We start from the raw sequence: 552,475 nt of genomic DNA, 5'->3' as shown, positions 1-552,475 counted from the left end.
CAAACAAATGCGACGCAACTAAAACTACAGTAGGTAATCTCTGCAAGAAATACAGTGCAAAGTTAGTATTGTAAACTGTACGAGTAATGCTCCATGTACTACTCCTTCTAATTACTGATTCCGTACCTAGTCGGGCCGTTAGTTGCCATACCTGTACTTCTAGTCGTTCCGTCATTGGCCTTTAGCTTTGTCGTATCGAACAAGCCACCTTCTGCTATTAACCCTAGCTTTTCTTCGAACCTTATAGGTGTTAGATGGCGGCAGGCTGAATATTCAAACCAAAGAGTCTACCGTATACCCCACAAACCAAGGCAGTTTGAAGTACATGGACAAGCGGCATGTTATTTTAAGTGTCGCAAGTCAAGGCAGGAGGACAGGAGGATCATTAGGCACGATAGGTGGGGGCGGAGCGCAAAGGGTGGAGCATGCTCTAAGCCTACATGCATTATGGCCACAGAGTTGGGAAAGCTTGGGATTTGCCAATCTTTAGTCTTGTATATACCCTCACGATGAAAAGAGGCGCACTTAATTACTTGGCTGTCTTGGGCCCCCAACTCTCGGTACAAGTGTCCTTTGTATAGACTGTGTAGTCATGTGAAAGACGGCGGAACAAGTAGAGTCCTGGCCGTTTGGTTTATATATCGGGGCCATAGCACACCTCCTTCAACCATCGCATCTACAGTAGTTCCAACACCGCGCTCTATACCATCAATACAATCAAATCAATGCAAAAGCAGCCTGGTTAGTTCTGTGAAACATATTTTGAAAACAACAGAATCCTGATACTTTGAAGCAAACTTTACATACCTCACTTCTAGAATATTCATTCCTACAGAGAGGATAAGCTGCATTCTTTTACTTTAAGATGTTCTATATTACGCGGTTACTAGGATTGAGTTCCTGCCTTTATAGCATTGGCTCCAGTCTTGGTCTTGCTAGCAATCATTGTAATGCTATTGTCGAATTCTTACCAGTTCAGTATATCTGTTCCGGAAGTACGCTGCAAAGTGTAGGCACTCGGTAAGATATCTTTAACTTGAATACCTTGCGGCAGCACGTAAAGATACTAACCTGAAGCATCAGGACGTACACAGCTTGCGCTACACAGCCTCCCGAAGATTATCTTACAAAAACAATTGCCTGGACCGGAACGGTCACAGAAACAAAAACCATTCCTCCTACAGGAACAACACCTGGTATAATAATTATCCAGATACCTATTAAGTATAGCAGTAATACTGGTATAGTAACCGTTGATATATCGACAGGTTTCGTTACCACATCCAGCGGTTGGACTGGTACAATTCTAACGACTAGGACAATACAACCAAGTGGTACAAATCAAGGTACCATTATAGTGGAAACACCTACAGGATATGTATCTACAACCATTCCGGCAACCGTTACCGTACGAACAACAATCACGATTCCAGCATCTGGTACTAATCCGGGCACAATAATCGTCCAGACTCCAAGTGTATCTTTGAGCAGTAGTATTACTACAGTAACGACCCTGGGCCCACTCCCAGGAACGTCAACTATTCCACCAATTCTAGGGTGTACATCAAACTGTATAACTACATTAGTAGTAACAGTTACTGAGGGCAGAAAAACAATAACAACAACAGGTCCTACTGCAGGTACATCTACCAGGCCCCCTCCCGTAGGATGCATAGCAAACTGTTATACAACTATAATTATCACAACAACTATTGAAGCTACTACAATAACGACTACTGGTCCAACGGCAGGAACGTTAACTATACCGCCGTCTCCTAGTTGTACAACCAACTGCATTACAACTATACTTGTTACAAAAGTTGCTGGAGCAACAACGATATCAACTACAGGTCCAACTGCAGGCACATCAACAGTTCCGCCAGATCCTAGTTGTACAACCAATTGTGTTACTACGATTATTGTTACAGTAACTGCTAGAGCTACAACTATATCAACTTCAGACCAAATCACAGGAACTTCAACAACGCCGCCACATGCTGGTTGTACAACAGACTGTGCTACTACAGCCATTGTATCCGCAAGTGTAGGGATGACAACGACTACGACATTGGGTTCCACCCCAGGAACATTAACGATCCCGCCACCACCTGGATGCAATACAAACTGCATTACAACAATAGTAGTTACGGCAACCGCTGGAGCAACTACCATTACGACAACTGGTCCGACAGCGGGTACATCCACAATCCCACCACCGACTGGCTGCACAACCGACTGCATTACGACTATAGTAGTAACCGCAACTGCAGGAGGAACTACAATAGTAACTCCTGGCCCAATAGCAGGTACATCGACCATCCCGCCACCTCCTGGTTGCACAACGAATTGCTATACTACAATAATTGTTACCGTACCTGCCAGCGCTACAACAACTACAACAACGGGACCAATACCTGGCACGTCAACAATTCTACCGCCTCCTGGGTGCACTTCTAATTGCGTTACGAGAGTTATCGTTACGACTGCCGCTGGCGGCATCACTACAGTTACGTCTCCAGGCCCTATAGCTGGCACAACAACGATCCCGCCGCCGGCTGGATGCATATCTAACTGCATTACGAGTGTTGTCGTAACAGTCACTGGCGAAATATTTACAATTACGACCCCTGGCCCTGTAGCCGGCACATCGACGATACCGCCTCCAACTGGATGCATCTCTAACTGTATTACGAGTGTTATCATTACAACTCCCGCTGGCGGTATTACTACGGTTACGACTCGTGGCCCCATGGCCGGAACAACAACGATCCCGCCGCCGGCTGGATGCATATCTAACTGCATTACGAGTGTTGTCGTAACAGTCACTGGTGGAATTGTTACAATTACGACCCCTGGCCCTGTAGCCGGCACGTCGACGATCCCACCCCCAGATGGATGCATCTCTAACTGTATTACGAGTGTTATCGTTACGACTCCCGCTGGCGGCATTACTACGATTATGACGCCTGGCCCTGTAGCCGGCACATCGACGATCCCGCCGCCGGTTGGATGCACATCTAACTGCATTACGAGTGTTGTCGTAACGGTCACTGGCGAAATTGTTACAATTACGACCCCTGGCCCTGTAGTCGGCACATCGATGATCCCGCCGCCGGCTGGATGCACATCTAAGTGCATTACGAGTGTTGTCGTAACGGTCACTGGCGGAATTATTACAATTACGACACCTGGCCCTGTAGCAGGAACATCGACGATCCCGCCCCCAGCTGGATGCATCTCTAACTGTATTACGAGTGTTATCATTACGACTCCCGCTGGTGGTATTACTACGGTTATGACTCCTGGCCCTGTAGCCGGCACATCGACGATCCCGCCGCAGGCTGGATGCAAATCTAACTGCATTACGAGTGTTGTCGTAACGGTCACTGGCGAAATTGTTACAATTACGACCCCGGGACCTGTAGCAGGCACATCAACGATCCCGCCTCCAACTGGATGCATCTCTAACTGTATTACGAGTGTTATCATTACGACTCCCGCTGGCGGTATTACTACGGTCACAACTCCTGGCCCAATGGCCGGAACAACAACAATCCCGCCGCCGGCTGGATGCATATCTAACTGCATTACGAGTGTTGTCGTAACGGTCACTGCTGGAATTGTTACAATTGCGACCCCTGGCCCTGTAGCAGGCACATCGACGATCCCGCCCCCAGCTGGATGCATCTCTAACTGTATTACGAGTGTTATCATTACGACTCCCGCTGGGGGTATTACTACGGTTACAACACCTGGCCCTGTAGCCGGCACATCAACGAACCCGCCACTAGCTGGATGCATCTCTAACTGTATTACGAGTGTTATCATTACGACTCCCGCTGGCGGTATTACGACGGTTACAACTCCTGGCCCAATAGCCGGAACAACGACTATCCCGCCTCCCGCTGGATGCATATCTAACTGCATTACTAGCGTTTTCGTAACGGTCACTGGCGGAATTGTTACGATTACGATCCCTGGCCCTGCAGCCGGCACATCGACGATCCCTCCCCCAACTGGATGCATCTCTAACTGTATTACGAGTGTTATTATTACGACTCCTACTGGTGGTATTACTACGGTCATGACACCTGGCCCAATGGCCGGCACAACAACGATCCCGCCGCCGGCTGGATGCACATCTAACTGCATTACGAGTGTTGTCGTAACGATCACTGCTGGAATTGTTACAACTGCGACCCCTGGCCCTGTAGCCGGCACATCGACGATCCCGCCCCCAGCTGGATGCATCTCTAACTGTATTACGAGTGTTGTCATTACGACTCCCACTGGTGGTATTACTACGATTACGACTCGTGGCCCAATGGCCGGAACAACAACGATCCCGCCGCCGGCTGGATGTACATCTAACTGCATTACGAGTGTTGTCGTAACGATTACTGGTGGAATTATTACAATTACGAACCCTGGCCCTGTAGCGGGCACATCGACAATCCCGCCCCCAGCCGGATGTATCTCTAACTGTATTACGAGTGTTATCATTACGACCCCCGCTGGCGGTATTACTACGGTCATGACCCCTGGCCCAATGGCCGGAACAACAACGATCCCGCCGCCGGCTGGATGCACATCTAACTGCATTACGAGTGTTGTCGTAACGGTCACTGGTGGAATTGTTACAATTGCGACCCCTGGCCCTATAGCCGGCACGTCGACGATCCCGCCCCCAGCTGGATGCATCTCTAACTGTATTACGAGTGTTATCGTTACGACTCCCGCTGGCGGCATTACTACGGTTATGACTCCTGGCCCAATAGCCGGAACAACAACGATCCCGCCGCCGGCTGGATGCACATCTAACTGCATTACGAGTGTTATCGTAACGGTCACTGGTGGAATTGTTACATTGACGGCCCCGGGCCCTGTAGCCGGCACATCGACGATCCCGCCCCCAACTGGATGTATCTCTAACTGTATTACAAGTGTTATCGTTACGACTCCCGCTGGCGGTATTACTACGGTTACGACTCGTGGCCCCATGGCCGGAACAACAACGATCCCGCCGCCGGCTGGATGCACATCTAACTGCATTACGAGTGTTGTCGTTACTGTCACTGGTGGAATTGTTACATTAACGACCCCGGGCCCTGTAGCCGGTACATCGACGATCCCGCCCCTAACTGGATGTATCTCTAACTGTATTACGAGTGTTATCATTACGACTCCCGCTGGCGGTATTACTACGGTTACGACTCGTGGCCCAATGGCCGGAACAACAACTATCCCGCCACCGGCTGGATGCATATCTAACTGCATTACCAGCGTTTTCGTAACGGTCACTGGCGGAATTGTTACAATTACGACCCCTGGCCCTGTAGCCGGCACATCAACGATCCCGCCTCCAACTGGATGCATTTCTAACTGTATTACGAGTGTTATTATTACGACTCCCGCTGGTGGTATTACTACGGTTACAACTCCTGGCCCAATAGCCGGAACAACAACGATCCCGCCTCTGGCTGGATGCATATCTAACTGCATTACTAGCGTTTTCGTAACGGTCACTGGCGGAATTGTTACAATTACGACCACTGGCCCTATAGCGGGCACATTAACGATTCCGCCCCCAACTGGATGCATCTCTAACTGCATTACGAGTGTTATTATTACGACTCCCGCTGGCGGTATTACTACGGTTACGACTCGTGGCCAAATGGCCGGAACAACAACGATCCCGCCACCGGCTGGATGCATATCTAACTGCATTACCAGCGTTTTCGTAACAGTCACTGGCGGAATTGTTACAATTACGACCACTGGCCCTGTAGCCGGCACATCAACGATCCCGCCTCCAACTGGATGCATTTTTAACTGTATTACGAGTGTTATTATTACGACTCCCGCTGGCGGTATTACTACGGTTACAACTCCTGGCCCAATAGCCGGAACAACAACGATCCCGCCTCCGGCTGGATGCATATCTAACTGCATTACCAGCGTTTTTGTAACGGTCACTGGCGGAATTGTTACAATTACGACCACTGGCCCTGTAGCGGGCACATCGACGATTCCGCCCCCAACTGCATGCATCTCTAACTGCATTACGAGTGTCATTATTACGACTCCCGCTGGCGGTATTACTACAGTTACGACTCGTGGCCAAATGGCCGGAACAACAACTATCCCGCCGCCGACTGGATGCATATCTAACTGCATTACCAGCGTTTTCGTAACGGTCACTGGCGGAATTGTTACAATTACGACCCCTGGCCCTGTAGCCGGCACATCAACGATCCCGCCTCGAACTGGATGCATTTCTGACTGTATTACGAGTGTTATTATTACGACTCCCGCTGGCGGTATTACTACGGTTACAACTCCTGGCCCAATAGCCGGAACAACAACGATCCCGCCTCCGGCTGGATGCATATCTAACTGCATTACCAGCGTTTTCGTAACGGTTACTGGCGGGATTGTTACAATTACGACCACTGGCCCTGTGGCGGGCACATCGACGATTCCGCCCCCAACTGGATGCATCTCCAACTGCATTACGAGTGTTATTATTACGACTCCCGCTGGCGGTATTACTACGGTTACGACTCGTGGCCCCATAGCCGGAACGACAACAATCCCGCCTCCGGCTGGATGCACATCTAACTGCATTACGAGTGTTGTTGTAACGGTCACTGGCGAAATTGTTACAATTACGACCCCTGGCCCTGCAGCCGGAACATCGACGATCCCGCCGCCGGCTGGATGCATCTCTAACTGTATTACAAGTGTTATCATTACGACTCCCGCTGGCGGTATTACTACGATTACAACTCCTGGCCCTGTAGCCGGCACATCGACGATTCCGCCTCCAACTGGATGCATCTCCAACTGCATTACGAGTGTTATTATTACGACTCCCGCTGGCGGTATTACTACGGTTACGACTCGTGGCCCCATGGCCGGAACGACAACGATCCCGCCTCCGGCTGGATGCATATCTAACTGCATTACTAGCGTTTTCGTAACGGTCACTGGCGAAATTGTTACAATTACGACCACTGGCCCTGTAGCCGGCACATCGACGATCCCGCCTCCAACTGGATGCATCTCTAACTGCATTACGAGTGTTATCATTACGTCTCCTGCTGGTGGTATTACTACGGTTACAACTCCTGGCCCTGTAGCCGGCACATCGACGATTCCGCCTCCAACTGGATGCATCTCCAACTGCATTACGAGTGTTATTATTACGACTCCCGCTGGCGGTATTACTACGGTTACGACTCGTGGCCCCATGGCCGGAACGACAACGATCCCGCCTCCGGCTGGATGCATATCTAACTGTATTACTAGCGTTTTCGTAACGGTCACTGGCGGAATTGTTACAATTACGACCCCTGGCCCTGTAGCCGGCACATCGACGATGCCGCCCCCTACTGGATGCATCTCTAACTGTATTACGAGTGTTATTGTTACGACCCCCTCTGGTGCTATTACTACGGTTACGACTCGTGGCCCCATGGCCGGAACAACAACGATCCCGCCGCCGGCTGGATGCATATCTAACTGCATTACCAGCGTTTTCGTAACGGTCACTGGCGAAATTGTTACAATTACGACCCCTGGCCCTGTAGCGGGCACATCGACCATCCCGCCCCCAACTGGATGTATCTCTAACTGTATTACGAGTGTTATCATTACGTCTCCTGCTGGTGGTATTACTACGGTTACGACTCCTGGCCCAATGGCCGGAACAACAACGATCCCGCCTCCGGCTGGATGCATATCTAACTGCATTACTAGCATTTTCGTAACGGTTACTGGCGGAATTGTCACAATTACGACCCCTGGTCCTGTAGGCGGCACATCGACAATCCCGCCCCCAACTGGATGCATCTCTAACTGTATTACGAGTGTTATCGTTACGACTCCCGCTGGCGGTATTACTACGGTTACGACTCGTGGCCCCATAGCCGGAACAACAACGATCCCGCCGCCGGCTGGATGCATATCTAACTGCATTACGAGTGTTGTCGTAACAGTCACTGGTGGAATTGTTACAATTACGACCCCTGGCCCTGTAGCCGGAACATCAACGATCCCGCCCCCAGCTGGATGCATCTCTAACTGTATTACAAGTGTTATCGTTACGACTCCCGCTGGCGGTATTACTACGATTACAACTCCTGGCCCAATAGCCGGAACAACAACGATCCCGCCGCCGGCTGGATGCATATCTAACTGCATTACCAGCGTTTTCGTAACAGTTACTGGCGAAATTGTTACAATTACGACCCCTGGCCCTGTAGCCGGTACATCGACGATCCCGCCCCCAACTGGATGCATCTCTAACTGTATTACAAGTGTTATCATTACGACTCCCGCTGGCGGTATTACTACGATTACAACTCCTGGCCCAATGGCTGGAACAACAACTGTCCCGCCACCGGCTGGATGCATATCTAACTGTATTACTAGCGTTTTCGTAACGGTCACTGGCGAAATTGTTACAATTACGACCACTGGCCCTGTAGCCGGCACATCGACGATCCCGCCCCCAACTGGATGCATCTCTAACTGTATTACGAGTGTTATCATTACGACTCCCGCTGGCGGTATTACGACGGTTACAACTCCTGGCCCAATAGCCGGAACAACGACTATCCCGCCTCCCGCTGGATGCATATCTAACTGCATTACTAGCGTTTTCGTAACGGTCACTGGCGGAATTGTTACGATTACGACCCCTGGCCCTGTAGCCGGCACATCGACGATCCCGCCCCCAGCTGGATGCATCTCTAACTGTATTACAAGTGTTATCGTTACGACTCCCGCTCGTGGTATTACTACGGTTACAACTCCTGGCCCAATAGCCGGAACAACAACGATCCCGCCGCTGGCAGGATGCATATCTAACTGCATTACCAGCGTTTTCGTAACGGTCACTGTCGAAATTGTTACAATTACGACCCCTGGCCCTGTAGCCGGTACATCGACGATCCCGCCCACAACTGGATGTATCTCTAACTGCATTACGAGTGTTATTATTACGACTCCCGCTGGTGGTATTACCACGGTTACGACTCCTGGCCCCATGGCCGGAACAACAACGATCTCGCCGCCGGCTGGATGCACATCTAACTGCATAACTACCATTATGATCACCACTCCTCTATCAGCTTTGGCGGTAACCACAACAGTTATCACTGGGACAGTACCTGGAACATCGACGATTACGCCACCATCTGGCTGCACCCACCCTTGCACTACAAGCATTATCATTACGCAGCCCGCCGATACTGTTGTAACAACGACAATAACTGGTGGAACTGCCCCGGGAACTAGCACTATCACTCCACCAGCCGACTGCACCCACCCTTGCACTACTAGCATCGTTATTACCGAACCCGCTGATACTGCCGTAACAACGACAATAACTAGTGGAACTGTGCCGGGCACTAGCACCATGACGCCGCCAACCGACTGCACTCACCCTTGCACTACCAGCGTCATCATTACCGAACCCGCTGATACTGCCGTAACGACGACAATAACTACTGGAACTGTGCCAGGCACAAGCACCATTACGCCGCCGACCGACTGCACTCACCCTTGCACTACCATTGTTATTATTACTGAACCCGCTGATACTACCGTACCGACGACCAAGCGTACTGATACTGTTGTAACGACAACAATAACTATTGGAACTGTGCCGGGTACTAGCACTATTCCCCCACCAGTCGACTGCACCCACCCTTGTACTACTAGCATCGTTATTACCGAACCCGCTGATACTGCCGTAACAACGACAATAACTAGTGGAACTATGCCGGGCACTAGCACCATTACGCCGCCAACCGACTGCACTCACCCTTGCACTACCAGCGTCATCATTACCGAACCCGCTGATACTGCCGTAACGACGACAATAACTACTGGAACTGTGCCAGGCACAAGCACCATTACGCCGCCGACCGACTGTACCCACCCTTGCACTAGCATTATTATTATTACTGAACCCGCTGATACTACCGTACCGACAACCCAGCCTACTGATACTGTTGTAACGACAACAATAACTACTGGAATTGTGCCGGGTACTATCACTATTACCCCACCAGTCGACTGCACCCACCCTTGCACTACTAGCATCGTTATTACCGAACCCGCTGATACTGCCGTAACAACGACAATAACTAGTGGAACTGTGCCGGGCACTAGCACCATTACGCCGCCAACCGACTGCACTCACCCTTGCACTACCAGCGTCATCATTACCGAACCCGCTAATACTGCCGTAACGACGACAATAACTACTGGAACTGTGCCAGGCACAAGCACCATTACGCCGCCGACCGACTGCACCCACCCTTGCACTACCATTGTTATTATTACTGAACCCGCTGATACTACCGTACCGACGACCCAGCCTACTGATACTGTTGTAACGACAACAATAACTACTGGAACTGTGCCGGGTACTATCACTATTACCCCACCAGCTGACTGCACCCACCCTTGCACTACTAGCATCGTTATTACCGAACCCGTTGATACTGCCGTAACGACGACAATAACTACTGGAACTGCGCCGGGCACAAGCACCATTACGCCGCCGACCGACTGCACTCACCCTTGCACTACCAGTGTTATTATTACTGAACCCGCTGATACTACCGTACCGACGACCCAGCCTACTGATACGGTTGTAACGACAACAATAACTATTGGAACTGTGCCGGGTACTAGCACTATTACCCCACCAGTCGACTGCACCCACCCTTGCACTACTAGCATCGTTATTACCGAACCCGCTGATACTGCCGTAACAACGACAATAACTAGTGGAACTGTGCCGGGCACTAGCACCATTACGCCGCCAACCGACTGCACTCACCCTTGCACTACCAGCGTCGTCATTACCGAACCCGCTGATACTGCCGTAACGACGACAATAACTACTGGAACTGTGCCAGGCACAAGCACCATTACGCCGCCGACCGACTGCACCCACCCTTGCACTACCAGTGTTATTATTACTGAACCCGCTGATACTACCGTATCGACGACCCAGCCTACTGATACTGTTGTAACTACAACAATAACTACTGGAACTGTGCCGGGTACTATCACTATTACCCCACCAGCCGACTGCACCCACCCTTGCACTACTAGCATCGTTATTACCGAACCCGTTGATACTGCCGTAACAACGACAATAACTAGTGGAACTGTGCCGGGCACTAGCACCATTACGCCGCCAACCGACTGCACTCACCCTTGCACTACCAGCGTCATTATCACCCAACCCGCTGATACTGTTGTAACGACAACAATAACTGGCGGAACTGTCTTAGTCACTATCACTATCACGCCGGCGGCTGGTTGCACCCACCCTTGTACTACTACCGTCGTTGTTACCCAACCTGTTGATACTGCCGTAACGACAACAATAACTCGCGGAACTGTCCCGGGCACTAGCACTATCAGGCCGCCGGCCGACTGCACCCACCCTTGCACTACAAGCATTATCATTACTCAACCCGCTGATACTGCCGTAACGACAACAATAACTCGCGGAACTGTCCCAGGCACTAGCACTATCAGGCCGCCGGCCGACTGCACCCACCCGTGCACTACAAGCATTATCATTACTCAACCCGCTGATACTGCCATAACGACAACAATAACTACTGGAACTGTGGCGGGTAGTAGCACTATTCCGCCGCCGACCGACTGCACCCACCCTTGCACCACAAGCATTATCATTACCCAACCCACTGATACTGCCGTAACGACGACAATAACTACTGGAACTGTCCCGGGCAGTAGGACTATCACGCCGGCGGCTGATTGCACCCACCCTTGTACTACTACCGTCGTTGTTACCCAACCTGTTGATACTGCCGTAACGACAACAATAACTACTGGAACTGTCCCGGGCAGTAGGACTATCACGCCGGCGGCTGGTTGCACCCACCCTTGTACTACTACCGTCGTTGTTACCCAACCTGTTGATACTGCCGTAACGACAACAATAACTACTGGAACTGTCCCGGGCAGTAGGACTATCACGCCGGCGGCTGGTTGCACCCACCCTTGTACCACTACCGTCGTTGTTACCCAACCTGTTGATACTGCCGTAACGACAACAATAACTACTGGAACTGTCCCGGGCAGTAGGACTATCACGCCGGCGGCTGGTTGCACCCACCCTTGTACTACTACCGTCGTTGTTACCCAACCTGTTGATACTGCCGTAACGACAACAATAACTACTGGAACTGTCCCGGGCAGTAGGACTATCACGCCGGCGGCTGGTTGCACCCACCCTTGTACCACTACCGTCGTTGTTACCCAACCTGTTGATACTGCCGTAACGACAACAATAACTACTGGAACTGTCCCGGGCAGTAGGACTATCACGCCGGCGGCTGGTTGCACCCACCCTTGTACTACTACCGTCGTTGTTACCCAACCTGTTGACACTGCCGTAACGACAACGGTAACTGGAACTATAGCGAGCACAACAACAATCCCGCCTGCTTCTGACTGCACCCACCCTTGCACGACTACTGTAATCGTCGCCGTACCCTCAGGAGCTTGTCGGCCAGAAGATCTGGCTGCTCCCTGTCCTGTCGGAAGTTTAAACGTGGCTTTGTATGAGAATGAGGTTACTCTTGCTCCTAGGGGACTGGGATACTATACCAACACTGGTGCTGGAGCACCGCCAGACTACTATATGTCTATAATGCCTTTGCAACAGAATTTTACTACTACATTAGATTTCGGGTTTGTCGACAGACCACCGGATTCCGAGTGTCCGGTTATAGGCGTGGATTCCCGGGGATTGTCGGTAATGCAGTGTCCCGGAGTAAGTGTAACATATGCTGGAATGACATTTAACCCTATGAATTACACTCTTGTTTACACCGGGTACTATCGACCATCGACTACTGGCGTTTATACGTTTTGCGAGTATGCTGATGATGTTGACTATTTTTATATTGGAACGGCGGCGTTTCCTTGTGGCCAACCCTCAAATGCAGTCCCGGGTTCACTTAACTCCCAATTCCAGGGAGCAACGCAATGTTTTAGTATAGGATTAATTGCAGGATATTTCTATCCTATCCGTTCGGTATTCGGAAATTATGGTCTCCCTACTCAGAGAGTGTTTTTTGTTACTCCTCCTGGAGGTACTCAAACTTCAAATATTACCGCAAATATATATCCAGCTAGTTGTTAAACCCTTAAATCCATTGTAGAGAGATTAATAAGGTTTTTTAGGAGCTGGCTATAGATAGTTTATTGTATAGTATAATGCTATTTTGTTCTTAGGCTATATCTAAGTATAATGGTTAGGAGACAGCAATGGCCCTTATAAGCGTAGCTTATTAATAAAGTATATATATATAGTAACCAAGGTAAGGTTAGCTCTATGCAGGCTAAACATTTCCGTTTACCAGTCCTAAATATACGTATAGCGGTCGGAATACATTAAGTCGCTATCCGTGTTAGTTTATAGTATGCTCGTATATACTGTCGTCCGACTTATACTATCGTTAACCATAAACAGTATGTTTCTCTTGAAAATAGTAAGGGAAAACGGGTGGGAAGAGTAGGGGTTAGGGCTGGAAATAAGTTGAAATAATGAAAAGGGGATAGTAAAAATGAAAAATGGGGTAGAATAATTATATAAATATATATAGTAGTAAATAATAGTATACTTTTTGGACCTAGGTCTAAAGGTGAATCTTAATTTTCTCTTTCTTTTATTCTTTTACCCTTCCTTTTATTTTTTTTCTTCCTATCCTTTCATTTATTTATAGCCTTTACTGTAAGGCTAGGCGTACGGGTAAAGTCCGAGTAGATAGGAAGGTGGGGCAGCCTAGGAGTAGGGTACGCTCTAGTTACAAAAGGAATATAAGCCCGAAAACTCGAGAAGGGTTAAGCTTTAGTCTTAAATACTACTCAATTTCTGAAAGAAGGCTTACTTACTTACCTAACTCTTGCAATTTGTATGCGCAAGAAGTGGGAGTAGTGGAAGTATATCGCACGGACTAGGGAATCAATCATGCTGTTAGTAACAGCAATAAGGGGTGCCAGTTAGTAACTGGGCAAGAGTGTACAATTGGTAGTACCGAATTATACAAACGAATGCGATTATTCTTCTAACTAAAGTGCAAGGGAAGTACGGCTATTTATGCCTACAGAGTAGTACCTTGTCTTGCAATTTGGGTGCGCAAGAGGAGGGGTAGTGGAAGTATATCGCACGGACCAGGGAATCAATCAAGCTGTTAGTAACAGCATAAGGGAAACCAGTTAGTAACTGGATAAGAGTGCAAACTTGGTAGTACCAAATTATACAAACGAATGCGATTATATTTCAAAAAGAGAAACTATTCTAAGGGAATAGCTACTGCCTTATATAGGTGTAGAAGTATAGTAAAGACTGTTCCAGCTTATTCCATAAAGTTCCAGCTTATTCCATAAGTAGGGTAAGCAACATTCCGGCTTATTCTAAGGAGTTCCAGTACATTCCATAAGTGGGGTATGGAATATTCTAGAATATTCTAGAATGTTCTAGAGCATTCTGTACTATACCTAATTAGGTAAGTATCTCTAACAATAGTTTAGAGAAATAGTATGTTGTATACTATTAGTTAGCTCTGTATACTTACTTATACTCTCAGTATAGTATAGTATATCTGCCAGCAGTAGTACTTCTAATAGTTGCTACTGGTAGTAGCAATAATAGGATAGTATCCTATTTGGGTAGTCTTACTAGTATAAATCCTAGTATTTTAACACCTTGTAGGTCCAGATTGTGGCTGCGCAGTTACACTATTGTTTGATTACCCGTTTGATCGAACAATGGTTTGATTGCCCGTTTGGTCGCACAATGGTTTGATCGCTGTTTCGGTCGCACAATGGTTTAATTGCCCGCAGTAGTACTGTGGGCTAGCAGTAGCTAGTAGCGACTAGGAGAGCGGCGATTGTCATTCCGATCAATTGGCTCCTGTGGTCGACTGACTACTACGTGTACAAGTTGTATTGTAGTAGTGAGTTGGCCGGCAGTAGTACTGCCGTCAGTCGCTCCGAGTTGTAGCTCGGAGAAGTAGTATATTGTATACTATTAGTCAACTCGATATGCTTACTAATACTTGCAGTATAGTATAGCATCTTTACTAGTAGTAGTACTACTAGTAGCAATAGGATAGTATCCTATTTGGGTAGTCTTACTAGTATAAATACCAGTATTTTAACACTAACTATTGTTGTCACGATGCTGACTAGCAGGAAGGCAGTATGTGCAAAGACTATAGAATTTTCGAACTAAGGAAGAAGAAAAGAGAAGGAAAACAGTGAGTGCGGGGAGGAAGGGGCCATATACATAGGTGGTCCGCGCATTACGTGATGAAGAGTGTAGGGTAGGCCAGAAGAAGAGTACGATATACGATATCGTCACAATTGTCGAACCGATCCGCCCGTTTGTTACAAACTGTTATGGAGTCGCTAGGCAACTGCTCTAGGACTCTTAATAATGTTTATTAAAAGACTTAAAGAAGGGAAAACTACTTAACAACTAGGGCTTCTAGTTGTATGCATTCCTCCTAGTAGGTCCCTTTGTAACACATATGGGGAGGTGTGCCCATATGGACAATAGACCAGTTAACCGTTCGACCAAATGGCCAAACTGTCAAAAGATCCGCCAGTATCCGCACTTAGTGCGGGTACTGCACCTCACATTCGCTTATAAGGCCTACACGCCTGTAGCGCGCCTTACAATCTATTCCGGAAATGCTAGCTGCAGTATGGGAACTACTGGCCTAGCTGCAAGAGTTAGAAAAGCTAAAGGAAAAGAAGAAAGAGATTTACACCCGCCTAGGGATAGGTACTAGCTATTAACCCAAGAAGGTAGAGAAAAAAACTAAAAGAGAGTTAGATACTTCCTCGGAGAGTAGCTAGGAATTTAAGGTAATAAACATACCGGAACTTAGGTAACCTATAACTCCGCAAAAAAGGTAAGAATAGCTTAATATCCTAAATTGCGCCTTTAATAGATTAAGGCGGAAGTTTAAGAAGGACTACCGGAAAATCCTACTAGCTCTTAACTATATGTAGGCCTAGGGCCGGGCATACTAGAAAAAGTACCTGGACGAACTGACGAAAGACTAATAAACTGCAGCCGAAAACAATTGGGATTAGTTCTAAGAATAAACGCTTACCCTACTAAAAGACTTAGTTAACTACCGAGCCCACTTAGCAGTACAACGATAAAAAGGAATACAACGAGAAGGCTAATCCCTAATAGAGTTCAGTATCTACCTAGATGTTACGAACCAATATGCATGCAGGCTATAACTAAGGACGACAGGGCTAAGACCGAGCTTTAAGTACCAAGCACAAAGATAAGTAGAGTCCGGTACGTACAGTAGAGGTACGGAGCCAGGTACGTACACAAGAGGCGGTACGTACACAAGGGGGTCACGTAATCGTTAACCGTAGATCACGCCGCTCACCGTAATCCAAGTGAGCCTGGCTCACGCGGCTCACGGTAATCCAAGTAATCCAGCATCAAGGAGGGCTACGTAATCATTAACCGTGGATCACGCCGCTTACCGTAATCTAAGTGAGCCTGGCTTACGCGGCTTACGGTAATCCAAGTGATCCAGCAATAAGCAATAAGGGAACGAATATATATATAGGACAGTCCTTACCTATAGATAGTTAGTTCTTCATTAATTAATCTAAGCAATTAGTTCGCTATTGATTAAGGAGTCCTTAAAGCTCCTTAACGGAACTCTTAGTAGATATATTGTTAAAATTACTGGTATTTATACTAGTAAGACTACCCAAATAGGATACTATCCTATGTATTGCTATTTGCAACATCTGGCAGCAGTACTACTGCTTGCCAATATACTACCACTATACTGCACGTATAAGTAGTATATCGAGTTGACGAATTGCACTTGCTATGCAAATTCTCCTCGCTCCGACTTGGTACAACTGATGGCAGTACTACTGCCCAGCCAATTTACTACTATTGCGCATCTCGTGCAAGTAGTACTTGGTCGACCAAGCAAGATTATTGATCGGGCCGTCAATTGATGCGCTCCCAACTACTACTAGTAGTTGCCCGCCAACAGTACTGCTGTTGCGCGGTAGGACCCACCCAACTGCAACCAGCAGTTGCTTGCTAGTAGTACTACTACTGGCCCACTCGACTACTGCAGTACTTCTGCTGTACTGTCGCGACCGAACCCTAATACTGATCAACCCTGCCAGTTGCATATACCAACTATGCAACTTGCAGTATGACTCAACCAGAGTATTTGGAGCTGCATTGAATGCAAGCAGATTGTTCGGAGATGCATTGTATGGAATCAGACAGAATTCCAACACGTGCACATTGCACTTATTGAGGTACTACCTCTCAGGTATAAAAGGGTCCTACCTTTCCTACACTCTTAGATAGTTAGGTACACAGAACACACACACAAGACATGCGTACGCTGTGAACACACATTGCGCAAGCACAAGAAATACAACAGTCTTTCTTTTTGAATTGTCCCTTGGCACTACTATTTGACTTGTTCAAATCTGCATTTCTCGCCCAGATACTAACTGGTGCACTTCCTGCTGTTACTAACAGCCTTGATTGATATCCATTTTGGATAGTCCGTGCAACTGAACTTCCACTGCGCACCCTTCCTATTTTACCCCTTTTATTCCAAGAGGTATTTCCCCTTGTATTTTTAAGATATATTGTTTACGGTAAGCCTGACTTACTACCTAAGTGATAGAACCCTTAGGACGCTTCAAGCATCCGTTACATTTTGATTTATCCTGTTCGGTAAGTTACCCTTATAAACCTCGAACAGTATGTCGACTACCAGCGGTACGACCTAGAATCCCGGGCAAATGCTTGCCTAGATGAAGACCGAGATCCTTATACTTCGGGAGCAGATCCAAGGTTACAAAGGGAAATCAGGCACGTATAAATTCCCCAAACCAGAGGCATTCGACGGGCAGAAGGGCAATATACAATCCTTCCTAACCTGGCTAAAGCCTACCTTTGGGTAAATGCCTTTAGTACTGGAACCGCTGTAAAAATCCTTTGCATTGGTAATCTCTTAATAGGAAAAGCTTTTAAATATTGGGAGCCTACTTTACGAGACTACCTGGACTATAAGAACGATATAGAAAGGGATAAGGAGACAAACAATACCTTCGTTAGTTATAAGGCTTTCGAATAGCGACTTATGTTACGGAGTCGCTAGGCGACTGCTCTAGGACTCTCAATGATGTTTATTAAAAGACTTGAAGGAGGGAAAACTACTTAACAACTAGGGCTTCTAGTTGTATGCGTTCCTCCTAGTGGGTCCCTTAGTTCCCTCCGTTCTCCTATATCGGGCTAAGCCCGATACCATAACATACCGTCTCGCTCCACCCGTTCGAAATAAAGTCTAGCTGTAGCCGTAGCCAACCTACCCTTCCCTAGGCTGGCTTCCCAATCTGTAGCTCCCCCCCAAAATTTTTTTTTTTTTTTTTTTTTTGGTATTCGTTGGGTACTGAGTGCGCGGTCTCGCCCGCCGTCAGCAGGCGCAGGAGGGCGTTAGTGCCGAGTTGGTGGCCACCTTGGCCGAGATGCGCTGTAATATCTGCGAGTCGCGCAAGTCTTGCGCGGACAGTTCCCCCTCGTCGCGCCGTCCCGCCCCCTCTACTCCCTGCGTTGCCCGCAATAGTGGCCGGTCGCGCCCGTCCCGCGTAGACGACGCGACTCCGTTGCGCCGCCCCGTCGCCTCCGCCCCTTACATCGCCCAAGTCGCCCGGCGCCTCCGTTTTGTGCCCCTACCCCCGCCCCCCTCGATAACGTCCCGCCCCCGCCTAAGTGCCGCAACGGACAGTTTCGAGACCCTCCCCGAGGAGGATACCGAGGAGGAAGAGAGCAAGGAGGATACGGAGACCGATGAGTCTGAGTAGTACGGCTAGCGCGTGTCCGTAGTGGTAGTATTGGGTCGGGCCCTTGTTGGGGGCGCTCTGGGGTTGGTTTTTTCCTTTGGTGTGGTTGAAATTTTACGTTTCGTTTTGCGGCTTGCCTGCGCTCTGCCGTTTGTATAGGGGTCTCCCTATTGCTGCGTGAATTCCTTTAGGGCTTCCGTTTGTACTAAAGCCTCTATCGGTTCCTAGGTTAGTTGTTCGTAACCTAGCTATTTTATAAGGGTATTGTATTGTCCCCCTCGGCCTTGGGCCCCCCTTATTGCAAGGATGCGTTTAACTTAGTATTCCTCTTGCAAGGTGCCGTCCTTGTCTTGGACTAGTAGTGGGCCTGGCTCCGAATCCTATACTACCTGACTGGGCAAGGGGTCGTTTGCTGCCCTTTCGATAAGGTCTATATGGAAGGTAGGGTATAAGCCCTAAGGAACGTCTAGTATTACTGTAAGTAGTGTTAGTACCGCTAGTACCGTAAACTTGGAAGCTACCTAGTCTAGCTTTCTATATGGCCTGTTGGTTTTAATATGTCTGAGGCTAAGCTAGACCTTGTTACCTACTTGGAACTTCTCTGCTGGGCGACCTAAAGCTACTGCCGACTTGTGTAAGCGTTGTTGTATAAAGGCAATAGCCGCTTGTGTAATTTCTGTTCCTTCCCTTAGGTGTTGTAGGAATGTAATAGCCCTCCCTTTTGGTGTTATTGCGCTTGCCTAGTTGTCCTCTACCCTAGGTATTATACCGATTTCGTAGCCTAATAATAGCTTGTTTGGGCTGACTCCTGTAACTGAAGACTCCCTATTGTTTAGGGTAAGCTGGTAGGCGGCTAGGTAAGCCGGCCAGTCGAATTGCTTAAACGAGATTAGGATCCGTAGGGTGGCTTGAATTTCTTAATTTGCCCTCTCGGTACCCCTATCCGTCTAGGGGTAGTGTAATGTTAATAAGAGTTGTTCCATACCAATAAGGAAGCATAGGGATATCCAGAACTTGCTAAGCCAGTCTAATCCCCGATCCGTTATAATCTGGGTAGGAAAACCCCTAAATCGCTACCAATAGGTCTTAAACCGTTCCGCATAAGCCTCTGTACTTATTGTAGTTATTGCCTTTAGTTAAATGAATTTGGAGAGGCAGTCTGTAATAACTATTAAGAATTGGGGGTCCTTATCGTTCTGTACTGGTAGGTCGGTTATAAAGTCGATCGATATCTGCTTCCAATAACGGTCTGGCGGGGGGATTAGTTGTAGGAGTCCCTGTCTCTGTAGACGGCTCTTGCGGCTCCGGTAGCAGTAGTAATTCCGAATATACCGTACTACGTCCTGCGATATACTATTCTAGTGGAAGTCCCGCTAAAGTGCCCGGAATGTTCCGTTTCGACTTAGGTGGCCCGATATAGGTAATTTGTATACCTATTGTATTATTCGCGTTGTTAGTGGTTCCTAGGCTAGTACCTATAGGTATCCCCTATAGTGTGTTGCGCTGTAGGTACTAATGGTACAATTGGCCGTTTGTTCTTTTGTCTTTGCTTCTGCCGGGAATTTCCGTGCGCCTGTTGCAACTGCTTATCGTTAGGCTTCGTATATTGTATCGTTTTGTAACGCCTGGTCCTATAATTCCTATAGGTAGGGTTCTGGGAAGAGTAGTCGGCCGGCTAGCGTATCCTATAAAAATAGCGTCTCCTTCCTTATCTGTCCCTATCCTACTAGGAGCAGTTGGGATATATCGATAGCTCCTTGTCCCCCTTCTGTCTCTAGACGGGCCCGGTCCGCCCCTATATTTGTAGCTATTGTGTCTTGGGCGCTTAGTACTTTGTAGCCGGCCCGGGCCCGGTCTGTCCCTGTATTCGCCCGATCTGTTTCCGTATTTGTAATTGCTATATCCTAGGTGTCCTGGGCGTTGGGACCTTCTTGCGCGGGTTGGCCTTTGGGCGCCTCCTATAGTGTAGAGATTAATACCGGCCGAAGTATTTGTCCTAGGCGTAGTGCGTCCTCCTTGTCCTATTCCCGATGCAAGAGCGTATCCGGCCGTTGTACTTGTAAGCCTGGTCTATACTATAGCGAGTAATTGAAGTTTGTAAGGACTTCCGCCTACCGTACCTATCGTTCCGATATCTCCTGCAGTTTGGTAAAGTATTTAAGGTTCTTGTAGTCCGTTAAAATAGTAAATAGTTCCGCAACGCTTTGTAGGTCTGCCGACTATGCCTTAAGGCAGCTAATAACTGCTAGGAGTTCCTTGTTGTGGATTATATAATTCCTTTCTACTGGTGTAAGTTTGGCTAAGTGGTAGGCTACTGGTTGTAGGACCCCCTTACTGTCGATTTGCGAGAGGTATCCGCCTAGTGCCTTGCCTAAGCAATTGGTCTTAATGAGAGTCTTCCTGTCTGGGTCCTATTGTACTAGGATTAGGTATAACGAAAAGGCCCGCTTAAGGGATTGGAAGGCTGCGTCTTCTTTGGGTCCCTAGCAAAATAGTATACCCCTCCCTGTAAGGGCTATAAGTAGTTCCGTAAGGCTTGCGAAATTGGGAATAAATTCGCGGTAGAAGTTTGCGAAACCTAGGAAGCTCCTAATCCCCCTTACCTTGGTAGGTGGTTGCTATTCTTGAATTGCAGCGATTTTCGCTGGGTCGGGCTTAACCTTAACGCCTGCTTGGATAATAAACCTAAGGTATTTAACTTCTATTGTTACGAATGCGTACTTATCGAGATCTAGGTATAGACCGGCTGCCCGGAGCTGCTTAAGGATTTCCCTAACCTTAGTAAGGTGGTCGGCCTTCGATCCGGAGGTATAGATTAGGATGTCGTTTAGATAGGCTATAACCTACTCTTTTAATTTATCCTGCAATACCCCGTTAATGTATCTTTGGAATAAAGCTAGTACTCCGGCTAGACCGAAGGGGTAGACTAACTATTCGAATAGACCAAATTGTATGCGGAATGCCGTAAGCGGTTTGTCTCCTGGCGCTATACGTAACTTATGGAATGCTGCTCGTACGTCTAGTTTGGTAAACCAACGTACCCCTAAGAGTAAGCGTAGCGTTTCTTTAACTAGCGGGAGTAGGTAGCGATCCTATTGTATAATCTTATTTAGGGCCCGGTAGTTTACGTATAGCCTTTATCCTCCGTTTTCTTTCTTGGTAAGTAGTATTGGTACTGCTACTACTAACGAACTTGCCCGTATCTATCCCTTGTCCAGTAGGTCTATGATCTGTTTGCGGACTTTAAGTAGTTAGTCTTGTAGCAAATTGTATAGTAGGCCCTAGGGTAGCTGTAGTGTTTCTCCCTTATTGTTTTGTTGCAGTTGGATGTAGTAGTCCTGGGAACCCTGGTGTGGTAGTAGGCCTGAGGCCTATTCCTTGTCGAAGAGATTAGTATAGTCCTGGAGGGCTGCTGGGAGAGTAGGTAGGGCTATTGCTGTTGTATTTGTACTTCCGGGTGCTTGTAGCGCTGTTTCTTATAGCTTTATTGCTATTTCTTGTAAGCTTGTTACTACTAGTACTCCCTATTATTTCCGTAAAAAGGTTTGTACTAGCGTAAGGTGTACCTCCTAGGACCCGTCGGGAGGGCGGATATCGTTTGCTTGTACGATTTGGTTGCCTACCGCCCCGATTGTAAGGGTCCGATCTATTGCGTTTAGGGTAACCCGTCGGTATTCTATCTATAGTAAACCCAGTATAGCGTTTCGACTTAGGCCTAGGATAACGTATAGGAGTACTGGGCTCTCCTAGCTATCTATATCGATTGTTATGCGGACTATGTTGGTTATTGTAGGGTAGGCGAGGGTGTTGCCTGTATTCCGCCGAGAAGTTATAATAACCGTTTAAAGTAGCCGTTTTATTGGAAGAGGGATAAGCTTAAGCTGCAAGCGTTAGGCTATCCTTTCGCTAATAGCCCTATAGCAGTTGCAGCCGCTATCGATTTAAATATTAAGGAATCTTATAGAATTTATAAGTATAGCAACAAGAAAGGGTAGTCTATTTATCTTTAGTATAATCTTTTTAAACTCGGTCTCCTAATTCCCCTGGTTCCTTGTAGTCCGCTTGCCTGTAAACCCTTTGTGCCTCCGTGCAAGACTTAGCTTGAAGGCGCCTTATTTCCCTCCTCTTCCTTAGTCTCTGATTCCTTGTGAATATGTTTTTCTCCCTAAGCGGCCTAAATACTTATCCCTAGGGTATATGGGATTGCGGCTCGTTGTGGGTATTGTTGGATGTAGTGGCCTCCCTCCCTGCAGCGGATATATATACCGGCCGCCTTATGCCTGTCTCTCTCTTCTCGTGTAACCTATTTTGCCCGCTGTTGGGGCCCGCCTTGGCCCCAGTTCGTTTTCGTTATCGGTCTGGTTGTAGCCGCTTTAGGCCCGGCCGTAGCCCTAGAGCCTGCCGTATTGACCCCTGACATTGGGGTATTGCCGTCCTTGTCGGGTTGGGGGGTCGCTCTGGCCGTCCCCTGGCCGGGCCCGCCCCGGTCCTTAATTTTATCCTCTATGCATTGCAATTCCATTTCGGATGCGATTCGTTTATATGCATCGACCGCCTTGTTATAGTTGTCTATTATAGTCCCCCGCTAGAGGATATAGTCCCTTATTCTCTTAGTTAGTCCAATACGGAGCTTTATAAGTTTTACCTTACTAGGCTAATGCATCCCTCCTGCTAGTGTAAGCTTTTCTTCGAAGCGTATAAGGAACGCTAGGAACAACTCCAACGTCCCTTGCCTAATGTCCTCTAGTTCGACAACCGCCAGTTGCTAGCGGTAGGGGTCGCTGTAAGCCGATTCGAGGTACGTTAGAAATTAGAACGGGTCGTAACCGATACAGGAGCCTTCCTCGAAGTACGTTGTAACTCGTTGCTAGACTTTGGCCGAGAGGTTTTGCTAAACGAAGATCTATTGGTTTTGGGCGGACCCAATAAAGTCCCTATCCACCCGGAGCTTGCGGTCTATGCAGAACTTCCAGGCTGCAAAGGTGCCCTTATTGCTATCGTACGGGTCCCCGACCGGAATCGGTTTGCGTTTAATACGGGCCCGTAGTATGCCCGACTCGTCCCCGGTCCGTTCCTGCTAGGGGTCGATTGTTGAGGTATCTATTGGCTAGGCCGACAAGTACCCTGGGTCCTGCTGTACCTATTGCTGCCTATTCTTCTGTAGAGCTAAGATTTGGACGGAGTACGTTTCCATTTAGGCGTATATTCGGCCAAACTCTGTATGGACTTTTGCCATAAAGTCCTCCATAACTTGCTGGAGGTTAATTTCTTTGGGTTTCCCCTTATCCATTTTGACTTACGATAGTTAGGCTTTTCCTTCCTCCTAACCGGTATAAGTGAAGTCTTTTAAATATTACGGAGTCGCTAGGCGACTGCTCTAGGACTCTTAATGATGTTTATTAAAAGACTTAAAGGAGGGAAAACTACTTAATAACTAGGGCTTTTAGTTGTATGCGTTCCTCCTAGTGGGTCCCTTGGTTCCCTCCGTTCTCCAATATCGGGCTAAGCCCGATACCATAACAACTTACAACTGTATTTGGAGACCCTGGTGAAGAAAGGACTGCTATACGTTACTTAAAGTACGACAAACCGGATCGGCTATGTATTATAATCGGGAGTTTTAACGCTATGCTTCCAAACTCGACCTCGGAAATACTGCCCTTATGGAATACTTTTACAACGGACTCCGTAAAGATGTAAAGGACGAACTTAGCAAAGCCGATAAGCCGGATGAATTTAATGATTACGTAGAAATAGTAATTAAAATCGATAACCGTAGTTATCAACGCCGACTAGAACGAGGTAGTAAGGAAGGTCGTACAGTACGACCCTACGTCCTACGAGCCAACTAAGGAAGGGCCTATCGATACCGCTCTACAGCATACGGGTATTACAGTAGACCAATGGAACTAAATACAACGCAACAACATAAAAAAGCAAAGACTTACTATAACTGCGGAAAACCGGGACACTTTGCCAATAAGTATTCCCAAAAGAAGAAACAGAACTAGAACCCAGTTCCCGAAAGGAAGATGCATATAGCGACCCGAGAACCAATTAGCTAAAATAAGTTATAATCTTCAGAGACCCTAGAATTAGGCCTAAGCCAGGATACGAATAATTAGGTGGTATACAAATCAACTCCTCAACAAAACCAAGATTAAACGACTGCCTGGAACCAGCTACCCTTCGGAAGGAAGGAGGCTGAGCAAACAAACCAAACGACTGCAGTAGAGTTACCCGCTAGCTATATCGAAATGGAGGACTGGGAATTCCCAACTTAGCCCCATCAGAAACCAGAGTACTACGGACTTAAACCAGATATACTCTCGGTAGACTCGGAGGATACCGACAACAATATCTTGCAATTTGGGTGCGCAAGAGGAGGGGGTAGTGGAAGTATATCGTACGGACCAGGGAATTAATTACACTGTTAGTAACAGCAATAAGGGGTACTAGTTAGTAACTAGGCAAGAGTGTACAATTGGTAGTACCGAATAATACAAACGAATGCGATTATTCTTCTAACTAAAGTGCAAGGGAAGTACGGCTATTTATGCCTATAGAGTAGTACCTTGTAGGTCTAGATTGTAGCTGCGCAGTTATACTATAGTTTGATTGCCCGTTTGATCGTACAATGGTTTGATTGCCCGTTTGGTCGCACAATGGTTTGATTGCCGTTTCGGTCGCACAATAGTTTAATTGCCCGCAGTAGTACTATAGGCTGACAATAGCTAGTAGCGATTGGGAGAGCAGCAATTGTCGTTCCGATCAATTGGCTCCAGTAGTCGACTGGTTACTACGTATACAAGTTGTATTGTAGTAGTGAGTTGGCCGGCAGTAGTACTGCCGCTAGTCGCTCCGAGTCGTAGTTCGGAGAAGTAGTATGTTGTATACTATTTGTTGGTTCGGTTCTGGGGGAAACTGGTAACAAGAGATCTCTTTCAATGGATTCAATTTGGTACGAAAGGAGGGAAAAGAGGCTGCCCCTGAGCGGCCACTTTTATCCTCTCTGTGATCGTGCCCCATACGATCACGTAATCCTAGTCTACTATTGGCCACTATATACATACAACACACACTATTAGTTAGCTCTTTATACTTGTATATACTCGCAGTATAGTATAGTATATTTGCTAGTAGTAGTACTCCTAGCAGTTGCTACTGGTAGCGGCAATAAAAGGATAGTATCCTATTTGGGTAGTCTTACTAGTATAAATACCAGCATTTTAACAGTTGTTAGTATATCTGGGTTACGGCGGGAAGTAGTTGCTGCAACTGGTGTTCCTGGTATATCTGGGTTACGGTGGGGGAACCCTCTCGGTCTTATTAGTAGTAGTATATGGGCTTCCTCTTTTTCTTAGTAGTACGGTTTAACGTAACTGTTACGGAATGTTAATGCTCCTATGCCCGTATTTACGCGAATATTGGCGCCGTCAATGCCCAGTATCTTATAAGGTCCGGTCTATCCTGCCCTTTCCGTACCCTTTACTGTACGGTATACTAGAACGTTACTGCCTATTGGTAACGATAATGGTAGTACTGCTATAGTATTGGGACCGTTACGGGCTTGTAGTGTATTATTGACCTTCCTTTTTGCACTAATCCTCCGTAATTCCGTTATAGCTGCCTTTATAGCCTGTGCGCGTTTTATTGTTGTTGTTGACGGTGGGGAATCCATATGTCGTCTTGGAAATGCACCAAAAACAAGGAGTGTTGGTACAATGCCATTAGGTCCTGCCGTATCATTTACAGCCTTTACAGCTATCTGTAAAACTGCTGCCTTTGTTGCCGATCCTCCTAGTTCCTTGCTAATAATTTGATATGCCCGGCGTAGTGGTCGATAGTACCGTTCAACCTTACCTACCGACTAATGCGCCTCTGTTAGTACTTGGTAGTATATAATTCCCATTAATCGTGCTTCTGCCCGGAACTCCGATGCAGTAAAATTAGTACCGGCATCTGTAGTTAGTACATCAGGTGGTCCTAGGTATGTATTAATCCAGCATTCTCGTAGCTTTTCCAAAGTAACCTGTGCACTCATACTGGGTAAAATTCGTACTGCTTGGAATGGTGTTGCCTCAATAACTACATGTAGGGTTTTGTTACTGTCTAGGTCTATAATATCGACTAGAATATTATTGTGTGTTGTATGTATATAGTGGCCAATAGTAGACTAGGATCACGTGATCGTGTGGGGCACGATCACAGGAAGGATAAAAGTGGCCGCTCAGGGGCAGCCTCTTTTCCATCCTTTCGTACCAAATTGAATCCATTGAAAGAGATCTCTTGTTACCAGTTTCCCCCAGAACCGAACCAACAATTATAGTTAAATTCCATATTGTCTTTTAACGTAAATTTAAATCTAGTAGGTGCGTTCCCCTTAATTTGGCAGTAATGGCAGAATTTATTCATTAATGCAATCTATTCGTATTCTACCTTGTTACTGGAACGTTGTAACAAATTGTATAATTTGTTAACTAATGGATGTCCATATCGTCGGTGTATTCATTACATTTGTATATTAGTTAAATAGATAGCTGCATTCTCGGCTGGTTGTAATAAAAACCAAGGGTGTCCCTATTTCCATTTTATTGGTATTGTAATTTTACCAGTTGTAGTCTGTTTGACTATTATATTTTTCTGTGAGTTGAAATAAGCACCTAGTCGATCTAGGTCTCGTAGACATAATAGAAATAGTGTTTTTGTTCGCATAATGTAGAATGTTATGTTACCAATTGGTGTGTCGACTTCTACAGACCCAATGGATTTAATAGGTTCTGTATCTGCAAATTGTATCACGACTTCCCCTGCACGCGTTTGGTTAAGTTGTAACGGAATTTCCCGTTGTAAGGCCCGAAATTGATTATATCCTCCCGTTAAGTATTCTGCTGCTCCTTTTTCCGGAAGAATACCTTGGAATTAGTAGTCTGAATACCTATCTATAAGGAATTGTTGTACCTGTACTACTTTATCTATTGTTGTCGGAGGGGGTACTTTCCATATTAAGGCATGTTATGCTGCCTGGGTAGTTAGATACGAGTGTATTAAGAAGGCATCTTGGACTTGGTTATTGTATTGTATCAATGTCTTCTCGTTGGGTGTATTAGTACCTGTATTGCATTCGTCACTATCGTTATTATCTGGTCCACCTTCGAATTCCGTAATATATATTGAAAATGGTTGTGTATTGTTTTTACCCTGAAATTGGCGGTCTTCTTTCCATCGACTTACAGCTTGCTGTTGTTCCTCGATCGTATGGTTCCTTATCCAACAACCAGTCTTGCGGCATATATAACACATTTTCTTCCAACTTTGTTGTGGCCTATCTTGTGTGCCTTAGTAGGTGCCTTGATTGCTACCTTGGTAGGTGCCTTGATTGCTACCTTGGTAGGTGCCTTGGTTGCTACCTTAGTAGGTGCCTTGGTTGCTACCTTGGTAGGTGCCTTCCCTAGTACCTTGCCTACTGCCTTGGTAGCGATTATTATTATTATTGTATCGTCGATCAACAAAATAGGTTCCTTGTTGTATATAATTTTCTTAATATGCTTGTATTGAATATAATTCCTCGTAAATCGGCATATAATTCCTGGAATGTCTTGGCTGGTTTGATAAATGCCTGTGCTAATTCTGGTACTTGTTTGCATGCATGGGTTATTGTGCATGCACGGGTTATTGTAGCAATTTAGGTGACGTTCTCCTAAAACTTCCTGACCTAATGCTCGTTAGTATAGATGTATTTGCTGTACTACTAATTGTAGAACATCCTGTAGGTCCTTGCCTATATTTTCTTGGTCCCTAATTGACGTAAATGTAATTATAGACCATTTGTTAAAATACTCTTGGAACCTAATTTCTGTATCAAACTCCTGTTTCAATGCATTATACATTTGTCCAAAAGTCCAGTCTGGTTGCATATTCTGTATAGCTTATGTCTGTGCATCCCCTTTTAATATGTTTTTAAATACTGTATGATACTGGCTTGGTTGTATTACAATAGTTTTATATATTTGCTGGAAATACTTAACTTTATCGTCCAGAATATCATACAGTTGTCCAGCAAACATATGTTCCGATTTCCATATCTTCTAGAATTGAATAAAATTCCGATAGTCAATTTGCTCATTCTGTCCGCAATAAATCTGTAATACTGGTTGTATTGGATTGGTGCTTTCTTAGGTTATAGTATTTGTTTATTTTGCTGAATTGTAGTACTTGTATTTGTTGGAATGATTGTATTTGCTGGAGTTGGAGTATTTGCTGGAATTGCAGTATTTGCTGGAATTGTTGGTTCTGATCGGAATCGGTACGATGTATCGTATTGTGTATGCTCGGTCGGTTGTATAGTCGATTGTCTTATTGTATCCCTTGAATTGGGGGTTTGTATTACTGTACTGTTAGTTGAGTTACTTACCGTAATAATATTTGGTTGAATTGTTTCGTTAATAAAGTCCCTAAAGAAAGGTGAGCATTTATGGATACAGTTCCTAAGGTCCTTTTTATCCCATTCCAGTAACTTTGTACTTTGGAGTACTTGTTCCAACTAGCGGGACATATTTGCCCGTAATGGGCCTGTATATCCCCTATAGTATCGTAGTATATTCCGAAGCATTTTCCTGACCTGTAGATGACTACGTTGGAATATATTTACGTCCTATTCCTGGAAGTCTTCCTGGAAGTCTGCCTGTATTTCTTCCATAGTTAATGTATCATCCCGTCTGGAACGAGAGATAATCCGAAGAATATAGGTATTTGAAAATGGAATAGGTGCAGTATCATCTGGGATTAAATCGAAATCTAGGTATTCCGCCTGGATTTGTCATTCGGTTTCCCTGTTGCAACTTGCACCTTTAATAATATATTCCATTATATTTTGATCTTCCAATGTCGATGGCTGGTATTTACTTAATTCTTCCATTGTATTTATTGTTTTATTAATTACATTTGTTTTATCTATTTTTCTGCATTGTGCTTTTGTTCTGACTGATTGTACTTGTTGGTTCGGTTCTGGGGGAAACTGGTAACAAGAGATCTCTTCTAATGGATTTAATTTGGTACGAAAGGAGGGAAAAGAGGCTGCCCCTAAGTGGCCACTTTTATCCTCTCTGGAATCGTGCCCCATACGATTACGTGATCCTAGTCTACTATTGGCCACTATATATATATATCACACAGTTAGCTAATGTAATTTTTGTATAGCCTCTTCCAACAAGGCGAGGTATTAATAGAATCTGGAGAGATATTGAGGAAGATATTGAGGAATAACAAGAATTATACTCAAGATAATTACTTGTATCTTTTTGTACTGCATAGGCACTAAAAACTTTTAGCGGGGAGTTGTAGGGTGCTAGGCGAAAAATCGTATGAATAGAGGAAACGGTTCGTATAATTATGAGTACTCTAGATTTATCTATTTGTGCAATGTGCTAAGTTATAATATTCGATAGGTTGTAGTGTATCAGAACAAGTGCCTAAAGCATAAATATGCCTGCAACTATAGCCTAGGTAATTCGGGACAACACAATAATAACAATCCACATATACTATTTATACAAAAGAATATCTATTGCTGTTGTAGCTACCTCATTAGTGCTAACCTACAAGGTTTTCTAACATCTCGGACCTCATATAAAAATATTTGCAGAGTAGTATAAATTCCTTATGTAGTCAGCAAATGAGTACGCTATTTAAAGAATTATCCCATAGGTCCAAGGGCGGGCTTGGCTGAACAAAACTGGTTATACTTCCAAGTAGAATTCGGAGGTTCTCGACTCCTTTCCCCAAGCGCTCCGTTGTTTTTGGATATGCATTATTCTAATAAATCCTCTGACTATGACTTGTAGCAAGAAAGAGTTGTCGGTGTGATTTTGGCATGTCCATTATAGTGATAATAGATCTCCCACGCACGGCCATGAGTGATAATAGATCTCCCACGCACGGCCATGGAGAAAGTACAAGCACAAGTACAAGTACAGTACTTTGCGCAACGAGAAAACTCATGCTGCCATGGCATGGTACATTGACAAGAAAAAGACAGATGTTGAGATTCCAAGTGCCGTACCGGGCACAGAGATGTGCTGTTTTTATGATGCCCGTTGCGAACCAACTGTGCTTGCTCGCACCAGGCTGCAAGTACAGTAGACCAGCGGGCGTGAATCGGTACATGACGGGGACGCCTGGTATCTGATCTTCAACTACATAACACAATGATGTACGTCCCCGGACCGAAATAAATCGGTCATGAGGCTAGTAAGTAATAGATCCTTGAACGAAGTCTATTTAGGTATGGCTTGGCCACAAGGATACACAGTATCGTTCTAGCAGTCGGGCCCAGCGTTATGTTAATGGACTTGTCGCTGTTATTAGATTATGGTGTCGCATACTAGAGAACTCTATTTTATTGTACGATGTAATATATTTGTCCTTTATAAACTGTACTTGGTATAAATGTTTGCCTTTGCCTTAGAGGCTCTGGTGCTAGCAAAACTTAAACATGTTATGGATCCAGAATCTAGTAGAAAGCCTACGTCTGTAGCTTGGTTGATCCTAGGCATTGGAAAAGGGTGTGCGTTTCCTAACAGATCCAAATCGGGTATTCTATTTGCTAAGTAGTCCGAGTGGCAGAAAAAAAGCGTACTTTCATACAACAGATACGATCTAGCGGAGCCCATACATCTGTTACGTTGACGATCTAATCTGACAGAACGAGGGGGCGTATTCTCTTAATGAATAGAAGTCTAGCGGAGAGGGTGGTTTGGATGGATAGGTAATATGTATTGTCCTAGATAAACCGATTGAGTAGAAGGAGTTTGCGGGTTTCCTTTAAATGTTGTAGTAGTTCAAGATCAAAGCGCAAATCCCCCCAACCCACCCTCCGCATCCACTATAGCAAATTTTAAGTCCTTAATCCATTTTTGTGGAGCAAAAACCCCGCATCCCAAGTCACCGTCGGAAAATCGGTTTTTGATGGATCCAAATCCGGTAGAAGGAAACACCTATTCTATTGTCCTGGATAACCCTACCGAGTAGAAGGAGTTTGTGGGTTTCCTTGATCTGTTGTAGTGGTTTGCAGATCAAAGCGCTAATCCTACTAACCAACCCCCTGCATCTATTAAGCCCGCGCAACTAAGTTTTAGTTCTTGATCCAAGCTTTCAGAGCAAACGCCCCAGGCATCCCGAGTTACCGTCGGAAAATCGGTTTTTGAAGGATCCTAATCCGGTGGAAGGAGACACCTATTCTATTGTCCTGGATAATCCTACCGAGTAGAAGGAGTTTGTGGGTTTCCTTGATCTGTTATGGTGGTTTGCAGATTAAAACGCTAATCCTGCTAACCAACCCCCTGCATCCACTAAGTCCGCGCAACTAAGTTTTAGTCCTTGACCCAAGCTTTCGGAGCAAACGCCCCAGGCATCCCGAGTTACCGTCGGAAAATCGGTTTTTGAAGGATCCTAATCCGGTGGAAGGAGACACCTATTCTATTGTCCTGGATAATCCTACCGAGTAGAAGGAGTTTGTGGGTTTCCTTGATCTGTTATGGTGGTTTGCAGATTAAAACGCTAATCCTGCTAACCAACCCCCTGCATCCACTAAGTCCGCGCAACTAAGTTTTAGTCCTTGACCCAAGCTTTCGGAGCAAACGCCCCAGGCATCCCGAGTTACCGTCGGAAAATCGGTTTTTGAAGGATCCTAATCCGGTGGAAGGAGACACCTATTCTATTGTCCTGGATAATCCTACCGAGTAGAAGGAGTTTGTGGGTTTCCTTGATCTGTTATGGTGGTTTGCAGATTAAAACGCTAATCCTGCTAACCAACCCCCTGCATCCACTAAGTCCGCGCAACTAAGTTTTAGTCCTTGACCCAAGCTTTCGGAGCAAAAGCCCCAGGTCACCGTCGGAAAATTGGCTTTTGAAGGATCCAAGTCCGGTGGAAGGAAACACCTACTCTATTGTCCTGGATAATCCTACCGAGTAGAAGGAGTGTAGGTTTCCTTGATCTGTTATGGTGGTTTGCAGATTAAAGCGCTAATCCTACTAACCAACCCCCCGCATCCATCAGGCCCGCGCAACTAAGTTTTAGTCCTTGATCCAAGCATTCGGAGCAAAAGCCCCGGGCATCCCGAGTTACCGTCAGAAAATCGGTTTTTGGAGGATCCTAATCCGGTGGAAGGAGACACCTATTCTATTGTCCTGGATAATCCTACCGAGTAGAAGGAGTTTGTGGGTTTCCTTGATCTGTTATGGTGGTTTGCAGATTAAAGCGCTAATCCTGCTAACCAACCCCCCGCATCCATCAGGCCCGCGCAACTAAGTTTTAGTCCTTGATCCAAGCATTCGGAGCAAAAGCCCCGGGCATTCCGAGTTACGTGAGACAAGTCGCCGAGACACAAAAGGACTAGAGCGGCCCACAAGCTCCGAAGCATCCGGCTGGCCACCATAGCCAACGTAGGACAGATTGCTAAGAAGCCGTAGTAATTACTAGGGCGGCCAAAAAAGCCTTCGGGCAAAGTCCGAAGGGCAATTTTGCTGCTACAGAATCTTTGGCGTAATGATCTGCATAACTAGTCTACACTTGCAGCTTCACATGCCCACGATATATCGTACTAGCAGATCCTGCCAATTGGCCTTGGACAGGAGGAGTTAACTGCCAAGGAATACGGCCATGTGATGTTAAGGAGGAGCAAGTCGTTTGGCAAATCGGTAACGTGGTACGCTTTTAGGGAATGGTAGCGCTACGATTTCCTTAACTCTATAGTCTCTGGCGGTGACGAATCTCTTTAGCGCGCCAAAGGCAGTAATTTTCGAGCCTGCAGATTGCTGCGAATCAAGGCCGGCAGGAGTAACTTGCAATCACTCGAGCAGAAGGTGCTGGTAATCCTCTTGATTGTGCGGTTACCAAGTGACAAAAGAATACGACACATCGATTCCGGATTGGTCAGGGCTTAGTCCCGATGATCTTCTACGAGTTTATCGATTATGCGGCCGTTGCAAATGGATTCCGTGCGGTTTGACGTCTATTGGGGGAAAAAAAATCGCAAGTTGGTTCAACAAACGGCGCAGGAGGAGCACTCAATGGAACACGCGTCCCAGCTTTTGTTCCCAGTAGTGCCACGAGAGATTCTGCAGTCGGAATGGAAACATCTTACTGCATCCACTCGCTGCAGTTACATTCGATGGCCTGTTTTCAAGTGTATCAATCCATGACTTATGCTTCTGCGCGAAGCTACTTACCTCTCGTTCAGCTCTCTGAGTCAAGGTTCCACGTGATAGATGCCGGATTTTGCTCATGGCGAGATCATCGTGCCTTACAGCATGTAACAGATTGCATTTGCCCATTCTTAGGTACTATGTTTCTAATTTACCTAGTTCAATTTAGAAACAGTACTTGGGGATGGGCAAATACCTTTCGCCCCCCACTTATACGGAGTACGAGCGTGCCGTGTCATCTCAGGGACAGGAAAGACGAGCAAAGAGGGCGTGGAGAGGCTAAGGAAACCCATAACTCGCAACTTCTTCTCGGTCTTGGCTTGCCGTTGTTAGAGTACAAGGTGGATATTGCCAAGTGCTTACTAGGTCCAGAGCGTCAGCACTACCACCGATATTCACATTCCGGTCTACCAGCGTTGGGTGGTCGCTTTGGACTTTCTGCATCATATTATAGTCGACGAGCGGGACGAGGCGTTTAGCCGCGCTGCAGGAATGACGGTTGATCAATTTTGAACCAAATGCTAATTCTCAATTTTGAAATCAGAATTAGTCCTTGTCAGCACATCCCACACCAAGTATTGGTGCGTGCTTTCCCAACGCATCTGTAGCATTTTTGCTGTGATTTTCAACTGTTGCTGCGGCAGCAATCGATACGACATGCAAATACTAGACATGCTCTTTCATGTAAACTTCACAAACTGGCGAAACTTGCACCCAGTTGATGTAATAGGGCGACAACGAGAGGTCCGTAGACAGTGGTTTCCCATATTGCTAGATACGTAGACTTTTCTCCCCAAGCTTCCTTGCGTAAACTTTGTTAAGAAACTGCCTCATAGTTAACTCTAGTCGCCATGTGACCTTACGGCTAACAATATGCCACGACGGTAGTGGTTAGTATCGAAAAATGCGCCATTGTGGTTGGTTGCTGGACCACGCGATGATTGACCGTGGCAAATCTGACAATGCCGTTCGATGATTGCTAGGCAAGGACCTTGGCGAGTGGATTGGGATGTCGTATCGTATCAAGCAAAATAATGGAGCGTTGTCATCAGTAGCTCACAAGGACCGCGCAAACTCTTCCGCCGCATCGGGTCGCAATAGGGTGGATAGAGACGTTGATCAATTATTAAGCACCAAAATACAGTAGTTTGTGCCATAGGGTCCCGAATCCATCTTATGAGATGATGTTAAAGGCTAATAAATACCCCATCACTTGGACTCTACTGAGAAAAGCGCTGGATGGGGTTTTGTATCGGTTGCCCACAATACCTAGAGTGTAGTTGTAGTTGTAAGCCTGTGGTTGAGATTGCGAGATGCCGTAATGTACTACGAGATGCCAGACTGAATCCGACCATGCTGGCCGCTGTGGGAGCATTTCTCCATCCTGGAATTTCAGGCTATTCGGTTGCTGTTCTTTTGGTTTGGTACGATGGGTTGCGCCTCGTGCGTGCCGGTCTTACCCCTAGTAATATTTTCGGAAGATGAACATCCGTCATCCTCTTTCTCCATTTCTTTTTGTCCTCCCGTGGACCGGGTAAGCTATTCAAAGTAGTTACTCTTAAACAGGCTCTTTAGCGGCATTGTCAGTACTTTCGTCAATCGATCGAAATTTTATCGACGCTATACTGACTTCATCTACAGGTTGGTCAACCCTAGCGGCCTTGGCGAACAAGCTCTTGACTCTAGTAGTAGTAGTAGCACTGCACGGCGCCACCGATGGAGACGAGCAAGCCCTTGTAGCTTCATCCCTGTTTCAATATGTTGCTGGCTGGAAGTGGCGTTATGGACGCACTATGCTCATGCCTGCTGGCCATCCTTTGTTGCGGCAAGCGTCCTGCCTCCCGACAACCTGGCTTTCTCCGGATTCAACCCTCTAGTTAGTGAGCAGATGACAGTTTCTTGATAAGTACAAGTACTCAATCATGCAATCCAAGTTGTCGGTAAGCTCCAAACTAGTCCCACGACCCCACTTCCAAAATTTACTGGTGCAAGAAAAGCAGTGCTCGAATGTGCATTCCCAACTCTGGGGCGGCCGTAGCCACTCGCACACACTCTCAGCTCCAAAGCATGCGTCTGTAGCGGGAAAGCCGAAACTCCTATCAATCTATCATGACGGTATCAACCGCAAAATACGCCTTGTTTTTAATGTTTCTAGAGGAGGCGGTGGTGGTAATGCCGTTGGGAATGCATGCAGCAAAATAATCGCTAATTGAAGCTGCGTAGGGCTAGAGTCGAGTTGCTCACCCACAATCGAGATTTGGGTAACGATCGCCTGAGATCTAGCCCCATTAGCTAACGCGTGGGATACTAAGCCTGATAGTGTGGTTTTGGTGGTTTATTTTCCGGCCACAACACATTGTTACCTTGCACCAGTTAAAATTTGAGTTCTCCTGGTATTGACGGACAAACTTTTGGCTTATGACAAGTCATGATTCACAACCATTCATCTAGGCGTTAAGCTTTTTCATGCAACCGGCAGGTGAACAGCATCTTTACTAAATCCCTAAACCATTTTGCCATAATTCTAGCATCCGGTATGAAATAGCCCAATTCAGTAGTAATAGTTTTGGTGATTGGTTTCGGCGGCCTAAGACTAGTTATATTTAACTTCACGCTGAGCAGCGATATGTGTAGTACAACGGAACATCCACGTTGGCAGCGTAATAGGGAAACGAAAGTGCAAGACATATATAGGGATAGTATTCGTAATTAAACATGCTTGGATGGGATTTCACTGCAAGGCTTCACCAAATATTATATTGTTTAGTAGGACGAACCTTGTTTCTAACAGATGTTCTTGAACCGCGTTGCTATCGTCACAGTTTTTATCTTCAACAACTAACAGCAAACACTTCCCAACTCTCCGATATTTGCACTCAGAGAGCACATAATGAATATAAAAAACATAAAAAACTTGGCAAAATTAGCCATCTTTCAGTTGTGTATACTCTTGACTTACGGAGCGATACACAATGATGAAGGGACCGTGGTGGTTGATTATCAGCCATTTCAAATAATATGCTCTGGAACTACAATTGAAAGCTATAATGTTCGGTATGATATACAGAAAACTCTGTGCTTGTATAAAGGCAATGCTAAAGCGAGTATTAGGACATACACTTCGTATCCAGGTTCGACAACATTCACAGGACCGTATACAACAATTACTGGTATTGGTACCGGTACTGCCCCATCCACAGTATCTTTGAATCCAATAGGAACAGGCAAGACCGGAACAGTTATAATAATAGAGCCGAGCACAACGCAGCAAACATTCACAGGACCATATACAACCATTACTGCCATCGGAACAGGCACCAATACCATTACGCTATCACTACCACCATCCAGCACTGATAAGACGGGGACAGTAGTAATTGTCGAACCGAAAACGACATTTACTGGTCCATACACAACACTAACTAGTAAGGGAACGGGATTAATAACATCGACTATTACACTAGTACCGACTGGAACCTTTAAGACAGGAACGATAATTATTGTTAATCCTACATCGTCGCCAAACGGTGGCTATACTACGGAGACAACACTTGGACCAACGCCTGGTACCAGTTTGATTCTGCCCCCCCCTGGATGCGTGAATTGTCCTACAACAATCATCATTACGCAAACTCCTCGTATACTGACTGAAGTAACAGATGGGCCAGTGCCAGGAACAAGCACAATATTACCCCCACCTGAATGTATAGGCAGCTGCCCCACAAGAGTAATTGTTACAGTTGTAGTCGAGTCAACATTTGGCCCAACACCAGGTACCAGTACAATTCTACCGCCAGCTGGATGTACTACAAATTGCAACATCAGAATTATTGTAACAGCTACAGGAGGATTTACAACCGAGATAACAGATGGACCAGTACCGGGCACAAGTACCGTACCACCGCCACCTGGTTGTCAAGGAAAATGTCCTACAAGAATTATTGTTACTCGAGTGGGTGGACATATAACCCAGTCAACCTATGGACCTATGCCAGGTACAAGTACAATTCTGCCTTCTGCTGAATGTATCGGCAACTGCCCTACTCGAATTATTATTACCATTACAGCCGGCTATACTACTGCATCAACTTTCGGACCAGTTCCCGGCACAAGTACAATATTGCCACCGCCTGGTTGCATTGGCTACTGCCCCACCCGGATTATTGTTACTCGAACTGCAGGATATGTTACTTCAAAGACATTTGGCCCTACACCCGGCACAAGCACTATTCCACCTCTAGTTGACTGTACCGGGAACTGTCAGACAATAATTATTATTACTGAAACCGGTGGCTTTGTCACAGAATCAACATATGGACCTACACCTGGTACAAGCACAGTTTTGCCTTTAGCTGGATGTGAAGGGTACTGCCCTACGAAAATTATCGTTACTCGAACTGCTGGGTTGATAACAGAGGTAACGTATGGACCAATTCCTGGCATCAGCACGATTCCACCCGAGGCCGGATGTGTTGGCAACTGTCCTACAAGGATTATCGTAACCGTCGGACCTAATGGAGGCGCAACTACCGAATCTACATACGGACCAACAGCCGGAACCAGTACAATTCCACCATCTCTCGGATGTGTTGGTAACTGCCCCACGAGAATTATTGTTACAATCGGCACTACTGGCTTAATCATTGAATCAACATACGGACCGACAGCCGGAACCAGTACGATCTTACCCACTGCCGGATGTGTAGGTGACTGTCCTACAAGGATTATTATAACTGTAGCTACCACGGGTGTTATCGTAGAATCCACATCTGGACCTACCGCCGGGACCAGCACGATATTGCCTTCAGCCGGATGTATTGGCAATTGTCCTACAAGGATTATCGTAACCGTCGGACCGACTGGAGGCACAACTACCGAATCTACATACGGACCAACAGCTGGAACTAGTACAATACCACCTTCAGCAGGATGCATTGGCTATTGTCCCACAAGAGTAATCGTCACTATAGGTACTACGAATGCTATTACTGAATCCACATACGGGCCAACAGCTGGGACTAGCACGATACTACCTTCTTCTGGTTGTATAGGAAACTGCCCCACAAGAATTATTGTTACAGTCGGCACTACTGGCTTAATCATTGAGTCAACATACGGACCGACAGCCGGAACCAGTACGATCTTACCCACTGCTGGATGTGTAGGTGACTGTCCTACAAGGATCATTATAACTGTGGCTACCACAGGTGTTATCGTAGAATCCACATCTGGACCTACCGCCGGGACCAGCACGATATTGCCTTCAGCCGGATGTATTGGCAATTGTCCTACAAGGATTATCGTAACCGTCGGACCGACTGGAGGCACAACTACCGAATCTACATACGGACCAACAGCTGGAACTAGTACAATACCACCTTCAGCAGGATGCATTGGCTATTGTCCCACAAGAGTAATCGTCACTATAGGTACTACGAATGCTATTACTGAATCCACATACGGGCCAACAGCTGGGACTAGCACGATACTACCTTCTTCTGGTTGTATAGGAAACTGCCCTACAAGGATAATCGTAACAGTCGGTACTACTGGTTTAATAATTGAATCAACATACGGCCCGACGGCTGGAACTAGTACCATCCTGGCTTCGTCTGGGTGTGTGGGCAACTGCCCTACAAAGATCATAGTAACGGTTGGTACTACGGGTGTTATAACACAATCCACGGTCGGACCAGTACCGGGGACAAGTACAATTTTGCCATCTTCTGGATGTGTAGGCAACTGCCCAACAACAATTATTATAACGGTAGGTACATCTAGCGGATATACTACTATCACAACCTTTGGTCCCACTCATGGCACTAGCACGATTCCTCCGCCACCTGGATGTACAGAAAACTGCTATACGCAAATAATTGTTACCGTTACAGGCGGATTTAGTACAATAACAACGTTTGGACCTACTGCTGGTACTAGCACCATACCACCATCACCCGGATGTACAAGCAACTGCTTCACACAAATCATCGTTACACAGGCGACGACAGGCGTCGTCACACAATCTACAGTAGGACCAACAGCCGGAACCAGCACAATATTACCATCATCTGGATGTGTTGGTAACTGCCCAACTACAATTATTGTTACGGTAGGTATTACACAGGGGATTATTACGGTATCGACGTTTGGACCAACGGCTGGAACAAGCACAATATTACCAACAAACTCTGAATGTCCCGATGCAGCATTAATGCGCCGCCACGGGCTTGAACCAAGAAATGAGAACTGTGTAACGACGATTATAGTGACCATTGCTACCACGGGAGTTATTACACAATCGACAACTGGTCCAACGGCAGGAACAAGTACTATTCTGCCATCTTCCGGATGTATAGGTAATTGTCCCACAACCATAATCATAACAGTAGGAATATCGACTGGATTTAGTACTATTACAACATTTGGCCCTACAGCGGGTACTAGTACAATTCCCCCTCCATCTGGATGTTCAGTTAACTGTTACACGCAAATCATTGTCACTGTTACTGGCGGATTTAGCACCATCACTACATTTGGTCCAACTGCCGGCACGAGCACCATTCCACCACCTCCAGGATGCACGGTCGATTGCTTTACGCAAATAATTGTAACAGTTGCTCCCACCGGAGGTCATATCACCCAGACTACATACGGTCCAACTGCTGGAACAAGTACTATTTTGCCATCTAATGCATGCACAGGATTCTGTCCTACTACAATTATTGTTACTGCTACGGGTGGATTTAGTACCGTAACAACTTTTGGACCAACGGCTGGCACTAGCACTATACCACCACCTACTGGATGCACGGTCAATTGCTATACACAAATTATTGTAACTATAGCTCACACCGGAGGTATTATTACCGAAACTACATACGGTCCAACTGCTGGGACTAGTACTATATTGCCTTCAACTGGATGCATAGGATTCTGTCCTACTACAATTATTGTTACTGCGACGGGTGGATTTAGTACTGTTACAACTTTTGGCCCGACTGTTGGGACAAGCACTGTTTCTCCTCCACCAGGGTGTACAGTTAACTGCTTTACGCAGGTCATTGTTACCCTTACTGGTGGGTTTAGTACTCGAACAACATTCGGACCAACAGCTGGTACAAGCACAATACTACCACCTCAAGGGTGCACAGTTGACTGCTTTACACAAATAGTTGTAACAGTAGCTTCCACTGGAGGTCTTATTACCGAAACTACATACGGTCCAACCGCTGGGACTAGTACCATTTTACCTTCTAATGAATGCACAGGATTCTGTCCTACTACTATTATTGTTACTGCGACGGGTGGATTTAGTACTGTGACTACATTTGGTCCCACGGCCGGAACGAGCACTATTCCTCCACAACCTGGGTGTACAGTCAACTGCTATACTCAAATAATTGTAACTGTAGCTCCCACCGGAGGTCTTATTACTGAAACTACGTACGGTCCAACCGCTGGGACTAGTACCATTTTACCTTCAACTGGATGCACAGGATTATGTCCTACAACAATTATTGTTACTGCGACGGGTGGATTTAGTACTGTCACAACTTTTGGCCCGACTGCTGGAACAAGCACTGTTCCTCCACCACCTGGGTGTTCAGTCAACTGCTACACGCAAATAATTGTAACTGTATCCCCTACTGGAGGTCTTATTACCGAAACTACATACGGTCCAACCGCTGGGACTAGTACTGTATTACCTTCTAGTGGATGTACAGGATTCTGTCCTACTGCAATCATTGTTACTGCAACGGGTGGATTTAGTACTGTAACAACTTTTGGCTCGACTGCTGGAACAAGCACTGTTCCTCCACCGCCTGGGTGTACAGTCAACTGCTTTACGCAGATTATTGTTACCGTTACTGGTGGGTTTAGTACTGTGACAACGTTCGGCTCTACAGCGGGTACTAGTACAATTCCCCCTGCATCTGGATGTTCAGTTAACTGTTACACACAAATCATTGTTACTGTTACTGGCGGATTTAGCACTATCACTACATTTGGTCCAACTGCCGGCACGAGCACCATTCCACCACCTCCAGGATGCACGGTCGATTGCTTTACGCAAATAATTGTAACAGTTGCTCCCACCGGAGGTCATATCACCCAGACTACATACGGTCCAACTGCTGGAACAAGTACTATTTTGCCATCTAATGCATGCACAGGATTCTGTCCTACTACAATTATTGTTACTGCTACGGGTGGATTTAGTACCGTAACAACTTTTGGACCAACGGCTGGCACTAGCACAATACCACCACCTACTGGATGCATGGTCAACTGCTACACACAAATCATTGTAACTTTAACCCCTACTGGAGGTCTTATTACCGAAACTACATACGGTCCAACCGCTGGGACTAGTACTGTATTTCCTTCTAGTGGATGCACAGGATTCTGTCCTACTACTATCATTGTTACTGCGACGGGTGGATTTAGTACTGTCACAACTTTTGGCCCGACTGCTGGAACAAGCACTGTTCCTCCACCACCTGGGTGTACAGTCAACTGCTTCACGCAGATCATTGTTACCGTTACAGGTGGGTTTAGTACTGTAACAACATTTGGACCTACAGCTGGAACCAGCACTATACCACCACCTACTGGATGCACGGTCAACTGCTACACGCAAATAATTGTAACTGTAGCCCCTACTGGAGGTCTTATTACCGAAACTACATACGGTCCAACTGCTGGGACTAGTACCATTTTACCTTCTAATGGATGCACAGGATTTTGTCCTACTACCATTATTGTTACTGCGACGGGTGGATTTAGTACTGTCACAACTTTTGGCCCGACGGCTGGAACAAGCACTGTTCCTCCACTACCTGGGTGTACGGTCAACTGCGTTACACACATTATTGTTACCGTTACAGGTGGGTTTAGTACTGTGACAACATTTGGACCAACACCTGGTACTAGCACAATACTGCCACCTACTGGATGCACGGTCAACTGCTATACGCAAATAATTGTAACTGTAGCCCCTACTGGAGGTCTTATTACCGAAACTACATATGGTCCAACCGCTGGGACTAGTACTCTATTACCTTCTAGTGGATGCACAGGGTTCTGTCCTACTACAATTATTGTGACTGCAACGGGTGGATTTAGTACTGTCACAACTTTTGGCCCGACAGCTGGAACAAGCACTGTTCCTCCACCACCTGGGTGTACAGTCAACTGCTTTACGCAGATCATTGTTACCGTTACTGGTGGGTTTAGTACTGTGACAACATTCGGACCAACAGCTGGTACTAGCACAATACTACCACCTACTGGATGCACGGTCAACTGCTACACACAAATAATTGTAACTGTAGCCCCTACTGGAGGTCTGATTACCGAAACTACGTACGGTCCAACTGCTGGGACTAGTACTGTATTACCGTCTAGTGGATGCACAGGATTCTGTCCTACTACCATTATTGTTACTGCAACGGGTGGATTTAGTACTGTCACAACTTTTGGCCCGACTGCTGGGACAAGCACTGTTCCTCCACCACCTGGGTGTACAGTCAACTGCTTTACGCAGATCATTGTTACCGTTACAGGTGGGTTTAGTACCGTGACAACATTCGGACCAACAGCTGGTACTAGCACAATACTACCACCTACTGGATGCACGGTCAACTGCTACACGCAAATAATTGTAACTGTAGCCCCTACTGGAGGTCTGATTACCGAAACTACATACGGTCCAACTGCTGGGACTAGTACTGTATTACCGTCTAGTGGATGCACAGGATTCTGTCCTACTACCATTATTGTTACTGCAACGGGTGGATTTAGTACTGTCACAACTTTTGGCCCGACTGCTGGGACAAGCACTGTTCCTCCACCACCTGGGTGTACAGTCAACTGCTTTACGCAGATCATTGTTACCGTTACAGGTGGGTTTAGTACCGTGACAACATTCGGACCAACAGCTGGTACTAGCACAATACTACCACCTACTGGATGCACGGTCAACTGCTACACACAAATAATTGTAACTGTAGCCCCTACTGGAGGTCTGATTACCGAAACTACATACGGTCCAACTGCTGGGACTAGTACTGTATTACCTTCTAGTGGATGCACAGGATTCTGTCCTACTACAATCATTGTTACTGAGACTGGTGGATTTAGTACCGTGACGACTTTTGGCCCGACGGCTGGAACCAGCACTGTTCCTCCACTATCTGGGTGTACAGTCAACTGCATCACGCAGATAATTGTTACCGTTACAGGTGGGTTTAGTACTGTAACAACATTTGGACCTACAGCTGGTACTAGCACTATACCACCACCTACTGGATGCACGGTCAACTGCTACACACAAATAATTGTAACTGTAGCCCCTACTGGAGGTCTGATTACCGAAACTACATATGGTCCAACCGCTGGGACTAGTACTCTATTACCTTCTAGTGGATGCACAGGATTCTGTCCTACTACTATTATTGTTACTGCGACGGGTGGATTTAGTACTGTCACAACTTTTGGCCCGACTGCTGGGACAAGCACTGTTCCTCCACCACCTGGGTGTACAGTCAACTGCTTTACGCAGATCATTGTTACCGTTACAGGTGGGTTTAGTACCGTGACAACATTCGGACCAACAGCTGGTACCAGCACAATACCGCCACCTACTGGATGTACGGTCAACTGCTATACGCAAATAATTGTAACTGTAACTCCCACCGGTGGTCTTATTACCGAAACTACATATGGTCCAACTGATGGAACTAGTACCATTTTGCCTTCTTCCGGTTGTATTGGAAACTGTGCAACGACAATAATTATAACTGTAGGAACTACCGGATATATTGTTACAATTACCACGACTGGACCAACAGCTGGAACAAGTACCGTACTGCCAACGAATTCTGAATGTCCTGATGCATCTTTAATGCGTCGCAACGGCCTTGCGGTAAGAAATGAGAACTGCCCAACAACAGTCATTATAACTGTAATTCCATCTGGCAGCCTTAGTACTATTACTACCTTTGGGCCGACCGCCGGCACAAGTATAATTCCTCCATCTTCGGGATGCACAGTCAATTGTATTACGCAGATCATTGTCACAATTACGGGTGGATTTAGTACGTCCATTACATTTGGACCAACTGCTGGCACAAGCATAATACCACCGCTACCAGGATGTACAGTCAACTGCTTTACGCAAATCATCGTAACCCTTACTGGCAGTCTAGTGACCCAAACCACTATTGGACCGACGGCAGGTACAAGTACTATTCCGCCTCTTCCTGGATGCACTATCAATTGTATTACGACTGTTATCGTTACAGCGACGGGTGGGCTTAGTACTATTACAACTTTTGGGCCGACCGAGGGTACTAGCACGATTCAACCGCCACCTGCATGCACGGTCAACTGCGTTACGCAAATCATTGTCACCGTTACAGGTGGATTAAGCACATCTATTACATTTGGACCAACTGCCGGCACTAGCACGATACCACCACCATCAGGATGCACAGTCAACTGCTTTACGCAAATTATCGTTACCCTTACTGGTAGTCTCATTACTCAAACCACTTTCGGGCCGACGGTAGGGACTAGTACCGTCCCGCCTCCTCCTGGATGCACTGTCAATTGTATTACGACTGTTATTGTTACTGCGACTGGAGGGCTCAGTACTGTTACAACATTTGGGCCGACCGAGGGTACTAGTACAATTCCACCGCCCCCTGGATGCACGGTCAACTGCGTTACGCAAATCATTGTCACCGTTACAGGTGGATTAAGCACATCTATTACATTTGGACCAACTGCTGGTACTAGTACGATACCACCACCACCAGGATGTACAGTGAACTGCCTTACACATATTATTGTCACCCTTACTGGTGGTCTAATTACCCAAACTACTTTTGGGCCGACGGCTGGTACAAGTACGATCCCACCTCCCACAGGATGCACTGTCAACTGTGTTACTACAGTTGTTGTTACTGCAACAGGCGGGTTCAGTACCTCTACAACCTTTGGACCAACGGCTGGAACAAGCACAATCCCACCACTACCCGGATGTACTATTAACTGCTTTACGCAAATTATTGTCACTCTAACAGGCAGTCTTATAACATCTACAACGTTTGGACCAACTGCGGGTACAAGTACAATTCCACCTCCCGCTGGCTGTACTGTCAATTGTATTACTACTGTTATTGTCACAGCAACTGGCGGGTTCAGCACTTCAACAACCTTCGGACCGACTGCTGGCACTAGCACGATACCACCGCCACCTGGATGTACAGCCAACTGCTTTACACAAATTATTGTAACTCTTACTGGTGGTCTTATTACTCAAACCACTTTTGGGCCGACGGCTGGTACAAGTACGATCCCACCTCCCGCAGGATGCACTGTCAACTGTGTTACTACAGTTGTTGTTACTGCAACTGGAGGATTCAGCACTTCGACAACCTTTGGACCAACGGCTGGAACAAGCACGATCCCACCACCCGTTGGATGTACTGTCAATTGCTTTACTCAGATTATAGTCACTCTAACAGGCGGTCTTGTAACGTCTACTACATTTGGGCCGACAGCAGGGACTAGCACCATCCAACCTCCCACTGGCTGCACTGTGAATTGTGTCACTACTATTATTGTTACTGCAACTGGTGGGTTCAGTACTTCGACAACCTTTGGACCGACGGCTGGAACAAGCACGATCCCACCACCCGTTGGATGTACTGTCAACTGCTTTACTCAGGTTATAGTTACTCTGACAGGCGGTCTTGTAACGTCTAGTACATTTGGGCCTACAGCTGGAACTAGCACAATCCTACCTCCCACTGGATGTACTGTGAATTGTGTTACTACTATTATTGTTACTGCAACTGGCGGTTATAGCACTTCGACAACCTTTGGACCAACGGCTGGAACTAGTACAATCCCACCACCTCCTGGATGTACTGTTGACTGCTTTACGCAGATTATAGTCACTCTGACAGGCGGTCTTGTAACATCTACAACATTTGGGCCAACAGTTGGTACTAGCACAATCCTACCTCCTGCAGGATGCACTGTCAACTGTGTTACTACTATTATTGTTACGGCAACTGGCGGGTTGAGCACTTCGACAACCTTTGGACCAACGGCTGGTACTAGCACAATACCACCGTCCCCTGGATGTACTGTCGACTGCTTTACGCAGATTATAGTCACTCTGACAGGCGGCCTTGTAACGTCTACTACATTTGGGCCGACAGCAGGCACTAGTACAATCCCACCTCCCAGTAGCTGCACTGTCAACTGTGTTACCACTATTATTGTTACAGCAACTGGCGGGTTTAGCACTTCTACAACCTTTGGACCGACGGCTGGTACTAGCACAATTCCTCCGCCTCCTGGATGTACCATCAACTGCTTTACGCAGATTATAGTCACTCTGACAGGCGGTCTTGTAACATCTACTACATTTGGGCCGACAGCAGGTACTAGTACAATTCTACCTCCCGCTGGCTGCACTGGGAACTGTGTTACGACAATTATTATTACCGCAACTGGCGGGTTTAGCACTTCGACCACCTTTGGACCGACGGCTGGAACTAGTACAGTCCCACCACCTCCTGGATGCACTATCGACTGCTTTACGCAGATTATAGTCACTCTGACAGGCGGCCTTGTAACATCTACAACATTTGGGCCGACAGCGGGCACTAGTACAATCCCACCTCCCGCTGGTTGCACTGTGAACTGTGTTACGACTATTATTGTTACGGCAACTGGCGGGTTTAGCACTTCGACCACCTTTGGACCGACGGCTGGAACTAGTACAGTCCCACCACCTCCTGGATGCACCGTCGACTGCTTTACGCAGATTATAGTTACTCTAACAGGCGGCCTTGTGACATCTACAACATTTGGGCCGACAGCGGGCACTAGTACAATCTCACCTCCCGCTGGTTGCACTGTGAACTGTGTTACGACTATTATTGTTACGGCAACTGGCGGGTTTAGCACTTCGACCACCTTTGGACCGACGGCTGGAACTAGTACAGTCCCACCACCTCCTGGATGCACTATCGACTGCTTTACGCAGATTATAGTTACTCTAACAGGCGGCCTTGTGACATCTACAACATTTGGGCCGACAGCGGGCACTAGTACAATCTCACCTCCCGCTGGTTGCACTGTAAACTGTGTTACGACTATTATTGTTACGGCAACTGGCGGGTTTAGCACTTCGACAACCTTTGGACCGACGGCTGGTACTAGCACAATTCCACCAACTCCTGGATGCACTGTCGACTGCTTTACGCAGATTATAGTAACTCTGACAGGCGGCCTTGTAACATCTACAACATTTGGGCCGACAGCAGGCACTAGCACTATCCCACCTCCCGCTGGTTGCACTGTTAACTGTGTCACTACCATTATTGTTACGGCAACTGGCGGGTTTAGCACTTCGACAACCTTCGGACCGACGGCTGGTACTAGTACAATTCCACCAACTCCAGGATGTACTGTTAACTGCTTTACGCAGATAATAGTCACTCTGACAGGCGGTCTTGTAACATCTACTACATTTGGGCCGACAGCAGGCACTAGCACCATCCCACCTCCCACTGGCTGCACTGTTAACTGTGTTACTACTATTATTGTTACGGCAACTGGCGGGATCAGCACTTCGACCACCTTTGGACCGACAGCTGGAACTAGTACAATACCACCACCCCCCGGATGTACTGTAAACTGCTTTACGCAGATTATAGTTACTTTAACAGGAGGTCTTGTAACGTCCACAACATATGGGCCAACTGCAGGCACTAGTACAATTCCGCCTCCGCTTAGTTGTACTATCAACTGTGTAACGACTATTATTGTTACTGCCACTGGGGGTCTTACTACTGAAACTACATTTGGTCCCACCCCTGGTACCAGCACAATCCCGCCTCCACCTGGCTGTTCTGTAAACTGTGTGACCACTGTTATTGTTACAGCTACAGGTGGTCTTATTACTGAAACAACATTTGGTCCAACACCTGGTACAAGTACGGTACAGCCTTCATCCGGATGTACAGGCAACTGCCCCACGAGAATTATTATTACCCAGGTTCTAAATACAGCTACTACAACTACCATTACGACTGGAACTATCCCCGGAACAAGTACAGTTCTGCCTTCCTCGGATTGTACACAACCATGCACTACCAGAATTATCATTACTGTTCCGAGCAACATCATTGTCACGACAACAGTGTCCGGCACTCTACCAGGAACAATAACAGTTTCCCCACCGGTTGACTGCACTCACCCGTGTACAGTTAGTGTTGTAATTACGGCGACGTCCGTTCCACCGCCCCGGCTTAATTGCTCTATTTCAGGATATTTGATTCAGCAAGGAAGCAACAGCGCGGATCCTATCCAGCTATATGGTGTTGATTTGGCATCTGGGCAGTTAAATTTGTTGAATGCAAATGTAGCTCCGAATATAGCACGCATTAATGCTATCGGTTTCAACGCTGTAGACAACTATATTTACGGAGCAACGAATACAGGCGCTCTAGTCAGGATTGGCGCTGGTGGTACCGCTCAACTCCTTAATATTAATTTGCCTTATACCTCAATCAATAGCGGCGATATTACTCCTGATGGTCAATACATTATCTTAGGGGGTATTGCAACCGCGGATATGCCAGAGGCAAACTTTCAATGGTCACAAGTGGACCTCTCTGATAGCTCGTCGCCAAATTTTGGAGCCGTTGTTTCTTCGGGTACAGCTCGGCATTCCGGATTTTATGTTAGTGATATCGGATACGTTCCAGGCGGTGGAAATGCAATGTATGCCTTTGGATTTGGACCTATCGGGTGCGGTACGGGTCCCCCATCCACCTGCTCGGCAAGCAATATTGCTCGGTTCGATTTAACAACTCATACATGGAGTGTTCTTAAACATTTATACAGCGTTGGAAGCAATTCAATTGGGGCTGTTTACGGATCGAATGACGGCTATCTATACGGGTCAGATAATGGATCTGGAAATATCTATAGAATCAATGTCGTAACCAACGGGCCAGTTCAGCTTGTTTCAAGAACGGGTCAAATAACAACAAATAACGATGGAGCAAGATGCGTTGATGCAATTTCGCCGATTACTAACGAAACACTGCCATTGGACTGCTCTCTGTCTGGATATTTAATTCAGAAAGGCAGTAATACTAATGATCCAATTCAGCTTTATGGTGTTGATTTGGCGTCCGGCCAGCTGAACCTTATAAACGGCAATGTTGCTCCTGATATTAATTATATTAATGCTATAGGATATAACGCGAAGGATGGCTTTATTTATGGATCAAGCCGTACCGGACAACTTGTGCGTATTGGCGATGGCGGTACCGCTACACTCCTTTCTACTACTCTGCCTTATACCTCAATCAATAGCGGCGATATTACTCCTGATGGTCAATACATTATCTTAGGGGGTATTGCAACCGCGGATATGCCAGAGGCAAACTTTCAATGGTCACAAGTGGACCTCTCTGATAGCTCGTCGCCAAATTTTGGAGCCGTTATTTCTTCGGGTACAGCTCGGCATTCCGGATTTTATGTTAGTGATATCGGATACGTTCCAGGCGGTGGAAATGCTATGTATGCCTTTGGATTTGGACCTATTGGGTGCGGTACGGGTCCCCCATCCACCTGCTCGGCAAGCAATATTGCTCGGTTCGATTTAACAACTCATACATGGAGTGTTCTTAAACATTTATACAGCGTTGGAAGCAATTCAATTGGGGCTGTTTACGGATCGAATGACGGCTATCTATACGGGTCAGATAATGGATCTGGAAACATCTATAGAATCAATGTCGTAACCAACGGGCCAGTTCAGCTTGTTTCAAGAACGGGTCAAATAACAACAAATAACGATGGAGCAAGATGCGTTGATGCAATTTCGCCGATTACTAACGAAACACTGCCATTGGACTGCTCTCTATCTGGATATTTAATTCAAAAAGGCAGTAACACGAATGATCCAATTCAGCTTTATGGTGTTGATTTAGCGTCCGGCCAGCTGAACCTTATAAACGGTAATGTTGCTCCTGATATTAATTATATTAATGCTATAGGATATAACGCAAAGGATGGCTTTATTTATGGATCAAGCCGTACCGGACAACTTGTGCGTATTGGTGATGGCGGTACTGCCACACTCCTTTCTACTACTTTGCCTTATACCTCAATCAATAGCGGCGATATTACTCCTGATGGTCAATACATTATCTTAGGGGGTATTGCAACCACAGATATGCCAGAGGCAAACTTTCAATGGTCACAAATAGACCTCTCTGATAGCTCGTCGTCAAATTTTGGAGCCGTTGTTTCTTCGGGTACAGCTCGGCATCCCGGATTTTATGTAAGTGATATCGGATACGTTCCAGGCGGTGGAAATGCAATGTACGCTTTTGGATTTGGACCTGTCGGGTGCGGTACGGGTCCCCCATCCACCTGCTCGGCAAGCAATATTGCTCGGTTCGATTTAACAACTCATACATGGAGTGTTCTTAAACATTTATACAGTGTTGGAAGCAATTCAATTGGGGCTGTTTACGGATCGAATGACGGCTATCTATACGGGTCAGATAATGGATCTGGAAATATCTATAGAATCAATGTCGTAACCAACGGGCCAGTTCAGCTTGTTTCAAGAACGGGTCAAATAACAACAAATAACGATGGAGCAAGATGTATTGATGCAATTTCGCCGATTACTAACGGAACACTGCCATTGGATTGCTCTATTTCCGGTTATTTACTACAAAAGGGCAGTGCTGCTAGCGACCCAATTCAATTATTCGGTGTCAATTTAGGATCGGGCCAGTTAAATCTTATCAATGGAAATGTTGCTCCTGGAGTGACTTCCATTAACGCTATTGGATATAATGTTATGGATGGTTTTATATATGGAACAAGTGGCGTTGGTCAACTTATTCGCATTGGGGATGGTGGTATATCCGAGGTGACTGGTATTAATACGCCTTTTACATCGAGTAACAGCGGTGACATTACTCCAGATGGTCAATATATTGTCTTGGGGGGGCTTGCAACAGCGTCTACGCCGGAAGCAAACTATCAATGGGCACAGGTTGACCTCTCCGATAGCTCATCGCCGAATTTTGGAGCCGTTGTTGTTTCGGGTACAGCTCGGCATGCCGGATTTCATGTTAGTGATATAGGATACGTTCCGGGTGCTGGAAATGCAATGTACGCCTTTGGGTTTGGACCTGTCGGGTGTGGAACGATTTGCAGCTCTACAAATATCGCTCGCTTCGATTTATCGACACACACTTGGTCCGTAATCAAAAATCTAGGAAGCGTTGGAAGTAACCAGATAGGAGCCGTTTACGGATCAGACGATGGCTTCCTTTATGGCCATGACAATGACTCGGGCAATATTTATCGCATAGACGTCGTTAACAATGGCCTAGTGCAACTTGTTTCTAGAACAGGCCAAACCACAACTAACAATGATGGAGCAAGATGTATAAACGCAAGTCAACCAATACTCAATTCATCGTCGCCTTTGGACTGTTCGGTATCAGGTTACTTAATCCAAAGTGGTAGTGCAGCTAACAGTCCGATTCAATTATTTGGAGTTGATTTAGGATCGGGCCAGTTAAATCTTATTAACGGGAATGTAGCTCCTGGAGTATCATATATCAACGGAATCGGATTCAACGCAATAGATAGTTATATTTACGGAACAATTAGCGGAGGTCAACTTATTCGTATTGGTAATGGTGGAATTACCGTCACACTACCAATTACAATGCCCTATACAAATATTAATAGCGGGGATATTACTACAGATGGTCAATATATTGTCTTGGGGGGGCTTGCAACAGCGTCTACACCGGAAGCAAACTATCTATGGGCACAGGTAGACCTCTCGAATAGCTCATCGCCGAATTTTGGAGCCGTTGTTGTTTCGGGTACAGCTCGGCATGCCGGATTTCATGTTAGTGATATAGGATACGTTTCGGGTGCTGGAAATGCAATGTACGCCTTTGGGTTTGGACCTGTCGGGTGTGGAACGACTTGCAGCTCTACAAATATCGCTCGCTTCGATTTATCGACACACACTTGGTCCGTAATCAAAAATCTAGGAAGCGTTGGAGGTAACCAAATAGGAGCCGTTTACGGATCAAGCAATGGCTTCCTTTATGGCCAAGATAATGTTTCAGGCAATATCTATCGGATTGACGTTATCAACAATGGGCTAGTTCAGCTTGTTTCAAATACTGGCCAAGCAAGTACAAATAACGACGGAGCAAGATGCGTAGAGGCTTCAGATCCTACGGTTACTATTAGTGGTACTGTTGCTCCTACTAGTACACCCTAAAATTATAATACTAGTGTAATGATACGGTAAATCGATTACATTCCATAATTATGGGTTCGGTTATGTGGGAAACTTATAACAAGAGATATCTTTTAATGGATTCAATTTGATACGAAAGGGGAAAAAGCTACAACTATGCGGCTACTTTTATCCTCTCCGTAATTGTGCTACGCACGATTACGTAATCCTTGTCTACAATTGGTTACTATATATATATAACTTATAATAATTATGTTTGTGTGTGCTTGGGTTGGTACTGCTATAATATTCCCCGGCAAGTACTATTGAAATACGTATAGTTTGCCGAGGCAGATTGTGAATTTATTGGATGTGCAGTACATAGGACAAATATACCGATTTTGTTCCGGAATAGTGTTTGCCATATTATAACGGGACAATATGTAACGGTTTATATCGGCAATATCTTTCTTGTAGAACTTGTGGTAGTAGCAGTGGTAGTAATAGAGTGCTATCCTATTTTTATTGTACGGCCAGACTTGGCGACGGCTATTACCTCCGACAATTACCGGGTAAATACTAGTCTTTTTGAATGCAGTATGTATAAGGGCCTGTTTTCCAGGTCATAAACTCAGTAAGGAGCTCAAGTGACATTAGCACGCTATTGCGGACATTAATTCCAGGCAACTATTTCTTCTATTCACCCGATTTTTCGCCTAGCGCCCTACAACGCCCCGCTATAAATTCTTAGCGCTAATACAGTACAAAAAGATATAAGTAATTATCTTGAGTATAATTCTTGTTGTTCCTTAATATCTTCCTCAATATCTCTCCAAATTCCATTAATACCCCGCCTTGTTGGAAGAGGCTGTACAAAAATTACATCAGCTAACTTATCATCGAGACGGTCGTTTTTAGCCTTATCCCAATCAATACTCTTGCAATTTAGGTGCGCAAGAGGAGGGGTAGTGGAAGTATATCGCACGGACCAGGGAATCAATCAAGCTGTTAGTAACAGCATAAGGGGAACCAGTTAGTAACTGGATAAGAGTGCAAACTTGGTAGTACCAAATTATACAAACGAATGCGATTATTTCAAAAAGGAGAAACTATTCTAAGGGAATGGCTACTGCCTTATATAGGTGTAGAAGTGCAGTAAGGACTGTTCCAGCTTATTCCATAAGTAGGGTAAGCAACATTCCGGCTTATTCCAAGAGGTTCCAGCTTATTCCATAAGTAGGGTATGGAATATTCTAGAATATTCTAGAATGTTCTAGAGCATTCTGTACTATACCTAATTAGGCAAGTATCTCTGACAATAGTTTAGAGAAATAGTATGTTGTATACTATTAGTCAGCTCTGTATACTTACTTATACTCTCAGTATAGTATAGTATATCTGCCAGCAGTAGTACTTCTGACAGTTGCTACTAGTAGTAGCAATAATAGGATAGTATCCTATTTGGGTAGTCTTACTAGTATAAATCCTAGTATTTTAACAATATTGGGTAGAAATCTTGTAGCCTGAAATGCAGTTGCGGTATCCACTATATATAGGGTTTTATTACTGTCTAGATCCATAACATCTACTATAATGTTATAGTTAAATTCCATATTGTCCTTTAATGTAAATTTAAATCTAGTAGGTGCGTTCCCCTTGATTTGGCAATATTGGCAGAATTTGTTTATTAATGCAATCCGGTTATATTCGATATTGTTACCGGAACGTTGCAATAAATTGTATAATTTAGCAACTGATAGGTGCCCAAACCGTTGGTGTATTTGACGCATTTGTACATCCGTTAAATAGATAGCTGCGTTTTCTTCCGGTCTTAGTAAAAACTATAGATGTCCCTATTTCCTAGTTACTGGTATTATAATCTTGCCAGTCTTGGTGTATTTAACGATTTTATTTTTCTGAGAATTAAAATATGCCCCTAGTCGGTCTAGGTCTTGTAGGCATAGTAGGAATAGTGTTTTCGTTCGCATAATATGGAATGTTATTATACTAATTGGTGTATTGACTTTAACAGTACCAATAGATTTAATTGGTTCTGTATCTCCAAATTGTACAGTTACTTCTGTTAAAATACTAGGATTTATACTAGTAAGACTACCCAAATAGGATACTATCCTATTATTGCTACTACCAGTAGCAACTGTCAGAAGTACTACTGCTGGCAGATATACTATACTATACTGAGAGTATAAGTAAGTATACAGAGCTGACTAATAGTATACAACATACTATTTCTCTAAACTATTATCAAAGATACTTGCCTAATTAGGTATAGTACAGAATGCTCTAGAACATTCTAGAATATTCTAGAATATTCCATACCCCACTTATGGAATGTACTGGAACTCCTTGGAATAAGTCGGAATGTTGCTTACCCTACTTATGGAATGTACTGGAACTCCTTGGAATAAGTCGGAATGTTGCTTACCCTACTTATGGAATAAGGTGGAACCTTATGGAATAAGCTGGAACAGTCTTTACTATATTTCTACACCTATATAAGGCAGTAGCCATTCCCTTAGAATAGTTTCTCTTTTGAAATATAATCGCATTCGTTTGTATAAATTGGTACTACCAAGTATACACTCTTATCCAGTTACTAACTGGTTCCCCTTGTGCTGTTACTAACAGCCTGATTGATTCCCTGGTCCGTGCGATATACTTCCACTACCCCTCCTCTTGCGCACCCAAATTGCAAGAACTTCCCCTGTGCGTGTTTTGTTAAGTTGTACTGTAGTTTCTCGTTGCAGTGCCCGAAACTGGTTATACCCTCTAGTTGAGTGTTCTGCTGCTCCTGTGTCTGGAAGGATGCCTTGGAATTAGTAGTCCGAATACCTATCGATAAGGAAGTATTGTACCTGGACTACTGTATCTGTAGTCTTAGGAGGAGGTACCTTGCCTAGTAGTGCATGGTATGCTGCTTGGGTAGTTAGGTACGACTGTATTAAGAATAAATCCTGGGCCTAATTGTGTACTGTATAATTGCTGTATCTTCGGGTGTTACAGTACCTGTAGTGCATTCATTACTATCGTTATTATTTGGTCTACCTTTGTATTCCGTAAGATATAATGCAAACTGTTGTGTATTATTGCCTGAGAATTTACGTTCTCTTTTCCAGCGACTAATTGCTTGTTGTTGTTCCTCTAATGTATGGTTCCGCATCCAGCACCCAGTCTTATTGCAGATATAACACTTTTTCTTCCACTTGTGCTGTGGCCTATTTGGTGTGCCTTGGTAGGTGCCCTGATTGGTGCCTTTGTAGGTGCCTCGGTTGCTACCTTGGTAGGTGCCTTGCCTGCTACTTTGGTAGGTGCCTTGCCTACTACCTTGGTTACAATAGTTGTTATTGTTGTTATATCTCCGATTAACAAAATAGTTTCCTTGTGTACAATTTTCTTTATGTACTTGTATCGAAGTACGTAAATCGGCATATAATTCCTGGAATGTCTTTGCTGGTCATATAAATGCCTGTGCTAATTCTGGTACTTGTTTATATATACGGATTATTGCAGCCATTAATTGACGTTCTCCTAAGTAATCCTGGCCTAATGCCCGTTGGTATATTTGTAACCTTTGTATTACGATTCGTAGAATATCCTGTAGGTCTTTACCTATATTTTCTTCTTAGTCCCTAATTGCTGTAAATGTAATTGTTGACCATTTGTTGTAATATTCTTCGAACCTAATTTCTGTATTAAACTCCTGTTTTAGTGCATTATATATTTGTCCAAAATTCCATTCTTGTTGTATATTCTGTATAGCCTATATGTGTGTATCTCCCTTTAGTATCTCTGTAAATACTGTATGATACTGGCTTGGTTGTATTCTAATTGTTTTACATATCTGCTGGAAATACTTAACTTTGTCGTCCAATATATTATACATTTGTCCAGAAAACATATGTTCCAATTTCTATATCTTTTGAAATTGAATAAAACTCCGTTGGTTAATTTCCTTATTCTGTCTGCGGTAAATTTGCAATACTGGTAGTATTGAGTTATTGTTGTTTTCTTGGGTTATGGTTTTTGTTGGAATTGTATTTTATTGAATTGTAGTATTTACTGTATTTGTTGGAATTGTAGTATCTGCTGTTCGGAATCGGTACGATGTATTGTATTGTATTTTCTCGGTCGGTCGTACAGTATCGTACTGTATGTTATCGGTCGGTCGTACAGTATCGTACTGTATGTTATCGGTCGGTCGTACGGTCGATTGTCTTGTTGTATCCCTTGAATCGGGGGTTTGTGGTACTGTACTGTTAGCTGAGTTACTTACTGTATTACGACTTGGGTTATTAACAATAATAGTTGATAGGTCTTGGTTATTGCTGTTATTAATTGTTTTATTAATAACGTTCCTAAAGAATGGTGAGCAATCTATAAGACAGCTCTCTAGATCTTCAGTATTCCATTCCAATAATTCTGTACTGTTAATTACTTGTACTAGCTGACGTGATATACCTGCGCGCATTATGCCTGTATATATACCGTTATAGCGTAATGCATTTCGGAGTAGTTTTCTTACTGTAACATAGAGACATTTAAACATATCTATAGTCCAGTCCTTGAAATCTGTCTGGAAATCTATATATGCTGCCTCTGTTGATAGTTTCTTGTTCCGTTTGTAACTTGCAATAGCTCGAATAGCATAGGTATTTAAAAATGGTACCAATGCATTCTTATTAGGGATTAAGTCAATGTCGATGTATTTAGCCTTTATTAGTTTTGCCATTGTCTGATCGCAATCTGCACACTCCGAAACGTATGCCATTATTCTTTCTTGTTCTTCTGGTGTCGACCGCTGGTAGTTACTTGATGCGTCCATTGTATTTATTGTAGTTTATTGTTTTTATTATTTGTATTTGTTTTTAATTGTTTTTCTGTATTGTGGTTTTATTCTGACTTGTTGTACTGGTACTGTAGCGAGTGGGGAAGTGGGTTACGTGTCCTTGTTGGAATCGTACACTTATTGCGGGTTGTGCAGTATGACGTATTTCGGTGCGGGGTAATCGGAGGCAATGACGTTGTCGTACTGGGATTGTTGGTTTTGGGATTGTTGGTTTGTGTGATATGATACTCCTAGAAATCTAGTAAATATGTCTCTAGGCACAAGGTAAATATATCTAATGGCCTAAGGTATAGACGAAAAGATAGTCTTAATCTTATTGTAGCAATTAAACTCTAGGTATTAGGCCCGTCTGCTGAATTTACGGACGGATACCTAGTGAATCTAACCCTTTTAGTTGCGTACTGCTACTAGGCTTCTATGGTAGGAAACGGGTAGTAGTATTGTAAACCTCTTTAAGCCTTGCCAATCTGTACTATTCTTTATATACAGCACTAATTAGTATTGGTTCGGTTCTGGGGGAAACTGGTAACAAGAGATCTCTTTCAATGGATTCAATTTGGTACGAAAGGAGGGAAAAGAGGCTGCCCCTAAGCGGCCACTTTTATCCTCTCTATAATCGTGCCCCACACGATCACGTGATCCTAATCTACTATTGGCCACTATATACATACAACACACAGTACCTGCTCTCATGCCCAGGGAAACGGATGCACGGGTGGGAAGATTGCCGCAGACATGAATCGACATTTTTTATCTATACGGGAATCGAGAGCAATGCCAGGGCGACGAGCGAAGCAGCCGATGGGAGAATGCCTCTCCGACCGTGGCCATGCAGCCGGGCCCCCGAGGCATACGTGACGTTTGGCACGACCGCACGATGCGCATTTCCGAGCGAGCAGAGACGGAACATGGCCGGCCGGCGGCGACGAACAGGCCCATTATCAGACCGTCTTGTCCTTGCAGTCGCTCAGCTTCTTCAAATCTCCGAGCGGCATCGACGGGTCTTGCTGGCACCGAGTGGCGCGCGCGATGCAGGCGTCGTTTTCGCTCTGCAGGCTCTTGAAAGGGTCCTCCTCGGTGATGCAGATCTGCACCCTGTCGACGCAGGCCAAGAAGTCGGCCACCTTGGCGTCCCTGGCGACCATGCCGCTGCATCGAAAGACGGCGCGTCGGCACTTGGACGCACCCGCGTCGTCGTCGAAGCGATTGCAGTGGTCGTCGACGGCCTGGTTGCCCGTCGAAGGGCGGGCCGGTTTGGCCGGCGTCGCGGCGACCGAGGCGGTCGGGGACGCCGCGGGCGGTTCCTCTGGCCGTCCCTGCGGGGTCCCGTCGCCTCTCGTGAGGGGAGGGGGATCTTTGCGCGGCACCGACAGGCGGGATGGCCGCTCGACGGGCGCCGCCAACGTCTCGCTCGCCCCGGCATCGGCCTTGGCGACGGGGGAGAGGTCCTTGCTCGCCGACGGAAGGCTCGACGACTGCGCGGCGTCTCCGTCACACGACAAGCCGGCTGACGGTTCGGCGAGGTCGAGCGGGACGGCCGATACCGGGGCCGGCAGGGGCGCGAGGCAGAGGGCGAAGGAGAAGAGCGAGACGGCCCAGGTCGAGGTGAGCATGGCGAAGGTGGTCGGGTTGGGACCGGAAATGGAATTGGAAAGGGCAACGGAATGGGCGTGGAAATGGGACCGACTCTGGTGACGGTCGTATCGAAGCTGTCGCGGTCAGGCGTCTCTCGGGTCCGTCGAGGGTGTCGGCGGCCCTTCTTATAGCCCACGGTCCGTCGGATATCCCGCCGAGCAGGGGCCGGTGGCATCACGAAGCATCGCGAGGCAGGTGACGGGAGGCAGGCGTCGCGAGGCAGGCGTCGTGAGGTAGGCGTCGTGGGCGACCGTCCGGGTTGACCCTCGGCCTCATCCCACAACGGCAGCCCGCCCGCGTGCGAGATGCCGCATGATGCAGTTCATGCACACACACGCATGCGCGGCGCCATGGTCGTGGGTCGACGAGCGTGAGCAGGGACGCATCCGTGGCGGAGCATGGACGAAATCAAATCATGCCGATTCTTGCTCCGGACCGTTCCAGGTAGAGCGGACGAGGCTCCATGCAGGGATTCGCACACGATGGGTGCCAGGAGGGTCCCATGTTTGAGTCGTTCCATGCCAAGGTGGGTTATGCAGCCGTCAGGACGTCGGTGGTGAGGGGGAAAATTGCCCTTTTCCAGAAACAGGGAGCTTGCCGGGAGGGTCGCGGACCTTGATCGGCACGTGTTCCAAGACAAGGATCAAGGCCAGGCAATGATGCACAAGTACTGGCCGGGGCAGTGGGCGTGATGAACAATGCTCGGCACGGCACAGCATGACGAGTGCTGCACGCATCTGGGATTACCGGGCAGTATTGCGTGCTCCGTACTCTGTACGCGAGGTGCAAAGCATGCTCTCCGTAGTTGTGCACAGCACAGCACAGTTTCTGCGTTCAGGTACTTGTGCGTGTGCGGAGCGCTCGGGGGAATATTTCTTCGTGCTGCACTCGGATCGTAAGTACGCGGATGCACCAAGCTCGAGCATCAATACCGCGCCGTGCCATGGTGAACGGCCATGCAGTTCGTAGGGGGCTGCCGCCGTGGGCGTCAAAGGGCCATGGGCATTCGAGATGCGAGTGCCGACGAAAGCGTGCCGACGAAAGCGTGCCGACGAAAGCGTGCCCCGTCAGGGGGGTGAGATTGGGCCCTGCGACACTTGGGACGCCTTGACCATGACGCTCGATGCCGGTGCCATCTGCACGTTGGTTTCAAGTGATGGAGAGAAAGGATGATTCCCGTGGTGGTGCAAGGAAGAAATGGATGGCGGCCACGGCGACGGAAAGCAGGCACGTGAGTTGTGCCTGGAGATGTACCTGCAGCACATGCACAGTGCACTAGGTACTGTAAGCGTGCAGCACATGCACTGTGTATCTAAGCACTGTAAGCGTGTACTATACTTGCAGCACATGCACAGTGCCTAGGTACTGTAAGCGTGTACTTGCAGCACATGCACTGCGCATCTAAGCACTGTAAGCGTGCACTGTAAGAGTACGGGGAACAGGTGCATGCACTGGCAAAGGTCGGAGGTTCATGGATAATATCTCGGCATTCATGCAACCACATGGAAGCACATCTGGACGCAAATCGCACAGCACGAATCGTTGGCGAGCGCAAGGACTCGGTCGCCGCATTCGTGCTCCGTACGTGCCTGGGTACGGGCCACCCACCCTGCTCCCACGGTGTCTGGCCGATTGTCCCACGGTGTCTGGCCGATTATTATCCCACAGTGTCGTGTCCCTCCCTACTTGGACTTGGCCAAGGCGATATGCGGTACTTGTCGTTTCGGCAAATTTGTTACGACATCCAAGTACCCTCCATCCGTCAACCTTGCCAACAGCGGCCGAAGCGCATTAGATATCGCTCCCCTAATCCCACTGTATGTCTCTCGGTGATTATTATCATCCCACCCACGGTGTGTGTCATGACCCCAAGGGCGATCTGCGGCACTTTTACTCTGTAGTCTCGGCAAATTCATCATGGCATCCATGTATTACCTTCCATCAACCATGTCAATAATGTCCGCGTTACCGAGTACTCCGTAAGTACATGCTTAAATCCTACAACTACAGTACATGAACGGATTACGGAGTACTTGCAGCGTGCGTTTTTCCAACACATATCCACGACAGCAACAGATTACGTCATCAGCCAACGCTTTCCATCTACAGGACACTGCCAACACTTATCAAACCGATATTCGAAAGGTTTGCTACTGATTTTTTTCAGTGGTTCTCCTTGTCCAAAGTGCGAGGCGAAATGCGTGTGAGGCGATAATGTAGAAAGGAAATGGCCGTACAATGCAGACCTACTGCGTGGTGTAGGTGTGTAGGTACCTAGGCCGATGTTGCAGGCAGCTGGTGCAACTGTACGGAATAATTACATGAACTCGAGTTGCACATGCATCGTTGCAAGTACCATTCATCACTGTATAAATATAGACCTTAGAATAAGTACAGCAGTAATACGGAGGGAGTACTCTGGGTCGGATCGGCTGCCTACAAGCACATGCACCTCCAGCAGGACCTTGTTACTGCACTGCACCTTTGCCAGGTCACGACGGACATTATGTAAGCCGACTACCGAATTGGGCCAGGAGTCCAGCACACCGTGGGATAATCACCGAGACACTGTGCGATTAGGGGGGGCTCGTCGACGACAAACTTTCCTCGTCAAGGTAACGTCCCTCCGACCCACCACGCCACCCAAGGCAACGAGCCGTCAAACGACTGGACGGCTGGACAGCTGGACGGCTTGACGGCTGGACGGCTTGACGGCTGGACGACAGGCGGACGAGCGTCGTCGATGGTCGTGAATGGCGAGTCGTCGAGAGCCGGCATGGCCTTTGCGGCGGCCGTCGCTCGAGGCGGCGCGGGCTCGTTATAAGACCATCCCTCCGTCCACGCGGCACTCTCCAGGACGAGCCACCGGCACCAGATTCATCTCGTCCAACGATTCCACCACCAGCAGTCTCGTCAACATGAAAGCAATCGTCATCGTCGTCACCGCCCTCGCCGCTGTCGGACTGGCCATCGAATATCCACGATGCAGGAGGGTGAGCTCGCCGCACGACCAAACCGCCATTGACGCTCTCTAATCCTTGTCGCCTAGAAATCCTCCGAGTGCATCATCGCCTGCCCGCACAACCAGTGCCGGCCCGGCTACGTTTGCTGCGTTACCGACTGTGGAGGTCGCATCTGCGTACGTGCACCTGATCGTGCGTGCGTCTTGGCCGATGCCCGTGCTGACGCCCGTGAATGACAGGAACCCATCGAGCCCTTTGAGAACCCGTAAAGGGGGCGCCGTCGAGGGCAGCCGGCTCACCGTCGGCATGCCAAGACGGGCGGCCGAGGTGGCCGAGGCGAGGCCGAGCGAGGGCCGGCGACGCAGTTTGTCACGGCCGAGCGGCGAGCGGCAGCGTGATCTGCTCCGTCGTGGCATTCTTCATCCGACGAGGCCCGTGTCGATGCAGATGGCCGACTGGCGACTCGGCCGACGCCCGATCGGCGTGGGGGCTGTGGTAGGAGTGCCCGCTCCGTAGCTGTCCATTGAGCTGTGCATTGATTGATTCGTGCCGGCATCTCCGTCGTGAAATCATGGCACCCGTCGAAAAGCGTGGCGAGCTGCCTTTGGAGTCTGCCTACCGACTCTTTCCTCCTCCTTCCTCCTCCTTCCTCCTCCTTCCCTCCTTCCTCCTCTTTCCTCCTCCATCGTGCCTGCCGGAAGTCGGCACATGGTGGCATCCACGTGACGTCACCACAGGAGCGAGCCGCCACCACCAAGTGACGGGCGTTTCCATCGAGCACCGTGCAAAGTGCGCCGTTGGTCGAATTGGCACTGTACAGATCGTCACCTCATCTCGAACCCCGCCCCCGACCTGCCAGCATTCGTCTGCGTCGCCCGTCGCCCTCATCGACCGGACGGCCGGCCTTTGCTTCGGGACGGTCGTCAGCCATCGATGATGATGGAGCGGCACGGCTCCTGATCGGCCAGGACCCGACACGACGCGACGCACGACGGGAGCCTGACCAGCCGACGCGGCACCTCGAGCGAGTCGAATCCTCCTCTTCCGCACGCCGACCACGAATGCCCAGTGCCATCCGCGGCCAGGCGGCGGCCGTCACCGAGCAGGTGTCGTGGCCTGGATCCGGTGAGGCGACGTTCGGGACGCCAGCCCGACGCTGACCCGTCCGCACTCCCGGCAGGCCTTGCCGAGAGGGCGACCGCATCGGGCAAGGCGAGCAGTCTGCGACGTCCAGGGGCCCCCGGCACCCGAGCGAGTCGACGACGGTGCCGCCAGCCGACGCTCGTCCCGGGCACCGTCTACCCCTGGCCGGCCCACGAACACACACCACCGCGTAGGAACGTTTCAACACACACAGGGGCTTCTGCTGCCACCACCGTCGCCGCCGCCGCCGCCGCCGCTAGCGGCACCGATGCATCCGAATCGGGAGCCACGCTGGTGCGGCGGGTCCGCGTGCGAATCGCAGCTGGCACCCCTGCGGTCGGCAGAGCAGGATGGCCATTCCCCAAGTGCCCTCCCCTCGGCGTGAAACGAAAGGGGATCCGGCAAAGGATCGTGCTACGTGGCACCGTGCACCGTGTGGGTTCGACTGCTGCCGAGTGGCGGTACGCATGTCTTGATGGCCGTCAAGGCCTCTGCACGCCGCCGTCGTCGAGCAAACGACGGTGCACAAGGTCCGTCAAGAGCGAGCTGTGCATCTCCAGCTTGCCGTGCATCATGGACGCCGTCGGGGCCATACGAGCACCTCGCCGTCCATGGACGCCGTCGGGGCCATACGAGCACCTCGCCGTCCATGGACGCCGTCGGGGCCATACGAGCACCTTGACGCCGTCGGGGCCATACAAGCACCTTGCCGTCCATGGACGCCGTCGGGCCCATACGAGCACCTTGCCGTCCCCGAGTGGCCGGCCACGTCTGCGCGTACCGACCTTGGCCCGCGCATAATTCGAGACGGATCCTGCAACCGCAAAGGAGCACTCGTCCCGAGGACGGCGGATTCGATCGCCCCTCCGCCAACCCACCTCGTCCCTCGACTCGCTCCTCCACGCGAATGGGCCTTGTCCGAGCATTCGCAAGCATCGAGGAAATCATTGGGCAGACAGTCCGACTGGAGTGCCGGGTTCGTGCTCGTCACGTGCAGCAGCCGTATGACATGACGCCGTCATAGCAGCCTGCATTGTACCCTCGGCTGCGCATGAACGGCATCCGCCATGTCGGCCACGTCGATGAGCCATACTTGCACCGTACTTGGCAAAGATGCAGGCAGGCATGGGCGGAGGACTGATGGCTGGGTGGTGCAGTGTTGGTATCTGAGGAGCCCTCTGCCTCCTGTGATGAACTGACTCCTAGCCTTGCAAGTATAGGCAGCCTTGTCACATGACCTGTGTTTGTGTCCTGGCAGAGGTTTGCTCGGAATTCCGTACCGTATGAGCGCACAGTGTGAGGGGCAACCCGCCTCGGTATGATGACATGGATGTGCATGTACGAGAACATGGACATGTATCATGTATGTATATTCTTATCTGCACTGTGCAGAGTATAGAAGATGTTCTAGTACATGAACATGCATGTAATTACTCGTACAGTACCGAGTATGCATACACGCAAGTACATGCATGCCTCGTGTGTGTTCATGGAGTGCACTGTATGTCTTAATACTTGAAGGTTATCAGTATTGCCTGCGCATGTACCTGTACCCCGTCCTCAGTACCCGGTATGGGGTATTTCCAGTAAATGTACTTACGGAGTACTTGAGTACAATAAGTACTTACTCCGTACTGTACATGCACACAAGTACATATATCCTAATGTGGAGTAAGTAAGTACAGCATACAAGTACATATATCCTAATGTGGAGTAAGTAAGTACAGCATACAAGTACATATATCCTAATATGGAGTAAGTAAGTACAGCATACAAGTACATATATCCTAATACGGAATACACTTGAAGAATACGACATGCTGATTGGCCATTGGGGGCGTGGGGCGCCTCGCGTCAGCATGACGTCACCATCCGTTCCCACCGCCGGTTCCAATCCCGCTCCGTGCAGAGTGCGCCGTTTGCCGAATTGGTACTGTGCACTCATGGTCGTGTTGCCTCGCCGCTGGAGACTCCCTTCTGCCCAAATGCCTCGTCCGTCATCCATCATCACCGAGCGACACCGTCACAATACGACACGACAGGCGCAGAACCGATTTGCCCGACCAATCGTCGCAGCATGTTGAGCTCGCTGTCCTCCAACGCACGCCGTGCATGCGCCGCACGATGCCTGCTTCGCGCCGAGCCGGCCAAGACGATGGGCCTCCAGCCTCCTCGCCGGTTGTTTGCCGCCCAGTCATCGCGGCGGCCGTCGAGCGGTGGACCGGGCCAAGGCACGCAGACGACGGCGTCGGCGGAGAAGCGTGAGCGTCACCCGACAGAGTCCGAAGAGGACATTGCCGCCGATCGCTCCCGCGTCGACCCTCTCCACAGACGGCGCCCGACCGAGAGCGAGGAGAGCGTCGCCGCCGACCGCCTGCCCGAAGATCCGCTGCACCCCCCCAAGGCCGATGGACGCGCCCGTTAGCCGTGGTCGAGATGGCTCCGTTCAGCACACGCCGTTGCCGCCGTCGACGACTTGAGGAGGAAACCATCTTTGCGTCATGAGCTGACGGGGAAGGGAATGCATCGACCAAGGTGCCGCAGCCGATCGGTGCCATGATGGACCGGTTCCCCGTCGAGCTCGCAAGAACCGGCCGATCAGCGATGCAGACAATACTGCGGCAGAGTGCTCTCTTGTCAAGTATGCACCATGACTATATTACACCGCGCCCATTATGGCGAGACTAGAGTCCCCCGTCGACTGCCGGCGATGGTCCAGCGGCGAAATGGTTCGGCGCCGAAAAATGACTGCGTTTGGCCGAAATGGCTCGTCGACGGCGTGTCGGTCCAATGGCTGCTCATGCTCCCTCGTGCCAGTCCAGGTGCTGCTCGTGCTCCCTCGTGCCGGCCCAACCGCTGCTCGTGCTCCCTCGTGCCGTCCATCCTTTGCCCGCCGAGTTCTGCTTCTCCTTCTAGTCCTCGGCTGCCTCTTTGGCTAATGCCACCCCGGCCAGCCTCCTATTCCACCAAGTCCTTGTCCACCTCCCTGGCCAAGGCGGCGGCCCCGAGCCCCTCGGCGACGAGCTTGAGGATCGCGTGGTCGTCGTGCCCCATCATCTGCCGGCCGATGGCGTACGCGCCGATCGCCTCGGCCGTGAGGTCCCTGCCGTGACTCTCGCGACGGGTGCCGTGGTGGCGCCGGGGGCTCGCCGAACCTTGGCCGCCGTCGGAGCTGCCGTCGGCGCTGCCGTCTCGATGGTGACGTTTGCCGCCGCGCTCGCGTTCCCGATCCTCATCCTCGCGGAGCATCTTGTAGGCGCCGACGGCGATGGCACCGGCGATGGCGGCCTTGACGTAGTGCTCCTGGGCGTTGCCCGGTCGGTGGTCGCGGTTGTCGCGGACGCCCTGCATGATCTGGTCGGCCATGCCGACGATGCTGGTTCCTAGCACGGCCGTGTCCACCCGAGGCATTCCCGACATGACGCGGCGGAGCAACGAGCGGCCGATGGGCCTCGCACGTCACGGTGAGCGTTGTGCCTCTCAAGGCAAGGACGGAGCGGATCACGAATAGCTTGACGGATGTACGGGCGAGTGCGTGTGCCCCTGCGTGTGCCCCTGCGTGTGCCCCTGCGTGTACGATGTTGAAGACGCCGCGCGCCCACTGGAGGATCGATGGCGGATGTGCTCGGATTGAATCGTGCCGTGCAACGTCAAAATCTCCGACGCGAGGACAATGGCTGCGAGTCAAACGGGCACGCCTCGCCAGCTCCGGACAGGCATGGCGGCGGTGGCAGGCGCATATAAATCCGTCACCATCGCTCGGCAACCTTGGGATGCCCAACCGTCAACCGTCGAGCTGCCCTGGCTCGGACGAAAATCGACGGCGGACAACCTCCCCCTCTCGCGACCCGTATCCTCGCACGATCAGGCCACATGCAATGCGACACACGGATGCACGGCGCGCCAGAGCTGTCGATGGGGTGACATTCACGGGCCGCTCCATCAGCTCTCACCACGGCTCGGACGGAGAGGGGGCTGACGTGGACGACGTGCCTCGCGGGGGTCGCCATGGCACCGGTCGGCCCCCGGGAGCCACGGGCGGTGGCCTGATGGCAGCTCGATGACGAGTTGCCCCATTCGAGGTGCGTCTGCCCTCCTCTGCGCTCACCCATGCACTCGCGCGAGGGGAAGTGAATACGAGCTTCGACGGAAGAGGTGTTTGACTTGTGACCGGTCACATCCATTGCGCCTGACCCTTGCGTGGTCGTACAAGGTGCAAACTTCCGACCTCAGCCTTCTGATCGAGCACGCGGTCCTCCCCTCCGACGTTGCGGCGGCTCGTCAGACGATGGCGACGCGATGGCGGCGCGTCGGGTGCGGCTTCGTCTTGGGCACGACGATGCGCAGGATTCCACCCTCAAGCCGGGCCGTCACGGCCTCGCGCTCGACGCGCTCCGGAAAGGCAAACGTCCTGGAAAACTCGCCGACGTTGCGCTCCGAGATCCAGTACTTTGCGTGCCCGTGGCCGTTGGCGTTGGCCGGCTCGGTCTCGGCGCTGGGTCCGGTGCCGGGTGCGAGCCCAGGCGGGGGCGAACGGCCTTCCGGGGCCCCGCCGCCGACGGACCGCCCGCCATCCATCGTCGGCGGCTCCGCCGGAGACGGCGCATTCTCGTGCGCCGGGCCGGCCTCGCACGGCAGGTCGTGCTCGTACTCGCGGGCGACGCGGCCCCGGACGACGAGCGTCTGCGGCTCCGTGAACTCGATGGTCACATCGTCCTTGCGCGCGCCGGCAAGCTCGCCGAGGAGCTCAAAGGAATCCTGGCGCTCGCGCATGTCGAAGTTGGGCATGAAGACGTGATGGACGCCGTCGCGGTGGCGCGCGTGCTCGTGGTGGAGGCCGAGCTGGCGGGAGTACTTGTCGAGATCCTGCAGCAGGTGCATGACGGGCGCCAGGCTCGGCTTGGACGTGACGGATGCCGGCAGGTAGTCCATCGGCAGGCTCGGTCGACAAAGGGTACGGTGGAGGGAGCAGCGTCGGCCACGTCGGCGAGCGGGACGCGCTCGGCTTATATGGACGCATCCGTAGTCGTAGCCTTTTCTTCTCGTCCACGAGGGCGTCGCCCCATTGTCGTCCGACCATGCCCCCTTCCCGCCGCGGGACGGAGGGGAGCGACGACGACGACAGGTGGCCTCGGAGGGGCCCGGAACCAATCCCACGTCGTCTGACGGATGCATGTTCCCGCGGCGCAACGGATGGGGGCGATGACGAGGACGGCCGGCCCAAAAGGGTACCGACACCCATGCCAGGCCATCGGACAGGTGCCCGTTTCCGCCGTGGAGCAGGTTCCCGCCGTGGAGCAGATGGGAACCATGAAGCGGACGGGTGATTGTCAAAGGGGCCAGATCCCATTGCCGGTCGTCCGACGAGGGCACGATCCTGCCATGGAGCCGATGGGAGCGACACGCGGGACGGTTGGCCCTTGGGGGCATCGGTACCCATGCTGGGTCAGTCCCTTGCTCGCATCGGGGGACAGGGTTCATGCTGCTGCCATGGCGGTGACTCGTCAACATGCCGCGGCCTCGACCGTCCACGGCACCGACATGGATGACGACGGCTGTGCTCGGACGTCAGGCGAGAATGAGCCGATGGCGGTCGAGGTCGAACGGATCCCCGGTCACGCATGCCACGTCACGGCGGCCATGGCTGACCATCCGGGAGCGCCGCGACTGTTGGTTGGCGGCCGTGGATGGTGACTGGATGGTCACTGCAGAGGGCAGAGAACACACGGCGGCCAGGCCAAGAGCAGCGATGGCACGTCGGAGGTGCCCATGGCGGCCGTGGCCCTGGTGTTGGGGGAGCTTGCCGCGCCCATGCTTTACAAGATGCCTTGGCTCGTGTTTGTTGCCATGGCCGTGACTGGTATAGGCGTGCAAAAATCGATGAACCACCCACGCTTGTCCGATATACGCACCGGGGGCGGCGGGCAAGCAGTGAGAAGCGGATGGGACGTGGGAGAAACGGCTGGTTGGCGGCGAGCAGTCTGTTTCCTCCTCAGCCGCCGTTGGTTTCGGTGCCCGCTTCGAGCTGTCGACGGCGGCCAAGGCTTCGTGATTGATGAGGGGCAACGATGGGCGGCAAGGGAGCGGACGGCATGCGATGAAGGGTGCGCCCGATCGATGATGGGGCCGGCTGATGTCGTGGCGAAGAGAGGCAGATCCAACGACGGCGAATGAACGGAGAGCGTATAGTGTGTAGGGTTTAGGGCTTGTCACGGCCTCTGCGGGGGAGTTGGAAACGGGACTCGCTGACTCACAGGACTTGCTGACTAAAGAGGCTTCCCGGTTAACGCGGTTAACGGGACGTGCTGGCGAACGAGACGTGCTGGGCATCGGGACTTGCTGGGCATCGGGACTTGCTGGGCATCGGGACTTGCTGGCCAACGGGACGATCTAGCGAACGAGATTTGCTGGCAAACGAGGCTTCCTGGCAAACAGGTCTTGCTGGGCATCAGACCGTGCTGAGCATCAGGTCGTGCTGAGCATCATGTCGTGCTGGACATCAGGCCGTGCTGGGCATCGGGACTCGCTGGCTAATGGACGTTCTAGGGATTTGCTGGCAAACGAGGTTTCCTGGCAAACAGGTCGTGCTGGGCATCAGGTCGTGCTGGGCATCAGGTCGTGCTGGGCATCATGTCATGCTGGGCATCATGTCGTGCTGGGCGTCGGTCGTGCTGGGCATCGGTACTTGCTGGCTAACGGGACTGCCGCGCATAGCTGTGTTCGCCTGTTAGCCCACAAGTCGCGCGTGCCTCTCAGGCCACCCTGGCCATCGGCGTGTCCGGTGACGTCGGCGGCCGGCGGGCTTGGCGTTTCCGCTTCAGTGGCCGAGAGCCCCGCCCTGCGCTGTAATCCCAGGGCCTCTCGAGACCTTTTTGCCCTGCGACGCCGCCAAGGCCAGCGCACGATTGCCCGCCCCAGGGCCCCTCCTGGGCGCTACTGACCACTGTGAGCACCGACGGACGCCTACGCTCGTAGGCCGGCAGTGCAGCGGTGGCCAGCTGCTAGGTTCCGCTGCATCACCCGTCCCCCCCCCGACGAGGGGTATGCGACGTGCGTGTTGGCCTCCTCGCAGTAGCCGTTCGGTCGACGCCGCTTCCCAACCTCGAACAAACACTCCGTTTCTGACGAAACACGGTGCTGCTGCGGCCGAGAAACAGAACAGCGCCGGGCGGGGCGTTTCGAGCGTCAAACGGTGCCGCAAGCAGGACGCGCGTCTGTTGATGCGTAGTCTCCGATTCGACTCGTCGTCCGGATCCTCGCCCTCGGGCACTTTGCTTCCCTGCCGTGACGGTTGGCGATCCCTGGCCGTTGGCGATCCCTGGCCGTGGCCGTTGGCGATCCATGGCCGTGGCCGTTGGCGATCCATGGCCGTGGCCGTTGGCGATCCATGGCCGTGGCCGTTGGCGATCCGTCGCCGTCGCCCTTCGCATCCTGTCCGTTGGCGATCCGTCGCCGTCGCCCTTCGCACCCTGTCCGTTGGCGATCCGTCGCCGTCGCCCTTTGCACCCTGTCCGTTTGGTCCTGGCACAAACGGGTGGCCGTCGATCGGATCGGGGTGCCGAAGGGGAGACCCACAGCTTCCCACGATGGAACGTGGCTGGCCCCGGACGCCGCTGAACGGCGGGCGCCAACCCGCAGCCAGCGGCCCCGCCACCCCGCAACCCCGCAGTCCGCCACGGGTCACGGTTGGCCGGCGCTGATCCCCACCCGCCGCTAGCTCGCCCGGTGAACATGTACATCGGCAGTACTTGCGCCGCGGCGTATGCATGTACATGTGCGCGCACGGATGCGCCGACGAGTACTCCGTGCCGGCGCTCACAGGCGTACAGGACTTGTACATGTCCCTCCGGCACCCACCGCTTGTACACGCAGGTACTCGTCGCCGCCGCGTGCGTGTGCGAGTACTTGCACCTACCGGCGGTAGACTCACCATCCACACCCGTGATGGCATGTACGTGGCCTGTACCGATCTGCATGTACTCCCACCGCCGCGCGCGCCGCCGCTGGTACATGTCAGCCGTGCTTGCGAGTACAACGGAGCACGGGGCTGCCAGGTCGGTACGTACCGCCAGTGCCTGTATCAGATCAGGACGACAGCCTCGTGTCTCATCATGACAAGGTCCCTGGGAAACGTCAACGACGCCACGGCCGTTCCTCCTCGTACTCCTTCCAGCCATGGCACCCGCGCCGGCGACGGGGCGCCAGCTCGCTCATCCCGGACCCTCTGTTTCATCCGAACAAGCGGAGGCGAAACAAACAACGTCGTCGGAGGCTGAGCACGCCAAACGTCGTTTACGCCGTCCTCGTCGGTGATGCTGCCGATTCATCAGTATAAAGGCACGCGCTCGCCCGTCTCATGGACTCTCTCATCATCATCAGCAAACCAACCACCACAACTACCACAGCAACACCAGCACCAACACCAACACCAGCACCAGCACCAGCACCAGCACCAGCACCAACACCAGCACCAGCACCAGCACCAGCACCAGCAGCAACAACACCAACAACACCACCACCACCACCACCACCTCAAAATGCAGTACCTCACCTACCTCTCCCTCGCCTCGGGCGCCATGGCCGGCCTCATCCCCGCCGTCCACCTCGGCGAGCCGGCCAAGCGCGACGTCAACACGGTCAAGACGGTCATGACCAACGTCGCCAGCCAGATGAACGAAATCGACCACGCGCTCCAGAACCTCGACACCGACGTGAGCGGCGTCATCGCCGCCTCCAAGAAGCTCAACAAGATGCTCCAGGACGGCACTGCCGAGATCAGCAAGTCGGGCATGCTCGACGCCGGCGCGCCCTATGACCTCTCGGGCACCGCCGCCTCCTTCCTCGCCACGGGCCACCAGCTCCAGGCCGACATGATCCGCAGCCGGCCCAAGATCGCGGCGGCCAACGCCTGCGACGACGTCCGCGACAACCTCGACGACATCGCCGACAACACGCACCTGCTGCTCCAGGCCGCCCTCTCCAAGTTCCCCAACGGCCTGCTGCCCATCATCGACCCCGTCATGGACCTGCTCGAGGAGATTGTCATCGAGGCCCAGGAGACCTACGCCGACGCCAAGTGCGTCAACAAGGACGGCTCGGGCCGCGCTCAGGTCGGCGTCAAGAGCAACTCGGTCCAGAGGAGGAGCGTCGAGCTCGAGCGTCGCGATTTCCTGACCAGCCTCATGACCATGGCCGCGCCCCTCGTCCCCATGTTCACCAAGTTCATGTCCGCCCTCTCCCCGGCCAAGACGACCGTCAAGAGGGACCTCGAGCGCCGCAGCTTCATGGACATTATCATGCCCATGGCCAGCTCTCTTCTCTCCATGGCGGGAAAGAGCTCGGCGACGACCACGACGACCACGGCGGCCAAGGCCCCCGCCGCTGGCAGCTCGTCCCTGGGCGGCATGAGCTCTCTCCTCAGCGGCTTCACCTCGCTCCTCGGCGGCCTCGGCAAGAGCAGCTAAGGTGCCGGTGTTTTCTTTTCCACCCGTCCTTGATTTTTTTTCAACATTTTCTCTTTTCATTCCCCACGCTTTAGCGTCGTCTCAGTTGTTTGGCCGATTCTTTGTTTCGGAGCAGGTTTAGCATGTTTGCGCACCAATTTCTTCCACATTTATGACATGGGTTTAGCATAGAGTTTGATCAATTGCATGAATTCATTGTATATTTTCCACTTTCCACGGTGCTTTTGCTGTCGATTCCCGACTTCCATTGTCGCAAGCAGATGTGATGCCTCTCTCTGCCACTTCGAGGTTGCAGGTCTACCGTGATGGTGTCGAGAGTCGGCAGGACGAAGGCGAAGGCGATGGCGGGCTTGGGGTGCCGACTGTATTTGCCATGTGCCCAGGCGAGGATGGATGGTGCCGTGAATACCGGTTCGAACGGCCCATCATCGTTGAGCTTGTGACCTTTTTTTATGGCGAGAGGGTGGGAGGGGAGTGGATGAGAGTCATGTTGGATGGAGGGCATTTTGGAGGAAAGGCAAAAGGCAGTTTGGAGGAAAGGCAAAAGGCAGTTTGGACGAAGGCAGTTTGGACAAAGGCAGTTTGGATGGAAGCATTTCGGATGGAAGCATTTCGGATGGAAGCATTTCGGATGGAAGCATTTCGGATGGACGGCATTTTGGAGAAACGGCAGTTTGGACGCGAAGCATTTTGCAACGAGGCCATACTGTACCTACCATCGATTACGTAATCAGACTGCACCGTCACTGTTACTTCCAAAATAATCGCCTTTGCAAATTCCCGGATAACTCTTGGTTTCAACTTCTTTTACCAGCAAGAGTGTCGCCCTGTCACGCTCATGCACGGCGACGTCCCGATGCGCACACCATTTCTCGCACGCACGCAATGGCCAAGGCAGAGGGAGTTGGATCAGGAGGTGGCAACGGACGCATCACAAAATGCCCACGGCTTTCCTCCCGCCCAAGGACGACGGTCACGCATATCCGGCGGCCAACAAAATGGCGACAAAAGTGGTATATGTATTATATGTAAAACCATGACAATAAGACATGCTCGCTCGTAGTCGGAGTATCCACGCCGCTACATGATGGCCGGGTAAAAAAACAATGCAGACACACTCCCAGGCTCCGTCGATGGCGCCCTCTCATCTCATGCCTTGGCCAGCTCGTCTCCCATCCAAAAACTCTGGCTCCCCGGGTTCCAGGCGATAAAGGTCATGTAGAGCAGCAGGCCGATGTAGCCGAGGGCGCCGACGCGGGACAGGTCCACGTCGGCGACGTCAAAGGCCACCAAGTCGCCCGTCGCGGCCGTCGCGTTGTCGGTGTCGAGCGCGTTGACAAAGACCGTTCCCGGCACCAGCGAGAGCTCATGGCCGGCGTCGGGGTACTTTTCCACGACGACACGGGGCGGCGCGTCGTCGACGGGTGTGAGCTTCGGCGTCGCCACGGTCGGTGGTGTGGCGGCCACGAGGTCCGCCGAGGGCGTCGCCATCGCCGCGTGCGTCGCCTCGAGCAGCACGAAGGCGGCGAGGAAGAAGTGCCGCATGGTGGCGGCCGGAGATGGGACGACGAAGGGTGCGTGAGGCGCGGCAGATCAACTGCGGCGGTGCGGTGCGGTCGTCGAGCGGGAACGAGGCGGCGCTGGGGGCGACGGGGGGGTGCGATGGCGTGTCGAGCAGCTTGGCCGGACAGAGAGAGTATGAAGGCGTACGAGCACAATGCCCAAGCAGGCCGAGCGTCGACGACGGAATGGCGAGGAAGCAAGCGAGGAGAAGGTGAGAGGGGCGACAAAGGGCGACGAAGGGCGACGAGAGTCGACGAGAGTTGAAGGAGCTCGGCGCGTGAGACGAGAAAAGGCCAGCGACGGCAAGAAGAGGAATGAAAAAAAAAAAAAAAAAAAAGCGACGACGGCAACGGTGGCAGCCTTGCCAGAAGACAACCTCGCCGGCTTATGCGCTTCCTCGGAGCATGGAGGACCAGTGCAGTTTGCACCTGGTCAGAACGAAGCGAGGGGACGGGGGACGAAAGATGCGTCTTCTCCATGCCGGCGGGTGCAGCAGGCGGACACGTTATATGCACGCCGCGAGGGAACGCAGGCAAACAAACGGGCGACCCTCGCGGCGGGTGGAGGTTTCCGAGAATGAGACGTCTCAGCTAGACACGTCGGCCCAAACCAAACGCCCTCGTCGAGAGAGGATGGGGGGGGAGGGGGGCGGCGACGCTTCGTGGGGAGGACGGGAGGGGGAGGTCGGGAGGGGGAGGTCGAGGTCGTTGCTCGGTGGCGAGAGCGCAGGTGGCACGGAAAAGGGATCGCCCGGGCCGCCCACGGTGCGGCGAGGTGCCGTCCACGACGAGCAGGTACCTCATGGCTACGGCCGTCCGGTCGGCACACGTACCGCAGGTGTCATCGGTACCTCGCGCGTGGGCAGGTTCGTCGGGACAATGCTTGTAGACGGTACCTGGAGCCCAGACACCCAAGTACCACGGGGTACTCTGCACAGTGAGGAGAACAGTACCGGCACGTTGGCGTTTGTCGCCCGCCCGGCGTGCGTCGAGCGCCTGCCGTCCGGCTCCTGGGGACCCCATCGTTCCTTCTTTCCTGCCGTCAAACACGATTCTCGATACGGAGCCGTTTCGGATTGCGCCTGCCGCCGGGGGGGGGGAGGGGCCAGCCAACCAGCATCGCCGTGGGCGTCGGTGGTGGGGCCGCGAGTTGGGATGTAACAGGGGCGGGCATACGGAGCTTGGTGCGGCGTGGGCCGGGTACTTTCGGCGACTCCGCAGACGTCTCCAGCGGGTCCCCGCGACAGCTCCGTACAGTACAGTGCCCTACACGCACCTTGGCATCAGCACACCGACAGCAAGTATTACGCCTACGGCAATTACACATACAACAAGCTCACCTACAGCAAGCACTCCTAGGCAAGCTCTCCTAGGCGAGCTCTCCTACAGCAAGCACACCTACAGCAAGCGCATCTACAGCACGTGCACCTACTTACAGCAGGCACTGCTACAGCAAGTACCCTACAGCAAGTACACCTACAGCATGTACCTAGTAAGTACAGTACACCTACAGCAAGTACACCTACAGCAAGTACCTAGTAAGTACAGTGCACCTACTGCAAGCACACCTACTGCAAGCACATCTACAGCAAGCACATCTACAAGTGCACCTACTTACAGCAAGTACACCTACAGCAAGTACACCTACTGCAAGTACACCTACTGCAAGTACACCTACTGCAAGTTCACCTACTAGGTACGCAAGTACACCTAAGGCAAGCACACCTACAGCAAGCGTATCCACCGCAAGTACACCTACCGCAAGTACAACTGAGGCAAGTACACCTACAGCAAGCGTATCTACCGCAAGTACACCTACCACAAGTACACTTACAAGAAGTACACCTACCACAAGTACACTTACCACAAGTACACCTACCGCAAGTACACCTAAGGCAAGTACACCTACAGCAAGGTCACCTACCACAAGTACACCCACCACAAGTACACCCACCACAAGTACACCCACCACAAGTACACACCTACGGCGAGTGCAACTGCTCCGGGCACCTCGCTGGGCACCAACACATTCTGGGTCACGTGCACTGGCCGACCCGCCGCGCTGGCCACGGCCACCATCGTCAGGCTACCGATCTGGAGCGACGGCACCTCGCGCTCGCAAGGACGCCGTGGCCGCATCGGATCGAGCTTTTGAGCGCCTCGTCACCCTGTCCGAAGCCGTGCCGAGGCGGCGACCCAACTCGTCGGGTGGCCAGGCGAAGCGGACTGGGCACCGTCGTCGGCGAAGCAAAAGGCGGGGCGCTGCCTGCATCGCGCACGGAGGCGGGCAAAGGCAAGCCCGTGACGGAGCGCTGACGTAGGTGTCCGTGTCGGGTGAGCCGGCGGCGTTTTCATTTCTGCGGCCGCGCAACGCACCATGTGCGTGCCCAACCAAGTGCTGTTGGTGTCATGTACCATATCAGTGATGTGATGGATTTTGAGCACGGAGTGCAGAACCAAGCGCGGCAGCTCGCAGTGGTTGTCGTTGTACTGCACGAGCACGGCGCGGGCTGGGTGCAGGCCTCTGTGTGCCGAAGGCTGCGTTCATGCCGCAAGTACTAGGTACTTGCGTCGACAGGTACCGGTGCCGTGGGTGTGCTGAGACCGACCATCTCAGGCTCGCACTCGCATGTCCTCGTCTGCATGGCACGGCAAGCTAGATTGCTGGCCACCTGCACCGTCATGCTTGCTGCCATGAAACACGGCACTCGGTACGGAGCGGAAATGCGACCGCAAGCACGCGTCGACGTGCAATGCTCGCGCTGCAAGGACGACTTGCTCGGGTGTGCTGCGGGCATTATTAAGTACTCCATCCGTGGGTGCCGAGGTACTGGGTACCTACCTACCTTGTGCTTGCCTGTGCCTGTGCTGTACGTGTAGGGGAGTCGCAGCAGTGTGCTCCGTACGCGCAATCAGGTACCTCGATGCGCTGCATAAGTGCCGCATACGACAAGTACACGCGTGCGCGCCGTCGCAACCCGGCATGGTGCGGCGAGGAACGGCCACGGAGGTGTCGGCACGACGCGGCACGCAAATGGTTCCGAGGCCCGTCTCCGGCATCGCCCGTCCGCCGCCGGTGGTGCCAGGACGCCCCAAGACTCCTGTCGTCCACCGATGCCCTCGAAGCACTGCGCGGCGCGAGACGAACGGCACATGCATGCGCGTCGCAGGCGTGCCATGGACGGACGCACTCGGTCCACCGATTTCCGGTGTCATTCGCGACGAAATGCACACACATGCACACCGGCGGCACACCACCTCGTGGCGGCCCAAGCCGACGGGAGGCTTGACGATGCCACGACGGCGACACCTACGTCACGACCGCCGCCGCAAGGAAGGGCATGAACGCATGCCAAGCCGCGACGGGCATGACGCGAGAAAGTCAAAGTGCGGCCCAAGGCCCGAACACGGCCGTCTGCTTGCAACCTGAACCTTGTCTCCCGCCGCAGACTGCTTACAGCACGAGCGCCGGCGCCCACATGCACTCGTCGGCATGGCCTGCGTGCAAGTACACTTGATCTTGGGGTACAAAGGACGGAAGCTTGGGTGCTTGGCCGACGGCGAAAGCGGCGTGTGCGCGTCGTGTCATGCGCTACCTGGCAGGTACCATTCCTCAGCGGTACCTGGGCACAGCCTGGCTGGTAGGTACTATTACCTACTAGGTACCTAGTACTGATATTTACCCAGCACACAAGTACTAGGTGCCTAGTAAGTTGGTAGTACGAGGTTAGCACTACCTAGGTTAGTACTATCTGCTAGGTACCTACGGACGGGGAGCTGCCTTGGTGCTGGGGGTGCTGTTGGTGGGCAGGCATAAGCATAAGCCGGCCCCTGGGGACGCACACCTAGGTACTGCGGTACTGGAGGTTGGCACATCTCCTGCTGCCAGGTGGCGGTACGGTACGGTACAGTTCTAGGTGCCTATAATCAATGCACCGCCTGCACTGAATACGGTACAGTTCTAGGTGCCTACAATTAATACACCGCCTGCACTGAATACGGTACAGTTCTAGGCCTATAATTAATACACCGCCTGCACTGAATACGGTACAGTTCTAGGCCTATAATTAATACACCGCCTGCGCTGAAATGGCGTGCGCAGTCATGGTCCGGAGTGGCTGTCGTTGTGCTCCGTGCTACAAGCAAGTATTACAGCACTTGCGCCGCGCCCACCGTCGTGGCACCCCCTGGCCTGTACGCAGCCCTCGGCGCCCCTGCGCTTCAGGCCATGCCACCCCATGATCCGGCATCCCGCCGCAGAAGATGACGACGACTTTCCAACCGACCCACCCCCGACGGCAAAATACGGTAAATCAACATCCATCCCGTTCCCTTGGCGCCGTCGCGCTCGTCGTCGCGCGGTGCTTGATGGGATGATGCGGATGGACGGTTCACACCATGTAGTTGTAACGCCTACGACGTACGGACGGTGCAGTACGGGGCAGTGTACATGTACATGGCTGTAGATGTACTCTGCATTCGGTACAAGGAAGCAAGCATGGCGACGGAGTAACGGTACTTTACACCGTCCTTGTGCCGTATTTCTTGCCTGTACAGTACTTGTTCTCGATATCTATTATACCTTAATACCATTAATACCATCCGCTGCTTGACGACTGGCCTCGTTCTCCTCCTTGCTCACGTGCCACCCTCGGCCTGCTCGCCTTTGTCAGCACGTTGGGCCTCGACGGAAGATCGGCGAGAGCGGTACGTACCCTCGACGAGCCACTGGCACAGCCACACCGCCGCCTGCCACCATTCGAGTGACCTTTCCAATCGACCGCTCGCGAATCTTGCCCCTCTCTTCTCTTCTCCCACCTCGTCCCGTGACGCCAAACTCTGACCTCGAGAACCCTGATCCCTGAACGCCGACGGCCGACGACCGACGACCGACGACCAGACGCCATCAACCCACGCCGCCGTTGCGATACTAATATCACGTCCCTCGGCCGCCCGTCCATCGTGTCGTTTCGACGCCTTCCTGCCCTACCGCAAACTCGCACGCCGACCGCTCCCGTACCGACCGCTCCCTACCAACCGCTCCCGTATCAACCGCTCCCGTACCAACTGCTCCCGTACCAACCGCTCCCGTGCCGACCGCTGCCGCACCAACTCCTCCACTGCCGACTTCTCCCCCCATGCGTCCTGCGAGACGGTCCCTCCACCAGCACCATCGTCGGCCGAGCGGCCGGCATCTCTCCCTGCGGCACTGAGGACGCCGCCGATCAAAGGGTCCGAGACAAAGGTTGCCGGCCCGGCCCACGACCCGACGCCGCCGCCATCTCCCCCTGCGGCACTGAGGACGCCGCCGATCAAGGGGCCGAGACGACGGTTGCCGGCCCGGCCCACGACCCGTCGCCGCCGCCATGGAGGCCCGCTCTCTGGCCTCCCTCAACAGCCTCGCCTCCAACCCGCCCCAGTATCCCGAAAAGCCCAACGAGGAGAAGCAGGAGCCCGTCGTGCTCTACATCTCCCGCGTCCCGGGCACGCGAGGTACGTTCGATCTCGCCGCCGTCGGGAGGCCCTCGTCGCTAACCCTGCCCTTCTCGGCCGCCTTCAGATGTCATCCTCTCGACCTTCAAACCCCGGGCCAAGAGCGTCACGGCCGAGGACGTCGCCAACTCGCTCTACTACGTCCACCTCGAGGTGACACCCGACGTCGCTGCCTCGCCTCGCCTCGGCGCCGAGGACGACCGCCAGTCGAGCGACGACAGCGCCTCGGCCCGCAACATTCCCCGGAAGCCGCTGCCCGGCTCCGCGCGCCCGCTGACGCCCGAGTGCCTCACGAGCGGCCATCGGCTGCACCCCGAAAGCCGGCTCCCGCACGCGGGCCGGAATCGCGCGAGCTCGCTGACGTCGGTTGGCCTGCAAAGGGACCTCCCGCCCCTGCTCCCGCCCCTGTCCTTTGAGCCGGCCGATGGGCTCGCCGACAAGCCGGAGCCACCTCTGCCGTCGGCATCGAGCTTGCCGACGGTCGTGCCGGCGAGGAAGCCTCTTAGCCCCGGCGCCGACCCCAGTCTCGTTCCCGCTCCCGTTCCGAGGGAAGAAAGGGAATCCTCGGCGGATACCTTTGCGGCCGCCGAGAGCTCTCCCCTTCGCGACAAGCGCCTTCCGCCCTTGCCCGGGCTTGCCGCCGAGGAGGCCGATGGCCGGCGGCGGAACCTGGCCCCGGACCGGAGCAGTCGCTCGCCCTCGCCCGTCAAGATCGGTCGCGCCGGCTCGCCCGCCGACTCGCCCTTTACCCTGACGCTCATCCGTCGCGACCCCGGCTCCGGCAGCCAGTGGAACGTCGGCCGCGTGTCCTCGCGCCAGCTCGACGCCCCGCCGCCCGCGCCCGACCAGCAGCACCCTTCCGCCGAGGTGCCCGCGCCGCCGCTCGCCCCCTCGGCCGCCTCTTGCCCGCCCATCGACATTGAAATCGAGACGTCGGGCTACGCCAAGTTCCGCCGCATGCCCGCCTCGAGAAGCGCCGAGGGCGTCGGCAAGGCCCTCGCCGCCGCGAGGGACGAGCGCTCCCAGCGTGGCCGCGACGACGTCGGCGTCTTCTTCCGGCAGGCCGTCATGGGCTACTCCAAGGGCTGGGCCTCGAACCTCAAGGAGACGCTGCAGCGCATGGACCAGGCCGCGAGGCGTGGAAGGCTGGGTCACGGCCGCAGCGCGAGTGCCGTCTCGCACGTCTCGGCCACGTCCGACGGCCCCCCCGAAGACGGCCAGAGCCAGGGCCAGAGCATGAAGCCGCGCGGGTACACGTTCGCGAGCCCCTGGGACGGCAAGTGCGAGTTCCGCACCGGCACCGCCGGCCGCAGCGTCCAGTGCCGGCACAGGCTCTACGACGGCGACGCCGCCGTCTACAACCCCCTCGTCGCCGCCCAGGGCGCCAGCGCGCCCAAGTCGGGCGCCACCACGGTGAGCGAGCTGCGCTTCAACCTCCCGACCTCCGACGTCCTCGGCGAACGCGCGCGCGGCGCCAAGGGCCAGTGGGCCCGCGGCAACTTTGGCAAGCTCCTCCGCCCGCCCTCGGACAGCGGCACCTCGGACGACAGCGACGTCGCCTCGTCCTCGGACCCGAACCTCGCCGGCGAGCGCCTGGGCGGCGGGCACGCCGGCAAGCGCGCGAAGCTCGGGAAGCTCATCGTGTACCAGGACGGGCTCAAGATGCTGGACCTGCTCGTCGCCGCCAACATCGGCCTCTGGTGGGGCGCCTGGGAGCGGACGTTTTGACGGCAGCCCTCGCTCTCTGCCCACCGGACGACGGGGCGCTCGCTGTCTGCCCACCGGACGACGGGGCGCTCGCTCTCTGCCCACCGGACGACGGGGCGCTCGCTCTCTGCCCACCGGATGACGGGGCGCTCGCTCTCTGCCCACCGGACGACGGGGCGCCTGGGAGCGGACGTTTTGACAGCGCTCGCTCCCTGCCCACCGGACGACGGGGCGCTCGCTCTCTGCCCACCGGACGACGGGGCGCTCGCTCTCTGCCCACCGGACGACGGGGCGCTCGCTCTCTGCCCACCGGACGACGGGGCGCCTGGGAGCGGACATTTTGACGACAGCCCTCGCCCTCTGCCCACCTGACGACGGGGCGCCTGGGAGCGGACATTTTGACGACTGCCCTCGCACTTTGTCGACGCTTTTCTACTCGTCATTTGAGCAGTACCCCCGGCATGGTACGGAAGCTATGCGCCTATATTTATACCATCACATTTGTCTTTCGGCACGATTCCTTCCATCCACCATGCGCGTACGACACCTTCACATCCACGCTGGATCGGCTCAGTCCAGCACGAGAAAATAGATTTTGGCCTTTGCATCATATGACCTGTTCCTGAATCATGGGCAGTATGTTTTGTCCTTGATATGTATAAATCGTCAGCGTTCTTGTCCACGGATTGCAACAATGCAGCAATACAGCAACAGCAATACAATAGTGCCATGTACTATATCACTGGTGCCATAGATATTTGATACACGTACTCCATTAGTGATGCAATATTTTATACATGTACCTCATCATGTAGGAATGCACCTCCATGCATGCAGCTTTTTATTAATAAATACTACATGTAAATACCATGAGCTGAGCAGCACCTACAAGACATTACTGTACGCAGTACGCTGTGCTTACTAAGCACATCAGAATAGTCGTCGTTCGATCTCCACCTTTTGTCCAGAAAATATTAGTCACGTGATATATCACGAGTGCCCCTCGAGCCAATCACAACCCAATCATTGTAATCCATAGCAGGCCAGGATCACCAAAGAGCACAGCTCGCAAATGTTCCACGCAAACCGTCATCGCTTCATCGCCACTGAGCTCAAACGTCGCCTCCCCCGCGCCGCGCCGCTCGCCCCTTCTCGGCCCTCCCGGACACGTCGATTGCCTCTCCTCCCTGCCATTGCCTCTCGGAAGCCACGCTTCCATCCGGCCGTCCTTCCACCGTCATGGCGCCGACCCTCGCGACCTCGGCGACGATGCTCGCCCGCCGCCAGCTCCTCGTCCCGACCTCCGCCCTCTCCTCCCGCACAGTCACCGCCGTCCGGATACTCCAGCAGCAGCAGCGCGGCTACGCCACCCCCAAGGGCGCCCCTCCCACAAGCTTCCGCACGAGCAAGCGTGTCGAGTGGCCCTGGGACAAGAACAGCACCCTCGATCGCATGGGCAAGTTTTTCCTCATGACCGAGATGGCCAGGGGCATGTACGTCTTGCTCGAGCAGTTCTTCCGACCTCCGTACGTATAGCAGACCCTCCCCTTCCGCCCCCCCCCCTCCGGCCCTCCCCCTTCCTCGCCCGGCTTCTTCTTGGCATGGGGCGCCGCTGACGGTCCGACGGCCAGGTACACCATCTATTATCCGTTCGAAAAGGTACACGACGGCACCGAAGTGACTTGGCGACACAGCTGGCGACGACGGCTGACGCGAGAGGCAGGGCCCCATCTCCCCCCGGTTCCGCGGCGAGCACGCCCTCCGACGATACCCCTCTGGCGAGGAGCGCTGCATCGCCTGCAAGCTGTGCGAAGCCGTACGTCCTCGCGACCTCCCCTCGAACCGCCGACGTTGAAGCGTGCCGCTAATCTGGAAAACTCTCTCTTCTAGATCTGCCCGGCCCAGGCCATCACCATCGAGGCCGAGGAACGGGCGGATGGCTCCCGACGCACCACCCGGTACGACATTGACATGACAAAGTGCATCTACTGCGGCTTCTGCCAGGAGTCCTGCCCCGTCGACGCCATCGTCGAGAGCCCCAACGCCGAGTACGCCACCGAGACGAGGGAGGAGCTTCTGTACAACAAAGGTACGGCCGGTCGGCATCGGCTTGACCAACTATTGCTTCGCGCCGCTGACGGAAGGCAGAGAAACTCCTTTCCAACGGCGACAAGTGGGAGCCCGAGCTCGCCGCCGCCATCCGCGCCGACGCACCCTACCGATGATGCGAGCCAACGTCCCGGCACGCCCCGGCGGCTCGCGTACGCTGAGGCTCTCGCGACGGAGCATCATCCGCTGCCCGCTTCACCATTTCCTTTGTATCGCGTGTATCGCTTTCCCGTGGGGGGGCCGACGCAAGGGCGCCAGCGAGGCCCGAATCGGGAGCGTGGTGAGATGTGGCCTGTACATATCAATCAAGCACACGTCGGAGCTTCAAGACGGAAAATCAATCCATGTCTGGTAATCCTTCTTGACTAGTGATGCTGCTAACTAGCCGACGTCGAGCCCGCGCCTCGATGACAACATGCACAACACATCGCCGACGACGCAAGCTTCCTCGTCCCCCCATCTTCATCCCCCCATCGAGATGAACAGATGGCGACGGCGGGAATCATGCGCCTCCGTCCTCGGCCGCCACCGCCAGCAGCAGCTCCATCAGCCCGACCGCCACCTGTCGCAGATTCTCGTGGTACGCATCCTTGTCCGGGTAAAAGGGGCAGAAGGGGCTCTCCGAATGTCGGCCAAACTCCATGGTCAAGCCGTGGACGCGCTTCGCGGCGCAGCTGCCCGCCTTGTCGCGTCCAAAGGCGTGCTCGGCGCTGGTTCCCGACGTGACGTACCGTGACGAGTGCGGGCTCGCCATGTACCGAACGGAGCCGGCCCTCTCCATGGCCGTTCTCATGGCGGAGACGACCGACTGCTGGGCGACGAGGTCCCTCGGATCAATGTACTCGCGGTAGGGGACCCTTTCGCCCTCTTGGGCGAGGAAGCCGCGCTTGCCGTCGTAGGTGCGGTTGGCAAAGTTCTGGCCGGCGTCGTCCACCTGGTAATCGTCGTCGCCCCAGGCGTAAAAGATGTCGCCCTTGTTCGAGTGCAGGTCGAGGAACCAGGAAAGGCCGCCCTGGCGCTCAAACACCCAGTCGACGTTTTGCGATTCGGGCTCCGAGAGGGGGGCCGTGCCGTGGAAGACCTCGCTCGCCGCCTGGTCCGACGCGGCAAACCTGAGGTCGGCGGCCTCGTGGAAGATTCGCTTGTAGTCCCACATGACGGCAAAGTTGCGGTTCAGATCGACACCCGTCGCCGTGGGATGGCCTCTCCCCTCCGACACCCTGGCGTTGCGGTTCTTGCGCCAGCACGAACGCGTGGCGTGGTCGTGGGCGGCGCCGTCCGGGTTCGCGAGCGGCACCGCGACGATGCCGGCCGAGAGCGCCGCGTTGACCTGCACGTTGGTGTAGTTCTGGCCGCCGTAGGAGAGGCCGGCGCCCCAGGCACGGGCTGTGAGGAGGTCGGATAGAAAGTAGACGAGGCTGTCGGGCACGCCCCGCTCGCGGCCGTGGATGCCGCCCAAGAGGAAGACGCGAGGCCGGCCGATGACCAGACCGTAGACGATGCGATCCTCAAACGTCCTGTGCGGCGCCGGAAAGATGGTCACGGCCTTGAAGGCCCTGGCCAAGGCGTGGAGGCCCGAGTCGACCTCGCCGACGTTGAGGATCGACTGCAGGTCGCGATCGGACATGCCGAGGCCAACCGGCGTCGACTGGCCGCCGCTAAATCGATCGCCCGCCCCGACGGCCAGGTCGGTCGATTTCGAATTCGCCTTGCCGTAGACGACCCTCTCGGTCGGCGCTTGAGATTCGCCGGGGAGCAGGCAGGCTTGGGCCAGAGCCAAGGCAACGAGGGAGGCGGCCGGCCACTTCATGGCGAACAGGCGCGCCGAGGCCGACGAAAACGACGAGGAGGTGGCGGCAATGACCTTTTCCGGTCTCCGAGCCTTTGAGGGCAGCGTCGGAGCCGAAGGGGGTTCGGGGCAGGTCGGTGAGTGTGTCGAGGGTGTCGAGGGTGTCGATTGTGTCGAGCGTGGCCGCGATGGCAGCGATGGCAGCAGTATATGAGCAGAGAACCAGCAACAACGACAGGCAGACCAGCGTGGCGGCTTGATCCACGTCGGAAAGAGATGAAGCGTATGCACTGTGAGTTTGGTGGAAAAGGAGAATCAAGAGAAGAGAGGATCGGGGAGAGAAGAGGTTCTTATGCCAACCACCAAGAGGCCGCGTCGTGGCTGCCGCGCCGTGGATAGCTTGGTGAACCTCTCAAAGGCAGAACGATGGCCATTCGATCGGGTCAAGGACGACAGTCTCCCTTGCTCCCTCCGTTTCGGAAGATTCCGCCTCGTGGATAGCTTGATGAACCTCTCAAAGGCAGAACGATGGCCATTCGATCGGGTCAAGGACGACGCTCTCCCTTGCTCCCTCCGTTTCGAAAAGTGTCGACACGACTCGCCGGCCCGGTGCGCTGCTCCTGGTCGAGGCAGGCAGGCTGTGGCCGGACGGAAGCCAAGGGCCCGGTGCTGCTGCCTCGGCGCGGCCAAGAGGAATCGCTCTCCTTTCAGACTCGTCTTTCCCATCTCGCCTCTCCTTCCGAGGGTCCCGTGTTCTCGCTCGCGAATCGTCCGGGAAGGGTTGCGGTGGTGACGAGTGGCGGAGCGGCAGAGGGAGCCGGGCAGTGTCTTTTCCTCTCCCTCCATCATCACCAATGGAGGCATTTTTCACTTCCTCCATCTCCGTCCTAGATCACCCACCAGGCATGAGTCATCGCTCGAGCCGTGCCCGTGCTCGTTTGTGTCATGGCTTTAGCGAGAGTGGCGGCGCCGAGAGTCGCGCAGGGGAAGGAGCGATGGCGAGCGACCCTTCCAATTGCCAACTCTCGTGCATCGCCTCCAGCCCAGGAAGGACCGACCGACCGTTGGAGAAGGAGCTGCCGAAAGGGTGCGGGCAGAGAGGATTTGCCCCGTGCTTTTGCTACGAACACAGGGTTTCGTCGATGCACAAAGACGAGAGGATCAAGGGCTATGTAGTCGTCTATGCTTCGTTTCTAGCCAAGAAGAAAATTCTACGGTAAAGCTGACGGTGCAGTGAAGATGAGGCGAGCTCGGACGAATGCATCCATCGTGGCCGGCGTTTGGGAAGGAGGTGTTTGGGAAGGAGGTGTTTGGTGGCAGAGAAGGACCCCTCCAACCCCCTCCTCCCCTGCCCCCCGCGAGGTTGCTTCGAGCACTCCGCACATGCATGTATATATACTCCGGACTCTGTACTTTGTGTTAATACGGAGTATCTCGCTCCGGTCACCTCGTACAAAGCTGCCTCAGCTGTGCCAAGTAATGCCCGTCACCGCCCCCATGTGCAGCATCTGTACATGCATGACATGTACCTGTACTTGTAGGCTGTGCCGCTCGTTCTGCCCGCTACGATGGCGTGGCTACATGTACGGAGTATCACGCATTCTCGCCTTCCAGCAACTTCTACCTGCTTCTGCGGAGAAAGGCACATCCTTTTTCGAGCTTCCTTCACCCAACACCCGCCGCCGGTCCGTGGTGCCGCGCGAAGCAAGATGGACGATGGACGGCATTGATGAGAGCGCCTACTCAACACTTTCCATCGACCCAAATCGATGAGGAGGCTTCACGAGCCGAACCATTGGTGGCCAACTAGATTTGCGTCGTTGCCATTTCAGCCTCGGCCATTGCCCTGTACCGAAATGTACAGACGATGGGCTCACAGTGCCCGAAAGAGGAGTCATATGGTGTGCAGCTTGGGAGCTGGATGACTGCCGAGCACAGGTGAAAGATACGTCGGCGTGTTTGCTGCTCTTCCGACGGCACACATGCTTGCGTCCGTTCCAACTCGAGCTGCCGTCTCGTCTACCTAACCCAGACACCATGCCTCGAGGCAAACAAGGCTCGGATCCCCTTCCGCCACGTGGATGCCCCCTCCATTTCAGGCCGCCCATCGAAAGCGTGGGTCTGGAAGATGCCGAGTTGTCTTTCAACTTGCAGGCCTGCAGATGCTCGTCGGAGACGTCACCGACAATGCGATGGAACGTTGTCAGAACTGAGCCCGGAGGAAGCCATGGTTGGCGTGAAAGTGCCAGCACGACGACGTCTGGACGCCGAGAATCGTTTCGAGACGCCGGAGAGACATTCCAAAGGGTGAAACGATGGCGTCGGCCCAGTCGACAATGCCGGTAACCTGGCCGTCGCGCTCGTCAAGGTGCAGATTCATCTCCAAAAGGTCGTCGTCGTTGAGAACCATGGGGTATTCCGGACGGAGCAGCAGCAAAAGATCCGTTACGATCTCTTCATTCTTTCCTCGAAACCGTTCGGGCGGCCCTTGGGACTGTCGGAAGAGCATCGGACTGTAATGGGCGAGCAAGGCCTCGGCATACTTTGGCATCTGCTTCTTCCCGTTCCGATCTCTTCATTCTTTCCTCGAAACCGTTCGGGCGGCCCTTGTGACAGTCGGACGAGCATCTGACTGTAATGGGCGAGCAAGGCCTCGGCATACTTTGGCATCTGCTTCTTCCCGTTCCGATCTCTTCATTCTTTCCTCGAAACCGTTCGGGCGGCCCTTGGGACAGTCGGACGAGCATCTGACTGTAATGGGCGAGCAAGGCCTCCGCATACTTTGACACCTGCTTCCTCGACCCATCATTCTTGTTCATCCACGCCATGGCGAAGAATCTAGCCGGACGAGAATCGCACTGTAATGGACGAGCAAGGCCTCCGCATACTCTGACACCTGCTTCCTCGACCCATCATTCTTGTTCATCCACGCCATGGCGAAGAATCTAGCTGGACGAGCATCTGACTGTAACGGGCGAGCAAGGCCTTCGCATACCTTGACATCTGCTTCCTCGACCCATCATTCTTGTTCATCCACGCCGTGGCGAAGGATCTAGCCCGACGTTTAACAAGGGTGTCGGAGCATTCAGCCGACGGGCAATGCAATGGAGCTTTGACGGACCTGGCAAAGTCCCGCATCGATTGGAGAAGACGCCACTCCAGATCGGCACGGGGCTCGAAGAATTGACGCCGTGCACGAGACTCATCTCGTACATATAGACGTCTCCCAGCACGCCCCGGAACGCGCAGGAGGGGACGAAATCTCCGTACGTCTCGGCTGCTCGGCGCAGAACTTCCATGTCCATGGCCGCCGCTTCGCGGAACTAAACGACCCGCCGCCGCTGGCCATGGCCGGCCACGACGGTATAGCTACCCTGGCCCTGCACGAGCGTGGGTGAGGCGGGCCTTGACCGACGTGGGCGGTACTCGCATGTCCTTGTGCCATTTCTGACATTCGTCTCCGAAAACTGATCATACGGGAATGGTAAACTGGTCCATGGTCAGCACAGCACCCATACCCAGCTCGATGAAGTGGTTGCCATTGATCAATGGCCGATGACGAGCAATCATGGCTTGCAGACAATTGAACATTGGAACTGCCGACAACAGTTTCGTACACTCCTCGTCCTTTTGGTGCTGCGTGGAATTGGTGGCGGGCATGTTCATGGGGTGGACACGATACATAGGCCGCTCTCACGGTTGTGCATCACGCTCTACATGCGACAGATTTGATGATATTCCATCACCGAGTGCAATCGGAGCATCATTTCGATAGGAACCAATCGAACCTATTTGACATTTTGCGACCTTGTTAGCGTCCGCCTTGTCCGCGTCCGCGTGGAACCCATCCTCTGCCCTTTTGAGGTTCTGATGCTTGGCCCTTTTTGCCCGTTCCTTGTTGTTTTCCCGATGCGTGACCCATTCCGCCTGTCCATCGCTTCGTTTTTCCCGATGTGAACAAATTCCGTCCGGCCGATGCCACCTTGCTGCCGGCTGCTTTTATTAGGTTCCATGCGCCTTTTGCCAACTTTTTCCCGCTGCTTACCATCATCCTTCCTGCTCTTCGTGCGCCCGCTGCTAGTATTCTCCGTCCCCGTTTCGATGTGATCAATTTCTTCCCACCTTTGAGTAGAAGTCTCCGTCCCCGGCCTGATGATGCCACTTTTCGTACACCCGACATTGCTAGTCTCCCTCCGGTGCGTGCTGCCATTCGCATGCCCGTGGCTAGCAATCCCCGCTCAACAATTGATGGATTTTGTCGCTTCGTCAGTAGTGATCGTGGTCCGCTCGTTGGGCCGAGTTCTCGTTTGCCTCTCCATTTCCCTCGGCCTCTTCCTAGTCTCCATCCACTGCTTGCTGGTCTCCGGCCTGTACCTGGGGCTACTCGTCCGTTTGGTGTTGGTGCATGTGGACTCGCTGCTCCTGTTCCTTGCTCGGCCGTTGCTGGGGGGGCTCTTTCGCCTGTCTTTTGTCCATGGGCGGCGGTTTGTTTTCCTGGTCCAGCTGCCCCATGGCCGTCCACGTCTTGTCCGTGTGTTTCGTGTTCGGCTGCTACATGTCCAGATGGTTTGTGTTTGTCAGCTCCAGTTTCAGCAGCATTTTGCTCTCTCTCGACTGTTTCTTCCTCTCTCTTGGCTGGTTCTTCCTCTTTCTTGGCTGGTTCTTCCTCTTTCTTGACTGCTTCTTCCTCTTTCTTTGCTGGTTCTTCCTCTTTCTTGGCTGCTTCTTCCGCTTTCTTGGCTGGCTCGTCCTCTTTCTTGACTGCTTCTTCCTCTTCCTCGACTGCTTCTTCCTCATCCTCGGCTGCTTCTTCCTCATCCTCGGTAGCTTCTTCCTCACCCTCGGCTGCTTCTTCCTCATCCTCGGTAGCTTCTTCCTCACCCTCGACTGCTTCTTCCTCTTCCTCGGTTGTTTCCTGCTCTTCTTCGACTGGTTCGTGTGCTTGCTGGGTTGTTTCTTGTACTCCATCCAGTTGAACATTTCCCCCGAGTCCGTCTTGCACCGTGTTCTCATTGTTCCTGGGGTTTAGGTAGTGCCCGTAGTTGGCCAGAAAAGAGTACAGATGCAGTCCGTTCTCCCACGGAGGGGTTTGCTTTGGGTTGCTGACGGATTCCTGTCGTAGTCGAGCGGCTTCCAACTCGGCCGCCTGCACGATGTTCAGGGCCGAAAGCGTCCTCTTCGTGGCCTTGTTCTTTGATTCCGGGGTTACCTTGTCAAGCGGCCCATGTTGAAGGCCGGACACTGGGTCAGGTTGCAGCTCAACGACCAATTCCGAGTCGTCGCCTCCAGCCACCTGGCTGTCGTAGGCGTGGTTGTAATGCGGGTTGAAGGTTATCTTCAGTTCGGGATCATCCAGATACACGACACCGATGATTCGATCGTGCGGGATGCCGTGCAAGGCGGCAAGTTCACCGCCCCGACCAAATTTGTCGCTGTTGCCGACATAAATATACCTCCCGTCGGGCTTCGTGAGGAAGACGCGAGCGGCGTCGGAGGCGGTCGCGGGGATTGCCGTGGCATTGCCATCATTTTGGGAGGCAGACGACCCCCCGGAGGCTTCCGCAGGAGAGTTGCCCTCTCGGACAAGGGGCTCCGTGGACGCGTCTTCAATCCTTCTCTTTCCGAGCGCGTTTGCCATCAAGGCGAAGCGGCTGGCGACTTCGAAGCTCTCGGTCGTGGAGACGTAGCTTGGACCATGGTCGAGCTCGTCGCCGTCCGCTTGGCCCGCCGGGATGGGCTTGGCTCCCGTCGTAAAAACGTCCCCTTCGTGACGGGGTCCTGGGAGAAACGACAGACCGATGCTCGGCGACTCATCCGAGCCGTCGACGAAGGAAGCATCGGAAAGGGGCCTCGCAGAAATCCACTGACAAAACAGCAGACAGGCGAGAAGCAGCCTGTGCAGACGGCCCTCCATGGTGTCGGCTTCCGATGTGATGGTCTTCGCGGAACGACGCCTCGGAGCTAGCTTTCGCTCGAGTCCCTTCGAAAAGAATGGCGAAAGGGAAATGGCGTATGCTCGGGCGCTCGGGCGAAGGGTGTGGCGGGAAGCCGTGCCTTTATACGAGACTGGATGAACCGAACGTCGTGTACCGTGGACGGGTGTTGTAATCCAGTCGCAGGCATTGCAGACAGCAGGGTGTGCTGCAATCACCACCCACGTCTATTATTGTCCATGACCACGGGGAAGCGTTTAATGGGGGCCCACCAGCAGCCCATCCTTCGAGCCCATCTCGGCGTCGTCGAGTGCTCATCTCGTGGTACGGTGCCCCATACCGCTTGCACCATGGGTGCCACATGTAGTTGAAGGCGTGCATGCAGTAAGTAAGTACACTGCACAAACGACAAAGTGTACGGTAGCCGGGCACTTTTCAGACGAAAAAGCATTCGAGCGTCGATATAGGACGGGGATGCTGGCCCTTGCAAGGGTGCTCTCGCCGGCAAATATAGTTCACGCATCTCCACATGACACGTGCACCGGAAGCGATAAGAATATCGACGGCCACTCCGTGGACTGATGTCGATGTTGTTCCCGCAGACTCTCCAAGGACGGGCGAGTTTTCATGACACGACGCATCACCGGCGGTGCAGTCAAAGGTCATCTATTAATAGTGCGTCGTTGAACGGTGCATCCATGTGCTGCACGGCAGAGGTAAGCTGGCGGGAGACGAGAATCCTTACGGACAACGGCGGCCGCAACGTTGCCTCCGACGAAGCCGATGCCGATGATTATGGCGAGGGGCGGGAACGACATGGACCGACGAGGCAGTCTCGACGGGAGAGAGCGAGGTTCGTTTCCTCTCGCCGGCCGTCGACTCGCCTGCACTCGCAAGCACAGCACATGTGCACTTACTCGCACGCATGCACATGCCGTTGCTGCCCGATTTGCGTTGCCGATGTGATAACAGAGTGCTGGGTGGAAGCGTGGGTTGCAAATGATGCGGAGCACGACGAGATGAACAAGAATGAATGGTGGAGGTCGAGTTGGGGCCAGGCGAAGAGGCACGAAGATGGCGACATTTGCAGGACCCAGAATACACTTGCGTGCGGAGGAATACTTGGTACAACGGCAAGCACTGTGGTGACATTACACGCCTACCCGCCCAAGTACATGTACTTGCACTGCACACCTGCACGTAGGCGGTACTTGTACCTTGCAGGTGGTGACGAGTGGTGTAGGTACTCAACTCCCGTACGTCGATGCAAGTACATGTACTTGCTCCGAACATGGAATTAGGGTGGGCACAGTGTACGAGTATTTCTCCGCACAGCACCATGGCGCCGAGATTGGGGCTACAGGGGCCTAGGTATTTACGGAGTACAGTACAGTAAGTACTTGCGCGCTCTCCATCTATTATTGCACAACCAAGTAAGTGAGTGCAGTAATTACTGTGCTGGCTCGCCCTAACAATCCGGTATTAGTCGTACGTGCCCATTTCCGACTCGTATAGGTAGGTGCACGCACAGTACGGAGTGTTTGCGAGTAATGCTGCATGGTATTAGTGTGATGTAGTAGCACTTGGCACTCCACCATGACACTTACGGAGCACTGCCTATAATAGCACGGCACATGGTACAGGTAGGCACTTGCACTGTGCTAGGATAGGGGCGAGTAAGTGCATGCAGGTGTGCACGTGCACTGTGGATGTACAGTAGTTGCAGGTGTGCATGTGCACTGTGGATGTACAGCAGTTGCAGGTGCATGTGCACTGTGGATGTACAGCGGTTGCAGGTGTGCATGTGCACTGTGGACGTACAGTAGTTGCAGGTGTGCATGTGCACTGTGGATGTACAGTGCACGCACCTATAAGGAGTGCTGTAAGTAAGTGCAGCATGTATGTACACACACTGTACTTGTAGTTGCATGCATTCTACTCAAGTACTTGCTAGTACCTACATACTTACTAGGTACGTACCTAGTAGGATACTGTGCAGAACATGTATGTTGTCTCGTAGGTGAAAGTACCGCCATTACAGCCACTGGTACGTGCACACTTACTTTATACCTACCGTACAGCTACTGGTACGTGTACACTTACTTTATCCTTAGGTACTGTACGGCTACTTGAACTTGACACCTAATTATTACCAGGTTCTCGTCTGGTTTGATGGGCGTAATTACCCCTGTACATGTACATTGACATTCCAAAGCATACTAGGTGCTTTTAGTGGCACTCCGCATAATACTAGCACCTAATAGTAGGTACCTACGGAGGCTAAGTACTTACTTGCAGTACGAGTACATTACTTGATGTCTAGGTACCTAGGTACGGCACGTGTACGGTGAGCGCAATCGTTCACCTTCTGTACTTGCAGACAACCAAACATGCACTGTACTTGCAGCGCACAAGTGCAGGTAGGCACTCTGTACTGACAGGACACTGGCAAGTAATGACGGTACAACACGGAGTACGGAGTACTGTTATTACACGTATTGCACATCAATGAACCCTCGGGTGCCGTGGCCAGTCCTGCTGCCGTTGCATGCAGTGCATTTACTTGTGCATGCACAGGCAGTACTCGTACGTGCGGTGCTTGTGCGGACATCTGTGCCATGATGGTAACTGACGTGAGTACCTAATACCACAACGGAGTAGGGAGTGCCTAGGGTACGGTAGGTACCTAGTACTAATCAAGTGCTACTCCAAGCTGGGGAGAGAGATATCCACTGTAGGTATCTTAGTGGGACAGGACTGGGGGGCGACCACAAGTACTTGCTCGTGTTTGTCGTGTGCAAGTCATTCGACCGAAGCGCCGTGTTGAAGCGAATGCATTTGCAAACGTGCGTCGTCAGGTTTGAGCAAGTTCAACGGTGGCATTGCTTGAACGGTTGGCAAATAATACATTTCCAATTTCACAGCACGACTGAATCACCCGTCAATCGACCATCGCGCGCTGGTTGGCGGAACGGTAAAGCACGTGAATGAGCAAAATGCCGTACGGTATTTGCTACCCTGTAGGGGGTTTTGGTCAGTGGGTGACGGAACTGTTAGGGAGAGGCTGCTGCTCGCGAGGGCCCCTAAGTGCATGCATGTACTTGCTGTAGTGATTAGTTGTCGCTGTACGGAGCAAGTACTGTACATGTGCCGACAGTAGTAGGTCCAGTAAATACTCAAGCACCTACATAAGTGCTAACCTAATTAGCCTCCCCAGTGGCATTGCCGTGCACATGTACCGCGCAGGCGGTGCATCATGCATCATCCATCGAGGAAGAGTCCACGTCCAAGGACCAGGTCCCCGATACTGGCATGTGTATGTACTCCGCACAGTGATGGCCGACGCTCGACGGCGCTGGATCCATGTCCATAATGAACATGAACAGCGGGTAGGGTGTGCCTGACCCTGGCCAAGGCCCCATCGTGGCCCAAGCCGGAGCCGAAACTGGCAAGGCGAGGCCATAAGGGTGCTTTGCTGGGGGGGGGCATCTCGGGAAAGCATCGAGACACATTCAGCAATCCCACCGCCATATGCGTCGACATGATGCTGCCGACCGACTGGGGACGCGGCAGTGTCGAGCGGCAGCACCGACCGAGGCGACACGGCCGCCGATGGAGGGCGTCGACGAGGAACGGCAGGGCCCACGCGTGGCCGACACGAGGGCAGCGGGGAGCTCGACGCGGCAAAGGGTCGACAGGCCGAAGGAAGCTCGTTCTCGAGACCGTAGGCGCAACGCCGTGGAGGAGAATGAGGACGGCAAAGGATCGAGGAGGAAGAGGCACTTGCTCTGGTGCGCGCAGGCAACGGGAAGCGAGGCAGGCGGCCAAAGGCAGCATCAGATATTACGTCGCCGTGCGTGCGATACGAAGCCGGTAATTACTGTACAGCACTGTACTGTACATGAAAGGACATGGGGCGCTGAGGGGGGACGAATTGAATTGGGCACGGTGCCGTGCATTCTGCCGCGACTCCTACGGGCCGACCACACACTGCAAGTACCGCGCAGGTACCGGTCGTGTACTGTGCAGTCTGTGCTGCACACTGTACTTGTGCAACTTGGAGCAAGGAATTTCTAGGTAATTACTTCGTACTTGCATATATATACTGTGCTCCGTACTCCAGAGTAGCACACCTGCTGTAATTACAACCAATAATTTCAACTGATACGGTACAATGACAACTGACACGGTATAAAACTGATACGGTATAAAACTGATACGGTATAAAACTGATACGGTATAAAACTGATACGGTATAAAACTGATACGGTATAATTACAACCAATATGGTAATTAATACTTGCATGTATATGTCCTGTACGTTCTGTACAGTAGGTGTACTCCGTACATGTAGAGTGGCACAAGTAAGTATACTTGTGAGTACCTGTGCCATTGATGCGGGTACAAGTACTTGCATACTGTGTGCACGTACGCGCAAGCAAGTCTGTACAGCAGGTGTTCTCGGTACATGTCGAGTGATACAAGTATACTTGTGAGTACGTGTGCCGTTGGTGCGTGTACAAGTACGTGCATCTGTACAGCAGGTGTACTCGGTACATGTCGAGTGATACAAGTATACTTGTGACTGAGTGTGCCGTTGGTGCGTCCACAAGTACTTGCATACCGTGTACACAGGTGTACTCCGCGCAAGCAACTACACAGTACCTATCCATGCAATACATTCGCTGCCTCGAGTCTGCAGGCACCTGGCCACCCCCGCATTGCCCCGCCGTCATATGAACGGAAGGTGCCATATTTACTTTCGGCAGTCGCTTCCGACCGCTTGGGACGGCGCGACCGACTCCCTCGTCGTACGACGGGAAGGTGCTATATTCACCAGTGGCAGGCGCTTCCCCGCGCGGCAGACTCCACGCTCCGCCATGCTTTGCTCCCACACACACGTAGTTTCTCACGCATGAGCTTCAATTCTCTCGTCTACCCTACTCCGTTGAATCTTGCCGCTTGACGCCCCTTGATCGAGGAAGCGAATCGAATCCGTCGAGCTCGCATTGACTCTTGCCGCTTGACGCCCCTTGATCGAGGAAGCAAATCGAATCTGTCGAGCTCGCAACGACATCGGTACACCGGCGACGCAATACCACCTCGGCACCATGCGTCGTTCCCCGAGTCATGCACACTCGCATGCTCCATCTGTCCCTCGTGAACCAGTGTGCACGTGTTCAACGTCCTTCACATCCATCCGCATCGAGGCCGGCTGTCGGTCAAACCAGCATGAAATTGATGGATGGTTTGGTCGATGACCGTCCTTTTTCGACAAGCACGACGCATCGCACGGTGATACATCAGGTGGGACGAGCAGAGCGTGTGGCTCCGCAGCAAGCATACATGCCTACGAGCACACGGGCATGCCTTGCATATTCAACATCACGGGCGGGGCGTCTTGCCAAGGTGAGCATCATGGGGTCTGCAGCAGGTCGAAATGCAGCTCGAACAAGCAAGTTGCATTTCAATGATAATCTACGCATTCGAAAACAGAAAAAAGCCGTCCCGACTCGACGCATGCTCTGCACGGTTGAACACGACACGCATGACACCCGCTGCTCGCGCTCTGGAGCGAGAGCATTCCTCCCTCGGAATATCCTCATTGTCCCTGGACAGTCGTCTGGCCCATTCCCGGCCCTATTCCTGGAACGAGAGCATTCATCCCTCAGAATATCCTCATTGCCTCTGGGCAGCCGTCTGGTCCAGTGCCGGCCCTATTCCTGGAGCGAGAGCATTAGAGCATTCCTCCCTCGGCAGTCGTCTGGCCCAATCCCGGCCCTATTCCTGGAGCGAGAGCATTCCTCCTCGGAGCATCATCATTGTCCCTGGACAGTCGACTGGTCCAGTCCCGGCCCTATTCCTGGAGCGAGTGCATCTCATTGTCCCTGGGCAGCGTCTGGTCCAGTCCCGGCCCCATCACCGTCTCTCGATCATGACCCTTCCAGTATTCGTCCCGCCAACGCCTCGCCTTACGAAAAGGTCACATTGACCGTCCCCTGCACCACGAGCAACCCGAGGCTTATCGTCGACGTCAGGAGGCTGTTGGACGCAAAGTTTCCTCCGCCGGCCCCCAACGATCCCTGCACCAACCCCGTCTCGCCCCAGACGGGATAGCTGCTGGCGTTGTACGTGTAGCTGACGGCGCCGCCGCTGCCGCCGCCGCCGTAGCCGCCGCCGCCGCCGCACGACGTTCCCGAGTTCAGCGTGTTGACGTTTTGCGCGTTGTTGCTCACCACGACCGCCGGCGACTGCACCCCGTTCCCGCCGTTGTTCCCGTTGCCGGGATTGCCGTTGACGATGGTTGTGTAGGGCACGGCCCACGATGCTATTTGCGTTATGCCCCCGGCGCCCGGCACTCCGTTGAGCCCCGGAAGGCCCCCTTGGCTGAAGAACGCATAGTCGTCCGGGTCCGGGGAGGTGAACGGGATGCTTGCGCCGGACAGGATTAGGGAGTACCCAATCGCACCCCCTGCCACGCCGGCCGAGCAGCAAGCGGGACCAAAGGAAACGCCGTTGACAAAGTACAGGGACTTGTCGTTTCTCGTAAAGTTCATGTCGTAACCGTAGTTGATGCCGGGCCCTTGCGTGGTGTATAGAGGGTAAACGGCCCAAGTCGGGTTGAAGGCAATCGTTCCCGAAAACGAGGAGGTGTATTTCTGGCCGCCGCCTCCGCCGCCGACCGCGAGCAAGGTGCCGTCGAGGTAGAGGGCGGATGCGCCGCCCCCTGCGGCGCCGTCGGTCATCCACGGGAGCGTCGCGAGGCCGCCGGCCCCCCCGTTCCCGTAGACGCTCGTTCCCGGAGTGCCGCCGGATCCGGAGCCGCCGGCGACGGCAACGACTTCTTGCCCGGGCACGACGTTGATCGAGCCGACGATGAGACCGCCGATGGAGAAGGACTGATTCGGGTCAGTCCTGGCACCGGTGCCGCGACCTCCGACGAGACTGAAGCTCATCATGGAAGCACAAGGAGGAACGACCCAAGTCGTCTGGGCACCAGCTGTAGAGCTTGCCGAAAGTACGCTCGTCTCGTCAACCGCAGGGCAAGGCGTCTCGATGATGACTGTTCCAGGATTCGTCCCGCTTGGCGGAACTGTCGTGACGGTGGTCCCAGTACCGGTCCAAAACGTCGTGATCGTGACGTAGGTTGCCGGAGTCTCGATGATGATGGTTCCGGGACGAGTGCCGCTCGGAGGAACGGTCGTGGTCGACGTCCCGACGCCCGTCCAAGGCGTCGTGATTGTGACGTAGGTCAAGGGCGTCTCGATGATGATGGTTCCGGGACGAGTGCCACTAGGGGGCACGGTGGTGGTTGACGTCCCGACGCCCGTCCAAGGCGTCGTTATCGTCACATATGTCAACGGCGTCTCGATGATGATGGTTCCGGGAAGAGTGCCGCTAGGAGGCACGGTGGTGGTTGACGTCCCGACGCCCGTCCAAGGCGTCGTTATCGTGACATATGTCAATGGCGTTTCAATAATGATCGTCCCGGGAAGGGTACCGCTAGGCGGAACCGTTGTGGTTGAAGTCCCGACGCCCGTCCAGGGCGTTGTGATCGTCACGTAGGTCAAGGGTGTTTCGATGATGATCGTCCCAGGAATGGTGCCGCTCGGAGGGACCGTACTGGTCACCGTCCCGACACCGGTCCAAGGCGTTGTTATCGTCACGTATGGCACGGGCGTTTGGATGATGATGGTGCCCGGAATGGTGCCGCTCGGAGGGACCGTACTGGTCACCGTCCCGACACCAGTCCATGCCGTCGTCACCGTCACGAAGCTTGACGTTGGCAGGGCGCTTGTGGGAGTCTGAATGATGACGGTCCCCGGAATGGTGCCTGTAGGGGGCACCGTCGTCGTCATGGTGCCAACGCCAGTCCAGGGCGTCGTCACCGTCGTGTAGGTTGCCGGTGTCTCGACGATGACGGTTCCGGGAATGGTACCGCTAGGCGGAACGGTGCTGGTTACCGTCCCGACGCCCGTCCAAGGAGTCGTTATGGTCACGTAACTTGTAGGTATCGTCGAGGTCGCCGTTGGTGTCTCGATGATGACAGTTCCCGGAATCGTACCGCTAGGGGGCACCGTGGTGGTCCTCGTCCCGACGCCAGTCCAAGGAGTCGTGATGGTGACAAAGCTTGTAGGTATCGTTGACGTCACCGTCGGCGTTTGAATGATGATGGTTCCCGAAACGGTGCCGCTGGGAGGAACCGTCGTCGTCGTCGTTCCAACACCAGTCCAGGGCGTCGTCACAGTCATAAAGCTTGCAGGCGTCTCGACGATGACAGTTCCCGGAACGGTGCCGCTTGGGGGCACTGTCGTTGTTATAGTTCCCACGCCCGTCCAAGGAGTTGTTATCGTAACATAACTAGTAGGTACCGTTCCAGTAATTGTAGGCGTTTCGATGATGACGGTTCCCGGAATCGTACCGCTAGGCAGCACCGTCGTCGTTGACGTTCCGACTCCCGTCCAAGGTGTCGTTATCGTAACGAAGCTTCCAGGTGTCTCGATGATGACCGTTCCAGGAATGGTGCCGCTGGGAGGAACAGTCGTCGTCGTCGTTCCAACACCCGTCCAGGGTGTCGTTACAGTCACGAAGCTTGCAGGCGTCTCGATGATGACAGTTCCTGGATCAGTACCGCTAGGAGGCACCGTGGTCGTTGCAGTTCCGCTACCAGTCCAGGGAGTCGTTATCGTGACGTAGCTCGTAGGTGTTGCGACGGTGCCAGTGGGGGTTTGAATAATGACAGTTCCTGGAATAGTGCCGCTGGGGAGGACTGTTGTTGTTGTAATTCCAACACCAGTCCAAGGTGTCGTTACCGTAACAAAGCTGGCAGGTGTTTCAATAATAACCGTGCCTGGATCAGTACCGCTAGGAGGCACGGTAGTCGTTGACGTTCCGCTTCCAGTCCACAGAGTCGTAATAGTAACGTAACTTGTAGGCAATGTAACTGTGCCTGTAGGCGTTTGAATGATGACGGTTCCTGGAATAGCACCGCTGGGGAGGACCGTCGTCGTTGTGATTCCAACACCAGTCCAGGGTGTTGTTACAGTCACGAAACTTGCAGGTGTCTCAATAATAACTGTTCCTGGATCAGTACCGCTGGGAGGAACGGTAGTCGTTGACGTTCCGCTACCAGTCCAGGGAGTCGTTATGGTAACGTAACTTGTAGGTGTTGAAACGGTGCCTGTAGGTGTTAGGATGATGACGGTTCCTGGAATAGTACCACTAGGAAGGACCGTCGTTGTTGTAAGACCGACACCAGTCCCAGGTGATGTTACGGTAACAAAGCTCGCAGGCGTTTCTATTATGACAGTTCCTGGAGCGGTTCCGCTTGGGGGCACGGTGGTAGTCGTCGTTCCAACACCAGTCCATGGTATCGTGACGGTAATAAATGCTCCAGGTGTCTCAACAATAACTGTGCCTGGATCAGTGCCGCTGGGAGGCACGGTAGTTGTTGTCGTGCCGCTACCAGTCCACGGAGTCGTGATAGTAACGTAGCTTGTAGGTATCGGAATCGTGCCTGTAGGTGTTAGGATGATGACGGTTCCTGGAATAGTACCGCTAGGGAGAACCGTCGTTGTCGTAAGCGCGACACCAGTCCCAGGTGATGTTACGGTAACAAAGCTCGCAGGCGTTTCTATAATTACCGTTCCTGGATTGGTACCCGATGGAGGCACTGTAGTTGTTGTAGTTCCAACACCAGTCCATGGTATTGTAACTGTGACGAAGCTTGCAGGCGTCTCGATAATAACAGTGCCTGGATTGGTACCACTAGGAGGTACAGTAGTCGTCGTAGTGTCGCTACCAGTCCAAGGAGTCGTGATGGTAACGTAACTTGTAGGTACTGTGATGGTGCCGGTGGGGGTTTGAATAATGACAGTTCCTGGAATAGTACCGCTGGGAAGGACCGTTGTTGTTGTAAGACCGACACCAGTCCAAGGTGTTGTTACCGTTACAAAGCTGGCAGGTGTTTCAATAATTACAGTTCCTGGCGCGGTTCCGCTTGGGGGCACAGTTGTAGTTGTAGTTCCCACACCAGTCCAGGGAATTGTGACCGTAACATAACTTGATGGGGATGTAGGAGTGGCCGTTGGTGTTTGAACAATTATAGTTCCAGGGATGGTACCAGTTGGAGCAATTGTCGAAGTGACTGTTATGCTTCCGGTCCAAGGAACTGTGGTTGTTACATATCCTGTAGGAGTCTCGACTATGATGGTTCCAGGTACAGTACCCGTAGGGGGCACCGTGCTGGTCCTGATGAACGTGCCCGTCCACGGCTGTGTAGTTGATACGTATCCAGTTGGAGTTTGCACTATAATGGTGCCTGGAACTGTGCCCGACGGTGGTATGGTGCGAGTCGTTGCAAACGTACCGGTCCAAGGTTCTGAAGTCGTCACGTATCCAGTTGGAGTTTGCACTATAATGGTGCCTGGAACTGTGCCCGACGGTGGTACAGTACGGGTAGTTGCAAACGTACCTGTCCATGGCTCCGAAGTCGTTGCATATCCGCTGGGAGTTTCAACGACAACAGTTCCAGGCATCGTCCCGGTAGGGGGTACTGTAATGGTCGTAATAAACGTGCCTGTCCAGGGCTGCGTAGTCGTTACATATCCAGTTGGAGTTTGCACTATAATAGTTCCTGGAGCTGTACCCGAAGGTGGAATGGTACGAGTCGTTGCATACGTACCAGTCCATGGCTCAGATGTAGTGGCATATCCCGTTGGTGTTTGAACTATAATGGTTCCTGGAACGGTACCGGAAGGTGGAATGGTACGAGTTGTTGCAAATGTACCAGTCCAAGGCTCAGATGTAGTTACATATCCCGTAGGCGTTTGGACTATGATAGTTCCTGGCACCGTACCAGACGGCGGTATGGTACGAGTTGTTGCAAACGTACCAGTCCAAGGCTCAGATGTAGTTGCGTATCCGGTAGGTGTTTGGACGATGATGGTTCCGGGCATCGTACCAGTCGGAGGCACTGTACGGGTCGTAACAAACGTCCCAGTCCATGGCTCCGAAGTCGTGACGTACCCTGTTGGGGTTTGGACAATAATAGTTCCCGGAACTGTACCAGATGGCGGGATAGTTCTAGTTGTTGCAAAGGTACCGGTCCAAGGCTCTGACGTTGTGGCATATCCAGTTGGCGTTTGGACTATGATGGTCCCTGGGACCGTGCCGGAAGGCGGTATGGTGCGAGTCGTTGCAAATGTACCGGTCCAAGGTTCAGACGTCGTTGCATAGCCAGTAGGCGTTTCGACGATAATAGTTCCGGGCATCGTGCCAGACGGAGGCACCGTGCGGGTCGTCATAAACGTCCCAGTCCATGGCTCGGTGGTCGTTACGTACCCTGTTGGTGTTTGGACAATAATAGTTCCTGGAACCGTACCAGATGGTGGGATGGTCCGAGTCGTTGCAAATGTACCGGTCCAAGGCTCCGAAGTGGTCGCATATCCAGTAGGTGTTTCAACAATAATCGTTCCAGGAATTGTACCGGTGGGAGGCACTGTCATGGTCGTAATGAACGTGCCTGTCCACGGCTGCGTAGTCGTTACATATCCAGTTGGAGTTTGCACTATAATAGTTCCTGGAGCTGTACCCGAAGGTGGAATGGTACGAGTCGTCGCATACGTACCAGTCCATGGTTCAGATGTAGTGGCATATCCCGTTGGTGTTTGAACTATGACGGTTCCTGGAACGGTACCAGAAGGTGGAATGGTACGAGTTGTTGCATATGTACCAGTCCAAGGCTCAGATGTAGTGGCATATCCCGTTGGGGTTTGAACTATAATGGTTCCCGGAACAGTACCCGACGGTGGAATGGTACGAGTTGTTGCATATGTACCAGTCCAAGGCTCAGATGTAGTTGCATATCCCGTAGGTGTCTGAACTATAATGGTTCCTGGGACCGTACCAGAAGGAGGTATGGTGCGAGTCGTTGCAAACGTACCGGTCCAAGGTTCTGACGTCGTTGCATAGCCAGTTGGTGTTTCGACGACGATGGTTCCAGGCATCGTACCAGTCGGAGGCACCGTGCGGGTCGTCATAAACGTCCCAGTCCATGGCTCTGTGGTCGTCACGTACCCTGTTGGTGTTTGGACAATAATGGTTCCTGGAACTGTACCGGATGGCGGGATAGTCCTCGTTGTTGCAAAGGTACCGGTCCAAGGCTCCGAAGTGGTTGCATATCCGGTGGGGGTTTGAACGATGACAGTTCCAGGCATCGTACCAGTAGGAGGCACCGTAACGGTCGAGATGAACGTGCCTGTCCACGGCTCTGTAGTCGTGACATAGCCTGTAGGAGTTTGAACGATGATGGTTCCCGGAACTGTTCCAGAAGGCGGCACAGTACGGGTTGTGGCATACGTGCCGGTCCAAGGCTCCGACGTGGTGGCATATCCAGTGGGCGTTTGGACTATGATGGTTCCAGGCGCCGTCCCGGTAGGAGGTACCGTAAGTGTTGTGATGGCCGTACCTGTCCAAGGCTGCGTGGTCGTCACGTACCCTGTTGGAGTTTGAACTATAATGGTTCCCGGCACCGTGCCAGAAGGCGGTATAGTACGTGTGGTGGCAAACGTTCCTGTCCAAGGCTCTGACGTAGTTGCGTATCCTGTTGGAGTTTGAACTATAATGGTCCCTGGGACTGTACCTGAAGGTGGAATGGTGCGAGTTGTTGCATATGTACCAGTCCACGGCTCCGACGTAGTGGCATATCCGGTAGGTGTTTCTACGATGATTGTTCCAGGCATTGTACCTGTAGGTGGTACAGTACGGCTCGTAATGAACGTACCCGTCCATGGCTGCGTAGTTGTGACATATCCTGTTGGAAGTTGGACTATGATGGTTCCCGGAACCGTGCCCGACGGTGGAATGGTACGCGTTGTTGCAAACGTACCCGTCCATGGTTCTGTTGTGCTTGCGTAACCTGTTGGGGTCTGGACTATGATGGTTCCCGGAACTGTACCCGACGGTGGAATGGTAATGGTCGTTGCATACGTCCCAGTCCATGGCTCTGATGTGGTTGCATATGCCGTTGGAGTTTCTACTATAATCGTTCCTGGCATCGTACCAGTAGGTGGCACCGTACGACTTGTTATGAATGTGCCCGTCCACGGCTGTGTAGTCGTAACGTATCCTGTTGGCAGTTGAACGATAATAGTCCCTGGAACCGTGCCTGATGGTGGGACGGTAATAGTCGTTGCAAAAGTTCCAGTCCATGGTTCTGTCGTGCTTGCATATCCTGTTGGGGTTTGAACTATGATAGTTCCTGGAACTGTACCCGAAGGTGGAATCGTACGGGTTGTTGCATACGTACCGGTCCATGGCTCCGATGTAGTAGCATATCCCGTCGGGGTTTGAACTATGATGGTTCCCGGAACTGTACCGGAGGGTGGAATTGTACGAGTTGTCGCATATGTGCCAGTCCAAGGCTCTGATGTAGTCGCGTATCCAGTAGGTATTTCTATAATGATTGTTCCAGGCATCGTACCGGTGGGAGGCACAGTACGGCTCGTGATGAACGTACCCGTCCATGGCTGCGTCGTCGTGACATATCCTGTTGGGAGTTGGACAATGATCGTTCCTGGGACCGTACCGGATGGTGGGATAGTACGAGTTGTCGCAAACGTGCCTGTCCATGGTTCTGTCGTGCTTGCGTATCCAGTTGGAGTTTGCACTATAATAGTTCCCGGAACTGTGCCAGAAGGTGGAATGGTGCGTGTCGTTGCATACGTACCAGTCCACGGTTCAGATGTAGTGGCATATCCTGTTGGGGTTTGAACTATGATGGTTCCTGGAACTGTGCCAGAAGGTGGAATGGTACGAGTGGTAGCAAATGTTCCTGTCCAAGGTTCTGATGTAGTTGCATATCCTGTTGGAGTTTGAACTATAATGGTCCCTGGGACTGTACCCGAAGGTGGAATGGTGCGAGTTGTTGCATATGTACCAGTCCAAGGCTCCGACGTAGTGGCATATCCAGTCGGTGTTTCTACTATGATTGTTCCAGGCATCGTTCCTGTAGGAGGGACTGAACGGCTTGTAAGAAATGTGCCAGTCCAAGGCTGTGTAGTTGTGACGTATCCTGTTGGGAGTTGAATGATGATTGTACCCGGAACTGTACCCGAAGGTGGAATAGTTCGAGTGGTTGCATACGTGCCAGTCCATGGCTCAGACGTAGTAGCATATCCCGTTGGGGTTTGAACTATAATGGTTCCCGGAACTGTACCCGAAGGTGGTATAGTAATAGTTGTTGCATACGTACCAGTCCAAGGCTCGGATGTGGTTGCGTATCCGGTTGGCGTTTCGACTATAATGGTTCCTGGCATGGTACCAGTAGGAGACACCGTACTGCTCGTAATAAAGGTGCCCGTCCATGGACGCGTAGTGGTCACGTATCCCGTTGGAAGTTGGATTATAATGGTTCCCGGAACCGTACCCGAAGGTGGTATGGTGCGTGTGGTAGCAAACGTTCCTGTCCAAGGCTCCGACGTAGTTGCATATCCTGTTGGAGTTTGGACAATTATAGTACCTGGGACCGTACCCGAAGGCGGAATAGTACGGGTCGTTGCATACGTACCGGTCCATGGCTCAGATGTGGTGGCGTATCCGGTAGGCGTTTCTACGACAATGGTTCCTGGCCTCGTACCCGTAGGAGGAACTGTATGGCTTGTAATGAACGTGCCAGTCCATGGCTGTGTCGTTGTGACATAACCTGTAGGAAGTTGTATAATAATAGTCCCTGGAACCGTACCTGATGGTGGTATAGTACGAGTTGTAGCGAAAGTGCCGGTCCACGGTTCAGTAGTGCTGGCGTATCCTGTTGGGGTTTGGACTATGATTGTTCCAGGAACCGTACCTGATGGTGGAATAGTACGGGTCGTTGCATACGTGCCAGTCCATGGCTCCGACGTAGTGGCATAACCCGTAGGAGTTTGTACTATAACTGTTCCAGGATTCGTACCGGTGGGAGGTACCGTACGGCTTGAAATAAAAGTCCCGGTCCACGGCTGTGTAGTGGTAACGTATCCAGTTGGAGTTTGCACTATAATAGTTCCCGGAACTGTGCCAGAAGGTGGAATGGTGCGTGTCGTTGCATACGTACCAGTCCACGGTTCAGATGTAGTGGCATACCCTGTTGGGGTTTGAACTATGATGGTTCCTGGAACTGTGCCGGAAGGTGGGATGGTACGAGTCGTTGCATACGTACCAGTCCATGGCTCTGATGTAGTTGCGTATCCCGTAGGTGTTTGTACTATAACTGTTCCAGGATTCGTACCGGTAGGAGGTACCGTACGGCTTGAAATAAACGTCCCAGTCCACGGTTGTGTAGTCGTAACGTACCCCGTCGGAAGTTGTATTATGATGGTGCCTGGAACTGTACCTGAAGGTGGAATGGTATGAGTCGTTGCATACGTACCAGTCCATGGCTCTGATGTAGTTGCGTATCCCGTAGGCGTTTCTACTATAACCGTTCCAGGCCTTGTTCCTGTGGGAGGCACTGTACGGTTTGTAACAAACGTACCAGTCCACGGCTGCGTGGTGGTCACGTATCCTGTTGGGAGTTGAATAATAATCGTCCCGGGAATCGTACCTGACGGTGGAATGGTACGTGTGGTGGCAAACGTTCCTGTCCAAGGCTCCGACGTAGTTGCATATCCGGTTGGAGTTTGAACTATAATGGTTCCCGGCACCGTGCCAGAAGGCGGTATAGTACGTGTGGTAGCAAACGTTCCTGTCCAAGGCTCCGACGTAGTGGCATATCCCGTTGGGGTTTGAACTATAATGGTCCCTGGGGCTGTACCCGAAGGTGGTATGGTACGTGTGGTAGCAAACGTTCCTGTCCAAGGCTCCGACGTAGTGGCGTATCCAGTAGGCGTTTCTACTATTATTGTTCCAGGCATTGTTCCTGTAGGAGGGACTGAACGGCTTGTAAGAAACGTGCCAGTCCAAGGCTGTGTGGTTGTGACGTATCCTGTTGGGAGTTGAATGATGATTGTACCGGGAACCGTACCCGACGGTGGAATGGTACGGGTCGTTGCATACGTCCCAGTCCATGGCTCCGATGTAGTTGCATATCCCGTGGGAGTCTGGACTATGATGGTTCCTGGAACAGTACCCGACGGTGGAATGGTAATAGTCGTTGCATACGTACCAGTCCATGGCTCGGATGTGGTTGCATACCCGGTTGGTGTTTCTACTATAATGGTTCCTGGCATCGTACCAGAGGGTGGCACGGTGCGGCTTGTGATGAATGTGCCCGTCCACGGCTGCGTAGTGGTAATGTATCCTGTTGGAGTTTGAACTATGACAGTTCCCGGCAACGTTCCACTAGGCGGCACGGTAAGGGTCGTAACAAACGTGCCCGTCCACGGCTGCCCAGACGTGACGTATCCTGTTGGAGTTTGAACAATAATAGTTCCCGGAAAAGTTCCACTGGGAGGCACTGTACGGGTTGTGACAAATGTACCCGTCCACGGTTGCCCGCTCGTCACGTATCCTGTGGGGGTTTCCACTATGATTGTCCCTGGCAAGGTTCCGCTAGGAGGGATCGTGCGGGTTGTAACAAACGTACCAGTCCACGGTTGCCCAGTCGTCACGTATCCTGTTGGCGTCTGGACGATGACAGTCCCTGGCATAGTACCAGAAGGAGGCACCGTACGGGTTGCGTCAAACGTACCCGTCCATGGTTCCGTGGTCGTTACATATCCTGTCGGAGTTTGGACTATAATAGTTCCTGGCATCGTACCGCTAGGTGGAACTGTGCTGGTCGTCACAAACGTACCCGTCCACGGCTGCCCAGACGTGACGTATCCAGTCGGCGTTTCGACCACAATGGTTCCAGGGAACGTTCCGCTAGGAGGCACTGTACGTGTTGTGATGACGGTACCCGACCACGGCTGCTCGGTCGTGACGTATCCAGTTGGAGTTTCGACAACAATTGTTCCTGGCAACGTTCCGCTAGGGGGGACTGTACGGGTCGTAACAAACGTACCTGTCCACGGCTGTCCGGTTGTTATGTATTCTGCCGGAGTTTCGACTATGATAGTGCCCGGCGCTGTACCGCTGGGCGGCACCGTACGGGTCGTAACAAATGTTCCAGTCCACGGCTGTCCAGTCGTCACATATCCTGACGGAGTCTCGACTATGATTGTTCCTGGCACCGTGCCACTAGGAGGTATCGTCCTGGTTGTGACAAACGTACCCGTCCACGGCTGCCCTGTCGTTATAAACTCTCCCGGAGTTTCGACTATGATGGTTCCTGGCAAAGTTCCACTGGGGGGAAGAGTACGTGTTGTGGTAAACGTACCTGTCCATGGCTGACCAGTCGTTACATAGCCTGTCGGAGTTTCCACTATAATTGTTCCTGGGAACGTTCCGCTCGGAGGCACTGTACGGGTGGTAACAAACGTTCCAGTCCACGGCTGGCCAGTGGTGACATAACCAGTTGGAGTTTCGACAATGACAGTTCCGGGCATTGTTCCGCTGGGAGGAATGGTCCGGGTTGTAACAAACGTACCCGTCCACGGCTGTCCAGTTGTTACATATCCTGTCGGAGTTTCCACAATGACGGTTCCCGGGAACGTTCCGCTTGGAGGCACTGTACGGGTTGTCACAAACGTTCCCGTCCACAGCTGCCCCGTTGTCACGTATCCCGTCGTCACGTATCCCGTCGGAGTTTCGACTATGATGGTTCCAGGCAACGTCCCGCTGGGAGGAACTGTGCGAGTCGTAACAAACGTTCCCGTCCACGGCTGATCGGTCATTACATATCCCGTCGGGGTTTCCACAATGACAGTTCCTGGGAATGTTCCGCTAGGGGCCACCGTGCGGGTTGTAACAAACGTACCCGTCCAACCCTGCCCGGTCGTGAGGTATCCTGTCGGAGTTTCGACTATGATGAATCCCGGCATCGTATCGCTAGGAGGCACCGTGCGGGTTGCCAAAGCGGTTCCTGTCCAACCGTCGGTCGTCGTTACATATCCTCCTGGCAATTCGATTATGATTGTGCCCAGAGTTGTGCCTGCACGAGGGATGGTGCGGGTAGTGACAAACGTTCCCGTCCACGACTGCGTTGTCCTAACGTATCCTGAAGGCGTCTCGATAATAATCGTACCTTGGGTCGTGCCCACAGGTGGTACCGTACGGGTGGCGTCAAAGGTGCCAGTCCAAGGCTCGGTTACCGTCACGTATCCTACGGGCGTTTCGATGATTATTGTTCCTGGCAGAGTCCCCTCGGGTGATACGGTATGGGTGGTGGTGTCGGTACCCGTCCATGGTTTCGTCGTCAATATGAACCCAGCGGCAGTCTCGACAATGATGGTGCCCGGCACGGTACCGGTCGGGGGTATCGTACGAGTTGTTGCGAACGAGCCGGTCCAAGCCTGGGATACGGTCACATATCCGGTAGGTGTCTGGACGAGGCTTGTGCCGGAACCCGTATCGGACGGAGGAGGTGTTGAGCTGGTTGCGCTCGACGGTGCCGACTGCAACTGCGTCGTCGTCGCCAGTGCCGTGGGCGTCTGCACCACTATTGTTCCGGGAACCGTGCCCGTGGCCGGCACTCTATGGGTCGTGGTAAAGGTGTCAGTCCACGGTTCGGTGACAATACTATATCCCGTAGGTATGCCGATAATGACAGTGCCAGAAACCGTACCGCTTGGCGGGATGGTCCGAGTTGTAATGTAGGTTCCCGTCCACAGCTCGGATGATATGACGTACTCTATCGGCGTCTCGACGATGATTGTACCAGGAATCGTCGCACTCGGCGCGATGGTGCTGGATCTTGTGAAGGTACCAGTCCATCCTTGCATCTTTGTGACATACCCAACTGGTGTTTTGACGATGATGGTTCCCGAAGCCTTTCCACTGCCGGCAACCGTCTCGGTGGTGGCAATGCTTCCAGCCCATGCTTCCGTAATCGTCGTGTACCCGATTGGTATTTGGACGATGATGCTGCCCGAGGCCGTTCCAGTAGGAGGAATGGTTTTCGTAGTGGTAAAGGACCCAGCCCATCCCTGCGTCGTAGTTTCATACCGAATCGGCGTTTGGACGATGATGCTGCCCGACGTGGTTCCGACAGGAGGGATGGTCTTTGTCGTCGTAAAAGTCCCCGTCCATCCCTGCGTTGACGTTTCGTACCCAATCGGCGTCTGGACGATGACACTGCCCGACGTGATTCCAGCAGGAGGGATGGTCTTTGTTGTTGTAAACGTCCCAGTCCATCCCTGCGTCGTCGTTTGGTACCCAATCGGCGTTTGAACAACAATACTACCCGGATTCGTGCCGCTGGGAGAAAACGTCTTGGTCGATGTAAAGGTGCCGGTCCATCCCTCCGTCGTGGTTTGGTATCCAGTCGGGGTTTGAACAACGATGCTACCCGGATTCGTGCCGCTGGGCGGGTAGGTCTTGGTCGTTGTAAAGGTGCCGGTCCATCCCTGCGTCGTACCGCTGTGCTCGATGGGTGTTTGAATAATGATGGTGCCTGGAGCCGTTCCGCTAGGAGGAACGGTCCTCGTCGTCATCGACGTGCCCGTCCACTGTATCGTGGTCGTGACATATCTCGCGGCCGGCTCATCCGTGCAGGTCGTATATGTCCTAATGGCTCATCAGTTCCTTTCACGGCTACGAGGATGCTTGCAATTTCTTTCGTTGGGATTGATTGCTAACCGTAAATTGCTGCCCTGCCACGAGCTGCCGGAACAAACGTATTCAAACGGCTGGTATTCGACATAGACTAGGCAATGATTCTCGTCACTCAACGTGTGGGATTTGCTAAAAAGAGAGAAAAGAAGGGCAAGCAAATTGATTGCGACATAAATCATGCTGAGTATCACTGTGTCAAATCAATTGAATATGAAAAAAAAAAAAGATTTGGCGGATCATCATGTGGGTTCCGTCGTGGCGTCGCGAACATGCCGACTGCGATGCGATGCAATACATATATACCATGGCCGAGGGATTGTTCGACAGCACTTGCTCGGAGGCGACAGGCATGCTCGGGCTGGATTTGACCCAGACTCGAGGTTTGGAGGTTGCCATGGATCCATTATTACGCGATTTCCGCCACGTCGTGTTAGCCGGAACGGACGTCACATCACGCATCTGTAGCATAGCCACTAGGAGGGTCGAACTACCTCGGTAGGGGTTTGGAGGAGAGGACTCGCCATGTGCTTGCGTCGTGAGTAGATGTCAACGCAGCCCATCGATGAGGTAAATTCTTGCGCAGCCCATCGATGAGGTAAATTCTTGCTCAACGCACGTCGCATTTATCTTGCAAGGTGCTTCATGTCACTTCCTCTTGGCTGAATGTCGTCCTCTCTCTCTCTCAAGCCAGGCTGCTGCCGGGACTGACTGGCTGCCACAGAACGGGGACGCAAATCGAGGTTGGCATCCTCACGGCGGCATTGGACTATGCTGAATCCAGAAAAGGGGCACGCCCGTCCCCTTGTTCACGTTCGCACGCGCCAAGCGCAAGGCCGTAGGAAAGCCAGCGTCCGGCTACCCGCGTGGTGGTCCGCGCTAAGCGTCAATCTCCGATCTCAACATGATGTCGATAGGGGCTCCGGCGGTGACATGGAAACAAACCGACACTCGCGTGACGAGCAGCGCTGCTTTTCAGGATACGAGTGCCGAGCAAGAGATTCCAACGCTCAACGGGCCGAGGAGGCCATCGGCCATTGCTCCTCCACGCACGAGCTCGACGGCGTTGAGCGCGCACCGGTCCAGGGGGTGATCTGCGGCCAAAGATTGTCAACCAGACGGCATCGGTATTTTACTTTCCTACCCGCGCGACATATCGCTTGTCGACTTTGTGGAGTTTCATAGTTGTACCGCCGAACCTGTCCATGTATTCTCGTCCATGTTCCATGCAGGATTTTAACTTTGTGGCTCCCAGGTGCCAGGCCAAAGTCGTCGGTGAGGAGTTGATGGCCCCCAGGGAGTCGGTGGCATCACGCCAGGCTAGGCCGTTTTCGGCTCTCCGCGCGTCACCATCGAGCACCGTCGCCTTCTAGACGAGGGGTCGCCGTTTGTTCCTTTAGCACGAATTCACCCTGATTGATATTGGATGTGGGTGGAGTGTGGACGCCGCATGTCATTGCATAGGGCACACTCCTTGCCGTGCACTTTGGACCGCCGCGTGCTTGCATTGTACGGCAACAAGAGTGCCGCGAAGTCGATGCTGGGTGCAGTTCTCCGGCCGGCCCGTCACATTGACGAGCCAATCGCCGAGCCGTCACATTGACGAGCCAATCGTCGAGCTGGATGGCGGAGGGAGACGATGCCACGGGGCGGAGATGAACAGTCTGTCGGCGACAAAGGAGGGCCATGCTGCCGATGTGCTCGTCGTCGGTCCATGTACGCCACGGGGGTTATGCTGGGTCGGTACGAGACCAGCCCATGCAGGGCACTCGACGCTTGTTCATGTACCCATGCAGTCGGTTGGCGACGCGCCGAAAGAAAATGCCTGCTAAATACACAGTTGAGGTGTCATCTTGGCTCGGCCGAATCAAGGCATTATCCCACGCCACGGTGGGTATGCTGCACTACTCGTAGACTATTGCCAACCGATTAACCTACTTTGTACGGGCGCTCGATACACGTACCTTCTTGACAAGATCATGGTGATGACACCCCAAACTCCGTACCGAGTGCCTGCGCAGGCATTGTTCTGTGTTGACTTGCATTCTTTGGATAAGTAGGTGTCGTAGATGCGGTGTCGACGTGGCCCAACTGAGGCAGAGCTTCGGAGCCGGCGAATCATTTTCCCTTGCGACGGGACCTGGGCATGGTATTGCGCAGGTACTTGTACTCGAACACGGCGTAAATACCGAGTACTGGGCGAGTACTTGTACTTTGGTACATGCACAAGCACTAGCTAATAAGTAGATTACGGAGTAAAATACCCCGTATTACTTACTCGCAAGCACGGAGTGAGTACTAATTATATTACGGAGTAATAGTACAATATCCAATCCTGTACTTGCTTGTACAAGTACCTGCTTGTACAAGTACCTGCTTGTACGCCGCCCTGTACTTGCTTATCTCAGCACATGCACATACTACTTGTGCACGTAAGCAAGTACAGTACATGTACAGACACTTGCTTGTAATTACGGAGTATGGAGTAATTAGTTGCAATTGCCCGCGGGCAAAGTACGGAGTACGGAGGACTGTACTTGCTTGTCAAGCATTCAACACTTACAAGCACACGTACCTGTACTTGGGTGCCGTCAGGGCCCCAAGCAAAAGCATCGGAACTGGCGAATCATTTTCCCGCCCTTTCGCCTGGCAAGCATGTAAACCCTCCCCACGGTAAGAAGTAATAGGGAGAGGGACGCACTTTTCGCCTCCTCCATGCAACGCAGGTAAACACCAGGACGCCCAAGTCAAGTCACCCACGACTCCCCAGGCCGCCGTCAGGGACCCTAGGCATGGCAAGTTCTGTGCATGTCGACTGAACACGACGCACCGAAAGGGCAAGAGTCGATGCGAGCAGTCCGCCCACGCACACGCAGCACGCAGATGCAACGCGAACCTGCACAGTGACCTCGCCCGCATGCACCATTACCATTGCGTCGACCATGAATCACCACCGCCACGGATTGCAGTTACGCATCCCCGCCAGCATGCGGCCTCGTCATTCAACTTCATTAACGCCGGATACCGTGCCTCGCCCCCTCCTCGGTCCGGCTTGCTGTACGGCGGACGGGTGACTTGCTCGCCTCGGCCACCTGATACCTATCGATTCAGCAAGCTCATCAATCGAATCCCCATCGAGTCCCCATCGAGTCCCCATCGAATCCCCTCCTCGTCGAGCGGACGGTTAACGGCACCCGAACCGACGTTTCGATACCGTTCGGTGCAAACCTACAACGGGCCAGGCAATGATTGACAGCTTTGACCAGGTTACTACTACCGCAAGGCGATTCTGCCTTGGCATGTATGTATGCCATCAATGTACGTCATCGTTCCTTATGTACAAGGATATTTTCGAATGATCTCCTTTGTTGACCTCCTGCAATGCCACCCTCTTTGGTAACCCCCTCATGACCAACCAACATTCTTGGTCCTATGCTGAAACCTGCAACGCTGGGTTGGTCCGCATGCTCGATGTTACCAGCAGAGTATCTTGCAACGGTGCAAGTTTATGGTTTGCAATCCACCTTAAACAAGCTAGGTGCATTGTGCGCATACAAGATGCCCAAAAAGAACGCCCCGACTCGAAGATGGCCAAAAAGAACGACTCGAAGATGGCCAAAAAGAACGTCTCGACTCGAAGCATGCTCCGCAATCCACCTTGAACGAGCGAGGTGCATTCTGCGCATGGAAGATGCCCAAAAAGATTCGTCTCGACTCGAAGCATGCGCATTCTACGCATAGAAGATGCCCAAAAAGAAACGTTCCGACTCGAAGCATGCTCTGCAATGCACCTTGAACGAGCGAGGTGCATTCTGCGCATAGAAGATGCCCAAAAAGAAACGTCCCGACTCGAAGCATGCTCTGCAATGCACCTTGAACGAGCGAGGTGCATTCTGCGCATGCAAGTTGCCCAGAGAGAAACCACCCAACTCAAAGTACGCCAACGTGACGCGCACGATGCCCACTGCTTGCGCTCCCCGGCGGGAGCATGCCTTGCACTGTCATCCTGCGGCAGCATGCCTTGCACTGTCATCCTCCTCATGCCTGGGCAGTTATCCTGCAGTACCTGTGTCTAGTCCAGTCCCGGCGCCCTTTTGCGGCCTCGGCTTACAAACAGATTACATTGACGGTCCCCTGTCCACATGACAAATAATCCCGACCTCATGGTAGAAGTGGCCAGGGTGCTGGACGCAAAGGTTTTCTCCGCCACTGTTACGGAGTCACTAGGCGACTGCTCTAGGACTCTCAATGATATTTATTAAAAGACTTGAAGGAGGGAAAACTACTTGGCAACTAGGGCTTCTAGTTGTGTGCGTTCTTCCTAGTGGGTCCCTTGGTTCCCTCCGTTCTCCTATATCGGGCTAAGCCCGATACCATAACAGCCACCACCCATCGATCCCTGCACCATTCCACTCTAACGCCAGGCGGAATAGGTAAAAGTGTATGAATAGATGAGGATTTTCAGGACAGGCCTATTTATAAAACTAACGCTCATTTATTAAGCTAACACTACAAGCATCGTTGTGGCTAGGTGGCCGAAAAGGACCGATGCCTAATATTGGTCTTTTATATCCCTTCCATCACAACGGCCATATTGTAGTCTTACTACCATACAAGAGACCTACAAGGTGACGTTGTAAATTGAGTAACAGTTTGAAATTCTTGGCATTGTCACGATGCTGACTAGCAGGAAGGCAGTATGTGCAAAGACTGTAGAATTTTCGAACTAAGGAGGAAGAAAAGAGAAAGAAAACAGTAAGTGCGGAGAGGAAGGGCTAGATACATAGGTAGTCCGCGCATTACGTAATAAAGAGTTTAGGGTAGGCTAGAAAGAGAGTACGATATACGATATCGTTACAACTACTGGCCCACTCGACTACTGCAGTACTTCTGCTGTACTGTCGCGACCGAACCCTAATACTGATCAACCCTACTAGTTGCATCCAACTAGCAGTATGACTTAACCAGAGTATTTGGAGCTGCATTAAATGCAAGCAGATTGTTCGGAGATGCATTGTATGGAATCAGACAGAATTCCAACACGTGCACATTGCACTGATTGAGGTGCTACTTCTCAGGTATAAAATGGTCCTACCTTTCCTACACTCTTAGATAGTTAGGAATACACAACACACACTGCACGCGCTACACAAGCACACACGCAAGCACAAGAAATACAACAGTCTTTCTTCTGAATCGCATCTTGGCACTACCATTTGACTTCTTCAAATCTGTATTCCCTACCCAGTTACTAACTGGTGTACTTTCTGCTGTTACTAACAGCCTTGATTGATATCTATTTTGGATAGTCCGTGCAACTGTACTTCTACTGTGCACCCTTCCTATTTTACCCCTTTATTCCAAGAGGTATTCCCCCTTTTATTTTCAAGAATTAGGTTGGCTGATTCCATCACATAATGATTGGGTGGTCCGGCCCAAGTTAGTATTGTGGGCTGGCAAGCGCTAGTAGCGAATGGGAGAGCAGCAATTGTCGTTCCGATCAATTGGCTCCAGTGGTCGACTGGCTACTACATGTATGGGTTATATTGTAGTAGTGAGTTGGTCGGTAGTAGTACTACCGTATATCACTCCGAGTCGTAGTTCGGAGAAGTAGTTGTTAAAATACTGGTATTTATACTAGTAAGACTACCTAAATAGGATACTATCCTATTAGTATTAGTACTAGTACTACTAGTACGGATGCTATACTATACTGCGAGTATTAGTAAGCATATTGAGTTGACTAATAGTATACAACATACTACTTCTCCGAACCATGACTCGGAGCGACGCACGGCAGTACTACTACCGACCAACTCACTACTGCAATGTGACCCACACATGTGGTAGCCAGTCGACCACTGGAGCCAATTGATCGGAACGACAATTGCTGCTCTCCCAATCGCTACTAGCGCTTGCCAGCCCACAATACTAACTTGGGCCGGACCACCCATTCATTATGTGATGGAATCAGCCAAGCTAATGACTGAAACAATCCATCTAACCTTATGACGGAAGCAGTCAACTAAAGTGTAACTGAAACAGTTATCCAACTGTATAATGGTTTCAGCCATTAAGCCATAGTACGATGGCGCCTTTGATCCACGATGGAATCTCCGATCAAGCCGTTATTGGGGATTGCTCTGTAGACATAAATAGCCACTCTTTTCCTGTACTGTAGTAGAAGAAATAATCGCATTCGTTTGTATAATTCGGTACTACCAATTGTGCACTCTTGCCCAGTTACTAACTGGCACTCCCCTTATTGCTGTTACTAACAGTATAATTGATTTACTAGTCCGTGCGATACACTTCCACTATCCCCTCCTCTTGCGCACCAATTGCAAAGAGTAGTATGTTGTATACTATTGGTCAACTCAATATGCTTACTAATACTCGCAGTATAGTATAGCATCCGTACTAGTAGTACTAGTACTAATAGGATAGTATCTTATTTAGGTAGTCTTACTAGTATAAATACTAGTATTTTAACAGTTATAACTATAGCACCTACTGGAGGTTTTGTAACTGAAACGCTTGCAATTTGGATGCGCAAGAGGAGGGGGTAGTGGAAGTATATCGCACGGACCAGGGAATCAATCAAGCTGTTAGTAACAGCATAAGGGGTGCCAGTTAGTGACTGGGCAAGAGTGCACAATTGGTAGTACCGAATTATACAAATGAATGCGATTATTCTTCTACCTAAAGTGCAAGGGAAGTACGGCTATTTATGCCTACAGAGTAGTACCGTGTAAGTCCAGATTGTGTGTAAGGCGCGCCTTACAACTAGGCGCGCCTTACATTGTGGCTGCGCAGTTACACTATAGTTTGATCGCCCGTTTGGCCGCACAATGGTTTGATTGCCCATTTGGTCGCACAATGGTTTGATCGCCGTTTTGGTCGCACAATGGTTTGATTGCCCGCAGTAGTACTGTGGGCTGGCAATAGCTAGTAGCGACTGGGAGAGCGGCAATTGTCATTCCGATCAATTGGCTCCTGTGGTCGACTGGCTACTACGTATACAAGTTGTATTGTAGTAGTGAGTTGGCCGGCAGTAGTACTGCCGTCAGTCGTTCCGAGTGGTAGTTCGGAGAAGTAGTATGTTGTATACTATTGGTCAACTCGGTATGCTTACTAATACTCGCAGTATAGTACAGTATCTTTACTAGTAGTAGTACTACTAGTAACAATAGGATAGTATCCTATTTGGGTAGTCTTACTAGTATAAATACCAGTATTTTAACAATAAATACTAGTAGTTAAACAACTACTAGTAGCGGTCACAATATTACTGGTAGGGTTAGGAAATCCTAAGTAATAGTACCATTATTAAAACAATTAGCGCCTTGCCAATATGGTACAATTCCTGTTGACGAAACGAATTCGGCTGGGGATGATGAGAAAATATTAACCCTCCAAATATCACCCGCCGTTGTTATACCATATAAATAACCATCTGCTGTTCCAAAATTTGCTGTCCAGTAATTATTGCCAACACTGCTTAGGTTTCGAACTATTATCCAATTTTGACTTGTTATATCAAACTTAACTAAAAGACTTTGTGTAATAGAACTGGCAGGGTCGCCATGAGATGAAAGAGGGTTATAACCAAGTCCGTAAAAGGCATTTCCACCACCTGGGATATATGCTGCACCAGAAACGTAGAAATTACGTCGAGCCATACCACTACCACTTTGCGCTCCAAATCCAGGGGAATTAAAGTCGGATAGATCCATTTGATACCAATATATAGATCCTTCTAAATTATTGATAACAGGCGAATAAAATATATAGTACTGTCCATTCGGTGCAATTATTCCAAAATTACCACCATTAATAGGAGGAATTACAGTAGTTACCTGTGTAATACCATTATTTCCTATTCGTACTAGTTTTTGTGATGATATATCGATAGCATAGAGGTATTGATCAAGAAAGTTAAACGCAAAAGCTTGTAAAGAGCCCAAACCAGCCCGTAAATTAGCATTAATACTTCGAAGTGTACCTGTATCGTTCTTAACGCCATATAATGGCTGAGTCGTATAGGGTGCAGTATTAAAGAGCAATAGTCCCAAAATGCCAGTGCAATCAACTGTTGGAAGTACAGTAGCAACAACAGTTGCAGTACACGGGTGTGTATAAGGCGACGTCGGAAAAACAGTAGTAGTTCCAGGAATTGTTCCAGTTATAGTTGTTGTTATATAAGTATCCGTACAGACATCATTATTATTAAAACAATTAGCGCCTTCCCAATATGGTACAATTCCCGTTGACGAAACGAATTCGGCTGGGGATGATGAGAAAATATTAACCCTCCAAATATCACCCGCCGTTGTTATACCATATAAATAACCATCTGCTGTTCCAAAATTTGCTGTCCAGTAATTATTGCCAACACTGCCTAGGTTTCGAACTATTATCCAATTTTGACTTGTTATATCAAACTTAACTAAAAGACTTTGTGTAATAGAACTGGCAGGGTCGCCATGAGATGAAAGAGGGTTATAACCAAGTCCGTAAAAGGCATTTCCACCACCTGGGATATATGCTGCACCAGAAACGTAGAAATTACGTCGAGCCATGCCACTACCACTTTGCGCTCCAAATCCAGGGGAATTAAAGTCGGATAGATCCATTTGATACCAATATATAGATCCTTCTAAATTATTGATAACAGGCGAATAAAATATATAGTACTGTCCATCCGGTGCAATTATTCCAAAATTACCACCATTAATAGGAGGAATTACAGTAGTTACCTGTGTAATACCATTATTTCCTATTCGTACCAGTTTTTGTAATGATACATCAATAGCATAGAGGTATTGATCAAGAAAATTAAACGCAAAAGCTTGTAAAAAGCCCAAACCAGCCCGTAAATTAGCATTAATACTTCGAAGTGTGCCTGTATCGTTCTTAACGCCATATAATGGCTGAAGGGGGTAGGATGGAGTACCAAAAAGCAACAGTCCCAAAATGCCAGTGCAATCGAATGTCGGGAAAATAGTTACACGGACAGTTGTTGTACAAGGATGTAAACAACCACCTAGTGGAGTAATAGTAGTAGTACCAGGGATACTCCCAGTTATAGTAGATGTTACAATATTGTCCGAGGGGATAATAACAAAGATGGTACCAGTTAAAATTGAACCAGTCGGGGCAGACGTAACAGTAGAGGCAGCAGTACCGGTACCAGAAATATATATTGTAGTGTAAGGGCCTGTAAAGGAGCTCGATGATGATTGAAATACAAATACAGTACCAGTCAAAAATGTACCAGTCGGGGTAGACGTAACGGTAGTTGCAGTAGTGCCACTACCAGACGTAAATATTGTAGTATAAGGCCCTGTAAAAGAACTTGATGGTCGAAATACAATTACAGTGCCAGTTAAAAATGTACTAGTCGGAAAAGATGTAATGGTCGATGCAGCAGTACCGGTACCAGAAGCAAATATTGTAGTATATGGGCCAGTAAAGGAGCTCGATAATGGTTCAAATATAACTACAGTACCAGTTAAAAATGTACCAGTCGGGCTGGACGTAACGGTAGATGCAGCAGTACCGGTACCAGACGTAAATATTGTGGTATAAGGGCCTGTGAAAGAACTCATATACCCGGATGATGACAAAATTGTGCTTGTTCCAGGAATTGTTTCAAACGTTGTCTCGGTAGTAAAGCCGTCGGTAGCAGTGACGATGATTCTGGTAGGACATATTCCGGCACAACCGGATGATGGCATTATAGTACTAGTACCAGGTGTTGGTCCAAAAGTCGTTTCGGTAGTAAAGCCGCCAGTCACAGTAATAATAACCCTAGTAGGACAAAAGCCTTTGCAATCAGACAATGGTAGCATAGTGCTTGTTCCAGGAGTCGGTCCAAAGGTAGATTCTGTAATCACACCACCTGAAGGAGCAGCAGTAATGATTATCCTTGTTGGACAGGCGCCAGTACAACCAAATGAAGGTGGAATAGTGCTGGTACCGGCCGTTGGACCAAACGTTGTCTCAGTAGTAAAGCTACCAGTAGCAGTAACAATGACCCTGGTAGGACAGAAACCTGTACAATCAGATAATGGCAATATAGTGCTTGTTCCAGGAGTTGGTCCAAAGGTAGATTCTATAATTACACCACCTGAAGGAGCAGCAGTGATAATGACCCTTGTCGGACAGGCGCTAATACAACCAGATAAGGGTGGAATAATGCTAGTACCGGCCGTTAAGCCAAACGTTGTCTCGGTAATAAAGCCGCCAGTAGCAGTAACGACAATTCTGGTAGGACATATTCCGACACAACCGGATGATGGCATTATAGTACTAGTACCAGGTGTTGGTCCAAAAGTCGTTTCGGTAGTAAAGCCGCCAGTCACAGTAATAATAAACATAGTAGGACAAACGCCTTTGCAATCAGACAATGGTAGCATAGTGCTTGTTCCAGGAGTCGGTCCAAAGGTAGATTCTGTAATCACACCACCTGAAGGAGCAGCAGTAATGATTATCCTTGTCGGACAGGCGCCAGTACAACCAAATGAAGGTGGAATGGTGCTGGTACCGGCCGTTGGACCAAACATTGTCTCAGTAATAAAGCTACCAGTAGCAGTTACAATGGCCCTGGTAGGACAGAAACCTGTACAATCAGATAATGGCAATATAGTGCTTGTTCCAGGAGTTGGTCCAAAGGTAGATTCTATAATTACACCACCTGAAGGAGCAGCAGTGACAATGACCCTTGTCGGACAGGCGCTAGTACAACCGGATAAGGGTGGAATAATGCTAGTACCGGCCGTTAAGCCAAAAGTTGTCTCGGTAATAAAGCCGCCAGTAGCAGTAACGATAATTCTGGTAGGACATATTCCGGCACAACCGGATGATGGCATTATAGTACTAGTACCAGGTGTTGGTCCAAAAGTCGTTTCGGTAGTAAAGCCGCCAGTCACAGTAATAATAACCCTAGTAGGACAAAAGCCTTTGCAATCAGACAATGGCAGTATAGTGCTTGTTCCAGGAGTCGGTCCAAAGGTAGATTCTGTAATCACACCACCTAAAGGCGCAGATGTAAAGATTATCCTTGTCGGACAGGCGCCAGTACAACCAGATGAAGGTGGAATAGTACTGGTACCTGCAGTTGGACCAAATGTAAATTCAGATACAACCCAAATGGTATTGCTAGGTAGTAATACAATAATAGTACCAACTGTCTCCGTTCCACTAGGAGTTAGTGTAGCAATAGATGTTGTTAATCCAGTCCCGGTACTTGTAAGGGTCGTAAACGGTCCCGTAAATATGCTGCTGGGAACTAAAACAATAATGGTGCCCACTGTATCCGTTCCACTAGGAGGCAGTGTAGCGATAGATGTTGTCAATCCGGTCCCGGTACTTGTAATAGTTGTAAACGGTCCTGTGAATGTTCTGCTCGGAACTAAAACAATAATGGTACCAACTGTATCCGTTCCAGTAGGAGGCATTGTAGAAATGGATGTTGTTAATCCGGTCCCGGTACTTGTAAGTATCGTATATGTTCCCGTGAACATGCTGCTGGGAACTACAACAATAATAGTACCAACTGTATCCGTTCCACTAGGAGACAGTGTAGCGATAGATGTTGTCAATCCGGTTCCGGTACTTGTAAGCGTCGTATATGGTCCCGTGAAAATGCTGCTCGGAACTACAACAACAATGGTGCCAAGTGTATCCGTTCCACTAGGAGGCAGTGTAGCGATGAATGTTGTTAATCCGGTCCCGGTACTTGTAAGCGTCGTAAACGGTCCCGTGAACTTGCTGCTAGGAACTAGAACAAAAATAGTGCCAAGTGTATCCGTGCCACTAGGAGGCAGTGTAGCGATAGATGTTGTCAATCCCGTCCCGGTACTTGTAAGGGCTTTAAACGGTCCCGTGAACGTACTGCTGGGAACTATGACAATAATAGTGCCAACTGTATCCGTTCCACTAGGAAGTAGAGTAGCAATGGATGTTGTCCATCCGGTCCCGGTACTTGTAAGCGTCGTAAACGGTCCCGTGAATATACTGCTGGGAAGTACAACAACGATAGTACCAACTGTATCCGTTCCACTAGGAGGCATTGTAGTAATAGATGTTGTTAATCCCGTCCCGGTACTTGTAAGCGTTGTAAACGGTCCCGTGAATATACTGCTGGGAACTATAACAATAATAGTGCCAACTGTATACGTTCCAGTAGGAGGAAGAGTAGCGATGGATGTTGTCAATCCGTTCCCGGTACTTGTAAGCGTTGTAAACGGTCCCGTGAACTTACTGCTAGGAACTACAACAACGACGGTGCCAACTGTATCCGTTCCGATAGGAGGAAGAGTAGCGATGGATGTTGTCAATCCGGTCCCGGTACTTGTAATGGTCGTATACGGTCCCGTGAACGTACTGCTGGGAACTACAACAATAATAGTGCCAAGTGTATCCGTTTCACTAGGGGGCAGGGTAGCGATTGATGTTGTAAATCCTGTCCCGGTACTTGTTACTGTTGTAAACGGTCCCGTGAACTTGCTGCTAGGAACTACAACAACAACGGTGCCAACTGTATCAGTTCCACTAGGAGGTAGTGTAGCAATAACTGTTGTCAGTCCAGTCCCGGTACTTGTAAGCGTCGTAAACGGCCCCGTGAACTTGCTGCTAGGAACTACAACAACAACGGTGCCAACTGTATTAGTTCCACTAGGAGGTAGTGTAGCGATGGATGTTGTAAGTCCAGTCCCGGTACTTGTAAGCGTCGTAAACGGTCCCGTGAACTTGCTGCTCGGAACTACAATAACAATAGTGCCAAGTGTATCCGTGCCACTAGGAGGCAGTGTAGCGATTGATGTTGTCAATCCCGTCCCGGTACTTGTAAGGGTTTTAAACGGTCCCGTGAACGTACTGCTGGGAACTATGACAATAATAGTGCCAACTGTATCCGTTCCACTAGGAAGTAGAGTAGCAATGGATGTTGTCCATCCGGTCCCGGTACTTGTAAGCGTCGTAAACGGTCCCGTGAATGTACTGCTGGGAAGTACAACAACGATAGTGCCAACTGTATCAGTTCCACTAGGAGGTAGTGTAGCAATAACTGTTGTCAGTCCGGTCCCGGTACTTGTAAGCGTCGTAAACGGTCCCGTGAACTTGCTGCTAGGAACTAGAACAAAAATAGTGCCAAATGTATCCGTGCCACTAGGAGGCAGTGTAGCGATAGATGTTCTCAATCCCGTCCCGGTACTTGTAAGGGTTTTAAACGGTCCCGTGAACGTACTGCTGGGAACTATGACAATAATAGTGCCAACTGTATCCGTTCCACTAGGAAGTAGAGTAGCAATGGATGTTGTCAATCCGGTCCCGGTACTTGTAAGCGTCGTAAACGGTCCCGTGAATATACTGGTGGGAAGTACAACAACGATAGTACCAACTGTATCCGTTCCACTAGGAGGTATTGTAGTGATAGATGTTGTTAATGCCCTCCCGGTACTTGTAAGCGTTGTAAACGGTCCCGTGAATATACTGCTGGGAACTATAACAATAATAGTGCCAACTGTATACGTTCCAGTAGGAGGCAGTGTAGCAATGGATGTTATCAATCCCGTCCCGGTACTTGTAACTGTTGTAAACGGTCCCGTAAACTTACTGCTAGGAACTACAACAACAACGGTGCCAACTGTATCAGTTCCACTAGGAGGTAGTGTAGCGATGGATGTTGTAAGTCCAGTCCCGGTACTTGTAAGCGTCGTAAACGGTCCCGTGAACTTGCTGCTCGGAACTACAATAACAATAGTGCCAAGTGTATCCGTGCCACTAGGAGGCAGTGTAGCGATAGATGTTGTCAATCCCGTCCCGGTACTTGTCAGCGTTGTAAACGGTCCCGTGAATGTACTGCTGGGAATTAGAACAATAACAGTACCAACTGTATCCGTTCCGCTAGGAGGCCGTGTAGCGATGGATGTTGTCAATCCGTTCCCGGTACTTGTAACTGTTGTAAACGGTCCCGTGAACTTGCTGCTGGGAACTACAACAACGATAGTGCCAACTGTATCAGTTCCACTAGGAGGTAGTGTAGCAATAACTGTTGTCAGTCCGGTCCCGGTACTTGTAAGCGTCGTAAACGGTCCCGTGAACTTGCTGCTAGGAACTAGAACAAAAATAGTGCCAAATATATCCGTGCCACTAGGAGGCAGTGTAGCGATAGATGTTGTCAATCCCGTCCCGGTACTTGTAAGGGTTTTAAACGGTCCCGTGAACGTACTGCTGGGAACTATGACAATAATAGTGCCAACTGTATCCGTTCCACTAGGAAGTAGAGTAGCAATGGATGTTGTCAATCCGGTCCCGGTACTTGTAAGCGTCGTAAACGGTCCCGTGAATATACTGGTGGGAAGTACAACAACGAAAGTACCAACTGTATCCGTTCCACTAGGAGGCATTGTAGTGATAGATGTTGTTAATCCCCTCCCGGTACTTGTAAGCGTTGTAAACGGTCCCGTGAATATACTGCTGGGAACTATAACAATAATAGTGCCAACTGTATACGTTCCAGTAGGAGGCAGTGTAGCAATGGATGTTATCAATCCCGTCCCGGTACTTGTTACTGTTGTAAACGATCCCGTAAACTTACTGCTAGGAACTACAACAACAACGGTGCCAACTGTATCAGTTCCACTAGGAGGTAGTGTAGCGATGGATGTTGTAAGTCCAGTCCCGGTATTTGTAAGCGTCGTAAACGGTCCCGTGAACTTGCTGCTCGGAACTACAATAACAATAGTGCCAAGTGTATCCGTGCCACTAGGAGGCAGTGTAGCGATAGATGTTGTCAATCCCGTCCCGGTACTTGTAACTGTTGTAAACGGTCCCGTGAACGTACTGGTGGGAACTACAACAATAACAGTACCAACTATGTCCGTTCCACTAGGAGGCCGTGTAGTGGTGGATGTTGTTAGTCCCGTCCCGGTACTTGTAACAGTTCTAAACGGTCCCGTGAATGTACTGCTGGGAACTAGAACAATAATAGTGCCAACTGTATCCGTTCCGCTAGGAGGAAGAGTAGCGATGGATGTTGTCAATCCGTTCCCGGTACTTGTTACTGTTGTAAACGGTCCCGTGAACTTGCTGCTAGGAACTACAACAACAACGGTGCCAACTGTATCAGTTCCACTAGGAGGTAGTGTAGCAATAACTGTTGTCAGTCCAGTCCCGGTACTTGTAAGCGTCGTAAACGGTCCCGTAAACGTACTGCTGGGAACTATGACAATAACAGTGCCAAGTGAATCCGTTCCACTAGGAAGTAGAGTAGCAATGGATGTTGTCAATCCGGTCCCGGTACTTGTAAGCGTCGTAAACGGTCCCGTGAATATACTGCTGGGAACTACAACAAAGATAGTACCAACTGTATCCGTTCCACTAGGAGGCATTGTAGTGATAGATGTTGTTAATCCCGTCCCGGTACTTATAAGCGTTGTAAACGGTCCCGTGAATATACTGCTGGGAAGTACGACAACGATAGTACCAACTGTATCCGTTCCACTAGGAGGCAGTGTAGTGATAGATGTTGTTAATCCCGTCCCGGTACTTGTAAGCGTTGTAAACGGTCCCGTGAATATACTGCTGGGAACTATAACAATAATAGTGCCAACAGTATACGTTCCAGTAGGAGGCAGTGTAGCAATGGATGTTATTAATACCGTCCCGGTACTTGTTACTGTTGTAAACGGTCCCGTGAACTTGCTGCTAGGAACTACAACAACAACGGTGCCAACTGTATCCGTGCCACTAGGAGGCAGTGTAGCGATAGATGTTGTCAATCCCGTCCCGGTACTTGTAACTGTTGTAAACGGTCCCGTGAACGTACTGGTGGGAACTACAACAATAACAGTACCAACTATGTCCGTTCCACTAGGAGGCCGTGTAGTGGTGGATGTTGTTAGTCCCGTCCCGGTACTTGTAACAGTTCTAAACGGTCCCGTGAATGTACTGCTGGGAACTACAACAATAATAGTGCCAACTGTATCCGTTCCACTAGGAAGTAGAGTGGCAATAGATATTGTCAATCCAGTCCCCGTACTTGTAAGCGTCGTAAACGGTCCCGTAAACGTACTGCTGGGAACTACAACAACAATAGTGCCAACTGTATCCGTTCCACTAGGAGGAAGAGTAGCGATGGATGTTGTCAATCCGGTCCCAGTATTTGTAAGGGTCGTATACGGTCCCGTGAACGTACTGCTGGGAACTACAACAATAATAGTGCCAACTGTATCCGTTTCACTAGGAGGCAGGGTAGCGATGGATGTTGTTAATCCTGTCCCGGTTCTTGTAATAGTCGTAAACGGTCCCGTGAATGTACTGCTGGGAACTATAACAATAATGGTGCCAACTGTATCCGTTCTGCTAGGAGGAAGAGTAACGATGGATGTTGTCAATCCGGTACCAGTACTTGTAAGGGTCGTATACGGTCCCGTGAACGTACTGCTGGGAACTACAACAATAATAGTGCCAAGTGTATCTGTTCCACTAGGAGGCAGGGTAGCGATGGATGTTGTTAATCCTGTCCCGGTACTTGTAATGGTCGTAAACGGTCCCGTAAACGTACTGCTGGGAACTACAACAACGATAGTACCAACTGTATCCGTTCCACTTGGAGGCCGTGTAGCGGTGGATGTTGTTAATCCGGTCCCGGTACTTGTAACTGTTCTAAACGGTCCCGTGAATGTACTGCTGGGAACTACAACAACGATAGTGCCAACTGTATCTGTTCCACTAGGAGGTCGCGTAGCGGTGGATGTTGTTAATCCGGTCCCGGTACTTGTAAGCGTTTTAAACGTTCCCGTGAACGTACTGCTGGGAACTATGACAATAATAGTGCCAACTGTATCCGTTCCACTAGGAAGTAGAGTAGCAATGGATGTTGTCAATCCGGTCCCGGTACTTGTAATAGTCGTAAACGGTCCCGTGAACGTACTGCTGGGAACTACAACAACGATAGTACCAGCTGTATCAGTTCCACTTGGAGCCCGTGTAGCGGTGGATGTTGTTAATCCGGTCCCGGTACTTGTAACTGTTCTAAACGGTCCCGTGAATGTACTGCTGGGAACTACAACAACGATAGTGCCAACTGTATCTGTTCCACTAGGAGGTCGCGTAGCGGTGGATGTTGTTAATCCGGTCCCGGTACTTGTAATCGTTGTAAACGGTCCCGTAAACTTGCTACTCGGAACTACAATAACAATAGTGCCAACAATATCCGTGCCACTAGGAGGCAGTGTAGCGATAGATGTTATCAATCCCGTCCCGGTACTTGTAACTGTTGTAAATGGTCCCGTAAATATACTGCTTGGAACTATAACAACAATAGTGCCAACTGTATTTGTTCCACTAGGTGGTCGTGTAGCGATGGATGTTGTCAACCCGGTCCCAGTATTTGTAAGGGTCGTATATGGCCCCGTAAACGTACTGCTGGGAACTACAACAATAATAGTGCCAACTGTATCCGTTTCACTAGGAGGCAGGGTAGCGATGGATGTTGTTAATCCTGTCCCGGTACTTGTAATAGTCGTAAACGGTCCCGTGAACTTGCTGCTCGGAACTACAACAATAATAGTGCCAAGTGTATCCGTGCCACTAGGAGGCAGTGTAGCGATAGATGTTGTCGATCCCGTCCTGGTACTTGTAAGCGTTGTAAACGGTCCCGTAAACGTACTGCTGGGAACTACAATAACAACGGTGCCAAATATATCCGTGCCACTAGGAGGCAGTGTAGCGATAGATGTTGTCAATCCCGTCCCGGTACTTGTAATAGTCGTAAACGGTCCCGTGAATGTACTGCTGGGAACTACAACAATAATAGTGCCAACTGTATCCGTTCCACTAGGAGGTAAAGTAGCAATGGATGTTGTCAATCCGGTCCCGGTACTTGTAAGCGTTGTAAACGGTCCCGTAAACTTGCTGCTGGGAACTATAACAAAATTAGTGCCAACTGTATCCGTTCCACTAGGAGGCAGTGTAGCAATAAGTGTTGTCAATCCGGTTCCAGTACTTGTAAGGGCCGTATACGGTCCCGTGAACGTACTGCTGGGAACTACAACAACAATAGTGCCAAGTGTATCAGTTCCACTAGGAGGCAGGGTAGCGATGGATGTTGTTAATCCGGTCCCGGTACTTGTAATAGTCGTAAACGGTCCCGTGAACGTACTGCTGGGAACTACAACAATAACAGTACCAACTGTATCCGTTCCACTAGGAGGCCGTGTAGCGGTGGATGTTGTGAATCCGGTCCCGGTACTTGTAACTGTTGTAAACGGTCCCGTAAATGCACTGCTGGGAACTACAACAACGACAGTGCCAACTGTATCCGTTCCACTAGGAGGTAGAGTAGCGATGGATGTTGTCAATCCGGCCCCGGTACTTGTAATCGTTGTAAACGGTCCCGTAAACTTGCTGCTCGGAACTACAATAATAATAGTGCCAACTGTATCCGTTCCAGTAGGAGGCAGTGTAGCAATATATGTTGTAAATCCGGTCCCGGTACTTGTAAGCGTCGTATATAGGCCCGTGAACATGCTGCTGGGAACTACAACGACAATAGTACCAACTGTATCCGTTCCACTAGGAGGTCGGGTAGTGTTAGATGATGTGAATCCGGTCCCGGTACTTGTAATGGTCGTAAATGGTCCCGTGAACTTGCTGCTGGGAACTACGATAATAATAGTACCAACTGTGTCCGTTCTACTAGGAGGCCGTGTAGCGGTGGATGTTGTTAATCCCGTCCCGGTACTTGTAACTGTTGTAAACGGTCCCGTGAATGTACTGCTGGGAACTACAACAACGATAGTGCCAACTGTATCCGTTCCACTAGGAGGTAGAGTAGCGATGGATGTTGTTAATTCTACCCCGGTACTTGTAACCGTTGTAAACGGTCCCGTGAATTTACTGCTGGGAACTACGACCATAATGGTGCCTACTGTATCCGTTCTACTAGGAGGTAGTGTAGCGATATATGAAGTTACTCCTGTCCCGGTACTTGTAAGCGTCGTAAATGGTCCCGTAAACTTGCTGCTAGGAACTACAATAACAATAGTGCCAACCGTATCCGTTTCACTAGGAGGAAGTATAGCGATGGATGTTGTTAATCCGGTCCCGGTACTTGTAACTGTTGTAAACGGTCCCGTGAACGTACTGCTGGGAACTACAACAATAATAGTACCAACAGTATCCGTTCCACTAGGAGGAAGTGTAGCGATGTATGTTGTCAATCCGGTCCCGGTACTTGTAAATGTGGTATAGTGTTCTGTAACAGTTGTGCTATGTATGAAAATTATTATTGTTCCTGTTAACTCCGTTTCAGTTGGTAGAATTGTTTTTGTTGAGGTAACTGATCCTGTGTGAAAACTCGTTATCGTCATGAATGGACCTGTAAATGAAGTGCTAGGTAGGATGACAATTATAGTCCCAATCAAGTCTGTTCCTGCCGGTAACATTGTTGTGCTTGTAGTCATTGACCCTGTTCCAAAGCTAGTTAGTGTCTTGAATTGCCCTGGACCCATTGTACTAGGTCGAATAATTACTACGGTCCCGGTCAATTCTGTTCCCGATGGAGGCATTGTTAAAGTCGATGTAACTAACCCTTTTCCAATGCTTGTAAGTGTTATGAATGGACCTGTAAATGTTGTGCTAGGTTGGACAATGATTATGGTCCCGGTCAAATCTGTTCCAGCTGGTGGCATCGTTATAGTTGAGGAACCTGATCCTGCTGCAATGCTCGTAAGTGTAGTGAATGGACCTGTAAATGTTATGCTAGGTCGGATAACATTTTTTGTTCCGGTCAAATCCGTTCCAGATGTTGTTATAGTAATAGTTGAGGAAGCCGATCCTATTTCAAGCCTGGTAAGTGTGGTGAATGGGCCTGTAAATGTTGTACTCGGTCCCATACTTGTAGATATACTAGTAACTGGTGGACAACTGGTGTATAATCTTAAAATTCATTATTAGTTATTAAATAAAGAAGCACAGAGTATATAGAAAACTCAATACCGAATAATACTGCTTTGTAAAGTTGTACCAAAGCATACCAAATCAATTGGCTGACTTTCAATGTATACAAACCCGCCATTTTGGCAGTAGGTATTATACTGGGTAATTGAGTGAACTGACTTAAAGAAGATAATGAAGAAATATAAAATTGTTAGATTCATGATATTTGATTAATGTGCGTGACTTTGAGTTGAAATTGAATAATACTGTTGTAAGAGAACAGAGCAAATAGTAGGAAATAGTGCAACATTTGTACGTATTTATATCCTATTTGAATAGTTTTCATCCCCCCTATGCAAACCTTACCAATTTTTCAGAAGATAGGCCATTAATTTATAATTCAACAACAGCATTACCAACTTCATTCAGTTAAACTAGTATAGCAACTAGAAATAAGAGAGTTACTTTCTGGAGTATAGACAAGCTGGATTTGAATCCTTGTCTTATTAAAATTGGTAAGAATCGTTAACCCTATGTACGCTAGTTACTAGTTACTGGCAGGTAAGCTATCAAACCTTATTCTGTAGATACGATTACATAAGGTTTGGTAAATCCTCTCCTGATTTTTGAACTCTAGATTAGTAGTTCCAATATGGCTGCATCCTTCTTAAGGTAATTAATACATATACTTCTGACTAGTTGCTAAAATGTAGGCTATCCAACATTATTCTGTAGATACGATTGTATAAGGTTTGGTAAATCCTCTCCTGATTTGTTAACTCTATATTAGTAGTTCCAATGTGGCTGCATCCTTCTTAAGGTACTTGATACATATACTTCTGACTAGTTGCTAAAAAGTAGGCTATATAACCTTATTCTGTAGATACGATTATATATAGTTTGGAAAATCCTCTGCTGATTTTTTAACTCTATATTAGTGGTTCCAATATGGCTGCATCCTTCTTAAGGCACTTAATATATATACTTCTGACTAGTTGCTAAAATGTAGGCTATCCAACCTTATTCTGAAGATACAATTATATAATGTTTGGTAAATCCTCTCCTGATTTTTGAACTCTATATTTGTAGTTCAAATATAGTTGTATTCTTCTTAAGGTACTTGATACATATACTTCTGACTAGTTGCTCAAAAGTAGGCTATCCAACCTTATTCTGTAGATACAATTATATAAGGTTTGGTAAATCCTGTCCTGATTTGTTAACTTTATATTAGTGGTTCTAATGTGGCTGCATCCTTCTTAAAGTACTTGATACATATACTTCTGACTAGTTGCTAAAAAGTAGGCTATCCAACCTTATTCTGTAGATACGATTATATATGGTTTGCTAAATCCTCTCCTGATTTGTTAACTCTATAGTAGTAGTTCCAATGTGGCTGCATCCTTCTTAAGGTACTTGATACATATACTTCTGACTAGTTGCTAAAGGTAGGCTATCTAACCTTATTCTGTAGATACGATTATATATAGTTTGGTAAATCCTCTCCTGATTTTTTAACTCTATATTAGTGGTTCCAATATGGCAGCATCCTTCTTAAGGCACTTAATATATATACTTCTGACTAGTTGCTAAAAAGTAGGCTATCCAACCTTATTCTGTAGATAGAATTATATAAGGTTTGGTAAATCCTCTCCTGATTTTGAACTCTATATTTGTAGTTCCAATATAGTTGTATTCTTCTTAAGGTACTTGATACATATACTTCTGACTAGTTGCTAAAAAGTAGGCTATCCAACCTTATTCTGTAGATACAATTATATAAGGTTTGGTAAATCCTCTCCTGATTTTTGAACTCTATATTTGTAGTTCCAATATAGTTGTATTCTTCTTAAGGTACTTGATACATATACTTCTGACTAGTTGCTAAAAAGTAGGCTATCTAACCTTATTCTGTAGATACGATTATATAAGGTTTGGTAAATCCTCTCCTGATTTTTAACTCTATATTAGTGGTTCTCTTAAAATAAAAGGGGTAAAATAGGAAGGGTGCGCAGTGGAAGTTCAGTTGCACGGACTATCCAAAATGGATATCAATCGAGGCTGTTAGTAACAGCAGGAAGTGCACCAGTTAGTAACTGGGCAAGGAATACAGATTTGAATAAGTCAAATAGGAGTGCCAAGGGACAATTCAGAAAAGAAAGACTGTTGTGTTTCTTGTGCTTGCTTGCGCGCGTGCGTGTGTTTTCAGCGTGTGCGTCTTGTGTGTGTGTGTCTAACTATCTAAGAGTGTAGGAAAGGGAGGACCATTTTATACCTGAGAGGTAGTACCTCAATCAGTGCAATGTGCACGTGTTGGAATTCTGTCTGATTCCATACAATGCATCTCCGAACAATCTGCTTGCATTCAATGCAGCTCCAAATACTCTGGTTGAGTCATACTGCCAGTTGGTTGCAACTAGCAGGGTTGATCAGTATTAGGGTTCGGTCGCGACAGTACAGCAGCAGTGCTGCAGTAGTCGAGTGGGCCAGTAGTAGTACTGCTGGCAAGCAACTGCTAGTTGCAGTTGGGTGGGTCCTCCCACGCAACAGTAGTACTGTTGGCGGGCAACTACTAGTAGTAGTTGGGAGCGCGTCAATTGACGGCCCGATCAATGATCTTGCTTGGTCGACCAAGTACCACTTTGCACGTGACGTGCGACAGTAGTAAATTGGCTGGGCAGTAGTACTGCCATCAATTGTACCAAATCGGAGCGAGGAGAATTTGCATAGCAAGTGCAATTCGTCAACTCGATATACTACCTGTACGTGCAGTACAGTGGTAGTATATGGGCAAGCAGTAGTACTGCTGCCCGGTGTTGCAAATGGTAACACATAGGATAGTATCCTATTTGGGTAGTCTTACTAGTATAAATACCAGTAATTTTAACAGGTTCTAATATAGCTGCATCCTTCTTAAGGTACTTAATACATATACTTCTGACTAGTTGCTAGAAAGTAGGCTATCCAACCTTATTCTATAGATACGATTTGTTAAAATTACTGGTATTTATACTAGTAAGACTACCCAAATAGGATACTATCCTATGTGTTGCTATTTGCAACATCTGGCAGCAGTACTACTGCTTGCCCATATACTACCACTGTACTGCACGTACAAGTAGTATATCGAGTTAACGAATTGCACTTGCTATGCAAATTCTCCTCGCTCCGACTTGGTACAACTGATGGCAGTACTACTGCCCAGCCAATTTACTACTATTGCGCGTCTTGTGCAAGTAGTACTCAGTCGACCAAGCAAGATCATTAATCGGGCCGTCAATTGACGCGCTCCCAACTACTACTAGTAGTTGCCCGCCAACAGTACTACTGTTGCGCGGTAGGACCCACCCAACTGCAACCAGTAGTTGCTTGCTAGTAGTACTACTACTGGCCCACTCGACTACTGCAGTACTTCTGCTGTACTGTCGCAACCGAACCCTAATACTGATCAACCCTGCTAGTTGCAACCAACTGGCAGTATGACTCAACCAGAGTATTTGGAGCTGCATTGAATGCAAGCAGATTGTTCGGAGATGCATTGTATGGAATCAGACAGAATTCCAATACGTGCACATTGCACTGATTGAGGTACTACCTCTCAGGTATAAAATGGTCCTACCTTTCCTACACTCTTAGATAGTTAGGTACACACACAATACAACACGCACGCGCTACACAAGCACACACGCAAGCACAAGAAATACAACAGTCTTTCTTCTGAATCGCATCTTGGCACTACCATTTGACTTCTTCAAATCTGTATTCCCTACCCAGTTACTAACTGGTGTACTTTCTACTGTTACTAACAGCCTTGATTGATATCCATTTTGGATAGTCCGTGCAACTGAACTTCTACTGCGCACCCTTCCTATTTTACTCCTTTTATTCCAAGAGGTATTTCCCCTTTTATTTTTAAGACGATTATATAAGGTTTGGTAAATCCTCTCCTGATTTTTTAACTCTATATTAGTGGTTCAAATATGGCAGCATCCTTCTTAAGGCACTTAATATATATACTTCTGTTAAAATTACTGGTATTTATACTAGTAAGACTACCCAAATAGGATACTATCCTATGTGTTGCCATTTGCAACACCGGGCAGCAGTACTACTGCTTGCCCATATACTACCACTGTACTGCACGTACAGGTAGTATATCGAGTTAACGAATTGCACTTGCTATGCAAATTCTCCTCGCTCCGACTTGGTACAATTGATGGCAGTACTACTGCCCAGCCAATTTACTACTGTCGCACGTCACGTGCAAAGTGGTACTTGGTCGACCAAGCAAGATCATTGATCGGGCCGTCAATTGACGCGCTCCCAACTACTACTAGTAGTTGCCCGCCAACAGTACTACTGTTGCGCTGGAGGACCCACCCAACTGCAACTAGCAGTTGCTTGTCAGTAGTACTACTACTGGTCCGCTCGACTACTGCAGCAATGCTGCTGTACTGTCGCGACCGAACCCTAATACTGATCAACCCTACTAGTTGCAACCAACTGGCAGTATGACTCAACCAGAGTATTTGGAGCTGCATTAAATGCAAGCAGATTGTTCGGAGATGCATTGTATGGAATCAGACAGAATTCCAACACGTGCACATTGCACTGATTGAGGTACTACCTCTCAGGTATAAAATGGTCCTCCCTTTCCTATACTCTTAGATAGTTAGGAACAGAACACACGCTGTGACAAGAAACACACGCGCGCAAGCAAAGCACAAGAAACACAACAGTCTTTCTTTTCTGAATCGTCCCTTGGCACTACTATTTGACTTGTTCAAATCTGTATTCCCTGCCCAGTTACTAACTGGTGTACTTCCTGCTGTTACTAACAGCCTCGATTGATATCCATTTTGGATAGTCCGTGCAACTGAACTTCCACTGCGCATCCTTCCTATTTTACCCCTTTATTCCAAGAGGTATTTCCCCTTTTCATTTTAAAGAACTTCTGACTAGTTGCTAAAAAGTAGGCTATCCAACCTTATTCTACAGATACAATTATATAAGGTTTGGTAAATCCTCTCCTGATTTTTGAACTCTATATTAGTAGTTCCAATATAGTTGTATCCTTCTTAAGGTACTTGATGTTACGGAGTCGCTAGGCGACTGCTCTAGGACTCTCAATGATGTTTATTAAAAGACTTGAAGGAGGGAAAACTACCTAACAACTAGGGCTTCTAGTTGTGTGCGTTCCTCCTAGTGGGTCCCTTGGTTCCCTTCGTTCTCCTATATCGGGCTAAGCCCGATACCATAACACTTGATATATATACTTCTGACTGGTTGGCTATCTAACTTTATTCTATATATATGATTATATAGAGTTTGGTAAATTCTCTCCTGGTTTTTGAACTCTATATTAGTAGTTCTAATATGGCTGCATCTGTTATGGTATTGGGCTTAGCCCGATATAAGAGAACGGAGGGAACCAAGGGACCCACTAGGAAGAACGCACACAACTAGAAACCCTAGTTGCCAAGTAGTTTTCCCTCCTTCAAGTCTTTTAATAAATATCATTGAGAGTCCTAGAGCAGTCGCCTAGCGACTCCGTAACAGCATCCTTCTTAAGGCACTTAATATATATATGTAAGGCGCGCCACAGGCGTGTAGGCCTTATAAGCGAATGTGAGGTGCAGTACCCGCACTAAGTGCGGATACTGGCGGATCTTTTGACAGTTTGGCCATTTGGTCGAACGGTTAACTGGTCTATTGTCCATATGGGCACACCTCCCCATATGTGTTACAATATACTTCTGACTAATTGCTAAAAAGTAGGCTATCTAACCTTATTTTATAGATACAATTATATAAGGTTTGGTAAATCCTCTCCTGATTTTGGAACTCTATATTAGTAGTTCCAATATAGTTGCATCCTTCTTAAGGTACTCAATACATATACTTCTTGTTAAAATTACTGGTATTTATACTAGTAAGACTACCCAAATAGGATACTATCCTATGTGTTGCCATTTGCAACACCGGGCAGCAGTACTACTGCTTGCCCATATACTACCACTGTACTGCACGTACAGGTAGTATATCGAGTTGACGAATTGCACTTGCTATGCAAATTCTCCTCGCTCCGACTTGGTACAATTGATGGCAGTACTACTGCCCAGCCAATTTACTACTGTCGCACGTCACGTGCAAAGTGGTACTTGGTCGACCAAGCAAGATCATTGATCGGGCCGTCAATTAACGCGCTCCCAACTACTACTAGTAGTTGCCCGCCAACAGTACTACTGTTGCGCTGGAGGACCCACCCAACTGCAACTAGCAGTTGCTTGCCAGTAGTACTACTACTGGCCCGCTCGACTACTGCAGTACTGCTGCTGTACTGTCGCGACCGAACCCTAATACTGATCAACCCTGCTAGTTGCAACCAACTGGCAGTATGACTCAACCAGAGTATTTGGAGCTGCATTAAATGCAAGCAGATTGTTCGGAGATGCATTGTATGGAATCAGACAGAATTCCAACACGTGCACATTGCACTGATTGAGGTACTACCTCTCAGGTATAAAATGGTCCTCCCTTTCCTACACTCTTAGATAGTCAGGATAACACACGCTGTGAACGAACAACACACGCACGCGCGCAAGCAAAGCACAAGAAACACAACAGTCTTTCTTTTCTGAATCGTCCCTTGGCACTACTATTTGACTTGTTCAAATCTGTATTCCCTGCCCAGTTACTAACTGGTGTACTTCCTGCTGTTACTAACAGCCTCGATTGATATCCATTTTGGATAGTCCGTGCAACTGAACTTCCACTGCGCACCCTTCCTATTTTACCCCTTTATTCCAAGAGGTAATTCCCCTTTTCATTTTAAAACTTCTGACTAGTCGCTAAAAAGTAGGCTATCTAACTTTATTCTGTAGTTACAATTATATATAGTTTGGTAAATCCTCTCCTGATTTTTGAACTCTATATTAGTAATTCCAATATAGCTGCATCCTTCTTAAGGCACTTAATATATATACTTCTGACTAGTTGCCAAAAAGTAGGCTATCCAACCTTATTCTATAGATACGATTATATATGGTTTGGTAAATCCTCTCCTGATTTGTTAACTCTATATTAGTGGTTCTGTTGGTTCGGTTCTAGGGGAAACTAGTAACAAGAGATTTCTTTCAATGGATTCAATTTAGTACGAAAGGAGGGAAAAGAGGCTGCCTCTTAGCGGCCGCTTTTATCCTCTCCGTAATCGTACCCCATACGATTACGTAATCCTAGTCTACTAGTGGCTACTATATATATATAATACACATACAGGTAACTCTTTAAAGAGTACTAAAATCGTACATGCCCCTTGACTCCCTATCGACCCAACCTTCGTTGAGTATATCTATCTAATTTGTAGATACTAGCCGTTGCAGTACCGTATTAGGCTGGACCGTTGTTATTGCGTCAGCTGGGTTGTTGCTACCGTTAATCCAATGGATTTCAGATATCTCCCATTGGTCGTAGCTTTATCGTATTGCTATAATGTCAATTATTAACCTTTTCTCGGTAGTTGACCCTAGTTTAACTAGGCATTCGTATAGCGAATACGAGTCCGTACACATAATAAGAGGGATATTCGGTATTTGTAGTTGGCTGGCAATAGTTCTTGCAATTGAGGCGCAAGAGGAGGGGATAGTGGAAGTATATTGCACGGACTAGTAAATCAATTATACTGTTTGTAACAGCAATAAGGGGAGCCAGTTAGTAACTGGGCAAGAGTGTACAATTGGTAGTACCATATTATACAAACGAATGCGATTTTTTCTTCTAGCTACAGTATAGGAAAAGAGCGGCTATTTATGTCTACAGAACGATCCCCAATAACGGCTTAGTCGGAGATTCCATTGTGGATCAAAGGCTCCATCGTACTATGGCTTAATAGCTGAAACCATTATACAGTTGGATGGCTGTTTCAGTTACACTTTAGTTGACTGCTTCCGTCATAAGGTTAGATGGCTTGTCTCAGTCATTAGGTTGGCTGATTCCATCACATAATGATTGGGTGGTCCGGCCCATAATAGTATTGTGGGCTGGCATGCGCTAGTAGCGATTGGGAGAGCAGCAATTGTCGTTCCGATCAATTGGCTCCAGTGGTCGACTAGCTACTACCTGTATGGGTCACATTGTAGTAGTGAGTGGGTTGGTAGTTGTGTGTTACATGTATATAGTGGCCAATAGTAGACTAGGATCACGTAATCGTGTGGGGTACGATTACAGAGAGGATAAAAGTGGCCGTTCAGGGGCAGCCTCTTTTCCCTCCTTTCGTACCAAATTGAATCCATTAGAAGAGATCTCTTGTTACCAGTTTCCCCCAGAACCGAACCAACAGTAGTAGTACTGCCGTATGTCGCTCCGCGTCGTGGTTCGGAGAAGTAGTATGTTGTATACTATTAGTCAACTCAATATGCTTACCAATACTTGCAGTATAGTATAGCATCCGTACTAGTAGTACTAGTACTAGTACTAATAGGATAGTATCCTATTTGGGTAGTCTTACTAGAATAAATAGTAGTATTTTAACCCCCCCTCTATGTAGCTAGTATTCTTGCAATTTGTATGCGCAAGAAGTGGGGGTAGTGGAAGTATATCGCACGGACCAGGGAATCAATCACGCTGTTAGTAACAGCAATAAGGGGTGCCAGGTAGTAACTGGGCAAGAGTGCACAATTGGTAGTACCGAATTATACAAACGAATGCGATTATCCTTCTAACTAAAGTGCAAGGGAAGTACGGCTATTTATGCCTACAGAGTAGTACCTTGTAGGTCCAGATTGTGGCTGCGCAGTTACACTATTGTTTGATCGCCCGTTTGATCGCACAATGGTTTGATTGCCCGTTTGGTCGCACAATGGTTTGATCGCCGTTTCGGTCGCACAATGGTTTGATTGCCCGCAGTAGTACTGTGGGCTGGCAATAGCTAGTAGCGACTGGGAGAGCGGCAATTGTCATTCCGATCAATTGGCTCCTGTGGTCGACTGGCTACTACGTATATAAGTTGTATTGTAGTAGTGAGTTGGCCGGCAGTAGTACTGCCGTCAGTCGTTCCGAGTTGTAGTTCGGAGAAGTAGTATGTTGTATACTATTAGCCAACTCGATATGCTTACTAATACTCGCAGTATAGTATAGCATCTTTACTAGTAGTAGTACTACTAGTAACAATAGGATAGTATCCTATTTGTGTAGTCTTACTAGTATAAATACCAGTATTTTAACAAGTATGACTACTGCTAAATGGGGATTCCTTGGAGACCTAGTAGGCCAAGGTAGCGTTGGAAGAGATCAGCAGTAAGAGCCTTAGTAAGGCCATCGGCAGGCATAGACTTAGTATTTAGGTAGCTGATTTTAGCTAGTCCGTTAGTTGCTTCTTGCCGTATATACCAGAACTTTAGCAATGTATGCTTTGTTCGGTTATGCTGATTGGGGTTATTGGCGTTAGAGATGGATCCATTATTGTCACATAATAGTGGAATAGGTTTTTGGAGACCTTTGCCTATTTCAGTAAATAGACCATCTAGCCATTTAAGTTCCCGAATAGCTTCCAATAGGGCATCCGATTCTGCCTTTACAGTAGAAAGAGCAATAGTACTAGCCCTTTTTGATTTCCAGCAGATAGGTCCACCTGCTAAAGTAAAGAGATACCCGTAGGTTGACTTGAAGGAATCTAAGTCACCTGCAAAATCGCTGTCGGAAAATCCAGATAGATTGGGTACTGAAGACTTAGACCAGTAGCAAATAGCTAGATCTACAGTTCCTTTCAGATATTGGAGGAGGTTCTTGCCGGCTGATAGCTGCAGACTAGTAGCCTGGTGCATGTACCGAGATAACCATTGTATTGCAAAGGCTATATCTGGTCGGGTTAATAGCATAAGGTACATTAGAGTCCCTACTATTTGTTGGTATACCAGTTGATTGGTAGCGGACAAGGGAGGAAGGGCCGTTGTAATAGCCTGTTTGAGTACTCCTAGCTGTAGTGGTATTACTACTGCCTTGGCCTCCTTTAACCCAAATCGGGATAGGGCTTCCTCAATATACCCTTTTTGACTAAGAGTAATACCCTTAGTTGTTCGACTAATCTGTACGCCTAGGAAGAAAGCGGCCTGCCCGCGATCTTCAATTGGGTAAACCTTGTGTAGTTGTTGTTTCAACTTGTTGATATATGTAAGGTCTGGTCCAATAAATAGACAATCGTCGACGTGGCTAACTATATAAGTACTAGTAATACTATTATAGTAAATAGCCGGATCAAATATAAGAGGGCTATATCCGTGTTGTTGTAGCAGTTTGGCCAGTGCCTCCTGCCACTCTCTAGGTCCTTGTTTTAGGCCATAGAGTGCCTTTTTCAAAAGGATACCTTGTTTGACTGTTGGGTTGTAGCCTAGCTTAGCTAGTAGCTTAGCTAAATTATTAGTTTTATTAAGACTGATAAATGCTTCCAGTCCCTCAGGAATTTCATGATAATTGACTTCAGGTAGCTCACTATTTAGGAAAGCACCAATGAAATCAATTTGCTCGACGTACCAGTTATTCTGGGCAGCTAGGGCTAATAGTATCCTTCAGGTAGGTGAAATACTAGTTGTTGGTTCGGTTCTGGGGGAAACTGGTAATAAGAGAACTCTTTTAATGGATTCAATTTGGTACGAAAGGAGGGAAAAGAGGCTGCCCCTAAGCGGCCGCTTTTATCCTCTCCGTAATCGTGCCCCATACGATTACGTAATCCTACTCTACTATTGGCCACTATATACATATAATATACACAGGCAGCTCTTTAAAAAGTGCTGAAAATCGTACCTGCCTAATTACTCCCTATCGACCCAACCTTCGATGCGTATATCTATCTGATTCGTAGATACTAGCCGTTCCAGTACCTTATTAGGCTGGACCTTTGTCATTGTTTGCATCGGCTGGGTTATCGCTACCGTTAATCCAACGGATTTCCGATATCTCCCGTTGTGTGTTTTATGTAATTATATAGTGGCCAATAGTAGACTAGGATTACGTAATCGTGTGGGGCACGATTACGGAGAGGATAAAAGTGGCCGCTTAGGGGCAGCCTATTTTCCCTCCTTTCGTACCAAATTGAATCCATTGAAAGAGATCTCTTGTTACCAGTTTCCCCCAGAACCGAACCAACAGTAACATATGCTGGAATGACATATAACCCTATGAATTTCACTCTTGTTTACACCGGGTACTATCGACCATCGACTACTGGCGTTTATACGTTTTGCGAGTATGCTGATGATGTTGACTATTTTTATATTGGAACGGCAGCGTTTCCTTGTGGCCAACCCTCAAATGCAGTCCCGGGTTCACTTAACTCCCAATTACAGGGACCAACGCTTTGTTTAGTATACGATTAATTGCAGGATATTTCTATCCTATCCGTTCGGTATTCGGAAATTATGGTCTCCCTACTCAGAGAGTGTTTTTTGATACTCCTCCTGGAGGTGCTCAAACTTCGAATATTGCCGCAAATATATATCCAGCTAGTTGTTAAACCCTTAAATCCGTTGTAGAAAGATTAATAAGTTTTTTTTAGAAGCTGGCTATAGATAGTTTATTGTATGGTATAATGCTGTTATGTTCTTGGGCTATGTCCAAGTATAATGGTTAGAAGACAGCAATGGCCCTTATTAGCGTCGCTCATTGATAAAGTGTGTGTATATAGTGACCAAGGCAAGGTCAATGCGTAGGCAAAGTGACCTAGACTAGGGTTTCGTAATTGTAACCCGTGCGATTACGTAGGGGATAAGTAGGTCGCGTTATTACAACCTCCTTTTCCTCCCTTTGTACCAAATTGAATCATTGAAAGGATCTCTTTGTCACCAGTTTCCCCCAGAACCGAACCAACATGTACTATATTTTCCAGTCCATGCGCACCATATTGGCATCTCGACGATAATTGTACCAGGCATTGTAGCACTTGGCGAGATAGTGCTGGATCTTGTATATATAACAGTCTATCCTTCTTTATATACCCAACTGGTGTTTTGATAATAGGTACCCGGAAACGTTCCAGTACCCAAATTTGTCTCCGTTATCGTAATGCTTCCGATACATGCTTCTGTTATCGTTCCGTACCCAGATGATGTGTGAACGATGATGGTGCCTGACGTTGTTCCTGCAGGAGGGACAGTTTTTGTAACCGTTAAGGACCCAGTCCATCCCTGCGTTATATTTGATACCCAATTGGTATTCAGACGAAAATGGTACCTGATATCATTCCGGAAGGAGATGTGGACTTTGCTGTTGTGAAGGACACAGCCCACCTTTTTGTCGTAGTTTCGTATCCAATGGGGGTTTGGACAATAATGTTGCCCGGATTCGTACCGGTAGGAGACATGGGCTTGGTCAATATAGCGGTCCCAGTCCATCCCTCGGTTATAGTTTTGTACTCCATCGTGGCTTGAATAATAATGCTACCTGGATTTGTACCGGTAGGAGATATTGTCTTGGTCGAAGTAAGGTCCCAGTCCATCGCTGTATTGTACTTCTGGATTCGATGGGTGTTTGGATAACATTGCTTCCTAGAGCCGTTATGCTAGGAAGAACGGTCCCCATTATTGTTACTGTACCCGTCCATTGTATTGTATTCGTAATATAACCTGCGGGTGGCTCATCCGCACAGCTAGTATGCGCACTAGTAGATCATTAGATCTTCTGTATGGATGCATGTTTTTCATTTATTTATTAGGATTTCTTACTGTAAATTGCTACCGTACTACAAGCTTCGGGGGCAAACGGATTTAACCGGCTGGTATTTGACATGCACAAGGCGTCGACTCTCGGCACTTGACGAAACGATGTCCACAAAACAGAGAAAAACAAGGCAGGAAACTTTCTTGCAATATAAACATGTTGATTGTCTACGAAGTCAATAGAATAAACAAACAGAATTAGTAGATTAGTTGTTTGCGTTGCGTTGCGCCGTGTCGGCGGGAACTTGCTGCGCGCGATCCCATGCGATGTATATGTACTCTAGTCTAGGGGCTCTTTTACAGTGCATCTTCTGAAGAGAGCGGGATGGTCTGGGTCGATTCGACCCATAGCTCAAAGGGTGACTAGCTCAAAGAGTAACTATAGGTCCATTATTACGCGATTTCCGCAATACTGTCTACGCAAGCTTCCGGGTAGCACGTTGTCCATTGCGGCATATCCACTATTTGGGTCCAACTACCTCTATTGGCGTTTGGACGATATGACTCGGCATATGCGTCGAAAGTATACTATGCCATCGATGAAGATGGCAACCTTTTGCTTGCGGGCATTGGACTATGTATATTGCACGGGCATTGGACCATGCTAAATCCAGAAAAGGGGCAAGTCGGTCCCCTTGTTCAATGATCGTACGATTCAAGTGCCGAAGCCGTAAGAAATGAAGCTTCTTCTTGCCCCTGTGGGGTTCGGCGCTAAGCGTTGATTTGAGAGTGGCAGATCTTGTCAGACGATTGGCTGTTACACGTACATTGAGTACAGTCTGAATTCGTGCTAGTTACGGAGTATACTGTGGTTGTATAACACTAAAAGGAGTGTGGTGGATACACTACCAGCCACATCGATAGACATATCAGCCGTAGAGGCTATGAACCCAAGCCACGACAACCAGTCAACAACAGAAAAGACTGCTCCAAGGCTAGATCGATAATTCAACGATAGGATCACCAACATCGTTCAGTTACACCGGTATGACAACCAGCAGTCAGAGGCTGGCTGTAGGATGAGCAGCCGATGCCCACGTGGAAAGGGAACGACGAAACGGTCTCTATAGGTGCAACTGGAATAATTGTTTATAACCTGCCTTGCCCCGACCTGAAATTAGGAGGAACAAGGAAGAGGAAATCAACCGAGATTGAATCTAGACATCCTATCCCTTTTTATCTCCAATCCGTTCGACAATCCCAGAAGTAGGGTTAGTTTCGCTGTTTACGCTAACGGCACTATACTATTACCAAACTTCTGACAACTACTTACACGCTATAGCTACTTAAGCACAAGCGTATCATTGCTCACCCTACCGTACGCCGTATGCCATTTTGTAGTGCACTAGATGTACTCCCTACTGTATAAGTACTTGTAGTTGTAATTATTGTACTGCTGCTGTATATACGCAAGTACACCCACATGTGCTTGTGCATGCGGGCACTGCGTTGTCTCTGCATTCTACTGCCCTAGAAGTGCTACTAACTGCAGTGCAAGTACACGTACCGAGTAGATGTAGGTGTAGATGCCGCGTGCAGCTCTCTAGCCATAATATCAACCAGCCCACCGCCCAACTGGATCGGGTAACGACGAGTTGTCATTGGGCGAGACCAACACTCTCCGTGAGGGCTGAGCTACTCATGTGTTTGTTGAAAGGGACTGCCCACCACCGGCTTTGAAATGGAAGACAGGCGGAGGCTCGAGCTTTGGGGTATTTCTTGATTCCAAAGGGAGGCCCATGTCAAAGAGGACAGGATAGCGTTGCACTGCTCGGAACACTCAGGAGGCACGCTGAGGTCGCAGCCATTTGGCACCTGCTCCAAACTCGGCACCTGTACTTGCACTCAAGTCCATGTACAGTACAGATAATCGAGCACAAGTGCCAGTCCAAGATTCGGCAACAGTCCTATATCCATCTACCTACTCGTAGGTAATGTGCCGGACAAGTGCTCGTACAACTTCGTGCTGGTAACACGCAACAGCACCATCCGCGGGGTGCCAACTTGGCTCAGCCGAAGCAATGTCTCGGAAAATGCTGTGCCAAATGCTCAATACGTAACATAATGGACCCGGCACCAACAAGAGCCAAACACAGCTCCGCTTGGGTATCGCTCCACAGTCAACTCGTCAAAAACAGGAAAAGTCCGGTATAGCAAAGGAGAGTTCATCTAGCACTCAAGAACGGGGTTGCTGTATTACTGCCCCGTACAATTGTAGACCACTGCCTCATACTTGCTGCGTGGCCTACACGTACAGGAAATACCTTGTACAGTCACTTGGCAAAGGTGACGGTTCAGTTTTGGCACGCTACTCTTGCAAATCGAATCGACACCTTTGCCACCACGCCGTATGTGAATTCTGCAGTACTTGCATCAACATACAACTAGCACATGATTATTACCCTTCGTACTCCGTCCTTGCGCAGGTATTGTACCGCAATTACTCGCTTGCTCGATGCAGAAGCTAGCACAAGCAGCTGCCGTCTTGGCCCGTCCTGAAGCGACGTCCCGGAACTGGCGAATAACGTTTCCGTGCTATGCCATGGTGGGCATACTGTCTTGGTTGATTGCATCTGCCTTTCTTCCTAGTTTCAGGTTGGGGCAAGGTAGGTTATGTACAATTATTCTAGTTGCTTGTTTCGGACTGACCCCAGCAGGGCACAAGCAGTGGCCGTGCTACTAGCCGTTGCGCCATGGGACGCCCCCTTTTTGCATATAGCAAAAGGGTGCGTATTGAAAAAGTATTAGCTTTGTCAATTAGCCACGATTATGAGGGCTCGGGCATAGCCCAAGACCATAAAATGCTCCTGTATGTCTGACCGTTTCCTTATTCGCTTTCGACTTGGGCATCGGCTGTTCATTCTACAAATAGCCTCTGACTATTGGTTGTTATACCGGTGTAATTGAATGATATTGGTGATACTTGATGACTTATTGATTTAGACGCGCAATTGTCTTTCCTATTACTGGCTGGTTGTTGTGGCATGCGTTAGCCATAACCGACGTGGCTGGCGGTGTATTATCCACCACACTACATTTAGTGTACCGTTAGAGTATAACTAGTATGAATTCATGCTTAGTATACTGTGTAACATCCGATCTTCAGACAACAACAGCCGATCTTCTGGCAATAACAGCCGATCTTCTGACAACTTGCACGCGCACATGTGTAGGTGTAAGTACATGTACTAGTAATAGAAATATTCGTACCTGTACCAAAGTACTGTAGGGAGTAGTATGGAGCACACTTACTGGAGTAAGTAATTACTCCCTGGACAGAGTGCATGATTCAATATAGGTGTATGTTGCACCAAACTGCATCACCAAAAATTGGCGCCAGTCAGTGTGGACTTGTAGGTGTGATATATTGCGACGGTGTACTCGTGTGCTCGTACTGAGTGTTGCTATTCTGCTCCGTGCATGCAAGCACTCAAGCACCTACATGTTCGGCACCTGCACCCACTCCACGGGATGAAGCAGTACTCGGCGCTGCACAAGCACTTGCAACACGACACTTGCGTCTCGACAGCAGGAATCTGAACTGGCGGATGAATTACCATGCTCGTCGTGCTATTGATCCTGCTTACCCGTTTCGCCAATCAGGCAGCCTCCCCACGGTAGGAGCAAGGGGGTAGACGACCGGAGGGATATGATGTGTGCCTTGCCCCTGCTTACTGTACGGAGGATTGCGGGCAAATACCATTGCTGCCGCAAATCAGTCAACGACCGATGACTACGCAGGCTGCCGTAAAGGACCTGACGGTAAAGCATGTCTGGTGTACGTTGATGAACACGACAACGTGGCGAAAGGACTGCGGCCGATGCGAATCCTCTGTATATGCACATGCACATGCAGCGCGCATCTGTACATTCATCCATAGTATGGTGATGAAGCCGCCATACCTGGATCGAAACTTGTCTTGCATCAGGTTGGCCACAGCCATCGAGCCGGTCAATGGCATCGAGTCGGCTACAGCCACTCAATATACTGTGTAACAGCCAATCTTCTGACAAATCTTATCGAAAGAGGCCACTGTGTTCGAGCAGGCTCAAACTGTGGAAAATGCTCATTAGAAAAGGCCGCAACGGCCGGAATCTCTTTTGTAGAAGACAGTACATGATCTACCTCCAAGAGTCCTGGGCAGGGTTGTTAATGCAGGGAGTCAAACTTGTCAAGCCCTATCAACCTAGACCGACTTGATGGCTTTAACCAATATTCATGAAGGCAATGTACTGAAGCAGAATAAGCTTGACGTTTTTGCCGTTATAGACAGTCGTCTTATGTATAAGCCGTGTATAAGCCGTACATAAGCTGGTATGAAGTAACCAGGCAGAGTAAACGCACAGTCAACACCACATGCATGGCACTGTTTGTAATTGGCAACTTCCCCAGCAGCCCGTGACTATATGTGAAGCCTTCATTGCAATCTCATTGCCTCCATCGAGAGGTGCGGGCAAGGAGAAGTTCGATGCTCCGCGACAAGAAACTCGTATCCTTTCAGGCTACGAGTTCATCGCAGTAGCCTGAATGGTAATATTGAATGCAGGGATATCCACTGTCAATAGGAGATCAGGCAGCCGCATTAGTATCCGTTTCTGCTTTGGATACAACTCTCGTTCCCGAATGTCCGGGGTGCAACATCATCCTACATTGCTTACAATTCTGCACGCTACTCACTGTAAACTTGTTGCGCTGGCCTGTACGGGTATACGCATCGTATTACAAGCCGAACCGCAGTTGGGAACAATATGGCTGTTTGTAGGGGAAATTAGACCTTACCGGCCGCACAAGAGACGGATCAAGCGTGATTTCCACATTTTGGCAATAACCTTAATTGTGCCGGACGGGTAGTAATACAAGGTTAGCGAAGCATTCATAGTGCACAACAATATTCCTAGCTCGTACAAGTTCATATCATTTACTTGAAATAATCCACCTTTAAAGCAGTCGGGCAGGGTCTGTCGTCCTATTTTCTCCACCATCGGTTGCTTTTCCCCGAAAATACTTCAAACCTTATACACCGAGTACGAATTAGAATTGCACGCGAGATGCAGTGCACATTATGAGCATGGGAGATACAAGCAACCGGAACAATGCAATGAATGCTAAGTATGTGCTGCAGCTCTTTATAAATAGATACTTCCGAGTATCCGTAACAGTAACAGTACCATGATAAGATAACCCCCTCGATACCCTACCTATATGCACGCAATCTAGTTGCAACCGGTCACGACTCTTCTCTTCTGTAACGATTGCCATACTAACTCCTACTAGCATATTGTAGAATATAACTATGATCCGAATCTCAAAGACAAAGATAGAAGCAGGGGCCGGGGCAAGGGCTAGGGCAGGGCACCAATACATCCAACAGAATACTGCAAATAACGCCCAGCCAACAAAATGCTATAGATAATGCTGGGTAGCGCGCTAACAATGCACAAACAATCCTATCTGCAACACATAATTCTCGACCGAAAAATACAGTATCGATATATTCACCGAATCAAAAGGAGTTCGAGCAGTTTTGCAATTCGAAACAGTATTGCAATGGTACTACAGTTACAGAAGAGAAGCTTCTTCTTTTCTTGTGGAGGAAGTTGCAGGCCGGCCCTTAAAGGTTAAGAGACGTAAGGCTGCTCTAGATATAGTACAAGAAGATACAAGATTAGCCTAGCGGTTGGTCTGTATATACGTTACAGCTATTACGGATCTTTATCGGTCGCAAAAAGGCCTTAAAATGAATATACATCTATCGCCGCGTGAGGATAGTGTACAAGAGTACTTAAAGTCCTTACAACGCCGAGATGCAACTCGGGATAAGGAAAACTATACCGATAAAGGCTGCAGTACGCTCCTTAATGATTATTCTGAGACCGAATTTGAACGCTTCTGCCATAAAATTTGGGCCCATAGTGGCATTTCGACTGAATCTCATTTTTGGACCCTTGTCAATCTTATCTTCGGCTATTATTTGCTTACTCGAGGCGGCGATCGCCGTAATGCAGAGATTTTAGACTTATGTACCTTTGAGTTGACTGGAGAAGGATCAACCTGGTGTATGCCGCTTATCTTTACAACGCAGTCTGGCAAGCAAAATCAGCACAAAAAGCTTAAGGCAGCCAGTTTGTATCTGAATAGGAACCCGCTTATCTGTATCCTAGGCGGCCTTATGTTGTATCTTTTATATCGTTGGGACCTAGGTAACTAGCCATTTACTAATTTTTGGCAACGGTTTTTATGGTACGATATCCGTATTATAAAAGGTACCGACCGTACAGTAGCCTTGTCGTATAACTTACAACGAGAGTGAATTATAAAGGCTTTTGGCTACACTGGTATTGCATTGTAGAAGAAAACGCGTATTGGGCGTAGTCAGGCGCAAGAATGGCAGTGCTAAAAGGCGGTAAGCGAGGATCAGTTACGCCGCGCCGGTTGATGGAACCAAGAGCAGATGGTTGGCTGATACCTAAACTCACTACCTTGTAAGTTTATGCGAACAATGGCCGGCCGCCGACTGCAAATGGGTTGCTTTTAGATACACTGTATAAGTATAATGCTGCCTTATTACAGTAGTATACGTTGCGGTAAGGTTAGTATGGAAATTAAGAGTGTTGCAAAAGCGTATCGGTGCAGCGAAAAGGCTGCAATGTATACTCTTAACTTGCAATAGGAACAGACCGGCCGATCGCTTGACTTATTTTGTAAATTATTTCGCGCGAATAGAAAAGCGCAAATTGTACGATAGAACAGCTAGCATTTTTCTAGCTGCGCGCCCAACTATTGTTAAGGGTGGATATTATCGGCCGCTGAGCGCACGGATGGAAAATACCGGTGGCGTTCCACTCAGCCGCTAAATCAGCCACCAAACCCCCGCCGTGGATATCATTATTGCTGATTCTAACTATGCCCTATCTAGACAATAAGGTACAGTACGTGGTCCGATTCGAGCTGAATTGCTCGCCTACAAATAAGGTTTGCGAGGGGGTAATGGAAACCACTGCTATTCTAACCACTCTGTTGCACCAAACCAGCCACAAAAAGTGGGCGCCACAGTCAATGTGGACTTGGTAGGTGCTATATGCGATACACTCCCTATTTAAACGATAAGATAAGTGGTCTGATTTTGAGTTGAATTGCCGCCCATAAGTAAGGTTTGCATAGTGGGATCGGAAACAACTACTGTTCTAACCTATTTAGACGATGAGGTATGTGGTCTGACTTTGAGCTGAATTGCTCGCCTATGAGTAAGGTTTGCGAGGGAGTAATGGAAACAACTGCTTTTATACCTACGACCTATGTAGGCGATAAGGGAAGTGGCCTGATTATGAGCTGAATTGCTCGCCTACTGGCAAGGTTTGCGGGTGGCTAGTACAAACAACTAGTATCAGCAGACTAACTATACTAACTTGTAGACAATAACAATTACAATGTAGGACTATTCATCCCGGGTTTAACCTTTGCTGAGAATTAGCTATGGGGTATTATTTTAACTCTAAATCTAGACTCCTTTTGTAGGAATGGACATGTATTATATCGTACGAGATAAACCTAATACAATAGTAAAATTATTGGTGATGGATCCCTGTGTGAGAAGACTAGTCGTATTTAACGTTCTACGGAGCAGTGCTATATAGAACGCATATAGATCATACAAGCAAGTAGTAAGCTAGGGAATTCAATATACAGGACATATATAAGGATAGCATCCATTAAGAAACACCCGTAGACAGGATCTCACGCTATAATACTTGACTAAATACTACGTAACGACCTTGTTCAATACAAATATTTTATAGCAAATGCGCTATTTCTACTAGGTATTTATTTTGAATTGTATTACTATTGTTATATTTTTATTCTTTGCATTCGACCTGATTTATTTAATATATTACCTCAAAAACTCCTATTTGTGCACTCCTATTCAGAGCGCATTATGAATATCAATAGGAAAAACTTAGCAAGATTCGCCCTCCTTCTCTTGTATGCAAATTTTGCTTACGGAGCAGCACACGATAATAAAGGGACTGTACTTATTGAATTTCAGCCCTTTGAAATAATATGCTCTAGCGAAATAATAGAAAGCTATAGTGTTCGGTATGATACGCTTAGGGTAGATATTCGTCCTTATAGAATGTTAATTCTAAGCGGGTATTAGATCATATACTTTATATCCAGGTTCAAATATCTTTACAGGACCATTTACTACAATTGCAGGTATTGGTACAGGTACTGTACCATCTACAATATCTTTGAATCCAACTGGAACAGGGAGAACAGGAACGATTATAATAATAGAGCCAAGTACAATAGAGGAAACATTTACAGGACCATATACAACTATTACTGCAATTGGAACCGGTACGAATACTATTACACTATTAATGCCACCTTCTAGTACGGATAAGATAGGAACCGTAGTTATTATCGAACCAAAATCAACATTTACCGGCCCGTATACAACTATTACGAGCAAGGGAACGGAATTACTAGGGTCGACTTTTACACAAGCACCAACAGGAACCTTTAAGACGGGAACAGTCGTTATTGTCGAGCCAACATTAGTAGGGTCGCTAACAGGTGGATATACTACCGAGTCGACATTTGGACCAACGCCTGGTACCAGTTCGATCCTACCACCACCTGGATGTATAAATTGTCCTACTACTATTATTATCACTGCAACTCCCAATATACTGACCCAAGTTACAAGTGGGCCTGTAGCGGGAACAAGTACAATATTCCCCCTACCCGGATGTGTAGGCAGATGCCGTACAATATTAATTGTAACGGTTGTAGTCGAGTCGACTTTCGGCCCTATACCAGGTATAACGACGATTATGCCGCCTCCTGGATGTATGGTGAACTGCAGAATAAGAATTATTGCAACAGCGACAGGAGGATATACAACTGAGATTACGCATGGACCGGTAGCAGGCACAAGTACGATACCGCCTTCAGCTGAATGTAGAGGTAGCTGTCCAACGAGGATTATTATAACAGTAGGTACTATAGACGCTATAACAGAAACTACATACGGGCCAACAGCCGGAACCAGTACGATTCTACCATCTTCTGGGTGTAGTAGTAGCTGTCCTACAAAGGTTATTGTAACAATAGGTACTAGCAACCTTTTTATTGAATCTACATACGGACCGACAGCCGGTACAAGCACGATACCTCCTTCGGCTGGATGTGTAGGTGACTGTCCTACAACGATTGTTATAACTATTGCTACTGCAGGCGTTGTAACCGTGTTTACGACAGGACCAACACCGGGAACCAGTACTATATTGCCTTCTGCCTGGTGTACTGGAAACTGCCTAACTAGGATTATTATTACCGTAGGTCCTACTGGCGGTATAACTACCGAATCAACCTATGGACCGAAGGCTGGAACGAGTACAAGATTACCCTCGGCAGGATGCGTTGGCTATTGTCCTACGAAGGTAATAGTTACTGTAGGGACGACAGATGCGATTACGGAATCCACATATGGACCAACGGCCGGGACCAGTACTATCTTGCCTTCTGCCGGGTGTACCGGAAACTGCCCGACTAGAATTATTGTTACCGTAGGTCCTACTGGCGGTATAACTACCGAATCAACTTATGGACCGACGGCTGGAACGAGTACAAGATTACCCTCGGCAGGATGCGTTGGCTATTGTCCTACGAAGGTAATAGTTACTGTAGGGACGACAGATGCGATTACGGAATCCACCTATGGGCCCACGGCCGGGACCAGTACAATTCCACCACAACCTGGGTGTATTGGCAACTGCCCTACAAGAATTATCGTTACAGTAGATACTAAAAACGTTATTATCGAATCAACCTACGGACCGACAGCTGGCACAAGTACGATACCACCTTCAGCTGGATGTATAGGTAACTGTCCTACTCGGATTGTTATAACTATCAGTACTACAGGCGTCGTAACAGAGTCCACTACAGGGCCAATACCGGGAACCAGTACTATCTTGCCTTCCATCGGGTGTACTGGAAACTGCCCAACGAGGATTATTATTACCGTAGGTCCTACTGGCGGTATAACTACCGAATCAACTTATGGACCGACGGCTGGAACGAGTACAAGATTACCCTCGGCAGGATGCGTTGGCTATTGTCCTACGAAGGTAATAGTTACTGTAGGGACGACAGATGTGATTACGGAATCCACCTATGGGCCCACGGCCGGGACCAGTACAATTCCACCACAACCTGGGTGTATTGGCAACTGCCCTACAAGAATTATCGTTACAGTAGATACTAAAAACGTTATTATCGAATCAACCTACGGACCGACAGCTGGCACAAGTACGATACCACCTTCAGCTGGATGTATAGGTAACTGTCCTACTCGGATTGTTATAACTATCAGTACTACAGGCGTCGTAACAGAGTCCACTACAGGGCCAATACCGGGAACCAGTACTATCTTGCCTTCCATCGGGTGTACTGGAAACTGCCCAACGAGGATTATTATTACCGTAGGTCCTACTGGCGGTATAACTACCGAATCAACTTATGGACCGACGGCTGGAACGAGTACAAGATTACCCTCGGCAGGATGCGTTGGCTATTGCCCCACAAGGGTAATAGTAACAGTAGGTACTACGGACGCTATTACACGATATACAGTAGGACCTACAGGCGGCACCAGTACTATTTTGCCTTCTTCTGAATGTCTGGGTAACTGCCCAACAATAATTATTATTACTATAGGTACGTCTGCCCATTATAATAGTACTATTACGACATATGGTCCGACCGCTGGCATAAGTACAATTCCTCCGTTACCTCTATGTATGTCAAATTGCTACACGCAAATAATCGTTACCATTACAGGCGGATTTAGTACTACAACAACCTTCGGACCCACTGCTGGTACTAGTACGATACTACCACAATCCGGATGTACCCTTAACTGCTTTACGAAAATTGTTATTACAGAGGCTACTACAGACATTATTACACAATCAACTTTAGGACCAACAAGGGGAACCAGTACGATTTTCCCGTCGGCGGGATGTATTGGGAACTGTCCAAAAACAATTATTATTACTATACCAATAATAGGGGGTATATTTACAATCTCTACATTTGGACCAACCGCTGGAACGAGTACAATATTGCCAACAAATTCTGAATGTCCCGATAATGCATTAATGCGCCGCAACGGGATTATTCCAAGAAATGAGAACTGTCCAACAACAATAATCGTAACCGTTGCGACAACAAGTATTGTTACAAAATTTACAACAGGATCAACAGCTGGTACTAGTACTATTCCGCCTTTGTCCGGTTGTACAGTAAACTGTTATACACAGGTTATTATAACTGTAGCACCTAGTGGAGGTTTTACGACTGAAACTACCTTTGGTCCGACAGCTGGGACTAGTACTATTTTGCCATCTCCTGGGTGCACCGGATTATGCCCTACTAGAATCGTTATTACTGCTACAGGCGGCTTTAGTACAATTACAACATTCGGCCCAACTGCCGGGACGAGCACTATTCCACCAATATCAGGATGTAAAGTAAACTGCTATACACAGATTATTATAACAGTAGAACCTACCGGGGGTATTATAAGTGAAACTACCTTTGGTCCAACTACTGGCATAAGTACAATTTTACCCTCAATTGGATGCACCGGATTCTGTCCTACTAGGATTGTTGTTACCGCCACAGGCGGATTTAGTACTATTACAACGTTTGGCCCAACTGCTGGGACGAGCACCATTCCACCAACGTCAGGATGCATAGTAAACTGCTTTACTCAGATTATTGTAACTATAGCACCTACCGAAGGTATTATTACTGAAACTACCTTTGGGCCAACCTCTGGTATTAGTACAATTCTACCCTTAATTGGATGCACCGGATTCTGTCCTACTAGGATTGTCATTACCACTACAGGCAGCTTTAGCACTATTACTACATTTGGGCCAACCGCTGGGACGAGCACCATTCCACCTACTTCAGGATGCAAAGTAAACTGCTATACACAGATTATTGTAACTATAGCACCTACTGGAGGTGTTATAACTGAAACTACGTTTGGTCCAACTCCTGGGATTAGTACTGTTTTGCCCTCTGTTGGTTGCACCGGATTCTGCCCAACTAGAATCGTTGTTACAGCTACAGGCGGCTTTAGCACTATTACAACGTTTGGTCCAACTGCTGGGACGAGCACTATTCCACCAACATTAGGATGCACATCAAACTGCTATACACAAATTGTTGTAACTATAGCGCCTAGTGGAGGTATTATAACTGAAACTACATTTGGTCCAACTGCAGGCACTAGTACTATTTTACCCTCTTCTGGTTGTACCAGATTTTGCCCTACTAGAATTGTTATTACAGCTACAGGCGGCTTTAGCACTATTACTACGTTTGGCCCAACCGCTGGGACAAGTACTATTCCACCAACATCGGGATGCATAGTAAACTGCTACACGCAAATTATTGTAACTATAGCTCCAACAGGAGGTATTATCACTGAAACTACCTTTGGGCCAACTTCTGGTATCAGTAAAATTCTACCGTCAATCGGATGCACTGGATTCTGTCCCACTAGGATTGTTGTCACTGCTATAGGCGGTTTTAGCACTACTACAACATTCGGCCCGTCCGCTGGGACTAGCACTATTCCGCCAAAATCAGGATGTATAATAAACTGCTTTACGCAGATTGTTGTAACTGTAGTACCTACTGGAGGCATTATTACTGAAACTACTTTTGGGCCAACTACTGGCATTAGTACAATTCTACCCTCGGTCGAATGCACTGGATTCTGTCCTACTAGGATTGTTGTTACCGCTACAGGCGGATTTAGTACTATTACAACAACCGGCCCCACCCCAGGGACAAGTACCATTCCACCAACATCAGGATGTACAGTAAACTGCTATACAAATATTATTATTACTGTAGTACCTACTGGAGGTATTATAACTGAAACTACCTTTGGACCAACTGCTGGGACTAGTACTATTTTACCCTCTCCTAGTTGCACTGGATTCTGTCCCACTAGGATTGTAGTTACTGCTACAGGCGGTTTTAGCACTATTACAACGTTTGGTCCAACTGCTGGGACGAGCACCATTCCACCAATATCAGGATGCACAGTTAACTGCTTTACTCAGATTATTGTAACTGTAGCACCTACAGGAGGTATTATTACTGAAACTAGCTTTGGGCCAACTTCTGGAATTAGTACAATTCTACCCTCAATTGGATGCACCGGATTCTGTCCTACTAGGATTGTCATTACCGCTACCGGCGGATTTAGTACTATTATAACATTTGGCCCAACTGCTGGGACGAGTACTATTCCACCAACATCTGGATGCACATCAAACTGCTATACACAAATTGTCATAACTATAGCGCCTAGTGGAGGTGATATAACTCAAACTACATTTGGACCAATTGCTGGGACTAGTACTATTTTACCCTCTCTTGGGTGCACTGGATTCTGCCCGACTAGAATTATAGTTACGGCTACAGGCGTCTTTAGTACAATAACAACGTATGGCCCAACCGCTGGGACAAGTACTATTCCAGTAACGTCGGGATGTATAATAAATTGTTTAACACAGATTATTGTAACTATAGCTCCTACAGGAGGTATTGTTACTGAAACTACCTTTGGCCCAATTCCCGGAACTAGTACTGGATTACCTACTGTTGGATGCACAGGACTCTGTCCAACTAGGGTCGTTGTTACCGCTACAGGAGGCTTTAGCACTATTACAACATTCGGCCCAACCGCTGGGACGAGCACTATTCCGCCTACATCAGGATGCACATTAAACTGCTATACGCAGATTATTGTAACTGTAGCGCCAAGTGGAGGTGTTATAACTGAAACTACATTTGGACCAACAGCGGGTACTAGTACTATTTTACCCTCTCCTAGTTGCACTGGGTTCTGTCCGACTAGGATTGTAGTTACTGCTACAGGCGGCTTTAGTACTATTACAACGTTTGGTCCAACTGCTGGAACGAGTACCATTCCACCAACGTCAGGATGCACAGTAAACTGCTTTACTCAGATTATTGTAACTGTAGCACCTACCGGAGGTATTATTACTGAAACTACCTTTGGGCCAACCTCTGGCATTAGTACAATTCTACCCTCAATTGGTTGCACCGGATTCTGTCCTACTAGGATTATCATTACTGCCACAGGCGGATTTAGTACTATTACAACGTTTGGTCCAACTGCTGGGACGAGTACTATTCAACCAACATCAGGATGCACATCAAACTGCTACACACAAATTATTATTATTATAGTACCTACCGGAGGTATTATAACTGAAACTACATTTGGACCAACTGCTGGGACAAGTACTATTCTGCCCTCTCTTGGGTGCACTGGATTCTGCCCGACTAGAATCATTGTTACCGCTACAGGCGGATTTAGTACTATTACAACGTTCGGCCCAACTGCTGGGACGAGCACTATTCCACCAACGTCGGGATGCACATTAAACTGCATGACACAGATTATTATAACCATAGTTCCTACAGGAGGTATAGTTACTGAAACTACCTTTGGTCCAACTGCCGGAACTAGTACTTTACTGCCCACTATTGGATGCACCGGATTCTGTCCTACCAGGGTCGTTGTCACCGCTACAGCAGGCTTCAGCACGATTACAACGTTCGGCCCATCCGCTGGGACGAGCACTATTCCACCAACATCAAGATGCACAGTAAACTGCTTTACTCAGATTATTGTAACTGTAGCGCCTACCGGAGGTATTATTACTGAAACTACCTTTGGGCCAACTTCTGGCATTAGTACAATTCTACCCTCGATTGGATGCACTGGATTCTGTCCTACTAGGATTATCATTACCGCTACAGGCGGATTTAGTACTATTACAACGTTTGGTCCAACTGCTGGGACGAGCACTATTCCACCAATATCGGGTTGTACAGTAAACTGCTATACGCAAATTATCGTAACTATAGCTCCAACAGGAGGTATAATTACCGAAACTACTTTTGGGCCAACTTCTGGCATTAGTACAGTTCTACCTTCAATTGGATGCACCGGATTCTGTCCTACTAAGATTATTATTACCGCTACAGGCGGATTTAGTACTATTACAACGTTCGGCCCAACAGCTGGGACAAGTACTATTATACCAACGTCAGGATGTACAATAAACTGCTATACACAGATTGTTATAACCGTAGTACCTACTGGAGGTATTATAACTGAAACTACATTTGGACCAACTGCTGGGATAAGTACTATTTTACCATCTTCTAGTTGCACCGGATTCTGTCCTACTAGGATTGTTGTTACTGCTACAGGCAGATTTAGCACTATTACAACGTTTGGCCCAACGGCTGGGACGAGCACTATTCCACCAATATCGGGATGCACAGTAAACTGCTATACGCAAATTATTGTAACTATAGCTCCAACAGGAGGTATTATTACTGAAACTACCTTTGGGCCAACTTCTGGTATTAGTACAATTTTACCCTCAATTGGATGCACCGGATTCTGTCCTACTTGGATTGTCGTTACTGCTACAGGCGGATTTAGCACTATTACAACGTTTGGTCCAACTGCTGGGACGAGTACAATTCCACCAACATCAGGATGCACAATAAACTGCTATACACAAATTATTATAACTGTAGCTCCTAGTGGAGGTATTATAACTGAAACTACATTTGGGCCAACTGCTGGGACTAGTACTATTTTGCCATCTCTTGTGTGCACTGGATTCTGCCCAACTAGAATCATTGTTACAGCCACAGGCGGATTTAGCACTATTACAACGTTTGGCCCAACGGCTGGGACAAGTACTATTCCACCAATATCGGGATGTAAAGTAGGCTGCTATACACAGATTATTGTAACTATAGCTCCTACAGGAGGAATTATTACTGAAACTACATTTGGGCCAACTAGTGGCATTAGTACAATTTTACCCTCAATCGGATGCACTGGATTTTGTCCTACTAGGATCGTCGTTACCGCTACAGGTGGTTTTAGCACTATTACAACAATTGGCCCAACTGCTGGGACGAGCACTATTCCACCAACGTCGGGATGCACATTAAACTGCATAACACAGATTATTGTAACTATAGTTCCTACAGGAGGTATAGTTACTGAAACTACCTTTGGTCCAACTGCCGGAACTAGTACTTTATTGCCCACTATTGGATGCACCGGATTCTGTCCTACCAGGGTCGTTATTACCGCTACAGGAGGCTTTAGCACTATTACAACGTTCGGCCCAACCGCTGGGACGAGCACCATTCCACCAACATCAGGATGTACAGTAAACTGCTATACACAGATTAATATTACTGTAGCACCTACCGGAGGTATTATTACTGAAACTACCTTTGGGCCAACTACTGGTATTAGTACAATTCTACCCTCAATTGGATGCACCGGATTCTGTCCAACTAGAATTGTCATTACCGCTACAGGCGGATTTAGTACAATTACAACGTTTGGTCCAACTGCTGGGACGAGCACTATTCCGCCAACATCAGGATGCACATTAAACTGCTATACACAGATTATTGTAACTGTAACGCCTAGTGGAGGTATTATGACTGAAACTACATTTGGGCCAACTGCTGGAACTAGCACTATTTTGCCCGCTCTTGGATGTACTGGATTCTGCCCAACTAGAATCATTGTGACAGCTACAGGCGGCTTGAGTACAATAACAACGTTTGGCCCAACCGCTGGGACAAGCACTATTCCACCGACATCGGGATGCACAATAAACTGCTTCACACAGATTATCGTAACTATAGCTCCTACAGGAGGAATTATTACTGAAACTACCTTTGGGCCAACATCTGGCATTAGTACAATTCTACCCTCAATTGGATGCACCGGAATCTGTCCTACTAGAATTATTGTTACCGCTACAGGTGGATTTAGTACAGTTATAACATTTGGCCCATCTCCTGGGACAAGCACCATTCCACCAACATCAGGATGTACAGTAAACTGCTATACACAGATTGTTATGACTATAGTTCCAACTGGAGGTGTTTTTACTGAAACTACCGTTGGTCCAACTGCTGGGACGAGTACTATTCCACCAACATCAGAATGTACAATAAACTGCATTACAAAGATTGTTGTAACTATACCTCCTAGTGGAGGTGTGATTACTGAAACTACCTACGGTCCAACTGCTGGGACCAGTACTATTTTGCCATCTGTTTCATGCACCGGATTCTGTCCTACTAGGATTGTTGTTACCGCTACAGGCGGATTTAGTACTATTACGACGTTTGGTCCAACTGCTGGGACGAGCACCATTCCACCAACATCAGGATGTTCAATAAACTGCATTACAAAGATTGTTGTAACTATACCTCCTAGTGGAGGTGTGATTACTGAAACTACCTACGGTCCAACTGCTGGGACCAGTACTATTTTGCCATCTGTTTCATGCACCGGATTCTGTCCTACTAGGATTGTTGTTACCGCTACAGGCGGATTTAGTACTATTACGACGTTTGGTCTAACTGCTGGGACGAGCACTATTCCACCAACATCTGGATGTACATCAAACTGCTATACACAAATTATTGTAACTGTAGCGCCTAGTGGAGGTGTTATAACTGAAACTACATTTGGGCCAACTGCTGGAACTAGTACTATTTTGCCCTCTCTTGGATGCACTGGATTCTGCCTGACCAGAATCATTGTTACCGCTACAGGCGGATTTAGTACTATTACAACGTTTGGCCCAACTGCTGGGACTAGCACTATTCCACCAACATCTGGATGTACATCAAACTGCTTTACACAAATTGTCGTAACTGTAGCGCCTAGTGGAGGTGTTATAACTGAAACTACATTTGGGCCAACTGCTGGAACTAGTACTATTTTGCCCTCTCTTGGATGCACTGGATTCTGCCCAACCAGAATTATTGTTACTGCTACAGGCGGCTTTAGCACTATTACAACGCTTGGTCCAACTGCTGGGACGAGTACTATTCCGCCGCCTCCAGGTTGCACAGCTAACTGTTTTACAACCATAGTGGTAACAGCTACTGCAGGAGGAACTACAATAGTTACTACCGGCCCAACTGCAGGCACCTCTACCGTCCCGCCGTCTCCTGGTTGCACAACTAATTGTTTAACAACGTTTATCGTTACCGCCGATGTAGGGGCAACAACAATTACGACATTAGGGCCGACACCTGGTACATCTACAATTCCCCCGCTTCTTGGCTGCACAACCAATTGTATTACAACCATAGTAGTAACAGCCACTGCAGGGGGAAGTACAATAGTAACTACCGGCCCAACTGCAGGCACCTCTACCATCCCGCCGTCTCCTGATTGCACAACTAATTGTTTTACAACGTTTATCGTTACCGCTACTGTAGGGGCAAGAACAACAACAACATTAGGAATAATACCTGGCACATCTACGATTCTACCGCCTCTTGCATGCACAACCAACTGTATTACAATGATAGTAGTAACAGTGACTGCAGGAGGAACTACAATAACAACTACTGGCCCGATAGCAGGCACATCTACTATCCCGCCGCCTCCTGGTTGCACAACTAATTGTTTTACAACGTTTATCGTTACCGCTGCTGTAGGGGTAACGACAACAACGACTCTAGGGCCGACACCTGGTACTTCCACGATTCCCCCGCTTCTTGGCTGCACAACCAATTGTATTACAACCATAGTAGTAACAGCCACTGTAGGAGGAACTACAATAGTAACTACCGGCCCAACTGCAGGCACATCTACAATTCCACAGCCTCCTGGTTGCACAACAAACTGTTTTACAACTATAGTGGTAACAGAAACTGTAGGAGAAACTACAATAACAACTACTGGCCCGACAGCGGGCACATCCATAATCCCGCCGCCTCCTGGATGCACAACTAATTGCATTACATCCATCATCGTCACATCGCCTCCCAGCTTGAGTGCAACGACGTTTACTACAGTAGGGCCAACCCCTGGTACATCGACAATCCTGCCACCCCCTGGATGCACGACAAACTGCATAACGAATATTATAGTTACAATACTACCTCCCTTAAGTGCCACGACGACAACGACAGTAGGTCCCACCGCCGGTACATCGACAATCCCGCCACCACTTGGATGTACGTCGAACTGTGTTACAAACATCATAGTTACTATAACTGGGGGTGCAGTAACGATAACGACAGTAGGCCCGACAGAAGGCACATCGACTATCCTACCACCCCCGGGCTGCACAGCCAACTGCGTTACAACATTGATTGTTACTGCAACTGCAACTGCTGGAGCTACGACGATAACGACGGTAGGTCCGACAGCTGGTACGTCGACGATCCTACCGTCGCCTGGATGCACTACCGACTGCATGACGGCTATTATTGTTACTATACCTCCTATCTTTGGCGTAACAACATCAACAACAGTTGGTCCAACAGCTGGTACATCCACTATACCGCCACCCCCTGGATGCACGACGAACTGCGTTACGAGCATTATAGTTACAATACCTCCTGCCTTGAGTGCCACAACGACAACGACGGTAGGTCCGACCGCCGGTACATCAACGATTCTACCGCCCCTTGGATGCACGACGAACTGTGTTACAAGTATCATAGTTACAATAACGGGTGGTGCAGTAACGACAACGACAGTAGGCCCGACAGAAGGTACATCGACTATCCTACCACCTCCCGGCTGTACAGCCAACTGCGTGACAACAGTAATTGTTACTGCAACTGCAACTGCCGGAGCTACGACGATAACGACGGTAGGTCCAACGGCTGGTACATCGACTATTCTACCGCTGCCTGGATGCACTACCAACTGCATGACGGCCATTATTGTTACCATACCTCCTACCTATGGCGTAACTACATCAACAACAGTAGGTCCAACAGGTGGTACATCAACGATACCGCCGTCGCCTGGGTGCACGGCCAACTGTATAACCCTCATTATTGTTACAACACCTATTGAAACTTCTATGGTTTCATTAACAACTCCTGCTAGTTATGTCACAATAACAATTCCTTGGACCGGTATCGGAACTACATCTACTACTATTCCCTATAGTGGTACAGTTCCTGGTACCGTTATTATTCAAACACCTATGACATACGTAACAATGACGACGCCTTGGACTGGTATTGGGACGAGAACTAGTACAGTTCCCCCTACCGGTACTCTTCCAGGAACTGTTATTATTGAAACCCCAGAAACCTATAATACAGTAACAACGCCCTGGACTGGTATTGGAACTATAACAACGACGGTCCCTCCTAGTGGTACTATTCCTGGTACTGTTGTTATTCAAACACCTATAACATATGTAACAATAACAATGCCTTGGACTGGTGCTGGAACTGGAACAACGACGGTCCCTCCTACTGGTACTATTCCTGGTACCGTTATTATTCAAACACCTATGACATACGTAACAATAACAACCCCTTGGACTGGTACTGGGACGAGAACTAGTACAGTTCCCCCTACCGGTACTTTTCCAGGAACTGTTATTATTGAAACCCCAGAAACCTATAATACAGTAACAACGCCCTGGACTGGTATTGGAACTAGAACAACGACGGTCCCTCCTACTGGTACCATTCCTGGTACCGTTATTATTCAAACACCTATGACATACGTAACAATGACAACCCCTTGGACTGGTACTGGAACTGGAACAACGACGGTCCCTCCTACTGGTACTATTCCTGGTACTGTTATTATTCAAACACCTATAACATACGAAACAATGACAACCCCTTGGACTGGTACTGGTACGAGAACTAGTACAGTTCCCCCTACCGGTACTCTTCCAGGAACTGTTATTATTGAAACCCCAGAAACCTATAATACAGTAACAACGCCCTGGACTGGTATTGGAACTAGAACAACGACGGTCCCTCCTACTGGTACCATTCCTGGTACTATTATTATTCAAACACCTATGATATACGTAACAATGACAACGCCTTGGACTGGTGTTGGGACTAGAACAACGACGGTCCCTCCTACTGGTACCATTCCTGGTACCGTTATTATTCAAACACCTATAATATACGTATCAATAACAACGCCTTGGACTGGTACTGGTACGATAACTAGTACAGTTCCCCCTACCGGTACTATTCCAGGAACTATTATTATTAAAACTCCAGAAACCTATAATACTGTAACAACGCCCTGGACTGGTATTGGAACTAGAACAACGACAGTCCCTCCTACTGGTACCATTCCAGGGACTGTTATTGTTCAAACACCTCTGACCTATATTACAATAACTACGCCTTGGACCGGTATCGGGACCTTAACTACTACTGTCCCCCCTAGCGGTACTCGTCCTGGAACCGTTATTGTTGAGATACCCCTAACTTACATCACAATAACAACCTTTTGGACTGGTACTAGAACTACTACTACTACAGTACTTCCAAGTGGGACAAATTCTGGGACAATTATTATTAAGACACCGTGCTCTGTGGATGATATAAACGTATTCCTTACAGCGAGTTCTACACAAGGCGCTGAGACTACTTGGACTGTTCCTCCTTGTGCTTCTACTATGAGCTTTAGTCTTGTTGGGGGTCGTGGCGATGGTGCTTATGCCAATCCGGATCAACCGTGGTCTCTCGGGGGGCGTATTGTTGGCTCAATTAATGTTGTACCTGGGCAAGAAGTTATTGCAGTAGCTGGCGGCTCTGGATCTGGCCCTAACCCAGGAACAAGCGCGTACGGTAATGGTGGAGCAGGCGGGCAGCGTACGCAAAACTATATGCTCAATGGTGCTGCAGGAGGGGGAGCGTCTGCACTATACTTGGACAGTACCTTGCTAGCAGTCGGTGGGGGAGGCGGGGGCCAGAAATATGCCCAAGGATATGGAGGATCGATTATTTTTAACCCAACTTGGGCCATTTACCCATCATATATTAACAAAGGTCCCGTCAACATTAATTGGGGCTATAAAGTAAACTTTACAAGAAACGATAAATCCCTGTATTTTGTTAATAATATTTTCCATGGGCCACCTTGCTGTTCGGCTGGACAAGCAGGGGGTGCACTTGGATATTCTTTGATTCTATATGGAGCAGCTGTACCTATTGTTGCCCCAGCACCAGGCGATTATACATTTTTCAGTCAAGGGGGACTTCCAGGACTTAACGGAGTTCCAGGCGCTGGGGGTACAACTCAAATACCATCATGGGCTATACCCTATGCAACAATTGTAAACGGTAACCCTGGTAATGGGAATAATGGTGGGAATGGCGTACAGTCCCCTGCGGTTATAACAAGCCAAAATGCCCAAAACGTTAATACTATAATGTCGGGTAATTCGTGTGGTGGTGGCGGAGGCTATGGCGGCGGCGGCGGTGGTGGTGCATTTAGCTATACACATGATCCTGGTTATCCCGCTTGGGGTCAAGATGGCTGGGTGCAGGGATCGTTGGGTGGTGGTGGAGGAAATTTTGCGTCTAACCTTGTTTCGAATTCTGCAATAAGCCTGGATTTGGTTGAGTATGGAGTTGTTAATATTACGTTTTCATAAGGTTAGGTAATAGATAATTAATAGTACTAGTGTTGGTTCGGTTCTAGTGGAAACTGGTAATAATTCATCTCTTTCAATGTGTTACGGAGTTACTAGGCAGCTGCTCTAGGAATCTCAATAAAGTTTATTAAAAGACTTGAAGGAAAAAAGACTGCCTGTCGGCTAGGGCTTCCTGTTCTGTATGTACCCCTTATGTAGGTCTATTGTCTCCCCTATGCTACTCTGCCTACGCACCGACCTACCTTGGTCAATATATACATGCGTTTTGAGTATTTTTTAAAGGATCTAGTAAGATAAAAAGGCTGACTTGGCATTAGCTTTATCGTATTGATGGTTTGGGGGTGGGGTATAGGTACTGGGCGTAAGGGTTTACGGAAGTGCATTCTGGCGCCAATGTATTATAGTATTTGACGAAACGGCTAGTACATTGCTCTTCCCTACCCTCTCTAGACTGTGCTGTCAATAAACGATTCACATATAATGCTATACATGATTCCCTCCCTGTAGGATAAAGCCCTCAAACTAATTGTTCCTTTCCTCTCTCGACATCCCTATTGCAAGACCTAAGACAGCAAGGCCAAGGACAGCAAGGCCTAGTATATTGCCCCCCCTACCAGTCAGCCAGCCATACAGCTGGGGCAGGCATACTGGCAGAAACTATAGTTTTAACATTCGACTCGTCGCCGTCGGAAATCTTGAAGGTGCCGATATCATTGTTCTCTATGGCAAACAGGATAGCGCGTCGATTATAGCAAACGCTAAAATGCAGATGATCGATCGCCGTGGACTATTGGTACAATACCAAACAGCCCGACAGGGTAATTAACCATTTTGTTGGTTCGGTTCTGGGGGAAACTGGTAACAAGAGATCTCTTTCAATGATTCAATGTACTTAGTTGCACAGGGAGGAAAAGGAGGTTGCCGTAACGCGACCTACTTATGCCCTACGTAATCGCAGGAGTTGCGATTACATAATCCTGGTCCAGGTCACACATTGCCTAAAATATATACACACAGCTTACATAATATTATTGTAATATTATTTGGATGCGGACCTTGCCCTTGTAACCAATGGGGATGCATGTAGGATGCCCAAGCGCAACCTCCTTTTTACTCCTTTTATTCCAAATTGAATCATTGAGATCTCTGTTACCAGTTTTAGTGTTCGGATCTGGGGGGAACTGGTGACAAGAGATCTCTTTCAATGATTCAATTTGGTACGAAGGGAGGAAAAAGAGGTTGCAGTAAAGCAACCTACTTATCCCCTCTGTAATCGCACGGAGTGCGATTACGTAACCCTAGTCTATGTCACTCCGCCTACGCACCGACCTGCCTTGGTCAATATATAAGTACATGCGTTTTGAGTGTTTTTTCAAGGACCTAGTAAGTTAAAAAGGCTGACTTTGCATTAACTTTGTCGTATTGATGGTTTGGGGGTGGGGTATAGGTATTGGGCGTAAGGGTTTACGGAAGTGCATTCTGGCGCCAATGTATTATAGAGTTGACAAAACGGCTAGTACTTTGCTCTTCCCCCCACCCGCTCTAGACTGTGCTGTCAATAAACGATTTACTTAAAATGGTTGCCTCCCTGTAGGATAAAGCCCTCAAACTACTTGTTTCTCTCTCGATATCTCCATAGCAAGACCTAGGGCAGCAAGGCCCAGTATATTGGCCCCCCCCACCATTCAGCCAGCCATACGGCTGAGGTAGGGCGTACAGGCAGAAACTATACTTTTAACATTCGACTCGTCACCGTCGGAAACCTTAAAGGTGCCAATATTATTGTTCTCGATAACAAACAGGATAGCGCGTTGATTATAGCAAATGCTAAAATGCAGAAGATTAATCGCCGGGGAATATTGCACAAGACCAAACAGCCGGGCAAGGTAATTAAGCATTTAGATCACCCGGAATTAGGAACGGCACACAGAGTTAGTACTCTTATAGCACTGCAACATTACTCTTGGCCTTGGTACTATTTTCCTTGGTAAGCACCTGCTAGGTATGGTTGTACCGTATTAGGTAAGAGCTGCGGTACATGCTTACTATTGCTGTGTTGCTTGCGAGTTATCCTAGCAAGCTTTCCCCTTTCTGCGTTTTTAGCAACGAGTATTCATTACAATACAAACACAATAGATATACGATAAGAGAGTAGCGGCGTCTTGGGATACGCTCGTTCCTATTTGTATACGTATTGTTCGCCTTTGAGAATAAAAGATTCTGTTGTCGACCGGAGTCTGTCGGAGAAATGCGACGGATTGTGGAGAAAAAAGTTCAACAGACCCTAGCCGATCGGGGGTGTATAATTTGCATTACGACTAAACTATTCTTTGAAAATAATACAAACTAATAGTACTCCGTACAAGCAAGGAATATACTTTGTGCACTATAATGCCCCTTTGCAAACCTTGCACTGCCCGTACTTGGGTAGTATATTGCAGTTTAACCCTAGGCTAAAATGTAGGATGATGTTGTTTCTCGGACATTCTGCAACAAGAATTGCATCCACGGCAGAAACGGATACTACTGCGGCTGCCTCATCTCCTACTCCTAGTGAATGCCCCTGCAGTAAATGTCATCATTCTGGCTACTGCAATGAATACGTGGCCTAAAGGTATATGAGCTGAACATGCCCGGAATGGATGGATCCCCGCAATGGAGAAAGTTCTCTTCGTCCGCACCTCTCGATGGAGGCAATGAGATGGTAATGAAGGCGTTATATATAGTCACAAGCCGCCTGGGAAGTTGATAACAATTACAAGCAGTACTATGGATTCGCCGTACTTGTAAAGTTAGCGTTGGCTATACGTTGACGTTGCTTGTTTACTTTGTACTAGCTTATATACAAGACGACTGTCGACAGCGGCAAAAAGAAATAGGGGGTGGGGTCCGCTATCGTATTCTGCTGCAGTAGATGGCCTTTATGGATGTTTGTTGAAGCCGTCGAGCCAGTCTAGGTCGATACCGGCTTGTCAAGTTTGACTGTCTGCATTGACAGCCCTGCTCATAACTCATTAGAGGTGGATCATATGTAGGAGTGCAGAATCGCTGTTTACCTCCCTCCCACCTGCCCAACAGGTTCTACAGTCGCGTTCTTGTCTTGCGCTTTCTCGCGTCATGTACAACTACATATAGCTGCAGTGCCAAAAGATGACTCGAGGCCTTTTCGAGCCCTAGACACATTATCTGGGCTTTGGAAGAGGTTTTCTTGGGGTAGACTGCAGGGCCTGCGTCGAAAGTACAAGTCTGCGTAGCCGGTGGACATGGCGAATTCCTGCTCAGCATAGATCGCGTTGTATTCCAGAGAACTAGACGGACAGTGCCTCCTCTGGGCGGATCTTGTGCGGCGCAAGCCATGCTGCTTCCAAGACTGGTCGCCACCGTAGGAGCGGGCAACTCGAGGATGGTTCAGTAGCCTTGTGTTGGCACCAGCCCATGCGACGTGCTACAGGCACAAAGGGGGCAGGTCGATCCCCTCGCTCAACGCTCGCACGGTCGAAACGCCAAGTGCGGGAGAAAGCCGGCGTTCCTTGGCCGTATGGGGGTTTGGGCCAAGCTTCGATCGGGGTCTTGGATCTCGCGGTGATATAAATAGGATTTCATTCGCAACGTGGAGACAAGCATACATTGGCAAAAAGACTATGGGCTTTTGTGGAGTGTAAGGGCAGGCCGCGGAGATGAATGTCGATTCGCAATGCAGAAGCGCCGACGAGATTATCGGACATAACCGATCCAACGCTAAGCTCGACGGTGTAGACGATTTACTTTCGACTCAAGATATGTCTACACGGCATCCGAATGGGTTTCCTACCCGCACGTAACATGCATTGAGTACATGGTTCCCCCGCTACACGTCGCTACACGTCCACGCACACCTTTCCCTGCGCTGCCTTACGACATACGCTTTGTGGCTACGCAGTGCATGCCATTGCTTCCTCGCAGGGAGTTGAAGTTGGTCGCATTACGCTAGGCCACGCTATTCTCGGCTGACGGTACGTTTCCATCACGCACCGTTATGCTCTGGACGCAGAACTGGGCCACGGCTGCAAGGTCCCGCCGTCGGACGGTTTGATGGGCAACCAGGGTTGGGTGCTGTCCACAACCTCATGCTCCCCGCCTACTACGTACGGCGCGCCGTTGGAATCGACTCTGCAGCGTACGCCGTACACGTCCATTGGGGCGGCCGTACACGTCCATTGGCGCAGGCGTACTGCCACCGCATGCGGCATGTCAGGACCATGGCGAACCTTGCTGCACTCCACGGCGCTCAAAGGGCCAGCGACCACACGTGGCGAGAAATGTCGTCGCGCCGATGGGCCCGCGGGCGAGCCGGGTCGATCGACCTGCTCCGCAGGCGTACTCGGTCAGGCATGCACTGCCAACAAAGGGCATCGCCGAGCGAGACCATGACTTGCCCGCGACGAAGGAGGGCTTCGCCACCACGTGCTGGTGCGGCGGATGCACCAGCTTCGGCATCGAAGCGCAACTGCCGGAGGTCCTAAGACGACGACTGCCGGGATTCATCATTGATACGAAGGGGAGGCGAGCGCCGACGAGGCATGGCAGCCTGGGTTGCATTTCTCTCGGACCAGATCGGGAAGCACGTGACGAGCATCAACCACGACGCATTGCTCGATGAAGCAATCCGTACTTGCAGAGCACGTTGGAACCGACATGTTTGTCCTCGGACAGTTCGGACGGTTCGGAATGCCGTCTCCCGCCTCGCGGATGGAGTGGCGGGCACCCTGTCCTACTTCGCACCCAAGTGCCAGTACTTGTGCTCCAAGTTTGCGCGACGGACAACTCTGTCGGGCCAAAATGCCGCCAACGAGGGTAAAGTCCGGGTAGTTTGTCGGAGACTGGTGACGGCTGGCAACAACAAAAATCCAATAGATGCCTGGCCCGTCTGAGGATGGTTGGTTCGTCGGCGTCGTGTCTGCACCGTGCAAGTGCTGTCCGCGAGCAGTTGTGGTGTCGACCAGGAGGGTTGAGCACATGCACCAAGGATATATACCAACCGAGCTCATGTACCAACTGAGCACACGCAGCTAGTGAGTTCATGTAACTAGTGAGTCTATGTACCAACTGGGGACATGTACCGAGTAATTGGAGTGAAACCAACTGAGCCATGTACGAGCTGGGCACATGCATCAACTGAGTGCATGCTTCAACTGAGTGCATGCATCAACTGAGTGCATGCATCAACGGGGCACATGTACCAACTGAGCTCATGTACCAACTGAGCACGTGTACCAGCTGAGCACATGCATCAACAGAGTATATGCATCAACACCGCACATGTACCAACTGAGCTCTGCCAGCTGAGCACATGCATCACCGCACATCCAACTAATATACATACATGCAGTGATACACACAACCCACCACCCCAGTCCGTCATCCATCGACACCTCCAACCATCTCCGACGCAGGCGCACCGAAAGGACGGGAGTCGATGCGAATCCTCTGCGCGCGTGCCGGCACTCTGTCCTCGCCATGTGCGCAACCGTTGCATCGACCGTACAATGACCGCCACGGCTACCCGTGCGCCTATTGATCCCGGGCTTGGCCCGATGCCACGGTCAACTTGAAAAGGGTTGTGCAATAATCTCCTCGGCTACCTCGACATCGAGGTGATTCTTCTCAGAGTCTTCCCAATCCAAATATGCCATCTCTTCTTTTGTCCATTCTCTTGAGCCTGCTAGAGTCGTACAACGCTGCTGCAGTGATCGCCTCGATGGATGTTTGTTGAGGCCGTCAAGCCAGTCTAGGTCGATACCAGCTTGTCAACTTTGACTCTGCATCAACAGCCCTGCCCACGACTCCAGCTGCCGCCACTGCAATGAGTGCAGAATCGCCCTAGACCTCCCCCCGAACAAGTTCTAAAATCGCGTTCTCATCTTGCGCTTTCTCGAACCATGCACAACTACATATAGCTGTAGTGCTGCAAGATGACTCGAGGCCTTTTCCGGCCCTGCAATCGTTAAACAGACTGCACAATTACAATCCCAGTTACCCGAAAATGGGGCCACCCTTGGTTTTCGCTCCGACCTGACGAAAATGCGACTCTGTTATGATATTAGGCCTTACCTAACAGAGCGATGTCACAGGATAGACTCACGTGCTAGGGGACGTGACACGCGCCCTATGACTAAGCAGCCTAGGCCAGGATGGACTGGACCATACAAGATGTTGGGTATTGACGGTACCAATACTCGTCTGGATATGGGTACGGAGGCATCGACCTTCCGTGACAAATATGTTGAACCATACTATTAGGACCAGAGTACGGCAGTACCGTCACTACCTATCCCACAACCATTATTGTCACGATGCAGACTAGCAAGAAGGCAGTATATGCAAAGACTGTAGAATTTTCGAACCAAGGAGGAAGAAAAGAGAAAGAGAACAATGAGTGCGGGGAAGGAAGAGGCTATATACATAGGGTGGTCCGTGCATCACGTGGTATGTGATGCAGAGTGTAGGGTAGGCCAGAAAAAGAAGACGATGTACGATATCGTCACAATTACAACGGAAAGGGCCAACCCGCCGCAACCCAGATGCAGCAGTTACAACAGCTGCCCGCCGCAACCCAGATACAGCAGTTACAACAGCTACCCACCGCTACCCGTTACGTACAACACACCTACAGATGGCCTACGACAAGGTCTTCAACCAATTTTTTGCTACTACCCAGGTATTGGATATGTGCATTTTTATCGCAAAAGGAAAAGGGTGATAGGGAGCTATCCTTGCAGTTACGCGCACAAGGAAAAATCAAAACTGCAGGCCAACCATTTGAAATGTCTAATGCAGTAGTGTTGGTTCGGTTCTGGGGGAAACTGGTAACAAGAGATCACTTTTAATGGATTCAATTTGGTACGTAAGGAGGGAAAAGAGGCTGCCCCGGAGCGGCCACTTTTATCCTCTCTGTAATCGTACCCCACATGATTACGTAATCCTACTCTACTATTGGCCACTATATATATATAACACACAGTTGCCGATATTGTAGCCACTATAGTTGCGGCTGTTATCGCTGCTGAGCCTAATCACTAAGCCTACTACACATAATAAGTACAATTCCCAGGCGAGCACTTTGGGTTTAAACAAGGAGAAGTGCAAGCCGTATAACCGTAAACAGTAATAATATCCATTCCAGGGGCAAAATCCAAAATATTTGGCCACAACCCGTTGTTCAAAAGCGGACCATCAGTTACCAATATATTGAGCGTAATCATATGGGGAAAGGATGGTCCTGCAACCATTGACGTTGAATTTGGAACTCCTGACATAATCCCAGCAGTAATCGACGCGCCCGGTGGGATTGTTTGCACACCAAGATCATGCACCATGGCGAATCCTGCAAATCCCCCAACTATTTTTTTAACGCCTGAAATACCGTTAACTCGTATACCGGTGGAAGATAAAGGGGCGAGAAAGACGCCATTATATGCATAGAGGTGTTGAGAATACATGCAACCATTATTTGTAATAATAATTGCCTCATTGTTGCTAACCCGATAGCTGAGATTCGATAAACTAGCTTCGGATTCTATCATTGCTGATGCCGTAGAACCTGTAGTGGTGGCCGTTATCTCTTCTGGGCCTGATCCGGCTGTCGGTGGCGTAATGGCGGGCAAGACAAGCAACCCTAACGCATTTGATATACCGATATATGTTATTGACCCTCCCGGGAATGTATATCCGGCCGGAAGAGTTACTGTAATTTGTACCCCATCAGCAGGCGCTACTCCTCGAGTTGCAGTTACTGTAGCGCTCCCATTTGTACATGCGGCAATTGCAAAAGTTACTTGGTTAAATGCTAAGACTATAGGGCTTGGAGTTTGGTAGATAACCGTTCCGGGTACAGTACCAGTCGCCGGAATAGTAGTAATTGTCGTTATACTACCAGTCCATCCTGACGTTATTGAATCGTAACTAAAAGGCGTCTGAATAATAACAGTTCCAGGAATCGTTCCACTTGGTGGGACGGTACTAGTCGTAAATATAGTACCTGTGTGTTGTATGTATATAGTAGCCAATAGTAGACTAGGATCACGTGATCGTATGGGGCACGATCACAGAGAGGATAAAAGTGGCCGCTCAGGGGCAGCCTCTTTTCCCTCCTTTCGTACCAAATTGAATCCATTGAAAGAGATCTCTTGTTACCAGTTTCCCCTAGAACCGAACCAACACTGATTAGTGCTGTATGTAAAGAACAGCGCAGATTGGCAAGGCTTGAAGAGGATCACGATACTACTACCCGTTTCCTACCATAGAAGCCTGGTAGCAGTACGCGACTAAAAGGGTCAGATTCACCGGGTATCCGTTCGTAAATTCAGCAGACGGGCCTGATACCTAGAGTTTGATTGCTACAACAAGATAAAGAATATCTTTCCGTCTCTTGCAGGCCGTTAGATATATTTACCTTATGCCTAGAGACCTATTTACTAGATTTCTAGGAGTGTTATATTACACAACAACCAACAATCCCAGTACGACCGTACATCATTGCCTCCGATTACCCCGCACCGAAATACGTCATACTGCACAACCCGCAATAAGTGTACGCTTCCAACAAGGACACGTAACCCACTTCCCCACTCGCTACAGTACCAGTACAACAAGTCAGAATAAAACTACAATACAGAAAAACAATTAAAAACAAATACAAATAATAAAAACAATAAATACAATAATTACAATAAACGCATCAAGTGACTACCAACGGTCGATACCAGAAGACCAGGAAAGAACAATAGCATACGTTTTGGAGGGTGCAGATTGCGATCAGACAATTGCAAAGCTGCTAAAGGCCGAATATATCGATATTGACTTAATCCCTGACAAGGATGCATCAGTACCATTTTTAAATACCTATGCTATTCGAGCTATTGCAAGTTACCGACGGAACAAGAAACTATTAACAGAAGCAGTATATATCGATTTCCAGACAGATTTCAAGGACTGGACTATAGATATATTTAAACGCCTCCATACTACGGTAAGAAAACTACTCCGAAATGCCTTACGCTATAACGGTATATATACAGGCACAATGCGCGTAGGTATATCACGTCAGCTAGTACAGGTAATTAACAGTACAGAATTATTGGAATGGAATACTAAAGATCTAGAGAGCTGTCTTATAGATTGCTTACCATTCTTTAGGAACGTTATTAATAAAACAATTAATAACAGCAATAACCAAGATCTATCGACTATTATTGTTAATAACCCAAGTCGTAATACAGTAAGTGACTCAGATAACAGTACAGTACTACAAACTCCCGATTTAAGGGATACAATAAAACAATCGACCGTACGACCGACCGATAATACACAATACGATACCGTACAACCGACCGATAATACACAGTACGATACTGTACGACCGACCGAGAAAATACAATACGATACATCGTACCGATTCCGAACAGCAGAAACTACGATTCCAATAAATACAGCAGAAACTACAATTCCAACAAATACAGCAGAAACTACAATTCCAATAAATCCAGCAAATACTACAATTCAACAAAATACAATTCCAGCAAATACTATAACTATAGAAAATACAGACTTAGTACCACAAGTACTACAGATATATCGAGGAGGGAATGCACCAGTTAATGCTAAGAATTGCCGGGAATTTTCAAAGGCGTGGAAACCAGAATATATGTATTCGGGAGAACTATATTATATTTTGGACGATACAGTTGAACAGTTTCAGGAAGTATGTGAAGAGGCGGGAATACAGCCAAACCAGTATTATGCAGTTTTTAAAAAGGTATTTACAGGCAAGGCACAGAGATAGGTCCGAAGGTATGTACAATCAAAGTGGACTTTCGGGCAAATGTACAATGCAGTTAAGCAGGAATTTGAGTTAAATATTACTAAACAGGCATATTTCCACGAATGGTCAACAATTACATTTACAGCAATCAGAAACCAAGAAGCAAGTACAGGCAAGGACTTACAGGATATCTTACGGGAACTAACGGACAGAATACAACTATGCCAGCGAGCATTAGGTCCCGGATTTATGGGAGACGATATATTAATTGCTGCAGTAATTCGGGCATGTAGGAATATACCGGAATTGGAACATACTTTTACAAGACCTACAACAACATTCAGGGCATTATACGCCGATTTACGTATATTAATACATGCATATAACGAAAAACATACAGAGACCTATTTTGTTGATCGGAGATATAATAATAATAACAACTACCGTAACCAGGGTAATAGGCAAGGCACCTACCAAGGTAGCAAGCAAGGCACCTACCAAGGTAGCAAGCAAGGCACCTACCAAGGTAGCAAGCAAGGCACCTACCAAGGCACCTACCAAGGCACCGACCAAGGCACCGACCAAGGCACCTACCAAGGCAGCAACCGAGGCACCTACAAAGGCACCAATCAGGGCACCTACTAAGGCACACTAAATAGGCCACCATACAAGTGGAAGAAAAAGTGTTATATCTGCAACAAGACTGGGTGCTGGATGCGGAACCATACATTAGAGGAACAACAACACGCAATTAGTCGATGGAAACATGAACGTAAATTCTCAGGCAATAATACACAACAGTTTGCATTATATCTTACGGAATACGAAGGTGGACCAGATAATGACGATAGTAACGAATGCACTACAGGTACTGTAACACCCGAAGATACAGCAATTATACAGTATACCGATCAGGGGTACCTCCTCCTAAGACTACAGATACAGTAGTCCAGGTACAACACTTCCTTATCGACAGGTATTCAGACCACCAATTCCAAGGCATTCTTCCAGATACAGGAGCAGCGGAACACTCAACTGGAGGGTATAACCAATTTCGGGCACTGCAACGAGAAACTATATTACAACTTAACCAAACACGTGCAGGGGAAGTAACTGTACAATTTGGAGATGCAGAACCAATTAAATCTATTGGTACTGTGGAAGTCAAAACACCAATTAGTGTAATAACATTCTATATTATGCGAACCAAAACACCATTCCTACTATGCCTACGAGACCTAGACCGACTAGGGGCATACTTTAATTTACAGAAGAATAAAATCGTTAAATACACCAAGACCGGCAAGATTACGATACCAGTAACTAGGAAATAGGGACACCTATGGTTTTCACTAAGACCGGAAGAAAACGCAGCTATCTATTTAATAGATATACAAATGCGCCAAATACACCGACAATTTGGGCACCCATCAGTTAATAAATTATACAATTTACTGCAACGCTCCGGTAACGATATCGAATATGACCGGATTGCACTAATAAACAAATTCTACCACTATTGCCAAATTAAGGGGAACGCACCTACTAGATTTAAATTTACGTTAAAGGACGATATGGAATTTAACTATAACATTATAGTAGATGTTATGGATCTGGACAGCAATAAAACCCTACATATAGTAGATGCCGCAACTGCATTTCAGGCTGCAAGATTTCTACCCAATATGACTCTACAGGCTACCTGGGAAAAGTTACGAGAATGCTGGATTGATATATACTTAGGACCTCCTGATATACTAACTATAGATGCGGGTACCAATTTTACTGCATCTGCATTCCGGGCAGAAGCACGATTAATGGGAATTATATGCCACCAAGTACCGACAGAGGCACATTGGTCAGTTGGTAAAATTGAACGGTACCACCGACCACTACGCCGGGCCTACCAAATTATAGGTAAAGAACTAGGAGAATTAGCTACAAAGGAGGCCGTATTACAAATGGCTGTAAAGGCTGTCAATGATACTGCAGGACCTAATGGCCTAGTACCAACACTCCTTGTTTTTGGTGCATTACCAAGACTGCATATGGATTCACCACCTTCAGCAGGAACGGTAAAACGCGCAAAGGCTTTAGATGATGCAATACGGGAACTGCAGGCTATGTATGCTAAGACAAAGGTAAATAGTGCACTAAGGGCCCGTAACGGTCCCGATACTACTGCAGTACTACCATTACTACTACCGATTGGTAGTAACGTTCTAGTATACCGTACGGCTAAAGGGACAGAACGAGCGGGATGGACAGGACCTTACAAAGTCATGGGTGTTAATAACGCTAATATTCGTATGGATATCGGTACTAAGATATCGACCTTCCGGAATAGTTGCGTTAAACCGTATTACGAAGACTCTAGTACAGTAGAAGCAACCGATATACTAGTTGCCGCAACTACTACCCGCCGTAACGCAGATACACCAGTCGCCGCAACTACTACCCGCCGTAACGCAGATACACCAAGTACTGCAACTAGTACTATACACTATAAGCCAAATACACCAAGCACACCAGTTACAGTACCTACTATACGTCGTTACCCTCTACGGACTACGCGGCAGCAGATATCCTATGACGAGGATTTTGCACAGCTATTTACTACTACACTGGTACTGGATATGCATAATACGTTTCTATCGCAGAAGGAACACAAGGATAGGGAATTATCCCTACAGTTACGTGCACAGGGCAAGATTACCACTGCCGGCGAACCGTTTGAATTATCTGATGCTACTGAAATTGATAGCCTGATTGGCCGTGGTATTATTATACCTATCCAATTCGACCCTACGGTACACAAGACCCGTATCTTTGGCCTGCGACTAGTACGGGAAATAAAGGATAAGGCTACTGATGTTCCGTTTGAGAAATCCCGACTAGTGGTACAAGGCCATAGTGACCACGATAAACGGTTTATTTTAACACAGTCTCCGACTATCCTCCGATGTAGCCAGCGCCTTATATTGGCTATTGCCCTAATGCTACAGCAACATTACGGATTCCACCTAGCATTACGGGATATTACGCAGGCATATACCCAATCGGCTACACTATTATACCGTGAAATCCTAGCGAGACCGCCTCGGGAAATTAAAAATAGGTACCCAGAGGGTACTATATTCCGCGTTATGCGACCATTATACGGGATCCCAGAGGCTGGAGCACATTGGTTCCTTACGTACCAGAACTACCATAGGGAACAGCTAGGGATGGATCAAAGCAGCTACGACCCATGCCTAATGGTATCACATCCCAATAATACAGCTATTAGTATTATAGGCATGCAGACTGATGATACAATACAACTGGGTAATAATGTATTTATGGAAAGAGAAGACCACAGTCTACAGAAATACAATATTACGGCAAAGCCGAAGACAATACTAACAGATGGATCCGTTAAGGATTTTAATGGTCTGCAGATTAGTATTGAAAACGGTACTATCAATACATGCCAGAAAGGTCAGGCAAATAACCTTCAACTAGTCGATGCAGATAATCCCGACCGCAACCAGCAATATATCCAACAACGGGCACGTGGAGCCTACCTAGCCTCAATTTGTCAACCAGAGGCAGCAACGGACTATTCGGTAGCAGCACAGGCACAATTACCTACCGATAGCAATATTATTGCACTTAACAAACGCATACAATGGCAATTAGACCATAAGGACCGTGGACTACGATTTTTACCATTAGCCATAACGGACCTTAAGATGTTTATATTTGCGGATGGATCATTTACCAACAACCAAGACTTGACCTCCCAGATTGGCTATATTATTGTATTGGCCAACGAAATTGAACACATAGATGAGCAGTTCAAAATACAGGGTAACATTATACATTAGTCATCCACCAAGTGTAAACGAGTTACTAGAAGTGTACTTACTTCCGAGATATACGGTACAGTATCGGCACTGGATATAGGCTATGTATTAACCCAAACAGTCAATACTATTGCTAGCCGACTACAAATACCGACTATCCCTCTTATTATGTGTACGGACTCGTATTCGCTCTACGAATGCCTAGTTAAACTAGGATCAACAACCGAGAAGAGGTTAATGATTGACATTATGGCAATACGACAGAGCTACGAGCGACGGGAGATATCTAAAATCCGTTGGATTAACGGTAGCGATAACCCAGCCGACGCAATGACAAAGGTCCAGCCTAATAAGGTACTGGAACGACTAGTATCTACGAATCAGATAGATATACGTATCGAAGGTTAGGTCGATAGGGAGTAGAAGGAGCAGGTAGGGTTTAAGCACTTTTTAAAGAGCTGCCTGTATGTATTGTATATATATAGTGGCCAATAGTAGACTAGGATCACGTGATCGTGTAGGGCACGATCACAGAGAGGATAAAAGTGGCCGCTTAGGGGCAGCCTCTTTTCCCTCCTTTCGTACCAAATTGAATCCATTGAAAGAGATCTCTTGTTACCAGTTTCCCCCAGAACCGAACCAATACGGCTACTGCAATAAATACGTGGCCAAGAGGTATAGAGGAAATTCTCTTTGTCGGCAGCTCTCGATGGAGGGAATGAGATGGCAAAGAAGGCTTTATAAAAAGTTACAAGCCGCCTGGGAAGTTGATAACTACAAGCAGTACTATTCATTCGCCGTACTTGTAAAGTTGGCGTTCATATGCGTTCAGTTTGCTTATACACAAGACGACTGTCCACAGCGGCGAAAAAATAATAGGTGGGGGGGGGGGGGGGGGGGGTCCGCCATCGTATTCTGCTGCAGTAGATCGCCTCCATGGATATTTGTTGAAGCCGTCAAGCCAGTCTAGGTCGATACCGGCTTGTTAAGTTTAACTGTCTGCATTAACAGCCCTGCCTATGACTCACTAGAGGTGGATCGTATGTAGCCTAGCTGCCGTTACTGCAACAAGTGCGGAATCGCCATGGACCACTCTACCATCCACCTCCCCCCCCCCAAGTTGTAAAATTGCGTTCTTATCTTGCGCTTTCTCGAACCATGTACAATACATATAGCTGTGACTCGAGGCCTTTTCGAGCCCTACATACATCATCTGAGCTTTGGAAGAGGGTTTTTGTACAGGGCCTGCATCGAAAGTACAAGTCTGCATAGCCGGTGGACATGGCGAATTCTTGCTCGGCATAGGTCGCGTTGTATTCCAGAGAATTAGATGGACAGTTCCTCCTCTGTCCGGAGCTTCTGCGGGGGGGGCCATGCTGCTTCCAAGACTAGTCGCCGCCGTAGGCACGGGTGACTCGAAGATGGTTCAGCAGCCCTATATTGGCAACGGTCCATGCTACATACCACATGCACAGAGGGGGCAGGCTGGTTGGTCCCCTTGCTCGACGCTCGCACGCTCGAAGCGCCAAGTGCGGGAGAAGGCCAGCGTCCCTTGCCCGTGGCGATATGAATAGAGATTAATTTGCAACGTGGAGACAAGGGCAGGCCGCAGAGATGAATCCCGGTTCGAAGCGCATACGAGATCATCAGACATTGCCAATCCAATCGAAGGCGTAAACGGCGCTCCAGGCTGGCACGGGAGAAGATTTCACCTACGGCTCAAGATATTAATCACTACACGGCATCCGAATTCGTTTCCTGCCCGCACGCCACATGGCTCATGAACCACATCAAGCATCGTCCCACCGCTCCACGTCGCTACACGTCTACGGACACCTATCCCTGCGCTGTCTCACGAGACTAGTTTTGTGGCTACGCAGTGCATGCCGTTAGTCCGTCGCAGGGAGTTGAAGTTGGTCGCATCACACAAGGCCAAGCCATCCTCGGCTTCCCGCGCGTTTCCACCACGTACCGTCATGCTCTGGATTCGGAACCGGGCCATGCTTGGGAGGTCCCGCCTAGGGTGGTTTGATGGGCAACGAGCCTTTGGTAACGTCATGCTCCCCGCCCACCACGGCAGGCCATCGGCATCGACTCACTCTACAGCGCACGCCGTATACGTCCCTTGGCTCAGCCGTACCCCCTACCGCATGCGGCATGCCAGGACCACGGCGAACCTTGCTGCATTCCACGGCGCTCAAAGGGCCGGCGACCACATGTAGGTGCCGGGCACGGCTCTCGAGACATATCGTCGCGTCGACAAGCGTGCTGGCCAGCCGGCTCGACCGCGTACTCGGTCAATGTCGGCGACGAAGGAGGGCTTCGCCGCCACGTATTCGTGCGGACGATGCGCCGGATCGGCATGGAAGCACAGCCGCCGGGAGGCCGGGGCTTGTATTTCTCCGAACCGGATCGGAAAGCCAGGCAAGTGGGCGGCCTATCCGCGGCGGCGCGCTACCGGATCGGGCCAGAGGCGGGCGTTAGCGCAGGGGGTAGTTTCAAACTCTAAATACGCCACGCGCGGGACATGGCGCTAGAAGGCTCCTGCAATCTGTACCTGTACTTGCATGACTCCTCTTGCAATCCGTACCTGTACTTGCATGACTCGCCAGCGCTGTAAATTGCGAGGAAAGATCCCGACAGGTACTTGGAAGCGCGTACGGAGAGACGCAAGATGGTCGCAAGTTCATCGGCCTGGAAGACGAGGACTTTTCAATATTCTACGAGTACAAGCAGGCCGGGACCTGCTGTAGAAGTACAAGTAGGGAGTACAAGTAGGGAGTACAAGCAGGGAGTACAAGTAGGGAGTACAAGTAGGGGTAGGGAGTACAAGTAGGGAGTACAAGTACAAGTATGGAGCACAAGTAGGGAGTACAAGTAGGGAGTACAAGTACAAGTACGCAGTACAAGTCCAAGTACGTAATACAAGTACTCAGTACAAGTACAAGTACGGAGAACAAGTACAATGTACAAGTACGGAGTACAAGTACGGAGTACAAGTACGGAGTACAAGTACGGAGTACAAGTACAAAGTACAAGTACAAGTACAAGTACAAGTTCAAGTACAAGTACTAGGACAAGTACAAGTTCAAACTACAAGCACAAGTACAAGTTCAAACTACAAGCCCAAGTACAAGTTCAAACTACAAGCACAAATACAAGTTCAAACTACAAGCACAAGTACACTTATGCAGTCCATGCATGTACAAACAAGTATGGAATGCTTGCAAGTGCGCAGCACAAGAACGGAATGCAAGTAAATGAATGCATGCACAAGGCACAGCACAAGCACCGAATGCAAGTAAATGAATGCATGCACAAGGCACAGCACAAGCACAGAGTACGGCCGGGTTAACTACTCCATAGCCACATTTGCACCGCCACATGGTGCTCAGCTCAACCCGTCGAGTATCAAGCACGACGCATTACTCCGTACGCAATGAAGCAATCCGTAATTGCTTGCAGACTACGTATGTTTGTATACGGACCCGGATCGTTCGGAGCACAGTATCCTTCGTCACCCTCTTGGCCCGTATAGTCCTTGCACTCCGTCGGGAGGGGAGTTTCTGCGCCACCAGAGACTCCGTAGCGCCAAATCGCCGTCCATGAGGGTAAAGTCCGGCTGGTTCGTCAGACTGGTAATGGTTAGCAACAACAGCACGGCCAACACCAATAGGCCGATGCCTGACCCGTCTGACGATGGTTGACTCGTCGGTGCATTCCATCCATCGAGCGGATCCCGGGCTGCCTGTTGCAAGTGGCAGCAGGCTCCGTGCAAGCATCACTTCCTGTTGCACTCCGTACCGTGGAGGCCGAGCACACGCAGTGAGCACATGCACCAAGTGAGCATATGTACCAACCGAGCATATGTACCAACCGAGCTCATGTACCAGCCGAGCTCATGTACCAACTGAGCACTTGTACCTTGGTAAGCCGGGCACATGTACTTCTGGCGTACCAACTGAACGCATATGCACCAACGGAGAATATGTATCAACTGAGAAAATATATCAACTGAGCACATGTATCAACCGAGCACATGTACCAACCGAGCACATGTACCAACTGAGCCCAGGTACCACGTGAGAACATGTACCAACTGAAAACATGTACCGACTGAGAACATGTACCAACTGAAAACATGCACCAACTGAGCACAGGCACCTTGGTAGGCTGGGTACATGTACTTATGGAGTACCAACTGAACGCATGCACCAACTGAGCACATGCACCAACTGAGCACATGCACCAACTGAGCTCATATACATCCAGTGACAGTCCGTCATCCATCTACACCTCCACGGCCGCCGATCAGGATCCCCGACAGAGCATCTCCGACGCAGGCTGAATACGACGCACCGAAAGGACGGGAGTCGATGCGAATCCTCTGCACGTGCGCATGCGGCGCGTACCGGCACTCTGTCCTCGCCATGTGTACCGTACAATGACCACCAAGTATACGTCGTGCCGGTGCGTCCGTCGTACAGTGTGGCACGATGCCCCGCGCCGGCGTAAACTTTATGAGCATCGGTCCGGCCCTTTGCAGCTTCGCCTCGGTAAGCGTGACGCAGACTCGTCCTTTGACTCGCCCTCCGGACGTTGAAGCCCCTTCCGCACCACGTCATCGACGGCCGCCTCACACGGCCAAGGCGCCGAGGGCGAGCATGCCGAGGACGCCGATGGAACCGACGGCGACGGCGCCGCCCGTCGAGCTCGCCTTGGTGGACGCGGCGCTGCCGGGAGGGCTTGACGCCTTCGTCCTCGGCACGCACTCGTCCGTCGTCGTCGTCGTCGTCGTTGCCGACTGCGTCGGCTCGTCGGCGCGCTTGTACTTCCGCACGCGGGCGCCGGAGCCGACGTAGGCGTCCTGCAGCATCGCGAGCATGTCGTTGCGCTTCGCGAGCTCGCCGAAAATCGTCCTCGCCGTCGAGGAGCCGCACTCGTCGCGGTGGCCGTGCTCGACGTCGTCGGAGCGCTTCGAAAAGTGCACGCCCGGCTCGGCGACGTAGCAGTTGTCCTCGCTGCGGCCGGCGCGCATCTGGCAGATCTCGAGCGCCTTGCACTTGTCGCGGCACTTGGCCTCGTCCTTCCAGCCGCGCGTCTTGCGCGACATGTAGGCGTCGAAGAGGCCGTCGTCGGCCTCGAGCGCCTCGGTGACGTTGTGCCAAAACGCCGGCGTCAGCTCGGCCTTGGCGTCCGTCATCGGCGGCTTCACGGCGCCGCCGTAGGCCTCCTTGGCCGAGTAGTACTTCTTCCACGTCGGCCCGCCCTTGGCCTGGAAGGACGGGTCCGACATGTCGGCCGTGTACGTCGTCGCGTCGAGGACGGCAAACGTCTCGGGGTCGACGTCGTAGACGCGGAACGAGGGCATGCCCGACGTCGGCGTCAGCGACGGGCAGATGTACGACATGGCCACGGCGTTGTCGGACGAGCGCTTCGCGTAGTCCGAGTAGCTCACCTCGAAGTGGTCGACGTGCGTGTGGCCGAAGAACATGGCCTTGATGGTCGTCGAGTAGCGCCGGACGACCTGGTCAAAGTAGTTGGCGCCGTCGCCGAGCGCGTCCCTCTCGCCCATGGGCATGTGGCCGATGATGTAGACGTTCTCGCCCGCCCTCTCGGCCGCGTCGAGCTCGCGCACGAGCCACTCGATCTGGCCGTTGGGGTCCCGCTCCATCTGCGTCTGGTACAGCACAAAGTTGAAGCGGTAGTACATGTTCGTGTTGAGCGAGATGACGCGCAGGTTGCCCTTGGGGTACTTGGTCGAGTAGGCGCCGAGGGCCCGGGCGTCGTGCGACGCCTCCGTGTCGTTGCCGATCCATCGCGCCCACTCGTCCGTCAGCGTGTCGTACACCCAGTGGCTGCCGTTGCCGAGCCCGTTGGGCTCGAAGATGTTGGACGGGTGGGCTTCGTGGTTGCCGGCCGTGCCGTACACGACCTTGATGTGCTCGTTCATCTTGCCGTAGGCGTCCTCGACTGCGCGGCGGAAGCTGTCAGCCAAATGGAAGAAACGGACGCGTCGCCGCGGGCCGGGACCGGGGCGTCACCCACTCTGCCCCTCGTTAAAGGACATGCTCGTGTTGTGCATGCCGTGGTCGATAATGTCGCCGGTGAAGAGGGCAAAGGCGGCGTCGGGAAACATGTCCCCGATGGCCTTGTACATGCTCCGCTCCAGCGTCACCGGCACGTCGCAGTTGTGGTCCCCGTTGGGCCCCGCCGGCGATGCGGACGTGCCGGCGGCCTCGGCCTTGGTGTCTCGTCTGCCTCGCCTGTCAGCCAGCCGACGGGGGCGGGCGCCGGTACCGTGCGGGTCGCCCACTCACTGGCAGCAGTTGGGCTTCTTGCACGTCGTGCTGGATCCCTCCTCGTAGGCCGGGTCGATGTGGATGTCGGAGTAGTGGATGACCTGGAGGGGCGCCTTGCCGCTCGGCGGCTCGCGCACGACGTCGCAGTACCTCGGCGACGGAAAGGGAACGGACCACTTCTCGACCTCGGGATTCTTGCAGACGCCGAGAAAGGTGATGCAGAACTGATCGGCCGTCTTGGAGGGGATGTCCATCGACTTGATGATGCTCGCGATGACGGGGCCTTCGATCTCGATGATGCCGCCGCAGTAGTCGGCGTCGTATTGCTGCGCGAGGGGGGGCCGACCGTCAGCGGGCCGCGTGGGCGGTAGGGGGTGACGACGATGCCCATGGCCGTGTCCCTTACCGTGCCGGCGGCGCAGAGCTTCTTGGCGAGGTCGAAGAATGTCTCGTTGCCCGTCTCGACGATGGCCTTGATGGCGCTCAGGATGCTCTGCGCCGACGTCGTCAGCGCTCGCGCGTGTCATGGGCCGGCGGGCCGACGCACGTGGCAGCCACCGCAGGTGGAAAAGTCGCCAAAGGCGCTGAGGCCGTCGAGATCGCGTCGAGTCTGCGCCGCCCAGGTGCCGTCGACGAGGGATCTATGGGCGAGCACGTGAGGCTCCAGCTCCGGCTCCGCCGCGGCGGTGGCGAGCATGGGGAGCAGCCGCAGCAGCGTCGACGCCGAGGGGGAACGCATGATGGCGGCTGCGTCGTCGTGCGTCGTGCGTAGGCGTCGTCGTGACGAGGGCGAGCAGGCGACTCTGGACGAGGGCGAGCAGGCGACTCTGGACGAAAACGGGCCCCCCCGCGGGGCGACGAGGGAATCTCGGATATTTAACCGGCGAGGCCAAGGGCGAGAAAGGGTCGGCAGCCGTCGAGGCTCGAGCTCTCCCGATTCGGCGGCGGGGCCGAGGCTGCAGCGGACGATGCAACATGATGACAGCACGAGCGATGCTATCGTCAAGGGGGGAGCTGGTGTCGTTCTCTGCTGGCGTGGCGGTGTGGCCAATCGGAAGGTGAAGGATCGTACCTGACTCCGTGGTGCCTCCATGGCGCCGGGGAAGGAGCGGATCCCAGGCGCCACGTCATTTCCATTTGCGGGGTGCATGCGGGGTTGGGGAAGCCGCTACTACTGCATGAGGGCAAGGACAAGCAGCCGTACCCGCAGGTACAGGTACACGGAGCGCCGCAAGTACCGTGCCCGCATGTGCAGTACAAGTACCAGGTGAGTACAAGGGTTTGTACATGCAAGTAACGTGAAAATGTACGGACTGGACATGTACCACTATGCACAAGTACATGTATAGTGTAAGTAAGTACTTGCACAATCGTTACAGTGAGAATTCATTACATGTACTCCATAATAGAAGCAAGTACTTACTGCGCTTGTGCTTGAGTACTCTACAGTAAGTATACGTTTGCCGTTGCGTGACAGACTTTAAAGATGCAGATGGAATATGCATGGCGACGGTACGCGCATGCTCACATACACCTGACTAAGAATCAAGGGCCATGATACGGAGTATTTCCCCCAAGTGCGAAGCCGGTGGCACCTCAATGAGTGTATAATGGCGTCTGGCTATATCCCATTGATTGATGCATCGTCCAAGTACACAAGACCTGCATGTACATCTGCCGCGCACGGTGCAGCAAGTACTGTCCTGGAAGTACATGTACAGTAGAGTATATGCACGAGGTGCTCAGTACTCCTCGGATTGAAGAATACCTCAGTACTTGCATACCTCCACCCTCGGCAATATTGCTCGTTTTTATTCTTCGTTCTCAACAATCGTTCCCCTTCTCCCCTCCCCATGTGCCGAGTCCACACGTTCCACGAGCCCAAGACGAGGATTGCTAGGTAAAGCATGCTCGGCCCAAACCTCTTGCGGTACCAGCAGCCTGGATCTTGGCCTTGGGGCTCTTGGCGCGGCTTGGCCCACTGGCTCTATGGAGGAGTATGCATCTCAGACGACCAAAGTTCGCGTACCTCAGTCGACCACACCAACGCCACAATAAAAAAAAACGGGTTACGGTACATAACCTTTTGCGTAAATACTTTTGGAAAATTAAAAGATACTTCCTAGGAACTACAGCTCGAACTCCAACTTACATCCAAAAAATAAACTGTATACCTAGAAATTACAGTGCTTAGGAAAATACAGGGCATCCATTGCGCTAGGAACTAACTGCTAATTACAGTACGTCTACTGCGCTGTAAACAACTTTAAGTTATAGTGCGTCCACTGCGCTATAAACAACTTTAAGTTACAGTACGTCTACTATATTGTAAATCAGTTATCGCTTAGAATTAGTTCCAAACTACTTCCTATGCGTTTTAGTGGAATTAATTCCAAACTACTTTGCTGTACCTTATTGGAATCGGTTCCAAACTACTTTACCGTACCTTATTGGAATCGGTTCCAAACCACTTTGCCGTACCTTATTGGAATTAATTCCAACCACTTCGTATGCGTTTTAGTAGAATTAATTCCGAACTACTTTACCGTACCTTATTGGAATCGGTTCCAAACCACTTTGCTATACCTTATTGGAATCGGTTCCAAACTACTTTACCGTACCTTATTGGAATTAATTCCAACTACTTCGTATACGTCTTAGTGGAATTAATTCCGAACTACTTCGCTGTACCTTATTGGAATCGGTTCCAAACTACTTCGCCGTACCTTATTGGAATTAGTTCCAAACCACTTCGCCGTACCTTATTGGAATCGGTTCCAACTACTTTATATATATCTTAGTGGAATTAATTCCAAACTACTTTACCGTACCTTATTGGAATCGGTTCTAAACTACTTCGCCGTACCTTATTGGAATTAGTTCCGAACCACTTTGCTATACCTTATTAGAATTAATTTCGAACTACTTCGCCTTATCTTATTAGAATCGGTTCCAAACTATTTTACTATATCTTATTGGAATCGGTTCTAAACTACTTTGCCGTACCTTATTGGAATTAATTCTAACTACTTCGTATACGTTTTGGTAGAATTAATTCCAAACTACTTCGCTGTACCTTATTAGAATTAATTTCAAACTACTTCGCCGTATCTTATTGGAATTAGTTCTAAACTACTTTACTATACCTTATTGGAATTAATTCCAACTACTTTATATATATTTTAGTAGAATTAATTCCGAACTACTTTACCGTACCTTATTAGAATTAATTTCGAACTACTTTACTGTATCTTATTGGAATCGGTTCTAAACTATTTCGCTATACCTTATTGGAATTGGTTCCAACCTACTTTACAGTATCTTGTTAAAGTAAAAGATAGTTTTAGTTCCATACCGCATTATTATAGATTCTAAAAGTTATACTCTATTATATTGCAAATAAATTATATAGGTGCGTATTATAGTATCGGGCTTAGCCCAATATAGGAGAACGAAGGGAACCAAGGGACCTACTAGGAGGAACGCATACAACTAGAAGCCCTAGTTGTTAGGTAGTTTTCCCTCCTTTAAGTCTTTTAATAAACATTATTAAGAGTCCTAGAGCAGTCGCCTAGCGACTCCGTAACAGTACGGTACCTATCTCTATATTTTCTTTAAGAAACGCTGCAAAAGGATTATAAGCTATTGCGCTAAGAGCTATTTATATTTATAGGTTACTATAGCAAAGTTACTTACGTAAACGCATTATATAAATATATTGCTATTCTATTCCAAACCAATTCGTATTGCGTTTATATTATTATTATATACCTATCTTCGAATTATTTTACGTTATGCGTACTACTATCTTATCGCTAGTATTAGGTTAAATTTATAATTAATCCGTCTATTATATCCTATAAAATATATTAAGGATATCTTCAGTACCTTAATAAGGGCTACCGCCTACCCGATAAAATAATTCCGCTATTGCAATTAAATAATTAAGGAGAGGTAATTTTAGTACTAAGAGAAGTATTTTATTACTATTAAAGCAATATTGGGCTTTACGTTATAGTAAAAACTTTATTTAAATTAATTCGTATTATATTTAAACTAACAGCTGTCTAATTCTAAAATAATTAGTTTAGTAGTATATCGTTATTAAAACATTACTATAAACGTATATATAAGGTCGATTTAGAGGAGCTACAATCTAAATTAAATATATCTAAGTTTAATACAATTATTAATAGTAAATATATTTTCTTACTCTATATTTTAATACTATTGCTAATTAATTTAGGATAGTATAACGATTTTACTATTAGTAATATACTACAGTAGATACCAAGAAAGCCTATAAGAACAATAATACTAATAACAAACAACCGCCCTCCTGTACTCTAATATAACAGTCCAATACAATACATAAGTATAGTTCCTTAGGGCAATAAAACACTAGGCCGTAGGGCTATATAAATAAATATACAGTAAACGCTATAACTTTATAGTATTTATAGCGGCCCTACTATAGTAAACTAAGTTATTGCAAATATAGAGTTACTAGCAGTACGTATTGGAATTAATTTAAATATATATTTAAGTAATACTAACTATCTTACTAGGAACTACTTATAAATACGCCTATACTAGGAGAAGTACGTATATATTCTAAATATATTTCGAATTAGTTCCAGACTCGTTTACTAATTGTATATAGACAGCTATAAGGCCGTTATTTAAATTAATTCGTCGAATACTAGGATCTCCTATTGCATTAGTATTATATATACTATGCCTTTAGCTAAAAGTACCTCCGTAATAGAGGGTAGCTTTACTATTCCTATTACTAAGCTCGATATATAAAAGTTTTAAGACAAAAGACAATATAGGCTTAGATAAGGTATAGTAATTATATTATATTTAAAATAAGGTTGGAATTAATTCTAGCTTATTACTAACAAACTTATAGGATAAAAGGAATAAAATTAATAATAATAATACTATTAATAAGATATAAAGTAAGTTACGTAAGTCGAATAAGTTAAGCAATACTATATCTAAGGATAAGTATAAACAAATTACAGAAAGGAAGGGAAAACAAAATATACAAAGGGTAGAAGGCGCCTAAAGAAAAGTAGTAATAAAGTTAAAGATTAAGGCACTAAGTAAGGCAAATACCTAAAATAAAGTACTAATAAGGGCCGCTACCTTATAGGTATATAAAAGTATAGAACTAGTATTATTGTTTTAGAACTACTTTTAAACCAATTTAGGTCGGTAAGCTAATAAACTCTTACTAAAAGGATAATTATAATTATCTATCTAACTCTAACTTTTACAATACAATAGCTAATTTGGACTTTAGCTTGTTTATAAGTAGCTCCTCTACTATAAGCTCCTCTACTATAACTCCTACCCATATTGCCTCTAAGATAGAGTCTACTACTATAATAGCTAAAAATAAAGTAAGTTGCTTTTAGAATTAATTCTATACTAATTCCATTATACTATATATCTATTTTACTTATAATTATATATACAGATTAATAACAAGCCTACTAGCGGAACGATAATACAAACGATACGGATAAATAAGAGGAAGAGATAAGATAAGTTTATTTCCTAAGTATGCAATAAATAATATTTAAATTGGTTACTTAAAGTAATAACCTACGAAAATAATAGCATATACAAATACCGCTTACTAAGAAGCAAGCCGAATTATATAACCCTACTATAAGTACTAAAGGAGAGGTATATTTCGAATATAAATAAATCCAAAATTATTCCGTATATATAACTTACGGATTAATAGGGCGAAAGTTCTTAAACAATATCTAGTACTATAGTACCTATAGTACGGAAGGAGATCCTAACGTATTGTAAATTAGTTTAGTTCTAACTCTACTATATTTATTCGAACTTTAATTACTAACAATATATAGGAGATAGATAAGTCCTACTACAATAGATTGTTTTCTAGCCTACTATTTAAGTTCCTACTAAAATAAGAAGCTCCTCTAAATAAGGTAGGTAATAGGTATAACTTAAAAGCAATATACAAATTATTATTAACGCCTAACAATATAGATTTCCGTACTAGTAAGTATAAATATATATACTATAAAGCAGTAGGCGGATATAAGTAGATTAAAATTAGTTCTATGTATATTTCGAGTTAGTTTTAATATATTTACAGGTTACTACCTAATACAATAATTTTCGAATAGCTATTATATTTAGATAAACTTCTACTTATTACTAAAATAATAGCGGGTCGTACCGTTAAACTAGGAGGATTAAGATTAGGGAGTTTTATTATATAAGTACTACAATATAGTAGTTTAAGTAGATATAAAGTTTTAATTAGATAATATATTTTAAGATTATTATAAAATTATTGCATTATATTTAGTAATAATATTAAGTATTCTTTAGCAGTAATATATAATTATATTATAGACTAAACTAAAACTAGTTCTAAATTAATTCCAGCTATACTAGTAAAGAACGAAGTTACAATATATTATATCTTATTTAAGTTTATTCTATAAAACATTCCAATACTATACAAGATATTTAATATATTTTACTAAATACTCTAAGGTAAGAAAATATATTACTATAGTACTTAAATACTTTAGGGTATAGTATATATATATATATATATATATAATATATTAAGTTAGGTATTACGTTTAGTAATGTTTTTTTCTACAATAGGGTACTATTTTTTTTATATATATCTATGTAAATATAGAGTATTTAAGTATATAAGTATATTCTATATAATTAATTACTTTAGGGTAGTAGATTAATATTTATACCTAAGATTAAAGATACATTATATAAATATTATTATAAAATATAGCGTACAATAACTAGTACTATTAGTAAGATATTAAATACCTAAGTATTTACGGATTACTTATACCGTAGAGATTTTAAATTCTAGGATATAAACAATATATATAACGTTAAAGGTAGTCCTTATATACTACTTTAGCTAGGTATTAGCTATTACTAACGTTAGCTTAATCTATCTCTTTATAATACTTAATTATAAAAGTTTACTAGGATACTAAGCGTATCTTTAGGTAGATTTCTAAATAAACCCTCTTCCTAAGTATAAAGTAATTAATATAGGTAACGTTCTTTATATCTTTATCTATTACTAATATATTATTCTAGGGAAAACTTTTACTTTTCCTAGGTAAGAAGTACTATTACTTCTAAAGTATAGATAGTATCTTCTATACCTTTTATATACCCTTTAGTTTAATATAGAATTTAAAAAAATATCTTTTATAATATAATATTAGTATATACTAAAATCCAATAGGTCGCCCCCTACTTAAATAGTAGCTCGATACTACTAAGTAGTATAGATAGTTCCTTCTATAAGTAAGTCTACTTTTAGCTATCTACTATATATACTAATAAGTTTAAGCTTATAGAAGATTCTATACTAATACCTCTATAACCTTCTTTAATTATTAAGATTCTAATCTAATAACCCCTACCTAAAATTCCTACTTTAATAATACCCTTACTACCTTATAAAGTAAAAAGAAAGCTACTTTAGGTTCTATAAATAAAGAATAGTAAAATCTTATACTAAAGGATAAAGGAAGTTACTAGTATAAAGGGTATATATTATCGGTATAAAGAAAAGAAGTAGTTATATTTACTAAAGTTAAAGTATAATTTATATTATACTATATAGAAATAATTTTAAAATCCCTTTTAGTATAGTATAGAATATCTTTATTTTATAATATATAATAGCTAGATTTTTAAAGAATAGTAGAAAGATATTATTACTGCTATTATAGCAGTAAATATAGTTATAAATATTTTCTTTTTATAACTCTTAAGTAGCTTAGTTTATTCTATCTTTAATAACTTTCCTTTTCTTATTATCTTTAATAACTTTCCTTTTCTTATATATACTCTCTATTTCTATATCTTATTCTTTATTATATTAATTATAAAATTGTATTTTAACTAAAATAGAAACCGGTTAGGAATTAATTCTAACTTAGTTTGTAAAACAAACTATATATATTATAGAGTATATATAATATACTTTTGTATCTATATACGTTTCTTCCTTATAAACGGATTTAGTACTAATATTATTATATAATAATATTTACTTTACTTTTATTCCTTATTTTCTTTATTGCTATACTTTAGGAAACGATTTCGAATATAGCTTTATTCCTTAGTTTTAAATTTAGATTTACCTTTCTAAGAACTTCTAAAGATATTCTTAATAAATATTTCGTCTAGCAATCTAGAACTTACTTAGTTCTACCTACCCCCTAAGAGCCCCCCTAAAACCCCCTCTAAGAGCTAGTATAGCTATAGCTATTACTACTTATCTTATTATCTTTAAGTTAATAGAATGTACTCTACGCTAAAATAATTATCTACTCTCTATATATTCCTAAATACCTAACAATAAGTCCAAATAGTATAGTATATATTATTCCTACTAGTAGTATTTTTAATCTTATAAATAATAAATTAAAGTATAATATAAAAGGTTTTTAATCTTAATTAATACCTTATACTAAAATACCTTAGATTTAGTATAGCTTAAAGAGATAATATCCTTAGAAATAAAGCTTAACTACCTTATTTAACTATTAACTATATATACGGGCAATATATAATTGTATTAGCGGGAAAGTATACTAATTCCTTTTAGATAGGTAGTATTACTAAGAATTAATAGCTAAAATAGAGGAGGAAAGAGTAATATTACGTATATCCCTTCTTACCTACCTAAATATTTGTTATACTTAGGCTATTAGGTATAACCTAAACAATTCGTTCTATACTATTATATAACTAATTATTTTCTTAGCTAAGTACGTATAATTAAAAAAGTCTTTAATATAAATAAAGCCTGCCTTTCTTCTAAAGGTACTTATTAACTAATACTAAGATTTACAACCGATTCTATATATATATCCTATCTTCCTTTAATTATATATTACTAATAATATAGACTAATATAGGAGGTTCCTTTATATACTATTACTATAGTATATATTTACCTCCTTCTCGATATACTCTACTAAAAAATCGGTTGCTAAGTTCTTTCTTTTTTAAATAGTATAGCCTTAATTTCTAGCTATTTTATTCTAATATTTATATAACTCTATATAGTAAAGATATTAAATATATAGAGACCTACTTTAAGTTTTACTATAATTTATAACGAAACTAATTCTATAGTAAGTATACTTACTAAAACTATATATAATAAACACTAAGTACTAAAAGTATTTAATTATATTTCTAGCTAATCTCCCCTTATCTATTGGAATTATAGTATTAAAATAGTATTCCTTATACTAATTAATAATTTAATTCTATTAGTTATTCTTATTAGCTACGGAATCTATTTATATCTACCTCTACCCTTAGTAAAAATATTATTAGTAATTGTAAAAGATATTATTTAATTACTATAGAAAATAAACTAACCTTAAAATATATTATGTATATTTTACTTTCCCTTTCCCTATACCCTATACTTATTTCTATATAGTTCCTTTTCTTTCCTTACTAAGTATATAAGAGCTTTATATAACCTATAAGAGTAAGATATTAAGCTAAATCTATATAAGCTTATCGAACTATAATATTATTCGATTAATCCTAAGGAAGTACAAAATATTATACTATCTAATAGGTTTATTGAAATTAATAGTATTTATAAAGTAGAAGAATAAAATATATAACCTAAATAAAGTAAGTATATTCCTAGTATATAAGTATAATACTAATTATTTAGTATATTTAATTTATAAATTGTAATAGTAATGTTTTTATTATTATTTGCTTTCTTTAAGAGTAAGTAAAGCTTTTTATAAGGCTAAGCCTAAAAATACTTAAGATTAATATAAATTATAAATATATCTTAGGAAATAAAGAAGTTAAGGCTATTTAGGGTTAGAAATACCTAACTACTAGAAATAGTAAGTATAAATTCGTTTAAAAGCAATATAATAAGCTAATATATATTTAGTTATTTTACTTATTTATATTTATATAAATATAAAGACTAAGGAGCTTTTTGCATTTATATTTTAAAAGGTATTTTCTATTATATATAATAACTATTATATCTTAATTATATAGAAGTATCTATATAGTACTAGATTAATTAGTATTATTATAGACTAGGAAATTAAATACTTATAAGGTAAGGTATATATATTTATTGTACTAAATCTTTAGTACTAATATTTTAGGATTTAGCTTATATTTATATAGTATTAACCCCGAAAAACGCTCTTAGGACTAGTATACTTAACGATTGGTTTGGTTTTGCTAAGTTTACTTTTAGCGTAGTATTAAACGATAATTACTTAAGTATAAACTATAGGGCCTAGGGTCCCTTTTTAAAAAAATAATAAGCTTACTATACGCTAAATTAGAAGAAATATACCTCTTAATTATAAATAAACTTAAAGGTAAGTTATATATAGAATTAATTTAAAACTAAATTTAATAAGAGTATAGAGGTTACTTCTATTCGATATTAGGTAAGATATAAGAAACATCCTATAATTCGATTTAGCCTAAATTAGTTTTACAGTAAAATTATACTTAGTAATTGGGAAAAGTTTCCGAGAAATACTAATAGAGTAAAGGTTTTGTATAAGATTTCCTATCGATAGAGTAGGAGGTATATATTACTACTAAAGTATATTAAATTATAAGTTATCTTTATATTTAAAGTACTTTATTTACTTTTTTTACTTACTTTACTTACTTAGGTCTACCGAATATAACCGGAACTAAATTGCATTCTATTTTGGATTTAAGTAATATAGGATTAGTAATAACTTTTGCAATACTTCCTTAACTAAAAGGTTCTATTATAAGATAATTCGAAATAGTATATAAATAAAAAATCTACGTTAGAAATTATACTAATATATAATAGTAAAAAAGCAAGAGGTTCGGTAAATATAAAGATAAGCTAAAAGTATAAATTAAATCTTAACGGATTCTAAAAGTAATTGTAAATAGTTTTTCTCTTTATTTTAAACTCTAACTTACTCTTAGTCCTTATGCAATTAAAGCTAGTTAATTATCTATTGCAATAATTCTAATTTATTATGCAGTTAATTAGCTAGAATTAATAATTTAGAAGAGAATAATTTATTTTTAGTAATATCTTTAAGTATTTTATTTTAGAAAGGTATAATAAATTAATTCGGAGTATAACGTACTAACTGTAATTCGGAATAATATATATTGCGCTGTATGTACTATAGTTTAGAACTAATTCGAAATATAGTATGGAATTAATTTATAGTACTGTATATATACTGTAACTTGGAATTGATTTGTAATGTAATGCGCTGTAATTTGGAAATATACTATAGTACGGTATGCGCGCTATAACTTGGAATTGATTTATAGTGCAATGCGCTATAATTTGGAAATATACTATAGTATAGTATATGCGCTGTAACTTGGAATTGATTTAAAAGCAATGCGCTGTAATTTGGAAATATACTATAGTATAGTATATGCGTTATAACTTGGAATTAATTTGTAATGCAATGTACTGTAATTTAGAAATATACTATAGTATAGCGTGTGCGCTATAACTTGGAATTGATTTGTAGTGCAATGCGCTGTAATTTGGAAATATACTGTAGTACGGTATGCGTGCTATAACTTAGAATTAATTTGTAGTGTAATGCGCTATAATTTGGAAATATACTGTAGTATGGTATATGCGTTGTAACTTGGAATTAATTTGTAAAGTAATGCGCTATAATTTGGAAATATACTATAGTACGGCGTACGTGCTGTAACTTGGAATTAATTCGTAGTGCAATACGCTGTAATTTGGAAATATACTATAGTACGGTGTACGTGCTGTAACTTAGAATTAATTTAGAATGTATTCTAAAATTATACTATAGTATAGCGTGCGCTATAGTTTGGAATTAATTCGGAATGCATTTTACTATTATACTATAGTACGGTACGTACTGTAACTTGGAATTAATTTGCAATACAATATACTGTAATTTAGAATATACTATAGTATAGCGTATGCGCTATAGTTTAGAATCTATTTGTAATGCAATATACTGTATTTCGGAAATTCGCTAGTATTAATATATAGTACGGTATATATACTATAACTTAGAATTAATTCGTAGTATATAATATAGGTTATAGTATAGCTATTATAGTAATACTATATTTTTGTAATGGTTTTGTTGTTAGTTTGTTTAAAGCTAGAATTATAGTACGGCTAATAAAAGAGAGAGTATAAGGTATCTAGGGGTAACTTAAGAGGAGATATTGCTTTAAAATCTCGAAAACTTTTACTATAAATACGTTATTATTTTGTAAGATTATTAATTCCAGTTAAAATATTACGTCCGATTAAAATACTATATTTATTTGGACTACTATATTGTAATACTTATATAATAAAACCCCTTAGTCTTTATCCTCCGTCCTTAACCGTTACGGTAGTCCTATTCTAACGTTAAGTAGAAGTTCGACTAAATATAATAGTTATAAGTATATTATTGCAATAGATAGTAGCCTATAAATATATTAGTACTAACTTAAAAGACGCGTAGAATTAATTCTAAATTACTTACGTCCGCTTACTACTTTGCAATATGCGTATTTATATTTACCGGTACGGAAATCTATATCGTTTGGCGTTAATAATATTTTGTGTATTTCCTTTGTATTATATCTATTGCCCGCCTTATTTAGAGGAGCCTTTAGCTTTAGAATAAACTTAAACAGTAGGCTAGAAAAAAGCCTATTATAGTAGGACTTATCCGTCTCCTATATATTGTTAGTAATTAAAGTTCGATTAAATATAGTAAAGGTAGAACTAAACTAATTCGTAATGCGTTAGGATTTACTTTAGTACTATAGTACTAGGTTTTGTTTAAGAACTTTCGCCCTATTAATCCGTTAGTTATATATACAGAATAACTTTAGATTTATTTAGATTTAAAATATACCTCTCCTTTAGGGTATACAGTTAGCCGATATATCTTTATTATACTAAAGGAGGAACTCCTAAACGAGCTTATATCTAAATTAGTCGTTATAGTACGAATGTTAGAGGCGGATTAATAATTATAATTATCTTCCTACTAAGAGTTTATTAGCTTACTGGCTTAAATTGGTTTTAAACTAGTTCTAGGTTTTATACGTTACCTACCTATAAGGTAGTAGCTCTTTTCTTTACCTTTTTGGCCCTCCTTACTGCTTTTTTTTGTACTTTTGCTTTATTTTGTACTTTCTTCTTAGCCTTTTTTATTACCTTTTTCTAGGTTCTTTTCTCCTTCTGTACTTACTTTTTGGCCTTTTTTTCTATAATCTGCTTAGCCTTATCCTTAGACGTATTATTACTTAACTTACTGGACTCTTCTGTTTTGCTTTACATCTTATCGGTAGTATTATTGTTACTAATTTTATTACTATTATCCTGTAAGTTTGTTAGCAATAAACTAGAATTAATTCCAACCTTGCTTAGAATATAATATAATATTATACCTTATCTATATCTATATCGGCTTCGGGCTTAAGACTTTCGTTACTAATTTTATTACTATTATCCTGTAAGTTTGTTAGTAATAAACCAAAATTAATTCCAACCTCGCTTAGAATACAATATAATATTATACCTTATCTATATCTATTTTGGCTTTAGGCTTAAGACTTTTGTTACTAATTTTAATACTATTATCCTATAAGTTCGTTAGCAATAAACTAGAATTAATTCTAACCTTACTTAGAATACAATATAATATTATACCTAATCTATATCTATATTGTCTTTGGGCTTAAGATTTTCGTATACTAAGCTTAACGAAGGAAATAGTAAATTTACTACCTATTGCGGATCTACTATTGGTTGCGGAGGAGTTCTAGGGGGGGGGTAGGGTAAGGATAATACTAGTACAATAGGAGATAATACTAGTATTTAACGAATTAGTTTAAATAACGGCCTTATAGCCGTCTATATATAATTAGTAAACGAGTCTGGAACTAATTTAAAATGTATTTAGAATATCTATATACCTTATCCCGTATAGCCGTACTTATAGGTAGTTCCTAGTAAGGCAATTAGTATTACTTAGATATATATTCGAATTAATTCCAATACATACTGTAAGTAACTCTATGTTTGCAATAACTTGGTTTACTATAGCCGGGCCGCTATAAATATTGCAAAGTTGTAGCGCTTACTGTATATTTACCTGTATAGCTCTGCGTCCTAGTGTTTTATTTCCTAATAGAGGAGTGCTTTAGTATTATTGTGGACTATTGTATTAGAGAATTGGGGGGCGCTTGTCTATTATTAGTATTATTGTTTTGGTAGGCTTTCTCGGTATCTACTATGGTATATTACTAGTAGATAAATCGGCGTACTATCCTAAATTAATTAGCAACTAGTATTAAAATATAAAGCAAGGAATAATTTTACTATTAACGATTGTATTGAACTTGTAGGTATTTAACCCGGGCTGTTGCTTTTCCGTATCGACTTTATGTATACGTTTATAGTAGTTTTTTAATACCGATATACTACTAAACTAAGTATTCTAGAATTAAGTAGTTATTAGTTTGAATCCAATACGAATTAATTCCAATAAAGTTCTTACTATAATGTAAATCCCGATATTGCTTTGGTAGCGATAAAAAACTTCTCCCGGTACTAAAATTACCTCCCCTTAATTGTTTAACTTTAGTAGTAGTCTTAAGATGAAAAGGGGAATTACCTCTTAGAATAAAGGGGTAAAATGGGAAGGGTGCACAGTAGAAGTTCAGTTGTACGGACTATCCAAAATGGATATCAATCGAGGCTGTTAGTAACAGCAGGAAGTGCACTAGTTAGTAACTGGGCAAGGAATACAGATTTGAACAAGTCAAATAGGAGTACCAAGGGACAATTCAGAAAAGAAAGACTATTGTGTTTCTTATACTTGCTTGCGCGCGTACGTATGTTTAGCGTACGTCTTGTGTATGTGTCTAACTATCTAAGAGTATAGGAAAGGGAGGACCATTTTATACCTAAGAGGTAGTACCTTAATTAGTGCAATGTACACGTGTTGGAATTCTGTCTAATTCCATACAATGCATCTCCGAACAATCTGCTTGCATTTAATGCAGCTCCAAATACTCTAGTTGAGTTATACTGCTAGTTAGTTGCAACTAGTAGGGTTGATCAGTATTAGGGTTCGGTCGCGATAGTACAGCAGCAGTGCTGCAGTAGTCGAGTGGGCCAGTAGTAGTACTGCTGATAAGCAACTGCTAGTTGCAGTTGGGTGGGTCCTCCCGCGCAATAGTAGTACTGTTAGCGGGCAACTACTAGTAGTAGTTAGGAGCGCGTTAATTAACGGCCCGATTAATAATCTTGCTTAGTCGACTAAGTACTACTTTGCACGTAACGTACGACAGTAGTAAATTGGCTGGATAGTAGTACTGCTATTAATTGTACTAAGTCGGAGCGAGGAGAATTTGCATAGCAAGTGCAATTCGTCAACTCGATATACTACCGGTACGTACAGTACAGTAGTAGTATATGGGCAAGCAGTAGTACTGCTGCCCGGTGTTGCAAATAGCAACATATAGGATAGTATCCTATTTAGGTAGTCTTACTAGTATAAATACCAGTAATTTTAACAAGTAGTATTATTTCGTCTAGCAGGCGGCGGCCCTTATTAAGGTACCGAAGATATTCTTAATGCTTTTTGTACAATATAATGGACGGATTAATTGTAAATTTAACGTAAAACTAGCAACAAGATAATAGTATAATAATTGTAAAAGTATATAGAAATACAAACGTAACGATATTAAAACGCAATGCGAATTGTTTTAGAATAGAATAGCAATATATTTATACAATGCGTTTATATAAGTAACTTTACTATAGTAACCTATAAATAGCTCTTAGCGCAATAGCTTGTAATCCTTTTGTAGCGTTTCTCGAAGAAAGTATAAAGATAGGTACTATACCTATATAATTTATTTGCAATACAAGAGTATATAACTATTGGAATCTATAATAATACGGTATAGAACTAGATCTATCTCTTACTTTAATAAGATACTGCAAAGTAAGTTGGAATTAATTCCAATAAGGTATAGCAAAGTAGTTTGGAACCGATTCCAATAAGATAAGGTAAAGTAGTTCGAAATTAATTCTAATAAGGTACGGTAAAGTAGTTCGGAACCGATTCCAATAAGGTACGGTAAAGTAGTCAGAATTAATTCCACCAAGACGTATACGAAGTGGTTGGAATTAATTCCAATAAGGTACAGCGAAGTAGTTTGGAACCAATTCCAATAAGGTACGGCAAAGTAGTTTGGAACCGATTCTAATAAGGTATGGCGAAGTAGTTCGGAATTAATTCCAATAAGGTATAGTAAAGTAGTTCGGAATTAATTCCACTAAAACGCACAGGAAGTAGTTTGGAACTAATTCCAAGCGATAACTAATTCGCAATATAGTAGACGTACTGTAACTTAAAGTTATTTATAGCGCAGTAGACGCACTATAACTTAAAGTTGTTTATAGCGCAGTAGATATACTGTAATTAGCAGTTAGTTCCTAGCGCAATAGATACCCTATATTTTCCTAAGTACTGTAATTTCTAGGTATACAGTTTATTTTTTAGATGTAAGTTGGAGTTCGAGCTGTAGTTCCTAGGAAGTATTTTTTAATTTTCCAAAAGTATTTACGCAAAAGGTTATGTACCGTAACCTGTTTTTTCTTATTGTAGCGTTAGTGTGGTCGACTGAGGTACGCGAACTTTGGTCGTCTGAGATGCATACTCTCTATGGAGCATTATCCCGAGCCTGCGCCTCGGCAGGAGAATAGTTGTAAGTACTTGTATGTACATGTGCAGTACTTGGAGGTGTGCAGTCAGTACTCCGTAAATACCACTTACGGTACGGAGTAAGTACACGACCATGTACCTAGCTGTACTTGCATGTACATGTAAATGGAGACGTATGAAATTTCAAGTGGCACTCAATACTACTTAAGTGCATATCCGTAATTCTCCGTAGGACATGAAAGTACTTCAAATGTACTTGTTGCAATCCACTGTACTTGGGAGGGAGGGTGGCAAAGTACTTAATTACTGTACTTACTTACAAGCACTCGGAAGTACATACAAGTATGCACAAGAACAGCAAGGAATAGCATTCATTAGTGTACGTGTATAATGCTTGTGCAATTTATTCCGAAAAATGCTCAGTCTGTGCACACGTACTGTATTTACTTGTACTTGTTGTATTAATACCGTACTTGACGCCGTCACACGCGCAACTGCTTGCCCTTGTACTTTCATGTGCTTCGTGCCGTTCCTCGACAAACAAATACGTGTTGCTTCGTTCCAGTTCGGTCCCCTGCGACGTCATGCCATCAATGACGGCAATTCCGCACAAGTCATCAGGGCTGCTCCTACAGCATCGCCCTCGGCTCCGAAAAGGGGTCGTCCGACGGATCCAGGTTGCGCGTGTACTCGGCATCCCAGGCAATGGCCGCCGCCACGTCCTCGCCGTAGTGGGCGCCCACAAAGGCGTACATCATGTCGATGCCGGCCGAGATGCCGGACGAGGTCCAGACGTTGCCGTCGCGCACCCAGCGGGCCTGCCGAACCCAGTGCACTCTGGGGCTCTGCGCCCGGATCTGCGACGAGGTAAGCGTCAGCGTCGGCGAGTCCGCTCGGCGCCCCGTTCGGCTTCACTCCTCCTCCGCTCCGCGCGGAATGGCACGTCTCCGGGGCAAGGGGGACGCACCCGATCAAAGGCCCGCTTGTTGGTCGTCGCCTCTCTCCCGTCGAGCACGCCCGCGCGGGCCGCCAGTGAGCTTCCCGTGCAGACGGTAAGCAGGAAGCGCAGGCGCGGGAAGACGGACCGGATAAAGGCCACCTCGGGTCGTCGCAGGTCCTCGAGCCGTGTGCCCATGCCGCCGGGGATCAGCAGCACTTCAATGTCGCGCGGAGCCGTCGCCAGCGTGTGGGTGGCCGTGACGTCCTGGCCGATGCGCTGCGTCATGCTCGCCGTCCGCGTCGAGACCGATCCGGCACGGGCGGCGACGATGGAGAGCCGCAGGCCGTGGTCGCGCGAGAGCATGTTGAGCACGTCGAGGGGGCCAAAGACGTCGAGGGCCTGGAAGCCGTCAAAGAGGAGGACGGCATAGTGCGTGGGGGGCGCCGGCGGCTTTGCTTCCGCCGTCGGCGATGCTGGCGCGAGCATGCTGGCCGTCGACGTCGTGATGGCGGCGGCGAGCGACGGGGACGTCGGTGCCGTGGAGGATGGGACAAAGGCCAACGGCACGACCGCCAGAGCGAGGGCCAAGGGGAATGCGAGGGCGAGGCACGAGTGAGACATGAGCGAAAAGTTGGCGCCGTTGGACTGACGATGCACCCCCTGCTCGGCAAAGGGGTCGCCTCGGCGCAAGGCTCTCGGTGTCCGGCGCACACAATCTTATACTTGGGCCTGGATGTATGGGCGCCTGAAAAGCGTGCATGGCCACGCATGCATCCATTTAAGTACGCGGCATTCGCTCGCTCGCCATTTCCCGTGCGCATTTTATCGGACCACCTATTCAGTCGCCTGTCCATCTCGGCGAACGGTGCTCGTGCTCCAGGGGTGTCGTCCAAACATTGGCCGGCGCGCGGGAGCTGGCCGGCGGGATGCCGACGTGCGTCCATGTTTCGAGACCGATGTGCCGCTTGCCGACCCCAGGCATCTGCCACGAGCCCATTCCGTCACGGTCCAAATCTCCACACCGCCGAGGTTCCAGTTGCTGTGTACTGCAAGTACAGCATTGTTCTGCCAAGGAGGGTGGACTGGTGGGGAACCGGCGGCATGGGCTGGGTGCCAAACGGTTATCAAATCGTAGTCCGCTGTGTGACATGAATTGCAGAGGTAGGAGTGTTTGTGAGTGTTGTTCTTTTGTGCGTCCTTTGGTCATCCGGTGATCGATTGATTGATTGGCCCACCAGGCTGACTCGTATTCGTCGTATATCCATCCGTCCGTGATGTCCCGCGCCGCGTCCTTCAACGGTGGCGGCGATGCTGCTTTGTCCTTGTCACTGCTGCCTAGCTGCATTCCACGTCAATCGCAAGTCACTATTCCACCCGACAAGGCTTGGCGCCGCAACGGTTTCGGGGACGGACGAAAGGCCTCGTCGAAAGTATAAAGCTCTCTCCGATTACCCCATGGAACAATGACTGCGAGCAAGGAGGAATCTGTCTCCTTCATTAATTGTCAGCAGCATCAAGCGACATGGACGCCATCAAGACGTTCACCGTCGACAGGTCCGTCTTCGGGAAGCGCTTCACCGTCACCCCACCCCCCTGTGCGTTGACAAAAGGCGAGACAGAGGCCGACGCGAGCCACTCGCTCGTCCGGGCCGGCGCCTTCCCGCCCATGCTCACGATGCACGCCGGCCTCGACGTCGCCTCTCCCGTCATCGCCGTCAGTCGGCTGCCGCTCTTCAGCAAGCACTTCACCATCGGCCTCGGCGATGCGTCGTTGGATGCGCCCCCGGACCGTGTCTGCTGGGAGGACATGCGAATGGCCAACAGGTCAGGCACGAGCCACCGTTGGAGCTTGCATCTGCCGACGTTGCCGCTAGGGTCGCCGCGGCAGTCAACGGCCGACACCTCGGCAATGTCTCCGCAGACCTCGCCGCCACATGGTCGTCGAGATGGCGAGCGAAAATCGTTTCTCTGGAAGCGGACGCGGCACGTCGCCGTCGATGGCATGAATGTGGCGGCCTGGAGGCCGCAAAACTACAAGCTCGTCGAGGAGGAACCACCAGATGTGCTCACCAAAGGCGGCGACTGCCATTGGCCCCGCGTTCTCGCCGTCTTCACCAGCACGGGGGGCAAAGCCGGCTGCGGGAGGCTGCAGCTCAACGTCCAGTGCGGTCCGGTGTTCGAAACCATGGTCATCATGACGTGTCTGACCTTGCTCTGGGCCGGCCGCTGATCATCTCGTCCATCGTTGCCCCCATCCTGGAGATGCGTGAGCTTGGTGCGAACGGCCTGGGGGGTGATGGCTGTGCCGTGGCGAGCATGTCAGCTGCGTCACCTTTGTAGTACCTGCTGGAAATGGAATCGATCCCTGGCAATATCCGCCCCCCTGCAGCGACTGCCGTCGGTGTCATCAGACGAACTGGCCCCCTGTGGCTTGGATTTCGGGTACGACTCGGTTACCGCTCCGTGGAAAAGTCATTGCATTCGGCGCCGACAATCGTTTTGTGCTTCCATCTCGACTCTTTTCCGTCGTAATGCAAAGGCACCGCATCATCTGGCTGCTAGAATGGATGAATGGGCAGGGATTGGATTAACGGCTGGGTTTGGATCAACGGCTGGGTTTGGATCAACGGCTGGGTTTGGATCAACGGCTGGGTTTGGATCAACGGCTGGTATTGGATGAATGGCCGAGCTTGGTGTCCGCGTGAAAGACGTGCGGACGGACGGCACTTGTGCCCGCTGCCCGACGGAAACCTGCCTGCCATGCGCCTCGACGTAGTATGTCCAGGGTGTTTGTATCCACGGACGCGTGGATAACGACTGCTGACGAGGACGGGGTCGATGTTTTTGGTGCTTTCGGACCTATGCATTCTGCATGCCATCGGTCCTGGGCGGCACTTGTCGTCAGCCCCTGGCAATTGTCGCCATCTTCCCTGGGCAAGCACACCAGCATGCGAGCAATGTCCATCCACGTAAACCGAAATGGATGTCCATCGTGTCGGTCGTCGATCAAATGAAGGAACAGTGAAAGCCATCGCCGATGCCATCGTCAAAGTCTGCACAGTGGTATGCAAAGTCGGTACCAACGCACCATGATAATTCCCACGTACTGGACATGTACGAGGCAGGAGCAACCCGTGCAAGTTTTTTTTTCACTTCAAGGGAAGGAAGTCATCGATGGGGACGGTCGCGCCTGCAGTGCGTGTCCGCAACCGCCCACCACCGCCGTCTCCTCTCACCGTCGTCTCCTCTCTCTCTCACCGAGCCTCGTCGATTCACCCGATTCACCCTGCCCTCTCCAATTCTACCAAGCTCGTCTGCCCGCATCATGCCCTCTCCGTTGAATCGTCATCGTCGCACAGTAAATCACCGAAATTGTCCACCCGCATACGACTCACCATTCGTATCCGTGCAGCACAACACACCCGCCAACCGTCCATGTCGCCTCGACCAAGACTTTTGATCGGTGATGGGCAACGTCCTGGTCGAAGCTCCGTTCAACCTCTACCCTTGGGGCTGGCAGCGCCGTGACGATGGATTATTGCACGATGCTACCGTACCTAGGCACCCACAAGGCAACCCGGATGCAAGGCGTGACCATGGTCAGCCTTGTAGGCAAGATGCTGAGCCGCATGTGCCGTCACCGTCCCGATGGCCCAATCACACCCTATGCCACCTGCAGCAACGTCACAAGCCGCCCTCCCTCTGCACCTCGCCAGCCAATCTCTTCTGCCCGCGAAAGGCTGTGCACCACCAAGGGTCGTTGCCGCGAGGAGCGTTGCCGCTGGGCCGGGTGCCTCGTCGGTTGACATACGTGTACATATACCGCACCAGGCTCGGCTCCCAACGCCCACGACCTGCGTCTCTCGTCTTTCGGTACGCCGGGCGCCCAAATCACCATGGCGGTGCCGCTCGACGTGGAACGCCAGTTTGGTGCCATCGTCGCCGATGCTGCCAAGGCCTACCGCGTCAAGTCCGGAAACAAGATGAAAGACTTCCTGTCCCCACCCATGCGGTCCATCGACGACCTCAAGCGGGAGCTGAGGGTGCAAAATGACCATTTCTCCGCCTTTCGCGCCCGTCGTCGCGCCCTCTTCGACACCCTGGGTGCCGCCTTTGCCCCCGTCGAGGTTGCTGGCGATGTCTTGGTCGGCGTCGCTTCCGCCGTCTTTGCACCGACGCAGGGCATCTACGCCGCCGTCTTGCACCTGACCAAGGCTGCGCAGAATGTGTCGGCCACGTACGACTCCATTGTCGAGCTGTTCGTCCAGCTCGCGGTAAGAACGCAACCCGAAGCGATGCTTCTTGCCTGCCCTCTTCGGCGTGCACGGCTAAGCGCCCTCAGGACTTTACATCACGCCTCGACGTCTACGTCAAGCACCGGCTCTCGCCCGCCCTGCGCGACAAGCTCATCGCCATACTCGCGGCCCTCTTCCAGGTCCTCGTCCTTTCGGCAAACGAGGCTCGTCAGGGCCGCTTCAAGGCATATTTCAAGCGCCTCATGGGCCTCGAGAATCCCGTCCAACCCGCCCTCGAGTCCCTCAAGTCGTTGACCTCGGGTGAGGAGCGCCAAGTGGCGGCCGACACCTACGGCGGCGTCTCCAGAATAGATGCAAAGGCCGACAGGATCGAGGTCGCCGTCACCCAGGTCAACCAGACGGTCCAAAATATCCGGTCGGAGCAGTCTGAGCGTGCCGCCAGCGGTGACAAGCTCCGGAAGGTATTGGCGCCCTCGCCCTTCCCCGAGGACTTCTACAACGCCTTTCGCAAGTCCATCGTGCCGGGAACCTGCGAATGGATCCTTCGAGACGAGGGTTTGAATGCATGGGTCCGGGGAGAGAAGCCATATCTCTGGATATCCGGCAATGCGGGTCAGTAACAGAATGCATCGAAATCGAGACTACCCGTGACTCATGCACGCCACTTGCAGGAACCGGAAAGTCCTACCTCACGGCGCGCATCATCAGATGGGGAAAGGAAACCTTTGACCAGCGCACCAGCGTCGGCTACTTTTTCTTCCGCGCAAACAACCCCGAGACGAGGTCGGTGCTGCAAGCGCTGCGCGACGTGGCCTATCAGCTGAGCGAGGGCGATGCCTTTTACGCCAGTGAGCTCATGCAGAAGCTTCATGGTGAGGACGAAATCAGGACCGTCCCGAGTGCCTTCCGCCAGCTCTTTTGCACTCCCCCTCCCGATGGCCCCGTCGACCGGACCAGATACGTATTCTTCGATGGCATCGACGAGGCCGACGAAGACGAGATCAAGCAGCTCCTGTCCATGCTGGCACCGGATGACAACCTACGGCCGGGGTCCCGACCGCGCTTTCAGTTTGCCCTCGTCGGCCGGTCGTACATGTCCGACAAGCTCACGGCATCGCTCGACCCGCCCGTTCCCGGCGGTACCCTGACCACGGTCCAGGTCACGTCGGACCGCATCGCCATGGATGTCAGCGCCTTCATCCACGACAGCGTTCTCCACTCCAGGGTGCTCGGCCGCACCAACGTCGACTTCAAGAGGAGGGTCATGGAGGCGCTTGAACGAAAGGCCGACGGCCTGTTCATCGTGGCCAAGTTCATGATGGACGACGTGAACCGCAAGCGTCATCAGAGTTCCATCCTCGAAAGCCTCGAGGCCTACCCGAAGGAGATTGACGGCGTGCTGCAGAGGACGCTCGACAGTCTCGCCAAGAGCATATCGAGAGAGGAAGTCAGGGATCTCAACGAGATGCTGCGATGGGTCACCTGCGCCGGCAGGCCCTGACCCTCGAGCAGCTCGAGGCCGTCCTCGTCATGGAGTTTGGAGACTCGCCCCTGTTTTTGGAGGAGTCGATGCGACGCCAGTACGCCTGCTTCTTCGAGCTCGAACGCCAGGACGGCTTGACCACGGACGACCTCGTCAAGGACTTTGACAGGGCGCAGCGAAACCTGAAGCGGGACGTCGGTCCGGCGAGGACGGCCCACGGACGAAGCCTGAGCGTCGGCGACGTGCCGGTTCCCAGACAGCATCTCAGCCCTGCCGTTCGCGTGAGCACGAGTAGGCATTCGAGCCCTACCGTGAGCCCGCCAAGGCCGCTGAGCCCGCTGCACGCCGAACTGCTCGACTCGGCGAGCGACGTCGAGTTCCGGTCCAACGAATCCACGACGCACGTCACCTTTTTTCACACGTCGGTGCACGAGTTCTTCCGGCACGGACGCTCCGCCCAGGCGGCGGCGGTCGAATCCACCGTCGGCTTCGACATCAACAAGGCTCGCATCCACATACTGAAATCCTGTCTCAAGATTTTCACCCAACCGGCCTGGTTCGCCGGCCTGGACCTCGGTCGTGGAAAGCAGGCGATCAAGCAATACGCCGCATGGTACTGGCAGGAGCACGTGGCCGCCATCGACCCGGCGGGTGTGTCCGACGACGACAAGCGAGCGCTTGGGCCTCAGCTATACCTGATGCTGACGGACGAGAGCACCATGTTCGACTGGAGCATCACGTACGAGAAAAACGACGAGGGTTTGGACATCTTTAGCGATGGCAACATGCACGGTCTGCGACGATGGCTCAACGATCCGGCAGTCATCGACGGCCTCGACGATGGAGCCAAGACTTTTGCGAGGCGATCGTTTGAGAAGCCCGTGACGGTCTGCGAGCCCATGGGGCGATTTTATGCCAAAGCCTGGCTGGCCGCCGACTGCGCACATTACGTCCCAACGCGCTTCTGCTTCAAGATTGTGCACAACGTCGCCTTTGTGAGCTCGGGGCACGAGTGGTCTCAGGCAAACCTCCACTGGCCCGACGTCTCGATCGAGGAACGGGTGGCGACGGCGACGGCGTGGGCGGCTCAGCCCGAGACGGCTCACTGGCACAGGCGCGTTGGGAGCACGTACCTGACCATGGAGATGCACGCCGAGGCGCTCAAACATTACGAAACGGCTCTCGAGATGGACGGCAGCAGCGTCGAGACGTCCGGTCGCATCGCCTTTTGCCTCTACAGGGATGAGCGGTACGGCGCCGCCTTGGATCAAGCCCTCGAGTGCGCGGCGATGGAGGATCGCGACATGCGCCAAGGCCGCTGGCGGGGAGGCGCGCTCGGGCAGAGCAGGTGGCGGCTGTACAAGGATTTCCTTCTCATCGCCCAGTGCGCGTACCGCACCGGCAAGCTGGAGGTTGCCCACGAGCACTTTGGCAAAGCCATCGGCAGCGCCGAAGGGGCGGGCCTCAACGAGGACGAGTTTCTCGAAGCGGAAAGGGGCTACTTTGAGGTTCTCTCGTTGGAAAACCTGTACGGCGCGGTCATGGATCTCGCGGAGCAGATGGCGGCGCCTTCGACGCGAAGCAGGTATGGTCAGAGCCGCTTCGTCAACCTGCTGGTGACCAGCTACCGGACGCGGCTCGTCATGGACTGGATACCCAAGGCCGCGAGCAAGACGGGCAAGACGGATTTTCTGCAGCAGCGCCTGTCGCTTGCCATCGAGATTGCCGACGTCCACCTGCGCGAGACGCTGGTCGTGTTGCACCTCCGGTTGGCGCTGGGGACGACGTTTGCGTACGCCCGGGACATTGACCGGGCCATCGCCGTCTTCGAGCAAATCTCGCTGGACGAGTACCGTCCGCGCGGGAGCATACCTACGCGGCAGGCGTACGCCATGTCGTTCCAGAGGCTCGCCGCCCTGTACAAGCAAAAGGTTCTCGACGCCGGCTGGACGTCGGCCGAAGCCAGGGCGTGGATCGGCAGGCTCGAGGTGGTGCAGCAGAAGCAGGACGAGCACCACAACTTCAACATGCCGCCGTACATGCTGGGATCGGACGTCAACGCCGCGTCCATCTACCTCGCCTGCTTCTACCGGCACCTGGGCAGGGAGTCGGAGGCCGAGGCGCTGCTCCGGGCGCTCATACGGGACAGCCTCGACCTGCTGTCGGACGGCGAACCGGAAAACGACGTGTTTGCGCTCGACAACCTGTTCCGGATCTTCACGGCGGCGGGGGAGACGACGAACGCGCAGGCGCTGGCGCGATCGATGCGCAAGGTCAACCCGGAAGCGTCGTTTAGCACGATTGGCGAATCGCCGGCGGAGCACCTCGGCGAGCCGAAGCTGCCGGACATTCAATGCTACAACCGCAGCTGCTTCCAGTGCTTCAAGAACATGGCGGCGTGGGAGGAGTTTGTCGTGTGCCGCTACTGCGTGGAGTGCTTCTGCCGCCGGTGCTTGGACAAGGTGATTAAGGCGGCGGACGACGAGGTGGGCGAGGGCAACGACAAGGTGGGCGAGGGCAGCGACAAGGTGGGCGAGGGCAGCGACAAGGTGGGCGAGGGCAGCGACAAGGTCGTCTGCCGACGCGACCACGCGTGGTTCACGGTGCCGCCGCTGAACCGGCTGCTGCACACGGGGGAGATTTTGCTCGAGGACGGGAGGGTGCAGAGCTTCGCGGCATGGAAGGACAAGGTGAGGGAGAGGTGGAGCGTCGGGGACAGAATGGCGTGTAAAGTCGTCGTATGTTGACGATGGATGATTAGGTGGTACGAGACGGCGATCCCACTCACACATGACATGTATTTAATTTACACTTTGGTGGATGAGGAGGAATAGGCCATGGTAGAGAACAGGAGCACAAATGGCTTCTTACTCGGATAGCTCCGTAGCATCTAGGCGTTTGCTCGTGCCGCAACAAGCGGCTTCAAAGGTGAAAGCAAAGTGCGAGCATCTTTATTATCTCGATTGCGTCGCGTGTTTGTAGAAGCAAAAAATGAAAAAAAGTAGGACCTTGCGATCCTGGCGGTCTCTCCCGCCGGGAATTGAACCCGGGTCTCAAGCGTGACAAGCTTGCATACTGACCACTATACTACGGAAGATTCGAACACCTGTGAGCAGGCGTCGTAGTGAGTGATTGGCTCGGTTGGAATGAACAAGATTTAATTTTCATTATAACCGCTTTTGTCTCGGCGGGGGGAGTGGGGCATCAAGGATGGTGACGTTCCTGGTTTGCGGGACGGCATGGGTCCAAACATGACCATTCGCGCGTGTTCTGTTGTAGGTGAATATTCGTATAATTCCCTGCTCATCGACGGAAACGGTAGCATGTTTAGAGTTGCCTGGGCATGTCTTGGGGTGGTAACGAGCACTATACCAAGAGAAAGCTGCTCACGAAACGGCACCTGGCCAATCGCTTCCGCCCAAGCCGCGACAATGGCGGTTGCCAAGGTTCTACGGATGCTTGCGATCGAGGCGAGGGCTCAGCTGCGCCATGCAGGCAGGGGGTTTTGAGTTTGGGTGGGAGGATGTGCGTGGTGGTGATGCGTGGTGGTGATGCGCGGTGGTGATGCGTGGTGGTGAAGATGGGAAGACGGAGCACAGTGTTCATACGGTACAGAGTACGGTGCACAGTATTCATACGGCTACAGAGTACGGTGCACAGTATTCATACGGCTACCCGAGTACGGTGCACAGTATTCATACGGCTACAGAGTACTCCGTACGGTGCACAGTATTCATACGGTACAGAGTACTCCGTACGGTGCACAGTATTCATACGGCTACAGAGTTCTCCGTACGGTGCACAGTATTCATACGGTACAGAGTACGGAGCGCTTACGCAAGCACGTACTGTGTGTGCTGTATTCGCTTGTATTCGGTGCTTGCAATGGAATGATGGCATGTTCTGCACAGTGCAACCAAGTACCGGCGCTCACTGTACTCTGTACATGCTTCGACGGTCCGTCCCACCGGTACGTTTACTTATTGGTTGGCTGGCATAGGTGACTTGACTTGTACATCGGCGTTCGCTACTCCGTAGATACCTAATAGTCCGGCCTGGCGGTAGCAACTGCAGTTGTAGCTGTACATGCATTTGCATGCATACTTGTACCTACACGTAGGTACCTAAGTACATGATCCCGGTATACAAGTAAGTATTACTAGGTACCTATTCAGTCTTTGGTACTCCGTAGTAAGTACCTACTGTAGAACTACAACTACAGTACGGTAGAGTTTGCAGGTACTTGCAGTACAGAGCACATGCCAGTACATGTACATGTAAACGCCGCATGGCGCCGTGCATGCGCCATACTTGAGAGCAGGGTCAGCACGTACCTAGTACTTGTGCATGTACTGGTCGCCCGTACCGTCGGTGGTCTCTAGTGTCACTAGCCTGTACTTTTGGGCGGCATTATTCGAAGCATGGCTTTTGCGAGCAGATGCGCCGAATCGAGTGCCGTGGTCTGATTGCCAACCGCCATCCTCTTCCAGCTTGACATTGTCCCGAATCATACATACCCGGTGGCTATCCTTTTAACTTTGAGATGGGTGAAGAGCCCTGAACCGATCCCCCCGTATATGCATGACTCGGCGAAACGATAGATGCCCTCGGGGGGTCGCCAGTGCAAGTTGGAACGTGATCGACGTCGTTGCGCCGTTCGCGCGAGCCCAGGAAAGCGGCGGCAGCAACGAGCCCGTAGCAACGAGCGCGGTCGAAGCATATTCCTCGGCAAAGTCCAAGGGCAAACTGGAACCGAACCGGCTAGGGTGCGCGTCTGTCGGGAGAGGGGCGGAGACGGCGGAGACGGACGTCAAGGTGCCGCTACGCACAAGGAGGTGTAGAGCTTCGTTTCAAGGCGTCGAGCCGTGGTGGCGAATCAGTTTCGGCGCGAGGCATGCTTCCAGTGCCCGAGCTCGACCATGTCTATCGCGCAGGTAAGCAAGGATGCCAGTCGGTGGCTGCAAGGAGTCTATACTATGGGGCTCCCGTGGACGAGGCATCTCGGCACTTGTGCTCCGTTGGTGCCCCTGCACTTGCCTGCGTGCCCGGTAACGCAGATTGGATAGGACGGTCGGCCGACGTGTGGGTGCGCGCGTGCACGACCTCGGCGATGGGCCCTTGGCGACGGAACTCTCTTTTGCCGACGAAAGGTTCCTTTGCTCTCCGCCGCGGCCAGGCGCGAGCTTGCCCTCGGCGACGGAGAGGCCAAGATGCCGCGGATGCGGCCGATATGGACTCGCTTCCCTCATCATGATCCGGATCCTTTGGTCGGAGGCTCTGCCGTCGGAGAGGGACGTGGCCCATGGCGCGCCGTCGACGCATCGTCTCCCCGTGGCAAGACGGCGCGGCGGAGCATGGACGACAGACTCGGTCGCGTCGTGGCAACGCACCCCGCAGCACCGCCTCGTGCCGCCTGGTGCCGTCATGACAGGATCACCGTCATGGCGGCACGACAGGTCCTGGCGAGCAGGCAACGCGCGCCGGGCGGCCAACGCTGCCAAAGTTTAATTCACCGGCTGTACTGGCCCGGGTGTTGACGCCCCCGACAGGTCGTCGCCGTCCCACGACAGGTCATGGCCCAGCAGGCGTCCGCCGGAGCGACGGGCGGGGAAGGGTGGGGTTTGAGGGGATCGTCAGACTCGTCACTTTGCGCCGGCGCGGCCCCCTTCGCCCCCGATCATGGTCGCGTTGTGAGCGTCGGTGATGCCACTGCCTCGCGACGAGGCCGGCTCGCATGAACATGGCGGCGCAGAGCAGGGGCCGAGAAGGCCAGGGGAAGCCAATGGGCGGCTGCTGGGTCGATGGCACGCGCAGCGGATTCCCACATTTCCATCCATCGCCGTCGTCGCGGGCGGGTGCGAGAGGGGGAGTGTTCCTTGGTGGGCGGGAAGAAAAGCATAAATCGATGAGACGATGGCCGCCACCGCACGTTTCCTCGCGCTTGGAATCGATCGAGATTGGCCCTCGCGCCGACGATGGCAGGTCGACTTGGCATCTCGCCGGCGCCATCTCGCCGCCATTAAGCTTTCGTCACTGGGGATCTAGCGATCGGGGGGGTGATCTGTCAAGTGAGGAGTCGTGAGGAGTCGTGAGGAGTCGTGAGGAGTCATTGGGGAGCCTCAGGCAAGCCGTGCGGGGGAGTCGTGACTAGTCATCACTAGCCATCACTAGCCACAACTAGCCACCCACTCGGGCTCCACCACGAATACGGCAGGAACCCATTCGGACGCATCGGGTTGCGCTTTCCGTCCGTCGGTACCCACGCATCGGGCCAAGCTAGGCAGTTGCTTCACCCATCGCACCTTCTCTCCTCGACGACGGAACGGCTATATATTGAGCCTCTCTATCCTCCGGGACGACAGACGTCAGGCCATCAACCCGTCAAGAGACTCTTGGGACACTTGCTCCCCCATCCGATCAGATGTCCATCATGATCGTCCGTAGTACCAAGGACGCAAACCTCAATCCGCGACAGTTATGAGCCTCCTTTGCAGCGCATCCACCCCGACCTACGTCGAAGAATCGCATCGGAGAGGCACGACGTCCTCTACCGACGTCCTCTACCGACAACCTCTACCGACAAGGACCCAGCCCTTTCCATGCCGCTCCATCAAGACGGACGGAAGGCATGGACGGGCGATGGGCCTCGTCGCCATCCATCAATCGACGCTACCTCGTTGCATCCCACCTTGGACCGCATCGCAGCATTCGTACTCGGGGCGCCGCATGGATATCCCGACCCAAAGCAGAGGAATTCCTGGGCGGTACGACAAATGAACAAACTAGTACGAAACGAAGCAACTAGTTCGTGATGACGGAGCCCCAGTCTGGTATGTTGTCCTCGGGACGTGCCGTGCGAGGAGGCGCCGGGGGAGGGGGCGCCGAGAGAAGGCGAAATGCCAACGTGAGACAGGGCTATAATGACCGAATGGGTACGACAAAGATCACAATGGATACGACAAAGACCATCATACGACAATCATATTGGCAAGACAAAGATCATAATGGTTACGACAAGGATCACAATGGTTACGACAAAGATCGCAACGGTTACGACAAAGATCACATTGGTTACGACAAGGATCATAATGTATACGACAAAGATCACATTGGTTACGACAAGGATCATAATGGATACGACAATGGAACAAGCATAGCGGTTGCCGGCGGCAGCAATAATAATGTCTTTCACGTCCTCCATCTACACGAGGCAACAATTAGTACCACCAAAGCCCTCCCTCGACGAGGCACACACCACGAATGACGTCAGCGATGCATCGCGACACCGGGTCTTCATGATCCATTAGAAGGGATTTCCACAGCGAATCCACCAGAACATGGCTGAAACGATCCGACAGGACAGGTTTCCCATGATCCCATAGCATTGGTTTCCAACCATGCGCCGAGGGCGGGTCTCCGCGTGCGTTGAGACACACCTCTCTTCCAAATTCTAGTACCCATGAATCGACGGGCAAAACAGGCCGTCGTGACGCGCACGACCTAGAGATAGAAGATGGGTATGGGTGACCTCGCCCCCATCCCTCGCGCGCGCACGCCGTCAACGTTTGCTAACGCGTCGAACGATGGCAGATATACACAAAACACGCAATAATAATACTAATATTAATCGCCTCATGAGCATGATTACGATGTTATGGAACACGGGGTCCGTCCTTTACCTTTCCTTTCGCGTTGTACATAGATTCTCTCCGACGAGTAATGACCGTCGTTCGCTTGGGTAACGGTGCTCTCTTTCACACATGTCGTTTGTTTATGCCTGTATATACACATGCACAATACACAAATCATATAGATAGAATCTGCGAGGCCAGGGCCATGGCCGGATTATTCGCCCCATGGGTGGCAATATACTAATTGCTGCGAACAATCTCTCACCTCGCATGTCTTGATTCCTGGTGGCCGAACCATCTCGGCCGCTCTCGTCGAGATGGATTCTCCGAGAGGAGCACGATATATGCATGCACCGTATTACCATGCCATTTTGCAGCCGATACGCCGATGCACGAATCCAGTACCGGTGCCAGGAGGTTGTCAATCCTCAAGCAGGAGAACGCCCAAGCTACTGTAGGGTAGGTGAAATTGCAAGGCCGATGGTACATACGGAGTATGTCGCATCATATAGCACTTAGTATTACTAAGCCCAATTGGACTGTGCCGCCCATTCTTTGTGGCTGGTTTGGTGCCACAGAGTACTTGCTGTACTGTACGGAGTACGTACTTGAGTACTTGCATTATTGTACGGAGTACGTACTTATGTACTTATCAGTACGTACTGTGCAGAACGGAGTACGGAGGACTTGAACTTGTACTCCCCGTACTCCGTACAGTAAGTACAAGTACTTCGTTGTACAAAAGTGCTGCTTACGTAAGTATGAACCCAAGTATACTTACTTATTGCTGCAAGTACAGTACGAGAACGGAGTACAGAATGTACATAAAGTACAGTACGACAACGGAGTAAGCACAGTATGTACATAAAGTACTTACTTGGTACGGAGTACTCCGTACGGAGTACTTGCAGCGCAATCGGCTAGTGGCGGCCGGGGCGGCACAAGGCTTGGCGGCCGTGACCGGCGCCCCCACTTCGGGACCGAGGCGGAGACGTCGTACCCGAGAGACGCGAGGCAGGTGCACTCGGAGCTCGTTCACCCCGAGAGCTCCTGCCCTCGTCGACGCGAGGCAGGTGCACTCGGAGCTCGTCCACCCCGATAGCTCCTGCCCTCATCGACGCAATGCGGTGAGCGATGCCGATTCTGCCGTGCCGAGTCTGACCGCTCCGATGGATATTCGTTCCTCAGGCAACGACGCACACAAGTCACGACACGTCGCCTCTTCTTCGAGACAGTCATTTGTGCCCTCGCCATCATCGCATCTCATCACGGCATCGTCACCGCCGAGCACCTACACGTCCGAGTACAGCATGCCGCGACCGAGCATAGCCATCGTCGGCGCCGGCCCGGCTGGCCTCTGTCTCGGGGCTCTGCTGCACAAGGAGGGGATTCCCTTTACCATCTACGAGCTCCGCCAAAAGCCGACCGAGGAGGCCCTGTCGACGCCTTCGGGCATGCTCGATCTGCACCAAGAGTCGGGCCTCGCCGCCATTCGAGCCTGCGGCCTCTGGGACCGCTTTCTTCCCCTGACGGCCGACTGCGGCGAGGACGACGTCATCATCGCCAAGGACGGCACCGTCGTCCACCGCGACGACGGCGGCATCACCTACCGACCCGAGATTGCCCGCAACTCTCTCGCCCACCTGCTCCTCTCCGCCACACCGCCGGCCGCGGTCCGCTGGGCGCACAAGCTTCTCGCCGCGACGAGGACTCGCGAGGGCCGGATACGGCTCGACTTTGGCCCCGACGGCACGTCGGAGCACGACTTCGTTGTCGGTGCCGACGGCGCCTGGTCCAAGGTGCGGCCGCTGCTGACGGACGTGAAGCCGCAGTACGGCGGCATTAGCTTCAACACGCTGCACATCCTACGCGTGACCGAGAACCACCCCGAGCTCACCAGCATGATCGGTCCCGGCTCCTGCATGATCCTCGGCGACGCCAAGGGCCTCTTCACCCACCGCTGCACCAACGACTCGGTGTCTCTGTACGTCGCCGTCGCCGACGATGACGAACGGCATTGGGCCGACCAAACCCGCCAGCTTTCCCTCGCCGAACTCAAGAACCTGCTTCTCTCGAGCCCGAGTCTCTTTGCGAGCTGGGGCGAGCTGAACAAGAAATTGATCGCGAGCGCCTGCGACGGCGAGGTCGAGCTATCGGGCCCCCTCGCGCCGCCCCTGAAGCCGCTGTACATGCTGCCCGTTGGACATCGGTGGGAGGCCAAGGCTGGCGTCGCCCTCGTCGGTGACGCCGCGCACCTCATGATGCCCTGGGCGGGCGAGGGCGTCAACCTCGCCCTGTGGGACGCTCTCGACCTTGCCGCCGCCATCACCGGGGCTTGGCGGGCGTCGAGCGATGACGCTTCCTTCTCGGACGCACTGACGACCCGCGTCGCCGACTTTGACAACCGCATGTTTGCCCGCACGAAAAAGGCCGCCGAGGAGACCCTTTCCAACGCCCAGCTCATTTTTGGCGAGAACGGAGCGCAGGCGCTGGCGGACTTGATGGCGAGCTTTGGCCCTCGGCCGCCGGATGCCGTCGTGGCCTGAAGAAAAGGGCCAAGGTCACGGCAAAGGTCGTGGCTTGCTTGCGTGGAACCGCCGTACGTCACACGGAACCGTCGTCGGTGCCGTGACGCTGACTCTCCCAGGCCGAAAACGAGGCGACAGAAACTGTCCACGGCACCACAGGCGCGAGCAGGGACTGTGAGGATGCTGGTAAGGTGGAATGAACCATGGTTTCATTCGAGACTCGACCCATTGGAGATGCTGCCGAGATGGAGATGCTGCCGAGATGGAATGCCATTTCATCGTACGCCATTTCATCGTACGAGTTTATTCACGGAGCAATGTCATCACTTGTATTTGCCATGCCATATCCATCCATGTATGCAAAATTGCAGGCCGTCGCGCGCTCTATTTCATGCATCATTGCTTTTCCGTGACGTCCGAGTTTCCGTCGAAATTGACATTCCCTGCTATCCTGTAGTATGTGCCCAGCAGCTCGGCCATGTACCGCTCGTGGTATTGAAACTGCTTCCGGCCAAACTCGTCGACGTAGGCGTGCGCCGTGGCCAGCAGCGTCGGGTGAAGCGATTCGGGGAGGGCCAGAAGCTCGTCGATGCCGACGAGCAGCTCGGGCTGATGCTTCCCGCCGAGGGCGTCGCAGAGGTCGGGCGTCGAGGCGACTCGGAGGCAGAACGCGTCGAAGAAGAGGTGTCGACGCAGGAAGGCGAGCACGTCGCGGACCGAGCCGGCGTCGGCGACGAACTCGTCGATCGGCGACCTCTCGCGCTCGCGGGCGACGACGGCGGCGCGGGCGGCAAACTCGAGCTCGGCGACGAGCTCGGCGGGGACGAGGGCCGGAAACTCGCCGGGCTTGGGGTGCCAGCGGGTGTAGCCGACGCGGTGTCGCCACCAGACGTTGCAGAAGACGGAGGCGACGATGACGGGGATCAGGATGACGTACCCCCACCAGTACGTGGCCGTCAGCATGGAGCCGAGGCCGCCGAGGATGGCGGCCGTGCCGTTGACGGCGCAAAACACCTGCACGTTGCGGCTGCGACGCTTGACGAGGGCCGCGGCGGCCGAGCCCCTGAGGGTTTCGCGCGTCGCCCTCACGTGGCCCCGAGCCTTGGCGAAGATGTAGGCGGCCCAGGCCGAGTTGACGAGGCCGAAGAGGGCGATGGGTGCGTTTCCGAGGTAGCCGGAGAGGATGTTGCTCGCCTCGTAGACGGCCGGGTCGGCGCCGCCGATGGCCATGAAGGTGCCGACGCAGATGAGGACGGCGCCGCAGCCCATGAGAATGTCCATGAACCAGCGGCCGATGACCTCGCTGCCGAACTCGCGGAAGGTGACGGCCATGAGGACGTCCACGTCGAGCGTCGACAGGCCATGCCGCAGGCGGCGGGCGCGCTCGGCCTGCTGCTCCCGCCGTTGCCGCCGCAGGAAGCGGACGTTCTTGCAGGAGAGGCGAGCGTCGCGAAAGGCAAAGACGCTGAGGATGCCGGCGACGGTGCCGCCGATGGCCATGAAGACGATGGCGTAGACGGGCACGGGCACCTGGTTCCACACGTTGGCGGCAAAGTCGCCGGCGTTGGCGAGCTCCATGAAGCCGACGATCCAGGGCAGGTTGTTGACGAGACGCGAGCCGTCGACAAAGGTGAAGGCGCCGTCGTCGCCCCTGACGAGCCGGACGCGCTCTCGGCCGTCGTCCGGGCGAGACGATTCCTTGCTCGGGCCATTCGCCGCCGGTCCCTCGACGACCCCTTCCGCGGGGTCCACGGAAACACGGTCCGGCTTCTCTTCACCGTCCGCCGTGCGAGTGTCGTCGCTGCCGAGCATCGTATCGTACCCGGTCGGCGTCGGCGGGAGGTCCGTCGACGCCATCGCCAGCGACAGCTAGCGCTCCCCCTCGTGCACCGGCGGCGGCGGAGGAGAAGGGGACTGCGAGGAGCAGAGTCGAGGCCACCGTGTCGGTCGGTACGGGAGATGGAGGGAACAACGGCGGGTCGTCGACACGCCGTATTGACTTGACCTGTGGCCGACGAAGACGACGGTGCTGCTCTGCTCTTTGCTTCGAGCTCTCCGCATCCGCCGCGCTTGATGAAGCAACAAAGGCGGGCTCGAGGGGGCTTGGTCGGTAGCAGGCTCAGGCCGCTATCGGATGAGAGGCGAGGCGAGAGGCGGCCGGGGGGGTGAGGCCGTCGCGTGCGGAGGATGAAAATTTGGAAAAGACACGATGCCCCTGAAGCGGTGAGGCCGAGGCGGTCGAGGTGAAGTCGTACGAGCAACGACTTGTCAGCACCTTCCTTGTCGGCGGGTCAGAAATGAACAACGCCAAGCTTTATCCGGATAGACCCGTACACAGTGTTACTAGGCAAGTCGTGTACAAGCAAGTACAGGTACTTGTGCATGAAGCGAACAGCCGAAGTACCGAGTACATGTATACATAACAACTACAGTAGGTGTACCCCATACTGTAAGTGAGTTAGTAAGTACAGTAGGTACTCCGTACAGAGCCGGGTATCGGCTCGGAGTACTGCACATGCGCTGGCTCGGACACTCTGCTGTAGTTGTACATGTAAGTACTTGTGCTTGTGCAGGACGCGTACTGCAATTGCAACCAAGTACAAGTACATGAACAGGGAGTAATGTGGGTACCACCATGTACCCAGTACCTACAGTAACTGTACTCTGTACTTGCGCAAGAACTTGCAATTAGTACACCGTACGGAGCAACTGACACTAAATGTGCCAGATTACAGTGCCGGAACAAGCACGAACTGTAAAAGTTACTTGCATTTGTCCAGGCACAAGTACTCCGCACCGAGCTGGTACTTGTGTCGCTCATCAACTACATGTACAGCTACATGTACAGTAAATCCACGGAGTACATGTACAACTACTCTGTATTACATGTGTTCGACCGAGTATTACCGCAAATAGATTAGCCCCTCGCAACGGTAGACGTCTAACCCCAAAGGGATCTCGTATCTGACATTTCGACATTCCTGAAATCGATCGATCGCACGATTCGACCCGAGAAATGCCATTCGTGTCCCTAAATAGGTTGGGGTCAGAAGCCGATTACCTGTCCATCTACTCCGTACAGAGTACAGAGTACACAGAAGTGTGCCGAGTGTGAGCTCTTGGTGACACGTTGGAGTTCGGGCCCATGATGACACAGCGCCAGTGTCGCACCAAGTACCGTCACCGCACTGTGCCCACTGCACAACAAGTACAGGTACAATGCACCTGCTGTGCGGCCTCGGCAGTGCTCGCTTACCGTGCATGTGATTCTCGGTACTCCGTACAGCTCCGAGCAATATTCACCGCAAATTCATCATGCTCAACGCGTCACCTCACCACTCGACCTGGCTCTGTCCACGGGCGTTTGGAGAGACATGAGGTATCCCTAATGCCATCGGCCACGTCTTCTCCTGCTCATCACGAACTTGGCATCGCGACGGCCGGCATAAAATCCCTCGACTCGGCCCTTGTACAGTCCGTCGTACGCGGCAGGCCATGACGGACGTGCGACATATTTCATCTTCCCACCACTCGTTGCGGCTGTTTCGGCAACGACTACGGGCCGACGCAGCCGGACGTGAATCGAACTGGACCTTCCGACCTCGAAGCGGCAAGGCGTGATGCGCCATGTCCGTCTCTCGTCACGCTCTCGACGCAAAACAAGGTCCCCGGAATACGAGGTGACGCGGTCCGACGCCAAAAACGTCGGCAGACACGAGGACGGCGATGGCGGCAAGGGGGCACGAAGCATTCATGCGGGTGCCGTCGCCGCGGTGGGCATGGTTGTGAAAGATGGATTCTGAAGTTGGGGGGTATTCATATTCTTGAACCACTGATCCGAAGCACTCAAGCGGTGCGGAAAGCAAACGGCGCACGGGCGGGCCCTCTCGACCATTACAGCCCTCGCGAGATACAAGCAACGACAGGTGGTGGGCGCGCGGCAGGCGACGAGGACCCCCGGCCCGGTCATCGGGTCCCCGGGTCCTCCGACGCTCGAGGTCCTCAGGTGCCGGCGGGCTTGGCTTCGGGGTACGTCATCTCCGTGTTGGACTGGTACTGCTGCTGCACGCCCGAGCTCTTGAGCAGCGCCTCGTGGTACTCGGCCTCCTTGTCCGACTGGATGACGGTGCAGCAGCCGAGGCAGCAGGAGACGGCGAGGTCGACGAGGCAGCTGCCCTGGAGGTTGTATTTTTCGCGCACGTTCTGGCGCTGCATCGCCAGCGGTATCCAGTAGAGCCAGCAGCAAGTCGAACCCCAGAACAGCAGGCACTGGGGGGCGCGAGGCGCGTCAGCCGTCGTCGGGGCGCGAGGGAGGCGGCGCAACATACCGAGGTGTTGATGGGCTCGTAGCCCACGAGGTCGCCGTTCTTCCGCAGCCGGTGGTGCGTCTTGCCAAAGGTGACGCAGGGCAAGCAGCAGCTGATGAGGCAGAGGTCGATGGGCTTGAAGCATTCGAAGAAGCCCGCGTGCCAGGGCGAGGCCTGGGCCGCCGACTTGGAGTTGATGTGCTCGCTGGGGCGGGCAAGCACGTCGTTGAAGCGCGTCTTCCAGTCGTTGAGATCCTGCTCGTCGATGGGGCCGTTGCTGTGCGACGTGCCCGTCGCCGGAGCCGCGGGAGCCGTCGTAGGAGCCGAGCCGGGGGCGGGCGCCGGCGCCGGTGCCGGGGTGACGGTATCGGCCGGCTGGGCCGCGGCCGCGGCTTGCTGCTGGGCCTGATCGGCTTGCTGAGCGTCCATGGCGACGAAGGAGATGGGGTATCTTGCACAGAAAGGAGAAGGGACGAGGACAACGGAGGAGAGGAAAGCGAGCAGGGCGAGGAGAAGGTGAGGAGAAGGCGAGGAGGGCGAGAGGAGAATCGAATCGGGTGGCGCGCCAAGGGGCGTGCGTGGGAAGGGCGGCCTTAAAGAGTGTTTGCTGTGGCTCGCAGGTCCCGAACGTCGACGAAGCGAATGCCGCCGTGCTGCGTGTGGTGCGTACAGTCGGTGCCAGCGCGCAGGACGTCGACGACCAAGGTACACATTCCCTCGGCGACGGGCGAGAAGTGACCTGCCATCTGGGCTGCATCGTCGAAGCCTCGTCCGTTCGGAAATATCCCTCCTCGGTTTGGCCTGGGCTCGCGGGCGTCGAGGCGTCGAGGCGTTCTCGTCTCCCTTTCGTCGAATTCGCTGGCGCGTCCCCCCCCCTCCCTCCTCTTCGAGGACCGACTGAAGGACGGAGGAAGTGAAGAACCCCAATCAGGTCCCGAGTTCCGAGCGAGCGCATGCCATCTCGAGCACTTGCGATGCGCTAGCAGAGCCGTCGTCGCCCTCGCCTCCACCTCAGCCGCCCCAGAGGGCTGACGACCCCATTTCCGTTTCAGCGCCGGGCGGCCAATTGGCTTTCGACAGGCCCGTCGAGCTCCTGGCATGGGCTTCGATAGTCATGTGCCACGGACTGTCAAAGTGACCTCGGACTGGTGCGCGTCGAGGAGCGTCGAGGAGCGAAAGCCTTACGGACCTTGCCGCTCGAGCTCGGATGGCGTTTGCATTCGTGCCAAATATGTGGGTGCATTTCTGAACATGACGAGCTCTTATTGGTGTTGGAGCTCCTCGGCGAGCTTCATCCGAGAACCGCTCCTCGGCGGCCAGGGCTGATTTTGTGCTGCTGTCGCTGTCGCTCTTGCTCTCGCACTTGCTCTGGCTCTGGCTCTGGCCCTGGCCCTGGCTCTGGCTCTGGCCCTGGCCCTGGCCCTGGCTCTGGCTCTGGCTCTGGCTCTGGCTCTGGCTCTGGCTCTGGCTCTGGCTCTGGCTCTGGCTCTGGCTCTGGCCCTGGCCCTGGCTCTTGTTGTTGCTGTGGCATGGCCGCTTGCGAGTTGTCGATGATCCCCCACCGAACCCTCATTCTTCATCCGCCTTGTTCACTCGGGCACTGTACATGGGCAGGCAAGTACGGAGCACTCCGTACGCGTAGCTGGATCGGACGCTTGAAACGGACGCCTCATGGTCCATCCGACTTTGGCACCAATTTTCGCACTCGTCGCCCGCTGCGAGATTGGTGGCTGTTTTGCTTCCCAAGGCTCGAGCGAAGGGAGATTGCGGGTTGCCTCCGTCCGAGGATGGTGGGTGGTGACCTTTCGGCGGGAAGGGGGGGGAGGCCATTTTTAGAACCAAGGCAATATTGATAATAAGGTTGGCCTCTCCCGGGCTTTTCTTTTTCGTCTGCGCTCTAGAAAAATAAAAACCCCCGCAACATGACCCCAAGTCTCCCCAGCACTGTCTGTTACCGTCGACATTTGTCTCCGACGACAGCAGTGCCCAAAGGGAGGGGGAAATGGGGGCAGGAGGGCAGGGGGGCAAGGGAGGAAGAGAGGAGAGGCGGAGTCGGCGTGACTGGTCAATCGCCCTCATTCCATTGTCGTCAGTCCCATCGTTTGCCTCGTCCGTCGTCGAAGCTCGTGTCGCTGACACGTGGACCGCCGCTGTTTGCGTACACATCCTGTGCACATGCATCGGTACCTCGGCCGTCGTGGCCATGAATGTGTTGCTTGCTTGATTGCTTGATTGCTTGATTGCTTGATTGCTTGATTGCTTGATTGCTTGATTGCTTGATTGCTTGCTTGCTTGCTTGCTTGCTTCCTGCTCCGTAGCGTCGCCCTCGCTCGGTGCCATGGCATCCCTACCCCGACTGCGTCGGGAGCTCGCTCAGATGACGAGCAGAATCTCGCCGTCCCGTCGCTTGACCGTCTCGTCGGCCTCGTACGTCGTCCTCACGAACCCCGTCGGAAGCTTCCCCAGCATGTCGGTCGTGCTGCTGATGCCAAAGACGAGCGGCGGCTCCCCCCAGGCGAGCGCCGCGAGGGCCGAGAGCGCGAGCGCGTCAAAGGATCGCATCGGCCGCGACAGCACGACCGGCTCGTCCACCGTCGTCGGCGGCGGTGCGAGCTCGACAAAGTACCACATGCGGCCCGACGCGTGGTAGAGGTTCGACGGCGACAGCGCCCGCGAGATGATGGGCTTCCTCTTAAACTCCCTCGGCCTCTCCGCCGCCATTCCCGTCTGGTCCACGAGCACGGCCGGCGGCGGGCCCTTGCCGAGGAAGCGAGCCATGGCCTCGCGGTAGGCGTTGAACGCTCGGGCGGCAAAGGCCTCGCCCATGGCCGGCGTGCCTCGACCGACCTCCCAGAGATGCTTTTCCTCGCCGTCGGCCGTCCGGTGCAGGGCCCAGGTGTGCCCGACGAGCTCGCCCGACGACAACTCCTCCTGGCCGGCCGTCGTGTCTGGCCTGCAGAGGCCGAACCAGATGTCGACCTGCTCGCCTTCGCCCAGGCACGTCCGCATCCTCTCGTAGAGCTGCGGCAGATGAGGACCGGTGCAGCCGCCGGGCGCCTTGCGGACGAACTCGTCGGCAAAGTCGAGCGCCGTCTGACGCGAGAAGAACATGTGGCCCTGGGCCTGAAAAATTTGCTCCTTGGCCTGAGGGCCGGGAACGTAGATCATCCGATCCATGGCCGCTGGTCCTGGGCCGAGGGCGACGCCGTTATTGTGCTTCCCTCATCGACGATGCGTCGAGGCGAGCCGCACGAGCGTTGCGTCCGTCACGCGGTGAGCTTGGATGGGAAGCTTGGATGGGATGAGGGGGTTCGTCAAGGTAAAGACGAGTTTGATGACTGTCCTCTGCGGCGAAGGGATCGAGAGAGACGGTGAGCCATCGCTCTTGCTGCCCGTCCCTCCGAAGCCTGCCTCGTGGCACAGCACCTTTCACCGCCACGTAAGTGCTTATATCACTGCAGGGGGGCGAATCGAGCGCCAATGGACAGTGACAAACACAGCGTCGTTGTCGCTGCAGCTTGCGCTAAGAGCCCCCGGAGGCCCCCTAAGCAGAGTCCTGCCCGGGGGGGTGGTTGACCCGAAGCTGAGGTACCGCGTACTTGCTGGTGACGGCCCGCACCACCACCCACCCGATATGCCAGCTTGTACCGCGCCCGTCTCCGGTACCTGTCCTCGGCGTCGACGCATTTGCGAGACACCACGTCTCAGCAGCGTCACCGCTGAAGCATGTCATGGACGGCAACCCGTGTTATTGCTTCCAATGAGCACATGTTCCTACTACCTGGTAGGTACTTGGCAGCATCACGCTCTGCGAGGTACTCTGTACTTGTACTTTGCGCCACAGGGATCAGCCTGTGATTCCCCCGCACCATGTTGGATCTTCATTGTCGGCGTGCCATGCATACCTCGATACGGAGTAATTACCTGCTCATACGTTTGTCGCCTTTCGCCGCGGAAACAAATGGCCGTTGTGGTCATCAAAGTGTCTTGCGGTACGCACCTCATCAATACATGACATGACAGGGTTGACATGGTGTGTATCGTCGTCTGCGCATGTCGCCGAAACCGCATGCATGCTTTGCATGACACACGATCGGCCTCTCGATTCATATAATTCTGCCTACCCTGTACCAACCAACATGACACAACGCTTCCGACAAGGATGGCCAGCACCATGCTTTCAAGGGATCTCTGATGGCGCACCATCTACCGAGTGCTCGGTACTCCGTACATTATTCCATTTTACCGTAATGACGAAAAGCTATGGCAGTGGTGGATCCACGTATTTGTGTTCCTGCTGTAGAGCTCACTTGGTTTTCATCGTGAATGGGCACCACCAACCTTGCTCGCTCGGCTCTCTGTGACGATGGTCAAAATACGTCGCACGCAAACGGAATTTTTACCCAAGGGACTCTACATCTTCCTTGCGAAGCCAAGGGGATTGCCATGAAATTATGGTCAATTTAGTTTCCCCTCCATTTCGTGCAATGGCCATGATCCCCAAAAAAGCGCCCCAAGCATACGACTCCAACAGGCGGTCAGGTGACATGATGTGATTTGCCCGCACAAGTTCTCAGCCATACGTCTCGTCCATGATGCAACCAAGAACAGACGACGCAGACAAAGACTCGATGCATCGAATTGTCCCCCAAACGTGACATGGCAATCCTTGTGATGGCTCGAGTTCAAGTCCGAATGACGTCCAAACTGCCTGGATGCTACGCAACATGTCCTTGACGGTACGATGCTAATTCTTGGACCGTCGAAGGTGCACTCACCACGTCAAACGCGACGTCGACCTCAATCTACGGTCCATGGTCATCTGCGATGCGATGCACCATCACTCGAGAACCATGTAGGACAATGTCCGGCTCGCTCTCTCAACCCTGGCACGGCAAGCAACGCTGTCCAGCCAAATCGAGGGCACTCCGTCGGGGGACGAGGCATGCCAATGTTGCGGTGCAAGGAGGCCCCCTTCTCGAATCACCGCCTGGGGACGAGGCATGCTGATGTTGCGGTGCAGAGTAAACCCCTTCTCGAATCACTGCCTGTAGGATCCTGGGTATTTCCGGCTCCCGACACCCGAGGCTGCCGATGGAGACGGAATTCCGACCGCAAACCTTGTCGGCTGGCTTGTCTCCAAACGTGCCCGTCCTCGACAATCAGATGAACAAGGCTCAAGCACAGGTCCATCTTCCTTGCCTCGCCAACCGCCGATTCGTCCGAATCCGACGCACGTGTGTGCGCCTTTGGATCGTCAACATCCGTCCTCGCCCCATCTCTGCTCCTGTGACGGCAGCCGCGACGACATGCCACCGTTCAAGTGTCGGAATATGACGATCGACATGACATGCGGCGGATGCCACGTCACCATGACCTGACCTTGAACTGCATGAGCTTCCGAAGCCGTCTCATCTCAGAGTAAATGCCTCTGTCAGTCCTGCCTTGGCAGCGCCGCTCGCCCCTGGCAGATGTGCGTCGGTGCCGCCACGAGAGCTGGCCCCCCGCCGAAGGAGTTTTGTCTAGACAGCTCCAGGCAATGCGCCGCATTCCGAATCATGCGGTCTCTTCCAAGTCGGAAGTAAAAACAGCAGGGTGATTCGAATACGTGCAGGGTACGGTGCGGGTCGGAGATTGCTCTCGCTGCGTGGGGGAAGATGCTTGCTCGATCCGCATTGGAACGTCAAGCAACCCCCGTTCACGTCAACGGCGTATCCCACCACCGTGGAGGCGCCCACATGGCAACGCGCTGTCAAGCATGCGCAAAATCTCCGAAGTTGATGCGGGCCGAGATGGACAGGCCTTGGGTTAAAGCGGATCGAGGTTTGGAACCGGCGCACATGACGTTGGGTCTGAACATTGGCTCATGCTGGAATCACGACAAGGGGCAAGTCGGCGCTCGTTTGTTTCACGACGACAAAGATGACCGTTTATTCCATTTTTCCGACGACTCATCTGCATCCAGGCTCGTCTATATATGTCGCTCCGTTGGTCGACATTGCCGGGCAAGGTTGAACCACAGCCTCCTTTGCAATCCGAACGATCCTCTCGCCTTCACACCATCACGATGCAGCGAATTGTTCAGTGCGGACTGGTGGTTGCCGCGCTCGTGAGCGGCATCTCGGCCGTGGAACCGGTGCCCAATTCCCAGCTTGCCGCCTACATGGATCGCCTCTCCAAGGCGATGATGACAATGGACGACGACCGACCGCCCTTTTACGACGGCGCAAACCAGTTCGAGCCGACGTGCATCCAAAACGTGGGCCAGTGCTTCACGACGGAGTTTTGGACGCGGCACTACCTGGCGCAAATCGAAAACGTCACCATCATCCCGTCGGTGCACGTCGACGCCGAGCTCATCAACCTGAAGGATGAGGTAGGGACCATCAAGTCGACGAAATCCGTCGCCGTCGCCCGCGGCACGACCAAGGGCTGGACCATCAGCGCCAAGGCCACCGTCTCGACGCTCTTCAGCGGCAAGGGAGGCTTCGCCGAGGTGTCGGGCACCTACAAGGACGAGACGACGGACCTCACGACGCAGACGCGAACGGTCGAGTACGCGTCCACCTGCGCCGCCGGCAGGACGTGCCGCATCCAGACCGTCACCTTCCAGGCCGTCCTCCGCGGCGTCTGCCGGGGGGAGCCGTTCATCTGGTGCAGCTCGGAGCGCAGGATGTGCGACTCGGGGTTGCAGGACAGCTGCAGCCAATACGGCGACTACTTCAAGAAGTCGTGCTCGTCGGGCGTTCCGCTGACCAGCGATTGCGAGACGACGGTGCAGATCCGAGACGGCAAGAATGACCTCCTCAGCGTCGTCGTCCTCGAGTAGGCCTGCCGGCCGGCCGTGCGCGTCGCGATGCAACCAGACTCGCCGTCAGCATCACGGCAGGATGCATGTGCTCTTTCCAAACCCCACGCTTGCGTCGCATCCCGACGGTACACGCCCCCCCCCCCCCCCCCCGCAACCGATCCAAGGACGGGTTGGCATCACCATCGACGGCGCCCTGCTTCCTTGTTGCTCGTCCGCGTTGCCCCCGGGCGGTGTCAGGTGGAGCACGAGGCCTCTTGTCGAATCACCTCCTCGAACCACCAGACCCAAGGAGATGGCGTTTCGATGCAAGCCGAGGATACTGGAGGATGGCGCGGTGACGGATGCGAGGAGGGAAGGCCTTTGAGGGCGTCTCGTGGAACGCAACGCAGCAGACGCAGGATGGCGAAATGCGGGAGCAGGCAAGGAGATGGCTAGCAGGTCGTTGTAAAGCAGGCGGCAACCCTGGAGAACTGGAGAATGCTGGACCATGACGTGGGCGCCCTCCCTGTCGCTGCTTGCCATGATTCATTACATTGTACTCGGTACATGGCACGTGCATGTCCAGGCACTACACGTACTTGCACCTACCAAGTGACGTACTGGTTGTAGGTGTACTGTAGTTGTACTTGGCTCTACGACGGAGTAACCTACATACTACCTAGTAGGTATTACCCGGTAGTTGTTTATGGAGCGCGCCGCACCAACTTGTATGGCGTAGCTCAAGTATCACCAAGTACTCTGCACATACATGCAAGTACCAGTACAAGTACCAGTACAGTACAAGTACCAGTACAAGTACCAGTACAGTACAAGTACCAGTACAAGTACCAGTACAGTACAAGTACCAGTACAAGTACCAGTACATGAGAAAGAATCATTGAGCGTGCGTACATGTACAGTTCAGATACCTTGGAGTACATGCACTGTACATGAAGGTGCGTATGCATGTAGGTGTACTCCAAGGTACATCACGTGGCCAAAGATGCCTACCATCGGAGGCGGCTGTGGGCGAGGCGGCATGAGATGCAACGAAAACCAGCATCCATCTATGCCGCACCTGTTGCTATTGTCGCCTATCCCGGCTCCTTGCTGCCTTCGTCAATAATGTCCCTCCAACGCCAGGTCCGAATTGTTCGCGGCATGCATCCGTTCGTCGCGCTGAAACCCCCCCGAGCCCATGACGCGGTGCTTCAGCACGTCTACAGTCAGTCCATGTACTCATTTGTACAAGTACGGAATACAGTGCTGATCCGCTCTCCGCACAGCAGTTACTTGCAAGTACAAGTAAGTACTGTAAGTGTACTTTCGTTGTGCAGTGTAAATGTGCTCTGTACTTGTGCAAGAGTACAAAACCAAGTATAGAGCACAAAGCGCAACGAAACCATGCAGGAACGGAGGAGCATTTCTCCACAAGCAGGGCAGGCGGGGGACGGAGGCAGAAGTTCCCAAACGGGACAGCTGCTGCGCTGTGATTGGCTCCGTCTTTTCATCCGTCAGAGGCACTAGCAACGCTACCGGCGCCAAGGACCGGTGGACTGCACGGAGCACACTCGCACTGTACAGGCACACTGTATTCCCCGGAGATACCAATGCTGCACCTACCAAGACAATACTATAGCAAGTACATGCAAGTACATGTAGCTCAACTAAAGTGCCTGTGCACAGTGCAGACAGTGCAGACAGTCAAGGGCAAGCCGGTGAAGGTGACGACGGCCTCAGAACTCAGGCATGCTCGGGCATGACTGTGAATGGCCATGAGAAATGCAAAACTTGCCACCATAAACAGCACATCACCGTCAGCAGAGAAAATACAATGGCCAACTGCTGAACACAACTGCTTGGTTGCACCGCGCAATCGTGACTTGTGCTGGCACAAGAGGTACCTTTGATTGGCACTAGCGCACACGCAGCAGCGCATTCAACCGCACGCGAAGCGATAGGCGATGCGGGCAAAGACGAGACGCTTCGTGGTGCGAATCGAGCCAGTTCTCGCGTCGCCTCTTTTCTTCGGGACGCCTCTCATAGACGACGCGAGCTTCTCCGTCCGGCCCGTCGTCCTCGGCCCGGCCTCGAGTCGATCCATCTCCCGTTTCCGCCTCTCTGGGCTCGCATGGTCGTGGACACCGCACCCTCGCTCGCATGTGTGTGCCCGCACCTTTCCCGCTCGTCCTCACCACCTCCCTCACCAACTCTCGGCCCCTCACCGTCTCGGTCGCTCTTCCTGCCCTCACTCGCCAAGTGTCGTGCCTGCTCGCGTGCCAGCTTCATGGCCGCCGACGGCATCCCCGTGCCGCCTCGACGAACCGAACAGCACCGACAGCATCCCTCGCGGCCGGCCAGCGCGACCCGTTCCGCTCGCTCCCCCAAGCACCGGCGGCGTTCCGAGTCTCCCATCTACGTGGCGACGGGTCCGCGCATCTCGCCCGAGGCCGCTCGGGAGGCTCGCCGGCGGCTCTTCGACGCGCTCGAGAGGGGCGAGAGGCATCCCGGCATGCGGCGGCCCATCTCGTGCGCCGACCACCTCAGCGAGCCGCAGCTGGCCAAGTTCTTCGCCGTCCTGCACGCCTGCGGAAGGGCCACCGACGACGAGGCGACGCCGGCCGTCACGCGCCAGAGCATGGACGGCTTCCTCGACGCCGCCTTCCTCGGCTGGACGAGCGAGACGGCCGGCGAGCTGTTGCGGCCCGAGATGGACTTTGAGGTAGACGCCGAGGTCGTCGCCGGCAAGATGTGCCGTGAGTCGGCCCTCCCTGCTCCGCGTCCGAAAGATTCGTCGTTGACGCTCCGTCCCGATGTTTGCTCTCCAGTCGCGCCCGACCGCCACGGCGACGTCGCCGCCTGTGCGGGTTCGGGAACCTGCACCGTCGCCGTCTCGGCCACCGCCGCCTACAGCTGCAACCCGGCCATGGTGAGGCTTGAGTTCTCCATGGTCGACCCCTTCACCGGCCGACCCGAGACCTTCTGCCCCATCGGACGCGACGACATCCGCTGGATCGAGGCGTCCGACTGGCGACGCACGCTGCGCCAGACGCTGCTGAGCCGCATGGTGACCAAGATTCACCGCTTCAACAAGCACCTCGCCATATGGCAGGCCCGTCGCCTCATGGTCGATTGGAGCAAGGGCGGCGTGTCCATGGGTCAAGCCGAGGACGACATGGGCTTCGTCGGCAGGGAGGCAGCCGTCGTGGCCCTCATGGGCTTTGGAGAGTCGGCCTCGTGAGCGAAACACTTCGAGCCGGCCTCGTCGTGGGAAGCGAGGAACGGGAGCCTCGGGAAGCGAGCCATCCGCGAGCATCGCCGGACGGACACCGAACGCGAGACTAACGGGACGAGGGACGAACGGGACAGGGGGCGCTGTGACGGGCGGACGGGACGTTTGCTGGGATATTTCTCCTCTCTCTATGAGCCCATCTGAATCACATTCGAGCCCTGGATTCGGCTGTGCGATGGGCACCGTGATATGTGGACGATCAAGGACCGTTGGCGGTGAGCGGGTCAAGATTGAAATCTTGACACGTACGCCCGTTTCGTTCCCACCGCGTGAGTGTCACGATGCCATGTGTTAGCGGTGTTGTATCTCGGCGTACAGACGAGTACATGAGCAAGCAGGCACAAGCCGTGCGCCTCCGCAGCGGTACTGACAGGAACATACTTGTACATCCGCACCATCGACTACGGTCTCCTTGTACAGCTGCTCCTGCGAGGTACGAGAAGGTACTTGAGCCGCAAGAGTCTCGAGACCGCCTTTATAGTCGTAGAAGGTGCTCGAAGGTTCGAGAACAAAGGTTTTACACGAGGCCGATTGAATATGGAAGGGATCACGTGCTCGGAATGCTCATGCTGAGCCTGATGCTTCTGTGCTGAGCCTGGTGCTTCTGCTCCGTCTGCCTGTTCCAGCGGCCCGCGGCAGCAGCCCAGCCAAGAACCGCATAAACAACTGCTGCAACATCGTCTCGCTCGATTCCAGTAACGAGAAAAGTAATCACGGCCGACATACGCGTGGGCATGACCGTGGCCGTGTAGGCCGGCGAGGGGAGAGGCGGCTTCGCTCGTCCGTTCGCCATCTCCGTTGCCTCCATCAACCGCCCTCTCAGGCGGTTCGACGGCAAGGACCAGCGACCATCGAGTCCACGCCAGCCGTCCCGTCATCAAGCTCGTAACAAAGATTTTCTCGCTCTTGCAGCTTTCTGCGACGGTCCCGTCCGACGGCACCTCGAAGCTCGTGGCCATGGCCGACGTCCCCTTGTCGAGTCACTGCTCGGATCCCTTCGCCCTCACCAAACGGCCATGACCCATCAACATATGACGACTGTGACGGCCTCGACACCTGTTACCGAAGCCCAGCACACCAGGATTCACGTTATTCCTGTCCACGTACGTCTTCTGAATCGGCGGGGGCGTCGGTCGGAACGGCTGCTCCCCGACGCCTCCATTTCCGGCGCCACGCCCCCCCCTACCATCGCTCGCATCTCTAGCATCTCGACCGCTACGGTATTTTCCGACATGGTATCTACATGTACCCTTCAGCTCACCCTCGATCCGCGTAGGAAGCTGGAGTCGCCGCAGATGCCACTACCGGCCCTGGAAGCCATGACACCGCCGCCCTTGGAGATGTGCGATAACTCAAGCCAAGGAGCCCGCAGCCATGGGATGGAGCCGGCCTGGTGCGGTCGTGTTATAGACAACTCTCCGCCTCGTTAACCGTCGGTGATGACCACGTCTGTGGCCATGCGGGAATGCAGCACACGTGGCACTGAGCAAACTTTTGCCCCTTCTAGTCATGAGATCCGAGCATGGTGCGACTGGCTATGATGCGACTGGGTCACTGGAAACCTTTCCTTTCATTTTGTTATGCAGCGACGCACTTCAAGCACTCAATCTCCATGGCTCATCAAGTGGCGAGTTTCACAGCGCAGTAACAGCTATCGAATACATGAACCAGACACCGTCCCTTCCACCTCGAAACAGCAAGGGATCCAATGGTGCATCGGCACCTTCAAAGGATTGGTGGTTGTGATGATCAGAGCCCGTGATCATTCCGAAAAAAAAACGACCAACTTCGATGTGTTCATGCCCTGTCACCCTTTTAGGCCAACTACACATGCGCACCATGCGCTCACCGTTGAGAGTTCCAATCGACGCTGGCTCCCGGATTGGCCATGTTGGGTTGGGGCCTCCAAAAAAATCGCATTCTTGGACCAGTCACTCAACGTATTGTTGGATGTATTTTCCATGATTGGTTTTGGTCCTCTGCAGAAATTCAAGTATGTATCCTTCATGAAGCTACCGTGAGTGCTGATAAACCTGCTGAACAAAGCGTCTTGGGTGAATCATGGTCGGGGAGAGTGACAAGATCTTGCAGTGAACTTGCAATAAACCTCAGTAAATTGCATCGCAGGCATCGAGAGTGACAAGATCTTGCAGTGAACTTTCAATAAACCTCAGTATTCTACACTCAGTAAACTGCACCGCAGGCATCGAGCTTGATCTTCATAAAGGATGTTTGCCTATTGCTGATTGGTAATTTTGCAACGAAAACAGTGACTAGAAAATATCTCTAGCTGGCTGACGTCGGCGCAGTGCTCGTGCCGTGACCAGCTGCAAGGAACGTGTATCGAGTCCGTCGCAAGCACGCGGGGATGCACATGAAAGTAAACGAAATGGACGAAAATCAAGTGATTTCCCATGTCGATATCCGTCGTGGTGCATGGAAAATCAAGCTGCTTTCGAGCATCTACCTCGGCATTGCAGCGTCAAGGCGCCATGAAGGGGGAAACACGCCGCCACCTGGGGCCCCTTGGACTTGATGCATGTGGCTATCCCACACCGAGCTTCGGCGAATGCTCTGCGGGCAATCCAAGATGCAATGGAAATGGAAAGATTGTCCATGGGGGAGCGAGGAGTGGTGGTGTTGGAGGGACAATGAGTGAAACGGCAGACGCAGGCATCCGCTTTACTCGAGGAGTTGATGCCCATGGTGGTGTGAGTGAAGCCCCCCCCAACCATTCGAGATGAACAACTGCATTTCCTTTTAGACACAAGTTGATAACCCATCGTCACTCATTCTCCTGCACAATTATTCCCCATTGAATCCCGACCTGACGCTCCTACTGTCCCCATTCAGACGATTCCTTTTTCCTTGATCGCTGGTACTTGAGCTACCGAGAATAGGGAACAATCGAGAATGATTCGATGCAAAAAGTCCAAGACCGGTGCGACCGTTGAGGAGGTTTTTGAGCCTAAGCTGCAAGAGGAAGTTGATGCAGCATCCCCGTTCGAGCCCGAGGGAGCTGTCACCGTTGCCAACCCTATCGGAGAAGAGGATGCAACTGCCAAGCATCAAAGGATCTTTGAAAAGATGCGGAAGGATATGATGAAAGGACAGCTTCGTGTAGTCGAGTCTGCCGACGACTTGGACGAATTCGAGTTGCGGGAATGCTACCGCATCATCGACGCGGCCATCAAGAGGCAGTCGTCGAGCCACGAGATAAGCTGGGAGGTATTTCAGATGTTCCTCGAGAACATCTTCATCAACTGGAACTCCCAATCCGAGACTCCGCTGAATATTCAGGCGAAAACGAGATTCGCAAACAAGCTTTCGCACGACGGAAGCCAGCCGGCGGGCTACATCCAGAATGGTAAGTTCCCCAGCAGCAGCAGTAGAGACTCTCCCGGTATTCAACCATGCACTTTTCGACAGGCAGCGGCTTGGGTCAGGTCTTTTACCGTTTCGATTTCAACTTTGAACCGTGGGCCAGCTTCACCGTCGGCCTTGTCGACGAGAGCGGCACTCCCGTAGGCGCCTGCGACCTCTGCCTCGTGGAACCGAACAGAAATTTTGACAGGGACCGAGAGATGAAGGAATGCCTCGGCAATGTGCAGTTCGTCGAAATGGCCCGGCTATTCCAAACCGAAAACTGCCAGCTAGCCGTCCTTTACGCTCGCCGCATGATTCGCGCTCGCACGCAGACGCTGGAGCTGCAGAGTCCCGGTCCGCGAGTCCCCCCCGGCGAGTACGTCTACGCGGGCACGGAAAACTTTTTCAAAATGCTGCGCGTCATTGGCGGCTGGAGTGAAAACTTCTTTCTGCGACACGCCGACACGGACTCGACCATGCCGTCGGGTCAAGGGGCAGGGGAAGATGAATGAGCCGATGCACGACAACACCGCCCCGGCCCGTTGACATGCAGTGCTCTTCACCCACCGACAAAGGCCTCACGCGTGAATCAGCAGCGAGGATTCTCCCACGTGTACGATATCTACTTTGTATCAATCACACGTCATGGCTGCAATGCCCGCCTTGTGGAGGTGTTTGAACATTGTTGAAGCCATCAAGCCTGGTTGGTGTTGGCCAGTCCGCAGGACCGGTTGAGCTATCGGATACACCCCCGTTCCTGGAATGAAGACGCAATATTTTTTTTAAAACTCTTTGCGAGTATACCAAACAACTCCAGGATCTGCAGTGATTATTATTGAGAATATCGGCCTCGTGAAATCGGTCAGTAGTACTGTCGATGCGCCATGTCGTTCCCTCTGACTTACCTTGGACTGATGGACGAGAACTACCACAACCAGTGGGATCCGCAGCGACTTCCAAGATGGCCCTTTGAGGACAGTAACGTGTAGATATAGTTTCACGTTCGATTCATGTACAGCTATTCAACTTTTATTACTCGGGTTCGTCATCGCGTCAAATGCGGACTCGTTGGCGGCACCGAAAGGAAGCATTAATAGGAAGAAATGGTTGAAAGAGGGTGCCAAAAAGACGCCGACACTACTTGCACTATTCCGATGCGACTTCTGTCGGCAAACATTTTACACCCATTTCCTCTCGTTATTTGCTCGGTTGAAGTGGACCGAGGGAAGGAACGAACTGAGCGTACTGTTATCCAGGCAGGCACGAAGTACTCCGTACAATATTCTGCATTGTACTGTGCAAGTACATGTGCAGTCACTACGTGTAGACAAAAACAACGATTCGATTTTGGTAGCATCCCTGTTGCTAATTGAATCGATATTTTTGCCACCCCACTGTGCACGTATCGTACTGAACTGTGCTTGCACGTACAATTACTGCTACTATGGCCATTCCCCTCTCCCCCCTCTCCTCTCTTCTTCCTCTACCCACCCTCTTCTTCCTCTCCCCCATCCACTCCTCTCCCTTTTTATGCCATTGCCTGGGAAGAAGTAAATCTTCCGGTGCATTGTTGGCTTCTTCCACATTGCCATCATCGTCAACGCAAGACCCGAAAGATGCCGCCTCGGACAAGGGTACGGTGGTACGACAAGTACAGGTAGACGCCCTGTGCATGGAGAGGTGGGTGTCGAGGCTGGCACATGGTGCTCGTGCTCGTGCAGAACCTCCGCTGATCTCTCTCTCGCCGCTCCATCAGAAACGCATTTAGCTCAGCTGCCAACGCTCACGAACCGAGGGCTGCCACACCTTGCATCGTCCGCTATTCTAGAAATGGCGTTTGGGCCGCTCAGCCGCGGCTCGGGACTGTCATGGCTGCCAGGGCCGTCCCCGCCAGCGAGCCAGGGGCCTTCTCGATCCGTTCAAGTCCGATCGACCCATGTCCCTGCGGACCCGCCACACCTAGGCCTTGGAACGGACCCTTGGCAGCGGGCTCTTTCGATGGCAGCAAAATAGAACTCGGGAAAATGATGAAACCGACACCCAGCTCGTGCGGGGAACCGAATGAATCTCTGCGGCCGCCATCACCTCGTCGACCGGGATGGCAGATACGACACGGGTAGAACTTTCAGCCACCTCAATGCGTTATCCTCGCGACGCAGACAGCGTGTGCGGTGCATAAATCGACTCCTATTTTTGAAAAAGCCACGGGATTCAAGCGGACGGCAATACTTCTAGTCGTACGGAGGTACTGGCGCGGATGATTTTTCCCGCTGTGGATCTTGCCCCCTCTCGACCTTGCCGTACGTGTCCAAGGGACCCTTTGGATTCTCACGACCCATGATTCGCTTCGTCGACAGATGCGCAGCCCGGCCGTCGTCTCCGTCTCCGGGCCTAGCGGCGGAAAACTCAGGTTCTAGCGCTTCTGGAGCAGTCGAGGTCCCACGCCGCCCTCGTGCCCCGTCTGCCTCCCTCGAAGTCTTGGACGGGCGGAATCGTACGCCAATGGTTCGCTGGCTACGTGGGAAAGCCACCGCCATCGACCCGACTTCTCTCTGGACGGCCATCGATCTATCGATTTTTTCCCACCACCAGACCTGGCCGCCCGCTCGGACGTGGACGACATGGTCCCCCCCAAGAATCGCGTCCTTGGCTGGCGTCGACCTCGATTTTTCGCCAGACGCACGGCCCTTTGCTTTATACCTCCAACAGACAGATGGCTGCCAATATCGTGAGAGTCGGCTGTCCACCACTCGTCGTTCCTTTTTCTCAGTCTTGCCCTGCTCCCATAGCCACTTCGACACGTATTCTGCCTCGTCGACCATTGATGCCGCGCTCGCACCCGGCCACACCCCTCGCGATGCGCCCAAGGAGATGATTTCGCACTTCGCTGGACATTGAAAAGGATCGACCACGCTGCAGCGTACGTCCAAGCCGCTCGTTTGAACGCAAAAGCTGGTGGCTCGAATCGAAAGCTCGTGGCTCGAATCCGCGACATGAAGTCTTCGAATTTCTGCATCCTGGGCCTCGTCGCCCTGCCCGTGGCGGCCCAGGAGCCATCGTTTCCCGCAGCCATCTCTGGCTTCCCCGGCTGCGCTGTATGTATTCGTTCGATGAAGCTGCAAGTGTTGGGGAGTTGACAATGCAAGCTGTCGTGCCTCGGAGCCGACAACGGCACGACGACGTGCGCCGTCACCGATCTGGCCTGCATGTGCGCCGATCAAACGTTGCAAGGCATCATGACTAAGTGCGTCTTGACGAATTGCACCGTCAGGGAAGCCCTTTGTGAGTCGAGCTATGCACATTCCGTCCGTCGTCGCGCGTTCCGACACTGACCGGCCGGCAGTGACCAAAAATCTCACGGCCACGGCGTGCCATGAGCCTGTACGAGACAAGTCCGCGTCCTACGTGGCCATCTCCAACACGTGCGGCATCATCTCGGCCCTCTTCGTCATCCAGCGCTTTGCCTACAAGTATTGGGCCAAGATTGACTTTGGCCCCGACGACTGGTTTACGCTCGCATCCATTGTCGTCGGCGTTCCCAGCACCGTCTTCAACGCGTACCCCGTCGTCCAGAACGGCATGGGCCGTGACGTCTGGACCTTGACGCCGAACCAGATCGCCGACTTTGGCATGTTCTTTTACATGCTCGAGATCAACTACCTTGCCGAGATTGCCCTCGTCAAGATTGCCCTTTTGTGCTTCTACGTCCGCATCTTCCCGAGCACCGCCGTGCGCCGGCTCCTGTGGGGAACCGTTGCCTTTGTCTGCCTGTTCGGCATCATCTTCGTCTTCGTCGCGCTCTTCCAATGCACCCCCGTCAACCATTTCTGGCTGCAGTGGGACAGGGAGCACCCGGGCATGTGCCTCGACATCAACGCCATTGCCTGGTCCAACGCCGCCATCAGCATCGCCCTCGACGGCTGGATGCTCGGAATTCCTCTCTGGCAGCTCAGGGCTCTCCACATGGACTGGAGGAAGAAGGCTGGCGTCGCCATCATGTTCTGCGTCGGCACCTCGTACGTCGTGCCAACCCATCGGTCCCCGCCCCTCTAACCCTCGATAGCGTCACAATCGTCAGCATTCTCCGACTCCGCTCCCTCGTCAAGTTTGGCTCCGAGACGATGAACCTGACGTGGGACTTTTTCGACGTCGGCGTCTGGTCCACGGTTGAGATCAACGTCGGCATTATTTGCGTATGCATGCCCACCCTGCGCCTGCTCCTCGTGAGGTTGTTCCCCCGCCTCCTCGGCACGACGCAACGGACGTACGAAAAGTACTCGAGCGGAAGGCACCTATCCATGACGGTGCAGAGACCGACGCAGCTGGGAAGGACGGGCACAATCTCGCGTGCCGAGCGGTCCCATGACGCGTCGCACACCAAGGGGAACCAAATCACGTGCCAAACAACCTATACTGTCGAGTTTGACGACCTGACGTCCTCGACGGTGCGGGAGCTGGAATGTGCCATATCAGACGGCTCAGCGTCGCCCTTGTCGCATTCACATCTCGGTCTCGGCTTTTCAAGAATGGACGGGTGAACGGAGATTGGCACTGGCAGCGAATCACAGGTACGGACTAGAAATGATACCATGGCGCAATTTTCTCACGCACAGCATTATATAATGAATGAATCGGGTTGGATGTGTTGACTGGCGAGCATTTGATGGTTGGGCGCACGAGGGGAAGTTTACGACGAAGACCTGACTCACCAGAGATGGGCGAGGTGGTAATGAAGACTTTTACTGCCCCAACAGAGCAATTGCCTGATTTGCTGCTCCAGAAGCCCGGTTCCCTTAGGACTCATTCACGTTACTGTGGAACAGGGGAGAATCATTTGCTGCCGAGACAAGCTCACCAACACACTTCCGTTTTCTCCGCGCCGTATACGCATAAGAATGCCCCCTCTCCCCTCCGCCTCCTGCTGCCAATGTCTCTTTGTTCGATGCCGTACTCGATGGACAACCCACAACTGGCCTTGAGACGTCAGCATGATGTGAAGCAACGATGAAGCGCAGCTCTTGCGCTTCCACGAGTTGATATTCTGCCATCGTGTTGGCCTTGTAAGTGGTTTTGCCGGAAGAGAGCTAACGTTTCCAACGAAAACCCGGGATATGCGAAAAAGAGGTCGCAACAACGGCAGCAAAAGCATAAAAACACCCCCCCAAATTACAAACACAGTGGTAAACAATGTCAAGAAAGAGGCCAGGGGGGCCCAAAACCGAAAATAGAAAACAGGGAGAGCGAGGTATGGCAATGTCGTATTGCATTGCTTGTTCACTCTGTCTGCGAGATCCAAGGCCAATGATGACCTTCTTAGGATCTGCCGTGGCCGGTATCGCGATCGCCCATTCATCCTACTAAACCTAGAGGGATGCGTAAGTGGACGTACTCCTTACTCCCCTCGGGCTCTCTGTTATCTATGGGTAGGTTACGTCGGCCGCGGTTGTCAAAGACGGCACAAGCGCGGTTACACCGCAAGCCGTGATGCTTGACCCTCCAGTTCGATCTTATAGCAGTGTGTGCCCTCTCGAGCGAAGAGAAAATTGAAAAGGTGATGGTGGTTCTGAAACAGACCATCGGAGGATGAGAGGATCAGACAACCACAGGGACCGAATCTGCCGTTGTCGCCGTCGTCGGGACGTGATACCCTTCACCCCTTTTGGTGGTTGGGTAATTCCACGGCATGATAGCATGCTCCTCGTCGACTGCATATTTTTCTCCGAGATGACGAATCAAGTCTGGTATCAGAACATATTCATGCGTTCGCTTTTCAACATCACCACCATCTTGAGCTGATGGACACTTGAGGGGATTCTCCGATACTTTCACCCCTTTTGGTGGTTGGGTTATTCCACGGCGTGATAGCATGCTCCTCGTCGACTGCCTATTTTTCTCCGAAATGAAGAATCAAGTCTAGTATCAGAACATATTCATGCGTTCGCTTTTCAACATCACCACCATCTTGAGCTGACGGACACTTGAGGGGATATTCTCACCAATGTCAATACAGTTTACATAGTTTGGCATGAGATAATCACATGGAGGTGGAAAGGCAACCTGAGCTGACTGTCTTATTCGTTGCTATGGGAAATGAAATTGATCGATGCCACATGCAACGTATCATGTCAAGACAGCCATCAGACAAGCTAGATGTCGACTTCACCTCACCATTGACGCTTTACTGGCACTTGTTGCGGAAGCACTTTCCACAGTCGGCATCGACTCGGCAGTCCTAAAGAACACGTAAATGTTGGCAAGCTTGAAGGAGATGGGGATGAACCATGGAAGACTTACTCGTCGAGGGTTTGCCTGGCAGAAGTTGCGAGGAGGGGGGCCGATGATGCATTGTCCGCAGTCGGCATCGACGCGGCATGGCTGGCGGTGACAAACTTGTTAGCAGGAGGCATCTCATGGAGGAGGAGAGAAAGGAGGCTCACCAGCTTGGTGTTCTGGCAGTGTCGACCGCGAGGGCCGCCTGCGATGCATTGACCGCAGTCATTGTCGTTGCGGCACTCCTATCGGTAGGTTAGGGGAGACGTATTCACGATTTCAAACGGAGGCCTTGCCAACTCACCTGCCTGGGGTTTGCCTGGCAGTGGTTGCGTCGTGGGCCTCCGCCGATGCACTGCCCGCAGTCTGAGTCGGTTTGGCAAGCCTGAGAAAAGCGTCAGTCCCGTTGCGCCCGTAACACGTCAAGTGAGGCAACCTGGCTCACCCTCTGACCGAGGACGGGAGCAATGAGCGCTCCGAGGAGGAGGATGTTGGCGAGGAACTTCATTTTGAACGGATAAATGGTGACGACGGAAGAATAGTCGATATTGTCTTGTGTCGTGCCTCGAATCGCTCTGGACAAGATCGGTGTTGGAACGGACGGCGTTGGGTAGATATAGTTTTCCTCGCTCGCCGCAAACACCGTCCCAATCTGCCCATTTCACGTATGGGCAAGACGAGAGGGGTAATCAAATGGAAAGGACCGGCAAATGCCAGTCCGCTGTGCCGCTGCTGCGAGCTATGGCGGCTCGTCTTACTCGACATGGGCTTGAACCGCCATCGTTTTCCATCGCAGCTGGCGCTTTGCCTCCATCAACACGCGACGACGCAGGAGACGCCGTGGCTCGAGCCGCCTTGGTATTGCTTATTTCCGATCACCTCTGGGCCGTCAATGGACAGCTTGTTGCTGACACGATGCATATGCTAGAACGCAAGGGGAAGCTGTTTGAGCAAACCGAGAACCTCGAGTTCTAGTGCCGTGACCGCTTTTGATCGGCTGAATAGTCTTGGCAAAAGCTTGCCTGAATGATGAAGATGGTTTTATTTCTTATCCTCAGGGGCAGCAGCAACCGCGACACTCGGGAGGTTGGGTTGTCAGCCGATGGTATGACAAGTGTGTACCGTAGATTTGATGTTACATTCATCCCGTCAGGAGGAGGCTATTGATGCAACTTACCACTCAGAGGGCCGGATTCGAATGCGTCTTTTACCATCATACCGTCACATAATACCCGTAACCCCTGATGCTACCCCCCTTGGCCCCGCAGTCTTTAGAATAGCCGGGTTTGCTCTGCCATGGCTTCCCTACGGGGGGGGTCGCATGGCAACGTCTTGTTGCAAAGCTGGCGATGGTACAGACCCATCATCATGGAACTTGTATGTTGCCGAAGCAGTTTGCTTCTTCCGTCGATGGTATAAACCCATCATCATGGAAATCGTCTGTTGTCGAAGCAGTTTGTTTCTTCCGTCGATGGTACATCTCAGACGCACAGATCGCTCAATCCGCTTCTACTTGATCTTTGGACGTGCCGCAATAGGCACTCGGGCAGGCTCGAGATGCATGGCGACCACGGAGTAGGAGTTGAACATTCGTTTGTGAGCCAAGAGAAGGCTAGCCAATGCCGATTATCCCCTGCACCTGCATCTACCTTTGCGACGATAACCAGGGAGAGGGAGAGGGATGAGCAGGGTTGACTGCATGCAGCGTGCATGATCCGCAGGGTACCTCAGCCTTGGACGGAAGTCGGTGGTGATGGAGAAGAGCAAGTCATGGCTCACCTACCGACGGACCGGTGCTTGCCACGCTGCGTAGAATCGCTGCTTTCATCTCCATCAGTGCACATTGCGACTTCTTGCGACGTGTACGTTGGCGAAATGGTGGGTAATACTTTCGACTCTGATCCGGCATCAATTATAACAAGATTCCCGTACTTTGGAGGCTCCCATGACAATGCGCCGTAGTTTTTGATTATGCGCCAATGCAAACGAAAGGTGATGCCAGGTGCCTGGTCGAGGAAACGATCGTTCAGAAGCGGAGAAGCGTCCCAACGTCAGCCTTCTAGGCTATGTCGAGGCGATACGACGATTGGTGAAGCTCTCAAGAGGGAAAATGACGCTCGAGGATGAATAGTAGGAGGGGTGAGAACCCCGCCACCACAAGGGGGGGGAAGGGGGGGGGGTGGGGGGGGGGAGGTTAGAGGTACAATTGCTAAGCCAGCAGCGTCAAGATGCTGGGAAGGCTATTTTCAGACATGTCATATTTCCCATCTACGGCGATGGGTCTTGGTGCAGATTCCTCCCGCTCCTCGACCGCTTCTTTACGTAAAAGTAGAGTTCCAAGTGGTTCATTGACGCATCATGGTTGGAATGCTCGCTGCGAGTCATTCTGCCCTGTGCCGCTGTGTATACGAAAGGCTGGCAAGGTTGGCACTGATCAAAGGCATGGCGAGCAGTAGACGAATTTGTTCCGATAAATATCTGAAACGAGGCCACGGGCATATCCTTGGTCAATAGAAAAATATCGTGTGCATGAAAGAAAAAAAAGGGTCATAATACGTTGAGTATTGTGGGAGAAGAAGAATATGCAGAGAGTGAATCGAGGACCGCATCTAGTCGGAGACTGTCATCAAAACTCGGGAAGGAGGAGCCGACTCAGAGGGCAAGCAGCTGCAAGGCCGTGGCGATCAAAACGCCAGCCAACCCAAGAGTGACGGTGGAGGCACCTGCCTGGACGGGCATGGTGGGCACGACGGGGGGGCTGACAACAGCCGTGGTCCATCGGTCCGTTGGGACGGCCACGGCGGAACAGTTGCGGCCGTGGCAGCTACCGGCTTGGAAGCGGCCAGGGCAGTGACCGTGGGCGCAGGCATGCTTGGTCGAATGGGGCGAGGGCGTGGCCAGCGTCTGGGTGATTCTGGCCTTGGAGACCGGTCGGTGGACACTTTCGTTGCCGGAGGATTCCTCGTCCGTCTCGGGGAAAGGCATGCCCGTCTCGGCGGCAGGCGTGCCCGTCTTCGTAAAGGGGCAGACGGTGGTGTAGAGAGGGACTACCTCGGTCTTGACGGTGCCGAGGGGGCAGTCGACGACCTGAGGGGGGCACTCGGTGATGGTGCGGACCAAGGTGGTGTAGACGGTGCTGGTGACGAAGGGGGCCTGTGTGGTGACGGTAGAGTTGGACCAGACGGGGGACGACGTCGCCTTCACCTCCGTCGTGGTCGGCTTCTCGGTGCCGCAACCGTGGCGGAGCGCGTCGAGAACGTGCTCGTGGAACGGCTTGCCGCCAACCACGTTTTCGGCCGAGAGGTTCAGGTCCCACAACGAGATGCCGCCCCAGTTCTTGGTGCCGCGATACTTGCAGACGAGCTCCTGCATCTCGTCGGGCGAGACGTAGCCGGAGCCTGCGGCGCTGTTGCCTCCCGAGGTGACGCCGTTGACGGGCAAGCCGACGAAGAGCTTCGCGTTCCGGCTCTTCTCCGTCGTCGCCATGAAGTCGACCCAGTCGTCGAGGTTGAACTTTTCACCGAAGCCACCGTTGCCGGGGATGTAGTCACAGGACGGGTTGTTGTAGAATTGAATGAAAAGCGCGTCAAAGGCGGCCTTTTGGAGCATGAGCTTCATGTGCTGCCACTCATCGGCAAGGTGGCACTGGGGGGAGCCGGTGATGATGAGCGACTGGTCGAGCTTACGAAGCCGGTCAATCATGGCAATGTAAGGCTTGTTGTCTGCACCCGGCCGTTAGCCACAACGGCGCGGCATCTACGAAAAAAACGACGGCGGCCGACGGGCACCGACGCAAGATCGGAAGACGGAATCGGAAACGGCGAGGGTCATGGAGGCAGGGACGAGGGTGCGACGTACCCAGCTTGGCCTCAATGTCAAAGTCGAAGCCGTCGACCTCGACATGTTCCGTCGGGCTGATGTCGAAGGGACGAGGGCCTTTCCAGCTCGGGCTGTAGGGGCCAAAGGCGTTGTACAGAAAGTCGGCAAAGTACTCTCCGTTCTCCGTCGTCGAAACCTTGTAGTTGCTCTTGGCGTTGTAGTCACCACCGATGGCGAGGATGACCTTGACGCCCCTGTCGCGGCAGTACTCGATGTCCTCCTTGAGGGAGTTGCAGTGGGAGAGCAGCTTCGTGGGCTGGCCTTTTTTGTCCAGATAGCTGTCGGCCCAGCAGTGGGCGGAAAAGTTGATTCCCGGGTAGCCGGCTTCCGTATAGTCGTTCTCGGGCGACATGTTGACGAAGCCGAGGGTAGCGTACTGGATGCCAGTGTCGCAGAACTCTCTCAAGTTGTGACCACCATGTTGGCCCTGCAAATAGTCGGTCAGCGACCACGAGAACCTCGGCCGAGAAGCCTCGCTGCCCAGAGACATGGAAAGGGGGTGAAGAGACGGACCCAGAAGCCGTTGAGGGCACCATTGGCACCGGCGTTGGCAATGGAGAGTGCCATGGCAAAGGAAGCTCGTCCGGGTCGACGGGACGTTGTAGAGAACGAGGGGTGAGAAGGAGCGAGGTCAGCGATCAAGGGAAAGAATGGACGCAAACCAAAGGTTTGCCAGAGTAACGAGCGTCGATGAGAGCGAGAGAGCGAGAAGAAGAACAGAGCTGCACGAGAGGGTAGAATCAACGGGGTTTAATAGACGATGCCTCTCTGCCCTCGACGGCCGTGAGGGTCCCGTCGAGGGACCACACTCGACGTCCAGCACAGACATTGCGGCTCAACTGGCTGGCTCGCAAGGCAGACATTGGTGATTCGGACATTTTCCTGATCGGGCTGGCGGCCAGAGACGTGCCCTGTCGCCGGCTGACTGACTCTTCGGCGAAGTGGCGAAGAAGGGAAAGGAAGAATCGAGGAGGGTTGGATGGTTGGTGATGGGTCGTTGGCTCGGCCCGGTGGGATTCAGGAACAGGTCTAGCGCGGTGGATGTTGGGGTGGTGGGGGGGGTGGGTATCGCGCTATAGCAATATATCACGTAGATGCAAGCATGGGGTACAAGCACATCCACAGTACAGTAATACGGTACAAGTAATAATACTCTGTAGATGGCACATGGAATCACCTGATACAACCACGCTGTATTACTTGTCGTGCTGGCTGTACCAAGGACGAAGAACTTACCTGTCCGGAGCACAAGAAATATTAATAGTAATACCACTTGCAAGTACGGAGAAATGGGAGGGAACGGAGTACGGCGTACGGAGTACTTGTAGGGGATTCCACCAGATATTCGCTGACCTAAGCACACCAGCATCACATTCATGCACTTGTCGCCACTCGTAGTTTGCGCAGGGTTCCGGTAGAACGTCATATGCAGACACGACTCTTGCCACCATACCTCGCTCACATGCAAGTACGTGTGCAAGTACGCGTCAATACGACTTCATTTCCACTGCAGCGTCAAGAACTGCACGTCGAGGCCAGGCGTGCAGCACCCGCCCGCCTCCCTAGCAGGTTGGTGGTACCCTGTCGACCTCGAACAGCAGTGTAAGGACTGTGAGTGCTTGTACATGTACACTTGTATACACCTACCTGTGCATGTCCCCAGGTACTCGGTACGCCAAACAGCACTCACCAATGCCGTGAGGTGCATGAACAGAGTGCGTCTCCCCCACTTTACCACGGGTGCAGCAGCAAGTACTTGGGTGTACAGTTACATGTACAGCAAAGGAAGCCCGACAACATGGTTGGTACAGTACGACGTCCGTGGCGAGAGCAATTCTCTGGATGAATACGGAGTGCAGCGTACTCATGCAGAGTGCATGCGCTTGCGTTCCCACCACGACAAGCACACCGCTGGCGCAGTACAGGCTGCCAGTACAAATACACAAGTTTGGTGAGGTGCAAACGTGCCGTTGCCGAGCACTGGAGTTGGTGAAGGGAGTTGCACTGCTGCTAAGCAACACTTTGCAGCAGAAAGTCGTGGTGCCAGCTGCAGGACAAGCGCTTACAGGCACTACAGGTAATTAATACTAGGTACCTACCTACTAACTACAGTATGACTGCAACTCCACCTACAACGGCTGTAGCTTGTAAGTAGGCATGTACATGTACGTACGGAGCAAGTATTACTGTAGTACATGGACATGTATCAGTACTCTGTATTCCGGGCGACACTGTGCGTCAGCTTTACCATCGGGACTACTAGGTGCCTACCTGTAGGTACCTAGTAGCTGCACATGGTCCAAGTAAGCATCCGTACGGAGCACTTAATTACTCCGTACGTACAGTGCACTGCTCCTGTATGTACGTACTCGTACAGTTTCACAGTTCCCTGCGACCATTGACTGACGTATGGTCGGGTCGGAAGCAACTATACCGTTACAGGGGTGCATATGCCAGTGGCATGCAGTGGTGCACCATGGCCGTATTCCGAACAAGCGACATTCGACTTGATCATTTGGACGCACGGTCAAGAAGAGAAGGGACGAAAACAGTCCGCTCACCATCGCGGGACTTGGACGACGAAGTGCGGGGGGGGAGGCGGGCGCTGAAAGTCGCCGACGAGTATTCCTCAGTACGCTGTACTCTGCACCTACAGTAGCTCGTGGTGCTGCACGACAAAGGTACGGCGCCTACTAGGTACAGTGGGGTGCAAAAATGTCGATTCAATTTGTAGGAGTAGTGCTACCAAAACTGAATCGTCACTTTTGTCAAGTGACTGTACCTATAAGTACAGTAATACGGAGTACTGAACGGAGTAATATTGCATCTTGTCCTGGAAAAAAGCAAATGGCGGAGCGGAGGGTCTGGCCGCATAGGATACAACGGCTTCAGAACATGGAATAAGGGTACATGCAAGCACATGCACAAACACCCAAGTACTAGGTACTTATTTGCTTGCTTAGCACGTGTACTGTACATGCGGCTGCAAGGACTCTTGCTGTGGACGGGCCAAGGGCCCAGCGCAGCGTGCCAATCACCCACTAGAATGCGCACTCCCGTAGGTACCTAGTCCGCGGGACAAGTCCTTGTACTTGTACTCAGGCTGCTCCGCACGCCGCACAGAAACTCAAGTATATGGACTACCGTGCTTGCAGCACAGGCTGACAGTAATAAGTACAGGCTCGTAGGTCCGGAGTGGGCCGGCGGAGATTGCTGCTTGCGACCAACAGGCAGCAGAACCAACACCGAGGCGAAGCCATCGCGGAGCTACGCCGGGCCAGAGTAAAAGTGCCTTGGCACCGCTGACGGCGTCATCGTCACAATGTCAGTGCGGTTGCGACTGGGCATGCATGGGGATTGCTGCGTGTGCACCGCAAGCACCCGCTGGTGACGGCAGGTACTGCATGCACATTACTCCGTTAGTAGCTGTAGGTAACTACTCCGTAGGTACGGAGTATTACTAATGTAGGTAATTAATTCTAGGTACTAGGCACTAAGGAGCTCGTCGGGCCACGCTCACGTCCCCTCGCACCCTCTTGCTTGATTTATTACCAGTCATGGGGCAGCCAAGCAGGGCGTGAGGCGAGAAACGGCCAACGGTCGCCATGCACACGCACTTGTACGGGGGACGGAGGCGAATGCATTGAATTCACCGGCGCGCGCTCGTGCAACCAGCATGGCAATCGTCGTCCTGCGTAGGCCTCGAGGGCGTCAGCCGGCTCGAAGGAACGGGTCGGAATAATGGGACGCCGATGATCACGAGGTGCTTTGCGTTTGGGCTTCCCACCGACGTCGACAACGGGCTCATCAAACGTCAACGCTCCGCTCCCCTTCGCTTGGGCGACACGATGATTTCGCGACGGACAATTAAGCAGTCCCAGGGGGGTGACAAGCACGATGCGAGAGTTGTCGGCGTCGTGTCGGCACACCAAACTCTCTCTCGGCGCTGCCAATCTTCGTCTTGCGGCACGGACGTCCACGGGTCAGTCGAATCGCCTGTGATGCGTCGCCGTGATGCCTCGTGGCAGGTGCTGAAAGCTTGCACTCGAGAGGTTCGCATGGCAGGATCGTGAGATGCCACGACGCACAAACGTATTCATTTCTGCGTCGTCCTCTCGACCGTCTTATCACTGCTCTGCTGTTCATGTCGACACGAAGCAAAATGGCATACCGTGTGAAGCTTGCGTCTGCGTACCGGTACGAGTGGACGCGCTCGTATTGCTCTGCTCGGCAGGTACAGGTACTTCCTGGCCCCGGGGCCCGCGCGCTGGGGGAAAATATTCACTCGCAAAGAAGGCAGTGGCGATGGATGACGCCCATGCCTTGAGCAACCATTCTTCCACCGACTGTCGACGACGCACAAAGAACAATAAAATTAACGGGAAAAAACCATCATGACAACGACAACCCAACATCCTGCATCGACGAGTGTCCCTCATCGTCCCTCACCTCTCCAAAAGTCACGCTGGCTGGCACGCAGGCGTCGTCAAGGCCCGCTGTCGACGTCGACTTGAAAACACAACAGTACATGATGCGTGGCTGGTTTGATCCTGGCCTTCACCGTCATCATTTTCGTCGTCACCTGCATCGGGGACGCTTCTTCATTTCTTGGTCATCATGCCACGCCGTCATGCCCTCGTTCGACTTCTCGACGTCGAGAGAACTCGCCGGCGTGGACGCACGACGGGATTGATTGTCTGCCTCTGCTCCAGGCCGTCCCTACCTTGGAAAGGCAGGCCAAGGGTGACCGGCTGCTCTACGGTGCCCGTCTTGCGGCATCACGCCGGAGCTTGCTCGACTGTCTGCTCTGCGGCGGCATGTTCCGAGTGCGCTACGGAGACGATGCGGCCCCGGAGCATTCTCGCCCGCTGGCCGTTTTGGTCGCTCGTCATTGTCGTCATTGCTATTCTTCAGACTCGACCGTTCTGACCGTTCTGACCGTTCCGACCCTCGTCTTCCACCTCGCCGCGAACCTTTTTCAAAAAGTTGTCCGCCAGCCTTTCGAGCACATCAATGTGGACGGCGTAGTTGAGCATCGTCGCGCTCCCCTCCGTCCGGTTCCCGTGGATGAGAACCTTGTCGATGTCGGCGTACGGGTCGCGATCCGACGGCCCCGTCACGACGGGCCCGTTGAACATGAACGAGGCCCCCGTCGCCGTATTGTCCGTCACGGTCCGGCACGTCTCCCGATGCGGCTTCGCGAGCGCCGCGGATGCCAAGCCGGACGCGTACCTGCTTTCCAGTCGATCCAGCTGCTCCTTGACCTTTTGCGAGAGCGACGTGTTGAGGAGGCCGATGAGCACGACCAGGTCGTCCTTTCGACGGCCGAGGTATCCCATCGACTTCTCAATCTCACCCACCTCCTTGCCGCCTTTGATCAGCTGATGGGCCATCTGCTTCACCCGGCCCCGTCCCTGGTCGAGCTGCCTCAGGCACTTGTCGAGCGCAAAGGCGACGACGCCAATCTCCTGCACCGCCTCCACCACCTCCTTCTTCGTTCGTATCGTCGGCTCTTCACATGAGCTCCTGACGATCGTCTTGGCCATCTCGAGCTCCTTTCTGTATCCCCGGAGCCGCTCGGGGAGCTCCTTGGCGTCCCGTATGGCATCGTGCACCTTGGATACGATCAGGATCGTCGCGTCCAGCCCGGCGATGACGGCGCCAAAGATTTCCAGTCCCGACTACCGTCCTCCTTGTCAGCATTGGCTGCTCTGCTCCTTTGGAGTTGCGCAAGGAGACGACGGAAAATCACCATTGTGCACTTGTTCGACCTGTCGATGCCAGGCAGCTATGGGATGGCTTGCGACGGAGGGGGACGACGGCAGACGACGTCCGCAGCGGCATTGTTATACTCTGGTAACAGAACGCCACGGAGCAGGAATTCATGACAGCCACCATGGACCATGGGCGATGACGCGTCGCCGCCGCCGTCGAGCTGGCTGCGAGGCATTGTCCGTGGACGGTGCCGCCACTACTGGTCATCACGTCGTCGATGGATTCAGCCGCTCTGCATTCGAGTGTGCTTGAGCCTCGTGACGACGAGTCGCGGCGTGTGAAAATACCGCATACGCCGCCATCCCTGCGAGTCGGTCCTTCATTACTTTCCCCCTGTTGGACCTGTTCTGCAAGCCATCCAACGACGGTGACGGGTCGGCATATGGCCGCCCAATGACGGCGTGCCAACGTCAGCTCCCAAGCCTAGCCTCTCAGGGGTGTCGTCAAGGTATCTGTACGTTTCGCTACATGCCTCTCCGTCGTCCTGCCCGACGAGCCCTCGGCAGCACTCGAGAGGCGCCGAGCATAAGCAGCAGGAGATGCCGGCGCGCCGGCATTGGATTCTACAAACTTCCCGACATGACCCATCGATTATACATCCGCAGCCCGTGACGCCGTGACGCTCCTACCCGGCCGTCAAGTTGTCGACGGCCAGTCAACGATGAGCGTGCACCCTCCGACAAAGGCAAACATAAATAGCGATGTCATAGAGTTGAGCCACAACTCGGCATCCGGAAATGCGAGCCTCGTCAACATCGGCCGGCTCATTGTGAAGCTCGGCCTCGGCGGTGGCGATGTAGACGAGGATGCCGGTGGCGAGCTCGACGGGTTGAGGTACCTCGAGGCCATCTTTCGCAAGCTCGGTGCGCATGCAAACCCACCAGAGTCCGACCATGTAGACCAGAGACTTGCCGGTTTGATGCTCCACCTACAGTCATCGCCTGATACGTGGCATCCTGACCGAGAATACAGAATTTCTCAGAGAAATGTCCGTCACTTCCACGCCAGCGCCCTCTCCTGCGCATGAGAGCGCGTTGCCCACTGACTCGACGGTCCACGACGCTCTGCTCTGCCGCTCGAAGCCCAGCTTCTGGGACCTGTCGTTTCCTCGTCTCCGTCCGTTCGGCAGCGACATGCTGCGGAGCGTGAGCCGTTACCCCGACGGACAGGTGGGCAAGGTTGTCGACTCGCTGAGCCTCCAAGATCAAGATAAGCTTCTTTCGTGGGCGAAGCACGCATCATCCCAGCTTCTATGGATAGATGGATGCTTGGGCACGGGGCCGTCCGATTGGACGACGGACTTGTCGCTCGAAATCATCGGCACGGCTGCCTTTGCCAACTCTCACCTTGCCACGGATGAAATGGCCATCGTCCACCATTTCTGCAGCGAAACTGCTGACGGCCGCCCGGGGCAGCCCGATGTTGCCATCCAGGATTTGATCCGTCAACTAATCGACAGCCACGCCCACAACTTCACGCAGGATGCATGCCAGAGGTGCCGCCTCAACAGCGTCCGGTTCCAAGAGGCATCCGGTTGCTTCGACGGCCTGTGGGATCTGTTCACCACGTGCGTCTTTGTTTCGAGGATCAGCACACTCGTGGTTGTCATCGACAACATTGACGCTCTTTTCGCGGCGTCGAACCGGCCCGGTGACGGTAACGCGCCTTTCCGCCAGCTCGTCGACGGATTGCTGAGGCTCAGCCGTACGGATGTCGTCTTGATCAAAATAGTCGTCACATCGAGGATGCCGCAAGCATCGCGTCACTTCACCGCCGCCGCTCGGGCACCGCATCGGCACGTCTGCCTCCGAATCCCGAAACCTCCTCACCGGAAGCGGCCGCCAACAAGATCACGCAGGAAGTTCCGCGCGCTCATCGAGGCATTGCCGTGGAACGACGAAGAACGAGCCGCGGGGGAGCGGCTCGATGGACGTGTCCGCGGCACGACCTTTACCGGCTTCGAGGAGGAGTACGCCACGGACGTCAGCTTTCCGGTCGAGGACGACTTGTACGACCTCGACTCGGACCACGATGACGATGGCTGCCTCGGCATCGAACGGGCAGCCGGCCCCTGTCGATCCGCTGCCAGCATGGCCGGTGGGCACCTGGAATGCCGCATCGGCCGAGGGGACACGACCCTGTTTGTGCAGGGCGACGAGATGGATGAGGCGTGCTCGCTCACGTACAGCGACCTGAGCTCGATGCAAGCAGATACGACGCAAGCGAGGCCATCCACCGACGCCCAAGAAAACAGGGATTACTTTGCAGGCCTGCTCTTGGACTCTGACGACGAAGGCGTTTGATGTTTCTACTCCCACTGACCGTCTCGGACGCCAAAGACGATCGGAGGAAGATGTCTCCGAGGATGGTGTTTAGGAAGCAGTTTCTATCGCTTTGTTGGCATGCCAGCGCCGACGATAAGCACGCGCATCCGACAGCATGTAACCGTCATGTACAGATACCTCGATTTCACTTCGGCAACACCCGTTGCAGCAGATCCTCGCCAGGGCCCCCTCGCGACCATGCTTGCTTCGCACAAGTATGCATGGAACTAAAATCTGACCACTTTCAGGGCCCTGCTCAGCTTCGTACACTAGCAGCTCTCGCGGCGCCCTCTATTCAGCTCTCTCCAGCCGCAACTGCCGCCCTGGTATCCTTCCGAGCGCTCGTTTGCTGATGAGCCGGCGAGCTTGCGTAACGCTCAATGCCGCTCGACATAAATAAACATTACATCGGCAATTCGAGCATGAAGCAAGATTTTTGGAGGCATTCGTCAATAGCAAGCACGGCTCAGTCCCTCGTCGTGCCAGGATGGGCTAGCATCCGAAACCAGGATCTGGTGTCGAGAGCTCGAATCTCCGGCCGCTGCTGTCACGGATCTGCCATTTACCCAGCAAGTGCCGAACGCCACTAGACAATGTCGATTGAGGAATAATGGCACCGCAATCAGAGATCGATTCACACTGCGAGCCGGAGATGGTGACTGAACCCGGAGATTCGGACGGCGGTACGGAGGATCAACGGCTTCCACTCACGGACGACGACGTCGAAACGCGCCCAGAAGATCAGCCGAAGACTGCCACATGCAAAACTGGGACCCTCGATGCAGTCTCAAACCCAAGCTTCATGGGTGAACTTCCGTTTGCCTCGCATAACTCGCCCCAAATAGGCGGCAAGGGTCGCCCACAGGAACGACCAACACTACTACCTCCAGGCTGGCGGGAGTCGCTGCTCGAAGGAATCCAAGGCCCGAGTGTTGCTAAGCTTGCAGCTCTAGTCAACTACGTTGACCACCTGGAGGGCATGGTTACGCGTCAACAGCGCGTAATCAACAGAGAGCATGCCGTCCGGCCGATCATGCCGCAAGTGAGACGTAGGTCAAGCCGCGGTGCCACCACCTCCGACAGCGACACCAGCTCTTCGAGCGGTGACGACGAGAGTAAGTCCAAGCGTACGCCGAAAAAGAAAAGACGCTTCCGGACGTCATCGCTCACGCCTCGTCAGAGGAAGCCGCGGTCTATCGAGAAGTCAAGATCTGTCGCAACGGTCATCACGGTGACAATCTCTACCTCGAAGATGAGGGTAGCGACTCGTTCCTCAAGCAGTTTGCCTCGGATGGGCCGCGGCACGCCCCCATCACGTACAGGCGCGTCTTCAGCAAGACCGGGTCCCCCTTGCGAACGGTGCTAAAGATTCACTCGCCGGTTCTCATCGAGGCGCTGAAGGAGACCATCGCCGTGTCGAGGTCCGAATCCTACCAGAGACTCTTTTCCCGCAAAGTCAACCTTCGGAAGCCGTTCATCATGCTCTTCCAGAATCGAAGGAGGCTGATGCAGGCGGCGGACCAAGCCGAGGGGGAAAAGGCCATTCACCTTCGACTGCTTCTCAAATTTCTCCAAGAGGAGATGGCCGCGACGTGGACGAAGCTGGACGAGATCGAGGAGGGAAAGTGCCGTCGCATATCGTTTGAAGATTCTTGGCTGCTCTACCCTCCCGGGACGACCGTGTACGTGCGGGACGCTGGCCTGTGGAGGGCGTACAAGGTGGACGACGTTTGGGTCAACCACCTCCCCATCCCGGGCCTGCTGCACATGCGAAGTTACTACCTCTGTCTCGACGACAGCGCCTCTAGGCTCGAGCCCGTCGAGGCAGTGCAGTACATGACTCCCTTTTCGGGCGAGCGCTTCGTCTCGGACTTTGGCCTGATTCCGGAATCGCACGTGGAAGGGCGCCGCGAGATGGACGACTTTCTCGAAGCCAGGGGCCGCACCTTTTGGGGCTTTCACGGAGAGCCGGCGTATCGACAGTACGTCGGCGCGGCGTGGCCTACGACGCGACCATCGGTGAGTCCCGCCCCGCGCGGCGCCCCCCCCCCCCCCCCCCATGCACCGACGCACACGCGGAGACACTTGGTAACGTCGGTGCGATTCGCGGCAGGACTACGTCAGGGTCATCATAGACTACGTCACCGCCAGCAGGTACCCGGCGGAGAGCACGGATGACTACAGCGACTCGGACGACGAGGAGTACTGCAGCTGCTCCGCGTGCGTGAGGAAGTATGCGCGGCTCACGTCGTCGTACCCGGAAGACGCGCTGGGCGAGTCCAACATCTGCATGAAGGATCGATGGTCACGCTCCAACCAGACGGACGAGCCGAGCGGGCAAGGGACGCGGCAGAGCCCGCTGATGTTCAGTCCCTGCCGGGTCTGGGCCTTTTCGCTGAAGCACAAGTCGTGGAAGCACGTCGAGCTCGACAACCTCGAGCCCATCGCCGTCACCGTCGACCCCTTCTCGAGGCTCGTCATCGAGGACAACTACAAGGAGGTGATTGAATCGATGGTGGACGCCTACCTCAGCAACGCGCAATTTTACGACATCATCAAGGGCAAGGGACGCGGCTTGATCGTGCTGCTCCACGGCGGGCCGGGAACGGGCAAGACGCTGACGGCCGGTAAGGTGCCCCGTGATCAGGGAAGAGCGCGGGCGAGGGTGTCGCTGACGGCGGGCAGAGTGCGTGGCGGAGAAGAAGATGCGACCCCTCTACATGGTGACGTGCGGCGACCTCGGAACGGACCCCGACAAGCTCGAGATGCGGCTCCAGGAGACGTTCATCCACGCCGTGCACTGGAAGGCGATCCTCCTCCTCGACGAAGCCGACGTGTTCCTGCAGGAGCGCGACCTCTACGACCTCAAGCGCAACGCCCTCGTCTCCGTCTTCCTCCGGCACATTGAGTACTACGACGGCCTGCTGTTCCTGACGACGAACCGGCCGGGCCAGATCGACGAAGCGTTCCACTCGCGCATCCACATCACGCTCGGCCTGCCGGACCTCGACTTTGAGCGGCAGAAACAGGTGTGGCTCATCTTTGTCCGCAACCTACGGCTCGACGAAAACGACGAGGCGAACCGGGCGAAGAAGGTGGAGCTGCTCAAGTTTGTGCAGCAGCAGCTGGAGTCGAAGCTCCGGGAGATCAAGGGCTTCCACATGAACGGGCGGCAGATCCGAAACTGCATCCGCGCGGCGGCGGCCATTGCCAACCGCAAGGGCCGCAGCCTGCAGAAGGAGGACATTGTTGCCGTCGTGGACCTCGGCATGCAGTTTCGCGTCTACATGACGCGGGTGAACCGCATGAGCCAGGACGAGCGGGCCATGGCGCTCGGCTTGCGGTTGCAGCACGAGATGGAGGACCAGGACGCCGCGTCGCGGTAGGTAGATGGGCGGCGGCGGCGGCGGCGGGTTGCCAGAGGCAGGCAGCAGGGCGAAGCGAGCGACGGCACGGACGTTGTCGGGCCAGCGTCGTGACGGTTGTGTCGACATGCTATGGACGTCCAACTTTGCACCAACAGGAGTTTTCGTCACGTCTTGCGCCGTGCAGAGAAAGTCGACGGCATGTCGTGGGCTAGGTTGGTATGACGCCGGGCAGTTTGGCGCCCCGTATTAGCCGCACGCCTAGGCGCTACGCGTAAAGCTCAAGCAGTTGTTGTGAACTGGGCTACCTTGCCCGCCGTGAGTAACCGTGACTGCTGCGCACTGTGGCTGCTGTACCCACGGTGACTGCTGTGTCTACGGTGACTGCTGCAGCTACTATAACTGTCGCGACTTTAGCAATTGCCATGCTAGCAGTGATTGATACAACGGCTGTAACTGCTGTGAGTGCCATGACTAAGCATAGCTGTAATTGCGTGACTTGTGGCTGCCGCGACTGCTATAACTGCTATGACTGCTATGACTGCAGTGGCTGCTGTGGCTGCGACAAGTACTGTTACTGCTGTAAGCATAATAGCTGTAATTGCGTGACTAGTGACTGCCGTGACCACTACAACTGCTATAGCTGCTGTGGCTCCTGTGGCTGCCATGCGTGCTCCAACTGCCGTGGCTGCTATATCTGCCGTGAGCACCACCATGTCTGCTACAACTATTGCAACTACATAATATATGCCACCACTGCCCGTTTCTGCTGGCACCAAGCCAATCTGCTGGCGCATATTCTCCAGACAAAATACCGTGCCCAACCCAAAATGCAAATGGCGAGAAAGCAGTCATGTTACGCTCGCTTCGCCGACCGGGGCCAGTTGCCGTCTGCCCAAACCGAAATGCAAATGGCGACAAAGCAGTCATGTTACGCTCGCTCCGCCGACCGGGGCCTGTTGCCGTCTGCCCAAACCGAAATGCAAATGGCGAGAAAGCAGTCATGTTACGCTCGCTTCGCCGACCGGGGCCAGTTGCCGTCTGCCCAAACCGAAATGCAAATGGCGACAAAGCAGTCATGTTACGCTCGCTTCGCCGACATGGCCTGTTGCTGTTAGTACGCATGGTCGCGCCTGTTCCGAACGCCGCTCAAGCGGCACCCTTGGATTTGCGCGAAATCTCACGCATTCTGTTGCGCATCGAGTCCCACGGCGCCCACTGCCACGGGTATTGGGCTTCGTTGAGGGCATCTTCGACCTGGCGTAGTCGTTAGCAACCTGCCGCCTGCGAGGATTCGATGCGCTTACCCGTTGGAACTGCAGAGCGTTCGGTCCTTAATTAGCATCCCGCCATGGCCGTCTCTTGACGGTTCGTCGAGCACGGGAAGCAAACCTACCTCTTCTTGGCCTGGTGCTTGTTAGCGTCCCGTTCCCAACGAGGCAGCTCGCGGCAAGCCGGCGGCGACGAAGGGTCTACTCACTACGACCACCACCGAACTTCGTATGCCACTGGTCCCAGTCCAAGGCTCCGGTCCACTCGATGTTGTATTTCGCCTGCTTGCCGTGTTCCATCACCTCGGTGCCGAGCCAATCCGGAAATACGTTGTACTGGGTGTTGACCATTTTCATGCCAGACGCGGCATGGGTGACGCGAAAGGTGATGCCTGGAAGACCACGGTTAGTTGGAAGGACGGCGACGAACGGACGGCTTGCTCGGAGGCGGCAGGACATGGCGCGACGTACCGCCGATGGAGAAATCGTCGTCGGCGGCCGGCGACTGCACGATCTTGAAGGTTCGAAGGGCCAGAAGGTCAGGCTTGTCGGTCCCAAAAACGAGGGGTACCTTGACATCGACGCGAACGGTTTTGCCCATGCTGGGGGCGTCGAAGAGGGGGACAAGTTGATCCATGTCCCCATCGTGGATGAAGGCTTTGTCGCCAAAGTAGGCATAAATCTTGCTGTCCGTCCCCGCCGTGGGCCAGTTTTGAATCGTCGCATCGATTGTCATGTTGGTGAACTGGTGCCAATTCCTACCCACCACGGCGGATTCGACTTTCGGCTTGCAGTCCATGCCCGAATCGGTTCCATCGCAGTCGATGCGATACTTGGAGCTCAGTTCCTCGATTGCCTTTTCGAGCTTGGCATCTCGTATCAGGTGTTCCCAGCGTGGCGATCCAGTATGTTTGACGTCTGGCCATGAGTCATTGCGGAAAGTGTCGGAGCTGATTGCTACTTACCAGACATGTACTTGTCGTGCTTCTCCAGCCATGTTCTCTCGCGACCGTCTGCCTCGGATTGTCTTTCCTGCTGCGTGATTATTTCCGGCCCCTGCGTCTCCGCCCCGCATCAGCGAATTATTGCGTGAAAGAAGTCGGCTCGGTCATCTGCCGGAGGCAAACGTACCAAGTCCTCATCCACTAATAGTGCCGTCAGCCTCCATGGCCGCAAAGGGGTGGGAGCTCCTACTTACTGCGTTTGCTGTCAAATGTTTGCTGCCAGCTGTCCCAATTTAACTCTCCCGACCACTCGACGTTGTATTTTGCCTGCTTGCCATTTTCTTCCCTATAGGAACCGAGCAACCCTCCTGGGAAAAACTCGTATTGGTTGTTCACCAAGGGCATGCGAGAGCTCGCATGAATGGCCTTCAACTTGATGCCTGGCAGACAAGTGTTAGAAGGAGGCTTTCGGTCAAGAATCGGGAGTGCATGTTTTCCACGTTAGCCTTGACATACTATGGATTTTGAACCAATCGTTTTGAGCCGGGGATTGCACGATCTTCAAGCGTTTCAGGTCGGCGAGTTGAATGTACTTTGTGCCGAACACCTGGGCCAACGGTATATCAACAGTCTCGGTGGCGCCCATTTGTGGGTTTGAGAAGATGGGAGTAAGCTGCTTTAAATCCTCATCATGGACGATGTCTTTGTCGCCAAAGTAAGCATAAATGGTACTCGAAGTTCCGGCAAAATACATGAGCAAGAGTTCGACGGTAACGGTTAGGTTGTAAATCTGATGCAAATGTCTGCCGTTTGGTGTTTCCAGCCGTGGCTTGCAGGTCATGGTGGTGCTTTCCTTCTCTCCGACGCAGCCCATGCCGTACGTGTTGGCCAGTTGTCCGAGAGCCGAGTCAACCTGGCCCTCGTTTAGATAGTCTCGCCAGCGAGGCCTTGCGTACAGACGCAAGCCTGGAGCGGCAAGTCAGCACCAAACATGGTCTTGCGGCGCACGTCCGACCCTGGGCCACTTACGATCCATGGCGTCATTGTAATCATGCTGCACCTTTTCCGATTGCCTGTCGGCGGCTTTCTGCAATTCCTCTGGCGTCGGTGCGTTTGCCTCTCGTCTTGCGTGCCGAGGCGACAGCGCCGCACTCGAGCAGACGAAGAATGCGAGAACGAGACTGCCCAGCTGCATGTTGAGTTGCCGTCTGCGGGTACGATGGCGGCGGACGAGGAGGATTGCTTGGCGAGGCTGGACCCTTTGCCACGGGGTCGACAGGGGCATGCGCCGGGATTTATCATCTCTCCATCTTCGCCTCGCCGCCGACGGCCCGGCGGATGGTTCTTGATCTCATTATTCATGCATGAAACTTCATCCTGCCGGGCTCGACGCTAAGGTCGGGCGGAGGGAGTGCTGGCTGATTGCATGAAGGACGGCGGGTGACGAGCGGATCTATGGACGAGTGTCGTTGCAAATCCTTTCAACCGGTGCCAAGTAATTAATTAGGCCTCAGGCACTCCGTGCTCGCGAATGTACGCGTACGGACGAGCACGGCATAATACTTGTATTACCTACAGGTGCAGTATTTGTGCAGCGTGCTCTGTCGACCGAAGCACGGGGCACGTGCAATGACGGAGGAGCGGCGCCGAGCACTCCGCGGTCCGGTGGGTACAAGCATTATTACCCGGCACTCCGTAGGGTGTAGCTGCGGTAGTAATGATAGTACGGAGTAATAATTGTAATAATAGTAATAATCGTAGTAATCGTAATAATCGTAATAATAGTAATTATGCTCGTACGGAGTACTTGCATACCCCGACCAACTTCGAGCACGACCAAGTAATTACTTACTACACTTGGGTACAGTACGGTACTTGCAGGTACTTATGCCTACCCGCACGGGGGGCTCCGCACTCACCAGGCTTCATGTACAGTACGTGTACCTGCATGTAAGTACTTGCTCCGTACTGTAGATGAAGGTTGACCCAAGTTCTCCGTGCCTTTCATCGCTCCACGCCACGGAGCACCGACTCTCTCCATCCCGTCGCAGACTTGCTTGCGTGCAGTGGCAGCCAACGCCAGCACGCGAGTAAGCGGGCTCAAGGAGGAGGGGGGGGGGGGGGGGGGTGTCTCAAACGCTCGGCGGTGTGGGCGTGCTCAGGCACCTGTCCCGAGCAAGTGCAGCAGCCGTGCAACCAAGCGATCTGCACGGTAATTACGGCGGGGCATGGTTCGCCGGACGATTCAGCTTTGGCAGCGCCAGCAGCGCCAGCAGCGCCAGCAGCGCCAGCAGCGCCAGCAGCGCCAGCAGCGCCAGCAGCGCCAGCAGCGCCAGCAGCGCCAGCAGCGCCAGCAGCGCCAGCAGCGCCAGCAGCGCCAGCAGCGCCAGCAGCGCCAGCAGCGCCAGCAGCGCCAGCAGCGCCAGCAGCGCCAGCAGCGCCAGCAGCACCAGCTGCACCAGCTGCACTAGCAGCACCAGTAGCACCAGAAAACGCTACCACGACATCCAACCCCGCCACCGCAACAACCACCACCACAACCCCCTGTAATTACTGCATGGCACCACCACCCGCAGGCTGCTGGCGGGTTCACGACTCGGCGCTCGAAATAGGCCACACACATCGTCGCCCGCCCAGCGCGGCTCGTCACCACCGCCGTTTCGGACATGGAAAAAAAATGCACTCCCGCGTCCAACATGGCCATCCAGACGGGGCGACGCAATTTCATGCCGGCCGACGCAGGCAACGCAGGTGATTCCGACGCACCCCTCGCCGCATGCTCCTCGAAGCACCTGGCCGCACCGTGCGCCTGCAACGACGAAGCCGCTCGATCGCCGTGCCACCTCGACCGCCGCGCCACCTCGACCGCCGCGCCACCTCGACCGCCGCGCCACCTCGACCGCCGCGCCACCTCGACCGCCGCGCCACCTCGACCGCCGTGCCACCTCGACGGGCCTCGCCGTCGTCCACGGCCGGCCGGGCGCAGGTACCGGGCGGCATGAGCGGCGCAGGCTGACCTAGCTGTAGGTGACTGCATCGCCTCGATGCCAAATGCACGGCGCAAGCGGGCAGCAAGTACGCAAGCCAGTGCGCGCAGATGCGCCGACGCATGACGTGATACCCACCAGGTGGCGGTGCCGAGCATGGCATGCGGAGGAGTCGCAGACTAGTCCGAATTGGTGAGGGTAGACGATAATGCTGCGGCTGAGACGCATCGGCGCTGGCTAGTCCGGGTTAGTAAGGGTAGACGATAATGCTGCTGATGAGCCGCGTCGGTGCAGGCTAGTCCGGGTGAGTGAGGGTACTGCACAGTACGGAGTACCTGGACCATGATGCTGCTGATGAGCCGCATCGGCGCAGGCTACAGTAGTCCGGGTGAGCAATGGTAGACCATACGTAATGCTGCGGAGGGGCCGCATCGGTGCAGGCGGCTAGGATTCAAGGGTGCTCCTTGCTACAGGTAGGATGGGGCGCGGCGCCATGGAAGGCAGTTCGACCGAGTGCAGCTGAGAATAACCACTCGGCTTGTGCTTCGGTGCGGGTACAGTACTGTACTCGCGGCACGCAGCTCCACACAGTCAAGCATGAGTTGGCACTTACGTAAGAGCACCTACCCCCTGTACCGCGCAGGCGAGCATGCTGTAAGTATTACCGCACTGTACTGTACTTGCGTACTTGCAGCGCGCGCACCTACCTGTAAGTAAGCAAATACAGTACCTGGCTGCACCGCGAATGGAGGTGCAAGTACCGTGACCGCCGCCGTGACGAGGAGCGGCGTGAGGTGTGCGAGCTCCCATGCTGCGCCCGTAACCGATCCGTGCCGACACACGGTGATGACGGCGCAGGTGCGCGTACGGAGCTCCGCGCGGCAACCGTCGTCGTCGTTGGCCGCCGCATCGGATCCTTGGGTGCGCTCCTCACGATCCTTCGATCCTGGCGCTGATCCGCAAGTACGCGGCGCGCGCCGGTGGATGCGTCGAATGCCGGTACGTGCGGAGCAGGCATTGCTTGCCGAGCACCGGGCGCCTGTACATGCACTGTGCTGTAGGTACTAGGTGCGCATGCTGGTGTGCCTGTACCGTGCTGTGGCGTGCCTGTACTGTACTGTGGTGTGCCTGTACTATACTGTATGTGTGCCTGTACTGTACTGTATAGGTGCGCATGCTGGTGTCCCTGTACTGCACCGTGGCGTGCCTGCACTGTAGTGCTGTAGGTGTGCCTGTACTATACTGAATGTGTGCCTGTACTGTGCTGTGTGTGTGCCTGTGCTGTGTGTGTGCCTGTGCTGTGTGTGTGCCTGTGCCTGTGCTGTGCTGTAGGTGTGCGTGCCTGTGGTGGTCACCTTGCCGCTACGTGGGCATGGACGTACAGGTACAAGTGCTGATACCATTACGTCGTACGAACCGCACGCTCCAGGCACACCATTCGCGCCGCCGCAATGCTCGGCAGCACGCGGACCGGCCGTGAAAATTTTCGAGTGCGCGCCGGGATGAGCGACGAAAAGGCCATGGCGTGCTGGCGATTCAACCGCACCGCAAGCGACTGCTTTCTGCGCCGGGGAAGAATGGCGATGGAGTCGAGGTGGCCTGCGGTGAGGTGGCCTGCGGTGAGGTGGCCTGTGGTGAGGTGGCCTGTGGTGTGGTAAGCCGGGCCTCCAAGCACCGTCAGGAACTGCCAGCGCGGGCGAGCACAAGTACTGTACAGTACTTATGGTATGGATTATTAATACTACTAATTTACCGCTCGTCGGAGGATCATCGTCGGTCCGTCTGACCCTCCGTCCGGAGCACAGGTTCCGCCGAAAATGCATCGACAGCTCAACACCCCTCATCACGTGAACGCACCACCTTTTCTGCTCCCCCAACCGACCTCGTCCATCTGCCGGCCGCCACGTCGACACGTTGCCCTACCGCCGCCCGCCGCCGCCATGGACGACAAGGGGGACCTCGGGAACCGACGGTGCGACGAGAGAAGCGGAGAACGCGTCGACGGGCAGATCAAGTCCGAGGCCGGGAGGGCCTACTGGGAAGCCGTCGAGCCGACGGTCAACGGCATCCTCGGCGGCATCCCCGCCGTGCCGGGCTTCCAGTCCATCTCGAGGATTGATCTGCAGGGCTCCCGCACCCTCCTCGCGAGGCTCGGCATCGGTGCCAAAGCAGGCCGGGGCAGGGTGGCCTCGGCCCTCGACGGCGGTGCCGGGTACGTTTTCGACGCACGCCCGCCGTGGAGTTGGAGCGAGCGCTGACGGACGCCGCCACGCAGCATCGGCAGGATCACCGAGGGTCTGCTTCTCGACGTCGCCGACGAGGTGGACGTCGTCGAGCCCGTCACCAAGTTCACCGACGCTCTCCGCGGCAAGCCGGGCGTCCGGACCATCTTCAACGTCGGGCTCGAGGAGTGGACGCCGGCCGACGGGACGCGGTACGACCTGATCTGGACCCAGTGGTGCCTGGGCCACCTCACCGACCGTCAAGTCGTGCGGTATCTCGACGTTTGCAAGACGGTTCTGCGCGCCGGCTCCGGGCTCGTCGTCGTCAAGGAGAACCTCAGCACGAGCGGCGTCGACATCTTTGACGACACCGACAGCAGCGTGACGAGGTACGTGGACCGGTGCGTGCGTGCTTCCCCGAGGCTGACCGACGGGCCGACGAGCAGACGAGACGAGACCTTTCGGCGCATCTTTGCCGAGGCGGGACTGCGCATCGTCAAGACGGAGCTGCAGCGCGGCCTGCCCGAGACGTCGGAGACGAGGCTGTTTCCCGTGCGCATGTATGCGCTCAAGCCCTGACAAGCGCCGGCGACACTTTGAATGCGGCTGCGCGCGTGGTCGTCGTGGGCGTGGTCGTCGTGGACCGGGTCGTCCATCCCCTCAGAGGCATTTTCCCCCGTGCCTTTCCGTCGCGGCGACACAGCAAAGAAAGGACGGTCGAGGGGAGGAGGAGGGGAGAGGAGGCGGGAGACGGCTCCGACGCAACCGGCCAGCGACGGGGATGCGAACAAGAAAAACAGGGAACCCGCCCCGACACGGCATCGTCGGCATCGGCCGCGCCTCGTCGTGGGCATGCGTGGCCGTCATTCCTCGCCGCGGCAAAGGTGCCGAGGCCGCCCACGGCAGGCACACCGTCGAAATCATGTCGGGAGCCACCTTCGCCGCCGGTGCGAGCGAGAGAGGCCGGGAACCTACGCGACGAAGGCTCGTACGGCATGCATGCGGGCCATCGGAATCACGTCTGGAGCCATCCATCCCTTGCCCTCGTACAAGCATGAGGGGTGGCGGGCATGCGCGGCGAGGGCCCTGCAGCCAAACGGGTTGGTGGCCATCGGCGGAAACCATGAACAGCACAGACGCCATTCATCCGAGCATCTTGGTGCGCATCGGTGGAACAAGTACACGGCAAATTCTAGTCAACCCAGCAACCATGCTCGGCCGACGTGGTCGTGTGCATCATCCACGGAGAGCATAAAACAGCACGTGCTATTCAGCCAAACATGTTCGTGTGCATTCGTTGAAAAATATACAAACAGCTAATTCCCTCCGACGACGACGGGCAAAGCCCCGAGCACCGTTTCTCCCTCTATTTCTCCTCAGCCTGCGCGGCGCCGCCCTGAGACCCCTCGCCCCAGAACTGGGCTCGCTTCTCAAAGACAAAGGACGAGTCGCCGACGGCCGGCATCGTGTTGCGCTTGTCCACGGCGCCCCCGTCCTTCCAGTCGATGACGACCTTGGGCACCTCGGCCGATCGCTTCTCAAAGACAAAGGACGAGTCGCCGACGGCCGGCATCGTGTTGCGCTTGTCCATGGCCGAGCCCTCGTCCTTCCAGTCGATGACGACCTTGGGCACCTCGGCGGACCGCTTCTCGAAGACAAAGGACGAGTCGCCGACGGCCGGCATCGTGTTGCGCTTGTCCACGGCGCTCCCGTCCTTCCAGTCGATGACGACATTGGGCACCTCGGCCGAGCGCTTCACCATGGACGGCGAGTCGTTGTTCCAGACAATCTCGCCGTCGTCCTTGGTCACGTCTCTCGTCGATCGCTTCTCGGATACAGAGGTTATGTCGTCGCTGCGCTTGTAGGGATGCGTCCGCCAGTACTCTTGCCACGTCATCTTGCCCTCGTTGTAGGGAGTCGAGTAGAGGGTAGACGGGTCGACCTGGTACATGCCCGGCGTGGGTGCCGCATTCGCCAGTCCAGCTGCGAGGGCCACGCCGAGGGAGACGGAGGAGTAGTGCATGATGTGTCGTGTCTATCGTATCGTGCGGATTGCTGCCGAGGATGTGGATGCGGGTGTCTTGGACAAGTCGGTCGGTAAGAATGGATGAATGAATGATGGATGAAGAAAAGGACAGGTTTGCTTGCTCATGCTTCTCCTCGGGGAGGGATTCCTGCCGCTAGATATACCCGCGGCGGCACGGCAGGGAAGCCATCCTCGACCGTGGCCGCGGCTCGTCATGTCGAAACGGAGCGCGAGGGCGGCGTGTGATGCTGCGTGCCCAAAACCTGTCAATGCGAAATCAGGCACGTCGAGGAGGAAGAGGTAGGAGGAGAATCGGGGGAATCTGTGACGACGTTCCCATTCCCAAACCCTGTGGCGCAACCGCTCCACTTTTCCACCCTGCCTGTTTTCGCGGGACGGAGGGTCGCCATGCGCTAGCTGTTTTGGGTGCTAGCGCCGTCGGGCAAGATGGGCGGCGCAGGTACCAGATACTTGTGCCTTGACTTGTACCTTGGGCGTGTGGATGGCAGCCAGAGTGTCGAGGGCGTGCAAGTACGGTACTCCGTAAGTACACTGTACCAGGACTGACCCTCGAAAGTGCCGCAAGTACCTCAGCCGCAGATGCAGGTACCTCGGCGCGGAGATTGGCAGCGATGGTACGTAGCATCGAGGGCTCGGTACCTGCTCCGTGCCGCAAGTGCTCCGTCGGGGAGCGAATGGGAGTGAGCAAACAGAGTACTTGTGCCAGTCCATGAACATGTACATGTACTTGAACGTCGCGGGTCAATGGCGCAAAGACTAAGTTCATCTACCTACTGCTCGCCTAATCGCAGTACCTCCAAGCGACGTGCAGAGTGCGTACATGTACCAGTACCTCCAAGCGACCACTTATGCTGCACTAGGACAACTCGTCATCCAGCCGAATTCTTGCTGCCACGGCCATTGTGCGGACGGTACACGTCTGGATTACTCGTACGCTTGGCCCGGCCTACCTTCGAGCTCTAGGGCACTGCGAGTCGTCTCGTCAAGCACCGGTGCACAAAGTGTCGAGGGCTGCGGCGGCACAAGTATATGCCAGGATGAGCTCTTGAATGCATGTACATGTACATGTGCATGTAGTTGTACTTGTGTGCCACGTGGGGGTGGCTGCCGGCGTGTCCTCCCCAAGTACAGTACTTATGGTATACTTGTGCCAGACATGTGCCAGGTACTCGATGCCGTACAAGTTACTTGCTGTACTTGGGTTCCCGGCAGCACAGGCACCGGTACTCCGTACACCTGCAAGTACAACTACTTTCGTGCTCGTGAGCACAACGTACTTGTATGTACAATACTTGTCCACGGCAGCGTACAGGTACGTGCCGAGTACTCCGCACGGCACGCCCGCCTCTCACGCCGTGACAGGGGCACTGACCCTGACGCGCCGGCGCGGGGTGGGTCGGCACCGCATGACTGGCGGCGTGCAAGTACTGTACATGAGTGTGTACTCCGTACTCCGTACAAATACCGTAGTTCGTGCTCGACATGTACATGTACATGTCTATAGGTGCGGCGGTCTATGCCTCTGGACGTACTCGTACTTGCACCCCTCCGGCACGCGGCCGTGTGGTGTATTTTTGGCCTCGCCGCTCCGCTCGCCATCTGCACCAGTCCTTCCGGCCGGCTCGACGGCCCATGCACCTACGCCGGCGGCCTCTGCGCAGCTTCGGCCGCCGGCACTTGGGTGACGACGGCGACGGCGGCGGCACACGAAATTCCAGAGCCCCAAAGAATGGCCATTCGCGTGCGCCGACCCGGACGGGACGCGGCGGCGTTGCCTCGTTCGCAGCCTCGACGCAGGGGGATGCCCCCTCCCCTCTGAAGGCGAAACAGGCTAACAACGACGGGGGTCAACGGCAGCCCAGCGTAGGGCCGATCGCTGGCCAACCACGGGCCAACCGCAGGACGACGTCGTCGGGGGGAAAATGAACCACGTCTCATGCACCGTGGTGTCGACGCCCCTGGATGCAGGCTACCGGTGCGAGCGTTTGCGTCTTCAACATCAAACCGGCCGCAGCGCGACGTCGTTCGTTTGTCTGCGTATCCCGTGCTCGTCGGCACGCGCGGGTGCACCGCCTTGTTCGTCCCATTGTCCGGCCCGCTCCTCCCAAGGGTCGTGCGGGATGCGCCCTGTTCGATCCGCGCTGTCACGTCTCGTCGAGAAGCAAACGCGGGCGCCGTCTCGGAGGGCGGTTTCGACGAAACATGTCGTCCGAGGCAACGACGTTTGTGCCGTTCCGCGAGCGTCCGTTCCTTGCGACGGTCGTGGCGTTTCCACCTTGCATCGATGTTGCGGGAAAAAATACATCGTCAGCGGCCTGGGCCAGAAGCAAGTCTCGTCTTCAGATGATCGTCAAGCGAAGGCCGCTGACGAGGTCGCCGATGCCCCGCTGCACGTCCTCCGACCTCGCGGCTCCACACGACTCGCTCTCGAGGTGACTGACGAGTGCGCCGAGCGACTTGAAGTCCGCGCCGCAGCTGCCTGCTGGGCAGTGGTAGAGCGGTTGCTGGTCTGCGCGTCCCCGTCAGCGGCACGGCCGGCGCGGGAAGGGGGGGCATCGGATGACGTACGGACGGGCGAGCTCAGGTGCTGGCTGAGGCTGGACAGCCTGCCAAACTCGGCGTGGCAGATGTGGCATTCGTACTCGTCGCCGTTCCACGCCCGCTCGTCGGGCTCGCGCTCGTACGGGCCCGACCTTGGGTGCGCATCCTTCGACACCCACCCGTTCGGGTCCACGGATTGGACGACCTTGTGCAGTCGACGCCGGTTCAGGTGGTCGGCGACGGAGCAGGAACCGGACTCGACGTGGTGGCAGAGCCCGCCGGCCGTGGTGAAGTGGTCGTGGCAGAATGGACATTCGACGGCGCGACCGACGTGGGCGCGGGACTGCAGATGCTATCGACCGAGTGAGCGCCGGCTTGCAGGCCCGGGGGCGTTGCGTCGTACCATCTTGAGGCAGTTTTGGTTCCGGAAGAAGCGATCGCACCGTCGACAGAAGCAATGCACCGCGTGCTCGTGACGGATGCAGTCCCCCATCGTCCACCAACTGCCCCCGCACCAGGTGCATTCAAAGTCACCCTCCTGCGAGTCGTCGGCATCGTCGACGGATTCCTCCAACGCCGGCTCGATGAAATATCCCCAGTCGCCGCCGTGCTGGATGCTGAAATATCCCCAGTCGCCGCCGTCGCTCGAGCACGGCGGCGAATGGCCCTTGTCGCGGCAATGGCGATCCCGGGCCTGTCGGCCAGCCGGAAACGACTTGCAACAGGTGCCGCACTCGTAATGGACGTTGTCTTGCTTCATGATGTCGTTGCTGCGAGCCGAGGGTGTGGAAGAAAAGAAGGAGAGGGTCAAGGAGCTCGGATGGAAGGGAGGGGGAGACGTGTCGTCTGGGCGGAACATCGGAGGAACTGTGCAGCCGTGGGTTCGCCTGCGGATATGCCTGGCACCGAGTTCCCACGGTGACGGCCAAGTCCAGTCACTTGACAAAAATGACGATTCAGTTTTGGTGACGCTACTCGTACAAAGTGAATCGACATTTTTGCCACCCCACTGTAAACGCTGCACTTGAAATGCACAGCACCATGCTCCGTGCATGTACTTGAGTGCCGGTGTTGAGCTACGTGCAAGTAAGTACAGCGTGATGCGAGGTAATTTAGTGGCATTACCCCTAGGCAAGGTATCAACGACTGCCAGCATAATACTACCTAGGTAACTCACCAAGCACCTACCTAGTATGACAAAAGTGACGATTCAGTTTTGGTAGCGCTACTCGTACAAATTGAATCGACATTTTGGCCACCCAACTGCACCTGTTCCTGCGCTGCAGAGGTCCTGGGAGGGTAGCACCGCCGTCTTGCGAGTGCCCGCAGACACTGCTGGACGTCGTAGAGGTACAGTGACTCGACAAAAGTGACGATTCAGCTTTGGTGGTGCTACTCGTGCAAGTTGAATCGATATTTTTGCCACCCCACTGTACCCGCCGTCTTGCGAGTGTCCGCAGACACTGCTGGACGCTATAAGTAGAGGTGCTGCAGTGACTCGACAAAAGTGACGATTCAGCTTTGGTGGTGCTGCTCGTACAAATTGAATCGACATTTTTGGCTACCCCACTGTGCGTGCTGTACTCGGAACGCACGGTATTACCATGCTCCGTGCATGTATTGAGTACCAGTGTTTACGCGATGTAGTGGTGCCCCTAAGTACTAAGTAACCAAGCACCTACCTAGTAGTACCTGTCAAGGACTTCCCCACGATGCCGCTCCGGCAACTTGGACCTCCTAGGTACACGTGCAGTGCATTCTCGCCTAATTGCAGGCCTGTAGGTACTGTTGGCTCAGCGGCCACCGCACCGTCGAATGCCTGCGTGCTCCGTACACGACTGCCAAAGGATCCCATCGCATCGTCACCAGGATCGATGCTGCAAACTACGACTTGGAAAGGTCCATCGGCCGATGCAGTCTGTGCCTCGTCGATTTTAGTTTTCCGTAGTTCTCCGCCGACTCGCCGTAAAGGATTTCCTTGCGTCCACGGCCGTCGGCTGGCGGCCCAGCTCCGGGCTGCTGCGAGGATGCCATGCGCACTGTACCCGCTACATCCATGGTAGCGCATGGTACGCAGGGTCGGGCGTCTCCGGGCCGGGTGCACCGCCGGTGAGCAGGTAGTCTTCATACAGTACTCCGTACCGAGTACAGCACCGAGTATTACAGCACCGAGTATTACAGCACCGAGTATTACAGCACCGAGTGTTACAGCACCGAGTGTTACAGCACCGAGTGTTACAGCACCGAGTGTTACAGCACCGAGTACTACAGCACCGAGTACTCCGTACAGCACCGACTATTATTAATTACAGCACCGAATAATACAGCACCGAGTACGGCACCGAGCACGCACCATGTACAGTGCCAAACACGCAGCACAGTGCGATTCCATCAGGTTCGCTCCACACATCGGCACCGCCTGCACATGTCGATGCAGTACAGCTTGTGCTTGTAGGCATCAGTGCGCCGTACGAATAACATTCGGCACTTCCCGCCAAGCACAGTGCGGTGCCGAGTGCGGCGAGAAAAACACTGTATGGCGTGCTGGCATCGGCTGGCCCTGTCATGCCGCATATTCACAATCGTCCGTCGACATCTTCACAACCGTCCGTCGACATATTACAACCGTCCGTTGACATCTTCACGACCATCCGTCGACATATTTACAATCGTCCGTCGACAGCTTCACAACCGTCCGTTGACATACTCACGACCGTCCGTCGACATATTCACAACCGTCCATCGACATACTCACAACCGTCCGTCGACATCTTCACAGCCATCCGTCCACATTCGTCAGTCTGCCATCGAATCGACTCGTCCACACGACAGAGGCATGCGTGCATCTCGACAAGTGCGTTCTTCGACCTTCTTGCACCCGCCGCGGAGAATCATCGAAGCGGGCGAAGCAAAAATGCTGGCAAGCATCTCCACGAGGCCAGAGTGGCATATGTCATACGGTCGCTGCCAATGATCGGTGCCGCTGTCCGGTTGTGACGAATCTTGGGACGATGAGCAACGTGTCGACCGGCTCGGATGAGCATTCCAGACTTGCCGACGAAACGCTTCCAGCCGGAGCGTATTGGAGGACCTCCGTCCCTGCGCCCGCCCATTTCGTCTCCCCCTCCAGGCACGACAAACAGTTTTCACCGGTTGCTGTCCTGCGGCAACACATCCACCCGTCCGTCGTCGTTGTCCCGCCTGGGTGACGGCCGTGTTTACTACCATTCTACGATTCCTCAGTCAACCTTCTCACACCTACGTGGTCTTGCATCTCCCCGTCTTCTTCGCCGCTGCGTCGGGATACCATCGGAACTTGCTCGTCGTATTGCCCTGGACTGTCGTCCTGGTCGTCCTTCTTACGCCTACATGGTCTTGCATCCCCCCATCGTCGTCATTTCGCCTGGGTGACGGCCGTGTTTACCACCATTCTACGATTCCTCGGTCATCCTTCTCAAACCTACGTGGTCTTGCATCTCCCCGCCGCCGTCGTCCCGCCTGGGTGACGGCCGTGTTTACTACCATTCTACGATTCCTCCGTCATCCTTCTCACGCCTACGTGGTCTTGCATCTCCCCGTCGTCTTCTTCGCCGCTGCGTCGAGATACCATCGGAACTTGCTCGTCGTATTGCCCTGGACTGCCGTCCTGGTCGTCCTTCTCACGACTACGTGGTCTTGCTTCTCCCCTTCCGTCGTCGTCGTCCCGCCTAGGTGACGGCCGTGTTTACTACCATTCTACGATTCCTCAGCCATCCTTCTCAAGCCTACGTGGTCTTTTATTTCCCCTTCGTCGTCTTCGCTGCCGCATCGGGATACCGTCGAAGCTTGCTCCTCGCATTGCCCTGGACTGCCGTCCCGGTCGTCCTTCTCACGCCTACGTGGTCTTGCATCTCCCCGTCGTCTTCTTCTCGGGATACCGTCGAAACTTGCTCGTCGTATTCGGACTGCCGTCCCGGTCACTTTTCTAAAACGCCGGCAGTGTCTGGTAGGAAGCTGCCGCTGCTGCTGCCCATGGCTCGCTCGGCACACGCGAGGGCCGCATCCGTCACATCTCCCCTCAAAACTCCTTGGCATCCTTCACCTCCTTTCCGGTCTTGCTGTCGATCCAATGCCAGTCTCTCATCTGGATCGTGTGCTTGAAATCCGACGGGTGGTTTTCGCGCTCGAACCACTCATAGACGTCCTCGTACCGATCAAAGATGGCTTCCCTGCCGGAGCCCGCGCACTGCCCCTTGATGATGATGCCTGTCGGGTGCCTGCCGTCAGCGAACCAGGAGCCGGAGGGGAGGGGGGTGCGAAGCCGACGGCGACCTTACCTGCCGTCTTCCACCAGTCGGCCGCCCATCCGGTCTCATGCGCGTGCGAATGCACGTCGAAGAAGCGAATGTCGCGCACCGGCACGGGGTCCTCGCCAAACACCTTCTTGAGGTCGACGACGGGCGAGTGGGCCGTGCCTCTCGACGGCGTCTCGGCGACCATGGTGTCGCTGTATTTGCCTTCGTTTTCGAAGCGCACAAACAGGTCGTCCCACGTTCCGGCGTCGATGGAGTTGCTGAGCGTAAAGTCGACCTCGAGCCGCTTGAAGTGGCTGCACTCGACCGACGTCTTCCAATCCTTGGCCGAGACCTCGCCCGACCACGAGTGCCGGGCCTCCTTGTTCTCCGACGCAAACTTGTCGAGCACCCGCTCCGTGAGCGAACCGGCGCACCGCCCCTTGAGCTTGATGCCCTGGAGCTTCCACAGGTCGCCGCCCCAGGTGCTGTCGCGCTTCTGCTTGATCTCAACCTTGCCGATGTGGTCGACGGCCACGGCGCCCGTGCCGAACGTCTCGTTCAGCTTAATGTCCTGCCACTCGTGGAATCCCGGATCCGGCGACGATGCTATCGTGTGCTCCTCGCCGTCGCCAAAGGCGAGCACGAGCGTGTCCCACGTCCCTTGGTACGCGCCGTCGCCGAGCTGCACGCCCAGCTTGAGCTCGTCAAAGTGCGTGCACTCCCGAGGGAGGACGCCGGGCAGCGTCTGGATCTTCTTTCGAAACGCGGCCAGCTTCTTGCAGCAGCGGCCCGTCTTGGCTCTCCCTGCGCCCGAATCGTCAGCTCGCACGCCAACGCCCGCGTCGATGATGCCCGAGCAGGTGGATGCGTACCCTTGTTCCGCCCCGTCGGCTTCGCCCCGGCACCCGCCCTCTTCGAGAGAAAGCCCAACGAGCAGTCGCCCGGGTTGATGCCCTGGAAAATCTCCTGGACCAAGCGATGTCCCTCGGGGTAGAGCGCATCCAGCAGGTCGGGGCCCAGGTCCATGTAGTACCGAATCGCGTCCCCGGCTTCGTTGCCATTCGTCAGCACCGCCCGCGTCGACCGGCTCTTTGCTTACCTTCGCTCTCCCCACTATCGTCGGCAGACCCGTGCCCGGAAGATGGTCCCGGGATGTCTTGTCTTGGCGGCAGCGACTCGAACGCCAGCGGGAACGTGCCCAGGATGGCGTGCATCTCCTCGCTATCCATCCATTCGTTCGCCGCGTGAAGCGCCGCATCCACGTCGCCGTCTTCGCCCTCGCCGTCCTCCAACTCGGGCGGGAAATCCGTGCTGACGTAGCAGCGGGACGCCCAGGCCGAGCGCTCATACCGCTCCCTGTCGTATTCGGGATTCGGCATCAAGTCGGCCTCGTCGATTCTGCCGTTCCGCATCCGTCCGTATCTCCGAATCTGCCTCCAGTGGGCACCGCCGAGGGCGAAAACCTCGCCCTCGGGATAGCCGTCGTCGAGGATGTTGGGCGTTGCGTGGATCTCGTAAAACCATTCTCCGTACAGCTCCGACGTGGTCCTCTCGCGAGCCATGGACACAAAGGCGGTTTGGTAGTTGAATCCATCGTCCCAAAAACCATCGAGACTGCAGCCGCTGGGGCCTGAGCGGTAATGACGACTGATCGAGTATGCGTCGTTGGAATTTTGCCAACCGTCGCCACGGGGCTGGAAGCCTCCATCGGCCCTGATTTCTCTCGGAGACCGAAAGTCGCCCCGAAAAACAAAGGAACCGCCGTTGGCACCCGGAGGGTTTCTGCGGACGAGCCCGTCTTCGGGTACGATGCCGCCATGGCAGATGCCCAGCAGCAGGGGAAGTAGGGCTTTGGTCCAGAGCATCCTTGACGAGGTGAATTTGCCTTTGGTCTGCCCGGCTCGATGGCTCGCGGGCAGAGTCAACCTTTTATGTCCGGCCTAGAATAAGGCTTGGACGATTTGCGAACCGTCGAACCGTCTCGGACCGAAAAGACAACGGCGAGAAGCAACATGACGCCATCATCGACTCGTTCGCTGCCAACTCTGCCGACGCCAACGCGGTGGGATAACAGCATGATGGCGCGACGAGCATCGATTCAATATACAAGCGTGACATATTTGACAACTCACCGATGTCATGCGTCAGTCGTGCTGGATGAATGATTGCCAAGCTTTCACTCTGATCGTCTGCAAACCTTGTGGCTCGCGAAGCCGCAGAGAGGCAAACCTGTACACTGCGGCAACGTGCCGTCGAATGTTGGCCTTCATGGAGCCATCCGTTTCGGTATCTGCATGGAGCTGTTTGGTTGCGTACTGAAATCAGGCTTGCCCGCTCTCGAACCCATGAATGATGCAACAGCATGGATAGCGTTGAGTCAATACCCCGGCCATTCAAAACTCTAGAATGTGCAAAATTTAAAAAACCGGTGCACAGACTTGTTGCACCAAGACGAGCACACGCTCGTACTCGCATATGCGTCTTGTCTCTTTTTCGGAAAGCCGCCCTCGCAGGAGCCGCAGTCGGCACTGCATGAGCGACATGACCATGGCGCGGAATGGATCAATACCTCGTCATTGCGCGAGCAAGTTTTTCTTTCTCATGCTAATTTGGAATGGCATCACACCAGGCCCTGTCACTATTTTTAAGCGTTTATGCGTAAGGTGAATTTTATGTCAAAGAATATGTCCACGGCATCTAGCATGTCCCACGGCATCGAGCACATCCGTGGCAACTGGCACGTTCATGGCAACTGGTACAGATATGGCAACTGGCACAGATATGGTAACTGGCACGTCCATGGCATCCGCCACGCCCTTGGTGCGACGCACATGTTGTTGACGTCCATTTGGTGCTACAGATGGCAGTGTGAGCCTCCAGCTACCGCCACGACGGGTCCTGCGGTCACAGCAGCCCACTCGCCCTATTCCTGACGAGGCCTCGGTTCCTGTTGAATCTTTCGCATCCAGCAGCCCTCGGACAGTCCCGGCAACTCCACTGTCACGATGGGATGAGCATTGGTTCTCGTCAGGAGTTGACGCTGGCATCTCGACGTTGTGATGACTCGGTGCTTGAGGCGATCAAAACGGCCTCGGCAGTCACCGCTGCCTTGGCCGTTTCAACAGCTCCATTCCATTCGGCTAGCGTTCACAACTGCCCCTACCCGACGGCGTGATGGCCCAGATACACTGTCAGAGATGTATTGCAAACAAGACGCCTGGCACCAAAGGAACGATGATGCGAGAAATAGAGACAACCAAGATTTTCGGACGGTGTGCGACTATAGTAGTGCAGGGCTGAGAATAATTGCTCTTGAAGTGAGGCAAATTGGAAACCTTGGTTATAGTGATTGGACCAGGAAAAACATGTCATATGTTGACGGGGGTGCATCGGAAACGATGGTCTACATGACAAGGAATTATTGCGCAAGCCTTTCTAACAAGTCAAGTCATTTTTGAGAGCCGGAGTGCCGTTGAGAATGAAATTGAGGAAGCAGGCCATTTATCCAAGCCAACTGTGGATGGAAGAACACGGATACATGACGGGACCAGGAATGCCCGATTGCACATCTTGGGTGGCATACGTCTGAAAAGGATGTGACGACTAGACGACGCAATCGCGAATAGGGTTGCTCCGCGACTCCTTGCAACTAGGCGAGGTATTTCTGAGGTCGAGAGAGCCGTTGAGGAGGACAGGGAGCAACAACGGGCGCCATGCTCAAGACGATTGAAGATTGCAGACATCTTGCTACTACACACATGCACTCAATGATGGCAACGATGGCAACGAGGCCTGGGGGGGGTGTTTTGCGAATTATCGGATCAGTGGTGGAATGTGATGATATCATCGTCGGCACTTGACTGATATGATCCACTTCGAACTGACTTTGACATGGACCATGCGCCTCCGCAGCTGCCACTTACGCGAATGAGGCCATATCGGAACAAGGACTCGGCACGGCCATAGTCTGGTAAAGTACCCAGAGCTCAAAATTATTGATGAAAAAGACCGTTGAGGGGGGGGGGGGGGGGGGGGGGAGTTCGCACATCGCCTCCTTGGCAGCTCAGGCGCTACATCTTCATCAGCTGCTCCGAGGCATCTTGTCCCAGGGAAACCATGATGAATGCAAGGGCTGACCATGAAGTTTCTGCGTCAACGGACCGGAAATATAAAGAATACTCACATTTCCATTCAATGAGTTTCCAAATCGATGTGGTGCTGGCAGGCTTGACCACCCGACTTGGCCACGACGGTCAGGGAATGATTCTACAAGGCAGCCCCTTGTCGAGCAAACCAAACGATTGAAGAGAGTGACCAACCTCTAGTGATGGATGGTTCAGATGGTCCCCTATCCACCGAAATAATGCAAGGTTTGGGTATTCTAATTCAAACGCCGAAGTAACCTAGGTTCGTGTACGTCAAGTGATGTGCCACATTATCTCCGGACCACTCCAACCTTGGCTCAGTATGGATACTGCTTGGATGACACGAGAGAGACGTATGCAAAGTGGACGGCGATGGCTCGATGCAATGAATTTACATACTGCGGGCGCGGGCTACGCAACGTCTCCTGATTTCCCGGAGCTTGTGTGGTTCATGAGGGAATAATACAATAAACTTCTTGCAAGCTACCGGATTACCAAGAGTACGGCCATTAACGGGACCGACAATCATTGCCAAATCAGAATCCACCCCCGTACATGGGTTGACATGCGCGGGGATGGTGGAGGGTCAAACAACAATCCTGGCACATGCCACAGGGATGGTGTGGGTGTCGTCGCGACGTGGTCAGACTATGTTCGTACAGGCAGTTGTATTCCTTGATCCAGGAATGAAACCCTCCAATAGTTGCGCAAAGGTGCGGCGTACCGGAGGCGATGGTACTCCTGTTTCGTCGCTACTTTGCGATCAATACCGGCGGTGCGACAGGTATGAAACATGGTGTTTCTGACGATCATTTGATTCTCATCGGCATGCTCTAGAAACCACAGACGAACCGTGTTGTCGAAAGAGCCAAACAAGCAGAGATGGGTGACGGCAAATATTCACTCTCGATTGCGTCAAGGGAACAATGCTGATTTTGCTCGTTTGTATAGATGTTTCAGATTGTACGACAGATATTTTGCTTCACCGAGGCCGGCCGTGATGCTCGAGTTTCACGGCCGTCGACATGACTGAGACAGTGAGGCGGTGTGATTCAAGTCAGCGGCAACGTGAGAACTCGGTCGACGTTGCTGCAGTTACTTTTGCGTCAGCACTTGCCCATGACCGTCGATGGAGTGCAACCTGGGTGTCACCCTTGGCCGGTTACGTGGCGTGATTCGTGGTGTGTGCGTCAGCAAAGGATGCTCTACCACGATGCAAAGGACAGGCCGATTCCGCTTGAAGCAGGTATAAAGCAACTGCATCTCGCCGGCAAGACTGCCTCTCGCCCTTCCTCTGTCACTCGCACACGCACCTCTCTCGACATCCGCTCTGGTGAAAATGAAGTTTACATCTGCCATCGCTGCCATCGCCCTTGGTCTCGCCAGCGTCAGCGTCGCCAGTCCTACACCCGACGATGGCTTCACCGTAGATCCGCGTGACAACATCCTTGAACCGCGCAAGGGCTGCTCCGGACAGCGCACCAACGAGGACAAATGCAGCGGTAGACGCCTGGGTCCGCAGAACTCCTTTCACAACTGGTATGCAGCATGAACCTCCAAGAACATGACGATGCGGCGGAAGATTGGCTAACGCCGAGACCATAGCAAGAATCGAGATGGAAAATGCTGCGCGAAGAACAAGGATGGATCCGGTGGCCTCGACGCTTCCAGGGGTGTTGGAAGAGAGGATTGCGGCTATTGCTTCACGGGCAAATGCAAGGCTTAGAGGGTGAAACGGAGAATCGTCCTCTCCCTCTCTTGCGTGGCATGAATAGTCACGCACCACTGTATGGGGAAACTGTCCATGAAGATATAGTAAATACACTGCATCACATCCTCGGCCGGCGGGTTCAAGAATCGGAGCATCTAGACAATCGATATTGAATTCCTCGTCGCTTCCACCGCACCGTGGCCAACTAGCTGCCCCGGGGCAATCCTCTTGGTGAGATTAGACAGGGCAGAGAGAGGTCGATATTGTCTCTGCTTTCTTTATGCCGACTCTGATTCGGACAAGCCCATGGGGGGGACGGCACTACTCCCGTGCGGCCGCTCGAAGCTTCGTTTGTTCGTCGGCCCCCTCGCTTGAGGCGCGCAACCCTGGTTTGCGGGCCCGTTCAGCCGCAATCCTGTCACCTGGACATTCGGCCCGTCCTTGACAGCCGCATACGCGACAGGGGAATCGATGAACGATGCCAGTTTGCAGCGGGTCCACGAGCCAGTACGTGATGACGCCCCCGACGGCATCCAAAACTTAATTCTCGAGCGTCCACAGTTGGAGAGCGAGGCCTCGACGCGGACGCAAGAATAACGACCGCGAAACAATAGGGGCAAGGATCAGCAGACACCAAGCCTCTTTGTAGCGAGGTACAAGTACGATATGTTCTTACAGCCAGCAGTTGAAGTGCCGCTGCAAGAATCGAATGGGTGGCGAAAAAACCGTTGAAGCCGGCGCGGGCCGGAACGACCCGCTCGGCTACCCCGCACCGTCAGCGTCTAAAGCGCTTGAGCCCCACCATGACGAGGGCCGATGATTCGCCAGCCGCACGATACGCCGAGCCGACGGTCCGACCGACATTCCGGCCCATCCGCTCCGTTCGTGCCGACGTCACCTTCTGCAAGCATGCGTGCTGACTGTGCCCAATGGAACCAATCGCATGACGAACACGGCCGTCGCCGACTCGGTCATCGGCCGTCGCGACATGGTTGCCTGGGGAAATGTACGGCCGACGTGGACCGGGATCCCCGGCTTCCTCGGCCGTCACACCAGGGTCTGATGTGAAGAAATTTGCTCATTCATTACGTAGCGTACGACGAGCAGCTATGGCCCATGCCGAGCCATGGCCTCACCCGTGTTCGTACCTTTCCCCTCTGCCTAGACCCATCCATCTCCAACGCGCGGCGCAGGCGAGAGCAAAGGCCGCCATGTGTATTCGTCACCGTTCCGTCTCTATCCGTGTATATCCGTCCAGATCCATCCACGGTCGATGGTGGTCACCTTTCCTCCGAGGGAATGTGTCCCTCCACCGCGCTCAGCGCGCCGAGGTTCACCTCGCCGAGCCGCTCCGGACCCGAGGGGCCGACGGAGCCGGCGAGGAGGGAGACGCAGTCGATGACGTCTTCGGGCTCGAGGAGATGCCACTTGGCCAGCGTCACCTTGGTGCTGGCGCCGACGGTGACGGAAAAGACGTGGTCGGCGTCGAGGACGGGTCCGGAGGCGCCGTTGAGGCTGCGGAACATGTCCTCGTCGGTGAAGTCGTCACCCATGCAGAGGGCGAACTCGACCCGTCCGGGGCTCGGCTCCCGCTCCTTCGGCGTCGCCTGCGGGTTGTGGTAGGTGGAGATGAGCCGCTTCGCGATCTCGCCCTTGTTGATAAAGGTCGGCCGCACCTCGATGTTGGCCTTGCCCGGCATCACCTCGACCTCCCACTTCGTGCCGACGCCCGACTCGAGCTCCTTGTGGCACTGCCGCGACATGTGGACGCCCTGCTCGGGATCGGCCTGCCGGTAGTGCCACGTGAGCGCGCAGCGTTTCCGTTCGATGAAGGAGCCTACGAGGCAAAGGACGGCGTCAGCTCGGCTCGTCCGAGGACGCGCCGCCGGTCCAGCATCGGCCTCGCGGGGGGGGGCGACATACCTGGCACCCTGTCGGTGTACTTTTGAAAGACGTGCATGACCTCGGCTTGCCAGCCCATATCGAAGGATTCGGCGAGGTTGATCCACGTCTGCGAGCCCGGGTTCCTCATGAAGCTGCCGTGCTCGGCCGAGAAGCCAAGGCCGGCGATGTGGCCGAGGTGCTGCTTGAGAAACTCCTGGTCGCGGCCCGAGATGATCCAGACGGCATTCCTGTCGTCCGAGGCGAGCATCTTGAGGGAGCGGATGATGCGCTCCGACGGCACGGCCGCGCTCGGCTCCCGCACGATGGGCGTCAGGGTGCCGTCGTAGTCGAACATGAACAGCCGCCGGCCGGCCGACCGGTACCGCGACAGCAGCAGGGCGCGGTCGAGCAGGGGCGTCGCGTTGGCGGCGGCGGCGTCGCCGAGGACGCTGCGGACCTTTCGGAGGAAGCCGTCGGTCCACGACTGCACGTTGTGGGTGGTGACGTGCCGGTAGAGGCTCGCCTGCATGGCGGCCCGCCGGTCGGCCGACATGGTCAACGCGCCGTCGATCTTCCGGGCGACGTCGCCGAGGTCCCAGGGGTTGATGTGGATGGCGTCGCGGAGGCTGCCGGCGGTGCCGCTGAACTCGGAGAGGATGAGGGGTCCGTGGCCGTGCTTCTGGCAGACGACGTACTCGAGGCTCGTCGTGTTCATGCCGTCGCGGACCGAGGTGATGAGGCCGATGTCGGCGGCGCGGAGCAGGGCAAAGTACTCGTCCTGGCTCAGGTACTGGGGGTAGTGCTGGACGGGGGAGAAGCCGAGGCTGCCGTACTGGCCGTTGATCTTCATGACGAGCTCGTTGACGCGGCTCGCGATCTTGTCGTCGCCGTCGTCGCGCTCGGCGTTGGCGTCGACGGTGGTCGGCGACGTCACCTGGATGAGGACGACCTTTTCGCGCCACTCGGGGTAGGCTTCGAGGAAGCGCTCAAAGGCTTGCAGCTTCTGGGCGACGCCGCGGACGCTGTCGAGCCGGTCGCGGCCGACGATGATCTTCTTGCCGCCGTAGAGCTTCCTGAGGGCGTCGTGCTTTGCCGTGACGGAGTCGGCGTCGGCCCAGGACTCGACCTTGGCGGCGTCGATGCCGATGGGGAAGACGGCGACCTCGATGCGGGCGCCGTAGGCGTCGATGCCGAGGGCGTCGGAGGGGAAGCCGAGGATGCGGGTGCAGCAGCTGAGGAAGTGGCGGGCGTAGCCGTAGGACTGGAAGCCGACGAGGTTCGCGCCGAGGACGCCCTCGAGCACCTCCTTGCGCCGGGGCAGGCAGCGCAGGAACTCGCTGCTCGGGAAGGGCGCGTGCAGGAAGAAGGAGACGTACATGGCCGGGATGCGCTGGCGCAGCATGCTCGGCAGGAGCATGAGGTAGTAGTCGTGGACGACGACGACGTCGCCGGGCTTGTAGGCCTCGATGATCTTGTCGGCAAACCGTTGGTTCAGGCGGTAGTAGTCGGCCCACTGGACGCGCTCGCGTCGGCCGTCGGTCGGCTCGTGCTGCTTGTAGTGGAAGAGGTTGTAGAGGTCGTGCTGGGCGAAGCGGCGCCACCGGCCCTGGTCGGCGAGGAGGACGCCGTCGGCGTCGGCGTCGGCGTCGTCGGCGAGCCAGACGGGGATCGTGCGGATCGTCTCGCTGTGCGAGAGCTGGTGCTCGAGACGAGCCTGGTCCTGCTTCGGTATCCAGAGGCCGTCGACGAGGGGCGGCGTCGGCAGACGGGTGCTCGCGTCGAAGGGGACGGGCGCCGAGAGGGCGTTGAGGGAGGGGCGGGCGGCCGAGGTCGAGGCCGAGGACGACGTCGGGTCGGAGGCGGCGGCGGGCGGTTCGATCTCGCCCGTCCAGGCGACGACCGTGTGGTTCCAGGGGGTCGCGTCGGAGGAGAGGTAGGCGAAGGAGTCGAAGAGGGCCGACTGGCCACGGCGGGGTTTGAGGTCCTGCAGAGGTCGTCGGTTAGCGGAGCGAAGCCCACGGGGTCGGGACGGCCTCGGCCTCGCCGCACGCGCACCCAGTCAGCCCCCTTGTGGTAGGTCAGGGCGTGGGGGATGTTGAAGGTGGCCGAGATGATGTTGCCCGTCAGGGCGAGGTCAGGGTCGGCGGCGCGAATCTCGGAGAGAGACTCGCGGCGCGCCATGGTCGGCAGGAGCGGCAGCAGGCGGCGTCGACGGCGTGTCGCGGATGGATGCTATGACGGGGCGACGATGACGATATTTTGCGGCGGCGAAGCGGGGGAGGGGGGGTTGAATTTCAAAGGCCCTGACCGCTTCGGCGAGGCAAGCTCTGGCGGGCACCAGCCGGGGGCGAGCGACGGCGTGTTGGTGCCGGACGACAGGGTGAGAGAAGGGAACGGAGACGGAGGTCGGCGTCGGCGCAGGGATCAAGGTGCATTCGGATCCGTCGACGGGAGCGGCATGCCCGACTGGGGGATGGTGGTGATGGAGGAGAGGGCGAGAATGGAGGTTGAGGTTGGGGATGCTTCAACGTCGCACCGCCCGGCAGTATTAAGGATAGCAGCACAAGTACAGCACAAGTACAAGTACTTGGGATGGCAGCTCCCCCGCACTGTGGGTGGGCCTACGGCAGCTGTGACAGGGCCCAGTACGCTGCTTGCACTGTAGATGTGTGTTACTTGCACTGTAGATGTGTGTTACTTGCACTGTAGATGTGTGTTACTTGCACTGTAAATGTGTGTTACTTGCACTGTAGATGTGTGTTACTTGCACTGTAGATGTGTGTTACTTGCACTGTAGATGTGTATCACTTGCACTGTACGGAGTAAATGTGTATCACTTGCACTGTAGATGTGTATCACTTGCACTGTAAACATGTATTGCTTGCACTGTACGCATGTATTACCTGCACTGTAAACGTGTACGTGCAAGTACAAGTACAGTACCTACGGGTACGTGCCCTATTCCGTGACAGCCTCGTAACCGGATGTCAAGGTGCCGACAGACTGTTAGGGTAGCGATCATGTGAAGCACCTTCGTTCCGGTCAGTAATATATAATGCAAACACAGTAGCTATTCAAACATAACACAAGGCATTGTGTAGTGTTTAATATAAGAGCCTGTAGAAGTACAAAAAGCTAGTACATACAACAGTATGTATAGAGTCAAAAAGCTAGTACATATAACAGTATGTGTTGAGTACAAAAGGCATACTAGACAGTAAGGCACTATTACGCTAATATATATTGTCGCTTAACATGTATTGCTACTCAACATACATTACTACTCAACATACATTGCTACTTCAATATATATTGCTACGTAACATATATTGCTACTTAAAAGGCAGCGATTGAGGCAGCGATTAAGGCAGTGATTAAGGCAGTGATTGAGGCACGATTGAGGCAGCGATTGAGGCAGCGATTGAGGCAGTGATTAAGGCACGATTGAGGCAGCGATTGAGGCAGCGATTGAGGCACGATTGAGGCAGCGATTGAGGTAGCGATTGAGGCAGCGATTGAGGCAGCGATTGAGGCACGATTGAGGCATGATTGAGGCAGCGACTGAGGCACGATTGAGGCACGATTGAGGCACGATTGAGGCAGCGATTGAGGCAGTAATTGAGGCAGATAGAGGTGCAACGAGAGTTGGTATTATTTATAGAGCGATCATTAGGTACGACAGTACAGTATATTGAGAAGTAACAGCTGTTGGTTGTACAAATGACTGTTAACTATATATAAGACTATTAACTGTATATAATGTTATGATATTAGGCTTTGCCTAATAGTGCTATGTCCTAGGATAGAGTCACGTGCAGAAGCACGTGACTTGCTCGCCCTATGACTAAGCGGGCATTGGAGTATAAGTACTCCAATGCCTTGAACTTCGAGTTAGAGTTCTGTAGATTTCTTAACAACTCTTTCCGACCACTAGATACTGGTAGTACTAGTGACTCCATAACACATATATGCTATGTAAGGACATAGAAATAATGGACTGATTCTAGTATCAGATGCTTGAGGTGTATATATTTGTGTTTCTTGAGAGCTACATAGACTTGACATCTTATTGCTACCCTAGAGCTGCTCTTCCTGTTTCTGGGTTTTTTTTTTTGGTTAAGCAGTACCTAAGTGAGCTGCTGATGGCCCTTGAGGCACAGTATGGCCCGATGCATAGCTGGGCGAGCGGAGACTGCAAACAAATACGCCGCCTAACCAAACGCACCGCTACCCTAGCTATAGGGCGGCGAAAAGAAAGGAAAGGATAAAAGTTTCCGCCCAATGCGTGTAGCCGAATCCCCAAATCCCCGACGAAACTTGCAAAACTTGCATTTTTCGTTGAGGAATATTTTGCAGCCGCCCAGGCTCCTATGCGGCCGATACAACATCGTATTCGTCGACTCATTCGTTCCGCCGTATGCTCGTATTCTTTACGACCCGCTTGGCGCGCGGCGGCAGATCCTTTTTATAGCACCTTTTTGACTCGACGATCGGTACCTAGGCGGGGGCGCCCGTACTAATACGCCTAGGTTTTCCGAAAAAGCAGACGGCTAGGCTAGTTCCGGCACCGGGGCAGGATGAGTATAACCTGCTTGCTCAGGGGCTTAATATCAGACGTTAACAAGTACGAAACCTACACCGCCCAGTCACCCATTCCAATTAACTGCTCCCCCCTTGCCTGGTGGCTACAAGATGAACAACAGGAGCGCTTTCCTCGGCTTTCAAAGATGGCAATAGACATTATCTTAATACCCGCCATGTCTGCTGATCCCGAGCATACATTTTCCGGAGCACGGCGTACAATTTCATGGGATCGAATGCTCCTTGGAGCATCAACTATTGAAATAGGGGAGTGCTTAAAGAGTTGGATTCGCTGCGGAATAGCTGCCGGGCTACTCCGTACAGGCAGAGCAGAGGTGGTCGAACACTACGTGCCTATACCAAAGGAGGGCAGCGCCAAGGCTTTAATGGAGGATATGGAGCCTTAATGTTATTTCCCGTATGGCAATTCTTGATTTAGTTCGCCATACAAAAATAGATCATACATAATAAGTCATATAGGTCCGTATATCGTATGATTAGAAAGCCTGCGCTGCGGTAAGACGGCTGCAAGATAATGCCGGAGCGTCACCAAATATTGAAGCCGAAAATAACCATAAGAGCTGCATGATGATGATATGTTCTCCGTATTTACCATACGATTTCATGCAGGCGGCTACATTAATTTTTCAGCTACAGCAAGTGCAGAAGCTCCAAATACGAAGTAGATATGAGCACAATCCGGCATGTCCATAGCCAGAACACGAGCTCATGATTCTCTGCTAGTATAAATAACGTGATGCCTCAAAAGTACGAGACATTTGGAGTATTAAAAAGCAAAGTTGTAGATTTAGGCAACCCGCTTTCAAACTACTTCCTTCAAATATCTTATTTGAAGAACCGGTCTCACCATGCGCTTCGTTAACACTCTTCTTTCGGCTCTCCTCGCCGTCTCTGTGGCCGCACAACCGATCCGAAAACTGACCAGGGAAAACTTATTGCAGGCTATGGAGCGTGCTAACAATGATGTGGCCAAACTGGGGAAAAAAATGACACTCATTGTTCAGGGTGGTGCCGTGAACGTTATACTCCAAAACCGTGATGAGACCGAAGATATGGACTTTATAGTGTCCGGCTGTAACCCTATAGGAAACTCGGCAAAATGTTCTTCGGACATCAAACTGCTCCGGCCCATTTTTTATACGGCTATGAAAGGTGTGCAACCGGAAAGGGCATCAAGCTGGACCGACGACACAATCAAGAACTTTTTCATCATGAATGCCGCCCTTTATGAACGGTATATGTCGGAGGCCGAGGCGCAGGGCACCGTGCTTGCCGGGATGCTTGAAGGCAGCGCTGGCATAAAGTTCATCTCCGCGCCGTGGGACTGGCAGTTTGTGGGGAAAATGCAGAAAATGGAGAAGATGGAGGATTCGAAAATGGCATACAACCTCGAGGACGCCGGCTTTTACCTCCGGAAGTGGCTCGAAATGAAAAACATGGTTTCGATCAACTATGCCGGCGTGAAGGGTTTGTTCAAGTCATGGGGCAGGAAAGAACCGGTGAACCTAATCGAATTATGCAAGGAGGTTAACGTTAAATCGGGAGCCAACTTGATTGAACTATCCGAAAGCATAGATGGTGCCGAGTCCCGCGACAAGGAGCCGGCATCCAACGTCGCAAAGCCCGGGGCGGCCTTGGACGCCCCTCGGTTCGCCTTTTACGGCGACTTTGTACTGCCAGCCGTGGCCAAGCAACAAGGCGGATTCGTCCCTTCAGCCGACTCCCTACTCAAGAAGGGGGCAGCTGCTCAGTCAGAGCTTGAGATGGCCGCCAAGCTGCCCCTGAACACCCCAAGCTTCTTTCTTCCGACGTCCCAAGACTTCGGAACCGCAGCCAAGCGGGCGGCACACGAAGCCTCCAAGCACACCCCAGGCCACTACGGCGTAGTTTACGTCGTCCATGCCACGCCAAACATGGTCGACGCAGCGAAGTCGGTTGGTCATGGGAAGGCAGTCACTCCGAGACAAGAATTCGTCGTAGCCGGGGGCATTAAATGGTCACAAGTTCTCGGCTGGGCCCAGATTCCACACGACTACGCTCCGCCTGCCTCTTTGGCCGTTAATGGAAAGGCGGGACTACGTGACTACTTTGAGAAAGCCTTTCGAGAAGGAACGCCCCTTTTTCAGAAAAACGAAGACTATGACAAGCAGTTCGACGCATATACGGCCAATACAGAGGCACAGCCAAAGCTATCAAACTCGGGGCAACATCTCCAGCAGCTTGAGGAATTTATGCAGGTTAATGGGCTAGCCGTGGGCTGGAGTGGGAAATTCCCCCTGATTCCAACTGCCGAAGGCGACCCTATCTCTGGCAAGGAATCTGTCAAGAACGCCATCCCAGCACCAAACGAAGAGTCCTGGCTCAAGCAGACATGGGGCTTTATTGAGAGACATAAGATAGCAATTGCCCTCCTTCCAGCGGTGGCAGCAGCAAATCTCATCCCTGGTCTTGGCGAGGTCGCCGACGCCACCGAAGTCGCAGCGCTAAGTGTAGACGCCGTTGATGCCGGCGGACTGCTGGTCGAAGGCGTATCGGCTGCTAGCGAAGGCGACGTTGTATCACCGAAGGTATCAACAAAGTTCAAGGTTCCGAACGCTCCTTGAAGTGTTTGGAGGTTTTTTGAGAAGTGGTCTAATTTGGACCTTTCTATTACTCGAAGCTGTGTACAACATAGTATTGTTGGTTCGGTTCTGGGGGAAAACTGGTAGCGAAATCTCTTTTGATGGATTCAATTTGGTACGAAAGAAGGGAAAAGAGGTTGCCCTTGAGCGGCCACTTTTATCCTCTCCGTAATCGTATGGAGCACGATTACGTAATCCTAATCTACTCTTAGTCACTATGTACATAGAACACACAGATCCCATAGCCAATTGCTATCGATAACCACGAGCCAAGCTTACATGTACTGCACTCGTAGTTGTAAGTACTCGGTACATACTGGTACAACCCTCCTCTGCAGAGCGGCTATATTACGGATATACTCACTATAATACTCGGTACTCGACTTGCGTACGCCGTACATTGAGCAATACACACGTTCTCCGTGCATGCAAGAGATGCAAGTACGGTAGGGTGTCAAAAGTACTGATTCATTTTTGTAGTGGTAGCAAAAGGTCGATTCACTCTGTAGTTGTACTTGCCTGTCCAAACAATTAATACCGAGTACTCAGTCGCTGTAGTGGTACTTGACTGTCCCAAGCAATTAATACAGAGCACTCAGTCGCTGTAGTGGTACTTGCCTGTCCCTGCAATTAATACCGAGTACTCAGTCGCTGTAGTTTTACTTGCCTATCCCAAGCAATTATTACGGAGCACTCAGTCGCTGTAGCTGTACTTGCCTGTCCCAAGCAATTAATGCCGAGTACTAGTACCTACTAGGTACTCAGTCGCTGTAGTGGTGCTTGCCTGTCCAAAGCAATTGACAAGTACTAACAGAGCACTCATTCGCTGTAGTTGTACGTACTGGCCTGTCCCAAGTAATTAATACAGAGCACTCAGTCGCTGTTGTTGTACTGGCCTGTCCAAAGCAATTGACAAGTACTAACAGAGCACTCATTCGCTGTAGTTGTATGTACTGGCCTGTCCCAAGCAATTAATAATACCAAGTCCTCAATCGCTACAGGTACTTACGTCAGTTGGTGCAAGTACATAAAGGTATTCTAAGTACTTATGCAAGTACAAGCACTCAAGTACTCCGTCAAAAAAAGTACTTACTTACATGTACTCCGTCCTCCGTACTCCGTACAGTACTGACTGTAACACGAACTGTACAGTAAACTCCGTCCGAAACCCCGCGCCCTCACGTGACGCGCCGCCAGCCTCGCTGCTCTGCTCCGGAGTTCCTCCCTCACCTTACCCTCCTCACCCGGACATCGGCCGACGATCAGCCATCGCCATACGCGTCTTCGGATTCGCAGCCTCATCGCCATGTCTGCCTCGACATCTCCACCACCCTCGCCCTCCCAGCAAGTTGCCGTCTCCGCCGCCGCCGCCGCCCACGCCCACGCCCACGCTCATGCCTACGCGAGCAATGGCCTCGAGATCCTCCAGGCCGCCAGCGATGCCGCCGCACATGCGAACCGCCAGGCACTCCAGGATGCCGCCGCCGCCGCCGCCGAGCACGTCTCGCCCCTGACCCAGCAATCTCTTCCTCCGCCGCCGCCGCCGCCGCCGCCTCAGCAGCAGCAGCACCAGCAGCAGCAGCATGAGCATCAGCATCAGCAGCAGCAGCAGCATGAGCATCAGCAGCAGCAGCAGCAGCATGATGCTCTTCCTCCGCCACACCAACATCCGTCCCTGCCCCCGCACCAGCAGCACCAGCATCAGCAGCACATGCACCAGCACCAGCAGCAACAGCAGCAGCTCCTCGCCGCCGCTCCCGGTGCCGTCATGCGCGACCCGACCATCAACCCCAAGCTCACCCGCCTCCGCCGCGCCTGTGACATGTGCAGCATGCGCAAGGTCAAGTGCGACGACTCCACCATCCCCTGCAAGCCCTGCCGCGAGCTCGGCGTCGACTGCACCTCGGACCGCGAGACGAAACGCCGCGGCCCCCCCAACAAGCACGCCGAGGCGGCCAAGGCTGCCAAGCGTGCCCGTGCCGCTTCCGCCGTCTCCCCGGCCGCGCCCCTGACCGCCGCCGTGCCGTCGCCCCGGAACGCGGCCAAGACGCTCCTCGACATCTCGTCCGAGGCGGCGCTCGACGCCGAGTCCATCGCCCCGATGCCCGTCCTCGAGCTCCTCGTCGACGACTTCTTCGCCTACCTCCACCCCCTCGCCCCCTTCCCCCACGAGCCGACGTTTCGGGAGTCGTTTGCGAGCCGGGACGACCGCACGCGTCCCGAGTTCCTCGCCCTCCTCGCGAGCATGATTGCCGCCCTCGTCGCCTCCTTTCCCCGCAGCGCCCGGGAGCACCTCAAGTCGCAGCACGGCGTCCACCTCTTCCCCAAGGCCGTCGTCGTCGTCGAGAGGTGCCGCGACATTGCCCTGCACGCCCGCGGCGGCCGCTGGGTGCTCAAGCAGCCCAAGTCGCTCGACGACGCCGCCGCGAGCTACTTTCTCGGCCTCGCCTCGGCCCACTGCCACCAGTGGAACGCGTCCCGCCACTTCATGGCCGAGACGCTCACCCTCATCCGCGAGCTCGGCTTCAGCCGTCCCGCCCACCCCGGCGACCTGCCGACCTTTGGCGACGAGGTGGCCTACTCGCCCGACGCCGCCGAGGCCCCGCGCTTCAACCACGTCAAGGACGAGACTGGCAAGCGCATATTTTGGTGTCTGCTGCTCGCCGTTCGGTACGTCTGCCTCGTCCTCTCTCCGTCTCTCGCCCTCCTTGTCTCCGTCTCTCGCCCTCCTTGTCTCCGTCTCTCGCCCTCCCTGTCTCCGTCTCTCCCCTTCCCTGTATCTGTCTCCCCCCCTCTCTGCCTCTCTCTGCATCTCCCCCCCCCCTCTCTGCATCTCTCTCCCCCTCCCCCTCGCTAACCCACGCTCCGGCCAGGTCCTTTTCGCAGCTCGGCGCCTCGCACTCGGACCTCATCATCGCCCCTTCGACGCCTAGCCTGCCCTATCCGGCGTACCCGGAAAACGTCGACGACGTCTGCGTCGTCGCCCGCGACATCGTCCACCAGCCCGACGGCGCCGTCACCCTCCTCACGGGCTTCCGCTTCGCCATCGACATCTACACCACCATGAACGGCGTCGTCAGCCTCGAGCTCGCCTACGGCATGAGCACCCTCCCCTGGCCCGACCAGCGGCTGCTGCTGCGCGACGGCCTCCTCGCCGCCAAGGGCATCATCGACAACCTGCCGCCCGAGCTGCAGCTTGGCAGCCACGCCGACGCCGACGACGCCGACTCGCTCGCGAACCTCGACGACTCGGGCCTGCAGTACGTGCCGCCCCTCTGGCCCGAGCCCCAGCCCGCCCACGACATCCGCGTCGCCATCAAGGCCGAGCCGTCGCGTCGCCGTCGGCTGCAGTACGAGATTCAAAAGGCCAACCTCTTCGTCTCCCAGCTCGCCACCCGCTCCTACTTTGTCGAGCTCTACTTCAACCTGCGCGACGTCTACCTCCGGGACCCGCAGCAGCAGGCCATGGGCCAGTCCGACGAGGAATCGGCCCTGCGCGACGCCGACGACAAGGACATCCTCGACCTCATGTCGCAGGAGCGCGAGCTGCTCGTCCAGAACCTCCTCACCGTCCTCGGCCTCGTCTCGCAGCGGAACCTCGAGCCCAACGGCGGCTCCATCATCAGCAAGATCCGCCAGCTCGCCTCGACCCTGCTCGCCGACGCGCCCGAGCGCAAGGGCCCCTTTGCCCTCAAGGCCGAGGAGGCCCTGTCGGAGCTCGTCGCCGTCCTGCTCAAGCTCGAGGGCACGGGCTTCGCCGCCGACGGCCGGGCGCCCGACCCGAGTCTCATGACGGCCGAGGACGAGGAGGACGAGCTGCGGCACTGGGCCGACCTGCGCGAGCATCAGCTGCGCTTCGCCGCCAACGGAAGCTACGCCGCCGATCTGTGAGGCGGACCGAGGACGATGCGACGACGGCATGCCAACCGCCGCTCGTGGCGTGGCGTGGCCGTCTGCCTTTGCGTCATTGCTGGCACTACTTGACGACTGCTTACATAGGGATACTCCAAAAGCCTGTTTCTTCCTTGCTCCCCTTGGCCGTCTCTTTTTCGTCCCGTCCACGGTCGAGGCCAAGCGACGACGGCGACGGATGCAGACCACGAACCTTTCTCGTCGTCTCACGCCCGTCCGTGCCTCGCCCTCTCCATGCGTTCATCCGCCTTGGCCATCCTCATCGCCCGCACTCGCGCACTGTAGTCCTCCTCCCAGGTCTTCCCAAACATGGCCCACATGAACTCGACCCAGGAAACGAGCCTGTGACGGGCTCCCGTTAGCGTTGCCTCGGTCGCCGAGACGTCGGCGCTCGGCGAGGCGTACTCACACCAGAAGGGCTTGTCCCGGGATGAAGATGAATCTCCAACGCGTCTCCGCCGCGTGCTGGATGATGTAGACGAGGCACACCGTCTCGAAGACGGCAATCAGCAGCCCGGCGACGGCGTGCGCCGTCCAGTGCATCACACATCGACTGCGCCCGCTCAGGATGGATACCAGGTGTGCCGTCACCGCCGTGAACCAGATCAAGGCGACGAGGCACTGGGCGTTGTGCTGTCAGCGCCGTGCTTCTACCTCTCCGACACGTGCCGTCATGCGCAGGGCCCTCTTGCATCTTCTGCCTGCACATACTCTCCTTGCATCTGCGTGCGGGTGCACGGAGCCAGCGAGACAGGTTGGGGGGGGGGGGGGGGGGGGGCACGCAACGTACCGCTGAGCCCGTCCAGATGCCCAACCGACAGTGTGTGCTATCATTGTTGGCACACTGTCCCGATAGGAACCAGACGTTGAACGAGCCCAAGGCCAGGGGAGACGAAACCGCCAGGCATCTGGCCACGGCGGCCATGCGGAACAGGTATATCGACACAAGCGTCATCGATGTGTTGATTTCCTCGCCACTCGACGCACTCTCTGCTTGGGTAGACTCTGTCGCCGCTACCATGAACGGCGGGTCCCCCGGCGTCATGCCGTGTCTGGGCATCATCGGCGAGAGTGCGGAACGAGGATGGGAACGAGGACGGCACAGAATGAGGGCGAAGATGCTAGCTTCGTGGTGCTCGCGGGGCTTTGCTGTGCTACGTGCTCCTCGGGACCGGAGGGTGAGATGGCGAACCGGCGTTGGAGAGCGGGCGGGCGGTGGGAGAGAAGAGAGTACAAGGTGCCAGCAATGTGTTCGAAACAGGGGTGAGGTTGACCGTGTCGACGCACCTACCGCCGTCGGTGGTTCCCACCCGTCGTATCCCTCCAGCAGGAAGCTCAGTCCACACGGGACGGAGAAGGAGTCGACGTTGCTCGGAAGGCGTTGCTCACGACGTACGACTTCCACCGCGCCCAGGACAACATGAGCGTACACCCCCTCCTTCCTCTCCTCTCATCGTTTCGTCCCCTCCCTCCGCCTCGCCCTCCTTTGGCGTCGAGTGCGATGGAAAAGATACGAGCATCACCGGCGTGGCGCCGGGAGCCGCCGGGGGCTGCCGGTGATGGTTTGGCACGCTACGGCCCCACACCTTCCGGGTGGAGCTTGATTGATCCGGAGATATCCGGCCTCGCCGGAGACGCCGTGATCAGCAGCCCTGCACCACAGGTGCTTCGAGCAGCTGGCCGACCAGGAACCAGTCGGTAGCCCGACACACGCCCAGTACGCCTGTAGTCGAGCGGGCTGCCGTCGACAAGATTGGCAGGCCGTCTGGGGGCACTTACAACGAGGCCCTGCTCACGGTCGCCTTTGGCACAGGCAAAGCAGGCATCTCGTCCTCCCGACCGTACCGGCTCAACGGCTGCTTGGCACATTCGCATCGACTCGCACGCATAGGCCATAAAGACATGATCATGTACGCAAACGTCCACTGGCACCGTCCATGGCACCATCCATGAGCAAAATAATCCATGTTGCTATCAAATCCCAATCCCAAGCACCCGCGCCGCCGTGTATGTTCTGTATATATATGTATGTGCACCATGAACCCAAACACCCAAAAGACCCGCCGCTGGGCAACACCGGGGAGCAACGGCTCCGCGTGTATGCAAGTATCGGGGTATAAAATCCATGACAAACGAGAGGTCCGGGCCTCCAAAGAAAAGTCCCTTTGCGCCGTCGGCTCGCGCCTGGAGCGGCAAGTGCTGCGATGCGCCGACGGGGACGAGGCCAACCTCATCGATCCAGCGACGGCAAACGGTACTCCCCGGTGACGCGGCGACGGCGCCACGGCTCACAAGGCGAGTTTGATCATCCTTCATGCCGTTGGCCGTCGATCAGACCACAACGCGCATGTGCCCGACTCCCAGCAGGATGGTGTAGTTTTGGTGGGTGCGAGGTTCTCATCACTCGTCAGAGGAGCGCGTCCCCGCGTAAAGCAGCGCTGTAAAACACGCTCAACCAAGGAAAGTAGGGGAATGGAGACGGCAAGGTCACGGGCGAGCTCCGTCTCGTCGGCTCTCCGGCCGGGCGCTGCCCACGGTGGCCGGGAGGACGAGGGCCACCCGGATGCCGAGACGGTCCATCGGAGCGTCGAGAGAGGCTCAGCGGAAGCAAGCGGGAACGCGAACGGTCGAAAAATGAACGAGGGTTGGGCGGAAACCGAGACGAAAGGTCATTGTCGGCACCAGCCAGGTGGGTCGGTCAGAGGTCAGGTACAAGGAAATTCGTCACCAGTGCTGCCGTGAAGGGATTTCAAGTCGAGTCCTCAGTGTTGAAGGAAGCTCGAGCAAGGCGAGGCTCCTCTTCGTCGCGGGGAGGAAAGGAAAAAGGGTGGGTTCGAGAAAAAGGGTTGGTTCGAGGCTTAGTAGGCCGCCGCGGCCGTGCCCTCGCTCGTGGCGACGGCCACGAGAGCCTCGAGCCGGTCGAGCGCAGCGTCGTCCTTCATATCCTGCTGCTTCGACGATCGCTCCCGTGCGGGGAACCCAAAGGCGCCGTTGAGGTTGGGGTGCACGATGCGGTCGGCGTGGGCGCCGCGCGGATCCTGCGCCGCCGGCAGGGTGCCGTTGGCGTGCACCGCCGGCCCGTGGTACCAGGCGTGACGCTTGCCCTCGGCCTGCGAGATGGAGGGGGCCGACATGGTCTGCTGGTGCAGCGAGTGGCCGGCCCTCGGCGGCGCGTGGCCCTGGCGCGAGGGCGGCACCTGATGCTCGAAGCGCACCGTCGTCGGGTTCTGGCGCGCGTGCTCGGCCTGGGCCTGGACGGCCCTGTTGGCGTCCGAGGCCCAGGCGCCGGCGGCGTCGCGTCGCGGCGGCGACTTGCGGCCGATGTCGAGGCGCGTCAGGCCGCGCTGCAGGCTCGCGTCGTACCTGTTGAGGTTCCGGCGCTCGTCGGGGTGCGGCAGGTCCGAGGGCGCGTGCGACGGCGGAAACATGGAGTGGCGACGGACGGGTTCGCCGTCGACGGACATGGGCGACGGGTTGCGCGGCGGCAGGGGGTCGAAGGACTCGATGCCGGGGAGGCGAAAGGACGTCTGCGTCGACGACGGCGTGGCCATGGGCGGCGGCGGGTTCGGCCGCACCGACTGGCTCCCGACGGCGCTCAGCTGGCTCGGGGGCGGGTTGGCGTTGGCGCCGTGGTAGCCGCGACTGTCGGGGTGCCAGGTCCGACGGCGCCAGGCATCGTCGGCGGCGGCGGCGGCGGCGGCGGCGGCGGCCGAGTCGCGCCTCCCCCAGGCCGACGACGACGGCGCCGTCGAGCCCGTGGGCGAGTGGTAGGTCGGCGCGTGGCCGCCGTTGACGAGGGCCGGACCGTAGGCCGACTGCGGCGGCGGGTTCGGCTGGTGGGCGTGGGCGGCGTGGTAGGCCGAGGGGATGCTCAGGCGGCGGCCCGGCGGGCTCTTGCCCGGGACGTAGACGCTCTGGGAGCGCGAGTGCGACGAGATGGGCGAGACCATGCCCGAGCCCCACCGCGGGCTGCTCTGCGTCGTCGAGAAGGTGGCCGACGTCGGGGTGCCAAAGTCGCTCGGCGAGGGCGGACGGTACGAGTACGGGCCGTCGAGGGCGTGGTAGGACTCGAGCGAGTGGCGGGAGCGCGGGTCGGAGCCGACGACGAGGGGCGACGGGCGGCGGCGCAGGTCGGGCGGGCCGGCGTAGGAGGAGCCCATGGAGCTGATGCTCGCGATGCTCGACGTCGACAGCGACTTGGAGTGTCCGCGGACGGGGCCGCCGGCGCTGCCGCCGGTGGAGGCGCGGGCGCGGTTGCCGGCCTGGCGGACTCGCTCGGCGCGTATGTGACGCTGGAAGCGCGAGCCCGTGGCGGCGAGCGAGTCCATGGGGATGTCCTCGTTGACGTGCACCGTCTGGGCGTGCTGGCGCAGGTTGTCGAGGCGGGAGAAGCGTCGGGAGCAGTGGCACTGGAAGGGCCGTTCACCCGTGTGCTTGCTGGCGTCGGACCGTCAGCGGCGGGCACGGCGACGGGGCAGGGGGCGACGGGGCAGAGGAGAGGGAGAGGGGAGAGACAGCAGGCTCACCGAATGTGTCGCGCGAGGTGCTCGCTCCGCGTGAAGCTCAGGTTGCAGGGCGGGTAGTCGGTGCAGTAGAAGCGCTGGGATTTCTTCTTCTTGCTCGACTTGGAGCCGTCGGCGTTGACGCTCTCGTCGTCGGAGCCGTCGTCGGCGTGCTCCTCGCCGGCGTCCGACTCGTCCATGTCGACATCCATCGACTCGCCGGGCACCATCGTCGACGGAGCCTCCCGGCGCGGCGAGACGGAGGCGGAATCGGGCACGCGGACGCCTCGAGGAAAGGCGTCGGTCGGCAGCGGTTTCTGGCCCGAGGCGGCCCCGGCAAACGTCGCCCTCGTCGGCGTCGCCCCGTCGTCGGGGGGCGTGACGACGGCCTCGGTCGGGGCCGACGGCGTCACCGAGTCTTTGTGCATGGTTTCGGCCGCCGGGTTGGCGTTGACGGATAGGGGGTTGACGGGTTGGAAAGCGGCCATGGGCGTCGGGACGGGCGGCGACGCAGCTTCTCCGACCCTCGGTGGCGAGTCGAATCGACGGTCGGCCTATGCTCTTTGCATCCGGCGACGACGGCGTGCTCGGCGGCGAGCGAGCGTGGACGACGGGCGAGCGTGGGAGGACGGGCGAGCGTGGGCGACGGGGCGAGCGTGGGCGACGGACGAGTGTGGGCGACGGACGAGCGTGGGAGGCGGGGGGGTGGTGGTCGATCCGAGCGGCGAGCGAGCGGGTGGCACGAGCTGCTGCGACGGCGGCGGCGAGTCGTGTCGGGTCGTCGACCTCGCCGTGCACTCGCTCCGGACGGCGGCAGGCTCAGGAGGAGGGGAGAGGGACGAAGGAGGCCGAGATGGCGAGCTTCGATGGTCGTGGGCCGCGATGTGCGTGTCGGCGTGGGAGGTGGGAGAAGGGGGAGGAGGAGCGGCGGAAGAAGAGGAAAGGGCAAAAGGGAGGGGAGCAGTCGAGGTGGATAACGGATTGGGTGCGAGATGACAGGCGCCCGCCCGTCCCTGTCTGCGTCTGGCCATGCGTCGAGGTGGGCGGGCGGGCGGCGGGGCAGCATGGACGCCAGGGCCTGAAGGCTAGCGCTCAGTGTGCCCACCGGCAAGCTGCTAGGCAGGTAAGTGATCGATTAGGTACCTAGCCAGCAGGCAGGCAGGCGTGCGAGGCGGCCAAGGTCGCCAAGCTAGAGCTGCTAGAGGGAGCTGCTAGAGGGAGCTGCTAGAAGAGCTGGCGAGGCACGACGGGTCGGGTGCAGAGGGTGGGCACCAAAGGGGCGGCGCAGAAGGTACCGCAGGCACTAGGCGCTGCTCCGTACAGCGGCGGCGAAAGGCCCCTAGGCAGCTTGCGTTTGACTTTTTGTCCGCTCCTCGCTGAGGTTCGGAAGCGGAAACGCAAGCAGCGAGGGCGGTGGGTGGGTGCGGGTGCGGGTGGAGCTGATTGGGGGAGCCGCAGCAGGCGTGCGGCGCGAGGCCTGCGATTCGTCCAGCCGGCGGCCTGTGCCTGCAGGAACAGAATCAATGCAAGCACACCCAGCGGGGGGGGGGACTGTAAGCTCCAGCAGTCGACACTGCACAAGTACTCTGTGCCCAGGTTCAGCGTACTTGATGTACATGTAAGTAAGTAGAGTGCTGCGGTAGGTAAGTAGGTGCAAGTAACGGAGCAGAACATGTACTTACATGTACCCTCCGCACGTACCCAGCAGGCACTCTCGCGCACGAGCACCCTACTTGGTACCCTACCTCATAGCTGTAAGTAAGTACGGTAAGTAATACTATACCTAGGTAAGTATGTAAGTACCTCCAGCAAGCAATTACGGAGTACGGGGTGCCAGCAATTACGGCGTGCCGCTTGCAAGCACACCCACACCCGCATGTACTTGTTTGTACAACTACAACACACACAGCACAGCACAGCACAGCACACACAGCACAGCACAGCACAGCACAGCTCAGCACATGTTCGTGCCCGCACCGCACAGCACATGTTCGTGCCCGCACCACACACGGGCTCGTCGACATGCGCAGGCACATGCACGCGCGCATCATCTCCTTGGGCGGCCGTCGAGCCCATGTCCGCCCTGCCCCTTTGCCGTTCGGCTGCCGTCGTCGGCCGTGCTCCCGTGGGGTCGACGTCAGGTCGCATCATCGATTCTGGTGCCCGATGGAGCATCGGCCGAGGGTCGACGGATGATGGACGAATGACGTGCACGCGAGCCTCGTCGCAGGTGCGCCGGGAGCGGACGCCGAACCGCGGCGGCGACAGCTTCGGCGGCTCGCCGGGCTCCCACCCGCCAGCGCTACCTCGACGTCGAGCGCAGGCTCGTCGACGCTATTGGTGCCGAGCTGCTAGGCATCAAGCGGGTTAGCGAGGGCAGGTAATAGTGCCGTCGGCATACTCGAGCGCAGCATGGTGCGGTCCCGGATCCGGCCCAGACGACGGCCGTCCGTTTTGGGCACTCCGGCGAGGCACGCTGCCCTGGGAGGCAGGCTGGCGTAGATGCGCCACGACGACGGCAGGCACAGCTTCCGCCGGTGACCTATGGTGCTCGTCATCGGGCGCCAGCCGCACCTTTGTTTCGAGCGCGCCATCACCAGCGACCTACCGTAGCCGGCCAAAGTACACGTCGCTCGTGCTAGCGCTCGCCGCCGAGCTGGGTAGGTACTCGGTCCATCGGTGGGCGTGGCCAGATGGGTACGGCGACGGGCGAGGGCCGGCGACGACGCCGACGGGGCATCGTGCCGAAGTAAAAATGGTCGCTAGCGAAACCTACTTGGTGCGAGGCGAAAGGCTTCCCAGGACCTGCGGACGGTCCGAAAAGGCACAAGCGTCGCGTCTCAGCTTCAAACGTCGAGCCGGATCGACGCCGTCCATGGCCACACGCCCCGTGCCAGGGGGCAGGATCTGCTCCGACGATCTTGATGGCGGACCATGGTCTTGACGGCACACGGAGCTCTTGACGGAGCTCGCATTTGGTCAGCATGTGGAAGAAGAAGGATGGTCGAGTACTTGCCTAGTACTCGCAGGCACCATTTAGAGCAGAGGCCTTTCTTACAGGAACCGGCTCGGCACCGGCACGCAGATGCACCCAACCGCCCATGCACTGCGCGTGGCGGTACTCTGCACTCGGCACCTACACCTGGGTGCATGTCATGCTTGCCGTGCATGCACTCGCACCTGCGTACATGTGCTTGCGCTTGCGAAGACGTGCCAGCACTTGCAGCCAAGGCGAGGCCGTCGGAGCAAAGGTACGGCAGCCTGCACAAGCACGGGCAGGTAGGTCATCTGCGCCTCCAGCTCCGACGCTTCTCTGGCGGGGGGGGCCAGGTACCGGCCGTACCAGCCGTGGCAGCGCCCCCTCGGCCGTCACCACCACGGCCTAGCGTTCTTCCGGGGGAGGGCTGGTGGGAGGCACGAGTGCTAGTCAGAGGCACACCACCCCATCAACTGTCAGTCGTGGCTTCAGGTGAACTCTCACGCCACCTGTCGCTCTCATCCTTCTTCCGCGTCAAGGTCGCACGCACGAAGAAGCTGGAAGTCGACAAGTGCAGCTCCCACGGCAAGTGCAGCTCCCACGGCACTCGGAAGAGTACCTATGCATGGCAACCCATCTCAGCCTGTCGCGCCGGGACCATGGCCACCCCAACGTGTGCTGTGCCGTGCCGTGCTGTGCTGTGCTGTGCCGTGCTGTGCCGTGCTGTGCTGTGCTGTGCTGTGCTGTGCTGTGCTGTGCTGTGCTGTGCTGTGCTGTGCTGTGCTGTGCCCCGCCGTGATGTGGTGTGCTGTGCTGTACTGTCCTCTTCGTCGCCGCAGGACGTCTCCGTCCCCCGTCCTGCACGCATGTCATGACATCGGCGACAACGACGGGCGACGGCCACGGCACGGCTTGCCGCGTGGATTCGTCCATTGTCGTCTCCATCCACCGAGACGGCTTCGACGGGAGGACGGTGCCCGGGAGCCGTCGGCCAGCAGCGACACGGTGCAAGCCAAGTCATGCCGCGCTCGAGGCCGGCCAAGACGAAGGCCCGGGATGTGCGTGCTCCGTGGCCCGTTCGGACAAATGCGAGCACCGCCAGGCGGATGCAGTCGGCATCACAGGTGGTCGTTCCCACGACAACTGGCCATGGCAAGCGGGCAAGATTCGGGGATCGACGACGCACGGCTCGAGGGTCGGCCATTCGTCCTTGTCGTGGCCGCTGCTGGCATGGCCCATCCGGCCGAGGCCACCATCTGCATGTGGCAAGCACGCCTGCTCGGCTCTGCTGCGCTCCGTGCAGGTACCGACCGCCATGAGACGAGGCGGCACGCACGAGGCGGTACCGGTGCTCGCCGTGCTCGCGGGCGTGCGTGCTGTCGCTTCGCGGCATGGGACGGACGTGCAGTGCCGGCATGCAAGAACATCTGGTGGCACGTATATCCAGTAGCGTGCATGCATATCGGATGGCGTGGACGCGGCGGCACGCTTGGCTCGTCTCCATGTCCGTCTCCTCCTCGAAGAGGCAATCCTCAAAAGTCGTCGTCGCTCCCCCACCCGGTCCCTGCCCACAAGCAGCAGGTCCGTAGCGGAGAGTGTGGCATCGGCAGCAGCAGCACCACCCCGGCAGCTGGGCGCGCAGGGAGCTTCCCACGGGGCGCGTCGACCTCGTCACACCCCCGTCGCCGAGCTGGGCGCCACCGATGCCGTGCCTGGGCCGAGGACGGCCTAGTCAAAGGTACGGCCAGGCACTCCACCCTTGCTGCTGGTAACAGCGGTGCAAGGCACGCCGGCTAGGGCGGGGGCGTCGGGGGCTTTTGGAGCTTGTCGCTCGGCGTCCGTCGACGACGGTGTGGCCGCCAGCGTCGTGTCCTTGGCCTTTCCCGGTCCGGCCAGCGAGGGGGACCCGCTCGAGGCGGTTTTATGGCCTGCCGAAAGCAACCGTCCGCAGGGACGAAGGAACGATGGCACGATGCGACGCGGCCGTCGGCGGCGGGATGACGGCAGCATGCCGTCGGTCGAGTTGTCGAGCGTCTTGCTGAGCGCCGCTTGCAGACGCGGCGAGGGGAGCGAGGGGAGCGAGGGGAGCGAGGGGCGAGCGAGGGGAGCGAGGGGAGCGAGGGGCGAGCGAGGGGATCCGAGGGGGAGGGGGGGAGGGGGGAGGGGAGAGGGGAGAGGGGAGAGGGGAGAGAGGGGGGGTGACGCGGCGAGCGGTGCACATGGGCAGCAGAAAGGAGCTGCGTCGGCGGAGAGCAGGCACGACCATGTTGCTGCGAGCACGGCATCTGCGCAAGCAAGTAGGGAGTACCTCGCATCGACCTGCCTCGCAAGTACAGCAGGTGTGGGCAGGAGGGAGCTGCGCTGCGGCGGAGGGCCAGTACGTACTAGGTACCTAATCCAGTGCATCGTGGTGGTGCCTTGGCATGCACTGTACCGTACTGTATCTGTGGAGTTTTGTACTGCAAGTACTGTATACAATACTTACAGTACCGTACTGGGCAAAGTACTCCGTTAGTACTAGGTACCGTACAGTACGGTCACATCAAGTCCGCACTCGGCACGGTACACATGCCGTTCGCAACTACAGTGCACCACCGTACAGTATTACTACAGCAAGTAGGTGTACTTGCACTTGCACTCCGCACCGCACAAGCACAGGAAGCATCCGCCAGCCGCGCTACGTACAAGTACTTGCCGCACAGTAATTCCGTGCACGCAGCCCCCAATGCACGGCCACGGTGCACAGTGCGGGCAGGGAATGACGGTGGCGGGTGCTGCAGCCTGGCCATGTGCCCTGCTCTGCGGCAGGCTCGTCGTGCAGAGGACGGTGGCGGGCAGCGACCCCTGCGTCTCACCATGCTGCCGACCGACGACACCTCGCGACCGACGACGGCCGGACGAGCCGGTCTCGCGAGCGTCGGCCAGCGTCGTGGGTGCGACGCCGACGTGCCATTCTCGGTGGCGTCAAGGCCGTCGAATGGACGGCCGGTTCCAGCCTTCCAGGAGGCACGACGACGAGGCCTGCGACGGTGGCACCGTGGCTGCTGCCGCCTCGGCCGCCACGCAGGGCCAGCCTCGTCGTGTTTTACTACCCGTGCTCGGCGTGTCTGCAGTCACATTTGTCCAGCGAGGATTCAGCTTTGGTACAGTGGGGTGGCAAAAATGTCGATGCAATTTGTACGAGCAGCGCTACCAAAACTGAATCGTCACTTTTGTCAAGTGACCGTGGCGCCACACGACGACAAGGTCAATCGACCCTTTCGCCACCCCACCACCGTGCCTGGTAGCGACCGTACAGCGGGGGGGGGCAAAAATGTCGATTCAATTTGTAGGAGCAGCGCCACCAAAGCTGAATCGTCACTTTTGTCCAGTGACTGCACCTAGCAGTAGACACCCAGCATCATCCAAGGCACCCACGTCGTGGCGGCACTCTGGTTCCAGCGCTCGCACGCGTTCCCGGTGATGCCGCCGCCGCCTGCCTGCCGCCGACAGTCCTGGATACCGACAGACCGATGGCCCATGCCTCGACGGGTACGAGGTGCGCTCGCTGCGTCGCGTGCTCGCTCGATCGTCGCAGCCGCCTCCGGATGGTTCCTCGCCACCGTGGCCCGCGCGATGCTCTCGGAATCGTCTGCCGTCGGCCGCCTTGCCTCTGCGTCCGCCGGGCCAAAGTCGGGCTCGAGATGGCGCGCCCCCGGCTGGGTCGAGGTCGATGCTCCCGTCGAGGCGAGCATGATACGACGGACGCTCGACGGCTAGGCCTGCACCCAAGTGCCGACCATGGGGGCCCCGAGGCTCGCCTCGTCGTCCATGCGTCCTCGTTTCGAACCTGATGCCGTCCTGAGGTAGCGTCGCCCAAACTACCGAGCGCCAAGGGCCGCCTCCCGCCCGTTTCAGTCTGGCTCCGCCGACGACGGCTCGATGAGATCTGGCAAAGGGGGACCCGCCGGCCTGGTGACAGGTCGACTGTGGCATCGGCGACGGCGCGACGATTCGTTGGGCTCGGCCGAGTCGTGCGTTTCGAACGCACCCGGCGACGGCATGCGCGCGAAGACGAAATCTCCCCGCCCGCATCACGTGCCGACGGTGGTGGCTGCCGGGCTCAGTACTCTGTATCACAGTACCTGCAGCACACCAACACGCCGTACTTACAGTACTACTAAGGTCTGGTAGGCACTGTTCCGTACTCCGCACACTTACTTGCAGCACACCAACACGCAGTGCGTACAGTACTGTTCCGTACTCTGTACACTTGCTTACAGCACACCAACACGCAGTTCGTACAGTAGGTACTGTTCCGTACTACTCTGTACTACTGTAGGCACGCTTGCAGCACACCAAGACGCGGTACGTACAGTACTAGGTAGGCACTGTTCCGTACTCCGTACACTTGCTTACAGCACACCAACACGCAGTACGTGCAGTAGGTACTGTTCCGTACTACTCTGTACTACTGTAGGCACACTTGCAGCACACCAACACGCAGTACGTACAGTGCAGCACCGTTCACGAATAATACCTGCTTGTACCTCGTGCCATGAGCACGCACACCACTTTGCACATGCATCACCCTGCAGAGCCTGCGCAATGCCGGCCCACGTACGCGCCTCAGCAGCCGACGTGCGCGTGAGCCAGCATCGGCCGGACGCAAGGTGCCTGCCTGCCTGCCTGCCGGAGGAGAGGGAGGGTCCCCGATGCGTCGTCGAATCTCGTGGCCCGCGTGGCCATGCGCGTCCGCCTCGTGCGTGCCACCGGCCGACGAACCCGACGGCCCCGAGCCTGCGTACCGTCCTGCTCCGGCCCCCTCCCTTGACCCTCCCGCGCCTGCGCCCCCCGTCGAGGTTGAGCACCTCGACAGCGGGCATCTCTACTGTACTCGCCTGCCATGCGCTGTGCTTGCAGGTGCCGGGGGCGCCTGGGACCTGACGCTGACGAACCACGAGCCCACACCGCCAGTTTCATGCGCGACATGGCCGGCGTCGACGATGCATGCAGGCGTACGGAGCCCAAGCACCCGCCACAAAGGTAAGCAGGCCCTTGCCTCGCATGCAGCTCGGAGAAAGTGTGCAGCATTCATGCAACGAATTACACCTACAAGCACATGTACCGTACGGAGCAAGTACTTGCTTGCATGCATCGCCGATCCCTTGCGTCGGCCCCATCCACGCCGCAGCCAGCATCGGCTCGCCCGCGCCCCGCCCACCCACGGGCACCGCACCACCCGGGCGCAGGCACTCACCCGACCGGCGCCGTACCTGCTTGCACCTTGGCATCTTGGCCCGTCGGCAAGGCAGATGGCCAGGTACCGCATCCTGGGCGTACGCACCGTACCGTCATCGCCGGCGTCTCCGCCCCGCGCGGCCGCGCAACGTCCTGATATCAACCCTGCCCGGTCGGGCGCGGTGCGGCGCATGTGCCTGCGGTGCGTGTGGGGACGCGCGCACCAGCCTATTCCACGAGCACCTCGTGGTCAGCACTCGTCACCACCTGCCCGGCGCAAGTGCATCTGCATTCCGCCTGCGTAGAGCGCAGCAAGCAATTACGTACTCTGTTCGCAAGGAGGAGTCCTCGCATGGCGTGCCAGTCGTGGTGGTTGAGTGCCGGCGTGCCAGCAGAGAGGGCAGCACTTTGACGGAGAGTAGAGTGCAGTACGTACCTAGAGAGCAGGATTACCTAAGGCTGGGGAGTACTAGGTATTGTTACTTGCAGAGTGCAGTACCTTCGCAGAGAGCAGTATTACCTAAGGCAGAGAGTACTTGGCATTGTTACTTGCAGAGTGCGCCGTACCAAGCACCACTAGGTACCTACCTAGTAGTAGGGAGCACAGAGTACAGCAGTAATATCAAGTAGAGAGTGCAGAGTGACGCAGTACTAGAGAGCACAGAGTGCAGCAGTATTCCTTGGTACAGAGCACAGATTGCAGCAGTGCTTGGTAAGTGCCTAGTACGAAGAGAGCACAAATTGCAGCAGTACTAAGCACTAGTAGAGAGCACAGAGTGCAGCAGCACCAAGTACTAGTAGAGAGTGGTAATACTAGGTACTAGGTACTTACGTTAGTACCTAGTAGGGAGTACAGAGCACAGGAATGATACCAAGTACCTGCAGAATGCAGCAGTACTAGAGTGCACCGAGTGCAGCAGTATTATTCCTTGGTACAAGCACAGATTGCAGCAGTGCTTGGCAAGTGCCTAGTACGAAGAGAGCACATATTGCAACAATACCAAGTGGTGGAGAGCACAGAGTGCAGCAGTGCCAAGTAGAGAGTAGCAGTACTAGTACTTACGTACCTCCATTAGGGAGTACATACAGCAGTGTTGATACCAATACCTACTAGGTACAGAGTGCAGCGGTACTAAAGAGTGCAGCAGTACCAAGTACTAGGTACTAAGAGAGTTTATTTACCCAGTACTGACGTACCTAGTACCTGGTAGGGAGTCCATAGTACAGCAGCAATGCTAGAGGGCAGCAGTACTAGAGAGCACAGAGGGCTGCAGTACCAGAGTGCACAGAGTGCAGCAGTATTACTTGGTAATTGGTAGACGGCACAGATTGCAGCAGTGCTTGGTACTAAGGTAGAGGGCACAGATTGCAACAGTACCAAGTGCCTACGGTAGTAGTAGAGAGCATAGAGTGCAGCAGTGCTCAGTAGAGAGTAGCAGTGCTCGTTACGTACCTTAGGTAGGTACCTAGTAGGGAGTACAGAGTACGGCAGTAATACCAAGTACCTGCAGAGTGCAGCAGTGCTAGAGAGCACAGAGTGCAGCAGTACTAGGTAGTACTAAGTGGTAAGTACTAGGTGCCTAAGAGAACACAGAGCACAGCAGTACCAAATACTAAGAGAGTAGCAGTACTACTTGCGTACCTAGTACCTAGTAGGGAGTAGAGTACAGCAGCAATACTAAGCAAGTACCTGCAGAGGGCAGCAGTACTAGAGAGCACAGAGGGCCGCAGCACCGAGTAGTAGAGAGCACAGAGTGCAGCAGCTTAGTATAGAGTGCAGGGTGCAGTAGAAAGTGCAGAGTGCAGCAGCTTAGACGAGACTGCAGAGTGCAGCAGCTAGCAGAGAGTGCAGGGTGCGGCAGCTGGAGAGTGTGTGTGCAGTGCGCAGCAGCTGGAGAGTGTGAGAGTGCAGCAGGTAGAGAGTGTGCAGAGTGCAGCAGCTAGTAGTAGAGAGTGCAGAACGTAGCAGCTAGAGAGTGCAGAATGCGGCAGAAAGTACTAACAGAGTGGCAGAGAGTACAGAGTGTGGCAGAGAGTACCTACTAGGTACCTAGTAGTACAGAATGCGGCAGCTAGAGGGTACAGAGTGCAGCAGAGAGTACAGAGTGCGGCAGCTAGAGAGTGTGCAGAGTGCGGCAGCTACTAGTAGTGATACAGGTAGTGATACAGAGTACAGAGTGCGGCAGAAATTACAGAGTGCGGCAGAGAGTACAGAGTGTGGCAGAGGGTACAGAGTGCGGCAGCTAGAGAGTACAGAGCGCAGCGGAGGGTACAGAGTGCGGCAGCTACTAGGTAGTAGAGAGAGTGTGCAGCGAGCGGCAGCTAGAGAGTTTGCAGTGTGCGCAGCTAGAGAGTATGCAGTGTGCCGCAGCTAGAGAGTGTGTCAGAGTGCGGCAGCTAGTAATGCAGAGTACAGAGTGCGGCAGAGAGTACAGAGTGCGGCAGAGAGTACAGAGTGCGGCAGCTAGAGAGTCCCTGCAGAGTGCAGCGGAGGGTACTTGCAGAGTGCGGCAGAGAGAGTGCGGCAGAGACTACAGGGCGTGGCAGAGACCACAGAGTGCGGCATAATAGAGTGCAGAATCCCCTGTGCCCGTCACCGTCAGCACCTCGGCCGTCACGAAGCCGCCGTCCCTACGCATCCGAGCCCGTGACTCGGCCGCCAACAGGCTGGTCGGCGAGGAACCCAATGGCGCGCCGACCGCCGTCGCCCCCTGAGACGACGGAACGGGGCCTTCAAACGCACACATCTCTGAGTAGATGGTGGTGCGGTGGCATCTGCTTAGACGGTGCAGTGGCATCAAGCCGAAAACAAAGCAAAAATCCCCCTTCCTGGCCGTCCATCCTCCTCTTCGCCGGGCAGCGGCGCGCTACACGTCCAGCATGCTGCGCACCTGCTGCGGCGGCCTCGAGAGCGAGTCCACCGTCGACGTGCTGTTGGACCGCTGCGCCGCCGGCGCCGACGTCGACGCCTCGGCCGTCGAGACGGCATCCGAGTACGGCGGCGGCGCCGGTCCCTCCTCCATCAAAAAGGCCACCCGCTGCGCGCGCTGCTCGGCGAGGTTGTTGGGGAACAGCACGCTCGCGGCCGACTGCATCACGCGCTCGCCCTGTCGCCGCTCGTCCTTGCCGGCGTAGGGCACGGCGATGGACGCGCCGCGCGCCCCGGCTCGGTCCACGCGCGGGTTCGTCGCCGCGTCCGGCCGCCGCCGCACCACCTCCTCGAGCTCGACCTCGTCGTCAATGGCCGCCCCCTGAGCCTCGAGCCGGGCGTCCCGCTCCACCTCGTTCTCGAGCTCCGCCCGACGGCCGACGCCGCGCTCGGTGCCGACCTCGTCGACGTTGCGGCTGATCTTGTCGCGCAGCGAGTAGAGGTGTTCGCCCCGGACCCGCCGCCACCAGGCCGGCCGCTTGACGATGCCGAGCTCGCGGTTCACCACCTCGCCGCGCTCGCGTCGCTGCCGGATGAGCTCCTTGTCCTCGTTGGGGCTCGCGAACCCGTACAGGACCTGGACGAAGACGATGAGCAGCGGCGGCCCGTAGCCCCAGGCGAAGACGACGACGACGGGCCCGTCGTAGCGGATGACCGAGTACTCCCAGACAAAGGAAATAAAGGCCTGGTACGCGATGAGCACGAGCGTGAGCGGGATGATGAGCACGAAGCGCAGCGGCACGGCCTTGGCAAAGGCCACCGTCCTGTTCAGGAGGCCGCGGTGCCGGGGCTTGTAGTGCTTGATCGAGTGCCGGACGAAGAAGACGATGGTGAGCCAGGCGATGACGAGGCAAAAGGCCGCCGCCTTGAAGCGCGCACCCGTCGCCGTCGGCGCCGCGACGGCCGCCGTCTGCTCAATCGAGTGCTGCGCTCGGACGAAATTCCAGTTGCGCGGGACGACGAGGAAAAAGTTCTAGCCGTCGGTCGGTCAGTCCCAAGGCAACGGCCGACGAGCGGCGGGGGGAGCTGGAGGGGGAGGGCAAGAGGCGCCACGCCACGTACCATCCAGAGCCAAAAGTAAAACCACAGCGGCGTCCAGAATTCAATCTGCCAGCGCCCGTCGCCCTCGCGGTAGATGAAGGGGTTCGGGTCGACGTACTGCCGCTCGAGCCAGCTGCCCCAGTGCCGCACCGCCTCCCACGTCAGCGCCAGCGTGCCCTGGCAGACGAGGAACCAGAAGAAGACGTTGATGATGATGGGCAGGTCCTGCAGGTAGTACCGGTCGACGTCGATGTTGGTGAAGAGGCTGATGAGCGCGCAGCCGCAGACGAAGCAGGCCCAGTACCACTGCCAGCGTCGGCCGATGGGGTAGAAGCGCCGCTCCTTGGGCAGGTAGAGCGCGCCGTGCTTGGTCAGCGCCGTGAGCGTCAGGACGAGGCCGAGCCCGTAGAGGGCGGCGAAGCCGATGCCCGTGTAGCCGCGCGTGCCGATGGACCGGACGGCGTTGTAGCAGCTCGTCGCGTTGACGAAGCTGCCGTTGTCGCGCACGAGGCGGGGCTCGTAGGGCGAGAAGACGAGCCAGCATTCCGTCTCGTTGGACAGCGTCCGGTTGCCCCAGAGCGTGTAGTTCCAGTGCTGGAGCGTCGTGAGGTTGAAGTGGACGCCGCCGACTACCGTGTCGGTTTCGTTGTCGCCGCCGGGGAAGGCGAGCAGCTCGCGGGCGTCGAAGACGTTGAACTTGACCATGGTGGCTGCGGCGACGGCGAGTCGTCACGTGCGGCCGTGGGCGCTGCTCGATGCCGCGGGGGGGCGGTGCAATCGCAGGTCGATGATGCTGTCGATGCTGACGATGCCGTCGATGCCGTCGATGACGATGATGTCGACTATGTCAATGTGTCGATTACGTCGATTATGTCGATGCTGTCGATGATGACGACGATGTCGACTGTCGATTATGTCGATGCTGTCGATGATGACGACGATGTCGACTGTCAAATATGTCGATGCTGTCGATGATGACGACGATGTCGACTGTCAAATATTCGATGCTGTCGATGATGACGACGATGTCGACTGTCAAATATGTCAATGCTGCCGCCTTGCCGCCGGTCACGCCAAAAACATGTCGGAGGAGGAGCGTGGACCGGAAACGGAGCCACGAGGGAGAGAGGGAAAATCGTTGCGGCCGAGGCGGAGGAAGGGATGGAGGGCGCGGGGGACACGGCGGCGTTCCTCGTCGTGGTGGTGGTGGTGTGGGAGCAGGTGTAATGCGGTTGGCGCCGCGTCGTCCGATGCCCCGACGCAGCGCAGGCGCCCAAAGGGGACTACCGTCACCGTGCCGGGGCGGTGCCTTTACTGTGCCGGGGCGGTGCCTTTACTGTGCCGGGGCGCTACCCTCCCTGTGCCACAACCTATTTGTCACAGTGCCAAGGAACTACCCTCACTGTGCCACGACCCCTTCGTCACAGTGTCGGAGAGTCGAGGCGCAAAGGTCCATCGGCACATCCCTCGACACCACAGAGTACCGATGACCGCGTACCTACGACACAGTGAATACGCCTGCGAGTACCTGCGAGCACTGTACACGGCCGGTGTGCCGAGGGCGACGAGTACATGTCAACGGCACAGTGCAGACTGCCCGCTCGTACCGTACGAGTGACATCGAACCAGCCACTCTCTCGCCTCCGTCGCCTCACATGCGCCCCTCGACTCCCTGCACAAGTACTCTGTACACCGTGCCGAGCCAAGGTTATTTTTACTGTGCATTGTACAGTAAGCACTCTAGCTGTAATTAGAACGTAGCCTCGCCTCGCGGCCCGCCCGTCAAACCATCGGGGGTTCGACATCGACAGCTCCGAGCCAAGGATTATTAGTTAATACTGTACAAGCAATACACCACCTACACTACACCGCACTCCTACCCTTCACCGCACTCCTACACTTCACCGCACTCCTACACTTCACCGCACTCCTCCAGTTCACCACGCTCCTACGGCACATACGGCACATCTCACGACCCCCCCTTGCCCGCCTCCAGCATGGCCGACGAACCCTCCTACGTCGACTACGAGACCTTCCTCGCGCCCGGCTTCACCCCCGCCTCCTTCGCCAACGCCCTCGTCCTCGCCACCAACAACCCCAACGACACCCCCCTCGACCTCTCGGCGCCCCTCTCGCGCGTCCTCTTCGACGCCCAGGAGCTCGACTCCCACATCGACCTCCTCACCACCCAGTCGGCCATCCCGCTCCTCGAGTTCACCCAGACCCAGACGACGGCGAGCCGGCGCATCGTCGGCGAGCTCGACGCCCAGATCAAGAGCCTCAACGACAGCTACCGCCAGCTCGAGCGCGAGGTCATCGACAAGCACGCCGAGGCCGACGAGGTCCGCCACGTCGCCCTGCGCCTCTGGGAGACGCTGCGCCTCGGCCGCTCCGTCGCCCGCTGTCTCCAGCTCGGCCGCCAGCTCGAGGTCCAGCACGCCGAGCTCGCCGGCGACGAGGACCACGGCGCCCTCGTCCGCTGCTCCTACACGCTCCTGTCCCTCCGCGAGGTCATGGACGCAAAGGCCGTCGGCGACGAGGGCCACGGCCTCGACGGCGTCGACGTCGTCCGCAGCCTGCGCTCGCTCGTCCTCGAGCCCATCGAGCGCTCCGTCTGCGAGACGGCCGTCCGCTGCGTCCGCGAATTCTCCATGCCCGCCGCCGTCACCTTTGTCCAGGCCGAGGAGGCGCGCGCGAGGCTCGAGTCGGCCCTGGCCGCCCTGTTCCTGCTGTCGCCGACGGCCGGCGTCAAGCACGACCGCTGGCTGCCGCGCCTGCTCGTCCAGGCGCTCGACGACTACACGCGCTCGGCCCTCCGCGTCGGCGTCACCTCGCTCTCGCGCTCCCTCGGCCAGCTGCCCTCCCTCGAGCGCTCCCTGGCCGAGGTGACGGCCAAGTGCCAGAACCTCGTCTCCCTCGAGCTCGTCCTCGCGACGACGGAGCCGCCGGCGCACCCGCTCGTGCCCTCGTCGACGACGCACAAGCATCCGAACCTCATCCAGCCGCTGCTCACCCACCTCGAGACCGGCTCGCTCGCCTCGCACTTTTGGCGCACCATGGCCTCGAGCCTCGCCGCCCGCGTCCAGGACATTGTCGCCCGCGGCGGCGTCGTCGCCCGGACCCTCCGCTCCAACAGGAAGAGCGTCGGCGAGGCGATACGGCAAGCCGTCGTGCGGGGATACCTGCTGCCGAGCGCGCTGTCCGGCGCCAAGGGCAAGGGCAAGGCCCAGGAGGTGAACTGGGATCGCGAGGTCGCCGTCATGGTCGGCAGCGTCGTGAACAACTTGGGACGATGATGGGCCGAGTCCCGTGGTCCCTGCGGGAACGCCCATCACCCACCACCGACGTGTCGAAAAAACGAAGACGCCGGCCATTTGTCCCATTCGCATTCGGTTCAGTCCGCTCGTGCCCGTGTCCCTACGCATCGTGAAGCCTTTTTTTTTTCCTTTTTTCCCCTTTTCCCTTTTTTCCCTTTTTTCTCTTTTTTTCCTTCCTTTCCATTTTCACCCTTTTCTACCCTTTTTTAATCCTCCCTGTACTATGCCGAGTGCACCTTGACACGACGCTCCGCAATGTCCTGCACGGCACCGATGGATTGATTTCAGTGTTGCCTTTCACAAATGGCCTGCACGTAACCATTCAAGGAGCCATGCGGCGGACGGATTGGATCCCGAGCGTGGCCTGTTCTCGTCGACACCTCCGCTTGCGACTGGAGGGCAAAATGACGCAAATTCCGACGTTCACGTCCTTCGGGGGGGCGGCACCCGCTGTGCTTACGTGTGCAGGGAGGCGTGTGAGCGCCTTCAGGCCAACCGTCGTCCGTTTTAGTGCTGCTTTCAGCGTGTCGTCGTCGGCGCCCCGCCCTGGACGCCGCCGTGGCCGCCGCCGCTTTCAGGGGTCCTCGTCGCGCGGGCTGGGCGGCGGGACGAGGATTCGTGCCATCATTCATTCCCTCCCTCGCTTCCTCTCTCCTCTCGCCTTGCCCCTCGCCTGCGATCAATAAAACGGCGGAATCGGCCGCGAGCTGCCTCTCCGTCGTCCCGTCGTCCTCTTCGCCGCACCCTCCCGCGAGCTTCCACAAGTCTCCGTTCACGCATCATGGCTCCCCACCAAGGGCTCGTTCACGGTAAAGAGTACGACGTCAAGGACAGCAACGTCGAGCTCATCGGATCCGACATCGACCACAGCGTCAAGTTCAAGTCGGCCGCGTCCGAGCCGGCCTGGAACGACGGCTCCGTCGGCCGCGAGGCCGGCCTGCGCGTCTGGCGCATCGAGGAGTTCAAGGTCGTGCCCTGGCCCAAGGCACAGTACGGCGAGTTCCACGAAGGCGACAGCTACGTCATCCTCCACTCCTACAAGCTCGGCAAGGACACGGAGAAGCTCGGCCACGACATCTTCTTCTGGCTCGGTGCCCACACGACCCAGGACGAGGCCGGCACGGCCGCGTACAAGACGGTCGAGCTCGACGAGTTCCTCCACGGCGTCGCCACGCAGCATCGCGAGGTCCAGAGCGCACCCTCGGACGACTTTCTCGCCCTCTTCCCCCGCATCTCCATCCGCTCCGGCGGCGTTCGCTCCGGCTTCCGGCACGTCGAGGAGGAGGCGCCGGCCGAGGTGAAGACGCTGCTGCGCCTCTTCAAGGTCAACAGCGCCGTCGTCGTCGTCGAGGTCAACCCGACCTGGCAGAGCCTCGACGACGGCGACGTCTTCGTCCTCGACACGGGCGACAAGATCTGGGTCTGGCAGGGCCACGCCTGCAGCCCCATGGAAAAGGCAAAGGCCGCCCACGTCGTGCACGACATGACGCTCGCCAAGCACATCGACGTCGAGGTCGTCGCCCAAGCCGAGTCGCGGTCCCGCCGCGTCGTCGACCTCCTCGGCGGCACCGACGAGACGCCCCGCGCCGGCCTCGAGTGCGCGCGCCCGCTCGCGACGGCCGCCACCCGCTCGGCCGCCTCATCATCGTCCGAGGACCGACCGCGGAAGCTCTTCCGCCTCAGCGACGAATCCGGCACGCTCGCCTTTTCCCTCGTCAAGAGCGGCGCCGCCATCTCGCAAAGGGACCTCGACGGCGACGACGTCTTCCTCCTTGACGACGCAGGCAGGGCCCTGTGGGTCTGGGAGGGCCAGGGCGCAAGCCGTGCCGAGAAGGCCCAGTGGTTGGCCGTCGCCCAGGCGTACGTGCGAAGGGTGCAGGAGGAGCTCGCCGACGCCCACCTCATGAACTTTGCCAAGGTCAAGGAGGGACACGAGAGCAAGGCGTTTATGAAGGCGATTGCGGTGTAGGCTGGAAAGGGACATTGCTGCCTCTGGCGGTGTGCATGGTGCGTATATGACGGATTCCAGAGAGGCCGAGGCCCTTTTGGATGGAAGCCCTTGAGGATGGAGGCCATTTAGGAAGAAGGCCCTTGCGGATGGAAGCCCTTGAGGATGGAGGCCATTTAGGAAGAAGGCCCTTGCGGATGGAAGCCCTTGAGGATGAGGCCATTTAGGACAGAGGCCCTTGCGGACGGAGGCCCTTGAGGATGGAGGCCATTTAGGATGGAGGCCCTTACGGATGGAGGCCCTTGAGGATGGAGGCCCTTGAGGATGGAGCGGAGCCTGCTGCAGTATACCATTTTCGACCATGTCGTCCTCGGAGCAACCCACCCTATACTCCGATTATCCTTATTGCTGGCCCGAATCAATGGCAGGCATTCCCATAAAGGCAACGCTTCTCCATCTCGTCAGAGACGCATCGCCAGAAGCTTCGGCACTTGTTCGTTGTGAGGAAGCGCCGGTGGAAGAGCATCGGCCGCGGCTCTAATTCGTCTGCCGAGTTGGCGCTGCGAGGCCTCGGATGGTACGGGTCGTTGCGCAGAAAGCTCCGCGCTGCCTGAATCACTCCGCCGTGGTCCGTTGTCGTTTTCCGGCTGCCGTCCAAGTCGATCCGATGTATATGAAGCGGGCGGAATACGGTATTCTTGCAGGGTCCATCGGCCTCGACCACCGTCATGGCGCAAGTTGGAGGCAGCTGTCCATACGCTCACAGTAAATGAAGCTCAACAGACGCTCTGGAAAAAACTTTAAAACGACCATTTGAAAACTGCTGCCGAGGCAGGACAAGGGATACCCAGCACGAACAACTGAAACTAGGTGATGAGATAATGCTAGTGGTGGACAAACACCAACGAGTCACCAAATTCCCAACGTGTCCTCTGCACCTTTCGCATGATTTCACAGAATAAATGATTTTCAAAATTCATCATCATCGGCGGAATTTGCTTTATTTATTCCCAACCCCCCTGCGTCGAGGCACCGGACGGGCTGGCAATTTTCCTCGACGACCTGGGCCAAACCGACCTACCCTGCAGGCAGCGGCCGATCCTCCCTCGGTCGGATGCATTGACAGTACGGAGTATTCCGGAGTACTCCGTAATTAATTACTAGTATGAATTACTAGTATTAATTACTAGTATTAATTACTAGTATTAATTACTAGTTAATACATCACTTGTAGTCGGCTGCGGTGCCTGCATTGGCGCCGTACTGTATGCACACTGTACCGTATACGGAGTACATGCTACAAGTATACATCGTGCATACCAACATCACTGCGCACCAGTGACGTATCCCACGGCACGCAACAACGCGCAACGCTGCCCTTTGCATGCCTGCGGCGTACGAGGGCGACAACATTCACTCTCCCCCTCTCCGACGCCATCACGGCATCCTCGCCAGCATCATGGACGGCACCGTTCCCGTCAGTCTCCATCGGAGATCCCTTCGCGGCACGCGGCCGGCCCGCTACCTCACCCGTGCCTGCGTCGCCGCCTCGTACCCTCTGCGAGGCATCGGCTTCTTTCTCCGCCACCGCGAGTTCTGGCCGCTCTTCCTCGGCAGGCTTCTCCCGCTCTCCATGATTTCCTTCCTCGTCTACCTCGTGCTCTTCACCTTTGCCTTTCTGCCGCAGTACGCCTTTCTCGCCATCTTTCACGGCTGGGGCGCCTGGGTCAATGCCGTCGTCCTGACCCTCGGCGAGGGCCTCGTCATCATACAGGGACTCTTTGAGGGTTTCTTCGTCGACGAGACCCGCGTCGACGTCTTCGACGTGGGTGCCCTTTCCACCCCGCGGGCCCATCCTCTGCTGACACCTGCAGGCCACGCTCCTCAAGCTGGGTTTCCGGGAACTCGTCGCGCCGCACCGACTCCTCTTCGACGAGGCGCCCGACACCGTCAAGATGCTGGGCAAGCCGACCAGCCCTGCCGTCTACCAGCCTTGGAGCATCGTTCAGATCATCGAGCTCATCGTGTTCCTACCCCTCAACCTCGTGCCCTTTGTCGGCACGCCCGCCTTCATCGTCATCACCGGCACGCGCCTCGGCAAGCTCTCGCACCACCGATGGTTCCAGCTGCGCGGCCTGTCCAAGCAGGAGCGGAAGCGCGAGACCGCCTCGCTCACCTGGGACTGCGTCTGGTTCGGAAGCGTCGCCATGGTCTTGGAGCTGATCCCCATCTTCTCCTTCTTCTTCCTCCTCACAACCTCGACCGGCTCGGCCATGTGGACGGCGCGAATGGAGGACGAGAAGCGGCGCGCCCGCTCCATTGTGGACCCCCAGAATGACGGCCGCGAACACGAACAGCCGTCGCTGCCACCGGCGTTGTACTCGGACAACCCCGTCTGATGGCCGATCGAACGAGGCACGGGGAGCAGGAAAGCGGGCGTGCTGGTACAGCCAGCCGCCGACGGATTGAGGGTACCATTCCAACCCGCCAACCTCCAACCCGCCAACCTCCAACCCGCCAACCTCCAACCCCCCAACCTCCAACCCCCCCCCCCCCTTCCCCCCCTGAGGAGCCTGCCGCAGATGGTCTGAATCCCCCATATTCACCACTTCATGCACTTTCTCGTTATTGCTCTCCGCTTCCGCTGATGCCTGCCTGTGCTCACATGCGTTCACCTCCCGAGTCTGACGCCGTCCCTGCTTTCGTCCTTCCTCTCCACCTCCAGCTGTCCAGGCTCGTATGACATCATGTCAGGCCAGTGTCGACCAATGCTGGCCCCATCGCTTGTGCTTGCGTCACCCATGAAGCGTCTCACCTTCCAGCCATGTCCAGAGTGCGTTTCTGTGGCAGTAGCAGACTGCCAAATGGTTCACCGCCAAGTTCAAAGCGTCAACATGGTGTGATCTGGCGACTGCCTGTGGGCCGAGACAAGGAGGTGCGATGGAGGAGGAGGCTCGAGGAAGGATGTGCCTCGGCGGTGAAAGGTTCACAGCAAAGATATCACGTTTTGATGGCATTCGTCGTGTCCAGCTGCCGGCGGACGATGGATGTACGCGGTAGGCCGTGAAGTAGAATGTACGTCGCCTTGAATCGATGCAATTCGTCTCCCCCTCTCTACACTATTAACGACACTCAACACGATTTCAGGGCGGCTTCAAGGCACTGCTCGCCCTCGGAAGGTACACTGGCTGCATGTGCAGATGACCGGCCAGCGTCAAGGCAGGAGCAGGGACACGTCCTCTGCAGCATGATGCCATGAATCCACCCTCACTCTTCGACTGGTAGCAGCTCCTGCCTCAAATCGTCATGTCCGTGCCTTCTTCTCCTTCCGTGTACGCAGCCCAAAATTCTTCCCTCCTCTCTTCAAAACTCGCCCACCTCCCATTCCATTTCTCTCTTCCCCTCCACTACACCTCCACTCGTCCTTCATCCGCTGTCCTGTCATCCCCTCTCGTCACTCTTGATTGCCCAGCCTTGACTACCCAAGCAGTTGCAGAGTCGACTCGTTTCCGTCCCATCAGCCTTTGGCTGACACGTCGCTCACGATGCGATCAGCCACAACTTTTGGCGTCGTGGTGGCTGCAACCCTCATGCCCCATGTGATTGCGCAGGCTCCAAGCTACGGGCAAGGCTCATTCATTCCCTCAATTGACATTGTATTGACTGGCTCTAGCTCCCCCGACGGCTCTGGTTCCGACACCGAACAATCTTCTCAGCCAGAAGGTCCTTGGAATGGGGATGCCAATTCGAACCTCGGAAACGTCCCCGGCGGCGCATCTGGCGGTCCCACTTGCGTCATGGAAGGAACGACAACCGTTTTTGTCACTGTCTACCCAAGTAGGGCCACGCCCACTGGAAATGGCTCCTCTGCTGGAGGCCCCTCTCCTGGCAGCTCCCCTCCTGGCGGCTCCCTTCCTGGCGGCCCTCTCCCTGGTGGTTCTCTCCCTGGTGGTTCATCTCCTGGCAGCTCTTCTTCTGGAGGGTCGTCTTCTGGTGGCCCCTTCCCCGGCGGCTCCTTCCCTGGCGGCTCTTCTCCAGGCGGCACGGTCCCTGGCGGCAATTCTCCAGGCGGCAATTCTCCTGGTGGCTCGTCTCCTGGCGGCTCATCCCCGTACGGCTCTTCTCCCGCCGGCTCTGGCTCTAACCAAGTTTCCAACGCCAACTACCCGACGATAACCATCCGTGTATCCCCTTTCATCTCTGCCCAGACAATCCAGACCTTTCCTTCCCCCTTCACGACTCTCACAATTGACATTTGGGGTGATGGTTCTGCCTCTGGTCTGCCCATTGGCCCGCCCTCCGACGAGTCACCGGCCATCGGCCCTGGTGGCTATGATGGTCACAACGGTTTCCCGGCGTCCAATCCTGTTTCCGTGAGTGTTGCATCTCCATCGGGCACTGGGCTGGCTGCTGGTGCCAACGGTCCTCCGCAAGGCTCTGTCAATGCACCCATCACACCTGGGTTGCCCCAGAATGGCTCACCGCAGAATGGTTCACCGCAGAATGGCTCACCATGGTACACTGTTGTCACCGACTCTAGCATCCAGTGGGTTCAGGGTTCTGCCGGACCAAGCCCCGTCGCTGTCTTGTCGGCTCACACGATTACACTTGGAACCGGAGCAGCGAACGCGCCCGGCAGCAACTCTGGCAATCTCAACGGCGGCAGCGCACTCGCCTGCATCACGACCACTGGTCCAGATGGGCGTCCAACTGTTTTCGAGTGGCCTGCTGGTAACTCTCAAGTCAATGGAGGGCAACCCTTGTCAATCTCTGCTGGCCTTGCAACCAATTTTCCTCTTCGAGGTTCCCCAACCGTCAACAGCCCTTGGCCTGGTGTCACCGGCAGTGACGCCAACGCTGTACCTTTTCCTGGCAGGTCGGGCCTGGGCGTCACTGGCACAGCCTACACTGTGGTGGGAACGGATGGTATTTCTACCGTCGTGCATTATTCATGGGTCATTCCTCCCTACAACCCCACTGGTGTGTCTGCTGCCCTGCCCACCACTGCTCCTGTTCCTGTGCAGAACCCCAATGGAGGTTTCCTCCCGGGCGGAACGAACTCCAACGGCGCCGGATACACGGTGTGCACGAGCTACACTGTTCTCGGCGCCGACGGAAAGCCTACGGTTGTCGAGTCCACGCTGGTGCTTCCTGGTGCCGAGAGCACGCAGGCGGGTGTGTCGGGAAGCCCGATCAACGGAATCCCCGTTCAAGTGTCTGTTCCCGGGACCCCCCCAAACGGAGTCCCTATTCCCGTCACATCTGTTCCTGGGTCCCCCGGCCCTGTCGTTTCGGATCTCTCTGGTGCTCTAGTCACCAGCACCACCTACATCGTGCTCGGAGCTGATGGTCGTCCCACCATTGTTGATACCACCTTCATCGTTCCTGGCCCTGTTGCCACGGGCGCTTCTCCCCAGATTGGTGGAATTACTGGAGCTCCCCAACCTGGCAATGCTGGTTCCGGCGCCAACGCGGGCCTTGGTGGCAACGCCGGCGCAGGAGGGACGACGACTTGCATCACCTACACTGTCCTCGGAGCAGATGGCCGTCCTACTGTTGTGGACACGACGTTTCTAATCCCTGGCGCTGCCGCTACTGCGGCGGACAATGCTCCTGTGGGTGTTTTTACTGGTGTTCCCTCGCAGGCAACCGGAATCCCTGGAATTCCTCAGCCCGGAAATTCTGGTCCCGAGGGCAACGCTGGCTCGGAGGGCATTGCGACGTGCATTTCGTACACGGTCCTGGGAGCAGATGGTCGGCCCACCGTCATGGACACGACCTTTTTGATCCCTGGTCCCGCTGCCACTCCTGCAGGCAACGCTCCTGTGGGTGTCATCACTGTTGCTCCGACGCAGGGCACCGGAAACCCAGGGATTCCCCCGCCGGCAAATGCTGGCACTGGCAGCAACGGCGGTCTCGGTGACAATGGGGGCCTGGGAGGCATCACGACTTGCGTCACCTACACTGCCCTTGGTCCTGATGGCAGACCAACGCTGTTTGATACCACGTTTGTCATTCCTGTCCCTGTGCCGACGCCGGCGGACAGCACTCCTGTTGGGGTCATCACTGCTGTTCCCTCTCAGTTCCCCGGGTTTCCACAATCCGGAAACGCTGGTTTTGGAGGCCTCTCCACCTGTGTCACGTACACTGCCGTTGGCGCTGATGGAAGACCAACAATCGTCGAGTCGACCGTGGTGATTGCTGCCAGCAATGCTCGGCCCACTGCCAGTGGTCTTGGTTTCCCACCCGGTCCCCTGCCGCTGTCCAACCTGCCCCAGGGCAATTCCCCTTTTGCGACCGCTGGTAGCCCCATTACGACGGCTGTGACGGTTGATATTCTCGGGCCCAATGGTGTCGCGACGCCGGTTGTGGAAACCATTATCCTGACTCCGGACAATGGTGTGGCTCCCGCCTCCCGGGCTGGGCCAACTTTGGGGTTTCCCACTGTCGCTCCCCAGCAGACGCCAACTGTTCCCCAAGGCGTCCCATACTTTACATCTCTGGTCCTTGGGGTCACCACCTTGGTCACCGTCGATGTGATGGGGCCGAATGGTGTGGGAACTCCAGTTGTCCAGACCATTGTGCTCACGCCGGGCGCGGCCAGCATTCCCACGGCCGGCCCTGGTGCTGACGGTGGTAACCTCGCAGCACCCCCTGGACCCTTTGCGCAAGGCGCTTCTGTCAGCAGTATTTCAATTGGCGTCCCCTCTCTTGACGCCTACGGTCCAGAGCAGCCCAATCTGCAGACTGTATTCCCTCCTGCACCCGCCTTCTCCGGTCTTGATAGTCTGCGAACCGAAACGTTGGCTGGCGCGAGCACTTCTACAGTCACCATTGTTGCCGGTCCTGGCGGGGTTCCTCTTGGCTCTGTTGTCATCGGTCAGCCGATTCAGTCCTATAGCAGATCGGGTGGTAATGGAATTTCTGTCCTTGTGCCTGGCCAAAGTGCCGGCAACGGTTACCCGTGGGGCTTCAGCCAGGATGGGGCTGCGTACGGATCTCCGTCGTCGTCGATCTTACCGCAGGCTGCTGCCTCTACGATTCAGACTGGCACGTGGACCAATGTCATCCCGGAGCAAACAACTACGCACACGTTGAACTTTCCGTTTACCACGCTGGCAACTGTGGCTGCGCCCAAAAGGCGTGCATTCCGGCGACAGGAAGGGTATGTTTTTTGATCGAGGCATTGATGCAACTGCTGACACGGACTAGTCCCATGCGCCTCACTTCGTGGAGCAATGCAACAACATCGTTGCCTGAAAGCACTTCTCTTGGTGCCAGTGTGTCGCCGCCCTTGGTAGACGAGACTGCACCGCCTTCTGTTGTTTCCACAACTCCTGTCGCCACGAGCTCCACTCCCTCGGCGACACCCAGCGTTGGTGCGGCAATGTGCCCATCTGGCGGAAAGATTGGCAACACAACTGTTGATGTGAGTGTTCTGGTCCTGAGAAGCATGGCGTTGCGGTATTGACTGCTAACTCGATCAGTTTGACGATGCCAAGCCCGGCCCCTTGTTGAACCCGTCTCGGGACTTGTGGTTCTCCCAAGGATTTCTCGTCGCACCGCCGTCTTCTCCGGCGACGCAGTCGTATGTGCCTTCGTCCGGCGGCCAGCTTGTCGAATTTGTTCCCTCGTCATTGTCTGGCATGCCTAGTGTTCGGAGCGGCGATGTCGCCGAGGTGGGCGTCGGCCCCAACTCTGCCAACCCGTGCTTCAGGTTCGACTTCTTCAGCGCCGAACTTGGTTGTGCTGCCGAGGGAAATGAGCAGTGGTGCGAATTCGAGGTTTCGGCGTACACGTACAACGAGGGCTCTTCGAGCGAACAGTCGATTGCTTGGTCAGAGGTCAAGCGTGTTCCTTCATGCCCCAACTTCCCCAGCGGCAACTGCTCCTTGACGCCGGTTGATTTTGAGGGCTACAACAACATAACATCCATTCTCATCAGGCTTCATGTTGGCCTGGAATTGCGAGCTTGGTGGGGTGACGACTTCAAGTTTGGCTGGGCAGACAACAGCTGCGATGCATCGAGCTGCCGTGGACGCGCCCTCCCCCAGCGCGCAAGGCGTGAGACTGTAGAGTCTGCCTTGCGAGACGGTGTATGGCACTGGACCCCTGCTGGGTTTCAGAGACTTGCCGACGAGTACATTTGGGAGTCGGTGTACTGATGGCCCATGATTTGATGGTGTTGGGATTTGCTATCGTCGAGAGATTTGACTGATTTTTGGAGCGCATGAAGAGATGCGCAGTAATTGTGGTTGGCGGCGAATGCCACATGGTATGATTTAGTCCGTAGTGCAATAGTGGTGGCCGACTTTGCAGCTGAGGAACGCTCATTGGTGGCATATTGTTGAAGCCTGCCATTGTCTTGCGACGTTTGCCATTGCTGTGTGATGTATGCCGCTGCCTTGGGACGTTGATGCTCCGGGTCTCCGCCGCAACTCTGGGGCATCTCCACCGGTACCATGTTTAATATGATATTTAAAGGTGCTTACGCGGGATGAGTGGATTAGGCAAGATGAGTGGATTAGATCAATACCCTGCATCATGGCCTTTGAATTGTCCGATCGGCGAATTGGGCAATAACGGATCAGCATGCGGAGATGCGTCGTCACCGTTTCGGCTACCTACAAGGAACCGAGCCGCCTCCTCCCCCGGCCCTTCTCTCGCTCAGCAGGCAGATATATATTGCAACTCGACCCCCTCACTTTTCCTTCATTTCATCATCACTTTAAATTTGTGCTGCGTAAGCTCGAGGCTCCATAAGAGCGGCGTCACCGACTTATTCACTCACACGAGTCAGTCACGACTGGCGAACTTTTCGTTGCGACTATACAGTCTCGTTACACATTTCTGGCAACAGTCTGTATCGAGAACAACCAACAGTCAAAAAACCAAAAAAATATGATGCGGATTCTCTTCCTTCTTGGTCTCGCGACGCTGTCATTGTCCCGAAGCGAAAAAAAAAGGTTTGATTGGGCGTCCATCACTCCGTCAAGAGACCTTGAATACTACCCGTGCTACGACGCATTCAAATGCGCCCGTCTCATTCTTCCTCTTGACTGGCTCAACGCCTCAGACACGCGGACGATTGCCTTGGCCGTCATCAAGCTCCCTGCTCTGGTGGCCAACTCGGATGCGACCTTTGCAGGTCCCATCTTGACCAACCCGGGCGGGCCCGGCGGCTCCGGCGTGGACTTCCTCAAGTATTTTGGCCACCGGCTGCGCAACATCGTCGACGAGCCCGGCAAGCGGCACTATGAGATTGTGTCGTTTGACCCACGCGGAATTTCCAACTCGTGGCCGCGCACCGACTGCTTTCCAGGCGACATGCTTGCCCGTGATGCCCTGCGGCTCGAGATGCGTGGAAGCGGCCCGCTGGACGGGTCCAGCGGTGCCGTTCCTTACATGCTGGGCTTGCAAGATGCCTTCGGGCAGCGGTGTCGGGCGGCCGAGTCGGAGGGCCTCAACGGGGGCCACATAATGGAGTTTGCGTCGACGCCGAGTGTGGCGCGCGACATGGTCGAAATTGTCGACAAGATGGCTGATCTACGCAAACGTGAAGGCCAAGGGGACGATGGGCGTGGTGCTGAACTTCGGAAGCGCCATGACCGCCACGACGACGACGAAGACGACGTTCCCCGGCTGCAGTACATTGGCTTCTCGTATGGAACGATCCTCGGAAACTACTTTGCGTCCATGTTCCCCGAACGGATCGGTCGTTTGGTCCTCGATGGCGTTGCCAATGCCGACGACTACTCCAACGGACCGGTACGTGCGCACCTCGGCGCGAGTGACGAGGAGCGCCTTGCTGACGCGGTGCAGGGCTGGCTCACGAACCTCGTCGACAGCGACAAGATCGTCAATGCCTTCTTCTCCGGCTGCCACTCGGCGGGCCGGCACGTCTGTCCGCTGGTCCGAGACGGGGACGAGTCGGGATCCGACATCGAGGCTCGCTTTCATGTCTTCCTTTCGGCGATTGACGAGGATCCCATCTCGGGCATGACGGCGGCCGGCATGCCGGTCGTGGTGAGGTCGCGCGACGTCCGCGAGGTCATGGGCAGCGTCCTCTACCGCCCGTTGCAGCAGTTCAAGCTGCTCGCGTCGGCGCTCGACGGCCTGATGACGGGCAACGCGACGCAATTCATCAAAAAGATGGAGGCCCGCGGCTCTTTGCCAAGCCTGCGCGACTCCTGCCAATCCAATGGTAACGGGTCGGAGGCCGAGGTGGATCGATCCGAGGGGGGGCAGGCAGTGTTGTGCGGCGACGGCGACAGCCTCGTCGGCAAAGGCGCCGGTTGGTGGCGGCGCTACGTTGACAAGCAGGTGGCCATGTCGTCCCTCATGGGCGCGTACTGGTCCAGAATCCGCATCCGCTGCTCGTCCTGGACCTTTCGCACCAACTGGTCCTTCAAGGGCCCCTTCACCTCGCCCCGATTCGAGAGATCACCGCGGGGCCGGCCGGTCAAGGGCAAGCCGGCGGCCGCCATCCTCTTCCTGTCGAATCGCCTCGACCCCGTGACGCCCCTGAAGGCGGCTCGGGCGATGGCGGCCAAGCATCCGGACGCGGGTGTGCTCGTGCAGGAGGCTCTGGGCCACTGCGCGCTCGCGTCCGGCGACAGCCACTGCACGACGAAGGCGGTGCGCGAGTATCTCGACTCGGGCGTCATTCCTTCGGGCGACAAGTCGTGCGAGATCAAGTGCGGGCCTTGGGACGAGGATTGCAGCATCGATGGCGTTCCGCACGCGCTTCAAGCTCTGAACATGCCCCAGCAGCAGCGTTTCCCGCTGGGACTGTCATTTTAGTCGACGATCGATCTCGTTGGTGAGCGATCCACGAAGCGAATCATTCAAGTGCGTACATGGAAACAACAAGCGGTCAGGTTTCCTTTTAATACTGGTAGATAGCCATCCATCTTGCCGTCAGATCTGATGAAATTCTGATGAAATTCTGACGATGAATGTGGTCGGTTCATTGCTGTCACGGCGTAGGAGGTGAAGCAATCGATGATCTCGGGTGACTGTCCGATATGGGATGCCCGTGTTGAATGTATACTTGCCTTGTCGCCACCACAGAGTCCCAAGACGGTACCGAGGTCCAAAATTAAAGGCAAGCATGCAAACATCGCTCTGGGTGGCCATTAAGCTTCCTAGCGGCAGTCGGAGGCCAGGCCATCGAGGGGGACATTGGCTTGGAGGTGGTGAGTCGTGGCCCTTTCCATCGAACGAGGCCCTCGGCTGGGTCTGAATGACCCCCAAACAGTCAGGGCGCCTGGAGGAGGCTTGTCCATTCGTCGACCAGAGAGGTGATGGTGAAGCAAGTTGCCATATTGACAAGATACAAACGTTCACCCTGGGCGTCTGGATTGGAGGGCCAAAGGAGCAATGTTCTTCATCGACGGCCATCGTGGTGAGAGCATGGATGGCCGGATTGACGATGCTAGGCCCGGAAAGGTGAGCGTCAAGGTCAAGGTGATCATGTCCATCGTGACGGTACCTTGAGGTGGTGATGGTGAAGCAAGTTGCCATATTGACAACACACAAACGTTCATCCTGGGCGTCTGGATTGGAGGGCCGAAGGAGCAATGTTCTTCATCGACGACCATCGTGGTCAGAACATGGATGGCCGGATTGACGCTGGTAGGCCCCTCCCAGGGTTGGTTCATGGGACGTCCCCTGGAAGGTAGCCCGAACGGGCGCCGGAAAGGAGAACGTCAAGGTCGAGGTGATCATGTCCATCGTGACGATATCTTGCCCAAAAGAGGCATCGGGCGTCGGGCTTAGGGTGGTGCCAAAGCTGTTGTCGGTGCCCAACGCAGGCATAATACGTGTGTGCGTAGACGCCTGCGTTTTCGGCGTATTGGAGGCATAGAGAATTCTCCTCGATGACGAAAACAGAGGGAACGGAAGGGAGCAAGGGCGGGAAAGCAGCGATGGCGGGCTCGTAGAGTGGTCCTGGTTCGCATTGTTGTGCGTTGGGTTCGGTATGGAGTGGAGAGAGGAATAGAATGATGTGGAATGGAGAGGAAGGGAAAGGAAGGGAAAGGAAGAGAAAGGAAGAGAAAGAAGGGGAAAGGAGGGGAAAGGAGGGGAAAGGAAGAGAAAGGAACAGAAAGGAAAGGAAAGGAAGAGAAAGAAAGGGAAAGGAAAGGAGGGTTTGGATCTCGATTCTGGAGGAAGGGGGGCTCCGAAGGTTCTACTACTAGTCATGCTGTACTTGGGTATACAAGTATTATAGAGAGGAGCAGGAAGGTGCAGGCTCGCTCGTGGCCAGGGCAAGAAGGAGCAAGGTGTGGCGCGGCATACGGGGCGCAGGCCTTGGCATTGGGGATCCATGGAAGCTCCCTTCGTCCCGACACCGGCCCGATCGTCTCGTTCCATCTTCTACCCTTTACTCACTGCCATAATTTGACCTTGACGTCGGTGCAGCCGATGGAGCAGCCCGTGGCAGGCCCATGGCCATACCAGTGCTGTGCTGGTGCGACTGTATATGACAGGTAGGCCGTGCTCCCGTGACGACAACAATACGACTAATCGCTGCCTCGTTGTGGCGCCCATTCTCTTGTGCGAGCGATCCAGCAAGTACGGAGTCGGCATGACATGATTGTGTACCCGCGAGCCCACGGTCCCTTTTCGCCTTTGCTCAGTCATGAAGAATGCTACTGCTGCAATGCAAGTATGAAATGACCATGAAATAGCAGCGTCCTCGATTGTGTACGGGGGAGATGCGGCATGACATGGGGCATAGGGCAGAGCACTTTCCTTTCTGCACAAGGATATGAAGGTACGTGCTTGTACTGTAGCAAGACGGCATAATTCCTGTACTGTGTATGAGCTACGGAGTAATTATAGCAGGACAGAGTACTCCGTACATCCTGCACGAATTACACCGAGTACGTCTACTTTAGAGTATGGCAGGTCGGAGTAACTGCTGCACTATATACCTAGTAAGGAGGTATTCATGCTGTCGCAGGACAGAGTAATTCCCGTACTGTACAGAGTACGTGTTACATGTCTCCGGACTGCACCGTAATTACTTGATTACAGTGGTCTGTTCGCCGACGACTACCTACCTAGTACCTCTAACCTAGTACTAGGTAAGTACCTAGTGGTACTCCGCACACCACTCGTACATTCGTCCCTGTCCCGGTGCCGTGTCGCAATGCCCCGGCCATCAGATACCAGTACAAATACTCATGCTCCGTTAAAGAATTCCTCGTGGAGAGACGTGTCACCAACTCCGTAGTACACCATGATGAGGTGCTGAGTACCTAGTAAGAGCTGCGAATGACGGCAGTGAATGGACGAGCCCATCAACTGTCCCGGCGAACCCGTCACAGTGCGGTAGTTTGAAGCATGCTAGGTAGGCACATAGTAACCATCGAACAGTACTCCGTACGCCTGGCTACGCTGTAATTAATACTTGGGAGAAAAGTACCGAAGAAAAAAAAGAACTACTGCACGCCGTACATGCAAGTACTTGTACTCCGTGCTGCTTGCTGGTAATGCCGCTCGTATGCTACTAGGTACCTAATAGGTAGTAACTGCGTGTGGCTACTGTACATGTGCAAGAAGTACATGATTTCGTCCTGTACTCTGTACTCTGTACTCCGTACTGACCAAGATATATTCACTGTGCATTCTATAACAGTTTCCAGTACAGCTTCGGCCCTGGAGCGATTAGTGGCTCACCCTTCGCATCGTCGCTTCACCAACTCTCGTGTCCAACTCTGCGTCGGCGCCGTCCGCCATCGGCCATCGGCCATCGTCCTCTCCGTCCTCCATCACGTCGCGCCTTCTAGCATCCATCCAGCAGCATCATTCTAGCTGCTCACTTCATACGAACCATGGTCAATCTCCCGCTGGAAGTCAATGCCTCGGCGGCCTCCTTGAACGGCATCGGCCGCCTTCACCCCCGCCGGCGACTGCTCGTCTCTCCACCACGCTGGACCTCCCTCCAGCTCGAGTTGCTGGACTGCCATTTCGAAGACGACGTCGACGACGGCAATGCCAAAGGCGATGGAATTAAAGTAGAAATAGAAAACACAAAGGCCGAAAAAGCGGAAACAGGAGAAGAAGAGGGAGAAATGGACGACGAAGAAAGTGGCGAGGTGGGAGGAATGGACGACGACGGAAAAGGGAGGGCATCACGGCCAGCACGAGCCTCTCCGAGCCGAGTCTCGTTGGTGATGCGGAGCCCGGCAGAACGACTTGCGGCAGCCGATGTCGCTCGCGACGCAAAGCACGTCGCTGCCCGTCAGCTGTTCGATGCTGCTTTTGACATGGCCAAGTGAGGAGAGCACCAGGTCGTTGGCGGCTGAATGGAACGGAACGCTGATCGAATGCCGCCGTCGGCCGGTGTCTAGTTCGCGTCTGAGCTTTTACTTCAACGGCCGCGCAGGCAGCAAGATCAACTCGTCCATCTTCTCCTCGACCAAGGCGTATCCCATTTACGAGCCACGGGTGGCCTACGTCGACTATGTCGACCTCGAAACACGCCGCCGGCGAACGCTCCAGTCCAAGTTCTTGGGCGCCAACATTGACTGGGAAGGGAGCTCGCCTGGCGCCGTCCTCTTCCGAAAGAACTTTGCCACGCTGACGCCGGCACACTGGTCCCGGGACCCGTTGCTGGTGTCCTTGCTGATATCCCTCGCCCAGGCGCAGAGAAAGTTTCAGCGTCTGCGAACGTCCCATGACAGCCGTTTCGCCACGTCGACGTCGACCTACACCTACCTGGTTCGTGCTTGACCCTGTCCAGATTGCCGCCTCGCTTCCCATGCCACGTACATGCTGCATGCCGGTGGCTAATCGTGCTGCGGCCGAAGCCAATCGTCCTCTTGACACATGGCGCCGATGCTTGCATTCATCTCTACAGGGCCAATATGCCGGCGGAATTCTTGACCAAGTTTGATGAGCCGAGTCGACAGCCTGCCACGCCGACTCGCGTCACCGTCACCCATTCCAGGATACCCTTTCGGCCCTTTAAGACGTTCAAATCTCGATTGATGGAAAAGCTACGCCGACTTCCCCGCAGAGGCTGGCTTCGACATCGACACAGGGCCGCCGGTACGACGGCTACCGTGGCCCTCGCGGACGGCGACCCGCCATCGACCACTAAATCTGGGAACGTGACGGGCCAAAAGCGACGACGTGCGTCGGAGGGCAGTGACGCAGATGCCAATCGCCATCGACCGAAGCGGCGCCTTGTCGTCCGAGAAGATGACAAGGAGAACAGCGGTGCAGATGGCAGCCTGGCCGGTGCAGGTTCGCCCGACCCGGCCGCGTGATGCCGATGCAGTAGTCGACGACGGAGTGAGAGACTGGGATCCGGAGCAGCGTAGCACGGTGCCGTCTTTTGCAGAGGCAGAAGCTAGTATTGATGGCACCGCAGCATGGCGCATACTCGTACAGAGGCGAGAGACAGGCTTGAACTGCATTGCCGACAAAACAAGGTGGAGTACCGAGTCGACTCTCGTCAAAGATGTTGCACAAGTTAATCTCAAGTAACTCGTCAAGGGGCCAGCGAGAGCGGCAGGCGCCAGTCCCGAGAGTGGTGAGTCGGTGACACTGCCTCACACGTTATTTCACGCCCCTGTACCCTCGGCTGCACCGCAGAGGGCCTGCTGCTCACTCTCGGGTCCAGTTTGTTTGCGAGACGGGATCGATGCGGTCCCGCCGTCGTCTACGCAGGTCCGAGGAGCGACAATGCGCCCCCTGGCGCCTTATGGACGGTGGCCTATGTGACCGTGAGGGATCCTGTCGCAATCGGCGTCGGTTCGCTGGTCGAGCGTGCTGCCGACGTCGGGTTTGTGAATAGCGCATGGCCCCTCGTTTGCCTCCGAGATCGAGACGGATCGATGGCATCCGTGAAAGTGCCGAGGGTCGACCGCTGCGGCATGGCGAGAGCAATGTGTCGGTTTGCGGCCGGGTGCTGCTCCGTCGGAGGCACCGATCGGACGACCGTTGGTGCATCTGTCGTTGCTCCCGTGCACAAAGGCGGGATGCGATATGGATGGATGCGGTCGGAGGCTGCGTAGACACGCACATGCGTACCAAAGGCCTGATGGCGGGCCCGTGAGCCGGACGCCCCCGGAGCCGCTGCCGACGGTCGGGTCCATCTTGTTCAGGAAAACGAGACGATGCGATCTGCAATTCGCGGTGCCGGTCCGGTGAGGTTGTTTGCAGCAGTGCTCTGGCTGCCGGAGTGGCAACAGCAGGGAGCGGCGCTGACGGCACAAGAATCGGATGCTGGGCAACGGGACGAGCTTGTACCGTGTCATGATTGTGCCACTCGCTTGGAAACGACTCGTTTACCATTCTTGGCTTTCGCACGAGAAACCTAGGCATTCATTCTGTATTGGTTTTGAAGGGGCCATGTTTTGAAGGCGGCACTCTGACCGGGTCGTCGATGCGAATTCCAGAGTTGCTCCTAGTTGTTGAGTGTCGCTGGGTGTTTCAAAATTCTCGCGATTCAAACAAACACATGTTATACATACAGGCAATTCGTATTTTTGATGGAACTCTGGTAAAGGATGTGGTCGATTTCTTGCCATCATTTCCTGACGACACCATGTTCGTTGGCCATGAGGCGAAGACGATGCCTCCGTCGACGGCCATACGTGCGTATTGCATCATTGCAGCACATCTTTCTTATGGTACACAAGGCCGACGTGCACTGTGTGGCACGTCATGCCCTGGCACGCTTCTGTAAAATCGCCGCACGGCAACACCATCACGACCATCATGGCGGCTGGCTTGCTCTGGTGGGCCGAGACCATGACGGGCGTGTCCTCAGTAGAGGCCGGGCACGATCCTCCATTTCACAATCTTCGTATACTTGTCCCAGTCCTCGCCATACTTGTCCGCGCACGCAGCATGATCTCTTCTTTCGCGATGAATCAGCAGCGAGGCAAAGTAGACGACGTAAAAGTAGGTGTAGAGCATGCCCCAGCCCCTCGCGACACCGGGAACCAGCTCCCGGCCGTCCATCATCTTGACGGCATCCGCAGCGCTGCCGGCCGGGAGAATCATGTAGCCGGCAATGCCTGTCGGTAAGCTAAAGGGCACCGCCAGCAACCAGTCTCCAAAGTAGTTGACGTGCCGCGCGGCTCCCCACCAGCCGTCGGTGAGCAGGCGCGTGCCTCGCTTCGTCGGCATCGACGATAGACTGGCGACGCTGGCGTCGTGGGGATTCCTTCGAAACACCTTCTTCTGCGTGTTGGCGGCCCGGAAGATGTACAGGCCCGCGGCGAAGACGAGGCCGACGACGACGAGGCCGGTCCGGCCGAGCTGCACAGGATGGACCGAGAGGTAGCGGCACTGGGTCGAGTAGAGAAAGGGGACCCAGACGATGTCGCCGAAGCTCAGCATGAAGCCCAGGCCATCGGTGGTGATGTCCATCATGCCGAGGAGCCCCGCTTCGGCGTACTGTCCCTCGAGCACGTAGTACCCCTGAGCGAGGGCGGTGACGAGGATGCTGTCGGACAAACGGCCGTAGCGGGCGTGCTGCTTCGCCACAAAGGCGAGGTCGAGGAGCAGCCAGCCCGTCAGGCCGGGTCGCATCTCCATCCAGGCCTTGATGTCGACCTCGCCGATGAAGGGGAGCGTGATGCGGGGGTTCAGCTCGCGGCCGATGAAGAAGTCGTACACGAGGTTGCCCGTGCATCCGCCCCTGGCGAGCTCGCGCATGTCGCGATTGCCCGCCTTTACCTCAAAGCTGCGAATGTAAACGAAGAGAGCGAGGAGGTAGGCGAGAAGGATGTTGGCCGTCAAGATCTGCAAGTAGTTTTCGTTGATAAAAGTCCAAAGCACAAAGCTCGAGCCGTGCAGATGGGTGCCGACGGCGCAAGCAGCCAGCTGCGCCAGGGTGGAATAGAAAGCTGGAGGAGAGACGATGAGCGGAAGTTGATTCCGGCCTCGGCCGCGCGAGGGCACCACCTACCGTTGAATCTGTACTTGAGCGGCCTCTCAGACTCTCGCAGCTTCGTGCCGTAGACCTCCTGGGCCGGCAGCAGACGATACAGAAGCAAGCTGAGGAGGTAGTACGCCAGCACCCAAGCCGTGACCTCCCAGGTGACGAATCCGCGCCAGCCATTGTGCGGCCACGGGATCTGGGACTTGAGCGTCGAGAAGGAGAGGGTTCGAAGGCGGAGAAGCACAGGAGCAGGGCAGCCGTAGATGTCGTTGCAGGTAAAGTAGAACCAGTAGAGGAGGAGAGGGAGGCCAAAGACGATGGCCGCCGCACCGATGCTATCGTTTGGTTGTCAGAAAAGAAGAGAAAATTGTGCGTCATCAGGGTGACGTACGGACCGCCAAAGTCATACGTGGCACGTGACGTCTTCGACTTTGCCATGGCACGGGGAAGAAAAAGAGTAGGATGGACAGGAAAGAATGCTCGCTCGCTCGTTCAAGCCGATACGACGACAAATAATGGGCGAGGAATATAAACGGATGCTGAACGCAAATGAAGAAATACTCTGCTATATATACATGTACATATATAAACATGAATATTTAATATACTTGTAAACATGCGTACTCCGTATATGCTATATATAGCACAGTATATTTCGCCCCCGATGTCCCTCCAAGGGCGCTTTGAGGGCGCTCAATGGACAGCTGCCAGCACCAGGTCATCGGGATGTCGAGCTTCCGTGCGTCGTATTCGTATTCGCCGCTCCCTTTGTAGGGTAATACTGCATCATTACATGTTCGGGGGACGTGAGTACTGTATGCAGTGTCGTATTCGTACTCGGCACTTGTGCCAAGGCGTCAACGGCGCATGGATGTTGATTAATAGTACACCTATAGCACACGTATAGAAGCTCCATCTTTAGCCGTCCGGGGAAATACTAATAGTTTAAACTCTGTATTGCATGTAAGCTCGCCGGAGCCTGAGGGATTTCGCAGCAAGAAATTGCATGCAAAGCAAGTTCAGGCGTCAAGCCAAATGGCTGGAAATGGTTGGCTCGGAGCAACGACAATGGTCAAATTCGATGATGGAAGAGTGCAGTCAAATAGTGAACAAGGCTGGTAGAGAAATCGACCATGACATGCCATGACATGCCATGACATGCCATGACATGTCGAATGAAAGACGGCAAAGGATGTAAATGCCGGTACGACAAAAACAAGGCTGTGCTGATAACTCGGCACTGCGGCGAGCACGCACCAATCCGGGTATCGTATTTTGGGCCGTCGAACCAGCATGAACCGGTATGCAAAACAACAACAGCAAAGATTAAAAAATATGACAAAATGATATCGAGGCGCCTCAGAGGGCGGTGCGCCGCTTTGTCCGCCGCCGCGACTGGGAGCGCTTGCGAAGGTTGCCAATGTCTTGACGCTGTCGCAGGCGGACGAACCACTGGTACAGCATGCCACGCATGAGGATGACGATGGTGGCGACGACGGTCGGTGCCGCGCACGCCCAGCTGAAAAAATGGCAAAGAAAAAGAAACGAGGTCAGCGTGGCGAGGCGAGCTTCGGGGCGAGGCAGGCGGCGACGTACAAGTACCAGATGCCGTTCTGTATCTCGGGAAACTGGTCGACGGCAAAGTTTTGGCCAAAGAAACCGGTGATGAAGGTGAGGGGCAGGAAGATGATGGTGACGGTGGTGAGCTGTTTCATCGACTCGTTCTGGTTCGCCGTGATGGTGTTGAAGATGAGGTTGATGAGGTTCTCGCTCGACTGCTTGAGCTGCTGCATGGCCTCGGTGATGATGAGGCAGTGGTCGAGGACGTCGCCGAGGTAGGTGTGGGTCATGGGCGTGACGATGACGCCGGCGTCGGCCCTCCCGAGCGCGCGGGCGGCCGCGTCCTGGTCGAGCTCGGTCCGGTGGTCGCGCAGGACGTTGACGAGGTTGTCGACGGGGTGGAGGAAGCGGAGCATCTTGTTGAGCTCGGAGATGCAGATGTAGAGGGCGCGGCACTGCTTGATGGACGGCGCCGTCAGCACGTCGAGCTCGAGGTCGGCGAGCAGGTCGGTGTAGACGGCCGTCAGCGGCAGGGCGAGGTCGACGATGGCGTCGACGATGGCCTGGACGAGGAGGGAGGCGTCGCAGGACTCGCGCAGCGTCGTGCCGGGGTTGCTCAGGCGCGTGACGATGGGCCGCTCGACGTCGGCGGCCGAGACTTCGAAGAAGGAGATGACGGTGTTGTCGTTTGTGAGGAAGACGGAGACCTGCTCGGCCGAGACGGCCATGCCGTAAGGCGCGAGGGAGGAGTGCCTCTCCATGAATTCGGTGCGGGCCTCGTTGCCCGAGGCGTGGTAGCGCTGGATGGAGCGGAGCATCGCCGTCCGGTCGAGGCGGGAGCCGTCGGCGAGCACGGGGCCGTCGGCATCGGGGGGGAGGTGCTTTTCGGCGTCGGACGGCCGCGCGCGGCGCCACCAGGTCCAGGGCTTGAGCGGGGAGGCTCGGCGGCGGCGGCGGCGGGAACGGGTCGACGAGGCGGACGAGGAGTCGTCGTGGGCGGCGTCGGAATCGTCGTCGACGAGGTGGACGAGCTTTTGCAGCGTCATGATGATGAAGGCGTGGTTGGGGTACCTTTGCGTCGACGGTCAGCCACGGCGTGCGGGCGCGAGGTCGAGGTCGAGCTTACCAGTCGGCCTTTGTGCGGTTTCGGAGGTTCATGACGTCCTCGAGCGCCAGCTTGTGCAGGCCTTTGCAGGTCCCGACGGCCTGGAGGACGTCCCAGCTGATGCCGTTGACGTTGATCCACCGGCAGCGGCCCCACGACGGCCTCGGGCGCTCGAGAAAGGCGATGAAGGCCTCGTTGCCGAGATGAATCTTGGCCATGCGTTCGAGGGAGAAGTCGACGACGGTGATGTCGCAGGCGGCCATCAGGGCCGGCATCGAGGCGTGGCCGCCATCCGGCAGCTCGGGGTCGAAGCCGGGCTCGGATCCGGGCTGCCAGCCGGGCCGTCCGGCGAGATTGAAGGCGTCGAGGTCGTCGACGATGGTCTTGGTCGTCGCCGGCCGCGTGTTTCGTCGTCGAAGCATCGGCGGCGATGCCTCGACGTCGGGCTGCCCGCTGACGGCATCGACGTCGGCGGTGTCGAGTGGGAGGCCACGACGAAGGCGAGTCGCGGACCTCGGTCGCCCGGCCGCCTGGGTGTGTCGTCGGGGAGGTCCGTCGGCTGCGGCCTCTGCCATGGTGGTGGTGGTGGTGGTGGCACGGTCGACATGCGTGCACAGCGACTGCAACGAGATGTTGTTGGTCGTGCGTGATTTACCCTTGGAAGTTTCCAGCACCTTTAGCGAGGCTCACGGGGAGGAGTTTGGCCTCGGCTGCTCGGGCCGTCGTTCCGGCCAGTGATCAACGCCCACTGTACGGAGTACTAGCGATTATAATACCTACCTGTATGCACTAAAAGGTCTGGTGTTTATTACCTTTACAGCGCAGTGTGTCGATCCCACGCTACCGCGATGAGGTCATCTTGTTGCCTAGGGTACAGTGGGGTGGCAAAAATGTCGATTCATTTTGTACGAGTAGCACCACCAAAGCTGAATCGTCTTTTTTGTCGAGTCACCGTACCGGTACAGGCTTGCTGCACTGTACCAGCACCTACTGTACGCTGCCACGATTGCAGGCACAGCCACTTGATAAAAGAGACGATTCAGTTTTGGTAGCGCTGCTCTTACAAACTGAATCAACATTTTTGTCCCCCCTCCGTACCAGGCACTCCCTACCACTCGTTGCACTCGCCGTTCCTCTCACTGTTATTCATACGCCACGGCATGAGGATTTCTTCGTTGGCGGGCGGAATCTTGACAAACCTACCAACCTAGCCAGACTCCCTGCCTACTGACGGACGCATCTGCCGGTTGGTTCTCGCCAAACTGCCCATCCATGGAATAGTACGTCATTGACATACATCCTTTACGTCCTGCCCCTGCCAGGACTCCTCTCTTTTCTGCTCGCCGTCACGGCACCGCAGTAATGGTCCAAGAAAGCGGAAACCAGTTCCTCTCCAGCCCACGGCCATATCATTAGGGCCTTCCTCCTCGGACCCCGAAGACTGACCGGCATCCAGGAAAGGAAAGGAAAGGAAGCGTACGGATATCCCGTGTTCGAATTTCGGCATCTGCGCACACGCGGCCGTGAGTTGGACACGCAGCGTCGGAATGTCGGTAGCTGACGATACGGCAGGGCGGTCACAGCTGGCCACACAAATCATCCACGTCGCCAGACTCCTTGCACGCCTCCTACCTCCCTTGGCTCCCTTTCCATCCACCCAAGATGGCTTCCCGCAATATCTTGGGGGTTTGCTGGCGAAGTGTCCCAGGGCCAACGGCACCAAGCACGGGTGAAAATCCAGCCCGTACCTGCACTTGCTACGCACCGCACATGGCCACTCCGTCACCTTCCGGCACTGCAATTTTCTCCTCCACGACGACGACCAAGAGTGCCGAATTCAATACGCGCTGGCAAGCTTCCATATGCTGCCCTCGGGCCTCGTCCACCCGAAATGCATCAACCTCATCGGCTCCGTCGTCTTTGCCGTCTCGAGATTATTCACGGAGCTGAAGGAGCTCAAAGCCAAGAAGCTCGAATTGACCAAGCGAATTTTTGCTTCTGGTCGCTGCGAGGTCAACTTTGAAGGAGCTCAAAGCCAAGAAGCTCGAATTGACCAAGCAGATTTTGCTTCTGGTCGCTGCGAGGTCAACTTTGCCTCGACGCCGCCGCCGTCAATGGACGAGGGGAGGTCGAGGGAACATGGCGGGTGCACATCGTGACGCAGCAACAGCTTGGTTCCCGCACAATCGGCACCGCGGCTTACGAGATGCTCGACGAAGCCGTCTTCGAATGAAAGCCGTGCCAGCACGCGAAGGAGCCACAAGAATGGCTTCGGTGACCGGCTCCACCACGACGTCGGAGATGGCCCACCGCTCAGGTCCAGGTGAGCTGGATCGGCAGCCGGCCCGAGGCGGCAAGACATGACGACGCGCGACGAGCAGATCCAAGGTCGGACAGGGTCGGGCGGCGCGACCTGTGCAGCAGCACTGGTACCCGGTCGAGAGCAGGCAACCGACCGACGATGCCCACCCAGTACGGAGTACAGCAGGTATTACCTCCACCTAGGGTGGAGACGAAAGGTGCGCATGCACAAGCAGATGAAACAGCACTTGGACCGGCCGTGTTGCCTTGCCAAGCACAGGCCGGCATCGATTCGACAGTCACGAAGCATGCATTCTTCGCTTCCATTTTTCACCGGCCCATTTGTGAAGCCTTGGCCATGTCGTCGCCTCGTCCGATCCCCCAGGAGGCGAGCCGCCGTGCCACGACGAGGGCGGTGGCGTGATGGCGGGAGTCGGGCCCCCATCGGATTGCATTGGACCTGAGCCGACGATGAAGGCCGACACGCACCTGTCACGGATCCATCGTCGGCTGTGGGGTCGTCGACTCGGAGGGCGTGGACGACATGGCATGGTACGGGTGCGAGCGTCGACGCATCGGCAGCGCACGCCCTTGGCGGACGCGCAGCACGCCCACGTCAGCGTACGTGAGCACGGCCAGAGGTCGTCGGGAAGGGCGGGTCGCACGTAGGCGGGCGGATCGCATCTCTTGTTCCCTGCATCAACCGGTAAGGTGCAGCAAAGGCCACGGGCAGGAGGGGCAATATTGGATGGGAATGGCGACATTGAACCGGTACAAGCATGGGACTACATGTGGTACCATGGTGGATGCCACATACGATGCCACGCAGCGGCCTGCGCCGCCCAGCTTCGGCCGCACCATCCGACCTGCACTCGCGAGGGGCAGCGCGTATGATGATCATGGCCGAGAGAAAAGGGCGGAATAATCAATCGATCGTCGACAAGGACGAGGATTCCGAGGCCGGGCGGCGGAGACGAAGACGTGGCACGATGCCAAGAGGCGTCCGACGCAGGCCGACGGAGGCGAGACGATGCGGCGCGTCATCAAGGTGCGCAAAACGCAAAGAGGTCCGACGTCGGCGCTCGCAACGTGCCCTCTACCGTACGCGTGCGCCGCCTCGGAGAAGGGCCAGATGGAGACGGACGGTCGACGGCTGAGTCTTTTCACCTCATCGGCGCCGACGAGCATGAGGGCAAACACGGCCAGCCGCCGCGAGCATGTGCGACGCCGGTTTTGTTCTGTCATACTTTTTCGGGCCTGCGCGGACAACGGGAAGTGACGAGGTGGCATGCGGGTTTTGGCTGGTGAGAGTTTACGGCGAAGAATGAAAGCAAAAAAAAAGAAAAAAAAGGAACGGCGATCCGTTCACACGTGTCGGTGTGAGGGCGAGGTGACGCGGGATGGAAGCCGACGGAGCGAGCGGCCGGCGGGAGCTTACTTGCAGGCATTCACTGCCAGCGCAATTACAGTACTCGGTCGTCTTCATGCAGTGCGACGAGCAAGATGCCGGGCAGCGATGGCATCATTCCTGAAGCGTCGGGTTTGGGATGAGGACGCAGGATTGCACAGGGCACAGGTGGGTGTCGGTGCTTGCGGAGGATAATTATTTAGTACTGGCCATTGCTACAGGGGGGTGGCAAAAGTGTCGATTCACTCTGCAGTAGCAGCGCCACCAAAATTGAATCGTCATTTTTGTCAAGCGACTGTGCTCCGTACTGTGCAGGCGTAAGTAGGCACTACTGTACATGCAAGCACAAGCAGACGTACTCTGTACATGTAAGCACAAGTAGTTGTACTTGCTTCCATGCACAGCAGAGCACCGTGCGTGTGGAGCAGCTGTGCGGCATAGTCCAGGGGCACCGCCTTTCTTGCATTGCCTTTTTTTCCCTCGATCGATGTTCGATGCGGCCCTCGATGCGGATGGACGGGTGGGCGTGATGTGGGTGGTGGGCGTGATGTGGGTGGTGGGCGTGATGTGGGTGGTGGGCGTGATGGACGACGGGTGGTGGGCGTGATGCTCGCGGCGGGCGGGTCCGGCTACTAGGTACGCTGTTGGTTCCCTGCTAAACACCCAAGTACAGGCGTGCGACGCTTTACGGAGTACTTTGCAAGTACATGTAATGCATACAGAGTACGGAGTACCTGCACCAATCATCCGGTGCAGCACGCTGTCGGTGTGCACGTACAGTAATTACTTTGCACGCTTGCGAGCAACAAGTACAAGTACTTGCTGGCCGTGGGAAAAGGCTACTTGGTTCGTACCTGTACTGGGTACGGCGCAATCATTACCCTACTTCATGTGCAAGTACTCTCCGTGCTCCCTTGCAAACTACTCGTACAAGTTACTGCACATGCAGGTGCAGTATGAGCACATGCCATGCAATTAATTATCGAATACTTGCTCGGCACGCGTTGGTGCTATCTAGGTGTTTCGCCGTGATTTCTGGTAGTGCCACACGGTCGGTCGCTGCAAGTACAGGTACACGAACAACCAGGGCATGCGCGGCGTAGAGGTACTCCGTACATGCACTCGGATTCGGCATTGGCAATGGCGAGCCCAGCAACCAAACGTCGGTGCCATCCTTGTACCTGACATGGCCAACCACTACGAAGGTATCTAGCAGTACAGTTAGTAGGTAGGTAGCACCGCACTCCCCGTCGCTCCAGGCCTGTTCCTGACGCACGGGTACTCCGTACGTCTGGGTGTTTCGGCGCAGGGCAGGGCACGGCCAGGGCCCAAGGTGAATGCACCCGGACAGTACGGAGTACGAACCACTCGTACCTTTGGTTACGTGAGCCTGTGCGAATCCGTTGCCTCGTGGGCCGGTGCATCCACACAGCAAACCCGGCAGGAGACCGGACGAAAGGCTGAGATGAGAAAAAGGTGCACGCAACGGGGACGAAACGCGCGAGCTCATCCGTCCATGCGTCGACGCCTCACGCCGTTGCGTCGGTCGTGCGAGGTGCCGCCGCGACGACGAGGGCCGTAGGCGGGGCCCACCTCGGGGCTCCACCCGGAAGAGTCTTGTGCTGTGAGGCCCGGTGCGGCGCCGACGAAAGGCAGAGGCCAGCAAAAGGACGATGGCGTGCTCGCTGCGGCGACCGCTCGTGCCTGGCGCCGCATCGTGAGCCTGCGTGCCGGTGACGCGTTTCGTCGACGGCTGCAGGGCGCGCTTGACGTGCCGCCCTCGCTGGCTGTGCCGACGTGCGGGCGGACGAGCGCTGCGGTGCCGTGTCCGGCTGCCCTCTGGTGCTGCCGTGCGCGACCCGATCGAGACCACCGACCGACCGACGGACCGATACCCACCAGCAGCCCATGCGCGCCAACGCCTGCCTACCTGCGGCTTCGCGCTTGGCTAAGACTTCACTTGGCCTCTTCGTCCTGTTGGCTCCCCGGTCGTCAGTCGGACGCGCCATTGGGCCGGTGGCGTCGACATGGCACGGCACGTGCGGCGGGCAGTCAATGCCTGCCAGAACCTTCAAGTTCGTATTGATCATGACCAACGAACGCTACTTGGGTACCCGTCGGTACCCGAGGCCGGACGGTGACTGCGCAGGCGGGGCCATCAAGGTACGACGGAGATGCGACGGAGCACATGAAGAATGGAAATGATTGCGCGCTCGCTTGTAGGAGGAGACTTTCGGCAACCGCCGTACGAGAGCGTCGAGGAGCTGCTAATAATATGCCGATGACAACCCGAGCACGCATGGCGGCAGCCTTGGCCAAACCGAGTCATTCCACCGGCGCCGCATGAGTGACTGTTCTGCCCGTCGCTCCACAGCGGAACCCACGGCGGCTTCAGCGCTGGCGGAGCACCGACACACACCACCATCTCTGCGTCCTGCGGCGGCTGCGTACCGCGCATGTACACGCATGTACCCGCGGCGTACAGCTCAGCACTCGGCACTCTGTGCTCTGCAAGCACATGCAACTGCCTGGGTTGGTGCTTGGAAGTACTCCCTAGGTACTCCGTATATTGCTTGTAATTACCAGTCTGCAAACTTGTCGGTACAAAGAGCAGGTCTGTTCGGGGAGGCAACGGTAGCCACCAAGATGCGAACACAACCGAGTAATGCATGCACCAGTGGCTCTTGGTACCGAGCAACGAGGCGAGCGTCAAGGTCGAGACGCAGAGCTTCCTTGGTACGGCACGTCGCGCCGGCGTGGGCATGGCATGTGCCATCATCATCACGTACCGCACGAATACCACGACGGCGCAGGGCATATCATCGGTACCTACGGAATACTTGCAGGTTCGGAAGTGCAATGCTGTAGTTGTAGGGTGATGCTGCTACCTAGCGGTTGTAGGTACGTGCAGGATACATGCACTGTACTGCGCAGGTACCGGACGGCGACCCGCTAGGTACACTTGCTACGGCCAGCAGAGTCATGCTGCGTACGACCACTGTACAGTACATGTCCATGTGGCATTGACACTGTACCTGCGATACGAGGTGTGGCAAGACAGGCCGAGTAGGTACGGCACCTCGTCCGTACGGCACCTCGTCCGTACTGTGTGCTTGCACATGCCCCGCACAGTGTGCCGTTTCCTGCTCGCGCATGACGTGACGCACAAGCAGTCTCTTCGGTCGCCCGGTGACGGTACGGAATCCATTCGCTCGACGAGGGCGGGTGGAATCGCCATCGATACAAATGCGTCCGCCATTCTCCATCCGCCGGCAGCGAGCAACCGACATGGCACGTGTATCTTTCGTGGGAGCATCGCCCATCGAGACCGACGAACCGACAACCCTTCACCTCCTCCGACGCATGCCCTCCGCCGCCGTCGTGGCATGCCACACCTTTTGTGCCGCGAGAGCAACCCAGCCAGCCCGGCGGCCCAGTCCCGTCCAGTCCCGTCCAGTCCCGTCCAGGCCCGTTTCGGCGCGAGGAAAGGGTCGAGGAGGGATAGGCTCGTCCCGACAGCGGCCTCGTCTCGGCTGCTAGCCGCCACGACCACCAACGACGTCACATCGCCTCGGGGATTCCATCGTCACGCCGAGGAGCGGAGCAAGGTCGGGTCGAGCGAGAGGCAAAATTCCACGGCGCCGACGAGCAGACGCCCATCGCCACCGGCACCGAGTCTCGCCACCCTCCGTCACGTCTTGCTTGTTTTCAGCCTACCACGACTCGCTCGCGGCCACCGCCAAGCCGACAGCTGACCTGCTTGGCTTATTGGTGGACGCCTCTTTGCTCCCGACGCTGCCAACGCCTGCCACGACGCAGACGCCGACCAGACGCAGACGCAGACGCAGCGGCACCTGCTCCTCCTCCTCCATCATTGTTGGCCACCAAACAGGCCCAGCCGCACCCTCCCTTCGCCCTCGCCCTCGCCCTCGTCCTCGTCCTCTGCCGTGCGTTCTTGTCGGCCTGAGGAAGCAAACGCATACGTGTACTATACGAGTCGAAGCAGGCGACGTCGGTCGCGACTGCCCCGGAGGCGCCCACTTACACCCGCCACCGCCTCCTCCTCTCGCCTCACCTGCACCTTCCCACTTCCGCAGAGGTCGGTCGCGCCCGCCGTCCGTCGGTGCGTGCCCTTTGCCTCGCCTATCCCCGGCGCCCGCCCTTTTGAATACCAAGTTGCATCTCCTCCTGCCTCACTGGAGCCACTCAATCTTCCCTCTCTCACCTTTCTCGCTTCCTCGCTTCCTCACTTCATCGCTTCCTCGCTCCGGGCTCCGACTATAGCAACATCGCCCGTCGGCAAGATGACTTTACACTCCACCGCCTCGGTTTCGGCCTCCTCCCCCTCACCCTCCTCCTCCTCCTCCCCTTCCTCACCCTCCTCCTCCTCCTCCCCTTCCTCCTCCTCCTCCTCCTCCTCCTCCTCCTCCTCCTCCTCCTCCTCGTTGGTCTCTTCCCGCAACAGCTCCCGCAACAACTCCATCAGCTCCAGTCCGTACTCGTCCGACCCAGACCCCGATACCGACGTCGACCTCGAATCCGATGACCACCGTCCCCATGCCGCCACAATGTCGGGCCTGTTCGCCGCAGCCTTGAGGAAATCTCGTCGCCTGTCGCTGCCCTTTGTCCGTTCCGCCAAGGAGCGCCGTCGAGCCGAGGAGGCCGCCGCCGCCGCCGAGGCCGCCAGCGTGCTCACCCTCGGCTGCCTCGTCGAGACGCCCTCGATCGTCTTCTACGACGAGCCCCAACGCAGCACCGGCGCCTTGCTCTCGGGCGAGGTCTCCATCGACGTGCACGACGCCGCCGTCACCGTCGACCGCCTCGACGCCACGCTCGCCCTGCACACGGTCCAGAAGCGGCCCTTTCAAGGCCACTGCGCCGGCTGCCAGACCCAGGTCCACGACCTCGCCAGGTGGTGCCTCGTCGACCAACCCTGCGGCTTCCGCCGAGGCCGCCACCAGTTTCCTCTGAGCACCCATCTCTCGGGCACCCTCCCCGCCGCTCTTGACACGCCCGTCTTCTCCGTCGCCTACCGCCTCAAGGTCGACGCCCTCGTCTCGCGCAAGGACGCGCCCCCCATCCGCTACAGCCTCGAGCGCCTCCTGCCCGTCAACCGCTCCCTCCCCCATCGCCTCTACCCGCTGCTCGCGACGCGCGTCTTCCCGCCCACGTCCATCCGGGCGAGGGCCGAGTGCCACGCCGTCATCCACCCCGACGTCGCCAACAAGCTGTCGCTCCACCTCGACGGCCTCGTCTCCGAGCCCGACAAGTTCCACATGGTCGACCTCTGGAAGCTCAGGAGGCTGACGTGGAAGCTCGAGGAGACGATCCGCACCACGGCCCCCGCTTGCCCGAGGCATGCCCCGAGCGCCCGCTGGATCAGCGTCGACGAGAACGGCGCCTTCCGCAAGGGCCTCGTCCGCTCCGAGACGCGCGTCGTCGGCGACAAGGTGCTCCTCGACGGTTGGAAGGCCAACTACGCCGACGCCCGCGGCACCGTCGACGTCGACCTTGACTTTGGCACCAACAAGCACGTCGTCGCCAAGCCCCCCGCCACCCCGTCGCCTCGACCCTACGCCTGCGACCTGTCCTCGGCCGGCACCCGCATCACGCACGCCCTGCAGCTCGAGATGATCGTCTCCAAGGAGTTTGCCCCCGAGGGCAAGCTTCACAAGACGACGACGACGGGCGTCGGCCGCGTCCTGCGCATGGCCTTGGACGTCGTCCTCACCGAGCGCCCCGGCGTCGGCGTCAGCTGGGACCTCGAGGCTCCACCCGTCTACGAGGAGGTGTCGCCGAGCCCTCCCGTCTACACCTCGGCCGCCTGCCGCCCACCTCCGGCACCCCCGGTCCGCTCCGAGAATGCAATCGTCGCCGGCCAGCGCTCGTAGCCGGCGACATGAATGAACGAATGAATGACGCCTTTGCATTGTCCTTGCTCGTCCGTCCCTTGTGCTGCGTCGTACTCGCAGCTCGAGGCGCACCCACCACAGCATGTCCGAGCCGCACGGATTGCTTCTTTTTTTTTTTTCTCGTCTTACTATAATACCCGGAGCGCACATGATGGATACGGCAGTGTGGAAGAAACGGCCTTGGCAGTCCCGGGCGTGGAAAATAGCCATAGTAATGTAGCGGCGACTGCGAACACGAGTACCTGCACGCAGCAAGGGAGGCATTCGTGCCCCGGGCCCCTGCGCGCCTCGACTTGGCTGTGACGAAGCACGCGTGTTTGTCGTCGCCATGCCGCCCACGAACGAGGGCAAACAGTGGGCGAGACGGACATGACGGATATCTGGCGCGCGGCTTGACGACGACCGTGCTGCGACCGCCGTGCCGCCGCCGAGGTGGAACGAATCTGCGAAATCTGCGCCGTCGGTCCTGTGATACCCGCCCTCTTGACTCACCCATGCACAAAGATCAAGGTCGACGAGGTTGCGCTGCCGGCTGCGAGACGGCGGCTTGCGCCGACGTCGGGCTTCGTACGCTTCCGTGCATCAGCCGTCACGCACGATCCCGGCGCAGCCATGACACTCGAGCATTCGTCGTGTACCTGGCGCGCGCGTGATTCTCACCTCCTATAAAGGCGGCACGAGGCATTTGGATCCATCGGCTCAACCTCGTCTGCTTCATTTTCCCACTCGCCCCCTTCGACACAAGATCGTGTACACCCGCTACATCTCACCAAATCGACGACTGCACACGATTGCGCGCAACATTTCCTTCTCAACCATTGTACGTGTGCATCCGATATTTCACAGCAGCGAACGAGACGCACCAGTCGTTTCGACGATGAACATTGTCGCCAAGACCACGCTGGATCTCATCACCGTTCGGAGCACCCTGCCAGCGGTGCCCTTCCCGCCTCCAGGGCGTTGGCCGATCTTCAGGACCGCCCGTCTCCTCATCCGCCCATACGCAGCCGACGACCTCGAGGCCCTGCACGCGCTGCGAGCGCAAAACGAGGTGATGCAGTGGACGTCGGCGGGAACGCCGGACGCGACGCTCGACCGCACGCGGGAGATGCTGGCCAAGAAGCTCGACGACGACATCAACTACGGCTGCGTCATCTGCCTCGCCTCGACGGGTGAAGTCATCGGCTCCGGCGGCGTCGGACCGCGCACGGGCGAGCTCGGCTGGCCCAACATGGGCTACATTCTGCGAAAGGAGTTTTGGGGCCGCGGCTACGCGACCGAGTTCACGAGGTGCCTCCTCGACGTCTGGTGGGCGCTTCCGAGGGCCGAAGTCGTCGTCGCCGTCGACAGGAGCACCGTCGCCGGCAGCGTAGCCCACGGGGATGTCGTGGCCGAAAGCTTGGTCGCCATCACGATCGGCGAGAACGAGGCAAGTCGGCATGTGCTGGAGAAGGTGGGCATGACGCTCGTCAAGATATGGGAGGAGACGGACCGCCGAGACGCCACCCGGCTCGTCGATCTGTACGGCTACACGGGGCAGACGCCCGAGAGAAACGGCGTGCAAGTGGATCTGGTGAAGCGTTGACGGACCTCGAAGTGCGTCTTGCTGGCCACTTCTCAAGTCGAGCTCGTCGCCCGTGCCGGGGTCGATGATTGTTGTGCTGCGGACGGCTCATCTGCGACCGCGAGGGTCCCGTCACCGATCGGTCGATCGACTTGATTTGGGTCAGAGCCGCATTATCCTTGGGCTAGAACGGGGTTCCCAGGCCACCGAGGCTGACGTCGCGCCGCTCGGGGTAAGCACGGATGCGAATCGTACGGGTCTGGGGCCGTGGTCATTGGGGAGGGGCGCGCCGGTGACGGATGCCGCTGCGCTTGACCTGGCCGATACGGAGACGAGGGAGAATACCTGCGTGTTTGCTATCAGCTGACGAGGACTGAGCGAGCACGACGGCCGAGCATGTATATTGGCCCGTGGCGAGAGTCATGTCTCAGTTGGTGCAGACGCATCAGTCGATTCCGCCTTGCTCACACATCTCTTTACGCTCTCCCCAACCCTCAGGTGTGAAGAGCTGAAACATTTGAAAAAGGACCCGCGCTGTACAATTGCAGAGTAGCTTCTCGGCATGTTGCCAGTCATGTTGCCAGTTTGAGCATTCTTTGTGTGACGGTGACGGAACTTGGCGATGGTGCACCTTTCGCTGTTGGCTTCTCACTCTCTTTATGCATGCCCAACCTGTCCAGCATTGATTCCATTTGTAGTCGTTATAGTAATAGTCATTGTAGTCGTTATAGTAATAGTCATCTTAGTCGTTATAGTAATAGTCACTCCTTGTTCCACTCCGTGTTTCCAACTGCCCCGTCTCCTGTCCTCTCCTGTCAACAAGTATTGTCCCTGCCGCTCTTGCCTCGGCAATCGTCCGAGGTTCCTCTTTCGGATGGCTCGCCCCGCCAGTGCGCCTCTTGAGGCGCCACCCGCCGCCACCCGCCGCCACGCAGGATAAGATGGAGGTACTTGTACAATACGGAGTACATGTAAGAAGGTACCTACTGTACTCTATACTTGGTTGCAAGTACATGTACATGCAAATGCAGTGCTATACCGACTCCGTGCTCTATACTTGGTTGCAAGTACATGTACATGCCCATGCAGTGCTATACCGACTCCGTGCTCTATACTCCGTATAAAGTATTACAAAATACATCATTAATTAGAGTCCTCATCATGGTCGACGTTGTTTCGACGAGGCGTGCCAATGCAATGTGACGACTAGAAAAGCATAGCGAGCTGGATATGCCAGGCAAGCCTACAAGTAGTAGCCATGACAATTACAGTTGGTGTGGGCGTAGTCACCTCACAGTGCCATCATTCTTCATCCAACCTTTGCTTCGATCTGGGTTACCTCGTCTGTTGTGCCAATGATAAGGATGGATTGAATGGAATGATGGTGTACGCGTTTTGTCCAAAAATTATGCGTCAACGTGGGTGGACTCTGCAGCTTGTGTACTCCGTACTGCTGCCATCATTTGAGTTGCAGTGTGTACCGAGGATGCCATCTATGAAGGAGAGGAAATTGAAATAATGATTCTGGCAAATTTTTCGCCTGCCACAGCATGGAAACTACAGCATGGAAACCACAGCACGGAACCACAGCATGGAAGCGGATAGAGAGGGGCACAGTGCCTCGATGCTGATGTCGCTTAGTAGTCGTCAAGATCGGATGTACACTGCATCTTCGGCCAGGAAGCCTTCAAAGCTTCATGGCAAGGTTTGGGGAGAAAGTCCTTGGCCCGTCGTTTCTCGCAGATGGAAACAGAGTGTTCATTCTGTACAGTTTAAAATCAACGCTCGTGAAACTCGGCCAAATCACACGCCAAGGACTCAACGCAGCAGCAGCCACCTTAGTTGAGTCTGCGAAAGACGACGGGCGCCTCGGTGCCCACCCCTTGGGATCGGGTCAGACGGAATTGCACCTCGAGGGCCTTTGCGCGGCCGGCGACGTCAAACTTGAACTGGGCGGCGGCAAAGGCCTTGAAGAACACGGTAGGGTTCTGGGGCATGACCATGAACAGGATCCAATAGTCGGCCGAGATGTGGTGCATCTTCATTTCCATGGGCCACGTGTCGTCTGGGCGGGACCCGACCAGAATCTTCTCAGCCGCGTCGTCGGGGTCGACGTCGACCTGCAGCGTCATGTTTCCGTAGCCCGGGTCGTGGTAGGTGCCGGCGAGGGCTTCCATCGCCACCGTGGCCGGCGCCGGCGTCTCGGGCCTGTCGGGGTAGATGTCGTCGAGGGCGTTGTCGAGCATGTGCTGCGCGCCGGCCATGATGTCACGCCACCTTGCGCTGTCAGTCACGGACGGACGGCCGTCGGACGGCGCGACGGAGGCTCACTTTTTGTCCACGTCGACGCGGTCCTCGGGCGCGATGCCGAGCTTGGCGTCGACGAGGGCGAAGATCAAGGCCTCCTCGGCGGCGTTGGACGTCATGGCCGTGTTCGCAAAGGCCACGACGCCGTAGCCGATGTCGGGAAACCAGTAGACTTCGGCGCCGAAGCCGTGGTTGCCGCCGCTGTGCGTGTACATGGGCTGGCCCCGGTAGGCGGAGCGCTCCCAGCCGAGGCCGTAGGTCTCGACGTCGCGGCCGTTGGAGGGCATGGCGACGACGATGCGCGGCGTCTTGATGTCCCGATGGACGGCCGGCGAGAGGGGCCCGGCCTCGCGGAGCAGGCTCCGGACCCACCGGGCGTAGTCGAGGACGGTCGAGAAGACGGCGCCGGCGCCGCTGGCCTCGGTGACGGGCATGCGGGGGACCTCGCGGAAGGCCGCGTCGGCGTCGCTCCACCAGTATCCCTGGGCGAGCCGGCCCGTCGGGGCGGCGAGGGCGTCGTCGAGGTCGAAGTAGGTGGCGTTCATGCCGAGGGGGGCCCAGATGGTGTCGCGGAGGACGCGGCCGAGCCAGCGGCCGGTGAGGGTCTCGACGACGTGCGAGAGGGCGACGTACATGAGGTTGCAGTACTGGAAGCGGACGCGGGGCTCGGCCGTCAGGGGCAGGTTGCGCAGGTTGCGGACGATGTCGCGGGGCCGGGCGGCTCGGCCGTCGACGAGGTGGCGACTCGTAATGTCGTGGCGCGGCATGCCGGTACGATGGCTCACGGCATCCTCGAGCGTCACGTGGGCCGTGGCCCATTCATCCTGGAGGACAAAGTCGTCTCGGATGATGGAGGCGATGGGCGTGTCCCAGCCTCGGGCGAGCGCCTCGTGCTCGTCGGCGTGGATGAGATGGGAGAGGACGGCGCCGGTGAAGGCCTTTGTCGTCGACGCCGCGTACCACAACGTCTCGGGGCGCGCCGGCGTGGCGGGCAGAGAGGCGAAGCCGTAGCCCTGTGCCGATCAGTCAAACGGCCAGGAGAGGATGCGAGAGGGTCGCCATTCGACGGGGCTCGAGCACTTTTGCGTAGATGTCCTGACCGTCGATGACGGCAATGGACAGGCCGGGGACGTGCCAGCGGTGCAGCGTCTCGTTGGCGAAGCGGGCAAAGTCGTCAGCGAACGGATTCCCGCTGCCCTTGCCGTACTGGGCCAGCGGCTTCTGGTCCGCCGCGGCAAAGGGAGACAGGAACGCGAGGGCGGCGACGAGGACGACGACGCGAAGGCGAGGAAATGAGGCCGACATGATGTGTTTTGGCGGTGAGGAGGACGGAAGACGGCGGAAGGAGGAGGTTATTTACAATGGGCAACCACTTCCTTCCTTTACAGGGACTCGCCCTGGTGCGGCAGGTACTCAATGGGTTGCGGCTGCCTTTTTACTCGCACAGGTGCTGAAGGTACTCGGTGGGTTGCGGCTGCCGTTTTGTACGAGTGAGACTTGAGAATGCGCACCGTATATTGTCGGTATCTTGACCTTGTAACAAGTACTAGTACTTGGTACGAATAAGTGAGTGAGTTGGTGAGTGGGTAAGTTGGTGAGTGGATGAGTTGGTGAGTGAGTGAGTGAGTGAGTCACCCTCACGCTCGCACGACGGGATTACGCGTAAATGTATAATCAATTCATACGGACTAGGTCCTTGCATATCATCCGTCCTTGTATATCATCCTGCGAGTAATCCAACGATGCTCTGCTGCCTGTTGGTCCTGTCGTGTCATGACCGAATCAGGCAGGTCAACCGAAGGGTACTTGTGTTACCTGGCAATTTGTTAGCAAATCAATGTACCACATGTCTAGGCGTCATACTACAGTACACAGAGGAGCACGTCGTTGGCAACTCGGCGCAACGTCATTCCCATCTTCGCCACCTCACCACCATTCACGCCCCCATTTCTGTCTTTATACGCTTCAACTTCCCATCTGCCTTGCGCCTTGCTCCTGACGAGGACGGACATGTATTTGAGAGGGCGCTTCTACCAATATCTGCGTTGGCAACGTCACGATGTTGACTCCCCACCGTGGCCCATGTGCTGCAAGTTCTTGCTGCAGTGTAGCAAATGTACTCTGTAGGTAGTTGTACATTCCGCAGATGTACATGTACACGCAGCTGTATTTGCCCATATACGTACATGTACAGTGCTATACTGTAAATGGTACTGTAGATGACGGCGAGTACGGACCAAGTACAGTACGGAGTAGATGTTGCGTTGTTTGTTAAATGGTCCAGTCGGTCGGCGGTACTTTCTTGCTCCATGGGAGGTACAGTACTTGCATGCCGTCGATGCCCGTACTTGTGGTTTGACTTGCGGCACGGAGAACAGAGTACTGGTACATGGAGCGCGTCCTGGTGTACTTTGTGTGCAAGTACTGCGCTAACGGAGTCCCTACCGCCACCATCAACGGCTACCTCGGCCGCATCAGGAACCAACAACCTCCCCACACCTCGGACGACCGACTCCCGTTCGAGAAACAAATCTTATCAATAATGTCGCTCCATTAGGATCGACGAGCAATACTCGTGCAAATTGTTATGAAAAGTACAGTACTTATCTGCTTCGTATTCCGTAGAAATGCCTACCCTGGTTATATTTTTCATACACAAATCACCGCCAAGCACATCGTACAGCCTGTGGAGCGGCTTCAATACGACGTCGGCGTGCTGGCTGAGCCCCTGAAACCGCGCCACGACCGCTGCCCAAAGCGCCGCGCCACACATCCCTCTCGATTTTTTTGCCCCTCGACCTGCCTCTTCTCCGAAACACCTCGTACGCAGAGGAAAGCATGCTCGTCTTCCATCGTCCCTTGCTCGACGGAGACGAGGACGTGGCCAGCAACGCCCGGCAATGAATCATCCGCTCGTCCTCGCCGGCCGGCGGTGGTGGATGCCCGTCCTCGCCACCCTCTCCGCTTGTCTCCTCGTCCTCGTCTTCCTCCGCATCGACTCCCAGTCTCACGCCGGTCCCTCCTTTAGCCACAAGCCTCTCACGGCTCAGAAGCCGTCCAATGTCCTCCCACCGTCTCCCTCTCGCGTCTCCCACGTCTCCTCGGGCGTGCCGACCAACAGCAAGCCCAAGGGCTCGGTCCATGTGCCGCTCGTCGTGCCGACCAACGTGACGACCAACGTCTCCTCTTCCGCGGCGCCCTCCCATCACTCGTCCGACGCCGGGCTGCCCACGCTCAACTCGTCCGCCTACGTCAGCGTCGTCCGGAGCGAGCACGCCGACGGATGGCCCCACCGCGTCTTCAAGAGCTCGCCGTGGATGCCGCCCAACATGTCCGTCTCCGTCACCAACGCCGGCCTCGCCGACGGCTACCTGTTCGTGACGCCTAAGCCGCGCAGCGGCAAGGGTGGCATCGAGATGAGCGCGCCGTACGTGCTGACGTCGGACAACGAGCTCGTCTACGCCTACAACGCGACCCGCGGCACCAGCGGCTTCCGCGTCCAGCAGCTCGCCGGCAAGCCGCGACTCACCTTTTGGCAGGGCGAAACGACCATCGGCCGCGGCTACGGCCGGGTCGTCATGCTCGACCGGCACTACAACGAAAGCGTCGTCGACCTCGACGCCGACATCCGCTGGGACCTCCGCGACGGCCGCAAGGCGCCGGGGCTCGTCGACTACCACGAGAACATCCTGACGCCGCAGGGCACCCTCCTCGTGACGGCGTACAACATCACGACGGCCGACCTGCGGCCTTTCGGCGGCCCCGAGCACGGACACGTCGTGGACAGCCACTTTTACGAGATCGACCCGGCCACGAGCAGGGTGCTCTTTCGCTGGAGCGCCCTCGACCACGTCGGACTCGGCGACTCCCACATGCCCGTCAAGTCGTACATGGGCGACGGCACCAAGGGCAAGGGCTGGGACTTTTTCCACATCAACTCGATCCAGAAGCTCGGCGACGACTACCTCATCAACAGCCGCCACACCTGGGCCTGCTACCTCGTCTCCGGCAAGGATGGCCGCGTCCTGTGGACCCTCAGCGGCAGCGGCGAGGGCGGCAGCTTCGGCCCCGTGCCCGTCAACGGCACCTTTCGATGGGCCCACGACGCCCGCGCGCACAACATCTCGGACGCCGGCATGGCCGTCAGCCTCTTTGACAACCACAACATGGAGCAGGACAACGGCACGATGCCGACACGCGGGCTCGTCCTCGGCGTCGGCCTCCCACCCGACGCCGAGAAGCCGCCCGTCGTGCTCCGCGACGTGCGCGCCGCGCCCGACTTTTACAGCGGCAGCCAAGGGAGCTACGACGCGGCGCTCCCAAACGGCAACCAGCTCCTCTGCTACGGCCCGTCCCCCGTCGTGCGCGAGTTCGGTCCTGGCGGCGACCTGCTGTGGGAGGGACGTCTGGGCCTCGACGACAAGGTGCAGTCGTACCGCGCCTTCAAGGCCGAGTGGCACGCGACGCCGCTCGCGTGGGACCCGTCGCTCGTCGTCGAGGCGGCCGGGACGACGGGCGGCCGGCAGCTGCTCGAGGCCTACGTGTCGTGGAACGGCGCGACGGACGTCGAAGGCTGGACGGTCCACGTCGGGCCCAGCGAGCGCGAGCTGCGCAAGGTCGGCCGCGCGGCCAAGCGAGGCTTCGAGACCGTCATCGAGGTGGCGGCGTCCAAGTCGTCCTGCGTCCAGGTGGCGGCGCTGCAGGGCGGCAAGGAGGTGCGACGATCGAACGTCGTGTGCCTCGCATAGTCAGAGAATGCATAGAATACATCCTTTTGGACAAAGGCGATGAGTGCATTGATTCCTACATATCTCCCCCTTGCTGCGTCTGGGGAGCTCTCCTAGATTATATCGTCCCCTTCCTTCTATCAGTAACCGTCCCGTGCCTAGTCACGTGATGGACGCTCCGAGCATGTGTCTCCTCTCATGCAGCGCCGCTTGCGCGTCCGGGATGTGATTCCACGATGCCACGGCATCATTCCCTCTTGCTCTCTCCTCTGCCGATACTCGTGACCATGTCCCATGGGACAGCTCCGGCTGCTGTCGAGCGTACCCTCGTGGGAACTACAGAGTACTTGGCTCGGTCATGTGTGAGACAGTTTGTCGTCGACGTCGTTGATGCCGACGAGGAGGGCATGTCTCACAGGCTCGGAAGATGTCTCACAGGCTCGATAAAAGTCTCATAGGCTTGGAATAATGGCTGCGACAGCATATGGGCAGTGGGGAAACCACGTCACCAAATCGCTCGGGAAAAGATTAAAGTCTCTTCCAGGGACTGTTCCCATGTCCATGGTAAAACACGTTCCAGCCACCCCCATGCCCCCCCACGAGGTACCCATCCGACTCGTCCCGCACGGCACACGCGTCGCAGCCTACTCGACCTGCTCGGCCCCCCAGTAGTAGGTAAAGATGTCGACGCCGACAAAGTCGTCCTTGTAATACTTGGCCGCCTCCTCCTCGCCGGCGGCACCGGCGCAGACGATGAGCGGCATAAAGTGCTCCCCGCCGTTGGGGGGGTGCATCTGGTTCGCATGCGGCAGCGCGCGCCAGGCCTTCAAGCCGGTCCACCTCGCGTCCTTGTCGGCGGCGGTGACGACGTGCGTCAGGGCGTCGTTCCACTCGTCCGAGTCGCGGCGGAAGGCGGCGCACTGGTCCGGCCGGACGGAGCGGAGGGAGAGCATGGTGTCGAGGTTGTGCAGCGAGGCGAAGCCGGAGCCGATGATGGCGATGCCGTCGGCGCGCAGGGCGGCGAGGGCGGCGCCCATGCGCAGGTGGGCGTCGGGGTCCTCGGAGCGCAGGACCGAGACCTGGACGACGGGCACGTCGGCCTTGGGGAGGACGAGCGTCAGCGGGACGAAGACGCCGTGGTCCCAGCCGCGGTCGGCGTCGAGCTTCGGCGAGAGCCGCTGGTCGGTAAAGGCCTTGCGGATGCGCTCGGCGATGTCGGGCGCGCCTGGGGCCGCATACTCCAGCTTGTAGGCTTCCGGCGGGAAGTTGTAGTAGTCGAAGAGCAGCTTGTGGCTTTCCGACGACGAGATGGACGGCACGTCGGTCGTCCAGTGGGCCGTGATGAGGACGATGGCCCGCGGTTGGCGCGGCGTGCCGAGGCCGAGGATCTGGGGCACGCGCTTCTTGAGCGAGTAGATGATGGACTTGTGGCCGGGGTCGCCGAGGATGGGCAGCGGGCCTGGGTCAAAGCGAGAGAGGTGAGCGCGACGGACGATGGACGTTGTGACTCGATGGTGCAGAAAGGAGCATACCTCCGCCGTGGGAAAGCGCAATGACGGGCGCGAGAGCAGACGAAACGGTCATGGTGAATTTGAGCACGCTCAGTGGAGCAATGACGGGCCTCGATGCTCGACGTTTCTGGACGCTGCTTGCTGTCGGCCTTGGTTGCTCTTGGCCTTGGTTTGTTCTTGGCCTTTGTTTGCTCTTGGCCTTGGTTTGCTTTGGACCTTGCTCAAGCTGTCGTCACACAACGTTGCGGGTTCGAAGCAATCGATGCTCGACTTTTCTGGGCCTCGATGCTCGACTTTTCTGGGCCTCGATGCTCGACTTTTCTGGGCCTCGATGCTCGACTTTTCTGGACGCTGCTTGCTGTCGACCTTGCTTGCTCTCGGTCTTGGTTTGCTCTTGGCCTTGGTTTGCTCTTGACCTCGGTTTTCGTTTGGCCTTGTTTTGCTCTGGGCCTCGGTTTGCTCCTGGCCTTGGTTTGCTCTTGACCTCGGTTTTCTTTTGGCTTTAGTTTGCTCTTGACCTCTGCTTTCTCTTGGCCTTGGTTTGCTCTTGGCCTCGGTGTGCTCTTGGCCTTGGTTTGCTCTTGACCTCGGTGTGCTCTTGGCCTTGGTTTTCTCTTGACCTTGTTTTGCTCTGTACCTTGCTCAAACTGTCGTCACACAACGTTGCGGGTTCGAAGCAAAAGTCAATCGTCGGTGGCGGGGCTTCGGCACGCTTCTTATACCCGGCCGCTCTTCTCGTCGCCCGCCGGTAGCGTTACATGACAGCTCGCGCGCAGACGTCGTCCCGCGCGCGATGGCGGTCAGTCAAGCCGTCGGTCAGTCGACTTAACCGTCTGACCGTTTCAGTCGGTTCGGCATCCCACCGTCCCCGCTTATATCCGAGGGGGCCAGACTGGCCGCTTGGCTGGGCTTGGTCATAGCCGCGCGGTGAGTTCCACCAGCTGGAGGGAGGGCTTGATTGGTAATCCAGGTGCTGCCACAAGGGTGGCCGTGATGATGTCGCTGGTTGCTGTCGTGAGTGATGATGAGTGGAGGTTTGCGTGGTTGGCAAGATTTTCCAAAGCATCCGCACTCAGCACCGCTCACCGCTTCAGTGCCCTGGAGCCGTGCACACTGTCCATTGCGCACCGTATTGTGCACTGTACAGTACAGTGCACGCGCAACAGGTAATATGAGCTGTTGTGCCACAGAGGACTTGTAGGTACCTGTGGCTTGCGCTGCGACATTGTCTGTGCTTGGAGCCGCTCACCGTGCGCAGCATCGCTCACTGTTCGAGTACCTGACCCTAGTGCGCACTGTGTAATATGGTGTGCACTGTGCAGTACTGCGCCCCATGCAAGTACGGGCACAGTTGGTATGAGCTGTTGAGCCACAGAGTACGTACCTGAAGCGTCACTGAGGCGTCACTCGGCACGTTCTTGGGTGCATCGAACTGTGACATCATACTTGGGGTATTACGAGTCGTATGGATGGGGAATACGTGAATGGCCTTGAATTTGAGCAGGATGTAGCCTAGAGGGGAGAATACGCATGTGTGTGACGCAGGTGTGTGACCCATGCGAACAAGATGTGCGCAACTCCCGGCGACTCCAGGGTAACTCCTGTGAATGGTTCATCTGTGGCTGGTGCGATGATGCTGCTAGGCTCCGAACCTGCTTCTCAGGTGCCACCTTCGAATACAGGTACAAAAGTCACTTGGGAGACGACGACGGTGCCAATAGTCTCGCACCCTATGCGAACGAGTAGTCGATGAAGCGATGGTGCAAGTCGTGCCGGTTGAGGCCGTTGGTGGGGACCACGGCGCATGCCCGATGCCCCGAACCCCACCACGGGATCCTCCCCACCGTCTTCGGGCCCGACCACCGGAGCCGGAGCCGACATACTAAGTCATCCCGTCCAGGTCGGTTTACCGAAAAACGGATCGTCCTGAAATTTCTTGCCGTATGATGCAATAGACGAAAAATCCGTCGCTTATTCTTGGCTCACCCCTCGAGCGCTTGCTTGCGCATTGCCGAATGCCATGTGACTGGTAGGGTGCCAAACAAACCAGCTGACTAATCATTGAGGACGGCCATGTATGCATATTACTTATACTGCAACTACAGGCGCCGACGCCCATTTCATGCCCCGTCCCTGCGGATTGTATGGATGGCCTTGTCTTTGCCATGTTGGCCACATGAATTGTCGCCATCTAGCATGTATGCATACTGTACTTACTTATACTGCAACTACAGGCACGGATGCCCATTTCACGCCCCTTCCCTGCGCATGGTATGGATGGCCTTGTCTTTCTTTGCCATCTTGGTCACATGACTTGTCGCCATCTACCATCTGCCCACCTCTGCGTCGATGCCCACGCCGTTTTTGCCAGCATCATCGAACAGGCGTTCCACGATGCTGGACGATCAACGCCTGAGCTTGCTACCGAGACCATCGGCAGTTTCTCGCCTGTGCTAAGCGAGGCGTCCAAGGATGCCATCACGCCTGGCTGCCTCTGAGCCTAGGCCACGACCCAGGCCACGACCTAGGCCACGATGGCTTCGCCCCCCCGACGAGGACGGTAGAACATGGGCTGGCCTGCTGCAAACGCCGGCAACGATATGATCCTTCGGCCAACAGGCATCCCCGTCAACATACGCCCATTCGCCATAGCTGGCTCATACGCCAAAGGCCAGAATCGACCCCCGTCCCGTACCGACCGCTTTGATGCGCGAGCCAATCTCGAGCGGGCTCCCCTCGCTCACCATGAAATGTCCCTGCCCGGCGTCCCCGGCCCCCTCGGCGTCCTCGTCGGCCTTGGCATCTAGGATCGTGTGTACGTTGATGCTGACCATGTCCAACGCCGCCTTCTCGCTGATGCGGCCGTTGCCGTTCCGGTACGCCACGCCCGCCTCGAAGCCCAAGTCCCGCACGCGCCAGTCCTCGGGCAGGCCCACGGCGACCGTCACGCCCGCCGCCACCAGCCAGTCCACGGCCGTACCGTTCGTCAAGGGCGCGCCCGGGAGCGTCCGCCGCGCGTCCCACGTCAGGGCCGTCGCTTGGAGGGGAAGCAGGATGACGCCGACGGATGCCGCGGCGAGCTCGGCCGCGACGAGATGAGACTCGGCACCACCGATGATGGCGAGCCTCAGCTTGCGTGACGACGACGACGACGACGACGACGACGACCGAAGCGCACCTTCGACCTCGGCCTTGATCCGCAGCGCCGTGGCGATGCCGTCGGCGCTATTGACCGTCAGCGCGAGAACCATCGTCCCCTCCACCACCTTTTGGAGATAGGCAGCTTCCGAGTACGCGTCGGCGACGTCCTCGCCTCCCTTGGCCGCCCGCAGGAGCTTCCGGCGCAGCTCTCCAAAGGCGGCCGAGTAGCTGTCGGCGGCCCGGCTGTTGACGTCCACCGTGTAGTGCACCGCCACGTCCTGCGCAAACACGGCCCCCTTCTCCAGGCTCGTCCGCGCCGTCGTGACGAAACCGACGCTCGTGCCGTGATGGGTGCCCAGGTTGTTCAGCTTCGGCGCCGAGATGGCCCGCGTGACGCCGTACCTCGCCCCCACCCGCAGCTTCTTGCCGCCGAGCTGCAAGCCGTCGATGGCCCGTGTGAACTTGACCGCGTTGTTTCCGTTCTCCGTCGTTGGCTCGGCGTCGATCTCGCCGAGACCGAGGTTGCCTGCGACGCCGGTAAAGGCGTCGGTGAGGTAGCCGTTCTTGAGCGAAACGACCTCGACGCCGCTGGCCCGCGCCGTGGCAAACTCGGCTCCGCAGTGGCCGATGCAGGAAATCTTGCCATTCTTGAACGCCACGTTCAAGGACCGCTCGCCGTCTCGCTCGTACGTCTTGTTGCCCGATAGCAGCACCTTGTTGACACCACGGAAGAGCGCCGCACTCGTCTCCCTCGGCTCCTCGACGTGAGAAAGCGACTCGTCGGCGACCAACGGCCCGTCTCGCCTCTTCGACAGTTCGATGGGGTCGTGTAGCTGCGACGTGCCATCGATCCAGACCTGCACCGGCGCCGCGCCGACGCTGAGGGGGTCGCTGTCCCAGACGACCACGTCGGCGTCGTAGCCGGGCTTGATCTTGCCAATCCTCTGTCCCATGCCAAGCTCCTCGGCCGGCGCCGTCGTGACGCTCGCAAGCGCGGCGTGGTACGGCAGACCGTAGTGATACGCTTTGGCGGCCTCGAAGAGCACGTGCTGGGCGTTGAGGACGGGGTTGTCGCTCACGTAGACGGGCGTCAAGCCGTTTTCGTAGAGGTACTTGCCCGCAAACTCGGAGCCAATATACGCCTCGGACTTGTAGTACATGTTGTCGGCAAAGAGGGCCGACGACGGGGCGCGTCCTCCGTAGGTGCGTCGCAATGTCTGACACGTCAGCCTCGAGCGTGGCGGCGGCGGCCGGGGGGGGGGGGGAGGGGGGCGAAGAAGCATCTCACCTCCGGCACCAGATACGACTGGTGAGCGTGGTGAAAGGAGCGGACCGCAAACTTGAACTCGTTGCTGTGGTCCACCATGGCCTCGAGATCAGTCACCGTGTAGCAGTGGACGTTGACATGCACCTGTCCGCGAAGGGCAGCACCGAGCGGCTCCCACGTGATGTCTTGGGGAAGATACTCATCCATGCTTTCGACGCCGGATGACTCCGCCTTGTCGCACCAGTCATCCTGCCGCTGCACGAGCGCCGTGGCCTGCTCGAAAGCGCGTCGAAAGTCGAAGCTCTCGCCCATGCGACTGTTGCGTCTGGCGACGGTTGACGTCTCGGCCCCCACAATCTTGGGGTTTTCGCCGCAGGCCATCTTCATATATCGCCAGCTGCCGTCTGGATCGGCGAGCATGTCCCGGACGCCGATTTCGCCGCGGCCGTCGGGCTTGCCGACGGCATGCTTGACGAGAAATCCTTCGCCGGCAATGTTGTTGCTGGAGCCCGGCAAGATGAGGGAGGTCGTGACGCCGCCGGATTTGATGACTTGAAACTGAGGGTCAAAGGGGTCGAGGGCGTCGATGGAGCGAGCCCAAGGCGTAATCTTGTCCGAAAACTCGTTGCCGTCGTCGTTCCCGTTGAGGGACGGGAGGGCAAAGACGCCCGCGTGACTGTGCATGTCGATGATGCCGCTCGTCAGCTGCCGGCCGGCGGCGTCGTACACCTTGGTGTCCTTGGGGAGTGACGTCGACGAGATGTGCCGCTCGACCGCCTTGATGAGGCCCTTTTCCAGCAGCACGTCCCTCGTTTCCCAGCGCCAACCTTTGCCGGCTCTGGCATCCTCGGCGCTCGTGCCTGGCACGGCCTCGCCAATCCACACGGTGGCATTTCGAATCAGCGTTGGCCGATGGCCATCGATGTATCTCGCATTCTTCTCCCGGCCCAGTCCCACGGGATCCTCGGGTGTGTGACGCAAACGGCGGCATGTGGCGAGGTCACGCTTGAGCCTTTCCAGCGACAGGCTCGGAGCATCGTTTCTGGACCGCCAAACCTGCTTCCACTGCGCAAAGACAATCAGCACGAGGCAGCTGACGACGACGAATCGAAGTGCCCGACGGCGTCGACGGGAGAGGGCATTGCGGCAGCGAGACGGCAGCGGCATAGGCTCCAAGGCGCCATACGTGTACGGCGGGAGTCCGTCCTTTTCCTCCATGGTTCGACGGATGGACTAGACGGTGAGAGGGCGAGCAGCAAGATGAGTGTTGGAAAAGAACTCGAGTTGGGAGGAGACCATGGGGGGGGGTTGTAGCGGAAACGGAGGAGCTCCAGAGCATAGGGCCTCTGGTGCACGGCAAGGCTGCCACCCATCACCCCGCCTTCTGCTAGACGTTTGACGGGGGGGTGTCGATGAACGAACAGGGGTTTGCTTTAGTGCTTCATTAGTGCAGTTGGCCAAATGTCTACCACCTGCAGTGGCGAGAACAGCGCTGTAAATGTACATGCACGCTGTGCTTATAGTGGACTCAGTGCTTGAAAGCCTCTGTGGCAGGAATCGTAATAATTGTGCAGGTATTTATATTTCATAATTACTTAGTAATACCTCCATTAAATGGCTGATGTAATCAATTCAACTAGGCCAAGGCAACAGCAAACTCCGTGAATCCTGCATCGTCCTCTCACGCAGCAAGCAGCTCACAACCAACACGTCGCCGATGATGCTGCATCAAGCCATCGACATGACCATTGCCCTCTTCTGGCCAGATTTCATCAAGCCAAACTGGCCACCGGCATAAGATGAACCGGCCAGATGCCGATGCCTTGCACGAGGAGGAGATTCAGTATGGCTCCAGCGGTGTGGCCAAGCAGGAGTTGGACGACAAGTGAGCCAGCCCTTGCCTGCGTGTTCCTGTCAACTTTGTTCGTGCGTGTGTGATGCGAGCGTGTGTGATGCGAGCGTGGGCGTCGACTGACGCGTGCAGATTCCCAAACCGACCGCATAATCATTCCAAGACCTTCGCCTTCCACGAGCTCTTCCTCGAGCTCTTCAACCCTCTCAACGAGAACAAGAAGCGACCGCCGGGTGGCCCGGCTCGCAGAAAAGGTCCCCAGCACAGCCTCTCTCCCCAGGAGCAGCGGCGGCACATCATCGACCGCTTCATCACCCGCTGGCGGAAGGAAGTCGGCGGCGACTTCTACCCTGCCCTGCGCTTGATCCTCCCGGACAAGGATGGCGACCGCGGCGTCTACGGCCTCAAGGAGAACGCGATAGGCAAGCTTCTCGTCAAGCTCATGAAGATTGACAAAAATTCCGACGACGGCTACAGCCTGCTGCACTGGAAGATTCCGGGACAGACCATGGCCTCCCGCCTCGCCGGCGACTTTGCCGGCCGTTGCTTCGAGGTCCTCTCCAAGAGGCCGATGAGGACCGACGTCAGCGACATGACCGTGGCCGAGGTCAACGAGCAGTTGGACAAGCTCTCTGCCTCGACGGGCGAGGCCGAGAACCTGGCCATCTTCGAGACCTTTTACCGTCGCATGAACGCCGAGGAGATGATGTGGCTCATACGCATCATCCTCAAGCAGCTCAAGGTGGGCGCGACGGAAAAGACGCTCCTGCACCTGTGGCACCCCGACGGCGAGGCCTTGTTCAGCGTATCGTCGAGCCTGCGGCGCGTCTGCTGGGAGCTCCACGACCCCGAGCTGCGTCTCGAGCAGGCCGAGGCGGCCATGTCGCTCATGCAGTGCTTCCAGCCGCAGCTCGCCCAGTTTCAAATGCCCGCGACGTTCCAAAAAATGATTCATCTCCTGCGCGTCACCGAGGACGATGCCGAGTACTGGATCGAGGAGAAGCTGGACGGGGAGCGCATGCAGATGCACATGGTCGAGGACCCCGACCACCCCGGCGGGAGCCGCTTTCGCTTCTGGTCGAGAAAGGCCAAGGATTACACCTACTTGTACGGCGACGGATTCCTCGACGCCGATTCGGCCTTGACGCGCCACCTGCGAGGTGCCTTTGCCGCGGGAGTCCGCAACCTCATTCTCGACGGCGAGATGATCACCTGGGACATGGCCGTCGACAAGATCGTACCCTTTGGCACCCTCAAGACGGCGGCGCTCGCCGAGCGTCAGAATCAGTCGAGGTCGGACGCCGCGGGCCAGCGTCCCGTCTTCCGCGTCTTCGACATCCTGTACCTAAACGACAAGCAGCTGACGCAGTACACGCTGCGAGACCGCCGGCACGCGCTCGAGAGGGCCGTCATGCCCGTCAGCAGACGGCTCGAGATTCACGAGTACACGGCGGCGACGTCGGCCGACGCCATCGAGCCCATGCTGCGCGACGTCGTCGCCAACGCCTCCGAGGGCCTCGTGCTCAAGAACCCGCGCTCCATGTACCGGCTCAACAGCCGCAACGACGACTGGCTCAAGGTCAAGCCCGAGTACATGTCCGAGTTTGGCGAGTCGCTCGACTGCCTCGTCATCGGCGGCTACTACGGCTCGGGCAAGCGCGGCGGCACGCTGTCGAGCTACCTCTGCGGCCTCCGCGTCACGCCGAATCACGTTCGGGCGGGCGCGAACCCGGAAAAGTGCTTCAGCTTCTTCAAGGTCGGCGGCGGCTTCCGCGCCGAGGACTACGCCGAGATTCGTCACCACACCGAGGGCAGGTGGATCGACTGGGACGCCAAGAACCCCCCGAGCGATTACATCGAGCTCGCCGGGGGCCGGTCGAGGCAGCTCGAGCGGCCCGACGTCTGGATCCGACCCAAGGACTCGGTCGTCGTGTCCGTCAAGGCCACGAGCGCAGGCCCCTCGGACAGCTTCGCCCGTGGCGTCACCCTCCGCTTCCCGCGCCTCCGACGACTCCGCATGGACCGCGCCTGGGACTCGGCCCTGACCCTCGACGAGTTTGAGGAGCTCCGGCTGCAGGTGGACGAGGCGACCAAGTCAAAGGCCATGACGGTCGAGGACCGGAAGCGGCGGAACCCGAAGCGCGTCAAGAGGGAGCTCATCATCGCCGGCGAAGATGGCGCACCGGCCGCCTTGGAGGGTCCCAAGTCCCACCTCTTCGACGGGCATGCCTTTTGCGTCCTCTCCGAGTCGACGAAACCGTACAAGAGGACAAAGGCCCAGCTCGAGGCTCTGATCAAGGACAACGGCGGAAGCGTGTCGCAGCGGGCCGGGGAGCGGATGGTGCTCGTCGGCGACAAAAAGGTGGTCAAGGTGGCGAGCCTCATCAAGGGGGGCGGCGTCGACATCATCCGACCACGATGGATCAAGGACTGCCTCGAGACGGCGGACGGCTTTCTCCTTCCGTACGAGGAGCGGCACCTCTTGCACGCGACCGAGGGGACGTGCCTCGCCGCGGCGCGCAGCGTGGATCGGTACGGCGACAGCTACGCGCGAGACGTGTCGACGGAGGAGCTGGGCGACATCATGGGTCACATGCCTGCGCCGGAGGGCATCGCGTCGAGCGGCGGCGGACGAGGCTTGCCGTCGCAGCTCGAGGAGCACATGGCAGGGCAGGACAACCTGAGGGGCTTCATGTTCCGGCCGTGCGTCGTCCGCTTCTGCGCCGCACGCACCGTCGACCGCTTGGTGACCAGGCTCGCACGATACGTCAAGTTTGCCGGTGGAAGGGTGGCCGAGGGCGAGGACGAGGACGAGGACGTGACGCACGTCGTCGTAGTTGGCCAGGACGCCGCGGAGGAGGGCACACTCGCGGACATGATCCGCGGCAAGCTGGTCAGGTCCAAGTTGCCGAGGATCGTGTCGGGGACTTGGGTGGAGGACTGCTGGGGAGAAAAGACTCTTTTGGACGAAGAACGGTACGTCGTGCGTGCACGATAGGATGGACTGCCAAAAGACATGAATCAATCTATGCAAAGCGGCACCAACGGCCCGTCATCCAACGTGGCCGGCTTGGGCAGCGATGCCCATCTGGTCCGATCTACTTGAGGTCGGTCAGAAATAGCCTGTCACCGATGTCTCCGACTCCCGGCTCCAGCATGCGTTGAGCCGTAAGCTTGGCGTCGAGGCCCGCGAGCCAAATCTCCGTGCCCTCGGGCCAAACCTTGGCGGCGTCCGCGACACCGTCGGCAGCGCCGACTATGGACAGGACAAGGATCCTCTCGGCGCCCCATTCGCGGAGCGTCTGGATGGCTGCGGCGCAGGTACCGCCCGTGGCGATGACGGGGTCGACGATGACGGCTAGAGAGCTGGCCGACGGGCTCGACGACGAGGGAACGTGGCGCGGAAGATTGTTGTAGTACTCGACAGGGGCGAGCGTGGACTGGTCGCGATACATGCCGAGGTGGTGAACAGGGACGGCGCGGGGCATCATGGTTTGGACGGCTAGACGCTGTGAGGACGGAACGGGTGGGCGAGGCTGGGGCCGAACGGGAGATCGCAGACTGACCTTCGACCATGGCAAGGCCGGAGCGGAGGATGGGGACGATGCATATCGTCTCGGGCGAGACGTCCGTCGTGGTGTATTCGAAGCCCAACGGCGTCGTGTCCTTGTGCCGTCAGCGCGTGTTTGGGTGGGTGGCGCACGAAAGCAACGAATGCCAGGTGCAAGAGGGAGGGCGTCTACCTTGGAGCGAGAGGTGGTCTTGAGCACCGAGGCGAAAGCCTCGCAGGCGACGATGAGGCCGATGTCATGAACGAGGGACTTGACATCCTTGGAGTCGGCCGACTTGGAGCGCAGCTGGCTGAGCTTGGCCTGGAGGCAGGGGTGTTGGGAGAGGTGAACGTTGGGCGGTAGGGAAGACATGATGATGGATACGACAGCTCTGAGTCGATACTGGAAAGGAAGAGAAAGGTGAGATGCGGAATCGTGGAGGAGGAAAAGGGGGGGGGGGGGGGGGAGGAAGCGGTTGAGGATCGACGTGCAGTATTACTTGGTGTACAAGTACTTACTTACTGTACACCCTTCCACTGTAGGGAGTACATTCTGGTGCGTTAATATCAAGTACAAGTACTAGGTACGATGTCACTCGAGTATTACTGTACATGTGTAGTCACTGTGGGGAGTACATTTTGGTGCGTTAATATCAAGTATATATACTAGGTACGGTGTCACTCGGGTATTACTGTAAGTACTGTACATGTACACCCACTGTAGGGAGTACATTTTGTTAATATCAAGTATAAATACTAGGTACGATGTCACTCGGGTATAACTGTACATGTGTAGCCACTGTAGGGAGTACATTTTGGTGCCTTCATATCAAGTATATATACTAGGTACGATGTCACTCGGGTATAACTGCAAGTACTGTACATGTACACACACTGTAGGGAGTACGTTTTGGTGCGTTAATACTAAGTATAAATACTAGGTACCATGTCACTCGGGTATAACTGTACATGTATACCCACTGAACGGAGTACATTTTGGCGCGTTATATCAAGTATAGGTACGATGTCATTCGGGTATTGCATGCTGTAATACGGCGTACGGAGCACTGTAGCATTAGGGGTTACTCGCTGGTGGGGGATGGGAGACGGGAGGTCTCAGTGGACAGCGGGGAGTGGGGCAGGGCACGAACCGGTGAGGGGGAGGGGAAGCAACAAGTACAACTACAAGTGGAAGAGCCAAGCAGATGTACAGCTACTTGCATATATGTCATGTACAAGTACTCCGTGCAGTAAACGCACCAGTATGGAGTAGGTGTGCGGAGTACAAGTGCAGAAAGTCTACGGTACGTTGTACATGTGCCGAAAGTCTACCTTGAACATGTACATGTGCAGAAAGTCTACCTTGTACATGTACATGTACGCCGAGGCCAGCAGGGGGTCGGCTTCGGCTCGGCGCTCTCCGACGCGGGCGAGAAGCGAGCTTCAGCGGCCACAGCGGCACGATCCCCTGTGAGGTCCGACATGGCGGCTCCTGATTGGCCCGTCTGCCAACCCTGGTCGTCACAAGCTCCAGGATCAACAAAAACATTTGGCCGCGAGGCATGGGTTTGGATCGATCCCACGATTGATTGATGCGGCAATCCCCGGACACGGGGAACGACTCATGAAGAAACGTTTCAGCCTTGTTGCCGCCAGAGACTGCCCGGAGTGATGGCGTCGACGAACCGACGACTGGCGGAGGACGGGAAGGCCGAAGAAACGACGCAGGTTGAAGCGGCGACGACGGCTTCGGTCGACGCGTCACACCACCACGACGTGACCGAAGGCTGGGCCAATCTCGATGAGCTCGCCGCAGGCCCCCCGGTCGAGAATGTGGCCGGTCGTGCGCGGCTCGAACGAGTGCGCAGCGAGAAGAGACAGCCGCGGCCGTCGGACGACGCGTCGGAGCGTTACGACGTGCCCGAAGGCTGGGGCAATCTCGACGAGCTCGCCGCCGGGCCTCCGGTCGAGAATGTCGCCGGAACTGGCCGTCTCGAACATCTGCGCAGCGAGCAGCAACAGCAGCAACAGCAGCAACAGCAGCAACATCAGCAACAGCAGCAACATCAGCAACATCAGCAGGACCAGCGGGAGAGGCTGGGAGAGGGCGGCGAGAGTCTCTCCACCGAGGCCAAGGGAGACGGCGTGCCATTCTCAAAGCTCCGAACCGACCTCTACACCGTCTCCTACCTCATCTTCTTCTCCTTCTTCGGCACGCTGGCGAGGATCGGCCTGACGAACCTGACGACGTACCCCAACGCGCCCGTCATCTTCCCCACCGTCTGGGCCAACTTTGGCGGCAGCCTGGTCATGGGCTTCCTCGCCGAGGACCGCATGCTCTTTCGACGCGAATGGGACGCGCCCATCCTCGGCGGCGGCGGCGGCGGCCGGGACCCGGCGGCCGGGAGAGCCCACCTCGCGGCCAAGAAGACGATCCCGCTCTACATCGGCCTCGCCACCGGCTTCTGCGGCAGCTTCACGAGCTTCTCCTCCTTCATCCGCGACACCTTCCTCGCCCTCTCCAACGACCTCGTCGCCCCCGAGTTCGGCACCGACGCCGTCTCCCGGAACGGCGGGTATTCCTTCATGGCCATGCTGGCTGTCATCATCGCCACCGTCGCCCTCTCGCTGTCGGGGCTCTACCTCGGCGCCCACCTGGCCATCGCCTCGGAGCCCTGGACGCCGACGCTGCCGTTCCCCGCCTTCCTCGACCCGCTCGCCGTCTTCCTCGCCTGGGGTTGCTGGCTGGGTGCCGTCCTCCTGTCCGTCTGGCCGCCCGACGACGACTGGCGCGGCCGGGCCACCTTTGCTCTCGTCTTCGCGCCCCTCGGCTGTCTGCTCCGCTTCTACCTCGCCCTGCGGCTCAACGGCAAGCTTGCCTCATTTCCGCTCGGCACCTTTGCCGCCAACATGTTTGGCACCGCCGTGCTGGGCATGTCGTGGGATCTCGCCAACGTGCCGCTCGGCGGCCTCCTGGGATGCCAGCTGCTGCAGGGCGTCGAGGACGGCTTCTGTGGATGCCTGACGACCGTCTCGACTTGGGTCGTGGAGCTGAGCAGCTTGGGCCGCCGCCATGCCTACGTCTACGGCACGGCCAGTGTTGTCGGCGCCATGGCCTTGATGATTCCCATCATGGGCGGCCTGGGCTGGACCGACGGTTTTCACGCCCTCAGCTGCCACTGACGGACGGACGGACGGACGCTCTGGACAAGAAGCCTTTTCGCCCTGGCCGTCACGAGCCTCCGCGGAGAGTTGGGCAGTGGCAAGCGTGAAATGAAAGGGAACGGGAGGTGCTTGCGGCGCGCTTGGGCGGGAAATCGAATCGACGACGTTGTCGCGGCGACTGGTGGTCGTTTGACCACCGGCGAGCCCGGATTTTCCTTCCTCCTTTTCCTGCCATTTTCCACCCTTCGCCACTGCAGCATCTCGCGCCCCAACGTCTCTTCTCTGACCTGCATCGTCTCGGTCGTTGTCGTCGTTATGAACATTGTCATCGTCATCGTCAGCATCGTCAGCATCGTCATTCTCGTCATCATCGTCACCACCGTCGTCACCACCGTCGTCACCATCGTCGTCACCATCGTCGTCACCATCGTCGTCACCATCGTCGTCACCATCGTCGTCACCATCGTCGTCACCATCGTCGTCGCCATCGTCATCTCCAAGCCGCCTGCTCCTCTTCGTTGCAGCTGGCTCTGATTCACCATGCCCGTGGGCGGCGAGGATGAACATTTCATCACCGGGCCAAGATGCGCAGCGCGAGACGAAAGAAACAGACCCTGCGACGCCGTCCCGTGCATTGCCTGCCCCCGGTGCCTTCTCGTCGCCGTACGTCTCGTTTCGGCTCGTGCCCATGCAGGCCCGAACGTGGAGCGGAGCGTCGTCGGCTGACGCTCATCAGTATTGCGATGCTCGTTGCCGAGAGCGTGACCGGCCGTCTCACAATCAGTTCTGTCGAGCCGATCTCCACCTATCCTACGCCGACATCATCGATCATGCCGGCGAAGAGGGAAGCGCCGACATCGAGGCGGACGCGGGTCATGACTGGTTCTGGAGCAATCATGCGGCGACGGATGTGCTCCAGCTGGAAAAGAACGAGGGAAAGTATTACAATGGCGATCTACATTTGCTCCTGGCCGGAGGTGAGCCGTCTCTCCATCTTCTTCCATCTTCTCGACACCTCATACCGAAACCCTCAACCCAAGGGACCGCCGACTGACGTATCCTCAAGACGCGGCACTGCGTCATTTAATCTACTCCGTCGTCAAGATGCCCGAGACGGCCAGTCCGACGCTGTGTTTCTGCATCAACGAACGATCCTACACGCAGGTGGCCAGGACCCTCTACGCCCTGCATCTGCTGTTCGACCAAAGCCACGACGCCGTACACAACGCTGAAACCCTCATCCACCTCTGGTACTCCAGTCGTATACCCCTGCGGCTGCACGACCGCGTCAACTCGGTCGTGATGAAGTCGGTCCTCTACGATATCGAACGTTATTGCGCCCGCGAGGGCAAAGAAGACACAGCCGAGAGGCATAACCGTTATCGATTCACCTGGAGAGCCGAGAATGTCCTCATCCAATCCGACCTGAAGCGCGACCAGTGGAGGGCAATCAAGGACCTGCTGGATCTGAAGCCGATGCACCGTGATTTCAACACCCTGCTGTTCAGGCAGCGCGATGATAAACTCCATGCCGAGTCCCCGGTCCGGTTCATCGCCCGAATGACGCACTCGAGGGCCATGGGCCGGTTGCGGTGGCGCGCAGACGGCATCTTGCTTCCCTTTGGCCATCCGCGCGATGACTTCACCGTTTTGAATCCGTACGCCTCCCTCGGCCTCCTCCCCTCTTCATCCCAAACTGTCCTCCCATCAACTCTCCCCGTTCCCCTTTCGGTGCCGCAAAATGCTGACCAGTCCCCCCCCCAGACTATTTTTCAGATCCAGCCAAGGTGATTCGCCCACGACATGCGACGTCTACCCCCCTGGCGCCTCCCGGGAGCCGCTGGCCGAGTGGCCGATGGAATTGCTCGACTATCCCGACCCGCTCACTCAAAATGACGTATACGGCAAGATGTTTTACTGGCTGCGCGACCTCCTCGTCGCCTTCCAGAGCCGTGTCAAGGGGCTGTCGATGACGGTGCGACTGTCCTGCGGATCCCTCGATCAAGTTCCCGACTGGCCCAAGTCACTCGGGTCGCCTCAGGGTGAGCAAATGTTTGACCGGATCGAGGTTCGTGGTCCTCGACGACGTCACCACCTCGCTGGCTGGCTAACCCCGTCGCCGCAGGTTGGACGGCTCTGGGACGACGAGGCCCTCGCGACGCTGGCCTCTTGCCGCCGACTTCTGCGCCATCGAGATGAGAATCCGTTTGCTGCGCTGCTGACGCGAACCCGCAAATCTGTTTCGCACGCCTTGGGCACCGTCCTTGCCGATCTGGAAGGCGAGAAGCGGGACATGCTCAGGCCGACAAACACCGTCTTGGACGAGCACGCACCGCCGGTGCCCGCCGAAGGCGAAGTGCTCTTCGGCGACTTGCTACGACGACACCTCGGCCTGCTCATGTGGCGGAACTGGGACAAGTTCTCTTCAAGGTACGATGCCGCCGGCGAGCGGGTCGAGCGAATAGCTGCAGCTGACCTTGGCTTGGTAGATATCTTCAACAGTCGGATATTTTTGGATTCGACGGCCTCATCGACGACGATGAACCCGTGCGCAGCGTCGTCACCGATGGCTTCGTTGGCATCAAGGTCCGCCAAAAGCACCGAATCACGAAGCGCTGGCCAAACCGCCTCGTCCATAGCCGAAAGGAATCACCCACCCTCCGAGACTTCAACCGCTGGCTCGGCTGGGCCGAAGTGGCCCCTGAGCGCTGGCTTGAGTGGACGCGGGTCGAGGACCTCTGCAGGAGCGGACAAGACGAACTTGTTTCTCTCATCCGTTCCACCGAGCTGCGGAACAGGATCAAGGTCGCCGCCGCCGCCGTCGCCGCCGACGACGATGGCCCGAGCGCTCAAGCTGATGGCATCGCGGCGCTGGAAGAGGGCCTGCAAAATATGGCCGTGTCCGGGCTCGAAATGATTGAATCGGAATCGGATACCATCGGAACGAAGACGCCGTCCGAGGGCGGGAACGGCGATGAAGAGGACGGCCCGACCGAAACCGAGGATGACGAGGAGCAGGCCAGCGAAAGCAGCAACGGGGAGGGGGCGGAGGACTGGAAGAAGACGAACAAGAAGAAGAAGAAGAAGCAGAAGAAGAAGCGGAATAAGAATAAGAAGAAGCAACAGAAGAAAAGGTAAAAGGGAGGGGCCTAATCGGACGAAGAGGATTTTATTTTTCAAGAATACGGCAATGGCGACAGCACGCAGCGACTGATAGCGGCGCGAGCGATGCACCGTGTTTTCGTTTAGTACTGTTGAGCGGCATCAAACTATAGCGACACTGGATTTTTTCATCCTTCCCCGCTCGCATCGCTCTCATGATAGGATTGGTCTCTATCGCAGAGTTCAAGGTCATCATCCGTGTCGCTTTGGTCGACTGTCCGATGACTCGGGCCGGCTCGGGGCGGAAACTCCGCCCGGAAGTGGGGGGGAATGTCGGGCCGGAAAGGTGGATCCGCGGGGCACAGGAACCCCACCGGCACCCACAGATTAAGTTTGACAGCATGGCGATGAAGTCATCCCTGCCACGACCCTGCAACGACAGTCGCCTACGGGCACATAATTCCTCCACCGCTCGGTCAACAAAGACCGCTACGGCCCGCATCGCAGGCGTCAGCAAGCATCGGCATCATGGACGACCAACCAGATGCCATCTCCGAGGGCCGTCGCATCTACTTGGGTTCGTCCACGTCCCCTCCGGATCTGGCACCCTCCCGCTGGCGTCCACGCTTCTAACTTGCATCATCATCGCAGGTAATATTCTGTACTCGATCCAGCCGCACGACATCGAAAAGGTGCTCGCCGACCACGGCTTCGGTGCCTTTGAGCAGATTCACATCTCGGTCGACCCCGTCAGCGCGCGCAACCCCGGGTACTGCTTCGTCGACTTCCGCGATCGAGACACGGCCGAACGGGCGCTCAGCTCTCTGCGGGCCAGCATTCGCGGACGCACCCTCAAGGTGGGCCCCTGCGAGCCGAAGAAGCCAAGGGTACGGCGCGACTGGCCGGAACGCGACTCTGGTGCCGTCGAGGACCGCTTCGTCTTTCAGAGATGGGGCGACTGGAAGTCCGCCGGACGTACCAACAAAGCCGGCGACGGCGGCGAGGACGCCAGCAAGGTCGAGCAGGGTCCGCAGGGTGCGCTTCATCACTTCAAGAACATACTCGATGGTTACGAGGGGCGTCGTCTCTACGTCGGCGGGCTCGGTAGGATGGTCGACCAAGAGCAGAACCACGGCGAGGTGTCTGAGTTGTTTGCCGACTTCAAACCGTGCGTCACGCTCATCTTCCCCCCCGCCCCCATCGTGGAAGAGTCTGCTGAAGCGAGACAGAACGGCGATTGGCAAGCGCATCACGCCCCACGAGAGTACGAGATCAAAGCCGGGCAATCACCACTACTGCTTTGTAGACTTCGAGACGCGAGACGAGGCCGGCAGTGCGATGCGGGCACTGAACGGCAAGCCCTATCTGGGTGGCAAGCTGAGGGTATCGGTGGCGACGAACATTCCGGCAAAACTAATCGATCGACGTACCGAAGACTTGGAGTCTCCCCGTACGACAGACGCTGCTCCCGAGAGTAGCGGTGCACCGAGCAGGGCCTTTGCATCAATGAACTGGCGACGAAAGGACGAGTAGGCTCACAGATACGACACAACACGACACAACATCGCACAACACCACACAACACCACACCGCATGGAATATCTGGCTTGAGACCTTGGTAGCTTCGTCGGCATCCCGTCGAAGCGACGAAACCTACCAACCTCGAACCGGAAGATGAGCCGGGCACTCCGGAGGAGTTGGAATGAGATGCCTTTACCGTCCCCTCGATGATGTGGCCCGTGAGACTTGGGGTACGATAGATTGGGGGCGCAACGGACGACAAACTTTCCTCCATGGCGCCGATATTTCCCTACAACTGGTTCAAGCCCCATTCGTGTGCTCCGTCACATTCTTCGCAAATCTGTACGTCGCATGGTCGGCGTCGACGTCTCCTTCCACCGGTTCAGCTTCGACCCGGGCCACGACGCCGTTGTGTTTGAGACACGGTGCTTGCAGATCGCCATGGTTGTTGAGAGGCCCGTAGTTCGGGTTGTTTTGCAGCCGCCACAGCAGTGACTCGTGCAGGACGGCGTCGGGCGGGATGTCACGCGTCGAACCCTTGTTGAGGGGGAAGCGGATGTTGACCCATCTGTTGCCCACGAGCTCCCATCTCGTGATGAAGGGGAATACTTCTGGAAGCAGATGCGCACGATTAGTCTCGATTCGCCCCCGACCTGAGCGTGCCGGAGACGACGGTGCAACGGAGGGCAAGACAGCTGGCTTACCGAGACACTTCCACAGCAGGACGGTGAAGAAGCCTGTGCCGTGACCGAAGCGGAGCGAGTCGTGGACGACACCGCGCAACGACTGCTCCCTGTTCTTCCGGAAGCGACGCTTGAAGCCGTTGACGCTGTTGGACCACTTGACGGCCGCCGTCGGGTCCTTCTCGCCGACGCGCTCGAGCTCGCGGATCATCCAGGCCAGCGGTACGTCGCTCATCTGGAAGGGGTCGGTGCCGACGTCGGCGCTCGGCACCTTGGGCTTGCGTGTGGTCCAGAAGTTGCGGATGCTCTGCCAGACGGTCATCGGCCGGCTGTTGTCGAGCGGATCTCCGGCAACGGCGGGCCAGCCGCCGCCGACGTCGCCGTGGCAGCCGGGGAACCAGACCTCCCTGATGTCGTCCTTGTCGTCGCCCTCGGCGGCGCGCAGGTCCTGGGCAAGCAGGGCGGCCTTGAACTTGACGCGTCTTTCGTCGACGGCGACGGCGTGGCGAACGTAGCTGGCCGTGCCCCGGACCGCCACCGGCTTCGCTGTGTTCTCCAGGACGGCGACGGAATTGACGCAATCCCAGATGCCGAGGAAGTAGACCTTGATGTTCCTCTCGGCATGTCTTTCATCGCCCGATACGATGGCCGACCCGTCGTCCCTGCGACAGAATGTGCGGCTGAAGGCGGTGATCTCGTCGCGCGCGACCCGACACTCCGGTTCGACGCGCACCTCGCCGACGACCTCACCTGCGAGGTAGCGCTGGTAGAGCCGGTAGGCGAACGGCACCATCTCCTCGTTGCCTTGGCAGAGCAGGCCAACGGTGAAGATCATGCGGGCGAGGAACTTGGCGGCAAATGCGCCGCGACTGAAGCCGAACATGTATATCTTGTCCCCCTACGCGCGCGGGCGGCGTCAGAACCAGACGGTAACGCTCGCGGACGTCGACGCCAACCGACCTACCGAGTCGTAATAGCGCATGAGGAAGCGGTAGCCGGCCATAACATGGGCGTCGAAGGTGGTGCCGAACGCCTGGTCGACCGTCTTGGATATGGAACTCCTCAGCTCGCCGTACCAGGACTTGTGCACGGAACGTTCGTTGACGTCGTAGGTACCGACACCGGCTGGTCATGGCGTGAGCTGGCGGTGCACCGGGACCTCGTCCGGCTGGAACTGGAAGCTCGACTTGATCGGGCGAGACTCACTCTGGTAGTAGTGGTGCTGACGGGGGTGGTTGCGGTCCAGCTTGTTGAGCATCTTGACGACGTTTGTGTCCGCGTTGGAGCCGCTGAAGGTGTTACCGGTGCCATCGAAGCACAGGACGAGCTTCTTCGGCTCCGGTCTCGCCGCTCCACCGCTACCGGAGGGCTCCGTGGAGCTTTGTTGGTGAGGCATCGTGCTGGCAGCTCAAGGCAATGTCGGTCTATGTCGAGTCGACGCAAGAGGACTGTTCGATTGAAGGGGTAGAGATTGGTACGTGATGGAGATGAGAGCTGCACTCTTTTCCGCCTGCTTCATTTCGATACCTGCGCGTAATTGAGTCCAGCCAGGGGTTGATCCATGCCGCTGCCCTTTATGCAAATGCATGTCCATTGGGGTCCAGCAACCCCCTATCCCTTCCCATATGTATACGGCAGTACGTAGCATTCCACAATCTGTAGACAGTTGCCAATCTCTCGACCATTGCCAACCTGATTCACCACCTTTCGAAGACATTTTTGCAATGGCCTTTCTTGCCGAGCTGAGCTGATTTCCCGAACGAGATACCCGAACGGTGTGACCAGTCTTCATTTCCGGCCGCATTGGTTGGTCGGCCCTCGAGCAAATTGTCGCCCTCTTACGTATTATCGACGGGCATGGCGGTCGTCAGATTCGGATTCTCGCTGGCTGAGACACGATGCAGCATGTACGCGGGAACTGGGAGGTATTTGTGATTTCGAGTATATGCACAGCAGGTAGCTTCTCCTAGTACTTTGCATCCAGGTGCTTGTCCAAGTGCTGGTTGTAGTCACGAGTGTTGCATGGGAGAACGTACGTGAGGATGTAGTCTATGGCATTCCAAATGTGAAAGAGAGGGCAGGGCAGTGATGGATTGACTCCGTATCTCACAACACAACTACACGCGAGACTGTTCCGCTCACCCCCCCATCCTGTACCGTTTTCTGATAGTTCATAATGGCACCATGCAACGTCTCACTCCCAATACCACGGGTGCATTTCAGCTGTCGCCGTTCCCAACGATTGCCAAACGCTGCACTCGTGCCCATTGGGTCGGCAGTAAACACCAGCCAGCCACGGGCGACAGCGGTGCAGTGCATGTGCAGTGCATGGTGCGGTGCTATTCATGCTTGGATGCGCGGGGGCAGGGCGTCTACCGACCATGGGCTGTCGCCTCGGTGCTGCGGCTGAGGCTCTCATCCATGGCACGCTATTGAAGTGCAAGCTGACTGTCGGCAAGGCATCTTTAGAATGCCGGGATATCAGCTCGTTGTGCCGAGTACAAGGACTTTTCTTCTAGGCTTGCAAGTAGCATCATATCAAAGGTAGCGGGAATGAACAGTCAACAACGTCGTGGCCCTTGTCAACCCTCATGTGAACCTTGATGCCACAGCTGTACTGTTCTTTGAGGTGCTTCGTTGATGGCTCGTCGAGACTCGTCAGAGACAGTCAAATGCGGGAGCCTTGGCCTAAGCGCAGCAGAGTGAGGGACCAGCAGACGTCTTGAATCATCATGACATGAAATAAGGCGGCACAAAAGTGGCAAGGTGCTGATCACAACTCGATGAGTGGTGGAGTATAATCCGACCATCGGACAGATGGAGTCAACGATGACGCGTCCTGGGCTTGTCAGCCTACCACGTCCATTACGGTGAAGCTGGTGCCGGCATCACGATTGGCCGAGGTCTTCCATGAGCTTGAATATCGCCGTGTTCTTGACATGGCAGCTACCGGTTCCTGCGCAACCGAGAGCGACCCGGGCGCGGGCGGGATCCGGGTGGCCGTAAAGGTCGACGAGGATTGCTGCCGCCGTCTCGCAAGACATTTCCAGCGCCTTGTTGCAGCCAGAATCCGTCACTGATGACTCTGACGAATAAAAGGAATCTGATAGGGGCGGAAGCATGTCGCTGCCTGCCTGAGCGTCGAGAATTCTCGTCAGGTCGAGGCCAGGATGGCCGTGCTCGTGCTCATCGCCTTGGCGGAAACATACTTCCACGCCGTAGATGTGCCTCGTGGCGGTGGGCGATGTCATGGCCGTCAGAAGTTCAGTATCCGATACTGGCTCAGACGATGGTTGCCCGGCAGCAACGGTGAGGGTCAAGCGATTGCTGGCGAAAGCTAAAGGCTTCTGAGAAAAGGAACTTTTATCCGCCGTTCTTCGCCCTCGCGTCGATGCACAAGAATGGCGTTGGGCGGTGCCCCTTGCAGGCTTGCCTTGTGTATGCTTGCCCGGTTTCGCGCCAGTCTTTGGCACCCCATCAGTCAAAGGTGCAGACGATGGCAACGTCGACGGCGATGGCGACGACAGGTGGGCATCAATCTTGGCCTCGGACACGCCATGCAAGGCGAGCAAAGCGCGCAGACGCTGGTTCTCGGCCGAAACGGCTCTGGAAGCGGTTTGCATCTCCAGAGATGCCTTGACACCCTGGCGCCTGAATTCCTCTACTTGCTTCGACAAGGTGTCGATGAGCTCTCTGCGTCGGGCCCTTGACCGCCGCTGACTTTCACGATTTTGAGCATTACCATCGCGCGCCTTGCACTATTTGGTGACGGGCCATGAGATACCGCCGATGAAGGACTAGGAGGGGACAGAGAAATAGACATCAGTTGTTGCTCCATACCTTGGTAGCCATGTCGTCGGTTTGGACCTCCACGGCAGGCGTCGAGGCCCTGATTGACGAGCGAGTGCGTACGGCTCTATTTGCTCCCACCGGTAGCTGCACCGGCGTCTAGCTGCTGAGACGAAGCGGTCGGTGAATGAGTTGATGGGAAAGGACATGTATCGTGATGGAAGTTGTTCAAAGGTCATGAAATTGCTCGACGATGGCGGTCAAGCGTAGTGTCAAAGGCGCTGGCAAATCCATGTCCAGGTACTCCGTGCAAGTAAGTAATTACATGCAACTATTTGTACCTGTACCTATCCCGTAACATACCATTGAGTATTACAGAATATTAATCTCTTGATGGATGAACATTTTCTCCGACCACCGTACTGTGTTTGTACAGTACCAGGTGCTGCAACTGCACAGTATGGCACTGTATACGGAGTATAAGTCCGTAATTAATTACTGTATATTATTACTCCGGAATTAATCACTGTAAGTACTTATATTATTACTCCGTAATTAATTACTGTATATTATTACTCCGTAATTAATCACTGCATATTATTACTCCGTACTTACAGTAGAGCTCCAAAGCGGGAGTCGAGAACAGAGCCTAATATGTGTCACGTCCCGCCTGTGATTGGCGGCCCATTCCAAGACACACCGAATACACAACCCAGGTTGGACATGCCAGATTCGACAATACTCATCAGCGTGTACGGAGTAAAAGGTCATTTAATTTCCAGCAAGTAGAACCAAAAGGTTCGAGGCCCTCGGTACCGAAAAATGGCTTCCTTTGCGAGTATTTGTTTCCGTTCTTGTCCATGGGCCTGGCCTTTGTCGACAACGGCAGCCATCGTACGGCATAGCAGTGCACCCAAAAAAACAAGGTCGCAAGAGAAAAATACAGGCAGATTCTTACCATGTCCGCCATATCGTCGCCCGAGCCTGTCATCCTCTCAGCTCAGATGCCTCTCGCCGGCCCCGGCCATGGCTCCAGCACGAACGACGACCTCGAGAGGCAAGTTGTTGTTGGCCTTGATGTTGTTCATCGAGATGGAAACGACGACGAGAGAGTGATAGTACCGGCCGTCAAGCCGATGGCCTGGCTGGACCGCTTTCTTGCCCTCTGGGTCTTCCTTGCCATGGCAGTCGGCATCATGCTGGGCAACTTTGTGCCCTCGACCGGTCCGGCCCTGCAAAGGGGAAAGATTGCCGGCGTTTCGGTGCCCATCGGTGCGTTCGTTGGTCGCCGCAATGACCGCAGTCTCGAAAATACATGGTCGCTACCGCATGCATACGTTTGCCTGGCAGCTGACATCTTCTTTTGACAGCCATCGGCCTTTTCGTCATGATGTATCCGATCCTGTGCAACGTCCGATACGAGTCTCTGCACCGCATTCTCGCCCGTCGCTCCATCTGGGGCCAGGTCCTCTTCAGTCTCGTCATAAACTGCATCGTTGCCCCTTTCTTCATGGTGGGTATTACCGTCCACCCATCCGAATCCAGTGCTCTCCGTCCTTTTCATGCATGCTCCAAGCCGCTGGCTGATGCCGCCTTGCTCGTTAGCTTGGCCTCGCATGGGCTTTCCTCCCCGACAAGAGCGAATTACGCACTGGTCTCATCCTTGTTGGCCTTGGGAGATGTATTGCCATGGTTCGTTCCGTGCTGAGAAATCAAACGGTGGCGCGATCGCTGATGCGGAGCACCTATAACAGGTCCTCATCTGGAACGGGCTGGCCGGCGGCGACGACGAATACTGCGCCATCCTCGTCGCCATCAACTCGATCCTCCAGACTGTCCTCTTCGCTCCACTCGCCGTACTCTTCATCCGCGTCCTGGGCGGCGAGACGGCTGTGGCCCACATCTCGTACGAACTCGTCGCCACGAGCGTCGCCGTCTTCCTTGGCATACCTCTCGCAGCCGCCATCATGACGCGTCTTGCCTTGCGCACGACGGCCGGGACCGCCTGGTATGACCGTGTATTTCTCCCATGTGCTGCGCCTTGGTCCCTGGCCGGCCTTTTATACACCGTCATCGTTCTGTTCGCCTCCCAGGGGCGTCAGGTCGTCCACCAGATTGTGTCCGTCGTCCGCGTAGCGGCACCCCTTGTCGTGTATTTCATTTCCATATTTTGTTCCACCCTGTTCATTACCTACCGTCTTGGCTTCAGATACCCCCTTGCCGTTACTCAGAGTTTTACTGCAAGCAGCAACAACTTTGAGCTAGCCATCGCCGTGGCCGTGGCCGCTTTCGGGCCCGACAGCGACGAGGCTCTCGCATCGACCGTTGGGCCGCTCATCGAGGTTCCTGTTCTCGTCGGTCTCGTCCATCTTGTGCGATTTACACGCAAGAGATGGGACTGGAGAGAGTGAAAGATGCAAACCTCGTCGTAAAACTGTTGTGCGGTTACTGTATCTACTACTTACTGGCGTGTCCTGGTAATGAAACGGGTTCGTGTGAAGCCGTGATGCCCAATCAATTGCCGACAAGGCCAACGAACTGCTTCATGTTATAGCGGCAGAAGACAATCACCGACTTCACCGGGCTGAAGACAATCACCGACTTCACCGAGCTCATTCAAAAGACAAGCAGTGACATCAATGAATGCCTTTGAGTAGATATGACCATGCGGATGCTACATGGCATGGTCGAATGCTTTGATGCAAACGGTCCGTCCAATACGTGCAAATTCGTACGAATTCCGAGTTCCAAGCGATGAATGCTGCATGATTTCAAGACGGCAAGCCCGCGGGGCCAGAAAGCCCTCCATTCCCGTCTGGACGAACAACAGACTTGATGGTGCCGTCGACGCCGAGCCAAAGGAGATCTGGGCGGCTGTAGTGGCCGATGCAGTCGGCAAACATGCGGACATGGAGCAGCTGATCCAAGTCGAGGTCAGCGTATAAAATCGTTTCCATCGTGTCGTCGACGGGATCCGAGAGCCTGCTTCCGTCGGGTCCGAAGATGGCAGAGCCGCCACCGCCAGCAAAGGACATGAAGAAGCCCTGCTCGGTGCCGAGGGTCTCGACGCCCTTGGCCGATATGACGGCGGTGCTGTGCAGCACAAACGTGGCCGACTCGATGGCGTAGACGCGCGATATGCTCTGGCATCCTACCCGTACAGTGGAGGCGGTGAGCGTCCGCAGGCCTACAGGCTGGCGTCGCGGGAAGGCAACATACCCTCGGCACTCATCGACCAGAGGTCCGGTCCACCGCCGTGCGGTGTCAAGCTCGGCCAAGCGGCGACGTGAATCTCCTCCCGCTGAGCGATGGTGTTGTACTTGAGCAGCGGTTGGACATGCTCCCAGCAGTTGAGGGCACCGACGCGGGCAAACGGCAGCTCGCCCACGCTCCGGAGGCAGTGGCCGGAGGCGTCGCCGAAGACGGTCCGCTCCATGTGCGTCGGCTTCATCTTGCGTCGGTGGACCTTGATTTCGCCATCGAGCCCGATGAGGAGTTGGGCGATGAAGAGAGAGTTGTTGTCATTCTCGGAGAAGCCGAGGGAGACGGCGATGCCGTTGACCCTGGCGCAGTCTCGAATCTGGCCAATCTCGGCCGAGGAGAGCGTCGGTGAGTTTTTGATGTAGCGTATATTCAGCTCGGGGTCAACCAGTCGACTCCTGGCGTCGTCGTCATTAGCATCGGCCATCAGAAACGACCGAGCCTCCTACCAGATCCAGCAAGGGTAGCCGGGGATCCAACACTCCGGAAAGGCAATGAGCTGGGCGCCGTCGAGCGCGGCCTTTTCGATGAGCGTGCACGTTTTTTCCACGGCACCGGCGAGGTCGAGCCAGACGGGCTCGGCCTGGGTCACGGCGACTCTCAGCTGAACCATCGTGCGTCGTCCTTTTCCTTCTGCGTCGTGCTGGCTTGGTGAGAGTCGAGCGGAATCAACCATGTGTCTGCCAGGCATTCGTTATGCCCTGTCTGTTCATTGCCAGAGAAGAAGGGAAGAGGCTGAGAAGGCGGGAAAGCACTGGAAGACGACATTCTTCCCCTCTTCTCGCTCCTTCCGTCCCTCGGACAGATCATGTCACATGATGCACCGGGATCTGATTGTCGAATCAGGCATGAAAATCCCATCTCGTCACACCTCGCTCCATCACACGTTACATATTTGAGCTTGGGTGACGACATGAACACTCGGGTAAATCGAAACCCCATCGACCAAGCGAATGCAACGAAAGATCGAAAGGCGAAGAGGGTAGCAGTTCATCGCCCGGTCAAGGGAGTACCCGCCGAAATATGCGTCCTTGACGATTTCAAGAAGCCGTTGTGATGCTTTTCTAGCATTCACGGTAGGGCCCAATCGAGAGAATGGCTGAGCTGGCAACCAACGGGCAATTCCCCCTCTTACTCCCATTATGGAACGAAAAGCTCGCTTTCTGCCATCATGGGCTTGCTTGGTATTGAGCATGTGAGTTCGCATCGACCAGTCCCTTGGGCGGCTGGAAGGCTGATGTAGAAGTGCATCGGCATATGAGCTGCTGGCCAAAATGCAACATGGCTTCGCAGTCCGTACACGGAGTAAGAATCATTACTCATTCTTGATCGAATCATCCATTAAAGATATGTGGCGTCACACACACACGGAGTAAGAATCATTACTCCTTCTTGATCGAATCATCCATTAAGGATATGTGGCGTCACACACACACACGGAGTAAGAATCATTACTCCCTCTTGATCGAAGCATCCATTAAGGTTATGTCGCGTCGTTGCGGCTTCTCGCCAACCCTAGGCACATGGCTACATGATTAAGCTTGCAATGGAACTCGCAACGGCAGCCAACCTTGAGCGTCGAGCGATCAAACAAACTATTGAGCCAGCCTGTTGGGATGATTCGTAAAATAACGGTGGCGTCGACAACCAGGATGAATCGGAATCTAATGGTTTCGAATGGCTCCTTTTCCGAACATGTACGATTTGACATTCTCGCCAGCATCGTGGAGGGTGCGTACAATGGACGGTCTTGTAGCACCATCTCTCAGGTGAATGCTACCCAAGCACACCATCTAGAAGCATGCGACCGGAGAATAAGTGGCAATAAAGAGGCCCTGGAGAAACAATGACCCCGCATCGCCGTCGAGTGACTCATCCGTAGTGATTGACACCCCTGACTCATATCTCAAGGTGAGGTGAGCTTGCGAGCGAGGTGACAGCGCGCAAAACGGCGTATTCATTCAAGGTTCCTTATAAGTATCTTGATCCAATCGATTTTATTTCGGCTGACGGGCTTCATCACACAAGGTCAGTTGTTTCCAGAGTGACGACGTGTTCCATCTGACCTGCCCTTCGATTGGTGCCGCCATGGAGTCGTCTCACTTTTACCTTTTGCTGGCAACGGCCTTGACCGATGGATACATAAAACAGCTTGGAGTAATTCCATGCACTCACACTTTAGTAAGAGCTCGTTCCTCCTTTGCTTGCAATAAACCCCGGTTTTGATGATGAGCATGGTTCGCTCGCCGTTCCGAAGTTCCAATGAGGAGATTACCAGCACCTGGTTTCTTGTCCTGCACTCTGAATTCGTGGCCGCCCTCATTCATGCTCTCCCTGTCATCCCCGGGTAGAAATCATTGCTGACGATGGCGTACGAGGTGATTTGGTAGCGAATAAGCTCGGCCTTGGCATATTTCTGGGTACATCGGCCGATGCCAAGTATGCGTCCGGAGCAGCTTCAGGCGGTGCATATGCAAAAGACGACGAATCTGCTTTAAAGCGCAGCATCTGCTACATGTCGTTGGCTGACTGCGGAGTACGGTGCATCTTGGACGTCCTCAACACAGAGAGCACCACCGTCTCTGTCGACTCCAGCCGGACAGGGGCGGTCGTGACATGGAGTGTGTCGCCGGTAGGAGACGAGTTGCCACTGTACATAATGGAGCGGCCATATAATTCAAAGCATCGAGGGCACGTGTAGTCGCCAGCTGCTGCACGAAAAGGCCATGGGAGTTTCATCATCCCCCTCGTCTGAGTCGATGTGGTCGTCCCCGAGACAAGGAGCCCCGCGTTTGGAGTTGGAATCAAAAGGGACCAGGCGGATGATGACGAACTCGCTGACTGGCCCTGGTCGGCATGAATGTCATGCTGCTTGATAAATCCGAGCCCACCCCGTATGTCCGACTTGGACCGAGTGCCTCGCCAGTTCTCCGTCTGCCCAACGCTGCATAGGGCACCGCAGCACTGCATGCTCTTGCCGACATCGACACACGACGGCAACGGCGACGCCAGCATGGGTGACGATCCTCGAGCCACGCTGCTGCTCAACGGCAAGATATATCAGTCAACAAATGAAAGTGCGGCGCCGACCTACGCCACGTGCATGCTCGTCCGAGGGGACAGTATTGAGCACGTCGGCACCGAGACAGACGACGTCGTCGCAGCAGCGAGGGCCGGCGGCGCCCGCGTCAAAGATTTGCAAGGCCAGACGGTGCTACCGGGCTTCATCGACGGCCATGTCCATCTTCTGCTTGCCGGACAGTGCCTGAAAAAGGTCGACCTCGAGGGATGCAAGAACGTGGACGACGTGCGGACGCAGATCAAACGCTACGCCGAGTCGCAGCCCCATATCCCGCGCATCTTTTGCCGTGGATGGACGCACTCCATGACGCCCGACGGCGTCGACGCCAGCCTCCTCGACGACCTGGATCCTCGGCCCATCTTTGTCGACACCAAAGATCTGCATTCGACCTGGTGCAACGCCGCCGCCGTCGACGAGGTGTGTCGCGTGATGGACATTTCCGCCGAAACACCGGATCCAGCGGGCGGCACGATCCAGCGAGACGGCACCGGAAAGCCAAATGGCGTCTTCAACGAGAGCGCCGTATTCCAAATCATCTGGCCCTTTGTCGCCCGAGTGGCGTCCATGGCGGAGCGGAAGGAGGCGATCAAGGGAGCCTTGACCCAATTCAACTCGGTCGGGTACACCGGCATCATCGACATGGCCATGGATGACAACATCTGGGAGCCGTTGATGGAGCTGAGGCGTGATGAGGGCGGCCTGCGCGGCATCCGGGTGGCCGCCTACTGGCTCATGAGACCGGACGAGTCGCGCGACAAGGTGCTCGCCCAGGTCGACCGTGCTGCCGCCTTGGCCCGAGAGTTCAACGCCGAGACGACGCCAGACTGCCGCCTCGTCGGGGTCAAGGTGATTTGCGACGGCATCGTCGACGCCTGCACCGCCTCTCTCACGGAGCCGTACTCGAGCCGGGAGAGCCCGGATCCGATGTGGAGCGAGCAGGTGCTCGACTCGCTCGTAGCCAGAGCGCACGAAGCCGGCTTGCAGGTCGCCCTCCACGCCATCGGTGACCGCGCCATCAGCATGGCCATTGACGTGCTCGAGAAGGGGACGGACAGGTCGCGACGGCCGCGCATCGAGCACCTCGAGCTCGCCTCGGCCGACGATGCCCGACGTCTCGGCAAGCTGGGCATCACGGCTTCCATCCAGCCCGTCCACTCGGACCCTGCCATTCTGCGCGCCTGGCCACGGCTGCTGGGCGAGGACCGCTGCAGGCGAGCGTTTGCCTACCGCGAGTTTGTCGACGGAGGCGCTCCCTTGGCCCTCGGCTCCGACGCACCGACGGCACCGCACGAGCCGCTGCCGAACCTGTACGTCGCGACGACGAGACGTTCCTATCGCGAGCTCGGCCTCGAAACGACCGTCAGTCCCGAGCTCGCCCTCACCGTGTGCCAGGCGGTGGCGGGCGCGACGCACGGCTCGGCGTACTCGTGCTTCGCCGACGAGTGGACGGGCCGGCTGCGGCCGGGGATGAAGGCCGACTTTGTCGTTGCTCAGGTAGAACTGACGGCAGAAAAGCTGGTCCAGGGGGTCGTGAGAGAAACCTGGTTCGAGGGTAGGAGGGTGTATCCGGTCGAAGGGTGAAGAGCGGCGGCTGAAACGCACCCCCTTTCCAGCTTCCCGACAACTTTGGCCAGCTTGCTCGTCAACACAAGGCAGCGATGCTGCTTCGTTGTAGGATCGACAGCATCGACAAAATCATGACATTAGATCCTGCAAGGCGTATCATGGGTTCGTTGAGTGTGTTTTCTTTGGCACTTGTCATCATGGTTCGTTTCATCGCATCATACCCTCCTAGATTGTCCGCCGTAGGAGTCCTGAGTCCCAACCAGTCCCAGGATCGTAGTTGAAGGCGACGACGCACATGGACGGGGACGGAACCGTGATTATTCCCCAGGATTCCTGAACAACAGCTTGGTTATGGAAACAGTGAATTAAAAGGGCACAAATTCAGGCATCGTGTTCATATCTATATATCGTGGCCAACTTTCTACAGCATCACTCGGGAAAGAGCCAGCGGGATCCTTCCTTATTGGGCTGGGAGTGAATGATCCTTCCCTGTTGGGTTGGCAGTGGATGTCATGTGTGATGTGTGTGTGTGTGTTGGCGTCGCCGTAGCGCGTGTTGCGGAGACGGGCAGCACCGGACTAAGGTTCTCCCCCTCCGCTGAAATTTCCACCAACGAGCTAGCTACGGCTGCATGTTCCAGTCAGTGCCTCCTCCGCCGCAGAGGGTCAACATCGTCAACATCGCCTCACCAATTGCCATCGCATCCCATCCCACCACTCGCCATCTCACTCCATCCTTTGTTTCCCGAATCGCAAAATGACCGGACGTGGTGGAGGCGGCGGTCGCCGCGTATTGCTACCACCCATGTGAGCTTTGAGCTCCTCCGATGCGTTGGACTTGGACCGTTTGCTGACACGCCGACAGCAACATGATCTTCAAGCTCCTGCAAACGGTGCGTTCCCGAGTCCGATAGCTTTGCCTTTATCGCCCTGCAGCAAGAGGTGCCGCGAGCGAGTCTTGTCGAATGCCAGACTTGCTGCACTGTCGCGGCCGAAGCGGGTTGGTCCGGGAGTCGACATGCCCGCCGAGGTCGACAGTTGTCTCCGGCACCGGGGCTCGCGTTGCATCGTGTCCTCCGACACGATTGCGGTTTGGATTTGCTGACGCTTGCGTTGCAGAATGCCGTCGTTAGCGTGTGGCTGTACGAGCAGCTTGGGATTCGCATCGAGGGCAAGATTCGGGTTCGTCGTCACCCTGCACGCAACCCGAGCTTTTCTGACGTCTGCAGGGCTTTGACGAGTTCATGAACTTGGTCATCGACAACGCCGTCGAGGTTGGACTCGTGACGAAATCCTCGACGAACACGGAGGAAACGCGGAAGCCGCTAGGTACGACTCCCGGGTCGGGCCGGAGACGATGGACTAACCCGGGCGCAGGCCAAATTCTCCTCAAGGGCGACAACGTGTCCCTCATCCAGAGCGTCTCGTCGTAAGCGACAGTTGTTTCCATCGCACATTCGGGGCATGCCGTGGGGTTGGCAGCTGGTGATGACGTTATTGGACCGTTCGTCGCGGGGCGTTTTACTGTGTTTCCGGGCGGGAGAGCCTGGCTGTTTTATGGAGCGTATCTGCATTGCATGATTCCATGGGCTGTGCTGGATCACTGGTGCGTTGCAGCCAACGAGAATCAGATTTTGGCTTTCCACGCCGTACATATCTCCCTCGGTGACATTGTGAGCATGGCGTTGCAGCGTTTCGGCAGCGTTTCGGCTTCCCTTGATGGCCGACGACATGGTACCAGTGGTTAATGCTGCCAGCTCTCGCCTAGGTATCTAGCGGCAGACACGTATGCTGATGACATGGCACCAGTGGTTGATGCTGCCAGCTCTCGCCTTGATGTCGAGCGGCAGACACGGATGCTGGTGACATGGCACCAGTGGTTAATGCTGCCAGCTCTCGCCTAGATGTCGAGCGGCAGACACGTATGCTGATGACACGGCACCAGTGGTTAATGCTGCCAGCTCTCGCCTAGATATCGAGCGGCAGACACGTGTGCTCTGCGACTGACGCAGCTTGGCGCTCTCTCAAAAGTTGGATACAGGCAGGTCGAATAAGCACATGGACGTCTCTTTGCAATTGGCAGGTGAGAAATAGGGATGCACATGGACCTCTCTGTGCAAATGGCAGTGGGAAATGGGGATGCACATGGGAGAAATAGTCTCTGAAGACTGTAGAGGAAAGGAGTGCAAGCTATAGCACATTGACCGTCAGGAGACACGATGTCATGAGAGTCGAGCACGTGACTAGGCACGGGACTGATGGAAGGAAGGAGACTATATACTGTGAGCATGGAGAGCTTCCCAGACGCAGCAAGGAGATCTCTAGGGATCAATGCACTCATCATCTTTGTCCTTGAAGCTGGCTACCCAATAAAGGCCTTCTAGCGACCAAGTAGACCTCGTCACCCTCTCTCTAGTGAATCCATAGCGTCTGATGTTGATATACTTTTCTCGCCAGCGGGAGGGTCCTCCTGGCTATTGCATCACTCGGCCCATTTATTCCATCTCCTGTCCCAGTCACGAAAACGCGCGAGAAAGGCAACGGCGAGTGAAGGGAAACGTTGCACAGTATCGGTATGGTCAAGTAGAGCAATGATAGACTGTTTACTAACACAACGCTTGGGAATCTAACGGAAACATGGCCCTCCGACGCCTTGCACCATGCTGAAACAACGGGCTCTATACCTCGCCATCGAATTCCTTGCCAAGACCAGGCTGCTTCTTTCCCACAAACTCGGACTTCTTGAGCATGTTCCACTTGTCTTCGTCGGAATCGAGATGGCGGAAGCAAATCCAAAAGGCGCCGCCTCCGATGAAGGCAATGCAGGCAACCACGGTATAGTTCCAAATGAGCAGGGGGTCGGCGGAGAGAGGCGTAAAGGCCTGGCCGATGGCAGCGGATATGGCGCTCATGAAAAGGTTTACGCTCATGACAAGCGACTTCATATTCTCGGGCGCCTTGGAGAATGCGTACTCGTACGAGGTGACGTTTGTAAAAATCTCGGCAATACCGATAAAGATGTACGGCAAGCTCTGGGCCCAGACGTTGATGGGCGCCGGAGGACAGGCCTTTTCGACGCCATCGACAACGATGAGCTTGTTGGCGTACCAGCCGCAGGGGCTCTCCTCGTAAATATAGTACTGCATGACGGCCGAGGCGACCATGGACAGGGCGGCGATGAAGAAGCCAAAGGTCATGCGTTTAATAGGAGTAAAGGCAATGCCAAGCTTGCGCAGGCCGGGGTATAGAAGGTGGTCGATGATAGGAATCATGATAACGATGGAGATGGGGTTGAGGTTCTGAATAACGTCGTTGGGCACGCCGTGGAGCTCCATGGTGCCGGCTTGGATGGTCAGGTTGCCCGTCATCTGGTTGTAGGACAGGAAGAAGACGGGAAGGAAGAGGAAGACCTTGCAGGCGAGGAGGCCACGTCGGACTTCGTCGACCCAGGCGTCGTCGTACGTCATCCAACCGGGGCGCTCGTCGAGGGGGACGTTGGAAGGCTTGGCCACCTCCCAGGAAAAGTGCCTCCAACTCGAGTGCTTGCGGATGAAGAGGACCATCTTGAAAAACTTGGAAAGCAGCGAGCCCGTCGGGGGCTTGAGCTTGTAGTTTTTCTTTTGGGACCACAAGATGACGGGGGCGACGAGGAAGAGGGCCGTCGGGATGAGAAAGGCGACCCAGAATCCAAGGTACTTTTCGACGTAGACCATGCCGATCTCGCCGGCGAGCGAGCCAATGTTGATGCACAGGTAAAAGTAGAGGAAAATGCGCGTGTTGGTTACGGCTGGGTCGACGATGACACGCTCGCCCTTGCGGACCTCGACCCGGGGCTTTGTATCTTCGTTTTGCTCGGCCAGCAAGGGCGAGACGTTGGCCTTGAAGAAGCCGGTTCCGACGCAGAGGGCCAGCAAGCCGATGATGAAGCAGGCAAAGGAGCTCTTGTTGTTGGAGATGACGCCCGGGGAGGCGGCGATGACGAGGATGACGTGGGCAATGGTGGAGATGCCAATGGCGATGTGGAGAGTCCAAAAGCGACCCAGACGCGCATCGGCGACCCAGGCGCTGTCGGCAATGTCAGTCGGGGGCTCCGTCACATCGCACGAAAAGGGGCGGGCGGAGAAGAATGGCGGAAGGCGAAAGAGCAGGCACTCACCCGAAAATGGGCATGATGTAGGCGAAGAAGACGTTGAAGAGGCCGAGACCCTGGGCCGCCTTGGTGCCCATGCCAAGCGCACCGGGGAGGTCGCCGGGGTGGACGGGAGCGCCCGTGGTCGAGTCGGGTGGCAGGGGTCGGTTGATGAAATTCGTGTACAACACGGAGGAGCCGTAGTAGGAGAAGCGCTCGCAGAGTTCCACAAAGGCAATGGTCCACATGCTCCACAGCATCTTGCCCGAGACGCGGCGCAGCGTCTGAAATTCCTCATCCGTCGGGCGGCCGTCGTACTCTTCATCGAGGACGGTGGCGACATCGGCCAGCGAGTGGTGAGAGACGGATGGCTTGCGGTCGTCGGCGGCGGCGCGGAGGGCATACTTGCGATCCCCCTCGGCCTCGGCGAGGTGAGCCTCGGCGATGACGTCGTTGTCGAGCTGGACGGCGGTCGTCATGGTGCTCGTCGATGCCGGCGGCGTGTGCTGACGATGGCTATGTCGACGAAAGGGTTTCCCCGGAGAGTGGGAGGAGCGGTGGAGGAAGAGGGCTGGAGGGGGCAAAGGAGCCGGCGCTGGAGAGGATGGGGAATGGCAAGGGGAAGGAGAAGTGAGGACATGGCGACGGGGTCGCTATTTATAATGATGGAAAACGATGGGATCGACGGTCGCGCTCGTCGGCTCCGTCGTGTCGTGTTCCGGCATGAAGTGATGAAGCGGCCATGATTCCGGCATCGACCGATGGCATGCTACGTTGGGCTCCGTTGGCACCCTCCGGCGCTGGCCTCGGATCGGTCGACACCGAATGGCCGAACTTTGCTTCGAGAGGGAGGGGCCGGCATCGAAAGGTGGCGTGCAGGGCAGAAAGGGAGCAGAAGCGGAGCAGAAAGGGAGCAGAAATGAAGCATAAATGGAGCGTTGGGAGGGAGCAAGGTCGAGGTCGAGGTGCCGACGCTAGCAGGCGCCACGCGGATGGAGGAGGGACGGTGATGGCGAGAGGAGGGTTGACTGCCGATTGGTAGGCGTGTCGAGGAAGCGAATGTGATGGTCTGGGGATGGTGGTCTGGGGTTGGCGGTTGGAGGTTGGTGGTTGGAGGTTGATGGTGCGTCGATTGTCGTGTGTGGGTTGTGGTTCGTCGTTGGCGGCTTTTGGTGGTGAAGGCGGTGTGTGTGTGTGCGTGTGTGTGTGTGTGTGTGTGTGTGTGTGTGTGTGCGTGTGTGTGGTGGTAAAGGCCAATCCGGTGCCGTTACGGTGCATTGTGAAGCTCGCATTGTCGCGTTCAGGGCCCTAATGCGCCCCAGGGGGGGTTTGTTCCTCGGCGCCCGCCAGTGGCTGAGTGCCAGCGCTTGGTCAATGGATGGTAGCAGTCGGACAGTGGTACCGGTCCCCTGCGGATGGACGACGCGATGGTCGCAGCCAACGCCACTCGGAGACGAGCCGAAATGGCTTCTCCGGTGCCTCGGTTTATCGAATGTTTTTGCTCCAGGAAGGCTTCTAGAAGACAGGGTCGAAATGCCAGCGCAGTCGAGGAAGCACGCGTACAGCACGTCGGAGGATCGTCGCCACGGTTCCACAGGCTCACGGCGTCTGCACAGCGTACTGCGTCAGTGCTCACCCCGCCACGAACAACGGCACCGGTACCTGCAGTTACCGGCAGCCCAGTACTCCGTAAATGGGTAATAGGTTAGTAGTAGGTACCAATCACACCTACCAATGCATGCGGTGGGCTGGGCTGCAGGCATCGCCATCTGCTCGACGGAAGCTTGATTGGCACACACTGTTGCACGAGCATCCAGTGCCGGCGCACGTTTATCGCTAGATGCTGCCGACGATGCGTGAGCAGACAAGCTCCGTGTGGGTGCGAGAGTTTGCCGGGCATGGACTCGCCCAGAGAGGCGGAAAGGTGCCGAGGTGCTCGCTGGAGCTAGCGTCCTGGAGCAGCGGTTAGCGTCCCGCATGGGTGGGCTGACGTGGGAGGGCAAGGCTTGCTCCACGGCGAGGCAAACGCACCAGACGGGTCGGATGCCGGGGTCGGATTGCGGAGTCTCGGGGAGGCTTCCCTTCCGTCCGGGGGTGCCGCTGGCGTGCGTCTGGGGAGGGTGACGGGATGAGGCTGGCAAAGGGGCGATGTCGAGGCAGCATACGGAGTCGGTGACAGGTTGGCGACAGCGTGCTCGTAGTTGGACGAGTATGGCACGGAGTACAGTTGGGTGGCAAAAGTGTCGATTGAAATCGCAGTGGGCGCGCTACCTGAACGGAATCGATTGCACGCTGCACAGCACCATGTACAGAGTACCTTTTGCGTGAATGATGAGCATAGGGACTGTAGGCGCCGCAACTTTCAGAGGTCATGTAGAGGTACTTGTGCAGCGCACGTGCTCGGATACAGTACAGCGCATGCAGAGGCAGGTGTGAGGAATACCAGTAGGACATGCCGTACGCAAGCGTACTCGATACCGCACCTGTACTTGCTTGCGAGTGCAACTACAATGGCGTGGCAGAAATGTCGATTCAATTTGCAGGAGTAGCGCTACCAAGGTGAATCGTCACTTTTGTCAAGTGACTGTACAGTACTCGTCAGAAGGTGTGCCCTCACGATGCGGCGTAGCGGAAGTGATGCAACATGCCGCTACGGATGGAACCATAGGTCGCCTTGATCCGTGCAAGGTAACCAGCCACGAGCCTCGTCCCCGCTCACGACGGCCACGCACCTATCAGGCGCCGTAGATGGTGGCTTCTAAACCGCACGGCACCTGTGCTCACCAATAATAGGCCACCGCTGTGCTAGTACGTGCCCTTGCGCCACAGCAAAGGCAATGTGGCCGTGCTCGGATAATGCGGCGTCACGAACCGTCACCCTCGGCGTCTGGGAATATACTGCCAGCCATTCCCTGTGCAGCACCACGAGGAACACATGCACGTCTGCTCGGTGCGTTCAACGACAATGCAACCGTGCTAACCGGCATCTGCCGAATCGTCGCGCGGAGCAAATACCAGCGAGCGGACGAGGCCGCTTCCCCGCATTCAGCCTCGCGACGGTCCAGACCGCACAGGCGATCGAACGTCCCCACGGAAGTTGCCTACCTTGCCGCCCATGAACCTAGGCAAGGTGCAGAGGATGTAATAATAGAACGGGCACGCTGCCGGCACAAATATACCGTCCGTCGCCCCATTGGCACGTGAATGCCACTGTCGCCGAACGCATGCGAGGAGGCATGGGTTCTTGACGCCGCACGGATACGTGGGACTCGTGGGGGAGGACGGCGTCGATGCGGCTCGCGTCCAAAGACAAGACGCAACGGTAAGGCAGCCAGGCAGTCAGCCACGGACCCAAGCAGCCGTCGAACGGTCAGCACATCAGCCTGCCTAGTAGTGCTGCCGAATTTGGATCGTCACTTTTGTCTACTGCAGTGATCCTGGGTGCTGTATTGTTAGTGCTCCAAAAGGCACCACGCAAGGGGTGCAGGGTGCACTTGCATGTACGTGTACCCTATTTTGACCACAAGGCGAGTACAAGTAGGCTTGGTCATGTAAATTACTCGGCACACTTCCTGATACAGCAATTACGTGCCAACCTACGGGACTGTGCAAGCGGTGCTCTGTACGGAGGAATCAATGGAATTATATACTGGCAAGTAAGCAGTATCTGGAGTTGGCCATGCTGGAGCATTAGTGGCACATGTACGGAATACAGGTGCATGTACTCCGTACATGTATTGCAGTATTGCTGCACAGAGTACAGAGTACTTGTACTAATGTAGTTAGTAGCTTGGCGACGGGGGGGGGGCAAAAATGTCGATTCGATTTGTACGAGTAGCGCTACCAAACCTGAATCATCTTTTTGTCAAGTGACTGTTGTAATACTGCTGCTGGTGCATGCATCGGCAGAGGCACTAACAATACTCCACACCGACCCAGGTACCTGGTGCTTAAAACCCCAAGGTACTTGCGCAGCACGGAACGGCGTCATGCAACTACATATTACCAACATACTCCGTACCTGGACAGTACTTATTACGGACTTACTTACGGAGCATGAATTAATACTTGCAGGCACTCTTCCATTCCAGTACGTGGTCCGCTTTGGCGGCGTCGAGGACAAGCAGTTGGTTGTACTTGATGGTGTGCGGGTACTGTAATTTCGCCTGCAAGCACAGAGTACAAGTACCCGAAGGGATCGAACATTAATAATTAGCGCATCCATGAATATCACATCTCATCGGGCCTACAAGTGTTATTATTAACAAGTGCTACTGATTACCTAATTACAAGTACTGGTAGATCATATACGGTGTAGTATTATTATTATTACCGAACAGTATTCGTACCAAGCCTAATGGCATCTACACCTACCCTCCTGTACGCTTCATTGTAAATACTGCCTACTTGTACGCACGGCGAATACAGTGTTGCATGCCCGCCGAACCGTTCTCGCAATTTCCGACGCCATCCGACTTGTTTCTGATTAGACCATGGCTAGAACATGCACACGTACTTGGCACAATGATGCCTCCCGCCTCATTCCCGGCGGCAAATTTGATGGGATGCCATGGAAGCTTACCTCTCGCCGACGAGGAATGGCGAGCCGGATTCAGCAGGCTCTCGTACATGTCACCGCACTGTGTCCGCATGTGCAATTGGGTATACTGGTCCGTGTTCTGTACTTGCTTGCTTCGGCACTAATACTTGCCTGCGCACGACTTGGAGGTGCATGCTGTAGTCACAACTACAGCACATGCAAGTACTTTCAGTGCAGGATGCCTGTACGGTGTGCTTTACATTATTAGCACATGGCATTACGCAGCACATACGTACTACGCAAGTATACAAGGTACTGTATGTACTGACTCAAGTACGCCGTGGTCCTCCGTACTCGTACCGTACTAATACTGCCGCTCCGTTTAGTATACGTAATACTGTTATGCATGTACAAGCACCGCAAGAACTCGGAATCTGCTCGGCCTGCGCACATACAGTAAACGCACTGTACAGCTACATGCACTGTGCAGCCCTTCTGCAGGCAGTTACGGGTGCAAGCAAGTACCCAGTGCTGTCGCCGTGCAGGAATACTGTGCACGAGCAACGTACGAATGGTGTCGTTTCTGGAGTCCTGGGAAGGATCAAGGAATCATCCTCATCGCCTCTCATATGCCGCCGACGACACCAAAAGTACCGCCAATACGACGCTAGAATACGAATGCCGAGACACGCTCATCGCATGCCGAGACACGCTCATCGTAGGAGTCGGCAAATCTCCCGTTGGCCGCATGCTCGTTACGTATCATTGCCCCATCATGCACGCTTGCATCGGGCCACGTACGTCCGCACGCTGCCCGCACACCAAGATGCAACGACGCCGTGCCTCCGCCGCCCGTCATCATGGCTCAGCTCCTCCACCATGCATCTTGAACGAGGCAGATCTTGACCGTGGCCCGCGGCAACGAGTCCATGCACGCATGCGCGATGCCACGCCTTGCCCTTTTGTCCACGGAGCGTGCGGGCAAGGGTCGTGAACAACCATCCAAGCCAGCTTCGTCAAAAATCAGCAACTTCGTGGAGTACGAGCACGGCATCGATCGAGATGCGAACCCATCATGTGCCGAAATCTGTCCGTCGTCGGCATGGGCCCGATGGATACTTGGAATCCTTCCATAACACTTGCACCGGTTTGCGGTGCCATCGCCCACCTTTTCCTTCACTTCCTCCTTCATCCTCCTCCACTTCCTCCTTTACTTCCTCCTCTACCTCCTCCTTCACTTTCTCCTCCACTTCCTCCTTCACTTCCTCCTTTGCTTCCTCCTCCACTCCCCCCTCCACTTCCTCCTTCACTCCTCCTTCGCTTCCTCCTCCACTCCCCCCTCCACTTCCTCCTTCACTCCTCCTTCGGCTGCTGACCCAACCGAGTCCCGTTCCAAACGCCGGCCTGCCACGACGAGCCAAACGCTTCGGGTCCTCGAGTGTACCCTGTCCAGATGTTGACGGTCCTCTATGCGTGTGCGTGCGCAAAGCGTACCCGCGCATCCGGGCAATGTACTTATAGATGGGCTTTCGAACATATGTCCCCCTCCTCGCCATGCCGCACCGGCTGCACCTCCAGCACCGTAACCGGGCCCTCGTACGGCCACCAGTCTTCCCCTGCCTAGGGTGTCCTCTCGGCCGTGACGTGGTGTTTCCGAGCAATCAGCCATCTCGTGCGCCGCAACGGGTCGTCACGACGGTACGATACGCCATCGCCACCCGGCCGTTCCGTCGTCGTCGGCCGTCGACGCCGTGCCTTGCGAGATGCGCCTTTCGACGACGCTGCTCCTCGCCTCGGCCCTGTGTGCCCACGCGACGCCCACGGCAACCCGAGCCGGTCCGAGGCTGGCACCGAGCAAGGTCAGGCGTGGCCAGATGCCCGATGGCACGCGCGTCGCCTTGCCTGCGACCCAGGTGGCCAACTTTGGGGACCCCAACACCGCCGGCGTCTTCCTCCGCGGCGAGGACCGAAATCCTGCCCACGTCTTCGAGCTGGGCTTCGCGCCCCGCGGGGACGACGCGAATCTGCAGCATCACCTGAGCTTCGCCGGCAACTCGGCCTACGTGTCCGTCACGCGAAGTCGTCGGACGGCGAGGAACTATGCCTTTGGCCGAAGAGGGGGTTCGGGGGAGGGCAGCGTCGGTTTCGTCTACGTCATCTACCCGGATCGGATGCCCGACGGCTATTGGATTCCTCACATCTACCCGGCCGACAGGGCCGTGCACTTGAACTGGGAGTTTGCCGTCGCCGGTGCCATCCCGCCGTCGGCCATCCACGGCGCCTTTGCCTTTCGACCGGACGAGCCGGATCCGTTCAGCTACGTGGTCAATCCAAACTACGAACCCGGACGCGCCGGCGCCTACGATCCGTCTTTGGATTTTTCCATGCGGCAAGCCCACAGCATCCTGTTCGTCGGCTGCGCCGCGATGGTGCTGGGAAGTCATGCGCGACTCCCGAGGTCGGTGCCGGAGATTGGAGCCGACGCCGGCGGCCACCACGACGCTCACGACGCAGGTACGACACGCCGAGCGCCGTATTTTCCCGCGCCGTCGTCGAGGAATGATGCTGACGACACGTCTTCAGCCGCCGTTGCCGTGTCCAAGCCATACCGGAGGGAAGAGGGGTCCAATGGCCGCTGCGACGCCGTCGTTGGCGCTTGGGTCGCGAATCACGGCCTCGCCTGCGAGCACGCCGCCGGGCAAGGGGCCTGCAAGCTGCGTGTCGTGACGGCAGAGGACTCCAAGGACAGGTTTGACCATCTCAACGTGCGGCTCGAGCTCTCCGACGACTGGTGGGCGGGAGCATACGGCAGGATTGGCATCCATTTCGGCCGTCCGAGTGCCAACGTGACGCTCTTCCGGAGTCCCGACGGTGGCTCGTTTGCGCAGATGAATGTGAATCTGACGAGGATATTTGGCACCGACAGGCCGTCCCTGCGGAGTCTCGGGAGGGTGGTCATCACCCAACACCTGCACGGCTCGCAATTCAACGATCAATTCGAGATTCGAGGTACGTCGCCGTCACCCGGAACCCCCGCATCCCTCCTTGCTGGCCGACGCCAACGACGTTTGGTTTTCGATAGGCATTCTGCTACGAGCGCACCATGTGGAATCCGGTCTGCATCTCGAAGTGGCCAAGTATCGTGCCGTCGAAACGTGGTCGACGAAAATTGAGCTGCCCCGGACGCGTGGCAGGAAGGGGGATGGCCCAAGGAGTCCGTCGTATGGTGGAGAGGCTTGGTCGGGAGAGGTCAAGTTGGAGGACTGGCATGTCGCCAACGCGGCAATTGCAAAGGCCGGGACGGTGCATGAGGAAATGTGAGGGATTCTATGATACCACGGCGAATTGAATTTGTATTACAACAGTTGGCATGAAAATGTACCTTTCATTGCGGCCACGGCTGTCATGGAGGGCGACGACTCCTCATATTGGCTCGACAGGATTGGAAAAGGTCTGCGTCGCTGCGCCGTAGGAACATTATTAGGCTGTGTCGACATGGGACATGCTGAATTTTCCAAGACCAAGATGACGACGCAGACGGCCGAAATCGCGCGATACAAATCGTTGCTCGGCGCACTGATCCATGAAAGAGGACGTTGTGATAGCCCAGTAGGACATAGAGTCAACCGGGTAGGCTGAATGACTACAGGGTAGGCTGAATGACTTGGCCGTGCCGTTTCACAGTCAGGCTCGAGGCGCCGCAAGAGTGTGCATGGACTCAATAATATAGAGCTAGAAAGGAGAAGAAGGAATCCATCTTTGCGGCCGTCTGTATCCTTGTTTATCTTCCTTATCATGTACTGTAGTTTTGTCTCATCTGCTGTAAACTCTCCGTGCTCTCTGCTGTGAACCTTGTGCATGACCATAACTTGCCTCCTTCTGTATCTTGCTGATATAAATCTCAGTATTTTCAACACATCCTTGCCAATTCCAGTACGTAGAACCAGTCTCCCTTGCTGAGATCCGGGTTGTGGTTGTTGACAATACTGGTATTTATACTACAAAGACTACCCAAATAGGATACCATCCTAAACTGCTACAGCAGTTGCTGGCCTCAGTACTACTTTCAGCCAGTGCACTACCCCAGGACTACCGGTAATACCAGAAGTGTCAAGTCGATCGCACAGTCGATCGATAGTACTGTCAATTGACCGTACCAACCAACTGTACACTCTAATCGACTGTTTGACCAACCGAGGATTCGGACTTGTCGAGTATCGACCAACAGATCGTTTGCACTCCATGAATGCATACAGTAGATCAATAGATTAGTCGGAACGACGGATGACTAGCTCTTGATCTAAGCATACTCTACCAATCGAGTTACTACCTCTTGCATATAAATGGTCGTGTTGTTACTACGGCCTTAATTCGCGACCAGGGTCTTGAGATTTCCCTCTTCCCCGTCAACGGAACAAAGCCGCGCCTGGAGCGGGACGAAGAGTTGACTGAGGGGCTAATCATAGACCGTCTTCGGCTGGAAAGGTAGACGAGGCGATCAAACATGTTCATGTGCCTTCGTCGCACGCAAGAAGCAACTTTGGGAACGAGGCGTAGAGATGGTTCGTTGAGACTTTGCATACTTGGAAGAGGCAGTTCAAGAGGCTCGTCACAAAAGAGTTGGAAAATCTGCAGCGACAAAAGGCATAAGTGATTGCATACGTCCGTATCTACTTGTTCTTGGCATCTTGTCCATTAATCTGTAGATGTAGGTTAGCCGGTACGATTTGTTTGTAGATACAATCAATTGACGCTTGGTCGACTTCTTACTGCTGGTGCTGGTAGTACTGTAGCAGTGTAACGGCTTCCAGGAGTGCCACAATACTAGTATTTATACTGGCAAGACTACCCAAATAGGATATCATTTAAATACGCTGCCACTTGGCCGCAGTACTACTGCCAGCCAAGACACTGCTATAGTAGTACCCAGTTCAAGTGGTATTGAATCGAATGCCAGGGTCCGTCGACTCATCGTACCATCATCACGGTACTGCCACACTGCTACCAGCAGGCAACAGTCGCCAGTATTACTGCGAGCCAACATAATACTACGGTACTACCAGTGCGAATAGGATCAAGTCGATCATACTATCGACTGGGAACAATCTCGTACTGCCACAAGCAGTCGCCGTGCGGCAGTATTACTGCAGGCCATGCCACTGCTAGAGTATGACTAGCACCAGCAGTGCCAAGTTGATCGTAGAGACAGTCAACCGCGCCATCAGATCATTCAGATATCATTCAGATATATCGACCAAGTGGAACAATATACTATTTAGTCTTACCAGCTAAATGGACCAATATGTCGTTCGGACGCATCGACTCTATAGACCAACAGATCATTCGAAGTTGCTAAATGCACAGATTAATAGAATGTTCGGAACAAACCGACAACTGAATCTTGATCTCAACAGTTTCTACCAATCGAGATACGGCCTCTAAAAAGTAAAAAGTCATACCTATCCGGCACTTTCTTAGATAGAACATCGTACTTGGATGCATTATTGCACGCTATTCTTATTATTTTAATTCTTCAACTTCAATTCTTCAATTGACTTTAGGCCAGTTACTAACTGGCGCACCTTTTACTGTTACTAAAAAGCTAGTTCATTACCTCGTCCTTGTAATCCTTGCACTGCCTCTCTGCAAATTGCAAGTAGTACTTCGGCCAGTAACTGCTAGTAGTAGTATAGGATAGTATCCTGTTTGTATAGTCTTTCTAGTACAAATACTAGTATGGTAACAATTCTAACATAACAAAAGGATTCCTTCCATTGTATGGCCTGGAAAAGGCGGTTTCCAGGCTGCCCGTAACTCTGCCGCAAGATAATAACCTTAACAGCTCCCACTTCCATACGGTTACTGTAAGCCAGCGGAGACGTTCAAGCATATCTCGAGCCGTACTGTAGTACCCGGACGCCGGCCCGGGTCGCCAAAGTCTAAAACCAGTGCATCTCAGGCATGCGCTCCCTGGGAACTCGCCCATTATCACCTGGGCATTTCAGGGCCTGAGCTAGCTTCCGAGAGTTTGCATCAGAGCTGCAGCGTTGAGTCCAAAGAATACCATCTGGCTCATCAGTACTCAAGACTCCGTACCAGAGAGCTCTGCCGCTCGGCTGAGGTTTATTGTTAAGCGGTCGGCACTGGTATTTCTCACGATTTGCCGTTAAGGGAATGAACATTGCCGGTATCCAATCAACCTCTGCCTCAAGGAACTGGCTCTCGAACTCCTTCTTAATGACTGGGTCGACCGTACAACATTTTTTAACTCCCGGAGGTAACAAAGAATTATTTTCGTATATACAGACGTGTCCGTCGGAACTTAGTGCCTGCGCAACGGACATTAAGATTAAAATAAAAGACAGCATCTTACTTGCCCGGGATGTAGCGGCTCTATTGGCAGAAACTTGTTGTGAATCGAGATTTTTTTGTGCGTATATATGTATACTTATGTATATCGATGTTGTACTTATAAGTATAGTTTGGATAACGAAGCAATTGTTGATTTCTCTGATTTAATGGCTTTAGGCCGAGGGAATGGCTGTCTTTATAGGTGTATTTTGACTTAGTCAGTAGCGCTAATAATACTATTATACTTGGAAGTAATAATTAGTAACAAGTTACGGAGTAGATCCTGAAGTAACTCCTAAGTATTTTATTCTGGTCCGTTATCCTACTATTCAACAAGGTATTCTTGTTTGTAACCAAGTTTTCTTGCGTTAACAATCTGGTTTACATTACGGAGTACAGAGTATACTCCGCTTCGATTTCTGTTTCAATTCGTAATAATATGGGTGGACGTTCCTTGGCGCTGGTTCCAAGAGTAAGATGTGGATCGACCCTATGCATAGTTTATGCTTGGTAGTAAATGTTTACAATTGGCTTTTGAAATGACTCGTTTGACTTTGAAAGGTCCAAGATTTTTGTACTGTAGTCTAAATTGTTATTTAGTTGTATTGTCTTTATTTGTTATCGGAGTACTTATAAGCAAGTGTAAACTATGTCTCGCTTGAACAAGACTATACTTTCTTATTATTGTAAGTAGCTATTCGTTTTCTAACAAATCCAGTTAGTGTGTTATTTCTTTGCACAGCTTCTATGCATTTGGAATATCCCTTTAATTATACCCTTGCACTTTAACACCCGAAATTATGCAAAGATACTACTGAAAACGGTTTCAATTTGCTCCAAAGTACTATGAATCTACCTTAGTGCTTTCGGTAATTAAATTATTATATGCTAATTGTGCTATTAGTGGTCATTTTACCTAGTCATTTCATTCGTAATTTATAGAGTAATTATCGCAACATATGATACCAACAAAGTCCACACAAACTGTAGTGTCCTTGTTCGTAGTCCAGTTTAGTACAAACTGGTATTCCAAATTATGCAAACCGTTTTCTCCATTATTTATACATCAATTCACCTAGCGCCACACAACGCCCCGCCATAAAACTAGCACTTACGCAATACAAAAAGTACAGACAAGTAATATCTCCGATATAATTCTTATTGTTCCTACTCCGTACTGTAAATATCTTCCTAAATATCTCTCCAGATTCCATTAATATCTTGCCTAGTTAGAAGAGGCTAATAAAATTACATTAGCGATTTCGACATCAAGGCAGTCGGTTTCAGCCTTATCACAATCAATATATGCTATCATATCTTCTGTAGACCAATCTCTGAGCCAGTGTACATTCTATACTGATTTCCCATTTGCTTCCAATTAAGATACCAATTGTACTTAGCTTAAGAATACCATAATGGTATGTTTTTAGCCTTTTGTGTTTCTGTATTGCTTGTATTCACTTGCGTCAAGTACCAATTATTACTATCTGTACTATATCTCTGATAGATGGCCTGTGGGTTGTTAAATTGAGGGACTGGGCCTGTTACAACTGCTGTAGCCGGTGTAGCTGCTATATATGTTGTTAAATGGTTTTAGAAAATGCTAGTATTAATAATAGTCAGATTACCCAAACAGGATACTATCCTGTATGCTGCTACTTGTAGCTACTGCCAGCGGTACTACTGCCAGCCAGTATACTACCTTACTGCTACTAGCAACTACTAGCCGTAGTATTACTGCGAGCCAGAATACTACTGTGGCACTAATGGACTTGACCCAAGGAAAGTATCATATGAAGGTTGTAGCCATGTTACAGCCACCAATATATGGTCAACTAATCAGGTGAGGACATAATCCACCTTATACGATTGTACCTATAACGTAAGGTTGAACAGCCTACTATCCAGCAGCTAGTTAGAACTATATATAGGGGATACGATTCCCACCTACTTTAACAAGAGAAGGATTTCAACCAGTCTTATCTACATTCCAGAAAGTAACTATCTTGTTATGAGCTTTCCTAAGAGATCAACCTAGAATCCGGGCTGTACTGGTAGAAAGTTCAGGGCGCCTCTGAACAGTATGCCGAATTTTACGTTAGTAACGGGTTGTAGACCGTAACTAATAATTGTAGGTGTTAGATAACAAGCGTGTATTGTATGAACGCCGACTACCTACCTACCTAATGAGTGATATGAAGGTGATTTATTGCTATCGATGTTTACTCGATGTTCACTAGTATCGGAGTAAAGTGTTTTACATTGTCTTAATATACAAACCGAGTTGACTCGGTACCGAGTAATTATTTATGGATCCATCTTATTGATCGATCGATGTTACGGCTGTTTACTTAGTCGTAAGTGAACAACCCCCGCGGCTCGACTGCCTTGTATCTCCAATTAACACAGACGGGTTTTGTACTGGTAGCCTAATCTCGAAAGCTGGATTGCGATAGGACGTAATACGATGCCCTTCTCCCGGTAGTCTTGTCCGTAAGACCTAGATATATATATATCATTTGCTTTTCCTATAGTGTTTGTTATAAGATATCCTCGCACTCTTTGTTTTGGTTTATGTATTACTGACATTATGCTGAACCTTATTGCAAAGTTAGAGAAATCACCATCTTCGAGTAGCCGTATTGTGCCTATAACTCCCCCCCCCCCTTAGAACGGCTTATTTCGGTAGTCCGCCAGGTCAACTACTACAAAACGAGACGAAACACAATAGTTTAGTTCATAGTCTTGCAATATGCAGAGAGGCAGTAGCAAGTATTGCACGGACTAGGGTATATAAAGAACTATTGGAAACAATAGAATATACTGGTTGGAAACTGAGCAAGAAGTATGAATTTGAAGAATTTGATATGTGATGTTTTATCCAAGAGAAGTACCGGCAAGTTAGAACTATTTATTCGTAAGAGGTAGTACCGGAAAGTTGGGACTATTTGTACATAAGAGGTAGTACCTCGATCAGTATATTAACGACTGCACATATCAGTAGTCTAGCTGCTTCTATTGTCGAATGAACAAACTACGCGCCTGTAGGTACAGTCGGTCTATGCGACTCGTTGGTTTGTACAGTCAGTTGGTTTGTACAACTGGTTGGTCAGTACGGTCAATTGACAGTATGGCCAGTCGACTGCTTCGTCGATGGTACGATCGGTTGACTGCATCGACTTGATACTGCTGGTACTGGTAGTGCTATAGTATTATACTGGCTGGCAGTAGTACGGCGGCCAGTAGCTGTAAGTAGCAGCAGAGGATAGCATCCTATTTGAGTAGTCTTACTGCTATAAATACTAGCTTTTTTAATAGCAGTAACGAGCTGTTAGTAGTCAGGGTAATTACCTACGCGCCAGTAGGTACAGGTTGATCCATGCGACTTGTTGGTATGGACAACTCGTTGGTCTTACAGTCAGTTGGTCTGTACGACTGGTTGGTCGGTATGTTCCATTGACTGTACGGCTGGTCGACTGCTTGCTCAACTTGGTACTACTGGTACTAGTAGTCCCATAGTACTAAAACGGCTAGCAGTAGTACAATGACTGCTAGTAGCAGTGTAGAATTGATGCCAATTAATGGTACAATCAATCGACTCTTGGTCGACTTGGCACGCTTAGCACAACAGATATTGATCACAGTAGTGTATTAACCGGCAGTACTGCGGTCAGCAGCCGCAAGTAGCAGCCTACAGGATAGATATCCTATTTGGGTAGTCTTGTAAAGTATTTTTTACAAAGCCGCCGCGGCTATTGTAACTGCTGCGACTGTTATGGCTGTTGAAACTGCTAGTACTGTCCTACGTTGTCCTTTACACTTGTACTGCAAGGAACATTGTTGCTTATTACCCTACTGTGCCTGTAATACTATATTCTCGAACGGCAATAAATTCTACCTGATACTTGCATTTGGCTTAGTTGGCCTATTACTTCTGTCTTGACTAGGTCGTTGTAGACTATGCATTGAGGAAATGTTACATTTTTGAGTTGTACGGGCCGGCCTCGAAGGTGTTGGATGGACCTAAGCAAAGGGTAATACCTACTTCAGGTTACAGCCATATTACACCTACCAATATAGGCCCAACCGATCAGTAAAGGAGTTAATCCGCCTTATACGATTGTAACTATAAAATAAGGTTGGATTATCTACCTAGTTAGCTAGAAGTATAATTAGGGGATATGATTCCCAATTCCCACTCACTTAAACAAGACGAGGATTTCAACCAGTCTTATCTATGCTCCAAATACTTAACTATATTGTTGTTATATATTTGCCATGTCGACAAATGTATGATAGAGATGGCAAGTAATGCGTATCAATACTTGTATGTATCTTGTTGCATTACATTGGCACGAAAAGCTATATTGCGTGGTATCGCGGAACGATTTGCAAATTTTAGTTTGAATAGAAGAAAATTTTCAGTTTCTGCAAGTTCATGCACTTTCATGTAAATAGGAATACTCGTAATCTAAGGAATACCCTAATCAATGTCCAACAGAGGTACCCATCGTCCCATATCCAACGCTCAGGACACTCCACATACGAAATAATCTCGAGTTGGACAGTCTGAAGAGCGCAGTAAGCCATCTAAATGTCTCGAGATTAATGCATTGACGCCATGTCACATGATCTAGACGTCCAATACCAGCTGTTGGCTATGACTTACCTCCGTTCTGTTAAGGGTCCTTGAACTCGTGCTTATCTGTAACCCTCTTGTAGACAACATACCTCAATTTATTCCCAGTTCGTCGTTTGCCAACTTGTAGTAGTTTTTGTTAAATTTCTTTGTATTTATACTAGCACGATTACGCCAACAGGATACTATCCTATGCAGCTACTTGCAGCTACTGGCCGCAGTGCTTCTGCCAGTCAGTACACTGCTATGGTACTACCAACACCAGTAGTGTCAAGTCGACCGCATAGTCAGTCGACGGATCGTACTATCGACCAAGCAGTCGATCGTACCATCGACTGGGAACAATCCGACACTGCTGCAGCAGTCACCGTGCGGCAGTACTACTGCCAGCCGTTTTCCTGCCATAGCACCACCGGTACTAGTAGTATCAAGTCGATGAAGCAGTCGACTGGCCGTACCGTCAATTGACAGGTCCGACCAACTAGCATATCCTGCTGTTGCAAACAGTACTTTTGATTGCCTAGTCCGTGCCATGCTTCCCACTGCCTCTCTTCAAATTGCAAGAGTTTTTCTGTACCATGTGTCGAGTATGCTCTTATTCCTGGGTATTCTTTTGCTGCTGCTACGGGTCCGATATTACCGTGTGCAAGTTATCATTCGACAGTATTGCGTTGTGCTTCATGATCTCTCGGTCTTCCATAGTTTTTCACTATTCCCGGGCGTTTACTTTTATGTGCGTCGAACAATCATGACGAGGATATTATTTACAACTCTTACCATTGCACCCTAGTGCCTATACAGGTCCTGGTACAGCCGAGGGTTTCGTTCTTCCCTACTGCACGTACTGATGCTTTTCGACTATTCGAGGACCTTGCCAAACCCGTATGCGTGGCAGTTTTGGCTGTTGCAGGTTGCGTTGATTACCCGAATCGTCCTGCATTCTAGTAAGGTATTTCTGTTTGGTCCCACAACGATGGTTCGTTCATCCGTGTAGTTCGTCTTGGCCTTTCATTCAGAGAGTTCGTATGCCAAGCACGGGTGAGATCCTAACAGGGAAACATTGTATCGAGCATCCGTTTGGACATGCGTTGTGCAATTAAGGTGTGCGCATAAGACACATGAGATCCGTAAATGGAGTTTGTTTCCGAGCTCGTATCCTGGGTTGACTCTCGGATCGTCACCGTGTTCGCCTCGTGGGTGGCAGCCTCTGTAGATGGCATTCATTGTATTTACTGCAAAGATTGCGATTGCTAGATCATCTCCAAACAGTAATGGGCTCATATCGGATGAATGCCGATCGCCAAACTTGCGTAAATGGTTCAGGTTTCATTTGAGTGCGATATCTTCTCATTCCGCCAGTACAATGTTGAATTGTCTGGAGCAAGTCACTGGCCTGCTGAGGGTTGCATTCTCCCGTTGTCTTATGACAGCGAGTGTTTGTGTTCCCTATGGTGCTTTTGGGAACGATCCAATGTCGTATCTTTCAGGCAAGTGTGTCATGCAACTGCCATTGTTGCCATTGTAGCATATAGTTCAGCCAACGCTGTTATAGTTGTCATGATTCTCATTGATTTCCTGGTTGGTAGTTGCATCAAGCTGCTATTTCCTTCAGGGGCTGGTTTCTATCCCTGCTTGCTGGGCCTTTGTTTTGTCACGGCAAGCATCCAAGATTACTTCAGATATGGCACTTCATCCCTTTCTTCAGCTGAATTAGAGCATAGTTCTGACTGAATTTTCAAGACGAGAATGACGACAAAACGACCGAACTCGAGGACTTTGATGGCGAGATATAGACGCTATTGTTTTCAAACAAATCGTCACTCGGGGTACTCGTGTTTGGAAAGAAGTGTGAAAGCGCAACGATGATGGAGGGATTACGGAGTACCGGGTAGGCTGAAAGATCTCGGCCAAAAGTACTCCCTACTCCGTACTGTATAGTGTCAAAGTGTTGGAGATGCAGAGTACTAGGTACAAGTACTTAGATTTCAGTACCACCGAGCACTCTGCTCAAAGTACAAGTACTTGTGCTTCACGGGTTACCAATTATTACTGCGATTCGCATTCGCACGTCATAGCAACCACGTGACGATTTGGCCGGGACCCACAAATACCAGCACGGAACGGTGGTATCTCCGAAGGCCGACTTCATCCCATTACTTGCACCTGTATTGCTGCCAGCCGAAGCATCTCTCCTCCACTCCACCGGCCAGCAGCAACGACGACACCAATCGTGCAGGGCATGACACCGAGGGCGCGAGATGCGCGAGTTCATGGACCATGTCCACGGCGCCTTTTACGAGGCGACGGGTTGGCGGCGCGACAACTCGTACGCGGCGCTGAACGCCACCTCTGATGGTCAGTCGGCCCCGTCTCGTCTCGTCTCGGACCAACTCCCACCAAGACATACGCGTCGGCGGGCCCTTGCTCGGCCTCGCGGCGTTCACGGGTGACGATTCGCTGACACGTCGCATGCGGCGGTAGCACTCGTCGGCTTCCCGACGCCACGCGGCTTGCGCCTGACGCTCTCGGCGCTGGCGAGCCCCAACTTTGCCACGTCGTACCAGCTCGGCTCCGTCGGCGTCGTCGACGGGTCCGTCTCCTACCTCTTCTCGTCGGTGCCCCTGCGAGCCTTCCTGACGCCGCAGTCGGAGGCGGTGCCGCTGCCCCAGCTCCTGCGATCCTACCGACCGCTGCCGCCGCTGCTTCCGCCGACGCCCCCGTCCCGCCCCGCCGAGGCGGCTTCGGCATCGGCCTCGTCCCTGCTCTACGGCCGGCTGTACCTCCCCCAATCGCGGCTCGAGGCTCTCGTGGTGCGGCGCGTCTCCGCCGCGCTGCAGCTCCAGTTCAGCGCCGTGTCGGCGCAGGACCTGCGCGACGGCGGCACGGCGCTCGGCCTCGCGCAGTACGACGTCGGCCGATACGCGCTGGACGCGCTCGCCTCGTCCGACGGCGGCCTGCTCGGGCTGCGGGGCCTGTACAACTTTGGCGGCGACGGCGAGGGGTGCGCGGCGGCCGACGGCGACAGGGAGCGCGTGCACGGCCGCTTCAGCGCCGGGGCCGAGATCTACTACGGCACCCTCAACAAGTCGGGCGGCGTCAGCGTCGGCGGGCGGTTCGCGACGCTGCCGACGCACCGCGGCACGCCGCTGACGGCGACGCTGACGCTGAACCCGCTCATGGGCAACGTCGCGGCGAGCTACGCCGTCGTCGCCGGCAAGCACTGCAGCCTCGCGTCGCGGCTCGAGTTCAACATGTTCAGCTACGAGAGCGCCTGGGCCGTCGGCACGGAGCTCTGGAGGAAGCCGTTGACTCGGCCGGCGGCGCAGGCTCGGCATCCGGGGCGAAGCTTCGCGGCCAAGATGGCGTGGAGACTGGACGAGCCCCCGGCGCCGACGGCGGAGGTGAAGCGGCGCGGGGACGGCGACGAGTACGCGGGCGTGCTCAAGGCGCGGCTGGACCAGAACCTGCGCATCGGCCTGCTCTGGGAGGGGCGCGTGCAGTCGCTGCTGTTCAGCCTCGGCAGCGGCATCGACCTGCGCAGGCTGGACAAGCCCTTTCGGACGCTCGGGCTGGAGATTCAATTCTCGTCGTGAGGGCGCCGACGCAGGGCGCCGACGCACGGCCCACCGACTCGCCACGGGGAGGAGGAGGAGGAGGACTAGCGTCAGCGGCAGGACGGAAACACGGCAAGTCGAATCGTCGACGAACGGCTCGGCCCCGTCAGCTGAGAGGGCCCTGGCGTCGGAGTGGGCGTCGGAGTGGGCGTCGGAGTGGGCATCGGCGACGAGGGACGACGGTTGTTGGCTTCCTCTACGTGCAACCCGTATCGGGGCATCGACCAGCACGCCTACTCCCATCGGCACGAGGCATGCCGATGCTGCCATCGCTCTGCTGTCCGTGCACGGCGTTCATGTCGGTGACGGAGGAGGCCGGCCATGCACGCGCGGCTGGCCGTGATCCGGGGAGTGACGAGGGAGGGAGGGGGTCGGCCGTCGGGCGAAGCTGCTCAGACGAGGTGGCTGTGGCTCACGAGCCGCGTCACGACGCCATCCGAAACTCGTCCCTCGGCGGTGAGCAGTCCTGTAGGGCATTCCCACGACAGGTACAGATCCGCATCCGAATCGTAGCACCATCGCAGCGTACACATACCTGGGCTTGGCGACGATGTCGATGCCGTCGTGGTGCGTCAACGGTCAGGCTGAGGCTCCGACAGGCTCAGGGGGCGGGGGGAGGAGGAGATGAACCTTGATGGGTAGCCGGCTGGTTTACCTGCAACAAGGGGTGGATCCGGAGGGGGCCAATGAGCGGCCACGATGGACGGACCATTCCTTATCGGGCGGACACCTGGTTACTACCTTGCTTACGGAGTACTGTATACTTAAGTACAGTACGGAGTACTCCGTTTAAGCATTCGTTGCACGGAGTAGGAGTAGTTGATGCAATTACAGTACGGAGTACGGAGTTCTTGATGAAAGTAATTACAGTACGGAGTACGAAGTACTTGCTGTAATTACAGTACGGAGTAGGAGTACGATGCAATTATAATACAGTACGGAGTACGGAGTACTTGATGTACAGTAATTACTAAGTACCTAACACTAGTAAGTAATTACGGTACGAGTACAATGTAATTAAGGTACTTACCCAGTACGGAGTACTTGCATGTATTACTTGCAGTACTTAGGCGCACCAGTGAACGTACAAGTACAAGTACTTGAAGCACGGAATAATACTGTACTCTGTACTCTGTAGGGCGTTTGCATTGAACATGCATCACCCTGTTGTGTACTTGCGCTGTACTGGGCGCAGAGTGCATGTGCAAGTACTCACATTCCCCCTCTGCATGAATTTCACGTACTAGTTACCTTTGCATGTCGCCGTGGGTGTACACCTACTTCTGCCGTCGCCCAGTAATGACGGCTTGCATCTCTGAAGAGTACAAGCAATGTACAACCAAGTACGGAGTAGGACTACTTGCTGTAGGGAATTATGGAAGCCATGTGCCTATGCTCCGTGACGCACTTCCAGTCCCTTGTGAGCGGAAGCGAGCGATGGATGAGCAAGGATAACGGGACAAGAAGTTTGCTCGACGGCTCTGGTGGCAAGGGGGTAAGAATGATTAGTTTCATACGATTAGGGGCTGCGGAGACACCGCATTACTTACCTGTAGCAAGTACACAATGCGGCTCGCACTTCAGTGCCAGAACGTTTAGCGTCCGAGATTGGCCATGTTCAGCACCTATTGCCTGCAACTACAGCACACTGTGCAGTGCACCGCTAGGGCATGGGTGCGCTGGCGTGCTCGGAGCAAGTACAGGTACATGGGCAGCAGGCGCGCCTTGTAGTGCGGCGCACAAAAGGGTGGCAAGGTCGACTTGCCATGATCGAGGACGAGGTACATGTACATACTATGCTTAGGTACTCCGTACCTGTCTGTCAACTGTCAGGCTGGCTGTCAGGCCCAACCAACCTTGTACTTACATCTAATACAGTACAGTCAGTACTTACAGTACTAGGTAATTACCTAGTAATTACTCACTCCGTATTAATACTACCTAGTCCTTATACGTTGGCTCTGAGCGCCTGCTAAGCTTTCATGCGTCCAGCTGCATTTTTCACCGCCCTCGCTAACCTGTCCATCAAGGTTCTCATGACCCCCCGCGCGCGCCCGCAGCCGCAGGCGCGTGCGATCGATGAACGACGGCAACAGCCTCCCGCTCCCTCCTTCCTCGGCCGATACCCATCTGCCCACGACGGCCGACTCCCTGCACTGCGTACGCGGTACTTGTGGCAGGCCGTGCGGTACTTGCTTAACCGTGCTCGTGCGGTGCGGCAACATGTACCGCGCTTGTATCCTCCACGTCATCGACGCTCCTTATCGACGCTCCTTCTCGCCAGCCAGGCCTTCGTCGACTTTTTCTCTCCCCTGTTCTCTCCTCTCTCTCCTCTTATCTCCTCCTCTCTCCCAATCACCTGCAGGCAAGCCGTTGGACAGTCTGGCTTTTTTTTTGTTCAAAACGCATGACTTGTTTCCTCCGTCGTCGGAGCGAGAGCCTGGACGACATTCAGCTGCCGTCTGGATGGCACCGACGGCCGACACACACCTTTGTCAAGCCTCGTCTCACCACCTCGACCGCCTCGCACAAACCCCTCCGTCTCCTACCGCTTCCCGGACCGCCGCCCCCCCTCTCTCCTCTCCAACCATATCGATGCTCCTCTGCTTCGTCCAACCTCGTGCTTCCGTGCCGGTTCCGTCTCTCGAAACCTTTTGCCGTCACTCTCTCGTCCTCTTCCCCCGAGCCACGCCATCTTGCCAGTCGTCAGCACCCATCACGTCGGGCGACACGCACGCCAAGCATATCACAGCACAGTACACTTGCACTGCACGTAGAGCAGGTCAAAAACTACTCGTTCCTGCGCCGGCTACGCATGTCCTCGACCGGACTTGACTCGTCTGCCGCAACCCACTGTAGGCTGGTGCTTTCTAGTTCGGTGGGTCTGCTTTGCCCATCAAGGTAACCATCCCCTTCCCGGTCCCCATCCGAGGCCAACCATTGTCCGGCCGCATGAAAGCCGTCGCTCCTCGTCAGCCATCGCTCGATTTGCTTCTTCATTTTATTAATTTTTTCCTTCATAAAAGACCCCGTCGAGCCGCCGAGTCCGACGACGGCCCTTGATCGAGCTCTCCACTCGTCGACGAACACGCCTACCCGGAATATCCAGCATCGACGAGAACTGTCGGAGCCGACGAATACCCATCCGCGACGAAAGAGACCGTCCCGTACGACGGCGCAGCATCGTCATGGAGGCCGCCGCCGCCAGTTGCGATGGCGAGGCCGTCGACAGTGGTAGACGAGGCCTCCGCATCGCCGCCATCTTCATCATCATGATCGCCTCCCTCCTCGGCGCCTTCCTCCCCATCCTGCTCAACCGGCAGACCAAGATGCACGTGCCCAAGTTCACCTTTTTCGTCTGCAAGTACTTTGGCACCGGCGTCATCATCGCCACGGCCTGGATGCACCTCCTCGCCCCCGCCATCGAGCAGCTCGGGGACCCCTGCGTGCAGCAACGCTGGCTCGGCAGCTACCCCTGGGCCCTGTGCATCAGCCTCATGACCGTCATGGTCATGTTCTTCATCGAGCTGCTGGCCTCGCACTACAGCCACGACGTCGACCACGCCCACGGCGCCGGCTCCGACTCGGACGCGGACCCAAAGGACGAGGCTCTCGCCGCCCGTCGAGCCGGCCGCCGCGCCGACGGCGCCGCCGGTCCCCGCGGTCCCGCCGCCGGTCGCGCCCTCGCCGAGCCTTGCCCCCACGTGGACGTCGAGACGGGCACCGCCCTGCCCGGACGCCCCGACGACGTCAGCTATCCGCCGGGCGGCGAGGATCACCTCGCCCACATCCGCGAGCACGAGGACGGCGACACGGCCGGCGTCGCCGGCCAGCTGACGGCCATCTTCATCCTCGAGTTCGGCGTCGTCTTCCACAGCGTCTTCATCGGCCTCACCCTCGGCACCACCGACGGCGCCGGCCTCGTCACCCTCCTCGTCGTCCTCGTCTTCCACCAGATGTTCGAGGGCCTCGGCCTCGGCTCCCGCCTCGCCCTCGCCCCCTGGCCCAAGCGCAAGCGGTGGCTGCCCTACCTCCTCGCCATGGCCTTTGCCCTCTCGACGCCCGTCGGCGTCGCCGTCGGCATCGGCGCCCAGCCTTCCAACGCGCCCACGCAGAAGCTCGTCAACGGCCTCTTCGACTCCATCAGCGCCGGCATCCTCATGTACACGGGCCTCGTCGAGCTCCTCGCCCACGAGTTCATGTTCAACCCGCACATGCGCCGGTCGCCCCTGAAGATCCAGCTCTTTGCGTTTGCCTGCGTCGCCGCCGGCGTCGCCCTCATGGCGCTCCTGGCCAAGTGGGCGTAGCGACGGTGCCATAATCGGCCGATGACACGAATGCCCCCCCATGATGACGGGGACCAGCGTGTGTTGTTGTTGTTGTTGTGTCGTCCAGCGTTTTTTTTTATTGTACATGATCATGCCGCATTTGCCCATGTTCTGCTTGCAGTCGGAGCCGCCCGCCCGGCCGCCTTGTCTGTCTGCCGTGTCGTGGGCCGGTGTTGGGTGTTTTCTTTCTTTTTTCTTTCTTTTTTTCTCATGCGATATATACACTTTGTTTGGCATGAATGATGAGAATGACCAGCCAAGAACCGTTTTGCGCAGCACGCCTCTGAAGTTTGCTGTGGAGTGCACCATGTGCCGAGCCATATCCTTGCCCCCCCAAACCCGCTTCCGTTGGCTCCGGAGACGCTCCGAGTGCGCGGTCCGGACGCTTGCTGCGGCGGGCCGAACACGCCTCCGGCCTATGCGATGATCGGTGCCGAGCGGTCGGCCCCACAACGTCGGGCGGCCCTCTGTCTGCGGCCAAAGTCCATATTGACTTGTGACAGTACGGAGTATGCAAGTCCCCTCTTACTGTACTGTACAGTACTTCGTACTTCTGCTGAACAAGTAGTGTACTTGTACTCCGTACAGTATGAATGCTAGCCCTACTTATACTGTAAGTACTTACGTATGCACCATACTCAGTCCATAGGCATGTCATGGAAAGTTCACCAAGACAGGGCGGTTGATCTAACGAGAAAGGCCACAATAGATCCGGCCTCGAGTACACGATAGTGAACAGTTTATCTAGAATACGTCATCCTTCACAGATCAGACCATGGCGCTGTTGACTCATCGTCGCATGAGCCATGGTGACAAGGCGAGAAACCAGTTCCCCCATGGCGACGGCAGCCGGAACAATTAGTACTCCGCACATGTACAGCACTACGGCTGTACTCTGTTCATGTACTTGTAACGTCAATTCATCCGGACAAGTGCAGAGTTAGTAATTAATGCTCTGTACGAGTAAGTAAACCCTTGTATTCTGTAGAGTAATTGTAGAACCATATGCTGTAAAGTACTGTGCACGTCTCTGTACTTCGAGCTCCGTACTGTACAGTACGTACATCAATACCCGTAAGTACTTGCTTGTAGGGAGTACTTACGGAGTACTTGGAGTATTATACTGCAAGTACTTAGCTGTACATGTTCTGTACCTAAGTACCTCCTGGTACTTATTAGTTAAATACTGAAAGTAGTTGTAGGGGTCACAGGGACAGTGGCATGTGTTCCATAGACCCAAGTACAGTACAAACCACTCACTGTATCTGTACCACTTCGTACTCTGTACTCCGTACCGTACGGGGTGCGGAGTACTTACGGAGTACATGTACAGTATACTTACAAGTACTGTACTTAAAACATCAATACGCTGACATAATCAGCTCTGCCCCTCCCACCTCACCAATTCGGCTGCTCGTGTGGGGCAGTCGTCTCTCCTTAGTCAGCCATTTCTAGGGCCCCAAACCCTAGTGCAAAAAAGTTCACGCCCATCTTACGCTCCTCACCTCCTGCGCTGAGATCCCGCTTGAGCCTCCATCATCGACCATCGCCCTTCCCACGCCTCAGCAACCCCCAACACCGCAGAAATGGCCCACGGAATCACGGTGCGCGACGTTGATGTAGGTGCTCCCTGATATTCAGATCCGAGGCCGCCGGTGTCCCCGGTGGCCGGCCCAGCGGCCCCATGCCGAAATTCCACCACCGACCTCGTCCCCCTCGACGACCTCGACTGGCGAATCGTCCCCCCCGACGAATCGAACGAGCTTCACCGCTGCAGAGGGCGCCGCGGCCCTCATTGACCGTCAGGAAACCCGCGGCGTCCCTGCATGCGAGCCAGGCCACCGATGTTCGGGATGGGATTGAGGAGCAGGCGCGAGGGAGTCGCAAGACTTCTGAAGACGGAATTTGCTAATGGGTCTGTGTTTGAAGGCGCAAAAATTCATCAATGCCTACTCGGCATTCCTGAAGCGTCAGGGCAAGCTGCCCATCCCTGGTATGTCTGCCCCCCGCTTGCTGCGGCGCCGCCGACCTGGCTAACTCGCCGTCTAGGTTGGGTCGACACCGTCAAGACCGGCCCTGCCAAGGAGCTGCCCCCCCAGGACATCGACTGGTTCTACGTCCGCGCCGCCTCGGTCGCTCGCCACGTCTACCTCCGCAAGACGGTTGGCGTTGGTCGCCTCCGCAAGGTCCACGGCTCCGCCAAGAACCGCGGCAGCCGACCCTCCAAGCACGTCGACGCCTCCGGCTCCGTCGACCGCAAGATCATGCAGGCCCTCGAGAAGATTGGCGTCCTTGAGCAGGACGAGGACAAGGGTGGCCGCCGCATCACCCAGGCTGGCCAGCGTGATCTGGACCGTATCGCCCAGACCACGGCCGAGGCCGAGGAGGAGGACGAGGATGACGAGTAGATGGAAGCAAAACTCTGGCGCGACATGGATGGGCTGGCGTACGGTTGATTTCGTCATGTATGAATGAGATTCCTGGGTCATTGTCCAAGCCTGTCCGGGGTGACTCTATTGCCGCAGTCCAACGTGAACCCCTTGTCGTGCTCGTGCATGTTGGCATGAAGGCTTGCGTCTCTCGATGAAACTGAATCCATGCGTTGATTCCCAGACAGCTGCGAGCACGCTCTTCAGGATCCACGAGCTTCCATCACCTGAACCTACACACATCTCTTGTGAGTTTACATCTCTTGTGAGTTTACATCTCTTGTGAGTTGACATCTCTTGTGAGTTGTGACATGCCAATCTCCATCACTTTGCAAGCAATCAAGGTTGAAAAATGGTGATGCCGGGTAGGGGCGTTTTGTTGAAAGCAAGTTGACGAGGCAGTCATTTTCATTCAAGCAGCCATCTCCGATATCCATCTTCCTCGATCTTGAAATACAAACTTCATGCACCCGGTCTCTCGAGATTCTGTTTTGCTTCATGTGTGAGATTCTGCTCTGGCAACACCAAAGGCCTCGGGCTAGCTGATGACGATATACACCATCATCATCCGCCCGACCCGAACCCGCCCGGATACGACTTCTACATTGACTTCAGCATATGAATTATTCATTTTCATGGTATTTACACCACACCCCCATACGCTCACCTTCCTGAGGCTTTCCAACTTGTTTATTCTCCGGTGCGAAGCCCGCTCGCTCTTGGAGTGTTGTGTTGCCCCCTTGGAGGGAGGAAGCAACGCAGCAGAACAGAGCACCTCGTAACCAAGGGGTCACCCAGCATGGCAACCGTCTTCAGCACCTCAAAGGGATCGGCCTCATCTCTCATCTCGCCAGACCCTTCACCGTGCCGAGGTCGCGTCCGGCAGCGGCCTTCGCCATCAACACCAACACGGATCCCCCCGTTCGACCGGCGGTTTGCGTCTCCCGTGGCGCAGTTCTACTTCCTCCACATCATTGACTGCGACACGGCCACCTTGGAAGTGCAAGTGCTGGGAGCCAATCTCAGCTTCACATTCACGCACTCGCGCGCGCTGCAGGCGTCGTGTCCCTCGAAGATCGCAGTGAGCTTGGAACGCAAGACGACGGGCTTTCTCGCCATGGTGAGATCGCAACGGCGACAGCAGATGCCACCAGGTCACTCGATCGACGCCCCTCACGACTGCAGCGAACGAGAAAGTCTCGAGGGTGGGATCGAAGGAGGCAATGAGCAACGCATCGTTCTCGCATGGGCAGAGTCCGGCCACGGCGTCGGAACCGGTGGTGAAATGCTCGACGCACCCGGTCTCGGCACCAACTCGTGGGCGACACTGTCGAATAAGATATGGACGCGGCGCGCGATCCGCATCGGCCGCCTTCTGGGCCTCAAGATGGATCGACCCTACGACAACATGGGCTCGCGACGGCTTCAAGGCGAGGCGAGCGAGAAGCTTAGGGGAATATTTCTCGCGTCACACGTCGAGGTCAAGCTGGCAACGCACGCCGTGTACACGCTACTGCGCATCTTCAAGATTCCGCACGGCGGCAGGGCGGGTTTAGAAATCGACGCGCTGCGGGCGCTGCGAGAGGCGCGGTGGGAAGACGGGTCGAGGCCAAGAGTCGAGATCTACTTCTCGAGACGCAACTGCGGGTCGTGCGGCATCTTCACCCAGAGACTCAGCCAGCTGACGGGGGTGCACATGGCCTTGCTATGGCGGGACCGGCTGACGAAGATGGTGTACCATGGACGGCGCCTCCAGACGACAGAAGGGCGCAGACCTCCCCCCGCCGTTCGCGCGGTAGAAGGTGAGTCTCTTGACGATGGCGGCTCGGCACGTGGAAACAGAGATGGAAACGTGCCACTTTCGGACGTCGTGGACCTTACGAGGGCCTCCTCGCAGCAAGCCGTCGACCTGACACGGAAAACACCGACTGCTGAATGCTCTGAACATGGCGATGACGATGAAAATGAGGACGGGGGCCGCGATGGCGGCGGCGGCGACGACGGCGACGACGGCTCCACGAGAGATGGCCAGTGGACAGTATTGGATGCGTACTTTGACGGCCTGGCATACTGCGTCGGCCAGCTTGGTCACCGCCGTGTCTCGTTTCGATCGGTACGGGCCGCCGTCGTCGACTTTGCGCGCCGGATGCTGAAGCATGCACACCACCGCTCAGACAACTCCTGTCGGTGCGCCTTCACGCCTAACCAGCGCGTCCTATATCAGACATCCGGCATGTTCGAGACATGCGAGACGGCGTCGGCGTTGGAGTCGGCGGCCCGTTTCTGGGCAGGCCGCGGGGGCGGTGCCAACCAGCGACAAAGCGCCAGGGTGCAACGGAGGCGACAAGTGGAGAGAAGGCATCGCCGTGGGCAGGCGGTGAGATTGGGCGTGCGAGAGCGGTCGCGGAGGAGAGATGGCAGCGCTCCGAGCAGCGGCAGAGGAAGCAGCTGTTTGAGGCTAAAGGTGCGATGGCAGGACGTTTAGATGGTCGACGGATCGTCGAGGGAGTCGCAGACTGGCATGGAATGTTGAAGACTTGTATTCGTTGGTTGATGCTTGTGCGTCCATACGATTCTTTCATCGGCTTTCCCGTCGCCTATGCAGCTTGTTTAGCCATCTCTCTCACGAGGTCCCTGAACCCATCGCCCAAGGCGTCAAAAATGACGGCAACGTCCGGTCCCTCGGGCCCCCAATCCTCTCCACTGACGATCTGCATCAGCATCTCGCCCCCAACGCCCGTCTTGCCGACCGTCGTGGTGTGCTTGACCTCCTTGCCGCGGCGGACGGTGGCGGGCGTCGCGAGGGTGGCGGGCGTGATGGGCGTCTCGTTGAGAAGGGACTGCCAGCGTGAGAGGTACACTCCAGGGCCGGCGGTTTGTCTGCGCTCTTCGGAAGCGGCGGGGGTGAGGAGGGACTGCAGACGGGTCAGGGAGAGGTCGTTGAGGGCGGCGAGATGGACCGCGTGGGCATCTATGGCCTCCAGCACACGCGGCCGGACGGCGGGATCAAGCTCGCAAAACAAGTCGTTCAGCCTGCCGGCCATGTTCGCAGGTCCCGAATTCTTCCCCGCCCCTTGCCGGAGGGTCATGGCGGACTCTTTCGCCCACAGCCTCAGTTCTTCCCAGACGTCGGCGCAGGCGGCGGCCAAGACGTTCACCCACCGGTAGACGAGCCCCTTGTTCCGGCGCAACAGCTCGACGTACTCGTCGACGCCGGCCATGCGCTCCTCGCCGTCGTCGGCCAGTTTCGGCTTGCTCGCCTTGACAAAGTCGTCGATGAAAGTCTGGATCGCGTCGAGCTGCTCCTTGAGGTCGACACAAGCGTGCACGCTGCGTATTATCGGGTCGTAGGCGGCGAAGGCGTCCTTGATGATGCGCGTGAACAGGTCCGGCAGCTGGCGGCAGAGGACCGAGGTGATGGACTCGCGGTCGCGGACGGAGAGGAGGGCCGAGACGTAAGCCAGGCACTGCGTGTGCTGGTCTTCGCTCAGGCCGGCCACGAGAGCGGGGTCCGCGGCGTTGAGGATGGAGGCGACAATGGACTCGCCATTCTCAAGGCTCGCCGCGCGCGCCAGATCATGCCTGTCCCTGGCGTCGTCGTCGATGTGCTCGCGTAGGACCCGGAGCACCTCCTCGGACGGGCCGCCCTTGTCCTTGGCCACCCTCTCGGCACCCTTGCGAAACTCGCCAGAGTCCCAGCTGAGAACGAGGGAGACGATGCGCTGAAGGACGTTGAGGCCGTCGTCCGGGCTTTGCGTGAGACCCAACCAGTTCGTGACGCTCGTGATGCTGATCTTGGCGAGCAGCAGGCGCACCATGCCGCTCATCATGGTGGCGGCATTGCCGACGCGCAGCGTCTGCTTGATGAGCTTGTAGGGAACGAGCGAGTGCGCGTTCTCCAGCAGCTTGAGGAGATACTGGCCCTCGGGAGAGCCGATGACGACGTGGTGGGCGAGGGTGGCGAGGCTGACCGGCAGTCAGCATCGTCGGGCGGCGGCGAGAGGAGCATCGACTCACTGGATGAGGGAATAGTCGGCGGCGGCCTTGACGGCTGGGGAGTGGCTCTCCAAGTCGTCCGTCCTGCTGGCGTGGTCAAAAAAGCCGTCTATCAAGTCGCCGTAGACGAGGTCGACGACGACGTCGTCCCACGCCCTCGCGAGGTCCTCGGCCTTGGACGTGTCGTAGTCCCGCCTCTCCCCCGGAACCTCAGTTCCCCGCGGCACGCCGCCCAGCGCACCGCGGCCGAGCATCTCCAAGACGGCACTGGAGCCCGTCGCGAGCGTCTTTCGCGTCCCCAGCGCGCCCTTGTCGTAGCTCTCCGACAGCTCGGCCTCGGCAAGGCGCAGGAGTATCCCACGCACCCGCTCGTTCCAAAACTCGGACGGCAGATCTCTGACGGCGGGGAGCGGCAGGATGAAACGTGTCAGCAGCAGCTGCAGGAGGGGCACCGAGGAGGGGCCCTCGTCGTCGTCGCGAGCCGGCCGGTTCGAGCTCACGGAGCAGGCGTCTCCGTCGGGCGGCACGGGCGTCTGCGGCCTCGGCGTGCCGGGTGCCGTGCTTCCGGGGGTCGTCCTGGCACTCCTGAACCTTCCGGTGAAGGCGGCGAACGAGGACGGCGGCTGAGGCGGAGAGGGAGGTTGCTGCTGGAGCTGCCGCCGGAGCTCCTGCGTCGTGACCGAGAGGGGAACCGAGAGGGGAAACCCATACCGGCGCACCGTCTCGGGCCTCTTGAGGGCCTCAATCTCCGAATACGTCTCGTGGTGGGAGAGAATGTCGAAAAGTGCCGACGTTTGCTCCGCCGTGAGACCGACGACGACGGAGGCCGCGTCTGCGCTCGCATCGGCCACGCCATCCGCACCGCCATCGAGCCGGCGACCCTGGACGGCCATGGCTCCTCGGGCATCCGTGACGTCCGAAGCCGCTGCTTTCCCTCCCCCACTCTGGTGCAAGTGCTGGGTTGTCCAAGAGCGGCGATGGTGATTCTGCTTCTTCTCTACGATGGCGGTTCAGTTGAGAGTCGAGAAAAAGTTTGCCATGCTGGTCGTACCTTCTATATTCGTCGAGCTCGACAGTGACGTACAACGGAGTACTTTCACGCACGTCACCGCCTGCCTTAGTATGGAATAAAACGCCATCACGCCACTAGATGTTTCAGGCCAAAATGCAAACTTCACTAGGCAGAATGGAGTAATATCTGTGACGAATTCGTCGCTAACCATTTCGAAAATCGTCGCGCCTTGCTTGATTGGGCTAGATCTGGTAACCTTGCTACGTGCTTTATTACGACCCTTTTCGCAATTGATCGCCAGAGACACATCTGCTGAGACACAAGACATGTTGCAGGACAAGTATTATTATTCCTATTATTATTCCTACAATATTCTCCTCGCAGTCCAGAGAGTCGGTATTGGTATTGACTGCATCTACATCTCTTCTACTCTGCTGGCACGGAACTACGTGCTCCCTGCTGGATCTGTTGCGAAATCCCTCGCCGTACCAGACACGTCTCGGCGTGTCCTTGGCCGCCGTGGCATGGCATGGTGCGAGTAGCTGAACGCACATGTATGGTGCATTACATGTATGTCTCACGCAATCTGCTTGCCCAGATCCGGAGCAGGAACGCAAACCGGCGTCGTATTCCGATGAATGGCATTGTCGTCATGGTACGTACGCGTCGTCCCCGCGAGGCCGCCCACGTTGCGGGCTTCTCCGCCGAGCTTTGCCGCGGCAGGGCACCCATCACGGCAGGACGAGACGTCGACAGCTGCCGAGCAATGATTATAATCCTGACGGTAACCAATACAAAGGAGACGTTTCGAGGTCACTCGGCGATGCAACCGTCTGTCCGCACCTTCGGGCGTCCACAGGCCCACAGGCCCACAGGCCCACGACCATTACGCAAACCGGCATCACAATCGTCAACTCGCCCGGGCCGTCAAACGCCGCCGAGCGGATAGAGCGTCCGCAGGCGCCTGCTGCTGCCCTCTCGCAGGTACCCATACCCCCTCGTGAACAGCACCGACTCGTGGAACGCCTAGTGTCCTCGGACGGTCTGGCCGCCGTTGACGCCGGCGCTCGCGTTGTTCGCCGGCGCCGTCTTGCCGTTGGCAAGCGCCTCGGCCCGCGCCTGCGACTTGTTCTGGATGCGGGGCGCCGGCGGAATGTCGTCGCTCCGCTTGGCGTTGCCGATGGAGAAGACGGGGCTCTCCCACCGCTCGCCCTTGCGCGCCAGCTCCTTGTACTCGGTCGCCTTGGCGCTCACGCCGCCCGGCAGCTTCACGTCGGGCAGGATGCTCTCGTCCATGGTCATGGCGACGTTGACCTTTTTGTCGTCGGCCGTCTCCTTGACCTTCTTCTTGCCGTCGAGGTAGCGCTTCTGGGCCGCCTGGTAGTAGCGGCTGTACATGCTGACCTTTTTGTCGCCGCCCGACTCGTCCTCCTTGGCGGCGCGCTCGGCCTCGAGCTTGATCTGCTGCAGCACGCCGTCGAGCTTGTTGCACTGCTCCTTGATGGCCTTCTCGACCGCCTTCTGGATGGGGGCGCGGAGGACCTTGAGCATGAGCGGCTTGACGATGGCGAAGAGGAGCTTGTGGTTGGACGACTTGAGCTTGATGTTGAGGCCCTTGAAGTCGACGTCGACCTTGTCGACCTTGAAGAAGTGCTGGCGGTCCGACTTGGAGGCCGTCGAGACCTTCATGCGGAAGGAGAAGCCGTTGCCGGGGAGCAGCACGTCGGCGACGCCCGTGTCGGTGAGCGAGGGGAAGCCCGACTTGCGCCTCACGTGGTAGCTGACGTCGCGCAGGTCCATCTGGATGCCCGCCACCTTGACGTCCATGGTGTTGCGGCTCTTGTTGGCAATCTTCTTGCGGCCCATGCGGAAGTAGTGCTCGCTCGCGATCTCGAGCACGTTGGGCATGAAGTTGTCGCTCTCGAGCACGAGATTCTCGATGACGGCGTCGAACTGGGCGTCCGAGTACTCGATGCGCGGGATCGGCAGGTAGTTGATGTGGGCCAGCAGGCCCGGCAGGACGACGTCGGTGAGGTCCTTGACGAGGTGGGGCTTGAAGGCGGGCTTGCCGCCGTCGTCGTGGCCGAGGTGGGTGAAGAGGGTCTGGACCGAGGCGGCAAAGGCCTTGTTGTCGACGTCCCGGTCGAACTGGTCGGCGACGAACTTGGCCTCGTCGACGACGCGGTCCGTGTGGGCGCGGTACTTTTCGCGCAGCAGGTAGCGGCCGTGCTTGTAGAGCTCGTCCCACTCGCGGTTGGAGGCCTCGTCGAGGATGTAGCCCTGCTCGAGGAGGCAGCGACGGATGTACTTGTCCATGCTCCGGAACCAGCCCCGGAGCTCGTCGTCCTTGTCGGCGTCCTTGTAGATCTGGCCGATGGAGGACCAGAGGGCCGACGTCGAGGTGCCGTTGGCGAAGCGCTCGACGAGGGTGCGGAGGTTGGCCTCGGCGGCGGCGAGACCCGAGCGCGCCTGCTTGGCGGTGCCGGCGGAACCCTCGGTGAGGCTGCGGCCGTGCTCGCCGTACTGCTCGGCGATGCGGAGCAGCGTCTGGATGGCGTTGGAGTAGTCGGGATGCTGCTGGCACTCGAGCACCATCTTCTTGAGGCGGAAGACGATCTGGTCCTTGCGGTCGGCGGGCATCTTCTTGTCAAAGTACTCCTTTGCCTTGCGGCGGTACTCGTCGTCGCGCTTCTTGGACTTTTCCTTGCCCTCGGCGTCCGTGGCGGCGGCGGCGGCGGCGGTCGTGGTGACGGGGGCGTCGTGGACGTCCGCGTCGGCACCGCCCTCGACGGCGTCGCGGGCCTCCTTCTTCTTGGCGTCTCCCTTGTAGAGACCCTTGGCCTGCTTCTTGAGTTTGTCCTTGGAAAGGTCGGGCTTGTCATGCCAGACGTTGTCGGCGGCGGGCTCGTCCATGTGCGCCAGCTGGTCCTCGTTGGGGCGGATGCGGTTGGCGGCGTTTGTGGCGGCATCGCCGATCATGTCGCGCACGAGCACGGTGGAATCCTGGACTGCGTCGTGTCAGCGGCTCCACGCGTGGCGCGGCGGGAGGGGAGGACGTGAGACGAACGAAGCTTTCGGAACTGGCCGTTGGTGATGAGAAGGGTGCCGAGGGTGCGGAGGCCCTCGAGGGCGTCGTCGCCGTCCCGCTTGGCCGTGTCCTTGTCGACGGGGGCGTTGGGGCCGCGGACGGTCTTGCGGTCAAACTGCCACGTCTGCCAGATGAAGTCCTGGATCAGGTTGCCCTCGTTCTTGGACAGCAGCAGCTTCTTCGCCTGCTTTACCACCTCCCTCGTGTCCTCGACGAGCAGCTGACCGTCGGCGGAGAGGGCATCGTGCTTGGCGAGGGCCTTGGACTCGAGGAAGCTGTTGAGGGCCACGTCGATTTGGTCATTCTGCCGACGGCACGTTAGCCGAGCTCGCCTCGCCTCGCCTCACCTCGCCGGCCGGCCGGGGCACGACGCTCGATGGACCTACCGAGGGGACTTTTCCGAGGGAAAAGGCCCTGATGATGCCGTAGATCTGGAGCTTGCGGTGAATGTCGGCATCCTTCTTCTTGACGTCGGTCGGCTTGTTCACGTTGGGCGCCATGCTGAAGGGGGATGTATTACTATATTCCAACGGAAAGGGTACGAGTATGGATGCGAGAATGATGACGGAAGGGGATGACTATCGATGGAGGTTCAAACGAGCCGATCAGAAGATGGTGGAGAGCAAAAGCAAAGAACGGCAGACGAGCCCGTCACTCGGATGTCTGTTGTAGATGGCGAGAAAGGAGGAGGCGGAAGAGGGGGAGGCGGCAGGCGGGAGGCGAGAGGCGAGAGGGGACGCGGGTTGTTGAGAATGGATCTCGGGTATCACAAGTCGTCTGGTCGGTATCACCGGGGTATATGGAAATGGAGGGTACGACGATGTAGGAAAGAACAGGAAGAGGAGGGCGGCCGGGACGCGGAAACGCTGCTGGCGGAGCAGGGAGTTTAAGTATAAGTAAGTAAGGTAGCTTCGCCGCAAGTGGGAATGGGCGAGCGGGAGGGTCAAAGTCTCGATGGTGTGCCAACAGGGTGCCGGAGGCTAGCAGGGAAGCCGAGGTGACGTTGAGCAAGGGCGACGGGTACGTCATTATGTAGCGAAAGAGCATGACCCTGAAGGGACGGACGTCAGGACATGAGGACGGGACAGACGAGGACGGGACAGACGAGGACGAGTCGTCTCCACCGTCGGGTGACTTCGTGCTCAGCAAGCATTGTCCTCCGTTCTCGTCGTCGCAAGCGCCAACCGGGCGCCGCGTACCTCCACTCGATAAGCTTGCAACCCGGCCACCCACGTACATGTACAAGGTCGAATACTTGTACGTAAGTAAGTGACTGACGATTGAGCGGTGCTCTTTTCTTTCTTGGTCCTCCCCCCTTCTACGGTACCTGCGCCCGAGGTCGTTGATTCACGCATTCTGCCGCAGGCTGCTCGGGGCAACGATGCTGTGGACAGTCGCACGAGTCAGAGGCGTCTTGACGACGGCTCGGCGAGTTGGGAAATTTTTAGCCTCGAGCTGGAAGAAGCGGATCTCGAGCTCAACTCCGCCCCCAACAGCGGGTCGTCAACGGCAATGTGCCCGTCGTGGGAAGGCGGCGCCATTGGGACGATGCGGGCTAGTCGAGGCGCTCCGCACGACGCACCAAGCAAGTTCGGTCGGTAACTCGTTCATCTGCGGGCCTGGGTTCCGTCACCAGTCGGTGCAGGCCGCACGTTCCGGCCGTCGTGCCCTCCATGCGGCAGCGAGTCGTCGAGGTGACGAGGAGAGACGGAGACGGCGGAGCTGGGGAGGCGAGTTGGAGGTGCGGATTGATGCCTTGGATGCCTTGCTATCTCACGCCACCCTCCTGCGCGGAGAGAAGGCCGGTCGCGGCTTCCCGAGTGCATCATATCATCAATCCATGACGTCGACGGGTGCCCAAAGGAGGCGGCACCGCAGCTGCTCTTACCCTGGGCTAGCTGGCGGCTGGGGCTAGAGACGGGATGGGAGCCGCCGATTGGCCGGAGCTCTCTACCTTGTGTTCCGTACTCGTACGCAAGTGCCCATGTCCAAGTACGTAACACGAATACGGAAAGAGGGTGTCTAAGTGCTTGCTTGTGCAGGGCAAGTACCGCACGGAGTACGGAGTAAGTACTGTACGTCTAATTACTATGAGGAAGTACAAGTACAAGCACGGAGTGCTGTAAGTATTGGTTACAATTACATGCACGTGCCTGCAGTGTGCAAGTACTTGGAATACCGTACAATGCACAGAGTACACCTACCTACTTGAACAGAGTACTTGTACGGAGCACGGCGTAAGTACACTGTTTATCAATACTTGCTTGTACTGTACACGGCACTCGATACTTGCTTGTACTGTATACGGCACTCAATACTTGCTTGCCCTTGATTGTGTACGAGTAATACTAGGTACTAGGTACCTACGTATGGACAACTCCCAAGTAATTGTACATGTACATGTACCCCGTACGGGACTGGGCACTTGCAGTACGTGTACTTGTACTCCGTACTGGACTGCTCCGTACAAAACACCCCCCTCATGGGCATGTTACGATGCAAGGACAGTTCAAGCATGGCACTCGTACTTTCACTAGGGTCGCTGGTTCTCGAGCGAGGCCTCATACGAGACCGAGACTCTTCGGTGGAGTTGCATCGATGCATCATCGTGGCAAAACGCGATTCATCACACTTGCACATCTCCTCGTTGCAGCTGCTTCACTCGTTTCAGCTGCTTCAAGAGGTACCTGCCTAGTCCCTGCAGCACAGTCCAGCCCTCCAAGCGCTTGAATGTACAAATACTGTACACAAATACGCCTGCCCTTAGCACGGAGTACTGTACGGAGTACTGTACGTGGTACGGAGTGCAAGTACCAGGTAATAGGGCAACTGGTAGCGCTCGAGTTCACAGGAGGACAGCAGGCACTGTACTGCAAGTGCATGTCCTAGTTGGCATTGCCCTCACTTCTCCTCATTGTGCTCCCTCCAGCATCATCCTCAGGCCTCGTCCATGCCGCCCGCTCTGTCCGCTTCGTGAACCCTGCGTTCTCATCGCCATTCCACGCACACCTCCGTCGCTTGGTCGGTCTCTTCTTCAGCTGCTCGCTTACGGGTGCTGACCCTCGTCGTACGGCGGCCAAATTTGTCCAGCATGGTGCCGCCGCCAGACCTTTTCGGCACCTCCTTGCTCGTTGCTGCGAGAAGGGTGGCGGTGGGTGGCTGTGCCGAACCAGAACCTCGACCCAAGCCTCCCAGTGTGGTGGCTTCGGCGCCACACCATCATGCCGGCCGTGAACGGAACGGCACCAACCAACTCAACCGACTGGAACTTTCCAGGTTTCGAGATCCCCGAAGAGGACGAGGCCGTCGACGACCAGGAGACATTCTGAGCGCCGCAAGGGGCCGATGCTGACTTCCAACTGCCCGTGACAGACGCGGCCAGTTCCCTCCCGCCACCTGCGCGTGTACGTAATGACGTAAGTGCGTACGGAGAACATGTCCAGTGTCCGCTAATCGCTGCATGCACTGTAATTTACAGCACAGTACATCACAGCACAGCACATCACAGTACAGCAGGACGTCCAATACAGTAGGGCGCAGTCCGGTACAGCGCAGTCCGGTACAGCGCAGTCCGATACAGTACAGCGCAGTCCGGTACAGTACAGCGCAGTCCGATACAGAAAGCGCAGTCCAGTACAGCGCAGTCCAGTGCAGTGCAGCAGGTCCAAGTGCCCAGTAGGTGGCTGTACGTGCGTATTTCCATCATTCGTGCCGCACCCATGCAGCCTCGTCAGACAATCATGAATGAATATGAAATAATACAGGGCAGCTCAAAAGTGCTTCTGCCCCTGTCCGACGACCCACGGGAAATGCCCATGAAAAGGGAGTCAAGGACGGCCAAGCAACCTTTCATTTCTTCCCCGTCCATGGCCATGCTCGCAAACATGCCGCTGCATGTCGTCTGGCCGCTGCATGCCGTCTGGCCGCTCATGCCGTCTGGCCTCTACACGCGCGGCTTCATGTCCCTGCTCGCAAGGCACATGTGCATCTGCAGGTCGATAGGCGTCTTCGACCCCCCCGTGCGAGGATGCGTCTTCCCTGTCGAGCGCCGTTGCTCAAGACTCGGGCCCCACGACGTCGTTAAACAGCTTCGCCTTGACCACCTCGGCCACCAGTCCGCACCACTCCTTCGTCGTCATCAGGTTGCTCTCGTCGGCGAGCCTCTCCACCGACCCGTCCCCGCCGGCCGAGCCCGTCGAGTGCGCCGTCGGGTTCTGCGTGACGCGATGGCGCGCCATCTGCGTCGTCGCCTCGCCGATGCGCGAGCTCAGGTCGAGCATCTCCTTGCTGCCAAAGTCGCCGTTCGTCCGCAGCGGGCTCTGGCTCAGCGTCTGCACCCAGTAGTTGTGCCAGAGCAGGTCCAGCAGGTGCCCGTCGAGCGTGCTCTTGAAGTGCGACACCTCGAGGCTGTAGTATCGGCTCGCATGCGCGCCAAACTCGGCCGCCTTGGCGAGCGGCACCGTCTGCCTGCCGTCCGACGAGCCGCCGCCCTCGGCCGCCGGCTTGTGCTCGCTCGGGTACGTCCGGAACGCGCCCACCTCGACCTTGCCCGCGCTGATGGTCCGGTGCGGGTCGATGACGACGGCGAGGAAGGGGTCCTGGAACTGCTGCTGCAGCGCCTCCGTCTCGACGTCGATGCCGCTGAGCCAGCAGCCGTAGCCCGGGTGGCTGTGGTACCAGCCCACGACGTTCTCCTGCCGGCCCTGCGAGCGGCAGAGGTCGAGGTACTCGACGAGGTATTCGTTGGCCTGGTCCTGCGCGTTCACCCGCGTCTCCGTGCCCTCGACCGGCAGCCGGAAGGCGTCGGTGACGACGAAGGTCTCGTCGTCGACGTACCCCTGCATGAGGCCCATGACCTCGAGGTCGCCGCCCGAGCGGGCGTGCATGGCCATCTTGACGAGCGCGACGGCGCTGATGCGGACGTACTTGAAGTGGTTAGGGTCCGTCGCCCACGGCTTCGCCGCCGCCGCCGCCTGCTGGGCCTCGGCGTCGTAGTAGTAGAGGGCATCTTGCGTCGGGTCGACGAGCTGCACGTTGTTGTCGAGCTCTGGTCCCGTCAGCCATCGCCGACGCGCAGCTGCTGCCGCCACGGCAGCCGCAGGGAGGGGAGATGCGTACCCCATAGCTTCCTGGCCGTATCCATCATGTCCGAGCTGGTCGGACGAGCTGGTGAGAATGGCGAGATGGATTGCCAGATGCCGCCTTTGCTCCCTGGACGGAGCAGAGTGGCCAAATCGACCCCTCGGCGAGCTGGGGTTGCTTAATCGATAAGCACTCAAGGTGCTGCAGACAGTGCTGTAAGTAAGTACTGTAAGCACTGTAGAGAGGGGGTTGGAGGGCCTATGGGGGGAGGGTATGGGGGGAGAGGGGGAGGGGAGGGGGGGCATCAATCAACTGAACCCACTGAAACCACTGAACCCACTGAACTCACTGAAACATAGGTGGAGCCAAAGTTCACGAACCTCCTCACCGACAACATCGTCCAAATCTCCCCGATTCCATGGGCTTCCTCCACTCGACTCGCATATCTATTGTAAAATATTCCTTGCGAGGAATCGTTCATTTTCACCTTGGTTGTCCTCCAACATCCACCGCAACACGACAGTCCACGCGATGCCAGCCTTTCACCTTCGACGGAATGGCAACGCACCATGAGCGCCCTACTCCGGGCCGTCCAACGCAAGCAGAGTCTCGAACGATCGGCGGCAGCTGCTGACCATGACCCCTGCAGAGTCATGGCTTGTGCAGGCGAGAGGTGTCGGCAGAGATGACATGCATGTTCGGCACATCCGGTGTCTCTTCCACGCATCATGCCATCTCGCCACCGTTGCCACCGTCTCCTCTACAGCAGCAATCTGTGCCTGCTGCATGCTGCGAAATGTCATGGCTACGAGACGATTACGAGGCCTTTGAAAAGTCGGCCAACACCTCCCGGTCACCTTCGGCACGACAGTGGTCGCTGCTCGTGTGGGATGTGACGGAGGGTGCGTTCAGCTCCTGGCATCCGTACGTCGGTGTGGGCAGGTGGACGGACGCTGACGCGGCGAAGAAAATCCCCAGGGCCAATGGCGTCGAGAATCAAATGCTCAATCTCTACATTCAAAGGCACGCCTGCGAATCATGTGAGCTCCCTCGACCATGATGCGTGCTCTCCGTTGTCGTCGCTGACGTCGAGCTCGATGGAGCTTCGCACCGCTTCATGGCCCCGAGAGGCAAAGCCTTCCCGACGTCCTCGACCTCTTTCGAATCCTCCACGTCCCTACCGACTTCTCCATGGAGCGCACACGGGCCGTGTGTCACAGTTTCGGCCACCGAACCGACGACCACGGCACCTGCTCTTGGTTCCACTTCCTCTGCAAGAACATCAGCGTCAAGCGAGAGGACGGCAAGACGCCCGAGGTCGACATGCAGATGCCCAGCCGATGGGGCCGAGGTCCTACCCTTCCGCAGGCAGACTACAGCTGGCTCGTCTCGAGCTTCTTCATGCGCGTCCACGACGACGGCAGCGTCGTGCTCGCGTGCTTTGGTGCGAGGCATCACGTGCGCACGAGGATCGAGGCGTTTGCGCTTAAGGGGACGTGGCACGACGTTGCCGTCAACCCCTACGTGCTGTTCGATCTCATCCTGGACGGTCTGTGGTTCGAGGTGGACGAGACGGTGTGGAACATGAATTCCGTCTTTGGCTCGCTCGAGCATGTACGTTGCCTCGCCGCCACTCCGACGCGGGCCATGATGACGCTGACCTCGCAGGCCATCCTCGAGATTGCCCACACGAAAGAGTATGCGCAGCTGAACACGAGACTGTCGTTTGCTGCCCTTCACAACTGCGCCAAGCACATCATATACCTCAGCGAAGGCCTCGAAGCCTGCCTTCTCGTCGTCGACGAGGTCCTGGACAATTGCGACGGCGATTGGGACCGAGACAAGACCTCCCTCGACGGTCGGACCCGTGTGCTCAAGCAGCTCAAGGGGTGCCTCCGCTATCGGCGGTCCCTGTACCTCTCGACCCAACTGCGGCTCGGCAGCCTGCAGAAGCGAATCGACAACGTCATCGCCCTCGCGTTCAACGTCGTTACCCAAAAGGACTCGATGGTTGTGACGCGCGACTCGAGTGTCATGAAGGTCATTGCCGCCATCACCATCGTCTTCCTGCCTACGACGGGCATCGCCACCGTTGCCGGCTCGCAGCTGCTTGTCTCGGAGTGGCAAAAGGACAGCAACTCGTGGACGGTCAGGCCGACGCCGCTGTTCTGGCTGACCTGGTGGATAGCGATCCCGGTGACGGTCTGCGTGCTCCTCATGACGTTTGCGTGGCAGTGGTACATGAACAGCGAGCGGGCCCAGAGTGAATCTCGCCGACTCTCTGCCATGCTGAAGGCGAGGTTGAGGCCTGCAGAAACGAGGAAGTGAAGCGAGCTCCGGCCTGAAGTGAGCTCCGGTCTGAAGTGAGCTCCGGCCTGAAGTGAGCTTCGGCCTGAAGCGAGCTCCAGCCTGAAGTGAGCTCCGGCCTGAAGCGAGCTCCGGCCTGAATTGAGCTCCATCCTGAAGTGAGCTCCGGCCTGAAGCGAGCTCCGGCCTGAAGTGAGCTCCGGCCTGAAATGAGCGACGGCTTGTGCTTATGCAGTTGCCTCAAAACTGATGTGGAAGCCAGTTGCATAGCATATTTCTCTTCTTGACAACAGAATGGGAAATCTCACTGCCGTCGTCGCCCGTACCGTCCATTTCAGCTTCCTACGGCAGTCCAAGTGCCACCCCCCAGCTGCCGTCTGGGAGAACAAGCGAGGGACAATCGTCTTCGGCTCGGGCGCACACTGTTACAAGCAATTCATTATTCTTCTTATGTTCTGTACGATGGACGGACGATCTGATTGTTGCTTGCCAACTTGACACCATTCCCATTCGTTTCTTCGTCACGACCACCGACGTTATTCGTCGACTCTCCCCAAATCATAAGCAGCATTCATGGTAGACAAGCATGTGTAGATGGTACGAAATCAACAAGTCGAGCACACCTCTCGCTCTCGGGGCCCGCCGGCAGGTCCGTCGTAGGTCCAGTAATTGGAGCCCTGGTCGTGGCAGAAGCGCGCGCCGCTGACGCAGTAGTAGCCCAGGCCGCCAACGTTGTTCGTGTTGGGAGACCAGATGATCTTGGGACCGCCCAAAGGCATCGACTTTTGGCACTGAAAGTTGACGTTTCTGTTCTGGACCGTGTAGGCAGTAAAGGCCGTCTGATACCAGATGCAGACCGTGTCTCCCCTGCCGCCGCCGCAGGTGTGGGCGCTTCCGGTCGTCCACGTCTCGGAAACGGAGAAGCCGGCGCTGATCCATTTCACCACGTCGCTCGAGGCGGACCAGGTGAGCGTGTACGACTTGCTCTGGTTTTCCGACACGCTGCACGACTTTGCGCCGAAGCAGCTTATCTTCCGCTGTGAGCCCTCGTTAGCATCGCACGCCACCGGGGCCAGCTCGACGACGTACGCTGAGTTGCTTGGCGTTGTAGTTTTGATGCGGATCTCCGTTGCCAATCTTGTCCGTCGTCAGCTCCCAGGCACTGCAGCCGGGGATGATGCGGGCATCGAGAGTCTTGGCGCCGGCTCGTGCCGCGGCCGACGTGGCATCGCGGCTTGCGTTGTGTGCTTGCATCTCCGTCTCCCGGGGGCCGGCTCTCTTGCCAAGTTGTACATTTCGGACGCCGTTCATGTGCCCGGCGGCGATGTCGGCCAAGCCCGGCACGCCGTTGCCGTTTCGCTTTGCAAGCTTGAGACAGTTGGTGTCGCGACGGTTGAGCTTGTGACCAGCAGCGACATCACTCGGGACCGAGACATCGCAGGTGATGTACAGCTCTTGGCTGGTGTACATGCGGTCGCAGGTCATGCCGCCCGAGATCTTGGGGTCCTCGTGGATCGTGTACGTCTTGGCCCCGATGGTGATGTTGCCCTGACCGTGCTGGTCAAAGTTGGCCGAGATGGGGTGTCCCTCAAACGAACCACCCGAGAGAGAGCGAGAGCAGGAGGAGGCAATGACCTTTTTGGTGGCCGCCTCCAGGACGGAGATGGTATCCTCGGATGTGCCAAAGTGAGAGTTCATGTTGATGGTCACCTCGACCGAGGTGCCGCCTTGGGGCGCCGACAGGGCTACCCGTGCAAGGGCGACGAAGAGTATGCGAAGGAACATGTCTGGATGGAGAATATCTGCCCTGCTCTGACGACTTGCCTGCTTTCGTCCCTCCATGAGGGCATGGGATGGAGCGGGCAGATCTTATAGCCGTCGTTATCGCAGCATCCTCTCGTCACCCAACAAGACTTGTCCGTGCTTGCTGTGGTGCCATGCCCTGGCCGGGAAGTCACCACTATTCTCGTCCATCACGTTATCGCTCTGGGGTCGCCGGCCGCGCATGGACGCGGGCTGAGTATGGAGTTGAACCGAGCTGCGCAGACCCAGCCCCCGCCTGCATAGGCTGGACGACGATAACAAGAGGTTGACGTTGGGACATGTGCCTCGGAACAATCCATCAGCAATCCCCCGCCAACGGCAAAAGAGGTCTCACGGTCTGTCGTCCGAACCACGTGCAGAATCTCGTCCGTCGTTTGGGGCAACATGTGCGCAGGGCGAGGATGACGACTGGATGCAAACGGGGACCTCACCACGGCGAAGGACGTGGACGGCATTATTCAGACCGGCTGAGCATACCCCCGCGCGGGGGAACATGTCGTCCGCTAGTTTCAGATTGATGGGTGGATTCGGTGTTGATGCTGAGGCATATTCGAGAGTTCACGCCTTTGACGAGCACGGATGGCCATGTTGTTTGTGCTGCGAGATACGAAAGCAGCGATACCCACGATGACGAGGACAACCCGCTTTTTTCATCCACCGTCCGTGCCTGTGACGATGGCAACTGATAGGGAATCGACCACTTCACTCGCGTCCTGTCCAGTCTTTGGCCAGGGACCTTTGCAGTGCGGAAGTTTTGCGAACGCTGGTGGGCTCGGCGTGACCATCATCTGGCCACTTCATCCGCCCGTGGTTCATGATGGCATCTGCCACCAGGGAATCGACTTGGCACGGCGGTTTTCTAAAGACTCGATGGCGGAAGCAACATCGTTTGGTAAATATATGTCTGCAAGGTCTGCGTCGTGAAACCACATATGGCCGATTAATGTGCGTTGCGTCGCAGTCAAGCATATGAACAGAGAATCAGTTGCAGGAGGGAAAATTTGTGCCATCGGTGATCGCAGTGCGAAGTACTTACAGTACTGTACGGAGCACTGTATGTGAGTGAATATTACTTGCTTGCACTTGTACAGGGACAACAAGCACCTGCTGTACTTGCAGCACAGCAGATGTAGATGTACTTGTACAGTATGGAGTAAGTAGGTGCACGTAGGCAAAGAAGATAATAATATATTAAAATTCCGGAGTATTGATTGAGTTGTTTTTTACTCCTTACTGGGGGGGGGGAATACTCCATTCATTTTCCACCTCCAGTACGCATGTTGCCCTGCCCAGCCTCATCACGATCATCGATCGATCGACCTTGCGTTCGTCCAATCCCTCCAGCGACCCCCACTGAATGGCACCACGTGTGTCGTCGGCATGAGCGATAGGTCCACGAGAGCGATAGCTCCACGATAGCTCCATAGATTGCCGGCTCATCGACATCCATGTTGCCATGACGCGGCAGGTGATGGAGATTGAACCATCATATCTCGCCGAGAGACACCGAAGATGAGCGCCAGGAAGAGCTCATAACGGAATTCATCATAAAATCAAGTGGCCAAAAATGTACATTTCAGCACGGTGCCTCGACCATGCCCAATCCAAATGCCCTCACCTTATCAGAGCAACGCTCGTGTGCCTAGGCACGTCAACTCTCCGTCAACATGCGTGTCGAGGACCCTCCTCGCCTTGAGCTCGTCATATCGACCGTTGACATCTACGTGTCGAAATAGCAATCAGGCAAACGGGAAGACGTGCTGCAAATAGGAAACGCTTCGTGCTGTCGTTCCTCTCAACCGCTCGTGCTGTCGTTCCTCTCAACCGCTCGTGCGGCGACTCATCATCACGCCCGCAGCGATATCGCGTCCGCCCGAGGCAGTGAATATCCGCCATCGAGGGGGCATCCATCTCGACGTACGCGCAGGCAGCGGCACACGACGCACGGCATCACGACGGGCGCGGGTAGGTGAGCAAATGTGGTTTTCATATCCGTCAGCCGGCGTAACCACCCAACGGCAACGGGCCGCGGCGCAGGCCATCAGTGTTTCGTCCGGCGGTTGATGACATCCAGCAGCTCGTCCCCCTTGGGTGCCGACGTGAGGTTCTCGTTGCCTTCGGCCGTCACCCGGATGCAGTCTTCGATGCGCACGCCGCCGACGGGATAGTACTCCTCGAGAAGGGCGCCGTCGATGAAGCGGGCATGAGGCGAGTTGCCGAGGTAGTATCCCTCGAGAAACTCTCGACAAAAGTAGCTGTCTCACGGTTAGCCTTGGGTTTTTTGTTGTTCGCTCGCCGCGCCACGGGCATCGAACGGGGGTGGGGGTGGGGGCGACTTGCATGCCCGGCTCGACCGTGACCACCATGTTGGGCCGCAGCGCCTGTCTCTCGGCATCCTCGGCCGTCAGGTGGCGGCTCCTTCGCCGCAGGGCGACGAGGTCGGCCGCCATCATCATCTCTCGCTTGCCGCCGTCGAGGCGGCGGCGGTCCGTCGCGGCCAGGGGGATGCCGCCGCTGACGTCGTGGACCTCGAGACCGACGTGGTGACCGAGGCCGTGGGGAAAGAAGCCGGCGACGGTGCCGGCGCGCGCAATCTCCTCGCGGTTGCCCTTGAGGATGCCGAGATTGAGCAGGCCGTCGAGGGCGACGTCGGCGGCGTGCAGGTGCAGCTTGTAGAATACGGCGCCGGGACGGACGCCGGCGATGCACTCGTTCTGCATCCGCTGCACGACGGCGTGGATGGCCGCCGCCCTCGGAGTCCAGGCGCCCGAGAGGGGCAGGGTGCGCGTCACGTCGCTCGCGTAGCAGTCCCACTCGCAGCCGGCATCGAGCAGCAGGAGCTGCTTCCCCTGGAGCGGCTGGTCGTTGAGGTCGTAGTGCAGCGTCGACGCGTTCGTCCCGGCGCCGGCGATGATGGGGTACGACTGGGAGCGCGCGCCGCGGGAGGTGCAGAGGGCCTGGAAGACGGCTTCGACGTCGCGCTCGGTGCCGAGGCTGAGGAGCAGCTGGGCCACCTTGCGGTGGGCGGCCGAGGAGACGTCGTTGGCGCGGCGGATCATGGCGATTTCGTAGTCCGTCTTGACCACGCGGGCCCGGTCCATGGCGGGACGGAGAAGGCTCGAGTTGACCTTGCACCTGCTCCTGTCACCCTCCACCGGCGGCTTCTGGTCGGCGTGCAGGAGGTACAAGGTCTTGTCGCAGGGGAGGGCGGCGACGAACTTGGGAAGCTGGCTCGCGTAGCGGACCTCGTCGACGTCGAAGAGGCGCAGGCACTCGGCCGCCGACGGCTTGGAGCCGAACCAGAGCACCTGGCGGGGCTCAACGTAGGGGATCCAGAGGACGAGGTGGGCGGCCTTGACGTCGTAGGTGACGTGGCAGTCGGCAAAGTTGGCGCCCGTCATGTACATGAAGTAGCGGCGCTGGCGGAAGAGGCGCGGCTGGTCCGAGTCCTCGAGTTGGATCTCGGGCTGGCCGGGAAGGTAGATGAAGCCATCGTCGACCTGCAGTTCGGCGGCGACGCGGCGGGCGTGGAGTTTTCCTGCCACCGTCAGCGGCCGCGGACACGAATCGACACGTCCCCGCCGACGAGTTGCCTACCCGGATACTTTGCATTTCTCGACAACGAGCCGACATGGCCCGATTGCTTCACATCGAGGTACCTCGGAGGGCAATCAGCCTCCCACTCGACGACGGCCGGCCGTCCATGGTCGGCCGCAGGCGGTTTGGCGGATCGGATCAAGACTCACAGCGCGTCAAACTCATCGTCCAAGCAGAGGTCAAAGTCGAGCTGCTCGGCCATGTGGAATCGCAATCTGCCTTGTCGTCTCTGTGCCTAGAAAGGGGGACGGTAGGGGGTGGAGGGGACGGGAGAGGATGGACGGGAATGGAGGGAGGGGACGGAGGGCATGGAGGGGTATGAAGAGGAATGAGGGGTATGGGGAATGCGGGGCCCTTGAGCCGTGACGTTGGTGATGGTGTTGGTCCCTCCATTGGAGGAATAGGGAACAGTAATAATTAATCGTAGGCCTAGAAGGTACATGTATGTACTTGCGAACTAGTGCTGAACAGGACGAGCAACATGTACATGTAAGTACATGCTCTCGTGCATCTTGAGGTGAGGAATCGTCTGGCGTCACAGGAAGCCATTCGATATCATGACATCGAGGTTGATGCCAACTGCCACCGGGAACATGCAGGAAATATTAGTACCATTCAAGCAGGTTGTCGTGAATGGAAGACCCCTGCTGTGTCCGCTACTCATCCTCCATTCATCCCAAATCTACCACTCATACCGTCCGTATTCATCATGGCAACGTAGTCCCATGACGGCAGCATCCATTCGCTTTCAATCGACCACTCTCCACTGTCCGTGTTCATGTTGACGAAGTAGTCCATAAAATGGTGCGTCGGCAAGATGAATGAGAGCTTTTGCAGTTGCTTTTCATTCGACATGCAAACGGCCCAAAAAGCTTGCCAGGACATTGGTCTTCAACCTGACAGGTGCGTCGGCGACGAGAATAATTGATGGAGCGATCCAGGCGATGCGATGCGTCCTGTGGACTCTCGGCGTGTCGTGACGGTGAGGATCGTATGGGTGATGGGAGGAGTTGCAAAGTTGGGCCCGGACGATGACGATGGATACTTGCAGGGACCGCAAGGGCACCGGGCTTGAGTTCCGAGTGCTGCTTTGAAGCTTTCTCCGAGGCGCCCACGAGTGGCATATCATATCCAACGATTGGCTTCCCGTTGTTCAGGATGCAATTCTGCCTCTTTCCCCGACGCTCTGCCGATACTTCCGTTACCACGTCATCTACGCCTGCTTCGCCATGGCCCTCGGGAGAGCACCAGCATGGCTCAACTGGCGTCGTCGCATCATTGTGCTGAATAGCCTTTCGGGCCGCAATGACATCAGATGGTGAGACTCTAGACCGTACTCAACTGACCTGCGCCCGCTTGGAGTCTTCTTGGATCATATTGACGACAGTGCTTGCATGGACTGGATGGAGACGGCGTCAAGTGACGGGGATAGTCGAAGAATGGTACAAACGTACAGTGCTGTGCATGGTGCGAGATGAAAGATAATTCGGCGAGAAGATGAAGGTTTAAGGAGAGAAAAGGGGAGGGCTTGAAAAGAAGAGGCGGTCAAGGCATTTGCACAGTGAGGAAATGATGCCGAATTGAAAGCGATAAAAACATTTCAGCTGTGTGGGAGTGAATTGGTCTCTCGAAAATGAAGCGACATGATTCGCTCAACTGGCCTGACCAACGCGGATGCCCCGACGCTCGTTACCGCAGACAGGAAGGAGATGGGCGAGGAAGGTGCGGGCGCGAGAGCTGGACTTTTATGATAGCGGCATCATCACAGTCTTCGGCCGTCAGAATCGTGACAATTGACTCGGATGGCATTATTGGACATGGCAGGATAGAGTAGAAATCACCAGCACAGTATCCGTAGGAACACCACTGGCTGGGGCAACGGACGCTTGCGCTTGTGTCGTGAATCCTCGTTCTCATACGAGGCGACCCCCGCCGCGTGCAAATTTGACCGGTAGCCAAAGCTGCATCACCAGTCCTTGCTGCGGGTTTTACCCAAGGCATCGACCAGTGTCTATGGGGTTTTCTTGCTTCCGGTAAACGTGTCAAAGGGCAGCGCCGTCGTCTGAGCCATGACGCTGCAGTTCATAGTGGACTGACGTGAATATCTGGCAGCAGCTCAAACGGGATGTGATGTATCATTCATTGACTGTATCGACGTTCGTCCTCTCACAACAGAGTCACGATGAATCGGCAGGTGGGCCACTCGGAAAGCTGGCTGGCCGGACAATCCAGTTATGGAGGTCGATGAATGGCGAGATTAGCGATGGAAAAGCAGCTCAAACGGGGAATTGTAAACGGTAAATTACCTTGCGTATTCACCTTGTGTTGAGCGAGCACGTCACTCGTGCCAGTGCCAGGTGAGTGGCCTGCCCTGTAGTTTCCGGTACATGCATTTGTCATGACATTGCATAAATGCTTCTGAGGGGGTGTGTGCAGCAGAGAGACCGGCGAGCGGACATGCGGCATTCTCGACCGTCTGTCAACACACAGCACGTCGTCCTTGGTGGTGAAACCAGGCCCTGCCTTGGCGAGAGCGGTCCACTGTTCAGTGTTTGATGAACGGCCGATGGCGAATGGCAGCCAGGTGGATGGATGCGTGGCAAGGAAGAAGCGGCCGAGGTGAGCAGACGTTGAAGCCCGAATGAAGTAAACACTCTCGCACTGTGCGCCTCCAGCTCCTCCGCCCGAGCTTGGTTTAACAATCATATGAGGATGGATGATGCCATTTGCGGCTTAGAATACTGCAATTACACTGCAATTACACTGCAATTACACGACAACTGGCATTGATTTAGGTAAAATGACAAGTATCAGTTAACACCGATTAGGCAACAAAACCACTGCCACGCCAGTTCGCGAGCACTATCTGGACTGCGTGCACGGGGATTCCATCCACAGGTCAAGCATGCTGGCATTGGAGCCTTTCCCATATGCGATGCTTGCAGAGATTCGGAACGATCAACGAGGATACCCAATCATGCATCGACTGAAGCAGCAAGTCTTTTTTCTCATCCTGGACGGCGTATGCATGCTTTCTTTTACCTTCAGCCACCATGCCAGCGGTCAGCCGCAATGAGCCTATTGCCACTGTGTTGCAGCTACGTGCACCACAGCCCCGCCACACACATACTTGACCATCGTCACCGCCTCGTCGAGAGCCCTTGGAACCTCGTCCCACACCCGCCTCCCCCCCCCCCCCCTCCCCCCCCTCTCCCCTTCTCCGCAGAATCGTTCAAGTCAACCGCTCCAACGATGAATAGCCATGAGCCCGCCAAGCTAATAACCCCTTCAGATCCCCATGTCACCCATATGCACATGCACATGCACCTGCTTCTCCCACAAACCCTCTGTCCATGGTACAAGCATTCTCGTCCAAGGCTGCCGACCTTCCAATATCACCTCAGAATCACCTTGCATTGAGCTCAAGTAGCTTCCATCTTTCATCTTAAGCCGGTTCAACTGTCAAGAGACGTCTGCATTCATCTCAAGCCGGTTCAACTGTCAAGAGACGTCTGCATTCATCTCAAGCCGGTCCAACTGTCAAGAGACGTCTGCATTCATCTCAAGCCGCTTCAACTGTCAAGAGACGTCTGCATTCATCTCAAGCCGCTTCAACTGTCAAGAGACGTCTGCATTCATCTCAAGCCGGTCCAACTGTCAAGAGACGACTGTCAAGAGACGTCTGCATTCATCTCAAGCCGCTTCAACTGTCAAGAGACGTCTGCATTCCTTTGTTCCTCCTTGCCCCGGACAAAGTTTCCTCCTCTTCCATCATGGCGACGGACGTGCAGACGTTGGGACGGCCAACCTTCCTCGGCCAGCTGTACAACTCCCATACCGGCAGTCTTTTGAATGATTCCCTGTTCCCCTCCGAAATTTCTGTCCAATCGACCGACACCGAGCCCGCGCCATTCATGCAAATCGAGTATGGCGATGTCAGGACGGCCAAGGAGCGGGCGGCAAAGCTCGATGTCTCGGCCTCCCTCTCCTGCTCCATCCTGGGCGGCTCCATCGATTTGTCCGGTTCTGGTTCCTACCTCGATCGCTCCGAGAGCACGGAAGAATCCGCCTCCATCACGGCCTACGTCAAGACCAAGACCAAGCACACCCACCTGCGAATCCAAGAGGCGAACCTGCAGAACGCGGTCCAGATATCGCCGGAAAAGTTGCGCAAGACGGGAGCGACGCACGTCGTCACCCAAATCACGTACGGTGCCAATCTTGTCGCTTCCTTGACCGAGTCCAACTCCACGTCCAACAAGGAGACCGAAACGAAAGGAGAATTCTCCATCAAGGTCTTCCAGAGCATGGGCGGCTTTGCCGGCGCCGAGGGGCAGGCCCGCTTGGAGATGAGCGAGCGGGAGAAGGTGGCCAACTACTCGCTCGAGCTGCGCATGAATGGCGACTTCCTCGACGCGGGAAGCGCCGTGAGATTCCCGGTGACGCCTGTTGCTCTTTCGGCCAAACTTCTCAAGGCAACAGCGCTCTTGAACGTGCCCGTGCCCATGACCTTCTCCTTGACCCCTCTCAGCTTTTTCGACAAAGTTTCCACCGTCCTCCTCTTCAGGGAGCTGGAAGATTTGGAGCTGCAGAACATGATTGGCCTCTACGACAGCATCGTCACTCTTGACCAGGGCCGCAAGAAGCTCTTGGCTAGGGTCAACGAGAAGGAAGGAGACTTCTTCCCGACGTTCCGAAAGGACTGCCAGGCTGGCGAGAGGAGGGTCGAGCTGCTCGTGTCGCAATACCGAGCAAATCTCGGCACTTTTCTCCGCGAAATCCGTGCCGAGCCGGACAGGGATGGTGTCCAGGCCGCCAAGGACTTTCTCCTGACCGGCAACAAGATCTACGACGAGGAAAAGGATTCCTTTGACAAGGCCCTTTCCACCTGGATCGCAAGGATCAACTTGTTGAATTTGGCTGCCAAGAGTGGCATGCCCTTTGTTAGCGTAGCCGACCTCTCGGCGAAGATGAACCTACCAGGTCAGCCGCCGGTGGCACTTGTGTTGGTGCCTCCCAATGTGCTCACAAACACGTTGATCAACACCTACGATGGACTCGTTGACACCATCAACAAGTGGTACGCACAGACGCATGAGCCCGAGAGAGGAGCGCAAGCAGTCACACCACCGCCGCCAATTTCCTTTTGTTCCGTATACGCGGATACGGATGTAGGACTCGACAAGCAATTGCTGCTGTTGGATGGTGAGTCGACGGCCATCAAACAAGCCCTCGTGAAGGCAAGAGGGTCAAATCAGCCTGCCCTGTTGTCCTATGGAGTTTCAAAGGGAGACCATCTCGGCCTTGTCGACTGGAAATACTCCGGAATCGGGGGAGGAGAATCCACGTGGGGAATCCTCGTCGACGAGGGCGCTGGAACAAAGTACGTTGGCGACTTGAGAGACTCTCTGCCCCATGGTTCGGGCACCATGCGACTCTCAAACGGTTCCACCTACACCGGCTCCTGGTTCCAGGGAACGCGCGATGGAAAGGGCACCCTGCGACGAATAGACGAGACTGTCGAGTACGAGGGCATATTTGTCGATGATGCGCTGCGTCATAACGGTCGAGTCATCACCGTCGTTGTCTACAAAGATCATATTCCCGTCGACACGGCCACTTTTGCCGTGGAGTGTGTCATTGATCCGACATCATTGGACCAGATCGAGGCGGCGCTTCCAAAACAAGTGGCCAAGATTGCGAAAGCCTTTGGATGGAAAGACGACGAGAGCTACCGCCTCGTCACTACGTGGGAGGGTCAAGAATACGTCTGGGAGCATTTCTTGGAGAACGAGCGCAACGAGTTCCTTGTCGATTCCGAGTTCGTACTCCTGGAGGCCGCATACCGAACAACGTTGCCGGCTCCTAGGTTGGTTCCGGGCCGATATTTTCCGTATTCTTCACGAATTTACGTTGTTACGAATGGTTCGACATCAAAGAACCTTTCATACTCCGGTACACGCCAGTTTATCGAGAAGGTGTTGCCAATGAACCCTTGGCTAGCTGGGTCGGGAGCAGTTCGTTCCGGTGATGAGGTTGTCAACATTGCAACCCTCGACTCTCTGAACGGAGGTTTGCCGCCAATAATCAAGGCTACTGTTTGGTAGTTGTCTTGGGACAGGACTGCACAATTTGCTCTGTATTTTTCAACTATAGGAATCGCATCATGTTCTGAATGTATGAAAGTCTCAGATGCGGAACCAAATTGAACCATGTTAGGCGTTTCAGCACTGATGATTGACGTGCAATTACAAGCTGGATGAATGCGAGAGGATTGCATGTCAAGGGCACAAAGTTATGGACGACAAACACAGGAGGTGGGGAAACCCGCAGAGTGGAAAGGATTGAATGAATCAATTACTAGCGGCTGCTTGTACAAACTTTAACCGTGTGACATTGCAACAGGCCAACTTCATTCTGATTCCACCACCATCGCTTCAATCTGGATAGCTTGGAACCGTTTTGTGAGAATTCCCGGCATCGGGTACTCCTTTAACGGCGTGAACATGGAGAGCCGCCTCGTGAAGCTACGGTCGGCGAGCCAATCAGCACCATCGGCGTCGTTCAGGACGTCCTCGATCAAATCGTCGGGCCATCTCTTGCTTCTTGTGTAGCCTTCAGGGTACGGACCCGACTCAATCTTCGGTCCATTGACGACCAAAACATAGGGTGATCGCGCCGTTCCGGATGCCGAGAGGTAGAGGGGTGTGAGCTGGAATCTCTGACCATCCTTCCAACCCATCGCTCTCGCGATCTTTGCGGCAGTACCTTCAACCTTGTAGATGTGATCCAGGCCAATCGCCATGGTTGCCCGGCCTAGCCACTCCGATTTCCTGTACGCATTCACCTCGATGATGTTGCTCGAGTAGGGATACAGCATCGTATTCAAGAGCTCGCCGTCGATGGCCTCCTTTTCGGGTCTGTATTCGCCGTCCAAGAATAGGCCTTGGGCAATGATGCGAGAGCCGCGGGTGATTTCCCCAATGCCGTCGCGCTGGCCGTAGAACCACTCACCGTCGTACTTTGTGCCGTCCACGTACGTGACGACACCGTGTCCGTGGGGTACACCGTCCTTCATTTCACCAATGTATCGGGTCTTCATCTTTGCGTCGACGACGATACCCCACCAGTCTTGGTTCAACATTGTCCAATCCTTGCTGGCCGTGTTGGCTTTCCGATAGCCGTACTTGAGGTGAACGGTCTTGGCGCCGTCGCGGGCCTTGGTGAGGGCCAAGGCGATGGAGGATCGTGTGCCGTCGAGCTTCAGCAGCGGGACATCAAGAGCGGCATCGGCGTACAAGGTGTAGTATTCCGCCTTGAGATTATTCCCCTCGTCATCCTTGTCCTGCCATCTTTTGATGTCGCCTCCCCAGGCGCGGTATGCGTTGAGGAGGCTGATCTTGGACACGGCCGGTGGGGTGAGGGCGACGATGAGGGAATTCGGCCCGGGTCTGTTCATGGCCAGCTCAATGTCGGACAGCTGGCAGAGCGGGAAGTTGTGATTCTTGGCCACCTGCTCCACCTGCAGCAGCTGTTGCCACTGGTCAAAGTCGGCGGCGTAAAGATCCAGTTCTGTGCTGTACTTGGGACGAGATTCCGCGACGAATTCTTCGGCCGTCTTGGTCGTGTTCGTCAGGGTGCGATAGTCGCGGAGAAAACGGGCGAGCTCGGCTTTGGCCTGGACGCGAATGGCTTCCACGGCGGACTCTCGGGCCTCGCAGGCGTCGGAAAAAGATGGGAAGAGCGTCAAGTATTGGATGGCAGGGTTGGTCACGGAGCCGGCCTCGAGTTGGATCCGGATGGTCGTCCGGCGTTGTTTCAAGTCGACGATGTCGTCGTACATGGACATGAGACGGAGCAGGTCCTCCTCCTGTAACTCTTGGAAGAGGAGGGCCGACGACTGGCGGTCGAAGCGAGAGATTGGCGTGAGCACAAGCTCGAGGGGAACGCCGACGTTGCCGCCCTCGTCCGAGGAAAAGGGCAAGCCCTGCTGCAGGGTCTCGATGACCTGCTCGGGCGTGTAGGGGGTCGTCTGGACGTAGTCGATGTAGTCGGCCACGAGGGTCGTGCTGACGCTGTAGCCCTTGGCCTTCTTGGCGAGCTCGCTGGTGATGTCGGCGCTGCCCTCGGCCTTGGCGAGGCCGGCGATGCCCTGGAGGATGGACAGGCTGAAGGAGCCCTTGATGTTCTCGTCCGACGACGCGTCCGACTTGCCCTGGGAGAAGCTGCCGAGGACGCTGCCGCCGTAGGTTATGGCCGTGACGACGTGGGTTGCCCCCGAGGCCCTGATCTGGTCGCCGTCGAGGACGACGTTGGTGACGAGGGGTTCGTTGCTGAGGTCGAGCCTCTTGTGGATGGTGCGACCTCGGATGACTCCGGTGATGGTGACGGACTCCTCCCGCGTGTCGGACCTGTCGAGGTAGTCGCCGAAGCCACGAACGGTGACGGTGCCTCCGCAGATGGAAACGGAGACCGAGGCCGAGACGTTGAGCAGGTGGGCCCTTTCCTTGGCCGTCTTGACAATCTTGACTTCGGCCTCGGTCCTCGGCGTCGGCGTCGTGACGGTGGCGGCGGCGACCTTGGTCTTGTCGAAGAGCGAGGCGATGCCGAGGGTGCCCGTGGTGGCATCGTAGACCTGGCCGAGGAAGCTCAGACGGCCCAAGGCCTGGACGACAATTTCCGCGTCGGCGTCGGCCATGCTGATGATGGCTGATGAATCTGATGGCGAGGACGCGTCACGAGGGGAAAGCTCTGCGGTGAGTGATGGATGAGGACGGACAGAGTCGTCGTTGCCGTTCCGTCGAGCAGAGGGATGAGGATGGAGGCCAAATTACGGCGAGAGGAAGCGAGCACCGTCCGGTTCGGTGCAGATCAGCGTACATGTACGCCGTGCTCGGTCCATGGCTGGCTGGCTGGCATGTCCGCCACGGTGGCAGCTGCATGCGTGGAGAAGCCAAACGCCAAGTCGGTGAGGTGAGGTGAGGGGTAAGTAACAGGGAGGTCTGGAGGGGCGAGGGCGTGAGCCTTCAAGAATGGAAGCCCTCTCTGTGCGAGTATGATTGCATGCCGAGCGGGTGCTTTGCCCGCAGCCGCGAGCAAGCAAAGTTTGCCCCCTAATATTGCGAAGCGGCAAGCTCGACGAGGAAGGGCGTGAGGTGTGCGGCAGGCGAGGAGCGGGTGGCACACTTGCACCCCCTTTGCTCGCTCGCTCCATACTCGGTCCATCACGATGACGAGATGTTGCCGTTGGCCGCCTCGCAGTGCTGATCCGAAAATGACATCACCAACTGGCTGGCTGCTGGCCGAGGCGGCTTCCACAAGTGGGCTTGTGTCTTGCTTTTGTCGTCTTGGCGGATGGGTCTAGATTTCCGCTCCACCATGCATCGATCTCCCCATGACGACGATCGAGAGGACGGGATGGATGTACGGACGGAGCAGAGTATTGGGTGGCTGGGATCTGCCGTGGTCTCGTGCCCACCGGCGTAATCAAGGTTCACGGCGGTGGCATGGCGAAGATGTGATGCCGATACGACGTCGATGGCCGAAGAAATTCTGCAAGCAAGGGTAGCGAAACGAAGCGAAGGAAACTAGAGGAGCGGTGGCGGCATACGGCATAGCTTAATGTTGGATCCGCGCCACCAGGTGTAGCTTCCGTCCCGTGTCGGCAACGATTTGCACATGGCTCCTGGCCTAGCAGCATGGTCGTTGGAGGAGGCAAACCTAATCAGCGTGTACGAGGTCATCGCGGCATACACTCTTGCAGCTCAGCACCACTGGCGCTGCCGTGGGGTAAATCAATATCGTTCTATAGGGGCCGCCGCCATAAGTGCGGTGTCGGAGCGGCTCTCAGAGGACGACTGGGTACGTACTCGTTCGTTGCATTACTGATTCCTAGGCACCGTATCGGTACTCCGTACAGTACTACCTACTCCGTACAAAGTAGGTACTAGGTATGTGCGAATAATACGCTGTACTGTACTCCATGGGGGTTGCTGACTAGTAGCTACAGTACGGTATTATCGCTGCCCAAGGGACGGCTTGCGCGGTACATGCAGTACCAGCATAGGTATAGCTGGGTGACAAAAGTGTCGATTCACTTTGTGGCATTAACGCAACCAAAATTGAATCGTCAATTTTGTCTAGCAACTGGCATCCAGGGAGACGAGGAACTAGGCGTACATGGGCTGGTTGCCGCCAAAGTGGCTGTTTGAACTGTCGCCGTGGCTATTGAATTTTCACCGCATAAAAGCTTAACCCAACCCCGGTTTTACGACAGCGGGCGGCAGGCCAGGTAAAGCATGTAAACGTGGCGATACTCCGTACTGTGCGTGCACTGTATCAAAGTCAGTCACCACGAAGGCATCCCCTCCATTTTTTTTTCATGCACTTGCTTCGTCGAGTCTGTGCTGCACCGCAATATGTACGTACCATTTGAATCTGGATCAACGGCAGGATGACGGCACTCTAACCTATGCGGCGGCGTTTATATGAATATTGCAGTATCAATACTGGCCACGGCTTAATCCCGCCCAGCAAGTATCCAGCCGTCCACTCTGCCAGCGTTCGACATATCCTGGAGTGGTATCTTGTGCTTGGAAGCCGTCCTGGGACGTGCCCAACGCGAAGCTGCCAGCGTGCTCGCCACAAACTTACCCACGAATATATATACAGGAAGCTGCCAATGGCCCCTTCCTTTCACTACTCCGTAGAATGGCTGATGGAACCGAAGGTAATCGAAGGGCAGGGACAGATTTCCACTCATCCTATTGTGGCCATCAATGTAATAATAATAGTACTCCGTAATCTGAAGCAATTCTCGCGAGTCGGACCGATGGAGGACGATATTACCGTACTTTTACCGAAAGCCAGCACCTTCCTTGCAGGAAAGGTCGTCCAGCAAAGGATCTCATAGTCGCACCTACCTTTCTCGCTAAATTCCTGTTTGCAGCCAAGGTCGTCAGGGAAAGGGCGTTGGGGGTGGCCAAGTTGAGCAAATGACGCCGTTTAATTGCCTCGACACCATTCACTCCCACACGGCACGGGCAAAGTCTTTTCCGTTGTAAAACAGCAACTTCTACGACTACGACCAGTCTATTCGCCTTCGAAATGTAACCATCTTGTTCCTTTCAGCGCACGCACGCTATATCTTGGCCATTTCCCAACATGCTTCGTTCAATGCCACGGCAACGTTTGCAGCGTCCACTCGATCCATGAAGCTCGCTTGCCGTTGCTCACTCCAGAGGTTGCGACATGGTTTCTCTTCATCATCGTTGCCGTACGGCTCGGGTCCAAATCGCCTCAGCCAAAATGCATGCCGCTGCCTGCTTCCGTCATTTGCCCTGCATGGTCGACGGCAATGACATGGAGCACGCGATGGCAAGCTGAGCCAGGCTACCTGGGTAGCGACTGTTGCATCCACGGTTGCAAGGTATTCTTCGTTCAAGCGTTGTGCTGACGCACGTATTTCCGCATTGGTTCTCCGGAATATCTACGGATTGTCTTGTCTGGACACATGGCGTTGACAGGAAGCAGCACTGAATAACTCTGGTTTTTGATTCAATTTTCGCTTGCTCCGGCACCCGACGAGAAAGGCTTCGAAGATGGGGCTGCGCGATGGCGAGTAACTGTATGCCTGTGGCACCGCCGTTGCCCTCTATCATTAGGCACGCCAATGTCAGATCTGATGGTGACCAATGGCTGGAATGAAGAGGTCCGGCAGCTAGCTACCTAGTACCCAGCGATATGGTTACTACGCGCATACATGATTGCACATACGGGAGCTGCATATGACGGCAGCAAGCAATGAATTTGCAAAGTAAAATTGTAGTGACACATGCATGCGATGCAGGCCAACGAATATAAGTAGATTGTCATTGTTGACAAGTATCACAGCTCTATACTTGAGCAAGTATTTGTATGCCGGGTACACACTACCATATATTGCTATGCGGTATTAGCAACTGCTTAAGTGCATACTTGGGCAAATGCAAAACTCGGATTACTGCAGATACGGCCTCATCGGTGTACTGTACGGCGCACGGCACACCACAGGAATACATTGATAATTGCACAAGTATCGGTACGTACAGTGTAGGCCAGAGCTTTGAGCAATGAATTTGTACAGTAAAATAGTAGTGCCACATGCATGCGATACAGGTCAACGAGTACAAGTAAGTAGATTGTCATTGTTGATGATACGCATCACAGCACTGCATTACTTGTGCTGGGTGGGACAAATACCTATGCGGTATTACCAACTGTTTAAGTGCATACTTGGACAAGTACAAAACTCGGATTACAGCAGATTCGGCCTCATCGGTGTACTGCATAATAGCACACATTACTGGAATACTTGCGTAGTAATGCCGACCCACATGCACTTACGGAGTACTCTTCTCCATTACTCTGAGTGGATCCTCGTCATTTATCCAGTATCCAAATATTTGATACTGTACTGTACTTGCTGCTTGCAAAACTATGCGTATAACGGGGCATTTCACTGTCGCCGATTGTACTGGCACTAGGGACAAGGCAACGTACCCGCGTTTATGCCTCCTCCCTTGGTCTAGTTTTCGGCATCCTGGCTTCGGACTCGCCCATTGTTATTCGTTGGGGATTCATCTGCCGCGAGGCAAATCTCGAGGCCAACCGCGTCGCCTGAGAGACCAGTCGATGCCACAAGCTACCTCATCACGACGACCTTTGATTACCGACGCGACCTTGGCGCTCTCATGAAGGCTCAACATGTCTGCAAGCCCTCCCGCCGCAATGGAGCGTCCCAACGTGACGGAAGACGCGAGTTCGGATCACGATGTTGACATGAAAGATGCGTCGGAGCCTGCGGGACCTGACAACGACCAGAGTCCGGACCGGAAAGAGGCCCAAAAGGACGAGCCGCAGCAGCCGGCGAGCGATGCCGAGGAGGAAGAGGAGGACGGTGACGACGAGGACGAGGACAGCCCCGGCATGTTTCAAATCATTCAGAAGATGACCACATACCTCTGCACCGTGGAATCAGAGTAGGCTTCCCCGGGCCGCACTTGCCCCTCCCCGCATCTCGGGGGACACCGCTGACGGGCACGGAACCGCGCAGGGGCGAGGAGCTTGCGGCTGGTTTTCAACGCATACCGAACCGCCGCGTCCTTCCCGATTACTTTGAAGTCATCGCCGAACCAGTCGCGTTCAGCACGATCCGGGTACGTCGCGCAAGCCGATCGCTCTCCGGTATTTTTTGCTGACGCCGTGATGCAGGGGAAACTGCAAAGAAAGCTGTACACGTCCGTTTCTGAATTTGTCAAGGACGTCGCCCAGATTTGCCACAACGCACAAGTGTACAACCGGCCCTCCGCTCCCATATTCAGCGCCGCCGTGCGGCTGCGAGATATTTTTCAGGAAGAGCTCCGAAAATTAGTCGGCAAAGGCCACATCTCCGAGGCCGACGCCAAGCTACCCGACTTGGGCGAATTGCCGCCGGTCGAGGAGTCGTCCTCTCGAGGGTCCGAGGTTGGAGATGCGGAAGATGACGAGGACGATGACGAAGAGGATGAGGACGACGACGACGACGAGTCATCCGACGACGACGACGATGACGACGACGACGACGACAAAGGGGGAGGGCGGCGCCGACGCCGGCGAGAGCGGAACCGCGACCGATCCTTTTCCGTTCGACGGGACCGCGACGACGACAAGGACGACGACGGCCACAAGAAGCGAGGCCGCCCGCCGATGGTGCTGACGCCGATGGAAGCCCGCATATCTTCCATCCTGAAGGGGCTGAGGAAGCCCAGAAACACCAACGGGGGGCTGCTCATCCTGCCGTTCGAGAGGCTTCCCGACAAGTCCCTGGTCCCTGATTACTACCAGACCATCACGCAACCGATCGCCTTGGACAACATCAAGAAGAAGGCGAAGAGGAAGAAGTATCGAACCGTCGACGACGTCATGGCCGACGTCGAGCTCATGTTTGAGAATGCCAAGCTCTACAACGAGGACGACTCCGAGGTCCATCAAGCCGCCGTGGAGCTGCAGCGCGAGGCGCGAGAGCTGGCCGAGATGGAAAAGGCCAAACCGGATGACGACTTTCGAGACGAGGACGGCAAGCTTCCGCTCGGCGAGATAGAACACAACGGACGAGTGTGGAGAGTCGGTACGTCGCGGCCTCGGCATTCCATACCCCATCTCCCGTGACGTTGCGCTGACGTGGATGGCTCGGTAGGCGATTGGGTGCACATCCGCAACCCCAACGATTTGGCGAAGCCCATCGTCGCCCAGATATTCCGAACGTGGCAAGATCGCGCCGGACAGAAGTGGATCAACGCTTGCTGGTATTACCGACCGGAGCAGACGGTTCATCGACACGAGAAGCACTTCTTCGAGCGCGAGGTGGTCAAGACGGGGCAGTACCGCGACCACCAGATCGGAGAGGTGCTCGACTGCTGCTTCGTCATGTTCGTCACGCGCTTCAACAGAGGTCGACCCCGTGCCTTCCCGCCGGACAAGGACGTGTACGTGTGCGAGTCGAGGTACAACGAGGACAATTTCCGCTTCAACAAGATCAAGACGTGGGCGAGCTGCGTGCCGGACGAGGTGCGCGAGAGGGACTACGAGATGGACCTGTTTGACAGCCCACGGCGCATGAGAAAGGTGCCCAGCCCGATCAAGCACCTCCTTCGCGAGGACGCCAAGGAGACGGATCCCCTGCCGAAGCCGACCTGGGGCAGTCCCAACGCTCCGCCGATTGTCGGGGCAGTGCACAGGCTCCGGCCAGGGCCGAACGTGAGTAGATGCTTTCGATCCCCCTCGTCGTGCGCCGTTCCGTGTGCGCCAACCCTTGCACCGCACTGCGTTTGCTTGCTGCCTTGAAATCGCTGACCTGCTTCGTGCCAACGCAGGAGTCGCCGCCGCCGCAAGCAACACCACCACGACCGATGCCTGCTGCCGGGCCTGACGCGCCACTCGACTCCCTGCCACGGTCGTCGATGTCGGCGGCGACGCGTGAATTCGCCGATCATTCCGCTCGCATGGCCCAGCCTCACTTTCAAGGACCCGGACCGTCGCCGGCTCCTGGCCACTACGGCAACGTCCAGCCGGCGCCTCACTTTCTGCCGGGCACGCCAGCACCGATGGGCAGCCATCCGTTGATGCACCAGACGCCGGTGCCGATTCCTCACCAAGCTCATCACATCATGCCGGCTGCCCAGATGCCGATGCGGCCGGTGCAGTACCAGCCGCATCAGCAAGCCGGCTTCCCGCAAAACTACGCACCCGCCTACATGCCATCGCCCGTGATGCCGGCTCACGCACCGCCGCCGATGAACAATCCTCTCCCTGGCAACTACACGCCGGGAAACGTGCCGCACATGCCGCGGGGGGCGTCGACGATGACTCCGGCTGCGGGAGGTTCCGCGCCGCACGCCAACGTGTACAATCCACCACGACCGCCGGAGGTGTACATTCTTCCCGACAACGTTCACGAGCTGCTGCCTCCCGAGCTGTGTCGAAGCTTCCAGCGCGACGGTGCGGGACGGATCCTGTTCTTCACTGCACCGCCACTCGAGCGCCCACGCGGCGGCCTGTCCCCCCGCGGCGCCGCCCTCGGACACAGCATCCGCTATCTGTCCGGCAGAGACGACTGGCGCAGCGAACGTTTGAGGAAGCGAAAGGCGCGAGACGAAGCAAGGGCGCACGAGGCGTCTGCGAAGCGCGTCGCGCTCGACGAGCACCCTACTTCGACTCGGGCAGACGCCGTCATGTTGCAGGCGGCGGGCGCCATTGGCCGCTGGTTCCAACGGTTGGAGGAGGAAGTCGACGAGTGGCGAACCGATGCCGGCTTGGACGGATGGAGCATTGCTGCCGACGAAGGCACCGTACGACGCATGTGACGTGGGATTACCGATAGGCCATCGGTGGTGGCAGTGGTATGGTGATTTGCCATGAGGTCTTGGCGGACCATGTACAGTCACGGGCCGATGTGAGGAGAAGCAAACATAACGTCAGGATCCTCTCGGAGCAGCCTGGCAAAGCAGAGCTCTGTGCAGCATCTGCATCCATGACCCCTTTACACATTCTAGATCCTTGTATACCATTGCAAGTCGCAGTTCAACTTTTACTTGATAACAAGCAAAACTACGGCCGGCCGATTGCAGTCGAATCCTCTCGGAACAGCTTGGCAACATGGAGCTCTGCGCAGCATCTGTATGCATGACCCCTTTTATACATTCTAGATCCTTGTATACCATAGAAAGTCGCAGTTCTACTTTTACTTGAGAACAAGCAAAACTACGTCCGTCCGGCTGCAGTAGAATCCTCTCGGAACAGCTTGGCAGCATGGAGCGCTGCGCAGCATCTGCATGGCTCTTTATACATTCTATACCCGTATGTACGCCTATTGAAAGTCCCGCGTCTGCTTGGAACGGCAAAACGACATCCGTCCAACAGCAGTCGGTTCCTCTCGAAAGGGTTTGGCAAAGCAGAGCGCTGTGGAGCATCTGCCTGCCTCTTCATCCATGCTTCATCCTCATATACTCATACATATCGTACCGTTCCATGCCGAGACATGGCGTAGCGTGCTTCTGTTTCCAACGTAATCCAGCCTACCGCTCGTTATCCAAGGAGAGGGCAGGATGCGCTACCGTAGGTGGAACGGGTTGGTGCGGAATGGAAATCGCACACTCGCACGAGACCGCGGCTCGACGGTGGGGAGGGTCAAAGTCCCGACGTCACATGCATACGGCATCCATCCGTTCTTCCATGATGCGTCGGACTCTCTTCGTCATGGCCACGGGCCACGGGCCATGAGGATGATGGCCTGGGAGCCACCCGTGTGGGTGCCTGCACGTGCGTGCTCATGCTGCTTCGCCCTCATACTGCGACTCCAACGGCCGACCGGTCAGCATGTTCTTCGAGTTCAGCCTCACGCTCCACTTGATGGACTCGGTGATGCCCTTCTCGCGAACGCCGCCGTCCTTGCCCGGGGACTGGATGTCGCTATCTCCGGCGATGCGGCCTCGAGGTCGGTGGTGAAACATCATGGTCGGGCTGACGCTGACGCATTTCATGTCGTAGCCGCCCGTGCTGCCGACGGCCAAGTCGTGGATGGAGTCGCGGCAGACTTGGGCGAGAGAGTTGTCAAAGGCCATGTGCAGGCCCTCGAGGCTCAGGGCGTGGAGAAGCTTCCTCGCGCCGGCTTGGGAGACGGCGTAGGCAAAGGTGCAGATGGGGCCGGCCGACAGGTGGACGATTCTCGTCAGCGGCGGAAAGGCGGACCAGTCGACGAGATCGGAGACGTGGCGGTAGGGCGGCACCGTCTCGTCGTTGCTGACGATGTACTTGGCCGTGATCTTGGCCATTTGCTCCTCGTCAAGGTGGAGATTCTCGTCGAGGAACTCGGGAAACAGCTCGCCGCAGTGACCGGGCCACAGAACATCCCAGGTGTCGCCGTAGGGGGAGTGCGGCGCCCTCGAAGACTCCCCAAACAGCTCCCGGGCGCCCATGCCGACGGCCTTGAGCTGCGACTTGACGTGGACGTCCCAATCGACGTCGTCCTCCATGATCAAGGCAGACGAGTAGCCCATCTCGACGACGCTGCGGGCCGAGGGGTGTCAGCGTCGAGGGGCGTCAGCGTCGAGGGGGGGGGGCGAGGGCTCGGCGTCGGTGACGGCATGCTTACCGTCGGATGGCATCCATGTGGCCTCTCCAGCTGCCGAGGAAGTTGTCCTTTGCGCGGTCGACGTCGATGCCAAAGGGAACTGCCTTTTCCGAGATGGACGAGGACGGGACGCCGTCGACCCAGTCAACGTCGATGCCGGTCAGCGAGGCCATGAGGGCGATGGCATCCCGCTTGTCGCTTCTTTCGCGAAGGCCGACGACCATGATCTTTTCGAAACCGAGGGTCCTGTTGGTGACGCGGTCGAGATCAGACGGATACATGGACTCGTCCGTCAGCCTGGGCGGCCGAGGCACGGCCTCCGGTGCAGGGCTCCGTCTGCTTCCCATCCCATGGCCGGGCGCCCAATCCAAGAGGCGGGCTCCCCTGCGAGCGAGGAAGGCGTAGAGCATCAAGACCGAGGCGGCGGCGACGACGGCCAGCCGCGTGTGGCGAGCACCGTGCCGGCCCATGGCGAAGAGGCTCGGACGACGTGGAGAGCGGTCTAGGACGACGGCGACGATGGCGAAAGCGGGCGGCGTCGAGGCGAATCAATCATGAGCACGGCTTCGACGGGGATCCGGTCATGGACGATGCGGTGGATGAAGGGGGGACGGAGGGAGAGGCGGCGAGGTGCTGGGCGACGACGACAGCATGAGGAACAAACTGCACATCGATTGGGGGGAGGGGGGAGGGGGTGGAAGATGTATGGTCGACGGGAGGTTGAGCCCCAGAGATGACTGTCTCAAGAGGCCATGGAGGGGAGAGGGTGGTGGAAGCCGGCCGAGACACCTCCAGGTGCTGCAGGGGACTGACAGCACCGGGAGGGCGCCAACTGCTGGTTGAGGACACCTACAACGACTGCTGGGCAAGGACGCGTGCAGGGCAAGGACACCTACAGCTATCCAGTACTGCTGGGCCAGGACACCTACTGCCGGGCAAGGACACCTACTGCTGGGCAAGGATAGCAGTGTACATGCTCTGCACACACTCTGCACACACTCTGTACACACTCTGTACACACTCTGTACACACTCTGTACACACTCTGTACACACTCTGTACACACTCTGTACACACTCTGTTCTCCGTACCCACTCTGTACACACTCTGTTCTCCGTACACACTCTGTACACGCTCTGTACACACTCTGTACATGCTCTGCACATACGCAGAGGTTGGGCGCCCGGCAATCGGTGCAAGTGCTCGTCGGGCAACCTTGACCCCTACGCGAAAGGCGGCCAATGAAAGGACGGTTTGGCCGAGCTGTACGTCATTGATTCGACGAAAAAAGTCCACGGCGATACTTGTGCCTGTACACTGTTCTCATGGCCCTCCGGCCACACTAGGCCTAGTCTGTTTTATCATGCCGCTTCTTTCTTCATCGGGCATCGAATGCGGCACCTTTACCGGATTAGGGGTTTTAGGGGTGTCGGGGAATGCGGCAAATCGCAGGCGGGGGTACGAATACGCAGGTACTCGGACGCTAACGGTGCGCAAGCGTGCTCTGTATTCTGGACGCTGTATTATTATTACCTTGTCCGTACAGCAAGTAAGCATAACCGGATCCGCGCAGCAGCTCGTGAGACAACAACGAAGCTGTGACACCGCCCGCAGACGCCCTTGGATTTGCCGTCTGCGTCGGGCCTTTGCCCGTCTCGTCGCGTCTGACCTGTCGTCGACTGCGACGATGCAAAGGCCGTCGGGGATGACGATGAACAATGGCGTTGGGGATGACGATGAGCAATGGCGTCGGCAAAGACCAAGTCGCCGATGCACACATGTTGGCCGAGCAGTGCAAGCAATGGCATCAGCACTGTAGGTCGTTGCGGCTACAGCACACGTCCCTACAGGAGGTGCACATATAAGTACAGTAGGTGGGTGGGTGTACTTACTTGGGCGTACAAGCTATGCGTCATGTACTAGGTACGCAAGCATGCAAGCGTCCGAGTGGGCGCATGCATGTATAGGTACCGAGTAGGGCAACTAATGGTGGTCCACGGCGTTGCATTTTGCTGCGGCCCCGTGGAGGATGCGTCGTCGGTTACGGATCCGATGGACGATGGCATCGATCCACTCGCCATGGCAGCACGGCAGTTTTGCCTTTGCCATGCGGCACGGAGTGGTCATGGTGTGCACGGCAATTCGGGAGGAGCCAAGAATGCCGGTCGACGGCGTGTAAACACCACGGCTGACAGTCCTTGGCGATCGACTTGGGACGCCGGCATGCCGCGAGCAGCACGTCGACAGGCAAAAAGCAGCCATGGCCGACGCGCACGGCAGACGCGCACGGCAGACGCGGTTCGCTCGTGATGCTTTGCGCACTTGCCGGTCGATCATTGTCGGTCGTAGATGGAATCGGCCGTCTTGCTTGCACCCCCAGAGTCGCCTGACGGAGCAGAGAACGAGGCGACGGACAAAGTTGACCGAGCAAGACAAGGCGCCGCCGCTGTCATGATGGCTGTCATGACGGTAGACAGGGCTGGGAGGGAGCACGTGCACGTTGATAAATTCCAAGCCGGACCATACGGGGCAACAATTTTCCGAGCGAGTGCCCTGTTGTGCCACAGTACATGCTGCACATGTACATCTACATGCAGTGCAATCTGCAGGTACAGAGCACACTTGCATGCAGGTATTCCTTGGTACTCCGCACGTGCAGCAACAAAAGTACCTATACAAGTCCAGCGTGAGTGCTGTAGTGTAATTTGCATGTACTGTACAGAACCTGCGACTGTACGGTCCCATTAGGTACGAGGTACTCCGTACTGTACTTGCACATGCAAGTAAATACTCTTAATTAATTACTGTGATTAAAATCCCCCGTACTCCCTACTCCCTACTCCGTATTTGTACATGTACAAGAATACCAAGTACCTGGTCCCTCTGCCGACGCCGGTGGTGGGCAAGCACTTCTTCACGTGCCCACTTGATGGCCCGTCAAAGACTTCCACTTCGAGTCCTGCTGTCCGTTTCTTGCACCCGAGTCTGCCGTCCTTTCTTGCACTCGAGCCTGTCGTCGCCGTCCGTTTCTCGCACCCGAGTCTGCCGTCCTTTCTTGCACTCGAGCCTGTCGTCGCCGTTCGTTTCTCGCACCCGAGCCTGTCGTCGACGGCATGCCGTTCCGATAGCGTACCGTCCATCGATCCGCCCACGATCCGCCCACGAGACGATGCCGGCGGCCGGCGGCCACGGTTCTCCTCGACCGCCGCGGCGCCTCGCCACGCCGTATCCATGTCGGCCGACTTCTGGGCCGGCTACGTGAGCGGTGCCCTCGGCATCGTCGTCGGCAACCCGCTCGACATCATCAAGGTCCGACGGCAGGCATCGTCGCCCTCCCCTCTGCCCCGCCACGCTCGAGGCCTGGCGGCGAGGCTGACGACGGGCATCGCCGCGCCGACGCTCGGCTACGGCGCCCTCAACGCCCTGCTCTTCGTCTCCTACAACCGGTCCGAGGCGGCCCTCAACCGGCTCCTGTCGACGCGGCGCAGCCTCCTGGCCACCTGGCTCGCCGGCGCCCTCGGCGGCCTCTCCATCTGGGTCGTGAGCACGCCGACGGAGCTCGTCAAGTGTCGCGCCCAGACGGCCTCGCCCGCCCTCTCGAGCTGGGCCGTCGCCCGGCAGATTGGCCGCAGCCACGGCCTCGGCGGCTTCTACCTTGGGGGTCTCGTCACGGCCCTCCGAGACAGCATCGGCTACGGCTTCTACTTCTGGTCGTACGAGCTCGCCACCCGCAGCTGGCCCGCCTCGCCGGCCTCCTCTCGGCCGTCCTCGTCGCTCGCCCACGACGCGCCCAAGGTGCTTCTCTGCGGAGGCCTCGCCGGCATTGCCACTTGGGTCAGCATCTTCCCCCTCGACGTCGTCAAGACGAGAGTCCAGGCCCAGGGCGAGCGAGGCGAGCGTTCGGGCGCCCTGACGATTGCGAGGGAAGCGTACCGTCGGCACGGGCCCGAGGTCTTCTTCCGCGGCTTGGTCGCCTGCAGCGTCCGCGCATTCGTCGTCAACGCCGTACAATGGGCCGTTTACGAATGGATCATGCGCGAGATGGGACATGGCCAAACGACCGTGGCAGCGTTCGACACGGCACCCGCACCCGCACCCGCAGCCGTGCCCGTGCCCGTCGAGTGGAAATGACGTTGTCTCATGCCCGTCGAAGCTGCATCACCGCTTCACCCATCGATGGACCACCTCGCGTGCATACCTCGGTAGCACATGCACAATTGCCTCGGACGCCCATCGCTCGGAGGAGGGTTGTAGCAACTTGTGCCTGTTCGTTTGCAAGCACGAGTACACCTGCCACACACCTCTGCCGCTGCACGTCAAGTACACGCAGGTGTACCGTATTGTCCTGGAGCGTCCCGGCCTCGGCCTTGATCGTGTGTGCAAGCACTCCGTAATCACACCTACATTACAGTGCTTGTGCTGTAATGATTAATCATACAGTGTTATACTATACTTACTTGACGCCGTACAAGCAAATACATGTGCGGGTTGCAAACAACCGGGAGTCGCAGTACGGCACGATAGACAATGGTTTGATAACCACATTCTTTTGAAATTCCTTGCTCGAGTACGGAGTAGATGTCGGGGCATTGGAGGCGTTTTTGCGATATGCAACGGTGTGTTCGTCCAGCTGGTAGGCACCTTGAGCAGCTTATGCGTCAGTTACGGTATTGCAATGTACAATAGCCTGTTCCGAGTCTCGCAGGCAGCCACCCTAAAGTGCAGCGTGCCCGCAGACGTGTGGTCGCAACAGATGGCGTGCTCCTGATGGGGACCGTGAATGGACACGAAGCCGGTGATTTGGGCCGTTTGCGCGGTATGCAAAGGTAATCTGTCGCCGGCACGGCAGGTTCATGCTGTACGACATGTCCTCGGCGGTGAGATTTTTCGTGTAGCCGATGCAGTTGGCATGCGTGTCGGTGGCGTCTCTACCTCTTATCTCTTCACCATATCTCGTACGGCCGAGAGGGCGGTCAAGCTGTGAAGAAAGTTGTTTTATCTTCGGAAAAAGGCTGCCAGATGGAATGGCGGTGCAGAACGTATCAAAGTCATCTGCTGTTCGTAGGAAGCCACCTGGGTGGAAAGTCGTGGAAAGGGCCTGTCGAATGGATGGCACACTCATGGTTCCAGAGCTCGCCAAGGCCAAAGAGCTATTTATTTTAGACGGCGTCCGACTATCGCTGCTAGAGGGCGTTTTATCGACAACATCCGTCAGCGTCTGCCGCGTGGACGCATAGTCGGCCGTCACATAGAATCCCGAGGCCGCGTGGTGCTGCCAGAATTCGTCGACGACTTCCGTCACACCCAAGGACGAAATGGCGCCGCAGAAGACATCCAGATATACGTTCCCGGCAAAGGCCCAAAGGCCTCCGACGTAGAAACCCCCATGGCGAATCCACGGCGTGTCGGGTGCCGCAAGGTTGCGGCGTTCGAGTCCAGGGTGCTCGACGTGGGTGGCAAAGTAGGCCGCGTCGGCGAGGGCCAGCTCGGTCGATAAGAAACAGAGGTTTTCGACAGCAACGTTAGAATTCAGGAAGCCAACTCTGTATTGTCGGTGCTCCAAGAGGAGGTCAATACTGCCCGTCGCCCTCGTCAGCCGAGAGATGAAGCCATGGCCAGGGATGTGTCGGTACAAGTCATCGCTCGACTCGCCACGCCGAAGTCGGTAGTAGAGTTGCCATACTGATCGTTCATAATATCGAGCCAGTACGGCAAAGGAAAAATTCATTCGAGTGCGGCTCTTGGTGTGAGCTGTCGTGGAAGGAATCGACAGGCATCGAGAGGTAAAAGGGCTGATGTGAGGAGACTCGTTCACGGTTCGCAGCACGCTTCACGAAACGTCCAAAGCCGCGGGCCGTGGCGGAAGAAAAAGGAGTGGCCATCTGCGGCGGGTGGATGGTAGAAGCATCTCCGGCCGTCTCTGTGAGGGCCAGTGCCAGCACGGAGGTGGCAAGACTCGTTCCGGCCAGGGCGGTGAAGCGGCCGACTGCGTTCAGGCAGTACGGCTGGTCAAGTGATGACTACTTCGCTACTGGCGTCAGGGTTTTGGCCGAGTTCCTTTCGAGGTCCGTCCAACGACACCCGTCAGCCTGGTTTACGTCGTGCCGCAAAGGAATATAATCATCAACCAGTCACTGTTTCATGTGCCTCGTCATTCGCCATCGCGGCTGATGCGTGGTACATTTCTTGTGGCAAGCATGCTTCGTCGTCGTCGATGGTGATTATTCCTACGCATACGAAAGTAGCCAATCTCCTGCTCCAGCCGTATCGCCACTCGACTCACACTAGAAACCACGGAAACACACAGACACGGTGCATCATGAGCCTGGCATGATCATGTCCGTTGGTGGCTCCCAGCTTCCTACCCTACGCTGTTCCGAGCCAATCTCCAGCTCCAGCCGTACCGCGATTCGACGAAAAACAACAGCGCAGAAACGGAGCAGCATGAACCTAGGATGGTAAATGTCCATCCGAGACCTATGCCGTCAATCATCTCTTGGAGACAAGCGATAAAGGCGGCCGCCAAGATGCACCGGACGAGGTTGAACGCTGCCTGGGCGGTGGCGGGTGCATCCTGGTTGATGTCGATCAAGATCGTATTGATAATCTGCATGCTCTTAGTTGCACCATTCGAAATGGGAAGCCGTTACGGAAGGTGCCTACATTGAAGCAGGTCTGAATCGACCAGCCCATGAAGAATAGAACGGTCAAGACGGCCGCAAAGTGCTATCGGAACCGGTCAGTCGGTGAGCGGCCAGCCCTGTCCATTTCCGCAAAATGCCCTGCGGTTCAAGGATGGAAAGGGAAAAGACAGCAAAACTCACCACCTCCTTATCGGCGAGCCATCCATAGAGAACAGTAAAGGCGACGGACGAAACGGACGGGACGCATACGCTTCTCATTCGGGCCTTTTCGATGGGAAACGACAGCAGCTCGTCCCCGTTCAAATGCTTCTCTGGTAGCCCGTGCGTCTTGGCCGTGACATGGTAGTCGTGGTCGATGAGCTTTGCCGACACCAGAGTCGAGAGGACGGCGCCGGCACCAAAGGACAAATATACCAAGCCGGCCTGCAACTCGTTGAAGGAGTAGACCTGGATGAATGTCGACGAAAGCGACGTGTGGACGCAACAGTAGACGACGTACAGGATCCCGCCGGCCACAATGTTCGTCGCCGTGTCCTTTCGTCCCAGCATCGCCAAGCTCTTCAGCGGGTTGCCTGCTCCAGCTTTGGAAAGGTCAAGCGGCGCCTCCAGGCCGTGATTCCGTTTCCACGGTCGTATGATGGCGGTGAAGAGCGGGTTGCAGTACGGAGGCGGCTTGCTGCCGCCGTTTCCGACCAGCCCTCGGTTGGTCTCCGGCAGGCATACCATGATGGCGGCGAGGCAAACGCCCGAGGCGATGGCGAGAAATCCGAATATCCATCTCCATCCAGGCCCGTGGGCCAGAGCACCGCCAATCACGGGGCCAATGCTGGGCGCTGTTGTGATGCTGCTCGTTGTCAGTTCCGGATGGCGCCATGGTCGTCCGACACTCCCTTGTGGTCGTCATTGCTTACCCGAAAGAAACAGCGCCGACGTACGCTCCACGTTCACTCGGAGGGGCAATGTCCGCGACGACACCGTACGCCACCGAAACGGTCGCTAGGCATTGCGTGAGCCGGCCGGCTCGTCCATTGCTCGAGTCGAGACGCACCTGATATTCCCGCCGCTTGGGCTACACGCAGCACCAGCAAGGCCGGCAGCGAATTTTGCAGTGTGCAGCCGATGCTGGCGCCGACGTACAGCGTCAAGGCAAGAAGATACACCGGCCGTCGCCCAAAACTATCTGCTGCGCCCCCCAAGATGGACGGGGCGACACCGGAGACGAGGAGGTAGGCAGTGACGGTGATGTGGATGAGCTGCGTCGTGGTACCGAGGTCGCTTGCAATCCGGGAGATGGCTGGGTAGAAGATGAAACTGCTCAAGGTCGAGAACCAGGCAGCAAAAGCAATCAACGCCGTGATGCAGCGCCTCTCGTTTTTGCTGAGAAGGGTGTATGGCATGTCCACGTCGACATCCTCTGATTTCTGGTGGGCCATTCGCTTCTCCTCCTCTTCCTGCGGCTGATTCTCCAGCACCGGTTCTGCGTGACTCATTGTTGCAACCTGCTGAATGAACATATAGCTGGCAGTCGAAATACGGCAATAACTCAAATTTTCATGTTCCGTTCGGACTGTTAGGCTTGGGTGTGTGTAAGTGTGCCGTGTCCGTATCTGTGTCCCCGTCCGTGTCTGCGGCGAGGTTGATATGATCACATGGGCAACCAAACGGATCAAGTATTGCTCGGACGCATAGGATCCGAGAGGAGGCCGAATCAGAGACATGCAGCGGACCGATCGACAAAGTCACGCAGCTAGTGGTGATTGCCAATGTGACGGCCGAATCGACATTTCTTGCTCTCCTGACCCCGTGTCGTCGGCCCTATACCAAAAACTTCATCCTGCTGAACATCTTTTGACACGCAGCAGCAAAGGAGCAGCCAATACATGTCACACTCACTCACACTCGGTTTCCAACATATTCTCTGCGAATAATGGAATAAGAAAAAATGCCATATTCAAATGGTCCCACGGTAAGACAGAGGGCAATATATGAACGGGCACGACTTGCCTTCATTCCATGATCAAAGACACCATGATCGTTCTCAGCATTCTGGAACACAGATAGGCGATACTTGAAAGTCTTAAATGCAACACCGCCGAGTTCCGCCGCGGCGAAGCCAGCCTGCCCATCGCATCTAGCCATGGTTTTTGCTTCGTCTCGCAAGCCGTGGGCAGCGCGACAGTGGCTGCGCAACCGATGGCCTGTCGGGTAATTCGGCGGACCAGATCTCGTGAGAAGGAGCCTCGGGGGCATTCTATCGGTACCTATTCCGAGTTGCGGCGTATTCATCGTTCGGAGACTTATAGTCTCGGTCCGTCGGCGAATATGTTTACCCATGTCGCCGATCTGCATCCGCCCTGTTTCACAACCACAGGCAGCTTCTTTCGCTAGTATGGCAACCTGAACTCCCATCAGAAATGAATCTGTCTCGAACCAAAAGGGATGGTCAAGACATTGCGACTCTTGCGTGATTTCTCTGCGTGTCCAGCTGTAATGGGCTACCACATGGATATTTCCTTGCCGAGGCAAAACGAAATGCCGTGAGAATACTGCTTCAGAAACAGCAGCCGGCGAAGAAGACGTGATTATCAACAGACCTCTTTTCTTTGCGGCTATATAATGGCCATTGTGTCGATGGAAGTGATTTCGTCTTTGCTTCACATTCCTACTCGGCAGCTTTTTCCCCCGTTCCATCTTGATTCATGGTACAAAGCTTCACGTTTGCTCTACACCAACAAACATGACCGTCAGCAAAGATAGAAAGCCTGCGGGCGTTGCGTCCATCGAGGAAACGATCGGCGCCTTTGGTGAGTTTTCTCCATCGTAGTACGAATCTCGACTCAAATCTTGTCCAGCGAGGGGCGAGTTTGTCATCGTTTTCGACAGCCATGGCGAAAATGAAGGCGACTTGATGATTGCTGCAGAAGACATGACGTCCGGCAAGATGGCCTTTATGGTCAAGCATACGTCCGGTTTCATCTGCGCACCGATTCCGCAATCAAGGGCCGACGAACTCGGCCTGCCTCTCATGGTCAAGGAAAATGCCGACCCCAACAGCGCGGCATTCAGCGTCACCGTCGACGGCGTCCACCCGTCCATCTCCACCGGCATCTCCGCCGAGGACAGGGCACGTACCTGCCGGCTGCTCGCAGACCCTGCCAGCACCCCCATGACCTTTGGCCGTCCCGGGCACATTCTTCCCTTGCGGGCTGTTGACGAGGGAATCCGCCGCAGGCAGGGTCACACCGAGGCTGTCGTGGAGCTGTGTCGCCTGGCTGGGAAGCATCTTGCTGGTGTTCTCGGCGAAATGGTGCTTGATGGAGACGCGGACCCAGACGGCAAGACGGAATACGTCGGAGGCAGGATGATGATTCGAAACGACTGTCTCGCCTTTGGAAAGCGTTGGGGCATCAAGGTTTGCACCATGGAGGATCTGGTAGCATACGTTGAAGGGGAATATGGTCAGCTTGCCGCTGTCGGATCGAACTGTCCTGCCGGTTGATATTCAGGCTTGGTTGAATGCCGTTTCCTGTAGCAAGCACCGTTGCTGCATTACTTGATGACTACGATACGACGAATTGTGGGAGCTCGATTATCGGGCCAATGACTTTTTTTCGGTGCGGTGAATAATGAACTGTGCTTTGTGAGCCGATGCCCCGGTGCTGACGAGGTTTCGGAGCCCACTGATGCTTCGAGGACGGCCCTGTTGCTTCAAGCAATGTGGGTCGTGCAGGGAGTCCGAAGTACTCTACTAATGGATATCTCTTTTTTTTTTTGCATTTTTTTCAGCAGTCATGCAATGAGCGCGAGACGGATATATGTTCAAGCCTGCTGCATTTGCATGCACATGTCAGTTGCCATGGCGGGTTTCATGGCGGGTTTCATGGCAGGCTTCATGGCGGTCTACTTACATGCGATCTATGGCTTTCTTGGATGCCCCCGATGGTGGTAGCGTGGAAAGTAGATATCCGTGTCATTTCTGCGCACTCGAAAGATTGCAGCCAAGTTTTCGTCGATTGCTGGTACCCGCCGTCTTCTCGCGGCATTTGTCCTGATTAGAGTCGGTGCAGGAAGCCAAGGGACTCTGTCTCGTCAGAAAATGCCTCCTTGGGCCCAAGTACAGTAGTACTTGTATGCGAACAACCCAGGGGCAAGTACTTGAGCATTGCTGAGTTTCAACGGCATTGCGGTGCGGAGAAGAGAGTGAGGAAGACTTGGGCATCAGGAAGCACACCAAGAGACGCTGATTTGTCGCATGGACGAGAGGTGCAAGTAATGGACTCCGTATGGTGTGATGCTTTCGTGTGCCACTTGCGTGCTGCATTATGGCCCCCTCATTCAGGCGGCGGGTTCCTCAGGCACCAATGCAATAGAACACGGATTGCTGCAAATGACAGCAAGTACTTTTATGCAAGTACTGTACATGCAATGCAAGTACGAGTACTTACGTACTCCGTACATGTAACCACGTCCAAGGATTGCGAGTCTGTGCGAGCACTGCGCGTCCATGTAGGCAAGCACCTGGCATGCTTAAGTAATAATGGCCACTGAAGAGCAATGCTCATGCACTTGCCATGTGCACTTGCAGTTGCAGTAATAATAGGTGCACAACTACAGAGTACCGATGGACGAGTGCCGTACGTTGTATGCTTTGGTACTTACAAAGGTAACACCAAGTAGCTATCGGTGATGAAATGTTTTGACGGAAGAATGGATTGAAATCGGCCGTCTGACTGAAATCTACCTGCCACTGCCATCCGACGTCTTTTAGAACATCAACCTCCATCCACAAGGAAGCCGTTCTAGGGGGATGCTAGTACGACCGACTTCAAGTCGCGGATCTTTGTCGAGTCAAGTCCTATCTGCACTCGTACATTTACTTGTATTCGTACAAGCAAGTAATTACAGTATTCGTGCCGAGCACGTTGATGAAACTCGTCGCACGGTGGAGCCTCGTTTCCCGGCGAGCCTAGCCTTAGCAGTACTAAGTCAGGTACAAGGTATTATTAGTGCCTCGCTACTCCGTACTCCGTACTCCGTAACATAGGTACTAGCACTTGCAGCACTTACTTACAGATACTTACAGGTATATACATGACAAGCCACCAAACCTGATGAGGCGTATAATTATCAACAATGGCACTTACCCCGAACCAGGCATCCCACCATTCCGCTGCTACTTGCAACGTTCTCCGGCTTGCTTGCACATATCGTTTGTCGTCGTCATCGCCATCCTTCGCATCAACGTACTTTGGTGCCGCAATTGGTTGCGACAGTGTCCTTCCCACCAAAGGAGTTAAGCCGCCGCAGTCGTTGCTCCATGTTGTCACGGGGCTTGGTCCACATGCTTCGCATTACTCGCCTTGGACTATCCGTGGCCTCGCCATTATATACGCCAAACGATACTTCCGTTCAATCAGACCAGCCATTTTGCGGTGCATGTCACGACGTGACGGCCCTTGCGCACCTCGAATATCTCGACCGAATTTATGCCTTTCTCCTGAGCGGTTCGTGCCACGGGTCTCTCAGAGAAACGACGACGAAATTATATACACCTATGGGATGTCCCAATAGTACGGTTACCAACGCGGCAATGATGCAGCAATAGTAGCGCTATACTGGCGAATGCACTGTCATGCCGTCCCCTCCACACGACGTTGCAGGGACTTGTTGCACGCTGGACGAACGGGCCAGCGACTTGCCGAGCAATTTCCGCGACCGATGCCAACTATTACTCAAGTACAGAGTACAGTGCAGTAGATAATCCCTACCGTAGGGTAGTACCTATTACTTACCTACCTACTAACCTGCCTAGTACATCAGGTCAGTACCTATTAGGTATCTTGGTATTAATTAGTAGTAACTGCAAGTACAAGTCCTCTCAGCATGGTTCGACCGCTAATAGGTGTCGTTGCACTCCGTACTTGCAGTTCGACAAGGCGTATCAAGTACCTAGTATGTACAGTGCGTGTACCTCCAGTGCAAGGCACCAAGATAGGGGTGCGCGTGCCGTACCGTACAAATACAAGTAGTATTAATACATGTACATTAATTAGTGCCCTCTCCGTACTCCAAGCCTAGAGTACGTGCACCTACGCCGTACCGTAATAATGCCGAGTACAGTATACTGTAAGTATTTACACCTACCGAGTACTTGTATACTTACTGTGCTTTGTACTGTACTCTACTTATAATTGTGATAATGGTAGCTTCTCTCGGTTGACTAAGCAGCATTGCTCGGCATTGCTGTGTGGTGTGGGGTCATGGTCGGTCAGTGTTCGTGCGTCTTTCGCCAGCCATAAACGAGTGCCTCGGGCAACGTGGGAGGTCAACCTACCAGCGAACCCCAGCCCAGCTTCCTTGCATGCATCCAAGGCAATGAAGGGGGACGCCGGCCTCATCGGCTGTCTCGTTGACAGAGTCGCCACTCGAGTATGTGTTTCCCGCTACCCTCCGTCACCATCCTTGTCCGCTTCCAAGAATCATCGTGAGCTAACGAAGCGGCCGACAGCTCCCACGTTCGACGGGAACTTGTGGCCCGGAGCTCGACAACGACGACATCCTGCGAACAACACGCGAGACCTTGGTCAATCTCAGCAAGGCACCCGCCACTTTCGGCGTCATCGCCGACTCTCTTCTTGCCTTGCTGCAGTCCTTCGCCCGACCCTTCGCCTCGGCAGCTCTTGCCTCGCACCCTCCTCATGTCTTGCAGTCGGAGCTATACATTGTCGCCTTGCTCGCCGACTGCTTCTCTTCCAGTTGCTCTCGTCTGACCGCGAGGGGCGATGCGGCTGCCTGCCACAATCCGCCACCCCCGTTGGCCGACGATGTCGTCTCTCGCCTCTTCGACTTGCTGAAGCAGCTTCTCGACCCCATCCCCGACCAGTACGTGCTTCCCGCACAGCTTCTCGTCGAACAGATAGCCCGCCGAAACCTTTCTCTGCCCCTTTCCGATGCCTCTCGGCGACAGCAGCAACGAGTCGACGGCCCAGCTTCCGCCGAGGTCGCCGCTTCTCTCGTGCCCGGTCTGGCGGAGCTGGATGCCCACATCCAGACGATTGTCGAATCTGCCACCGCCTCCAACTGGTCGGCTTCGTTTGCCTACGTCAAAAACGTCATCTACGGCATCCGCAACACCTCGTTCCCCGATGCGACCTCGGACCCTTCGCCGTCCTCCTCCATGGCTGTCGAGAGGTCCGCTCTTGTCACCTTGCGCCTCCTGTCCTTTTTCTGCGTCGACGATTCGAAGCTCGGCCTCATCATCCAGGAGATCTGCCCCAGCTACCTTCATTTTTGCAAGCCATGCCAGAATACCATCGCCGTCGTTCTCCCCCTGCTCATCACGAGCTGGATTGATCGTTGTCCCCATCAGTTCGTCCGCCTCCACACGCTCCACAAGAAGCTCGACGGTGCCGTCGACACCTTGTTCGACATGACCCAGACGGGAGTCGACGTCGGGAAAAGAAAGACCGTCCTGTACCCGTTGCAGCTGACCCTGGTCCTCCTCCTTCCCGACGTCTTCCAGGTGGCCGGTAACATGAAGGAGGCCAGGAGCAACAGCGTCGTGAAAAAAGTCGCCTTTCTGGACGCCCTGCGGAAGGCGCTCTGGAATGGCAATGAGCAGGCTGGGTACTGCCTCGTCACCCTTCTCCGCGCCGCTCGTCACTTCACCGTCGAGACCGACTCGGCCCTCGTAAGCTATGCCCTAGATGTCCAGGATGAGGTGAAAAACGCCATCTTCTCCATGTCGCCACCATCCTCGCCCTCCGTACGTCGATCGTTTGATCAAGAGATGATCACGGGAGCCTTTGTCAGCCTCGTCAATTTGAACCTGAACGGGTGTGTCGATACCCTCATAGACACTTGCATCGCCCCATCGGCACCCAACAGGTTCAAAATAGCCCTCGTCCAGGCTTGTTCATACTTTGCGACGCGCTCTCAGGACCCATGTCGCACGGCGTTGCTCGACGTTGCCGTTCCCTTTATGCGCGCCCACTTGCAGGTTGGTTCCTTCCATCGCCGCCGTGTTGCGCGTCGCTCTGCTGACGGGCCATAGAAGCATTGTGACCGCTTCATCGTTTCACCCAAGGATGAGCCGCAAAAAGACGGCGTTGGGGAGTTCATGTACGCCGTCATGCGATTCTTAGAAGCCTTCCCGAATCCCCTCTTGGAGGAGATGACCGACGGTGATTCAGAATCGGACTTTGTCAAACCGTTGCTTTTCTGTGCCTTCTCGCCCGACTCATCAATCCGCCGCTTGGCCACCGACGTAGCCAGGAGGATCCTGGTGGAGGCCCAAGATTGCTATCCAGCCCTTGATGCTGAACGCCAACTTGTGGCCCGCCCAGTATGGGACTCTCTTCGAAAGCAAAGGCATGTGTGCGGCTCCGGATATGTCGCATCGGAGACGAGTGGTCTAACACGCATACTAGCTCGAAAGTCCTACTCTCTCTCTGCGACGGCATCAAGGCCCAAAACAACGCAGCCATGGACATACGAGAATTGCATCGGTTCCTTGAAGGCCGTTTGATTCTTTTCAAAGCCATCCCTGTCAGTTGGTACCTATCAACCTGCTTCCGTTTTCAGGAACCATTCTCATAGTCGCAGGGCCTGATAGATGTACTCAACGACGTGCCCGAGACGATGGCGTCGTCGTCCAAGCTCGAAACGACTCTCTTGGTGTCGCTATGCACCGCAGAAATCGACACGTGCCAAATAGTGACGTCTTGCATCCGATACGTTCTCGAGGAGCAAACTCTCAGGATGAGCAGCACCTCGAGCAAAACAATTTCTTCTGTGCTGCGCAACCGCAACGTCTATCAAGAGCTTACTTCCCCAGCCTTCCGGTTCACCGGAACCGTTGCGTTCCAGAAAAGAATGCGCAGCCTTCTGCGGCAAATGGAATATCCAACAGCGGGCGTCCTCGCCGCTTGGGAAACTGCGTTTGAACGGTGGCTTCCTCTGGCCAAGCAGGTATCGACTCCGGCCACGGACCCCGTTGATGACACCGTTCTGTCTGAATGGAGAAATTACTCGGGCTTTTTGGCCTCTCTAGGGGGGGTTTGTGCTTCGGACCAAAGAGCTGTGCTCGGGGAACCGCTTCCTGGCGACTTCTCGTCGTCCATCGATCGAGGGTGTTCGGTGAAATCATGGGAATCATCCTTGGCTCATTATCTCAAGCTCAGCATCCAACTCCTTGCCAGCTCAAAGGTCAAGGTCCGCGAGGCTATGCGAGAGGTCTTGTCCACCGAGGTCTCATCAGTATTATACTCTTCACTCTTCAGGGCTCTAGAGTCGGAGCTGAACCTGCTCTTCACGGCGGCACTTGGTCCATCTGACAAACGGCAGGATGGGGATATAACTTTTGCGGAGCAGACTGCTTACTTGCTCAAGGCCATGGTTGAGAGGCTCGAGAGTCCAACTGATCTTGGTGCCGCTTCGTCCGTGCATCTCGGCGCCCTTGCTCTGAATTTCGCCAAATTCATCGATGGAGTCTCTGACGGAAGTGCACCGAGGGTGAAGATTAGAGTTTGCAATCTTTGCGAAGCGGTTACCAAACGAAAGGAGCATCTGAACCTCAGAGATGATGTTCGCATTCGAAACCAACTCCTCGAGTGCATAGTTGGTTGGATAGCTCGTCCTCAATCCACAAAGCAGGAGCAGCTTCCTGGTGCGGCCGTTCGTCAGGATGATGGTCGCCGCATCCAAAAGGACCTTGATAAAGCTTGTCTGAAATCGCTTGCCCATCTCACCTTTCGCCTCCCGCTACAACCAGCCGATAGCCAAACGGATGCTGGTACGAGCGAGTTGAAATCCGAAATGTTCCACTCCTACTTCAATCGTTTCTTATCCCTCCTGAACCACGACGACAAAGAGTCTGGTGGAGCAGAGTTCCAACAAGGCTTGGCATTGGCAGTGCGCGAGGATGTGGTTTCAAATTCAGATCTCGTCATCACGATCCTGTCCAACCTTCTCAGCGCAAATATCGATGTTGGCTTGAAACATTCCCTCAATATCGGGTATCATGAAAATATTGAGATCCGCACTGCCTTTGTCAAGGTCCTGTACAATATCCTGATCCAGGGAACCGAGTTTAGCAGATTGACCGACGCGGGTGTTAGTGAAAAGTACGAAGAACTGCTAAAGGTTTGTACAGACTGGCTCTGCAGAACGCGCTCGATGCTGACAGGCCGTTGCCAGCTTCTAACAACGGACCTTTCTCTCCCAGTCTCAATGAGCTTCATATGTCCGGCGTCGGAAGTTGATCAGCTGTCGTTGTGCTTGCTGACAATCTTCGAGCAACGGGGACTTATATATGATCTTCTTGAAGCGCTCGTGCAGCATGAAATACACTACTCAGGTATGTGTTGTTTTATAAACTTTACGCCGCAGGACACTGGACCTTTGAGTCACTGATGCAATTATGCAGAGAATGAGTCCGAAATACTGCGTAGATCTTCCGTCACGACAAAGATACTTTCCATCTATGCTAAATGGAAAGGCGTGTCGTACTTGAAAGCGACGCTGCAGAATGTGGTCGAGAGGCTCATGATCACGTCCCAGGACCTGGATCTTGAACTTGACCCCGCGAGGGTTGGTTCTCCCGACGAGCTACAGCAGAATGCCATACAGCTCCAGATCGTGGCCAAGGTTTTCATGGATGACATCTGCGCCTCATCATCGCTTGTGCCAGCCTCGTTCCGAAAGATATGTTGCATAGTAAGCGCGCCAGGTTCCCGTTTTGTTTCGTATCTCTCACTTCGGGAGCATTGCGTTTGACAATCGCTCGCATAGATTTCCGAAGCCGTCTCATCTCGCTTTCCCAACTCAAAGTATACGGCCGTTGGCGCCTTCATGTTTCTGCGCTTCATCTGCCCAGCGATTGTTGCTCCTGAATCGGCAGGTCTGATAAGCACGCCGCCAACGAAGCAAATGCGCCGTGGACTGCTTCTCATCGCGAAGATCATACAAAACCTGGCAAACAATGCCCTTTTCGGCAGCAAAGAGCCGTACATGTTCCCCCTGAATGCATTCCTCGTGCAAAATATCCACTTGGTGACGGGATTTTTGCGCGAGATCTCGGTGAGCCGTTCTCGGCATGAAATGGATGCATGCGTTCCCCTGTTAACATGCAGACAGGTACCCCCCGAACATATGGAGGTCGAGACAAATCTAGGCCTTTTAGATTTCGGATCCTGCGTCGTTTTACACAGATTTTTGTATGACCACTGGGATCATCTTCGGCAAACACTTGTCACCACGGGAGGGAAAGGGTTCGTGAGAGGTCCTGAGCAACCTGCTCGAGGAGCACCAGCCATGCTAGAACCACTTCGGAACCTCGTCACGAATCTCGGGCCACTCCCATTGGCAATATCGTGGAATCGACCCCATATCTCGTCGAATATACCGCCGATCTATTCGCGATTTCAGAACTTCATGCTCCGGAACGCCTTCAAGGGTACAGAATCATTTCTGACCTCCCGCGCTGTGTACGACGGAGGGGAGAGCAAGGTATTTTCAGACTCTTCCTCATCTAGATCCGTGGCGTTCATGTATCTCATGCCTTTGCAGGATGGCCTGTCAATTGTGTGCGTGATACTGCGACATATAGAAAACGAGATTGTCGATTACGACACGCTGCTATTCTGCTACCTCAAGGTAATTCGTTCTCACTGTCAACTTCCGGCTGAACTGCTCTGTTCTCTTCTCCATTGTCGGATTCGTTGGAACACATCCTCTTTCTGTGCTTTGATTTTCTGCTTGCTGACCATTTGGATAGATTGCCAGCCGGCTGTGGCAGGAACCGTTTGGCCTCTTTATTGATGCGACGTGCTACAACGGGCGAGGAGAACCTCCTGATGAGTTTTTCGACATGCTTGACCTTCTGGCCCCCTCGGAACTGTCTCTCAACTTGTCGAGGATCTACGTCTACAACATGAACAGCGCATTCAAGTAAGCACTGGCTCTTGTTTCACTGTATTTCAACGCCACAACAATATGGTGACTGACACGACTGGGGCGGTGCAGGAGATGCTTTCGTCGGTTATTGCGGGTGTGCACCAAGAACGAGAACAGCGTCTTCCATCCCAAGAATGTTGACTATCATCTGATTGGAACCCTCCAGGGGCTGCAAACGCATTTTCATCTGAGCCAGTTGCACCTACCGCAGGAAACAATAAGTGTCGTTACGGACACTCGCTACATGTTCCAGCGCGTAACCCGGCTTTCCAAGTCCAAGGGCAAGGTAGAGGTTGTCATCAAGATTGGAAGCGAGTTTGTCCAAGTGACAACGGCAAAGAAGCATGAGCTTTTGTCGGGATTCCGGCTCAACAGCACGGTGAACGACATTTTCCGCCTCGCCGACATTGACGAAGCTACGACACCTGTGCAGGCGAATGACGATTCTGCCTTTGGACTCAGGGTGGATGGTGGGAGGGTGGTTATGTTTTTCACGAGCCCCGAGAAAGCAGACCTCCTTCAGACCATCCACACGGCCAAGGGCAAGTATGGAAAGGACACCAGGTTACACAAGCCACCCGAACGGCTGGTCAGGCCGCAGGACGTTCCCGGAACGATGCTCAACCTCGCCTTGACGAATCTTGCCAGCCATAATCCTCTCCTGAGGCTTGCCTCATACAATCTACTGGGCGCTCTTTGTCGGGCGTTCGACTATGGCTCCGCGAACAGACTAATCTACACCAAAGGTGCGTCCCTGCCTTGTTCGAGTCGGTCTCCTTTGCGACATCCTGCATGGGTAAGAGTGTGAAGGCTGACTGTGTTAGATCTTTCCGTGCCGATGGATCCTACCCGGTTCATCGCCCACATTAGCAAGGAGTTGGCTCATACGGAGCCGCAGCTAACGTTGGATTTCCTGACCGAGTTCTTCGTCGGCTGGGAGAGCTTCCTAGACGAGCAAAAATCTTTTAGTCTCGAATACATGGCCCCTTGGATATCGAATCTTCGCACCAGCGTCTTGGCCGGCGAAACGGATGGGGAAAAGGGTCGGGAAAAGGTGGCCAACCTGTTCCGCAAGCTCATTGACCTCGCCGTTCAGGACCAAAGCTTGATGAGTGCACTTCAGCACCACGTCTGGCCACCAATAGGCCGAGACGAAGCACTGCTGGAAATCTTTGTCGACGAGCTGACAAAGACGTCGCTGAGCTACGACGCCCGGGCCGAGACGGCGGATGTGGTGACGTCCATCATGGCCAGCCTCGGCACCATGACGGTCAGAGGAAAGGTATTGTCACGACTTCGCAAAGCCATCAACCGCTCATCCGTACGACCAACGCGGGTACTGGCGGAAAACATGATCTGGTCGGAAATTTGCATCTTGCTTCGGTTTTGCCTGGCACTGTCGTTTGACAGCGGTGTGCAGACGCAGATGTTTCTACCGGAGGTGTTCCACGTGGTCACAATGCTCGCCAACACGGGGGAGCAGGAAGTTCGCACGCTCGTGTACAGGTTGCTCGTCAACACGGTGCATGCCGCCTGCTCCTCGTTCATCCTGGACGATGCCCAGTTCCTGAAGCTCCGAGGAAGCCTCGAGTCTCTCTGCGAGCCGCGCGCCGACATATTTTCGATGCCATTCGCATCCTCGCGAGACGCTGCCGCGGCGTCGACGACATCGCAAGATTCGGCGCTGAACCTCGCGGCGACGGAGAACCTCGCGGCCCTGCTGTTCGAGCTGTGCTCCATCGCGGCGCCCGCCATGGACGTGGCCAACGCATGGCGCTCACGCTGGATGAGCTTGGTCGCCAGCACCGCGTTCCAGAACAACCCGGCGATTCAGCCGCGAGCGTTCGCGGTGATGGGGTACCTCGCGAGGGACGAGGTCGACGACGACCTCCTCTACCAAGTGCTGGTTGCGCTGCGGAAGAGCGTCAACCAGTTCAGGGAGGACGGCAACAGCGAAATGCTCATCTCCATCATCACCTGCCTCTCGAAGATGATGAGCAAGCTGCCGTCGGCCTCTCGATACGGACTGCAGCTATTCTGGCTCGCAATGTCCCTCGTGCGGCTCATGCCGGCGGGGCTTTTCAACTGCACCGCTCGGTTCCTGGAGGCGACGCTGCTCAACATTGGCACGATCGGCAACGTTCGAGGCGAGCGGATGGTTCCGCTGCTGCTGCAGAGCCGAGCGCAGCTCGAGGAGGTGGCCCTGCCGCTGGACGAGGCGTACGGGATCCGCTTCGATGGCGAGACCTTCCACTACGCCGTCTGCGCGTGCCTCGTCGGCGGCCTCGCGGACACGACGACGAGGCTCACGGCGATCCGCGTGCTCTCCAGCTTTCTGGACATGACAACTTGGACCGGAGAGGAGTGCTCGGACGGGCAGCCGGGCCATTCGGTGCACGGCTCTCCCTACCTCGCGTTGATGCTGGCGAGGTGCATGGGGCACGAGGATTTCGTCGAGAACCTGTGGTGGGCGGGCATCAAGACGACGGAGATGGGCGACGTCGTCTGCCGTCGAGGGAACAGCAGCATCAGCAGCTTGAGAAGCCGCGACGCCATCCTCATGACGGCGCTCGAGCTGGTGGACTTTCACGGCCTCGAGGACGCGGCGCAGGCACGCAGCCTCCACTGGCTCTTCAAGCTCGCGTCGGAGCGGCGGGACATTTTCGTGAGGCTCTGCGGGGCGATGCCGTCGATTCTAAACGGCGTGCTGCTCCACGGCCAGGAACCGGCGACGTTGGAGGCGGCCCACCTGCTGCTGCGGACGCTCACCTCGGACGGCAACTACTCGTCGGCGATGGGTTCCACGAAGGCCTTTGTCAACGTCCTCGACGGTCTCGGCTTCCGCGGCCTGTGGAGAGACTCGTCGGCGGCGTCGACGGAGGGCGTGAAGCAGGAGTGCTTTGAGATGACGGAAAAGCTCATCGAGGTGGGTGCGACAACGAAATGGATCTCCCTCCCGGCCGCCTCCCTTCCCTTGGGCTAACCGTTGGCCTGTGCGGCTAGTTGATCATCCTATGAGAGCGGCGCATGAATCGACGATACCGGCGGGACGCCACGAGGGCATGACTAGGGTCGGCGCGTGGGCGGCGTGATGGGTGAAGCGGGCATTCCGAGCATCCCAAGTACTTGGAGTTTACGACGAGAATGGCACGAGACGCGAGATGCCAGCACGTGCGCCCACGTTGCGTCAGGATAGCGGCGACGAAACGGAGGCGCGGTATAACGACAGCATCCTCGCATGGAGACAAAGGCCAAAGGCGAGCGATGCGTGCGTACTGTTCGTGGGCTTCGCAGCCTCCGACGTGGAGGAGCGATGGGCGAGCGTGGTAGATGCGGATCAACAGCAGCGCAAACAACAATGGCCACGAAGACTTGCCGGCCGGGAGACGTTCCGACAAGCAGTTGTCGGCCGCCCATGCCTACGATTTTGTGGACGCCTGCGACGATGAGCTGATGTGAGGGCTCGCCAATTGCTATTTGATTGCGGCACCTGGGCTGTCATGACACCGTTTGCTCGAGTCAGGTTGTCGAGTCACGGAGAGGAACCGCGACGGACCCAAGGGGCACCCACGTGCCGACGGAAGCCTAGGGACGCGCCGTGGCGTATTTCTAGCCCACGGCGTCGGTCTCGACGGCCATGGCAAATACTAGGCATCATGACTAGGGATCAGTCCGGCCAGCACGGAGGTAAGTAATGCTCGATACAATCCACAAAGGCACGTACTCGGTATTAGTACAAGAACTTACAAGCCCAAGTACTGTATACTTGGGCCGCACAGGCCTATACTTTGGTCTTACAAGCCTATACTTTGGTCTTACAAGCCTATGCGTTGGTCTTGCAAGCCTATGCTTTGGTCTTACAAGCCTATATTAGGCCGTTGGCATGTCGGAGCATTTATTACTGGCTAGCGCTTTCCGATGGGCAAGTCCAAGCTGGGGCGGATATGCCAATGTACAGCTACATGGACTGTACGTGGGCGCCCGCTCCGCACGACCCGTACCGCTGGCGTGCGGCGGGGACGGGATGCTATGTGCATGTACAGGTTCGTACCTGTACAGGCGCAAGTACCGGTACATCGACTTCTTTCGGGCCTGCCTCCCTTGTGCTGCCGCTCGAAGGGAAGGGACGTCCGTTTGCACGGCGGATCTGACGTATTGTGGCGTCACCGACAGCAGCGGATTGGTCGGCCGTCGCAGCCTCCGAACCTTTCAGCTCCGCGAACCGGACCAGGCATAAACACGGCGGCAAGCGGAAACATTTCTCGGATCCCCTTTGCAACGGCACGGCGAAGCAAGTATGTGAGCCTCCTCCCGCGCCTCTCCAACCAAGCTTGCTCCCCCGACCATTTCCATCGAATCGACCGTCGGCATCGCACGCAGCATTGGCCGATTGCTCCTCTCCTCCATCCGTCGTCCATCAACATGCCACGGCGGAGTCAGCTGGTGCGGCCGAGATAATGGACCAACGAGCAAGACGGTGGCCATCATGAGACTCTCCCTCTTCCTCTCGGCCGTCTCCCTCGGCGTCGGCGCCGTGAGGGCGGCCGACATGGCGGCCATCCAAGCGAGGCTGCCATCGTGTGCCGCAAGTCCCCTCCCCCCCCTCTCCCTCCCCCGCGTCGGCGAGGATGAGGGTAGCGGCCGAGCTCGCGGCTAACGGATTCTGCGGGCCGACAGATACCCTGTCTGCTGTCGGCCATCTCGAACTCGACGTGCAAGCCGACGGACCTCGAATGCCTCTGCGCCGACGATCGGGCCCAGGACGACGCCGGCCGCTGCATCAAGGCCAAGTGCCCGCTCTCGGATGCTCTCTGTACGCGTCCCTTGCGCGGCTCCACGGCCGACACCGTTGCCCTCGTTCCCCTGTCCTCCGGTTCGCTAACGGCGTCCCCCTCGGGCAGCGGCGCAGAACACGACGCTGAGCTCGTGCAACGTGCCGTCGCAGGATCGTTCGCAGGAGTACGTCAACATTGTCATTCCGCTGGGCGTCTTCGCCCTCGTCTTCACCGTCACGCGTCTCGTCTTCAAGCGATTCTTCAGCGCCGCCAAGCGGCTCTGCCCCGACGACTGGGCCATCCTCGGCACCGTCGTCATCTGCATCCCCGCCATGGTCATCGACGTCGAGGGCCTCGCGGCGCACGGGCTCGGCCGGGACATTTGGACGCTGACGACGTCGGACATTTCGACGTTTGCCCTCTACTTTTACGTCATGGAGATTCTCTACATTGCGAGCATCTCGCTCATCAAGCTCAGCCTCTCGCTCTTCTACCTGCAGCTCTTCTCGGGCGCCGTGGTGCGCGTGCTGCTCTGGTGCACGGTCGGCGTGAACGTGCTGTTTGGCTTCGTCTTCATCATCGTGGCCATCTTCCAGTGCACGCCCGTGAGCTACTACTGGAACCAGTACGTCGACGCGAACCCGGGCGGCCAATGCATCAACATCAACCTCGTCGGCTGGCTGAACGCGGCCATTGGCGTGCTGATCGATCTGTGGATGATTGGCCTGCCGCTGACGCAGGTCATGACGCTCCGGCTGCACTGGAAGAAGAAGGTGGGCGTCATCATCATGTTTCTGTTTGGAACCTTGTAAGCACGGCGACCCCCTCCCCGTGGCCTTTTGCGTGGCTAAGTGGAGGCGCGCAGCATCACCATCGTCTCCATCCTCCGGCTGCACTCGCTCATCTACTTTGCGACGTCGGACAACCCGACGTGGGACCTCTGGACGCCGGCGGTGTGGTCGGTCATCGAGGTCAACGTGGGCATGATCTGCACCTGCCTCCCGGCCCTCCGCCTCATGCTCGTCCGCCTCTTTCCCAAAATCTTTGACGGCTCACGCTCGACCTCGTACGCGCACGGAACGAGCAGCTCGCAGGACAGGAGCGCCGCGCGTTGGAGCAAGAGTCGGCCGGAGGAGGCGGCCATGTCGGGCATGGAATCGCACGGCGAGGCGGCGGCGGTTCCGTCGGACGAGCCGTAGCGACGGCGCAAGGTTGGTGGCGACGCGGGGAAGGCAAAGAATAAAATGAAAAGAAGGCCATGGCGAAGGCACGAAAGCATGATGGGTGCCGCCGTAGGTGGTGCAACCTCTCTTGGCGGCCACGACGCAGAGCGCGACGCGCGTACGTACGGCACGGAGCATGCGGGACGAGGCATATGGGACCCTGGGCACGATTTGCGTGTCGACGGACGGGCGTGTCTATGGTGGGGATTCCCACGGCCACCAGCTCGGCCGACTGTGCATGGGGGGTGGCGGTGGCATTCTCGCAAGTACGCATGGTCAATATACAGGCGTGCGCAGCGACTGGTGATGCTGTCCGTGATGATGTCTGGCTTCATGACTCGGCTGTCTCGAGATGCCGCGTGCCATGGCGACGACGGCAAGGGACAGCACAGGGGCAGCACAGGGATAGACACCTGTAGCATCCATGGCCATTCCGCGCCCCATGCCGGTCCCCAGCCCGGATATAGGGGATGGACCCCCCGCACGGAGCACTCTTGCACACACCAGACGAGCGCCAGGCGTGTGTGGCACTGTGCTTGACTTGACACTGGCATCAGTGCGGCAGGTGTCGGTTGATACTCTGGTAGTAATAACAGCTGACTGCTACGAGTAGGTACCAAGGTGTTTATCAGTAGGCGCGAGTAGGTGTTTATCAGTAGGCGCGAGTAGGTGTTTATCAGTAGAAGCGAGTAGGTGTTTATCAGTAGAAGCGAGTAGGTGTTTATCAGTAGGTTCGAGTAGGTGTTTATCATTAGGTGCCAAGTACCTGTATCAGCAAGTGCGAGTAGGTGTTTATCAGTAGGTGCGAGTGGGTGTTCATCAGTACGTGCCAAGTACCTGTATCAGCAAGTGCGAGTAGGTGTTTATCAGTAGGTGCCAAGTGCCTGTATCAGTAGTTGCGGTAGGTGTTTATCAGTAGGTGCGAGTGGGTGTTCATCAGTACGTGCCAAGTACCTGTATCAGCAAGTGCTAGTAGGTGTTTATCAGTAGGTGCGAGTGGGTGTTCATCAGTACGTGCCAAGTACCTGTATCAGCAAGTGCGAGTAGGTGTTTATCAGTAGGTGCCAAGTGCCTGCCTATCCATTAGTAGGTGCGAGGTGCCTGTTCATCTGGAGGTGCCAAGTGCCTGTATCATTAGATGCAAGGACCTGTTCATCAGTAGGTGCCAAGTGCCTGTCCATCAGTAGATGCGAGTAGGTGTTTGTCAGTACGTGCCAAATGCCTATCCGTCAGTACTAGGTGCGAGATACCTGTTCATCTGGAGGTGCCAAGTGCCTGTATCATTAGGTGGTACCTGTTCATCAGTAGGTGTCAAGTGCCTTTTTATCAGCAGGTGCCAAGTGGCTGTTTATCTGTAGGTGCGAGGTACCTAAGTAGGTGCTCATCAGTACGTGCCAAGTGACTGTCCATCAGTAGGCGCGAGGTACCTAACCATCAGCACGTACGAGGTGCCTGTTTATCAAAAGGCATCAAGTGCCTGGCCATCAATAGGTGCGAGGTACCTATTCATTAGCAGGTGCGAGTTATCTGTTCATCAGAAGGTGTGGTGCCTGTTCATCAGGAGGTGCCAAGTGCCTGTATCAGTAGGCGCGAGTAGGTGTTTGTCAGTAGACGAGTCGGTGTTTATCAATAGACGAGTAGGTGTTTATCAGTAGACGAGTAGGTGTTTATCTGTAGACGAGTAGGTGTTTATCAGTAGACGAGTAGGTTTTTATCAGTAGGCGCCTAGTGTCTGTCCATCAGTAGGTGCGAGCTGCCTGTTCATCAGGAGGCGCCAAGTACCTGTCCATTAATGGGTGCGAGCTATTACCTGTTCATCAGTACCAAGGTGCTCAATGCCTGTTCATTAGCAGGTGCGAGATGACTGTTCATCAGCAGGTATCAAGTGCCTGTTTATCAGTAGGTGCCAAGTGCCCGTTTATCAGTAGGAACGAGGTGCCTGTTCATTGGGAGGCGCGAGGCACCTATTCATCAGGGGGTGCAAGGTATCTGCTTATCAGAAGGTATCGGGTGCCTGTTCATCAGTAGGTACGAGGCATCTACTATCAGTAGGTACAAGGTGCCTGTTCATCAGTAGGTGCGAGGTGCCTGTTCATCAGTAGGTACGAGGCATCTATTATCAGTAGATGCAAGGAGCCTGTTCATCAGTAGGTGCGAGGCATCTATTCATCAGTAGGTGCGAGGTGCCTGTTCATCAGTAGGTGCCCGGTGCCTGTCACCTGTTGGCTCGGTTCTGGGGGAAACTGGAAATAACAAGAGATCTCTTTCAATGAATCAAATTGATGCAAAGGGAGGAAAAGGTGGTTGCAGTACGGAGTAACGCGACCAACGTATCCCCTCGTCATCGCGCAATCGCACGGGGTGTGCTTACGTAATCCTAGTCTAGGTCACTCTTGCCTACTCACCAACTTGTATACACACAGTACCTGTTTATCAGGAGGTGCCAAGTGCCTGTCCATCAATAGATGCGAGCTACCTGTTCATCTAGGTGCCAAGTGCCTGTCCATCAGTAGGTGCGAGGAGCCCATTTACCAGTAGGCGCAAGGTGCCTATCCATCAGCACGTGGTGCCTGTTCATCAAACAGTATCAAGTGCCTGCCGGTGTCGGCTCATCAAGGTTTGTTGCACCAAACCAGCCACAAAAAATGGGCGCCACAGTCAATGTGGACATGGTAGGTGCCATATGATGCGACAAGGTACCTATTCACCAGGAGGTGCCAAGTGCCTGTCCATCAATGGGTGCGAGGTAACTGTTCATCAGTAGGTGCCCAGTGCCTGTCCGTCAGTTAGTAGGTGCCCAGTGCCTGTCCATCAGTACTTGAGGTGCAAGATGCCTGTTTCGGTAGGTGCGAGGTACCCGTTCGTCAGGAGGTACCCGGTGCCTGTGCATCAGTACTTGAGGTGCAGTAGGTGCCCAGTGCCTGTCCGTCAATGGGCGCGAGGTAACTGTTCATCAGTACTAGTAGGCGCCTAGTGCATGTCCATGAGTGCTCGAGGTGCAAGATACCTGTTCATCAGTGGGTGCGAGGCACCTGTTCATCAGCAGGTGCCAAGTGCCTGTTCATCCGTGGGTGTCAGGCACCTATGTTAGTACCTAGTGCCTACTAGGTAGGTATTCATCAGCAGGCGCCTACCGAGTACCTAGCCAGTGCCCAGGTTGGCACCGTTGGTGGCCGACTCTTCCTCGCTTGGTGCCCGCTACCACATGCTACAGTGCTGTATGGGTGCACATGCGCTTGTACTTGCTCCGTACTGTCATTGCTCATACATGTACAGAGTACTCCACCTACACATTTGCTGCACGTACTTGCTGCACGCACAGGCACCATGCGAGTGCGTGTACCCCGCAGGCGCCCGTAAGTACTTGTACATGTACAGCAAGTACTTAGCGCTCCCGCCTGGCCGTTCCGCTGTTAGCCTCTAGCGTCCGCCGCCGCCGATCGATCCGATGCTGATGGTCGACTTGCTCCATCCTTAAGCACTAGGTACCTAGTAGGTGCCTACTGGATGCCTACTACGTACAAAGGTAATATCTTATACCCACATTCAAGCATTACTCTGTGGTACCGTCGCTCGCGGTTGGCAAGTCAATATTACTACAGTACTCTGCACTCGCTTGGGCACATGAACTACCTTGGTAGGCAGGCAAAAGTGACGATTCAATTTTGGCAGCGCTACTCTGCACTCGGCACTGCCGCAAGCTGAATCGACGCTTTTGCCACCCCCGCCGCTTGTACTCACGGAAGCGACGAGTATTTATACAGTGCCTAACATTACGTACTACGGACAGACTACTCCGTTCAAGTAATGCTTACATACACCTGCGGCACGTGCATTCGCATGTTCATGTACATGTGAGCCACCCACGACAGGCTGCTGTCATGATGCTTTTCGCCCAGATCTACAGCTGCTCGGCCGCCTCCCTGGCCATCGGCCACATGCGTGCGATGAATGGGGGCAGAGAAAGGGGCGCCGATGCGAGCCAAGTTTGCACCACGTTGCACCTGCACCGTCGTCGGGCCGTGGCAGGAATGCTGGCCAAACCTTGATCTGCTTCTAGCTGGCCTCCCCAGCGGCCATCGATGCCTGTGCCGCACTGCCGCAAGCTGTGCGGAGAAAGTACCTGTACATTGACACCCACGCAGAAGAGTTTGACGCATTTACCTCCCCTCCCCTCCCCTCCTATCCCCCATGCACCTACGCTGCCTGCCCGTTGCTCGTCGGCGTCGGCATGGACGAAAGCAAAGATTTCATCTTCGTGCCGCCTCTCCCGGATATTTCCTCGGCAGAAATCCAACGCCGCTCCGTCCAACTCTGCCGGCAAGCGGGCCAGGGTGACACGAGGCCGGGACGCTTTCTCGCGCCTTTGCAGGGAATCACTCGCATCACCTTGCCATCGGTGGCGTCTGTTCCCGACGGAGTACCAGCTTCGAATCATTACTAATACTTACCTGTACATTCGCCTTTGCAAGAACCCCACCTGCTGGGCGGCAAGTCGACTTGACTTTTTTCGGCATGCATATGTCCTCGTGCTTCCTCTGGAGTCTGCCTTGGCGGTTGCTCATGGCGGTGTCGGGAAACAAACGACGGAAATTGTGCTCAGCGAGGGAGGACGCAGCGATGAGGGTGTGGGACGAAATGTTGGCGGTGCGGCATCGACCTCGGCCCATCCCTCCAGCCGAGCCACGGGCCAACGATGCAGCCGGGAAAAGTGTGCGTTGACGAGGACAGGACGAGTGCCGACCATGAGAACATGTGGAATGCATTCCTCGTCCTCACCGCCGTCCCGGTCGATCGAGGTTTGCTCAAACAAGCCGTCGCGCGGCGAGTTGGCCTCGGAGGCATCCGACGGGCACGGGCACGAGCACGGGCACGGGCACGAGCACGAGCACGAGCACGAGCACGAGCACGGAGCATTCACGAGGCGGCGAGAGTCGAAAGGAGGGCATGCGTCGAGTGGCCATGGCATTGAGCTTCCTAATATTGCCTCGCGGGCGACCCGCCCGCCGTCGGCCGAGCTTGCACTCCGGCGGACAACTCCGCGCAACGACCGAAGCCTTCTCTCCTGCTGGGAGCCAAGCGACCCTAGCCTCTGTGTCCCCGCTGCCGCTCTCGGGCGGCCGGCTTAGCACTAGGTTGCCGGTTCTCATTAGCATGCCGTGACGAGACACGACGGATCCGCCGGCGACGAGCTCGGGACTGGTATTTACCTGTCGCTGGAGAGCGCAACCATCACACGTTAGCATCGGGACCGGTCGTCCAAGCTCGCCATGGGGGAAGTGGTGCTTACGCCCAGCTTGGTGACACCGCCGCCGCTGTACCATTCGCAGTTGCAGCCAAAGATGTTGCAGTCGCAGAACTTGCCGGGAGGCGACTCGCCAGGGCAGCAGCTTTGGCAGCGCCGAAACAGCGACAGCGACGAGGAGCCGACTTCCTGCGCCGGACCGGCAAAGGCGAGCCCCGAAAGGGCGGCGAGGACGGCGAGGGTGAACTTCATCTTGACGGAAGACGAAACGAGGCGGTGCGTTTTGGCAGAAGACGGTGGATGCGAGTCGGGATGGGCTTGATGAGCTGGCCAGATGTCGTCGAAGAGAGGAAACGGGCTCCTTTAAGTAGGCTCCCGCTCGTCGAGGCGCGAGCCGATCCGATACGAGGGGCATGGGCATGCTTGCACCTGCGCACGCGTTCGAGTCGCCGGCTGCGTGCTGGTAGACGTTTGGGCTCTTGCGTCCCACATCGCCGACCTCATGACTGCTTGCGCTACCGATGAAGGCATTTACTTTGACGCAGAGTGAACCACTTGTCTGTCTTGGTTTTTCATCGTCTGTACTTGCTGTGCTAATTCCTGCCTGTACATGTTGCATGTACATTGTGCATATCGTCTTGTGAATGTACTGCTTGCATGTTCAACTATATCCTGTCTGTCATCTTGCACAGCTTGCATGCATATCCTGTCTGTCATCTTGTGCAGCTTGCATGCACATCTTGCATGTCGTCTTGTACAGCTTGCATGCACATCCTGTCTGTCATCTTGTACAGCTTGCATGCACATCTTGCATGTCATCTTGCACATCTTGCATGTCATCTTGCATGTCATCTTGCATGTCATCTTGCACATCATCTTGCATGTGCATCTTGCATGCCATCGTGCATGTGCATCTGTTGCTACACTGTACAAGTACTGCGCTGCGCCGCACGAGTCCACCGACGTGCATGTACTCCAACAGTGCATACAGAATTGTACACTCGGCTGCCAGTGCTTGCACCGAACATGGAGTTGTGCACCCCCTCTGCAAGTGCAGGCACATGTGCTCCGAACTCCCTACCCCTCTCTGTCTCATGTGTCTCGAATGGACGTGAGAATCCATCAACGCCTACTCCTCCTCTGGCATCCCTATCATTGTCTCGGCCTTGCTCTGGCCCCATCTCAGCGGCATACCGGTTCGAAGCTGGCCGAGTATAGGATTTCCCGCTGAGCGAGCTCGACGATGCTGGCTCCGTCCGTCCTGCTTGCCGTCCTCCTCGCGTCGTGAACGGGCGGCGGCCACGATGCCGACGATGGAGTTTGATGGGCAAGACATTCATGCATTTTCGCCCTCAACTCTTCGTCACCCACACGTCCATTCAGCCTTGTCCCGTCTCCCTTGTCTTTTTTTTTTCATCCCTCGTCCGAGGTCCCAGGTCTCGGGTCCCAAGTCCTAGTGCCCAGTGCCGTGCCGGGTCTGGCTCGGCAGGGGGCCATCTCGTCAATGGCCGTCGATGGCCGTCGTTGTGTGCCTGTTCTTCGTCCCACGACACCTTTGCACGGCATTGACCACCGAATCAGCTGCCAGCACGGCGTCGATTGTTCGAATGCCGCCCGCTGGAGCTCGTCGACGTCTCGCCAATTCCTCCTGGCATCTGCCCTGCCGACGCCACCGAAGATGTCCAACTGCCGTGTCTCAGATCTCGGCCTCATTCGCAGCTCGTCCTACTGTTCCATGGAACCACCATGGAGAAATGTTTGGCGCGATCCAAACACAACGCCGCAGGTAGAAGCACACCACGCCGTCCTGCATCCCACCATTCGAACCATTGCCTGGCTGCGCTGGCCCTCCGTGCTGCCGACGCCCTTTCTCGTTTCCTTTCCCCATCCCTCTCGACACCGAGACTCTTGACAAGGCAGTCAAGGGACGCCGACAATCCGATCAGCATCCCCCGGGTATGGATGCCGAGCAGGAATGGGTGAGGAGCCGTGTCCAGAATGTTTTGGTCGATCCCAACGCCGCACATGGCCGGAACACGTCCCATGCTCGTCGCCGAGTCGTGCCCTTCCTGTCCTCCCGTTCAGCTGTCATGCGCGTCAAGTCGATGCATGGAACACACTCCCATGTTTGCCGAGTCAAAGGTTCCCCAGCTCATGACAGAAGACGGCCGAGGCCGTGCACATTCATACAGCGGATGATCAGCTCGAGCATGGTCACGCCTGCGCCCCGTCTACAGCAACTACCAGTGCCTTGTCTACAGCAACCACCGGTGCCCCGTCTACGGCAACTACCAGTGCCCCGTCTACAGCAACCACCGGTGCCCCGTCTACAGCAACTACCGGTGCCCCGTCTACAGCAACTACCAGTGCCCCGTCTACAGCAACTACCGGTGCCCCGTCTACAGCAACTACCGGTGCCCCGTCTACAGCAACTGTCGTCGCCTCGCCGCCCCGATATGAGCTGCCGATCCATCGCCATCCATCCTTTCCTCTCCGCCAACCCTTCCAGCCCTGTGACGAGAACGGTGGCCTAACTGCCGCCTCCATCCATGGCGCGTAGGATTCTTGTTGTTTACGCTTACACATGCATAGGTACTTCCTCATACAGCAATACTGGCAGGTGTAATTGTATGTGCAGAGTACAAGGAATACTGTGCGCCGTAGTTGTACTTGTACAGTACGCCGTGCATACGATACCCCGTTAAGCCAATTAGCTGCCAATATCCAAGACACTTATATCTATATGCAGTGCTCACACATGCATAGGTACTAACTTATACAACAATACTGTCATGTGTAATTGCATGTGCAGAGTACAAGGAATACTGTACGCCGTAGATGTGCTTGCAAGTACAGTATTCCGTACTGTACAGTACGTCCGACACCCCGTTAAGCCAATTAGCTGCCAATATCCAAGACAGTTATATATCTATATGCCGTGATTACGCATGTATAGTTACCAACTTACTGTATACAGCAATACTGGCATGTGTAATTGCATGTGCAGAGTGCAAGGCATACCGTGTGCTGTAGATGTGCTTGTACAGTAGTCCGTACTGTGCAGTACGTCCGACACCCCGTTAAGCCAATTAGCTGCCAATATCCATGACAATTATATCTATATGCAGTGCTTACCGATGCATAGGTACCAACTTATACGGCAATACTGGCATGTGTAATTGCATGTGCAGAGTACAAGGAATACCGCGTGCCGTAGTCCGTACTGTACAGTAAGTACTCCGTGCATACGACACCCCGTTAAGCCAATTGGCTGCCAATATCCATGACAGGTGGGCCCCAACGCCTCGAGTGACCATGATTCAGGCATCTGATTGTTCCATTGTCACGGCTCGCTCCAAACAATGCTCCGTCCACAACATCCATCCTCCCGCCTCCCGCATGCTCCGTCCCTTTGCCGCCCGTCGTTGGCACATGCGGCGCCGCTAGATGCACGATATCGTCTACGCATAGGGGAATCTGTCCGCATCCGGCCTGGCCAAGGAAACATCTCGGAACGCGCCGAAGCGTGCACGCGTCGCACGTCGCCGGAACCATGGGCGAGCTCGCCGACTATCTGATGCAACATGACGCCAACTTTCACAAGTAAACCCTCGCGAGCCCCGTCAACGTCCCATTCCACCTCCTCGCACGTAGCTGACGGGAACCCCACCACGCCTACAGAGCTCGTCTGCCCGCGCTGTACTCGGACTTTCGATCGCAGCGGACGCTGAACCCCGATGGCTATCGAGCCAACGTCTCGGCCTGGCGCACCGCCCTCGCTCGTCTTGCCTTGCTCGGCCGTCTGTCGACCCCCGGCTCCGGCTCGAGCTTGTTCGTCCTCTCTCTCGACGAGTCCCTGCTGCGGTCTCTCGAGAGCAGGCACTACGGCCAACCGTTGGCCTTGGGCACGGCCGTTCGCGAAGCCGTTTCCGCCAAGCATCTCTTTCCCCTGCGGCAGTTCCTCGACTCGCCCGGAAACCTGCACCGGCAGGGCTGGTTGGATCTGCCCACCGGTCTCGTCGGCTGGACGCTGCGCCAGCTGGGAATCGCTGCTTCGTCACCGGCCGAGGACACGCTCCCCCGCGGGCAGTTCGTCGTGACGGAAAATCTAGAGACGGCCGCCGTCGAGCTCGGGCGGAGAACGGCCGACAAGGCGTCACGATTCGACCGCGTCCTGGCCAAATCCCAGTTTCGCGACGCCTACGCGACTAGTCTCGTCGCCGGCCAGCGACTTTCCGACACCGACATGGAGGTGCTGCTCACCTTCCTGCGGCGGGACAAAAAATTGATCGCCTACGACGGCCAGACGGTGCGGCTGCGCGCAGCGGGCGAGCCCGAGGACATCACGGACGAGGACACGACCATCGCGTCCATCAAGCATCTGACGGCGAGCCTCGAGCGTCAAGCGGCACTGCTCAACGGGCGTATCGATGAGCTGAGCGACGATGCGAAAAACGCCGTCCGTCGCAAGAACCGACTCGCCGCCCTGGCAGCCCTCAAGTCGAAGAAACTGGCCGAGTCCTCGCTGGCCCAGCGCTACGCAACGCTGGGAAAGCTCGAGGAGGTGGCGGCCAAGATCGAGCAGGCCTCGGACCAGGTTCAGCTCGTCAACATCATGAAGTCATCGGCCGGCGTGTTGCAAGCCCTCAAGGCCAAAGTCGGCGACACCGACGAGCTCGAAGACGTCATTGACCGGCTGAGAAGGCATACGAGCGATGCCGACCAAGTCGCCTCCATCCTGGCAGGCTCCATGGGAACCACCATCGATGATACCGCCGTCGATGAGCGTCTGCTGGAGCTGGAACTGGAGGAGGGGGCCGAGCAGGCGGCGCAGCACCGAGAGGAGACGTCGTCAAAGGAGCAAGCAATGTTGGAATCCCTGCCTTCCGTCCCGGCCGAAGCCCTACCGGACCGAGCAAAAGTGCCGACGCCAACCTCAGACACGGGCATTGCGAGCTTGTCCCTGGTGGACTAGCGGCGCCAGGATATGCCATTGCCTCCAGGAAACGGCCTCGCACGTCCTGTGCTTCAGGCCATCATCACCACCGAAGCAGCAACAGCATCTCCGACTCGTGCATGGAGAATGGCATTGCTCTAAACAGGCAAACGATATACTATGCGTGGAATAGAAAAGTCATCATCATCCAACGTAGCCAGCCTCCTACTTCGTCCTGAGGCTAACTATATATGTGTATTTACATAGGATGCGATGGCACGAGCCCGACGTTGACCCTCCGAGTTCTGGCGTTTCAAGTTCGTTGCCCGTATGGCTTCATGTTCGCTGCCCGTATGGCTTCATGTTCGTTGCCCGCATGGCCCATCATGCACAGCCGGATCCCCAGGCTGCGTAGAATCGTACCGAGAAAACCGAGAGGAGAGACGGACGCCAACGCTTCAATCCATCAGCGCCAAGCTTCGTCTAAGCAATGGCGGCATCTGCATGCGGCTCCTCAGAATCCAGCTCACGTTCTGCGGCTTCCTTGGAGTCTCCGTCCTTTTTATTGACGCTCTCATGAACGGAAGCGGCCAATGCACCTGGCGAAATGACGCCTTGCGGCGGCATGCTCACGTCTGCTGCCCCGTCGGCGGCAGAAGATGGGGGAACCGGCCCGGCCTTTTCCTTTGCCGAGTCCTTTCCCGATCTCTTGGCGTTGGCGATGAGATCTCTAAAGGCTAAATCGTGCGTCGAAGCCCAGGCGGTGCCGTCAAAATCCTTGTCCCTGATGGTCGCCGCGATTTGCATCGCCCTCCCGGTGGTTGGCGCTCGACCGCCCTGCGTTCTCTCCCACACGTCTAGGTCTTGGAGCAGCTCGCCCCGGCGTTTCGGGTACGCGGCGTCGCAGTTGGCGTTCCACAAGGTCAGCCATTCCTTGTGCCGCTTCTCCAGAAGAGCGCGAGGCCCTTGGCTGGACAATCCCAGCTCCGTCATTTTCTTCCGCAGAGCCTGGTCTTTGAGCATCGAATAGTTCAACGCTGGCAGGCGGTCTGGCAAGCTTTCTTTCCGTCGGCTTGCGTCGAAGGCGAGGTCAACCTTGTTCGGCTTGGCGCTCCCGGCCTTTGGCGTACCCGTGCAGGTTTCGACATGTTGAAAGACTTGCCAGGCCTTCATCGTGCGGTTGCAGATCGGACATGCCGCCATGCCATGGGCTGCCAAGGAAGATTAGCGACGGACTCGAGACTGGTTCGCCAAGGTGGTGTGTTACCCTCCTCCTGAGATGCTTCCACCACCATCGCGTCATCGTCATCGTGCTCCGGAGAAGCTTGTTGGGAGGCGGCGAACGCATCGCTCTCGCGCATCCTGCTCAGCCGTGATGAAGTCCGTGTCCGTTTTCGTGCTGCACCTGGCTGCTCCCCCGGCTGCTCCCCCGGCTGCTCTTCTGGGGCCGCCCGTTTGCGAGGATGGCTCTCGGCCAGGTCACCCCTCGCCGCGTTCAAGATGCTCGTCCTGGCTTTCATCAAGGCCTCGGCGGCCTCCTCGACGGACCAGTTGCATCGCAGCTTGAGCTCTTGCTCGGGCGTGCGGCAGAGCGGGCACTTGCCGTCGTTGGACAGTGCCCGCCGGATGCAGAGGGAGCAAAAGGTGTGAGAGCATGACGTGATCATGGGCGTTTTGAAAAAGTCTTTGCATACTTGGCAGCGAAGGGCGGCCTCGACGGCGGCCAGGCCAGAGAGAGGCGTCGTCAGCCAGTCGGTCGAGTCGGAGACTTCGTCGACGGCCATTTCTCCGTCGGGCAAGATGTCTCGGAGGCGGTCGACGGGTGCGGCGGTGGTGTTCGTTGGCGAAGCATGTAGCCGGTCAGCATGGACCCACGCAAATACTTGTACGTGACATCAACGTGGTTATCGTCACACAGAGGAGAACCGGCTCGTCCGTGGGAAGCCGTCGTGACGTTTCGCGACGAAGCGATCGCGTACGATGGATAGTACGCGGCAACCGCTAAATGATTGTCCCGGCGCTAGGCCGATTTAGTGCCGTCGACGGCAGCTGGGATTAATTAATCACGGCGCTAAGGAGTATGAGGCAACAGAGAAAAAAGGGGGTCCGCCCGGACTACTAGGGCTACAACGAATCAAGGATCGTGAGATAGGGCAGAATCAGAATCAATATATTGGTGTTCTTGATGATGTTGTTGCCAACTACCAGGTGTCCTCTGTGCCTGCTTAAGTAGGCGCAGTTAATAAATATTCCGGTGTTATGATATTAGGCTTTGCCTAATAGAGCCATGTCCTAGGACAGAGTCACGTGCGGTAGCACATGACTCGTATCCTATGACTAAGATGCCTAGTACCTTGAGTTAACAACTATTTCCGACCACTAGATATTAGTAGTACTAGTGACTCCATAATTACGTTAGTAATAGGTTGTAGACCGTAACCAGTTGATTAGGGTATAATCTGTATTGAACGCTAACTAGCTATCTATCTAATGAGTGACTACGAAGGGGGTTTTATATATATCGAGGTTCAATGCTGCATCACTTAGATCATCGGGATCGAAGCCATAATCCCGTTGATCCGTTCGATCCAAGGGATTATTGCAGTAGCGCATATGTAGCTGTCGATCCACCGTTGATTGGTCGATTGCACCGACTATTGTTCCGTCCTCCCTGTATTGCTGCAGTACAGGCGACCGTTTCTGCGGCCGCCCGTATAACCTTAAACCGAGGACGTAACACGATATCCCCCTCCTGTTGGTCTTGTCCGCAAGACCTGATAGATAAACCGCCTATCCGCCTCCTAAACTGTAAGTTGTTTTGTTTTTGGTACCCCTCTTTTTGCGATATCGCTCTAACGCTATGTCTAGTCGAATCTTAAAACCTCGATCCTCCAGAAAGTCCGAGAAGCGGTCGAGCTTATTTGCTTTAATCGACGAGACTAGTCAAATAACAATGCCTTGCTCCTTTTGTGCGCAAAAGGGTCTTGTCTGCAAAACAGTTGACAGCGTGTCGCGGTGTTCCGAGTGCGTTCGGCGAGGTAAATCTTGTGATAGCGCTAGAGTTACTACATCTGCCGGTATATAGTCCTTTTCGACCTTTCTCAGATTATGCGTCCTAACTGATTTTTCGTCTAGCGAATCGTCTAATTGCCGAGAAGCGTCGAATTAAGCGCAAGGAAGATACCACCGAAGAGTTACTCCTTTGTTTGCAACAACAGCTGAACGAAAAACAGCAGCAACTAAACGAGAAGATATCGAGATTAAGGCGTTTGCGTATGCAGAAGAAAGCAATCATCATTTGTGGTCACGAGATGATACAGAGAGGGTTGAAATCTTTGGATGAGTTGGAGGAAGCGGACCGGGAAGAAGAAGCTCGTCAAAAGGAGCTGGAAAATATACAGCGACAAGAGGCGGAAGTGATTGCCCAAGTGCAATCCGCCTGTTCGTTGGATATTATTGATTGGTTGGGTTTTGCCTCTAATCCTTCGTTGTATTTCGGCGCAGCTGCCTCTAGCGAGTAGTGAGACTGGCATAAAGAAATCTAGCGACTCCTGGTCGGGGAGCCGCGGGATGCTCGACGCCTAACAGGTCAATGAGACGTATGGTAGAGTCGTCGAGCGAGTGCCTCGCAGTTTGTCCTGGTGAAAAACCTCGAGGCGGATGAAGTAAGGGTCAAACCAATAGCCACCTAAGCACTGGGTGTTGATAAGATCTCCCCTGCTCCCATCAGTGGAGTTGAAATAAACAGAGCAGCATCCACAATTGGCACAGTCCGCGTGGCTGGGGTCGGGGCCCCATACGCCGGAAATCTGGCCACAGCCCTCCCGAGCCAACTCGTAGCGTTCAAACGTCGGGCGGCAGCCGTCGTTGGACCAGGCTCCTAGTGTACAGGCAGCGGCCAGATCGCATCGGGATGGTCCGGCTCCCATCCCTTAGGTGTTCACTAGAATTACTAACCTGAGAGAAGCAAGGATACCTATGTGGAGAAGTTTTGTTGTTGCTTGTATTTTTCTTTGTTGGAGATGCAGTTTAGATGACGGAGCAGTTGGTAATTCTTCAGTTTGTCGTCTTTGGCTGAGAGATAGGCCGTCTTTTATATGTCGGTTTTTGTTAGTTTTTGGCGCTAGTAATATTGTCGTAGAAGTGACCGGCAGTAGGTCAAATTCCGAAGTGGCTCCCAAGTATTCTCTTCGGGTCCAGAATCTTTCCATTTAATGAGGTATTTTTGTTTTTGGCTAATCCTTCTTACGTTAAGGATTCGTTCGACTTCGTATTCTGGTTCATTTTCTATTGCAATTTCCAAATGTAGTTTAGCGTTCCTTGGCGCTGGATCTAGTAGTGAGATGTAAAAGAGTGGATGAACTCGTATAATCTTAGGTAGCGAAAGTTTATAGTTAGCTTTTAATATAACCCGTTTGTATTATAATAGTAGGCTTTGCCTAATAGAGCTATGTCCTAGGACAGAGTCACGTGCTACCGCACGTAACTTGTTTCCTATGACTAAGCAGGTATTGGAGTACTTATACTCCAATGCCTAGTACTTTGTGTTAGAGTTCCGTAGATTTCTTAACAACTATTTCCGACCACTAGATCCTGGTAGTACTAGTGACTCCATAACATGTCTAATTGTATTAGTAGCATAAGGTACATTAAAGTCCTTACTATCTGTTGGTATACCAGTTAGTCGGTTGCGGACAAGGGAGTAAGAGGTATTGTTATAGCCTGTTTAAGTACTCCTGGCTGTAGCGGTATTACTACTGCCTTGGCCTCCTTCAACCCAAATCGGGATAGGGCTTTGACTGCTTTCGCTTTACACACTCCTTGCAACGAGATAATCCCTCCACCATCCTGCAGCGCAGGTGACGGGAAGAGCAAAAGGAACACGGCATCACCTCGTACCCGTACGAATCGATAAACGCAATCAGAATTTCGTTCTTAGATTTCTTTCTGCCGGAAGACTTACTCTTCGTGATACGGGTTGCGCGGCTCGACATGGTGTCAGAACGACATCATAAAAGAATAAGAATAAGGGGCAACTCACGGGGAAAAATGCAAGAGAAAGGAAGAACGCCTGTGTGCGCGCTGGAACCCAACGGCAAAGACAACGGGTGTGTCCCGTTCAAATGCACCAGGTCGCATCACGGGCCTACCGCGGGGAAGACAAACAAGTGAAGTCACGTGATCTTGCAAAGCTTTAGAGTACTTACAAATCGCGGACCCTCAAACGCACTCACTATTCGCATCCGATTCATCATCCGTTCTGCTCATCGACATGATATCTGAAAACATTGTTCGGAGGCATTGGGCCCGAAGACGTACAAACATCCAGTGGCTACCTACAGACCAGGGTCAGTGCCTTATTGTCCCTTGTCAGCAGTGTCCTGGCCTGGATGACCACATCAGGCTTGAACTGGCAGTGGAGGATGAGCGCAAACTCCTCATAAACAACGTCGAACTATATCCCGACCCCGACGCAGAACACGGGCTGTTCATGACGGCCTTCATCGATGACGATGGCGTCAAGGGAGGAAAATCCCGGGAGCATACCATTGGCTATGGTCTCAGCGTGGCGTTCAAAGCACGGGACGAAGTTGAGCGGGTCGAACTAGTTGACGTGGACTGCCGGATTCGTCAGGTTGACCGCCAGAGGGTCTACGGCGTTCCAACCATCCACGTGCAACTCATCAAGCTCGCAACCGGACAAGTCCTCATCGGCAACGTGGCGACTAGAAATGACGCTGGCGGGGATTGTAGTGCTGCGCAATGCTGGGCTTACCAGTTCGCCCATGGTGTGTTTCGAAGCATCAGCGAGGACTTTTTACACTGTTGCGCCAGACAACGTCTAAACCTTCCGGGCAACTTGTTTCACAACACCACACATCTCCTTCGCCCTTGGAGATATGCTCTACAGGGGGGTCCTGAAGGACGAACACTCCAGCCGGCCCTGCTCGATCTCTGTGCTGTTGCCATGTTAGTATCACTTATGGTGCTTCTTTATAAGGCGGTAAGCAAGCGATGGAGGCGCAGGACAAAGACACCGACGTTATAGAACGGGAACAAGGACGAATATCTACCTTGGAAAACTTAGGTCATGGGGGCACGACCTTGGGGGAGGGAGACATTGTGTTACGACCCTACGTAACGAGACCGACCACAAGGGGCGGGTCAGGCACGTGATACATAGAATGAACCACTCTTGATGGCCTAGGTCAAACAGGCGGTCTATGGCACAACGGTACGGGGCGAAACACACAACGGACCAATAGTGTATAGGAGCAAAGGTCACTCCTCGCTCCCTAAGTGCAAGGAACTGTTATGGAGTCACTAGTACTACCAGCATCTAGTGGTCGGAAATGGTTGTCAAGAAATCTACTGAGCTCTAACTCTACAAGGCATTGGAGTACTTATACTCCAATGCCTACTTAGTCATACAATGTGAGTCACGTGCTACGGCACGTGACTCTATCCTATAACATAGCTCCGTTAGGCAAAGCCTAACATTATAACATGCTGCTTCTTTTCCGGATAGCAATTTGCGCGGGGATGCATACCGGGCTTATAACGAATGCAACAGAGGGAAAAGGGCGTCCGCCCGGACTAGGGCTATAACGAATCAAGGATCATAAGATGGGGCAGAATCAATCTATTGGTGTTCTTCTTAATGATGTTGTTGCCAACCACCAGGTGTCCTCTGTGCCTGCTTAAGTAGGCGCAGATGTAGATACCGTTACGTAACTAACTACCCGGACTTTAACCCCATTACAGGCCCGTTGACGCGTCGGCGCGACAGAGTAATATTACTGAAGCACATGTACTGTAGAGTTCGGAGCACTTGTATGAAAAGTACAGCACAGTGCAACTACTCAAGTATATTACAAGAACTCTACTTACAGTACTTGCAGTACGGAGGACTTGCACCAACTTGTACTTCCTGTGCTGTAGTAAGTACTTACACCTACCTTATTGTACTGTGCAGTACTTAGTTAATGCATGCACATCTACTTACTATACTGTAGTGCCTGTACTCCGTACCAGTGTAACTGTACTGTACTGTAAGTACTGCACAGTGTTGGCTTGTGCCCCAGACGGTGTGGTAGTGACTGCAGGGTACTCCGTACTTGCATGAACAGTACTTGCGGCAATGCAAAGTATTACCGTATTAGGAATTAATTAATTCCATCGAGCAAGAGCACTGAATAAGACGTCCACTTTGAGCAAGCAAAGACGTGTAATTGCATATACTTGGATGCAAAGCACTGTACTTTGCTGTAATGCAATTATACATACATGTAGGTATGCAGTAAAGCGTCCTTACAATTACACAACTCCGACCAAGCTGGCAATCCCCTCATCGACAGCATTCAAACGCAACAATATCAAATGTGGCTCCATGTCTATGAAGCATCGCATCTCGTTCCCTGGCACCATCGTCTCCGGTGTGCCGATACATTCGCCTTTTGATAGTTGATCTCAAAGGGCATCGTCTCGCTCTCGTCCCAGTCGGCTCTATCCTCTGCATTTCCAAAGATCCTCAAGGCACGGACGACAAACTTATACCTGCCCGCCGGCGCCCACTTGCCCGAGTCGAGCTGCCCTTTCCAGCTGTACACCCTGTCGCCACGGTGGCGGTACCTGAGTGGGAAGCCATACGGCTGGCCGATGGTCGTGTGCCCCCAGTACTCGGTCGTCAGGTTCTCCGGCAGCCCATGGGTCTTCAGTGGCACAATGTGCGCCGTCACGAGCGGCGACCCAACGGTTAGGTTCGTGACGAGACCGGGCAAGCCAACTCCCTTGGCCGGCTTGTCGCCAGGTCTCGGAACAGTAAAGGTCGTGTTCGTTGCGTTCGCCGGAATGGCAGTATAGTTCCAGTCGCCCCAGTACTGAGCCATGAAGGTATTTCCCGACGGTAAAACCGTCGCGTTGTGGAGCGATCCGGTGAGGCCCTGGTAAGGTATCGTCAGGGAGGTATCATCCGTGCCGTTCACGGCGATCCAGCCGGACCATAGGGCTAGACGCTTCGCGTTCAGGCCGGACGGAGCAGTCGGCCGAACGTCAACCGAGGCCGACTGGCCGGGTCCGAGCCTGACGGAATTCTGGCTGAAGGTCATCACCGCCGCTTCCTGGACGGCTTCGTTGGGGAATTTGGCAGCGTTGATGGCTCCTTCGTCGAGGGTATACATGGTAATGGCCGGCATGTTGCCTAACGCGTAGGTGACTTCCTTTTCGCCGACGTTGCTGATGGTAATGGTCATAGACTTGATGAAATGATCCGTATCGTTAAAGGAAAAGGCAGCTGGCTGAACAAGGGTCGTGGCGTAAGCGGCATCGTACGCTTGAACGAGTCCACCTCCCTGCTGGGAAACCGGGGCATAGTAGTCACGGAAAGCATCTCCGTCATTGAAGAGTTGGGGTTTCGCCGTGGACGAGAGTAGGCTATTGATCAGTACGGGGTCAAATGTGCCACGGGCCTCGGCAATGAGGGCGATGATTCCGGCCACCATCGGGCAGGCCATTGATGTTCCGGAATGAATGGCATAACCACCAAGGGCCAGGGGATAGGTGGAGAGTATGTCCGCGCCAGGGGCGCCAACCAGCGGTTTCACCTCCATGTCCCAGGTAGGGCCCCAGGAAGTCGTGGCGGCGACAGCACCACCGGTGGCAGGTTTAGGGTTCGCAACCAGATGGCGATTCGACTTGCTGGCGTCGGGTATCGTTACCGTCACCTTCTTGCCGTCCCTGATGGCCTCCGCCCAGGCATCACCCACCTCCTTCGATACGGCGCCGGCGGCGAGAAGGCCGGTGAAGTCGTTGTGGGCCAAGCTCCCAGAAATGGTGCCAGAACTGGAAAATATAACATACTTGGCCCCCTTGGCCGCAGCATTAGAAATCTTTGCCTCAAATTGGCAGGCAGGACCGCGTCGGATCAGGACAACCTTGTTGCTTAGGTCCGGAGTGGTGTCGGGCAGCGGATGGCAAGCATCATCTTCGACGGTGGTATTGAGGCTGGTGGCATAGACTTGGAGCGTCGTCTCGTTCCAGGCCCTCGTCGCGGTGTGCTCAAAGCCGATGCTTACAATGTCCTTGCCGCCATCAATGTTGTACGTCACCTCCGATAACAGCGCAGGCGTTATGATGTTTTCGAACGACGCAACCGACGTTACGCCCTTGCCACTGGCAGGAGTAGCGACAGCAAAGAGACCCAAGGAACCCATATTACCCTGTGAGATGGTGCAGGGAACGCCCTTCTCGACGATGCGTTGGACGGTGAGGGCAATGGGGTCCGATGACCAGCCGAAATGAAAACCCAACGAGGCGGTGATGATATTGGCACCATTCTGATAGGCCATGTTGAAACCGGCAATCATCATGTCGGATGTCGTGGATCCATTGCAGTCGACAACACGGTACGCTCCTAGTGTAGCGCCGGGCGCGACGCCGGTAAAGCCGAACTTGGTATCTTGGGCGGCAATAATGCCAGCAACGTGGGTGCCATGGCCATCGCAGGTATCTATAGGGTCCTTGTCCGGGACAGGTATGCCGCCGGGCTCATAGGCATTGCCAATAACATCATAACCGAAGGAGACACGGTAGCCGTCGCCAAAACCGCCTCCGAGGGCCGGGTGGGTATAGTCAACCTGAAGCTCGGGTTAGAAAAAGGGGCCGGCCGTGGGCGACAAGGACGTACACCGGTATCAAGGATGGCAATCTTAATGCCTTTACCCGTCCATCCCTTTGCGCGCAGCATACTGACTTGGGTCATGATGTGGGTGGAAAAGGTATCCTCCGTCTCGTTCGCCCGGGCACGCTTCGTCAACCGATTCTTCCAGTCCCGAGGAGGATTGGACCCTGTCCATTTCGCCTTCGGATCGGCCGACTGGAATCGGCAGATGGGGTAAAAGGCCTGAACGTTGGGGTTTTCTGCCATCTTGGTCGCTATACTATAAGGGTCATCCTTGTCGAATATCTGGACGGAGGCGCCGTTGAAGAGTTCAAAGGTAAGATTCATTCGCAGGCTTCCGACTCTACCAACATGCTCGTAGAAGCTATCGAGGCCCTAGCAGAGTCAATGCCGGACTCTGACGCAGCGGCAAGCACGGCACGACAACAACTCACATGGCTGTCCTTGAGGAACTCGAAGATGTACGCGCCGGGCACGGCATCGGCGCAGCCGGAATAGGCCTGGGCCGTCGAGGCGAAGGCGGCAAGCGACACGACGTGTGCCACGCGGACCATGGTGTCTGAGATCAAAGGACAACAACGGTAGAAAGGCGGCTGCCGGTGACGGGTGACGAAAGAGAAGAAAGCAAAGCTCGGGTCGATGCCTTTATGTCGAGTGCTTGGGCATTCGATCTCGACGCGTCGACTGCGCTAGACAAGTGACCACCGCACGTACACTCGGGTCGTTTAGGACGCCAGACGATGATGTCAAGATCTTTATACGCTCACTTACTCGTACAGTGGCATGGACTCCTAGCCTAGTCCGAACGGAAGCATGCTTGCTTGCATGCACCACAAAGTGAATGGCTTGCACTTACCGTACATGCGAACGATACGCGCACGTCGTGGCTAGGACATGGGTGCTCACAAGTACAGGGTGCATAGGGAAATGCTCCTCCCTAGTCCCCAGATGCTCGCCATTGCTCCGGTTCTTCATCCAGCTTGCAGGCAAGGACGAGTGTCACGACAGGGGTCGAGGAGGCCAGCGGAGCCTCAAAGTAATCATGATGGGTATGCGAGCTGAACAAGGACACGCACATGACAGTATTGCTGATGCTCGTACACAAGAAGAGTACTGAATATTATCTGCACTTGCCTGCAGCCGTGCTCACACGGTTTATTGTGCATCGAGCACACGCACCACCGACGCTTCCTCGCGAGGCGCGTACATGTGCTGCGCGGGAGAGCTCAACTACGTGAACTTGGGTATGGCCAGGGAGTAGATGAACTGGCTCGATGGGTACTTTGCATGATTTCGTCATGCAGCAGTACATGCATCGTAAATATGGTGGTGAGTACTAATTCATGTGCAGGTACAGTAGTCATGCTACAGATTTCTGCCAGCAGTTCGAGCCGTTCATTGCTCATCCTTTCCAGCACGCATAAGCCTCCCCTCCGAATAGCACGTTTTTCGCGTTATAGCGTACAGGTAAGCTTATGCATTGTCCCTGCGCGTGTTTGAAATTGCGAGTAATACTTGATTACCGACAAGTCTGTTCAAATGCTAGCGAGTGATTAGGGGTAATAGGGGCTCCGCAATGGTTGCATGATTTTCCCCGCCTCCCCCAAGCACTGTCCTCGGTAGCACGTACATGGACAAATTCGCCAGTATGTTAATGAACAAATTATCCCGAGTTCCATCATTCCGATGACCCTTTGGTCCGGAAACGAAGCTAACGGCGTTAGCGTTGGCGTCAGCATCCATGGCGAGATGCCTTGAACAAACGAGGCTTTTCCGGCAATGATGAGCAACAATACATATTGCCGCATGGGGCAGGACGCCGCCGATGGTTTCTCACGGTCAACAGAAGCCAAGTACATGCAAGTGAGCGTGCAGACTACGGTACAGGCACTGGCAAAGGGTGGGTGGTATGCCCCATCTTGGCCGGGTTCCGTTGGGAAACAGCAGCATTGACGACAATACAGCCGATGAGACCTCTGCATAGCTAGTATCATGTAGACGAGGGCAGACGAGATACAGCCGGAACGATAGCAGGAGAAGGAGGTTGTGTATCGATGTAGGCCTGGGCCGTCAAGCTACTCAGTAGAAGCATGGTGAGTGAGAGTTAGCTACTGTACAGGCACTCCATTCAACCGTGCAAGCAAGACGATGTATTACGTCATTATGCGTGCAGCTATGATGAATACCTAGTAACACTACGGCCACGGAGTATCGTACTGCAGTTGCAACAACCTCGCAGGCGGTTGAGCTTGGCACTAGAATCGGACACGCGATATGATTAGCGCGGTTAACGCGGGCTATCGCGGCAGCGATCTTGATGCAGCTAAGCGAGCATGCACTTGTGCGGTATTCTGGTAATACCACATTCTGTACAAGTAGACAGTACATGCTTATATGCGGATCATATGCTGTAAGCACAGTACAGTACGAGTACGTGCAAGTACTTATTTGCCAGTACAGTGCGGAGTACAAGTACAAGTTCTTGTGCGGACCACTGGATCACATGTACAGTACTGTACAACTACCATACGGTGTACTCCTTACGTGTACACGTTCACTCAAATGCTCCGTACAAAACTATAGGTGTGAGAGTACTTTCAAGTACTGTCCGGAGTATTACATGCACGTAATCGTATATATATTATTACTGCAAGTACGGGGTATAGAGTACACTGGTACAGCAAGTAATACAGCATCTCAAGTACTCTGTGCAGTTAATGCTTGCCTGTTCTCCGTTATAGTTGTACTATAAGTACATGTACTCCGTAGGTACAGTAAGTATTCTCCATACTTGCACAGTACTCCGTCCTTTACGTAAGTGCAGCTGGGACAGACAGTCTGCGCACGTGATATCGCGCCAGCTCAACGCGTGCGGATCCAACCCAACCGCGATCATCCAGCACTAGGTTGGCCCAGCAAACCTGATCGACTTCACCCACGGATGGTGATGCAAGTGAGCACAGAATGGCCGAATGCAAGACCTTGCTCGACGACTGCCTACTCAGCGACAAGCGGCCGGCAAGCGGCCCAATCATCCACCTCTCGGTTGATTCGCGGCTGACCTTTTGCACAGATCACCTATCGCCTTTTGAGCCGAGCGCTGAACACTCATGTCAACACGGCGAAACGGTGCGTCTTGGTCGTTGTCTCGCCCTGCATCTTGTGCTGACTCGGTGCATAGTATGCTCCATGAATACCACAAGAGCCAGAATGCCCTCCATCCCGGCTCGGTCCACGCGACGTACCTTGTGTACGGACGCAAGCAGAGCAGGCCTCGGCAGCACGATGGTGACGACGTGGAAATGACCAGCTCGATGCCGGAAGCGGAGCTGCTCACAGACGTTCTGCCACCTGAGGTTCTTACCCTCGGAGAAGAGGAGAATCTGGAGGGTTCGTTTGCAACCATGCAGCTTTTGTCGGCCGATTGTCCTCGTTCACAACCCGCTGACCATGTTGGCCGTAGCTATCTTGGCAGAGTATCAAACCGTCACCTCGCTTCACATATACAGTCTTTCCCCCTATTCGCGGGTCAACCGGGCTATTCTCACGGACGTGTCAAAGCCAACGTCCGAATGCTTCAACAAGCAGCACCCAACACCGGTCTTGAATTCCCATGGGAGCATTCAAAACCCACATGTTCGCCGTCGAGATCGCAAGGGGAGCTCCAGGGTCCTACCCAAACCATCACCAACAGCCACCAAACAGGAAGCCACGCCGGTGGATGACAACAAGGGGAAGCAGAAAACGATGCATTCGTCCTCCGAAAGCAAACCGGTGTCGCTTGTGCCGCCAAAAAATGCCACGAGTACACCGAATGCTGCAAGCACACCGAAGCAAGCTCCACCTAGGGGAATCATGCAGTCATTTGGCAAGGCCGTCTCGAGGAAACCTCCTCAGGCCAAGCCCATGGTCCAAAAAGAGGAGGATGCGATGGCACTGTCCGATGATGGCGAGGCCGATGCCTCGGACATGCCGTCTGCCAAAAAGCCGTCGGCAGCGGCAGAGGCCGCAAGGAAATCCAAGAAGGAACGGGAAGCAGAGCTGAGACGGATGATGGACGAGGACGAGGACGAGGTGGAGGGCGAGGGCGAGGGCGAGGGCGAGGGCGAGGACGAGGACGCCGAAGATGAGGAGATGGACGAAGCCTCGGAACCGGAGCCGGAGCCGGAGCCGGAGAGCAAACCGGAAAGCGAACCCGATTCTCAACCGAAATCGAACGAGGCCAAGGAACCCGCGGAGATAATTTCCAGCACGGGGGATGGCCGTCGCAGGGGGAGGCGTCGCGTCATGAAGAAGAAGCGCATCCTGGACGACCAGGGTTACATGGGTGGGTACTATCCTTGCTCTCCCGAGGCCGGTCCCGGGAGGAGACTCGAGCTGACGTACGAGCACAGTGACTATACAGGAATCCGGTTGGGAATCCTTCTCCGAAGAGGAAACATCCGAACCACCACCCAAGAAGGCAACACCAAGCTTGACCCCATCGTCGTCAGGTGTCAAGGCGAAGAAGCCCGTCGCCAAAGCCAGCCAGGGCAGCATCATGTCGTTCTTTTCCAAGAAGTAGGCTAATGTACCGAAGCTCGCTCGGTCAACTTGGGGCCTTTTCCATAGCAGCATCACAATCAAGGACTCGACAAGCCAACATATGCATGCGTATTCGAGATAATGACCACGTACAACACCGCCTCTCCGCACCATGCAAAGTCATATCTGCATACGTCGCATGCGTTCCATACGTCTCTGTACGAGTGTTTGACATTTCAGCACCGTCAACAACACTCTCCTCCACACCCCCACAAAGCTCCATCGAATTTCCGCGTCACATCTTGCACCAGCCTCGTGCTCGCGGGCCATGAACCTGTTTGCACAATCAAGAACAAGGCTCCCTCCTTTCGTCGATGCAGCTTGCGCGACTAAAATGCGGAATCAATAAACGGCCATACATCTGGGCGCCGGGACGATGTACTACCGAGGAGGTTTCGACGGGACAACAATTCCAGGTGCCACTAGCCTTGAGTGACACTCGAGGTTCCCCGATCGTGAGCCCTCCTCGGCGTTGGCTGGGCTGTCGCATAACAACAGCGGGCACTACCATCACCATGTTTGCCACAAGATCACACTACGACCGTTGACCGCGGTGGCCATGCACCTTGTACGATGCGTCAGAGTCGCATTGCAGTTGCCAACGGCTGCTGGTGGCCACTACGTCCTGGCCCGCTAGGTTGAGCATGATGATGGGCATGGTGAGGAGCTTGTGCATCTACGGGATCGGCCGGCAAAGGCCCCTCCCTCCCGAGCCTTCGACTCCCCTAGATGGTGATTTTCCCCCTTTCAGACGAGCCTATCCATTAGTCATGATTCATCTCATTGCAATGCGTAAACAATCGGCGGCCTGGAGGTACGCCAGCCGGGTCGTTCAGTAGGCAAGTGACCGCCATACCCTTTGTCGGTGATTGCCTCATCGTTTGCATTCCCAGCAGCCAAGTCGACCAAACATAGGGGGAGATGGGTGAGCCTCCCATGAACAGCTCATCAAACTTGATACGGCGCCGCTCCCTCCCCAAAAATCAGGTGTGGCTTCCTCTTGGCCAAGTCAAGTATCGTAAAGGCAAAGACACCGTTGGCCCATGCAAACCAGCTGCGCGTGTACTGCCTTGGGTAGTTTATGTCAACGCTCTCGTGTATCAGCCCCAGCCTGGACGAGTTGAGGACAAATTCGAGGCATTCCTTGATCTCATTGTCGTCATCGGACGTCTGCGCCTGAATCAACAAGCTCATCGGCCATGCATTTCGTAGGCCGATGTGGGGTCCTGCGTTGGGGAGAATGAACCTGTCAGTCAAGGCCGACGGACCTCTCCAGTTCTCGGGCGGCTGGTTCGAAACGTACCGCCAATTCCTCTGAATTCCTGTCCTTGGAGGTAGTACGGATTGCCCGTCCTGTCGAGTATCATTCTTCTCGTGTTCTGGTAGATGGCGTCCGTGACGTCGCAGAAGCCCATTACCGGAAGAGCCAAGAGCGAGGGGTAGTTGGCGTCATCCATCAAGATGGACGAGCCATATCCATCCACCTCGTAGGCAAAAACGTCGCCGTATTTTTTGTGCTTGACCACACCATGCTCCATGATGCCTGCTCGGAGCTTCTCGCTCCATTTTTGAAGTGCTTCGGAAGACGACTCCTTGCCCACGGCCTTGAGCAGCTTCGACGTCCGGTGAAGCTCCACCGACATCATCGCGTTCGCCGGGATGAAGAAGCCGAGGATGGTGGCGTCGTCGCTCGGGCGGAACGCGGACCGCACCAAGCCTGTGCCGCCGTTGAGCGGATTGCCGATGCCTTGGAGGTTTAGGGTCTCGGTGCCGGTGTTTGTCCACCGTTGGAAGGTGTAGTGGTTTCGGCTTTGCCGTCCGGATTCCGGATCAAACGTGGGCCGAGATTGCTGTTCGAGCACCTCGACGAGGCCTGCTAGGGCGAGAAACCATCGATCGTTGAGGAAGGTCGTCGACCCCGTGTGTTCGTAAAAGTCGTTGGCGAGAGCGAGAAAATGAGCGAGGGAATCGAGCTCGTACTTGCACTCGAAGACGGAACTCGGCTCGTACATGGGGTGAACAACGTCATCCTGCCCGTTGGACGTGCCCGACAGGTTGCTGATCGGAGGAGGCTGGAAGGCGTTGCAATAAGGAGACTCGATGACGTACTCGGACTGGGTGTTGATGGCCCCCAGGAGCAGGTCGAAGATGGCCGGGTCTTTCTTGGCCAGTGCCTGGTACGGACGTAGCTGGTTCGTCGAGTCACGCAGCCACTCGGCAACAATGTCGCCGGTAATGATGAACGATTGGGGCCCTTGCCAGGCTCCTTCGTCCCAAAGGAAACGAGAGCTCGTGGCGGGGACGGTGCCCGTGTCGTGGCCCTTTGTGTGAAACTTGACCGTCGTATCCGTCGTCGACGGGAAGGTGTTTTCGAAGAGTCTCGCGAGGTCGGGGTTCTTCATCCTCGACGTCATCTCCTTGATGACACGCTCGATCTCGTCCGACTTGAAGGTTCGGCATCGCGGATCGGGTCGTTGAAAGGGGAGGGCGAGCGGTCCTGTGCTCAGAGGTTGGCTGGTGGAGCATGTCTGGTCAGAGAAAGGCCGGCCAGCGCAGGGCTGATGAAGAGGAGAGGAGAGGGAGGTTCAACTGACTGGCTGTACGCTGCGTAGGAAGCGTAGTCAGGGCAGGCGTCGGAATGTCTGCCCAGCGGCGCTTGAGAATCATCGTTGCTGCTCCGTGCCGAAGGGACGGTGAAGGCGAGGCCCAGGACGCAAGACGCGAGCAGTCGGCGCGACGGCGACATGATATTCGAGCGGGATATCCCGCTAGGTTCTCATGCGAAGAAGCTGCCTCCTGGAATTGTGTTGATGCCGCAACGTTGGCCCCATCTGGTTCTAGATGTTGTCGGATGCTGTTGAGACATGGGCAAGGCGGTCGTTTCTCTGCAGATCAGGAGGAAGCTCGTACCAGCTGTGCTGCAAGTAAGTACTTGCTGCGAATAAGGACTAAGTACAGTACAGTACTGTTGCGCAAAAGGTACTTGTGCGGAGTACGGAGTACAAGTACTTGTCCGCCGTACCTGAATTATCACAAGTACGGAGTACTTAAGTAAGTAATATTAATACCTACGGAGTACAGGCTACAAGGACGGAGTACGGAGTACATAATACTTGTAGGTGTTCTCTGTACTGTATCCATACTTGTAAGTACTCTGTAATTACGGAGTACTGCAGTTGTACAGTACAATACAGTACAGAGTACGGAGTACAATTGCGGTAATATCCAGATCTGGAAGTGGCCCACAAAAAGATAGGGACTTTGACAAGGCAGTGCTGTACGGAGTACGAAGTACTCTGTAAGTATTACTAGGTAATTAATCATTAATTACTATTAACTTGTTCCGTACAGGTTCAAGTACATGTACATATAAGTACTGTAAGTACTAGTAGGTGTACAGTAAGTGCAGTACGGTCCGGCGGGCTGGCGAACCAGGGTATCGAATGCTTCGTAATAATTAACAACACTCTGAACACTCTGGTGATACTTAGCACCCGTTCGTAGAACCAAGTATGATACAATTACAAGTACGGAGTATCCGTAAGTAAGTACTCCGAAATTGCGAGCGCTTTAATTAATACTCCGTACTTGAAGTTGGTACTTACAGTACTTACGTATCTACTGTAGAGTACTTCAAGTACAAACAATACCTGTATCATGGTATATTTAAGTACTTACTGAAAGTATTACTTACTTAAGTAAGTATATGCTCAAGCACAGGTTTTGGCAGCTGAGTCAGCTTGTTCTTTCAGTCTCCATTTGCCCTTGGGCAGAACAGAAACCACGACACATATTGCTGTTGACACGCTGTTGGTCCCAACCCGTTGCTGCAGCCATTGTTCCTTCAATTAAGCCGTCACTGCTCTGCCACTATATGTTAGTAACATTCATAGGATTGAGCGGGATTGTATTGCTACGAATAGGGTCGTGAGGTGCCAAAGGATACGCTTCTAATACAGGCTGGCTGCCGCCATCATCGCGGCCAACGTCCACCACATCCATAACGGGTGGCGGATGCGCGACACCCCGGCTTTCCCAGCATCAATCTCACGCAGAGCACGTTGCGCATCGGACCCCTTGAAGTGACACTAGGCAAAGGCGGGCACCGAGTCGTTCCAGAGCAGTTTTGCAACACATGCGGCGGGCGGCCCCAAGGCACTTTTACTCTGCTTTGCCTCTGCGTGCAAGACCCCGGGTCGTCGTGTTGAATAACCAGGACAAATAGGGAAAAGCAACACGGAACGGAATCCGGTTAGAGCGCCCTCGAGCGATGATGCAAAAGACTTTGATGCGTCATATCGCCGTGTTCTCTACCAGGCGCGAGGGACAATGGCATCGAGCCCGCGCCGCGCAGCTACTACCGAGTCTTGGTGTCTTTTGACCTTCTAACGTGCTTGCTATTATTCGTCGCAGGCTTCGGCGCGTATCGATTGGCGTGGTCCACGTCAAAGCCGGGCTTGTATCTGCGAAACAGCAGCATGGTGACCCGGGCGTCTTCTATGCTCGAGTGAGAGCCGTCCTGGATGTCGACGCCGAGAAGCTCCCTCGCAAGCGTCTTCAACGCCGGCTTCCTGCCATTTCCGACCTTCCTGAAAGTCGCGTGTTTGACGGTGTCGCGGATGTCTCTCAGAGGATGGCTGAGCTGCAAGGCATCCAGGTCGTGCTTGATGTCGTGGCCTACCACGATGCGGTCCTTCAAGACGTTGAAAACATCCTGTTGCACGTCGTCAAAGTCTCGGGCGAATCTCATTTCCTTCTGCGACACTCCGCTCACCGCCGTCCTCCAGTCCGTCACCTTCTCCCTCGGCTTCACAAACGAATCATAGACTTGCCTGCCGTGAAAATCCACCATGCTGACTCTCGCCAATACGGATTCGTGGCCTCCAGGGCCGACGCCAACCATTTCGCAGTCTATCGCGACATACTTCCCAATCGAGCTCAGGCTACCGCCCAAGCCTTGGTTGACTCTGTCCTGCTGGGAAGCGAGAAGCATGGAATTGTCTTTGATCCCCAGGCCGTACGCATCAGCCAAGGCCTCGGTGGAAATCTCCTTGTCCGAGGTCCATAGTGCGATGGATGGTGAAGGGCCATCCTTGGGCCCTGATTCCACGCTCGAGCTCTGGACGCCACCCATTCTCGGCCGACTGGTACGTCTATTTTTGCAGATTTTGTGAGGTCGAGCCGAAGCTGGTCGAACGGCTGCCTTGGCTGTGGTTGCCCTCGATGTCTTGCCTGAACGCGACGCCGGGTTGCCGGGTCGTTGCTCCTCCGGACGCTTGGAGGCTCCTTCGGCCTTGATGGCAGATTGAAGCCTTTTCCAATTGGAAGAAAGCTCGACCATTTCCGCGGTCCGAAGGCGTGTGTACTATCGCCGTCGCGCAAGGAGGGAGATTACAGCATGTGAGTTTGGCACTCGTGAACTGATTATCACGCCAAAGGAGGTCATAAAATATGGAGTTGAGGACTATGAAATTTTAGCAATGCATGCGCTCCAACTGCTTGTGCAAATATGTAGGTGTAAGTAATTGCTTGTACGGAGACCTGAGCGAGTCCATGCACTGTACGGAGTATTGCCTGTATTAATAATTGCAAGTACTAGGTACTCAATACAGTATTGTACAGTACGGAGTACGAAAAATACAGGAGGTACTCCGTACTGTACTGTACTTACGGATACATGTACGTACTTTACATGTGCATACTTATCCCCTGTAATACGTGCTTGGCTTGTACAAGTAATAGTTGTACTTGTACTCCGTACTTACTGTACTGTACTCGCGCCGCACCGCTGGACGAGCTGTTTGAGTCATCGGGGCGGATAATTAATGTTCCTGTATTTGTTCACAGCAAAATATGTACATGTGCACCGATAAGGCTCAGGCTATTCCTCCCCGAGTGGCGATAACGCCTCGTCACGCAACATCTGCCAGGCTCCTCGGTTGCGTCACGACATTTTTGCAAACTACGCTCAACGCCTCCTGCCTTGCGGTGACCCTACGGGGTGGTGCGCATTTCGCACATCATGACGGCCAACACGCCGAGCGGCGAGCCTACCGTCGGCTCCGACGCGCCACGTTTAAAGGGCCCGGCCACCCCCGACACGTTGACGACCGGCAGCATCGCATGGGTTGAGAAAGACGGTCAACCCCGGCGAGCGGAGATTCTCAGCATCAAAGAAACGAAAAGCGGCAAACAATTTTACTGCAACTTTGACAACTTCAACAAGCGACTCGATGAATGGGTCCCTGTTGCGCGGATCGACTTCAGTCAGGACGTGGAATGGCCGAATCCGGACAAGGACAAGGCAAAAGACAGCAAGGCAAATAAAAGGCTTCAGTCACAATCCAGGAAATCGCAAGTCTCCAAAAAGACGCAAAGGCGCCCGGGGAAACGTGAGCAGTCGGTCCAGTCGGAGACGACGACTCCTCATCCGTGGTCAGGTACGCCGCCCGCCCCAACCCCCCCGTCCTCATGGCAAGCGTGACTCACGACCAGGACGATTAGAATTTGTCGAATCGCAGTCCCAGCAGAAATCCTCTTCCGCCGGACCGGACAGTGAGCTTCAAGGCCGCACGAGCGTCGAGGCGAGCGCGACACCGGCCGGACCCGACGAGGGGGATGCCGACGAGGAGGACGGAGAAGGCCGGAAGGGCCAGGCGGCATTCAGTCGCGAGGACGAGATCGAGAAGCTTCGAACGTCGGGCTCCATGACGCAGAACCCCGCCGAAATATCGCGAATCCGAAACATATCCAAAGTCCAGTTCGGAAAGCATGACCTGTTCCCTTGGTACTTCTCGCCGTACCCAGAGGTGTTTAGCCAGGAGGATGTCATTTTCATCTGCGAGTTCTGCTTGAGCTACTACGGCGACGATATATCCTTCTCGCGTCATCGAAAGAAGTGCTCTCTGCAACATCCGCCCGGCAACGAGATCTACAGGGACGATTACGTGTCCTTTTTCGAGATTGACGGTCGTCGACAACGGACGTGGTGCAGGAATCTTTGCCTCCTGTCCAAGATGTTTCTCGACCACAAGACGCTCTACTACGACGTCGATCCGTTTCTGTTTTACGTCATGACGACAAGGAGCGACAAGGGTTGCCATGTCGTCGGCTACTTTTCCAAGGAAAAGGAGAGCGCAGACTCGTACAACGTGGCGTGCATCCTCACCCTGCCGCAGTACCAGCGTAAGGGGTACGGCCGACTGCTGATTCAGTTCTCGTACGAGCTGTCCAAGATCGAGGGCAGGCTTGGGTCGCCGGAAAAGCCGCTGTCGGATCTTGGCCTGCTCAGCTACCGGCAGTACTGGTCCGAAAACATACTCGACTTTTTGCTGGGATACAACGAGCGAGACGACAAGGTGACGATTGAGGCTATTTCGACGGCATTGGCCATGACGACACAAGACGTCGAGCATACGCTTCAGGCGATGCGGATGCAAGTCTATCACAAGAGCGACCACAAAATTGTCATTCCGAACAAGCTGATTGAGCAAAGGGAGAAGCAGAAGCTGAAGCAGAAGCGAGTTCTGGACCCCATGAGGATACAATGGAAGCCTCCCGTCTTTACCGCCTCGAGCCGGACTTGGGGATGGTGAAGCTTGGCTGCCAGTGGGCCTGTCATGACGCCGTTGAGCCCACGGCGTCATGTCTCTTGCGGCTCCTGTTTTGGGCATTCGTTTTCTACCCGACGAATGGGAGGCGTTATTGTGAGTCTAGGAGCGATGGCAACTCTCGTTTTCTCCAGGGTATGCGTGTAGAATACGAACTGCTGCGGCGTGGCATGTCTGCCGTGGAGCGCATCGGTCTCTGCACCAACCATGAAGGGTCGGTCCCCATTGACTGCACGTTGCGGATACTAGCCTGCTGCTCAGTAATTTCGGCATCTCGCACCTACTGATTAGCCGATGTGATCTGACCATCTGCAAATAACCATGGTCGCACATGTGGCCTTTAGGGAATGAGAATGAATTCATGTTTTGTACTCCATCGACCGATGGCGTGCTCGTGATCGAGGCCATCACCAAGTACGGGGTACGCCTGGCACTCCTTGTACAGGGGGGGGGAGGGGGGGACTGTGTGATTTGCACTCCGTACTGTACTTACATGTACTTACTTGCAGTAATACAGTACAGTACTAGTCCGTACTCCGTACAGTGCACCAACTCTCGAAAGAATCCCAGTCAGAGGTACATCGACTCCCCTGCTAAGTACGCCGTACTTCAAAGGCTGTGCTACACTTTATTCACATACCATTTCTTGTCCTCTGTACGCGTCAGAACACGCTGGAATCATGTCGTCCCCAATGCTCGCCATCAAGCATAACCGCACTGCCGAGAAATCTGAGGCAGTACCAAATTTGCTCCCATGCCGTGTCCATCACACAGGGTCCGTCGACCCTGTCGCGTCATTTTGGAATCCAAACGAAACAGAAGGTGACTTCCGGCTCGCCATCCCTCGTCCAGTACCAGCAGACGATTTGTTGCATCAGACTGCTGACCATTCCTAGGTGCAAATAAAACTGCGTATTTTCGTGGAAGAAAACTTCAAAGCAAGACGGTGCTTCTTCCCGAGCGATATCGAGGCGCCATTGTTGAACGCGAGGCTGCCAGTAAGGGCGAGAGACAACCAGTCTACAATGGACACGAGGACGAACAGGCCGAGTCTCCGGCAACGGAAAACATGGTCCTCACTGCCCATTTCGACAAGATGGAGGTTTGGTCCCACGACGCCGTTTCCGACTCGGCATCCGACCCGTACCAGAGGGCCATCGAGGAGTGGCTGGGAGTAGCCGAGCAGGTATTGAGACCTCGCGAATGGTCAAACTCTTTGCGATTGCTGACAATACTGGTAGATTCATTCATATCCCAACCAAGTCGACACGAACAGTTCGGAAAAGTAACGGGATACTCGGGATGTCAAGCCTCACATGAGACGATAGGCGACGAAGCGATCAGCACGGCAAGAATGCGGGCCAAATATGGCTTTGCGTGGCCTCCGAAAGCGCCATGAGCGGAACACGAGGCATTCACAATGAGCATGCCACGCCAACTGTACGTCGATGCTACCTGTGTCGGCACTCCCACACAAATGCCCCTGCATGGTCAGTTTGCTTTCCTAGTAGGCAGCTATGGTCATGCAGAAAACAAAAACGCAAGCTGGCAAGACTCTCGGAGCAGCGGCCTGCAGGGTTCTTTACATCACTTCACACGAGCGTGGAACGGTCCAGTTGCGTCCAAGGTCCTGCCAACTACTTGACTAGCGAGGATGCCTGGGAAGCAAACGACGGTACATCAGAGGCTACGGCTATGCAACGAATTATGAAAGATGGATGCATTTTACAAGACGAATCTTTGCCGATATCTTTGGTAGATGTTGGAGTGTGATGGATGGATGGGCAGATCATCAGTTGGGAGCTAATCGTTGCCAGTCCATCCGCTGTACTTACAGCACTCACAGCACTCGGTACAGTAGGCCTGGCCTGTAATCGCATGACACTTGCCCCACTGGCGGGTGCCGAATCAATTAAAGAATTTCGTGGCATGAACGCGCCGAGACGCGACAGAGACGCGTGCCCAGAATCTGTCCACTAGGAGGAACTAGTGCCTGCTTGCTAGTGAACCCCTCAATGAACAATATTTCGTCATCATCATCGCCCTCACCGTCCTTTTCGCCCTCGCCGTTCTTTTCGCCCTCGCTCGCGCACGAAGCAGTGTCGATCCTCTCACGCCTCCTTGACCGTTTCGATCCGCCAGCGCTCACTTCGCCGAGAAACAAACGGCCTTGGAAGTCAGCTGCTCAAAGCCGTCTCCCTTCCGTTGCGTCGTCAGGAGGATACGACTCTTGCCATGGCTGCCTCGAGCGAAGCCGGCTACATGATGTCGGACGCGCCGTCGATGCTTCCGGCAGCACAGAAACGTCCTCTCGAATTCCCATCTTCCTCTTCAGCCCGGCCCCGCGGCCCGCCGTCGGAGAACCCTGGAGCGCCCAGCGAGGATGGAGGGGATGGCTTCGCCGATGACCAAGTCCCCAGGAGCTCACGCATACCCGACGCTGCCAATATTCCCCGCGTCGAGGACAGGATCGGATCGCTCGTCCAGGAGCACTTTGAGGCATTTATCGAGAGGTGAGCCTAGATCGCATGCCTCGCACTTGTGGGCCTGTGGCATTCTAATTCGGGTCAACAGCTTCATCGAGGATCCTCTCTCCTCGGGCGCACCGACGTCGAGTGCCGCCACGACGGACAAGTACTACGTTGCCCAGATCAAAGGAATGCGTAGCCTGCAGCTCTCCACCTTTTACATCGACTACAAGCATCTTGCGTCGTGGGAGAACGGCAGTCTGGCCGATGGCGTCATGCGCCAATATTACCGATTCCAGCCCTTCCTCACCGCGGCCCTCCATAACATGATCGCCAAGTACGAGCCCCAGTACTTTCGCGAGCATCGTCAGCCCACAGCCTCGAGCAACTGGACTTCCTCGGGCGCCAGCCAAGTCGGCTCCACGAGCCGTGGCGATTCTTCCCATCGAAGGAACGGCCATCAGCAGACCGACAAGCTCTTCTCCATCGCGTTTTACAACCTCCCTCTCGTCTCCCGCGTCCGCAGCCTGCGCGCGGCCAATATTGGACAGCTCCTCTCCATCTCCGGCACCGTGACGAGAACGTCGGAAGTGCGACCCGAGCTGTCCATCGCCACCTTTGTCTGCGAGTCGTGCCGAGCCGTCGTCCCCAACGTCGAGCAGACGTTCCGATACACGGAGCCTACGCAATGCCCCAACCGGACGTGCTCGAACCGGGTGGCCTGGCAGTTGGACATTCGTCACAGCACTTTTGTCGATTGGCAAAAGGTTCGCATCCAGGAAAACAGCTCCGAGATCCCGACGGGGAGCATGCCGCGAACGCTAGATGTCATCTTGCGAGGCGAGATCGTTGACCGCGCAAAGGCGGGCGAAAAGTGCATCTTCACCGGCGCCTTGATCGTCGTCCCCGACGTCAGTCAGCTCGGCCTGCCGGGCCTGCGGCCGTCTGCCGTCCGGGACGATCGCGCCGCTCCCCGAGGCGGCGACGCCGGCGGCAGTGCCGTCACTGGCCTCAAAGCCCTCGGCGTTCGGGACTTGACGTATCGACTGGCATTCCTGGCCTGCATGGTCGTCACGGACACGACGACGAACGGTCAATCGACCGCCAGTGGTGTGGCCGACGTCGTGAACGCCATGACGCAGAGCAACGCCAACGACGGTGACGAGTCCGTCGAGGAGGCCCAAGCCGCCATTCTCGCTTCCCTGAACCCTTCCGAGATTGAAGATCTGAGAGCCATGGTGCACGGTCACCACATATACTCGCGAATGGTGCAGTCCATCGCCCCCATGGTCTACGGTCACGAGGTCGTCAAGAAGGGAATCCTTCTCCAGCTCATGTCTGGCGTCCACAAGAAGACGGCCGAGGGTATGCAGCTGCGAGGCGATATCAACATCTGCATCGTCGGCGACCCATCGACCTCCAAGTCGCAGTTCCTCAAGTACGTCTGCTCGTTTGCGCCGCGAGCCGTCTACACGAGCGGCAAGGCGTCCTCTGCCGCCGGTCTCACCGCCGCCGTCGTGAAGGACGAGGAGACGGGCGAGTTCACGATAGAGGCCGGAGCTTTGATGTTGGCCGACAACGGTATATGCGCCATCGATGAGTTCGACAAGATGGACATTGGCGATCAGGTGGCCATTCACGAAGCCATGGAACAGCAAACAATCTCCATCGCCAAGGCAGGCATACAGGCCACGCTCAACGCGCGGACGAGCATCCTTGCCGCCGCCAACCCCGTCGGCGGCCGCTACAATCGCAAGACGACGCTGCGGAGCAACATCAACATGTCGGCACCCATCATGTCCCGGTTTGATCTCTTCTTCGTCATTCTGGACGAGTGCAACGAGCAGATAGATCGACATCTTGCCGAGCACATTGTCGGCATTCATCAACTGCGCGATGAGGCAGTCACCCCCGAGTTCAGCACGGAGCAGCTTCAGCGGTATATTCGCTTCGCCCGCACATTTCGACCCGAGTTCACCAAGGAAGCAAAGGAGGTGCTCGTGGAGAAGTACAAGGAGCTGAGAGCAGACGATGCTCAAGGAGGCGTCGGCAAGAATTCGTACCGCATCACCGTCCGCCAACTTGAAAGCATGATTCGCCTGAGCGAGGCCATCGCCAAGGTCAACTGCGTTGATGACATTGCCCCCGAAATGGTAATCGAGGCATACGACCTTCTCCGGCAAAGCATCATATCCGTCGAGCATGATGACGTTGAAGTCATTGACGAGGAGGAGGAGCCGCAAGATGGCGACTCATTGCGTCGAGCCGCCGACGCCGCTTCTCGGGGACCCGACAACGAAGTCGCTGCCAGCGAGGAAGGACTACAGCCCGCTGGCGAAACCAGGGGGAAGCACACCATCTCATACGACAAATACGTCAAAATGGTCAACATGTTTGTTCAGCACATCAACGACGGCGAGAGTGGAAGCGGCGATGGGGTGAAAGGTGATGAGCTCTTGAGCTGGTATCTGGAGCAACAAGAGAATGAGCTGGAGGATGAAGACGGTTACCATGCCGAGAAAGCTCTCGCCAGCATGGTCCTCAAGAAGATGGTCAAGGTTCGTCTCTCGTCGTATCTCCCCCCCTTGTCCCGGTAGGATGAATACTGACATGAGAGTCACAGGACAACATTCTCATGGCCCTCAGAGGAGAGGGTCTTGACGCTGAAACTGCATCGTCCCTTCCGACAAATGTTATCTACGTCCTGCATCCCAACTGCGCAGTCGAAGAGTTTTGAGGTAGACACGGTCATCGTATTGATGGCATTTTGTAGCCTGGAAAGAATCACGAACAAAAAACACATGAATGAAGGACAGTTTAGCGACCGGACTAGGTACCTCATCGAAGAGTCTTGCTGGTTTGGATGATTCCATCTCTGGCGTTTGGGTGCGGCAACTTTCGAATGGATGCCTTGGAGATGGAACATGCGCCTGCGGAGCATACGCATTTGCGGCAATCATGTCGCCTTCGACTGGTGGGCGCAATCTTTGATAGCAAACCACGGTTTTGTAGAATATTAGTATCAGCCAAAATCCAATCCCAATTGGCCTCACACAATGCTCCCTGGGGCATTTTCTCGCCCCAGGACTACCCAGCACAACATGGTACCGAGTGAGGTGGGTTGGTTTGACTGGTCGATTCTGCACGGGGGTGGCGAGATATATTGAGTTTTGCCCCTGATGATACTTTCCGAACAACAAAGTAAACACGTCTCAGACAATGCTCCCGCAGAAATACGTCAAGTCTCCCAACGTCTACGGGCCCCATAAGCCAAAGGAGATGATTTGGAGATATGGTCAAGGTGCTCAACGTCTGCAAAGAAAAACACCACGAGTTCATTGTCGATATCTGCCTGCCTAAAGCTACTCGCACACGGCCTTGTGCGAACCCACAAACAGAGGCCAGCGATACGCTCGCCTTCTTCAAGGCACACGCACGGCTGACAATGGCCGACAATGGGGTCTGCCTGACAGTGCCGAATACCGCCCTGCAAAACATGTACCCGCACGCCCAAACTAAAGTCGTACACGCCGTCTCAGGCCTCTGAACGAGGCCAGGAGGGCTAACACCCATGCATCCAACATGCAGCGGGCTTCGTAAAGTTCTATCGACCCGAGTCCCGGCCACAGGGGAAGCATATTATCGTACCGTAGAAAGCTGTCTTGTGGTTTCGGTCAGGAGCAGCTGTAGATTCGAACGGGGGGCACCAATGTCCGAACGGCATCGGATCGTGTGAGGCATGCGAATCTATAGTGACAGCGAAGGAAGCGCATTTGGCGGAGCATGCGCCGTTCGGTTCCAGCCATCCGAGCCTCTGGGCCGGTAGGAACCTTGACCACCACGGCTTGCACTGCTGCCTGAGCCGGCTTCGCCGCCGTTGTAGTGAGAAGTCGACTCCCGCTTCGGTCCTCGTGATCCTTGGCCGGAAGGTCGATGTCGCGGCGAGGGTCTGCCGTGTCCCCCTCGGTTTCCTCGAGCCGTGGAGTGGGGGGCTGTCACGATTCTGGCGTCAGCCATGCCGGGAAACAGGATTCTCACGGCATTGCCACCGCCAACTTCCGATCCAATGTAAAAAGGTTCCATGATGGACGCCTGGACATGAAATCGCTTCGGAAGGGACTTCGCTTGGGCGACAGCAGGCTGCCACGCGGCCTCCGGCGCTCTGTGCGGAAGTCGAATCTGGGGCAGCGACCCCATCTCCTGCTCCTCGAAGCATTCCTCTGCCATTGGCTTCGAGACGGAGTGCTGATGATTGGCGGCGGCGCGTGTGCCCGGGATCGCATTAGGCAACGACACGGTGGCAAGGTCATCGTGCGTGACATGGTCCAGCATGCTCCTGCTTGCGGCATCGACGCCTATCTGTTTCGACATGCCAGCCTTTCCCACCCTGTTGAGAAGATTGTCGAACCTGTCTTGCCACGACCCTCGGGGGGTGTCACCCTCTGGATAAGGAGCCTGTCCGTGGACGGGGGGGACCCGAGCAGAGTCCTTTCCGGCATAGCGAGGCGACCATCCCACGGGAGCGGCATGCTGCGGTGGTGCTTGGGATCCCCTTGCCGCAGGGGGGAGCTTCACCACCGGCTGCGGCTTCGGGAAGGAAACATGAGGGTTCGCCACGTTGCCTTCGTAGGCCGGGTGCCCTTCCATGGTAGGCGGGGGGGGCGATGGCGAGGCCGGACGCGTGGGTTCCGCAGCGGCGCCCGTCTCCTGTCGGCCGTCCTTGCTGGGGAAGAATCTCGAGGGTCGGGATTGAGAGGGCGCCCCCGAGCCGGCCTGGGGAAGCATCAGGCTCTTGCCGGAGCCAATGACGCCGGAGTTTGCGGACGGAGGGGCTTCCTCAACCGGCGCTCTGCCGCTGGCGAACTTCTCCTCCGGTGCTTTCCAGGAGCGAGGTTGGTGCGAGTGAACCTCGACAGCGGCCGCAGTTCGCCTCGTGCCATCCCCTGGGAGATGAACGGGCCGCCAAGTATCCTTGATCGAGGGTTGGACATCCTCCAGGGGCATGCCTTGCTCGGCCAGCTGACGATCCCGGCCCGCCCTCTCGGCCAACCGCGCGGCAGCCATCTTCTTATCGTTGTCGACAACGGCGGCGACCCATTTGCTCGCCAGCTCCGAGCCCGTGGCAGCATAGCGTGAACCGTGAGGACCGATTGGCGCCTGCGTCTGCGCCTGCATCTGCATCTGCGCCGGTCCATTCGAGGGCGCCCGTCTATTGTTCGGCGGAGCGATGGGTGCAGGGCCCTTGTGGCCGGGTGCCGACGTCACGGTGGCCCCAGGAACCAAGCCGAGGTCGGAATCGAAAGTGCCATTCCCGAGGCCACGGTCGTTATCAGGAGAACCCCAAACATTCCGCAGCGGCGGCGAGGCTCCCGCAGCCCAGGAGGTGAATCTTTCTGGGCGCGGTCCCTGGCCGGCCGCCCATGGGTCGGCACGCTTCACTTCCTGCCCACGAGGACGGCCGGGGTCCGGGCCGGCGGGTGTTCCGGTTTCAACCTTGGGCGATTTCGAGATGGCATCGGTGGCCGCCGGTGCATCCTGTCCCGTGGACTTTTTCGTATTCGAATCCACGCCAGGTTTGCTTCGTTCTTCGCCAGACAGCTGGCTCGGTGGTCGCGCGACGGTGGGCTGCTGCCGCTGCTGGATCTGTGTCGGCCTCGGGTCATCGTCCTTCGAGAGCAACCTTTTGTCGCTCTTCTTGTCCGGCGGGGGGCCCAGAGCATCCAGCTTCTTCTGGATACGCTCCCTCTTCGCTGCCTCCTCACGCACCTCCTCTTCTTGGCGTCGTTTTCTGGCGAGCTCCACGCGTTCGCGCATGAGCTTTTTCTGGTATTCGACCTCGTCAACCATCGCCGGCTGCACGGGTGCTGTCGATTCCGTATTTCCATCCAAGGATGTCGACTCGTTCTGCGGTACCGCAGCGCCGGCGCCCGTGGGAGACATTGGCGCCCACCCTTGGTTCGTAGGCTGCGACTGGGAGGTGGCGGGAGGATGTCCCGGAGCGACGGAGCTCCCGGTTGAACCCGTGAGAGATGCCCTTCGGGTGTTGAGCGAGTCGAAGGGCGATTGCATGGAACCGTCGCTGCCCTTGCCCATGCGCTGGGCGTATGATCCGCTGCCGCCGCTCACGTTGGATGAGCCGCGACGGCGCGCAAAAGGTACGTCATGCGACGTTCGGGATGTTTGGAACGCGCTGGACGGTTCGGCCGGGCGATCTGCGGGCACCGTATGCGTGCGCTGCAGCAGCGCCGGCTGCTTGGCGTATGGATCGATTCGTACGGAGGCGCGCCGGTCAGAAACAGGCTCATAGCGTCCGGAGTGTGAGTTATACAGCTCTCTGGCACCGTGGCTTTGGCCATCTCTCCAAGATGACCGGTTGAAATCGTCGGCGGCAATCTCCTTGAGCTGCGTGGTCGCGCCTTTGACGGGTCCACGAGCAAGGTTTGCCGCGTCTGCCGAGGCGGGCGATGCCCTGTCGACGGGAGGCAGTACGGCCCAAGGAGACTTCGCGGCCGCCGGTGGCGGAGCCGGCTTGGCCACGAGAGCTGGCTTCTCCTGCGAAGCAGGCTTCAGTATGAGCCCCTTGCCCGAGGTGAAGCTGCTGCTTGGCTTCGGCAGGGGAGAAGCAGCCGACGCAGGAGGAGCTGGAGACTTGGGCTTCTCCACCGATTGGGGTTTGGGTGCGACGGGAGCGGTGTCGGGAATCGGCGTCAACTGCTCATCGAGGTGTGGAAGCGTCGTTTTGGTGCCATCACCCCAGGTGATGGCATCCGGTGCCCAGTCGTCGTCGTCGTCGTCGATATCGGCCCATTTGTTCTGTCCCTGCGCATCTTCTTCATTGAGGCGACTAGCCATATGAATTCCATACTTCTTAAGCTCTTCATCTGTAAATTTCTTTGGTTCGGGCGCTAAGCAAGCCAGTGTTAGTCGTCATTCACATGACGGTCGACGGGCACGACCCAGGGCACATGGTGAAACATACGCCGGTTCTTGTTCCAAACAACGCTGGGGTCCGGGGCGGATGCCGGCTTCCCACCGTTGACCACGGAGGAGAAACGGGGGGCGGAATCTCGGCCAGCGTTTCCGGCTTTTACGACGAGCCGGGGGCGTGAAGCCGACAGGGTCGACGATCCGGGTGGCGGAGTGCTCGAGCCTGCGGCGGGCCTGTCGGTCGACTTGGGGGCATTGCTGCTCGGGCTCGACTTGGAGGCGAGAAACGTCTTGTTCACCGAGACGGCCTTGAACGTGGCAGGCTTCTTGGCAACGCCGCCGGTCCGGCCGTGGCCTTTGTCGTCGTCCTTTAGCCTTGCCCAGTCGGTGCGCGAGGCGTCCGTATCCGAACCGCCGCTCAGGCTGGCATCGGCAGATTTTTCTTGCTCCTCGACACTCGTGATGCGCTTGTTTTCAATGTCGTCGACAGCAGCCGCCGGGTTGCCATTTACATTCGGCTCTTGAAGAGCGGCATGCTGAGCTGCGTCGGACTGTGCAAGGAAAGGGCAAGCTGCGTCAGCATCCTTTCTCGAAGGCACCCGATGCAGGCGACGGAGAGCGCGCCGCGGAGAGTGGGGGGGGGTATGCATGCTTGGAGACTGGGAGGAGGACTCACGAGCCGGGAATCAGGTGCGGCAGAAACATCAGCAAGCTCGTCGGCTGAGGCACCTGTTGCCATCATCCGGTTGTCGTGCCAGGCGGATGCCGCTTGTCGTGCGATGATGATGGGATGGCCAGCAGCGTGAGAACCCCCAATGATGCACCGCTTCGTCGTCGTTACACAGGCTTCGGGGGGGGGTTCGCGACGGTCCGAGATGGAGATCGTCTTCGCTTCGTGGCAACAGAGGGAAGAATCGTCGCCGCGTCGATCTTTGGGCAGCGGTGGGAGACTTGGCTTCGGGACTCGTGGTCGCCGTGACAGTGATCGCGACGGCTAGAGACCGCTGGAGGACGGCGATGGACACCGTGACTCGATCGCTGTCGGCCGGAATATCGTGCGCTCTCCAGGCACGCAGCCTCAAGGTGAAATTACGTCTCGGCGGCTGACGTCTGAGGAGAGGGGGGGGAGGGAGGGGGGGGTGAGAGTCGCGGGAGTCAGTCGCTGTGCGTGACCGTGGGTATGGGGTTGAGGAACGAAGAATCAAAGTTCAACCTTGGAGGTTTGATGCTGCTACCCTGCTGCAAGTTCAGGACTAGTGAGTGGGTGGGTGAGACGGCCGGGACCTGATTTTCGGACGTGCAATCCCATGGTTCCGGCCTAGCGCACTCCTTACAGGGGGATGGTGGGGTCATTGCAGTGAATGCAGTGAATGCGAGCCCGCTAAGCCGCCGAGGACGAGCCTCTGCATGCACCATAAAAAGCAATCTACAGTGCTGTGGCCCCTAGTCTTACGGCGTGCTCCGGGTAAAGTGCTGTTCGTGGTAATAATGCGGGCTATCTGGCCTGGAATTGCTTCGGCGACTGCATGCCCATGAACCTGTACATGAACCTGTACGGTATTAATATCTGGTAAACCGAAGGGATTACTTTCATTTCCGTATCAAACTTCAAAGCAGCACGGCGGCAGGCATGGAATATCGCTGCGTCGAGAACGAAGGAATGCATGGGCGTGCATCGCCAATAGCTCCAACGCCCTCCGTACAATGCGCACAATCAGTATCACCCCCCCCCCCCCCCCCCGTACTCCGCAGTGGTTCCTGAAACTCCCGAGCTGGCGAAGATGCGTACATTCATCATACAAGGAACAATGAGCGTTGTTCGCTGCCAACAAACCCCCACGCTACATCGAGAGGGTATCACGCAGCCATCGTCTGAAAACACCCGTCGATGCCATACGTTCCGGCCCCTGGTATGTCTATCGTTCACGTGGTCGTCGTCACTTCTAGCCAGACACACAATCTCCCGTTTCCAGTCGGAATATACATGGCACAATGGCCATGAATGGTACGAGAGATGGAAAGACAAGATTTTCGTCGGCACGGGTAGTACAGCGCGTGGTAAATTGAATCACGGGAGACGACGTCCATGCACTCGAACCCAACGTACAACTTGGTCTGTGGGGTGCGTGTGCGAGGCAACCCGCCTAGAGGCTTAGCATTTATACAGACTTCTGCCACTGCCTAACAACAAGCCAGACCCAGATCCTCGTGCTTTAGTGGGCATTGTTCTTGTGGTGGCCTAATTCGAAAGAGACGCGTCAGTGATTCCGGTGCAACTGTATCGCAGCGGAAATCGGGGATCCTCACGCAGGTGGTAGTAGTAGTTCTGAGCATAACCAATTCCGATCAGGAACACAAGCGCGTGAATGATGGCTGTAAAACCGGCCTTCAGTAACCACGTTATACCGACGCAATCGCGGAGCATGACGTACGCTGGACAGAGGTCTTCTTGCCAAAGTATCGTGCCTGATATCGGCCGAGGAGGCCTTTGGCCTTTATTTCCGGAGCGGCACCTCGGGGGAGCTTCTCGTAGAAACTGACGACACGCTGCATTCGCAGAGCATCTGGGGCACCGCCAATCGCCTATGAACCACGGGTCATCAGCCGTTCATGTTCTGCGAGTTCAATATTGTCTGTTGCGAGTTTTGTCCGTCGGCAATTCCGATCCAGCTCCATGCCGCATCCCAAAGCAGCAAACGATGGGGAGAAAGGGGAAATCGAAAAAGTAATCGAATAATCTGCGCGTCATACCTTGGGCGAGGCAACCTGATTCAGAAAATGTCAGTAACTAAAGGTCGGCAGCGGCCTCCACGAATTCCGGCGAATCTCGGAACGAACCTTGGGGGGGATGAGCGTCGAGAGCGCTCGGCGAGTGACGAAACTCATGGTTCGATTATTTGATAATGAACCTGCGAAACAGAAAAGTGCGACGGCGATCTCGTCGATGTTCTAACGGACGCTCAGCGGCAGGCTTTAAAGTACGTAGTCGATTAATTGGAAGATGACCAGCCGCGATGAGGTTCTTTCGGAAAACCAACTGGCTTCGGTAAAATGTCGCTTCGCATTGGCCAATCAGCACGCCCCATCCACAAGCTCCATAATCATCGAGCAACACCACCACATTTAACCTCCAGGACCATCCAGCCTATGCAGACAATAGCATCGCCAACAGAGACGTTAGCATCATGGCGACCCTCCGAGTGCAGTGCGCCAGAAGGCTACTCCGAAATGCCACTCCTTTTCCAGTCCTTGCCTCCGCGGTCCCCCGACGATTCCAAAGCGATGTGGCGAAGCCGGCCAGCGATGCCTTGACAACGCCAGGCCATAACCAGCCAGATTACAGTATTCCTGCTGACAAGGCGACCTCGTACGCCAGACATCTTGACCATCTCTTCGAATGTCAGAGGCTAATGGTACTGCAAGGACATTCACCCCGCTACCAAAGTCAGTACAAGACGGCAGCGAGAAAACACTGCCGGCAGGCTTCATATCCGGTGCTCCGATGGAACTACAGGCTCGGACGGTCCGGTCAGTTTTGCCCCGTCCCCGTTGCGCCATCATTTTCTCGCCATACTAACACGTACGTTTCAGCATCTACAAAGAGGCAAAGCCCGCCACCCAGTCTGGCCTCTTCAGAGGGCTCCACTGGCGCATGGACTGGGATATTCTGCCCAAGGGTCACCGATGGGAAAATCCTCTGATGGGCTGGCAATCCTCAGGGGACGTCATGCAAGGGACGCACATGAATTTCAGCAGCAAGGAGGATGCCATCCACTTTGCCGAGAAGCAGGGCTACGAGTACTTCGTTCAGGAGCCCAATTCGCGCAAGTTTACCCCCAAGGCTTATGCCAACAACTTCACCTACACTCCCGGAAAGCTCAAGCATATTCGGACAAAGTAATAGCAACTTGCGCGTAATATTAATCAACAAGATGCTGTGGTTTTGTGTCAAGTTTCCTTCAGTGTTGCAGCTCTCAATTTGCATGCCCACGGGCGCACGGACGGGCAAGCACGAAAAAGCTCGCATCGTTCATTCAAGACTTGTCCGTCGTTGAACTGACAAGCGTTGCCTTGTACAACGCCAAACACATAACATTCGCTAATCGTAAGGTATCTCATAACCGCATCTCCGCTGTTGAAATGCAACCGTAACGCCTCATGTCTACCGTACCCATCATATTGCTCGTCACACAACCTTCTCAGGCCGTTCTTGCTTCAGTTCGTCACCATAGGTTCATGCCCATTCTCGACGCCGAACAAGCGTCCGCTTTGGCCATCAGGCTCGTCACCTCGGAGGCCAATATCCAAACGGTCGGGGAGTCCCAACCCCTTGTCTCGAGCCGTGTTCTCGGCCCAGGCTCGCATCCGCACAAGGTGACGAATGGCGGCCTCGCGTCTTGCCGACTGCTTCGCAAGGATGGCCCGATTTACGCTGTCGGCCGCATCACGACGCAAGTCCGGATCCAACAGGGAAGCGAGCTGTGGTTCCAGCTTGTCTGGAGGGAACAATAGTAACGCCATCGTCCTTTCCAGCTCTGCCAAAAAGTGCGGGTTTCCCGGAGCACGAGGGCCGAGCTGATCCGTGGCAAACTTCAGGGCGGGGCCGATATCATCGCCAGATGCACTGCTTGAACGGATGAGCTCAACGAGCTGAAGACGCAGCAACGAAAAGTGAAGCGCTTCGTCGTCATCCAATATCTTTGCGCGCAGTTAGTAAATCGATCGGGCAAAGAAACGAGCGCCATGGGTTTAATTGGAGGTACAAGGGAAGTCATAAAAAAGTGGTGTTTCTCATCACTGGCCAGCAAGCTGGCACTATGCGTGGTGCATGTAAAACTCGGAATTTAATCATGAAAGAAAAGCACCCAAGAACACGAGCGAAGCTTGGAACAAGACATACCTGAGGGTCCAGTTCGTTAAGGGTCTCGATGGCAGCTTGAATGTCCCCGCTGTGTATGAAGCTTTGAATCTCCTGCCTAGCACGGATCGAAGTTTCATCCTGCTGGGGTTGGAGGTTGGCTTCTCTGGAAAACTTGGCGGCCGCGTTGGGATAGCCTTCCATTGTCAGGTAATCCAATATCAGGGCGTTGATATCACTTGAAAATCGTTAGCAAGGCGGACGCCAAATACGATTTCAGTGCATTCAGCATAGAAGTGGTAGGCAGGTTGTTCAGACTGGATAAATATCGTTTCTCCGCATGGGATTGCTAGGAGAGATTCCCATTGATAGAATAATCATCATGAAACCTTGGAAAAGCCAAAGGTGGGAAGGGTAAACGAGAAGAAATAGAGCATACCTTTTCGGAGATTTAACCTCTTCGACCCGTCTCTCGAAAGAATGTTTCGCGGGCGTTGCCGTCGATGCCGTGGACGTCTAGATGTGGGCCGTCAGTGGCCGCTCACCACCATACTGTATTGCATACATTGCGCGTGCGCATGACATACCATGATGAATAAGAGTTTCGATCGCAGGGGCACGGCAGAGCAGAAACCTTGTTGCAATTGCAAGCGTAATCAATGTTGGGACTGGACAATTTGATATGCGTAACGGCAGCCAGGTTGGGCCGAATTATCAGTCCAGCACATCGGGAGGCGACATGTGGAAGCAAAGCTGTCGTAGCAATGCTGGGGGGCACGTATCAACCTATATTTGGGACGTGGCGCTCGTGCAGAGAGTTCTTGGGATGAAGTTCGATGCACCAGGTTGGAGCAGATAGTTGAAGAGGTATGTTGGAGAGAAGAATAAGGAAGAAGAAGGTAGCTGTGTCCCATTAGAGTGGCAGATTTGTTTTTGCAGTGCCCGTATGTGCACTACTCCACTCTACATGACCCAGCTAACCGAGATTGAAATTGTTACTAAGCAGCATAGTGCGAAAACGGACAGCATATTTATTGTTATTACTATCCCCCACGGCAAATCTGCATGGTGCACCTCGCAGCCTATCGTCTCAATATAATGTACTTATTTATTGTCTCATGACCTATAATACTACGGCAACTCTAAATTTTTGTCCTATAATTCGTGAGACATAAGTTGGAAAGCATATCGGATTGTATGGTCCATTGTCGTACAGTAGACGGAGTATTCAGGTAGTGAAAATGACTGGGGAGTCAAAAATGCTAGCACTTAAATACTTGCGGTAAACCCACAGTGCAATAATTCAACTCCGTACACTGTACTCCATAAGTACAAGTACTTACTTGTACCGCGTACCAACAGTGGACATATCGTACATATACAGCACAGTGCATGTTCGAGCAAGTACGGCCGCATCCGCCAGCTGGTTACCTAGCCGAGGTACAGCGGTGCTTCCTGGACAATGGGAGGAAGAATTGTAGCCGGCACATCGGTCCATCTCCAAGGCCTCAATCAACTCGATTCCCTCAGTCTGCTGGAAATTCCCTTTTCTCGTGTTGCCCTCGCTCCGTGTTGGATCTGGATGGGATTGTCATTCTCGTGAAGTCCTGGGTCGGGACGGGACGTTGGAACGCGGGTGGATCAACGCCTGCAGCTTGCCCTCCACCGCGATTTCTTCGAAGGAGACGAAAAAAGACGGCACGGGGCAAAACAGAAAACAGAACTTGCCTGGACATCGTCCGCTGCCGAGGAAAGCAAAATGTCTTTGCTCGAGAGTCATGTCACGGTTCAGAAGAGGGCATATTACTCACCACCTTGGGCGGATGTCAGCATCATCGCCGTGGCCGGGAGCTCGGGCTCTGGCAAGTCGACGCTCTCCCAGGCGATAGTCAAAAAGCTCAACTTGCCATGGGTTGTGATTCTCTCCATGGTATGAAAAGCTAGCAACCTGCAGACACTTCTGGATCTGGAACTGGATGAAGATGAAGATGACGGATGCAAAGACGCTGGCGCAACGGGCTAACCCTGGCTGACCAGGATTCATTCTACAAGACGCTGACACCAGAGCAATCGAGGCTCGCGTTTGCCAACGAGTACGATTTCGACTCTCCCGAGGTTCGAGCTTCCCTTGACGCAACAGTGTGCGGATGTCCTGGACGGTGATGCGGAGGCTCAAGTTTCGGACCCTAGGCAATCGACTTTGATGTCCTCGTCGACCGCTTGCGGGACCTCAAAGCTGGGTACTGACCTCCTCTGGTCGCCTGTCCCGCAATCATGCACACGAGTTAATCTGCCGTCCGTCTGCTAGGAAGCGAGCAGAGATTCCGGTATACTCGTTCGCGAAGCACCAACGCCTCGAACACACCACCTCCATCTATTCACCGCACGTGCTCATTCTCGAAGGAATATTTGCCCTGTACGACCCTCGCGTCGTCAGTCTCCTCGACATGGGAGTACGTTGCTTCCGGCAGGTTCCTCCTCCTGGGAAGCAGGAGATTGACTCGATTCGGTATAGATATACTGCGAGGCTGATGCCGATACTTGCCTCGCACGGAGAAGTGAGTGGATTCGTCTCATACCGTACCCTGTGAATGGGGGAGCCACGTTGCTGATGAGTTTCCATGCAGTCGTCCGCGACGTCCGTGAGCGTGGGCGTGACATTGAAGGGTGCATCAAGCAGTGGTTTGGATTCGTGAAACCTAATTTCGAAAAGGTAGGGCGACGCGAACCCCCTGCCTCGCAGCCCGGTGCATGGCAGCACAGACCCGCAATTCAGCGCTGACATCCGGGATCCTTGTGATGGACAGTTCGTAGAACCACAGAGAAAGGTGGCTGACTTGATCGTTCCACGCGGTATTGAGAATCAGGTGGCCTTGGGTAAGTCGAGCCCCCCGCCTCCCGGCCTCGCGTTCGCTAACCCTCGACTCGAAGACATGATGGTTCAGTTCATCGAGAGGAAGTTGTTCGAAAAGTCCACCCACCACCGCGAGGCCTTGTCGCGTCTCGAGGCGGCATGCAAGGAGCAGCCGCTCTCCGACCGCGTCGTGCTTCTTGACGACACGCCTCAGCTCAAGTTCATGAACACAATCCTCCAAAACATCGACACATCGGCGGAGGATTTCATTTTCTACTTTGATCGGCTCGCCGCCCTCATCGTGGAACAGTAGGCTACGTCCCGGTATGGCGGCGACGAACTGGGGCACGCTGACAGTTGCATAGGGCGCTCAACAAGGTGCACTTCGCCCGTACGACGATTGAGACGCCGCAGGGATACAAGTTCGAAGGGCTCAAGCCATCGGGAGAAGTAAGTGCCGTCATCGTCCTTCGGGGCGGCTCGGCGTTCGAGTCGGCGCTTCGGAAGACGATCCCGGACTGTCGAACCGGACGACTTCTGATCCAGTCCGATCATTCTACGGGCGAGCCGGAGCTTCATTACTTGCGGCTGCCGGACGACATCCACGAGCACGAAAGCGTTTTGCTGCTCGACACGCAAATGGCGAGCGGCGGCGCCGCTCTAATGGCAGTGCAAGTCTTGGTCGACCACGGGGTGGCCTTGGATAAGATCGTTTTGGCCACCTACTCGGCCGGACGGCTGGGGTTGCACAGACTTGTGACTGTCTTTCCAGAGATCACCGTCGTCGTTTGCAACATCCTGGCTGATCAGGAACAGCGATGGGTTGAGAAGCGATACTTTAGATGCTGACGGTGATGGGGCCGACGGACTCGCACATGTTGTTGGAATAGGTGCAACGGTGCTTGCGTCGATGGAGGAGCATGAGGGACAAGGTCTGATCATGGCAAACATGCTTCACGCATCTCCCGACAAGTTCTCCCATCAAGACCATCCACAGGCAATATCACAAGCCTGCGGCGCAGCCAACCTGCAAGCTGTTGTTTGTACTCTGTAGAGTCTCCCGAGACATTCGAAAGGCGACCGGAAAACGGGCTGGAACCCAACGCCTGCCTGCCTGCCTGCCTGCCTGCCTGCCTGTCTTCCTGCCTGTCTTCCTGTGTCTTGGCTCGTATCCTGGAACGAAACGGTGTCGAGATGGCAAATGGTTTCTTGCATTAATCCGAATGTCCCTAGAAGTAGTCATTGGCCTGAATTGATGATTGTGCGAGCTTAATTAAATGCTGCACCAAGCTTGAAATTTTGAGGCCATCATGATGTGAAGTGAGCAAAGTGACGTGACGCTATGCATGCCTAACCCAGTTAGACCCTGTCGAACGAGCTCCCGCCTTGTTACCTTACATCATCTCGACTAGCCAGCCTCCAACCAGCAATTATCTGCATCATTTTTCGTCGGCCAATATTTGGCTGCAAATAATTGGAAGCTCTGTTGTCACTCTTTTCCCTGCCCCGAAGCATCTGGATTTCGTGCCCTCGTCCGTCACTTGCCGCTTGTCGTGCCTCTCTCTTCAGGCTATTCATCGACGCCGATTCCAAGACCATCTGAGAACTGCCGTCAGCATCGAGAACTGTCGTCAGCATCGAGAACTGTCGTCAGCATCGAGAACTGTCGTCAGTATCCTTGTTTCTTGCTCGTCTCCTCGGACGAAAACAAAGGCAGCTCCCGATGCGGCCGTCGACATCGACGTCGGGCGCCGCTCTTCGCGCCGCCCATGGCGCTGCTAAATGCCGACTCCTGGTCTGCCCACACGCCGCCTCTTCACCATGGGCCTGCTCGACGCTGAACGCTCGACCGAAGCTCCCGTCGCTGCGTCGCGGTAGACCTTCGACAGCTGTCACCAGCCATCGCTTCTACTCGGACAAGCCGCTCCCGCAAGCGAATTCACGCATACTTGGCTTCTGCTACGGTGCTGCTGCCTGGGTTGGCATCTCCATCACGGTGGTTGGCGTTGGCATCTTCGGCTTCTTCCTCTACGACGCGAGCACCTACAAGGAGCACGCCACCCGGACCGACATTGACGTCTCGCAACTAGCCCTTCAACCCCGACGCGGTGGTCCGAAGAACCTTCCCATCGCCGAAGTCTTCATCGATGAAGATGAGTGCGAAGAGAAGAAGCGGATCAAGCACAAACCAAGGCTCGTCGTCCTCGGCGGCGGCTGGGGTGGAGTCGCACTCCTCAAGGAGCTCAACGCCGAAGACTATCACATCACCGTCATCTCCCCGACCAACTATTTCCTCTTCACCCCAATGCTTCCCTCGGCGACTGTGGGGACTCTGGAGCTGCGGTCGCTCGTCGAGCCTATCCGTCGCATCATCAGCCGCGTCCACGGACACTTCATTCGTGCCCGGGCGGAAGATATCGAGTTTTCCGACAAGCTCGTTGAAGTCTCTCAGCTGGATCATCAAGGGAAGGAAGTCCGATTCTACGTCCCTTACGACAAATTGGTCATCGCCGTCGGCTCCGTGACCAACCCGCATGGTGTCAAGGGGCTTGAAAACGCCTTCTTCCTCAAAGACATTGACGATGCCCGCAAGATTCGAAACCGCGTCATCCACAACCTCGAGCTCGCCTGTCTTCCCACAACCCCCGACGATGAGCGCAAGCGTCTCCTTTCCTTCGTGGTCTGCGGCGGCGGTCCAACCGGCGTCGAGTTTGCGGCGGAGCTGTATGACCTGCTCAACGAGGATCTTACCCGCCACTTCCCCCGTCTTCTGAGAAATGAGATTTCCGTTCATCTCATTCAGAGCCGGAGTCACATCCTCAATACCTACGACGAGACTGTCTCAAAGTACGCCGAGGATCGATTCTCTCGGGACCAGGTCGAAGTCTTGACCAACTCGAGAGTCAAGGAAGTCCGGCCGGACAAGATCATATTCACGCAGAAGCAGGAGGATGGAAAGCTGACCACCAAGGAGTTGCCGGTCGGATTCTGCCTGTGGTCCACGGGCGTGTCGCAGACGGCTTTCTGCCAAAGGCTTGCCAAGAAGCTTGCTAGTTTCCAGACGAACCGACATGCCCTCGAGACGGACACGCACCTTCGCCTCAACGGTACCCCCCTCGGCGACGTCTACGCCATCGGAGACTGCTCGACGGTTCAGAACAACGTCGCCGACCACATCATCACCTTCCTGCGCACCCTCGCTTGGAAACGTGGCCAAAACCCGGAAACGCTGCACCTGCACTTCAGCGACTGGCGCCAGGTTGCCATGGACGTCAAGAAGCGCTTCCCCCAGGCTGTCAACCACCTGAAGCGTCTCGACAAGCTGTTTGCCGAGTTTGACAAAGACCAGTCCGGCACGCTGGACTTTGGCGAGCTTCGGGAGTTGCTAAACCAGATTGATAGCAAGCTCACCTCGCTGCCAGCGACCGCCCAGCGTGCGCATCAGCAAGGCAATTACCTGGCGCACAAATTCAACAAGATGGCACGCCTGTCGGATGGTCTATCGGCCAACGACATTCGCGATGGCGACCTGGACGCCGCCGTGTACAAGGCGTTTGAGTACCATCATCTGGGCAGCCTTGCATACATTGGCAACTCGGCCGTCTTTGACCTTGGTGACGGCTGGAGCCTTGCCGGTGGCCTCTGGGCGGTGTATGCCTGGCGATCGGTATATTTCGCACAGAGCGTCAGCTTTCGCACACGATCTCTCATGGCCATGGATTGGGCAAAGAGGGGCGTCTTTGGTCGAGGTTTGTTGGAGCAAGCACGCTTTGAAAAGAAGCGAAGAGAGAAACGTCAACTTGCTGACTCTAGACACAGACTTGATGAGCTTTTGATTGGAACCCACGCCCTTTCCCATACTCTGGCGACTGCAGCACGCGCGGTATACCAGGGAACGCCGGAGCGGCGGACGAGGATAGCACGGCTGCACACGGCTGGTCGACGGTCGACCTGAAGCCGAGCCGACCGACCACGACACATATAGTGCAGTTGCCGAAGGTGCAGATATAGACTGTCTGCCAGCATGTCCGATCTACCACGACAGACCACGCTTGGTCGAGGTGGCAAGGTCCGGATCACGTATGGACGGAGACTGCTGAGACGAATTGTGTAAAAGAAACCCCAAAAAATCATGGGCAAAATAAAGCGGCAGGCGATGCGATGTTTCTTTTTTTTTCTTCGTTTATAAGACAAAGTCCTTGTGCGTCCACTTCTCCGTAAGCTTTTTCCGCGCTTGCCTCTTGAAAGGAATGTGCCGCCTGCTCTCCACCTTGCCCCTGACGAGCATGCTGCGATACCGATCCTTGAGCAGGTTGCCCTCGGGCTTCAGCAGACGGAGTGATTCTTGCAGCTCATCCGGCAGAACCAGCTCCAGGTCCTTTTCGGGAAGTTTGAACTTGCCGAGCTGCCTCCTCCGCAATAATTCATCCGACAACGAGTGGGTAGCGTCCAGTTTGGATTGTTCCAGGAGAGCCCTCGCCTGCTCGTTGTCTTCCACTTCTTGAGCGAGCTCCTTGATTCGCTGCTCTTGAACTCGTCGTTCCTTCATGGCGGCCTTGTGCTTGGCCAAGCGTTCGTCATCCTTTCTGCGCTTGATGCGATTCCGCTGCGCTTGTGTTTTCCGCTTGTGCTGCTTGCTGCTTGGCTTGTCCTCCATGCCACTCTGGACCCCTTCCCACTCGGAGTCTTCCTCCCACTCTGACATGTTGGCACGCTCCTCGGCCGCCTCGGCCTCGGCAGCAGACCGAGCGGCGGATTCCTTTTTCTGTCTCTCCAGGTCTTCATTGTCAAGTCGCTTCTGCTCAGCGGCGACCGCCTTCGCACTTTCGTCGGCAAGTCTCTCCTCGTAGTCTGTGAATGCAGGGTTGTAGCTGTACCCTCCAGCCGGGGTTGGCACCGCAAGAACTTGTTTCCCGCTGGCCGTCAAGGAGATTGGCTGTTGTTTCATCGACTTTGGTACTTTGGGCTCAATTTTCTCCGGGAGGAAGTCGGTCGCCTGCTGAACCTGTGGCTCGCCAGGTGCATCCCAGATGTCAAACGTGGCATTCGAGCCCACGACAGTCAATTCCTGCCTTCCGTCGGCCACCTTTCGCAGACGGGTCAATTCCTTGTGAGGGACCCAGCCAAGTCGCTGCCGCTTCGACGGGATGATGCCGTCGGTGGTCTTGTCGCCCGGTCGCTTCCGCATCGACACCGCAGGAACAGAGGAGCGTTGGGCAATGATTTCATCGACTTTGAGCTGTTTTTTGGAGCGCTTGACAAGACTCTTGGCAGCCTTCGAGTCGCCGGCCAAGTCGATTGAGAAAAGCTCGGATGATGGCTTCTCCTTGATCACACCGCTGCGGACGTCGTTAATAAACCATTGTACGTGAAAATGCGGTACAGAAAAGACGTACCCTCGGATGAGTTCGTCATTGAGCTCCTCCAAACCCCGTTGGACCTCCGTGACATCGACATTCTTCCTCCACGCCTTCTTTCCCTTTCTCGACGGCTGGCGGTGCTGTTGCGGTGCTTCCCCCGCCCCCGACGGGGCGTTTTGTATCAACGGCATGTCTGATGTATTGAACTGGACGATACACCCGGGAAGCGTAGCCAGCTCTAGGGATTTCGGGCGGGAGTTGTTCAGATAAAGAAAGATCTCTATGTTGCAAGCAAAAGCCTTCAAGAATGGCCGAGAGTGTTGGATACTGTACGTCTGGATTTTTTTATGGGGCGAGGGGAGCAAGAGTTCTTGATTGGCCCAGCGCGGCGTCGTTCAGTTTCTTATCAGTTTCTTATCATCACGTGCCCCCGCTGACAGGTCAGGTACAACCTATCCGTTCCCTGTACCTGGTACTTTGATGCGCGACCGACTCTCCTTCCAAGCTGCTTGTTCCTGATGCTGTTGCATCTCCGAATCCCATCTCCGTCGCCTCACAACCACTCAAAGAGAATAGACCTCTGGGATTTTGACCTTTGAGGCTACGTTTGCTGCAGAGGCCCTTGTTGAAGGGCTAGGAACTCAGCTTCCGTTCCAGCAACGGATCGAACCTCAACTAGAGCTGTTGCTCCCGTCTTCGCCTCTACGTCACCTTTGGCCATCGAAACCAGGCGGTTACGGCCCATATCTGTTGTCTTGTGGTCCATCACTTTCGTGCACAAGTTTTCAAGATGGCCCAAACAGGTGGATCCTACAACAATCCCTTGAAGAAATTCAAGTATGAGCAGCCGGCTACTCTCCGTGATTCCCCTGTCGGAAGCTAACTTACTGCTAGGCTGGTCTTCTTGGGAGAGCAGAGCGGTATGTCACAAGGCGGTGCAGGCGGAGCGCCCGGCTGACCCGAATCCATCACAGTCGGCAAGACGTCTCTCATCACGAGATTCATGTACGATTCCTTCGACAACATGTATCAGGCGACAATTGGCATCGACTTCCTGTCAAAGGTAGGCGTGGCTCTTGGATTTTACCGGCCTGGCCATGATGCTGACGACCGTGCAGACCATGTACCTCGAGGACAGGACCGTTCGGTTGCAACTATGGGACACGGCAGGACAAGAAAGATTCCGCAGCCTGATCCCCTCTTATATCCGCGACTCGAGCGTCGCGGTTGTCGTGTACGACATCTCCAGTACGTTCGTCCCGTGAATGCCGCAATGAGGCCTTGTCCATGTTCGGCGTGACTAACGGTACGGGCCTGAAAGACGCCAAGTCGTTTCAAAATACCAAGAAATGGATCGACGACGTGCGGGCTGAACGGGGAAACGACGTCATCATCGTGCTCGTGGGAAACAAGACCGACCTGAACGACAAGCGAGAAGTGACGACACAGCAGGGCGAGGACGAGGCCAAGCATAACAATCTAATGTTTATGGAAACCAGCGCCAAGCTTGGCCACAACGTCAAGAACCTCTTCAAGAGAATAGCGCAGGCACTGCCGGGCATGGAGGGAAGCGACGCAGCTGCCCAAGCGTCAAGCCAGAGTAAGCCACCATCCAGGGACGCCTCGAAGCTCTTGAACGCATGACTGACTCTGGCGAACTCAGTGATTGACGTCAAGACGAACGCGTCCCAGAATGCCCAAGAAGGCTGCTCATGTTGAGCCGGAGCATAATTTGGAAGGCAAGGTCAATGGCCCCCAAACACTCTGGTTGTTGGTTGGTGCGCTGCGACAGACTCTCTGTCGAGGCCGTGGTCCTTTCTTTTGACAATTGCTCGATGGAGAAGGGTAGATGGATCACATGGATGGATGAAAATGACATGCCGTCCGGTAGGTACGCAACTATGATAGCGAGCAAAGTGGCACTCTCAGGTCGATTCAAGGTTACGCAATCAACAGTGATTTACATCGCATGACAACGGGGATACGGTGGAAGAAATCACCATCTTTTTCGAGTACAGTACTGAACTTGCCCCAGGTACAAGTACATCCGTCGAAGGAGACCCAGCCGCCTCCTAACTGTCAGGTGATCACGACGCACTTGTACTAGCACTGTACAGTACAGCATAGTACACCCTCCAGCACGATGACCAAGTACTGTATTTACTCGTCGGTAATCCTGCGCCCCCGACTTTCCCTCTTGTAAGATTGCATGTATTCGTCATGATAACCGTGTGATTGCGCAGTGAGGAGAAACACGACCAGCCCACACTGCGCTGAAAGTGTCACTTGGGCATTTATCGAAGGTTCAAACGGTAAAGGTGCTGTAAGTCCACAGAATTGGCGTACAGTACTTACTTAAGTGCTGTACTGTACTGTACTGTACTGTACTGTAAGTAAGTACATGTAAAACAATACATATACTTAAGTACTCGCAGAGTACAAGCATTGGCACGAGTCTGACCAGGCAAGGCTTTGTGGAGACGCGCATTGTAAGTACAGTACAAGTTCAGTCGAAGTTTATGGAGTACGGAGTACTGTACAGTAAGTGTTACTGACAAGCAAGTAAGTACAGTACTTACTCACATGTTCACCTTAATCCGTAGTAATGTACACCGCAAGTATACTCCGTAGTGCGTGAATCATTGGTACTTCAGGCTGAACATGTGAGAGCAGTACGGAGTACTTGCATATGTACTGTACTTGGTACGCAGGCAAATTTGCCGTTTCCTTGCATGTACTGTATTGTACTCTGTACACAACTGCTCCTTAAGTAATGTACTTTATACAAGTACACCGCGCTACCCTGGTACTTATTACCCTATGCGTCGTAAGTACATGTACACTGCCTAGTACTTTCTAACAGGTACTTCGAGGGGTACGGAGTATTACTTACGCTGCGTTGTATTGAGTGATGGGGCCTTCGCGGACCTCGTCGCTTTTCATTCGTCATGCATCACGGGAACCGCGACCACGGGGTACGGCGACAGACTGCGGCAACCGCGGCGATTGAAGATTTCGATTCGAGACTCATCCTTTCCATCGTCATCACCCGTCTTCTTTCGCGTCAAAGTCGGCGGCCTAGCAAAGTCGGCGGCCTAGCGCACGAGACAAACACCTCGCTCCGCTCCGACGGCCATGTCGAAATTCACAAGATTGTACTTGCGCACTCCGCGCCCCAAGGTACGTACGCGGCGCCGTCGGACTCGATGCGCAAGGAGAACCCTTCGGCGACGTGAGCGCTCGCTGACGACGGTACAAAGAGCCTCTTGGGCCTCGTCAGTCTCCAGACGGGCACGGAGCTGATCTCGCTGGCGCTCGTCTTCAACAAGGTCACGGGGGTGTACGGCCTGTTGGCCATCCTGACGGGCTATCAGCTGTCCCTTCTGCAGCTCTCGACCTACCTATACTCCATCGCCGTGCTCGGGCTGCTCATCTACCTCATCCCGCACGTCCGAAGGCAAAACCCGTTCGAATGCCTGACGCTCGCCTGGCTGTACCTGCTCGACACGGCGATAAACGGCGCGTACACGGCCGCCTTCGGCGTCGAATGGTACTTTGCCAGCACGGCGAACCAGAGGGCCGGCTCGCCGTCGTCGCCCCCGCCTCTCCTCGTCGTGGAGGGGCTGCGCGGTCCGGGGCAAGGGGACGACGGCTACGGCAAATCCATGCCGCCCGAGACGGCGACGAGCATGCTGCTGATTGCCGGGCTCACGCTCGTCCGGGTCTACTTTAGCATCGTCGTCATGGCCTTTGCCCGGCAGGTGCTGCAGAGGTACATGCAGATGATGATCCTCGAGGGCCCCGGCGTCGACGAACACGAGGGTCCGTTCGCCATCGACCTGCCCGACGGCGACGGCCGAAGGGGACGATTCGGCCGGTTGATGCTCTCCTTTGGTCGCGGCTATTGGCTGGACGTGGCCGAGTTGGATGACTGGGAGAGGAACGCGCATCGAAAAGCCCAGGCCGAGGAACACCCGGAGCGACAGGTTTGAGGGGCCGGGGGGAGGCCTCTTGGTGCCCTTTCCGCCCTGCATGGGGAGCAATTACCGTACAGTACCTCGTTCGTACCTGGGCCATCACGTTGTAGGCCGGGATGGATGGGATGGCGTGCTTTGATCTCCACGTATCGCCATGACGAACAAGTCGACACCGCAGGCGGTGGTGGTGCGGCAGGGACGGGTGGCGGGCACCTTGCGGCGAGTAAATACTTTTTCATTAGATTCAGTGACAGATCCGTACGTCGAGTACGGAGAACAAGCCCGTCGAGCATACCAAGGACGAGGGCGAGTTCACACGCGAGTACACATAATACACCTACATGTGCTCCGTACGAGTAGAGTCATTCGGTGCTCCGTAATATTGCATGGATACGTGTTGAATGCTCATTCCAAGCACGAGCGTGAAACGGGCCATGGCGTGGCGGCATGGGTTGGTCCACTGACCAGCATCGAGGACGGGAAGAGAATGACGGACGGACGGACAGGTCGCAAGCCGATACAGTTCGTCGGTTGTGTTGGTTGCAGGCCTCGGTTCGTCGGGCGTTTGGCGGAAGTCGGGACAAGACCCGCTGGAGTGGGAGGGGGGTTGCGCGGAGCTGATGCCATAGTTGGTACCTAGGCAGCAGCAATCTATTTTTTCTCAACGTTTTTCTTTAGAGAATGGTTGACGTGGATGTCGCTTTGTCCCGTTCCTTGCGTCGTCGTTTTATTTTGTAGTACATTGCTGCCTCGCTGTGTTGTGCCAGGCTGAGTTGTGCCTTGCTGTGTTGTGCCTTGCTGTGTTGTGCCTTGCTGTGTTGTGCCTTGTTGTGTTGTGCCTTGCTGTGTTGTGCCTTGTTGCCTTGATGCCTTGTGTCCTTGTGGCCTTGTGTCCTTGCTGCATGGCAAGCATCGCAGGCTGGTTCTGGCTTGTATTACTCCGTAGTCTGTACGGAGTACTTGCGGCGCATTTGGTGTACAAGTACGGAGTGTTATTTACCGTGGTTTGCACGTTGGAGTGCATGTACTTCTAAACACCTTCTCCGTACCTAGTACTCCGTACTCGGACAGCCTTCTGGCACTTCTTGGTGTTGCTGACTGGCAAATCGGGGGCGGCAAATTGGTAATGGGTGTGCGATCTCGCCATCGCTCGGCTGCGCTAGGGGCGATCACGCAATTGTCCTGTCCCAAGGGCGCATCGGTCCTCCGTGCCGACGCTACTGTAGATGCAGAAGTACATGTACAGTACTTACTGTACTTACTGTACGGAGTAAGAATGTACTAGGTACCTACTTACCTACAGTGCCTGTGCCTGTACTATGCGGGGGAATGGCAAACGCAACTACTCCGTACAGAGTACAGCACTGTAAGTGCTTGTACTGTATTAGTTGCACTTCCTTGCAGCACTTCGTACTCCGTACTTCATACTACCTAAAGTGACCAATACCTAGTATAGCAAGTACAACGTACGTGCACCAACAGAGCATGACCTCTTAGTGCTGTACACGGTACACCCGGTTGTGCGAGCACGTACCTGTTATGTACTTGCAAGTGTCGGTACTCGGCGGCACAAGTATCTAGTTCCCTGCCATCATTTAGCTCGGAGCTCTCGTCATCGTGGCGGAGGAAGCAAGGCAGCAGGGACTTCCTCCTTCTTCGGCAAGGTCGTCCGTCTCCAATATCCTCCTTCGTCCTCTTCTGTTCAGCCTGCCGACCATGGATTTTATCTTCGGCCAGAGCAACTCCTCGCTTGGAGACACCACCATGGCCACTTCATCCTCTCACCTGATCCGCACGCCCGAGGAGGCCGGTACGTGTTCCCCTGTCGATTCGACCGTGTAAATGCATCGTGCCCTTCTTCCCCTCCTCCTGTCTGCTCTCGAGCTCTCTTCCTCGACCAACGCCGTAGTACCTGCGTGCAGATATTCCCCCTCCCGCCTTCACGACCACGGCCACCATCCGTCTGCATCTTATCCTCGGAGCGGGCAGTCTCGTGCTTTCAGAGCAGGAACGACAACGCACAGCGGACTGACCATCTCTACCTCTGAAATGTAGTGGCCCGGGTTGCCTACCTCTCGAGCGATGTCGTCGTTTCTGTCCAGCCGTCACTGGCGGTCGACTCGGCCTTCTCGCCGCATCTGAAGCGACTCGCTGCCCAGAAGCTCCCCAGCTTGGTCGCCGCGACGCCGGATGCTGTTGCCCATGTAGGTGGACGATCCATCGGCCCGCTTCTTCGCCGTCACTTTGGACCACGCATGTCCGTGTCTGCCATGGGCAGTCGCTGACGACACAGCCACGCCTGTCGCTAACTTGGCCTCGCAGGTCGAATCCGTGCGGCACAATGCAGATCCGTTGCTCTCCGTCTACGCCCCCATCCGCTCGGGCAAGCTGGTTTCCGTCACCACGACGTCGTCCATTCTCCTGCCCGCCATCTCTCACCTCTACAAGCTCGCCAGCTATCCCGTCGTCCTGCACGTCTCTCTTTCCCCGCGCGGTCATGCGCACTATTCGGACATTACCTCGATTCGCAACTCCGGTTGGACTTTCCTGCAGTCCCAGGACATGCAAGAAGCCCAGGACATGGCCATCACGGCTCACGCCTTGGCCGTGCGCACGGGGCGGGGCGTCATCCACTTCCTCGCCTTCGAAGCTCGCGCCGATGCCGAGCCCATCGTCGCCGAAGACGCTCGCCTGGTTCGGGACGTGCTGGATATCGAGAGCGTCAGAAGGTTCCAGTCCGGCGCCATCTCCTCCATCGGCCTCTACACGGACGACGGTCATGTTGCCGTTTCCTCGGACCACCCCGAGCCGACACCCGGCAAAGGCTTCCCCTCCCAGCCGGCAGATGGCCCTGACGCTGCGAAGTCAAGATCGGCAGGCACGTCGGTCAAGTCGAGCGAGGCTAGTGTGTCCTCTACCCCCGTCGCCCCGTCGTCCGTTGCCACGACGGTGGAGGCTGCGCCGGTCCAGGTCACCTCCAAGGATATCCACACGTGCGCCGCTCGAATCTGGGCTCATATGAAGACGGCATTGGGAAGGCAGTACGATGCCTTTCAGTACACGGGACCCACGACTGCCGAGAGCTGCCTCTTCATCTTCGGCTCCGCCACGAGCTCCTTCGCCGAGGCTGTTGACCGGGCAGGGCCGGATGACATATTTGCCGGGGTTGGCTTCCTCACGCCGCGCCTTTATCGACCTTGGATTGGTTCCAAGCTTACCGACGTCATCCCCAAGTCGGTCAAGAGAGTGGCCGTGCTCGAGGAAATTCACCGCGCCACGACAAAATGGGGCCCCATCCTCATCGATGTCCTGTCATCGATCCATCGTGGACCCGGTGGCGTTCAAGTCATTGTCGGCTACCAGCTGGGCTACCTCGGGCCCGAGACGACGGGCCAGGCCCTCCGCGGGATCATGCAGAATCTCACGGCGGAGAAACCGGTCCAGAACCTCGAGGTCGGCATCAGGGACGCGCCGCCACTGCCGTCTGCCGGGTACGCCTTGGAGACTCCGCAGCTGGAGACGGCCTACTCCAAAATTCTACATCAGCTGTTCGGGCCTAGGGCCTACGTCGCCAACACCCTAGACTCGCAGGGTGCCGGTGTCCCTTCCAAGCTCTCGGCGAGCCCCGAATTTGGCTTCGGCTCGCTTCTGGCACGCAAGGAACTTCGCTCTCGATTCGTGAACGAGGTGAAGGATGCCGTGAGCGGCGGCTCCTTTGCGACGGATGAACCCAAGAGCTGGCTCGCACGATGGGTCATGAACGCTGACAAGCGTACCGAGGCCGACGACATCGCCGATAACGTCATATCTCGCCTGGAAGCGGACGGTTCGCAGGCGGCCCGGACGCTACTCGCCCGACGCGCCCTGTTCCGCAGGGAGTCGCTCTGGCTCTTGGGTTCCGATGCCTGGGCATACGATCTCGGAAATTCGGGCGTGCACCACGTGCTCGCCTCTGGTGAAAACGTCAACATGCTCATCATCGACTCGACGCCCTACTCGGAGAAGGCCGCCGCCGATTCCGGCCGCAGAAAGAAAGACATTGGGCTGTACGGCATGAACTTTGGCAACGTGTACGTCGCTTCCACGGCCGTGTACAGCTCCTACACGCAGGTCCTGCAGGCGATGCTGGAGGCCGACAAGTTTGATGGACCTTCTGTCGTCTTGGCCTACCTGCCCTACTTTGGCGAAACGGACTCGCCTCTCACCGTCCTTCAGGAGACCAAGAAAGCCGTCGACGTTGGCTACTGGCCCCTCTATCGCTGGAACCCCGTCAACGAATCAAAGGGGGAGCCAAATTTTGCCTTGGACTCGGGCCTGATCAAGCAGGAGCTCAAGGCCTTTCTGGCGAGGGACAACCAGCTGACCCAGCTGATGAACAGAGAACCCACATTTGCCGCCAGCTTGGCGCAGGACTTTGGTACGGAAGTGCGCGCCCGCCAGAAGAGAAAGGCCAAGGACGCGTACCAAGAGCTCCTCGACGGCCTTCTGGGTGCTCCTCTGACTATCCTCTTCGCCTCGGACAACGGGAACGCAACCTCGCTGGCAAAGCGGCTTGGCAACCGGGGCAGGGCTCGCGGCTTGAAGACCGCCGTCATGGCCATGGAGGATTATCCCGTGGAGGATCTGCCCACCGAGGAGAACATAGTTTTCGTCACGTCGACGGCCGGCCAGGGCGAGTTCCCGCAGAATGGCTTGTCGTTCTGGGACGCCATCAAGGACAATGCAGATGTCGACCTGGCCACCGTGAACTACTCCATCTTTGGCTTGGGCGACAGTCACTATTGGCCTCGCAAGGAGGACAAGTTGTTCTACAACAAGCCCGCCAAGGACCTGGACCGAGTTCTCGGCACGCTCGGCGGCAAGCGATTCGCCGACGTCGGCCTCGGCGACGACCAAGATCCCGACGGCTACCAGACCGGCTACCAGGAGTGGGAGCCGAAGATCTGGCAGGCTCTCGGCGTCGACAACGTGGACGGGTTGCCGGAGGAGCCGCCACCCATCACCAACGAAGATATCAAGCTTGCGTCGAACTACTTGCGAGGCACCATTGTGGAAGGGTTGAACGACGCTTCCACCGGAGCAATCTCCGCGTCCGACCAGCAGCTGACAAAGTTTCACGGCACCTACATGCAGGACGATCGCGATGTACGAGATGAAAGGAAAGCGCAGGGGCTGGAACCGGCGTATTCCTTTATGATTCGGTGCAGGCTGCCCGGCGGCATCGCCACGCCCGAGCAATGGGTTCAGATGGATGACATCAGCACGGCCTTGGGCAACGAGACCATGAAGCTCACGACAAGGCAAACTTTCCAGTTCCACGGCGTCGTGAAGGGCAAGCTGAAGCCCGCCATGCAGGCCATCAACCGGGCACTGCTGACAACCATCGCTGCTTGCGGCGACGTGAACCGCAACGTCATGTGCAGCTCCTTGCCGGCACTGTCCAAGTACCACCGGCAAGTCTATGCTTGCTCGCAGAAGATCAGCGATCACCTGCTGCCGTCCACGAGTGCCTACCATGAAATCTGGCTCACGGATGACGATAACAAGAAGGTGCAGGTCGCCGGCGAAGCCGTGCAAGACTACGAGCCCCTGTACGGCCCCACGTACCTCCCTCGCAAGTTCAAGATCACCATCGCGATCCCGCCGCACAACGACACCGACGTCTACGCCCACGACATCGGGCTCATTGCCATCAAGGGAAAGGACGGGAACCTGGAAGGCTTCAACGTGCTTGCCGGCGGGGGCATGGGTGCCACGCATAACAACAAGAAGACTTACCCCCAGACTGGCCGGATGCTGGGCTTCTGCCAAACGGACGACGTCCACACTGTGTGCGAGAAGATCATGCTCGTGCAACGAGACAATGGAGATCGCAAAAACCGCAAGCACGCCCGCCTCAAATACACGATTGACGACATGGGCGTCGATGTGTTCCGGAACAAGGTCGAGGAGCTCTGGGGGCGGCCGTTCGCCAAGGAGCTGCCCTTCGAGTTCGTGAGCAACGTCGACACCTTTGGCTGGCAGAAAGATGAGACCGGACTGAACCATTTTACCTTCTTCATCGAGAATGGGCGCGTGGAAGACACGCCCGAGTTTCGGATGAAGACGGGCCTTCGGGAGATTGCCAAGGTGCACAAGGGCGAGTTCCGCCTCACCGGCAATCAACACTTGATACTCAGCAACGTCAAGGATGAGGACTTGCCTGCCATGAAGGACCTTATGCGGAAGTATAAGCTCGACAACATTCGCTTCTCTGGCCTCCGGCTCAGCTCCTCCGCTTGTGTCGCTTTCCCCACCTGCGGCTTGGCGATGGCGGAGTCTGAGCGATACCTACCAGTACTCATCTCGAAGCTGGAGTCCTGCCTGGAAGAGAATGGTCTTCGTCAGGATTCCATCGTCATGCGCATGACCGGTTGTCCCAACGGCTGTGCCCGACCTTGGCTGGCCGAGGTGGCATTCGTTGGCAAGGCTTTCGGCGCGTACAACATGTACCTCGGGGGCGGATACCATGGCCAACGGCTGAATAAGCTCTATCGGTCGAGCATCAAGGAGGAGGAGATTCTTGACATAATGAAGCCGCTGCTGAAGAAGTACGCGTTGGAGAGGCAACTGGGCGAGAATTTTGGTGACTTTTGCATCCGTGCAGGCGTCATCAAAGAGACAACGGATGGCCAGAATTTCCACGATGATGTCAGTGCGTTCCCACAACGAGATGTCATGAGAAACGTTGAATGCTGACATGAGAGACAGGTCGCGGAAGAGAACTCGGACGGGGAGCAATAACAGGCTGCGTTGGTGGCGGGGGTTGGATGCGCATCTTGCTTGGGCTTGGTGGCCCTGTTGCACTGCGGCGAGAGTGGCGTGGAAGCCGACATAAAAATGAAGCGAAGTCGACCGGCGAGCCATTATTGGCCTTCTCCGCACACTGTCCTTGTCGTTTCGTGCCCCTTTCTGTGGTTGAAGAAGGATTGTCAGCCGTCGCAATACTTGTGAAAGGACGTCACCATCAACCGGTTTGCACACGTAGACGCCGCACAAGAACGACGCGTACGCCCCAAATGGAGAAACATGCTTCAGAAAGGGTAATATATTCCAAGCTCTGTTTTCAAACGGGAGCACTCAACAGGTTTTCATCTTCGTTCATCATACATTCGGATCTCGGCTATTTTCAAGTGATGCCGTTCAAATCCTTGGGTGCCAAGGGACCTGGCTCAATCGAAAGCAAAACGTGCGGTAAAATTACAAACCACATTTCATCAACATCCACTCACGCCGCTCAACCCCTTCCATTTTTCATCCCCTCAACTCTTCAGACTGCTGCCCACGCTGCTAACCGTCTCGCTCAGCTTGCTGCCGACGCCGCCCATCCATTGTGGCATCTTGATGCTCATGCGCATCCTTCCTTCCACCATGATGTTGACGACGTTGATGATGGCAAATGCTGTTGAGCCCAGGGCACGGAATATGGCCAGTGAGGCGACGCTCCAGAGGATGAATCGCAAGTAGAAGTTGTCGCCGATGCCTTTGTTGCTGTACACTTCGGAGACGGCCATGGCGAGAATTCCATTGGCAATCATCCAAGACACCACCATGTACGTTCGTACACTTTTGTAGTAATCCTCCTGCAGCTGCGCCTCGCTGACCGGCTGATCGGGTGCGGCGAGGCGATCTCGCAGGTTTCGCAGGGCCTCGTCGTACCCGCTGTCAATGTCAAGTTGCTCGCTGGGCATCTCGAGCTCGACTGTTTGGCCCTTGCCCACGGCGCCGCCGAGGTCCGTCTTCATGACGTTGTCGCCTTTGGTGCCCCAGGTGACGTCGTGCGTGTTGCAGAAGGCGTAGACTTGCAGCGTGCAGATGTAGCTCGGCAGCAGTAGGAAATACTGCAGCGAGGAGGTGATCATGTGCCAGGGTTCGAGGTAGAGAAAGGACATGATGAAGTACAAGCCGATGGTGGACGCTGTGGAGACGATGAGGTTGGTGAAGACGTTGTTCCCAATCTCTATCCTCTGCTCTTCCGCTCGCTTTCCCGTGAGCTGCCAGACGACAATGTAGATGGAGGCAAAGATGGTGTAGCACATGATGATGCTGTAGATGATCATGCTCGCTAGATAGAGCTTCCGGGCCCCCTGCGGTCGATTTCCCAGGGACAGGATGAACTGGGTGGCGATGAGGAGCACGCAGGTGTACCTGAGAACGGTGAAGAACACAGTGGCAATGTTGTGGCCGAAAGGGTCGACGTCCGGATCTGTCAAGCCACCGGCAACGAAGTAGAAGGTCAGGTAGAAGTTGGCGAGGGAAAAGTATGTGAAGAGAAGTTGTATGGCCTGGTAGACGAATTCGATGATGAGGAGCATCTTGCGCGCGATGGTGTGATCGGTCGTCATGATCTGTCGGAACTGAAAGAGGGAGTAGACGGCGGCGAAGAAGGCGCCGTTGAGCCATCGTCGGCGTTGAGAGATGAACTCGGGGACGGTATCTAGCAGCTCTCACATTAGCTTCAAGCCCAACGAGCGAGCCTCCAACGGCAGGGACGACGACGCAAGGAAACGTACCCGGAACATCCGTCTCGCCGGTGCAGCCCTTGACGTATTTGAGCACCCATCGCTCGTCTCGCTTCGCCACCAGCTCCCAGCAGAGAATGCGATCCTCGGCGAGGTACATGTTGGCGGTGAAGACATCGGCATGCTGGCCGTGGAGGGTCTCGCCCTTGAAATACTGGCTCAGAGGCCCATGGCCCGTCTCGTCGTTCTGCAGGGCGTGGTACCGGTACGCGCTGAGGGCGCCGGGCAGCACGGTGATGTATCCGAAGACGGATTCCAGGGGCTTGTCGAGGATGTTGGACATCTTGTACTCGAAGTTCTGGGACGCCACGAGAGGGTTGAGCAGGTTGGAGCCGAGCCTTCCCTTCATGGCCTTGATCTCTCCGCAGGCACCGGCGACGTTGGAATCGGTATCGAAGGCCTTCCACAGGTGATAGAGAGAGTTTCCGCCCGGGCGGGTGCCGACGTCGAGCAGGATGCAAACGTTGGGGTTGAGGGCCTTGCCAAAGGCGTTGAAGAACCAGCGGTGCGAGTTCAGCTTGCGCTGGTTCTTCTCCTTGAGGCAGAAGATCATCTGGCAAGGCACGATGCCCTTCTCGGCGCCCTTGAACTTCAGGTCGGCGTCGAGAGAGACCTGGGTCGTGTACTCGTACACGTGGGCCTGGACGGCGCGGTTGTTGACGTAATTCTTGGCGATGCCGTGCTGGTAGACGCCCATGGCGGCCAAGGCGTCGAGGGTGCGGGGGTGGATCTTCTCGCGGCCATCCGAGATGATGCAGACGACGATCTTCTGCCAGCCGTTCTCGCCCCAGGTGCGGGAGCGGGAGCGGGAGCAGAAGTGGGCAATGTTCTTCATGACGGCGTGCATGGTCCTCGTGAAGCCGACCTCGTCCTCGTTGTACATGGTGATGCAGATGAAGAGCTCCGTCTCGCGCGCGGTGCGGCCGATGGACTGGCGAAGCTTGTAGCCCCTGTCGACGAAGTCGTCCGGGTCGCAGGTGACGGCCGTGTACCTCATGTGCGTGAACTCGACCTCGTTCCGGCGGGGCAGGAAGCTGTAGAGGATGGTGGGGATCTTGCACTCGAGAACGAGCTCGCCGTTGATGAGCTGGACCTCCTTCTTGGACATGAGGGGGGCGCGCACGCCGCGGCGCTCCTGGGCGCCGTCGGGGGCTGGGCCGTACAGCTCCGCCTTGTCCCACGCGTCGGACTCGTCATTGAGCGTCTCCTGCGAGGCAAACAGGGGAGAGTCGCGGAGTACGGGCAGGGGTCGCGGTTCGCTCGGGTCCGCCTCGGGGCCGGGAGCGAAAACGTCGTCGTCGTCGGCGTCCAGGGGGATGGAGATGGTGGCTTCGTCGGCGGAGACGTGCGAGCCTCGGGCGGCGGCGGCGGAGAAGGAGTTGGAAAAGAGAGGCGCGGGAGGCAGCGGGCGACGCGGGCTCCCACCATAACGAGACGAGGGCGTACCCGGCCTTGGGCTGCCGTTGAGGTCGGAAGGTTCGTAGGCGACGTTGGAAGCGGGCGGGCGGGCGTAGTCGGAGGCGACGGACGAGGGGGTCCAGGGTCTGTGGGGTGAGGGCGAAGCGTTTCCCCTGCTCGCGAAGGGCACGTAGGTCGAGTCGGGAGGCGGCAAGTTGGGGGCATCGTCGAGGACGGAGGCGGATCGCGAGTGGGACGAGGTGACGCTCGGCTGGTAGGATCGTCTCGGGGATCGGGCACTATGCGGCGGCGCAGGTGAGCGAGAGTGTTTGTGCTCCTCCATCACGACGGCCGGGGTTTTGGGCATTCGGTTCGGGCTTCGAGAGCTGGTCGCCCGTAGTTCTCTGGCAGGGCGGCGTCTCGAAGGGTGCCGGCCGGGAGCGTGCTCGACTGCCGTCGCTATCGGCGTCTGCGCCGCAACTTCCGCAACTTTGCAGTCGTCGACGGGTCTCTGCCGAGGTGGAAGGAGGTCGAGGCGGACGAGAGGCGGCTTCACCCGTGCCCGTGCCTGTGCCTGTGCCTTGTTCACGCCGTCGTGCTCTGCCTCGCCTGTCGGACAGCACGGCGAGCGACGGCTGGGGCAGACGGAGGGACTTGGAGGGTGGACGAAAGGTTGGGCAGAAAGAGGGAGATGGAAAGGACGAGAGGGGATATCGAGGAGAAGGAGAGGTTGTGGGAAGCGGAGGGGTTCGACGGCCACGGCGGAGCAACATACCCGTACGTCTGGGTAGGTGTGTTCGTCTGGGCATCCCCATAGGCCCTCGTGCCATCGGCAGGGTCGTCGTACGAGGTCAGCAGCCGCACGGCGGCAGAACGCTGGCCCGTCGGCGTCTCGTACTCGTCCCTGTAGTTTGCCACGCTGTACTCGTACTCGGGCGGCCGGGATGGCGTGTTTGGCCGAGGCATGGCTGCCGACGACGGACGAGGCAGAGAATGGATCGAGGCTTTGGAATGCGGGCCAAGTCGGTTGCCTCCGTGACGGTCGATGACGTGCCGACGAGGGGACGGTTGGCGGTGGCGACGGGGACGACGGGGGCGACGAGGAATCGACAACAGAGCAGCGAGAGCGAGAGTCGAACGGCGTGCGTCTTGGTCCGTATCGTTGTCGGCACGCGGGAGGACGACGAAGACAGGAGCCGCCTTCGGAAGCCTTTTCCTGCTGGTGAGTGGCGAGAGAGGAGGGAGAGTGAGGGTGGGAGGTGACGAAAGAGTGGACAAATACAATGACGAGCATGAGGAGGGCAAGGATGCTTGCCACGATGCCGCCCCAGCGTGCGAGTAAGTACTTGCCTGTACCCGTCCGCACAGTGCATTCGCAGATGGATGTATGGCTAGAGGGCTACCAGTCCGCAGGTGTGAAGGTGCGTGAACTTGTAGCAGGTACCAGTGCGTCCTACGTCCATGCGCGTCAAGGCAGGTACGTGTACATGGAGGATGTCTGTTTTGCACGGTGTTCGAGTACTGTGCAGCACATGTATTGTACAGGTACCGTGTAAGAAGCAGCAAGTACAGATGAAGAGGGAAGGGAGGGGGTCGTCACCAGTCGCGCTAGTTTGAAAACAAGATGGCGCGGTTGGCCTAGCAACGCCGGATTCCAGACCTGCACGGAAGTACCGTGTTGGTGCAGTCAGTAAGGAGTAGTACATGTTACTTGCCATGCAGTGGCTGGATCCTGTAATTACGGTGAGTAAGCACACTTGTGGTCAGTACAAGCAAGTGCAGTACAAGCAAGTACAAGCAAGTACAAGTACGCGCGCTGGATCGCCTGCAAAACGAGGTACTTGTAAGTATTGGGATATTTGCATGTAAGTAAATACATGTGGCTAGTACTTTGTGTACGCACCAGCGACGCGAATCAGGCCCTCTTGGCTACCCTACACTCACATGCATGCATCACTTTGGCATGGATGTATCCGTATTCTCGTAGGAGGACGTAATACGGGATGCTATGTGAAGTTGAGCAAGATGGGCGAATCAAGGTACACGAACAGATCAGAATACACTTTTTCATTTATCAGTTGGTTGCGGAAACTGCACGTCCAAGATGCACAAGTATTCAGCCTAGCAGTGCGCGCGACAGGCCTCACAGGCAGGTTAGTGCTTTTGCACTCCATCAAACGTGGCCGTCCACGCCCATGCCCGTATCTCCCAAGTACAGAGAGGAAGGTTTGCGGACATGCCCTGAAAAGCGTCCGGCCGGCGAATTGCATTCGGATGGGAACGGAACAGCAGGCCTCAACATTGCGGTACTTGATCAACGGACAACCAAAGGACAAGGCGCAGCAGAGCGATGCCCGACTTCGGCCATGTACAGTGCGTGCGCGGAAAGAGGGATTTCGAGACGGCATCCACGGAGTACAGGTGGAGTAATTAGTTGAAGAAGCCAGCAGTTTGCTCATAGCCAAGTACTGTAAGCACTTGCAAGTGAGTGCCGCACAGCACAAGCGAGAGCGTTGGTCATGGTGATGCGACGACTGTCCTGTAGCAAGCAATACATGCTTATAGGTGGCCGTGCATGTACATGATACTTGCACAGTACGCCGTTGTTGTGCGGCTCAAAGGGGTGAAAGCCATTGTCCACCTACGGAGGACAAGCACTACAGTGCGCGCAAGAACTTGCTTGTAGGTTGTCCACTGTAAGTAAGTACTCCGTATAAGTGCTTGTACAAGAGATGACTTGCAATACTTGTATGACAGATGTAACAATAATACTTGCATCGTAAAGTCAGCGTACGAGACGTAGTGGGAAGGCTTTCCTTGAGCTTTGTACGTACTGGCGTATACCTACTCCGTACTGTACTTGTGTTTGTAAGTACAGGGTATCTGTACAGTGTGCATGAGCAGTGCCAGCACGTTATTATACGGCAAGCGCACTTGCGGCCTCGTGGCATTAATTGCTGTACATGTACTCCGTACTCTGTACATAATTTAATAATAATAATAATAATAATAACAATAATAATAGTCGTAATAGTGTCGACTTCCAAAGTATGAAGTACTTTACAGCACACCGACAGGAAATTAGCTACGGACACCTTCCATGAGCATGTTTATTACTCCCCGAGTAATAATACTTTCTTTGCATCTTGGGCAGAGCACGTCCAGGACAGTCCCAGTCGGGAAATGCACACGTTAGAGTCGTCAGCACACTTTCATGCACGGATAACAATGTACAAGTAATACATGTACCTAGCACTCCGTAAGTATAAGCATCGCATGCCTTTGCCGGCAATGTACTAACATGTGTACTTGCACTTGTACGGAGTACTCGGGATAGTGATGGTAGTTGTGATAGGTGTCCTGGGAAGGAACAGGGCATCGTGTTATTACGGTACCTCCAGAGTCCTCCGAATTCAGTGCTTATTGTACGGAGTACGGAGTACAGAGTACTTGAAAACATGTAGTTGCAAGTACAGTAAGTACTAGCAAGTACGG

At 54.4% G+C, this 552,475-nt stretch overlaps 129 protein-coding genes, 1 non-coding gene and 1 pseudogene across 130 annotated transcripts; 65 read left to right on the top strand and 66 right to left on the bottom strand.

Moving 5' to 3' along the window:
* The first annotated feature begins 2,112 nt into the window (after positions 1-2,112).
* DCS_03249 lies at positions 2,113-12,835 on the top strand (annotated as a pseudogene).
* A 46,434-nt stretch (positions 12,836-59,269) lies between these two features.
* On the bottom strand, positions 59,270-59,941 carry DCS_03248 (uncharacterized protein; the record flags this gene model as incomplete). The annotated part of the gene is made up of 1 exon (XM_040800572.1): positions 59,270-59,941. One exon carries the CDS (start codon positions 59,939-59,941, stop codon positions 59,270-59,272), a length of 672 nt encoding a protein of 223 aa, XP_040661455.1.
* A 2,940-nt stretch (positions 59,942-62,881) lies between these two features.
* On the top strand, positions 62,882-64,870 carry DCS_03247 (uncharacterized protein; the record flags this gene model as incomplete). Its single annotated transcript, XM_040800571.1, has 6 exons — positions 62,882-62,956; positions 63,013-63,122; positions 63,166-63,421; positions 63,516-63,715; positions 63,786-64,051; positions 64,107-64,870. The coding sequence occupies 6 exons, from the start codon at positions 62,882-62,884 to the stop codon at positions 64,868-64,870; spliced, it is 1,671 nt and encodes a 556-aa protein (XP_040661454.1).
* Positions 64,871-65,733: 863 nt separating this feature from the next.
* Positions 65,734-66,494, top strand: DCS_03246 (uncharacterized protein; the record flags this gene model as incomplete). The annotated part of the gene is made up of 3 exons (XM_040800570.1): positions 65,734-65,740; positions 65,797-65,824; positions 65,879-66,494. 3 exons carry the CDS (start codon positions 65,734-65,736, stop codon positions 66,492-66,494), a joined length of 651 nt encoding a protein of 216 aa, XP_040661453.1.
* A 533-nt stretch (positions 66,495-67,027) lies between these two features.
* DCS_03245 (uncharacterized protein) lies at positions 67,028-67,489 on the bottom strand (the record flags this gene model as incomplete). Its single annotated transcript, XM_040800569.1, has 1 exon — positions 67,028-67,489. One exon carries the CDS (start codon positions 67,487-67,489, stop codon positions 67,028-67,030), a length of 462 nt encoding a protein of 153 aa, XP_040661452.1.
* Positions 67,490-67,818: 329 nt separating this feature from the next.
* On the bottom strand, positions 67,819-68,253 carry DCS_03244 (uncharacterized protein; the record flags this gene model as incomplete). Its single annotated transcript, XM_040800568.1, has 1 exon — positions 67,819-68,253. One exon carries the CDS (start codon positions 68,251-68,253, stop codon positions 67,819-67,821), a length of 435 nt encoding a protein of 144 aa, XP_040661451.1.
* A 97-nt stretch (positions 68,254-68,350) lies between these two features.
* DCS_03243 (uncharacterized protein) lies at positions 68,351-69,244 on the bottom strand (the record flags this gene model as incomplete). The annotated part of the gene is made up of 1 exon (XM_040800567.1): positions 68,351-69,244. The coding sequence occupies one exon, from the start codon at positions 69,242-69,244 to the stop codon at positions 68,351-68,353; it is 894 nt and encodes a 297-aa protein (XP_040661450.1).
* A 393-nt stretch (positions 69,245-69,637) lies between these two features.
* On the bottom strand, positions 69,638-70,399 carry DCS_03242 (uncharacterized protein; the record flags this gene model as incomplete). Its single annotated transcript, XM_040800566.1, has 1 exon — positions 69,638-70,399. The coding sequence occupies one exon, from the start codon at positions 70,397-70,399 to the stop codon at positions 69,638-69,640; it is 762 nt and encodes a 253-aa protein (XP_040661449.1).
* Positions 70,400-71,085: 686 nt separating this feature from the next.
* Positions 71,086-71,802, bottom strand: DCS_03241 (uncharacterized protein; the record flags this gene model as incomplete). Its single annotated transcript, XM_040800565.1, has 1 exon — positions 71,086-71,802. One exon carries the CDS (start codon positions 71,800-71,802, stop codon positions 71,086-71,088), a length of 717 nt encoding a protein of 238 aa, XP_040661448.1.
* Positions 71,803-72,606: 804 nt separating this feature from the next.
* DCS_03240 (uncharacterized protein) lies at positions 72,607-73,533 on the top strand (the record flags this gene model as incomplete). The annotated part of the gene is made up of 1 exon (XM_040800564.1): positions 72,607-73,533. The coding sequence occupies one exon, from the start codon at positions 72,607-72,609 to the stop codon at positions 73,531-73,533; it is 927 nt and encodes a 308-aa protein (XP_040661447.1).
* A 1,149-nt stretch (positions 73,534-74,682) lies between these two features.
* On the bottom strand, positions 74,683-75,078 carry DCS_03239 (uncharacterized protein; the record flags this gene model as incomplete). Its single annotated transcript, XM_040800563.1, has 1 exon — positions 74,683-75,078. One exon carries the CDS (start codon positions 75,076-75,078, stop codon positions 74,683-74,685), a length of 396 nt encoding a protein of 131 aa, XP_040661446.1.
* Positions 75,079-80,461: 5,383 nt separating this feature from the next.
* Positions 80,462-82,316, top strand: DCS_03238 (uncharacterized protein; the record flags this gene model as incomplete). The annotated part of the gene is made up of 2 exons (XM_040800562.1): positions 80,462-80,588; positions 80,656-82,316. 2 exons carry the CDS (start codon positions 80,462-80,464, stop codon positions 82,314-82,316), a joined length of 1,788 nt encoding a protein of 595 aa, XP_040661445.1.
* Positions 82,317-83,564: 1,248 nt separating this feature from the next.
* Positions 83,565-84,520, top strand: DCS_03237 (uncharacterized protein; the record flags this gene model as incomplete). Its single annotated transcript, XM_040800561.1, has 5 exons — positions 83,565-83,821; positions 83,927-83,954; positions 84,019-84,111; positions 84,186-84,384; positions 84,444-84,520. The coding sequence occupies 5 exons, from the start codon at positions 83,565-83,567 to the stop codon at positions 84,518-84,520; spliced, it is 654 nt and encodes a 217-aa protein (XP_040661444.1).
* Positions 84,521-84,906: 386 nt separating this feature from the next.
* DCS_03236 (uncharacterized protein) lies at positions 84,907-86,214 on the bottom strand (the record flags this gene model as incomplete). Its single annotated transcript, XM_040800560.1, has 1 exon — positions 84,907-86,214. The coding sequence occupies one exon, from the start codon at positions 86,212-86,214 to the stop codon at positions 84,907-84,909; it is 1,308 nt and encodes a 435-aa protein (XP_040661443.1).
* A 2,182-nt stretch (positions 86,215-88,396) lies between these two features.
* Positions 88,397-89,021, bottom strand: DCS_03235 (uncharacterized protein; the record flags this gene model as incomplete). Its single annotated transcript, XM_040800559.1, has 2 exons — positions 88,397-88,687; positions 88,737-89,021. The coding sequence occupies 2 exons, from the start codon at positions 89,019-89,021 to the stop codon at positions 88,397-88,399; spliced, it is 576 nt and encodes a 191-aa protein (XP_040661442.1).
* A 983-nt stretch (positions 89,022-90,004) lies between these two features.
* On the bottom strand, positions 90,005-92,107 carry DCS_03234 (uncharacterized protein; the record flags this gene model as incomplete). Its single annotated transcript, XM_040800558.1, has 1 exon — positions 90,005-92,107. One exon carries the CDS (start codon positions 92,105-92,107, stop codon positions 90,005-90,007), a length of 2,103 nt encoding a protein of 700 aa, XP_040661441.1.
* Positions 92,108-98,098: 5,991 nt separating this feature from the next.
* On the bottom strand, positions 98,099-111,640 carry DCS_03233 (uncharacterized protein; the record flags this gene model as incomplete). Its single annotated transcript, XM_040800557.1, has 1 exon — positions 98,099-111,640. One exon carries the CDS (start codon positions 111,638-111,640, stop codon positions 98,099-98,101), a length of 13,542 nt encoding a protein of 4,513 aa, XP_040661440.1.
* A 52,935-nt stretch (positions 111,641-164,575) lies between these two features.
* On the top strand, positions 164,576-166,996 carry DCS_03232 (uncharacterized protein; the record flags this gene model as incomplete). Its single annotated transcript, XM_040800556.1, has 1 exon — positions 164,576-166,996. The coding sequence occupies one exon, from the start codon at positions 164,576-164,578 to the stop codon at positions 166,994-166,996; it is 2,421 nt and encodes an 806-aa protein (XP_040661439.1).
* An 18,283-nt stretch (positions 166,997-185,279) lies between these two features.
* On the bottom strand, positions 185,280-188,095 carry DCS_03231 (sphingomyelin phosphodiesterase; the record flags this gene model as incomplete). Its single annotated transcript, XM_040800555.1, has 5 exons — positions 185,280-186,616; positions 186,692-186,900; positions 186,964-187,271; positions 187,352-187,438; positions 187,493-188,095. 5 exons carry the CDS (start codon positions 188,093-188,095, stop codon positions 185,280-185,282), a joined length of 2,544 nt encoding a protein of 847 aa, XP_040661438.1.
* Positions 188,096-204,388: 16,293 nt separating this feature from the next.
* DCS_03230 (ThiJ/PfpI family protein) lies at positions 204,389-205,696 on the bottom strand (the record flags this gene model as incomplete). The annotated part of the gene is made up of 3 exons (XM_040800554.1): positions 204,389-204,616; positions 204,727-205,379; positions 205,564-205,696. The coding sequence occupies 3 exons, from the start codon at positions 205,694-205,696 to the stop codon at positions 204,389-204,391; spliced, it is 1,014 nt and encodes a 337-aa protein (XP_040661437.1).
* A 525-nt stretch (positions 205,697-206,221) lies between these two features.
* Positions 206,222-206,929, top strand: DCS_03229 (uncharacterized protein; the record flags this gene model as incomplete). The annotated part of the gene is made up of 1 exon (XM_040800553.1): positions 206,222-206,929. One exon carries the CDS (start codon positions 206,222-206,224, stop codon positions 206,927-206,929), a length of 708 nt encoding a protein of 235 aa, XP_040661436.1.
* Positions 206,930-208,595: 1,666 nt separating this feature from the next.
* On the top strand, positions 208,596-213,185 carry DCS_03228 (NACHT and TPR domain protein; the record flags this gene model as incomplete). The annotated part of the gene is made up of 4 exons (XM_040800552.1): positions 208,596-208,973; positions 209,042-209,567; positions 209,627-210,402; positions 210,450-213,185. The coding sequence occupies 4 exons, from the start codon at positions 208,596-208,598 to the stop codon at positions 213,183-213,185; spliced, it is 4,416 nt and encodes a 1,471-aa protein (XP_040661435.1).
* Positions 213,186-213,463: 278 nt separating this feature from the next.
* Positions 213,464-213,535, bottom strand: DCS_t22. The gene has a single exon. It is a non-coding gene; the product is annotated as a tRNA-Asp (tRNA).
* A 3,333-nt stretch (positions 213,536-216,868) lies between these two features.
* On the top strand, positions 216,869-217,702 carry DCS_03227 (uncharacterized protein; the record flags this gene model as incomplete). Its single annotated transcript, XM_040800551.1, has 3 exons — positions 216,869-216,874; positions 216,933-217,202; positions 217,265-217,702. The coding sequence occupies 3 exons, from the start codon at positions 216,869-216,871 to the stop codon at positions 217,700-217,702; spliced, it is 714 nt and encodes a 237-aa protein (XP_040661434.1).
* Positions 217,703-218,457: 755 nt separating this feature from the next.
* Positions 218,458-220,615, top strand: DCS_03226 (salicylate hydroxylase; the record flags this gene model as incomplete). The annotated part of the gene is made up of 5 exons (XM_040800550.1): positions 218,458-218,528; positions 218,589-218,669; positions 218,740-218,785; positions 218,869-218,916; positions 218,981-220,615. 5 exons carry the CDS (start codon positions 218,458-218,460, stop codon positions 220,613-220,615), a joined length of 1,881 nt encoding a protein of 626 aa, XP_040661433.1.
* A 378-nt stretch (positions 220,616-220,993) lies between these two features.
* DCS_03225 (uncharacterized protein) lies at positions 220,994-222,454 on the bottom strand (the record flags this gene model as incomplete). Its single annotated transcript, XM_040800549.1, has 1 exon — positions 220,994-222,454. The coding sequence occupies one exon, from the start codon at positions 222,452-222,454 to the stop codon at positions 220,994-220,996; it is 1,461 nt and encodes a 486-aa protein (XP_040661432.1).
* A 2,145-nt stretch (positions 222,455-224,599) lies between these two features.
* DCS_03224 (uncharacterized protein) lies at positions 224,600-225,333 on the bottom strand (the record flags this gene model as incomplete). Its single annotated transcript, XM_040800548.1, has 2 exons — positions 224,600-224,866; positions 224,926-225,333. 2 exons carry the CDS (start codon positions 225,331-225,333, stop codon positions 224,600-224,602), a joined length of 675 nt encoding a protein of 224 aa, XP_040661431.1.
* Positions 225,334-225,497: 164 nt separating this feature from the next.
* DCS_03223 (uncharacterized protein) lies at positions 225,498-226,734 on the bottom strand (the record flags this gene model as incomplete). The annotated part of the gene is made up of 3 exons (XM_040800547.1): positions 225,498-226,007; positions 226,090-226,426; positions 226,511-226,734. The coding sequence occupies 3 exons, from the start codon at positions 226,732-226,734 to the stop codon at positions 225,498-225,500; spliced, it is 1,071 nt and encodes a 356-aa protein (XP_040661430.1).
* Positions 226,735-227,277: 543 nt separating this feature from the next.
* On the bottom strand, positions 227,278-228,081 carry DCS_03222 (uncharacterized protein; the record flags this gene model as incomplete). Its single annotated transcript, XM_040800546.1, has 1 exon — positions 227,278-228,081. One exon carries the CDS (start codon positions 228,079-228,081, stop codon positions 227,278-227,280), a length of 804 nt encoding a protein of 267 aa, XP_040661429.1.
* Positions 228,082-230,971: 2,890 nt separating this feature from the next.
* On the top strand, positions 230,972-231,733 carry DCS_03221 (uncharacterized protein; the record flags this gene model as incomplete). Its single annotated transcript, XM_040800545.1, has 1 exon — positions 230,972-231,733. The coding sequence occupies one exon, from the start codon at positions 230,972-230,974 to the stop codon at positions 231,731-231,733; it is 762 nt and encodes a 253-aa protein (XP_040661428.1).
* A 1,925-nt stretch (positions 231,734-233,658) lies between these two features.
* DCS_03220 (uncharacterized protein) lies at positions 233,659-234,935 on the top strand (the record flags this gene model as incomplete). Its single annotated transcript, XM_040800544.1, has 2 exons — positions 233,659-233,828; positions 233,978-234,935. 2 exons carry the CDS (start codon positions 233,659-233,661, stop codon positions 234,933-234,935), a joined length of 1,128 nt encoding a protein of 375 aa, XP_040661427.1.
* A 332-nt stretch (positions 234,936-235,267) lies between these two features.
* On the top strand, positions 235,268-236,416 carry DCS_03219 (uncharacterized protein; the record flags this gene model as incomplete). The annotated part of the gene is made up of 2 exons (XM_040800543.1): positions 235,268-235,429; positions 235,739-236,416. 2 exons carry the CDS (start codon positions 235,268-235,270, stop codon positions 236,414-236,416), a joined length of 840 nt encoding a protein of 279 aa, XP_040661426.1.
* Positions 236,417-237,899: 1,483 nt separating this feature from the next.
* Positions 237,900-238,864, top strand: DCS_03218 (uncharacterized protein; the record flags this gene model as incomplete). The annotated part of the gene is made up of 2 exons (XM_040800542.1): positions 237,900-238,353; positions 238,416-238,864. The coding sequence occupies 2 exons, from the start codon at positions 237,900-237,902 to the stop codon at positions 238,862-238,864; spliced, it is 903 nt and encodes a 300-aa protein (XP_040661425.1).
* Positions 238,865-240,583: 1,719 nt separating this feature from the next.
* On the bottom strand, positions 240,584-241,174 carry DCS_03217 (uncharacterized protein; the record flags this gene model as incomplete). Its single annotated transcript, XM_040800541.1, has 1 exon — positions 240,584-241,174. The coding sequence occupies one exon, from the start codon at positions 241,172-241,174 to the stop codon at positions 240,584-240,586; it is 591 nt and encodes a 196-aa protein (XP_040661424.1).
* A 171-nt stretch (positions 241,175-241,345) lies between these two features.
* Positions 241,346-242,890, top strand: DCS_03216 (uncharacterized protein; the record flags this gene model as incomplete). The annotated part of the gene is made up of 4 exons (XM_040800540.1): positions 241,346-241,447; positions 241,499-241,634; positions 241,696-242,368; positions 242,416-242,890. 4 exons carry the CDS (start codon positions 241,346-241,348, stop codon positions 242,888-242,890), a joined length of 1,386 nt encoding a protein of 461 aa, XP_040661423.1.
* Positions 242,891-244,530: 1,640 nt separating this feature from the next.
* Positions 244,531-245,130, bottom strand: DCS_03215 (uncharacterized protein; the record flags this gene model as incomplete). Its single annotated transcript, XM_040800539.1, has 5 exons — positions 244,531-244,584; positions 244,647-244,727; positions 244,790-244,867; positions 244,927-245,007; positions 245,068-245,130. The coding sequence occupies 5 exons, from the start codon at positions 245,128-245,130 to the stop codon at positions 244,531-244,533; spliced, it is 357 nt and encodes a 118-aa protein (XP_040661422.1).
* A 2,144-nt stretch (positions 245,131-247,274) lies between these two features.
* On the bottom strand, positions 247,275-249,068 carry DCS_03214 (uncharacterized protein; the record flags this gene model as incomplete). The annotated part of the gene is made up of 3 exons (XM_040800538.1): positions 247,275-248,344; positions 248,481-248,928; positions 249,015-249,068. 3 exons carry the CDS (start codon positions 249,066-249,068, stop codon positions 247,275-247,277), a joined length of 1,572 nt encoding a protein of 523 aa, XP_040661421.1.
* A 4,343-nt stretch (positions 249,069-253,411) lies between these two features.
* Positions 253,412-254,451, bottom strand: DCS_03213 (uncharacterized protein; the record flags this gene model as incomplete). Its single annotated transcript, XM_040800537.1, has 2 exons — positions 253,412-254,182; positions 254,404-254,451. The coding sequence occupies 2 exons, from the start codon at positions 254,449-254,451 to the stop codon at positions 253,412-253,414; spliced, it is 819 nt and encodes a 272-aa protein (XP_040661420.1).
* Positions 254,452-254,937: 486 nt separating this feature from the next.
* On the top strand, positions 254,938-256,579 carry DCS_03212 (uncharacterized protein; the record flags this gene model as incomplete). Its single annotated transcript, XM_040800536.1, has 2 exons — positions 254,938-255,190; positions 255,249-256,579. The coding sequence occupies 2 exons, from the start codon at positions 254,938-254,940 to the stop codon at positions 256,577-256,579; spliced, it is 1,584 nt and encodes a 527-aa protein (XP_040661419.1).
* Positions 256,580-257,210: 631 nt separating this feature from the next.
* Positions 257,211-260,709, top strand: DCS_03211 (uncharacterized protein; the record flags this gene model as incomplete). Its single annotated transcript, XM_040800535.1, has 6 exons — positions 257,211-257,715; positions 257,781-258,619; positions 258,714-259,227; positions 259,286-259,982; positions 260,513-260,547; positions 260,609-260,709. The coding sequence occupies 6 exons, from the start codon at positions 257,211-257,213 to the stop codon at positions 260,707-260,709; spliced, it is 2,691 nt and encodes an 896-aa protein (XP_040661418.1).
* Positions 260,710-261,114: 405 nt separating this feature from the next.
* On the bottom strand, positions 261,115-263,375 carry DCS_03210 (uncharacterized protein; the record flags this gene model as incomplete). Its single annotated transcript, XM_040800534.1, has 10 exons — positions 261,115-261,222; positions 261,273-261,281; positions 261,362-261,372; positions 261,446-261,628; positions 261,708-262,154; positions 262,202-262,268; positions 262,368-262,381; positions 262,435-262,620; positions 262,697-263,146; positions 263,210-263,375. 10 exons carry the CDS (start codon positions 263,373-263,375, stop codon positions 261,115-261,117), a joined length of 1,641 nt encoding a protein of 546 aa, XP_040661417.1.
* A 1,021-nt stretch (positions 263,376-264,396) lies between these two features.
* Positions 264,397-264,848, bottom strand: DCS_03209 (uncharacterized protein; the record flags this gene model as incomplete). Its single annotated transcript, XM_040800533.1, has 2 exons — positions 264,397-264,647; positions 264,800-264,848. 2 exons carry the CDS (start codon positions 264,846-264,848, stop codon positions 264,397-264,399), a joined length of 300 nt encoding a protein of 99 aa, XP_040661416.1.
* Positions 264,849-266,569: 1,721 nt separating this feature from the next.
* Positions 266,570-266,938, bottom strand: DCS_03208 (uncharacterized protein; the record flags this gene model as incomplete). Its single annotated transcript, XM_040800532.1, has 2 exons — positions 266,570-266,851; positions 266,921-266,938. The coding sequence occupies 2 exons, from the start codon at positions 266,936-266,938 to the stop codon at positions 266,570-266,572; spliced, it is 300 nt and encodes a 99-aa protein (XP_040661415.1).
* A 46-nt stretch (positions 266,939-266,984) lies between these two features.
* DCS_03207 (uncharacterized protein) lies at positions 266,985-267,968 on the top strand (the record flags this gene model as incomplete). The annotated part of the gene is made up of 3 exons (XM_040800531.1): positions 266,985-267,379; positions 267,443-267,778; positions 267,836-267,968. 3 exons carry the CDS (start codon positions 266,985-266,987, stop codon positions 267,966-267,968), a joined length of 864 nt encoding a protein of 287 aa, XP_040661414.1.
* Positions 267,969-268,755: 787 nt separating this feature from the next.
* DCS_03206 (uncharacterized protein) lies at positions 268,756-269,412 on the bottom strand (the record flags this gene model as incomplete). Its single annotated transcript, XM_040800530.1, has 1 exon — positions 268,756-269,412. The coding sequence occupies one exon, from the start codon at positions 269,410-269,412 to the stop codon at positions 268,756-268,758; it is 657 nt and encodes a 218-aa protein (XP_040661413.1).
* A 1,662-nt stretch (positions 269,413-271,074) lies between these two features.
* Positions 271,075-272,737, bottom strand: DCS_03205 (uncharacterized protein; the record flags this gene model as incomplete). The annotated part of the gene is made up of 4 exons (XM_040800529.1): positions 271,075-271,686; positions 271,806-271,945; positions 272,005-272,329; positions 272,381-272,737. 4 exons carry the CDS (start codon positions 272,735-272,737, stop codon positions 271,075-271,077), a joined length of 1,434 nt encoding a protein of 477 aa, XP_040661412.1.
* Positions 272,738-276,034: 3,297 nt separating this feature from the next.
* On the bottom strand, positions 276,035-278,328 carry DCS_03204 (uncharacterized protein; the record flags this gene model as incomplete). The annotated part of the gene is made up of 5 exons (XM_040800528.1): positions 276,035-276,222; positions 276,294-277,055; positions 277,124-277,300; positions 277,351-278,117; positions 278,210-278,328. 5 exons carry the CDS (start codon positions 278,326-278,328, stop codon positions 276,035-276,037), a joined length of 2,013 nt encoding a protein of 670 aa, XP_040661411.1.
* A 3,407-nt stretch (positions 278,329-281,735) lies between these two features.
* On the top strand, positions 281,736-282,122 carry DCS_03203 (uncharacterized protein; the record flags this gene model as incomplete). The annotated part of the gene is made up of 2 exons (XM_040800527.1): positions 281,736-281,935; positions 282,002-282,122. 2 exons carry the CDS (start codon positions 281,736-281,738, stop codon positions 282,120-282,122), a joined length of 321 nt encoding a protein of 106 aa, XP_040661410.1.
* A 1,265-nt stretch (positions 282,123-283,387) lies between these two features.
* On the bottom strand, positions 283,388-286,172 carry DCS_03202 (putative trehalose-6-phosphate synthase/trehalose phosphatase; the record flags this gene model as incomplete). Its single annotated transcript, XM_040800526.1, has 3 exons — positions 283,388-283,944; positions 284,031-285,975; positions 286,047-286,172. The coding sequence occupies 3 exons, from the start codon at positions 286,170-286,172 to the stop codon at positions 283,388-283,390; spliced, it is 2,628 nt and encodes an 875-aa protein (XP_040661409.1).
* Positions 286,173-289,441: 3,269 nt separating this feature from the next.
* Positions 289,442-291,196, top strand: DCS_03201 (uncharacterized protein; the record flags this gene model as incomplete). The annotated part of the gene is made up of 1 exon (XM_040800525.1): positions 289,442-291,196. The coding sequence occupies one exon, from the start codon at positions 289,442-289,444 to the stop codon at positions 291,194-291,196; it is 1,755 nt and encodes a 584-aa protein (XP_040661408.1).
* Positions 291,197-292,520: 1,324 nt separating this feature from the next.
* On the top strand, positions 292,521-296,828 carry DCS_03200 (uncharacterized protein; the record flags this gene model as incomplete). Its single annotated transcript, XM_040800524.1, has 5 exons — positions 292,521-293,884; positions 294,088-295,101; positions 295,489-295,761; positions 295,983-296,304; positions 296,454-296,828. 5 exons carry the CDS (start codon positions 292,521-292,523, stop codon positions 296,826-296,828), a joined length of 3,348 nt encoding a protein of 1,115 aa, XP_040661407.1.
* Positions 296,829-297,984: 1,156 nt separating this feature from the next.
* Positions 297,985-300,116, bottom strand: DCS_03199 (uncharacterized protein; the record flags this gene model as incomplete). Its single annotated transcript, XM_040800523.1, has 2 exons — positions 297,985-299,563; positions 299,653-300,116. The coding sequence occupies 2 exons, from the start codon at positions 300,114-300,116 to the stop codon at positions 297,985-297,987; spliced, it is 2,043 nt and encodes a 680-aa protein (XP_040661406.1).
* A 66-nt stretch (positions 300,117-300,182) lies between these two features.
* On the bottom strand, positions 300,183-300,659 carry DCS_03198 (uncharacterized protein; the record flags this gene model as incomplete). Its single annotated transcript, XM_040800522.1, has 1 exon — positions 300,183-300,659. One exon carries the CDS (start codon positions 300,657-300,659, stop codon positions 300,183-300,185), a length of 477 nt encoding a protein of 158 aa, XP_040661405.1.
* Positions 300,660-304,333: 3,674 nt separating this feature from the next.
* Positions 304,334-305,011, bottom strand: DCS_03197 (uncharacterized protein; the record flags this gene model as incomplete). The annotated part of the gene is made up of 1 exon (XM_040800521.1): positions 304,334-305,011. The coding sequence occupies one exon, from the start codon at positions 305,009-305,011 to the stop codon at positions 304,334-304,336; it is 678 nt and encodes a 225-aa protein (XP_040661404.1).
* Positions 305,012-305,330: 319 nt separating this feature from the next.
* DCS_03196 (uncharacterized protein) lies at positions 305,331-308,130 on the top strand (the record flags this gene model as incomplete). The annotated part of the gene is made up of 9 exons (XM_040800520.1): positions 305,331-305,748; positions 305,826-305,897; positions 306,015-306,325; positions 306,451-306,758; positions 306,812-306,881; positions 306,927-306,952; positions 307,006-307,019; positions 307,065-307,090; positions 307,183-308,130. 9 exons carry the CDS (start codon positions 305,331-305,333, stop codon positions 308,128-308,130), a joined length of 2,193 nt encoding a protein of 730 aa, XP_040661403.1.
* Positions 308,131-310,692: 2,562 nt separating this feature from the next.
* DCS_03195 (uncharacterized protein) lies at positions 310,693-312,500 on the bottom strand (the record flags this gene model as incomplete). Its single annotated transcript, XM_040800519.1, has 2 exons — positions 310,693-311,727; positions 311,817-312,500. The coding sequence occupies 2 exons, from the start codon at positions 312,498-312,500 to the stop codon at positions 310,693-310,695; spliced, it is 1,719 nt and encodes a 572-aa protein (XP_040661402.1).
* Positions 312,501-313,792: 1,292 nt separating this feature from the next.
* DCS_03194 (golgi transport complex component Cog5) lies at positions 313,793-315,091 on the top strand (the record flags this gene model as incomplete). The annotated part of the gene is made up of 1 exon (XM_040800518.1): positions 313,793-315,091. The coding sequence occupies one exon, from the start codon at positions 313,793-313,795 to the stop codon at positions 315,089-315,091; it is 1,299 nt and encodes a 432-aa protein (XP_040661401.1).
* An 802-nt stretch (positions 315,092-315,893) lies between these two features.
* On the top strand, positions 315,894-317,081 carry DCS_03193 (uncharacterized protein; the record flags this gene model as incomplete). The annotated part of the gene is made up of 1 exon (XM_040800517.1): positions 315,894-317,081. One exon carries the CDS (start codon positions 315,894-315,896, stop codon positions 317,079-317,081), a length of 1,188 nt encoding a protein of 395 aa, XP_040661400.1.
* A 397-nt stretch (positions 317,082-317,478) lies between these two features.
* DCS_03192 (uncharacterized protein) lies at positions 317,479-317,790 on the bottom strand (the record flags this gene model as incomplete). The annotated part of the gene is made up of 1 exon (XM_040800516.1): positions 317,479-317,790. One exon carries the CDS (start codon positions 317,788-317,790, stop codon positions 317,479-317,481), a length of 312 nt encoding a protein of 103 aa, XP_040661399.1.
* Positions 317,791-318,519: 729 nt separating this feature from the next.
* DCS_03191 (uncharacterized protein) lies at positions 318,520-319,459 on the top strand (the record flags this gene model as incomplete). Its single annotated transcript, XM_040800515.1, has 2 exons — positions 318,520-318,885; positions 318,935-319,459. The coding sequence occupies 2 exons, from the start codon at positions 318,520-318,522 to the stop codon at positions 319,457-319,459; spliced, it is 891 nt and encodes a 296-aa protein (XP_040661398.1).
* Positions 319,460-320,605: 1,146 nt separating this feature from the next.
* Positions 320,606-325,225, top strand: DCS_03190 (uncharacterized protein; the record flags this gene model as incomplete). Its single annotated transcript, XM_040800514.1, has 3 exons — positions 320,606-324,225; positions 324,273-324,489; positions 324,548-325,225. 3 exons carry the CDS (start codon positions 320,606-320,608, stop codon positions 325,223-325,225), a joined length of 4,515 nt encoding a protein of 1,504 aa, XP_040661397.1.
* Positions 325,226-325,961: 736 nt separating this feature from the next.
* DCS_03189 (proteinase) lies at positions 325,962-327,863 on the top strand (the record flags this gene model as incomplete). The annotated part of the gene is made up of 1 exon (XM_040800513.1): positions 325,962-327,863. The coding sequence occupies one exon, from the start codon at positions 325,962-325,964 to the stop codon at positions 327,861-327,863; it is 1,902 nt and encodes a 633-aa protein (XP_040661396.1).
* A 3,041-nt stretch (positions 327,864-330,904) lies between these two features.
* DCS_03188 (uncharacterized protein) lies at positions 330,905-332,344 on the top strand (the record flags this gene model as incomplete). Its single annotated transcript, XM_040800512.1, has 3 exons — positions 330,905-331,347; positions 331,424-331,793; positions 331,883-332,344. 3 exons carry the CDS (start codon positions 330,905-330,907, stop codon positions 332,342-332,344), a joined length of 1,275 nt encoding a protein of 424 aa, XP_040661395.1.
* Positions 332,345-333,848: 1,504 nt separating this feature from the next.
* Positions 333,849-335,409, bottom strand: DCS_03187 (C-14 sterol reductase; the record flags this gene model as incomplete). The annotated part of the gene is made up of 3 exons (XM_040800511.1): positions 333,849-334,936; positions 334,999-335,306; positions 335,363-335,409. 3 exons carry the CDS (start codon positions 335,407-335,409, stop codon positions 333,849-333,851), a joined length of 1,443 nt encoding a protein of 480 aa, XP_040661394.1.
* A 921-nt stretch (positions 335,410-336,330) lies between these two features.
* Positions 336,331-338,211, bottom strand: DCS_03186 (uncharacterized protein; the record flags this gene model as incomplete). Its single annotated transcript, XM_040800510.1, has 3 exons — positions 336,331-336,490; positions 336,568-337,602; positions 337,658-338,211. 3 exons carry the CDS (start codon positions 338,209-338,211, stop codon positions 336,331-336,333), a joined length of 1,749 nt encoding a protein of 582 aa, XP_040661393.1.
* A 1,087-nt stretch (positions 338,212-339,298) lies between these two features.
* On the top strand, positions 339,299-339,795 carry DCS_03185 (uncharacterized protein; the record flags this gene model as incomplete). The annotated part of the gene is made up of 2 exons (XM_040800509.1): positions 339,299-339,380; positions 339,464-339,795. The coding sequence occupies 2 exons, from the start codon at positions 339,299-339,301 to the stop codon at positions 339,793-339,795; spliced, it is 414 nt and encodes a 137-aa protein (XP_040661392.1).
* A 5,421-nt stretch (positions 339,796-345,216) lies between these two features.
* DCS_03184 (uncharacterized protein) lies at positions 345,217-345,828 on the bottom strand (the record flags this gene model as incomplete). Its single annotated transcript, XM_040800508.1, has 3 exons — positions 345,217-345,333; positions 345,391-345,541; positions 345,596-345,828. 3 exons carry the CDS (start codon positions 345,826-345,828, stop codon positions 345,217-345,219), a joined length of 501 nt encoding a protein of 166 aa, XP_040661391.1.
* An 85-nt stretch (positions 345,829-345,913) lies between these two features.
* DCS_03183 (uncharacterized protein) lies at positions 345,914-347,236 on the top strand (the record flags this gene model as incomplete). The annotated part of the gene is made up of 1 exon (XM_040800507.1): positions 345,914-347,236. The coding sequence occupies one exon, from the start codon at positions 345,914-345,916 to the stop codon at positions 347,234-347,236; it is 1,323 nt and encodes a 440-aa protein (XP_040661390.1).
* An 898-nt stretch (positions 347,237-348,134) lies between these two features.
* Positions 348,135-349,188, top strand: DCS_03182 (uncharacterized protein; the record flags this gene model as incomplete). Its single annotated transcript, XM_040800506.1, has 2 exons — positions 348,135-348,830; positions 348,880-349,188. 2 exons carry the CDS (start codon positions 348,135-348,137, stop codon positions 349,186-349,188), a joined length of 1,005 nt encoding a protein of 334 aa, XP_040661389.1.
* A 1,471-nt stretch (positions 349,189-350,659) lies between these two features.
* DCS_03181 (penicillin-binding protein) lies at positions 350,660-352,433 on the bottom strand (the record flags this gene model as incomplete). Its single annotated transcript, XM_040800505.1, has 3 exons — positions 350,660-351,098; positions 351,153-352,141; positions 352,209-352,433. The coding sequence occupies 3 exons, from the start codon at positions 352,431-352,433 to the stop codon at positions 350,660-350,662; spliced, it is 1,653 nt and encodes a 550-aa protein (XP_040661388.1).
* Positions 352,434-354,028: 1,595 nt separating this feature from the next.
* Positions 354,029-355,876, top strand: DCS_03180 (uncharacterized protein; the record flags this gene model as incomplete). The annotated part of the gene is made up of 1 exon (XM_040800504.1): positions 354,029-355,876. The coding sequence occupies one exon, from the start codon at positions 354,029-354,031 to the stop codon at positions 355,874-355,876; it is 1,848 nt and encodes a 615-aa protein (XP_040661387.1).
* A 623-nt stretch (positions 355,877-356,499) lies between these two features.
* On the bottom strand, positions 356,500-357,439 carry DCS_03179 (uncharacterized protein; the record flags this gene model as incomplete). Its single annotated transcript, XM_040800503.1, has 2 exons — positions 356,500-357,314; positions 357,388-357,439. 2 exons carry the CDS (start codon positions 357,437-357,439, stop codon positions 356,500-356,502), a joined length of 867 nt encoding a protein of 288 aa, XP_040661386.1.
* Positions 357,440-360,023: 2,584 nt separating this feature from the next.
* On the bottom strand, positions 360,024-361,667 carry DCS_03178 (uncharacterized protein; the record flags this gene model as incomplete). Its single annotated transcript, XM_040800502.1, has 1 exon — positions 360,024-361,667. One exon carries the CDS (start codon positions 361,665-361,667, stop codon positions 360,024-360,026), a length of 1,644 nt encoding a protein of 547 aa, XP_040661385.1.
* Positions 361,668-361,732: 65 nt separating this feature from the next.
* DCS_03177 (uncharacterized protein) lies at positions 361,733-362,992 on the bottom strand (the record flags this gene model as incomplete). Its single annotated transcript, XM_040800501.1, has 1 exon — positions 361,733-362,992. The coding sequence occupies one exon, from the start codon at positions 362,990-362,992 to the stop codon at positions 361,733-361,735; it is 1,260 nt and encodes a 419-aa protein (XP_040661384.1).
* Positions 362,993-363,573: 581 nt separating this feature from the next.
* DCS_03176 (DNA ligase I, ATP-dependent family protein) lies at positions 363,574-366,624 on the top strand (the record flags this gene model as incomplete). Its single annotated transcript, XM_040800500.1, has 2 exons — positions 363,574-363,659; positions 363,759-366,624. The coding sequence occupies 2 exons, from the start codon at positions 363,574-363,576 to the stop codon at positions 366,622-366,624; spliced, it is 2,952 nt and encodes a 983-aa protein (XP_040661383.1).
* A 100-nt stretch (positions 366,625-366,724) lies between these two features.
* DCS_03175 (uncharacterized protein) lies at positions 366,725-367,549 on the bottom strand (the record flags this gene model as incomplete). Its single annotated transcript, XM_040800499.1, has 1 exon — positions 366,725-367,549. One exon carries the CDS (start codon positions 367,547-367,549, stop codon positions 366,725-366,727), a length of 825 nt encoding a protein of 274 aa, XP_040661382.1.
* Positions 367,550-368,847: 1,298 nt separating this feature from the next.
* DCS_03174 (chromosome condensation protein) lies at positions 368,848-370,359 on the top strand (the record flags this gene model as incomplete). Its single annotated transcript, XM_040800498.1, has 1 exon — positions 368,848-370,359. One exon carries the CDS (start codon positions 368,848-368,850, stop codon positions 370,357-370,359), a length of 1,512 nt encoding a protein of 503 aa, XP_040661381.1.
* A 90-nt stretch (positions 370,360-370,449) lies between these two features.
* Positions 370,450-373,479, top strand: DCS_03173 (uncharacterized protein; the record flags this gene model as incomplete). Its single annotated transcript, XM_040800497.1, has 6 exons — positions 370,450-370,858; positions 370,953-371,318; positions 371,408-371,999; positions 372,106-372,409; positions 372,467-372,771; positions 372,831-373,479. 6 exons carry the CDS (start codon positions 370,450-370,452, stop codon positions 373,477-373,479), a joined length of 2,625 nt encoding a protein of 874 aa, XP_040661380.1.
* Positions 373,480-373,971: 492 nt separating this feature from the next.
* DCS_03172 (uncharacterized protein) lies at positions 373,972-374,976 on the top strand (the record flags this gene model as incomplete). The annotated part of the gene is made up of 3 exons (XM_040800496.1): positions 373,972-374,020; positions 374,095-374,611; positions 374,673-374,976. The coding sequence occupies 3 exons, from the start codon at positions 373,972-373,974 to the stop codon at positions 374,974-374,976; spliced, it is 870 nt and encodes a 289-aa protein (XP_040661379.1).
* A 288-nt stretch (positions 374,977-375,264) lies between these two features.
* On the bottom strand, positions 375,265-377,043 carry DCS_03171 (uncharacterized protein; the record flags this gene model as incomplete). The annotated part of the gene is made up of 4 exons (XM_040800495.1): positions 375,265-376,251; positions 376,381-376,545; positions 376,612-376,772; positions 376,854-377,043. 4 exons carry the CDS (start codon positions 377,041-377,043, stop codon positions 375,265-375,267), a joined length of 1,503 nt encoding a protein of 500 aa, XP_040661378.1.
* A 1,492-nt stretch (positions 377,044-378,535) lies between these two features.
* DCS_03170 (uncharacterized protein) lies at positions 378,536-379,499 on the bottom strand (the record flags this gene model as incomplete). The annotated part of the gene is made up of 2 exons (XM_040800494.1): positions 378,536-379,405; positions 379,488-379,499. 2 exons carry the CDS (start codon positions 379,497-379,499, stop codon positions 378,536-378,538), a joined length of 882 nt encoding a protein of 293 aa, XP_040661377.1.
* Positions 379,500-380,395: 896 nt separating this feature from the next.
* Positions 380,396-381,847, top strand: DCS_03169 (Arsenical-resistance protein ACR3; the record flags this gene model as incomplete). The annotated part of the gene is made up of 4 exons (XM_040800493.1): positions 380,396-380,708; positions 380,807-380,949; positions 381,042-381,128; positions 381,191-381,847. The coding sequence occupies 4 exons, from the start codon at positions 380,396-380,398 to the stop codon at positions 381,845-381,847; spliced, it is 1,200 nt and encodes a 399-aa protein (XP_040661376.1).
* A 360-nt stretch (positions 381,848-382,207) lies between these two features.
* On the bottom strand, positions 382,208-383,373 carry DCS_03168 (uncharacterized protein; the record flags this gene model as incomplete). The annotated part of the gene is made up of 3 exons (XM_040800492.1): positions 382,208-382,587; positions 382,656-383,095; positions 383,147-383,373. The coding sequence occupies 3 exons, from the start codon at positions 383,371-383,373 to the stop codon at positions 382,208-382,210; spliced, it is 1,047 nt and encodes a 348-aa protein (XP_040661375.1).
* Positions 383,374-385,553: 2,180 nt separating this feature from the next.
* On the top strand, positions 385,554-387,360 carry DCS_03167 (amidohydrolase family protein; the record flags this gene model as incomplete). Its single annotated transcript, XM_040800491.1, has 2 exons — positions 385,554-385,591; positions 385,650-387,360. 2 exons carry the CDS (start codon positions 385,554-385,556, stop codon positions 387,358-387,360), a joined length of 1,749 nt encoding a protein of 582 aa, XP_040661374.1.
* Positions 387,361-388,101: 741 nt separating this feature from the next.
* Positions 388,102-388,777, top strand: DCS_03166 (uncharacterized protein; the record flags this gene model as incomplete). The annotated part of the gene is made up of 4 exons (XM_040800490.1): positions 388,102-388,151; positions 388,210-388,237; positions 388,464-388,526; positions 388,574-388,777. 4 exons carry the CDS (start codon positions 388,102-388,104, stop codon positions 388,775-388,777), a joined length of 345 nt encoding a protein of 114 aa, XP_040661373.1.
* Positions 388,778-390,022: 1,245 nt separating this feature from the next.
* On the bottom strand, positions 390,023-391,952 carry DCS_03165 (uncharacterized protein; the record flags this gene model as incomplete). The annotated part of the gene is made up of 2 exons (XM_040800489.1): positions 390,023-391,409; positions 391,501-391,952. The coding sequence occupies 2 exons, from the start codon at positions 391,950-391,952 to the stop codon at positions 390,023-390,025; spliced, it is 1,839 nt and encodes a 612-aa protein (XP_040661372.1).
* A 5,824-nt stretch (positions 391,953-397,776) lies between these two features.
* On the top strand, positions 397,777-399,334 carry DCS_03164 (uncharacterized protein; the record flags this gene model as incomplete). Its single annotated transcript, XM_040800488.1, has 2 exons — positions 397,777-399,022; positions 399,096-399,334. The coding sequence occupies 2 exons, from the start codon at positions 397,777-397,779 to the stop codon at positions 399,332-399,334; spliced, it is 1,485 nt and encodes a 494-aa protein (XP_040661371.1).
* A 2,618-nt stretch (positions 399,335-401,952) lies between these two features.
* DCS_03163 (uncharacterized protein) lies at positions 401,953-402,357 on the bottom strand (the record flags this gene model as incomplete). Its single annotated transcript, XM_040800487.1, has 1 exon — positions 401,953-402,357. One exon carries the CDS (start codon positions 402,355-402,357, stop codon positions 401,953-401,955), a length of 405 nt encoding a protein of 134 aa, XP_040661370.1.
* Positions 402,358-409,261: 6,904 nt separating this feature from the next.
* Positions 409,262-410,596, top strand: DCS_03162 (uncharacterized protein; the record flags this gene model as incomplete). Its single annotated transcript, XM_040800486.1, has 2 exons — positions 409,262-409,358; positions 409,485-410,596. 2 exons carry the CDS (start codon positions 409,262-409,264, stop codon positions 410,594-410,596), a joined length of 1,209 nt encoding a protein of 402 aa, XP_040661369.1.
* Positions 410,597-413,805: 3,209 nt separating this feature from the next.
* On the top strand, positions 413,806-414,924 carry DCS_03161 (membrane zinc transporter; the record flags this gene model as incomplete). The annotated part of the gene is made up of 1 exon (XM_040800485.1): positions 413,806-414,924. The coding sequence occupies one exon, from the start codon at positions 413,806-413,808 to the stop codon at positions 414,922-414,924; it is 1,119 nt and encodes a 372-aa protein (XP_040661368.1).
* Positions 414,925-416,531: 1,607 nt separating this feature from the next.
* Positions 416,532-417,353, top strand: DCS_03160 (40S ribosomal protein S19; the record flags this gene model as incomplete). Its single annotated transcript, XM_040800484.1, has 3 exons — positions 416,532-416,564; positions 416,875-416,938; positions 416,995-417,353. The coding sequence occupies 3 exons, from the start codon at positions 416,532-416,534 to the stop codon at positions 417,351-417,353; spliced, it is 456 nt and encodes a 151-aa protein (XP_040661367.1).
* An 820-nt stretch (positions 417,354-418,173) lies between these two features.
* DCS_03159 (uncharacterized protein) lies at positions 418,174-419,859 on the top strand (the record flags this gene model as incomplete). The annotated part of the gene is made up of 1 exon (XM_040800483.1): positions 418,174-419,859. The coding sequence occupies one exon, from the start codon at positions 418,174-418,176 to the stop codon at positions 419,857-419,859; it is 1,686 nt and encodes a 561-aa protein (XP_040661366.1).
* A 112-nt stretch (positions 419,860-419,971) lies between these two features.
* Positions 419,972-422,263, bottom strand: DCS_03158 (uncharacterized protein; the record flags this gene model as incomplete). The annotated part of the gene is made up of 2 exons (XM_040800482.1): positions 419,972-421,340; positions 421,392-422,263. The coding sequence occupies 2 exons, from the start codon at positions 422,261-422,263 to the stop codon at positions 419,972-419,974; spliced, it is 2,241 nt and encodes a 746-aa protein (XP_040661365.1).
* A 1,145-nt stretch (positions 422,264-423,408) lies between these two features.
* On the bottom strand, positions 423,409-425,970 carry DCS_03157 (uncharacterized protein; the record flags this gene model as incomplete). The annotated part of the gene is made up of 5 exons (XM_040800481.1): positions 423,409-423,729; positions 423,787-424,143; positions 424,198-425,390; positions 425,450-425,774; positions 425,857-425,970. 5 exons carry the CDS (start codon positions 425,968-425,970, stop codon positions 423,409-423,411), a joined length of 2,310 nt encoding a protein of 769 aa, XP_040661364.1.
* A 545-nt stretch (positions 425,971-426,515) lies between these two features.
* Positions 426,516-427,072, top strand: DCS_03156 (uncharacterized protein; the record flags this gene model as incomplete). The annotated part of the gene is made up of 2 exons (XM_040800480.1): positions 426,516-426,731; positions 426,836-427,072. 2 exons carry the CDS (start codon positions 426,516-426,518, stop codon positions 427,070-427,072), a joined length of 453 nt encoding a protein of 150 aa, XP_040661363.1.
* A 2,453-nt stretch (positions 427,073-429,525) lies between these two features.
* On the bottom strand, positions 429,526-430,593 carry DCS_03155 (uncharacterized protein; the record flags this gene model as incomplete). Its single annotated transcript, XM_040800479.1, has 1 exon — positions 429,526-430,593. The coding sequence occupies one exon, from the start codon at positions 430,591-430,593 to the stop codon at positions 429,526-429,528; it is 1,068 nt and encodes a 355-aa protein (XP_040661362.1).
* Positions 430,594-431,348: 755 nt separating this feature from the next.
* On the top strand, positions 431,349-432,880 carry DCS_03154 (uncharacterized protein; the record flags this gene model as incomplete). Its single annotated transcript, XM_040800478.1, has 2 exons — positions 431,349-431,592; positions 431,646-432,880. 2 exons carry the CDS (start codon positions 431,349-431,351, stop codon positions 432,878-432,880), a joined length of 1,479 nt encoding a protein of 492 aa, XP_040661361.1.
* A 219-nt stretch (positions 432,881-433,099) lies between these two features.
* DCS_03153 (uncharacterized protein) lies at positions 433,100-434,701 on the bottom strand (the record flags this gene model as incomplete). The annotated part of the gene is made up of 3 exons (XM_040800477.1): positions 433,100-433,201; positions 433,483-433,896; positions 433,949-434,701. The coding sequence occupies 3 exons, from the start codon at positions 434,699-434,701 to the stop codon at positions 433,100-433,102; spliced, it is 1,269 nt and encodes a 422-aa protein (XP_040661360.1).
* Positions 434,702-436,724: 2,023 nt separating this feature from the next.
* On the bottom strand, positions 436,725-438,482 carry DCS_03152 (putative Xaa-Pro aminopeptidase; the record flags this gene model as incomplete). Its single annotated transcript, XM_040800476.1, has 4 exons — positions 436,725-436,938; positions 436,988-438,221; positions 438,281-438,342; positions 438,430-438,482. 4 exons carry the CDS (start codon positions 438,480-438,482, stop codon positions 436,725-436,727), a joined length of 1,563 nt encoding a protein of 520 aa, XP_040661359.1.
* Positions 438,483-438,815: 333 nt separating this feature from the next.
* On the bottom strand, positions 438,816-439,165 carry DCS_03151 (uncharacterized protein; the record flags this gene model as incomplete). Its single annotated transcript, XM_040800475.1, has 2 exons — positions 438,816-438,859; positions 438,976-439,165. The coding sequence occupies 2 exons, from the start codon at positions 439,163-439,165 to the stop codon at positions 438,816-438,818; spliced, it is 234 nt and encodes a 77-aa protein (XP_040661358.1).
* A 2,888-nt stretch (positions 439,166-442,053) lies between these two features.
* DCS_03150 (uncharacterized protein) lies at positions 442,054-444,387 on the top strand (the record flags this gene model as incomplete). Its single annotated transcript, XM_040800474.1, has 1 exon — positions 442,054-444,387. The coding sequence occupies one exon, from the start codon at positions 442,054-442,056 to the stop codon at positions 444,385-444,387; it is 2,334 nt and encodes a 777-aa protein (XP_040661357.1).
* Positions 444,388-444,692: 305 nt separating this feature from the next.
* DCS_03149 (uncharacterized protein) lies at positions 444,693-446,978 on the bottom strand (the record flags this gene model as incomplete). The annotated part of the gene is made up of 1 exon (XM_040800473.1): positions 444,693-446,978. The coding sequence occupies one exon, from the start codon at positions 446,976-446,978 to the stop codon at positions 444,693-444,695; it is 2,286 nt and encodes a 761-aa protein (XP_040661356.1).
* Positions 446,979-451,024: 4,046 nt separating this feature from the next.
* DCS_03148 (RSC complex subunit RSC1) lies at positions 451,025-454,161 on the top strand (the record flags this gene model as incomplete). The annotated part of the gene is made up of 5 exons (XM_040800472.1): positions 451,025-451,299; positions 451,374-451,476; positions 451,532-452,426; positions 452,496-453,055; positions 453,172-454,161. The coding sequence occupies 5 exons, from the start codon at positions 451,025-451,027 to the stop codon at positions 454,159-454,161; spliced, it is 2,823 nt and encodes a 940-aa protein (XP_040661355.1).
* A 963-nt stretch (positions 454,162-455,124) lies between these two features.
* DCS_03147 (uncharacterized protein) lies at positions 455,125-456,397 on the bottom strand (the record flags this gene model as incomplete). Its single annotated transcript, XM_040800471.1, has 2 exons — positions 455,125-455,863; positions 455,949-456,397. 2 exons carry the CDS (start codon positions 456,395-456,397, stop codon positions 455,125-455,127), a joined length of 1,188 nt encoding a protein of 395 aa, XP_040661354.1.
* A 2,382-nt stretch (positions 456,398-458,779) lies between these two features.
* Positions 458,780-460,057, top strand: DCS_03146 (uncharacterized protein; the record flags this gene model as incomplete). Its single annotated transcript, XM_040800470.1, has 1 exon — positions 458,780-460,057. The coding sequence occupies one exon, from the start codon at positions 458,780-458,782 to the stop codon at positions 460,055-460,057; it is 1,278 nt and encodes a 425-aa protein (XP_040661353.1).
* Positions 460,058-460,640: 583 nt separating this feature from the next.
* On the bottom strand, positions 460,641-464,060 carry DCS_03145 (uncharacterized protein; the record flags this gene model as incomplete). Its single annotated transcript, XM_040800469.1, has 7 exons — positions 460,641-461,677; positions 461,742-461,912; positions 462,377-462,533; positions 462,590-462,652; positions 462,751-463,414; positions 463,482-463,566; positions 463,619-464,060. The coding sequence occupies 7 exons, from the start codon at positions 464,058-464,060 to the stop codon at positions 460,641-460,643; spliced, it is 2,619 nt and encodes an 872-aa protein (XP_040661352.1).
* Positions 464,061-465,307: 1,247 nt separating this feature from the next.
* DCS_03144 (3,4-dihydroxy-2-butanone 4-phosphate synthase) lies at positions 465,308-466,069 on the top strand (the record flags this gene model as incomplete). The annotated part of the gene is made up of 2 exons (XM_040800468.1): positions 465,308-465,374; positions 465,423-466,069. 2 exons carry the CDS (start codon positions 465,308-465,310, stop codon positions 466,067-466,069), a joined length of 714 nt encoding a protein of 237 aa, XP_040661351.1.
* A 2,876-nt stretch (positions 466,070-468,945) lies between these two features.
* DCS_03143 (uncharacterized protein) lies at positions 468,946-477,984 on the top strand (the record flags this gene model as incomplete). Its single annotated transcript, XM_040800467.1, has 12 exons — positions 468,946-468,999; positions 469,079-470,569; positions 470,627-470,914; positions 471,169-472,713; positions 472,768-472,927; positions 472,997-473,286; positions 473,362-473,649; positions 473,707-474,225; positions 474,347-474,519; positions 474,595-475,271; positions 475,350-477,451; positions 477,856-477,984. 12 exons carry the CDS (start codon positions 468,946-468,948, stop codon positions 477,982-477,984), a joined length of 7,716 nt encoding a protein of 2,571 aa, XP_040661350.1.
* Positions 477,985-479,011: 1,027 nt separating this feature from the next.
* On the top strand, positions 479,012-480,499 carry DCS_03142 (uncharacterized protein; the record flags this gene model as incomplete). Its single annotated transcript, XM_040800466.1, has 4 exons — positions 479,012-479,059; positions 479,203-479,338; positions 479,427-480,108; positions 480,166-480,499. The coding sequence occupies 4 exons, from the start codon at positions 479,012-479,014 to the stop codon at positions 480,497-480,499; spliced, it is 1,200 nt and encodes a 399-aa protein (XP_040661349.1).
* Positions 480,500-485,328: 4,829 nt separating this feature from the next.
* Positions 485,329-486,020, bottom strand: DCS_03141 (uncharacterized protein; the record flags this gene model as incomplete). Its single annotated transcript, XM_040800465.1, has 2 exons — positions 485,329-485,739; positions 485,814-486,020. The coding sequence occupies 2 exons, from the start codon at positions 486,018-486,020 to the stop codon at positions 485,329-485,331; spliced, it is 618 nt and encodes a 205-aa protein (XP_040661348.1).
* Positions 486,021-487,726: 1,706 nt separating this feature from the next.
* DCS_03140 (uncharacterized protein) lies at positions 487,727-488,328 on the top strand (the record flags this gene model as incomplete). The annotated part of the gene is made up of 2 exons (XM_040800464.1): positions 487,727-487,864; positions 487,930-488,328. 2 exons carry the CDS (start codon positions 487,727-487,729, stop codon positions 488,326-488,328), a joined length of 537 nt encoding a protein of 178 aa, XP_040661347.1.
* Positions 488,329-489,321: 993 nt separating this feature from the next.
* Positions 489,322-490,743, top strand: DCS_03139 (Snf7; the record flags this gene model as incomplete). The annotated part of the gene is made up of 2 exons (XM_040800463.1): positions 489,322-489,371; positions 489,450-490,743. The coding sequence occupies 2 exons, from the start codon at positions 489,322-489,324 to the stop codon at positions 490,741-490,743; spliced, it is 1,344 nt and encodes a 447-aa protein (XP_040661346.1).
* Positions 490,744-491,187: 444 nt separating this feature from the next.
* On the bottom strand, positions 491,188-492,488 carry DCS_03138 (Postreplication repair E3 ubiquitin-protein ligase rad18; the record flags this gene model as incomplete). Its single annotated transcript, XM_040800462.1, has 2 exons — positions 491,188-491,915; positions 491,972-492,488. 2 exons carry the CDS (start codon positions 492,486-492,488, stop codon positions 491,188-491,190), a joined length of 1,245 nt encoding a protein of 414 aa, XP_040661345.1.
* A 3,488-nt stretch (positions 492,489-495,976) lies between these two features.
* DCS_03137 (uncharacterized protein) lies at positions 495,977-496,792 on the top strand (the record flags this gene model as incomplete). Its single annotated transcript, XM_040800461.1, has 2 exons — positions 495,977-496,708; positions 496,754-496,792. The coding sequence occupies 2 exons, from the start codon at positions 495,977-495,979 to the stop codon at positions 496,790-496,792; spliced, it is 771 nt and encodes a 256-aa protein (XP_040661344.1).
* Positions 496,793-498,098: 1,306 nt separating this feature from the next.
* Positions 498,099-500,937, bottom strand: DCS_03136 (subtilisin-like serine protease PR1C; the record flags this gene model as incomplete). The annotated part of the gene is made up of 3 exons (XM_040800460.1): positions 498,099-500,339; positions 500,390-500,758; positions 500,818-500,937. 3 exons carry the CDS (start codon positions 500,935-500,937, stop codon positions 498,099-498,101), a joined length of 2,730 nt encoding a protein of 909 aa, XP_040661343.1.
* A 2,202-nt stretch (positions 500,938-503,139) lies between these two features.
* On the top strand, positions 503,140-504,947 carry DCS_03135 (DNA polymerase subunit Cdc27; the record flags this gene model as incomplete). Its single annotated transcript, XM_040800459.1, has 5 exons — positions 503,140-503,157; positions 503,457-503,512; positions 503,565-503,773; positions 503,847-504,710; positions 504,778-504,947. The coding sequence occupies 5 exons, from the start codon at positions 503,140-503,142 to the stop codon at positions 504,945-504,947; spliced, it is 1,317 nt and encodes a 438-aa protein (XP_040661342.1).
* Positions 504,948-505,915: 968 nt separating this feature from the next.
* DCS_03134 (DUF1237 domain protein) lies at positions 505,916-507,713 on the bottom strand (the record flags this gene model as incomplete). Its single annotated transcript, XM_040800458.1, has 3 exons — positions 505,916-506,193; positions 506,271-507,481; positions 507,562-507,713. The coding sequence occupies 3 exons, from the start codon at positions 507,711-507,713 to the stop codon at positions 505,916-505,918; spliced, it is 1,641 nt and encodes a 546-aa protein (XP_040661341.1).
* A 1,611-nt stretch (positions 507,714-509,324) lies between these two features.
* On the bottom strand, positions 509,325-510,308 carry DCS_03133 (RNA exonuclease 4; the record flags this gene model as incomplete). The annotated part of the gene is made up of 1 exon (XM_040800457.1): positions 509,325-510,308. The coding sequence occupies one exon, from the start codon at positions 510,306-510,308 to the stop codon at positions 509,325-509,327; it is 984 nt and encodes a 327-aa protein (XP_040661340.1).
* A 681-nt stretch (positions 510,309-510,989) lies between these two features.
* On the top strand, positions 510,990-512,562 carry DCS_03132 (histone acetyltransferase ESA1; the record flags this gene model as incomplete). Its single annotated transcript, XM_040800456.1, has 2 exons — positions 510,990-511,407; positions 511,463-512,562. The coding sequence occupies 2 exons, from the start codon at positions 510,990-510,992 to the stop codon at positions 512,560-512,562; spliced, it is 1,518 nt and encodes a 505-aa protein (XP_040661339.1).
* Positions 512,563-513,257: 695 nt separating this feature from the next.
* DCS_03131 (DNA replication licensing factor mcm6) lies at positions 513,258-517,782 on the top strand (the record flags this gene model as incomplete). The annotated part of the gene is made up of 7 exons (XM_040800455.1): positions 513,258-513,399; positions 513,474-513,763; positions 513,819-513,862; positions 513,906-514,017; positions 514,720-515,090; positions 515,152-517,603; positions 517,669-517,782. The coding sequence occupies 7 exons, from the start codon at positions 513,258-513,260 to the stop codon at positions 517,780-517,782; spliced, it is 3,525 nt and encodes a 1,174-aa protein (XP_040661338.1).
* Positions 517,783-518,719: 937 nt separating this feature from the next.
* DCS_03130 (uncharacterized protein) lies at positions 518,720-522,622 on the bottom strand (the record flags this gene model as incomplete). Its single annotated transcript, XM_040800454.1, has 3 exons — positions 518,720-519,037; positions 519,084-521,950; positions 522,025-522,622. 3 exons carry the CDS (start codon positions 522,620-522,622, stop codon positions 518,720-518,722), a joined length of 3,783 nt encoding a protein of 1,260 aa, XP_040661337.1.
* A 1,589-nt stretch (positions 522,623-524,211) lies between these two features.
* Positions 524,212-524,858, bottom strand: DCS_03129 (mitochondrial F1F0 ATP synthase subunit F Atp17; the record flags this gene model as incomplete). The annotated part of the gene is made up of 4 exons (XM_040800453.1): positions 524,212-524,345; positions 524,405-524,555; positions 524,724-524,738; positions 524,811-524,858. 4 exons carry the CDS (start codon positions 524,856-524,858, stop codon positions 524,212-524,214), a joined length of 348 nt encoding a protein of 115 aa, XP_040661336.1.
* A 299-nt stretch (positions 524,859-525,157) lies between these two features.
* Positions 525,158-525,873, top strand: DCS_03128 (uncharacterized protein; the record flags this gene model as incomplete). Its single annotated transcript, XM_040800452.1, has 3 exons — positions 525,158-525,339; positions 525,396-525,500; positions 525,564-525,873. The coding sequence occupies 3 exons, from the start codon at positions 525,158-525,160 to the stop codon at positions 525,871-525,873; spliced, it is 597 nt and encodes a 198-aa protein (XP_040661335.1).
* Positions 525,874-526,187: 314 nt separating this feature from the next.
* On the bottom strand, positions 526,188-527,034 carry DCS_03127 (CTLH domain-containing protein; the record flags this gene model as incomplete). The annotated part of the gene is made up of 2 exons (XM_040800451.1): positions 526,188-526,670; positions 526,873-527,034. 2 exons carry the CDS (start codon positions 527,032-527,034, stop codon positions 526,188-526,190), a joined length of 645 nt encoding a protein of 214 aa, XP_040661334.1.
* A 1,555-nt stretch (positions 527,035-528,589) lies between these two features.
* On the top strand, positions 528,590-530,533 carry DCS_03126 (uridine kinase; the record flags this gene model as incomplete). The annotated part of the gene is made up of 9 exons (XM_040800450.1): positions 528,590-528,760; positions 528,868-528,945; positions 529,021-529,070; positions 529,139-529,283; positions 529,346-529,388; positions 529,458-529,543; positions 529,638-529,707; positions 529,762-529,993; positions 530,050-530,533. 9 exons carry the CDS (start codon positions 528,590-528,592, stop codon positions 530,531-530,533), a joined length of 1,359 nt encoding a protein of 452 aa, XP_040661333.1.
* Positions 530,534-531,407: 874 nt separating this feature from the next.
* On the top strand, positions 531,408-533,520 carry DCS_03125 (putative alternative NADH dehydrogenase; the record flags this gene model as incomplete). Its single annotated transcript, XM_040800449.1, has 2 exons — positions 531,408-533,433; positions 533,498-533,520. 2 exons carry the CDS (start codon positions 531,408-531,410, stop codon positions 533,518-533,520), a joined length of 2,049 nt encoding a protein of 682 aa, XP_040661332.1.
* A 347-nt stretch (positions 533,521-533,867) lies between these two features.
* Positions 533,868-535,235, bottom strand: DCS_03124 (P60-like protein; the record flags this gene model as incomplete). The annotated part of the gene is made up of 1 exon (XM_040800448.1): positions 533,868-535,235. One exon carries the CDS (start codon positions 535,233-535,235, stop codon positions 533,868-533,870), a length of 1,368 nt encoding a protein of 455 aa, XP_040661331.1.
* Positions 535,236-535,834: 599 nt separating this feature from the next.
* DCS_03123 (uncharacterized protein) lies at positions 535,835-536,763 on the top strand (the record flags this gene model as incomplete). Its single annotated transcript, XM_040800447.1, has 6 exons — positions 535,835-535,881; positions 535,939-535,964; positions 536,019-536,107; positions 536,163-536,292; positions 536,366-536,644; positions 536,708-536,763. The coding sequence occupies 6 exons, from the start codon at positions 535,835-535,837 to the stop codon at positions 536,761-536,763; spliced, it is 627 nt and encodes a 208-aa protein (XP_040661330.1).
* A 1,229-nt stretch (positions 536,764-537,992) lies between these two features.
* DCS_03122 (uncharacterized protein) lies at positions 537,993-539,036 on the top strand (the record flags this gene model as incomplete). The annotated part of the gene is made up of 3 exons (XM_040800446.1): positions 537,993-538,224; positions 538,305-538,384; positions 538,434-539,036. 3 exons carry the CDS (start codon positions 537,993-537,995, stop codon positions 539,034-539,036), a joined length of 915 nt encoding a protein of 304 aa, XP_040661329.1.
* A 1,701-nt stretch (positions 539,037-540,737) lies between these two features.
* DCS_03121 (sulfite reductase beta subunit) lies at positions 540,738-545,804 on the top strand (the record flags this gene model as incomplete). Its single annotated transcript, XM_040800445.1, has 4 exons — positions 540,738-540,831; positions 541,077-541,225; positions 541,344-545,711; positions 545,772-545,804. 4 exons carry the CDS (start codon positions 540,738-540,740, stop codon positions 545,802-545,804), a joined length of 4,644 nt encoding a protein of 1,547 aa, XP_040661328.1.
* Positions 545,805-546,322: 518 nt separating this feature from the next.
* DCS_03120 (class 2 chitin synthase) lies at positions 546,323-549,946 on the bottom strand (the record flags this gene model as incomplete). The annotated part of the gene is made up of 3 exons (XM_040800444.1): positions 546,323-547,497; positions 547,574-549,633; positions 549,756-549,946. The coding sequence occupies 3 exons, from the start codon at positions 549,944-549,946 to the stop codon at positions 546,323-546,325; spliced, it is 3,426 nt and encodes a 1,141-aa protein (XP_040661327.1).
* Positions 549,947-552,475: the final 2,529 nt, after the last annotated feature.

This window comes from Drechmeria coniospora, chromosome 01, assembly GCF_001625195.1.
Source record: "Drechmeria coniospora strain ARSEF 6962 chromosome 01, whole genome shotgun sequence".
Classification (NCBI taxonomy): Eukaryota; Fungi; Ascomycota; class Sordariomycetes; order Hypocreales; family Ophiocordycipitaceae; genus Drechmeria; species Drechmeria coniospora.
Note: the sequence above shows the minus strand (reverse complement) of the source record. Positions and strands in the feature narration are given on the sequence as shown.